Raw genomic sequence first — 535,167 nt, forward strand, 5'->3', positions numbered from 1 at the left:
GGAAATTTTTATTTTTTTCTTTGTATGCCATATTTAATTACCGGGGTGCGGGCAGGGGGACCACAAAACTGGTTGGCAACATCTGTCTATAGGATGTCTGGGACCTATACAATATATATCAGAAGTCAGATTTAGGTCCGCTATTTTTGCAAACGAACATCTCCTTGGAGCCTGCTCTATAATGAATATACATATTACATTGATAATAATGTAAAAGTTGTACACGTTAGATATTTTCTCAAACAATAGCCGTTCCCCAAAGAGGTATCCTATAAAAAGTTTGTTAACATCCCATTGGAACATTACATTTCTTTAGGATAAAAGTATCTATAGGCACATACCTATTAGCTGATACTAGTTACTACTATAGGTACAATTATATGATAGATAAGTATCTACATAGGCATATGCTTTTACCCTAAATCGTTAAATTAAAATACCCAATTCAACCCTACCTACTCTCAAAAATATCACGCAAATTTTTAATTCGCTCTACCCATTAATATTATATGGGCCGCCTTAACATTTGACCTTATAATTTTTGTGTGACCTCCATATCTATGTAGCTATATTAAGGGCCACAACTGCAGACCACTAACTACTTATTTATACGTGCCGTAATTGACGTCGGTTGCATGGCGAGTGATGGGTAATGATGGCTGAATTCCATTCCATACTGACAAGTGACGTTGTTATGATTAGTCCTAACGAGCGCTCTAATGATTGTTCGACATGTAAAAGTTGCAACAAAATACCGTTAAACCAAATTTTGTAGTAACAACATTTATGCGTATTGTACTAGATGGAATAATAACAGAATTTTCCTAGTACTTTTTAAAACGTACCAATCATTAAACATAGAAGACTCATAATTATTATTGATCCCTAACTTTGTAATGTTGACATGAAACCGTTAAACTTTATTATACACCAACTATAATTAACCACTAATACTACGACGTAGTAACTGCATACTTGGACCATTGAACCGAACAACGTGTTTAATAAAAAAATAATTAGAGCATCATTCTTTCATTATATAAACTTATTTCGACGTCCCGGCAAAGCCTGCTGCGGATTATTAAAACCAGTAAAGGTTTCATTTATTAAAACATTTTTGGGTCAAGTTATAAACGTGATTCATAAAAAATACCTTCTCATTAAAGTCTTTGATTAAGGTTGTATTTTATTTTTTCATAGTAGCATATTATAGGCGCCTGACGCAATTAAATATTTTATTATATAATTAATAAACAGCAACCGATATTTAAACCAATAATTAATTTATATTTATTAGGTAAACAAAATTGGTTTTAAATATAGATCCAGTTATATAGAAAGTAAAGTAGAGAACTACATCTTTCTAGTGTTAATTTACCATTACTCACGAATGTAGAAACTTTGTACGGTAAAAGTATTTGCTGGCCGATATTATGTTGTGGTATGTGGTACGTATTAACTACAAATTAGATACACATGTAGTACCTTTACAGTTTAAAACAGATTAAACAGTAAGTATTAACATGTGACATTTACTATCTCTATTTGAAGAATCGATGAACTCACACTTGAATATTTCTAAGCAACAAATCAAAGCATTAACGCACGCTTGGAAATCAACCACGAAACTTTTATTAGGCGCTGTTTTATCAATCCGATCGGCGATCAATTGATGTCAACGGTGTTAAGTGGGTGGTTCACACATACAAACACATACAAACACACATACAAACAAAAATTTCGAAACATTAACATATTTATATTTGGAAACACATCTATTAATTAATTTTTTTATAAAAAAACCACATTTACGGTATAAAATTATCCAGCATTAACAAATAATAATCACTCTTCGTTTGCCTGTAGCTTGACGTAATTGTATTACTGTTGGAACTGAGATCTTATTTTTCACGACAAATTGTACTTCGTCTTGATGAGACGTTGAGTTATTTTAATCCCGGCGAAGCGTTTCTTTTTTCGAATTACCACCCCATTGTAGCAATGTGACGTATTTATGACGAAGTTTTCCCGTCGCCTTTTGTTTACAGCTGTTGTTATAATTTTAAAACATTATGTTTGGAAAATCTATTTTAATGATAAGAATATGCAAATAATTCTAAAGCATGCTAATAACTTTTTCTCTTCTTCAATCTATTATTTCTTCTACCCAAAAGAATTAGTAAGAAATAATTAAATACCTGTATGAATTTTGGTAGTCAGTAAGATCACGTATAATTATATCGTAGTATATTATTATTAGTCTGTGATTATATTTTCCAGACCCCTGTTTTCACACAATTAGACTGGAAGTGACACCCATTACGATCTACGACAGATAAATAATCACTGTAACACTTTCTTATTCTTAGTACAACATACCATTGCGACTATAAATCACACACATAAATCTGTCCTTCTATAATTATTCACCACCCGAATTAACTGTCCCTCCTGCTAAATTCCCTCGATTTTTTTAATAATATCTCAACTACCCTCCCCTTTTTTGAACTCCTAATTTGTGATCGGGAGTTGCCACTTTAGAATTAGAAGAAGAAGAATTCATAATGTTGCCAATGTAGTCATTGAGATATACATATATGTGAACTCTGATAAAATACATAAATATGCCAAGCATTTTTAATACAGAAATATGCAACCTTATTCACAATATCTGTCCAGGTACTATAATATATACATCTTTTGAAGGCACAACGAAGAATGCGGTCAATTTTGTGAACACTGCTTTATTTAATAAATAATGTTATAATAGTCAAAGCGTTCTTTAGATAAGTTCAGGTCATATTTCAGCATACTTTATAGTTTAAATGCGTTCAGGAGCTCTTTTAAATTTAATTAAAAAGATAATGATATATAGGTATATGGCAGCAACATAAATGAATAGCTTTGATATAATTATGATAATATGATTTAAAAAATTCTTCCACTTAGATACTATTATGTATAAGCTCATATAAAAATAACGGATTAATATTTCAGGTTTTATACCAAGAGATCCTTTACAATTTTTTGTTTTGTACAAAGAGACGCTCGTGGCTACCGTGCTCGTACCGTACTTAAATAATAATATTTTGGCTCTTTCTTCTAATTTTCTAACATTTAGAGGTAATATTCTCATTTCTGATTAAAACATTAGCTCGATGTATATGTTTATTATGTAGATAAGATTAGGGTACGCTGATATAGGCATGAGGTGCAAAAAATAAGTTTGAGTTTTTTCCAATTATTTGCAAGCTATAGTTTTAACGTAAGTAGGTAGGTACTTGCAAAATGCATGACACATTATTAGTTACACATTAGTATTACACGTAGTATATTATTATTAGTCTGTGGTATTACATAATGGTCGATTAAAAAGTTAAAATTACTAGAATGGATAAGTACCTATCTACAATAACCTCATAGGAATCACTTCAAATGCACATTTCTTAAAAATTCCTTACACAACTCAAAATCGGGATATGCACCACCTTCTAAAAATACCGGCATACCTACTAGGATAAAATTATAGGCCCTGTCAAATGCATAGTCAAAAAGGTGAAAAGTTTCAGAGCATTTAAGAGTTCCTTTCATAAAAATCCTTATTATCTTCGAACTCCTTTGTTAGATGAATCGCGAAAATAGAAAAGTAATTTAGTGGCGGTCTCTAAATGAACAGTTTAAATTAGACAATCTTTTTGAAATATACTCCTGCTTTCCTGAACAGTGGTCGACAATAATTCACATTTATTGGAACGATAAGGTACGAACAAAGAACGGTTGAGATGTAAATCAACATTTGCTATTATAAAATTATATTCCATACATGCGTTCATAACCGTTCATAATACATCATTTCGTGGTTTATTTAATGAAACGGATAATTAATTTATTGCCATTTTTCTGTCACGCGATTAAACTTGTCTACGGGTTTTATTTATGACCAGATAGTTTTCAATTTTATCAATCAAATAGATTATTACATCGCGGCGTATTTACAAACTATACATAGCCAGAACGCAACCATAGGAAACTGCTCGTGTATACTTTGTAATGCTGTTTTTAAGTTTGTTATTACAAAATATACACGAATTTTGCGTACTGATCGTGTATACTTTGTAACGCGGATGCATGCTTCTTCGTTCCAAACTATACACGATCAATACGCAAAATATAACTACATATACCTACTACACCACTTACGCTTGAGCGAAATAATAAATAGGCGTAGGCAATCAAAGACTTGTACAGCTATATCTATCTACTTTTATTCTTCTTGATTGATTCAGTAAAATCTTATATATAAAAATGAATCGCAAAATGTGTTGGTAAGCGCATAACTCGAGAACGGCTGAACCGATTTCGATAATTCTTTTTTTATTATATTCCTTGAAGTACGAGGATGGTTCTTATGTAGAGAAAACGTAAATATGTACCACGGGCGAAGCCGGGGCGGACTGCTAGTATGGAATAAAAATATTATTAGGTTAGCTTAGAAAAATAAATAGGTAACAGATATAAGGGTTACCTATGGGTTAGGTTAGGTTCGTGTTTTTTTTAACTACACAAAAATAGCCGTCGCCTCGCAACCGTCTTCTTCTGGACTTATTAGATTCTTAAATTTTAGCACTATTGTCAATTGTAGGTAAGTCGTGCAGTATAGTCGGGAACGAAGACACAAGCATCCTCGATACAAAAAATATACGATCAGTACGCAACATTACAATTTACATACACAATACACATGCATTTTAATAATAGATTTCAAAAAAGCAATACAATAATATAAGCGCGAGCAATGGAAAAACGCCGCGCTTACTCCGAAACATACACGATTAGTCCGCATGCGTACTGGCGCTGTATATTTTGGAGCGCTATTCTTACTTACTTCACTACAAAGTATACGCGAGTACTTGCGTACTGCTGTTGTATAGATTGGAAGAACTTTGTGAAAAAGTTATTTCCAAACTATTCGTGATTAGTTTCACACCGTTGCGTACTGGCCTTGTATAGTTTGGAAAGACGCTACATCGCGATACGTAAATTACAATAAATAAATGAACGTGAACAATACCGAAGCATGTCATTAAAATGTTTTTGCCATTTATCATTTCTGTAGTACCTACGTACCTATTAAATTCCATCCCACGGGACACACCTGCTATTAACATATTTTTATAGAAAATGCTACGATTGTAATATCAGCTGATTGGTTAGCACTACATTATGGGAATTGTAACGCTCTTGCTTTTAGGTTAGGTCTTTAATTTGCGCCTTGTGAAAGTACCTACCTATTGTAATATTTATCCCAGTTAATTATTCTATTAATTTAAAATGTATCTATTGATATATTATTAGAGAGTGCGAAACAAATAGCTAAAACATTGTATAAAAATACTATAAATCCTTTAATTTGTCACCGACTGGCGCTAATGCGGATGAATGGTCTGAGAGAGCGCTAAATTAAACTCTCAGAATAATGAAGTGGAAGCATTCGTCTTCATTTGAGGATTCACGGCTTATTAGATACATATTAAGTCGTCCGCGAACTTCCAAGTTTTGGGTCATTCGTGTGACAGTTCCTAGCAGGTTGTTTGACAGTTTTCGGTTCGACATGCTATAAGTATTACCTTCGATACCTGTCTTTGTTAATACGAAAAGGAAACACGAAGTTACGTGCTATAATTAGAAGGCAATAATTGTTATTAAAAAGAATTGATATTGTAAAAACTGTGAGTACTTAATTTTCTCTAGTTAAATACACAAAAAAGAGCAAGAAACATTTGAAAACAAAGTTAAAAGGTTGTTAGGTACCTACAGCGTAAAAATCCTGCACACTATTATGCAGATATACAGGGTGTAATCGTTAAGTGTGCACAGGCGATTATTCCGTAACTATTACAGATATCAAAAAACTTTAAACTGATATCGAAAGTACTTAACCTAATGTAACGTAAAATGGCCATAATAAATTTTAAAAAATAATACGAGAAATATCTAAAAAATTAACTTTAAACCCTCCCATACATTTAGTATGAGATATGAATATCCCATGTACATGGGTTGATCCAAAAGTAATGATAATCAATATTAAACAAGGTTAACATTACAGTTAAAATAATTATGTATTTCTCTAGATAGTCTTCTAACTAGATAATATACTTCGATATTTTTTTCCTTAACTTAGAAAAAAAAAACTTTGACTTCATCTACAAAAACCCCTCAAAATCGGCCATCACTTCGCTGTCGTCTTAAAATTTCTTGTATCGACGGTGTTTCTTGTGCCAAGGTAAGAGCTATCTCTTTTAATTCTAATATTAATTCTATAATTAACTAGGAGCTAGATCTTACAAACAGGGTGGGTGTTCAAGCATTTTCAATGCCGATTTTTGATTGGCAGCCATCGCAACTGACGCTTTGTGATCTGGTGCGTTATCTTGGTGAACCAACATTCAAGACCGAAGTTTGCCATGTCTCTTTTTCTTACTAACCTACCCGCAATCTTTTAATTTGGTCTGTGTAGTAAGAGCCCTGTGTAGTAGTGGCTACCTTCTTAAAATATTCCACATTTCTTCAGCGTCCCAAAAAACTACGGCTTTAATCTATCCCACTAATTTTCACTTTGAAAATCTTCACCGTCACTTTGGAAGCTCGCATCCAGGCCATTGATTGTTTCTTGGTTTCAGCATAAACATGGTGAACCCAGGTAACGCCCATGGTCACAAATCGTGACAAAAAATTATCCTGATCTCATTAAAAATTTAGAAATTCACCCTCTAAATGTCGAATCGTTGTTTCTTCTTTTCGTCGGGAAACATTCTGGCTCGCACTGTTCACATTAAAATTAATGTTAATACTTGGAAACGTGGCCTGTAGATATAATTTTTTTGTGATAACTTATTGATTACATGAGCAAGCATAAAACATTTATATTATATTTTTATGTGCACAGGAAATACCCAATTATCATTACTTTTGGATCAACCTATACATTTAATATGAAAGATTTTAGCTTTTTTTTTGTTTTTTTGGTTTTATGCTTTAATTACTTCGCAAATTTGGAGGGAAGTTCATTTAGAAACTGTAAATAGACCTCCTCATCGTATTGCACAATAAGGACGTCACTTCGAAAATCTACTATGAATACAAAATGTATGGGAAATAAATTGTATGGGAGCGTTTAATGTAACATTTTTGGTTATTTCTCGTTTTATTTTTAAAAATTTATTATGGCCATTTTACTCATTAGGTTAAGTACTTTCGATATCAGTTTAAAGTTTTTTGATATCTGCAATAGTTACGGAATAATCGCTTGTGCACACTTAACGATTACACCCTGTATATATAGTATAGTATTATGTAGATAATATTTGTTACTTAACCATTTTTTTTGCTACATCTACAGAAGGTAAGCCTAGCAGTTCCATATCGCGTTAATGATATATCACAATCGGGATGACTATATAGATAATAAGTGGGTACCAAAACTTCATCTTAAAACATTTATTTTATACTTAAATTAGAGTATTTTAGTGGAGCAAAACGATATCTTTTTACAATAAAAATAACTTGTACAGAAATAATACACATAAAAATGTAAATACAAATACAGTATAAAAATGACTAGTATCCAGCAGCAAATCCATTGCTACGTACATCCCAACCTCCTTCAAACATGCCATCAGGGTGCTTGACTAAAGCCCCGGCCTGTCCCATCATTTCCGAAAATTCTGGTATCATTTCAATCTTATGACCTCTTGCTTTCAAATAATCTACAGTAATAGGATCAAATCTGTTTTCGAGCCGTAATATGTTGGTAGGATCCATAGTCAAAGGACCATACGCCCACCTTGGTAAGTAAATTGACTGTTGCAAGTTAATTCCTTGCACGACGTATCTGTGAAATATTGCTGCTTGAGTTTGAGGTTGACCGTCTCCTCCACGTGTCCCATACACCATGACTCTGCCGTCTTTAAGTATAGCTGCTGCGGGATTTAATGTATGGAAGGGTTTCTTTCCCGGTTCTAAACAACGTAGAGATCCTTCCTGTAAATTAAAAGAGACCCCTCTATTCTGCCACAATATACCCGTTTTAGGTAATACTACACCACTACCGTATTCATGGAATATACTCTGTATAAAGGAAACAGAAAATCCGTAGCTATCCATAATACCCATCCAAATGGTATCACCAGGTCCGTCGCCTTTAGCGTCCGCTGATGCTCGCTCAAAATTAATGCGACTTGCCATTTCGAAGATGTGTTTATGCGACAATAATGACTCAGGAGTCACTTTCATATATTTCGGGTCAGTGATATATTCATCGCGCATTTTGAAAGCCTGTTTTGTTGCTTCTACTGCAGAATGAATAAAATGACCTTCATTTTTACCATCAACATGTAACTCGTCTAGTATACCGAGTATTGACAATGAAAGTATACCCTGTGAAGGTGGAGGCAAGTTCATGAGTTCTCCATGAGAGTGTTGTAAGCGTAATGGCTGTCGTCTTTCTGCGTAATAATTGGTTAGATCTGATTTAGCTATGGGCATACCGATAGATGCCAAATCTTCTGCTATATGATCAGCTATAGTTCCACGATAAAAACTATCTAATCCTTTACTAGCAAGCTCTTTAAGAGTTTCGGCTAACGCTTGTTGCTTTAATATATCGCCAGTTTCCAAAACTCGTCCACCTGGATAAAATACATCTTTAAATCCTTGTGAAAAGTTTGTGTGTTTTTTAGCGAATTCAAGGTTAGTGTGAGCTTGGCTAGATGAAATTGGGAATCCGTGTTCAGCATATCGTATTGCATCTGCCAAAAGATTCGACAATGGTAATCGATTATAGCCTTTTTCAGTAATATATTTTAATGCCTCTTCCCAACCTCCAACAGTGCCAGCAATAGTAAGTGCCGATTTTGGACCTCGTGTAGGTATCTTCTTTAGCCCTGCATAAAGATCTAAATTTGCTAAGCTTCCAGCTCCTCCACATGCTTCTATTGCGATAGGATCACCGCACGGTGGAACTATAAGCCAAAACCCGTCTCCGCCAATAGAATTCATATGCGGATACACGACAGCTATTGTAGCTGCCGCAGCAACCATGGCTTCTACGGCAGTACCACCTTGACGAAGTATCAGTATAGCAGTTTGAGTAGCTAAGTGGTGCGGTGTCACCACCATGCCACTTGGCGCCATAACACTGACATTCATCTTGATTTACTGCAGCCAATATCTGCAACAACAAAATGTTTATTTGAATCTCTAATTTTGTTTTCTTTTAGGTAGGTACTTTTTCAGAAAAATAATCATTGTGGTAATCATAAAAGCATACATTCTTGCTTGTTTAATACGTGCCCATTTTCTTAACACTAAACCTTTATACAATGCTTGTAACTAACTATTTTGAAATGTATACAAATTATTTATTATTATTTTGAATGCTACATAATTGAAAAGATACTAGAATATAGGTATGTCAAGTACCTATAGGTTATTATAATGTAGTTTAAAAAAACTCGCATAAACTCATGAAATTATTTTATTGTAAGTAATGATCATTGATACCTATCTAGGTATACAAAGTTGAATTAAATCTGTTCGTTTAAAGTGGCTCAAAATCGAGTATAAATGAGTCAAAACATATATACGTATGTTTTTTTAAGTATATACCTACACACATAAAAAATAAAGGTGAAGCTAATAAAATCTAGCTAAAAACAGTACCTACAGTATTAGGTACCTATCTAGGTATTTATCACTACATAGTATAAAACAAAGTCGCTTTCTCTGTCCCATGTCCTTATGTATGCTTAAATCTTTAATACTATAGGTACGCAACGGATATTGATACGGTTTTTTTTTAATAGATAGAGTGATTCATTATCGTTGATAAATTATCGTGGGGACGTGATACAAACAAAAGATATAAAACAAGGGCATCTTCGTATATCTTGTATCCACATAAGTTTCGAACTGAGGCGTTCAGGGGGAGCAATTAAGTACAATGCAACTAAATGCTGGAATAACTTGCCGCCTCCGTTTCGCAATATTCAATCGTTATCAACGTTTAGATTAAAGTACAAAAACTATCTTATTCAGACGCAGTTAGATCAGCATTAGTTGCATTGTAACCTCTTCTACCAACTAATCACTTTTAAGCTAGGATGGTGCCCTTCACTCGTCGAAACATGCTTTCCTTGGGTTCACGTCCATGGTTGTCAGTTTATATACCTATTGTAGCAGAATCCTTTTTAACTTTCATTGCTTTGTTTTATTTATATATTTATTTACCAATTTAGTGGTTCTACTTAATGTATTATGCATTAAATTCTTTTATATGTAATATATTATAATACGTGTATGTGTGTATATATATTATAGTATATTATTATGTCTATATTTTACATTATACTATTAATATTGTATTTATTTTCTTTTCTTTAATTAAAATATATTATGACGAAGTATTGCTCTCGGGGCTCACTGAAAATCGGTGCTGTGACGTTTTTTTGTTTACGTCACAGATGTTCACCGAGTGATTTCCCCTTTTAATGGCATCATGCTTCACAGACTACACACTTCAATGTGTATTTTTAAGTATTGTAGTAAGTAATAAGTATTGTATAAATTGCTTTGAATTATGTACGTGTGAGGCTATGTGCCATTAAATAAACGTTTTTTCTTTTCTTTCTTTCTTTTCTGATTCAAGAGGAAGGTTTAATATAATATAATTTATTATGTTTTAGACAAAGCGGGCGAAGCCGCGGGCGGAAAGCTATAAGTATGTATTATATAATATATAATATATACAAGATGAATAAGGAATCCATATTATTATTTTACCGTGGTTAATTATTTTATTTTATTGACGAATGGTAACTAGGTATTCGAGGTTCAGTCAGTTAAAATAACAAGTAACTAACTAATTCAAATAGATCTAGTAGGAAAATACAGCCTATAGGCTACTGATTACCTTTGATTATGATATAAAAATATTTAGAAAAATATTTTATTATAAATCGATACGAAAAGTACGAGCACAATAATTAACTACTTTTCCAATTCCATGCTATGTTCAATTAAAAATATTCTTATCAGTTCAGAATTATTAATCTGTAGGGTAAACTCACCTAATTATGTGACTCACTTAATTCGGAGATACAACGTTTGGACTCTTTTACAGCGTTATAGGAGTAAAATCCAATACATTAAAATTAACCCTATGGTATGGAAATAAAGCTTCTTTTCGTGTACAAATTTTTGTTAAAATCGTGCGGGTGAGATAGTAACAATCACGGGATTTGTCACTGCGCCCGCCATGTTTGACGTTTCACCGGTAGCGTGCAATTGTGCTGTCATTATTTAATTAATTTTAAATAGAAAAGGTGAGTGTAAGTTCATGATACTTTGACAATTAATTGTTAAAAACATATTCTTGTTGATACCGATAAAGGTTTTAGTAATTTTTCATTTGTTTTTGCATAATACCTTATTTCCTGGGTTCAAAAAGTTAACGATTTTCAAGATTGCAACTCAAAACAGTGTCACCGAATTAACCAAGCAAATTTTTATTATTTTCAATTCGTATATAAATAATTGTTTTTAGTACGTATACGTTAGTCGTATATTTATTTTTACTCAGGTTTAAAAGTAGGATCGCTTTCAAGAATTTTAAAAAAGTCCGTTATTTTTTTTATCACATAATTAAGTGAGTTAAGTATTTTTTTTTATTTTAGACAGCATGGAGGAAGACAAAAATAAAAATAGAAAATATAATGTAACAACGCTGACATCCGCAATTCAAAATATTCTGCAGTCAAAAATGAGTCTGTACTACACTGTTCACACAAACAATTATAAAGTCCAATATTAATTTTTTATGGTTCCCCTCTTCTGATAATTTCTCATTGATAAATAAATACATAATTATTACTTTCAATATGTTTATATTTTTTATTAATTGTATTTTTTTTTACTTTTGTGTTAAAAAATAATAAATACTCACTTAATTCGGTTATAACAGAATTAGAGAAGTACTATCACCGAATTATAGTGATTGTCACAGAATTAGACAAGTCATCGCGGTTTGATTAAGCTCATTTTACGCTGAGTTAATTCATATGTGTTAAGATTACACTTGCTCCATTTGATAAATAGAAGATTGATTAATGTTCCTATTAAAAATAAAAATAAAATTTATAAAGTTTAACCTGTTTTTTTTTTCATATTCTGTTTTGTCACAGAATTAGATGAGTTGACCCTAATACTTTTTCCCTATTTTTAGGGAAAAATATTACAATAGTTTGTCAGTACTCAGTATAATATGTAGATTGTAAAAAATGTATTTTTTGGCATTGGTAATGGACTGGTTTCAAATTTATTGTTATCATAATCATATTAGTTACCTGCGTAATATATTATGTATTATACAAATATAATATATTAAAAACACTTCTGTTTTTTTGCGTATGCAGGGAGGCATTTTTACGGTAGTCGTAAGCACGCCATCTACATCCAATCGGATATATTAATATCATTCTACCTGATAGAGTGTCAGGCAAAGGTTATGAAAGTTACGTCCATAGTACCTACAGAGATGGCTCAGCTGATAAATTTCACACGTCTTATCTTTCCCATACCTATCAGAAAATATTATCATTTAAACATAATTTATTGTTTTTTCCATTTTTTTCCTCGTAGATCACTACATAGTATAAAACAAAGTCGCTTTCCCTGTCCCTATGTCCCTATGTCCCTATGTCCCTTTGTACGCTTAAATCTTTGAAACTACGCAACGGATTTTGATGCGGTTTTTTTTAATAGATAGAGTGATTCAAGAGGAAGGTTTATATGTATAATAATATCCATTAAATAGTGGAGAAGTACTGTTATTTTTGAGGTTTCTAATGTGATGTCGTAAAAAATGACATTTTTTCCGCTTATATTGCAAACGCAGGCTGAACCCTACGATTTTTATCAAAATAATGTACTAAGTATTATACACATTGAAAAGGTCTACAGAAAAGTCCGCGATGGTATATGTCTATCTCTTATGGATAACCCACAATAACTTTTTTTTGTCATTTACTTTTTACGACAAATAATAGCTAATTTTCGAAGCGATTTTCACCAATACAGCATTAATCCTTAACCAATTAAATACCTTGAATACATTGTTCATTTAATATAGATCTATATGGCCCTTTACACCGTATGATTTAAGTGAATATTTTCGAAGATATTACAGATTTAAAAATTGCGGGACGTAGCGTTTGCGGCGGTACCGGCCGGCCGCCCGGGTATACATATATATAATATATTTTATACCCGTGCGAAGCCAGAGCGGGCCGCTATGTTTTTATATACAACGTTCACAGTTTTTCTGTAGTGTATTTAGTATCAGCATTGCACCCGTGCGAAGCCGGGGCGGGTCGCTAGTTTTATTATAAAGCGTACCTATTTACCTACTGATACGTACAATATAATATATTAATAGGTACCTACTACCTACCACACTTATAATTTATAGTGATCTGTAATATTTCGGAGTTCTTTTTAATATATTCTGCATTCTATACCTATATATAAAAACAACCGAGTTAATAATTAAATAATTTATGCTTTACTAAATAACATCAATAATTATGGTAAGTGGTAACCCTAGACATAATTCACTGTTTTTTTCCTCGTAGATTTTATTATAAAGCGTACCTATTTACCTACTGATACGTACAATATAATATTATATTATTAGGTACCTACTTCAATCTAATTTATAGTGATCTGTAATATTTTTTAATAATATATTCTGCATTCTACCTATATAAAAACAACCGAGTTATTAATTAAATAATTTACTATGCTTTACTAAATAACATCAATAATTATGGTAACCCTAGAGAAGTACTTGTTTAATAAAAAAATTGCAAACTGTACACTTGCTCTGTGAACTGTACGACTACGAGACCGCGAATCTGTGCCGCGAATCGGTAAAATAAAGTGATTCGCAAATCGCAATTCGCATTCGCTTTTGCTAATCGCAATCCGCTTGTCGCCTCTCGGGCCTCGGCTCTCCAGACTCCACAACCGGCAACACCCGGCGGACAGCAGTTGATCATGAGAATAGTGCGTGAACAACTAAAATAGATTCATATTATTTTCTATTATTGTGACGTAATATCAAGGCGAACGAACTTTACTCCGTTTTAAAGTTCCGACTTAAATATTACAGTAATTTCATCAAAACAGAAATAGTGTGTTGTGACGAAAATTACTGTAATGTTTAAATTCTTGTCCAACTCCTTGATCACTCAAGCCAGCTGTCAAGAGGTGGGTAAGTTTATTTACAGTTGCGGCCTTGCGGGAAACATAGTTAAAATTTACCTGTTATCAGTTCCCAACTGTTATCGGCTATCAATATGCGGTACTTTTGAACACAAACGCCCTTGAATAACTTGTCCTTGAAATTTAATGAAAGACCAATCTTCTACAAACTAACACCATAGTTTTCTAAACACGATTTCATGAATATTCGGTATTTATAAAATTTTAACTTATTTATCATAACATGTTTTAGGATAATCATATTAGATAGGTAATCAGTTAACCAGCTTCCTAACCTTTTTGACCTTAGTCGAAAATCACATAGAAACAAATGAATTTTATAAAAAAAATCTGGCATTACTTAATGCAAAATATATGAAACTTACCGATTTTGACACACGATGATTTAATTTTCGCTACATTTTTCATTTTGTGGGTAAAAATATATATGAATTTAATAAATGTCAGGTTTCATGAATGATGAAAATAATCTGAACATGTAAGATATAAGAATTCTTGAGTACACAATATGATAACAACTTTCTTATCTATTACGTCAAGTTGTTTAATATCTATTAATTTTAGTCCTGCTCCAAGCTTTACATCAAAATGACTTCACGTCGGGTAACCTATCTAATATATTATTTTATTACAATCTTATTGAAACTTTGACTGTGTGTTATAATAGTGAATTGTGAAGTTAATTTTTAGTGAAACAAATAGAAAAATCTAGTGTGTATTAAATAAAAAGATTTATAAAGTTCTATATTAACCAATATAAAACTGCTCTAAAAAATAATTTTGAATTACACAAACCAATTCCTAAAAATGTAAAAATTAGTGGATTAACAATGTAAAAAATATCTACATGAGCTAGAAATCTGTACCTACTTATCATTAAAAATAATTATTCCAAATGAACCTTACTTGAGATTTTTTCTTAAATAATTTTTTGTTTTGTATGATGATAGATACATTACACTACTAGCCAGTGTTTGGAGTGGTCAAAACATTTAAACAAAATTTTAAATATGATCATGTGAATGGTTAGTGATTGATAACTTATCATGACCCTGCACTTAACTTGACAATTTTTTTACCATAGTATAGAGACACTTATGGCAATAATTAACGTCATAAGTTATTATGTAATCAATTTATAACATTATCACTTATATTATGATTTAGCATAATCTATACAGAGAAATATAGCACATTTGTGCTAGAAGTTGTATAGATATTATATGTGTTCATGAATTGTCAATTGTTTAAGTATTTTTAATAATAATAGTTTTAATTTATTGGTTATAATGAAAGTAAGTAACCACACTTACAGGTATTTAATTCAAAAAATTTGTTTATAAAATTTTAAGTTTTTAAATCTTAGTTTTTATTAAAGTTAAACAAATTTTGAGGAGACTGAAATTTATGATGTTATTGGACATAAATTTAATAAATACCCTTAAAAATAAATTAAAAACATTGAATAAAAAACTAATAACAAAAATTAATACTCACATAAAACTTGTATTCCGAGTCCAACACTATTAAAATAATATAGGCTAATAAAAAAATATTATTTTTGTTTATTTGTTCATCTGATGATGCTTATTAACTAAATGTTAAGATTTTATAACATCAGATGCTCTTATATCTGTGAAATCAATGAATTCATATCTTAATTAGTGTATAATAACATTTACAAACACAACTTTGTATCTTCACTAACCAAATATTCTAATTATCTATATCAGTAGATAGTGAAAGTCAATTCCTAATGTTTTTTCTAACTGCCAAATGTATTTTTCAGGGGGCTGGTTATTTAAAACGGGCCGAACCAGATAAACTTCGAGAGATATTCTTGAGGTATGCCACGGTAGAGAAAAATGGTGAAAAGTACATTACTAGTGAGAATTTTGTCAGGCAATTCCTTGGACTCTTTGATGAAGGTAATATTGTTATCACTGTTTCCTTTATGCATAATTGCTTTTTATAATGCATGAATACCATACTCCATTAGTTTTATCTATCTAATTCTAACTAAGGTTATTGATAGTTAAATACAACAATAATTGCAGGTTTAATTGCTTGCTGATATGTTCTGTTTCATATATCCGTCTTTTAAAGTTATGATGTCTCAAAATTATTGTATTTAAGTGCTATAAGCTAGCAAAAGCCATCAAAGACTATATCAGCAAGGTTTAAAGCTATCCCAAGCTTAAATACTTCTAAAAAAATTGCGAAACTAATACAAAACTTGTATATACAGATGACTACAACAAGGAGTCAGTCCAGCTTATTGCTGGCATTGTCGACATGGACAAGGATGGATTCATTTCATTCTCCGAGTTCCAGGCCTTCGAGGGACTCCTGTGTGTCCCCGATGCACTGTACAAAACCGCCTTCCAGCTCTTTGATACTAATGGGAATGGACTGGTCACATTCGGTATGAGAAAATACCTTCTTATTTTATGACTAGCTTCCGCCCACGACTTTGTACGTGCATCCCCGTTTTTCCCCGTTCCCGCAAGAATTTCGGGAAATCCTTTCTTAGCGGATGCCTACGTCCTAACATCTACCTGCATGCCAAATTTCAGCCCGATACGTCCAGTGGTTTGGGCTGTGCGTTGATAGATCACTATATCAGTCACCTTTGAGTTTTATATAATATATAATATATAGATTTTGAGTAAGAAAGTTATAAGAATTAATTAATTATTGATTGAATTTCAGAGGAGTTTGCGGACGTCATGAAAAAGACGGCTTTGTACAAGAAATTGCCGTTCAACATGGAGAGTACGTTTGTTCGCCTGTACTTTGGAAAGGTAACATTTGATTATTATTTTGCTTGATTGTTCTTGATATTAATATAGTTTACATTATAAGAATAGGGTTAACGTAATAAGTTTGTACTACAGTAAAGTTTGTGTATTTCGTCTAAAATGTATACATTTCGGCTCTGCATTCTTCCAAATTATGTGAATAAAATTTCATGTTCTAATTAGCTTCTGTAACTTGAATAATTAAAGAGTAAGTAATATTGTTTGGCATGAGCTAATCAATCAAATATCAAAGGCGATACTGTTATATTAGTATATATGAAGTTTTTATGACTCAATCAGGTAAAGAATAAATTAATCACTTGTTTACTTTCTACAATTATTCTATGCAAACTTTTTTCGCAGGACAAGAAACGTCTCGTAACATACCCAGAGTTCAGTCAGTTCCTACACGATTTCCATGAGGAATATGGAGTCGAGGCTTTCAAGAAACGAGACCATGATGGTAGCGGGTTCATCAGTGTTGGGGACTTTAGGGATATCATGCTGTCCGTCAAAAACCACCTACTTACTAAGGAACTGAAGACGAAAGTCATTGAAGTGAGTACAAGTTTTATTTATGTAGGTTTTAGTGTAAATTTTAGTTAAGAAAATTTTCTTGAATATTATTGTGAAAGTTTTGATAAATATGAAAAGTTAATGTTAGATTATTATGGAATTTTAATAATTTAACCCAGCTCTTTAGTCTTTGTATAAGTATCTTATATTTTTTGTAGTTATTAAGTTTTGTTTTTACTTAATTTATCTTACTGCTAATGATTTAGGTCGTTTTTAGGGTTCCGTACCGAAAAGGTAAAACATGGCCCTATTAATAAAACTTCGCTCTCTGTCGATGATTGATCCGTCTATCCGTCAGTCTGTCTCTTGAACCGTGATAATATTAATTAGGCCTCATCTTTTTCTTGCAATATGACCTTCATACAACTTCTAAAAAAAACACACAAAAAGCAGAGCATAAATTATTATTATTATAGATAATGATTATGATGATGCTATTTATTGTCTCGTGCTTAATCTGACACGAAAATGATATAATTATAAATAAATTACCAAAATGATAAAGTTTTTGCTTCGTAACAATAACTTGCATTTAATCACAAACAATCAGATCGTGGGTAAATGCTTGCTTAACTACTTTTTAATTATGTGCTAATATTATCTACATTTGGTTATCCGTTAAGATCACACCACGACCACAGAAGTCTAACCACACAATTATTATTTTAAATTATACTAATTATAATAAATTTAATTATTTTCGGTTCGATTAGGTCGAGTAGTTTTATTCGAAACGAAAAAATAAATAAATCTTATCTCATTTAAATTTAAAAAATGGTTGTCTGTAAAGTCGGTTTACTGACGTTAGTTGAACGTGACAACGTCTTAAGGCCGATTGTGCTTCTTTATCGCTCGTTCCGCGCTCTCACTTGCACTTCAAGCCTTACATGGAACGCCTCAGAGCGAGGTAACGGCGCATGAGTCATGTTTTTTCGTGCGTGCAGCCGGCTCTATCGAATTATAAGACGTTGTCACGTCAAATTAGATTGAGTAACCATCATTTTTGGGATCAAGTTAAAACTATAGTTACTTATCATGAAATGTAATGTGTCGAATATATGTTCGGTATAAAATCTATGTTCTCATATAGTGTAATTTAAATACACATTACATTGATAGCTTATTTATGATACATTGTCTCCCCTTTATCTTTATTAAAATGCTTGAACTTGACACACTTATTTGCGGGTTTTTATGGCGTTTATCGGAGAAACTAACTAGTTATGTGTTCTATTTAACTATTCTACATAAAATCTATTTACGTTCATTTTAATAGGATTCTAATAAAATATTATTATGACTTTAAAATAATCTTAATAGCAATAAGAATAAGTATTGAAAATATTTTATACTTACTGTTATCTAAAGTACAATAATCATAAATGTCTGTGCTACATTGGTCATACTAGGCATTACCTTGTATTTAAAGAAAACAAAGAAAAACCACATTGTTTATCAAATAGATCCTAAAGTATTTGTTACAAGGCAATGCATATGCATCAAAGGCTAACATAGTAAAGAATAAGTCTTTGAATATTAAATTTAGTACCTACTTCATACATAAAAGATAATCTTTATAGTTAGTTGTTACATTTTCAAAATTTTACCAAATTTCAGGTAATAAAAGACTCTAAATATAGTGTTTTACGTCTACAAAACGTAAAACATTGTATACACTATGTGCCCTATGTGTTTTACCTTTGGGCAGGATTAGGAAACAGTTTAAAACTTCTTCTAAATACCATATCAAAATCTTCCAGGCGTCCGGATTCCCGCAAGGCGAGAGAAAAATCAGTTTCCCATACTACATGGCTTTTAATTCCCTCCTAAATAACATGGAGTTAATCAAACGTGTATATTTGAACGCAACGAACGGACACCGAACACAGGAAGTTACGAAAGAGGAATTCCTACATTCTGCCCAAATGATGAGCCAAATTACACCCTTAGAAGTGGATATATTGTTCACTTTGTGCGAAATGATACATCATACTAATGGGTGAGTTGCGAATTACATTTTCTAAGTAATAGGTAATAGTTATAGAGATATAAAGTACTTATTAGCACAGATTATGTGGGACAAAATATGTTTCCGTTAGGAGAATAACTTAGTTATAAAACATAATTTTTTTTTTATAGGTTTTTTTCGATTACATTCTAGTCTTTTCCTGAAATATTAGATAGGTATTTGTAATGAGTATATTTTGTAAAAAAAGTAAACATTTATCTACTAGGGTGATGTAAGTAAGTAATAAAATAAGTGTTTTCAATAGATTTAAAGATTATCGTGAAGCAGGAAAACTTATGATTTTTTTATGAAATGAAAAAAGCCCAAATGTATTTTTCCTTAATGGTATGATGCAGCTATTTTTCGGAATGATTCCAGTATATTATTCAGATAAATCAAAGTATATCAAAACATATTGAGATTAACAACATGACCTGACTTAAAGTCGATTTCTTATTGGGATAACAATCTATTCTTCGTACCATAAATTATTTCAATTGGATGATTGCTTCATTGAAGTAGATCAAACAAATGCTAATCTTTAAACTTCTACTATTATACATTATAATTGCGATTTCTCTTTCTCGAATTTGTAGAACTAGCATTGAAATCTGTTTATCAATAATAATTACGAAGTTAAATACGATTAATACATGTATAATTTCTCATTTAAATCATTGGAATCGTTATTAGCGAAATAATCAGAGATGCAGTCGATTAATTCCTATAAAAACTGCAACACTTAGAATTTAGAGTATGGATGTCTTAGTTCGCATTTCCAAAATATTAATTACGTAATTACTACAATGTTTGTACATAGTATCTATATTATCCACAAATCTAATCATCCTACCGCTAATTGTTTATTTACAATCCTATTAGAATCAAACACAAAACGGTACTATTAATGAGTGATATTAGCGTAAACCAATAATTACATTGCTAATAACTCGGGCCTTATTGATAAAGAGAAACGGTAAACAGCTGATCTATGCAATCTATATATATAAAACACAAAGGTGACTGATATAGTGATCTATCAACGCACAGCCCAAACCACTGGACGTATCGGGCTGAAATTTGGCATGGGCAGGTAGATGTCATAACGGAGGCGTCCCCTAAGAAAGGATTTTAAGGATAGGTTTTATCCCGGAAATCCCACGGGAACGGGAAAATTGCGGGTTTTTCTTTGAAAACGCGGGCGAAGCCGCGGGCGGAAAGCTAGTAAAATATAACCTTTAAGCGTTTTGTTCATAAGAGATCGAACCTTTAGTTACACGTGTGTTATAATCTGATAAGGCGTAATCTGATTACATACACATGATTATCTGTTAAAGCATACGTACTATGTAATAAACAGTATTAATGGCATATGCACTTAATGCTGAGTAACTTCGCAATGAGTATTGATCTTGTATTGATATACCAAAATGACTTAGTATAATATTATAGTTTTATTGAAAAAAAAAATTCCACCAATTCATGAAAATTGTTTTGATGTGGAATATTCTAAACGCACTTATGAAATTAAAACAAGGTCTTTATTTATCTAAAACCATAAATAAGTCAATAATATCAACAAAGTTCTTGCAAGTGACTTTGAAATTGCAAATATCATTGCCAAACCTAACCTATCCTATCTATATCAGGAAATTATTTTAATACAAAAGAACGGTAATAAAGATTATGATTGATAAAAATACGCAAAAACGTAGAATTATAAAAAAATTCCACTAAATTACCGCTTGCGCGTTACGCGTAAGAATATCTTTCGTCTTTAATCTTTCTTATCTACAAAAGATATCCCTAGATTATCGGTAATCGGTAAAGGTAAAGGTAACGCCATGACATGTTTATCACGCTAGCTGAATTATTAAGAAAGAAAGAAAGAAAGAAAAAATATTTATTGCCACATTTACACACTTAACAACTACTTATATTACTAAAAAAACATACACTAAGTAGTTACATGGCAATCGGGTCAGACTCAGCCGTGCTGTCGGGCTTTAACGCCTGAGCAGCGCTGATTTTCAGTCTGCCCGTTTGTTTTTATTTCCGAGGCTCACTATACATGTTTTATTGTCATTATTGTCATAAAAAAGATTTGATATGGACATCATTTGCAAATTATTAACAATATGATAAAAACAACATTTAGTTCAATATTGCATCAATATTTCGATTATTATCGAGTTATCCGCTCAATTACAATTTTATGCTGTCCCTGTGTAATGCAATTTACTTGTTTTTGATGTAACATTAGTATATTTGATAGATAACCTTTTGTACCAAATAAAAATGGATTGCTCTATTAAGTTAAATTATAAAAAAGTTACATGGTAACCTATTTATATAAAAAAAAACAATTGCTATAATATTTAAAGTAAATTGCTTTGTAAACATAAAACCGGAAAGAAACTGTCCGCTCCTGTTTCCGATTCTCAGGACGAATAACAAAATGTCTTGGTCTAACAGGAGGCAGGCAAAGATCTTCTTGTCTGTAAAGAAAATTGATCAATCAAGTACCAGAACAACACAAGGGGACACCGAACTTTGCTTAGTAAAATATTACTCATAAAAGCACAACATGCAAAAATTAAAAAAAGAACGTCGTTTTAATCTTACATGGCACAGATAAAAAGACAAAAAGTATGCACATGCGATGTTATTCGACAAATTATTTAATAATATTATTTTATGTAACACATTATATTATTCTATACCCAGTCCTGATTCGGCTACATCAGCGGCTCCCGCGGACTTGGCTTACAATACGAGACAATCTGGGTTCGGTTGCTGTGTGAAAAAAGTTTGTTACAGCTTAGAATTGCACTACAAACCACTCATAAGTTTCCACGCATATTAATATTATTTTTGTGTCACATACATCAAAACACAGAGATCGCTGCGGGGTGTCTATCAAATCCATGATGAATGGAATTTTTCTGAAATAATTCATTCGTTTTTTCGCATTAACTGCAAATACTATTCTTAAACTTTTTTTCATAAGTAGTATGATTATTTCACAGACGTATCGTGTACAATGACTTGAACGCAATCACACCCGAACAATACTTCAAACAAGTGACAAGAAGAGTTGCCGAAATCAAAGCAGTGTCGGTAAGTTCACCTTTTATATTTAGCTTATGATCTTACAATGCTTCTAATCCTTACAGGGGCAGTCTGGAAGACTAATGTATGTTTGTAGTTGTTTGTATACTATGTTGTTAATATGCGTTTCGGAAACATCACTAACTCACCGCTATGTATTTTTCTCTTTCTTTCAATGCTTAAAAGGAGGAGGTAAATATGTTAAGAGGGCCTTTTCGATTAGTAAACTTGTTTCGGAGCATTTTGGTGAGTACAAAGGACATTGAAGTTATGATGTTTCTATGTTTCTTTTACTTGCTGATTGTGAGATTTTGGTTATGAAGTAAGAATTTTAAAGGCAAAGAGTAGTGGGTAAATATTGCCAAAGATGCTGAAATCTCATGACCCTCCTCAAATTTCCGACATTTAGAAATCACTGCCTAATTTTTCTTTAAGTATATATTTGTTTATTATATCTACCTTCTTTTATTTTTTGGATATTTGAACACTTCTCACTGAGATTTATTTTAGGAAACAGGTGATAGTTAAGCATAATAAATGAACTGCTATTTTACTTTCTTCCTTTCATACTGCTAATACAAGAATTGTAATTTTTGTACATTTGCATGTACAAAAATTAAAAAATTATAGTTTAATGTTAAGCTAATTTATGTTCTAAAGACACACTGAAATTCACCATATTGCGTCCATTTATAATTAAAACCTGAAACTACAAGCTGATTACATTCAAAACTTCACAAATATAAAAACGAGAGTCCATTGTCAAAAATACCATAACAGGGTATAATATTATATGCTTGACGGTATTTTTCTCCTTTGAAACTTATTTTTAACAAAATGTGATGGGCTTGTATATTCTTCCTATTTAAGAAATTATTACTCAAGTATTTCCACCTGATCCCAGACCCATTTTTACGTATATTGCTAATTCAAAAGCCTCGAATACACGTTAAAACCAATCAGGAGCTTGCAGACACCATAATATAATGCACGTTAGCTTATTTTACCTAATACTTGCGTTGGCGCGGATGGCCATATCAATATCAATTGGCAATAGAAATTAAATATAACTGTCACGATTGTGTTATTATTCATTAAACTAGTAATTGTTTAAATAATTCATGTCTTTGTGGTGAATTATAAAAGCTATACATATTGCTTCTGTCCAACGTCTTTTAAGTGGCATCTTATGTAATGCAACTCCAAAACTATAATATTGAAGTAAAACTTCTTTAGGCGCGACTAGGGAGTAACTCAGATTTTTTTTCTGACGGAAGTAACGCTTACTATAGTCTATGTAGTTTCCGCCATTTAAAAATAATAATTCTGATTGGTTGTAAGTATATGTCATATACTACACGCTTCTTGACTTATACGCCAGCTATTGTCGAGCCAATTTAATAGGCAACATTTGACGTCTATCAATTTTATCTTCGAAGAGAGGTAACCTGCTTAAAAACATCGATTAAAGTGAATAAATCGATACGGATTTGAAACATTTGTCAATCGAATTTATTAATTTATGATGATTTTTATTCACAAGTAATCAATGCATTCGATTCTAGATGTCAGATTTCGATTTTTACAGTAACGTCTCTGGTATTTAAAAAGAAAAAAGGTTTATTGACACAAAATTGTAGTGACGTCAGTTCTTCAATTCAGAAATTGTTTATTATGTTTAGAATGGTTTATCAGTAAAATGAAATCTTAAAATTACTTTAATCCGTCATTATTATTATAAATATGTAGTCGTAATTAAAAAAAGTTAAGCAAATGTGCAGTTCTAACAAAACGAAATATCTTGTTATTCTATGTCGTCGTTACTAGGTTACGTTGTTGAATTTTGTTGAACTGTCAAATGTTGCCTATTAAAATGGCTCTACTTTAGTGGCAAATATCATAATCAATTAGGATTATTTCTGTGGATTATTTATTTTCAAATTTTCAAACGGATCAATTGTGAATAGCAAAGTGAATGAAAAATTCAACAGTTTAAAAAACATTATTTTAAATTGCAAAATTTTTTGAAAATCTCTAAATATACTTGTTTATTTATTACTTTTAAAATAAGTAAATTAAAAATAAAAATAAACATGTTGCGGATTATAATCAATCTATTTTAAATATTGCTGAAGACAAAGTAGTATCCATAGCAACAGATATGTATATAGGTTGTCATTCAGTTGAACAAGAAGCATTTGTACGCCAACAATTTCATAAAATGTCAGTTATTGATACAGGAGGATCGCCTTATGAAATCATATTAGTTCTTAACAAATTTTACATTATTACAACCAATATTGATGTATCTGATGGCTTAGCCAACGGTTGTGTTGGAAAGTTAGTGTATATTGAACGTGATGACTTATGGCTTGAGTTTCCTGGTAAGATAGGAGAGAAAATTAGGAAAAAAGCTGCCCATCATATTCAAACTCTAAACATTAGTAGAACAGCAGTCCCAATTTTACGAAGATCGTCATCTGTACCAATGAATAGAAATAAGACAATATTTTCAAAGAGAAATCACTTTCCATTAGTATCTGCTTTTGCGCTTACAATACATAAGTCTCAAGGTGGTACTTTTGATCAAATCGTTTATGAATACAATAAAAGTCACAGTCAGCAGCTGTTATATGTAGCATTATCACGAGAAACTGATATAAATGGATTGTTCATTGTCTCAAACACCGATGACAACAAATTTTATCATGGAAGAAAGCGTCCAGGGGGAATAGTTGATTTACAGTGTGAATTTGAAAGACTTTCAAATTCTCGCCTAATAACACAACAGGAAGAATTATATAACCTTGTAAATGAGAGTAACATTACACTATTTTCCTTCAACTGCCAAAGTTTACGTGCTCATGTTTCTGATCTGAATGATAAAGTATTAAAAACGTCCACATTGCTGTTATTTTCCGAAACTTGGATGAAAAATGACGAACAAATTCTTATTGAAAATTTTTATTGCGTTACCCAATACAAACGACCCAACTCAACTGCTGGTGGAGTAGCTGTATATCATTCATCTACAGATACACTGAACAATGTAACACCAATTCAAAATATTTCACCAACTATATTATCACAAATTTCCGATGAGGTTTCACAAATTGGTGACATCGCCTTGGTTCGATGTGTTAATACGAATGACCAACCTGTGATTATCGTTGCTATTTATATTTCTACAAATACTAGCCTGACAAATATCATAAAATTTATTCATCAGCAATTACTTCACTTCACAATTGAAGGTTCTCGACTTTTAAATAGTAATTATCATGAATTACCGATGATTCTAACTGGAGATTTTAATGTTAATTTTCGCTCTCAGGAATCTCAGCCGTTAATTGATTTTTTAGAAGAAAAATTTGATTTATCTATGAATACTTCTCGACTTCATTCAACAACGCGTTTCGGTACAACGATAGATGCTGTATTTTCAAGAAAAGTAGTAAATTTAGAGAGTAAAATTTATGTTTCACATTATAGTTACCACAAACCTATAATTTCGTACGTAAGAAATTATGATGACATTCAATTACCTGTTTCGAATGAATAATATTAATATAACATTTAAATAATCTTTGTAAAGCACATGAATAATAAATATAATTAAATTATAATATAATATTTATTTATTTAAGTTAATATTTAATCATTTCAGTGATATATGTCGTCAACGCCAAAGAAGTTTTACTTCAATCGCGCGTAAAGGTTACACGCACACACTTTTTTTTTTTTGGTTGTCTGTTTTCATTTGCCATGTCTTTTTTTTTATAAGTTGTTTCTTATTTTGTCTCTTTTCCTCTTAAATTATATTGCGTAAGGAAGCATATGACAAATTGTGCTTAAACCTTTAAACCATTGAGTTTCCAGAAACATACTCAATTCCTGAAAATGGTACACTTGTAAGATTCCGCAACTTTGTTATAATCAATAACTAATGTAATGTTATTGATTATAACAAAGTGTAAAATAAACAAAAGTAATGCTAGAAGCAGCTGTAATTGTAACTAAATTGTTTTTTCCAAATTATAAAATACCAACAAAATATGCTTTGATATCCGTGTCAACGCACAACATATTAAGCGATTCATTGAACTAAAGAGTATAAAAGATTCAAATAAATATAATGTGTATGCTTGTTTCAGAGTCCTGAAGAGAGGAGTGTTTTAATTCAAATATTGGAGAGCACATATAGGTTTACCCTGGGTTCCATCGCTGGTGGCAAGTATTTTAACATTCAGGGGCCTTAGACAAAGTAACAATTAAAAAACGATAACGAAGTTAGAAAAGGAAAAATGTATGGGATTGACATTAAATAGACCACGTGATCTAACGCGGCGTATGTCAATCCCATACATTTTTTCCTTTTCTAACTTCGTTATCGTTTTTTAATTGTTACTTTGTCTAAGGCCCCTGATATTTTAGCTTCTAAAGTTATGGAAAGTTTATAAGAAATGGGAAAACTGACTCTTTGAGAGCAAATAACATATGTCATGAATAAAGATATGTAGGTAATCCTCGGTACACCTTGAAATTGAAATAGGATAGGATAGGAATTTATCAGCAAAGTTGTATGTTTAACATCTTTCTAAAATCTCTTAAAGTTGTAAAAATGTAAATTAAAAATTTAACGCAACATTTTCAATTCATAAGATATTAATTTTTAGGCAATTTATTAAAACAAAATGCTTTCAATCAAAGTTGCAAAAATCAAAATGAAAATTTTCAATCAAAATTTTCAATTTTTAAGACTTATTTAATACTAGCTTCCGCCCACGACTTTGTACGTGCATCCATGTTTTTCCCCGTTCCCGCTAGAATTTCGGGAAATCCTTTCTGAGCGGATGCCTACGTCCCAACATCTACCTGCATGCCAAATTTCAGCCCGATACGTCCAGTGGTTTGGGGTGTGCGTTGATAGATCACTATATCAGTCACCTTTGAGTTTTATATATATAGATTTTCTATTCTATAAAATATTTAAATTCGTCTTGCAGCGGTGGGAGCTTCAGCGGTATACCCAATAGACTTGGTGAAGACCAGAATGCAGAACCAGCGTACAGGCTCGTTCATCGGTGAAGTGGCGTACAGGAACTCGTGGGATTGCTTCAAGAAGGTCATCCGGCATGAGGGTGTCTTCGGTCTATATAGAGGTCTAGTGCCTCAGTTGATTGGAGTCGCCCCGGAGAAAGCTATTAAATTGACTGTGAGCACATTTTTATATTTTTCGAAAATACCTTTTTATTTTCTTTAAAAAATCGTTTTTAGTTTGTGGTTGGGTTTAGTTTGTAATTTATTATTTCATTGTAATATTGCCTCTTTATACAGGTGCGTGTATGTGTTAACCTACACAAGTTTATTTTAATCTAAATTTTATAGAAGTTCTGTTCCCGCTTTAGGCATGGGAACTGGAATTTCTTTAGGGAAACTCAATATCACTTGTATAAAGATTTTATTTTCAACACCAACGCCCCATTTGTACAAAGGTTTCTTTATGAGTAAAAAAAATACATTCTACCCGGCCAATAAATGATAAATTAATAAAAATGACAATCCATGTCGGTGCGTGCGCGATTGCTATTATAATTTAACAGGCGTAGACATAATCCTCCCCCCGGTGAAAAGCGTAGATTTTCAAGCTTGAAGGTCTTCAGAAGTGGGCAGAGGACACAGTCGAACCAAAGGTCTTCGAACGCAGCCTCTTGTAGTTTCGACGTCCGCAACTCGACAAACGCCGTCTGTTCCATGGAATAATCGAACGATACGCCCCATGCGCCAACAAAGTGGTGGAGAATTATCCTCTTGAAGCAGTACGAGGTCTCCGACGTTTATTTTTGATTTGTCAACCTTCCATTTGGTTCGTAGTTGCATTTCTGAGATATAATCTTTCTGCCATCTCTTCCAGAAGTGTTGGCGAATTTGTTCAAGTCTGCCATATCTATCCAGGGAGCTCTCTTTAGCGTTATCCAACGAAGGAGCTGGCAGTGCATTCAATGATCTTCCGATTAAGAAGTGCCCTGGGGACAAGGAAAGGAAGTCATTGGGGGAAGATGACATGGGACACAGAGGACGGCTATTGAGAATGGCCTCCACTTGAGCAAACAATGTCGAAAGTTCCTCAAATGTGAGATGAGTATTGCCCATGACTCGCTTTATATGAAATTTAGCGGACTTAACCCCGGCCTCCCATATTCCACCAAAGTGAGGAGCGCAAGCGGGGATAAAAGAAAATTTTATTCCCTCCTGAGCAGCAAACTCAGACAGAGGTTCTTGATTAGCCTTTAGAAAACTATTTAATTCTTTCGCGGCAGCTACAAAATTTTTACCGTTGTCGGAAAATATTTCGATTGGCTTTCCACGGCGTGCCACAAATCTGCGAAGTGTCATAATATAAGCATCTTTTGTCAAATCAGACACGACCTCTAAGTGAATGCATTTGAAACGCAGACACACAAACAAACATAAGTAGCACTTAACTACTCTAGCACCGCGTCCTTTACGATTTAGAATGAAGAAAGGGCCCGCATAGTCCACTCCAACAGACTTGAAGGGAAAGTCAACGTTGACGCGATTTGAAGGTAAGTCAGCCATTTTTGGATTATAGGTCTGACCACGAAGACGAGTGCAGGTAACGCAGTTTTTGACAACGCGCCTAGCTAGTTTTCTGCCATTTACAGGCCAAACAGACTCGCGGATAATCGACAACAGAAGTTGCGGTCCTGCATGCATAGATCGAACGTGTTCGCGTTCAAAAAGAAGCTTCGTCACATGATGAGTTGAATTTAGAAGAATGGGATGCTTCTTTTCAAATTTATATTCAGATGAACCGAGCCTGCCACCGACTCTTATGAGATTCGCCTGATGATCAAAAAATGGAGACAACGATAAAATATTTGATTTTGGGCTTAAAGGTTTACCATTTGATAACTTATCAAATTCAGAATTAAAACTTTGTTTTTGGGACAGCGTGCAAATAAAATTAAAAGAATTATTTAATTCGTCAGTTGATAGAATACCGGTAAGTTTATTATTTTTATTTTGTTTTTTAGAGTTGTGTAAAAATCGTAAAATATAACTAAAAGTTCTTTGAAGTTTTGTAAATTTAGAATATTTTTTAAAATCAAAATTAATTTCAGATTCGACGGCTGTATGGACCTTGACTTCAGGTAAGTCTTCTTCGTATTTTTTGTTAAGTTGAGGCCATCAGCGCATTGAGATGCATCGCTAAACGATTTTTGGTGAATCGCAAAGAGCTCTACGAGAAATATCGATGTTTGAAAGAAATTTTAGATTATCAACAATGTCCAACCAGTCATTTTTGATATCCCGCGACACAGGTTCATCCCACTCAACACCCTCGAGCCACAATTTTTGGAGCAACATCTTTGGTTGAATAATACACGGGCTCAAAAGACCTAAAGGATCGAAGATTCGAAATGAACTTGAGAGGATATGTCTCTTTGTGATTTTGTCACTATGAAGTGGAATTTCGATTGGAAAATTGAAGGCATCCTTCGATGGATCCCAACAAAGTCCGAGAGTGCTCGACGACTCACTGATTGTTGAATGATTGTTAATAATATTACTTTTGTGTAAATTTTGAAATAAGTTTTTTGGATTAGTTTTGTACTTTCGTAGAGGAAAACAAGCTGAATTTAGAGCGTTTGAAACTGAATTTTGAATGTATTTAAGTTGATCTTCATCATCACAGCCGGTGATTAGATATTATTTCGTCTAAATCTTTTCTCAAGATTTAGGAATCGTTTTTTAGCTTGAGAGTATGAATCGCCGAGGCAGTCAGGTGAGTCCTTTAGGGGTAACTTCACACAGAATCTGCCGCTTTCTAAGCGAGTGGTGGTATTTAGAAAGTGTTTTTCGCATGTTATGTCATTTTGACTTCGAACAGTTTTTTGGGTGAGCTCTTCAAGCTCCCAGAATTTTGTGAGCATTTTGTGAATTTTGTTAGAAGTAGGGTTTGTAATTATGGCATGATTGCAATGAATTTCGTTACTACGAGAATTATTAATTGGGCCAGCTATTAACCAGCCGAATTTAGAATTTTGCAATTTAGGATTATTAGGACCTAAAGAAAGCTGTTCGCTTTCTAGAATGTCCCAGAAGATATCTGCTCCAATTAAAACTTCAATCGGAGCTGGCTTGTAGAACTCAGGGTCCGCCAAAGTTAAAGAATTAGGTATTTTGAGACCTTGAATGTCAACTGGGGTCTTAGGTAAGCGGCCCGTCAATTCGTTGAGAACAAGACATGAAAGAGTAACGCTATAGTTGCTATTTAGAGATTTTAATTGAGTGAGACAGCTTTCGTGCACTGTATTAGAAGAATTATTGCCAATGCCAATGACATTCATTGCCTGCAATGGGCAAGTTCTTAATGACATTCTTCGTTGCAGGGATTTAGTGACAAATGAAGACTGGCTGCCACAATCCAAGAGAGCACGAACCTTTTCTACTTGCTTATTAATAGGGTTAAAAACTTCTATCAATGCTGTAGATATAAGAACATGTTTGGACATTTGTCTAGAAAAGGCTGCTACAGATTCGTTTGATTCAACTTGTTCATCTGTGCTGAAGTTGGCAGTGACATCATCATTAGAATTATGGAGAAGAGTGTTGTGTTTTTGCTGGCATTGTCGACATGAACCCATGCGACAGTCACTGACAGGATGCCCTTGTCTGAGGCAATTTCGACATAATTTATATTTATTTACATACGACAGCCTATCTTGAATGTTTTTAGACTTAAATGTAGGACAGTCATAAATTCTGTGATTTTCGTTACAAATTATGCAAAGATAAACGTTTAATTTATTTTGATTAGATGTAGAAAATGAATTAGTACTTTTATTTGTATTAAATTTATTATTTTTTTGTGAATTAAGTCGTGAGGGACGTGACGTGAATTGTGATTTAGAATTATTTTGGGATTCATTATTAGTGCCAACCTTATTGCGATTTAAAGATTCTAACACATCTGCACGGTTGATTAAAAATCTTTGAAATTGTTGCAAAGTTGGAATGTCATCAATAGTATTTCGATACTCTTCCCATTTAACAAGAGTACATTTGTCCAATTTAGAAGACAAAATAAATATTATAAGTACATCCCAATGGTCAGTAGGCTGACCCAGGCTAGACAAGGCGCGCAGATTTTTTGTAACATGATCGACTAAAAAACGTAGTGACTTGTCTGACTCACGAGTTAAAGATTGAATATTAAGTAAAGAATCTAAGTGATGATCAACAAGAAGCCTTTTGTTATTATATCTGTCGCAAAGTAGCGTCCAGGCTGCCTGGTAGTTTGCTGTTGACACTTCGAGATTAGAGACAATCCGTGCCGCATCACCCTCAAGGTAAGAAAGTAAATAATGAAATTTATGTATATCAGTAATATTTTTGTTTTTATGAACTAAATTTGAAAATGTATCGCGGAACTCTAGCCAACGGAAGTATGAACCATCAAACTTTGAGATTTCGATTCGTGGTAATTTAACATTTGAGTCTTGATGGAAAGAGTCTTCATTGCCCATCGATTTCCCACGATTTTTGTTGTCATTAAATAAATTATCATATTGTTTAATCATTATTTTAGCAGAAGCAATACCTTGGACGAAATCGTTCTCAATGTCGTCTCTTTCATCAATCTCAGAATCTATATTTTCAGAATTAAGAACCTCAATCTCAGTCTGCAACACATCAAACTTTGTTGACAATGCTTCAAATTTGCCAAGTTTCAATTTAAATTCAGCCATTAATAGTTCATTCATTGAAATGGACTCACTAATTCTGTCCAAGTAATTTTTAAATTTTGTAATTTGTCCCTTGATAGCAGACCTTTTTGAATATAAATCTCTTAATAACTTTGGATTAGGTTCCGTAGACATTTTGTAAAATAGTTTAATTGAATATTGTTATGAAATTAAAATTTAATTGTATGTAATTATTTTGAAATTATGTAATTATTTTTCGATTAATAAATTATTTAAATGCACGTCAACAAGCCTGATAAAATTATGGAAGAAATAAAATGCTTATCTCACGCTCCTCGCCTGGTGGAACCTGCCGCTGGTAGCCGGGTTGCTGCTCACACGCAGCTGCTTCGCAGAAGATCGTGCAAGCGATATTTAGTCGCCTGAGAAGACGGCTCCTGAAATTATTCGGCGAAGTCGAGTTTATAAGCGAGAAGGGTTAAGATATTCGAGATTGTTGTTAACAAAAAATGAATTTAATTTGGAACAAATGAATTACGATTTATATGCCAATCCCGCAAGGGAATCTGGCGTGAAGATATGATAATAGGTATTGATAAACCAATATTACTATAATTTAAATTGTTTTACACAAATGGAAGCGAAATAATAGGTAATTTTTGGATAATTATGAACGTAAATTTTATGTTATAAGGTTAGGTATAGGAATGTGGTATTAAGGATTTGCACTTAACTTGGTACTATGAGCTGCACTCCGGCACGACACTTTAGCTGTATCGTTGTTCAGACGAGCAGGTTATCCTTTTCGACAGGAATCAGTCCCAAATTGAAGTCGTCAATTCCAGAAACAATGTTGCGTAGATGTGTAGATATTTTGTATTAAACTCGTATTTTGCGGTGAAATCCGTTTTTGTCCTGTCACGGTCGCCGAATTGTTCCCGCTTTAGGCATGGGAACTGGAATTTCTTTAGGGAAACTCAATATCACTTGTATAAAGATTTTATTTTCAACACCAACGCCCCATTTGTACAAAGGTTTCTTTATGAGTAAAAAAAATACATTCTACCCGGCCAATAAATGATAAATTAATAAAAATGACAATCCATGTCGGTGCGTGCGCGATTGCTATTATAATTTAACAGGCGTAGACAAGTTCTAAGATTTTTTTATTTAACAACATCAAATTGTATCAATAAACTTCTATCACTATTCAAACATTTCATCATTTCCAATAATCCTGGGATATTATTTAAAAAATAATCTAGTATTCAATTATAATCCTTATAGTCTGTAGATGTGATAAAATAAATCATACTAATGAAAACCAACTTATATTATAGATGAACGACTTAGTCCGAGACAAGCTAATGGACAAGAATGGCAACCTTACTCTTGGTGCTGAAGTCATAGCTGGTGCATGTGTAAGTATTTGATTTTTAAAGAATATCATTTTGAAAATAATTAAATATTTTTATATTAATGGAAACCAAGTCAGTAACAAATGTTTTTAAGCTATTGCATAGCTTCTATCGCGGGCCTTGAGCGCGGGGACCGAATCCAGAAATTCCGTAACGAAAAAACCTCACGCTCCCCACTCCGACGGGCGCGGAGGTGTGGCTTGAAGGCATCATAGCATGCAATAGCTTTACCGCGGCAGTCCCCGAGTGCCACACGTCTTTTTTTAGTTATTGATTTCTTTTCATTATTATCAAAATTGTACAGATTTTAAACAGATGATAAATAAAATAACACTCGAATAATCTATGTTATTCAATTTATCATACTTTTTTCTTCAGGTCTATGAGTTAACATAATTATTTTTTATTGTTTTACAGGCTGGCGCGTCCCAAGTAGTATTCACGAATCCGTTAGAAATAGTGAAAATCCGCTTACAAGTAGCGGGTGAGATTGCTGGCGGTACTAAAGTGCGGGCGTGGTCTGTTGTCAAGGACTTGGGGCTCTTCGGGCTGTACAAGGGGGCGAAGGCCTGTCTGCTGCGGGATGTGCCCTTCAGCGCTATATACTTCCCTGCGTATGCGCATGTTAAGGTATTATTTTATTTAATTTAGAGCAGTTTTGGATAAGTAAAATAAAAAGAATACTAAAATAGAGAAGCATGCAAAAAATCCACACACACTTCACATTATCCACTTCCCAATTGGTTAATCGGTTTGAGAATTCATTCGGTTTCCCAATTCTGTAGGGATTATTATCGCTATGTTATTAAGCCCAGAAATACGCCATATTATTATCCTTGACCATACATGGCTAGTGTAGATTTTGGACTTAACGCGTAGAAGAACTGTCCTTGCAGTGGGTATAAATATGGCGATTATGACGACAAAATATTTACATAATACATAATTATAATATAGTTACATGTGCTTCCTAATTTCAACTCCCCCTAAAAACATTTTTACCTCATAACACTTAGCTAAATAATTTTATTTAATTTCCAGGCCAAATTCGCAGACGAGAACGGTTACAACCATCCCCTAACTCTGTTAGCAGCGGGAGCCATCGCCGGTGTGCCCGCAGCTTCACTTGTTACACCCGCTGATGTTATTAAAACAAGATTACAGGTATGTTTTAACGTGATAACGTTTTTAAAATCGTTTTACGACTAAAACGACGACGGTGACATGTTCAGAAACTTGTGTCACACCAAAACCTCACGAGCGCGATCGCAGGTATAGCGAGAGAGAGAGACGGACCGATCTCCCGTCTCATCTCGAGCGCTGCCACTGCATTATGTTATCACGTAAACATCTCGATCGTAAACCTACTTTACAAACAACCAATTTTTTTACTATTTAAACTAGCCGTTCGTTCCTAGTTGACCCGGGATAAAAACATAAAATGTAACCTAACTATGTTAATCAAGGATAAAGTAGGATCTAGTAATTTCACATCCTATTCAATTCAAACAAGCAATCAAATATTTACTCTTTATAATATTAGTATAGACTAGCTATTTCCCACGGCTTCGTCCGCGTGGTGAATTTATCGAACGATCGCCTTCGTCTGATATTTTAAGGAAATTAGAATACTGGTATTCTAATTCTTCTAGTAGGATAGACGCACTATCTCGGGACAAAAAAACACACCATCAAACGCTCCGTTGCGTCGTATGAATACGACAAACCCACAAACGTACTATTGCTTTTATTCTATTAGTAAGGAAGAAATAGCATAATTAAAAATTTCACTTTATTCTTCACTTACTCTATGAGCATTATATTTTTAATGAAACTAAAATAATATTATTTTGCCAGGTGGTAGCGAGGTCCGGTCAAACTACATACAACGGAGTCATCGACGCCACTAGGAAAATATACGCCGAAGAAGGTGCTAGAGCATTCTGGAAGGGTGCTATTGGTAAGTGTCAAACATACTATATATAATATATTAAAGGTGACTTAAATGGAGCACAATGTTGTCAAAATGTAAAAAAAAATTGGATGTCTGTAAAGTCGGTTTACTGACGATAGTTGAACGTGACAACGTCCGATTGTGCTTCTTTGTCGCTCGTTCCGCGCTCTCGCTTGCACTTCAAGCCTTACATGGAACGCCTCAGAGCGAGGTAACGCCGCATGAGTCATGTTTTTTCGTGCGTGCAGCCGGCTATCGAATTATAAGACGTTGTCACGTCAAAACTATGTGTTATCGCTTTGAACCCAAATCGTTTATTTACAAAAATTTAAATTTCCATTATGCTACCATATTCCTTCCAAAATGCATCTATTTTCAGTATTCGTAACATACCTACCTAACCTCCGAAGTCTAATCTAAATTATTTATATCCGTCATTGTAAGACAAAAATTGTTTTACCTGCTTTGGCGCGAAAACGATACATAACATACAGATAATTAGGACTATGTAATATTAATAAAAAAATGTGTGCGTGTACACACGTAAGAAGTGAAACTTCTTTATGACCTTATTTTTCAAAAAATAATTTACTATATGCAACTTTACAGAAATACGTCAATCGCGCGTGGTAGGGATAAAAACAAGATGGCGCGTAACGAAAAAATGTTACATTAAATTTTTTTCCAACCCCGATAAAGAAGTTTAACTTCAAATATAATGCATAACATAAAAGTTGTCTTTCCTTTGTATAAAGTAAGTACTTTAAAATTACTTTTTTTTTCTTAGCTCGTGTGTTCCGTTCGTCGCCGCAGTTCGCCGTGACGCTTGTCACGTACGAAATATTACAGCGTCTATTCTACGTGGACTTTGGTGGATCGTAAGTATTTAAATACAATTATTTATATACTTTTTGTATACATTATAGTATAACTCAAGGCTAATAGGTCGATGTCACGGTTAGATAATAATGTGTAAACAAAGTAAATAATAGTGAGAGATAATGATTGAATCACATGATTTTGTTGTTAAGGGGTTTCTTAATATTATAAAAGAACAGTGACTTTTTTATTACCTTTAAAAGGGCATTGAAACTTTCTGGCATATCAAACCCGCCGCCATTTTGATTTTTTTTCAAAATCGCGGCGCACGATTTAAGTGGTATGTATGGATAGAGGATACATAGACAAACAAAAAATGTCTAATAACATAGTACCCTAAAGCGTCACATTACCGAGATATTTGGAGGTAAATATTCACTTATGAGTACGACAAACACTAAAAATAGACTTATTACGTGTCTATATGCATAATATTATCTCCAAATAATCACTCCCAGGTAGATTATTATTATTAACAGTTTATTGGAAGAAAGTAGGTAGATTCATTACATAAAAACATACATACATTACATAAAAATGTAAGTAATGTAATGAATACCTACTTTCTTCCTGTAATAATAATAATCTACCTAGGAGTGATTATTTGGAGATAATATTATGCATATAGACACGTAATAAGTCTATTTTTAGTGTTTGTCGTTGTACTCATAAGTGAATATTTACCTCCAAATATCTCGGTAATGTGACGCTTTAGGGTACTATGTTATGGGACATTTTTTGTTCGTCTATGTGTCCTCTATCCATACATACCACTTTAATCGTGCGCCGCGATTTTGAAAAAAAATCAAAATGGCGGCGGGTCGATATGCCAGCGTCCATACAAAAAGTTTCAAACCCCTTTAAGTTTTTTCTTGTTCAATGAAGCTGTTACTTATCATTGAACATCTGCTTTGTTTTCTCTCAAGAAACAAACGAAGATATTGTTTAAACTTATCACAGTGAATTATTTATTTCTTCTTTCTGAAATATTAAGATAGTAACATTACTTATAAAAGTGTAAAATTTTTTTGAAGTGAAAACTTCTTTAGCGGCGTTGGGTATAAAATCTTAGACTCGCGTCAGGACACGTGGCCTGATCGAAAAAGCGTAAGACGGATACCATTCCAAAATATCAAACATGCTGAACGTTAATAATCAAGTTTTCACTTCTGCCGGCACTCCCGGAGTGTAACCCGTCTTTTTTTTGTTGTATGTTAATTAAAATGTACTACTTAGTGCAATATTCTTTTGCGATTGAAACATTACATTTTCACCGAGTGAATTAATAAATAATGTATTTCCATTCAGTCGTCCAGCGGGCTCCGAGCTCACAGTGGCCATGCCAGTAGAAGAAACAAAGAAGAAGCCGCATCACATCGGCGGCTACCAAGTAGCGATGCCGATACTAACAGGCCTAGAAACCAAGTTCGGAATCTCTTTACCGAGGTTCTCGTATCCGAAGACACAGTAAAATGGGGCGAGAGATGTGTAGGAAGTGAAAAAATTTGAAAAAATGTCAAAAAATTTGGAAAAATTTTCAAAAAATATCTTGCGAAGGGATAAAATTGGAGTATGTCAAATAATTGGAACCAACTTTTCTTAAATCGTGACAGAATATTTTAAGCAATGTCACCAAAGTAAGGTTCTATTGTGAATAGGATTTGACTAATTTTATCATTTAAAAGTGATATCGCTGTCTCGCTCATACACATGAGATATATTCCGTAAATATGACTTATATCTCATTCACACGCATCAGATGTTATAATATGAATACACAGACACGCTACATTCAAAGGTAATGGAGAATATACTGAAATTTGTACACTTTTTAAAAGATTTTCTACTAAAGAAACAAAAAAAGGAAACAGATGAATAGTGTGAAAGGTATTCATATAACATAACTATATTTCTTTTACTGTATTCTATGTTGGTTCCAATTATTTGACTTGTTTAAAACCAACTCTTAACATAACTTATTATCAAAAGAAAAACCACTTTTATAATTCTTAATTCTTGAAAGCTAGGAATTTTTAATTCACACTTAAGTCTGAGTTTCGTGAGATACATCTACTTCTAGCTATCAAAATATTAAATTTAAATTGGTTATTGTTTTGAACATAATAAAGAAAATTCGAACAAAACGGAGAAAGCCAGAAAATAATATTTTCTATACATCTCTTCCATACATTTATAGGCCCTAAGCCCTAAGGGGAAACTATAGATCTACTAAATATCGTGTGCCTACAATAAACACAAGTCAATAAACAATATTCTAACGTGAAGACATTAATAATCACTATTGAGATTTCAATTGAATAATAAGTAAATTACGCATTCGGGCACACAAACCCCCTTTCGCAAAACATTTAAAGATGGCATTTAATTTGAACGAAATCGACAATAATTAGGTACATCGACTTGAATTTGAAGGTCGTCAAGTCCAAATACGAATAACATTTTCAAGGTTACCTAAAAACCTCTTTGCTAAAATTGCTCTATGAATATTGCGATTAAATATACATACTTATTATTAAGGTAATAAGTATCAGAATAGCCAATCAAAGTTTAACGGAATCAAATTGCTGCCATCTTTAAATATTAGTTTATTTCTTTTAAATCGGAGTTATTCACTGCCTGTGCGTGCGTGCGTATCGATTTAACTTCAATTATTTAATTGTTAGGTGTTTATTCATTTATTTTTAATTTGAAACCGGTAGAAGTTTCATTTAATTGTTCCAAAATGAAGCAATTTCATAAGCAATATTAAAATGAAGAATTGGTGTTTTACAACCGAACCATATATTTAATTTTGATAACTCATATGCACCTCGCAGCATTTTATACTCCAAAACGATTGATTTATATTGTGTATCTTATATTTTTATACAATTATTTTGCCATATTATCTTTGCTTATGCAGTTTTATATTATTTTTAGCGCTAAGGATAACGTCGAATCAATTTTTTTTTCGTATTTACCGATGCCGTCACATTTTCTGCTTAGATAGACAATTATACGCAATAAAAGGCTTTTGGACACTTTTTCAGTAGTTGCTTTATAAAGCTATTCATATGTTATTTACAAGTTATTTGGTTTAAAAATATGTCGATTCATTGCGACCTATATCGTGTCTATGCAAGACAATATCATGAGCGAATTTGGTTATATTGTGATTGTACAAAATTGAACACGGTTACCTTAAACAGTATAAAAACGAGATTATTCTTGGGTAGTTAGACTTATTTAATACTAATTATCTCGCATATTGTCTGTTATATATTTAAATAGCTTGGGTGCATCCATAGATAGTCTTATTCAATCAGAGTACAAGGATCAGGGGTAAAAAAATGTTTTTAAATGAATTTCCACACTCGCACTATATTTTAATGTCTTGTAATAAATTGCCAAAATTATTCCATATTAAACAATTTGGTCATGTTATAATGTTTAAGATAAATAATTGATTTAAATATTACTAATACACATAATTAATGTTAAGTACACATAAATCGCGAATTGCTGACTATCTTTAAATAAATTGTAAATTCAGTACCAATATTATATTCAATATTTTGGCAATTTATTCCCTTCGTGTTTTAACTATTTCTATACACACTAGCTAGTCCAGCACGGTTTGAAAATAGCCATTTTGTGTGTAAATATTTGACTGGATTCTTAATAATTGTAAATAAACGTTGTGAGCTAAGCAATACACATCGGCAATATTAAATGATATTAGATTTAATTTTGTATACAAATAGAGATTTATAAAGCAATTTTTACATTGTCTTTTCAAAATTTCAGTTTTCTAGTCCTGTGCTAATGTTCTGTTGTGTGAATCAATTATGGGTTGTTATTATTGTATAAATTAATTTGAATACCTTCTAAAAGGCCTATTACGAATCGGAAAATATTAAATAAGAGATTGTTGCCCTACATCGTGTTGGTTAAAATAATGTTTAAAGCGCAATTCTTAATAAAACTTTTACAATGTCCACAATAAGAATAAAAACATACTTTTCTCTAGTTCTAAATCATAAGCTAAAAATAAGCTAAGCTTCTATCTAAATGTATTTTTAATAAAGGGACTTAATGTTCCTTTGTAAAAGCGGTAAAGCAGTAAACAAAATGATTACTATATACATTTGTAGAGTATGAAATACTCACAAACTAAAACTTAGCTCGATTCTTCACTATGGATGGCCCGCAGTGCACAATTTCAATATTACATTATTATATATAATATAAATTTATAAGCTTAATGTTGTTAAACAACATTGTATAAAAACATAGGAGTAACGACAAGTGATAGCAGCCGACGTGACTAGATACTATATTTATTGATACTGTACATTTTTGTGTTAAAAATAAATCATGTCAAAAGATATCTTGTTTTATTTTCTTAAACCCTATGAATTATAATAAACATGTATACTAGTATACCAAGTGAATGTGATATTTTTTGTGTAGGATTTCTGCTAAGCGAGGGCTTCTACAGCTTAACCGGCCTTGCAATATTATAAAATATGCAAGGTATGATTATGATGTTTGTTGCGCAGTCACTCTTAAAACTACTGAAGGGGTTTAGAAGATTTGGCAGTGTTCTGTGTAGTACAATATGTACCAGAATAACACAGTCAGAAGTACTGGCTTTATTAATATTAATAGTTAATACGCAGTAAGCAGTCTAAACATTTCCTTGCACGTGTCGCAATGATACTCCTTTATCAGCGTTGTTTTTGTGCAGCATTTTGCTGAGGCTGTGAATTTGCCTTATTTAATTTTAAGAAGTATGTATCTAACGTTTTAGGCAATCAATTTCTTTTCTTTTTTTATTTACTGATCAGATCGGATTTTGAGTAATAGGCGTTACTACACTAATAGATATTTGTCTATGCTAATAGTTACAAATGCAATGTAAAAAATGATTCTAATTTAAAAACTATTATACTGATTCTATATTTATATGTGATCAGTTAACTTCGTTATAACTGCGTTACTAACTATAATCGAATCTAAAGCGTTACTAAAAGAAATCTAGTTGAAAAGAGTGTCGAAATCTATTTAAATGAATAAACATTAGAAAGGGTTTGAAATAAAATAAAATACTAAGTAAAATGATGGTGTATATTTGCATTTCCAAGTCAACTTTCCCAGCTAGAACTAAATATTTCATGTAATAATTCAAACATATCAATGACATCATATTGGTTAAAAATGGTATGGTTTAAGATAATAATAATTAAATATTAAAAAAATAATGCATTGATAAAAATCGTAGGAACACGAATTTAATAAGTGCAAAAATGAAGTTAAAATATGCACACATGCTATGAACATTATATCTACAAGAACCAAAACTTATGTTTATTGTCATTAGTAAATAATCTGGTGTTGGTGATGAACAATGATGTTAATTATTACAAATTGCTACATTTCTAGCTCTTGCTCAATGCTACCGATCAAATCCAATAATTGTCCCAATATACTTTATATAAATATTACGTAAAAAATTATCAAATTGTAACAGTTATTTCGGTACTTACTATATCAGCACTTAGTGAATTTACAAATTTTCAATCTTACTCTTTCTATATTTAATACTAGCTCCAGAACATAGCAAAAACTTATTACAAAAACTATAAGACATTTGTTTATGTAAATCTATTTCAGTCTCAAAAAATAATCAAGGTTATATTACTAAGTAGCTAAAACAATTATTAACATGAAATATATAATTATTTATTGCAATATTTCTTATATTTTATAATCTTTAATGTAATGAAATATATTATGTTACATGACCAAAGGTATTTAAATGGTATATAACAATAGACTGGACATTGAACCACATTATCTCAAGCATAAATCTTATGTATAGTTTTGAAAATCCTAGCTTTTCTAATAAGATTGTAACATTCTTCACAAAGACATGCTGATAAGCACAGTCATGTAAAAATAAATGATATTTTCGTGTTTCTAATTAAAACTAGATGGTGTCACTAGCTCATAAGATCAAATCTGTATAAAAATTCCCTAATGGCCACTCTATATTATTCGACCAAGCCAACTAGACGCTCGGGTGGAATGCGGCCTCCCCGCCCGCTTACCGCCTCAGGTACCGCGTTCGCCTTAGTACGGTTCGCAGCATCGACGCATTCGTACGTTTCGCATCGCTAGTTATTTCTGTACTTTTTATTATTAATCGTTAAAGCTTGTTGTTGACTGTTAAGTTTTTCGTTGTTATTTGTTTAAGTTTTTACTGTGTTGTTATTCATAGACAGCCCTCGAAATGGGGAAAAATAAGACTATTCATAGCGGAGAGCGAACAGTGATATTATTAATATTTTTTTTTTGCTATCTGTACCCGAGACATGGGCGGGTGACGTCACAGTTGAAAAGGGTCTAGTTGGCTTGGTCACGTAGTAGTATATATTATTAAATCTCTTTGATAATAATTAATTCACATTTGCTTAAATATTTTATTGTAACAATCTAGTTATGAGCTTGAAGAAATTTCTGTAGCATCTTGTTGAGTGATGATAACAAACTCCGTTTTGGTTCTTTTAGCGAATGCTAGACTTCTCCAAAGCTTGTGTGCATTGTTTCTTTAGCGTGTTTCTGCGCCTCAACCTGACCCGTGAGGAGCTTGTCACAGATTTGACATTTTAAAGTGAATTTATTCAAGTCCGTGAATTGTCTAGAAGATTTTGCTTCTTTAGCAAGCTGTTCCGCTTCTTTGTAAATATCCATATCTTCAGCTGGGAATACTGTTTGGATTCCACCCTGTAAATAAAAGTTGAATGAAGTGTAAAATTTATTTTTCATTCCTTATAAACAAAAATATTTTGGTAGTTTTTTTGTAAAAAAATAGTTTTAAATGTTCTAGCAATCACTTTTATAATATATTAATGTTCTCTTAACATATAAGCCATTTTATTTTGGAATTAATATTTATACTTCTACTCACATCAGATTGCTCCAAATATAAGGGATCATAGTGCACCCCATCAAACAATAAAAATACTCTCTGTCCATAATTCTTGTCTTCTCCAAATCTATTGATAATTGCATTTAATGTGTCTACCACAGCCATTTCCAAGCCGTAAAATCTAGATAAAATTGCTACCTAGAATGAGAGAGAAAATAATGTATGAAATATAACACCATAATTTAATATACAAAATATTTAATCCTGGTATAAAAATCTCTTATATATAAAAATATCTTATATCAGTAGAAAGCAAAAGCCCATATTTGTGCTTTGCAAATTATGAACCAACAGGAGAAACAAATCTATGGTTATGCTAATATTATATAAGTGAAAGTATATCTGCCTGTCTGTCTATTACATTCTCAATGTTGTTATAATATAACCTGGAGGTTACTTAATTATTTTAATATTTATTTCAGTAAATGGACCAGAGGCCTTCAAGTTTTCATACACTAAATCTAGTAGGTCATGACTATAAAAAATGTTGTGTGGTTTTATGAAACCACAGTAAAAGTGAAACTTTCCGAACGGTTCCGAACACTGCTTTATACCTACTCGGCAGCCGACCGTCACGCGACATGCGCTACACAGACCAAAAAGTTTGAAACAATGTAATAAAACTTTCACTTTAAAACAAAAAGTATACCTCAATAGCTCCTCCCCAAGAACTTGGCTGCTGAATCCAAGCACAATACTCAGCATTGGGCTTCCCCAACATTGCCTCATTGTAAGTCTCATGGTCACTAGCCACTTCCATTGCAATGATTTGTCGCATGAGAGTGTGAACTGTTGTATCCACATTGCCATTTAACACAAACCCTGTGATAAAAATAATGATAATTGAATTCACATAGAAATAAGAAAATATTTGGAATTAATAGCAAGTTAGAGCAAATACATTTTGCACTGTATATAATAAAACTGAATGACACAAGCTTACAATATTGTATCAGAAAACTAGGCCCTCGTACAACTCATTATTGGTATTAAATAGAAGTTTATAAATTACCTATACTAGTAAAAAGGCAAGAATTATCTGAAGGAACAACTTTCTTCATTAAAATGCCAGGCCTACAAGGAGTCTGGTCTTCATGTGACACAATTCCGTTCTCAATTGGTTTATCTTTACTAGCTTGAGGCACACTCTCTCCAGACACAGATTTCTCTTCTATAATTAATGTTTCACCAGTTTTCAATCCTATTTCACACAATTTTTTTTCATTGTTACTAATGTCCAGAGGTTTCGGCGGATAGCCTAGTAAAACGCTTATATTCTCACAGCTTACATCTGTAAGACTAGATAGAAACATTTTTAGTTCACCCACGGTACTATCAGAGGTCAAGTCTTTTAATATCTGCTGGCCGTTTTTACTTTTTACTTTAATAGCTAACGATGCCATTTCTGATAGACAACTAGCACAACGACGTTTAATTAAACTAATTGTGGTGTTTGGGTTTGTTAAATAGTTATTAGCAAAGTAATATTTTAATAAATAAATAACATAACGTTACGTAGACATTTGACTTTTTTGTCAGAGGTTGACAACAACTGTCATCATAAACTTTTTTCTGTTATGGCAGGAAGGTAAAACATCATAAACTTGCCACTTGAGTTTGAAATTTAATTACGAAGTTTCATGTGGTTTCATTCAAATGAGAAGTTCTTGCATAAATCGTGGATGAATATAAAAATCAGCAAATGGTAGTTATATATATAAATAGTATTCTACAAAATTATTGGAGATATAATTTCATAAATTGTACATATTGTAGTTTTTATTGTTGAAAATTTGCCATTTTTATTAATAGTAACATTACTTGTGAAATTCGCCACGAAAGAAGTCTCGCACACGCGGTGCTCTTGGCGCCTAAACTATACCCGGCGCGGCGAATGATGATCCCTATGACACTGACAATAATTATTCTCAAGAGACAAACTTGTAATGGCGTCACCATTAAGTTAGAAACGTATTGGAAGCGTCTAAAAATGGCATTTATTAATTTTTACGTAGCTTTATGCCATAACAATGATATTCTGTTGGAATTATAACAATTCTTAACATTTACGAGAAATTATATCAATCTGACTTTACGTTTACGTCCTACAAAATTTACATCGTTGGCATTTATCGACTAGTGCGGAGTATCGATAAACAAATTTCGATAATGGAAACGAGATCACATTTTTCCATGCTTAAGCTTCAGTTCATTCACTATTGAATGAAACAGAAGTTCGCAGCATAATTCATTAATTAAGTAATTAATTACCGTTCGCGTTAATTTACTTACCTATGATAATATAAGTTTTTTAGACAAATTAAATGGGGGCTTCCATTTTCACGATAAAATAATATACACTGTGTTAAACGGGTTAAAAATTACGTGAAAATGATAAGGCGCATTTTTATGTTTTGGAAAACTTTCGTTTTACTTTAACCTACTTAATCTATACAAAAAACTTAAATTAATACAACAACAACAACATAAAAGACGTTAAAAATTCATTTTATAATATTTATAAAAACATGTTTACCGACGTGGATGAATGCAAACCACGCCTTTGCCTATAAAATAGTAAAGTATCGACACGACCCATCATACGAGCAATCACTAAGACGAACTGTCATAGGGATCATCATTCGCCGCGCCGGGTATAATATTGCCCGTATTTTAATTGAAATGATTGAAACAAATGAATTGCCCTAGATTTTGGAAAATAGGTTTTTTTATGAGAAGCGTTTTAGAAAAATGCAACTTCACTGTTTGTCTTGGTTCTATAATTATCACGCTTCATATTAATCGCAATCGCTAAAAATAAATAAATTCTCATCCATATTCATTTTAAAGTTATCCATTGTATATTTATTTTTGTTTTAAAAATATTGTATATATTGAGAACAATCCTAACTAATCATATTCCCTACTAATATTTTACTGTTATAAACATTATTTAAATGAAAAATGAAAATAACACTGTCTGCCTCTTCGCACCTAGGTATACATAATACAACTGAACCGATTTGAGTGAAATTTGGTACAAAGATAGTTTGAGACCGTAGAAAGGAGAGGATAAAGGATAGGTAGCTAGCTTATCTAAAGGTTTTCTCATTGAGCTATTATTGGTTTTCTATAAGCACAGAGCAAGTACCGTCATATCCTCCAACATTGCCTTTCCAGCCTATCTTTGCCCAAATTGAAATTTTAACTTTCCTGAGTGTTTATGTGGAGCTGGAGTAGCATGACATTTAAGACTTGTTTGGTTTTTTGGTAGAAAATTAAAGTCTTTTCTCGCAACACTGATTAGATAGCACATGTATAACGTCAATCAGTCTGCTGCTACATGTCGACAAAGAAGGAGGTGTTTTGGTGGTGCCAATTTTTTCTAAAAAAACTTGTCTCTGATCACTGGGAATCAATTAGAATACGTGAATATTTCTTATTATTTATTAAACTAGAATATAAAAAAGGAGGTTATTTGTTATTTCCAAGCAAAAATACGTAGTATTATAGGAGTTAGGTTAATAAATGTAGTGTGACCTATCCCAACATTGCCCAACCGTTTTGAGGTGCTAGGGCTGACACATTTTTAACAGACTTCTCATATAGGTAGCAAGGTAATTTTTTTTTAGGTATAAATTAAGTACACAGCATGTTTTTCCTTTTAGGCACCTAGCTAGGATTGTACAAGTATGTATGCCTACCTAAGTACTTTTTAAATGTTTAGTAGAAGTTACGTATAGGTACATAAATATTCATAATTTCAGTTTCATTTTGAAGATATACCTAGAAACAGTACGAACGCAATATTATTGCATGTGTACCTACCTATTACTTGTTACCCACCTAACTACATATTTTATTAAACTTAATTTTTTCATCCTTTACCTAGTTGATTTTTTTGTGACAACCCTAAGCCCTAAAAATTTTTGTATGAAGATTGTGAGAAAATTACACCTAACTTTGCCCATACAATTTAATGAAGATCTACTTATTTTTGATCATTTTTTGTAAGAGATTCGGCATCTCTGCCTTGTCTTGTACTTTGTCTCTTAAAAACAGCTACGTAAGTCTTAAAATGGCTGAAATATTAAAGGTGGGCAAAGTTGTATACTTTTCCACCTTATTTCGCCCACCTCTTTCTTCCTTATTTTTAGAGAAACTATTAAGAATATGATTATTTCAAGTATATATATTCATTCTAAATTCAATTCCCTACTGAAATAACAGCATCAATTCTGTCCATATTTTGTTTTTTCTTGTATATGATCAAAACACTGTGAAAAGCGGGCAATGTTGGAGGATATGACGGTAAGTTCTGTATTATGCTAGGTATCTATCACGCATGGTTGATTCGTTGTGTGTGAAATTTGAATTGTATAAGCACAGTTTTTACAACACGGTTAATGTTGGACAATGGATGTTAATAGTAATTACTGGTAGGTAACTATAAAACCTATGAAAAATGAAAGGGTAGGTAAAATGAAAAACGCTCTCCTTTTGCATTGTTTAATACAAACTATATAACATTATACATACACATATTGTATTTTTCCGTAAAATACCTACTGGCCCTTAATAAGTAGGTTACTTTTGGCACTGAACAGTAACGTTAGGCATGGCAATTTTATGATAAAAAAAAAATTCATCTTGCATACAACATTTAACACTACTTACTACGTTTTCTCGTAAAAATATAGTAACCGTCTACATGATATTGTATTATGTTCGTACATACATAATATATCTTAATATTATATTTAATCCTTAAATATATGGCCAAGATGTAAGTAGTATGTAACAACGTTGGCGTTTGATTTTTTTTTACAAATAGGTAATGTTAAAAAATTAAATTAGTTTAAAGTTAACTATCACTATGATCATTATTACGAAATTTTCTTGACCATGTTCAATTTAGATTATTATTAAACTACAATCTAAACTTCATACTTAAATACGTTTAATAATGTAATTACTAATAATAATATTATGTATTGTCTCATTATCGTTACTAGATTTTGCTTTAATATTACAACATCTAGGAACAATTATTTAAATATCAAGATTCTTATATTTAAAAAGAATTGTACGTACCTTAATTATTGTAATTTCTACCAAAGAAAGAAAACTTACATAAATAAATTATTTAAAAATGTTTTGATCCATCTGAGATTCTTGAAATGACTAAGTACAAATAAAAAAAATACCTAAATTATAATATAATATAATGTAAAATGTTCTTATGTTATTCTTTGGTTTGAACAATAACTTACAAAAAATCTATAGAAACATTAGAACTACTCAAAATATTGTCTTTCCTAATTGAACTTCTAAAATGAGTATTTTGGTAACTGATGTGTTTTACTAAACTACTTAAGTTATGTATATCTAAAACTAACTTATATACAATTAAATTCAGTCAAAAAAAATTTAATAGTACAATAGAGTGTCCTGCCTAATAAATAGTTAAGTAAAATATTGAACTTGCGTAAAATGCGAATTATGAGTGAAGTGAGTATTTTTAATGAAGTTAAAAAGCATCTTCCGCTTTTAGTTGCTACAGGCACGTTCCTTTCTAGCATATTTTAATAAAATTTTACCCCCTTTAAATTTAATAATTAAAATTGTATGATGGTAATGATACATACTTAGTGCCTTTGATTTTACAGTTCAATTAGAGTTGTAACAGACGAACGGCAAGTTGTGAACGGCAGAGGCTACTTCAGCCGTCGCCACATGTCGATGGCAGTCGTTCATAACGTGCCGTTCGTCTGTTAGAACTCTTATTCTTTTGCAGCCTTAAAATAGGATTGAAGGTACCTATCTAACATCTGCATATTGTTGTGGCAGCAACGAAGCCTTCCATAATTAAAAATAAATACCTAAGGAGGAGTGGTGGTAACAGTCAGTAGGTAAAGAGATTTGGCAGCGTTCATTTAAATAACTTAAACTGTGGTTAAATTATTATCTGCGAGTCTCAAACACACGTTCATAGAAATACAATAAACAAACATGTCAGCCTGCAGTACTCATAACTTCCATGTTCTCATAACAAAAGTTGCGAATGACAGCTTACGCATACCTACGTATATTAATTTGTTGTTAAATGCCCACTCGAAGGGTAAATCGATCAAAAAGGCGCATTAAAATGGACCGTTAAACACAGACTTGCGAGTTTTGGTGTTGCGATGCGGGCGCCTGTGCTTGGGATGCCTTATAGGCCACCGTCACGTGGGCCGTCTTACGAATCTGGAGGTGGGAGCCCGTAATCCTCTCCTCCCTACCACTAATGGGGGCATCTCTTCATCCTCTTCTTCATCCTCATCCTCCCCGCCCTCAGAACTATCCTCCTTGCTCCAGACGTCTGGTTTAACTGCTTGGTATGACGCAGAGAATCCTTTGAACACAATGGTGTCGTCGGTACGGAATTTGACTAGAAGCGCTTCGCTTGTTGACACGATCTCTGGTGGCATCTGCAAGATAACATCTATTAAGACTAATTCATAATACTTAAAAGTAACTTCAGTGCATCTGTTCTGAATAGTGTTCTATTTTCTACGTTAATATTTAATAAATACCTATATGTTAAAAACTACTTCTAATATTTATTACCTACAAAATATAAAAGTTAATATAACTATACCTTTGTACCGCAATACGTTCCATAACATCCCCCACTACCTTCCAATCCACCAAAAACTTGTACGAAGTCATATCCACAGTTCGTTTCCGGTTCGAGCTCAAAGGTAAGGAAGGTGAGTCTCACAAAATGGCCGACGGGAGCGACAATACTCCAGTCACAGTTGGCTCTCGACTCGTACGAATCGTGTCCGTAGCGGGCGTGTGAGTAGAGATGCTTTACTGATTCCGTTGCTGTCAGGTAGCCGCCGCAAGCTGTAGAAGTTAAAATTAAAGATCAGTTTAAAAAAAATGTAACCAATTGACCCCTTATCATATTAACACGTTGATTAACAACAGAATGAGCGAAACTTATCTTACCAGTAGAATAAGTAGCAAGGAAGCCCTTCCTTTGTACGGATGCATCAGACTTGAACACGACATACATTTGATTCTGCGAAGCTACTACGGGATGCGGTAACTTGCTTCCACAGAACCTGCCCAGTGTCTTCTCGTCAGCTGACGCACCATCGTATATTGTAACATGATCGTATGTACATTCCTAGAAGTAGTAAATTTTGTTAAATATGTGACTTAAAATCTATAAAAGGTTAATTTATAATTTTAAGAGCTGCAACATTTGGATCGATCTTGAATTTATATTTTTTATTTTATAGGCTAACATATTTTTTATACTCCTAAGTGTAAAGTAGGTAATTGACAGAACAACGTTTGGCAGATCAGTTATTATTTTAAAGGTTCTTAAGAATTATTTCGTTAACATACAGAATAGGTTTACACATTACCTGGTGCGGCTCAAGTTCAAAGACATTGAAAATAAGCTTAATTCTATGTCCGGGCGTGGTCGAGAACTGCCACACGCAATCTTTTCGCGATGGATACGAGTCGGGATAATTCGGACTGAAACAATATATTTCCGTTTTGCTTACAACTAATCAGTTTAACTACGTATTTATGGAAATAAATAGAGTCCCAGTGTAAATTTGAAGATGTTGAAGATGCTACTAGGGTTGTAACGGAGGCCTACTTAGCGGAGGCGGAGGCGGATGCGGAGGTGTAGAGGTTCACCTCCGCGGATGCGGAGGTTAACGGAGGCGGAGGCGGAGGTGTAATATGTTCGGAAAATTTATAATTATCGTCTACTTCTACAAAGTACTGCCAAATTTCACTAGTTTTCGGCTTCATCACGTTATTTAAAAAACATCTATACTAATATTATAAAGCTGAAGAGTTTGTTTGTTTGTTTGTTTGAACGCGCTAATCTCGGGAACTACTGGTCCGATTTGAAAAATTCTTTCGGTGTTAGATAGCCCATTTATCGAGGAAGGTTATAGGCTATATAACATCACGCTACGGCCAACAGGGGTGGAGCCACGTTGGTGAAACCGCGCGGAGCAGCTAGTAACTAATAATTACGCACAAAATTACTTAAAAGTTAAAACAATCACGGCTCAATCGCGGTACCGAACGCTTTGACAAGTTGATTCCTGTTATTCATTCACTCACACTCCCACCACCCGCTTGGCCGTGTTCCCGTGGCTTAAGCAAACTCGACCATTTCACTTGAAAACACGCAGCCGAGCGGCCGCGTCACCTAGCGTCGCTCCTTGCGCGTTGTTTGTGATCGTAAATGAACTTCCGATATGGCTCCGCATAAATTTTGCGGAGGCGGATGCGGAGGCGGAGGTTAAATCCTTTGCGGAAGTTCCGCAGTAACGGAGGCGGAGGCGGAGTTCCGTTACAACCCTAGATGCTACATACAATACTGGCTGAGGCAAATGACTTTATTTTATGCACAAATTAAGGCACCACCTAACAACAAACATATAAAAGATTATTATTTACTTTATTAAAATATGTGTTAAGAATTTCTTACCTAAATATAGTTCCATGCGGATGGGTAATATCATGCTTGCATCCACCCTCCTTACAGTCATGTTTGTTGGGATGCAACGTGAAGCCGCTGTGACACGCGCACTCATACCCACCGAGGGTGTTATGGCACTCGTGCTGACAACCACCATTGTTCACTGAACACTCATCTACGTCTATGTAGTATGCTGCTGCGAAGCCCGAGTGGTGGACTGATGTGTCTGATGTGAACTGGACGAATTTGTATATTATTTATCATTAAGTGTCTTATTTCGTATGTTACCTTATTTATAATGCTACAACTATTTCATCGGTCTAACGTATAACCTGAAGCTTTTCTTATAACGTCTCGCGTCTTAACAAATTTCTACTTTGAATTCTTATCATTTAAATGTAACTTGATATCTTTGATAAAAGTTGTTTTAATAAAAAAAGAAAGGAACCACTTCATGCAAGAGCCAGGGAATACCATGTTGACAAACTAAAGCTCGAATCATAAACCACCACAGTAATGGACAGGATAATTTACCTGTACACGTAACACAGATCCATCTGAAGTTACAGGTGGAGGTAAAGCATTTCCGCAGAAAGCTCCGTGTCGCCGTAACACATCAGCGCCGAGCCTCGAGTGAACTGTCACACTGTCGTATTCACATTCCTGTTCATTGAAGTAAATATAAGTAGCTATATACCTAAGGAGCAGATTAGTCCATGCATGATGCAATGCCATTTTGCTTTCTACAGGTGTTAGGTTCTCCCGTATTAAAAATATATAACTGTCTTACCACAAAAAACTTTAGACAGGCTAATCTTTAAGCACGGGTTCTCTTTAATCTGGTTTTGTCGTATTTCACATAGAAAACTATTAAAGTGACAGAACCCTGGTTTAAAGTTAGACTGTGTTTAAATTATTTTGTGGTAAGACCATAAGTCCCTTCTATAGTTCCTTATAAATAATGTGCTTTTAAATTTATAATAGGCTTAAGAATAGTCATACAAAAAAATATAACAATAATTGATTAATTAAATTACTGTAACAATTGATCTGATATCACCTGTTTAAAGTCCGCAACAAATGAAATTAAAATTGCTGTCTTCCTACTAATTTAGCTGACCTTGTTTCGATATTATTCGTAGTACGCGTACTTAAATCACCTCGCAAATGTTCCGACATCTATATTGCTATGATCTCAGACTAACTGCATACTTCATAGTATACTTATAATAGCTTCATTTATTCTACAGTGATGATTTATAGGATTTATCCTGATAAAAAGTCTAAGTCTAGTTAGATATGATATCTAAATGATATCTCAACTGCTCATGGTTAGGGAGCCAGGTGCAAATTTGGTTAACTATTTCCTCTCAAGAGAATATAATTCGTCAGACGCATGAGAGTATAGTATTATAAAGCCTCGTGAACGTCAGCTGGCGCTCGGTTGGGGGGGTGAGCGGTTGTAGCCTCCCACGCACATAGGAAAAAAAATACATTCATTCATTCATTTCCTCTCAGCTAAAAATTTGTCAAATTGTAGCTAACCCAATATCTCAACGAAAAAAAATAGTCAGCTGGTTACAACATGGTGTATTATACGTCAGCTGGTGTCTCGAACATGAAAGTTAAATTTAAAGAAAAATTCATTTTCCGTTATTTCCTCTCAAACAAAAATTTACCTGATGATAGCTTATATGTAACTGTGGATAAACTTATATGTAAATATATATGTCAGCTGGCTGTATCTTGGTGGAAAAACCGTCAGCTGATACGGGAGGCTACAACTGCTCTTCCCCCCAACCGAGCTCCAGCTGACGTTCACGAGGCTTCATAATACTATACTTTGATGCATTTTACTAATTACCGCTTGAGAGGAACTTGGTCATAAAATCTGCTGCTGGCTCCCGGACCATCATTGCTCTAGCTATTCATTAAAAGCAGAAGGAAGATAAAATTTTCCCTAATTATTCACCGCATTACTAAAAACAACGTTAATGTGTTTATTCAGTCTTTATTCGGCTCGTTTGGTGAATTTTATCCTAATTATGAAACTTTTAGTTAAGGATTCGATTATTATATGTATTATAATATATTCGATATTATATAAGTAGATATTTACCTGATGATACAAATTATTGCTGCCTTCTAAATCGAAGTGCGTAAAGTTAAGGGTAATACGGTGTTGTGGTGGTGCAACTATCTCCCAAAGACAGTTCTTAGAAGGTGGGTACAGGTCCGGGAAAGATGGAGAGGTGATTGTACCATTTGGCGCGTAGAGCACACCTCCGCATGCGTCTGAAATAAAATTGCATAGGAATTTAGGACATACTAATGAATAAATCGTTATATCAAAATGATAATAATTTGATATCGTAGTACATATTATAAAGCTATATTCATACTTATAAAGATAATCGTCGTAAATATCACCAATTTTTTTATGTGATACAATATTATTAAACTCTACCATCATAACCATTGTTTATTTTTAATTGCTGATATTTTTTAATAATGGTCCTTCCTTGTGTTGTTTGATAATTTCTTTAAACTTTAAAGGTCACTTGTAAATTTTTGTAGAAATGATCTAAAAATATTCAGTTTCAATTTGCAGCGCTTATCATAGTAATCGGACGTTCGACGAAAAACATAAATTTCGCTTGATCGCTAAGCAATATTGTGAGCTTAACACTTCATTCCCTGAGTAGATATCTCGAGTTCTCCGAAATTTAATTATGTCTTTTTTGTGATATCTTACATTTAAATTAATTTACCTTTTTATTTCTTAGTTTGTAATTTGTATGTTTTGTGTAGCGACTGACTCTACATAGCTATAGCCTATACACATTTGCAATTTATCGCAGTTAAATAGTTTCTAAACGGTTAAACTATGTTTTAGTTCTCTCGTAGCTGCCCAGCTGTTAACACTACATACATAATATCTTACTTTCGCATTTCTTCCCATCAGAGTGCAGTTCGTAGCCGATATCGCACGCGCACTCGTAGCCGCCTAGCGTGTTGACGCACGAGTGGCTACAACCGTGGTCAATGGACGCACACTCGTCGAACTCCTTCATGAAAGTGGCAGAGAAACCTGCTTTCTGCACTGAACTATCTGATTCGAAGATTACGAGCAGCTTGTTTGATGTTGATCTAAAATAATCGAGATACTTAATATATTATTCAATAGTTTTTTATTTATTTATTGCATCAAAATATCATCATGAAAAAAAAACATCAGTACTTAAAACGGAAGTTAATAAGTATTTTTGTTTACTACAAATAATTAATTATTAATAATTTATCTATGTAACTAGTTATGAGTCTTTACTTTCCCATTATTGCAATACAGACACAGTTAACGAACGAATTTAATATCATGCATATTATGTAAATTCAAAACGATTAAACACAAATTTAAAAATGTTTTTAATAATCCTAATCGAACATTCCTACAAAGACTATAAAATATATTGATGTTAAAATCTGTAGAATAATTAATAAAATACCTGATATCTGGTGGGATCTTGTGTCCACAGAACATGCCGATGAGCGGGCTGTCCATCGAGTCTCCATCTCGCACTTTGACTTTATCGTAGTTGCACAGGTCGTGGTTTTCCACCTCGAATGAATGGAACCGCAATGCTACTTGATAATCCTAATTATAAGAAACAAATATTATTAAAAATTGTAGTCAAAAATAGATCAAAATACATCGGTATTTATTTATCAATGTTGTAGTTGAATTGAACCTTGAATTGAACTATAGAATATTCTCTTTTATTGAATTGTTTATTTTTAATAATTTATGTCAATTTACTATCTGTAAAATTCAATGGAAGAATGTTACAATTAAATGTACATAATTCAATAGAGTGTGGATCCGACCAAATGGTATAAATGGGCTAGTCTACTCCTACTTCAATAAAAAAAATTGTTTCTAATATCCAAGAAGCTTATATCTTAACACTGGAAATTTCAGTATGAACATTAACTTGTAACAAGAAAATATGACGTTGAATGACGCCTGTAGGCATGTTTTTTTATCCCTTTTACACCTAACTTGGCAAGTTGGTGTGGTTGGCAATCTCCAGTGTATTAGATATAAGCTTCTTGCTAATATCAGGTGAATAGATAATAAAATAATGGAAGATAATTATTTACCTGTGGCACAGTTAATTTCCATACACAAAGCTTATTGGGTTGATAATCGTCGGGATAGTTGGGTGACTCCAAATGACCGCTGCTATCTACTTCTATATTTCCGCCGCACACCGCTATATAAAATAAATTGATTTAAATGAATTCTATTGTTCTTCACCTTACGAAATAAATTGTCTGTCTTAAAATATGAATCTACAAATTTTAAACACATTCTGTTAGGGTATGCGAGTAAGATTTAAATTGAGATTATTATAAATAGGGGAAGGTGAGGTATAATGATCCCCTTAAGGGAAAAAATTTAACTGTGGCTAAAGTTCAAGGCAAAATCGCAAGATTTCTATCGTCGGAAGTAGTGAATTTACTTAACTTTGTAACTGCATACTTATTTTTTATTATATCAATATAGTTTTTATGTATTAGAGGCTTTTGTTAAAGTTTAGTAAAGGATCATTTTATACACACCTATGTATAAAATGATCCCTGGGGTTGGGGTAAAATAATCCCAGGGATCATTTTATACCATAAGTTCATAAATATTAGTGAAATAAAACACTCGGCTGTTTATTTTAATCATATTATGTACCTATTGTTCATAACAATTTAAGTACTATCATAAGTTACACAAAACTTTTGCAGTCTTCTAGTTTCAACGTCAACAAAACTAAACATTAAACTTTGCACCAAACTTTTAAAAGGTTTGGAAAATTAACAACTAGTCAAGCAATAAGTAAACAAATAAACTCTTCTTCTAAATAAAAAAAAAACAAATAATACTCATCCCTATCAAAGGTTTTTTTATCAATGTAAAATGCAATAGAAAAATCAACTCTTCATTAAAAAAATAATAATTTGCTTAGGAACTTAGAAAAAGACCTATAGCCTTAATTTTTTTTTCACACTATCAAATTGATTACTAGAAAGGCAAATATCGCAAGTAAAGTCCCCTTCATCGTCACTATCTACTCCTGCACAAGCCTCATGTCCCCATTTAAGACACACATTAACGCACTTAATACACCCTTCGTCTTTATTGTCTTTGGAGTAGCTTTCAGTACAGAAGAGGCATTCGGTATCACTCTCCTCTTCAGAAGAATCTGATCTGTTTTGCTTTTTTTTGCCTTTTCCCTTTCCGGCTCCTTTTCCTTTTCCGACTCCTTTTCCTTTCCCACCACCTTTTCCTTCCCATATAAATTCTCGGCATGATCTGTAAAAACAACAAATACTAATGTGGTAAAATGATTCCAGGGATCATTTTATACACACAGAAAGGGATCATTTTTCCCCAAACACCAAATTCCAAGATATCGATCAAAACATAGCCTTCAAATACCGCGTGTGGTGATCGAAAATTGCTTAAATATTAGCTAACTGTTATTAATACCCGCAAATAAAACAAAATTTCAATAAACACGAACATGTAAAAAGTAATGAAAGTCCAAAAACAGGCTTACCTTACATCAGAGCCACACTTTTTGATTATTTTTTAATAAAATCACGCCAAGCGCTCACACCGCGATGACACTTAAATAGGCAACTGGCAGGGGTGCAGGGAATATGTTTCATGCGTATTTAAATAGATGGCACTACTTGTCTCTGATTTACACCGGGGGATCATTTGACCTCCAGGGATCGTATTACCTCAGCTTCCCCTACTTCCTTTTAAATAGACTCTCAAGCATTTATTCATGAATCAAATTCTATAATTTATTTCTAGTAAGTACTTCTTTATAAGGATAAATAAAAATTAATGTCTATTCCACGTAACAATAATAGAAAGTAGGACGTATATTTTTTATTACCTAAGTATGCTGAGAGATGTAAATAATTTATAAGCTTGAGGAAAATGCGCATAAAGTTCATCCGAAAGGTGAGATTTCTTGGAAAATAATTCGATTTGAAAGTGTGAAAAATTGTGTATGAGGTAAGAAAAATATATTTTATTATAATAAGTACATATTTTTATATTGAGTTGCGTGAACTGCTGTAATTGTAAACTAGCTTTATTTTAGTTGAAGTCGTATAAGCCCTGTAGGTGTTAAATAAAATTGTAATTTGCTAAAATATTTTAACCACGTAATTCATTAGGATTTGCATGGAATACATTTAACCCGGCGTCTGTATGGTTGGGTCAATATGACCCGCGCAATTTTCAATTGTTTGTATCTTTTAAGAATCGAACGCTACGTTGCCGTACTTCTCAGTAGCTGGAGTTAAGACATCACCTTTCTTGTTTTATGCCACAGTTTAGTTGTCGTGCGACTGCACCGGGAGTTACACGTGCGCAAACGTCAAAAAGGTAAATATGACCCAACTATACAGTCAATGTAACAATTATGCGCCATTTTAGTAGTTAGTGTAAAAAGATTATAATTTCCGTATTCTGTTATTTGTAGGTTATAATTTAAAATGGATCGTGATGAATGTGAGCGGCAGCGTATTTTAGCAATTTTAGAGCAATCTGATTCAGAGAAAAGTGGAATTTCGTCAGAAAGCGAGGAAGATCAGGATCGTGTCAGTGTTCAAAGTCAAGAGACTGACACAGAACAGGCGCCTTCTAGCAGTGACGAAGATGATACACCTCTAAGTGAACTACAGGTACAAAGATCACAATATTATGTTGGCAAAGACGGAACTAAGTGGCAAAAGCAACCTTTTCGTCAAAATAGACGTACAAGAATGGAAAATATTATTACAGTGCCTCCAGGAGTACAGCCACAAGCCAAGTCGGCTTTATCAGAAATAGATTGCTGAAGAATAAAAATAATAATCAAATTGTAAAACGGCGCCAATTCCTCAAAAAGTTAGGCCTTGCTCTCGTAAATAACCACTTGAATACCTACTCGCCAAGACGTCGTGCAGTTGCCGAGAGAAACGCGAAAGAGAATCAGAGATTTTCTTGGAGAACCATCTGAGGAGCCACCTGCAAAAGTACAAGGTGTACGGAAAAGGTGTCAAGTTTGCCCAGCCAAAAAAGATCGCAAAACGACGCATACATGCACAAACTGTCACAAGTTTATTTGTCCCGAACATATTGTTCCGTACTGCAAAGAGTGCTGTGATATGTTGCAAGAATGAGACTAACTTAGGACTGTTTTATTTTTATTTTGAAAGATCTCGTTTTCAACTACACCAAAACGATAATTGTAAGATTATAAGTGAACATTTATGTTATTTTATAGTAACGAGACTGAGGATGTCTATTTTTGTTGATCATTTTTGTATGTTTTTTCATAACTCAAACAAAGATGCTACGATTAGTTAAATTGCCTTTTATTTCTGCTGCATAACCTTAAAATTAGTGTTCTAACTAAAATATACTCATATATTAATTATATATTTAAAGTTCAACAAAATAAAGGCTTCTACATTTCAGGGTAATTTTGACCCACTTGACAGTCGGTGTAACAATTTTCTACCATACAGACGCCGGGTTAAAACAATAAATCTTAACTACAAATGCTCTATCAATTCCATACTATCCAACCCACCTTCATAATAAGCCCTAAATCCGCGATGCGGTTTGGGCCTCAAGCCGGGATGATATACAACGGTCAGCCTGGATCCCGTGGACCTCATCATGGGCCCCTTGCCGGAGCCGCAAATCCTGCCAAGTACTGGTGCATTGGGCATGTACCCGTCCAACACTTCCACCCACTCGGAACGGCATTCGTCTGACTTGTGGATGTCTATCTCTGGAAATAGATTTAGACTTATTGTAGGTAGGTCCATATGATAAATCTTCGCTTCCAATGTGTTATACTAACTCATGTCGCAATACATATTGAAAAAACACTGATCATTGATCGAGTCTTATATCTATTGAAATCTATCGTGAGATAGAGATGCCCAGTTATGAAAAATGCAATTAGATAACAAACGCTCATTTACCTCTACTTTTAGATTATCTATGTGATTTCGTGTTCTTTTACAAGACACGCAATACAAGATAATATACGAATAATTTCTCTCAAAGAAAAATGTGTACAAATAGAATTTCACAAAAATGTACAAAGAATAAAACGATCAAATGTTTTCGTAAACGACCACAATGTTCTTTAAATTGTATTTCTAAAGCTTCAGCTAAATGAATTCTAAGATAAACCTAAACCAGCACGTGCAGATGAAATCCCGTGTGTTGGAAACTCGCATTAGATAGAGTGCCTTTTATTTTCCCAGCCTCGGAACCCATCGAAATCACTTATACTGTGTGTAAAGGAAGAAAAACACGTTGAACCTATAATAAATCGATAAATAGGAACATCTATTTAAAACGATGATATATTAAAGGACTATTATAAAAAGATTGGAATCCAAATATTATATCAGTGACAGTAACTTTGCAATCATTGGATAATTTATATAATTACACGAGCAGTAAAAGGTCTGTCGAAGAAATTAGGAGCGCAGCTCTAAACATCAATTTATTGTGGTCCAGCCTTCATTATCCCTTTTAATATGGGTTATATGGAAACATAAATGTATAAATTATTTCCATTAGTATTAAATGTGGGGTATAAATTTCATTATTTCAAAGCGATTTTATTAGGGTAATTTTCAATGGAAAAAGGTTCTTCTAATAGATAGCTCTGTTATTACAGCTCCGCAATCATTTGGAGATTTTTATTGCATATTAAATGATTTGTTTTTATCGCCTGTCTTTTTAACATTTACGATTTAACCTGGCCTGGCTTTAAATAGATGTCTGATAATACGTAAATAATTATTTCCTGGTTTCAATAGAGAAAGCTTTTTTACGTGCTTAATTAAATACCCATTGATTATTTTGAGTTATTCTAATAAAAAAGCACTGCTTATTAAATTAACGTTAGGTATTTGCAATACTTATCAAACTGACACATTCTTTGCCTCAATTTGTAACTCAAATCCAAGTTCTCTTTCAAGGGGTTTCATTACATAGCTCGATGAAAGCTGTCTCATTGTGTTACGCATACAATAAATGTTGCGAAGCCCGGAATGGTTTCGTACCGTACCGTCTTCTCGATAAAGGAATTTAGAACAATATACGTTTTTTATAGAGAATTATTTACAACCATTGGTTGAAATTATTGTTGTCGGAATTTGGAGATGTGATATTGTGTTCGTATAAATATGGATTCGTATAATATCTGATATGTAAGGAAGAGAAGCCAATAAATGTATCCAAAACAAGCGGTGCCTTTACCTGAATTGAACTACGATAATATTTTTGTTATAAAGTAAACAGTTTATAAGATGCAATTAAATTTGTTAAAGGAAGTAAAAAATAAAAGTAGCTCTTATATTAAACTACTCTTGCGAAAAAAAATAACATATAATGTTATTTTTTTTCGCAAATAAGGATTATCAATCATCTCAACTAGCAGGAATATCATCAACTCAACAAATTGCGAATAGCATCGGCTCAAGAAACGTTTCAATCTATCTCCAGATAAAGTTATAAAGAGATATCTATTAATCTTTAAATACGGACTTTATATCGGTACGCATCAGCAGAATAAAAGTGGTGCTCAGTAACATTGAAGAGGTACTTTGCACAAAATTAGGGTGGCCCTTACAGCCTCCGGCGAGCCCCGTAACGCTTATGGCCTTTCACATTCCCCTGACCCTGTTAAAATGTTTAATAAAAGTTTAGTATAGATCCGATTTAAATGGATACGGACTCTTTGTCACCTGCTTGCAGGTAATCTCTGATTACGTTGGAAAGGTACTGTGATTATTTTTTATTGGATTTTTTGTTAAAGAATTCTCGTAGATTGCAGATATATTTATTTTTTTAATTGAAGATTTGAAAATGTCTTTGTTTAACTAAATCAATTGAAATTCATTTTCAAGTAAAGGACCTTTTATTATCATCGAAGTTTGTAATAGGTACAAAATTATTTTAAGACTCAAAGTTTCTAATAAAATTAGCGGATAATTATTGACCTTAGCCTTCAATATTGTAAAATGTAAGTTATACCTATGAATATATATTTTTTTTTCATACAGTCATTAGGAGTTCATATCCTGCGATGATGGTGCAAAACTTTGTAACATTAACCTAAATGACTAGGTTAATAAGTTATATTTGAGTCTGAATCATTGTTAACTTGTTAAAGTATTAGAAGTTATTAATTCGGGTAAGTCGCTTACAATACAATTAAATTCCTTAATTGCCAGAGATACGGGACACAATCATTATCTTTTAAGACAATGTCGTATTGAGTGTAGTTTAAATTAATCCTGTTTATGGATTTGCAAAATTTCGCGTTCAGAATATCGCTTATTGATTATTATTGGTAGGCTATATCTAAGGAATAATTTTCAAATCAACGGGGAAAACATTAAAATACAAGATTATTTTTACCCGAAATGGGAAATTTTCAATATTTCGATCTGATAAATCCAGATTCGATGCCTTCTATTTTACATTTTTAAGGATTAATTAAAAACATGTTATGTATGTAATGTTTCAGATCCAATAAATCAAATTTAAAATTTAAAATAATGCCAATTTGTATCTGGACAGAACTATGGTACCTAAGTATTAATACCTAACATTAGCAAGGATGTAACAATTTATTACCACCGTATTGTATAATATTATGAGCTCGCTTTTCTCCTCTAACAAAAGACGAAGGAATGTTTAGATTAAGTTAGGTAGCTCAGGAATTTCTTTACAACTTGCTAACCAAACTTTAAAGTAAGCCCATTAATGTGTTGCACTTGAGCTATTCCGGATTCTTTGAATTTTTGTTTATAAAATATCGGATAGCGTCATTTTTCATACAATAAGAAAAAGTCGGAGTCTGGAGGAAATAAATTTCGGATACCAATTTTATGCACTACATTATACATTAAAATTATACGACGTCCTTTTTCAGCATTTATAATAATATTATAGAGACATAAGAGAGGTTCCTGATTCTCGTCGATTGATAAGTAATAGACCATACCAAAAGGTTAGGGAGTGGTTCTTATATCACATAGTTTGTAAAACATCTCTCTTAACTCTTACCTGTAATATTAAGTACGACTCGCTCTCCGTGTGTAGCAACTATTCGCCACTCGCAGGTCTCAGCGGTGGCTGGTGGGGTCTCTGTTCCCCACCCGGGTGAGTTGAACCATCCTGAGTTGCCGAGGATTGTTTTGCCGCATTCTGTTAAAAAGTATGTGCATATTTGAAAGGTATGAATTTTTATTGCGTGATAAATGTTTATTTGTCACGGTGTTTTGAAAAGTTGAATGATTTAAATGTTCAAAATCATCGAAAGCGAAGAAGTATCTCTAGGTACCTATGTTCCTGTTACATTGTAAGTAAGATTCAAATGTAAGACAATTATTATATTTTGAATAAAATAGTGTTAGAATATACAAGAAATAACGATATTTTAACCATATTTCTGTATACCGTAATTTAAACATAACTACGGGGTCATTTTCAACTTACTTGCACACTTATAGAGTAGATTCGTTTGGGCAATATCACTAGCGCTCAGGCGCACTCTTTGCCCGATCTCTGGCCGTTTCTTCCCATGCACTTCCAGGGGCAGTATTGTGTCCAAGTACGTGCCCTTACTGAAGGTGTTCCTTGCGTAGTGCATGATGGAATCGTAGTCGTACGTCTGCCCGAGAGAGTTCACTTCTTCTTCTGTTAATTTGTTGAAATTGTATTCTTGACCTGGATAAATGGAATGAGTTAATCAATATTGTTTGGTATATATTTTATTAAGTATATTGACAATAATTAAATAGGATTTTAATTCTTGCCAATAAAATGTTTAAGTAAAACAGAAATCGAGTAATATTTAAACGTCGTAAAATATAAAAAATAATCCATGAAGATTTATTAGATACTATTATTCGGTATAGATTAATCATTACGGTACTGTGAAATATATTCCAGCTAGCTGTAAAGAAACAAAAATAAGATGTGATCTCAAGTTATTCTCGGTGTTTTTCTTATTAAGAAGCTATATTCTCAACGTATTCGTAGTATTTTGTCTTATAAAAAGATGTAATTAAAATTCCAGAGATAACCTGCAAAGTATGTGAATCATGAAACGATAATATCAGTATTAATAAAATTCCTTGACAATATTCTTTTTCATTTTGTCAACATGAGATACAGTGTGAATATAAGATACCTAATTATGTCATATTATTATCTTATTACGTAACAATTTTGTACTCAATTATTCGTTAGTGAGAAGTTCCTCAAAGATGGGATGTAACACGAGTATAGGTAAACACAAACATTCATGCGGTAAATACTGTACATTAGGAATGTGCACTATGACAAATAATTATATTGCAGTAGTATTAGTAACTATTTTCAACAGACTCTCATTTAGAATAAGATTAGAAGATGAAAGGATATTTTCAAAAAGTGACGTCCCAGGTGAAGGCGGGAAAATAACTATGACGTGACACACTTGTAAAAATTACGTGTCTGAAGTTATCTCTGCGCATTTCTGCTCATCAAGTTGATGACAAAACAAGTATTAACAACAATTGCTAAACCGCCTATCTCCTCTATCACCTAAACAATGTTAGCTGAATATTCAAACAGTTTAGTTAAGCAATTTCATAAATGTTTGTTATGTCTAATTGAACAAATTGAAGAGCTATTTGTAACAGAAAAATCTTTCTCTAAATTTCATTATAGTGACAAATTCTATTCAAAATATAATCAGGCTAAATTCCACAGCGTAAGAAAGATAATTTCAAAGTTCACAATAGAAAGATGTCCAAAGTTCAAAATACATCCATGTCTATTGTATGGAAGTAACATTTCGTAACAAATCAGTGAGCTATATACCTCAAACACGTTTTGAAAGTCGGTCACGATCAGAGGGGCACATTGAAGAGAATTATAATAAACAGGAAGAGATCGTGTTCCCTTCCTGAGGTAACTTTTGATTGCAACGTGAAGGTGATATCTGTGTCTATGTTAAATTGCATAAGTTTAATATTTTTACTCGACTGTAACTACTATCTTTAGTAGATCGTTGAAACATTCCTGAAACTAGTACAATTTTTCAGAATTATTGTGATTTATTAATACCACACTAACTTTTAGTTAACTAAACTGATACAATATAAGATGGATCAATGGATGTATTGTGTGATCTGACTAGATGAAATGTCAATATATTGTTTGTCTATAATATTGAGCTTGTTAACTCGCGTGATCGGGTTTAATTAATGCTTAATATAGCTTATCGCTGTTACTAGTGCAAAGATTTCTACATAAAGTGGATGTGATTCACCTCAATACGCACTAGAATTAAACGAGTCTCTATTCAGGTATTTTTAGCCTACGCATACAAAGGGTGTAAGGTTCGTAACTAAGTGGTAGCAGACTTCACAGTGTGGAAAATAAGGTAGCATTTGTAAAGATTTCAGCGAGGGTGGATCGGGGTCAAGCGCCACATTCGAAGGCTACGCAGCGTAACGCGTAACTCGACGCACTCCAACATTTACGGTTATTATATCTGCGATGGAGGGCAATCCCATGTAAGCCGTGTACGTGAAATTGTTTTCGCTTAGACCAATTGATTAATTTACATATTTCGCCAATTTATCAACGATTTATGAGGCAGATTCCTCGGTTTATGAAGTCAATTTGAAAGTAATCTCGCTGGGATAACGCGCGTAAATTTAATGTGTAAATCAGTTAAACGAAACTTTTTTTTTTAATTTCCTCCGTTTGTGTTGTGAACTTTTTATTGCCGTATATATATATAGGTATTCTGAAGCGGCCGTCGTGACCGCAATGAACTGGGGCAACTGAGCCGTGTCCGCATTTTCTAATTTGTTTTATTTAGCGTATACAGGGTGACTTTTTAAGTGGTCTTCAGGGTCAAATGAGAAGCTACAAAACATGTCTAAGTGTTGGTCGATGCTCGATGGGGTGCTTTTAAAAGTAGTGTAATATATTGATAAGCATGATATTTTTAGTACCTTATCGATTTCAGAATTATTCATATTTCAAATACCTAGACACTTAGATATTATTTTTAACGCTTCCTAAAACATACCACTACTTTTAAAATACAACTGCTACGCTTATAATACAGCTTATTAATAAGCGCAGCGGTAATCGGTATACTATAAATAGATGTTTAATTGGGTATAAATAGTCCCTTGCACTAAGCAGATTACATGATGAGTTAAGAGCTACCGGGCGATTTGTGCACGCGATGCCACTTAAACCAATTTCAATCCAAATTAGGCGAAGACGGCTTTTCGAGAATTACGGTTCTCTTTGAATACTTTGAAGTGTATTATCGACGACTGGAGACTGATTCAGGCATGATTGTTCCAGAAAAAGCGGAACTCTTACAGAATTATAATCTATACTTGTAGTATTATTTCTTGTCAATTCGTATATTTGCTGAGGTGATGCAAGTTTTCTTCAATGCAATTTTGAAGTTTATAATGTAATTCTGATTGAACTTTAGTACTTAATAGACTATTCATAACTAATCCCGAGAACTGAATTAGACAATAATATAAATCTGCTTACAGCTGATACTAATTATAAATAATTTGGTGATAAAATTTTATGGCGTTGAGTCCTCCAACCTATTATTTATTTTTTATTACAGCTTAAAAATTATATTGATTAGTTTGCCAAGATTATCCTTAAATGATAATATTTGAATTACGAAAGTCTTTACAAATCAAAGATTAGAAGAATATCACGAATATTTCTGTGGCATTCAATTCCAATGCTTTATTACTTCTGCACGTAAGTATTTACCCGCCAATTTTACGAGAGCTATATTTCTAGATAACTAGCTACCGATTGCGATTTTGTTCTTATGATATTTATATACGATAAAGCTTATTTGTTGAGGTTTTTTATTAATGGGAAATATCACTAATGTGAAAAACCTTTTTTACATGCCGATAAAACTGATAGCTTTTGCGTTTTTAGATGACCTAACAGACAGTATTTTTACAGGATTGCCAGTTCGTTATAAATTAAAATACGAGGAATAAATATCAACTTACCAGTCATAATATTATCCCGGATTATCTGAACATGTCTATCCCGGTCAGGTCGCGTGTGTTCATGCCAGAAGCCAACAACGTGACCAAGTTCATGTACAACAATGCCGAATTTATCACAGTTCTTTCCAATAGAAATCGCTTGAGCTCCATTACCACGCTTTCCGACGAAGGAACAACAACTGTTGGACAAAAAAAGCACATTATAATAAGGTCGAAGTAAAAATAAGATCTGGTTTTCGTTGAGCATGTTCAATATACAAAACAACTGGATATACCTAGATATTTATTGTATGACTATTGTCCGTGACTATGAAATAATTTACATGGCTCTTACATATTATTATGTATTCATGAATTGAAACGCTATTATGAGCTTTGAAACATGGAAACAAGTAAATTCTAGATTTGGTATTATAGATACTAGAAAATATAATGAATTTACTCATCTAGGTATATTTTGATAGAGCAACGAATGTAAGGGAATATCTTACACGTGCGTAGAAATAAGGCTTAGGCTTATTCACTTATATTAGTAAAAGGATAGATAGGTCAACGAAATAACGCAATGTCATAGATATAATCATCTATCACTTTACTAGCTCGTCACGGCTCAGGATATAAATTGATGTGGTCACTCACTAGCGGAATAAATGTTTTCCAATTACATATTACGAAGATTTTGGATTAAAGTTTTGTTACTAAATATTTCAAGAGATTTTTTACGTGTGAGTGATAAACCGATGTTGAAATTTCTATCCTTAATTAGGCCTTCTTTAAATATTTTTTTTGTCTCGATGTCTCAAAAATATTTTAGAGCTTTCCGATTTTTATGGAAATCTCTTTAAAACGTTTTAATGATTAATTTTAATTAAGGTTATTGGCAATTTGAAATATTTTGGGCATAATTTGATATTAATTTGCCAATTGAATTGATTCATTTGGCTTCATTTGATTAATCAGGAAAATTGCTTACGCATTCATTTGAAATTTATTTTAATTAAATTTGGCTTTCAATTTACATATTCTTTAGGCATAAGTTTATACAAAATTAGAGGCTACATTTCGGGTTGAGCCTTACCTATATTATAAGAGTATATTTTTGTAGCAATAGGTACTATAAGTGCATGTATGTGTGTGTAGCTATATTTATTGATAACTAAGTTTACACGGCTTAGATAATCAACAATACTACAAATTACAATAAGTATACAAATTAAAATCGGATGTATGCTCCGGAAAGACCTCACACATATACAAACTTTGTTTATAATAAAGTTTAAGATTCAGAACTTACCCGCAGGGTCGTTCCGTGAAAACAATGTAGTCTCTATGTAGATCGGGATCTCTCTCAACGAACTTAACGCAAGTGAAATTCTCCCAATGCCTCATCGCTTGTTTGAAGAGAGATTTATGTGCGCCACTAAAATTACCATCAATCTCGTAGGGAATGACTCCGTTCTCCCAGATACGCTCCTTGCGATTTGTGGCCGCCCGGGCGCTGCGATGCCGTATTTTTATCTAAAACGTAAGTGAATATTATGTACCAATAAAGCTTAAAACTGTATGAAATACTTAGTGAATATTAATTGTCATTTTTAAGTAAGTACTGTGGATAAGTAAGTAATTTAATAAACTTTTTTTATCTTTCGGGCGTCTTAATACTGAATACAGTCTTTAATTTAATATGATTTTATATGTATTTAAAATCGGTATTATACATATAGTTATGTATTAATTATTAAATAATAACATAATTTTTTTTTACCTCTGAGTTATTATACATTTGGCTCTCAGCTGCTTCTAAATCCAAGTCTGAGTCCCGAAAAAACCATTCCTTAAATTCTTGTGTGTCATTGTTTTGCAATTTCATTTTAGTTGGAGAAATTACTTCAAAGTTTTCTTCGAATTCATGCTCCGGCACTTCGAATTTTGGATATACTAATTTATTTTTAACTTTTTTCTCATGACGAAAAAACTTTTCTCGATTAGGCTCTGCTTCAATTTCGTCTTCCTCGGACGACTTTACGCTGTTATGCCCTATCCTCTCAATCGATTGTATGTTTCGTAACCTTCAATAGTAATGATCTTTGTATTAAATTTACAAAATATGAAATTTATAATAACAAAATACTAAGTGTTAATACGATGTTATTTGCTTACCTTCTTCTATTACCATGCCTTCGTCTTCTATGACGTTTATGAGTTGTTTCATCAATTAAGCTTTGTAAACTTTCTGTAGGTTTTAATAAATCGTTAGATTCGCTCTTTTCAGTTTTTAATTCATATTTGGTTTTGTTTTCTGCTTTAGCAATGCTATCTTTATCCTCATCACGATCATTGGTCGATAATTCTCCGTTTGTCGGAGCTGGCGCTACAGTCATATTTTCAGGTAACTTGAATTTTATATTATTATTATTATTTGAGTCACCGGTAATTTCGCGACTGTTGCTTTGAATTTTATTTGTTACTTCTTCTGTCTTTGGTGAAAAGTTCGATGATTTAAGATTTACATACATTTCGTCAAGATTAAGGATATTATCCGAAGAAATATTGACTAACAAAACACCATCTTGTTCCAAACTCTCAGATTCTGTAAGATTATCTACAATAACGTTTTGATTTGTGTGGTTATATGAGTTCCCTGAGTCAAGAATATCTAAATTTTCTCCTGGTGGCAGTTTTCCATTCTTCATTAAAAGAGATTTATCCAATCCTGCAGGTAATACCTAAAAATAACTTATATTGAATTCAATGAGTTCCATGAATCTTTTAAATACTAGGTGAAATTTAAATTTTAAATTGAACAATAATAATAATACGGATTTAAAACCTTTGTGACGATGGAAGCTTCGTTGTACTTCTTTGGTTTTTCTTGAGGCAGTGGCAGTGGTTGTTTCGTTCTTTTTCTTAATATATCAGGTAAGCCTTCCTCTTCAACTTGCAGTCCTTCTAGAAGAACTTCTTTTTTTAACCTTTCAACCTCCTCTTGTAACGACTTATTAATTTTTGTTGTCGAAGGAGCTGAATTACTAGGTTTGAAGTAGTCGTCAGGAATTGCAATATCTCCTTGAAAATTACCTGTAACAAATTTTCTGAGTTTATTTGAAAGAAATTGGTGAGGTTGGTTGGGTTAGAGATGCAAATCTCTATCACAAACATGTTTTATCGAAGAATAGCGTAGAAAGAATATGGTTCATAATAAAAGAAAACAAAGCAGTTGTCTGTTGATAATATAAGCGTAAGCTTGAAGCATCGTTAGTTGCATAATACTTTAAACTTATTCCAGAGACGTCTCTACGAAATTTGTAAGAATTTTAAAGTTTTAGCAGAAGTTTGTTGAAATACTAACAATTTCTGAAAATTTTGAACTAATTACACCAAGTAAGCAGTATCTACGCATTTCATTGTAAATGTTACCTTCAAAAACTTTGCATAATCTATTTTTGTAGACAAGATAATAATTATTAATTATAAAGTATAATAATGTAATGCTTTGTTGTAACACTTAATTCGCTTTGATGTTGCGTTTCTGTCAAGTAAATGAGAGTTCCACGTGATATCAGTTTGTGTCCTTAATTAAGACTCGGGATAAAGGACATAACACGAAACCAATTATCTTCGAGTGATCAAATACACAGGAACATCAATTAGCAGGCTACCTTCGGCAATGCGCGTGAAATGCTGCAAGCTATTAACGACGTTAGCATCTGCCGCGACCATAAAATGTAATGACCGCATGTTTCTGTCGCAGCTGCGACCAACGCTTGCTGCCAATTAATTAATTCTCAACATACGCATACACGACGGGAATTGGACAGCATGGTTTACGATAGTTCCAGCCAATATGAATATTCATGCCTATACGTGATGAAGTTGATTATGCGCGCCAATTATGATTTTACGAGTACTAGTCCATTGAATGAGTCCCTCCAAGGGGGGTCTAGAGTGCGTGAGTTAGTAACGTAAGATGTTTCTTCGGAAACATGTCGAGAGTCCCTAGGTTATAAACATACTAAAACCCCGGGCCACTAGGACGAGCCCCGGAGTGGGGGGAGGGGGGAAATGGGTCCATTTTTTCATTTTGCGCTTAAATCTCAAAAACGGTACATGTTAGAGAAAAACTTTCAAGGAAAAGTTGAAAGGCCATAAAATTATCTACAAGTTGTACCTGAATCATTTTTTCCTATATTCTACCGTTTCTGAATTATACGCAGTAAGACATGATTTTGGCTCAAACAATTTCCACATCAATCGATCAAAAAATATTTCTTTCTTCCAAAAAACTCAAATGTGCAACTTGTGACCGGTACTGATAGATTGCTCTTAATTAGGTCTATAATTGGTAAAATAAACACATTCCTCCATGGAAGCCTTTAGGAGGAATCGATTGTCAAAATATTATATTAGGGCAGTTTGAGTTACTGAACTTGATCTTTTTATTTTTTTCTTCCAAAAAACTCAAAAGTGCAACTTGTGACCGGGACCGGTTCATCAGTTCTACGTTTTTATTGCTTTCTATAATAAATTAGTGATTAGGTACAATATAAATGTTCTAGTATCAAAGATTGTTAGCAAATAATAAAAACAATTTTAACTGCAAATATTTGTATTCCCTACGTTCGTTAAATTATCAATTGAAATATAGAAATCGGCGTAGCGAAGTTTTGTAATAAGAAACCAATTTAAACTCGACTTTATGTTGTTCTCGATTTCCGCTTCAATGAACCTGATATTTTCTGTATTGAATCTGAAGTATACTTTAACATGTTACTAGGAGAGAATTCTTAATAACACTTTTGTCTTTGAATGAAGCAACCTTTGAATATTGGAAGAAAAGAAGCATTTTCTCGTGTATGTCGAACACAACAAACTGAACATGATTATATATTAACCGTAAATTACGTATGAAAGATATATTTTACGGAGGGAAATAATAAGATAATCCCTGAGGGCCTTGTTATTACTCCATAATTATTTTTCTTCCTATTTTATATGGGCTTTTGTGTTTACTCATAACATAATATCTAATATAAGTAGGTAGGTACATGATTCTTAGAAAATATTTGAAAACTTTCTCATCGGTACCTACGTAATAAAAAAATACCAATCGGCTGAAAATTAATCCGCCGACGTATTCGAACCTCATTTTTGTACATTGAAAACAAAATTAAAATTTTATGCTTACTTACTTTCTTAAATAAACATCAATTTATCAATGCCAACTGAGCAAATGTGCGTCTGCTTCGTCTGCCTCTATATTTGGGATATAAGTAGTTAAGTTTAAAAGTTTTGAACTACATAGGTATAGGTATAGAAAATGATTTTAACAACTTTCAATACAGCAACAACTTTTTTTATTTTTGTATAAGTAGCCGGATTATCCAGACAAGTTTTTAAATACGTTTTAATTGGTTTTTGAAAAATATTTTTTATCATAATATTATATATCTTATACAAACTCATACACGCTGTACCTTTTTATAAAATGAAATACGACTTATTCCTAGATATTTCCGACCTTGCATGCATTGTGGTTTACAAGGCCTACATTGTAACCTGGTCAGCTATTTATAAATTCTATTTTACCCTCTTTTTTAACCTATTCGTATTTTATTATCTACTTGAAGGTATAAAAGGTTTAAGTACATACAATAAAAACTTTAAATTATATGTGACTATACTGTACATACAGCTAAACAGCTTATTGGTTTATTTGTAAATCTCAGGGCAATATTTCAAAAAGATTTAGGTACTCAGCCGTTGCGTGAAAGAATTACAAACATCGTTTCTTTCATAAGTTCGTCTATCCACTGAAAATTTAGGATAAGGCCAAACAAAAATTCTATGGGTTATATTAGTAGGTAGCAACAACATGATCAAACCTACCGGCTACCTACCTTACATAATATGATAATGTAATTAAAAATTCGTTTATCAGACATTGAGTTACTATGTACTACGTACTAGAGAGGCCATCACTACTACACTTTTTCTAACACGAGTTAGAGTCAATCGTCTCAAATCGTGGTTTTAATTGATAAGTTTATTCGTATTTTTTAACGTGATGACGTTTTTAAAATCGTTTTAGTCGGGTGACATGTTCAGAAACTTGTGTGTATAGAGTGTACATAGAAATGTACACTCTATAAAAGCCCTTATTTCATAAAAAGGACAGCGATGTTAGTTTTTGAAGTGAAAGTACCTATTTCACATTGTCATATTGAAATAAGCTCTTAATCAATACCTACACGCAGTTTTCGTTGAAGATATATTTTGTTCATATACCTAGAAATTGTAGTACTGGTCTTAGTAGCGGTAGATTGTCAGATCTTCTGTACAATGTTTATGCATTAGTGAAACAGAATTTATATTCGTTGTATAATTTAATCTGAGTGAACCGCATCGCTATCGATTGACGGACTGCATACTGCATAACCGAGCTTTTGATTGTTCTGGATTATCATTGCTAAATAATAATAGCGATTTTCTCAAAGAACCAGATAGATTCATTCGCAAAACAAAACTTCTAATTTGCAAATTAGTAACAAATAACTAGGTACGTGTACCTACTAAGTCGGTAATAAGAGTTATTTTTAAAACAACTTTTTTCATTTATGTAACTAGATTGATATTCCAAAATACCTTCTTAGATCAATCCTGTAAACATATTATACAGCAAGAACCTTTAAAAAATAAGTTAAAATTTTTATAAAAATAAGTATATTTTTTTTGAAAGCTATAATACATTTTAGGTGACGCCACAAAAAGTACCTACCTACATTTATACATAGTTATTTATATACAAAGAATAAAAATGAGTCAATCCCAAAACATATTATACGACATCGATATCAAAAAAAATCATACGAAATTATTAATAAACAAAACACTCGCAAGTAAAAACCAATTAAACGGAAGCTTTCCAAATAACAGCGGCGCAAACTTTAGTCGTACTGAAACTCCATTAAAACGAATTTATTTTTATTTTATATTAATTCGCGCTCGAACAATCTGCAGTGGAGTAAACAACGACCCGATATTGGCAGCTATATTTCTTAGCGAAAAAATATAACAGTACTCGTATCATTAAATCATATAAATCTTTGCTTAAATGGCCCGTCTTGCCACATATTGAAAATAAACGGTTTTGGTTCGGTTGATAATTTTTAAGCAACAACAGAAATAGTGGATTCAATTCGGCTTCTTTCAACTAAGAACTTCGTTTATAAACTGATTTGGAGGTTTTTGTTTTGAGTAAGATTATATTATTATTTACTTTCTGATCAGTCCCATAAAAATAACATTAACGTTATGATATTGCTTTATATTTTTCACTATAAAATATATGCAGCTAAAAATCGTTGCCAAAACGGAAAAATGTTTCGACTATTGAACAATACGCTCTACTTCCTATTTCCAATTGTTTATTGGTTAAAATTGTATGTTGATAACGGAAATTGGTAGATCGTATATTATGGATGAAACTCGGCATCTAGATAGTTAGGTATCCTAACAATTTGTAAATAATTTACTGCGGAGGTCAGATATTATACAAATCATAGTTTTGTGTTGTTTTTAGATTTGATTAAAGCAATATGGATTTGTTCATTTGTAGCTTGTTTCCTTTTGGAAACCTTAATAATTGTTGTACAGTGCAAACATTTAGTTTTCTATCTACATTTACGCATGAAGGATTTGTTTGTTTAGGCTAACAAACGTTATTGCGGTCTAACTACGTTCATAGCTACGTAGTTAGACAAAACTGAAACGAACTTCACACCAAAATATTCGCAACAGTAATGAAATACTTTAGAATATGTAGAATGTAGATCTAGGTCTTGGAGGCTGAATTTTATTGAGTACCATCGTCCATCACCCTTTTTTACAAGCTTTTTATTAACTTGCAATGTATGTGTTCGGGTGAAACTTAATTTTTAAGGATTTTTTTACTTTTTATTAATCAATAACAATGCAAATAGCCGCTATAGGTAGGTGCACTGATTTATCATTATTTCATATACACTTGTAAATCAATTATTATAAAAACTATATTGTAGACATAGACAGTAGACACATTTATCACCAGAAAATATTTAATAGGTACGCTTGTTGATATTTTAAGAAATTACGTCCCTGGAAAGGGAACACTTCGATTGGTAGCATTTTATCTTTGGACACTCAACTTCAACAGTCTTCGAAAATCACCCGCGATTTTTACACACACAGTTATTTACGAATTGTTTGATTCAATTCTCGGTTCACCGTAATACAGCTGGGTACCGGAGCGCGAACTCCTGTCGTTGACAGTACGATATTATGATATAGGATGCCTTTTTGTATTGCCAAACCGAACTGCTTATCGATTTAAATCTAGAGGAAAATATTTCGACCTGTGTACCTACGAAGAAATTGAATGTTTGCATAAATAAGTACACAGTTGCACAAAAGTTGGCAATGTTCGGTAAAACAAATTAATAATTTTTTTATCTGTGATTTAAATTAGTTTTTCGTTATGATTAGTATTCCTTTCGAAGTTTTATTGTTATTCATTAAGAGATTAGTGCTATAGGTACTTTTTATGTGTAATCTTCAAAGATAGAATGTCCTAGGTAGAGATCATCTCAAATTGATATAAGATACCTATTCTGGCAATACAGTTCGTTAGTAACACAAATCTTATCACATATTGTTTGTATTATTAATGATAATACGTTAATTAATAGACGTGGCTTTATTTATAGATCTAATGAGATAATTAGCAGAGCTTCAATCGAAGTACAACAAGGCCAATACATTATATTCTCTATATATATAAAATTCTTGGTCACAATTTTAGTTACTCCTCCGAAACGGCTGGACCGAATATCATGAAATTTTGTGTCCACATCGGGTAGGTCTGAGAATCGGCTAACATCTATACTTCATACTCAACAACGTTTGCCGGGACAGCTAGTATTATATAATAATGATCACACTCTCAAATAGATTGTAAAAATGTGTGTGAGCAAACAATTAGTTAAGATAAAAACGTAAATAAGACACCTACAAATATCTTTATCTATATAAAGTTATGTTTAATTTAAAGCGTTATTAGAGAAAACCCAATAAAAGCGGTGTAAAAGCGAATACTTCATTTTAAACTCTAACATAAAATCGTTTAACCAAAACATTTATAATTCAATATAACTGCGTCGAGTAAATAATGTCTTCCATTTATTACTGCTATGTGCTGAGTGTGATAATTTTCTGCTTTACTTCTGATGCGCCTATAAAACATCTCCATTTAACTTCTTCATACGAAAAACAACTTTATTTCTACTTAATATAGTTCAATTTACAGTCAGATAGAAATTGTAGAGCAATTTTCTTGCGTCAAGATCGTTAATTGCAAAGGCAATTCTATTTGTAAGTACCTTCTTGTCGCTGATGTATGTAAATGAGTTAAATACTCTGTTACGTTATCAATTAGAGAAATTTAATGAAATTATAACATTATATACTTATATAGGTTTTAAACATGATTTAAAATTCTGAGTATTTACGCTAAATAATAATACGTATAAAAGGTTGTTTATTTATTAACATTTTATTAATATTGAAAACTTATGTCTTCTTCATTCTAATACTTACTATTATTTATCCATACTAATATTATAAATGTGAAAGTAACTCTGTCTGTCTGTCTGTTACTCAATCACGCCTAAACTACTGAACCAATTTGCATGAAATTTGGTATGGAGATATTTTGATACCCAAGAAAGGACATAGGCTACTTTTTATTGCGAAATATGTACCTACCACGGGCGAAGCCGCGGTGGACCGCTAGTATGATATAATCAAGAATCCTAATTTTAACAAAATTCCTGACAACGCTACTTCAATTCGATTATGGTAATATCCTCACTATGCTGGATCCTTGGATACAATCAAGTACCTAAATGGCAGATTTTATTGAATACAATTTATTGAATTTAAGGCATAGTGGAATAGGTGGAGTATCTAGATAGCAAAATACTAAATTAGATAAATTTTAACAATAAGGTTTTTGTGAATTATGTTGCATTCAAAGTAGACTAAAAAGGCGAGGTACATGTACGCAATCACTATAGAAAATTAAATGACCTAATATTTTGGACATGAATTGTAATAGCGTGTTCGAAGGTCAGTTTTATTGTAATTTTATATGTATCTTTAACTATTTTCATGATTGAAGCCTATTTTTTACACGATCATGTCATAACCATAATGTACGCTGAAACAAACCTTGAAGCTATGTTATTTAAAATCTTGTAATATACTTAATAGTTTTCATAAATTGTACTTTTATTTCGTTTGCAATATTTCTAGTAAGTAATATAACAAAAACAAGTTCAACCAGAAAATAAAGTTCCGCCAAACTGCCACAATATAATCCATTTCTAGCCATTTAGAGGCGGAATTGTTCATTTAAGTACAGTTCGTATTTTATGCGCTGCTCGGCCTGAGATTGCCTTTTGAAAGCCAACTTTAAAATTATCATCTCACGCCAGGCTTCCATATCAAGTTCTATTGTGTTTGGCAGTCGTGCTTTGTTTTTTGTATTTAATTTCATAGAGCACTGCATATTAGTTAATGAAAATAGTGCAGTGTCTGTAGCTATTCTAGTGGTTAACATGTTCTACTTTAGATCTAAATTCGAGTTTCACCACCAAAAAGGGACTGTTTTTATCTCCAAGAAATAGGTAAAGTTGTATAGGAAGTAGGTATAAGTGGATATATTTTGTCCAAACTCATGCATTATAATTTATAACATAATATCTATGATTGCTCACTAGTGGCCATAGTAGAAAGAACTATATATAAAAAAAAATGTGTGCGTGTACTAGTGTACACACGTTAGAAGTGAAACTTCTTTATGATCTTATTTTTCAAAAAATAATTTACTTTAAGCAACTTTACAGAAATACGTCGAATCACGCGTGGTAGGGATAAGAAAAAGATGGTGCGTAACGGAAAAATGTCACGCGTAACGAAAAAATGTTACACTACATTTTTTTCCAACCCCGATAAAGAAGTTTCACTTCAAAATGTAACTTGTTACATTTGGCCCTATCTTCAAGGGTGAACCCAAGGAAAGGCCAGTTCATAATTAGCAAAAATAACAGTATACAAAGTATGTGACGTCAAGAGCTCTTCAATATCATCAAAGGCACACCCGATAACAAAATGCTGATATCGGGGTTTTTAAATGACAATATAACATTCTTGGTCATTTTACATTTACTGTGTAAAGTACGTAATATAAATAATGAATGATAATTATGAAGTTTGATTAATCTATGACTATGTTTACTTGCATATTGTATGAAAACAAATGCTTTTGTAATCAAAATTTATGTTTGATTCAATTAATAAATAATGGACTAAAATATTATGTATCTACATCTATACCTATCTTGAAATATCAACAAACATAGAGAAGTAGAGCTATACCTACCTAGTATATGAAATTTTTTATAAAATTTCAAGTAGGAACTCTAGGGAATCTATTTTCTAGAAAAAAATACATTTTCTAATAATAAAAAATAGAGCATGCATGTGCTTTTTCGCCACATGGTCTTCATAATATCATATTAGTAGATCAGCGTGACAGCTCTATCTTTTTTATTCTCCAGGTCATGTCAAGAGAAGCAATATTGCTTCTTGGAGAAAGGTGGGTGACGGGCAATACAATTCAAATTTATTAAATATTTATTTCGTTATATTTATACTTTCGTATTTCTCGTGTACATTAATGTTATTGAAAAGTAAAGTTCTGTATTCCTCCTTAGTTCAATCTCTATCAAGGTTTAAACAGCATTATATGAGAATCATCTGATTTTATATCAACGTTATTTTAAAAAATCTCAGACGCAATAGTTACTCTACTGATTATTTATTTCTAAAGTAGTAAGAGTATTAAAAGAACTATTCTACAAAGTATCAAAGCAAGTCTTGGAACCTTGACTTCGACGTCTAAACTCCAGAGCTTTGTACGACTTCATGTACGATGCTCTTAGCTAATTCAATGGGAAACCCGATTCATTATATAAGGGATCCATTTGGGTTGTATAATGTATAGCATCGCTAGTTTATTAAAAAACTTATATAACTTAAAAAATCGCACGTACTATAATATTAGCTATATTAACCATTTATAGGTCAAAAGGCCACGGTTTCACCTGCAGACAAAACCATAGGCAAAAACTTTTATCATCTCTTTCAAACCTTAACCATCATCGTTTTGACCTAATAAGTGATTTTTGGAAAAAAGATATATAACACTTATACTATGTTTGACTGTGTCTTCAAAAATTTCTGTTCACATTGTGTTGTGATTAACCCGTAAATGCTAAAAGACAGACTTTCTTCTATTCTCTTCTTTTATCATAGAAGAGAATTCCGATAATGATAATTACCTACTCTGCAATATCAATAATGACAATGTTTAAATAATAAGCCTTAAAAATGAATATGGATATAAAAATTGGTAAATAGTAAAATAAATCCTTGGACATACTGTTAGCAAACGACTATCCTAACGAAATTAGTATCGAGCCTTATTTTGAATTCAGATTTCGATACCTACGTAAGAATTGTTTAATTACTTATCTATATTATAAGCACGATGTAAGATATATGAGTACACAAACCAATGTAAAATAAATACGGATTAGGGGGCTTAAAATCAATTTGTCAGGGTCGCACCTTCGGGAAAACTCAATTTCAATCTGGTTACCCAAGTTTTATATCATAAATGATGTTGATGTTTTGTTAATTTTAACCGAATGTTTGGAAAACAATTTTTGTATTAGGAAACTTAATTACATATTATACAACAACAGTCAAAAAGTTCAATCAAGTCGATCAAGTTTCTTAACCTCAAAGATAATATTATGTTTGAGAGATTGAAACAATATCTTCTTTATATTTAGATTAAGTAACAAAAATGTAAATAATGTTTCAAACTATCATTTTAATTATTTTATGTTTTTATTTAAATTAAAGTGACCGTGGAATGTTTTAAAAACTTCTTGTAAAACCATTGGAATAAATAATTTTATAAAAAAATTCACAAACTATCAAACACGTTATTTTTACATAGTGTTAGATGTCTCTCTTTCATGCTTAACGGTTAATTTTTATTTTATTAATTATATTTCATATTAAATAGGTTTTGCGCATTTTCAATAGGTAATTATACTAACATTCGGTCATGAACAAAGGTTCTTGACCAACATCCAGTGTCAAGGTTCTGATAACGACAATTTCTGTGGACGCTTATTAAGATTTACGTATTTAGCTTATTAATTTAGATCTTAAAATTAGTTTAACAAATTAAACTATTTTAACCTCAATTCAATTTTAATTTCAATTTCAATATAATTTGAAATATTAATATATAATATCAGAACGTCGACTGATTCGACTCTACAGAAAATTCAGAACCGAGTTCAATTTTCCCAATCATATTTGTATAATATTTGATTAAAAGCTTCAATAATTACCACTTTAATTGAATATTATGATGATCACGATATTGTTGTTTCATTTTATTTACGCTTTAAATAACATAACTAGCACATTTTAAATTATGCTATTGGTATTGTGTATAGTTCTTTTATTCACCTATTCCCATGTCCATCAAATGGACTCTATATGTCCTGGAGTATTTATTAACAGTCCCTAAAAACAATAGTAACTCGTAGATATGTGTATGTGTCAACAGTTATCAACTAATATATCGAATGCTTCACACCCCGTGGGATCGATCAATGGTTCCCATGGACCAGTCATGTTTCAATGGACCACTCCTCTCGATTGAATGTGTACTGCTGTGTACAGATTTATTTAACTTGCCCATTTATTTTTGTGTTATAATACGAACTCGATACGAGATACACCCCGGGGTTCCTAAATCGGCTTATTATGTTGTAAAAATGTTTTGCTGATCTGATTCTTGCTAGAAATTGGTAAAATACTAAGAATAGTATTGGAATTTGAGGATTGTTATTACTTATTGTACGCTTATAAATTAATATTTTGCGTTATAACTTCAAGTTGTTACTTGAACATATCTAAACATCACTGCAATAAATAAATAAATAGGTAAACATAAAGCTCTTCAAACAACGAGTGATAAAAATGATGATAAGAAATCAACGTAAGTAATTTTATTTTTAACCGTATCATCGTACTTTTTATCGTCTGTTTAAAAAAATGTGATTAATTAAGTAAATTTAATATTAATTAACTTCTGAAGTACAGAGCTCTTCATGATTCGCATTTAAACATCTAATTAGAAGGAGAACATGCCTTGTGAACTAAATTTGCGTATGAGCTAATTTATCCCCTGTATTTTGAAGTGAGCACCTCAGTAGTCATAACATTAATTAATTATATGCTAACTAAAGTATAATAATTAAAACTCATATATACTTAACTTTTAAAGACTTCTCTTATAGGGAAAGTTAGAATGATAAACGTTAAATTTTTATTTTTAGAACAAAGAAGAATAATAATAATTGAATTAGGTTTTGCACTCGACTGTACAACATTCGGTTACAGTTCACAATAGATCTGTAGGTACAGTCGCGTATATTACCGACGGACGCACTTGGACAGTTGCAGTGATCGTAAAATGTGCCGCCAGCTTCCGGCCTTGCTAGTGTTGTATCGAACACAACACTGAGTTATCGATTATGTTTGAACATTGTGTTTGAACACATAAGAACAAGTTATGAATTGCTTGGCTAGGTCTAACTAGATCTTGTTTTATAAGTTTGAAATTTAGTTCGAGCTTTTTCGCTCTATTGCAATTGCAAAGTAAACATTCGTATCATAATATCGAAATACAAAAGCATACAAAAATTCACACTATCATATTTAATTTGTTCCACATAATTATATCGATATTGTAGCGTCTCTACGTTCATACAAATATGTCGATAGTTTTTGAATCGACACCTACCAGCCTACTATAGAATATCAGTAAATGAGGTAGCGCTGTGCGTGTCCATGCCCACATATGATTTATTATGTGTTACTTTTCGACTGAATTTAGCCTTTATTACAAGGTGATAAGAGTTAATATGATAGCTTTACACTAGCAGAGCAGACTGTCAACAGAAGCTGCTAAAGAGCTCTTGAATAAACCTCTTCATATAATATAGGCTGGGGCGTAAAATATTTTAACGGCTATTTCTTTTAGCGTATTTTTGTTCTGCTTTTAAATTCCGAGTGTTTATAAGATAAACATTTATACAGGGGCAATAATGCAAGGGGCTTCTTGGGCGATAGAAGGTTGGATAAATAACTGTTTTATTCATTTATTGGCCGAAAAGGTCTAAATCGGATGTCTGGCAAATTTCTGTAATATGTCGAAGTAAATAATCTTCTTTTTTCTGTGTTTGATATGTTAAGTTTGGTCTAATAATAATTATTTAATAATTAGTTAAATTAAATAGTAACTACATTCAATTACATTCTTATTTTCGCAAATTTCTAAAGGTATTCAAAAGTAACACGTTTTTCAAAACAGCTAAACAAGTATGCAAAACCCTTTGCATCTATAGAGCAACCGTAATTCATTTTTCTTTCATTTCTAGCTTTTTCCCATGTTTTCTAACATTTATAGTGGTATTACATTTCATCAAAGGCTGCTTCAAGCAAAGCGTAAAATTACGTGGCAACAACAAGCTATGCCTTTTATACGACATAATCTGGGAAACGCGTTTGGTCATATAACTCATACAGTCATGCTCATATACATGCCCACTTTATTTCCAACCTTTTCACTATTTATTCAATGCGGTTATGTCTAAAGTGGAGCACAAACTTGTATCGAAATGGGTCATCGAAGAACTTACACTATTGCTGAAGATTTTGAAATTATTTGATTACTTCAATTTCGCAAGCTGAGCTGCTCTTACTTTAATTATTATTTTTTTGGGTACTTACTTAAATGTTTCCCATTCTACTTTTTTGCTGTCCATATTTTGTGTTACATTGTCTCGACAAATAAATATCTTTTCATTCTTTATTTATTTTTATTTCTCCTTTATAATTTTTTTATCTTTAGCAGCCAGTTTATCATCGTATATACATAGTAACATGATTATGAAACAGTTTTCTGTGTCATTAGGTTGCTTTGAAACCCATTTCCCTTGAGTAAAAATGCTATAATGAAGTCTCGTCTCGCTAATTGAAAGAATTATAAATTAAAAGCAATCGTGTTTTAATTAGCTGTAATGTTTATTTCATTTATTTTGTGTAATATAATAATTAAAGGCGTGTATTCGGAATCTATCCAATTGTGAATTAGGTACTTCATATTTAAATAATGTTTTTATGACATTTTAATGTAATTTAATAAACAAATCTGTATAATAAAATAGTTGGTATATCTATAAATAGTAAGTTATTGAGGGGCCACACCATCAACGCCTGTAAACAATTTAAAAAACATACACAAACATTCAAGAAAATTTATACATGACACTACCTATTTATATTAAAGTTCTTTCTTCTGTTATAAACTATAGCGAATGAACGCGGGCGACTCTCTTTTACCAAGAGATGTATTAATCTTCATAAATAAAGAATACACATATAATATGAATATAAGGCAACTTATATATTCTATTATGGAACTCGTTAAAGTTGCCATGTTATACATGTGGGCGTGCGAAGATATTTGATACAATATGTCTCCAGGTATCTAGGGTATTACGAAAGTTATGATAAAAATATAAACCCATTTTATAAATTAAAAGCTTATCTTTTAAGAATATTGTGCCTTTATTATAAGTATGAATAAAGCGAAAGTATATTAAAACCGAACCATACAGGACAGCCGTATGCATATTATGCGATCTAATTTTTACACGTCCCTATCCTTCCTATTTTAAATATTGTTTACGTACTTGCAGTGTATTCTGTATAATATAATTTAGTGAAATCATAATCATTATTCATCATTTCGATTAGCCATACCATTCACAATGTACAGCTTAATATAAAAGCGATATATATAGCGATATAGCGACTACCCAAAATAAAAGCAAAGAAAACCCTAGTACTATCTAAGTACTATCTCCATAATATATCATTTGTAAAGCGCTTTAAACGCTTATTAAATAAATAAACACAAGCCCATCAATTTGTAAGGGCAGACAGCGCAATCCTCATCGCTGTATTCCCTCTAACTACCTATGACAAATGCGTTGGGACCTCATTCCTACCGGCCCTTTGAGTTTTTCATCCTCAAACGAACGCGCTTTTTAGTACCGCAATATTTTTCTCTTAACACTAATTTGTTCGGACAGACGTTTAGAGTAATTAATATTTATCCCTTATACGTTATTAATATTCATGAAAATTCTCTTGGGTTCTAACTTCTAGGTTTAAAAATAAATTAACGTCCTCAAACTGAACGAATTCCATATTTGATACAAAAAATTTCCAGCTTTTTAGGCTTCGTACGGAAAATGACTAAAATCTGCCGGCGGACACCTTGTATATTTTCAAATTCTAGATTTTATGATCAATTTCTCCGTATTCAGATAACTGTGTGAACTGTGAACAACTTGAAAAACTTTCACAAGATTACAAATATAATTTGGGCTAATTACGTCTAAATAAATCATTAAAAAAAAGGAAATCCATCCCATGAAGAAATACCAAAATTCTATTTTTGTCAATAAATAACTTACAACGAGTTTTTCTGAGAATTTGAAAAGCTCTCTTTTAATAGGCGTATTCAGTTCGAATTATTTTACTTCCATTCAATTACCATGAAAGACGGAAAATTATTAATATCTCGAAAAGCAGTGTGGTGTTTACGACGTCTCGAGTGGGTTGGACTACTTACATACAAGTTTGTATGCCATTGATAAAGTTATTTTGGTATTATTCAAATGCTCTTTATATTTAAACGTTATGATAAGTGATAACCACCACGCATAAGTATGTATTTGCAATACCAGAAGTGTCAAAAATGATTTTAGGAAAAAGTATTTTAGAAAAAAGTATGAAGCAAATCTTGAAGGCTTTGATTTCTCAATAAAAAGAATAAAATAATTATGGCAAAATAAGACCAAGACTAAATTAATGAAAAATCCTATAAACTTGTGATCGAGATTGAAAATCATAATAATGGAAACAAAAACAACAGAAAACTCTTTAATGGCTAAAGTAAGAAAGAAAAATGTAAAACACAGTAAAATTATACATTAATTTCATGGTATGTCCCTAAATAATACTCTCTCATCTAACCTAATATCCCCATTAAATTTGCCACATAAGTTTTCTCGGGGATTATACACATTACCTGAACAATACATCTTAAAATTATACTGTGAGACGGGATTAAATTAATTAACCTACGTCTTAGTAGAACAATATTGTCATTCCTCTGCGTTATTATCATAATAAGTAGATAGGCAAATTAGTTTCTATATTTGTTAAGGTTTATCTATTAAAATCTCATGCTCTTAAGAAAAATATAGGTGGTATATTATTTAGCATCTATGGTATTGTTCTATTAATATAATTTGATAATGATTCAACTGTACGTTAAAACTGAATTTGGTAACAGCTGACAGCTCCTAACAGTTTGTGCACAGAAGATAATTCCCTAACTATTACGGTTATAAAAAAAATTAACTTATATAGGAAGTATTGGTACTTCTTCTTTACCTTATATGTTAATTAATGACAATATAAACTTTAGAAATAGAAATATCAGTTTAAACTTTGGTTGATATCTGTAATAGTTACGGAATAATCGCCTGTATTTCTAAGTCTGTGATTTCATTTCCTACAAATTAATTTCTGTTCCTGTCGGACATCATTGCCACATCATTGCTATAAATAGGTGACGTTGTATCATATGGTTTACACTGATTTAGTATTATTTTATATCAAACTAGCTTTCCGCAAGCGGCTTCGCCCGCTGTGTCTAAAACATAAATTACATACCTACGAGAATCACTCTATCTATAAAAAAAACCGCACCGCAACCGCAAAAAATCTGTTGCGTAGTTTTAAAGATTTAGCATATACAAAGGGACATAGGGACAGAGAAAGCGATTTGATTTTATACTATGTAGTGATGATGCGGGATTGCAGGAATATAAGAATTTAAGAAAGACTGCTCTAATTTGCGTATCAACTAACAGTTATAGGTGTCTGTGCAATGTGCAAGCTTTATTTCATAGCTCGGAGAATCTGCCCCTATTCATATGATAAAATAAAGTTCTTCGAAAGATTAAAGGAACAACAATAATAAAAACTGTGTGATAACAGTAATTATTCATGATAACCCCAAAATCAATACCTAAGATTCAATAATCACTTATTATAACATTCAATTCAATTCCAAATAATTATTTTTCCTACGTCATATCAATTTCTTAGAAGCAAAAAACCAATCAAAGTAAGAAATTAATGCTTTCTAACTTTTAGAAATGTTTTCAAAGTTTAATTTCAAATATTGAGTCTGCAAAATTTCTCGATTACCGCGTATTTTTTAAGAAGTGAATCCGCAAAGAGGTTTTCCTTACTTTCATACTTTTAAATATATTACATCAATATTATAGCTCCTTCTCAATATTAATCTATATACTTAGTTTTCTCTAAAATGAGAACTTTATAAATACGACTTAATTCATTTTTATTAATTTCAACATTTTTATACATTTTAGCTACAGTTTATTTACAATGAAATGAAAATCTTAATTACATTATTTATAATTACTGAGACAATTTACTACTTTAAATTTCTAATTTTTAGTGTCAACAACCGTTCCATAATGGTTCTATATTAATGTTTAATCCTGTGAAGCTTTCAGGTGTGAGGTGTTATGGAGTGGCCATGCTCTATCTTCTATCTATGAAAGCATTGCCCTACATACAGGGAGCTTATTAGCAATGCCATATTGTGTTCGTGTTTATACCATGTGGTTCAAATGACCCATAACTTTTTCAACATGTGCCTGTAATCTAATATAAGAAAATGAAATAATGACAAAATACATTTTTCATATCATATAAATGAGATGATGAAATTAACAAGCCTTAATTTTTTGAAGTGAAAACTTCTTTAGCGGCGTTGGGTATAAAATCTTAAACTCGCGTCAGGACACGTGACCTGATCGAAAAAGCGTAAGACGGACTTTTTTTTTTAATTCGGGATTAGGCAGGCATTTGACCATCGCTTCGCCTGAAATTGATATCAAACATGCTCAACGTTAATAATCAAGTTTTCACTTCTGCCGGCACTCTCGGAGTGCAACCCGTCTTTTTTTCTAAGCTAAATTGTATCAGGACTTAAGTCAGTATCAATGTGCGTGCGACAAAATCGATTTTATCCAGTGTTCCGGGAAGAAGTTTGTAATTAAGGTATTCTTAATAGAATAAAAAACATTCAGACGAAAGATTCAGATAACTCCAATAATAATATAACTAGCCACTGAGTTTTTTTCTCCAGTTATTTAGTTTCTTTAGACACTCAATAAATAGCGTTCTAAATACTTAATGATAAGGCGCTTTAAAAAAACATTTTACACAAAGGAATTCTCAACCGATCATTGTTAGACAGACCTTTTCTTGCAGTCTAATCCCTCATTAGTGGTCTCATAAGGCTGAGTTATCTGTCAAGTTGTTTGTTCGGAAACAATACAGCTCTTTAGTTATCTACGGGTATTAGTTGGAGGGGATCTATTTCTTTCTCTGTGTTAAGTATTGGAAATTCTTATTTTCAAATGCCTTTGTAATTGACCTAGAAGATGATAGTCCGATTATTTTAGAACTGTGCGAATTTTTATTTTATCTTAAACTAGTGGTCCGCCCCGACTTCGCCCGTGGTACATATTTCGCAATAAAAGGTAGCCTATGTCCTTTCTCGGGTATCAAAATATCTCGATACCAAATTTCATGCAAATTGGTTCAGTAGTTTAGGCGTGATTGAGTAACAGACAGACAGACAGAGTTACTTTCGCATTTATAATATTAGTATGGAATATGGATTGGTTTGCAAAGGAGTTGTATACACTATACAATATTAAGATTCCGGTATACTTTGTTATTTTTCAGCGATAGTTATGTAGCGATAATTTACTGAAGTAAAGGAAAATTATAGAACAGTATCAATTATGCTGAAGTTAAATTATGAAATGATGTACATAATAATATGTACTTTAATTGTTACAAGATTGTTGAATGTTGTATTCATTAAAACTTTTCAAGGGAAACATATCGAACTATGTTAGTAATTCGATTTATAATAATATAATTCTTAATTCATTCAAGACGCTTTAGTATACTTTACAAGTTTATATCTTACACCATTCATACAAGATTATAAGACACACACTATTATTAAATAAATAAAATAAATAAATAAAAACCTTTATTTGTTTCTCTCACAAGGGTTAAAAATTTGACAATCAATGAAAAATACACATAATATATTAGGCAACCTTATGAGAGCTGGTGCCCGAAGTGGGTTCTGTAGAACCTGTGGTACGTGTCACCAGGCCCCACTTAGTATATCCAAAATACAATGTAGCAGTCGTATGGATCGAATTTGCAGCAAGTTTGTGGATAAGACAAAAGAAACAGTAAAAAAGTATATAAAAAAAATAACTAAAAACAAGAAAAAAAAAATGGTTGTTGTGTGTGTGCATATATGCGTATGTGGGATGTGTATATGGGTGTGTGCGTGTATGATAACACAACTACGTTTATTATTTTAGATTTTGTTCTGATTTAAAGCATATAGTAAAAGATTATTATACGATATCAAAAATAACTCTCTAGTATAGAGTATAGAATGTCTATAGCATAATATCTATTTTGTATCGCTAATCAAAGTCTAAAATTACATAAAACAGATGAACATGAAAAACAATTACCGTAATCAATGAATTAGAATGCATCATAATCTACATATTTGCTAATTTACCAACCATGAAGCTATAATAAAAGCTGCTACAAAAAGAAAAACAATAATTCAACTTCAGCGCCACTTAAACAATTTGCATATAATAAACGAACAAGCACTTTTGTATGGCTCACACAGCGAATGCTCTATCCCGCAATTTGTTGCGTTATACCATTTTTATTTTGCGGATGTCGCATCATTCATACAGATTACTTTGCCTAATGAGTTTTTTCATTTTAGACGATTTAAAATGCAAATGAAATTGGTGTACGTTACAGAGCCGTGGGTAAAACATAGCCATGTAAATCGAAATATGGAACATGATGTAAAATGTTTTTAATAGTTTTTGGTTTATTATTTCTTTATGTATTTTGTATTACATACTGCTTCTCTATATATATGTTTTATTAGGTTAATATGTGTTATAAATTAAGTTGTTGTAAGATAATTAAACATGAGTCCTACATACGAAATATAAAACTGAGTTATAATAAGTTTAAATGTAGCGTAGCACTTTCGTCATCGTAGCAGTTTGTAGCGCTGTAGGCCTTTATTTACTTTGTAGAAAATCGCAATATACTTAAGTAGACTTTATGTGTTATATTTTATGTGTATTTTACTAACATAAGAAATAGAAAAGTTTTTTAATATCCTGTCAAATATAATACTTTGATTTTAATTACAGCGTTTATATTATTTGTAATGAAATATTGTGTTCGTACCTATATAAAAGGTATATTAGGATAAATGGAACGAATTCGATTTACTTTATAATATTTGAGGTTTACCATATTAAGGGTATTACTTGAGAACATTTTTCAAATACTATTCTATATAAAGCACTAGATTTCCGCCCGCGACTTCGCCCGCGTTTTTTAAGGAAAACCCGCATAGTTCCCGTTTCCGTGGGAATTCCGGGATAAAACCTATCCTATGTGTTAATCCAAGTTACCTTCCATATGTGTGCTAAATTTCATTGTAATCGGTTCAGTAGTATTTGCGTGAAAGAGTAACAAACACACACACATCCAAACAAACTTGCGCATTTATAATATTAGTAGGATTACAAACATTAGGATTTTCAAAGGCACCATTGTGTATACAATCTGTCTAACAAAACAATCGATTATTTCTTTAGAATATAGACGTCTTTTTTGAACTTTCCCTTATATTGACGAAGTCTTTCAAGTACAGCAGAATCGTTCTACAATAAATTTGTTTCACATAAAGGTTAGGCTCAAAAGGTACAATGTTTACGTCTTGCTTTATTATAGGGAGGTAAAAGTGTGATTTCTTTTTGTTACCCCTTTAACTTTGAAACCGGAGGGTTGTTTTTAAGAAATACTAAATTTATGTAACACTCGCTAGGCCTTACAAGCTTAGGTTTTACAAGCAGAATAATCTTCTTAATCTTAATGACTCTTTGTTGTTATATGGTATATTTGGCATAATATTTATCGGAAATTTTATCTATCTTCCTTCCCTAATCTTAAGTATTATATAATACTAGCGGTCCGCCCCGGCTTCGCCCGTGGTACATATGAAAAATAGATGTTGGCCGATTCTCAGACTTACCCGATATGCACAGAAAATTTCATAAGAATCGGTCCACCCGTTTCGGAGGAGTATGCAGACTAACATTGTGACACGAGAATTTTATATATAAGATAATAAAAGGAAAAAATGCGTAAAATAATTTCATATCACATACTTCAACAGATATAATTATCAGCGACATGTTAACGTTTACTTTACGCGTAGGTGACTCTCATAATTGGTTCGAAATCTGTCGTGTAAATATTGTTTGACGTTGCGACTAACGAGGTGACCACGTGAGCTGGATTACCCTCTGACTACGTTAAACGGAGTCATCTGATGGATCATGGGATAGTCCATTTTGCCCTAAAAAGGAGCATTTGGGCATTGTGAGATACTTTTTAGCGTCCTAGCTACTTAGAATGGTGAAAATGGTATCAACAAAATTAGAAGATGACGAAAATAAATCCAAAGAGGCTGTCATCATTATGATTTAATATGATATTAAATCATAATGATGACAGCCTCATCAGACCTCAGTTTTCTTGAGATTAGTCTAAGAAGTCTTTATTTCAGTAGGATAATGTAAATTTAAAAATTAAACTTGCTATTATACATTAAAAGATTATTTTTTTCATAATTAAATCATCCAAAGTTTTAATGTAAACCTATGTCAGTACAATTCATTATATTAAAAAGCAATTTGGAGCCATTTTTCTATTCCAGTCATATTTGCGCGGAAATCTATCCGAACGTCGCGTCGATGTCATTAAAAAGAGCTAAAACTGAAATCAACAGAGGACGATGAAATCCTCCCTGTCTCCTCGATCAAACCCCGTAAGTCACGTCCTAACAAGGGGAGGCGATGAAACAAATAATAAACATTCAATCGTAAAGGACCTCTCGAAACACATTAATATCCGACTCCTTGAAAACATTTCTATTTTCGTGATGCTCAAGCGCCTTTTTAATTTGCGACTCACCGATCCGGTGTACAGGATGTCTTGTTATGATCAAATTAAATTGAAGAGTTCTACTTAAGTTTTTAAAATTAATCGGGAAAATATTTTATGCTGGAAAAAAATGTTGATTGAGAACATTGACATTAATTTCTAACATATTTGAGCACTGTTTATTTAGTTGTTTATAAAGTTTGCAAAACATATTTTAGTTATATTTTTTTTTGTTTCGTACTAACCAGCTTTACAAGGATCCATTCCAAGGTCGTTAGATGCTTTATTTTCATAATTGTTAGTCAGCAAGTCTTCTATAGTAAATTTTCGAGATTCTTCTCTCCCCTCCACCGAACTTACTTGTAGACTAGCGCACAATGCAATAGTCATTAGAGCACCAACCACCCGCGTGAACGCACTACTATATAACGTCATTTTGAAGACGTTCACTGGACACAGCACTTAAACATAATTCATACTCGTTTAATCTGAAACAAATAAAAGGTAATTTTGAGTTTATTAATTATGAAAACATTCATAAATAAAGAATATAACGTACTATGCCCATTTGTTAAGGTATTAGTTTGGACTATAAATACGGCTTGGAAACCGCTTGACAAATAGTGGCATTGCTCCAACTTTAGCAAGGCTAAGCCACTACTGGGACTACAGATCATTTGAAGGAGTTCTATTATAAATTGTCTTCTTGCTAACAAAGACGTATTTATTTGATTTGAAATGAAACTTAAGAAAATGAAAAAGGTCGGATTTCCTTTAATCTGAGTCCAATTCGCTTCCATGATTGCTTCTAAAAATACGAACCAAATATTTTTTGTATAATTTGTTGTTATTTTACAACCAGTTTTTAGTGTCAAGGCAACATCATCAGTTAAAAAAAAAACAAAAGACTGATAAAACTATACATTAGACATTTATATATGACTAATCAAGTAAATTTCTTCAAAATGTCTTGTGGCCTGATTTATTAATTTTCTCTTTGATGCGATAATGATTAGCCTCTTATGTATGTAAGGAAGTTCCCGAGAGTTCTGGCGAAAGTTGAGTTCAAATTTGCAAAGATAGTTTCTTGTTGGAATTTCAGGCGTGAAAATGACGGTAATGGTTAATTTTAGATGGAATTTAATAAATTAATTTCACACTTGTTAATTATAATTGATGATATTAAATATTCAAAGTAGATATTTCTCGCTTCGCAAAAGTTTCAAGAAATAAAAGGCGACGGTAGTGGAATTTCTTTAGAAATATGAAACCTGAAATTTCTTATCAAAGACGTAGGACAAAAAAAAAACACTACAATTCTTTTCTGAACTTTTTATGATAACTTGGGTCAGGTTCGAGATAAGACGTATTCTTTTATGATTTTTTTTTTCATTTGTCGAATTTTGAAGTCAATCTTTTTAAATACGTTCTTCGTTCAAATTGACTAATGTTGGACGCAATGACGAAGTTATCTTTAAGTACAGTAAATTATTAAAAAATAGTGTTGTCTACATGTAAGTTTTATTTTTTGTTTCTAATTTTAAGGAGGATAAAAAAAGCTGATATTTAAATGATGATAGGTTAAGATGTATCGAATTGAAAAACGTAATTAAATCAAGATAGCACGTGAATTTATGAAAAAAAAAACATTATATTATTTTACATTGCATTGCAATCAATCTAGAATTTTCGACTCGTAATTTTCAACATTCATGAATAATGACTTCACGCAATAAGTAAAATAAACATACCTAAAGTAATTATAATCAGATAAGGAGGTCATTCAGATATTATATAGGTATGTGATTCAATAATTTTTGAGCTATAAGAGCTAATTGCGCGAAATATTACATCGATGTGCATGGCGACTAATACAAATCATCAGTCCCGATAAAAGCAGTTGTTATTCTAAGTACACAATCGTTGTAATAACTAATCAGTGTGTTCTTTGACCTTATATTCAATTTCCTTCACTAAGTCCCCTTTATGATACAGGCGAATATAAACTCTTGCACTATACAAACAGGGGTGTGTTTTTAATAATTTCAATTGGCAGTTAGCATTTTGTGCAACGCGAAAGGTTCGGAGCCCGGTCAACATTATCACTGAATGATAAGGGAGACACATTTCAATAATGGTTCGTTCGCTTTCTTTGTGTCTCTTATTCCAGGTCTTAATGGCTTTAATGCAAAAGTGAATGGGAATATTCTATTTCATTGATAAGGGTCGGCCATTAAAAATACCTACGCATTTAACTTTTCCTCGTTCAATTAAGGTTCAGTAATTACCGTGTATTTTAAATTTTATGAAAAATGTGTTAAAAGCTGCTACGTTGAGTGCTGCGTTTTGCATAAAAATTATACGCGCGTTTGTTGTACGATTTTTTACTGGATATCTATTAGAGATCGTTAACCTTAGTGTTCATTTGTTTTTAACATCAAATAACTTGTCTTTATATACTTTTAAATACTTATGATATAAAGAACTCTACCTACCTACTTTGTTTCATAATAATATCGAAAATGTTGTATAAGCGTAACTATATAGGTAAATATTTTTCAACAAAAATCTCTTTCAAATAGTAATTTCAAAAAACTGCCTTCAAATAGTCAGACAATTTTAAAAATAATATAAAAACAATCATCAAAATCGGTTCCCGTCTTGTCGAAAGTCCGAAAGTTTTGTATCAATCCCAAAAATACTGTCCAATTGATGAATTGAGAACCTCCTCCTATTTTGAATTAATTTGAAAAGACTCACTTCACACCCTTTACCCTATAATCCATCTATCTGCCCAATACAAAAAAACTGTTCACATTCATACACCTATAAAAATACATATTATATACCGTTAAAAGCTCTACCATGTTAGAAAGTTGGCCTTATTTCATTAGGTATGTCTGTTTGATAACAATTCGTTTGTTATTAATCTGTATATAGAGGTAAACTTTAAATTACGTGCGCATTATTTTCTTGTAAAATATAAAGTAAGTACTATTAAAGAAAGAATACGAACGGAATTTGTTGGCATACTGTGGGAATAACATCGAGTTTATTTGAACATTCCACATAAGCATATTTCATTTTATGAAATGTTATTACTTTTCAATATTAAGTTTTATTTAAAAACCACATGTAAATATAATGAATAGTGCAGCATAGGCAGTACGTAGCTGAAAAACTAGTGTTTAATTAAATTTAGTACATTGGAATTAAGAGTTTTGTCGTCTTATATGTAACTAGCGGTCCGCCCCGGCTTCGCCCGTGGTACATATTTCGCAATAAAAGGTAGCCTATGTTCTTTCTCAAGGTCTAAAGATTGTCTGTGCCAAATTTCATCAAAATCGGTTGAGAGGTTTAAGCGGGAAAGCGTAACAGACAGACAGAGTTACTTTCGCATTTATAATATTAGTAGGGAATTAGGGATTATGATTGTTATGAATGGATATTGTTTAATGTTTATTATTAATAGAACTTGAACTATATTATTGATCTCTTTAATGACTATTTTTACCCTGATCTCATATCTTTAATTGCGTGTCAAGTTGCAAACATAGTGGCATTGAAGATACACTTTATATTTATTAGGTACCTATGTGAATATATTTTTTATAATCCACATTTTATTAGTAAAATAAGATCGGACTTTTCAGCATACAATGGTATCAGCAAAAAATAGGATGCATTACGTATTTGTAAATAATCAGCAAGCTAATCTCTACCTAAGTATACCTAAGTATACTTAGGTAGTGAGAATTTGTAATAACTACTTCTGAAATACTGAAAATTGCATAAATCTTTATTAGGAACTATAAAAGAAAATTGGGAATGATTTTCTACGAATATAAATTAAGTTTAAAGAAAGAAGAAAAACACCTAGAGTTATTTAAAATATTGATGCCTATTTATTGAACATCCTTTGCAACTTGCACTGAATTTGGTACCTATTACTCCTAAACGACATTCCCAAAACCGACAGAATAATGTGTTCTCATTTCGTAACATATTTGTATTTTTATGATTAGGTCAATGTGTCATATTCAGGCTCATAAAGTAAACAAATTATGCAACCTAAATATCTCTTCATAATATTACCTAATAACATTAGCATAAATTAAGGAAAGGAGAAGGGAAAATCCATACTAATATTATAAATGCGAAAGTAACTCTGTCTGTCTGTCTGTTACTCAATCACGCCTAAACTAATGAACCAATTTTCATGAAATTTGGTATGGAGATATTTTGATACCCGAGAAAGGACATAGGCTACTTTTTATCCCGGGAAAATGACACAATCCCGGAAATCCCACGGGAACGGGAACTATGCGGGTTTTTCTTTGACTGCGCGGGCGAAGCCGCGGGCAAAACCAAGTAATGAATAAATACTAAATAGTGAAGCCTATAAATACAAAGACAAGATCTTATTTCAATTTTTGGTAGAAACTGAGAAAGCACTAACTTTCCAGCCTTGAATTTAAACTTTGATTAAAACCCTTCATTTATTTTACTAGATACCTATTCTAAGCCTATTTTGAACTAAACTAGACGTCCCATAAAATACCAGGCTATTGTTCATTTATACATATAAAAGGAGACTATTTTTTGTGGGCCCACCAAGACTCGGTAACGTATAGTCATAAAAAAAAAACGTGTAAAAATATAAAATTATATTATGAATTTTGTAACTTCATTGTTTTACAAACGAAACCGGAATCATGAAATCGAATTAAAAAGCCTTATTTTGATATCATCCCTGCTGTAGTGTGCTGTCTACAAACCAAGAACAATGGCCAACATTAAAAAAACTGGAACGAAACGTTTTTATCGATAGAATGAAAATAAAACCAAAAAGCGAAAAAAATTGCCACTTTAGAAACTGTTTTTATTCTTATTTATATGGAAGAATAAGATTGATAGCGATTTTAAATCCTATCATTTATCAAATAAAACAATTTGTTTCTACTCAGCTAAAATAATCCGTGTAACGAAACGTTATAAATTATCTATATTGGCTGCTTTGACGGAATAATATGTCAGATTCCTCCTGTCGTAGCCCCCTGCGTCAATGTTTGCAATGAATGTAAACAATGTTTTGTTTACCTATTTAAAAATGATATTGCTACAACTTAAGAGCGTTTCATATTACAATTGAACATGAATAATAAAATAGCTGTGCAAATGGATACCTATCCTAATATTATGTACCTATTTATTATAATATTAGTCATAAAATATCACGTACCTAAATGCCTACATACCTACCTACTTAACTAATAATTTCTTATTGAATCAGTTTTCCCAATCGCTAAAATCGCATCAAGGTCCAGAAACTTGAGGTACACCCACTTATATCTATTTTCTATACTATTTATAACCAAATCGGTCTCTGTTTTTGTGGTACCTTCGTTGTGTCTGATTTCCGAGCTTTAAATCGTGACAATGTATATGATGTTTTCTAATATTTATTTATTCATTTATTTAAATATATTGTACCCAATGATTCGGATGGGTCACACAAGACAAATCGCTCATTATCAGTTAGTTTTTATGTAGTAATGAGGTGAATGTTTGCACACGTATTTCTTAAGATTCCGGTTAAAACATGTAAAAGTAATGTCACCACTGTAATCTGGGGACTTCAAGGAACAAATTAACACACATTTCATTAATATACGCTAAGAAATTGAGGTATATTCTCCAAACAAAAAAATCGTATCCTTTATAAGTTATTTTTTTCGGTTATACGTCTCTACAATCTAACTTTAGATACTTTATGAAAAATATACTAGCTGCCCGCCCCGACGCGACTCCGCCCCGGTAGACTTTTATTTATGACTAAATTTATGTAATATGCACTAGTTAGGTATTCAATTAGATACTTAAGTTATAAAATAGAGCAGTCTTGTCCTTAGTATTTATTTTACAACAAATTAAAAAGCAGTTAGGAACAGTACATAGGGACGGTATACAATTTAATTCAATAATTACTGTAGTACATAATATCAGGCTCGTCAGAGCTATGTAAACCAAAAGTTAATCAATTTTAAGTAGAGTCGGTAGGTATTATTATTGTTTCATAAGTATATAAATAACTTAAAACCACACAAGCATATTATGCGTAGGTACATAAAGTTGGTATGTATTCATCCACATATTATGCATTATTGCATTATTTCAAAATATATTTTTAATCGATTTTTTTTTCGTTATAAGTAACTAATAATAATATAAACATAATGCATATTATGGGACAAGTATCTAAGTACATAATAAACAAAAACGTAACTTATTTTACAACATATCGTTTGAAATTTGATCGATAATAAGTACATACATAGTACGTACATAACAGATTAATTATTTAAAAATTATTTGTAGAATATTTTTTTTAAATTAGAATTTTGACATTTAGCTAATACATATACTGTAAAACTTTAGAGGATTTTTTGAAAATAAATCCCGTCCTAATCACTACTAAATTAAAGTAAAAAAAAATGTAAAATATAAACAATTATTCATAACTCGCACAAAGCTAGTCCAAGCCAAGCTGTTAGATACAACTACTTACATGCACTCGTAAAAATAAACACAGTAACACACTAATTTACGCGTCTGTAAAGGTTAGGTCACACTCGACAAACGACTTGACAATGCGGCGTCCCGAGGACAACTGATATCCTAGCGATTTGGTCGGGAACACTTGGTACTGTTGCATTCGCAATCGTTATTAGTATTTTTTATTTTTACAAAAATTATGTTCATTACATAACCTATTATGTAGGTACCTATTTGTTGAATTTATATTTTTGGTTTTATGGCATTCAAATGCTTTATAAATATAAATTTATAAAGAATAGAAAAAATTCGATCACGAGGCGGGACTCGAACCCGCATCCTTCGCGCCATTCCGGGGCGGATGCCTGACCAACTCAGCCACTCGTGACCCGCCAGAGCAATCGAATTTATTCTATTCTTTCAGTTTTTATGTGTCTGAAGGGACACACCGCGCGCCATCTATTGAGATGATTAACAACCATTTCAACCAATATGAAGCACTTTTCAGTGAATACAATATTGTAACGATGGAACACGACCTTTTTTTGTTGAATTTATATTTTTGGTTTTATGGCATTCAAATGCTTTATAAATATAAATTTATAAAGAATAGAAAAAATTCGATCACGAGGCGGGACTCGAACCCGCATCCTTCGCGCCATTCCGGGGCGGATGCCTGACCAACTCAGCCACTCGTGACCCGCCAGAGCAATCGAATTTATTCTATTCTTTCAGTTTTTATGTGTCTGAAGGGACACACCGCGCGCCATCTATTGAGATGATTAACAACCATTTCAACCAATATGAAGCACTTTTCAGTGAATACAATATTGTAACGATGGAACACGACCTTTTTTTGTTGAATTTATATGGCGCGAAGGATGCGGGTTCGAGTCCCGCCTCGTGATCGAATTTTTTCTATTCTTTATAAATTTATAGGTACCTATTTTTTAATCTTTAAATATTTCCAAGTCTTTTCTTTATATTATTTGGATGTAACATGAACACGTGGAGTGGTGTAGAGTTTTATGCATCAATAAAAAAATTGGTCGATTCTTATTTTATTCTATTGATCTCAAATCTACTGTGAGTAACGCTTTTTTAATATCGTAGCGGCAAATTTACTGAGTTGTTGTGGATGGTAGGCGACCACAACCGCCCATTAACATTGAAGATATAATTTTGCAGATCCCTGCAAGTTGTTACAAAAAGAGATTTTTTTTATTTTTAAATAAAATAATAGAAACAAATTTTGCTTCAAACTGTATTGAGTCAATTGCGCATAAAATGAATTATTAATATTATATTATTATAATATAATAGATTGGCTGAAGAATATAAAAAATAGTGACTTTCTTCACGTCGTAGAGACACAGATATTGTAGAGCATGAAGTTCTTTTACTTTAATTGAAAATATAAAGGACAATAACACTTCTATGCACAACTGTACTGGCCTTTATTTAAACGTTTGTCAAAACAGAGTAACAACAAGCTATTCATTATTATGTTAAAGTTTATCTTGTTAAGTAAACAAGCAGTAATTACCATATTCACGATGTGTATGTAATGTGGAATGGAAACATTTAATTAGTGGTCTATAGCAGACTGAGATGTACCTAAGTGAGAAATATAATATGTATTAATTGCATATGATTCATTCTGGCGCTAAGAGATTCAAAGGAATGCTGTGCATAAAACAAGGGAACACATTTCACACTGGGTACAGCTTTATATTCTACATACAAGTCGCTCGCCCTGACTGCGCCCGGGTTTAATCGTAAAAAATAAAACTTGAACCGAAAAAAAATTGTTACTCATATTAACTTTTGCAAGTGTTTATGAATTGTAATTTTCTTTCAAACTACTACCGATCCGAAAGGTCACTCAGGGGAAAAATTAGCAAGACACTAGGTATTTGTAGTTACAAATGTTTAAGCATTTTTATCAACAAACAGATTGAGTGTAATAATTAGAAACATCCAAATATAAAATAAAAACTAACATTGCAAGTTTATATCGGTAATAATTATCAAAAACAAGAGTAACAACAAGAGTTTTCTTTGTTCATATTAAACAATGTTTGAATTGTAGTATTTTTATTTTCTATAATGTTTCACCCTGTAAAAAATATTCTACGTATAAATAATGGGACAGACGTTTTAGCGTTATTGCGTAACTCATATCTATTGATTTAAATCTGGACCAATATATACTTTAGTTTAATAATAGTGGGCTTTGATGGTTTAGTGATAGCCTTAATTAAAATCTAAACTAACCGTAAACGAAGCGGCCAATAATTAATTAATTATTTTACGAACCTTGATATTACTATGTTAAATAATATCTAACATATACGTACTTATACCTATTATTATATTTTAGTTAAAAAATACAAAAATGTAGCTTTTTCCTTAGATTTATAAATTGATTAAGGACATACTAAGTTAACGGTGCAAGATAAAATAAAACCATAAAGTTTTAACAATAAATCTCCACTTCATATTATTGAAATGGGAAATCAATTGTTACTAAAATTAGACTCTAAAGGTTAAAGTTTCTTTCAAAGTTTAAATGAATCTGTTCAAGAACAATAAATGAATTGAAGCCCGGTGTCAAAGTGACAGAATGAGGAATAGGATCTTGTTAAATATGTTTTTACTACAAGCTTGGATACTTCAATATTGTGATAAGTTTCAAACCAAGAATGGGAAGATTAAAAATAAATAATGATATTGTTAAAAAGTATTGTAAGAAAGCTCACAATCCGCTTTCTCTATACTATAATATTATGTAGCGATAATAAGAATGTTACTTTAAAACAGCATAATACCTAATTCTAAGCGTGTCCACACTATCATGCTATTAGCCTCTTTTTAAACCGTTTTATTCGTGTACACGCATTATTATACAGCTTAGCAGAAACGCTGCAAAAAATATTTTCTTACTTTTTCTATATATTTAAAGCTTAAGCTTTCCTTGATTAAGAGCATTATGCTGCTAATATTTATATACAAACTGCATTGTTTCACTGACGCATTATGTGTATAGGATTTATGAATGCTTCATTTTATTTTTAATTCTTCGGGCTATTTTTTGTTTCATAAAAAGCTGCTTCTCCTGTTATTTACTTAGATATTATTATCTTCTAACAAAATCATTCCGTTTGTATGTTAAATCGGTTTTTATTCATTACTAGAGGTCCGCCCCTGTGGTACATATTTCGCAATAAAAGGTAGCCTATGTCCTTTCTCGGGTATCAAAATATCTCCATACCAAATTTCATGCAAATTGGTTCAGTAGTTTAGGCGTGATTGAGTAACAGACAGACAGACAGAGTTACTTTCGCATTTAATATTAGTATGGATAGTTCATAGTTCATAATATAGTTCATTATGCTATCACTATTTTAGTACAAGTCATAATGCGTTTAAACCACGTTTATACGTACGTATTCTGTTTATACTATGGTTAACTCTTTATACTTTTTCCTTCAAATAATTTAAAAACGTTATCATTGGAGATAATCCTTCATTTTTATTTATATCCGCTTTTCATAAAATTTTATTAAAATTCTGTAATATTACGCATCTACCCATTATGATAAATTATATGACAAATGCGTACAAAATTCGTAGCTGGATTTTCCAATAATGGAGCTTCGATAATAGATTATTGAGATCGATCATCACCTTTGTTCACATTTTAGTAAATTTTTCATATCCACGTCCTCTGTTATTTATTACGTACAATATTTTATATCACTGCAAATATTTACAGATCTCGAATATATTGTATTGTGGAAATGGAAACGATATTGTTAATTAAATTGAGAGCTCCTGGATATAATCATCAGACATTGATTGATATTTAAAACTAGCGGTCCCGGTCCCGGTCCCGGTTTCGCCCGTGGTACATATTTCGCAATAAAAGGTAGTAGGTTATTTCTCAGGGTCTAAAGATTGTCTGTGCCAAATTTAATCAAAATCGGTCCAGTAGTTTATGCGTGAAAACCATACATACATACATAATTATATCTATACTGATAATATAAAGAGGAAACTCTTTATATTATTAGTATAGATATAACATTAAATTTGATGATTTGTTTCCAACATGTTTGATACCTAGGTACTCTTCTTTTTTTCAAAACGAAATAATATGAATCTATCTGCAATTAAACTAAACTTAACAACTCCTTTAAAATAAGATTCTTAATAAATCTGAGAAAAAATTGTGTATTTTTCTTAAGACAAATTGTTAAATGTATCTACCACATTAATCTACCTATTATAAACGTATTTGAAAATGTGTGTGTCTATTTTAATAATTGACGGAGTTTCACAAATTGCTTTAATAGAGGTAGGAGTTAGGAACTTAGGACCTATACCGAAAGGACAGTTGGATAAAATTCGTTACAAAATTCAGCAAAAATGAAACAGCTTTGTTCATGGGATTTTGACAGGACAGAACAATGTCTAACGTTTCAGCAAGTTGAAAATATATTCAGAATTTTTTAACGATGCTGTAGAATTTAAAAACTGTTTAAAATACGTATTTTTAATGGAGATAAAATTGTAGCACGTGTAGGAAAAGCTAACTTGTAATTTGTTTAAGAAATTGTTTTAGGAGTAAAAATAAATAAAAAAGTCAACGTCTTAATGTGGAGAGATATAAGGTGGGTACCCCTGGTTTGTACCAATAATGTGTTTGTAATTTGTATATTATTATTAAGCTAGTTCAGTAGTTCCTCAGTTGATTTTTGCTGAATATAAATTATAACTAGTTCATAATTGTTTGAACACATCTCTAATCTCATTAGTTCATGACCTGGACCTTCATAAATTCCTTCACAGTTAGATATGAACACTAAGTGCAATAGGCCTCGCGCCTCACAGCCGAAAAAAGAAGTATTTTAAACTTACTTTTACTTTAATACATCTTAATGAATGCTCTTGTCACAATTAGGTATCTACTCTCTTTTCCGACTGGCAAATAACCGATTTTATTAATTTAAAATTCTTTTCTGCCTCAAGTTTCACAGGCGAAGCCGGGACTGATTACTAGTAAAAAAAATAAAAAAGTTATTATCAGCAAGAGTCGTACATCTCGCGTGACAGGCGAAGACATAACTCAGAAAGCCGACACTTTTTTAAGACCCCATAAAGTTGCGCTAATCTTAAAGCGAGTGATAACACGAAAGCCTTAATTAACACTATTAAAGCCAAGATCTTGTCTGTGAAAATGATCGTGAAACGCGACGATTGTGATTTCCACGTTTAAGATGAGAGCACAATATGAAAGAAAGAAATAAAAGAGAGTGTTTATTTTGATTTTTAGGAAATAATCACCTTAATTTTGTTGTATATTTAGATAACAATTTAACTGATAGCTGAGTGATAATTAATTTATATACCTTATAAGAATTCTTGTGCCTATCCTACTACTATTATAAAATATAAAGGCGAAAGTTTGTATGGATGTATGGATGTTTGTTACTCTTTCACGTAAAACCTACTGAATCGATTACAATTAAATTAACCACACATATAGAGGGATAAGTTAAAAATATACTCCCAACGGGTTTTCATACGGCTAACAAATTTCTATGAAGGCTTTGTTTAAATTATATGGGATAAGCTTGATTTTTGAAAATTTGATTTGACTGCAGTTATAAAGGCTAGAAAATAATATCTACGTAGATAGCTACAATTGAAAAATAGTATCTATTCTTATCATCATCATCATCAGCCTATATATTTTGTTCCCACTGCTGGGACACGTGCCTCCCTTAAGGGATTTTTATAACGTACTAGCTTTCCGCCCGCGGCTTCGCCCGCGGTTTTCAACGAAAAACCCGCATAGTTCCCGTTCCCGTGAGATTTCCGGGATAAAACCTATCCTATGTGTTAATTCAATTATCATCTTTAAATCGACAGACGTACGTCGCGTCGTACACGAACTCAACATACATTGATTTATTATTATAAAATAGAAAATGACACACAAGTGTAGTCCCAGCTTTATCTTTCAAGTGTATGCAAAGGGGAATACGCAATGAAACATTTTTATGTTTTAGAAGAATGTTGTTAAAATGTCTTGAACGTTATCTTTAAATGGGCTCTTCATAGTAAATGGACTGTCCCGAGTTCCAAACTTCTTTGTCTCCTTCTTAATAATTTTTATACCAAATGACATTATTTTAACATTTTGCATTCAAATGAACATTTTGAATTTCATTGAGTAAAATATTGAAAAAAGAAAAAATAATCAAATTGCTAAAAGCTCTTGTGAAAACGATTATTTAAAGATTCTGTATCATTAATCGTCGTGTATTAAATAATATTAATAAAGCATAAAAACACGGTTTAATTAGGCTAATCTATTTAAAAGTGACGGACATAATCTCTGTGGCTCCCGAAACATCACGTTTGCGGGTCATTATTATTCTAAATTGTTGCGAAACATCAATAAATTTATTTGTGTTTCGTTAAAATGTGAAAGGGTATTTTGATAACACCTCATTTCAAAGTGCTTATTGCTTTTACCCTAACAACGTTATTACAGCGTTGTAAATTTTAATTCATCACTGTCACCTGCATACCTTCAGTGTAAGCTTTTGACGAAATAATAAAATTGATTATTTCAAAGGGGATGCCGACGCGTCGCCACCAACCATTAATTTGTTTCGTGTTATTGGAACGCTGAAAAGTAAAATGTATTTTATGCAGCGTGAAGTATGAATATGTTTAATAATTTTTCTACGATTAAAGTTTAGAATCGCTTATACCTAATGCTCTTTTTTTCTAAAATATAACTGTTTCTAATAGCCTGTTTCTAATATGGCTGGTTGGATACCTGCTATATTTAAAATTATAACCCACACTATCCCTCTGATTATTGAAATCAAGAAATGAACTATTTAATTGATGAAATTAAAAAAAAAATAAAAAAAAAAAAAATAAAATTATATTTATTTGCCAAAAGAAGGTTATTAAAGTATATACAGATTATGACAGCGGACCCCGCACTAGGCAAAGCCTGTCTCGCGGGGCCATAAAACGATTATACAATAAAAATGGAGGTTCACATAGGGTCCAACACGTATAGTACAATGCAACTTTGAACATCAGTACGGTATGGGCACTTAAAGTAATACATAGTAATAATAATAAAAGTTATATGCTTATTTATACAATTGTACAGTTAAAGTATTCTTAGGATCTGTTCTGTCTGCTTATAGTCTTTGGACACTAGAATGCTTATCAATTTAGATTTAATATTGAGTAATGTGTATTGCCGGAAGTTAACAAGTTTACTGAATTTGTTATACAAGAATGGGAACATAAAATTTTGAAAACGTTTGGAAAAGAAACATTTGGTCAATGGGGTTGGAGCTCTTAATAGCCGTTTCGAATTATTTGTGTAAAAATTAGATTTTAAGAGTTTTTTGTGCATTGAGATGATTGCATGTAAAATATAAAGTCCTCTAACATTTAAGACATTAGCATCCCTGTAGAGAGACACTGTGGGATAGAATGGGGGCTTTCGCAGCATAACTTTTAAAATGGAACGGTGAGCTCTCTCTAGTTTGATAATAACCGAGGCTGAGGCAGCTCCCCATACAGAAATGCAGTAGGTTATTAATGATTGGCATAATACCTTATATATGGTCATAAGTTGGTGCTTATCAACTTTGGTTCTGAGAGTTTTCATTACATATATCAGGCGTCTTGTTCGAGTTGACATAGCGTTAATATGCTCATTAAAGGTGAGTTTTTCGTCCAGTATAACACCAAGGTATTTTATAGAATCTGACCTGGTAATTTGATCACAATTACAGCTGCTGCCAATGCTATCGTGGTGAGTAGATTTACCGCACATGTGAATGAAAAACTTTGGGAGAGAAATTTACACAAATTACGTATATTTTAAAGTTATTTTTAAATTATAACGTGAGACAATTAAGGTGATTAATACTCCTAATTGAACAATGCTTAATAACAAAAGTGAATAAAAATAGATTTGGATTTAAGACTCAAATATCATTTAAAAGCAAAACGGTGTTTACAGCTGTAGGTAATAACTAATAATGCCCGAAGGAAGGCTTTTAAAGGACCTAAATATTAAATTGAAAAGGTTTGTTCCCTTAAAGTGTTTCCTTTTAACTTAAAAATTAACCTATTCACTCCCTTGTTAGTGACTCCAGCATCCCCAGAACTAAAATTAAATATTTGATTCTTAGTACAGTGAATTTATTGAAAACTGAACCACACAAATAAGTTACTAATACCAGTATTATATTATCTGTAGTAAGGCATTTTAAGAGCAACCTAATTATTTTTTTACAGGCTTTAATAATCATAGTTGAATCGGATGATTTCAAATCATTTCATACCGTGCATCGAGTTTAAACAAATCTAAATTAAGACAATGTATAATTCATTATATACATGAACAATATATTATAATTGTAAAAATAAACAATGACAAAGGTTTTCTTGGGTTGAAAATTAAATAGCCCTTTTCCGTTGACCACATTTAACTACACCAAACAATGAAAGGGAAAACATGTTCCTACTTACGTAAAGCTTTTTTAAATGTACCTAAAACCAAAATTTCACAATAGATATTCTATAATTATTATATACCTTGTTCGAATAAAAGTAAACTTTAGTAAGTATATGATTACTTACCTAAGCTAGGAAATTTCAAAGAATCCAGAATCTATTTTTATGAAATTGGATTTTTAGAGTTCACTGGAGTCTGGAGATTACTAGTGTTGCTAAAATTATATATTTAAGTACAAGAGACAAGCTGATTTTAGAAATAACTGGCCTGTATTTTTTTTCCTTTTATCGAAGTATAGATAGGAAAGCTTAATTTTACTAATTGATGGAAGAACTGAAAATCGTTGCTAGGAGATTTACCCAAGTTTGCACTTAATAGGGGAAACAAGATTGAAACTACGGCATTCATTCAAACTTTATCAAGGGATCACTGGTATAGTGTTATAAGGCGTATTACAGGTAACACTTATCTCTTTGGTACAACTTAAAAGGCTTCTATAAATACCTCATTTTAAATAAACCTACTATATCTTACTCTACTTCTACATCTTGTGAACTTTATTTAAAGCTAGCGGTCCGCCCCGGCTTCGCCCGTGGTACATATTTCGCAATAAAAAGTAGCCTATGTTCTTTCTCAGGTCTAAAGGTTAACGTTAAGGGTCTAAAGATTATCTGTGCCAAATTTCATCAAAATCGATCCAGTAGTTTATGCGTGAAAGCCATACATACATACATACAAACCTTTCCTCTTTATAATATTAAGTATAGATATCCAGGAGAATAACATCGTCTTGTTAGTTTTTTCTATAGAAAATAATGAATTCCTATACCTAGTTTTATCTTTTCAATACTGAATCTGATTTATTATAAAATCTACTCTCTCTAATCTACTATAACTGATTAATTGTCGTATTTAAAAAACTACACTCTACTTAGATGAATAGAATGTTTCGTACAACCTACATAGATTAAGATAGAGATACATAAAACAGAACATTTATAGGTACTTGATAGTATAGCTTACCTACATAATTTATATTTAACAGATGATTAATAGCTGAAAAACAAATAATCCAGTTATATACAAATCCGCTGAACGGATTGCGAAATCACATTCCAATTCGTTATTACAAGATGACATCGATAGAGGTCGGAATTTGTAAGACGCGTCGATCGTGACAAACTGGGCCCAGATTATCTTGGATAGAGGAATGCCAACGATATTTCGCTAGGCAACACCCTTTGGGTGATTTAGGGCGAAAGTCAGAGCAGGCAGCGATATCCTGTACTCCTTCTAAAGTCCGGTCGCGGAGCAGAAAGAATTTCGTACAATGACCTCTTTACCTACTGACAGTGGTCACAAACATTTTTGAATGAAGTGCAGTTTACATGAAATATTTGGAGGAGAAAATGTTTTTTACTAATTTATTAAATAAATGTCCTTTATTCATTTACAATACTTATTAGTTAGTTACATTTTAACTTTTTCAATAACCACGATATATTATATAAAAAAAAGTGTGCGTGTACACACATAAGAAATGAAACTTCTTTATATGACCTTATTTTTCAAAAAATAATTTACTATGTACAATATTACAGAAATACGTTAGTCTAACACGCGATTTTGACTTAGGCGGATTTTGATTGGACATAAAGAGTTTGAGGTTTATTCTTATAAATTTTGAATTCACAAAATCATCCAGTAATTGAACACCTGACACCAATCAAGCAAACACAAACCTTACGCTCTCAGGTTAAAGGTTTACAATCCCTAAGGACGGCGGTCATTGCACCTGTGCGAGCAAGACACATTATTTTTACAAGGGAGTGACAGTGACAGGTAATAACAGGTTAATGTACGAAATTCTTCCTGCTTCGCGACCGGACTTTAGTAGGTATTTTACATAAAATTTTGATCATGAGTACATGCTTCAGTTCTGTTAACGTACTGTAATGACGTAATGTATTATTTTAGTGTAACTTTAACCTTATTAAGAAAAGCGACAAAAGAAGTAGAAGAGGAGATTTTTGAATTTGTATGTCGTTATTTTTTTTCATTTTTTGAATGTAAAAAGTTACTAGTTCCCTAATAAAAGTGTAAGCATAATAAAAACGCCGCGAGAACATTGCAAAGCCGATTTGCAACAAAAAAAAATACAAAACAAGCTCTTTCAATGTTGTGCAATATTCTAATCGTGTATTTCCATTTGACCAGTATAAAACCACGACTAACAACAGAAATACGTCCTACAATTTGTACCACCCGTTGTTGCTTTTTTTCGTCTACCCTACCTTTATCGCTTCCAACATAATCCATAAGGATCGCGATCGCCTCTACACGGCTCCGTGCAGTGAAATCTGCTTGTGACATGCCATTAATTTGCGTGCAACTGCCTCCAAATCCGGATAACTGATTAGCGAATACTCCCAATTTAGACGAATTTCCTTTAGGGGGCGCTGAATTTAACTGCCTATCTATAGATATGATTTTTAATGATGTTATATGTTTATTAATAATGTTATTTATTACAATATAAGTATAGGTACTGTTCATTATAATGTGGAGAGATTAAGACCCTCTTCATCTTATTTTGCATTTTTCATATGTATAATTGGTATAATCATAAGTATAGGTATTATATATATATATATATATATATATATATATATATATATATATATATATATATATATATATATATATATATATATATATATATATATATATATAATACCTATACTACCACATTATAATGAACAGTACCTATACTTATATTGTAATAAATAACATTATTAATAAACATATAACATCATTAAAAATCATATCTATAGATAGGCAGTTAAATTCAGCGCCCCCTAAAGGAAATTCGTCTAAATTGGGAGTACCTATTCGCTAATCAGTTATCCGGATATATATATATATGTCAAAAAGCTCTAAAGGTTCTTGTAATGACAAAATGCTATGATTTAAGAAACTCCTTCGTTCTTTGGAACGTCTTACGTCAGTTAAAAAGAGAACCCCTGCTATATTTCACAAAAGTTATTTGGGGATGACATTGATTTTGATTTTAATATGTCTCACAACTTTTAATGTCGTTACTCCATAAGTTGTTTCCGTGTTAGCGAATACTTATTATGGCTTGGTTTATTTATGGCTATTGTATTTTTAGATAATATTATATTATGACGATTCAATAACACTTTTAATAGATATCTAAATTAATAGTGCTTGAGCTGAGTTAGCATGTTTCAATATTAAAGACCATTAGATATATCAGACTTACAATACGTAATCTTGATAAACATGTTATAGCGCAATTTCATGTAATATGTTTAGCTTTGAACCTCGATAAAGCCTAGATTAATTTCACAGAATAGGTGTAGTCTGAAGATTATACAATTATATCAGTTCCATATCTTCTATCATTACGTATCTATATTCAGTACAAGCATACATCAAAGCCCATTAATATTAAAAGCAATTAGTAAATCATGTCGTCTACGCATTCAAAATTTAACTGATTGCAAATATGATTAGTAAGCTTTTCATAAAAAGTTCGTTCCATCCATCATGTATTAGTGCACCTAATAAATGTTTGTGTACGTGATTTATATAGATTATTAAAAATATCCGTATTATTTATACCTACTGATATTTTTAATAAATCTCATATTCTCACTAGCAGACCTTCTCTGTGTATAGTTAGATAGTTACAATGTTGCAAATAGATATTTTTTTAGAGAGACATTTTTGAAGATAACAATGTGGAACTATTTGAACTGAAAGATGTTTGTTATACTGTCTAAAAATAATTGAAAAAAGTTGTTTTTACTGTAATAACTAAAATATAGCCATTATTATAAATTATTGTTACTTTTTATATACTTATTTAATACAATAATTATCAACAGCAAATGTGGAACCCCAAGACATAATATATAGTAGAGCAATAAAATCTAGATAATCACTAAGAAATTGAACACAACGATCTATTTCAGAACAGCTTTCCAGGATTTGTTACAATTATGGGCAATGACTGGCTAGAAATTTTACATAAGGTTAGAAAACCAAGGTGTTTTCTGACGAATACGGACATTTGTGAGAACAACAATGCAGTCACTAGACGCGACAAGTAATCAGTGGAGAGCTCTCTGCATAGGGTTGTACGGGAAAATGTGGCTTTCCAAGGAATATTAATCATTGTGACTTTGACTTATCACCCGGGGAAGGTTTGCGTATAGATAGATTGTTAACGGTGTGTTTGTGTAAATGAATTACCTATATTATTCGTATTATAGCGTACCTATGCAGTGATTAGTGATTTAATATCAACAAACACCAAGGTCGAGCCAATTTAATAGGCAACATTTGACATAGCTATCAATTTTATCTTCCAAGAGAGGTAACCTGCTTAAAAACATCGATTAAAGTGAATTAATCGATACGGATTTGAAACATTTGTAAATCGAATTTATTAATTTATGATGATTTTTGTTCACAAGTAATCAATGCATTCGATTCTAGATGTCAGATCTCGATCAGTAAAATGAAATCTTAAAATTACTTGTATCGGTCATTATTATTATAAATATGTAATCGTTACTGAAAAAAGTTAAGCAAATGTGCAGATCTAACAGAAAGAAATATCATGTTATTCTATGTTGTCGTTACTAGGTTACGTTGTTGAATTTTGTTGAACTGTCAAATGTTGCCTATTAAAATGGCTCTACTATACCTAACTGTATCTATATATACGAATTTATTTTAAAGCAGGCGTGACGTTAAAAAATCTAATCAGTGGATAAATATTCGTTAATTTGTGTAAAAAATAGATAGTATTTAAATAAGTATACGCATTAAAGATATATTAAATAAATAAGAATTGTAAAATTCTTTGAAATAAAATATGACTCTAAATCTAAAATGTTTGTCATTAAACATTTTATTTACTTATTTCTTTAGTAATTCATTTTCATCTCAATATCGATTAATGCACGGTTCCTCTATTTCCAACAATCGTAGCCATAACAATTAATATGATACAGTCAGCTGATTGATGAAGATGGCTAGACCGATGAAAGATTGGAGTTAAAATCGATTTTATCTGTATTCGATTCCATTCGAATTCGCAGACACTGCGTCATATAAAATCTGTTACTTACATACTTATTCTCCCTAAACTCTCCCCACGCGGCGTGTCAACATTGAAAAGTTTTTTTCATTTCGAATGCGTAGTAGCGACGTTTCGTTTGTTGTGATTGTGTGTTTTTAACCGCTCCTTGTCTGGGAAATGTGTGTATGTATTTTAAATTGGAAAACTTTATATGTATGTAGGTACCTTGTATCTATAAAGAGGTATATAGTGTTTTCCGAGAATTATAGTACATAAAGCCTTAATTTTTTTTTTGTAAAAATAGAAACCGCTGTTCCTAGTTCCTACACATAGAAAGCGAAATACCATATCTACAGATAACATTTTTTATTAAAAATAACAAATAAATCAGATCGGTTTCAACTTTCAACCCCAGTCACCCATTTTCACTTATAAGTTATAACAGGTAATTTTCCAAAAAAGATTGAACGTATACAATGTCCATGCCATGGACGGGACAGAAGACCGCTTATATGATAATATTTTACCTTCATACACACTAGATAATATTTTACGATAGGAAAATTTAGGAAACTCAAAAGGAAATGCTTATTAAAGTACTTCCTCATATTTACGGTTCGATAAAGCCTCTCCTATACTTCGTGAAAATGAAAGGTTAATGGCCCATCTGAGGGTGTAAATGAAGTTCTTTCTTTTACTAACCCCTCATGCGGAAAGTCACTAAAGTGTGTGAAAATTTACACATATTTTGTAAATAAATATAGTGTTTCTGCAGCGTTTATTTTCTTCGTTATCGAAGTTTATTTTCCTCCCTTAAATGGATTTAGGTGTCTGTAATAGTTAACTGATTACAAATTCCAAAAATACAAGCGTACATTTGTGGTAAATTCTTATAAATACACAGCCATTTTAACATAGATTATAATATTTTGGATAGAATTTTTATCGCACAATATATCGTGACGAAAATGCCTATCACTTTAAAAAGCATCAATCATAATACCTTGGGCCTACGTGGTGACCGGTAAAACTAATATTTACATTTACATACTACCATAATGTAATATTCGCAATAAAATTGTACTAGTAGGTATAGGTAAAAAATGCCAGTCTGCACTCTGCGTGCATAATCGGTTCAAAACCAACCTTGAAGAAAATACCCTAATATAAATAAAAAAAATATACCGGCCGAATTAAAAACCTCCTCCTTTTTTGAAATCGGTTAAAAATAAATCAAAAGCACTGTCTTAGAAACACTCAGATAAAAGTTTTATCAACACGAGATAAATTTACATTAAAACACAAATATAATCCGTGCAAAAATAAAAACCTGTTAGGTAATAATAAAAGTTAAAAGAGTGATTATAAAAGAAGTACAATATCTTAAATTACTTACCAAAAACAAGAATATAACTTTTCCCGCGGCTTTGCCGGCAGCGATGTGCAATACCGTTCTGCACGGATGCCGCCTACGATCTGTCCAAGCAACCCCTAGGCTTTATAAACTAAGGGCGAAATGGCAGACATGTCGCATTACATTGATGCTCATGTAGCATACAACGATAAACCTTTCGATTGCAAGCGAGCAAGCTATGCTTACACGAACAAAAAATGCTAGAGTGTGAAGTACTCGTACTAGGTGTGAACCTTTTGTGAATTGACCCTTATAACTAAGAAGATCGGCTTATGTATGACTAAAAATGAATCAAGTGTGAATATTATTTCACGGAAACTGAAAGTTTATATTGTTCATTTTTCTTTTTGTATCGTAATGGGCGGCAAAATGATATCATTCGTCACAGTTAAAAAAATAACGCTCCTTATTGTATCCAAAGTCCAAACAAATACTTAAGAGAAAGCACCTCTACGCCTCTACTAACAATATTTTAAATTTCTCTCTCTTATCCAACTTTACAATTTTAGTTTACATGTATTCTTGTCCTTTTCTTTAACAATGTATTTAAAGTTCACCAATCACCATACTGCATACATCCAGTGTTCCACAGAGAACAGAAAACGCAATTAAAAAGTTAACATGGACAAAGGAAGCCCGAAAGTTTTATTTAAAAATATCGTTAGTAGCATACAATTTATTGGAGTACACAGGAAATCTTGTTGACCTCACTCAAGAGGCAGAGGTCTCAGGTGCACTGGTTAACGTACAAATTTCTTGTAAGTTGTACGACTTAAGTGGTCTTAAAGCAGCTAGTCTAGTTAAGCGCAGACCTTGTTGCATAAGCTTTAGTATCTATAGATAGCTTAGGTAATAATTTCTGGTTTATCCTTTGGTTTGGGATTATGGAACTTGCTTTGGAATGCTTATTTCTTAGTCTATTGTTTGTGAATGCGGTGTTATATCATATTATGACTTCACATCTTGATTTTAGCGTTAGGTCTTTTCTGTGAAAAATCCGCATAGTTCCCGTTCCTGTGAGATTTCCGGAATAAAACCTATCATATATGTGCTAATCCAAGTTACCCTCAATGTGTATGCCAAATTTCATTATAATCGGTTCGGTATTAGAGAACAATCATCCATTAGTACATACCTACATACTCACAAACTATTGCATTTATATTATTAGTACGATACGATATACCTAGGTAGCTAAATATGTAAATGTTCCCTTCACGAGTTTAAAACTCTACCCACACGTAACCAAATAGCAGCTATCATTAAACCGCCATAATTGGTTCTTCCCACCCTACAATTGTCTTATAATGACTAAAGTTTCAGAGTAAACACAAAGAAGTTTGAAATGCCCGTTGCATTTCCTTTGTCAAGCGCCGGAAAATTAGCGTCGCAAGTCTCAACTGTCGGTGGTCGGCCGGATACTCGCGATTGCTCAGCATTAAACACCCTTCAGTGGCTCCTTTATACTGCAGCTAAAGACAATATCCGAATGTACAATGTACCTATATAAAAAGTGAAGTCTCAAGTCCTGGGTCGTCTAGTGGGGTATTAGGCAGATGCATTATGCATACATCTGTTTAACTGGTCATGGTCTGGCAGGACACAGAAAGCTGATCACCTACTTGTCCCGAAAAGAAAATCGATCCGTGAAACAATGTACATGGATATCTAGGTAATGTGAGCGATGCGCGTTCGTTTCGATGAGATAAATACATTTATCTACCTAAATGGTAAGATACTCGAATTGTTAATAGATAATTATGATAACATAGGTGATATATAAATTAATTATCAAGTAGCTGCTCACCCCGGCTTTGCGCCGGTATATTTTGTTTAATTGAAGCGTTATTATAAAAATATTTCCAACTATATTGCATGAGTTTATAGTTACCGAGATTTTTTTATTACCTAAGTTTATCTTTTCGATCGGATCAAGCTCTATAATGCGTCGCATCATGAGTCGTGCAAAATTAAAAATACAAATTACCCAGTTAGTAGAACTTGTTGTTAATCGTGTTTATTTTTTTATTTTTGTTCCTATGTAAATCTTCAATTTTACAAGCTTTCTCGGAATTGTCTCTATTGTGTGATTCATCTATCTTATCATCTAATCTTATCAATGGACAAATCGATAACACTCAATTTATTCAAAGGGCGTAAAGTTTGTGTTACATACTTTTGTTAACTGCCGTTAGAAATACATACATCTTTTTTTATTACCCGCATCAGTAACTAAGTTTGTGACCATTTTTAAGCGTTATTATTTTTAAAATCAACTGTATAAGTCCAGAAATTTATCCGTTTTTAATAAATACAAACTTTTATCAACAATTTTATACACGGCTGCGGCTTGCTGGATATTACTGGAAGGAAATAAACACAACAAAAATAGAACCACTTTTAAAACGAAACCAAACGTCATAGTGACGCATTTGAGATTCGTTGTAAAATTTTCGTATTGATGGAATTTTGTGATTAAAATTTATTAATTGATTGTGCAATGAACACTCAAGATTTGATATCTGGATTTAATTTTTGGTATATTCACGCCAGGAACGCTTTTATCAGGTCCACGGATTTACCAGACGGTTATTTGAATCGCCTTCATAAATATTTAGTCTATGGTAAGTGTTTTTTTCAAATTTACTTCTAATTATTTGTAGAATACCCTGAAACCTTCCTGAAACACAGGAAGTAGGAATTTTCAAGGCTCCATAAGTTACGAATTACGATTGATTTGAATGTATCCCCTCACCTTTATAAACATTTAGAAATAATGTGGAAGTTATCACGTTTTCAGAAATTAGTTTTATTTTGTTTTCCTTATTTCATGACAAATACTTTTCGATGTAACTTAAAAGCAAGCTTCGGCAAAGCGCAAGTTCAAAAGTTAAAATTACAATGATGTAGAAAAGTTGTTCCTATATTTTTTTTATCAACATTTTCACAATATGTATAGTCGAGAATATGTTTTGAAACTTTAGCTTGAATTTCGCACAAAGACCATTTCACCTTAAATTTGAAACTGTCTTTATTAAGTTACTTAATTTGAAGATATCGTCAATTTTTTTGTTGTTATTACAGACCAATAAGAAAATGATTGAAGTGGAGTTACCTTTATCCGAAGTTTTAGTAATAGGTACGCTATACTGTAGAGTACAAATTTTTTTGAATAAAACTACACTTTAAGTGAACTCAATAGTATTTATTATAAACATTAAAGTAGATTGACATCCGCAGGTGGTGTGGTTACCATGACGTATTAAAGCAGTATTCATTCCAGTTTGGAAAATGTCAGCTATATCATCTAGTCGTCTAGTGCCGTGCCGTCTCTTTCCCTCACTGGAAATAATGCTGTTTTAAAACATCCTGGGAAACCCCCAATTCATACAGTATTGTATCAGCTATTATGTGCTAAAATCTATGTAAACATATTTTTCAACTACGAACTTAACGATAAATCTGTTAAAAGATGACATTTTCGAATGCTTGGTAAAAGTAAGTAATGCAACTTAACTCTCTTTTCTTGTTTCTTTCGCCATATAATTAATGCTTAATGTGCATATAACATAAATTACCTATACCTACATATTTAAATTATACTTTTGCATTTTAGTATTAAATATCAATCAATCAATATAATATGTATCTTCTTCTTATATATAAAAATGAATCGCAAAATGTGTTGGTAAGCGCATAACTCGAGAACGGCTGAACCGATTTCGATAATTCTTTTTTTATTATATTCCTTGAAGTACGAGGATGGTTCTTATGTAGAGAAAACGTAAATATTATGTACCACGGGCGAAGCCGGGGCGGACCGCTAGTATACTTATATCAAAAAATCAGGATAGACCTTATATTTGGCCAAGAGACATTTTACGCAAGTCTTTTAAAATAAACAAGTCAAAGATGAATGAAAATGTTTAGAAGTCAAACTTCTTCTTTCGGCTCTTCTTAGATTAGGGTCGCGTCAATGCAATAACGTCACGTCATGGAGTAAGGTGACGATTTTGGTATCTTCTAATCTTGCCAAAGAAGTTTCATATCTGACATGTGTGCTCGGCACACGCGCTCTTTTTTTTCTTTAAGGTGGTGCTTCAAATGGCGCTATTTTCCACATTATTATATTTTATTACCTAACTAGCAAATCGGGCGAATTCCGTTTCGCCACCAGAAACACCTTTTTTTGCTATAAACCTCACGGAGCCCGAGACCTTTCCAACGAATGCAAAACCGTGGAAATCGGTTCGTGCGTTCTGGAGTTATAGCGTCAGGAAGGAAAACCCGACTTATTTTTATATACATAATAGTATAGTAAGATCATTTGCTGTCACTGTCATCGCTTATTTTAGCATGACAACAGCATTTTCCCTCTCTATATGTTTTCACAATAGTCTGAAGGGAAGCAACTTTTTTTGAAAGCCTTTGATTTCTTGTTTGAAGTGATTTGACTTTATTTTGAGTTTTTTTGAGCAGTTCCGACTTCTTTTTTAACTCTTTACGCATAATTGATGCTTTTATCGATTCTATTGCTTCATCTACATCAGAACAACTTAAATCCTGAAAAAAAAAAATTGCCTTGAATAATAGCAGCGGTATCTTTTTTTTAAGAGAAATAATTATTTTTGGACAAAAACCTAAAAACCGCCTTCACAACTGGACAATGTTTTAATGAGACCAACGGAAGGCACTATTGAATCGAATTTTGTGACGACAGAGGGGATGGAGTGGCTCATAGGCTCTTATAACTAAACAATTTTAAATTTCGGCCCTTTAATGCCTTTGTGTTAACTATACCTATTCCCTACACTCAAATTCATAATAGGTATAAACTCACAGAATCTGATAGATTTCCATCATCAACCGGTTCCGAAATTGATATCTGAAAAGAAAACGATAAAGTTATTGTTAAAATCAATTAAATCTATATCTATACTAATATTATAAAGAGGAAAGGTTTGTAATTATGTATGTATGGTTTTCACGCATAAACTACTGGACCGATTTTGATGAAATTTGGCACAGATAATCTTTAGACCCTGAGAAAGAACATAGGCTACCTTTTATTGCGAAATATGTACCATGGGCGAAGCTAGGGCGGACCGCTAGTAGGTAATAATTTGCCGTGTTCACACTTAATAGCATGTTGTTATTTAGACACATGTATGCAAAAAAAATTATTGGATATTCAGGCTCAAACATGAAGTAATAACTAGTGAAATAAGTTAATCTTACAGATACATTTTCAGGTGCACCAGGAACACTGGTCTCTATTGTTATAGTTTCATCGTTGTCTTCCTCCATTTCGTCGTCACTGGGTGATCTTTTTATATATACACTATGGGTCTGGAATTTAAACAAAATAAATAATGTAATGATTTAGTTCACAAGAAAATCAATTGAACATGTACTATATTATAGATTATTTTGACCGCCTCCTTGGTACAGTGGTTGACGCGTGAGCGTAGGGTTCGATTCCCGGTGGAAACGAAGAAAAAAATGTTTCGATGTGCAGGTAGGACACAGAGAACTGATCACCTACTTGCCCCTGAAGAAAATCGATCAGTGAAACAGCATAATGCATCTGCCCCTTACCCAACTAGGGGACACGGGACTTCACTTTAAATAAATGCTATAATTTCTTTGTAATATTTCAACAGACTTAATAAACTGCCTATGTTTAAAATTCTCTGAATTAACTAGTATTATTAGCTTTGTATCTGCAATATACATGGAAAATTGAGTCAAAACTAGTAAAATAAGTGAATTTTTTGCTGTTTCCACGCCTTCTAACTACTTACTTAACTGTATTTATTAATAATATTTTCATGTTTGTTTGTGTTGTAAGTACTTATTCTGTAAAAGTAGGTACTAACCTCTGGTACTGGATCCTCTGTTTTAATGCGTTTATCACATTCAAAACGCTCACGCGAAAGCGATTCACTAGATGAAGATGATGATACCTCTTTGTTTAATACTTGTCCACATTCCATTCGACTACGTTCTTCATACGGCTTTTGACAGTCGAATTTATGAGGATTTATATTCGGTTTTATCTTCAATGTTCCTCCAACGAGTTTAAATTGAACAAAATTGTCGGTATCATTTTCAATCTGTAATGAAACATAAAACGACTTATCAAAAGTTACATAAATATTATATACGGAACGGGTAGATACCAATTATGTTTTAAGAAGATACTTTGCGATCCAACTTACGAATAGGATCGATTCAGCGCCTCTGTATCTCTCTGTCTGTCTCTGTCTCAGCATGTCTTAATAGTTAATAGCAATGATATTATAGGTAAAAAGGTGTAGACAGGTTACCAAATACGAACACAACATTCGATCAACAAAAACGGCACATTACATTATGATTTTCTCTTTGACGCCTCAAAGAGAAAAATTACGATAATTGAATCATGTCAATTCAATTGCTGTGCGAAAAATGACAAATAAAATTGGCTATAGTCCATACTTCCATACTATTAATCCTTATTAATATTATAAATGCGAAAGTAACTCTGTCTGTCTGTCTGTTACTCAATCACGCCTTAACTACTGAACCAATTTGCATGAAATTTGGTAAGTATAGAGATATTTTGATAGCCGAGAAAGGACATAGGATAGGTTTTATCCCGGAAATCCTACGGGAATGGGTTTTTCTTTGAAAACGCGGGCAAAGTCGCGGGCGGAAAGCTAGTATATTATATAGGCGTACAGGTGCAGCGTCCTAAGAGAAACAAGTGATAGGGGTCAAATAGCTTTTCTGCTTCTCTATCACACATGTTATTTTAAAACATTTCGGATTTTTCAAATTGTCAATCGTGAAAAGTTGCGACGCAAACATATCCTACAGGAAGTTTCCAGTCCTCAATAAACGCAGTTAAAAGACTTCTGTTACAATTACTTTGCCGATATTGGCGAAATCCACCTGTCTTTTTCCCAGTCAACTACAAGAGTGCAGATCATTATTTGACTTCAATTTTCATTAATTCTCTTCTTTATAAATCAAATTCTTACGCAGTTAGTTCATTCTGGTGAAATTGAAACTTGCCCAATACATTTTGGGTGTGCCAGAGTTTTTTGAAAGAATCGGCTCACATAATATTATTTATCCACATCTGGTGAATAAAAATCTGAAGTAATTGCGAATATGCTATGCAATAATCTAATAGTGCTTTCGTTCAGACTCAATTCATTTAATAGTCATCAAATATGTAATTCTTAGAGCGTATACGCACTATGCGGGTAGCCGCATTGCGGGTAGCCGTCCGGCTGACCGCAAGCACAATTATGTACGTAATATTTGACTCAAATGCGCTATACGTCTTTGTAACCTTTTGTTTCTTCTCTTCCTATTTATAAAAAAATATTCTGAATACTTACTCGTGCAGCTTTTTGAGGGGTATCGAAGAATGACTCAAAATCAGACGAATTTTCTTGAGTAAGACTGTTAGGTCTGCCAGATATTGATTGTGCATTAGGTAACTGGAATTTTTTTCCGTAATTAAGAAAAAATATGCAGCGACTATAAAAATTGAAAATGCAAACTTTACAAAAAACATGTTGCCTGACAGAGAACAATATCTATGTTTACGCGGAAATAGTGGGTAGTTATGTTATAAATTACATCCAAATCAGGAACCGCAGTATTTCTTAAATATATGTTTCCCTTGTCAGATGTGTACTTGTCTTCGTCTTTAAAATGAATGGAGCATATTTTGCTTGATTTATTTGGTTTCCAGAACTCTTCCTTTCTCTGTTTGCGGACAATTTCAACCCACTGGTGGCACTTTAGTTCATTTGTTGGAAATCTAGAAATAAATTAATACTTACATTGATTTTCATATTTTTAATTCATTGTACTTATAGTGGTCCGCCCCGGCTTCGCCCGTGGTACCTTCATATTTAAACTATCCTATCTCTCAAGTTGGATCGAACTGAACATGGTGTGCGAATTTTATTATAATCGGTTAAGTGGTTTAGGAGTCCATTGAGGAAAAGGCAACGGGCCCCTAAAACATCGCTGAAACGACGGTTCTGGCTCTAGCGCATATTGTTGTAACCACAGACATGTATCAAGATAGACTAAGCGAGTGTATGTACTTCCCGTGTCCAAACTAAGATTATGAAACTTACTTGACGCTGGCCTACACTCAGTCCGCGCTTGCAGTTCGCCAAGGAAAGACGTGAAGCTGAATAAAGTAAAATGCCGAATTACGCCGTTATAAACTGTAGAAACTCCACAGCTGTGAGTGGCCGAGTTAGCAGAGATGTTTCCTTCCACCGGTAAGTAATTTTCTAATCAGAATATGCACTATTTATTTTAAAATCAAATAAAGAATATCTGTGGAAAACGATCGTGACAAACACGGATACCAAATCATACGAAATGATTCGGAATACATTGCGGCTTTTACTTGGCACGGTAAAGATCGAGTCGTATGATAACAAGCAATGAATAGCGTCTTCTCATTTTTCTGTTCTCATTTTTCTGTCCAATTTTGTGGTTAGTGATGTTCATTTGATGCAACAGTTCTCGATTCTAATCGATTTTATAATCGAACAGAAAAATGATAATTTGAAGGAGCAATTTTTCAGAAAAAAAGGCATAGATTTTTTTTGTCATTTAATACGACTTGACCTAGAACTTTTAAGTATTTTAATACAAAGGTACTAAAAATAAATATTATGACATGGACGCCATTAGTTAAAGTGTCATCTTGGGAGTTTTTTAAGAAAACTCCTTATTGCTTAGACTATGTTTGTTTTTTCAGTTTTCCAAGTAACCCGAACATAAAAGAAAAATGGATTGATGCAACGGGACATAAAGATTGATTGATTGACAGTTTCATTACTTTCTTTCGATGGCCTCTCTAGTACGTAGTACACGGTAACTCAATGGGCATATGTAAGAAAAAGCTAAAACACATTAGTTTACTTGTTAGAATATTAAAAGGTTTATAAATTTATTTTATCATTCCTCTGTCTATGGTAATTATCATTTTTCTGTCTTGAATCGATTTAGTAATCGATTACGATACATTTATTTAATTACCTCTTAGACATAGATCTAGTTTGATCTGATTTCTTTCGATTTACTTCGATGGGATAGGACGATACTAGAATCGCCGCGCGAGTGGCGTCCTAATCGATTTAGCGTAAAATGAAATTACCATCACTAAAAAGCGCTCGTGACGTCATAACGCGTCAAGGTCAGTACAAAAAATATGACACGCTTGGTTTTCATACAGATCGCGGTACTTGCGTAGTCTATCTATGTCTGTGGTTGTAACTATATAAATAAGTAAATAATAAAAGGTTGGGTGAAAGGTACCCAAATAAAAAATATTGACAAGAACTTTATCGTAAACAGTCATAGAACCTTTTTATTTGTAAGTGCATATTTCAATTCGAATATTTAAAAAAAAAAGTGTGTGCGTGTAACCTTTACGCGCGATTGAAGTAAAACGCACATGTCAATATAACCTTGTTATTGAATATTATAAAATGTCGCAATTGTCAGAAAATTTATTTTTAATTTACTTATTTTAAAAGTAATAAATAAACAAGTATATTTAGAGATTTTCAAAAAATTTTGCAATTTAAAATAATGTTTTTAAAACTGTTGAATTTTTCATTCACTTTGCTATTCACAATTGATCCGTTTGAAAATTTTAAAATAAATAATCCTAATTGATTATGATATTTGCCACTAGCTGGCGTATAAGTCAAGAAGCGTGTAGTATATGACATATATGTACTTACAACCAATCAGAATTATTATTTTTAAATGGCGGAAACTACACAGCGTTACTTCCGTCAGAAAAAAAATTTGAGTTACTCCCTAGTCGCGCCTAAAGAAGTTTTACTTCAAAAATGTGAGCCGTCACGGACACGGGACGTCTACTTAAGACCGCCTGCGGCCTGTCCAAAGAAAACTTCCGCGAGAAATGTCCGACAGTCTGTCTGACAGCAGCTTGCAAGTCTACTTGGCAGATGTTAAACATCAACATTATATTTTTGTATGATACATGGACCTATAAAAAAGACGGACGCCGTTTTACGAACAAACAAAATGAAACCACCGTAGTAAGCTAGCTATCATGTAGACAATGAACACGCACACACTCTCATCATAGTAAGCTAGTCGGCCACCATTACGTCATGAGTTACCGACTGATTAACCGGGTCTCTGTTTCACTAAAAATATTTAAAATGCCGTCTTGCGTGCTTAAATGGTGTCGCATCAGTACAATTTAAAATAAAAAAACACAGAGGATTACATTCCACAGGGAAACATTTTATGTCATATCCTATTTGTTTGGTTATAAACTGACATTACCTCTCCTCCCCTCAATATTGGTTGAACAAGTTTTCATACATTTTCCTTTAGTTTCGCGTCCAGTGGTTGATTCGTCCAAGCTAAATAGTAATTACTTTTATGCATAAGTTCTAACAGTTACAGTACACATAAAATCTACAATAAATTGAAAAATAAAAATACAAAAGTGTGGGGTAATTAAATTACTGCATCTGACAATCAATCTGGCACACACACATGGATGAGTTGCCGCCATTACTAGGCTTCACTGAATGCTTAGGCGATATTCCGTCCGTCTTTTTTTATAGGTCCATGGTACGATAAATTTAATGAAAACACTACTGTATAAAGACTATGTATTGACTATGTATAATGTACCTATATATACCAACAATATACTTAATATAAAAGGCATAGATGCGTTAAATATAGTAACTAAGTAACTACAAAGTAAACAACTAAAGTAATACATTCGAAAAATTATGGCTCCGGTTACGCACACTTATAAAACATAATAATTTAATGTCAAACGTATAGCATTTGAAAGTCGAGAAAGAGATGGCACGCTAGTTTCTATACGAAAAAAAAAAGAGATATACATATCCATCTGACAGATATTTTATTGTCTCTGTCGCACTCGTATAGTGAGCAATACTTAGTGATTTGACATTGTTTAATAAATATCAAATAAACATTGAATAAACAGTAATACTTATAGGTGAGTGATCCTTTGACTTATAGAAATCTTTGTCAAATAGTTTGTACAGAATAGTGCTTGCACACACGAGACGAGAGTTGACAAGACGCGACCAAGTACAACGACGCTTCCGGAGCGACTAATTAAAGTCGGGCCATTTGGCCCGAATTTATGGTGGCACTTCGTGATCGTGAGCGCAGATAACGTATCTACGCCCTATTACCTATATTATATCGTTGATATATACCATCATAATACTATAGCACAGTATTACCATTATTTCCTACAGTAGTGCGACGAATGTACTTGTGCAGAGAAACGGAGGGGAACTGGCGGGGGTCGGGCGACGCGGGCCGCGTAAAGCAAACACGCTTAGTTTGCTTTACCTAGCGCGAAAGGATGACGCAGTCGTATTTTCTGTGTAATAATTTTATTATACATAGGTACTTACATATTCTATTATGGCGCGCACAAACTGTTCGGTTTACGGATGTAAATCTACATTGAAATCCCAGAAGGAAACAATATTTCAGAAAGATTGTATTAATTGTATCTGTTGAATTAAAATCAAATCTATGTATATATGTTGTATTCATTATTTTCTAATCAGATTGTACATCCCAATGCGAATGCATTACTTAGTTAAATGTTATAATATACAATTAAGAACATCCAAAAATAATTTGGAAAATCCAAAAGTGCACGCCTCATAATTTTTTTTAAATTATTATTTTTGTTTATTTAATAACAATTAAACCACATCGAATCAGACCCTGAAAAATGAAAGGGTTCTATTCCTGAGCATACTCAAGCGTAAGAGAAAAAAAAAGACTCGATTAGTAAAGTATTTCGGTCGCTATCGTGTTAACAAGAAAAAGGATCCGCACATACAGACACACGGACGTCCAAGACAGAACTTTTTTAAACTGTTTTTTAACTAGTTTAAATAACAAAAATGACATCAAAAATATCATGAACGTTAAAAATAGTGTTTTTTCTCAATATGTGTGTGTATGTATTATCTTACAAGTGCAATGTATGATACATAAAGACATTTTAAGTTTGAAAAATCAGATGTTTTGCGCGAAGTGACAGTAGTACCCACCTCAACGCTTCGCTTATGAGGCGTGCAATAAAGTGTCCACGTAGGTAAATAATATTTAGCAGTGCAATATCTGTAATTATATATTTATGAACAAATAATTACATCAGATTTAATAATCGCAATTATTTTGAATGTACATATGAATAAAGATTTCATCATAATATTAATAATCACAATTGTTTTATTTCCCATTTGTTGCAACCCTAGCGTATTTTCGTGTGGCAGCGTCATTACCTACGCTGGCGGCGGCATCGCGCGACATCAAAGGCGATTCCTTACTGTAGGAAATAATGGTAATACTGTGACTATAGGCTATAGCCCCGGTGCGGCGCCACCTACGGGCGCCACGGTATGCTTGGCACGCCAGAAATCGGTTTTGCTTGCGCTTATAGTTAGATGTTTGACATCCAAAAAATGACCAGTTGAAAAATAACAATGCTTTGCAATTGCCCAAAAATTTTCGATTTTTATTATTGAAGCCCCCTTGGCAATATGCATTTTACATTTTGTATTTGAAGAGATCGTTTAAATTATAGGTGAAAATGAAATCTTTTACGGAACACATACGCCAATTATTATACATACGCCATTAGTACATACTTACCTGCCAACAGGTAATTACTTATCTGTTCATTATGCGTTAATTAATCAATAATTAATTAATTAGTAATGAGACACTGGCAAATAGTTGTCTTATTCTATTCTATTGCCATCATAAACGAAAAAAAATAGTAATGACGTCTATCTCTTTCGCTCTTGAGAATGAGCATATTGTTGTTGCATTCATTCTTCTCTGACGCCACAATATTATTTTACTAGTTGTTTATATGTATTTAATTTGTCCAAATAATTAAGAAAAAATAGTAAACTTACGAATGATATGTTATTCCTTGACGTTTACAAGTTTTGCTTGTATAATTTGTGCAATATCTCATGACACACGACGGCATTTTCGATATTTTTGGTATCCGTTGACAACAGCAACGCGATATCTATGGCGAATGGCGATACAAGGGCGATACTGAAGTCAATTCAGGCTAATAAGCCACATTTCAACGTGCCACTGACAGATAGGGTTGCCACCCGTACTATATTTTATCTATACCACATCACTACTAAATAGTAACTACGTTAACTATAATAATATATTGTATTTATATAATGTAGTATTGAAAAATAGATTATTAAAAATAATTAAGTAAGAATAAATTCTACATTTCCAGCGATAATTCAGTATAACGCGAACAGATAGAAAATAGATCTGAAAATAGCGGCGGGTACTTATGGTACGGTGGGCAAAACAACTTCTCAAACATATTTTTTTTGTTTGGTTCTTTTGGAAAGGTAAAGGAATCGGTGCCCATAAAACACATGTCTTAAGTGGGAAATAATTACATAATACATAATTAATTCTTTTTTAATATTAATAATAATAACCAATAATGGAGAAAATAATGTCAAAAATATTTATAAAATAAATAATTTAAAACACTGTTAAGCAATCAAACGGAATGCAAACAAATAACAATCAAACTCAACAATATCAACGAAAACAACAAAATAACAGGGACTTAACCGAACGAATTTAACGATAACTCGGTGCGTCAAGTAGCTCGGAAAGCGAATCCTAACTGATTAAAAAAAAATATAATTTCAATTATATTTTTGTGCAGTCTTTACTGTGTGAGTATAACAGCGATAGAGAGTGAGCGAGAACGCATGCGAGCGGACACCATTTACAGATATAATATTCTCTATTTGTTCTTGTAATACTTGAGTTTTTTTAGTTACATACTAATTATAAGTTACGTTACTGTGAATATAACGCGGCCGCTTCACAGCATTTACTTTTATCATTTTGCTTTGATCCTTTATATAGGTATATCAATCAGAAATAAGAAGCTATTATTAATACATATGTAGATTTATTTTATTAATCATTTCACTTTTTTTACTCTATAATTTTATTTGTATTAACTAATCCAATAGAAAATGGAAACTTCCGAATTGTTATATGTATTGATTTTTTATGAGCGTACCTATTTAAATTATTCTGAATCAGTTTGTGAATTACGTAATATTCCCTTGAATAAGTTTAAGTACCTAGTCTAGTTAGTCCTTTTTTGTCTTCTGTAATTTTAAATGTGGATTATTTTTATGCACGTAATGTATGCGTGCATTAGTAAACTTGCTGAATGTTGTGTTCGTATTATCCCCATACAAGTGAAATCCCATGTGCCCTAGTGGGGTAAGGGGCTTCCCCAGGCATTATCTTCTAATTTCTATATTCGTAGGCATTATGCATAAATCTGTTTCACTGATCTATTTTCTTTTGGTACAAGTATTCAAATACTCTCCAAAAAGCCAAATGCAATACTGGTACAAAAAGATAGGCGAAATAAAAAAAATTTGCAGATTTTCGGCGGTATGGCGACCATTTGGAATCGTCCGAAAAGTATGGCATGGCGATTTTCGTAAATGGCTGCACGACGATGGTTACCTGTGCAAAAGTTAGCTTGCATTTTTCTTTTTGTCATTGCGTACTAAGACCCCTGTAGAACCGCCATCCTGTTACAAATGACTCGAAATTTTGTGTCAGTATCTCCCGGTCTAAATGTTTTATTGGAATTTGACAAAATATGTTCTTTGGGAAAAGTTGTTCAGTTTTATGGGCTTATTACAAGTATTATGGGGATTTTATTACATTCTGTATACGTAAATATGATAATTCATATAAATACACAAATACAATAACAAAAAAGTTTGTCAACAAACAATTTGAAATAATTAATAAAATAATTATCAATTTACGTTATTTTTATTTTCTTTTTTGATGATCCTACCATCTGTCAAAGTCAGCTTTGGCCGCCATTGAAGATTCGTTTCTTTATTGAACTGACTAATACAGTTGAATTGAGATCCGACCACCTTCCCTGAAGTTGATCGACAAAAAAAATGTACGTATACCCTTTTCAAGTTACAACTACTACTTGTTGTTATAATTTGAAACTATATTTTTAGGTACATATCGATCTTAGTTATCGATCGACAATATTATCTTTTGTAATTTGGACATTTATTACCTACTAGCGGTCCGCCCCGGCTTCGCCCGTGGTACATAATATTTACGTTTTCTCTACATAAAAACCATCCTCGTACTTCAAGGAATATAATAAAAAAAGAATGATCGAAATCGGTTCAGCCGTTCTCGAGTTATGCGCTTACCAACACATTTTGCGATTCATTTTTATATATAAGAAGATATTTTGATGTTTAGTCTATGTTTAGAACTTTTGTCAAATGTCAATGTCTCAACTCACAAGTCACAACTCAAGTTGTTTCACAGATTCATAGTTATTTTTGTAATAATATAATATTATTTATCCATCAATTAAGTTAAGAAAAATGGCTTCAATTGGAATGTGTGAAACGCCTGGCTGTACTTCGAATGCACAGCTGCAATGTCCTACTTGCGTGAAATTAGGGATACAAGGTTCCTTTTTCTGCAACCAAGACTGTTTCAAAAAATCATGGAAGACTCACAAAATCATCCATACTTTAGCGAGTGAGTGTTTATAGGTTATGTTTCGGTGACTAGCACTGAAGTTCAATTTATTGATACTTTGTTGTAGAAGGTGAAAATACAGATGCATCTAACGGAGAATATAATCCTTGGCCGTCTTATCCGTTTACGGGGAAGCTGAGGCCATACCCACCTGGAGCTAAGCGTACTGTGCCGCCAAACATCGGCCGCCCGGATTATGCCGACCATCCAACGGGATTTCCAGCATCGGAAAACGCTGCTAAAGGTTCCGGCCAAATAAAGGTGTTAGATGACGAAGAAATAGAAGGCATGAGGGTTGCCTGCCGCCTTGGAAGAGAAGTGCTTGATGAAGCAGCCAAGTTAGTAGCACTACAAATTATTCTAAGGGAAATTTACAATACTTATAAGTAACATGATCTTTAAATTGTCTTAGTGAAATTTGTGTGTATTTAAAAAAAAACCATCATGAAATACTTTTATTGATAACAGATTATTTAGACTAATATGCCAATATTTATCTTTGTAAAACATTGGTTTTTCATGTTCCTGCAATGTAAAATATATGGGAACCCTACTTTAATGAAATAATTTTTCAGAGCGTGTGGTGTAGGAGTAACTACAGATGAAATAGACAGAGTGGTTCACGAAGCATGCATTGAACGGGAATGTTATCCGAGCCCTTTGAACTATCACAATTTTCCAAACAGTTGTTGCACATCTGTTAATGAGGTTATATGTCACGGTATCCCAGACACCCGTCCTTTGCAGGTATTTTTATAACAGTATATTATTTAATGATGTTTACCTTATTGATATAAGTCATTAAAAAATAACATTTGAAATGGTTACTTGGAAAGGAATTAATTCATTGTTAACTAACATTTCATACATTGAAAATTTCCCTATATTATTTCTATAGTACACTTTATTGGCTGTCCTGGCAAATTTTGCCAGCAGTTTGTATGAATGTTTGTAACTCTTTCACAATAAAATGTCTGATCAGGTCTGTATGCAATTTGGTAATATTAATATCATATTTTATTAGATTCCAGCTAGTATTTTAATTTAATTACTTAAAATAAAATGTCCAGTAACTTTTAATAACTCCTTTTATCTTATACATGATCATTTTTTTTATTGCAGGACGGTGATCTTTGCAATGTAGATGTAACTGTCTATCACAGGGGCTTCCACGGTGATCTGAATGAGACATTCTTTGTTGGGAATGTTCCGGAATCCTCTCAAAAATTAGTTCAGGTCACATATGAATGCTTGCAAAAGGCGATAGCTATCGTTAAACCGGGAGAGAAGTACAGGGAAATTGGAAATGTGATACAGAAACATGCACAGGCGAATGGACTCAGTGTAGTGAGGTCATACTGTGGTCATGGAATACATAGGCTATTCCATACAGCGCCGAATGTTCCTCATTATGCTAGTAAGCAACTATTTATGTTATTTTAATTATTTTATCTTTACTAATAGGGTCGATCAACTTTTAATGGTCCGACGGTACACGCATCATGTCCCTGAACGATAATTAATAAACATGAAATCATAAAGAGTTAAATTGGTTTTAATTATATTCTTTTTAATATTTTCTAACATTATTGTAAACAAAATTTTAATTGTTTTATTAATTTGTGCGTAGTTTCATGGTTGTCCAGAGACTAAATGCAATTTTCCAGTACTATCACATTTGTCCCCAAGCTACAATGCATTAACAAACTTCGCATCACGAACACATACTATCACGACCATAAATACCAAATAAACTTCTTGTTTCAGTTAATGATTATTGACATAAAAACATACAAATATTTTTTTTTTATTGGATATAATACGATTTTCAGGCATTTTACTTTTGTCCCCATAAATCATCTACATGGCACAGACAACCGTAATTTAGTTATGAAAACAAAACACAGATGGCGCGGTAGATTCCTAAACAACAAGCTAAACACAATAATTAACTGTCGGGCTCAAACGCCATTTTGATTTGTATAAAATCACGGCAACAGTCGTCCGAGCAACGTTGGTGAGTGTGGGGTGGCTTTATTGTCAGTCCGTCAGACAACTGTGATTAAAACATAAGTACTTGATGCATTGTTATCAATTATACTACACGAGATGCGCTTTCGTCTATAATTTAGTGTGAGCTGAGATTAATATATAAAATAACAATAGTATTTGCTTGGCGGGTCAAAATTTTAAAAATGTCCCGCGGACAACCAGTCACTTGGCCAACCAAAGTGGTTGTACCATGGACAATTTGGTTGTCCCTAGGACAATAATTATATAAAACTTATACTTTAACAGTTAAATAGTTCATGTTTTGTTTATTACTCGGCTGTTTCGGGAACACATTTTTATTACGCAATTTTATGTCTAGTTTAATTGTAATTTTAACATTTCAAAAATCAAGACGACTAAGATGTCCCCATATGAAAATCACATTATACTTCATTCATTCAGTTATATCGAGAATCAATTCATTTTAATTAAGTAAAATCAATAATACGATACGTAACAAGCTCGCCTTAATAGTTTTTTTGTAAAAAATATCACTATTTCCGCTTTACTGAAACTTTTTTATATATGAAACATTGTTTGGTTGTTCAAAAGACATCATTCGTTTCAATTTTAATAAAAATATTTCGTATTTTGGGTGTAAATAGAACAAATATCAAAATATTATTTATTATTTAATATTAGAAGAATTTATTTTAATTCTGAAGGGAATTTAACATTTAAAAAAGTACTATTGTGTAAGTTGTCCAAAGGACATTATTTCCCGTGAATAGTTCAAATGTTCGTGAAGTTAAATCCACAAATGTATGTAATCAACATCACTGCTGCCTATATAATCTTAATCTACGAAGAATTATCTTCTAAATGAAATAGTACTTAAAATGCTGAAAATTAAGTTAAAAAAAAAATACGAGAAAATTATGATCGGGACCTTTAAAAATTGATTGACCCAATAACTAAAATATCAAACTTCAAATTTTTGTTAAATCTTTTCATGCAAATTAAATTCATAATTATTGTTATTTTATTAATGTAGGTGTAAGAGTTTTACCAAACATAGAATTTTATTGCTTGAAATAAAAAAATAATTGCACAAGTTTTATGTGTCTAAGGGACACACCATAATTTATATTTTATTTGTTATTTACATTATAATTAATAACTCAGGCCCCGGAATCACAGACACAATAGAAAATCTATTGTGTCGTGGACCGATCGGGCCGTTCGGGGCTCAATGGGTTAAGTTTTCATTATATATTATTTACAATACAAATTATGCTAAATGTATTAAATACAAATCGTATTACAGAAAACAAGGCAGTTGGTGTGATGAAGCCGGGACATTGCTTCACAATAGAGCCGATGATCAACGAGGGTGGCTGGCGGGACGAGCAGTGGCCGGACCAGTGGACTGCAGTCACTGCTGACGGCTCGAGATCAGCTCAAGTGAGTTTCTAACACAGAACATATAAAAGAGGTTAGAAAGGCCTAGACTTGCGCGGACTTGGCCACGCCCACAGGCGACTCCGGTTCTTATAGGAACGGCGAATTATTGCCATTCTAACTTCTTTTATATGTTCTGTGGTTTCTAACCATTTTATTTCCAGTGTTCATTTAAAGTGTTAAATATAACATAAAAAGTATATATCTGTGGTATTTGGTACGTACCACTTAAGTGCAAAATGGTGATTTTTGGGTATGAGCGTTTGAAAGTTTTCACGGTTGCTACCCTGTTGCTACAGATCGGAATAAACACTTGAGTAAAACAAATTTATGATATTTAAATGTCTATTATGTTCAAGTTTTGAACACTTACAAAAAAAATAAAAAAAATGTTCTAGTTCAAGAGTAATTGTTACTTAACATGTTTGTACCAAAAGAAAAAATGTGAAAATGTCTAAAACGTGTGTACTTAAGTGGATTAGAGCATATTTATTTGTACTCTTAATTAGTATTTATTCCTATTTTTACCTTAATGGAAAGGATTTTTCTTTTTTTTTTTCGACGGAGACATAAACAGACATTCAAAAACAAATATTATGGGGAAACGTCTTCCATACAAATAGATTTAACCATATATAAAAACGAATAGGAGTGTGATTTGCCACAAATAAGTACTCATAAAAAAGCCAGGAAATATTGTGATTTTCGTGCAGTATGCAATTCTCTGATACTCTCTCTACAAAGTAAAATCCTAAAAGTAGTGTGTGTGTGTGTGTGTGGTTCAGAAGTCACGGTAGTTCGCTTGCCTGCCGTGCTAGATGCTGCGGGATCGATCCCATCAACCGACATGTACCAATGTGTCTTTTTCGGATGCATAAGTATATTCTCTAATAACCAGAGATACATCTTCTATAACAAGAAAACATCATCATTTCTAATAACAGGAAAACATCGTGATGGCCGGGATTTTGGTCTGAAATCACCAACCAGCAGTGAGCAAGCGTGGTGAATACTGCTCATGTCTTCTCCTTGTGAGAAGATGTCTTTACCCTGCAAATAGTTACGAGCTGGATCCAGTCAAATAAAATTTGTTTGTAAAACGTCACTGAAAGTCATAAGATTGTTTCTAGTCGGACCATGAGACAATGATTTGAAATAATCATCATAAATTGGATCACTTATTGGCAGGAGATCTAAGATATCTTTGAATTTCAGAGCATCGATATTGATAGGCTCATTAGAGGCCAATGGCAAAGCCACTTCGGAGAATTCTATCTTTTCTCAGGGGCCTTAGACAAAGTAACAATTACAAAACGATAACGAAGTTAGAAATCGCAAAAATGTATGGGATTGACATTAGATAGACCACGTGATCTAACGCGGCGTATGTCAATCCCATACATTTTTGCGATTTCTAACTTCGTTATCGTTTTGTAATTGTTACTTTGTCTACTGGGCCAGGTCTCTTAAACCAGAAATACAGAAACTCTTCATTTTCACTCAAAGAGTATTTTAAAATCTACGTCATTAGACTTTTCATACATCAACCAGAAAAAACAGTTCTAACCAAATGTAGTTTGACAAAACAGATATGTTGCAGTATTTCTTTTGATAAAATGAGTAGTTAGTCAATAGTTTCGAAAATGGAAAGAAGGCAGATTCATTAATTAATTTTACATCATGGCGATTGCTGGTCATTTTCATTTATCTCGGGGAACGGAGATGGTGCTGTTTCTTTTTTGAATGAATCTTTCAATATCTGCTTAACAGGCAAGATATTATACCGTTTTTGACCTGGAAAACACTGAATATAAAATAAGCTACTCTACTTCTTCTGCCAAACGGTTAATAAAATGCCATAAGCATGATGCGATTTCATCCGTACCTCTTTGAGCTATTCCTTCATACATAACATAATGGAATGTTCGTTTAGTAGTAACTTTGCGGATTTTTAAATTAAAAGTCCAAAGTTTCTTTTATAAAAGGCTACAGATGCAGTTAAATTTGGAATCTGTAAACAAACAGCTTTTATCTTTTAGTTTCATAGTGAAATGTTGCCTTATGCTCCGATTTTTCTAAATCTATTTTAATCTGACATGAAAGAATGAATTTGAAGAGACAAAGAATCAAACCTTGTGCATGTAGGTATCGTTATTTGGCTTTTACCGTTTACCAATCTTTAAATCGATTTAAAGATTGGTAAACGTTTCTGAACACACTAAGTCGAGATCTTGCATCACATGCATGTTTCTTTATAGATACATAATAGGCTTGAGACCTAATGTCTGAACATTTAAATTATGTGCCAAATAACGTTATATTTAAGTAAGGGAGAACTCAGAGAAGACCTGTTAAGTTAACAAATAATTTTATTTGATTTGGTACAAATAAGTTAAGTGATGATAATAATTATTCAAGTTTGGTCTAATTATGTTAAGTGCTCTTACGTTGTAAATGGCCGTTCGTTGATTGAGTATTCGTTTTACAAGTCTATGTTAAGTTATATTAACCCTTAAATTGATTTCGTCCGTTTTAAAGGACATAGTATTTACACACATGCTGGCGCTGTTACAGTAGACCTAGGCATTTCCAATTGGTATATTGGGAAGGTACTAGCTATGTCCTTCGCGTACATGCAGGTTTCATTAGCGAAGCGAAGTACAGTCGCGAATGGTGACCATTTGAAACTTGCAAAATACGGATCTTTTGACTCTCCTGATAAAATTGGTAATAACTGTAAGTATTTTGGCTATTTTGCTTATAATGTTATATTATTAGTTAGAATACGATTGTAAGTATAGTATTTTGACATAATTTTTACATATTTTACAATATTTGGAATAAAAATCTTAGTTTATTTATGATGTCCTATAAAACGGACGTTGACAACTTGGAGTATACACTAGGGTATTCTTCACATGTCCTATGTAACGGACGTTGCCAATAAGGCCCTCCATTTTCAACGTCTTCATTTTGATATATTTTTCTCTATTTTTATTATGTTTTACAGTAGCATGACTTGGCAATCAATAAAAAATTCCCTCACTACCTCTGGCGGAAGCTGAAGAGTCTAATATTGAGTTGAGATGACGATTTCGAAGGAAATGTAGACCTACGGGAGTGATTTCACTATGACAACAATGTTAACCATTTACCCCCAGCACCATACCTCCGGAATAATACGACATATTGATTTGAGACACAATGAAGACCCAAAAATTCAGAATTTTTACCATCAACAAAATATTGTTGCTGCAGAATTACAGCCATTACATGCGGTGCCAGATGAATCTTCCCTACTTCTCAGTAGTTCTTCAGCCTACTTACCAGAAATATCACCCAATGTTTGAAAATTTAAATAATAATACCTTACAAATTAAAAAACTGGCAGCAAATGGATAATAAGTCAAAGAATCCAAAAAAAGCGAATTAAATTTTGTGTTTGTTTTCGTACTTCAGGCATGGTATATACGACTTCTTTGCATACGATCAAGCAAACACATTTCAATCTGTACAATTTAGTGAATGGGAAGAGGACTTTCTTGGTGTATTAGATAAGTTTTCAGGCTATGAAATACTATTTCTTTTCCCATTCTTAGCATATTCTTAGGCTGTGATTTTTGGTAGTGTCGTTTTTTAAAATCCATTATTTTTAACGATATCGTTAAAGTTTTAACCAATATTTTAAGACAGATGTTTGAAAAACTTATACTAGATCGTCCATTATTATAATTTGATAACAATTTTGAATTACAGAGCTGAAAATGTGTATTGTATTCATGTACCACGGTTGCAGGAATAATGTGCAATGTCCGTTATATGTGACGGTTCTAACATGTACATATAATTGGCAATGTCCGTTTTATGTGACATAGTGAAAACCATAGAAAAACATAAAATTTTTAATTTTTTTTTTCATTTTCCTCTTTTCTATCCTAATTCCAACACATCCTCCAAATTTCGACATTATACACACAAGTTATCTAGGGGTGACAATTTAAGGGTTAATATATTTGTATCAAATAAAAATATTTTTTTTTGTACTTAAGTGGTTTTGATACAACCTATTTAAGGTATTTCTACTATCAATAGGCTTATGTGACATAGACCAAACGAAAGAGGACGTTTTTATCAGTATAGATGGCCAAAAAACAAAAAATGGCCATTTTTGCACTTACGAGGTATATACCAAACACCACAGATATTTTATGATTATTTTAAAATAAAGATTAAAAATCATTACATCATATTGTGAATTATTATACTTATACATATTATAAAAAAAAAAACAAGATTGTATTAATTAAATTACTTTAAATAGCTAAGTCAACACTAAATTACTATTTTCTCTAATTTTTAAATAAACTTACTATTAATATTTATTTTAGTTCATGTAATCGATGTCACATTTAGTTGCTTTATATCCGTGTAAACATTCCTCACGAACACAGCCATACCGTCATAAGACGATATTATTGCACAAAATAATCTCCACTCACCCGCAAATTTTTTAATTTTTTTTGTCAAGGTGTACAACTTTATAAAATACTGTGAAACTTTAGAATAAGTGAATTGTAAAATTCTTTGAAAAATAAATGTCTCTAAACCTATTTCCGCCCGCGGCTTCGTTCGCGTAGTCATAGAAAATCGCCCGTATTTCCCGTCCCTTGGGATTTCCGGGATAAAACCTATTTTTCTGTTAAGTAATCTTTAACTGGACTAAGGGCCGATTTTTCAATGCTTGGATAAAACTTATTGGTCGAATAATGTATAAAACTACCATTTTAAAAACGTATTCTTATTGCCCGTATTTGACAGTTTACGTGACATTTTAATATTATCGTATAATACTTTATTGGACGGATAAGTTTTATCCAAGCATTGAAAAATCGGCCCTAAGTTTAAAGAATTTTAGACAATTTTAAAATGTTATCAATTTATTGCAAATGTAAGCAGACATTTTTTTTATTATTTCTAATTGCTCTTCTATCATTATTTTTTTTTTTAATTTCAACACTGTACCTGTTTACCTTATAAAGTAACATACATGTAATAATTTATAACTAAATCTCAGAAACTTATTAATTTAATAATATGTAGTAGATAATATATTCAATTTAGGGCTGAAATTGTTATAAAAATTTAGTTATTTAACTAACTTATTCCTATATTTTTTATTCATTTTCAGTTTGAACAAACACTTCTAGTGACTGAAACTGGTTGTGACATACTCACGCAGCGAGCGTCCGGTCGGCCTTGGTTCATGGATCAATTGGAAAAACTTAAGTAGCGCTAGCGTTTTGTTTGTGAATGCTGTACTAGGAAAACGAATAAATAAAAATAATAATAAATAAAATAAAACAATATACCTACAAACACTTGAATGGTTATGTCCCGGTGGAAGATAGTGATTGTTTCAGCTTGATAAAAGAAAAACCTACTGTTTTTCTTTTATTTATATCATATAAAAAATGCTGCAAATTCTATATTTTAATACTATGTAATTGTATACTCCACTAGAAAAAGTTGTTATTTTTTAACCAACTTCAAAAAAAGGAGGAGGTTCTCAAATGTTTTGAATCTTTTTTATTTGTTTAAATTCTTTGTGTAATAGGATAATTAATTTGAATGCTGAAACAATGAACAAGATAATCAACCATCAGGGAATAACACTTAGGAGTGCCTAATGCAACATTAAATCTACCGTGTTTTGTAGACCCTATTGCTGTTTCTGTTAAGTATTTAGAGACATAAGTACATGCATAATACATATAAATAGACAAATGGTCCATAAAATATTAATTTAAAAACCTGTTTATTACTAGTAAACTAAAATTGCAAAGACCTGCATAGACTTACAAATAGATTTTTACATAAAATATAAATTATAATTACAAAAAAAAAGTTATGTATATTCTATATTGAAAATACCAAAAATATTATCTGAATGTAAAAGATCTACAAATTCTACAGAATGTCATACAATTTAACATTACTTTTCCATATGTTCTCATATATTTGTTGTCATAAATTGAACAAATGATTTTTTTATAAATATATTATATGTATTAAAAAACCAGCAATATTTCAGAAAGAAATAACTTCCACACATATCTCGATACCTATATGACACTAAAATAAAATTACTCTTGGTATTAGAAGCCAATATCTCAAATACCAATAATTATTATTCAATTTGTGATAAGAAGCAATAACTTAAAGCCCAGTGACTTGATAATAAGAGTTTTTACATTTTTTAACTGTTGAGCGTAATCTTATAGACTTTTTTATAATAGTTATATGCCTAAAGGTGTGTTTCCACCAATAATGTGCGAGGATGTATAAGCGAGGAATGTGTTTGTAAATAACCTATCATATTGTTCATTTAGTTAGAAGTTTAAAGCCTTTAGCGTTTGAAGCTTTACTACAGAATACATATATAATATTACTACGTACAGAAGGTTCACTCCCTAACAAAAGTCAACTTTAGGCACACCCCGGACACTCCATACAAAATCATCGTTTTGACAGTCACACTGTAGAGACTGCAAATGTGTGTGTTAACGCTTTATGGTTGGCACATTTTTGACTAGCGTAAAAAAAAAATTCGCGTTTTTCTGATGAAATACATCCGTAAACAACACAATATCTAACCATTTTCTACGAAAAACGATAATCCCAAATCCAAAATAATAAAAATACTTTAAGTCAATTTGATTAATGTTGTCAATCTTCGTTGCGTATCATCCTTGCAGAAAAATGCGGACCATTTTATGTCTGATCGTGCGGGGTGAGGTAAGTGTTTAATTTTGGCGGGAGGCGGAGAGTGTCCGTTCTGTAGCGTTTAGCTACTATTATGTATTCTGTGCCTAAACTTCGGAGTGAAGCCCCCCCGCTATACTATTATTTATTTACAAATACATTCCTCGCTTCACATCCTCACACATTATTGGTGGAAAAGCACCTTTATTCAAGCCAGTAAAATAAATGTTACTATAATATATGTAGAAAAGCGGCCAGAACGGAAGATATAAATTATTATTGGAATGTTTTACAAGTTTGTGAATGTTTTTTGTTTCAAAAAACTATTTTATTTGTTCATATTTTGTGTTGTTTTCAATTGTATGGTTTAAAGCTCTGTTTACTTTGTATTCTATAAATATTTTGTGTACAAAGCGAAGATGTGAAATAAAAAGCGTGTATTTAAATTGGTTTTTTATTGCAATATTACTTAAAATATTACATAAAGTTTGCTTATTCTATAAAGAAAATAAATTAAATGCTCAAATTATTGAAGTTATATTAATATTTATTAGTCAATTCTATAGCAATTAATACCTTATTTTCCCTTATATCTGTTAGTAGGAATAATTTATATACTTAACACAAATTTAACTATGTTTATCTGTAATCTTGTTTAAAAATTAAAGAAGCATACCTTAATTTTGTGGTAGTATTGTAATTATTAAATTCAGGCAAAAATTTACTGTATTAATACAAATATAAAATACTATTTTACTTTCAGTAACAGTGTATTTATATCAAACTAGCGAATGCTCATTCTTGATTCTAACTCAATGTCAAATTATTTTAGTGTAAACAGGCGTAGAGCATTCTTTCGATGTACTTAGTGCGTTCGAAAAGATTCTATGGAATGTTCTAATACTGAACAACACTGAATACAAGTTTTAGACAGTGCGCGCACGAGCAACTTTGTCTCCGCAACTTTTTTGTCTCCGCAACTATTTTATCTCTCCCACCCATGGGCTAGTATGAAAGTGCGTGCACGTAGCGACGCAACTCGCCATACAAATTGATGGGAGAGACAAAATAGTTGCGGAGACAAAGTTGCTCGTGCGCGCTGGCTCTTACACTAAAATATCACGAAATAATGCTCCTGCTCTAGCTGTAGCTCTATGTTCGTTTGATGTAGGTAAATGCACCGTAATATCAAATATACTACGTGTAATATAAATGTGTAATCTGAAATCAGTTTAATTAAACATTATTTTATAGCAATAGGAATTTTTAAAACAGTCATAATTATTAGTCTTGCTTTTACTAAAATAATTTTTCTGTAAGTCAAGTCTTTGGAATATTTATTATTTATTAAAGTTTAATATTTACATCTTAAAACTAATTTATATCTATTTATGAGCAATTTGTTATTTTAAGGTTAGTAATTTTCCTTTTATTATTTCATAAGTAATTTAAATTAACCAATACTAAGAGAATAGTTTAAATTAAATAGTGTATACTGTATGTATTAATTATATTCGTCTAATAATATTTGTCTGGCGGCGTCATTTCTTGATTTTATCTTCTGGCCAAAATTATTGACGTCCGATGCTAAGGCATTTACTGTGGCGGCGTCGAAGCGTTCTGGGCTTTCTGGCTTCTTTGGTACCTCTCTTTGATGCCTCATGTTGGTCAGTTTTTGAGTAATTGCTTCTTTCTGGAAGAAACGGTAACTTGTAGTTAAATTGGGATTTTCCCCTTTCATTTAAATTAACATCTGAAATCGCAGCTGGCTAATATAATCAAAACGTGATGATTATTGCGTGTTTTAGTCTAAATTAGATGACTATTATCAAACTTTCACTACATATATTATAGGAGATTTTCAAGTTATTATGTATTTAAATAATATACTCACCCTTGCTGGATTATCAACGTAACTTGCGTAAACCCTCAAAATGGGTTCTCCAGTCTTATCGTCGAATATTAGTTTGCTTTTTGGTGGTATTTTTGCTTTGACCACCTGTTGTGCATTGCCATCAGCTGACCTTTTCTCCGTTAGTGTAAACCTTATGGGTTGTCTGTTCAAAAATGATCTTTCTCTTTGATTATCTTTAGTCGCATTTGCAATTGTTTCTACTGGTTTTTCTGTTGTTGTAGTGTTTGTTATCGTTACATTTTGATCTACTGTTGGTGCTGTTGTAGTTCTTCTTAGCAAAGAATAAACTATATTCACAGACTCTGCTGGCTTTTCAAAGGGAGACGCTATGAAATTTTTATAAACATGTACTATTTCATTAGCTTCCGGTTTATCTTTATTGTCCAAATAATGCGTCGTATCGGGTTCCTGTGTAGTTGCTAGAATAGTTGTGCTTTCTGACTTTACAATGCCTTTATCAAAATTTTTATTAATTATTTCTTCCTTCGGCGATATTTCTTTTATATCATTGATTGCTGAATAATAACTGTTTGCTTTAGCACTGTTTACTGTTTGTTCCATCTGTGAGTAATAAATTGCAGAATTTGATCTATCGTTTTCTGATTTAACTTCAATCCTTTCAGTAGTTGTTGTAGTAGTTTGAGGTTCAGTTACTACATTTGAAATAGTAGTTTCAGGGGGATTTGTAGTCGTCACTACTGTTGGAGTTTCAGTGATATTGCTTGGTATAAACGATTCTGGGGATAGAGATTGAACAGTTCCTTCTTGTGTTTCTCTCTGCACTATGTTTCTGTTCCCATCACTAGGCACAAAAGCCATAGGAACTTGTTTAATAAAGTGCTCATTCTGCGAGTAGTATGATGATGCTTGTGGTTCTTGATTATGCGAAGGGATTTGGGACTGTATTTCTGGATTATATGGTATAAATTCAACTGCGGGATATCTTTGCAATAGTTGGGTTTGTAATTTTTGTAAAAACAGTGGATCTGATTGTAATAACGCGGTTGGGGGTATGATTATTCCTTCTGCACCAGAATGTATTAAGTCCTGATGAGACGGCAAACCGTTATATCTCTGAAATTATATTTTTATTAAAATACGAAGATTGAAGACATAGACGAAAATGACATTAACAAGTCTAGTGGAATGCTTCAAATAGAAAAGATGAGATAATAGATTCAGAGATATGATCAATTAAATGAAAGGGTTGCTCAAAATGTAAACGTAATAATTCATAATGATGTGATTTTTTTATGTACCTGCACTGTAAACTCTTGGGGTATAATAGATGACATTTGTTGTTGTACTTGTATAAGTCCATATTCCTGATTATATTGTTGTGGTGCTTCGTTGTTCACATTTTTGAACTCGTAATTGACCCCAGACTAAACGTGTAAAATGTTTAATAAAAATACATTAAGAACGATGCAATGTCATTACTTCTTAAAGAACATCACTTACATTCGGCTTATAAAATCCCGTAGGTGCCTCTATTTTTGCCTGTACGTCATAATATGTATGATTCTCTGTGACCTTTTCTGTAACCTCATAGGTAGGTTTCCCCTGTTAAAGGATATAGTCATCGGTATGTTAACAATTTAATACATACTGAATTATAGGAAATAAAAACTGTCTTACCCCTTCAGCAGTGTTAGCTTCTCTGTTTTCAGATGTCAATACTTCAGCTACTACAATGGGTTTCTCTGACAAGCTCAGATTCGGCGCTGGTATAGTATGGATCGCACCTGTTAGCATAAGGACTTTTACCAGAGTGTCCGTCCACAGCAATGAGGATGTTTATGAGCAAATTAACGTGGAAAATTAATGCAATTCACATCCTCTTGCCGTGGACGAAGATAGTTATAACACGTGCAAAGGAAAATGAAATACAGATTAAGTTCATAAAAAATGTGGATTGTAGTACCTATCCAAGATTGGATAAATTTTTGTTAAATACAATTAGTAATTTTTTTTCAGTATCTCTCACCTCTGGAAATCTAAGTACATTAAAACAGGAACACATAATAGAAAATTACCTAATTTTGCAATATGTATTGAAATAACAGAAATAGTTTAAATTAAGTATTGTGCATGGTGATTGGTGGAATACTACCGTCATTCCGTATCACCGGTTGCGCAGACGCAGCAGTTCTAGCGTAATCATAATCTGGAGTTACGGGAACTGGTATGGGCAGACGGGCTGTGGTTTTCCATGGTATGCCAAACACATTTCGGGTTGTTACGGGCGGCATTGGCTTCATTGCGTATCTGTGCAATAAATGTATAGTTTGCTTTCGCTTGGGAGGATCCGGGTAGATAAAAATAGGATTTAGTCTACGTTACAAACTAGTAACTACTATGGTAACAAACGACAAATTAAATCTTTCTCCTTAATAATATGATCTCAAGACGTATAAAGGAAAAAAGTGTAAAAATAATTATCTCTTTAAAATATAGTATAGACTATAGTAAGTTAGGATAGGCTCTCGCAAACATTGTGCGACGTTAAGTTTTGTTTTTATTTCAATAACTTATTTTGGGAAACTAACCTGTGTGGAAGATTCCTATAAACAACAAAAGGTGTTCGATGTGAAGCTGCTGGCATCATCCGTGGAGGGAACATATTCGGCCTCTGCAGGATGACTCCCGGCCGAAACGCTGTGGGCCCTCGAAAGCGGCTTATAGATGACATTCTACTCATATAAGCTCCATGGCTTATTGACCACAATGCACAGAATATTAGTAGCTGAAACATAGGTATTAAAATTATAGGAAATGCGTAAAAAATATTTGGTTAGTTTCTCAAGACTCTTAAAGTTAACTAAGTAGGTGCTATATAATATGAAATTAAAACCAGTTTTGAATAGTAACGATCAAATGAAACGGGTTCTGCTGCCTTTTATCAACACATACAGGAAACTTATAAATGTAAGTTACTCGGGAAAGACAGTTTTTGCTGCTGTGCGAAACGCAACCGGTTCATCTATTTCTACTTGAAGAGAGTTGAGAGACATTTGCCATTATTGGCTTTCAAGGAAAGGAATTCCGATCGAGATACGAGACGGGAAGTAGTTTTTCCTTTAAAATGTATGACTAATGTTGGGGTTTAGTAACTTTTAAAAATTATGAACATAATTTTAGTCTTTGACTTTTCACTAAACGCCGTCTCTTTCCAAACTTAGCAATGCTTGTACCTACCTGAACTAACCTAACCTTAGTCACACCTAGATATACATATTAGATACTAGCGGTCCGCCCCGGCTTCGCCCGTGGTACATATTTACGTTTTCTCTACATAAAAACCATCCTCGTACTTCAAGGAATATAATAAAAAAAGAATTATCGAAATCGGTTCAGCCGTTCTCGAGTTATGCGCTTACCAACACATTTTGCGATTCATTTTTATATATAAGTAAAGAAGATTAATTAACCTGGTCAAGTTTCAGCACTGCTTGCATTTGCATAAATTTCAATCTAGAATTTATTCGAGACGAGAAAATAAACAAATACTTAGGTATCTATTTAAAACAAGTTACATAGTAGGTACCTAAGTAGGTACCAATGCTTAATATTTTTCGTAAAAAAACATGAAAACAGGGCACCTAGGTAATTTACGGTCTACCGTAAATACTGTTTTCTATAATATATCTCCCTACTCCATTTTTGTCTCTCTAAGTCCTAATCTCAAAACGGATAATTTGTCGACGTTCTAAGATTAGCATTGCATCTGTAATTACCTTTTTCTACGCAATACATCATTGTGTTTAATTGTCGTGATCATGCAAGACGTTTTCATGTGAATGTCCTGCAACGCGTCACGGGCGGCTGGTTGCGAAATCGTCTGATTCAAATTCATTTGTAACGCCTTACGATTACATAATTAATGCTAGTTTTGTCTATTATTCAGTTGTTTCTTACTACGAGCGATGTAGCTGCTATTAGACGGTGGAAAGTGTATGACTGATTATAGACTTGAGTATAAGAGCGCCATTTATTTTGGCCGTTGAATTTTAATCGTGGTTTATGTCTCTGGTATCTTATAAGAGGAATATTATGTAAAAATTATACGATTGTAGTTTGCTATTCTAATATGAGTACCTGTATGAAATAAGTAGAGTTAACTACTTTATTATTTTGTCATCATAGCAAGCGGAGAAATGAGTTTACCTATAATTGTTACCTATCCCTTATTTTATGATAAATCCTTTTGTTTATGATTGGTATATTGCTGCGTTACTTTTAAGTTTTAATATAAATAATTTAATTAAGTACTAACTAATTTTTAATTCAGCCGAATTTAAAAATTTTTAGGTAACTAACAGCTATCTAGTTATCTAACGGGGGCATAGTCGGATCTCTGTCTTCCCAGGTTTCCGTTCATAGACTAGGTACTACTTTTAATAACTAAACATATTTATGTAACAACAAATACATAAAATGTATTAATGAAATAGTTTTCGCTTTTCATTAATCTAAGAAAAAGCGAATTAATTAAAATAATGTTCCTTTTCTATTTCACTGAAGCGTTTGCAGTGTCAACGATCGCGTCGCGTGCGCATTAGAAACAGTCTTGTAATATTCATTTAGCTTCTGTATTTGGGTAGACATAATATCGATTACAATAACTACCTCCTTGAAATTGACAGCTGAAAAGTGTTTCGAAAAACAACTCAATAACTTCTCTTGGTAAGCTTGGTAAGATTAGAATATATCAGAGGCAGTCGTTATTGTTTCTTTATTGATTCGTTTCTTAGATTTTGGATCATGACTATTGCCATTTCTAATTATATAGGGATAATTGTTACTATCTATTAATTATGAAATAGAAGGAAATAAGAGAAGGCACACATAAACTACATAATCCAAACTCTTTGAAAACGTTAAGGTAGTTAGGTAACTAGGTACTAACTTAAAAACCTATAAGTTAACTAGTAAACGCCGTGATTAGGTTAAAAGGTTTCGGACTATAATCCAAGATGCGGCTGTTTCAACGCTAGATTCTAATAAATATATAAAGTTAAAGAAAAACCTAACAATATAAATTTAAATATTGATAGATTTAATATAAACATCTGCATCCGTTAAACCCATAATTCTTTGTAACGTTACGTGCAACAAATAAAGCAGAACGTTAACTGTTCTCTTCAGTCTAATTGTTTAGACCGCTAGAGAAATTACTAAATGTGCTCTACTTCAAATTATATATAATTTAAAATGAAACTAGTCACGTACTCAATTGCTTATGGGTAAAGTTACAATGTTTTGGGAAAGATAACATTTCAATGAAAGCTCCCTGAGACCGTTGAATATTTTTACGTTCTTTGTTACGTTACATAACTACGTATGATAATATCTCCTCGTAAGTATGGTAATATGCAAAAGAGATAATGCATACTAAAGTATGTTAAGTAAATGTTTCTACAAAAAAAAAAAACATAGGTATCAAAATATTGGCTTCTCTGTTTATAAAACTAATAAATTAAATGAATAATTTATCTAAATATTAATGAAATCAATTAAAATGACTCATTTTCTCAATACCTATAGGGTATAGATGTAGTGTGAAATCTAGATAAACCAGTTTTTAAGAGAGTTGTTCTGCTATCTCGTACATTTCTCATTATGATGTAGATTTTAAAACTCTCTACATTTAATTTTTTGTACAGTCACACTGTAAAAACGCTGTCACAATAAGATTAGAATTTTCTTTACGAAAATATGTATTTTTACAATACATATTTTCGTAAAGAAAATTAAAATTAGATAATACTAAAGCAAAATTTTAAACGTAACGACGTTTATTTAGGCCTTGGTAAGTATTTCACTTTATTTGGTAAATGCATAAAAAAGTCCTAATCACGACCAGCTACGACAGTTCAATATAGGTACCAGAATATTTTTAATTTAAAATTATAACTCATATTATCTAAGGTAAGTAATGACTGAAAGAATAAATAAATAATAGAGCGAATCAAATGAGAATCACAGGTACCTTCCTTTCGGTAAAAAAATGTTGCTGTATATACTTAAGTAACTATATAAAAGATGAAACAATAATTTTACAGTTTAATCAAAACTGCTGATACCGTGTACGGTACGTCCACGTATTATTTAAATGTAATCTACTACTTAATACTACTAAACTATTTAAATTTATGGTACCTACATATTTATATTACTGTGTACTGTGTAGTAAAAATAAACAATACCTACACAATCATAGTCACGTCATCAATCATTTGATGTGTTCGTATTGTTGTTTTTTATTTTGATATGGGTAGGATAACTAGGCAAAAAATATATCTGAAAATTAATTTACCTTATCCATCTTCTGGGATTAATAATATAACACAAACCACTATAGTTTAACAAAAAGTCATTTCGACAACTGTACAAATATATTGAAAAAACAATATTGTTTTCACTAATTCACTGCACACGCGATTATTTATTATTTTTCTTATATAATTCTTAAAGTTTAGTGACCATATCAAACACGACGGCGGTATGAAAAATGAAATAGGTCAGTGTTAGATTTTATATGAGCCCCACTGCGCTCGCGCACATTATGGTCAGAGAATGGACAGGAGAGAATTAATATCACACTTAGCTTCTTGCAGTTTTCTATTACATGTAATGTGACGAGCTTGGGTTAAACGTATCTTTATAATATCTTATAGATACATCATAGTCAGATTTTACTGGAGTTAATGGATACGATGATAAACGTATATTTAATGGATATTGAAACGAATATATATCTTTGTTACTAGACACTTATAGGTAATCGTATTATAAAAAAAGGCTTATCAATAAATTAAAATATCTGTGATCTAGGTATATCTCTAAAATAGAATGCAAGGGAAATATTATACTTTTTTATGTTTCACTTATAATAAAATAACATCGTAAATTAGATGCTGTGTCTAAAAATTATAGAGAAAAAGAAAATATATGGTCGTAATATGCCCAATGAATAACCAAACTTGTCTATAGTTACGTTGTATTTTTTTGTAATAATATAAAATTCGGAAGTAAACTTCTAATTATAAACTTTTCCGAGGAAATTCCCTCACTCGATCATAATGATGATAAGAATAAACATTGTCCCAATCATGAATGTGAGCTATCTTATATAAAAATCTCATCCGTTAACATACCTAATGAACATCCGCTTTAACTTTCATATTGATACAGTGCACAAAGTGTTTTACTAGTTTTTATCTGTCTTTTCGCAAAAACTAAGTATCACGAAAACTTTCAACTAGAATTCAATTCCCAGTTGAGCTGCTGTCCAGGTCTGAAGCTCAATAAAAACGTAAGCACAGATTAGAGAATAGTTACTTCGTAACAGATACATCACTCCCATACAAAAGCTAAAATACCTACGCTATATTTACCTACAAAATGCGCCGCAACTCGGCTGCAGTAAGAAATGTACTCTACGAACACGCACCGAGAAGCGAGTTTCCCGCGCACGCCGCGTGATTGCGTCATCAAACGAAAACTTTAGGGTTGTACCGAGCGCGTAAATAAACACAGAGTTGCTGAAACACTTAATTTTTTATTGTTAATTATATTTGTTACATTATACAATAAAAAAAATGAAATCTTATTGATAGTAGTTGTTTCCTTCGGTTTCACCCGCGTGGACCCGCTATATGTGTCTCCTGGATAAAAAGTAGCCTGGTAGGTTTGTTCCTGTTTAGGCAATTGAAAAAAAGACAATTCCTTGTTATTCACTCTTGAACTCCGACACCCGTCCACATCGCAATAACCGGGCATCTTGGTAGCGAGCGCGGGAAACGTGACGCGGGTGCGCAGTCTCGCGTGTGCCAACCAACTGCCGCTTGGGTCGGTACCGACCTACTGTGCGGTAGGCACTTATAGCGCGACCTTGAGCGAGTGACGGAGGCCTGACGTAAGATTTAGATACTTTATAAAAATACAAGAAAATACTATGTTTATCTTTTACCGTCAAAATTAGAAATATACAAAGATTTTGAATTTCTTTGCGTTAGGTATCTAATACAGCATGTTATGTAATGTATTGAGTAAACCAAAATATATTGTCTTGCGTAGGTATACCTACATCCAGATGCGACGAGAACATATTTGATCTTACTGTCGCATGTGTATCAATAAAGATTTTATTAGAATTCGAGGCTTCACCTAGTATTCAAGATTACTGCGTTCAAAAACGGCTCACCAACGCACATACGATTAGACATCAAAGTAAGATAGCATGATTCAGTTATCATGAGCGTTAGCGTGAGCGTTAGATACCTATCTACAGTTTTAACCTATCTTATACCTACCTGGGGCCTTAGACAAAGTAACAATTACAAAACGATAACGAAGTTAGAAATCGCAAAAATGTATGGGATTGACATTAGATAGACCACGTGATCTAACGCGGCGTATGTCAATCCCATACATTTTTGCGATTTCTAACTTCGTTATCGTTTTGTAATTGTTACTTTGTCTACTGGGCCTGTTTGCTTATACTAGATAATATCATTGATTAAAACCTCTCCTACAGGAAACTACTATAATAACCTCAAAAACACATGCATTATATTGAAATGTCACTAGTTTATAGTCATGATTACCTACAGTTCTAGTATGGAAAGCGAACGCAATGACGCCCAACATACAGGAACTACTGCAATAATCTCATATCAATCAACTCACATAAATATCAGTGATTTTGCTTGCCTTCCGCTTTCAATGGTGAAGGTAGAGTTTATTTGTATTATACATTCAAGCTTCAGTTTTGATATAACTTCCGTTGGAAGTTTGAGATGGGGATAAACTAGCGTTTAACAGCTTTATTTCAGCCCCATAACCCATCTTCTCTTATATATAAAAATGAATCGCAAAATGTGTTGGTAAGCGCATAACTCGAGAGCGGCTGAACCGATTTCGATAATTCTTTTTTTATTATATTCCTTGAAGTACGAGGATGGTTTTTATGTAGAGAGAAAACGTAAATATGTACCACGGGCGAAGCCGGGGCGGACCGCTAGTCTTCTTATCTTATATATAAAAATGAATCGCAAAATGTGTTGGTAAGCGCATAACTCGAGAACGGCTGAACCGATTTCGATAATTCTTTTTTTATTATATTCCTTGAAGTACGAGGATGGTTTTTATGTAGAGAAAACGTAAATATGTACCACGGGCGAAGCCGGGGCGGACCGCTAGTCTTATATATAAAAATGAATCGCAAAATGTGTTGGTAAGCGCATAACTCGAGAACGGCTGAACCGATTTCGATAATTCTTTTTTTATTATATTCCTTGAAGTACGAGGATGGTTTTTATGTAGAGAAAACGTAAATATTACGTACCACGGGCGAAGCCGGGGCGGACCGCTAGTCTTATATATAAAAATGAATCGCAAAATGTGTTGGTAAGCGCATAACTCGAGAACGGCTGAACCGATTTCGATAATTCTTTTTTTATTATATTCCTTGAAGTACGAGGATGGTTTTTATGTAGAGAAAACGTAAATACGTACCACGGGCGAAGCCGGGGCGGACCGCTAGTTGGTTAATAAAAAATCAAAAGGGTTCATATCAGATTGAGATTAAACAAGACTATAATAATCTGCGTCGAATCTTTATATATTCTATAATAATATACACAGTGTCACATGGTAAATTGTTGTATAGAAAACGTACGATATAAGAAAAACGCATGTACGCAAATTGCATGATGATTGATGGCTGGCTCGATATCATTTGCCTCAGTATCTACTAACGTTTTTGTTCTTTTCAAAACTTATTTTTATGATTACCTATACAAATAATAAACTTTATTTTATTTTATGTAGGTAAACTAGTTTCTACTTCTTTTATGATTATGCAAAAATTTAAGGTTTTGTAAATTTTGGAAAAAATATAACAAGTGTATTTAACGTCATGAAACTTAGAAGCGACCTCTGGTGTTAATCTAGTGAATGATGCATATTATACATGAGTTGTAGCGTGCACTTACTTTCTATTTTCGCTCATATTATAGAAATTTGAACCACGGGCGATAGATGGCTCTATTTATATTACATTGCATTAAAAAAAATTAAAAAACATTAAGGGCTTTTTTTTGTAAGCATTTCTATTTTAATTATATCTGCGTAGTAAAAAAAAATCGTGTGTGCTGAGTAGGAGTTTCACTTCAAAAATATATTCAACTCATGGTACCTTCATTCATTTTATCGTCTTCTAGCTTTCCACTCGCGTATTCAAAAGGAAAACGCGCATACGTATACCATTTCCGTGGGATTACCGATATAAAACCTTTCCTATGTCCTTTCTCAGGGTCTAAAGATTGTCTGTGCTAAATTTCATCAAAATCGGTTAAGAGGTTTATGCGTGAAAACAATACATACATACATAATTACATAATTACAAACTTTTCCTCTTTATATAGACTAGCTGCGCCCTGAAGTTTTTCCCGCATTGCTCTGCTGACTGCTCCTGTTGGTCTTAGCGTGATATTTTTGGCGGACACTTATAGCATTAGCACAAATAATAATACTAATTTTATTGCGAATTGTGGTACATACCACGGGCGAAGCCGGTTAATAAAGCTCCTAATAATTCGAGGAATATGTTATTGCCCCGATTTTAATTTTCTTTCAGTGTTGGACTAAGACCAAGAGGAGCGGAGCAATGCGGGTAAAACTGCGGGGCACAGCTAGTTGTTCATAAAGGTCCTAATAATTTTAGGAATATGTTATTGAAATCGGATCATTCCGACTATTCTAGAAAATTTAGGTTCCTATTAATATTCTTGAGATATTTAGATCTAGAGTAGGTATTTGTACAGTAAAAAATGCAATAGACAGGAATTTTAAATTCATTAGTTATTTATCAAAGGAAATATTGGTTCATTAATACATACCTACTTTGTTTGACAGAAAAAATATTGTTAACTTAATAATTAGAGATATAGGAGAGGTGCAAAGAAACAAAATAATATTTTTCACACTTGTATTTATTTACAAATTACAATTCATTAAAATAGAATGAGTCTTGAGCAAAAAATATTTACAATGTCATTATAGCGTTAATTTACAAAGATTTAATTTTGTTATACAGTAAAAATAATAATAAATACTGTTTTATAAATAGGCCAAAAGATTGAATCTGACAGTGAAAGCTTTATAGATATTAATAAATATTTAAACACACACCTAACAGTTAACTTATACGTAACTTCTCTAATTAACCTAATTCATAATTTATATAATCAATCTATTTGTAATTAATCATTAGAAATTACAATCGTTTTTGGCTAACTCTCCTAAGTTTATACACAGTTTGTGGGTAATTCCATACTTTCATAACACATCTAAATATCACTTTTCTATAGAGAGAAATGTAAGCGACGGAGTCTGTCTTATTGTGGTAAAAAATGTATAATACAAAACCATTGTTATTATCAATCATTATTATAAGTCTTGCAAAAGTGTATTCAGTCATTAATAATTTCTACGAATGAATTATCAAACAGACAAATCATTACTACAGAAATTATATGACTTTATACCACTTTACATTAAAAATCAAAGGCGACGAGATTGTTAAAATTGATAATTTTGCAAATGTTCGCCACCCAGCTGCACTGTATTATATCCAGGAATTTCTGTAAATAGATAAAAATAAAACATATAAGTAAACATACAAATATTTATAATTTATTTGCACTGCATATTATGTGTTCAATGAGTTTGGGAAGAAAGAAAAAAAAAGTGTCTTTTAACTTTTAAAATATGAAGATACGACAATACTGTGGAAAAGGTGTCGTACAATAGTGGTATTGAAGAAGAAATATCTTAGTGCGTAGTAATCATGTATTAATAGATAGATCATTACGCATTTACTGTATTATTATATCTAAGTGCTGTGAAAAATGTTAAACCTGGAAGACAGAAGATATCAGTCACTCGTCAAGTCAAAACATACCTCAGTCAGTCAACAGTCATATGTCAAACTTGAACAATCTTGTTCCCTCGCAGTATGAATTTTGTGTCCTTCTTCCTTCTGGTGTTCCCGTCAGTCGTGTTCGGTTTTGTAGTAGTCGTAGTAGTAGTAGTTGTAGTCGTAGTGGTAGTAGTCAAAGGATCGTCGTCAGGAAGTAATTCAGCGGGAAGGACACCGATTTCATTGTCGCTTATCACGGGAGTGGGAAGAAATGGAATCTGGCCTTTCCTCAACATATCAACATAATTCTTATTAAACTTAGGAAGCACTTCGGCTGATCTTTGGTTTTCGTTTAAATACGCTTGAACTTTATCGAGATTTTTATTTATTTTTTGTATTTTCTCTGGAGTCAGGCGTTCGTGTTTATGGAAGGTGGGGATTGCGGATTTCTTTGATGATGCTCTACTATAAGGATGGGGAGATCGAGGATCATAATCTGAATAGGTTTCGATCATGGCGGGTTCGCCGTAAGAGTCGACTGCTCCCCACGTCATGGGCCTGAAAGGGGGAGCGGGGTGAGGTGGAGGAGGTTCTTGGTGTGTGATGTAAGACTCGGAATGTGGAGCGGCGGAGGAGAAGACGCCCTTTATGGCGGAATATACGCTGTTTATAATGGAAGGTGGTGATTCAAGGTGCGTGTATCCCGAGTGGCCCTCGCTGGTGGCGGCGTGCTCGAGCGGGGTCAGTATTACAACACCGGCGTGCACTCCGCTCAGTTTTCCATGTCCTGTCTCAAAAATATGTTTGTAAGTTACGTCAATAGTCACCTGAGTTGCGTAAGGATGCTAAGTATTCCTCCTTTCTAAAATTGATGTTATTAATGCATATGACAAAATATGAACGAACTATAATAATTATGACTAGCCATTAAATTTGATATATGTTCAGAAAATATCTGTGCAATTTCATGTTTTGACATAGATTTGGATGCCACCAAGGATGCCACTATTACCTAACATAAATTGCATCAATGCGTCATTTTGCATCTAGAGTTCGTAAATTGTAATTGTTTTGTCGCGTCAAACAGTACTACAAGATAAATATTGATAATTATAAATTAATAAGTATATACTTTAGGACAAATGCTATTCATGGAGGTTCTCTTATTTTTGTACATAATAGTTTAAAATGCAAGGAACGAACTGACATTGTTAGCCTTTCTGTAGAACGCACCATTGAACTGTCCTGTGTTGAGCTTGAGCGTTACATTATTGTTTGCGTATACAGACCTCCTTCCAGTGACTATAATTTGTTTGAGACAGTCATGGAAGAAATATTAAAGCGTTTAGGCAGGAGCAAAAAGAAGGTAATAGTATGTGGTGATTTTAATATTGATTTACTTTCACACACACAAACGGCAACACAAATAGTTAATTTGTTTCATTCATTTAATCTGTATAAACTTTTTGATGAGCCCACACGAATAACACCTACTTCTGCAACTTGTATTGATAATATATACTGTGATTGCAAATGTTTAGAAAAATATATTCTCAACACGCTAACTTCGGATCACTGTGGCCAGAAAGTAGTTTTTGAATGGGATTGCATACCTACATTTAAAAGAATTAATGTTAGGCCTATAACTAGAAAAGGCATTCATACATTTAGAAATAATATTGATAATAAACTACCTGACCTGAATAATCAATCCTTTCTTAAAAATCCTTGTGAAATGTTTACAAATCTTTTTAAGTTCATTCATAGTGAATATGAAAAAATATTTAAAATTAAATCTTTAACTATTACCAAGGATTTACCATTCAGCCAATGGGCAACTCCTAGTATACACAGATGCAGGAACGTTCTTTACGAGTTATATGGTATGAAACAATATAACAAAGACTTGTCATTTCTTATAGCATCTACAGACGCTCCGATTTGGTTGGTGCCAACCATCCGACCACGACCAAATCGGAAAGTGTAGAGAGCGGTCGGTCCGACATAATTATTATTAATATTGGTTTGACGTGGTCGGATGTGCCGGCGATACCGACCAAACCAACTTCCTATCCGATCCAACCAAATTGGAACGTCTGGAAGCTTTGTTCCGACCAAATCGGCTCATTCCATAGAGTAATATAGGTAATTGGCTCATTCACATTCGCAACGCCGCCGGTGTAGGACGTCAACATGAACGCCGAGGGAGTTACGGTCACCGAACGTGACATATTAATAAAATTGCTGGAACTATATAAAGACTTTCCCTGTTTGTGGGACTTAAGTAACAAAGATTACGCAAATAGAGATGCCAGAAATCAAGCGTATTTTATTATGTTAGAAGTATTAAAAAACATTGACAGTGCGGCTACATTAAAAACCTTAAAAAATAAGTTGTAAGAGCCGCATATGACTGTAATTTTCTCTATTTCTATAGTAGAATTTAGCCCATTCTCTTCGTACTATGGTCAACTGACATATTACTCTATGGTCAACTGACAGCTGGAAGGCCAACCGTCGGACAATCTGTAGCAATGTTGGAATGGTTGCCTTGTCGGTTCCGATATGGTTGGCACCAACCAAATCGGAGCGTCTGTAGATACATTTAGTTATGTTAGAAATTATTCAAAAACATTTAAAAAAGTTTGTTTCACTGCCAAGAGTTTGTATATCAGAGACAAAATACGCAACTCTGACAATAAAGTTAAAACGGTTTGGACAATTATTAATGGTGAATTGGGCAAAATCCGATCAAACGATAGTACCATAAAACTTGTCAACTCTGGTAGGGTCATTGACAAAAGTGCTGATGTTGCGCTTGCTTTTGAAGATTTCTTTAGTAGTGTCCCTGCTAGTTTAACTAAGAATTTAAATTCGTCTTCAGCGCTTGCAGAGTCTTTATTGAGGGATCACGTTGCTGAGTGTAACAAATTATTTGAATTGCGACACGTGACTGCTGATGAAATTGTTAAAACCTTTAAAACATTAAATTTAAAAAAAACCTGTGATCTCTGGGGTATGTCTGTAAATTTAGTAAATAATATCATAGAAAACATTGCCAATCAACTAGCGTTTATATTTAATCAGTGTTGCGACTGTGGTATATTCCCTGATTTACTAAAGTTTAGCAAAGTTATTCCTTTATTTAAAAGTGGTGACCAAGAAGACAGTAATAACTATAGGCCAATTTCCATATTACCAACTTTGAGCAAAGTCTTCGAGAAACTAATTTTAAACCAATTAAATAGTCATTTTGCAACAAATGGTTTACTGCACGCCAAACAGTATGGTTTCACAAAGGGGCGCTCTACAACTGATGCCGGAGTAGCTCTTTTGTCACATATATACAAAGCATGGGAAAATTCAAAGAATGCTTTGGGGATATTCTGCGACCTTTCTAAGGCTTTCGACTGTGTAGAACATTCCACTCTATTACGGAAACTAAATTTTTATGGTATCAAAGGTTTAGCTCAGGATCTCATAGCTTCATATCTTCAGAACAGGGTACAAACCGTTGTCGTTAATGGAGAGAAATCTCGCGGTGCGCCGATTAACATAGGTGTTCCGCAGGGATCTATCTTAGGACCGTTTTTGTTCTTAGTGTATATTAATGACCTACCTTATTATTTGCAGGATATGTGTGAAATAGTACTGTTTGCAGATGACACCTCATTAATTTTTAATGTGGATAGACATGACACAAATGTTGACGAAGTAAACTCTGGTCTTTTACGCATATCCAATTGGTTTAATGCTAATAATTTACTATTAAATACAAAAAAAACAAATTGTGTAGAATTTATCCTCCCAAATGTAAAAAAGGTGAAAAGGAATATTATTTTAAACGGGGAGGTATTATACCCTGTGGAATCGACTGTTTTTCTTGGTTTGACATTAGATGAGAAGCTTCAATGGGGGGCCCATGTTACCACCACCGCTGCTAAGCTCAGCTCAGCTGCATATGCAGTTAGAAGAATAAGGCATCTCACCGATGAAGAAACGGCTAGATTGGTTTACTTTAGCTACTTTCATAGCATAATGTCCTATGGAATTCTGCTATGGGGCAGGGCTGCAGATATAGAAACTATATTTATATTACAGAAAAGAGCCATACGCTCTGTATATAATTTGCGTGCTCGAGACTCACTAAGAGATCTCTTTAAGAATACTGGTATCCTTACTGTACCGTCGCAGTATATATTTAATAATATTTTATATGTACATAATAACGCTTACTTACACACAAAAGTAGGAGATAGACATTGTTATGACACAAGAAACAGAAATAAAATTGAAATGCCATTATTCTAGGCTAGCTAAAGTTAAAAATTCATTTATGGGCCAAGGTATACGCTTTTACAACAGAATTCCTCATAATATTAAAGAGTTAAGTAGTTCTAAATTTAAATCTTATATAAAAAATGTACTTGTCAAGAGAGCCTATTACAGTATTAAGGAATATATGGAAGATAAAAACCCATGGAGGGTTGTCGCGTAAAAACCACAGGACAGTTCTTTGGCATATTATGATAATATAATATTATGATATTATTACATATGTAATTTGTAAAATTGTAAATCTGACATGATTAAAAAGAGCAACTATGGAGTTTCTTGCCGATTCTTCTCCGTAGATACTGCTTTCCGAATCGGTGGTAAATGTTAAAATATGTACTTAATGACGTTTCAAAAGTGCTTCTAGAAGAAGTCTAATTGAATAAATAAATGTTTGAGTTTGAGTTTAAGAATGAAAAGGAAATCGTAGCGGCTAAAAAATTTGTCAAAAACGGATCCGCAACCTGACCCAACAAAAGATGAGAATATCAGCCGAGTGTAATGACCTAGTCTCAATTTATTTTGGATCGAAACCTTTCACGAGCGTCGCTACACTGTCTGTTACGTAATCGTCAGTCCTGTAACAAAAGTAGGTGATACTTGATAGTAATAATACCTCTTTAGCGATACCTCGTTCAAGTATTAAGTCGACCGTGTCGCATTATACATAGTAGCGTTTCAATCAGTTTGGCAAATGTTTTAAGGAGGTCAATGATGATTGATGAGTATGTAATATGACGTATCGTTTGTATTTGGGACATATTGATTCGTAAGCTATGCATAATGCAGTCATCAGTTATATAACTTTCGATTTCAAATGATAGAGCATGTATCAAAATTTCCTACTATTTTTGAGGGTTTGAATTTTATTTATTATTTAATTATAGCTCCTGAATTGACTGGTTTTGTTTCTGGATGTATTATAAAATAAATTATTGTGGCGTAGAAAATAAATTAAATTAATGAAAGTCAATTAGTTAATGCAAGTAAAGAAATTTTCGGTTAATAACATAAGTGATTCCACATATTTCACTAACTATTTTACGACATCATGCAATCTATGAAGGCACTTATCAAAGGAAAATTTCAAAACCTAAAAGTAACACTAATTTTCAATGTAACAGGAAGTTTTGAAACGATTTTAGACTTTAAAATGTATGTACATATGAAACTAATTATGTGTTATATGTATGTATTCCAGACCTTACAACATCCTGTACTAATGCATTATTATAATTTATAATCGTTGTGAGGTAACTTAATATGAGTTTAGCCTACTTGCACGTGAAAATTCCAATTTCTCTGGAGATAATTATTATCTTCCACGAAGTGATTTATTGATCACGGTAGCTAAGTATAGATAATTACGTAACTATAAATAACTTTTCATTTATTACCTAATATATAAATATGAGCTAGTAATATCTCACATGACTCTACTATTTTTATACTACTTAGCTTGACAAGTATGCAGCCTTATGAAAGCAACTTTTTTCGTTTTCGTAACAAATACTACCGAACCGAAACACAAACTATTTACATGTCTGTCAAGAAGCTTAACCATTGTAACAGTCACATTATACATACACAGTAATATTTATTGTGCAATCTCATTATATATTCGTACGAAAAGAAAATTTCAAGATGTGATAAATTGTATAACACTGTACGTCACTTTTAGCATCTTTATCATTCATGTAGACCTATTACGGCATCCCAGTTATTTCCTTCGTGAAAGGGCTTGGTTAAGAATTTATAATAACAGTATAAGTTGTAGCTTACATCATTTCATGATATTAATATCTGGAAAAAATGTCTAATTGACTCTACTTTTCGCATTGGTTGCGTAATATAAGGTAAGTGGTTCAATTGACATTCCTGCATTTCTTGGTAAAAAAAAAATAATTAACGCATATGGAATTGTTTTTACAGAACTCTAAGTTACTTTTACCACGTTACTTAATAGGAATAAATTGACCTGCCATGTGTTTGTTGCGTATAAATATTTTATATTATGATATATAACAATTTCATTATTTTAATTAGAGGAAGGTATCTCTACTTTTATTTAATTTTTAAATTACCGAAAGTATTTCGGTAGTTTAAAAATTAAATGACAGCTACTTATTCTCTAAAGACCAATACTTTTTTAATTATCTACTATAGGTTTACACAAAATTCACTATATTGAAGTTAATGTAATGATGTGAATAATAATGATAAATAATTATAAAAACAATATCAAAGTGTGCTACACAAGAAAAACACCGGAAACGGAAAAGCTCTCAAACTCCACATACGGCAATCGATTGAACTCATTCCTATACAATAACGGGTTACGTTCAGAAATCAGATTTAAACTTGTGAACTTGTATGACATAATATACTTTCACTGAGGGTAACAAACGCGTTCTATTTGCGATACACACCCTGATTTATACCGCTAGCGAAAGTAGGAAGACAGTTTTCAGTTTATTAAATCACTTCTATTATGTAATGCAGGTCTAAAGCTGGAATTCAATAGATTAAAGGGCGATTAATAACAACATAACTAACGTTATTAGGTTCAGTGCTTTATATAACTTCTCTTATAAGCAACTATGTAAAGGTAAAATTGTATAAAATGATTTTGATGAGATACCCATAAATGCACAGGTGGATAGTTTAACCTCACGTTATTTAATTGGAAGAGAAAGGTAAAAACACAAAAGATTATATGATTCGTTTCTTGGAGACTTAACAATAACATGTCTTCATCACAACGAAAGAAGAAGCAATACTTTGCAAATGATTACTGAAGATGTTGAAAATATACAAATTGAATAGATATTGAATTTACAACAATACTGAAATACGCGATAGGAAACATCTTATGTAAACAAATAAATGAATACAGCACATTAAGTAACCATTTAACAGTTATTTACTAGATACGTGTTGGTGCTGATGAATTTAAATATTTATATAAGGTTCAAAAAACTTTAACTGAAACTATACGTAGTTTGATCGAACTACGTAAATTTAGTAGGTACGCTAAATTTACGTAGTTCGATCAAATGAAGGAAACAACTATTATGTTTAGTTGCTTGATAACATAGGTATTGATTAGATAGTAGATTTAGAAAATCATCTTTATATTATAATCTTTAGAACTATTGGATATAGATCGTCTTCCCACATATAATTTCGATATATATTGAGATCATGTGCATAGTTTGTTCTACTTATTTGTTTTTAAAAATCCAGGTTCTTTCCCTCCAAAATACATTACAGATTCACAAATTGTTTTAAAAGTCTATGGACAGTTCGTTGAACGTTAATGTGTATGCCAACTATTGTTTATGGTGTAAAAGTGAAAGCGGTTATGCAAATGATGTAAAGTCACAATTTGGCAGCTTGCTGGTCAAAATGCTATTTGAATATTTTAAAGATACGTGAACGAACATAAATATTATAATAATAAAATACTTATAAATAAAAAAAGTAAATAGAATATAGTGAAGTACCTACATAATTGTGACACTCTATAATCTACTGTAACAACTTTTCTCTAAACAAAATTATATCATAAATTTTTATTTTCCATTCTAATCTTATTAGTGGCGTGGTCGTCAATCTTTTGTTTTTAATAATTGGTAATAAACATGTAATAAATAATAATGTTAAGTCTAAGTTTGTATGAAAACAAATGAAGTGTTTGCGAAGTAGATACAATTTTATAGTTTCTAAATAAAGAATTAATGAAATGTGTGGTGAATTAAGTTAATAAAATATATTAAATGTGATCGATAGAAAGACTAAAAATCTTGTAGTGTATAGGAACACAGGTGAATAACAAAGCCGTGCTTTTGAGTCACACTATAATTGTACCTTACCAAAAGGAATTTAATAAATCGTAATATCGATATAATAATTCCGGTGATGGTTGTGGCATCGGTTTCTGTGTAACCACGTCAACTACTGACGACATCACTATTAGTTCTGAAAAATATAATCATTGTATGAAATTATGGATTGTGGTGTAGACTGCGTTGAGTTGTTGTGTCTTCTTTGTGTCTTGCTCTACATATGTATATAGATATAAAAACATTACCACTTTCTTTGTACTGACTGAAATCAATTACCAAAAATACTTCCTTATCAATCAGAAATAGTAATAAAAATAATGGATATGTAATAATGTATAAAAGTTTAGCTGTTTCATAAAATATATAGGTAGTCAATTCATTGTATTACTGTTAAGTAATGTATCGTTGTATACGGATATGACTGTATCGAAAAATATGTAAATACGAATTCTCATATTTGTGTCGTTTTTGCAATCGTTACATAAGTGGATGATGTGTTGGAAAGTTGTGTAATTTTTCATACTTTTAGTTCCGGTGCTCGACCTTTACCCCGAATGTGTGTTCCACTAAACTTTTAATGTTAATTAACAGATAATTTTATATTTTTTAGGTCGAATTTAATATCAATTTTAACTACCTACTAGAAAGTAAAGCTTTTCGTTACCTACATATTGACATTAAGCGATATTCAGTTAAATTTAGGAATAATTAAGCGTATTTTTGGATGTATTTTTACATCTCTAATATAAAAATGAATCCCAAAATGTGTTGGTAAGCGCATAACTTGAGAACGGCTGAACCGATTTCGATAATTCTTTTTTTATTATATTCCTTGAAGTACGAGGATGGTTCTTATGTAGAGAAAACGTAAATATGTACCACGGGCGAAGCCGGGGCGTACCGCTAGTATAACAATAAAATTTGTTTAATTCCTTATTACTTCTTAGCCCCTTAATGCCCCAGAAGAAAAGTTAGCACGTAACATAAGAATCTAATATAAATACTTGGTATTTTCCATTCTTTTTAAATATTCATTCAGAACGATATTTTAAAGGTATTACTGTAGTGCTATTCTTGGCTAAGAGTGGTTTCTTTTAAGCGCGTCACACACGGTGAAGATTTTATCTTAAGATACTGTTATATTTTATATTACAGTATCTTAACGCATCCGGTATCAGCGTTTGGACCATCATTTTTCTTTTTGTCATTGCGTACTAAGACTCCTGTAGAACCGCCATCCTGTTACAAATGACCCACAAAATTTCGCGTCATTTGTAACAGGATGGCGGTTCTACAGGGGTGGGTGGTACGCAATGACAAAAAGAAAAATGATGGTCCGAACGCTGATACCGGATGCGTTAAGATACTGTAATATAAAATATAACATTATCTTAAGATAAAATATTATAGTATCTTCACCGTGTGTGACGCGCTTTAGTGTAATGCAACTTTTTATCATAGTAAGTGTTTAAAGTAGGTCTTATTCAAATTAAGACATTTTTCTTGTTTCATTTTATAAGTTGCTGTAGAGCAAGTGGGGAATTTTATGTGAAACTTGTTTTAATATTACCTATGTTGTATGTTACGTATCATTCATTATGACTGTTTTTATACCAGCAACATATTATCTGTGTATAAATCTATGCCAAAACATGAAACGAAACAAGTAAGCTGAACAGTGTAAAATTATGTACCTACCTATACGACAGTTTGCGATATAATTTATAGATTAGCGTGCTTACTGAAGCACGTCTAAATTTCGCCCTATGTAGGCATATTATTTTCATAAGTTTTTACATCTATCAGAAGCAGTTTTTAGTATTAGTCTATAGAATCTAGTTTTATCTATTCTATTCAAAGTAAATGAACTAACAACTAACTTTTAATTAAAAAACCTTCAAATTTCCCAATTCACAAGTCACGCAAACAAATATTTTGAATAAACATTCCTAAATTTCAGCTACCATCCACACAAACAAAAAAATTGAATTTGATTTTAATTTGAATTTTAATTAGAATTATAATTCTCACCGTCCAAATGCGCGGGATACTTGTGCGCGGCGAATCCCGTGGGCGCGGCCTGTACGTAGTGCGCGGGCGCGGTCGGCGCGCCGTACGAGCTTGGTGCGTACTCTATGTGGCTGGTTGGTGGCGGACCGTACACTGCGGTCGCTGGAAACGGGATGTGGATCTTTAGAACCCGTGTTTGTTTTATGGATGCGGTATTTAGGGAAAGCCTAACAAATGACATTATAAACGGCGCGGACCGTATTCGCGGGTTCTACAAGAGGGGAATGTAATTTAAGGCAGAAAGGAGATGTGAGAATTTTAACCATTTTTAACCTAATAAAAAGAATAATAATTGCTCTGTTGCCACTGTGGAGGTGGGAGGATTAAATAAACATTCAATTTGCGTAGCGCTGTACTCTAAATAGCCGGTTGGTGGTGGACCGTATACTGTTGGCTACTGGAACTGGGAATGCATAATTTAGGGAATGATATTTAGCAGTTAAGTCCAAGTAAAAGTATTATAATAGTTAAGTTACTACTGAACATACGCGAGGGTTCAATAAACATTCAAATTTGTGTAGCACTGTACTCTAAAATAAATTTAAGCTCCATATTTATAAATTGATCGTATATAGCATAATATATTGTAATGTATTTATATTACGTATACGAATAAATTTGATCATTGATCCTTTATTGATGCAATATCCTGACCGAGTAAAAAAACAACTCCAAAGCCAAAAACATTACGTAAAACCTATAAAATTATTACTAAAAAATAAACTAAAATATCGCCATGATCTTGCATAAGGTACCCACTTTAAGCTTGTGAATTGAATTCTTTATAAAGATTACAATGAGAACGGACACTATGACAATCTACTGTGAATTACCTTTGTGCTCTTCCAGATGTCAGAGGCTAGACTGTGCAATTTTCTCACATCAAATCTTTTGAAATGCAAATCATAGGAAAATCCGAATAATAGAATAGTACTTGCAAAACATTTCTGAAGTGGTTTATGTACCTACTACAAATTATGTAATGCGTGGATAAAACGAGATCTATGGAATCTCATGAAAATTTCGTTTTATACGATGTAAGCTCTGAATTACATAACATTTATAGGTCTGCGTAATATTATATATTTCAAGTTAAAATCCTGTTCCCTAACCACACTAGATTTGTTATTGTTGCCAGTGTTATTTAAGATATTTATTTATTTTTTATTTTTTTATTTATTATTAATAGAGTATTTAGTTAAATTACAAGAGAAACCATACACATATATCATACATATAGCTATAAGTGGTGACAACAGATGTTATTATAAGAATTAAGACAATAATCTATTCACTGTTATAAAGAATTAATTACAATTATCAAGCTTAGAAAGTAGGAACAAAGTATATAGATACAAATCTTATTTCGTTGTAAAATTTCATAGAAATATAACTGTAGCGGAACATCACGTGAAATTTCTGAATTTCATAATAACGGAAACAACCCAGACTATTTCACACCAAATTTGAATAAACCCAATTCAAATAAAATGAATATTTTAAATCTCTTATTTATTACGCACAGAAATATGTAGTTAATTATATTATCGCAGTTTAAAAATATTATTGTGAAAAAGATCTGTTTTGCAACACTATTAGCAAAAACAATAATAATGGATTAAATTATAGATGGATTAAATTTTGGATATTTGATGGTGGTATAGTACATTTTTACATAGGCAAAGAGTCTGTTAGAATATATTGATCAAGCCGAAAAAGAAACTACTGCACTTTACGAAAATAAAAGCACTCCAAATACTACACAAATCTATAAATATTAGTTGATACTTACAATGCGGCCTCTTTTCGCTCAAAGCAGCAGAACTGACGATCTTCCTTCCCAGGTTGCTGACAGCGTCTCCCTTCGACGAGATCACTTTGCCCAGAGTTGCAGCAAGGGCACCACCTCCCTTTATCAATTGCCCTTTAAGAATAGTGACTCCACCAGTAATTGCCTTGACCGCTTGGAACAGGGTGTAGAGAATCGATTTCTTCAGACCTACGTAGTCGTATTTTTCTTCATGCTGTGATTCAAACAAACATAAGAATCAGTGAGATGAGTAACCTAAAAACTACATAATATTTCGTAACCCAATATTACTTTAAATCTATGGACTTCTAATCTAATACGAATCAAAGAGTGAATTTATTAATTAATTATCTTCCACATTTATCTTACCCATTATTTTCCCACTGCAGGGACAAGGGCTTCCTATGGTGGCATATTTTTTTGATTAGCTTATACTTACTACAAAAATGATTAATAATAATTATTATCCATAAGTATCAAGGTACGTTTCAATCAATATCAAGCAAACGTTATAATTATTATCCATAAATAATTATCAAACAAAAACAATATAACTACCGGTTCATAAGAATATCCAGAGTGTTCGTGGCCTGTTTTGCTGGAAGCTGAGGCGATAAGAGACGCAGCACCGGCTGACGCCTGACCGAGGAGACCGACCTTGCTCTGTATACCTGAAGATGCTTTTGATACAACCGACGTTAATGCCTGCGCTGATGACCGTTTTGTCCTAAAGAAAAAGACTAAATGAATAACTGTAATGATGCTGCTTTACAAAACTTTAAAGATTTAAAGATCATATATTAAATAAAGACACTGTAATTTAGTACAGAGATTAACAGATTATTTCGGTTCGTACCATGCGAGTAGAAAACACAGCTTAATCTTAAGAATTGCAATAATTCATATAAAGTACGTATATATGAGCGTGCCTATATCATCTAACATCAAAGATAACATGATATGCGACAAAGTAAGAACAATGCTAGGGAAAATGATATTATCATAACATCAACAGTGAATAGTGATATATGAGAAATTATAATTACAAAATTGGTATAGAAAAAATACAGCAAGGAAATTTTGGTTTAGTATAATAGGCGATCTTATTACGCTTTAAAATTGTGTGAATTTAGTTTGTGTTCATTCATAATAATGAAAATTAACTATCATAATCATCGTGAGTTTAAAAAAAGATTTTTTGTATTCTTGAATGTCTTAATATTTAAATTCCACAACTTTCACTTCTATATCATATACATTATATCATAATGTTTGCTGTAAATTCTCTTTCTACGTCTTTATAGGTATGCGTCGACGAAAGATTATGTTATTATGAGCATTTAATTGTTATTCAAATAATTATTTTAATTCATTCCTCTTGTACCTATAATTTCTACTCTCTTATAATTAGCTACTTGAAAATGCATTTCTTGTAATATTTGCGAAAATTCTTTGTCAAACGTTTGACAAATTCTGTATCTTCTTTTGCTTATATCATGTTAAATGTCCGTCTGTCATGTAATTTATTTTAATGCCTAAAACTGCTGTTTAATCAGCTCTGACATGAGGATACAACAAAGATGCGAAAGAATAATAGTACTAAGTACTAACCTCATAATTTCTTCAGCAGCGAGACCTTCAGCCAACGCCTCCAATTGCTGTGGTGACATTCGACTGATGGCTGCCATGTCGATGATGTCGAACGTGATGGGCGGGTTCGGGGCTGGAGCACCCATCGTTGTGGCCATGCATGCTATGCATATCCAGACCTGGGAATAAGAGCAGTTTTAGAATCCAAAAAATATATGGCTGTTGAAACCTGAAAAGTGGTTTTAAATCTAGTGTGTATATGAGTTGTTAATTTAGGTGACGTGTGATAAAATACGTTCTCTAAAGTATCCATTGCCTCAACAATTCTAATCACTTTATTAAGAAAGTGAGTGCATTGTCAAGACCATAGTCAAGACGGTCGGTGATTCTCTTAAATCCTGAAATGTCGTTAATTTATTTTGTGTGGAAGGCAAACCAGGCTTAGGAAAATTCGATCATTCATAGAAATGCAGAATTTAGTAAAAGAGGTATAAATATAAGTGTAACTCTATAAATTTAAATTCCTTATGCTCTCCTAAGATAAATAACGGTACTCTTATGATATAACATCAAATCTGAGCCATTTCTTGCATCATAGCAATAAAAAAAAATTGAAATATAGTTTAAGAAGTCAGTAGTGTTTTTCCGAACGCTGAGTGTTGTCCGGTCACGTTCGTTAATGAAAACGAAAGTGCTCTAGCAATCATTGATGCGCGCTGCTATGTCGACATATATTTTGTTTGCGTGTATAACCGTGTGGCGACTATTAGCAACGTATTAATTAATAATAATTCAATAATTGAAGAATTAAGATATACTGTATAACCTAGTGCGTAATATCTATATGTGTATTTGTACAAAAGAGAATATATCACGGCCAACGGTCTGTTTTTAATGTACAAAAATTTAACAAGCTAAAATTACAAAGTTTTTAATTATACATGTACTTAATTAGTTATGTACTTTTTCTTTTGAAAATTCTCCGTGAAATTATTAAATACTGAAAGAATATAGAGTCTTGAAAGTCCTCCTTAATAATTAATACTGTACTTTATCTTTAAAACCAACAGTGACGTCATACACCATCAATTTCCTCCGCGATTTCTGGAAACATCTCCGACGCGCCAAGCCTTGGCAGTGAAAAGCGAAAGTTTTTATGCTCGCGCGCACATTGCATCGATTTCTTCCGTATACCTACATTGCGTATGGCTTTAGTCGTTCATCGGTTTGTGCTAACGAATGGGTTTTACCATTGATTATACTTATTTATAGAAAGTTATCCTGGTCTTTTATTTGCTTATTCATATTTTTATTCATTTGATCGTGATGCGATAAACAAAAAACTTTAACATGTCAGCATATTATTACCGCTCTCTTTTTTATAATAATTATAAAATCGAATTATGGATTAGGTAATTTTAGTTTATATAAATTGAATCAACTAAGTACATAATACTGATAATTAAAAACTTATTCCTCGCTTCCGTGATAAGTAGCAATATCTTCAGACTCCGTTACAATTTAATACGGGAGAAAATTTTTACAACATAAAATAACTGAAATTTCGTTTTCAACTCATACCATGATGAATAAATGCTAATTGAGTGAAAGGATGATCGTTTTAAAATAATTGGGACAGTGGGTCAGTTGTTAATGATTATTATGTGAACGCTTGTGGTTCTCTATAAAAAAACGCATAAACTTATACGATGACTGTTATTATTTACGCAATACCAAAAGTTATGTATATATCTTTGGGGACCAGCTGATATGCATAATATGTAATACAGAGGGGGCGACTCATTTGTAATATCAATGTAACATTCTAAATTAAACCAGATACCTAAATACTTCAAGGAAGTATTCTTTGTGCCTTTTTTAGAAATTTTTATATGGTGCCATGCTATCAGAGATGTAATACATAATGTCTAAGTTATTATCCATTCGTAGACGTGCGTATCGATAGGACTTTGATAATATCTATTCGTCGTTATTTTCATAACGAATGTATCTTCTATCTTTCATCGCGATACATAGGTACAGGGGGAAAAAGTGAGAATCATTAAAATGAAAAGGTTCTATCTAAATTCAGTAATCCAGTTTCAACCGCGTGATCCTATCCTATTATTTATATTTATATCATCAATATATGCTTTATTATCAACACATAGTTACATTTTTATAAAACTATCCTATTAGGTGGTGGATCAGCCAGACGTTACTAAGTAATATCATCATCAACATAAATATTGGATGTCAATAAAACTAAAGGAAATTGCCAATATGTTATCATTTCAACTAAGTTCTCATTACAAAATATACGCTTGCATGGCTCCATTGATTGGCGTCTGTTTGACATTTTTACTGCTGTGTATAGTTTGTTGACATTTCTTATTGAAAGATAGGATTCGGAAAAAAACAATCGCTATATAAAGTTAAACAATATGCAGCTTGTAGTTAAACGAAACAGATTCATTGAACTTAGTTCTTTAAGGATAGACTCCATTTGATGAAAAAAAAATGTTGTGTGGTTTTATGAAACCTCGGTAAAAGTGAAACTGTTCGAACGGTTTCGAACACTGCTTTGTGTAGCGCATGTCGCGTGACGGTCGGCTGCCGAGTAGGTATAAAATATAAAAGCTTGAAAAAGACGCGCATTTCTCAACTCATTTAAAATCAAAGCCAATCTTAGCTACCAAAACTAATAGTTATAGACGTGTAAAATTGTGTAATTTGTTTACGTGCATTTTAAAAACAATATTGAAACGTTGATTCGTTTTGGATGATATTTCGCAAAGTAATTAACAGGTGGAATATTTTGCTATTTTTCAACTTTTTGGCGAAGTCTGTTGAGGTCAGGTTAGGTAAGCATCAAAGATTAAAAAAAATACTTTATGAAGATATTAAGATCATAGATCATAAGTCTAGAAGGTTAATTAATCATATTTTTAAGTCGTTAAAGTGCAACATGGTGAAACAAAAATCGGGGTTAATGAGCTAGCATCTTTGCATATTTATTTTTATAAAAATAACAAAGAGAAATAATTACTTACATGTGTAGACAATTTAACACGTCTTATAAATTATTCGCTACCCACTTTTACGCTCTTTTTAACATGCTGAAGATGTGCTCTACCTTTTAAGTAGTTTTAACAACTTTTAGCAATTGAAAGTACATATATTTTCATAATGCGAGTACGTTATAGGATGTCGAATTTCCGTATTTTTTCCATAAGATAATTAACGGATATATTTATACGCATTGGAAAGGTGAAATATCAATGGAATTAAGTCGTCGACCATACCCTGTTCTGAGAATAATTATTGCTTTTAAACGAGATCCGCTTTCTTTCCTTTTCACGTCCAACCGGTAAGGTCTATGACACTAAATCAAAGGAAACACATGTTAAAGTGAATGGCCAATAATAACCAACATATTTAAAAGAAGGAATATTTACAAATAGCTAACAAATTTTATATAAACAGGAAATCAATGAAATAATATGTTATGACTTAACCTGTATTGGTTAGCCAAAATAATAACCTAATGACACACCCGCTACGAATTTAGAACATGTGGTATTAACATAATACTATGTGGTTATGGAATGTCCGTAATAATAATCGTACAGGATTTCAGTTCTCTTAAATGTCTTAGATAAGGATATAGCCTCAATAAAAAACAAACAGCTAAGATAGAGTCTGTTTCCATTAAAATTATACAATGACCCTAATCTAACTTTTAACTGACCACTTATTAAACATTTCCATTGTTATGTTTCACGTACGTAACATACGACTTCATTAACCTGGAAGTGTTGTATAACACTTGTTTTAAACTGCGTTAGAGATAATATCGTTGCAATTATGCAATTGTAAAAGGATGAACAGCATACGGAAGTCAGCACTCGATGGACGTATTTGGGTAATCGTTAGACGGATTAAACTTAACAACATATTTTGTTCAATCAATTTGCATGACTCTTTAATGAAGATGTATCTCTATAATTTTTATTTTGCCTAAATATCATTCAGACATTCAGACAAATCTTTAATAATTGTTTAATAATGTCTATATTCCAAGTCAAGGAAATTTAAACGCAGATTTCCAATCAAGAAGTTATTTTCGAAGACGTTTTGAACAGTTTGTATTATTGAATGAATGCCAGAATTATATGGCTGTATAACTATTTCATTGATGCGTTAATGACAAAGTTTTATAGTCGTAATACAAGTTTAATTAAGTATTAAAATGTTATTGAACAAAATTACAATCAAATATGCAATAAAAACAATAAACTCCATAACATTAAATCGTTAAATAGAGTTACATTGTTGGTTTATTTATAATGTTAGGGAATATTTCAGTAGAGAAAGTAAAATTATGTCCACACTCTGTCTATATTTATTTACAGCCTGAGCATGAACATAGGTAGATCCTAAGATAGAGAAAAACTTTTTTTCAACTAAACATTTTATCGAAGAGCTTTCAAAAGATGCCTAATTAAAAAAGGAAAGTTGACAAAGTTGAGTTTATTTCTTGAGTAAAGTTTTAAATATATTACTTAGGACCAGACTATAAATAAATATAAACACAGTATCGAAAATCGGGTAAACGTAACCCAATACTAACGGAACAATATTGAATTGTAAGTGTTATTCAATCAATGCCCAGCGGGTTGTGTTACATAAGTAAAGAGAGTGCGTACACCAAATTGCAATTTGTATAATAATATGCATATGTTATTCAGATTCAAAGGGCTTCATAACTATTATCAAAATTGATTCTATGTTAAAGAAATAATTAATATATTTTGACCCTTCATATCTAAAATATCGCCAAATGTAGGTGATTAGCCAACATTGTAAATAATTCAATAAAATCCTGAAGATGCATTAGTAGGAAAATTATTCCATGCTCTAAAAAACATATTGAAATGGTTTAAATACTAAAATGTGCGGAAAGTAAAAGCGATTCACTTTCGTTTGATGTTTATAAGTCACTGACCTTTACGTCTGGGTTGACATATTATGTTGTAAGACTACTATTACCCAGTGCTAACAGAATATAATAATAGTGCAGTTGCACTATATAGGTTAAGTTTTTTTTATACTAGTACTAGCTGCGCTCCGCGGTTTCACCCGCGTGGCTCCGCTTCTGTTGGTCTTAGCGTGATGATATTTGCCTTCCTCGATAAATGGGCTATCCCACACCGAAACAATTTTTCAAATCGGACCAGTACCTAGTTCTTGAGATTAGCGTGCTCAAACAAACAAACTCTTCAGCTTTATATTATTAGCACAATTAGTATAGATACAATTTCTACCAAAGCGCAAGGTAAATAAAGCTCCTCTTCAATAAAAGTTAAATGACCTTTGCAAAGCAGGACTTCAGAACGAAAGTTTAATTCATCGTTGCATGTATGATGCAACAGCAGTGATTAAGGGCTATCTACGTAAATATCTTATTGTAAAATTTATAAGTCTGCAACGCTCATAATATAGTTTTACTGCTTTATTTTTTCTACAGATTGAAAGCTCTCAAATCTATGATTGGTTTTTAAAATGGATATAAAAAATAGGGTATCCTCTAAATCGAAGTTCTGAAAATATATTGCGCCGTCTTTGAGCATAAATTCAGAAGCCTTTATTTTCCAATGATGCAAAACGTCAAAATAACATTTCTCGGTAATCAGTATTTGCTATAAATACTATGGGAAAGGATGAAGTGAATGTTTGTGGTTAAATGTTACAGTCATAGGAAAGTCTTATGTTTTGCGGTCATAATGTTTCGCATAATATGATTAAGATTTCGCAAAATATTTTACATTCACGAGGAGGATAACTTACATAACTATAATATATGTGTTATATAGTACTACGAATTGAAATTTGTTATTTTCCGGACAAGTGGAAATACATTAAAAGCCAATTAAAATTTCTTGTTAACCAGAAAGCTTCCACAATATGACTAGCAAGTACCTACATAAGATATAATAACTGAAACATATTCATTCATACGCTTTTTTTCTAGCCTTCCATCGAACAGGATTTGTAAACAACAAGCTAAACCTTAGGAGAAGATGATTGCTAACAACACTTTTAGCCCAATAGTTACCTAAGCTCGGAAACATAGCATCAAAAATAACACAAGCATTATTATTACCATACAAAAGCGAGGACTTGCAAACCGCAGTAAGCGTGATATTTAGCAAAGATGTGCTCTTTGAACATTCACCGAAACGAGACGAATTACGCAAGGGTGATAGTAATAATAAATCGGTCACTTGTGAACGTCGCACACCCGTATGACCACTGCAACTATTCCATTTAACCTAGTTTTTACGTGTTTTACAAACATATTATCAATTATGCAATCGAGGTGGTGATCTCGGAACTACATAAAATTTAAATTACTGAAATACCGAAATTATTACCTACTCTTTCTAATGTTAGCCTTGAGTTCATTTATATTTTGCTCAGAAGGAGTAAGCTATGGAAATTTCCAAATGGTGTCTGCACGAAAACCTAAATAATATTATAGAAAATAACTCTATCTGTATTTCTCTTCTTCACACCGAAACCACGGATTTGAATGTAATTTGGTATAGATTTGGTTTTGAAACCTAAGAAAGGACATAGGATAGGTTTTATCTCTAAAATCCCACGGGAACGGCACATATTATGCAGTTTTTCCTTTGAATACGCGGGCGAAGCCGCGGGCGAAAAGCTATATATAAGTAGTATAAATCGACATGGGCTCCTGGCAAATTACGAGCAAAAACCATTGAGATAATATTACTACGTATGGAGTAGACACCACGAACAAAATCTGTGCGCCATTTTTTTGCTCTAACTAAGTTTTAAAAATTATTATCTAGTTAGGTACTTAACGATGAAAGTTATTCCATTGCACTTTTCCGTATTATTTGTATTATTTGTGCAATATCGTAACACACACGAAGGCATGTTTGATGCGTTTCACTTTAAAACCATTAAAAAATACCGCTCAACATACGTCACATGACGTATGTTGAGCGGAACATAAGTGATGTAGGCGGTGTCGTCTCCATATTAGTATTATCTCAATGGCAAAAACACGCCCAAATATTCTTCGATTTTACAAAATGCAAGGCTCACTTTACCATGAAATATGTTGGAGAATAGAGCTTTTTATGACAGACCGTCGATGTCTCATGTCCGGAATGTGTATCATCCTCTAAGCGAAATATCTACACCAATTTTTATACATTTTTTACTAAAGAAGGGCTGCATAAAAGTTTTCCTTTTTTGGCTTGTTTCCCTTTGTCCCAATAGATATTATGGTACGATCAACGATGAATGTAACAAGAGAAACTTCATGCTTGATTAATATCTCTACTATATTTTCCATGGCACTCTACCTATTTGTAAAAAATAAATACGAAACCCATTAATAGTGTTATCGAAATAGCATATCTCCTACATAATATTCTTCTATCTATTTCCTGTTTTAGCTATTACGAGCGAATAAATATATAGAAAAGCTCTTAATTTAATTGTTGTATCATAGTATGACTGTATGACTATTTTTTTACTAAAACAATAACTTTTTTTATTACAATTATAACAGTGTTGAAGATTTTTAATTGGCTGCAATGTATTTCCCTAAGCCTAACATGTAGAGAGGAATGAAGAGAATAGCTTCATTATACACTTCACAAGTTTTTATTAGTGATTGTTCTAGTTAGAGAAATAGCTTTCTTTTACTTTTTCCCGTCTGTTGCCAGTAGCTGTATCATATATGCATCATTTAATAACGCATGAGCTTTAATTATGAAGATACCTAATGTTAGTAGTTTTTCTCTTTATTTTCATTAAAACCCTTTCTTCTTCCTAATACTATGAATATGGTATTATTTTTATCATTGTTTTTAAGAGTCTATTTTTTATAATGAATTAGTCGTTTCCTAATAATCTGTGAAAATATTTTTCAGCCCCGACAAAGCTCACGTGGATCCACTAGCTCAAAAAATGCTGCGTGTTGTTCAAATAATGCTGTCGCATCGTCTCAAATTGGATAAAATACGATTTTAGAAATTACGTCGATTTTATGGATATAATATAATGTGTTGTTATCTAAACGTTATTTGTATGCTTCGCCTTAAAATGTAAATTTTGTAGATTTTTTATATCAGATGTTGAGATTCACTATGAATTATGCAAAACAAGAGTGCCAATTTGCTTAAGAAAAGTTCTAATCGCTTCTTCTGCATTATTAATTTGTTATTACAGATTTTCTTTTATTTACCTAAAAGAAATAATCCTCTTCACGGATGGATGCTAAAACAAAAACAACAATAATGCTTTCCATAGCTTTAGCTCACCTTGATATTACGTGTGTTAGTCATCCTGCACCGGCGATGTAACGGGGAAAGTCACTTAGCACAACTATCACTGAACACAGCACAATGTTCAAGTTTGAAAAAGAAAAAAAATAATTTCAAATGCTTTTTTTTTAAGATCTGTCAAAATTTTCAGCTTGTCTATGGATGGGGTTGCCGCCAAATTTGTATTTCGAATGCTAACTTTCACACGCTCAGCAATGCGTTCGTTTTGCGCGCGTTCGCTGTCACTCTCACCGGTCGGCTGTTTGGTTTTTCTTTTTATTTAAACTACAATCCCCGCTCTAAAGATTGGGTATTATCACATAACACTATGTTATCAAACCTTATTCAGGTCATCGGTCAGTATCAGATGACAAATCTTATAATTTTCCGTTGGCGCCTTGTTATGCTTTCTAAGTGCTAACTTTACAACATAATATAGACCTGTATGTAATTAATGTATGTATTAAAATATACATAAAATTAAACCACTACAATTTTAGTAATTGTTGCAAAATAAAGTCCCAATATTTTTTAAAGTTACTTTTTTTCAGAATTTATTGTTTTTTTAGGATACAATATTAGGTTTGCGTTATACCAAGTAAAACTAAATTCAGTGTGGGGTTCTAGGGTTGGAGAAAATTAGTCTTCCCTACACTTGCAAATATTATATCAACTAGTTATTAATACCAACCAATACCAACAGTTCCGTATCGTACAATAAACTAAGGAGAACACAGGTGTCAAGGGTCTTTCTCTTTGCTAAGCAAACGTTTCCTAGTAAATGTACCTGAGGATTATCTTGAGAACATAACGTTTAGTTTCAATATACAGTATTTTACGGTCAATTAATTCCAATTATTTTACAATTTTGATCCATGTCTAAATATATTAAACTCAGGGGTGACTGACTGACTGATATAGTGATCTATCAACACACAACCCAAACCACTGAACCTCAGCACTGAAGGGTTTGAAATTTGGCATGCAGGCAGATATTAGGACGTATGCATCCGCTAAGAAAGGATTTTGATTAATTCTACACCAAAGGAGTTAAAATAAAAAAAAAACTATACATAATTTATAATAACACTTCTTAACGCGAGCGAAGCCACGGGTAAAAGCTAGTTATAATATAATTTCAGAGGCTTGCAGAGCAAATCTCCAAGATTTAATTGCTCATTGGACTAATTAAATTTTACGTAATATTACTTAGTATTAGAATACATAGAGTACCAACCAAAAATGCCTAAATGAATATTTTTATGTAGGACCTATTTTTCCATGTTAAAGAATTTTTTGTTTCAAAACAGTATTTTTTTAAATTTAGTAATGTTCAACATGAGTTATTCCTAATTTAAATTTTAACTTCTTAATTCCATTGGTACGTAATCAAATTTTATTTCCTTATTTGAAACTTATGTAATTATAAAACACACATTTAAGCTTGGGTTGTATCTAATTGGCGATCTTTATATTAAATAAGTAGGTAATATCTTGAATTTTTCATCCATTATCTCGTTGAAATAAAAACAGCGAAAAAAAATGATTACTCCAACAATTCAATTAGTTCCCGAAAGAGGCATGACTTGTTTGTTTTTTGAATTAAATAAACTCCGAAAATAAAATCTCCAAATCTCCAAATTTGAGAATTCGTTCAGCACTTTCACAACTCTATTCAAAATGGTTCAAACGGAAGATAAGCGATGGACAGCGGATACAGGATAGTTGTCGTATGTAGGGTAAGTCCGGGGTAGTTGGCCATAGTTTTTTCTAAGCTCTATCAGAAATGAAATACTTTTGTTTTTGTTATTGTATTTATTTTTTCTTAAACTTTAAAGATTGTACTATGATATTCTAAACATAAAAGTAGCAATTTCTAATAAGATCACCTTATTTATTTAAGTTTTTAAAAAATCACAATTGGCAATCTCTCCCGAGGTGTCCGGGCGTGATGGCCATGGCATTAGAGGTAAGATGGCCATAACTAAATTATAGGCTTACGGTTAATTTTTAGTCCTATTTTTTTAGTTTTAAGTCTTCTTTTCTCTTCTTCGCCGCGTTCTTTTTGGTTATTGTATCCCCCTTTTCAGTTGACGTCACTGTGGGGACCGCTTTAGAAGCCAGATATAGTAAACCAGATTCATCCATCTTAAATACGCAGTAAAGAGATCACGTCATCCATCGATAAAGCAAAGCCTTTAGCTTACTTTGTTTTGATAGAAGTAATAAATTTCTTCTCGTTTTCTTCTCCAAATGAAGTAGGTCTCATTGGTCCTTTCTTGACATATTAGATTAGATAGAGAGTAAAATTTCAAGGTTGCGTCATGACAAAACCGTCACGTCATAGAATAAGGTGACGATTTTGGAACTTTGATTCTTGCCAAAGGAGATTCACTTCTGACACGTGTGCTCGGCACACATTTTTGTTTTTATTCTTCAATCTAATGTTTTTCTAGGTATTTGGTACTGGAGCCCTGGCGCGAATACGGATAAGCTATCATTACAGATTAATAGCTGCTTTTACCGATTCTTCCGACCTCTCACAGCCACTGTCGTTTATTAGGCGTCTAAAACAAATATAAAAATAAATCAATTATTTGTACAAAACATAATTTTTATATTATGTCACTATGGCCATCATCTACAGACTAGAATTGGCCATCTGTCCTTATATTTCGGGAGAGATGGCCACATCAAAAACTAAAACAAGTAATGACATGAAACCAATAATTTTGAGGTAACAACGTAGCACTGTTCGTATACTTTACAATAAATACAAATTTAACCATTATTTTAAGAAACTAACATCACCTTTGTGAAAAACAGTTGACATCTAAAAAATATTCAAGCTATTCGAATCAAAAAATAAAGGATTTACTTACTTTTTCTTTGGTTTTCGCTTATTTTTTCGACGTACCTTTGCCCTCACGCACGACGCGCTGCGAACTAATCGCTAAATAGTGACACCTAGTGAACGAATCCCTGAAATATTTCGATAGGCCATCTCTCCTTTATGGCCATCTACCCCGGAATTACCCTATGTCGTATTATGCAAAATAAATAAAAAATCATTATCAGATTCTCAGTGGGTTCCTATATGAAGAGAATTTTATGTCTCAACATCTGGTTGTCGATTGTTTGTCAGTTGTCACACTCACATTTTAGTCAATCGACCAATATAACCTACCCTGCAATATAATACATATTTCCTTACAGAATGTTACGTTCCTACTTTCTCTTCCCATCTATAACCTTATATTGTATTCAGTCAATAGATATAAGGGATTTGCTGTACTAAATTTACTACAATATTTTGTAGTACAATATTTTTGGCTAAGCATTACATATTTGTAATGCTTAGCTACTATTTTCGTATGATTAATGTAATTTAAACTTTTAAACCAACAACTTATTTCATCGTAAATAAAAGATAAGTAGTTTGGAAAATCCATCCATCTCATAATTTTTTTTTAATAATTATTTATTAATTATTTTTTTTTGTTTATTTAATAACAATTAAACCACATCGAATCAGACCCTGAAAAATGAAAGGGTTCTATTCCTGAGCATACTCAAGCGTAAGAGAAAAAAAAAGACTCGATTAGTAAAGTATTTCGGTCGCTATCGTGTTAACAAGAAAATCCTCCGCACATACAGACACACGGACGTCCAAGACAGAACTTTTTTAAACTGTTTTTTAACTAGTTTAAATAACAAAAATGACATCAAAAATATAATGAATGTTAAAAATAGTGTTTTTTCTTAATATGTGTGTGTATGTATTATCTTACAAGTGCAATGTATGATACATAAAGACATTTTAAGTTTGAAAAATCAGATGTTTTGCGCGAAGTGACAGTAGGTAGTACCCACCTCAACGCTTCGCATGAGGCGTGCAATAAGCTTTAAAATAACAGCTGTCCCTACTTATTATCACGTGTATTTAAATTCGATATTTTAAAGAAAAGCGACCTCTAGTAAACTTTGACTTACAAATACAAAAAGGTCCAAAGGTGACAGTAAACAAGGTGTTTACGTAATTTGTTCCACATTACCAAGTGATCCGTTATCCAATCATATCCTCGACCACATCCGAGCTGCGCAACACTGGATTTTTGAACCTAAAGCTATTATTATGACGCAAAACTTAAGGAAACTATAGATTACATTTTGTGGAGGTTAGTGTAAATATTGCTAAGAGAAACTTCAGGATATCCATGTATGCTCGATATTATCTAATAGTAGAGAATCTCTACTAGAGATACTGCTACAAAGTTGGTTAAAATATTATGTGTTTCTTTCGAAATTTTTGTAAGTATTTTAGCTTCAATACGACACGGATTAAGGACTACCGCTTCTGCGGTTTTAAGACCCACTTTGAGAATTGCTATTTTCCTTATTTATTCTCATTTGCTGGTATCATGGTATGGGGCATCATCTTTAAGATATACTAATCATATCAGGCTAATTATAATACACATCATACACATGGCTATGTCTATTACCTTTATCTGTTTTTCTATGCAACAAAAAATTTCTAATCTACGTGTAGGTACGTATTACATGTGACCCATATAACTGCTGCAGTTATTAAAACGTGTTTCAATTCGGGAAAATCTAGATATTAAGTATGTGATGATTTATTTATCCCTACTAATATTATAAATGCGAAAGTAACTGTTGTCTGTCTGTAACCTTTCAACCGATTTTGATGAAATTTGGCACAGACAATCTTTAGACCCTGAGAAAGAACATAGGCTACCTTTCATCAAAACACCACGCGGGCGAAGCCGCGGGCGGAAGCTAGTAGGTATTTGATAATATTAAACCTTAATTTCAAATAGTGCATTAAATTATGGAATCACTGGTTATAATCTTTCTTGTTAATCGAATACCACGCAAGGCAACTAGTTGTAGCATTTTGTAACCATTAACTATAGGTACTGTCATAGAAACTTGATAAATTATCGAATAAATCGCATTAAAATGCGTTAAAAAGACGAGAAAAAACTAACTTGATAGCAACCATACCTACTTAATAATTAATTATATAATAGTTAATAGTAACCTACTTACAAAGTGTTTCCTCAAGTAATTTAAATTTTAGATTTTAAGATGTAACTATACTCACTAATGTTCCCAAAAACGACGGAAGTTATCAATTCTTGGCATATTTATTTTAACTGTTCTCTGGTTTCTAATTGTCAAGAGAACGTTAAACATTAACAATAATCAAACTTTAAGGTAATTTCCTAGAAGGTATCATTTTATTAGAAGATATATTTATTATTAGCATTATTTTAGTTTACGAAAAAAAGGACGGCTAAGCTTGCAATAAAACGATAAACCTAAGATGCGTTGTGAAATGAAATCTACGTGCACTTTAATTTTAGCCTTAGCTGATGAGTGGTTACTTTCCTTTTACATACGTATGTATAATTTCATATTATAATACAGCATCTTTTATATTGTCTAATTTACGTAGTAAACTTTTTTGGTGTAAAACTCAATACAGTGCCTGAAACACTGATATGGAGCTTATTGCAGCTTAAACTCAATGAACCATTAATGCGTTTGCAATTATACCAAAAAAATATTCTTTTAACATACATTCGTCTAAAAATAATTAATTTTAACTTGCAAATTGTCACCTCTTTACAAATTGTTTATATCTTTTTCATCAACGCGATTAATCACAAAACAATGCGAGTTATGTCTGAAGTAGGAATATTCCTATACCGGAGGTGTTAAAACTGCCAAGTAAAATATACTATTAAATGTTGTGGTTCTTCATAATATAATCGTTTTGAGGGAGACATAAATGTGGGTATTCATTGCGTATAAGCTAACCATATTTTTATATTATGTTGGTCAATTTCTCAAGTGTACCTATACCTATTGCAGAATACTATCTTAATTACATACCTATTTAAACTGGAACCTAGATAATTTGGATCAATAACGAAATTTTTTTTTAACTAATAGAAGTTGTTTATTTATCATTTTTATTTGGTTTTCTTGCTTATGCTATGTTTGATATTTTTGCATTTAAAGAACTAAGAAAAATGAAGTTAACTTTAAAAGTCACATTCGTTTTACATTCCAAGGCCTTGATGTAGTAGGTACATCCTAGGGTAATTTATAAAACCCAGGGTCATTCATAAGTCGGGTACAATAGAATACAATAGAATGCCTGTCATAATTTGCGTAAATAACATTTTCCTGAAGGATCTCCAAATCAAACACATTCTTACACACTTATTCATAGTAATACCAATTTTAAGTGGAATCAGGGCGTATCGTATGCGGAAAATCGTCCTCTAGTAATAGAAAACATACCCTACATACATGAGTTTAAAATACAATTTCCTTGGAAGTTCTGACGTGTTTATTACAAAATTATTTTGCGACAATGCGAGTAAACTATCATCATATAATGATGATGTCTATTGTCGCATTGTACGCAGTTGACACGAATTAATTTTAAGAACAAGAATGTTTGTTAATAATTTCTTCATATCATTATTACGGGTTACCGTCAGCTATATTTAGTTTAACGTTGCAGGATCACACTGAACATCTTACCTAATTTATATTTTATTCATACTTATGAACAAATTAGGTAGTTCAGAAGAAGTCCAAATTAATATGTTTTGTCCAATATACAAATGATGATCGATGGTCTATTCACTACATAGTATAAATGATGATTTTTCTTTGAATGGTTGTTATATTTCTTTAAACATATCAGTTACTCCAGTAAATGCAATATATAGCTTTAAAACGTTAAAATACTTCATAAGTACGTAGGTATAATTAAGTTCTGCAATAAGCTATCTATAGGTTTGATTGAGTTCCACTCGTAAGTCGTAGTTAGCTTCACTAAGTACGTACTTTAACTCAAATTTTCATTTAATTAACTTCAAGTAAACAACTTTCAAATTATCCACAGCAATCAAGTTAATGAGTACCCAACTAGCAAGTAAATACTAGAGCAACTATTTAAGTATAAAAATTCAACATTTCCAGGCACCTACCATATTTAACCTCAAAATTACACGTTATATCATTTGCTATATATTTTCAAACAGGAGGCTTACATTTAAAAATTTGTAAAACAAAAGTTACAGTATTTTGGAAAGGGTTCTATTTAATAAATACAGTTTCTATAATTACTTTTTCTCATAACAGTCACACTCAATCAAAGAGGTACTTATTCAAACAGGCATCTCCATAAGTTAGCTCTTCGATCCATAATTATTATTCCGTAGAAAAAATGTACACTTTGTACACTTGTAACATCTCAAATTAACTTCAAAATAAGAGGAAAAGCGGTCTCAGACACCTTTAAAAATTAGGTATTTTGCTGTCACTCGAACAGAAGCGCCCGCGCTTGATAAAGACAAGGATGCCATCTGAAAAGCTCAAGCAAAAAGTTTTAGAGCGAGGGCTCCCGCCTACCTCCTACACCATTTGACCAATTAAAACTATATTTTATGAAAATAAATGAAAAGGTTATAAACTGTGCTCCTGAGTAACCTATATTTCTTTTTGTTAATAGTTGTCAAATTTTCTCGGACGGTGAACATTACCTACTTTGTGGTTGTGATCAATCTCTGTAGGTACCAAATTCAAGATCCAAAAAGTTGTTGTTGAGTAGTAAAAAAAATAATATTTGATTTTTTTCACTTTTATAATATTAGTAGTAGGGCTAAGAAGTTTTTGATGGGTGTAGTCATAGTAGGTACGTAGATGTAAGTCACATATCTGTAACTTTGTTTAATATTCCCGCGGGTTTTCCTTCAACTGGATCATGATGACGTAATATTATGCATTCTGACTATGAATTACGTTCTTTGAGAATCTCTTACAATATTAGAACGAAAGTACGTTTCTGCTCAATTATGTTGAGTTTCGGAGAAAATTGTTATTTCTTACTAAGAAATATTAGCAATACCGCGAGGAAAATTATAAATAAAGGTATTGGGTAGTAATAAATAATAATAAACGTCATACATTTTGAAATGCAATCTTTCTTTTCCAGTTCGGATGATTTATAACAAGGGTAAAATGTGGTAAAACTCAGGAGCTTGCGTCATCCACGACGATAAGTGGTATAAGCAGTTTCAGTCTGGCGGCTTATTTGTATGAATAAAAATTTAAATTAAAATGCCATGTACTTATAGATGAAGAATTTTCCATAGGTACAGGGGATTAGATACAAAAATCCAAATATACTACTAGCTAGGGTACACTACTACTAGCTACAGTAAAAGGTATTAACATAATGTTATTATTAAAAACTAATTTGTCAGTGACTACAGTACCTACGTACCTAATAGAAAACCGATGACATATTTTGTGAGTCGTGACTATTAATTTATGTCACAGTTTGGGACGCAGGTGGAAAATAAAATTACAATGTTCTAAATCTTAATCTTTGTGCTGTTCAACTGAGAAAAATAAATTAAGAACTGCTGTTGCAATTTTTGTAGAAATCATTAGTTCCTTTTGCATGATATAGGTTACTACTGAAATACCCATGACTCATTACACACAAACACAAAATTCGTAAATATAGGTATTAAGTATGTCGAATTTCTTAGATCGACTTTTATCTTTTAATTTCTGAAAATATAGGTAGAGCCTACATAAATCACCATTCAATTCCCACTATAAGTGTCTTTTTTCCAATATTTTAATTGTAAATACCTATAGGTAAACAGTATAAAAATTAAATTAGATTAATATAGGTACAGTTAAGAAACATTTTTCGAATTATTATGTAGAGTCATTCCTTTTTGTTGAAAATTTTCGCGTTGTTTTACTTTCATCACCATGATCTTTATTATAAGTTTATTTGTTTCAAATGCTAACAACCAATATTTGTGACCTTGTATCCAATGTTTTGCACATATGGGAACAATTGCGTCTTCAGACTTTGTTTATAATCGTGTATTTAGTGTAGCATCCATACCAATATATCCATATAAATATATATTCATACCAATATCAGCTTTATGCGATTTAGTGCAAGCTCGAATATCTAATGTCAATAATCAACCCAAAATCAAATATCTTGACAACCAATAAAAAACAATTCATTCCAAATAATATGGAGCACATGCCATTCACAATTACAAATGAGTCGGCGATCGATTTCCATGAAAAAAAATGCAGTGGTTTTCCGTCTATGAGAAACGGTTCATTGAGAGTCTGTCATCAGTATTGTTCACATAAAACAAGTGCCTGGGTCTTGTGCATTCAGTGTACATTTGGATTTCATTGTGGCTTCACGTCACTTGCTCGTAATAAATAATTTTGTGTTTGTAAGAGCGTTTATAGTGTTTCAGCAAAATGCTCTTGAAAGCGTCTTTACTTGTAAGTTTTAGACTTCTTTTTAGCATCTTAGTAGCGTAAATGTCAACCGGTTAAAATGCCTTTGTTTACTAACCGGCTTTTAATAATGGTTTAACCGGCTTTATAGTTTATGTACATAATTCTTTGACTAAGCTTAAAAATAGCTTACTAAGTTACTATTTTATGTTAATAGTAAGGTCCCTAGAAAATCCTATGGGAACAAAAACTTAAACTTCTTAAAAAAAATAAAAATCGGTAAAAGATAAACAATATGAGATATTAAGTTCCAAGTTAACTTTACAGTTAAAGTTTAGTACTCATTTAAATTAATGCCTAACTAAAATTAGGTATTAAATTATTTTTAACGCATATAATGTCGTAAATAGTCATATATTTTGCGCTATCCCACGGACCTTCATACATTTCCTTTCCTACCAGGTTCCCTGGTAGAGAATAGAATTTTCTGTTCAGCAATAAGGCCGCCTTTTGTACAAATGTTCCCTTTTGTGATATTGTTCTTTTTTTTCTGAAGTATAATAAACAAATAAAAATGTCGCATATGAAAGTATTAGGTATTGTAAATTATAATTCAGGTCACCGACTAAAATAATTCCAGATGTTTTGCATATTATCTCATAAAAGTATAATCAGTAATAGCTCTCCTATGTTACTAATTCTAATATCTAATATATATTATAAAGGCGAAAGTTTTTAAGGATGTATGGATGTATGGATGTTTGTTACTCTTTCACGTAAAAACTACTGAACCGATTACAATGAAATTTAGCACACATATAGAGGGTAACTTGGATTAACACATAGGATAGTATTTATCCCGGAAATCCCACGGGAACGGTAACTATGCGGGTTTTCCTTTGAAAACGCGGGCGAAGCCGCGGGCGGAAATCTAGTATTCAATAATTATTAATTTTATTATAATCTGCGCAGTAACAATTTCTCTCAGTTACATTTAACATAGATCCCATACATGCAATTCAAATAATAAAGAAAACCGTGTGAGCCGAGTACACGTTTCAAAAGTGAAACTTCTTTGGCAAGATTCAAAAACAATAATCATCGCCTTAGTTCATAACGTGACGGTATTGCCATGACGCGACCTTGAAATTTTACTCTCAACCCGCTTAAAAAAGTTTCACTTCATAATTTTTTCATTGAGTAATTAGGTTTAAGCCTGAGATAGAGTTCTCTACCATCTTTCTCACCTCATACGTCGATAAAAGCGTACAAACAAAAAAAAACTAAAAAAAAAACTTAATGTATTTCACAAAATGCTAAATTTTTTTTGTTATAGGATCCTGTCATTTTCTAAGCACTAAGTTACTTTCTCTTAATGATCTAGTAATAACAAGTTCATGCATCATAAGTAGGCACAATCTGCATTGGCAATGATTTCACAGCTTTCTAGCTTCCTAGCATCTAATAAGTTTTCTAGGCAGTAGGATATTTTAATTATCCATTGAAATGCACGAAGTACGTGAAACTTTTAATAAGACAATGTTTACACTTTTTATCTTGTCAGTTGTCACTTGTCAGTAAGCTATAAATAAGTTTAAAACTAAACTAATTAATAGTTTCGTTGACATTTTTAAATGATAAATAATAATCCAACTTTTTTTTTTGAGTCTTTTAATGCTTAAAAATTTATAATAATTATACTTACAGCAATGCAGGCAAAAAAAAGCACCAATAGCGGTGTGTTAAGTCCGTTCTATTTCATGCGGTCCCTGTAATTCAAGTACTAAGTGTCCTTGAATATTATTACATACTGTGCCTATAGGATGCAATAAAAATTATGTTTATTTTTATTTTCAGGTTATAGTATATAGTCTCCACTGCACATACGCTGCGGCCGCGGCAGCTAAAAGTAAGTAAAATTAAGTATACCTATTTGTAATAACTATTTTAATACAAAATATTCCATATTTCCACTAGTCAGTATATTTATTACGATTTAGAATATTAGGTCGATAAATATTTCATATGCATTATTAATATTCCGTACAAAATCATTTACCTAATCCTCTTACTACAAAATACAAACTGTTATATAAATTTATTTTATTTCAGTCGATACTCCAATAAAATATCCAGGCCCTACCAAAAACAATAACATTGCAGACGACGTGCCAGAGGCGTGTTGGAATCTCACATATTGTACCATCAAACCAAAGAACTATCCAGAGGAAAAATTCAATTTGATGTTCAAGGGCTATGTAAGTTTCTTTATTATGTATATTTTTGTTTCCTTACGAAAGTTGCTCGTAGTTTCAGTCTTTGAAGGAATATAGTAGCATATGGATGAACATTGGGCACTATTCCACTATAAGCATCTAAGAGACAGTCATCATCCTATTGTTATTTTCCTGAACGCTCATCCTATTGTTATTTTCCTGAACGCTATACTAAAATTATGTTTTACACATGCTTTCAGAAACCATTAGCTCAGCCCTCACTAGTGACCATCTCATTTGACAATCGACAAGGAGACCCAACTGAAGGCGACGACTGTGAAAGCGAAGTAACTGTAAGTAGGTATAATAATATAAAATAAGGAAAATACATCGGAAAATATAACAAAGTATAATATAATATTCACACGATATATTATACGAAAACAGAATTTCCATGAAAGAAAAAAACTGAAAATTAAATAAAATTAACTTCCCAGCTTATTTATTACTAGCTGTGCTCCGCGGTTTTACCCGCAGTGCTCCGCCCCTGTTGGTCTTAGTGAGATGATATTATATAGACTATGAATGCCTTCCTCGATGAATGGGCTAACACAGAAAGATTTTTTCAAATCGGACCAGTATTTTCCGAGATTAGCGCGTTCGAACAAACAAAATCTTCAGCTTTATAATATTACTAGTGGTCCGCCCCGGCTTCGCCCGTGGTACATATTTAGTATCCTATGTCCTTCTCCTGGCTCTCAACTACCTCCCTGCCAATTTTCAGCTTAATCGTTTCACCTGTTCTTGAGTTATAAGTGGAGTAACTAACACGACTTTTTTTTATATAAGTACATGGATTATATACATGGATAGATGAGTAGGTTCGCTTGTTGTTCGCAATTCGACCGTCTCATTATAATAAGCCATCACGTGCGTCCTACCATCTACACGTATCGTAATAAAACATTCCTACATTCCACAAATCTACATTTTATTACAAAAATAAATAATAATAATTAGTATATACTATGTATACGTGAAGATCACTCGAAACGACGTATGGAAGAAAGTAGATAAATAAAATAGATTAGACCAAGCCAAGATTATCCCAATACCTAATAAGCAAAACTTCCGAAACAAGCTTGTATAATACTTAGGTACTTAATTGTAATTGGCTATGTATGTATGTATAATGTATATATACCGTGTATGTACAATAGCCAATTATCTCGCAAATAGTACCTATCTAAATAAATTTATAAAATCTGACATTTCATTCAGCACGTACCGGTAATTTTATACCATAAACAAGTTTTATAGATTCCCATTGTCCACATCCGAACATAATTAAACTTTACGACCGTTTACCATAAAGTACTTGTTCTTAGGTAAATTACATTTACAAAACAGGTATAGTACAATGAAATCCCATACATTCGGATTTATGCAAACACTTATAGAATTTTACGCAAATTAGTTGTATTTCGTAGACAATCTTCAGTGCACAACGCGGAAATAATAACAAGGCCGCGAACAGGTTCTCATACACTGAGCCAATAATTATACATACAACTTATGATATTATAAACAACAATCAACCACACCTGTTTAGATATGAAATAAAAAAGATCATGTGTGCCGAGCACACGTGTCAGAAATGAAACTTCTTTGGTAAGATTCAAAGAAATGACGTGACGGTATTGACATGACGAGACCTTGAAATTTTACTCTTAACGCGCCTAGCGCGCGGATTTTCGGAAAATATCCATATAAATTGATTATTCTCTAACACATAAACTTACTTGAAGTTGATTTATTGGAAATAAGTACTTTCCTCACTGACAATTTACCTGCAGAATTACGAGATACCTACTGTCTTACATAAGATTATCTTGTCATTTATATGGTCATAAATAATACGAGGAAACACATAAAACACTTAGGTACTGAACTCCCTACAAAATTAATTATAGACAAAGCATAGTGTGCATTAGATTAGATTTGAAATAAATTGTATTTGTTACAAGCCCTTATATAAAATTAATATTTTCAGTTTGAGCCACTATACAAGGTGCGTGAAAAGCGAGAGGATCCGTGGCAAACAGTAGTGCAAGCACCAGGCGTAGACTATATACAGCGTGTGCGTTTAGAAAGATGCACGTAAGTAAAAAACCCAAGTTTTCGAAGCGAGGAAAGAAAGATGATACAATATTTAAGTAAAAAAGGTCATAAAATTATAACTGAAAACCTCAGCAACCCCATAAAAATAGGAATTAGATACTTAAAGATTTCAGCATACAACTAATTTGTATTAAATGAATATATTGATGCTAACTTGTAGAGCTATAGATGTAAAGTATATTTAGGTTAATCTTACACCCAAATCGATTTAGTTGATTTTACCTACGAGAAATGTATTTTTGCAAATCGGATGAACCATACTTACTAATCTGATTATTTCTTACAGGAAACCCGACGCTCCGTGCTTCAACGTGTTTTCAGAAAACAGCGCATACGAAACGTTCTGTAAACAGAAGTACAACAAATGGAAAGTGTCGGTAGAAAATGGTGAAAAGGACACTAAAACGATCGAAGTCCAACTTCCAGTATGCTGCACTTGCAATTACAGACCCGTTGATATGTCTTGATCACGTATCTCCAATCTTCTTCTGGCCTAGATTTTGACAACACATCGAGTGTTTTCGGCCCTCTTCACAATGGGCAGCGTTGGCCCGATAAAGAATTGCACGCCTCATAAGCGAAGCGTTGAGGTGGGTACTACTGTCACTTCGCGCAAAACATCTGATTTTTCAAAATTAAAATGTCTTTATGTATCATACATTGCACTTCTAAGATAATACATACACACACATATTAAGAAAAAACACTATGTTTAACGTTCATGATATTTTTGATGTCATTTTTGTTATTTAAACTAGTTAAAAAACAGTTTAAAAAAGTTCTGTCTTGGACGTCCGTGTGTCTGTATGTGCGGATCCTTTTTCTTGTTAACACGATAGCGACCGAAATACTTTACTAATCGAGTCTTTTTTTTTTCTCTTACGCTTGAGTATGCTCAGGAATAGAACCCTTTCATTTTTCAGGGTCTGATTCGATGTGGTTTAATTGTTATTAAATAAACAAAAATAATAATTAATAAATATTTATTAAAAAAAAATTATGAGGCGTGCACTTTTGGATTTTCCAAATTATCTATGTTTGCTGCCATTACGGCGATTGCCGATTATGAATAAATATCTACAATGATGGCTGATCATAGACATTTATGCCCTCTACATTATCGTGATTGCCTCTACTCGCCCAACGCTGCCCATTGTGAAGAGGGTTCCAAATTGTTTCTTGTTTTACGTTTTCTGTGCCAACATTGATAAATCCAGGAAACTGACTCAAACTTATCTTAATTAAGTGTTTTATTTATACAAATAATTGACCACTAGAGATATGAGCCGTCTTAATGGTCAGCTATGTAATACATATTCATTTATATTCATTATTTAATTAATTTTTGTAAGTGTGGCATCTTGTTTGTTTTTATAGATAAAATAGGATTAAAAAGGTCACATTCCTTGCGAAATTTACATGTACTTATTGTATTATTAATTGATTTAAATTTGTACAAGATTATGTTTGGCTTAGTTTTAAGAACTAATGTGGAAGACTTCGGTAGTATGAAATAACTGACCATGTGTATAAGCAAAGCTTATTTTCTACGCATTCATGCTTTACAGCACTACAATATAACGTGAGATCTATTTTAATTAGGTTTATTTGTGTACTGTATTGAAATTCACCACTTTGGCTAAAATTCGACAGAGAATCGACATTTAAACCTGCAGTACTAACTTTTTGCAATATTTTTTAATTTTATTTTTTTTTATATTTTATATACCTACTTAGTATAAATACATTATCTAAAAATATTAGGAATTTTTTGAATTATATAGAAACACCAATAATATTTCATATTCTTGCTTGTACATTTACAACTGTACAAGCAAACAACGTGATGTTTTTAAAGACTTATGATCTCATAACACAGATAAAATCTCAAACAATCAGAATAATCTTCATTAGCCACATAAACAATCGTGTATGTGAAACCATCGTTTTATGTAATTATTTATAATAGCTGTAACTAACTTAATTTGATTTATGGGTCACGGTTAATCCCTGAACATAAAAGTAACATCAAATCATTATGTAAGCTTTATATTTATTTAATTTTATGTTCTTTATGTAAACTAGTCACAAATAAAGATATAAAAGCAAACGCATTTTTTATTTGCCCTGACAATTTAAAAAAAAATCGTATAAAACCTCCTATAAACGTAAAGTAGAGAAGAAATAGATACCAATTTTATTTGAACCTACAACAACGCCGAACACTCCCAGATTACTAAATACTTGTGATGAACCAAGATGAAAGTATAAGTATACCCTGGATACCATAAGTTCCTATGTTATGGGTTTAGAAGGAACGGAAAACCAATATAATATATTTAATAGTGTAGATACTAAATTGTAATAACGCATAGTATATGTTTTTGTGATAAACTTAAGAGCAAACAAAAGAGCCGTTTTTCCATGCAAACGTAGTCCCCTGTTTCTGGGGGAGGCTTGAGGCATGGCGCGACAGCAATATATAATAGGAAAACCTAATTTTGAATTCTCTCACTCGTTTTGTTGGCTCTTAACACGGTCCTAATCCCAGACATTATGATTAAAAGCAATCAAGCTCTATCAGCTATATAATATTACCATCTATAATCTATATAGTATTACCTACCTATCTACTTGAAATACCTATCTAAACAACTGGAATGTTGTATTTATTCAAATACTATTCAAACGCATTATGCTAAAGTAATTATTTAATCTAATCGGCTAATGAAACCACACAGTCAATAACCTGTCAATACTCGGAAATGAATAGTATTTTTTTACTCATCACAGTATTATGTATATTATCTGTGCTTATAGATACTATTAAATTTTCTAGATTATTCCTTATTATGTGCATGTTTCAGTTAATTTATATGCAATGTCGTATGAGTAATACACAAACGTAATAATGCTACCGACTACAATTAGCGTGTCAAGTCGTTGCTGTCGTGCAGTTTAAGGAAAATTATTGCAATGAAGATCATAATTTAAAGAATAGAAAACACTTTATATGAAAAATATCCATCATTGAATTAAAATTAAACATTACATGGATTACAAATATCCGTTGTGATATCGAAAAAACCCTCATTTTTTTCTACTAGAGTCATAGAGCATCGCCAAAATAAGGTGAATCATTGAAATCTGAATACCCACTACGTACAGTTATGAGATGAATATCAATTTCACGTACAAAAAAACCGCCTACGATTGTATGCAATTAGGATTTTACGCACACGCCATGAACATACTTATATTATGTATTTTCCCGCTATTGCAATGAAATGAAATGTAGGCAGCACATGTGCTCGCGGGGAAGTACCGCATGTAAGAATCGAGTTAATGTGATCGGTAGTTTCAACCTATATTTTGTTCAGTATGACGCGAATGTGATGAAAACATAAGTGAACCTACGTTTAAAGCGAATGTAGAGTAGAAAACTCGATCTTTTAAAGTCCCATAGAATAAAGAAGGAACTTTCACCTACAATCCTATATTTCTGAAAAAGTTATAGGAAAATTATATTGGAATTCAGTGCTATATTATATAGTGTATGCGTTGTGATTCGTGAAATTTATAAAGATACTCTTAATAACTCATATATATAAAAATGAATCGCAAAATGTGTTGGTAAGCGCATAACTCGAGAACGGCTGAACCGATTTAGATAATTCTTTTTTTATTATATTTCTTGAAGTACGAGGATGGTTTTTATGTAAAGAAAACGTAAATATGTACCACGGGCGAAGCCGGGGCGGACCGCTAGTAACTCATAAAAGTTGAGAGCGTTTGAACAATGTCGTCTAGTCTATTGTGTAAAGGATATTTGTTCAATAGGAACTAAATTGAGATACTATTGTCCGGGAATTGTGATCAATCTTTGACGTACATACATGCGTTTGTGTGTTTTTGTACAATCAGACATTCACATTTGACTTGACGTCGTTGCATTTGACCATGACTCGAATGGAGAGCAATATTTGTGCTGGTGCGTTTAGCAATAATTAAAAGTCAAACATTAACGTAATTACTTCTTAGTATTAACTCGTTTAAATAAAAAATATTTTTTTAGTAAGCAGTCTCCTAACTTTTTATTCAAGTAAAGGTTAGAAAGCGAAGAGTGAACAGAATAGTCGATTTAACATCCGCCTAGTCCTAGAAAAGTTGGAAAATGGAAAAATAAATCGAATTTTAAGTAAATTAAAAAATCCATAAATGTAGGTACACTGCAATAATTACAGTTTTAAAACTTCGGACGGATTTGAATTTTGGATTTGGAATTTATTTTAATAAGGACATAGAATTACCAATCGTTAAGAATGAAAGTGTTTCCACTGGCCGTATTGAATGAAAAAAACGCACTGTAACTGTTCAGTCACAGCTTTAACTTTAATAAAATTGAAATCATACTAATCCATTATGGACATGGAAAGAAAGAAAGATAAAAAGATAAATTATTTGACTCTACAAAAATACCACAAAAAATGCAATGAGTAACTACAATTAAAACAAAGATATCAAAATAAAAATAAGGGTTGAAGGGCCTGAATGTATAAGCACTTTACCGCTATCTACTAACCCTTCAATTTTGAGAATTACTTTACAGAGATTAACATTAATCTCCATCGGCTATTGCACCCTTGGCCTTCCTCTTGTTACGCTTATTTGCTTATGGCCAAGGAAACAGACAATCATCTGAGATTGTATAACGATTACAATAGATACAACGAAATACAAGTACAGTTTAACACCCAAACCAATTTAATATGTTCCCAAACTAAAATACAAAAAGAAATAACTAAATTACCTAACTAACTACCTAATTCCATAGTCGTTATGTATCAACTACCTACTATCGATGTAAAATATGATCGTAACTGTTAATCTATTCATGTTTTCAAACGAATAAGTATACAAAATTGTAAATATACACAAAAATAATAATAATTATTCACAATCTATCCTATATTTTGTTTATAGAGTGTATCTTTAATATGTTAATCAGTCGTTAGTTTGTTTATAATATGTATATTTTTTGAAATTATTTTTAAGATTTACATGTTGATGTAAACCATATGTAAAATTGTATATTAATAAAGAAAACATGATGTAAAATTATTTATTTAAAATGAATACCCAGCATGACTAAACACATAGAGCAGATAGCTGTATATTAAGTATGACTATTTATACCGATCTATTCAAATAAAATCACAAGGCGATAAATAAAGCACGTGTCTACCATAAAATCATTATAACATCGGATTCTATTCATACATTGTATAATTCCAATATTCTAGGAAAACTGCATTAATAACTCGAAGATGATCTGAGTAGAGGTAAATAATGGATTATTTTTAAATTTACTTGTATATAAAATAATAATATAGCATTGAGTGAGAGTTGAACAGGTTTCCGTTATAAATAAACACTGATTTCGCAAACTTTCTCTGTAAAGTCTGCACTAACGGGTTTAATCAATCGGCTTAGCGCAATGATTAGGTACCTTTGATGTTCCAATTGGTCATCCAAGCTAATTTCATTTATAATCAGGTAGGTAATGAGATCAAAAAACCTTTATCATCTGTACAATAGTACAAGCGTTTTTTTCATTTAATTTTTTTTGGTCAAATGTCTTAATTTTATGAAAAGCTCTCCATCTCTTGTAGTTAATTGTTAAATTTTAAAATGCTATATTACAAATGCACATCGTCAACACAAATTATGTTTTATAAGTAAATAGTAGCTATTTTTATGTAAATAAATCTGCTTCATACATTTTTATGTAAAACTATTTGCAACATTATTAAAAATGGCTTTCCATTAATCATTTATTTTAATAAATATTGCATTATTATTATGAGGAAGAATAAATATTTGATACATGATTTATTTCATGTCTAAATCGGTTCACCTTTGGCTTTTCGCTGGACCAGCTAAACACAGCAGTATTATCTTAAGAATATAATTTTGTACTTGTAACTAACTACATTTATATTTTTTTGCATATTTATCTAACTCAAGGCAAGCCATTCCTTTTAGATATGTGTGTCCATGTAGAGTGCAGACAATATAACAAAAGTATCAATTAATAAATGAGATACACGTCACAATATTAATCAAGACAAATTAAACAAAATATAAAAAGGATACCTACGTAATTACTATAACCAAAATAACTTCCTTACCACAGATCCATATACGGTTTTAAAAGCGTTAATAGTCGCTAATAAGGAATACAAACCATTGCTAAATGATTAAAAAGAAAGATATTTTAGTGCACTTCGATGGACGTCATCGGAAACTTCATTTCCTCGTCTGTTTATCGCAGGGCTTTTTAACCTGCCATTGAAGGAATGGAAATTTCCGCCGATATTTAAAACATTCTCTTACATTTACAGATTAAATTCTGATAAACACAATATTTATAACTCACGTGGTAATCATAAATTCACTTAATTAGCTGACCCATTAAATTTCAAGACACCACTTGATTTTTTTAATACTTTCGTGACTTACCGATGTTTCCTATGCTTTCAATAGATATTCCACTATATTTATTTCTTTTTTTTAATTAAAGATCCAACAACAAATTATAAATACCATCTATTCTTCCTTTTAGTTCAAAAATTGACGACGCTCCTGAGGAGATCCTTTAGACCTATTCCACTGAACGATTACATTGTTGTGTGTTGCTAACAAAGTTTTTTTTTAACTATATCTAGGCTCAAGTTCAACCTGATAATTGGATGTAATGCTTTGAGTATGCGACGAATAGATTTGTAGTACTCTATTCGTCTCTACATTAACAGTAATTTTGGATACATGTTTCTAAATGCATACCTAGGGTAAATTATAAAGTTGGTACTTAAGAGTAAAGAGAAATAAATAAATATTGAACTAAAATTTTATTTATATTTAAACCTCTTATATCTTTGTAAGACACAACAAAGTTATATTAGAGTCCGATTTTAAAGATTATGAAAAGTGATTGTGTGCTGAATTCCTGAAATCGTACCTAGAGGCCCAGAACCTTTACATTATAAGAGATTCTAGATTTCTATGAATAATGGGCCTTTGTGAAAATAATACTGTGCCTAAATTCCATAATGATCCTGGAAACATACTTACCTACCCATTAGATAGTAATTAAGCTGACAGCTATTAATAAGTCATTTTTAAATAAATTAAACTCTACCAATTAATGTGATGAACATTTACAATGATCTAAGACATTTACAGATAGAGTTATTTGAAATATTTAAATTATAATTACCAAGTCATTAGATAATTTTAATATAGTTTGGTAAAATATCAATTAATTAATGCCTGAACTATGAATGTACAATTTAAAGCACATTACAAATAAATTTACAAAATTGATGTAGGTTCAGACATAATGTTTATTGTTTTCTCAACGCTCCATGAACCTGGCTATACGTAAGACGGCTCGATTAAACGTGATAATCATACATCAGATATCAACAACCAGTCACCCCAGAGCTCCTCGATTAGCAGGTACGGGGAAAGGGAGCAGTCGAACAATATAATGTGGAGGTCATGATAAACTGGTTATCGTTAATGGCATGCGATTTAGCTTCTACCGGTCATTTCCAACCAGTTGTCATTCGAACGCACCAACAAGTGAATGTGTGAAGTCTACCACAGACTAAATAACAATCTTGACAATTTATTTCGCTAACAGTCCGAACGATGGATAGATTATTTCGATACGTTTGAACGTTTGTGAGATCATGATTTGATCTGGTTTTAGTGATGGCTTGGATATATTACGTTTTGTGGATATATCTGGTACGTATATTCTTTAATTATTTCAAGGTAGTTTTATCGCTATATTGATTCCAAAAATAATCTGAGTGCCCTAACGATCGTGCTTTTTTATTATGGTTAACAATATTTTTTATTTGTTATTTTTTCTTATCAGTTGTCCATGTAATAATGGCTTAATGGTTTAACAAATTACAAAACAGGTTTTATATTATCACTTCACAATAAACCTCTAGCTCTAGGTATATAATCAGAGAACATAGACATTTAAAACATTGTACATGTAGGTACATGTACAGTAGATACAATCACTTAACTTCATTTTCTATTTTTGCACCTACGTATCTAGAATCTAGTTTCACCTTTGTGGTTAAACACTTAAAAGTTAAAATTGCCAATGCCTATTATAGAATAAAATACCGTGCACTGACCAGACTGAGTGATTAATTTAAACGGTTAGGTCTATGTAGTGAGGAAGATGACTAAAAACGATAAATTTTGATCATTATATATAGGTTTAAAAAACTTATTGGTATTACAGTACATAAAATATTTTAGTACATTAAAATCAGTACATATCCTTATCATATATTTAAATCCATTTAATTCACACATCTAACTAATGTTTTTCTACACCGGTCCCCAAAACAAACGTGCCGTGTTGACTAACGATCAAAAAGTAAGAGTTGCGTTCACTTTCTTTTGATATACATATTTATTCGTGTATTATGAATATATTAACATGACTTCGTGCGAACGTTAAGAATGAAACAAGTAAATGCAATGACCGTGAATTCTGTTTTGTTATGCATTCAATGGTAGGAACGACTTATATTCGATAAATAACTACCATAGTAGTACGTACGTGAACACGTAGGCCAAAAAATGTAGAGACTTTTTCTCTTATTCTTAAATTTTATGTCATTTGCAAATATAGTTTTTTTTCTATAGACCTCTGATTAAATTTAAATCAATTAGCCAAAGAAATTTTTATATAGTATAAAATTATGGCTGTATGGCAAAAGTTAGTATTTTATTTGTGGTATTATTACTATTCGCAATTTTATGATTCGGGGCATGTTCAGGTGTTTATTTGACCTAGAAAATCTGAATAAGTGACGTTTAGATTTAAAATGTAAATATGTAAATAGAGTAACATGTACTAAAATATCCACTGAAGTGTTAATAATAAATGCACATTTATATTGGGACTGCATAGCGGTTCGTCCGTCGCATTAGCGACCTGCGTTATTGTAAAACGAAAAATAATGTATTCTTTAAATATTGGTATTATATACCGTTTTAACTGCACATCTATTATACTAACATTATGTGAAGTTTGGGTATTTATTTAGTTTTACGTGCTAATGTCAGAATTATCGACGAGGGCTAAAAGAATATTTTGTCGAATACGACAATAGGAGCGAAGTAGCAATGAAAAATGTTGTAAAAATATTCGTTTGTGACTATAGGCCAGTAGAAATCGACACTAAAAAACCCTAAATTCGCAAAGCACGATGTAGATTTGAATTTTTGGTATGTTGTTTGGATCAGTTAGGATGATGTTAATCCCAATTTGCAACTTCGAAAAAGTTGTGCTCGCTGCGCAGCACGTGATAAACTGCGAAAATTTTGGACTTTTTTCACTTTTTGCTCTAAAAGTCATAAACTATGCGTTTCCGACAAGTATGATTCAGTACATAAATTAAGGTTATTAAATTTGCAACAATTTAAGCCTAACCGCAGCTCTCTAAACCTTATAACGACTAAACTGTGGCCATTCGAAGATGGTTCATTTTTCCGGAAATATTGAAATTTTTAGTTTTGCTCCCGTTTGAAGCAAAATATTGGCAAAAACCGCTCGTTCTATGAGAAGTTCGTATAATAAAGTTGTAGTGCATTTAATTTTCTTTCATAAGAGCATAGAACAAAGTCTGTGAGACAAATAGTTCACTCACAATATCTGAAAAACAAAAAGAAGGTAGAAATAGATTTTTAAAGAATTGAAACTGAGGGCATATAAAATCATAAAAAGGATAATACTTTTTCATTTGCAGGATAGGTAATTAACAAAATTACAAAGATAATTAAATTTGCAACAATTTAAGCCTAACCGCAGCTCTCTAAACCTTATGACAACTAAGCTGTGGCCTTTCAAAGATAGTCAGTTTTTCCCGAAATTTTCAAATTTTTAGTTTTGCTCCCGTTTGAACCAAAATATTGGCAAAACCGCTCGTTCTATGAGAAGGTCATAAAATAAAGTTGTAGAAAATTTAATTTTGTTAATTACCTATCCTGCAAATGAAAAAGTATTATCCTTTTTTATGATTTTATATGCCCTCAGTTTCAATTCCTTAAAAATCTATTTCTACCTTCTTTTTGTTTTTCAGATATTGTGAGTGAACTATTTGTCTCACAGACTTTGTTCTATGCTCTAATGAAAGAAAATTAAATGCACTACAACTTTATTATACGACTTTCTCATAGAACGAGCGGTTTTTGCCAATATTTTGCTTCAAACGGGAGCAAAACTAAAAATTTGAAATTTTCGGGAAAAACTGACTATCTTTGAAAGGCCACAGCTTAGTTGTTATAAGGTTTAGAGAGCTGCGGTTTGGCTTAAATTGTTGCAAATTTAATTAGCTTTGTAATTTTGTTAATTACCTATACTGCAAATGAAAAAGTATTATCCTTTTTATGATTTTATATGCCCTCAGTTTCAATTCTTTAAAAATCTATTTCTACCTTCTTTTTGTTTTTCAGATATTGTGAGTGAACTATTTGTCTCACAGACTTTGTTCTGTGCTCTTATGAAAGAAAATTAAATGCACTACAACTTTATTATACGACCTTCTCATAGAACGAGCGGTTTTTGCCAATATTTTGCTTCAAACGGGAGCAAAACTAAAAATTTCAATATTTCGGGAAAAATGAACCATCTTCGAATGGCCACAGTTTAGTCGCTATAAGACTTAGAGAGCTTTAATTAGGCTTAAATTGTTGCAAATTTAATAACCTTAATTTATGTACTGAATGATACTTGTCGGAAACGCATAGTTTATGACTTTTAGAGCAAAAAGTGAAAAAAGTCCAAAATTTTCGCAGTTTATTATTTGCGTATAATCTTTTTTCCTACTTTCCCAAATTTTGTAATTTTGTTAATTACCTATCCTGCAAATGAAAAAGTATTATTCTTTTTATGATTTTATATGCTCTCAGTTTCAATTCTTTAAAAATCTATTTATATCTTCTTTTTGTTTTTCAGATATTGTGTGTGAAATATTTGTCTCACAGACTTTGTTCTATGCTCTTATGAAAGAAAATTAAATGCACTACAACTTTATAATACGAACTTCTTATAGAACGAGCGGTTTTTGCCAATATTTTGCTTCAAACGGGAGCAAAACTAAAAATTTCAATATTTCCGGAAAAATGAACCATCTTCGAATGGCCACAGTTTAGTCGTTATAAGGTTTAGAGAGCTGCGGTTAGGCTTAAATTGTTGCAAATTTAATAACCTTAATTTATGTACTGAATCATACTTGTCGGAAACGCATAGTTTATGACTTTTAGAGCAAAAAGTGAAAAAAGTCCAAAATTTTCGCAGTTTATCACGTGGTGCGCAGCGAGCACAACTTTTTCGAAGTTGCAAATTGGGATTTACATCACCCTAACTGATCCAAACAACATACCAAAAATTCAAATCTACATCGTGCTTTGCGAATTTAATGTTAATTTCCACTGGCCTACTAGACGAAGTGGCGTGGGCCAGCAAGTTTATGTATAAAGCTACCTATGTGTACTATTTGTAAAGCATAGGTAATAGGTATGGTAGATGTTTATATTTAAATAACTGCAGCTGGAGGTGGAGCTTCTAGTTTATATTCGGACACTAGTTCCTCACAACGAAAATGCTACATGCTTACAATATATTTAGTTCCTTTTTAATACTTTTAAGTTGTAAAGGCAAATAAATTATCTTTTAATTTTTATTTTATTATATTTATAGTGTGATTATAAATAGATGAATGGCATTTAGCTTATAGTCATTACTTCATAAACATAATCCATACTATAATATTATAAATGCGAAAGTAACTCTGTCTGTCTGTCTGTTACTCAATCACGCCTTAACTACTGAACCAATTTGCATGAAATTTGGTATAGAGATATTTTGATGCCCGAGAAAGGTCATAGGATAGGTTTTATCCCGGAAATCCTACGGGAACGGGTTTTTCTTTGAAACGCGGGCGAAGCCGCGGGTGGAAAGCTAGTACAATATAAATTATAATATTATAATATCTTACGTAAACGTTGTGGACATGGAAATCTTATAGTAGGTACAAGATGTCATGAAATTGATTGCATCTTGGAAAACTCAAAATTAACACATTCACCATTCGGATAATCGAGCAAAAAATAATTATTCAGACTCTTCATAATTACATTTTTTAATAAGCTCAAATTTTAATAGGTTAAAACTCAGAGCATTTAAAAGCTGAAAGAACTAAAATTATTCACAATACAACACAGTAATTACAAATTGAAATACGGGAATTTAAAAAACTCTATAAATTCGTCTTTTGCAAACCTTTTTATTCAAGATAAGCATAATATTTTTAAATTGATTACAGCCACCAGCTAATGGCCAACATCGGACGGATTTTATGACTTTACGCGTGTTTTAATCATAAATGTTTCGCATTCATATCGTATCGGTAGCTATGCTACAAGTTTTTTAGGCTCTTATAGAATGAAATATTTTATATTTATTTCTTGTTTTTCAATTTTAATTATGTTGTAGGTTGAAAAAAATGGTCTTAATGACCTTCAAAAAATATACATTTCATAATAGTCAATAAAGAGTTTTGAAAAAGGTCATTGAACTTATAGGTCGTATACATAGATTCTATATATAATTTGATAATTTAATGAACTTATAGGACCTTAAATGATGAAATTATATAGAATCTATGTAGGTATACGACCTCTTTTAGCTCTTTCTAACTGGCTGAAAGGTGCCTTATATAGAGACATTTCAAAGTGGTCAAGTACGATAAAAAATGACCTTTTTAAATAAAAGGAAGGCAGATAACTGAACCACGAAATACGTTTCACTGATATTTAAAAGTTGTCTACTGATCATAAATTACTTATTTATTTTTTCTTTGTTTAACTTATTAATGTAAACTTAAATTACTGGGGTCAGGTCACAACTTTTTCCGTATTGTATACCGATATCTAGAGTTTAGCAATTACATATTATTACATAATTATTATTCACGACAAACTTACAGCCTTACTTTTACGGCTTTGCTAACTAAAACGAAGTGTAAATAGAGTCTACAAACATATTGGAAAGGTCAAGGGTGCAAAATCGCGCAAAGTATGAGGAAAACCTGTATTAATGAAATGTATAATTATTAATAAATAGTAACATCTATTTACTTATACCTTTAATATTAATATACTACCTACCTATATCTTTCAATGAATCTTACAGTGCCAAGTTTGGTTTCAGGATTTTTATTTTTTTCTGGTAGGTACATATATATATTATACCTATGTACTAAATCTAACGCATAATTTATGTAAGTTGGTAAAAATGTCATTTAATCATTTTTAAATAGAAAGTTTGGTATGGTTTTGGTTTTGGTTTCGTAACTTTTCGTATTTTTGGCCTCAATGCATAAATTTATTTTCAACATATTTTTGTTTTGAGAAAAAAATAACCACAATCTCGTAACTTTACGTTATCTTAACATAAATTATTTTAATTTATTTCATTTACATTCTGATTCAATAATAAAAACAACAAATCTACTAGAGTAGTACAATTTTATGGAGCGTTAAATTATACGCACAAAGGTACGAGATATTTTCCATTGTTTTTTTTTTTGTTCTTAGTTTATTTTCATTATGTATTTGTATCAAGGACTATTTTGTCGTACCAAATAATCTTGAGAACCACATTAGTTTTGCAAATAGATCCTTCCCTCACAAGTATCTCTTAAATAAACAGGATAAATAGGCTCAAAGTGTCATCTTGGTTTTCCGTAACAATCAATGTGTTGTTATTTTAGTTACAGATAACAAGCTACAAAGCCTACGAAGAAACAGATTGGCGGAGCGGAAGGGCACCACATTTCCAAACCAATGGTTCGTACAAAATCCTGAATAGATTTGTGAAGCCTTTTATCAATAGACGAGGTTTGTAATCGACGATACTATACGAGAATCCAATTACGCTTTGAACATATAGCTATAACAACTAGTTTTTAATAAATTATGTTTTGTAATTAAATGACCCCTGAAATTTTAAATAGTAAATGTAACTGAGATATTCGAACTTAAATAAAGTGATTGTGTAGCAATATCAACTTAAAAATTATAACATAACTAAATTAAAATTTTGAGAATAAATTATTTCTTTTGTATCAAATAATTACCTGGTATAAATTGGAATCTAACATTTATTGTTACAAGTAAAACAAAATTATTGATGTTAAAGGTTTCGCTCAATTTATTTGATTAACCAACAATGAAATTAATTATTTGCTCTGTCTTTTTTGCTCCTGTTGACATTTGTCGCCAAGTAGGTACCTATTATTCCTCATAATTGGTACATGATTATAAAATATATTTACTTTGATGGAGTATTTAAAATATCTATGTAATTAACACATTAGTACTACGGAAAGAATGAGCAATTGTATAACTTACTTGCTTTATTTCCTACATTTTCAGTAATGGAGAGTCCTATAGTATTTCCAGATCTAACATCGAGGTCGGGAAGCGATTTTCAATTGCAAATACCTGAAGAATGTAGACGACTAGGAATATGTGAAGATATCCCTAACTATCCGGAGGATATTGTCTTCAATGTTATACAACAGGTAAAATATTATAAACCTATCTTTATAACTTTATACTTTTTTATTTTTTTAAGGAACTTTTCAGTATAATGTACCTACTTATAATAGATAGCTTACCGCTACCATTCATCAATTTGCTACTTATAAATATTTTCAATAATTATAGTTAGACATTAACTCCGCCATGGCCGGTCCTAAGCCCGGGTGAGAAAGGAGGAAGGTTGGTTCTTGCTTATTCGACCTAGCAAACCGTAAAACCGTCAACGCCGAGTATCGGGCAGCGGTCAAATAACCCGAACACTCTGCCTACCGGCAGAGAGGGCTACCACAAGCCCAGAGGAGTAAATACCCTCTGAAAGAGTGGACTCTCCAACTTGCAGTAGCCAGCACGGCGTTTCACGGCTAAAACCCCTCATGATTAACATGAATAAAGCCAAATAGTTAGACAAGTGCATGCATTACCTACTTGCATGCGTAGGTATAGTACGCAGACTTAATTTTGATCAAAATACGTATTAAAGCTTTAAAATGTATTGATGGAATATTATAATTTATATTTACAAATTTACCATTTTCAGATTGAAAGGGATAATAAAACTAAATTCAATAGAGATGTACTGGAGCCTCCCCAGATCGCTGAGAGAATAGGCCCTGAAGAGGAAACTATTGATTTATGCGTTTCTTCCGAAAGGGTAAGTCTATTTTACGATAATTTTCTAAATACAGGAATGGTACCTACTTAATGTCGATAAAAATTTGTTATCTTTCGAATAAAATTTGCTTCAATTTAATCAAAAACTTATTAATAATATACTGGAAGTTAAAAATTACAAAGAGAAAAGAATATTATTTAATAAAATTATTTTAAACTATTTCGTTGCGGTTCATGTGCGAATTGTATTGACTTAGTTATATAATAACTACGTGTTACTCGCGGCTTCACCTCGAAGTGGAAATTAACAGTAACAGTTTCAAATACGCATCATAATGGTAGTTGGTATTTGAATACATCCCATGGAAATGAGACTTTCCCATGAAAAAGTAGCCTGTATCACTCTTAAGTTTTGTAACTATCTCCACACAAATAACACATCTATACTAATATTATTAAGAGGAAAGGTTTGTAATTATGTATGTATGTATGGTTTTCACGCATAAACTACTGGACCGATTTCAAAAATTCTTTCACCATTAGAAAGCTGCAGCTTCACTGAGCAACATAGGCTAGTTTTATCCCGGAAATCCCACCGGAACGGGAACTATGTGGGTTTTTCGTTGACTGCGCGGGCGAAGCCGCTGGCGGAAACCTAGTCTACCATAAAATCACTTCATTGTGCGGTGAAAGAAAGACAAAAAATAAACACACACGTTCGCTTCGCTAGGGTTTTATTTACACTGTACAAAAATAATCTAGCTAGATCGATTGCCCCGTAAACTCTTTCTATACCTAGGTACTAAGTATAAGTTTCACTAAAATCGTTGCAGCCCTTTTTCCATTTCAGATTAAATTCCTTGTAGGTATTAGATAGGTGTAGTGTGGAAATTAAGAATAAATAATCTCGATCGAATTATAGAATAGCAATACAACTAAAGGCATAGTTTGTGGTTTAATGTATTTTAATTACATCTTTCCTACCGCAAATTAATTAGAGGGTAATAGAGAGCAAAAAAACAAATTAAATCATATTTTAAGTAGATAAAAAATATTTAGAGCGTATGATATGCAAAATACCTTTATTATACAAAGTTCATGGTAAACTTCCTTATATCTTAAATTAAGCAGTTTAGACAACGAAGTTTTTAATAAGATTTTACAATATTGATTTTACTTGCTGGAGGGCGCGGCTTTATTCACGTGATACCACGTGGTACTCTTGTAAATAATACTAACATCCATGAATTTTTACAAATTTTTGCTTTCATAATTATTATCTTGGCTCTACTTTTAATAGGAATCTAATTTTTTTGGGGAATAATTCCTTAATTATTCCTCAATAAAATATAAATAAAAATTTACTTTTATTTCCAGATATTTGTACCAAAAGTGGCACAAGACGTTAACAAAGACTGGTTTATAATAGTTAACGACAAGCAGAAACCCAGGCAGACGTTCCGCGTCGAAATATGCAAGTAAGTTTAATCCATTTTTTTAATCACTATCAGAAGATATGATCACTATTCGAGAGAACAACTCAGCACGAATTCAGAAGGATTTAGGGTTTGATGTGCGCCTATAGAAAAATAATATGTGTAATATTGTTTTTCTAGTTCCTAGATTCAATATATTGTATTTTCATAGTTATTCCACTTTGCACTAGATGGCACTGCGCGAACAAAATAATGTTACAACTTACATCCAGAAACTATTAACACATAAATTCTCTTTTTCAGAGGCGGCGAGAGCGCATCGTGCTCTTCAATAGCGTTCTTTCAAAAGGGCTATGAGGCTAAGTGCATACAGAAATACGTCCTCCGCAACATGATAGCTCTGGATGACAACAACCAAGTCATCGAGAGGCCCTTCCAAGTTCCCAGTTGTTGTTCCTGCGTGGCTAGAGTCGTGTAATATTTGTATTTAATGTAATTTATGAAATATAGTGTTTAAGATTTGTTCGTGTTTTATTTTAGTGTATATTATTGATAATAGAGCATATCAAATTAGCACCTCTACTGCGATCATTATTCTCGAATCATCTCTTCGTTATACTCGAATGTCTATACTCGGATTTTTAATTAGATAAAGTAAACTGACAGCAGCTAATGTCACTTTGTAAAATAATGTTGCCACATTTAAAGTAATAGTGAGGAATTCAGTTCTCATTCAATTAGATGAATGAACAATGAGTGTGAATAGTTCATCATTTCAAACTATAAAATAACATTATTTCTAATTGTAATATATAAAGCTATATAAGATATAAGTTACTAGTATAATGTAATTATAATCATTTTTTTATTTTTATTTTTACGATGTTTACGTTACTGTTTTCTTAATTTTTTCGTTAATTGTAACTAATTACGTTGTGTTTGTTGTAATTGTTGTGTTTATTTGGTGTTATATTGTTACACACTAAATATTCACTAGACGATCGATTCAATTTCATTCATTCCCGATTTTGAATCATTCACTTTGTGACAACTCTATTTTTATTTCATCAAAAACTGACAACACAGAAAACGTCAGTTTACTTTATCTAATTAAAAATCCGAGTATAGTATGTTATACATACAATGTATAACATAATATACATTCGAGTACCTATACTTAATAACATTGCTAGTACATGTATGACTAAGATTTTAAAGTATGTTTTTTTTCATGAATCCTATCCTGATATGGATAGGATAGATTTATCGACCCCAAAACACTAATGTTCACTAATCATGCAATGTCACACTGCCATTAGTTTAAAAATCAGGAAATTTTCTTTAACTTTCTGAGACAAGTGACAATTTTAATAAGATATAATTATTATTAAAGTTATTTAACAAAACATATATTTTTACGTACTTAAGTAACATGCATCAAATTATAGTAATAATTATGTATGAATAAACTTGTCTCTTTATCAATTGTATTGTTTTGGCTGTTTATCTGTTTGTTCCTTATATACCCTTTAGGCCACCTTTTGACATTTCGTTATGATAGATGAATTTGTAGAGCAAAGCATAAGTGCCACTTTCATATTTTGTTCACGAAATATTTATATCATTATGTAGATAAATTAAAATGTGACAGCTGAAAAAGCCTACAGTAAAAAGCTCCACAATATAAAAGAGAGTAATAAAACCTAATATATAAGTTACTACTACCTACCTACCGATGAAAAGAAAGCATTATTAAATGTGAACTTTAATTTTATATTTTTCTGCCTATGAAAATTTTAAAATATGAACTTCAGAATGAAAAGTGTGGCCGAAATCAATTATTGTACGCCAGCTTTCTTGAATCATGGGTCATAGGTCAAATAAGACCGCATTCAGTAGATAATGCATTTCACCACTCAATGAATGAATCATTTTCATTGGTAAAAGCTATCTAATTCATTTGACTTTACTTATTATTGAACAATGATATCATCGGATGACAGCATTTCATTTAGTACGGTCAATGCTCTGCCAACTCTTTTCCCTTTCATGATCTCATTTATGTGACCTATAAGTTTCGTCCTTCGTCCTACCAAATTTAAAACCTCCACCATAATGCTTCGTAATTTTATTGAAATAGGTATAATTCTGCTTTCTTATGATACGACATGGCCATTGGATACGAAACTTTACAAAGTGTATTTATAAGCTAGTAAGTTAATTTTAATTAAAATTCAAATCATTTATTTGTTAGAATAATTTTGGTAAATAGGTACAGAAAATCACATCATTTAAAAAAATGGTCCATAGGTACAATAATCTAGTTACTGGCCTATTTGACATTGTGCCCTCTGACATAATATAAAAAGGAAACAAACTAATCCTCTAACTCTAGTGAGGTAGGAGTTAGACCTTAAGAAAAAATTTGTAATTCAACACTGAAAATACTTTCTCCGATTGGCTGATTGACTTTATTTTATACTCGCTTAGCGCATAAATAGGTATATTTTACAATTATATGTATAGGTACCTATTATTGCAATTATATGTTATTGTTAAAGCAATATTTATTACTTAGTTCTACATGCAGCGGCAGCAAATGAAAGTATTCATGTATCGATTTTTCGTCATGTCAATAAATATGTAATGTGCGACTTTCAGGCCACTGCGACATTTTCATGAATGTAGGCACTAATAACTCTCTATGGCAAAAAAATCACTTAATAAATTATAAAATAGTTACTAATATTCTACGCTTTAAAAAGTGTTTCAATTTGTAAATTAAAAAAAACTTTACCACACTGAATATTATATCAAATGAAAATATTATTACAATAATTAACTTAAGTACTTCGTCTAAAGACGAACATTGGATATTTCCTTAATATTTCTGGTAAACGGATGATATCGAGAATTTCTTCTGAAATACTCACTTACTCAGGACTCGAATATTATGAAAATTATACGCTTTGCAGTTCCAATTTCAATATTGAATATAGGTTTTCAATACATCATATCCTTACTATTTCACAGATATACCAATATATTATTAAATTTATTAGTAAGCACTCGGGATACTAGGTACCATATTGATGCACTATTTCCATGTATTAAAAGTTAAAACCTTTAATTTATTTTTGTATCCTTTCTACAGAATAATTTTATATTGTAAGTAAGTATAAGAAGAAATCCTGAAAATATAAATAACAATTTTTTAATGTGCAATTACATTTCCTTGTGTAGGTAATAATAAAATATATGCAAACTATGTTTAAACTTTAACATTTTTCCCTAAGCATAATATACGAATAGGCTAGGTATTTAGCATAAGTTACGCAAGATTTGTTTTGAAATACATAATATTATTGCCTTAAACATAAATATTAATTAGTTTTAATGCTTATTAGGTTTATCGAAGCATTTTTAATTCATGATTTCCGGACTGAGAATCTGTCATATTATTACAATAACGTACCTTTTAAAATCTATAAAATTTGATAAATGCAAGATTTACATTCACTATAATATAATTATTTGAAAGCCTAAAATAAATCAATTAAATAATTAATTATATAATTATAGCTGAGGAAATTGGAAATATATCGGAAATCGCGAAAGATTCACAGAATAACGATAATATAATTATAATTGAATAATGAGCTTTATATGGGGACAGGAAAATACGAAATCGAGTAAGGTAAATCCAATATGGATATAGTGATATATATTAAATGGGAACTAATTCAGTAGTTCAGTTCAAAGTTTTCATGATAAAGATAAACATGGCTCGTCAACGGACGTTAGTACTCGTAAGTATTTTTTTTTTATATAATTATGTAACTAACTAACTAAGTAATGATTTTATTTCATAATTTTTTTTTTACAAGAATTTGTTGCAGATTTTTTTAAGTGGTTTAGATAATTTAGGTATTTGAACGAAACTTTTTTTTAACATTTTACGAGCAAAATAGATAAATAATATTATGCAAAAATATTACATTAAATAATTTCATTGTTCAATCAAAGATGTAAGTAACATACAATAAAATTAACATTTTTACTTATTTTCAGATCTACATGCACGTTTTCATCACATTTACAGGAACTTTGGCCCAACTCGGTATTATAGAATTAATTTTGTCATAAAATATACCTACTAGACAGCCAAAAAAAATTTAATTACTTATTCTATTTATTTGTGTAATAATCCTTTTTAATAATTATAAATTTTCTACGTTAAAGTAAAAATTTATTGAATAAAAGTATCTACGTATAATCATTGCTACAGGAAATGATAATAAATATATTTTATAATCTTCTTTTTTTCATTCTAGATGTGAAGATTCTTACAGAAGAATGTTTAACAGGAATTTGTGAATATGTTCCAAATTACCCAGAAGGATTAGCGTTAGATCTTGTAAAAGAGGTTGGTACTTAACAAAAAATAAGCACACATCCCTATGGAATATATATATTTTTTTATATTTTATTTAATTATATGTTATTTCAGCTCAAAGCAAGTAAAAAAATATCAAACGAGGATTTACTTGCAAATACACATGAATTAAATGACAAAACTGATAGTTCCCGCGATACTCCTACACCTTTGTGCAAATCTGAAGAAATAGTAAGTACTTATCTAAATATTGGCAATTAACCCATACTTATGGATATTTATGAAATGCTATAATGTACTCTTTATATACACTATGTAAATAACATAGGCAAGAAATATTCGTGTTTTGATTTTCTTCTATTAATATTAGTTAATTTATTAAACCTCGTAACTAATCAACGCTTTACTTGGAGATGGTGAACGAGGCCCTTAGGCTGATAAATTTTTGATGTTAATGAATTATAATTGTTATTTTAAACCTTATAATTAACCATATAATTATTATTTTAGATTTCTACTCCAAAAGCAGCTCAGAGTGCGAATGGTACCTGGTATTACATTCTAAATCCAAAATATGAGTTGATACAAAGATTTCGTGTAGAAAAATGCAGGTAAGTTTATCTTTTTTTATATGTCATTGATTTGTACACACGAAATAAAACAAAAAATATTCGGTATTTTTTATTTTATAAAAATTATTTAACTCATAACTATTGGTCAATAGAACATAATTTAAATCACTTGGTTGGAAATATTTCCACCCTTTGCCCATCTGTTTATCAGATGAAATTGTTTTTTTTTCTTTTCACCTTCCAATAATTAATAAGTATCTAATAAATCTCCTTTTGCAGCTCTAGCAATAGTGGAAAAATGAATAGAGAGATTACTTCTTATTATGAGTGAGTATTTACTATCATTTTAATTTTAATTACTATTTTAGAATTTCAATACTCAAAACCTTTTTTTCTTCATGTTAACTTTAACAAGTTCTTATAGTCAATTATTTGATTATTAAAAATTTTATGTGTATTTAGGTACTATTTCCCAAGTACAAGGGTTCACTGCCAACAAAATTTTGGGTTTTAGCAAAAAACCGATAAACGTACCTACTTGCAGTGGGATCTCGTACTAATGTATATTCTATAATTTAAAAACAGAGAATATATCGGGTACCTATCTAACAGGTGATTTTTTTTATTCTAGGGAGAAAAAAAACTTTGGAATCTGTGCTGATAGAGTGCGCAACCGAAACTACGAAGGCATATGCGTGCAAAAGTACGTCCTCCGACAAATGATGGCAATTTCAGGAAATTCGGTTTTTTATGACTACTTCCGCATCCCTAGTTGTTGTTCCTGTGTAGCACGGTCTTTAGAGTAAAAAAATTATAGGACACAATGTGATATTATAATATTATTTAAGTATAAATTATTCTATGTCATTACTTGTGAGTTGTGACTTGTGAGTAGTAGTACCTAGTAGTAGGTAGTATGTCATTACTTGTATTCAAGTATGTGTAGGTATCTGTGTTATTGGAATTAGATATTAGTTTTATCTGGAACATAAGTATGTGGTTTTACGACGTAAGCAAAGCGTAATATCGCAGTCAGTATGTAACATATTATTCGTATCTGTTTACCGTGGTAATTGTATCGAGAACGTGTTGTGATGTCAGTAAATTTAATAAGCGCAGTATGACTCAGTTTTACGTTATTATATGCACTATGCAGCATGGTTGTATTTTGTGATTTTATACATAGGTACAATATTTATTTATTTTATTTGAATGTGCTATAGATTAACGGCATTTATTTGTGAGACACCGTACTAGTAATGTTATTACGATAAGTACCTATTTAAGTTGTACCTACCATTAAACTGTAGGTACTTATTTGTATCTATTGATAATAATTTATAATAAATTTAAAATGTGATAAAATCTATTGAAAAATTAGATAAAAAATGTTTTATAATAAGTAGTTTTAAGTTAAAATGGCGTTTATACAAAACACAAACATGTCTATATTAATTTTTAATTATTATGAATAGGTAGATATTTATTTCATTTACAATATTAAATATCATAGCTTAGTAGTTACCTAAAGTTTTTTTTTTCAATCATATTTTATATATAAGTATAATAAATACTTTACCCTTTTATTTTGTAATCTAAGATCTATACATTATGTATGTATGATCAAATTAGACCTGAGGGCTGAGAATGTCATTTGATAGAAATTTGGGTTTGGAAATAGGTATATCTATAGGTACCTATTTCCAAACCCTTTACCGGCTATATAGCCGAGGACAGAGAAAATACCTAAAGCCCTAAAATTATTTAATGTCATATTACATCTTCTTCGAAAATCCATTATATACAAAAATGTAGGCTGTACCGCTGTAGCATGGCTGTAGGTACTTAATCCATGTGAGTGAATCTGCGGGCGAAAAGCTAACTAGTCAATAATCTTCTTAAGCGCATAACTCGAGAACGGCTGAACCGATTTCGATAATTCTTTTTTTATTATATTCCTTGAAGTACGAGGATGGTTCTTATGTAGAGAAAAAGTAAACATGTACCACGGGCGAAGCCGGGGCGGACCGCTAGTACAAAAATAAAAAAAGCAGTACTCCTGGGAAAATTATTTTAATTAATCTATTTTTCACAGCAAGAGCACAGCGCTTTTCATGCTCATTCATTTACTTTTCTGAAGTTAATATTTTTTAGTTTATTCTGTGTACATACTTTTAATTTCCGTGGTTTTAAAGATTTTCGGTTTTATTAATTTTAAAGATTTTAATGTACCTAATATTTTTATGGAGAGTTATAATTATGAATTTTTCACTAAAACATTATTAAAACCAACGATTAAAAACTAAGCTTTAATTATCCAACCACTGCTCAACCTATAACGAAACGTTCGTGACATTGAACACTTGACAGTTTGACATTGACAGCTATTAAAAAAAATCAAAACATAAAACATTACAGGTTACAGCTCTTTTTTAGAGTTTATGTAGGTATTCTTTGGGTTACAGCATCTGTGCCCTGTGGGTTACAGGTATTTACGGCTACATCGGCAATTTCTCAGACGTTTTCATTAGGTATTTAATGGGCGTATGAACACAAAGTACTAATATAAATAAAACTGTAATAGCATACAATGCTAGCAGCTTTTAACAAAAAGCATTTGATAGCTTTTTATTTTACATTTTTTAGGCCGTATCTTATTTTCGCCAACAACATGTCTTCTGGTATTGTAGATGCCGGTAAGTATCTAAGTGTTAAATACTTTGTAGATAAATATTACTGAAAAGCATTCAGTTTACTTAAATACAAGGAATTCCTTTAAAATCTGCAGGAAAGGAAATCTCAATTTCTTTAAGAAGCCCTTTCAGTTACTTCATTTAGCATTAGCAGCTAATTTTATTATTTTAATTGGCATATATTCTTCAAAACATGCTATCAATACCAATATAAATACTACCGTCATAATACTTATTGTTCTCAAAAAATATGAATAAAAAAAAGTATTCTTAAAATAAATCTGAATATAATAACAATAAGTAACTATGATTAAACCAAAATTTCTTAAAACAATTCAGTATCTTTAGTATGCACCTCTTACCCTGTTTTTATTAGGTATATATATTGTCTGGAAGACCCGAGAAGTCTTAACACTAAAATAATGTTCTCTGTTGTCTTTTGTTGAAATATTATTCTAATTTGTACTTATTTCTGTAGCAGTATTATGACCTCTTATTCCCAGTCAGTTAACAACGTGAATTGAACTGACTGGCAAATTCATATGATACCATAATTAACTATGGCTGGTTATAGCGATCATAATATGAATTTGCCAGTCAGTTTAGTTCGGCGTAATCTGTCTGGAAATAAGAGAACATAATACGGCTCCTGTAGTGCACAATAAAGAAATTTTGATTTGATTTAGAATTTATATAGCAATTAATATATACCTTTTCTTCAGATAAATACTCTGTGGCCTATGTCACTGTCCCTAATACTGATGTTGGTAAAACCATTGGTCATGGTCTTGTGAAGAACAAATTAGCTGCATGCGTTAACATTATACCACAAGTGACATCTATTTATGAGTGGAAGAATGAAATTAATGAGGATAGCGAGGTTTGTACTTACCTTTACTTGGACAATATAAATATTAGTGAGATATCAAATCTTTCTTTAAGGTAGAAAATAATGCTAAATGCGCTGTCGTTTTTAAATTTGTCTACTCATATAACTTGTTTGATAGTTATAGTATGATTCAAACTTAATGGTGGCTCGGAACATTGTACGATCTGATGCGCAGAAAACGTAAGCGGGACATTAAGGGACCTGTGCGCACACTCCCACCTGCACCTAACTTCCGAGCAGCCATTAAGTTTGAATCAAACTGTAACATGAATGAAAAGTTTTTAATTTGAAGTTATGTATTTAAGGGTACAATTGTTTCAAACGGATATGAATTGACAAAAAATGTTCTAGCAGCTTCTGATGATCTATAATTCTTGCAACATATTTTGTGTGAGGCCTAGATTAAAATATGCTGTTTCAAACTATGTTCATTTTAGTGAGTGTTTTCATTGTGAGAAACAACGATGAATATAAATGTTTTTAAGAATTGTAATATTATGCCATTTTACCATTGTCATCAATGGTGAGAGAATTTTTGAAAATGATCCAGTTGTTTGTGAGTTTATCTCTTTCAAAGAAAAAAAACTCTTCTTCTTTATATTTTACAATATATTTAACAATGGTTTGGTCACATCTTCATCCAAAAAACATAGACAGCATGAGACTGAACTGCCCTTAATTTAAAAAACTTTAAGACTGATTAGATCTTATGGTTAGAATGCATTAGAGTTGATATCTTAAAATAGAGCAATGCATTTCAAAAAACAACTGTGAAGCAAATTGAAATATATTACACATCAAAGCTTAACTTAGATTAAAATAGAATGTTTTAATACACACATCATTATAGAGATAATATAATGAGATATCCTCAATTTAACTCAAATAAAGCTGATTAACAATAACTATGAAGGGTAGTTTTGATAATGTATTTTATAATTGTGATACCTTCAATTAATTGCATTTAAAAAACTACAGAAATATTAATTATTCATACATAAAATAGATTATTTTGTGAAATTCTCACAATGTTATCTGTTCATTCATTTATATACCTATTAATTTTAATCAAATTGCATTGATTTGTATTTTTCAATTTCTTTCAATACCTACACAGTTACACACATTAAAAATAAGAACCACCCCTCACTTATAAGTTATAACTATACCAGATTTGTATCTACGTTTTATTTTTTATTATTTAATTAAGTTTTTTATTTCAGGCACTGTTAATGATAAAAACACGCACGTCTCTCGTCGACCAACTTACGGAATTTGTCCGTTCAAACCATCCTTACGAGGTATGTGAAGTTATCTCTTTACCAATCAAAAATGGAAACCCACCTTATTTAAAATGGATCGGAGATTCGGTGCCTGATAAACAGTAGAAAATAATATAATATATATTTAGTATATTATAAGAATAAATTTGTTTTTTATTTAAGCTATTTCGTCATTATTTAAAACATATTTATGTATTAATATTTAATATGTAAGTAGTTTATTTGAATATTATATGTATAGTACCTATTTGAGGAGATTTTTGAAGTGAAAACTTCTTTAGCGGCGTACACGTGGCCTGATCGAAAAAGCGTAAGACGGATTTTTTTTAGCCCTTATATTCCATGTGTAAGACGGATACCAAACATGCTGAACGTTAATAATCAAGTTTTCACTTCTGCCGGCACTCCCGGAGTGCAACCCGTCTTTTTTTTATTTAAGCTGTTAAATATGTTCAACTATTTTGTCGTTATTTAAACCGTATTATTTATGTATAATGTGTAGTTGTTGAAATATTACGAATATTTATATTGTAGACAAAAATGCATTTAACTATGTAATAAATATGTATTAGTTTCAATAAATTGTGTAATAGTATTCATTGTGTATTTATTTTATATTTCCTTTTAGTATAAAAACAAATACCTATATAGGTATATTCTCGGGTGTAGTATTTTCCAACCATGATTAAAAAACTGATACAATTGATTAAAATATAATCTGAAAATACGTAGGTGCTTATTGGTTATTACATAACGTTCATTTTGTTTTATAATTTTGAATCAAAAGCCATTACCTACCTACATAAAATTGTAAATAGCATATTCTGTGAAAATATCTAAATTATAAATTCACCTTTTCGTAAATATATTTTATAAACTTTAGAATGTTAGTTAAAACACAGGCTGTATTTTAAAAATGCAACACTCATTCTTAACTTCACTAACAATTACGCATAGAAACTGAAAAACAAAGCGTGCCGCGTCCTTGTGGACTGACGTTCTCAAAATCGTAGCATTTCCTAACCGTCTACGAGTTTCGTAGCACAAAGCGCCGCCGATCCTATAGAGGGCGTAATACTCATTCAACAATGAAACATAGACATCCGTAGCGGCCACAAAGTAAAACCTTCCACTTTATCGCCTCCGTCCGCCTATGGCAACTCAGTTCTCTGACAGGCTTTGATACGCGAAGTCACTTAACCGTTCGGATTGGTGCACGAAGGCGGAGTTCCTTTTCGATCGCGTCATATCGAGATGTTAAATTAAAAACGTATTCGGGGCGGATGAAAATTTGGAATTGATGGTCGTCTATTAGATCAAGAGCGTCTTCCCGGGAAACACTGCATCGCCTCCGAGCGCGGTCGGATCCGTACAAAATAGTGCCGCAGGTGGGAAAAGTGGCATTCAGGGTGTCGCGGGTCGGCAGGGTGGGTCGGAGAAGCGCGAGGATTCCAGAAGAGAAGATAAGAGAGGGTCGCGCTCCGCGGGTCGGCATGAGCGGACGGTAGCAAGCGCGCAGGCGCGGATCGATCCCGCGGCATCGAACGGCGCGGCGCCCACTCGGCACTCGGCCTCGCTCGACGACCAGTCGCGCGCGGGCTGACGTGCGAGCGCGCGCGTCTCTGCACGTGCATGGCGCATTCGCCTGGATGCCTCGCGCCCTCGGGGAATGGCTTCGTCCGAGGAAGAGGCGACAACCGCGCCGAGCCCTGAAGATGACTGCCTCAGTGTCCGAAAATGGTGGTGCTTCCTACTGTCGTCTATCTTCACGTTCCTCGCGGGCCTGCTGGTGGTGCTGCTATGTCGCGCGTGCGCGTTCGTCTGCTGCCGCCGGGAGCCCGAGCTGTCTCCGAACGACCCCAAGCAGAAAGAGCAGAAGGCGGCGCGCCAGGGCAAACAGGAGTTCGAGGGCACCTTCATGACCGAGGCCAAGGATTGGGCCGGCGAACTCATCTCCGGTCAGACCACCACTGGACGTATACTGGTAAGTATCCATGTTTCATTATTTTTATCTAAATATTTTTAACGCACACTGAAACTTTTCTCTCATAAATTATCACTTCACCACGTTACGATACAGCGAATTTACTTTTTATTTTAACAACCTACCTGAAAACTATTTGAATAATCAAAACATTTGTATCATATTATTATACTCATATTATTTTACATTTGTTCAGTGCACTTTCTAAGATAAAATTATAAAGTAAAACAAAGCACATCCTATCGCAGAAGCGTTCAATCAAAACATTACTATTGTGCCTATCTACCCTCTTACCAGTTAATTGTAAAAGCTATTAGGATAACGAAAAGATAAGTAATATTTTTGTTTTTGGTCATCATCACTTCTGTGTTAAATGGCGCATATTCTCACTTTTTAAAGTAGCCTTACCTGTAAGGTTTTATAATACATTGTAATTCATTTAAATATCTAGATTATAATCTCACAAAAACCTGCAATATAGTCACTAAAATAAATGCAACTTTTGCTTCGTATATTTGCTCACATAATTCGACCAATAACTTATGCATGTAGAATAGTTCCAACGCACACATTTGCAACATTGCATGTTAAGAGTTTCTAGCTTGAAACTCCAGAGGGAATGTATGTACCTATCTGTTTGTCTCTATGACGTCATCGTTTAATAGGGACGCAAGCGCGATTTCTTATGTATATTATATATACGAATATAGCATAATTTTATAATAAAGAATAGTCATGTGTATTGTATTGTACAAATATGTACTTCTGCAAGTAATATCCTCATATTATTTTTCACCTCAATAGAATTATCAACTGTAAATATATAGGTAGAAATTGAAATTTTACTCACCATTGACTGTCTATAAATTGTATAATCAATGAATAGATAAGATCAATATTGATCAGACAGAAAGGATAAAAAATAACATCAAAATACAAAAAAATCTAATCATAGTTAGTTAGGTACCATCCCAAAGAAACAATTTAATTTATTATATTACCTTGGGAATATTACAGAGGACAATATGAGTAGTTTAGGTATTCTTATATATAAAAATGAATCGCAAAATGTGTTGGTAAGCGCATAACTCGAGAACGGCTGAACCGATTTCGATAATTCTTTTTTTATTATATTCCTTGAAGTACGAGGATGGTTTTTATGTAGAGAAAATGTAAATATTATGTACCACGGGCGAAGCCGGGGCGGACCGCTAGTATACTATATAGGTAATCGATGAAGTATGATGCATCTTGCGCGGAATTATTATAAATTGATAACCGGTTTGAAATTCATATTGAACTTGACTTTGAAATCGAATAATAAAACATATTACGTACCTAGGTAACATAGACAAGGATTCGTTATTTGTTAACACAATGAATAGGTATGTATTTTTTGCTACACACCGTATTATCAAAACATATCTACTTTATGAAACGCATAATATAATATTAATAATGTATACCTAAGAATTAAGCACACAATAAAGTCATAGAATCGTATATTTCATGTAAGTATTTACTTAGAGCTGCTGGTATGTAATAACCTTAAACAAAAGAATACCACGACCATAAACGTCCAATAACCTAATCGAATAAATTGCCTTTCCTCGCTTTCCATCGAACATTAACTAATAAGAATTCCTTAGCTATAAGCACGTGACGCGTAATGGACCCTGACCTGATTCTGTTATCGATGCCTCCTAGTTCAAGTGTGTTTCATTTCGCTTTCTACCTTTCATTGCGTAGGTTGTATAGGGCTTCCTGTAGCTCGTAAACTTATCTACGTCACTCGCCAATACTGAACGAGTCTGCGTATGAAAACTGTTTACTGCCAAGTTATATGTATGTACCTACGTCAGCAAGCGACATGCTTGAATGTGATACGTAATAAAGGACGACATGATGTGACTCCAGATTAGATAAAACCCATTATCTTCTAAGATCGTAAACATTAAATGTACACGTATGTCTAAATCGGTCTGACATAAAATATAGGTCAACTTTTTCATGCTACATAAATTTCATTCAGAGAAAAATAATTAAAAATAGAGGCATACATTTCAGTAATTCAGCCACAAGTCACATAAAGTGTGAAGTGTAAATACTCGCTTGTTTGTATGCTGTACAAATAGATTGCATTTTGGTTCCGTATAATTGATTGATTTTTTTATTGATCAAGGTGTTTTCAAACTAGAAGATTCAATTTGAGAGAATATAAATTATGGGTATATTTCTTTTAAAATGTTCATTTAAAGATCGTAGATTTGTTGTGTAATATATAACATGTAATAAAAAAAAGCTGTGTAGAATAAGAACTCGCTAATCTTGCACGCATACATATGTATAATGTACATATATTAATTAGATTCTAAAATTGTTTACAACTCTTAAAACTGTAAAAGAATGCCAAGCGCATACCTTTTAACCATTACTCGTTTAAAGATTGAGGTCACATAGTCAAAAGGCAATGCGAAATTGATTTGATAGGTCTAATTTTGGTTGCCCCAGACAACCCTCTAGAACGTTCGAATCTAAACCTGTCCCGGAATTGGGGATAAATGTTAACTGTATTCGGATTCGAGAGTGACCTTTGAAAAGAGGTCTGATATTTCTGCTCACCCGTCAGGTAAAATTATTTATATAGACGCCGAAATAGTCTACCCTCTGCAGACTCTCGGCCAACCTTTAGCTTTGGGAATACATTTATTTATAAAAGCATATACATTATATGTGATTAATTCTGAAGAGCAATAAATTAAATTACGGCTATAAACGCACTTTTGAGACGTTAATTGCGTAGATCTTAGTGCTGTATGTAAATTTAGAGCAGGCTCCAAGGAGATGTTTGTTTGCATAAATCGCGGACCTAAATCTGACTTCTGATATATATTGTATAGATCCCAGACATCCTATAGACAGATGTTGCCAACCAGTTTTGTGGTCCCCTTCCCCGCACCCCGGTAATTAAATATGGCATACAAAGAAAAAAATAAACATTTCCAAAACATGCCGTGTGGGCTATCAAATGAAAGAGCTTATTGAGTAGATCACGAATATATAGCATACTATAACATTTCTTACACTTTCTCTAAGATTTTTTAGAAAATTTACGAAAATGGTCCATTTTTGAGTTAACTTTAAACCACTATAAACTCATGAATATATTTTTTAAATTATTATTTTAAATAATTAACAATAGTCCATTGTTTACGATTCAATAGTTCGTACAGTGAAATAGTTGCATGGGGGAGTGGGGGGAGCAACCAAAGATGGCGAGTATATTTTCAAGTTTATGCCAAATCTAATCACACAGAGGCTGATTCAAGAATTTTCTGCCATATTTTTCATTCAGTCAAACACAAAGACAGTGCAGAGATAATTATTCTAAGCCCTGACACCGATATTTTTGTATTAGGCCTTTATTTCTGGCATAAACTTGAAAATATACTCGCCATCTTTGAATGCTCCCCCCACTCCCCCATGCAACTATTTCACTGTACGAACTATTGAATCGTAAACAATGGACTATTGTTAATTATTAAGAATAATAATTTAAAAAATATATTCATGAGTTTTCAATCTTTAGTGGTTTAAAGTTAACTCAAAAATGGAGCATTTTCGTAAATTTTCTAAAAAATCTTAGAGAAAGTGTAAGAAATGTTATAGTATGCTATATATTCGTGATCTACTCAATAAGCTCTTTCATTTGATAGCCCACACGGCATGTTTTGGAAATGTTTATTTTTTTCTTTGTATGCCATATTTAATTACCGGGATGCGGGGAGGGGGACCACAAAACTGGTTGGCAACATCTGTCTATAGGATGTCTGGGATCTATACAATATATATCAGAAGTCAGATTTAGGTCCGCTATTTATGCAAACGAACATCTCCTTGGAGCCCGCTCTAATTTATAGATACGTTTTGATAATGAACAATTTCCAAATATAAATTATTTGCTGAAATATAAATGAATACATTTATTTCACCTTACATCATTAGTTAATTTCTTGTAAAGGTTAATAAACGTAAGCTTACATTAACAAGCGACTAAAATAAACGCATTTTACCTTCCATTTCGTGAATTGGTATTAATTATTATGGATACCGGAAGTATAGTATAATTTAAACCGAATTTCAACAACAAAGTAAACAATGTTTAAAATACGTACTGTGGGGTGCGTGATAATGGATATTAATTACACTAGGTACAGTACCTTTGGGTGATGCACAAATAACCACACACTCACAGTTTTAACGTTTATTATCTCCGCACAGAAGGAGAGAGACAATTATCAGATACAAGCAACACTTTGGGCATGAAAATACAAGAACAAAAAAGACACTGACTAGATGCGCATTCGGTAACTAAGATCGAACTTAGTTACCGAATGCGCATCTAGTCAGTGTCTTTTTGTTCTTGTATTTTCATGTCCAAAGTGTTGCTTGTATCTGATAATTGTCTCTCTCCTTCTGTGCGGAGATAATAAACGTTAAAACTGTGAGTGTGTGGTTATTTGTGCATCACCCAAAGGTACTGTACCTAGTGTAATTAATATCAATTATCACGCACCCCACAAATTGGTGACCCCTCTGAACACTATATATATAAAAATTAAAAACTATGTCCAGTGCAAGTGATTCCGAAAACGCTGATCGAGTTAATACTCAAGCGCGAAGGTGCGTCAAAATGGCGGAACGACCGTCGCACGTGTCGCCCGCCCAGCAACCATCCGTTAATTTACGGATCCCACCTTTCTGGCCTGAAAAACCTGCAATATGGTTTGCACAAGTCGAAGGACAATTTGCTATTATGAACATTACTGACAATGCTACCAAATTTTATCACATATTGGCAACATTAGATCGACAGTATGCGGCCGAGGTTGAAGACATCCTTACCGGCCCTGCTGATTATAATAAATTGAAATCAGAGTTAATAAAAAGACTGTCCGTATCCAGAGAAAATAAAGTGAAACAGCTGTTGATGCACGAGCAGCTGGGACTACGCAAGCCGTCTCAATTTCTGCGGCATTTACAACATCTAGCTGGTCCCGAAATTCCAAAAGATTTTTTGAAAACGATCTGGACCAGCCGACTACCTGCTGGATTGCAGCCGATCGTTGCGTCACAACCTACGCTGTCCCTGGACGCTCTGGCTGAGTTAGCTGATCGCGTGAATGACATCGCGGCCCCTACCGCTCATGTTGCGGCGGCATCTTCATCTACATCACCTATGGACGAGCTGGCACGCCAGGTGGCAGAGCTGACGCGCCAGGTGAGCGCGCTGTCCGCCCAAATAAGCAGTTCCCGGTCCCGTCCCCGCGAGCGCAGAGGTCCCTCTCCACATCATCGCCCACGGTCTTCTTCTCGACGGTCCCTCTCTAATTACCGGCGTTACCCTATCTGCTGGTATCATAATAAACATGGCACAAAGGCCAACAGATGCGTTAAGCCATGCGACTTCAAGGCATCGGGAAATGCACACGGCAGTCAGTGATGGCGACCAACGACTGCCCCAATTCCCCAAGTCGTCTTTTCATAACAGACCCCACTCTTAATGTTGAATATCTAATAGATACCGGTAGTGATATTTGTGTTTTCCCTATAAGTGCTGTGTCTGAAAAACGAGGTAAAACTAATTACCAACTGTGTGCTGCCAATGGTTCCGTCATCGATACTTACGGTTATATTCAATTAAACCTCAACTTAGGCTTACGTCGCGTTTTTCCATGGCGTTTTGTTGTAGCTGACGTCACTAAAGCTATTATTGGTGTAGATTTTCTTTCACACTACCAAATTATTGTTGACGTAAGTAAAAAACAATTGATCGATGGCTTAACCAATGTCAGCAGCTCAGCAATAAATTGTAATATGATTAATTGTAATATTTCTAGTGTTAAGGTTGTAACTGGTGGTGATAGTAATTATCATAAAATTTTAGCGCAATACCCGGAACTAACACGCCCCGCTGGTACTCCAGGTATTGTCAAACACAACACTACACACCACATTCGCACAATTCCTGGCCCTCCTGTCTCCTGTTCTCCTAGGCGTTTGGCTCCTGATAAACTAAAAATAGCGAAGCAGGAATTCGAGGCTATGATAGCCAACGGAACAGCCCGCCCATCTGACAGCCCGTGGTCGTCTCCGCTTCACCTCGCATCGAAAAAGGACAATGGATGGCGTCCATGCGGTGACTACAGACTTCTCAACGCAAGAACGATACCAGATAAGTATCCAATCAGGCACATACAGGACTTTTCACACTGTCTGTCTGGTTGTACTATCTTCTCTGTCATCGATTTAGTTAAGGCCTACAACCAGATTCCTGTTTTTGAAGGCGATATCCCGAAGACAGCGATCACCACACCCTTCGGTTTGTACGAATTTCCTTTTATGACCTTCGGACTTCGCAACGCAGGTCAAACTTTTCAGAGATTTGTCGATGAATTGACGCGAGGCCTAGATTTCTGTTATCCTTATCTTGATGACTTCCTGATATTCAGCAGATCAGCACAAGAGCACGAAGACCACCTGCGCCAACTCTTTACCCGTATGAGAGATTATGGTGTTCTTATTAACACAGCCAAGTGTGTCTTCGGCGCTCCTAAGGTAACATTTCTAGGCTACGAAATCTCTGAAAAGGGAACCAAACCTTTGGACAGCAAGGTGCAAGCTATTGCTGATTTTCCTGTCCCAAGAACTGTTCGAGAGCTACGAAGATTCTTGGGCATGGTTAATTTCTATCGACGTTTCTTGCCCAATGCTGCCCAAATTCAAGCACCATTAAATGCTTTGCTTGTAGGTTCTGTCAAAGGTTCTCATCCCGTGGTCATAGAAGGAAATTCGCTGCAGTCATTCCAGGACTGTAAGAAAAGCCTTTGCGAAGCAGCCCTGCTCGCTCATCCTGCCTGTGAAGCTAAATTAGGACTCGTCACTGACGCTTCAGATACAGCGATAGGTGGAGTCCTACAACAGCTTAAGGATGATGATTGGCAGCCGCTCGCATTCTTCTCGCGCAAGTTGAGCCCGTCACAGGTAAAATACTCACCATACGATCGAGAGCTCCTTGCCATCTACGAGAGCATAAGGTACTTCCGACACATGCTAGAGGCCAACCACTTCACGATCTATACTGACCACAAGCCGTTATGTTACGCTTTCCACGAGAGGAAAAGTAACTGCACGCCGCGTCAGTATAGACACCTCGACTACATCTCGCAGTTCACAACCGACATACAGCACATATCAGGTGCAAATAATGTCGTCGCTGATACTTTATCGCGCGTATGTGAACTGCAGAGGCCTGTCGATTTAGAAGAGATGGCAAGGTTGCAAGCTACAGATCCTGAGCTCACTGCGCATCTCACAGGTGAATCATCTCTTCGCCTAAAACGGATGAATTTACCTGGAAGTCGCACTCAACTGTACTGCGACGTCAGTACACCGACTCCCAGACCTTTCGTCCCTACACAACTGCGTCAGCAGGTTTTCAATTGTCTGCACTCATTGAGTCACCCAGGCGCAAATTCATCAGCCAAGCTCGTTGCACAGAGGTTTGTCTGGCCTTTAATGCGGAAGGACTGCCGCGAATGGTCTAAGGCATGTTTGACCTGTCAGCGCTCGAAGGTAAACAGGCATGTCGCGTCACCTATTGGTACGCTCGCTTTACCTTCAGCGCGATTCAAACATGTTCATATAGACCTAATCGGCCCTTTACCACCTTGCGGTGATTATCGGTATTGCTTAACAGCCGTCGATCGCTTCACGCGATGGCCGGAAGCTGTACCACTTACCGACATCACCGCAGAAACTGTCGCAAAAGCTTTTGTGTCCTGCTGGGTAGCCCGTTATGGTTGTCCAACCGACGTCGTTACCGACCGCGGTGCACAATTTCAATCGGCCCTATTCCAGCAGCTCGCTAAGTCTATCGGTTTCGATCACCGTAAGACAACCGCATATCACCCGCAGTGCAACGGCTTGGTGGAGCGCTTCCACAGACAATTGAAAGCTGCAATTACCTGTCACGCTGACGCAAATTGGGTAGAAACACTACCTCTCGTGCTTCTCGGCATAAGAAGCGCTGTGAAAGAGGATCTGCACTCCTCCTCAGCTGAGCTGGTTTTCGGTGAACCACTTCGCCTACCAGGTGAATTTTTTGGTCACGACACTTCGTCTTATACTACCGATATCACCGACTTATCAGCTCGGTTGACAAATTTCGTCAGGAATATTCGCCCAGTACCGACTCAACATCATGGTAAGAAAAACATATTCATCTACAAAGATTTAGCCTCATGTGGTCACGTATTCCTTAGGGAAGACGCACTGCGCGGCTCTTTACAACCCGCATATTCAGGGCCACATGAGGTCATTTCAAGAGATCACAAATTTTTCAAAATTAAATTAAAAGGAAAGTCAACGACAGTTAGCATCGACCGCCTGAAGCCAGCCTATTTACTGTCGTCTTCTCCCGAAATCCTTCCTTCTCCCGCTCTTCCACCTCCCGATCCTCCCCTACCTCTTCCCAGTGCTCCTGTGGCATATACCACTCGCTCTGGGAGGAGAGTTCACTTCCCAGACTTTTATCGCCCTTAACCCGGTCTCTGGAGGGGAGTGATGTGGCTAACACACGATATTTTAGTGTATGTATTTTATCATACGTATATATTACACACAACATGTATTTAAATATTTTATTTCATATTTATATTCGTATTTAATTATAACACTAAACATTCATTACACAAAACACAAAAAATACAGACATGCATTACACTCATACAAAATAATTATAATATTTATTATTTTATGACGGAGTCGCGGTATTCGCGTAGTATGCGTGCCGCGACGAAATTATCACGGTTCCAGCGGGTAGATCGGAATATTTCTTCATGTTTCTTCACAATTGTAAAATTAACAGTTCGATCTTAGTTACCGAATGCGCATCTAGTCAGTGTCTTTTTGTTCTTGTATTTTCATGTCCAAAGTGTTGCTTGTATCTGATAATTGTCTCTCTCCTTCTGTGCGGAGATAATAAACGTTAAAACTGTGAGTGTGTGGTTATTTGTGCATCACCCAAAGGTACTGTACCTAGTGTAATTAATATCAATTATCACGCACCCCACACGTACAGCTTTCAACATGCACTTCAAATTATAATTTTTCTCAAAATACTGTCAAAAATACTTCTGCACAAATAATGATATAGTTACATATGATCTCTCATTTGTTATTTAAAAATTATGAGTAAATAAAGAAATAAGAATTTGTGTATGAGCGTGGTTTCGTCATAGTGTAATATTTTAATAAGCTTTGTTTATTACCGCTGCCCACGTTTCATTTATATTTACTCAAAGAAAACAATGCATTGAATTTTTATACATGACTGTAGGACGAATGCGGACAAATCGATTAAGCCCCTTCTTTAAACCGGTTTTTTCTTTATTTATACAAGCTATACTTAACCGGATAAATAGTAAAACCTGTAAAAGTAATAGATTTAAAAAAGTAAAGTAATAATTTTGATTAATTTAAAATCGATAATTTTTTGTATTGTGAGACCTCGCAAGATCAACGAAACATTTACCAATATAATCATATTAACGTCCTCATCATTAATGAAAAAGAAAGTAATGCTTTACAAAATATAGACAAAATTCTCTCAAGGATTTAAAAAAATATGATTTATCGTGGAAGAGTAGCCATTACGACCTAGTTAAACATGAGCATATTGTTCATCCTATATCGTTTGGCTAGGAAACCTTATCGCTTGCCAAATCTCTATGAAATCACTTCCTGATATACGGTAATGTTGTTTGTTCGAAAATCTATACACCTATTAGGTTCAGTAAATACATTCATTTATATAACAAACAAAAAATATATCTAAAAAAGAATTTTACACAAAAAAATCTTATTCTGATGTAAAATCTGAAAAAAAAACATCTTATTCCGTCATTTTTTGAAGAAACAACACGGCTGCATCTACAGAAGTTTCAGGATTCTCCTAAAAGAAGTTTCCAGAGCTCCACACTCCCAACCATAAAAAAAATTCTACCAGGGAATTATAACCTGTGACACGATAAAAACGAAGTTTATTTTTCTACGAACAGTAGTCTGTCTAGTTTAAGTTTTCAAAACACGGGACGGCGGCATTCATCCTTTGCATGAGTAAAGTTAGCTAAAGATCAGAAAGTAGACCACGCCGGACGCCGGTAAAAGCCTACCCAGTATAAATGGAATTGCACATGGCTTTTTGTAGAACTGTCCTTCTTAACTCCCACTTAGGTGGGTTTATCTCGGCTAAATGTTTTTGTTAGACTGGGATTTATAGTAGTTATGTTAAGCGGATTTTTTATATTATTTATGAATGAGTTGTATTAAATGAGGCTTTTATCGTAGATGTGCTTTTAAAAACAATAACTCGGTTTAAATACGCATTTGAATCAAAAATACAACCGGTATTTTATTATATTGAATAATATTGCGGAAATTAATGTGTATACCCAACTTAATAGGTATCATAACAAGAAGTAGGTTTAGATCCAAAGTAATATGATCGTAAACCAAGTGGGGTATCTCGAAGTGATAGTTCCGAACATTCGAAGGACAAATGCCGGTGCGTGCCAGCCATTTCGCAGGATTAAGTAGGTCGAATATCTAGTAAAATAAAAACACCGTATTGACACTTTGAGATTGCCAAATGTGGGCATAAAGAATAGAGTAAACCTTTTTTTGACAAAAATGCAAGACAAGCTTGAAGCGCCCCCTAATCCCTGTAAATAGGTCAATGGGCGGAGTCCTATCGATTGCCAGCACTTGTGCGGTTCACAGGAGTTGCGCTACTATATAAGAAATACAATCATACAAAGGGGTTAAGGCTCGATTAATCGTTTTCACTGCAATCGCTTTTTCAATTCTAATATCTGGAGCTGTTATATTGTCGCTCAAAGACTAAACATTGCAATGCGAGAGTTGCGACTCCTATTTTTTAATCTGAAATTCCGATGCTATAAATTTTTAATCAAGAAATGTTTTTTCTGGTCGGTTCTGTGCTAACTAATTGAACAGCAGTTTTATCTATAGGTATACAAAAAAACGCATATCCACACCAGACTATAAAATATCAATAACATGAAAAATAAATTGTGTACGAATGATTCAATCAGAAATATACAATTTAATTTTACTTTTCTCTTATAAAATAAAATTCAGCGATACGAATAAAAATACATAGAATTTGCTATTTTTATAACTAATAGATTCACTTAATTACTGAGCGAGCTTTGAATTATATCACTTCACACCATATTTTTAGGGTTCCGTAGCCAAAATGGCAAAAACGGAACCCTTATAGTTTCGTCATGTCCGTCTGTCCGTCTGTCCGTCTGTCCGTCTGTCACAGCCGATTTACTCGGAAACTATAAGTACTACAGTGATGAAATTTGATGGGAATATGTGTTGTATGAACCGCTACAAAAATATGACACTAAATAGTAAAAAAAAGAATTGGGGGTGGGGCCCCCCATACATGTAACTGAGGGATGAAATTTTTTTTTTCGATGTACATACCCGTGTGGGGTATCAATGGAAAGGTCTTTTAAAATGATATAAAGTTTTCTAAAAAACATTTTTCTTAAAGTGAACGGTTTTTGAGATATCAGCTCTCAAAGTCGTAAAAAGTATGTCCCCCCCCCCTCTATTTTTATAACTACGGGGTATAAAATTCTAAAAAAAATAGAGGTGATGCATGCTAATTAACTCTTTCAACGATTTTTGGTTTGATCAAAGTATCTCTTATAGTTTTTGAGATAGGTTGATTTAACTGTAATTTATTATATTTGCTGCTACGGAACCCTTTGTGCGCGAGCCCGACTCGCACTTGGCCGGTTTTTTCATTAGTCGGACGTGACACTCGCTTTAATGTAACTGTTTATTATTAGACAAAGCTAATGTTTTCAGTTTAGATAATAGAAAACAGACAAGCACGTGATGTATTTATTGTCTTATATCATAAAACAATTTAATATCGGAACTCGAGCACAAGTTTAACATCCTGCGGTAAATTATTTCTAGACTACGGCTAATGCCTAGATCTAATATGTTTCAAATTATGCTCGCAAGAACCGCTGCCTTGTTTTAGTTATAGCCAATTTAAATTTGAATTCAAGACTTAAAATTTATTTCTGTTTATTAGGTCGCAGAAGGCTATTTTGAGAGCGATCGATTGAAAAAAGTACAAAAAACGTGTAGCGTTGTGTCACAACGTTATTAAATATTTAACAAGCAAAGTTTGTGGCGTGTAAAACGGATCGATTCCATTTTGATGGAAAGAGATATTATCAACATTTTTGCAAGAACTGTTTGTTTTCCTCTATTTATTAATCATAACAAACCATTCTCATGAGTCGTCTCACTTTTAAACTAATGTAAACATTATAAGCAAAGCTGGGCCTTCACAAAGACATTTTTAGATCTTTTCATTAATTATTGTACGTATAAACTTAATTAAAATGTTATAAAATAATGTTGTGACATTTATTCATAGTCATGCTATGCAACGCTACCAAAAAATACAACCCTCTATTTTATTATAATTATTAACTGTACTAAAATAATTTATTTTTAGAATAACTTGTATAACGTCATTCATACAATTTAACAAGTACCACAAAATGTACTATAGTTATTCATAATTGAAAATGAAAAACCACACATAGAAATGTACTGTAATAAAACTCGGTTTAAATAAGCCATCTTGTGGGCATAATAAAGAAGCCTGCTGCGCTGAAAAGTTCACGTGACGTGTTTCATAATTCAAAGAACCTGAAAATTTAGTTCGTTTTTGGGAGCATACAAAAATTAAAGGCAGCCCACGCAAACATTCAAGCACTTCCCACGAAAATGTCGAGGTGTACTTGTATACTAATTGTACGCAAACCTAGCTGAAACTTACTGTTTTAGAAAGAATAATAGTTACCTTCATTAGTGAACTGCAACTTATTTCATATACTTACCGGCTTGAGCGTTATTGTACGTGGTGTTTACATTTCGAAATAATGTTATAGTGGGTGTGTTATGACGGCGATTTCATTATAAAGAAGCTACCTTTCAAAGATAAGTTTAAAAAAATTACTGTTTATAAATCTACTTGTAAAAATTTTAACGAATAAAACATCGGGTTAACTTCAGAATGTCATGTAGTTACAAAAATATTATACTGAGAGTGTGTTCACAGGCAGATTGGAATATCTTCTTTCGTTGATAATTAATAATTATCTAATTTAAAACTTTCTCAATATCCTATTTTAAATCTATCTACTACAAATATCTTTTGAAATCCCTTAATTAAATAAATTATACGATGGGCTTGCTTTCAACACATTTCATTAATTGACCCAACCTAGTCACGGTATGTTCAATTAAAATTAATATTCATTTTCATATTTCTAGAACGAAAAAAGCCTGTAAAAATACATAAACAAATTGTATTTATTTCGTGTTTATGTCAATTTAATACGCAGTTTAAAGTAGATAATGACGTACCTAATTAAAATTTTACATAAGGCACGATTTGGGGCTGATTTAAGTGTTAGTTACGATAAATAGATATTAGATAATATTATCTATTTCTCTCTTTTGTTGCAAAATTGATCCCTTTGCTTATTGTCAAAAACAAAGTGGTCTTTGAAAAGAACTAGCTTTCCTGAAACAAATTGCCCTTAATTGCCATTTTCATATTATTAATCCTAGATGAAAATGAACGAGAAATCGGCATCGCTTTTTTCCGCACTAGCAGCGTCATCCTGTCAGCATCAGATGACAGGGGATGTTTGACTTGCGCTTTCTGCGTACACTTTTCCTGCAATCGATTTAACAATGTGAGATAGATGTATGGCGAGACATTGAGACTTCCTACTAAGTTCCGATACCACGGTACGAGAGCTTACGACGTCACGCTTGTACGTTTGGTACGTTTGGCATACTACACTTTTACATTGGCTCGAAGCCATGTCAGCTGTCCCCGTGCGTCCACTTACAATAATTTTATGCGTATTATTTATAAAATGTTTGTTTTGAAACATAATAATCACTAGATGATGCACGTGACACTTGCTCCCACGATGGTAAAAGCTATTTTAAGTGCGTTTTAATTTTACAAACATGAGCAATAGTGGTATGTACTATGTACTATAATTAACCTTGTGAGTGGTGTACATTAAAATCTAATTTAAATACAGGTAATATTATGTAGTGTCCTTTTTAGGAAAATTGCACATCTTCAATAGTTAGGTGCGTGTATTAGTTACTTTTATAAAAGTTTTTGGTATAAATCTATTGCCCCTTATCACTCCCTTTCTTTGTGTTCATAAGAGAGTAAAGCTTTAGCCTAAAATTTATGTAAGTAAATAATTATACTATCTAACTTCTATGCTTACCAGGAGCATACAATAAATATAAACGGAAATGTCAGAACACCGAAGTAAATAGTAGATCTGTAGCACAGTTCTGTAGACTCCAGCTCTAAAATTACATTTTTATGAGGCGTTTGACATTCGACCTTTTAACTTATGGACCATAGATTACTAAACTTGGCACCGGTATAAGAATCACACTCAGCCACTATTATCAATGGATTACAAAAGCATTCATCGCAAAAATGGGTCAATATACAAATGTAAGTAGGTCACATTTGTAGAAAGCCTGCGCTAAGTCAATCCGAAGCACTTATATGTACACAACAGATAACGTTCAATCTGTTTAAATGATATTTATTCTTTGTTTTTCTTTCATTATATTTGAGTGCCTGTGTGTTCAGCTAATATGATTGAATGTAGGCCTTCCAGCATTAGCTATGTACCTACATGTTTATTGTTTCTCGAATGACCCAAAAGAGACTTGTTATACAAGTTCTTTTTGAACATCGTATTTTTATTATTTTGAGGCTATTTTGGCTACGTGTATAAGGAAAGGTTAATTTTAATTGCTAGTCAAAATCAACAAACAATATTGAATTTGAGATTATTAAATAAAGATTCGATTACCGACGAGCTCATTGTTTATGTCAATATTAATGATCATATTTTATCAGTCACGGTATGGATTTTTTATTATTTTGTGATGTAAAACTAATGTGTTATATTTAAATCATTGTAATTTCTTATGAAAATGAATAAAAAATCTACCTACCAAGACTCCTTTACAAACTTGATTCAGTTTAATAGAAGTTACTTTAAATATGTGTAGTTCTACAATTTTTGGGTTACTAAGCAAACAAGTTTTTGTAGACAGACAAATCGGTAGAGGTGCGGTTTTCCTTTAAAGTAAAAATCCAAAATAGACTATAGAAACTTGTTTTTTTACCACATACCTACCAATAAACATTAAACATGCCTTTAAATTTTTGTTAGAACAGATAAATAATTAAATATTGTAAAGGGGCTTTAGATTGTATAAAAAGTGTATTATTATGTATAATTAAATCTAGATTATCCAGTAATCAGAAAATAATAGATATAATGTTACCATAAATAGCTTCAAATATCTCTTGCACTGCAACTGCCTCGTACTATCTTACACAAATAGAATCAACAAAATTAGACAATAATTTAATTTATCATTTTCATGAAATGTTCTTGTGAATAACATCTTCATTAGATATGTATTAAATTTCATAAAACGTATAGTATTTATAACGTACAGAACCCCCGTACGTTAATACAAATCACACTTGGCCGGTTTTCTAGTCTGGGTGAGTTTGGATGACGAAGCCTAATCAATCATTCAGACGATAGGTTGGGCGTAAAAGCCATTTGCGTGTTTTTCTTTCGCAAGCACTAACCACTATGGATTTTGAATGAAAATCAAAGCAGTTTTTATAACATGGTATTCCTTTTAAATATCTCTTTGGTAAGAAAAAGTGGAAAATGGGCATTTTATTAAATAAATCAATTCAATGGAACATTATTTTAGATGTTACTTATGGAGTAAATTAGTAGGTATTCATTATATTTTATCTGGGCTCATCTTCACTTGAAATTGATTGATATTATTTATTTTATTTTGCCGTAGATATTTTACTATATAGCTATAACAATTAACTTAAATTGCGATTTGTCTTAAAAAAAGAAATAGTAGCATTAGTTTTATACAGGATTATATAATAATTCGTTCACGCTACAAAAAATATCATGTTACAATAAAATTTCAGCACTTGAATAACAGCTAAGTAAATGCAGGCTATTGACCGGACAGAAGAAAACGCTTCGCCAAAAAACTATTCTTGTAAAATGGGACAAGTCTAAGGGGAACCATTTTATTTCTCAGAAAATTCTCTGAACATTTTAAGAGGCGTGGTCTTAATAATGGAAAGCTTTGTGCAATTACACTCGGAGAGTGAGAGTGGCTATTTCGTGTATTTTCTTGGTATTTCTATTCGTAATGTTTACAGTTTTAAATGCTGTCAATGATACAATTTAAATGAATTATGTAGCTAAACGACGTTCTTTTTTAACATGTTATTTTAAAATTATAGAAACGAAGTCTTTTCAATAGATATTTACGTAATGTAGAGGTAGAATCTATAAAGGGATTTCAGTAAGTTGATTAATATGTAGTATGTATTTAGTTTACAACTTAGGTAATATTCGGATGAAACTGATAGTTTATAATGACGTGAAAGTAAATAAGTAAACTATTTCGCAAATGGGTACTATAAGTCAAAAACCAAGCTATTTTAAAACAAGTATCTTTTTTTTAAATATAAACTTAATTGAAACAATTCGCTAGCTGTTATGAAAACTGGCCAAATAAATTTAATTATTGTTTCTTGCAAATAAAATATAAGTTAATTAACTTAAATTTTATATTTTTGAGCGAGCTTTTCGCTACGGGAAATATTGAATGCGCCAAACACTTAAAAATATGAAATAGTCGTTCGCGATTAATTTAAATTCAATGCAGAGCTTGAGCTATTTCAGTAAAAATATAATTACACTGTTTAATTTGTAGAAGGATCCTCAAAATTGAAAAAAGTAGATATAGCCGCCAAAATAAATATTATTTTAACTACCTATATTTTTTTCTGTTTTTATGTTTTCATTGAAATATTGCTATAGTGAGTTAAAATGAAAAAAATCAGTTTCATTTAAAGTGTAGAATATAAATATTTCTGTCCTTTACGAAAATAATATACCACAGTCCACAAATAATACAGATGATATTTAATATACAAAATAAGCATTGTATGCAATACAATTGATACTAACGACCATAACTTACCTTGTGGAGTTTAGTGTCAATTAGCTGGCTTTAAAATTATCTATATCCCATTTTATTGACCATCAAGTGAAATGAAGCGGCAGAACTGTGCAGATAAAGCCTGCATGTGGCAACTGGGAGCATATATTTATTTTACAGGCTGTCACTGAAATGCAGCCCACAATACTGTGAAATAATTGCCTATATATATTATTACGAAACGTAACTTTATATTGAAGGCTTGTAACCTTATACGGTGTCAAAGGATTTTGACCGCACTTCGATCGAATCTGGACACTGATGGCCTGGATTCGCTGAAAGCTTTTGAATGATCCTTTTTCTGCATGCGAGTGGAGCAAAATTTTGAGCGGAAAGTGGAACTTTTTTAGTATAGGTTGCAATGCAATTTCAGTGTCAATTTCTATTTTAATTGGGAACAATCTGAAGTGGATGTGTTCCAAATTTAAAATGCATTCATTGGCTTTACTATACTACCTACAATAAATATATGAATGGATCACTTTATTTTCGTTGCAAACATGCGCTCTGAATTTTTAGTACGTATAGGTACTGATATTCTTTTAAAAACTTAGTAGCTTAATTATTTTCTTAAAAACTAATTGCTAATTGGTAAATTTGTAGTCGATTTTTTATTTAATTGCTTTTTAATATTATCATTATCAAAAGATAAGATAAGATCTTCTTAGAATCGATAAATACACTATTTTTTTCCAACGGTATGGGTTCACCTTCAAAACTACTCTAAGTTATTAGTATTGGATATTGAACAAAAAGCATTTAGAAAACGTTTATTGCCGTTCAAAATACTGATTTTGAAATATATAAGATAATAATGGTATCTCGGAAAAATGATAAAGGATAAATATTTATTCTATGATGATACTAGTAAAACAATAAAATCAAAATATGTCTTTCATTAAAAGGACTAGGTTACTGTTGTATATTTCTGATATTATGTTGAATTTCAATCTTAGGAAAATAAAATTTGGCCTAGCACCTTGACCCAATGAAGATTCCTTACGTACATTGTCACGCTATAAAATGTCTGTTGCCCGTTTTCAAGACAAACTCTGGCCATTAAAACCTGAACGAATAATTATTTATTAATACAAGTTTGAGTTGAAACTGCGCTGTGTCCACAGTACATGAGTGTGCTATAAATACATGCGCTATATTTACCACGGCCATGTCACATCTCGCGACATCGCCTATCGGTGTTGATATATTCGACTTTATGGACTACCGGGAAGCATCACTCTATGTGGTATGCGTTTTGGTATTTAAATTACTAATGAGTAATGACGATCGACTTAAAGGTGGTCTGATTAAACTGTCTGTTATATATCGTTTGAATATAATATAGTATAAAGTTATAAACTCGTACCATCCATTGATTTTATTCAAATAAACAAGGTTGCTCTGTAAACAAGCATTTCCTTTCATCAAACAACCAAATAAATTGTACAAAATTCTCGCAAAGCATCAAAAAATTTAAGCCAGATTAATTGTAACACTTCAAACGCTTAACCAGAATAAATATTTCTATACCACGCTATACTACGCGAATACGTTATTCAATAGAAGCGCCAAACCAAAACATTTTTCCGCCACTGGACGCAAATGAACTTTTATTTATTTAAATATAACACAGCAACTGCATACAAATAAAGTCCGAAAATATTATACAAATTTTATCTCCAGCTTTTGTGAATAGGCCGTCGATTGTGTCGCATTTCAACGTGGGATTTTTGTAAATTGTTTTCACACAATATTGTGTAATTCTGTTATCTTTTTGATGTAAACAAAAGGTGGTTTATTTTCATGCTTGCCATTTACCTGTGAAATTGAAACTTGTAATATTATTATTGGTCGTTGCTATCGGTATGAAGAATTTAAATAGCAATAATGGTAACATTCATTAACTCATAGCGAAAGTGTCTGCATTGATCTTTCTGGTTCAATCAGCAAAAAGAAATCGTTTGATAAATGGAAGGAATATCGTCTAGTGCCCGGAAAAGAAACTTTGTAACAGATAGTTACTACATTATAAATCATCACTAAGTAGAAAAGTTTTGCTCGCAACATTGGTAAAAGTTTCATATTGATAGCATACCTAGTTTATAGAGAATTGTCTCACCGGTATAGGTAGTGTAGCATGTTCGAATATTGAGTATCTATTTCTTCAGATGATTTGTTATTTGCAAACGACTCATTACAGATGCTTGCTTATAGATGCTTGTATATGCCAAAAATTGTACAACTTCGGTCATGTTTTCTGCTATTAAGTAGGTACTCTAGTAATTATAATAATCTTCTATCCCTCCTTCATTGAGATAAATTGCACTGGTTTTAAGGGATTATTATGAAGCAATAAAATATCTCATAAAGAATAAAGTTTATCAGCTAATTATGAAAATTTTGCGACATTAAATAGAAACGATTTGGCATTGCCTTATTTTGCATGCCATTTAATGTAGACACTTGGAAATAGAGCCTTAATCGATGTGCTGAGCGTCACTTGGATTCTTTCCAAATAATTTCACACTGAATTCTGTCGAAAAGAGCAACTTTGAATAAAGCGCTTATACAGTGACGATCTGAAATTTCATAAGAGAATTTCCACAATATGCAGGAATTGTGATATAATTAAAATGTATCTAATCGACATAAATTATAGAGGCGGAACAGAAAGATCCATTAATTTACATAAAAACCAACAGCTCCTTGCTTGATTGAGGAAAGAGGATTAGCATTAACGGAGTAGTTTTAAATGAAGAGAATAAGAATTTTTATTAAATAACTATTCTTTGATAGAAAAGTATATGAACGTTGCACTTCAATTATATTATAGGCACATAAATAACCAGCTAGTAATCGCGAAATAACCAGCCAAGGGAGTGGCTAACGATAATTTGTGCGATAAATTCACCAACCAAACTGCCAACTATTTTATTGTTAACCGCGGGGATCGACTTATTTCATTTTATGAGTAGTAAATTCATTTATTCCTCTTTACTGACTAATAATTGAATGATACAAAAATAGTTTACAGCTTATGATAATGGTTTAAGAAATAAAGCTTTCTGGTGTAGATCAAAAGAGCTATAAATTATTTGTTATTCATATAGATGTAGATACATTCATTATAAGTGCTTTAAAATTATGAACAGTGATAAAAACGTTATTCTTTAGCCTCAAATCAACTGAAAAACTTAATTAGATTATGGCAAGATGAAATAATCCTGACCTTTTGAAATAAAACGCTGCATAACTGATAACTAAGTATAATGTTAATTTAGTAGAAAAATCTAATAACATCAAATACATTCAAGTAAAGTATTCAACTGGAAGATTTAATCGAATTTTTAATCTGGCGCTGACAATTGACTTTTAGAGTACGAAAGATGCAATAACGGAGGTGTAGGCAAACGCTGAACGCTTCACAAATAGGGCATGTAAATCAAGTTTCTTATAGAAAATACTTATTCCATGTACCAGAATGGTGGCTTCCCTTACCATCACTTGAGAAGCTGATCACTAGAATAGTACCTATTGTAATATTATGCGGAATGATCGTACGCTTTTGTTTGTCTGTAACTGTTTCTATTGGGTCAAATCTACTATTTTGCACGCCTCATAAGCGAAGCGTTGAGGTGGGTACTACTGTCACTTCGCGCAAAACATCTGATTTTTCAAACTTAAAATGTCTTTATGTATCATACATTGCACTTGTAAGATAATACATACACATAATAAGAAAAAACACTATTTTTAACGTTCATGATATTTTTGATGTCATTTTTGTTATTTAAACTAGTTAAAAAACAGTTTAAAAAAGTTCTGTCTTGGACGTCCGTGTGTCTGTATGTGCGGATCCTTTTTCTTGTTAACACGATAGCGACCGAAATACTTTACTAATCGAGTCTTTTTTTTTCTCTTACGCTTGAGTATGCTCAGGAATAGAACCCTTTCATTTTTCAGGGTCTGATTCGATGTGGTTTAATTGTTATTAAATAAACAAAAATAATAATTAATAAATATTTATTTAAAAAAAAAATTATGAGGCGTGCACTTTTGGATTTTCCAAATTATTTCTGACTACAATGTGTAAACGAATTTTCCAGGAATTTCACTTTCTTCACTAGCTATACTTTCTTCAGCAAAAATTACATGTAACTAAAGAAGTACGGTATCTAATCCGTTTCTGTAACTTATGTAGCCAATTACAAAGATAAATAAATAGACACTTTGATCATGAACAACTCTTATCTTCCAAGTTGCCAATACAAATACTGTAACTGTAAGTAAATATTAACTTTCTTGATTGTTCAGTTAAATATTGTGAATTCTAAATTGTGTTCAACTTTGAATCGTCTGAACGAAGTTGGTTTAATGCTCTAAGGAACGAAGCCAAGATTATGTTAATGTATGACGAGTGCGAGTGTCATTCTTTCCTTTGTTTAAGTTTACCTACTTTTCTCACTTTAATTTTTAATTTGATCTATTTTATTCCCGCGGGATATTTACAATCCCCTGGCCTGATTTTATTAAGAAAATACAGTCTATAAAATAATATCTAAAGATTTTATTTTATGTAATTCTATTTTGTAAAACATATCGTATTTTTGAAAGCATGCAATCATACAACCATCAAATTTTATTCAGTGTGCCAACTAGTTAATAAAATTTTTTAGAACTAGGTACATATAACTATAATTGGAGTAAATCTTTATTCATAGAAAATAAATGAGATTTTTATACTTAAAACAATTTGGTGTCTACTATAATTCTCCATTATCAAATGTAGATTTTAAATTTTATTGCCATATTAATCTCACGGAACAGTGTTGAAACTTACTACTAGTGGCTCTAAACTTTCCGGCGATCATCCATCACTTCAATGAAATAATTTTCCTCTATAAGACACAACACCATATAAATTAAACATCAAAGACCACTAATGGTTAGATATTTTCATTGATTCTCCCTAAAGAGCCGTATAGAAGTAACGTTTGATCTTTCATGCGAAAAGACAATTTTACATTCAACGATATCAAAACGACACGACAGCGACACGATGTAGCATAGGAAGTCGCGTGGTATGCGGACGTTTCAGAGCATTACCACAGCATTATGGTTTTATAGATTTGTACAGCTTATGCCGCTTTAAATGCAATGCCCTATTATTCTTTTTATGGTATGTAGCTTTTCTTCTCGATGTTTATTTCGTTTAAGTTACAACTTACAACAGATTTTTATACAAATGAAGCAATCGTGGTTCAGGCATTGGACTCTTTTCTCAAGTACTTACCTACTTTTATTTGATGTAACTTTTGTATGCTGGAGAAATCACAAATAAGACTTTACTATCCTGAAGTTAGCATAATCTTTATGACCTACCTGAATGACACAAATATTTTATTTACTTCTTCGTTACATTTTTATTTGGTATAACACCAACCAAAAACAACATACATTTTTGACTTTAAAATCAATGTGAATGACATTTAACTACGCTTAATTTACCAAATTTTAAAATTGCATCAACAAAGCATAAGACAACAAAGTTTATAATATTTTACATCAATCTCCAATTTCCAAATGATTCGTATCAAATTGCTATCAAATTTCACAATATCTGCAGCATTAGGGCTGTAACATTAATTTCCCGAGTTACAAACTATTCAACTTGTGTCAATTCACTCGCACCTAATGTAGGTCAGCATATATCAGACTTTTCTATTTATTTCTATACACTATACAGGTTGCTGCAAAATATTGATTAACTATATTTCCGCCCGTAACTTCGCCCGCGTTTTCAAAAAAAAACCCGCATAGTTCCCGTTCCTGTGGGATTTCCGAATTAAAGTCTTTTTCTGGTCTTCAGCTACATACCAAATTTCATTGTAATCGGTTCAGTAGTATTTGCTTGAAAGAGTATCAAACATCCATACATCCATATATCCATCCTCGCAAACTTTCGCATTTAAAATATTAGTAGAATGACATGTGTCTTATTGGTGTCGTTGCATGAATGCTTCCGACTTCATCATTACCCTGTTTCATCACCAACCTATATCCATAGGGAGTGAGATGCGAGTTTTTAGGTCATAACATATTGTACTGTTTATCCCGTGGGGCTTTACAGTAGCATGTCCTTATTTAAAACATCTGCTCTAGGAATTTATTTGTGACTAATGTATTTTTTATAAATTGCTCGGGGGCTTATGATGTTTTTCTGTAACAGAATATTCTCCGTAGAAACTGCTTTTAAAAGTTCTTCTTGAAGAAGTCTTATTGAATAATTTAAGATATGAGTTTGCATTTGAATAGTGCTTAGACACGTACATTTACATGTTCTTTAGTCGTAGAGGATGAAAGCTTCAATAGATATATTAATAGATAAATAGCGACCATGATGTCATAAATTACGAATATGTTTGCACTCGGAAATATGAGTAATTGAATTCCAAATGCGAATTATGCAAATTTGAAACGTGAAACGCAAGCAGAGTAATCGCTTACGCTATCCGAATAATTATTGGGGATTTTTAACCTCTCGTGGAAGATGAATATCCTATCCTATTAATATTATAAACGAGAAAGTTTGTAACAATGTATGGATGTCTGTTACTCTTTCACTCAAAAATAGGTGATCGGATTTACCTATATGAAAGATACAGAGATAGATTATAGTCTCGATTAGCACATAGGCTACTTTTTATAAGTTTACCTAAGCACCACGCAAGTTATGCCGCGGGCTAAAACTAGAAAAATTACAGAGGCGTCTCTTCTTTGAAAATATATGGAATTTGTCTACAAGTACTTATGCGGTCAAGTACGGGCGATAAATCTATCATTTATAGCCAACAAACCGAAATCATTAGTATTTATACGATTCAATCGTTATCCCGGTCCGTAAAAAAGTTATAAAACTCCACGAACGCGAATGGAATTGTGTTATTTATGGGAAAAGTTGGATGTGGTAGTGCCAGTAAAACGTACTCGTTTATTGCTAAATTTTCTAAATTTCCTATTTTGTTATCTAGGGATTGTTTTAAGCGATAAAACCCTATTTAGATATTAGAATTACAATTGTATTTCAAATCTGTTCCTATTCTTAATTCTATTCTCTCGCTGTGTATATCAAAATCGCATTTGGAAATACTAAAATTGAATTATGGTCACGTAGTTTTGCTCCTATAAAGTAGACGAATACCAACTACGGCTAAAATTGTTAAGTTCAATGTCAAGGCATGAGTAAGCACAGTCATATTCGATCTGCATTTGGGTAGCTATCGCGTACTGTAGACTGCATGATACAATTTTTATTTAGTTTACAATTTTTTCGCGTTTAACACATATAAATACAAGATGTACCAACAAAGTATTTATTAATCGCAAAATTTATTAAAGAAAATTCAGATCTATACTAGTAGTATGCTTTTTAGAAAGCTTTTAAAGAAGATTTTGTTTGTTTGGTTGATCTCTATGGGTATACGGGAACAGCATGGGTTCGATTTGAAAAATTATTTCAGTGTTAGATAGTCCATTTATCGAAGAAGACTATAAGGCTATATATACATCGTCACGCTAAGTCCAATAGGAGCGGAACTATGCGGCTTAAACCGCGGCAGTGCTTGCCGTCTATAAAACTAGTTATAGAGGGTTACGTCTCGTCTCAATTATTATCCAACTATTATATAATGACTTATAATTATGTACACATTACATAATATAAATAACTTGTTATAAGAACCCCATTGTCTCTCGTGTCAAGGCTCCTGACCCGCCATGAATTTACAGTGCTTCCGCATAATTGGATATCGAATTGTTTGAACCTATTTAAATGGATTGCGACGGTTTTCAGTTTAATCCAATAAACGTTACTATTAAAATATTTTAAAGTAATAAAACAAGTTTGAATGGAATGATGTAAATGCACGAAGTCATAGATCGAGTTCGTTCCTAACATTGTACTTGAAAAAAGAAAAATGAAAATTAAAAATATATTTATTTCATACACACAATTTTCAAAAACAGAAAGTGGATGAGTCCTCCTAGTAAGTTTACAAAAACCTGTGTCAGTTTAGTACATAAATCAGATTTAAAAGCTTTGCTGACCTAATTTTAAACGCATTAATTACCTACTTATATATAAAATTAAATAAATAAAACATCATTGCATAAAAATAGGAATGTAATACAGGTGATTACGGCTGAATAATTAAATATTTTATTCAAAAAAATTATGAACTAATTATTATATCTAAAAAATGAACAATGAAACAAAGTTCAATGACATTCTGATTTCAAGTGTACACAAAGGTAGTTCAGTAGGTACACAAAGATTAACTCCTACGCCTAATTATACATTTGGCTGCCTACACTAAAGGCCTGACAATATAAAATAATCAATATATTTCAATATTTTAAAATAAAAATTTCAAAGGGACACGTTATTTTAAAGAAATCATGGCTCAGCAGCTGTGAAGTGAATTTTAAAACTTTGGGCTGACATTGATGGATTTGATCTATTTTAAAACACTCACACAGCATACTGCACTAGATTACTTTTTAAAATAAATACAATTTTTTAATGTAACATGATGTATAGGTATATCATTAGTTATTGATTGACGCTACGTTATTTATTTATAAAAAATATATAGGACAATATAAAAATAATAAATTTCAATTTACTTTATATACTACACAACACAATATTATCTTTAAAATAATAATTTTATAACACATATTGGAACTAGACTTACATAAGACTACGCAGAATTCAGGTTTCACTTTGTCTAAACACAGTGTGATCCCGCCTTAATAAAAGAGCTTACATCAGTAGGATGACTTCACAAGAACAAAGTGACGCATAATTACAATAATGCACGATGAATATCAATTAATACCTACATCCATTTGGTCATAAAGTACCTATCAAGGTATCTGTATCATATAACTTTTAATTAAAACTATAGATCTCACTTGACCCATGGCTATTCAGAACGACAGTAATTATTTCCGCAATTACTCGAGTCAGAGATTATTTATATTAAAACTGCTGTTTAACAACACATCAATTGAAGTTTAATAACTCTGTGTGATTAAATGCATCTTTATATTGCCCTGCATCACGAAAAATTATCTGTAGGTAGTTACCTACATCATGAAAATTATTGCATACAGTTTATTATACTCGATTCGATTCAATTTTTTTCATGTTTTTGTTTTTGAAATGTATACGAAATGTTACTAACATGAATAGATTTTTAAGAATAAAGCGTACCTACACAAAATGTATTATCTAAACTCTAAAGAACTGTAGATTAAAAAGTAAACACCTAATTTGAACCTTCAGTGCGCTACTCTAGCACGTACATATATTATGTATCAAAGTGGGCACACAAATGACAAAGCCTTTTAAAACACGTACCGATATTTTTAATAATGCTAGATGACAAACTGGGCCCTGTTTTATTTTTGGTATTCTGATAAAATTTTCAATTTTTTTTTAATTTTCTTAACATTTTTCCTTCTTTAAGGTACCTTCTACAAATCTTTATATACAAGATGACAACAGTATAGTTTTCTCAAATTGTAGATTACTTTTGTGTACATAAATTGTGGTACCTATAGTTCAATTTCTCACATGGATAATAACGTACACTTTCATAACACCACATCTCATCTCGCCCAAACGTGCATAGGCATACCAAAGCAAGCAGAATAGTTTCTGCTTCAGCATTAATCATATACAAGGTCGCCTCTTTTGAGAGTGCTGACTACAATTTTCCTACGCTATTTAAAACAAGACAATTATTATTAAAAAAACAAAATACCCGACTGCACACTAAAAAAATATTATTATGTCTTTATCCCGTGGGACTTTTAGGATAAAATGTATCCTATGACACTCCCGTAATCAAGACAAATCTAACGATACCTCATACATCAAAACCCATCAAGCCGTTTAGGCTACAGGTGGTCACAAAGGAAAAGACATACATACATACTTACATACACTCGAAAAACATTACCCTCCTTCTTTGGCAGTCGGGTAAAAATATTTGAAATACTACTTTTGCAACCTTACAAAATTCAATTGTTATGTCACCTATCACTACATAGTATAAAACAAAGTCGCTTTCTCTGTCCCTATGTCCCTATGTATGCTTAAATCTTTAAAACTACGCAATGGATTTTGATGCGGTTTTTTTTAATAGATAGAGTGATTCAAGAGGAAGGTTTTAGTATATATGTATAATTTATTATGTTTTAGACAAAGCGGGCGAAACCGCGGGCGGAAAGCTAGTAAACTATAATTCCAACCAATTAAAAAAAAACCATTATAATGATTTCAGTTCCATAAGTCATGCTAAAGTACTAATAATTAAATTTATCAATTTTTAAAATATCTTTGTTTATTTTTCCAGGTAGTTTTGGTGTTCATTCTGAGTATAGCATCGCTCATCATCTACTTCATTGACGCGTCCAGGTAAAAAACGTTCCCATACACTTTACTCTCAAATAATTTAATATGTAGCAGCGATATTAATTCATACATATCTTAATAATGCTGATAACATAAGGAATACGTGAGTGAAAGTCAAATAAATGTGTTCCTCGTAACATTTGCTGCATAGATGTATGTTAGCTTTATGTATATGTCAGCTGATGATGTATTTAGATGCCTTAATCGTTCGATGTGTCCGCGCTGTCGGTGGCAATATTCTATTAACGGTTATTAATTGCAGTGAGGAGGTGGAGCGATGTCAGAAATGGAGTGACAATATTACTCAGCAAATTGACCTTGCCTTTAACATATTTTTTATGGTCTACTTTTTTATACGAGTAAGTAATCTTATCATTTAGTACGATCTCATGAAAGAAATACCTTTCGTTTGATTCATAGTATTGTTGTTTGCCAAAAGTTGGATAAATATTTTTTAATCGAAATTGGCAAACCACTTACCCACCTGATGCTCCGTAGCGATACGATTCTACGAGCTTGCCTTTATTTGAGAAATGAATGGCCTGTAATTTATTTTCAAACATTCAATTCAAGAATCAGTTATCAGATTGAACGTTTGTGATTGTGTCTTCAAAATGTTGTTTTCTTTTTCAGTTTATAGCAGCTAGTGACAAACTATGGTTCATGCTCGAGATGTATTCATTTGTAGATTATTTCACGATACCCCCATCATTTGTATCAATATACCTGGATAGAACATGGATAGGTAAGGACTATTCTTTTATTAATAAAAAACAAACGAGTTAACTCACTTGATTACTTGTATTCGGTATCCCCAAAATGATTCATACACCTTTAATAAGGATGTAACACATTAAAATACGAGTATAAGAATTGTGAGTGAGATTTGAATTTATCTCAAAATGTAGTCAATGTTACAAAATGGTATTACATTTATATCGCTTCGCAAAGTTGTGGTTGCTTTGGTTAGGCAGTTACCTATAAAATAATTTATGCCTTTGAATTAATAATATTATAGTAAAATATATGACATGGATAGATTCATACTTGTCTAACTTATTTAGAATACCATCAATATTGAAGACTTTGTAATAAGTTAAGAATATAATATTAGTGTGGTATTAGTATATCAGGGCGTATTACGTAGCATATAAAATGTATAAGCTCATCGATCAGTACAACCACGCCTACATTGTTCCAACACAGGCAGTGTTTCTGAAGTTCTGAATTACCTATTATTTCTTGTTATAATTGCTATAATAAATAATGTTTGAATTTATGTTGGAAACTAATAATGTTCCTTTAGTGGCGTATTAAATATTTTCAAATTAATGAAGGTCATGCCTATCACACGTATGGTAATTCACACACGCCGCCCATAACATTCATGAAAAAATATGAAATGGAATGGATGTAGAAGGGAGGGGATATATGAATCGAACTAAATATTAGTATTGACCTGTTTTACCATTGTTTTACTATTGAAGATACGAAATAATGTTGTCGCTTGCCATTTGTTATATTTAATAATCGATTGTTTCTTTATGGAATTTTAGGCTTTTTTTTCAGCTTATTTAGTATTTATTTATTATCAATATTAATTATTCCTTATCCACTTCCAGGGCTAAGGTTTCTCCGAGCTCTACGCTTAATGACCGTGCCTGATATTTTGCAGTACCTCAATATATTAAAGACATCGAGCTCAATTCGTTTGGCGCAATTAGTTTCTATATTTATATCAGTGTGGCTTACTGCTGCCGGTATTATTCATTTGGTAAGTATTTTTTACTATATGCTTATAGAACCCGTTTACTAAGATTGGAGGTCGCTGAAAAATCCTGTAGGTACAATATTAATCTGAATTCAAAAGTAACACAGAATACCTAGTTTCTCATAAACTTTGTAATTTAATAAAGAAGTGTTCTTAATGATGCTTTTTTTGCACACCGTACCTATGCGGCGCAGTGACGTCATCGACGCCAGGTCAAAACTTTCAGTAAACGTGATATAGAAGATGCGTTGTTATTATCATAATATTTGGTGTTTAAAATTTTATAAGCGCAACAATTAAAATAAAGAAAAAAATACGTGTGGCACTCGGGGACTGCCGCCGTAAAGCTATTGCATAGCATGCCTTCAAGCCACACCTCCGAGCCCGTCGGAGTGGGGAGCGTGAGGTTTTTTCGTTACGGAATTTCTCGATTCGGTCCCCGCGCTCAAGGCCCGCGATAGAAGCTATGCAATAGCTTAAAAATCGAAGTTAATTATTTGACTAAAAAATTTCAAGCCTTCTTTATAAGTATTATTATTTAGTAATTCATCCTAATGTAATTTAGAACGTTATTTTATTTATGTATTAATTTACCTAACGTTTACAGAAACATAGTTGTTAATTATTCATTCATATTTTAATGAGGATTTATTTGTCTTATTACCATACACTGCGCTGTAGAAATCTAAATATACTCAGCGTTTGATAAATGCATAATAAATATTTATACAGAGTTTCATTTGCCTAGAGAACCGTCTATGCATTGTTATTGCTTATATGTTAATTGCGTCTTATATTTTTTTCCTCACATAGACATTAAGATAAATGAATGTTGTATATAAACAATATTCAATAATTCTTTACCACATTTCACTACACGTACATAATTATAATTATCCTTTAACAAAAGTAATTCTCAACAAAACATATTATGTAGATCATAAGAATATGATGTAAACACCAAAATTGTATCAACAAGTTTCTAAGAATTTCATCAGAAACTTACACCCCTATTTCTAAAAAATCCTGCTTGAAAGTCTTAGGTAGCTACTACTATAACCAATAAAATTAACTTTTCCATATTGGGTCCGCCCTCTGATTAACTTTTATCATTACTTAAATAACATACAGATACACCCAATACACCAGCTGAACGCATAGTTCACATTCAATGCCTAAGTTCGATTTCCATATTGTTTCAGTTGGAAAATTCTGGTGATCCACTAGAATTTGACAACGCACAATCGTTGTCTTACTGGACTTGTGTCTACTTTCTTATAGTCACAATGTCCACAGTAGGTTACGGTGATGTGTTTTGCCATACAGTACTTGGCAGAACGTTTTTGGTTTTTTTTCTCCTCGTCGGCTTGGTAAGTTTCATTCTTATTTCTCTATCTAATAACTATAAGAATCTAATAAAGTAAAATTCTTTTAATATAAAGTTTGACTTTGCAAGGATCCGCAAGTATTCAATATAAATGTTATGTACACATAGGTACAGTATACAATATACATATATACCAATTTGAATAAAATACAATACAATAAATACTTCGTTCTTCACGCTTGCTATTCCTTGCGTAAGCTATAAGATAACAAAGCAAAAGGAAATCCGATACAGTAATAGTTTTAAAGGACTTGGTAGTGATCAGTTATGTTTAACGCACAGCTCGTTGTATGTCATAAGCCTGAGTGCACTTAGAGCATGCGAAATCGATTTCGAGGGCCAATACGGGAGCCGCTCGCGAGAATAAACGTGCAATCTTCTAACTCTGCTTTCGAGATACCATCTTCCGTAAAGAGCTTCACCCGAACGTAACTTTGCATGAGTGTTATTTTTCTTTTGCTTTGTTACGTGTACCACGAATGTGCTTCCGGACATTCTATCAAGCTTATTCGGAACAAAGAGAGTCCCACGGGCACGTGTGGGCGACCGGGGAGCACGCTTTAGGCTGGGCAGCGTGTGGTCTCCCGCGTGGCCAGCCGCAGCGGCCGGCTCCCGCGCGCCGTCCCGCGCCGCGTCCCTCCCCTCCCACCTCGCGGTCTCTGCATGCGCACCTGTGCCTGGCTGTGTTCAGTTGCTCACATCACCGGTAGAAACACTCTCCTTTTTTGTTTATTTTCGCTCCGCTACCGGCTACACTTTACTCTGTATCACCATAGTTTTATCGAGACTCGAGGGCATTGTCGTGCACCACACGATGGTGTCCGCGCGCAGACTCGTTCGATCGACACCATGGTCTGTTGCAGGCAATGTTCGCTAGTAGCATTCCTGAAATTATAGAGCTGGTAGGAAGTAGGTCCAAGTACGGTGGCGAGCTGAAGCGTGAACATGGAAAAAGGTATCTGTTTAATGTTTAGAATGAGATGAGAGAGGAAGCGACTCACTCCCCGGCACGCGCCACCTCGCGTACGACGGTTTGATTCGCTCAATCTCTCCGAGACGATGTGATATCATCATCCAAAGCTTGCTCAGTGCCGTCAGATGTATTGTGTTATCTACTCGCGCGTACCCGCCGACCCCTCGGCGGTGACGCGGACGTGTCGTCGCGCTCGTGTCACCTGGACACAACCACGTGACGCGGGGGCGACGCTCGTCTATCGAACCCGTCCGAGACGGCCGGCCCGTGCACGTGTTCTACCATGCGTCTATATCGATCGTCCATTGTTTTAGTTTTAGAAACCGGCGAAACCAAATTCTTTTTAAGTTCTCTTCATCGATTAGTTAGCGTATGTATCCAGGCTTTGCATGCACCCGGTCACGAGTCCCGTCACGGCTTGCCGTCACGTAGATCCCGTTAGCGTAGCTCGGCACGGCACCCGATTCCCGCACCCGTCCACACCACGCCACAGCCACACGCAGACAGACGACACTCAAGCCACACAGCCTTGTGCGAGCGCGAGGGTTGACGGCCGCGGGCCGGGGCCGGGGGGCGGGCGCGCGGGGGGGCTGTCGCTCACCTCACGGTGTTTGCTGTGTATCGTAGGCTGTGTTCGCCAGCTGGATCCCCGAGATCACGGAGCTGGCGGCGCAGCGCAACAAATACGGCGGCCGATACAACAAGGACGTCCGCCGCAGGTACCCTGCTCTCACGCCCCCGCTCCACACGGCTTCCTCTCACGGTTTCGATCTGACTTGGTTGATTGAATGCGGAGTTTGCTAATGAAATTTATTAATCCTTCACTAGAATCGGTCTCTCGGTGCCGTGGCGCATGCTCGAAGAGTTAGTTCCCGGCGGCCGCGCCCCTCTCCCCGCGTACGGGAGGCAGGCGCGCGGCCGACCGACGCACTAAATGCCTTTTATCGTAAATGACACTCGAGATACCATTGAGCTTTTTAATCCTTCTAACGAGACTAGATGTGGAGAGAGCCGATGTAAAGTTTTGTGATGCTGTCGATAAAGTAGTGTTTGGTTTGTTCGCTTGCACACGATGCCTGTCGCCACGCTGTAGCGCTAGCTCCGGCACCTCGCCACGAGTCCCGAGATCACACACAGCCAGTGCCCGCCCGCCGCGCCCGCCCCGCGCCGCCGCGCGCCGGCCTCACGCCGGCCGCACGCCGCGTCGCGCCGGAAGCGAGCCGAGGCGCTCCGCTGCGCCTCGCCTCGCTTCCGCCTCTCACCACTCACTCGACTTGAATGTGAATGTCTTGTTTTGTCTGTCGGCGTTTAGGCGATATTTGCCAGTTGTATCCCAGAGATAATTGACTTAATCGGCACTAGACCAAAGTATGGCGGCACCCTCAAGAATGAGCGGGGACGCAGGTGAGCCGCTGTCTTCAATCCGATCCGTTGAATGTGTTCCGTGTTGTGAAATCTATATCTTCCTTTTCCTCTCTTAGCACGCTTCTGTGTTCTCACTTTATCTTTAGCGGGGCGCGAGTCCCGCAAGTTGTCTTTTATTTAAGAGTCGGTGTTGATGTAAATTGTGTACCTTTGACTTTGATTTAAGCTCAGTTGAATAGTAACAGCAGATAGTGGCTAGTGTTACGCTCGTCAATAGGTTATATGATTATGTTCTGTTAGTGTACGTACGTGTAATGAATGTTTATGGTAAACGTAAAGCTTAGTAACGGCGAGTTAAATGTTGCGTGGTACAGTAGTGTGTTGTTGGAGTTGTCGTGTGTCGTGCGTCGACAGCTCCTGCCGAAGCCGAGCTGTTGATGTGGACCGGACTTAGTGAGTGCCATCCGCTCGCCTCCTTCTGTACCTCCCTCCCTGCACGATTATTGTTATTGTATTGTACTCTTGATGTTGACCCTCTATTCCGTATTGTAAAATGTAATGTAATTTATTGTTCAATCCCCCGGTATTTTAGTGTAATTTAATTTCGTAAAAATTCATAGAGCGTGGCAAGGCTGTGTGCATTGAGGACATTAACGCAAAAATAGTTTAGTTATCAACTTATCATTCGAAACAACCGAGACCATCTTAGAGAATTTTTTCACTATCATTCATCAAAATTATTAATAATTAAATTTTTGAATTGTTTCGTGTTTTTAACTGTAAAGATATTATAATGTAGTAATGAATTAATTTTTATGATGAAAATAAAATCAGTACCTTTGCCACACCTTAGATGAATTTGCATGAAGCTAGTCACGTTTGAGTTTTATTTTTATTTTTGTCTTGTTCTTCCTACTTGTACGCGTTTGCTTGGACTTTGTACTCTCCACTGTTTGTATGTGTACTCACAAACCTCCATCATTGTGTATCACCACTGTCAACTGTCTGTCCGCATCCACATCCTCCGCCCACACTCACTTGCTGTGCCTTACCCCATTGAACTTATTAAGAAATTATATTCATTACTTTTATTTACAAAACATATTGACGAGAGAAATAACTAAATTAAAGGCAAGCTTTCAAATATCGTCGCGATCTCCGTAAATTATTGCTTAATTAATTCACAAAAAGACAGTACGAATTATATGAATGTAAACTAAAAAATACTGTCAGAGAGCAAACACTTACAAACTTTAGGACATTCACTTTGAAGTCAAATACATTTAAAATATATCGAATCATTTGTCGAAACGTTATCACATCAACATTCATACATTAATCTTGTGTGTTGACTTTTTACTGTGGTGTGATACTTGTTTTATACTTTTCGGTTTAAGAGATATTTAAAACGTGATTAAGTTTTTTATTTTGACTAGTGTGGTAGATAGCTACACAATCCTGAACGAAACTGAGATTGTTCATCTATTTGTGACATACGTGTATTTATAGTAGAAAATATATTTGTACTTTCAAGAAAAGTAGAATTTAAATGAGGCACAAACTGATGAACAAAGCTGTATTTGTAAATTATGGAGGTTGTCACAAACAATGCCTTTATTTTTCACTCCTTTGTAATGCTCCAAGCGTTTCATTAATGAAATTGATGTTATAATATTATTCGTAAATTACCTTTTGAAAATTTTGTAGAAATAAAGGCGTTGTACTTAAATGTAGTTGTGGTATCACGCTTAATCATCTACCGTTTTATTTAACCCTGTTGCGACTGTTCAAGTATTTCTCTTTCGGTACATTGTGACCCAGTCTATATCCAGTATTGTCTTTAGTCCCAGGTGTTAAGTAAAACTTCAAATTGCTAAACCCTAATCTTCTGTCTTCTTCTCTAAGTGCTATAGCTTATTTATATTATTGCTTTATAATATAAAAAGTAAGTAAATGAAAAGTAAAGTCAAGGCTTTCAAAGTTCTATTTGAAAATAAAAATTTGCTTAATTTCTTTTGTAATTTTGGAATTCTTTTACAATTAAAGCCACAAATTTAAAAGTACGCTTACACTCTGCTTTCTATGTCAATGCAATGCAGTAGTTGATGTTGTGTCGTATGTTACATGAGAACAGGTACTTTAATATAATTGTATGATTTCAGGCATATTGTAGTATGTGGACACATAACATATGAATCAGTGAGCCATTTTTTAAAGGACTTTCTACACGAGGATCGAGAAGATGTGGATGTTGAGGTTGTTTTTTTACACAGGTAAAAAATGTTTTTCTTTTAATGCGCCCAATAATTTTAAGATTTAGACTATTGTAACAGTAAAGAAGTGTTCAGACTTTAAGATTATTTTTCAAACAATTTCAATAAGGTCTTAGTATTAAGTAAATAAGAGGTGATGACAAAATGTAAGGGGGGTGTAACATGTGTGATGAACGGACGCTTTCAGAAAAGAGCCTGACCTTGAGCTGGAAGGTCTACTGAAGCGTCACTACACCACCGTCGAGTTTTTTCAGGGTACAATGATGAATGCCGTGGACCTTGAGCGAGTCAAGGTTAGAGTGAGATCAAATAGCGCAGGCATTAGACAGCACGGCCCTTATCATTGATGCGCGTTAAAGTGAACCAATTTTTGATCATTTATGTGCATAAAGAACAGATCTTTTTCTTCCCTAAAGATTCTGTTTCATAGTCACAGTAGGATTTTGTCACGTAATTAAATGATTCTTTTATGCAATCATGGCTTTCACGGTGGGACGGCGGTACCTCCCGCGCGGCGGCACTCCCGTCCCTCCCCACTGCCGCGTACTGGTACTACATATAGTTGCATGGTAATGTCGGCCCGCGACAGGCGGCGGCCCGGCCCCGTGTAGTCCGTAGTGATAACTGAGCGTTGATGGCAGGAAACCGCCCGACCTGGAGCTCGAAGGCCTGTTCAAGAGACACTTTACCACTGTGGAATTCTTTCAAGGCACCATTATGAATCCAATCGATCTGCAAAGGGTAAAAGTAAGTAGCACTGTACTCTGGACGATGTGATCTTTTGGGCGTGGTGTCGGTTTGAGGCTGTGCAGTCTTTCCTATAGACGTAGCGACGCTCGTTCACTGACCCGTCAGTTGGGGAGATGTTATAGTGTCGAGTCGTGTACAGTTCCCTTCTATTGCCGAGACTCGGGCTGTTTGTGTGGCTATCGCTATGTTGTTAATTTGTGTGTGGTTGCCCCGCACGTTTCCTGAGGAGCTTCCTATCCAAGCCCGCCGACTCGCCCTAATATGTGTCTATTTGTACCTAACTGGGTGTTGTATGCGATGCTGACCATATACTAATACACTAAACAATCGATATTGACTTGAACTGTACAGGTTTTCAAACAGTGCTGAAAGAACGTTTTCACATAAATGGTTGCCGATGAAAGGGTTTCCGATTTAAATTGGCTTTGCTTTGTAGAATAAAGTACAGATGTCGATTGTCGATATTGTCGAGTGTTTACGGTAAGTCTCGGTATGCATGGCTTGGATTGATACAAACTAGTGTGCATGGAATGCCAAATCATTCGCTTTTTATCAAAAACAAATATTCCTTGTAATTCTTGTAGTTCCTAAATAGATGTTGTGTCGTAAGCATGATCTTTCTACTCCAGTGTCGTCCCTTTCTAGATGGTGCACCTATCTAAATGCTTTTGTGTAAACATTGTGAAATATTTAAATTCAAAGATTAAAAATACTTAATATGACTATGTCATGATAATAATTTGAAGCATTAACAGTTGCTTTGAGATATATTTGCATTTGAATAAATAAATATAAAAATCGAATGAAAAATAAAACTTAATCGCTATACAAACCAGGTTCATGAAGCCGATGCTTGTCTGGTGTTAGCTAACAAATACTGCCAAGATCCCGATGCGGAAGATGCTGCTAATATAATGAGAGTCATCTCTATCAAGAATTACTCGGATGATATCAGGGTTATTATTCAATTGATGCAGTATCATAATAAGGTAGGTTTTATCGAACACAAATTATTATGTCCTTCTTCAAAAACGATATATGATTGAATTATCGGAGCTATAATTCAATCATATTGTTTCACTTGCTGGAATTCTGCTCTTTATTTTTCTACGAATTGTCATACGGAGTCGAATAGCTACTTTTACGTGAAACTCACTTTTCGTATTCATTAAATGTAATTATTCCTAGTTTTGAAACTATTCATCAAGGTAGGAAGTGTATACCATTTTTATGTTATTATTACTGTTGTGCGTCAGTTGTAGTTCTATTCTTCGATGATCAAAACATTGCTTTTATATTACCAATTCTTCAATAGGCCTACCTCTTAAACATTCCATCCTGGGACTGGAAGCAAGGAGATGACGTGATATGTTTGGCGGAACTAAAGCTGGGTTTCATCGCGCAGAGTTGTCTCGCGCCTGGTTTCTCGACGATGATGGCCAATCTCTTCGCTATGCGGAGTTTTAAAACGGTCAGAATCTTTTAGTATACCTCTCCTTATATAATATAGTAGTACTAAGAAACTGTTTTTCTACAGGTAAGGTGATATCAATGCTAATAACGTAATCTGCACTGATAAATTCACGATCAACTTAAAAAAAAAATGAAATACTTTGCAACATTTTATTGACAATACTTTTAAATTTACTTTATAGTTAGCTTTCTTGGAAACTATCCTAAAACTGCTACAACACGGGATAAATATAGTAAAGTATGATTCAGTTCAAAATTTATTTGTAACTGGTATCCCATGGGATAAATGTAGATAGTAAGTGTAAAACGAAATTGTAGTACCTAAAACATATTTCTGCCACATTTCCACAGTCGAAACAAATGGTTAAATGGAAAAATGACTACTTAAGGGGTACTGGCATGGAGATGTATACAGACACGCTGAGTTCAGCATTTGTTGGCATGTACTTCATACGAGCCGCAGAGTAAGTGGCCGATACGGGAAATGGTGTGACGTAGTGTCACAGGATACATTGTATATGGCATTCGCCTGTACGAAATAACCGTCTTGGCTTGAACATTAATTTAGTACCGTGAATATGTAGTACAGTACAGGAGTTCCGTAGCACAATACCTCAGAACTAATATAGGACTTGTTCCACAGTTACTCCATACAAAACGAGCGAAGCGGATATGTAAAATGAGAGCCTCAAACTCAATAAATACTGTACAAAGGAACAGATCCTTAATATTAACTAAGCATTCCACCATTGTATAAAACTCCCTAAAAATCCTGACCATATTAAATATCCAGCCATCTTTCCGCTTCGCTCCAAAAAATAACTTCCCCTAGACTAGTCCAAAGGCTGTGACTAACTATGCACGTGCTTCACCTCACAATTGGTTGATTACAGTCGCCAGACACGCAGGCTTGGCAGAACGATTACCTACAAGGGACCGGCTGTGAGATGTATACCGAAAGTTTGTCCACATCCTTCACAGGGATGACATTTGCTCAAGCTAGCGAGTAAGGATTGAGGATTTTAATTTTTTATGCGCAGTTTATGAATACTTCTGCTATTGAAATTAATATTTTTGGTTTTATGGCATTCAAATGCTTTATAAATATAAATTTATAAAGAATAGAAAAAAAACGAGTCACGAGTGGCTGAATTGGTCAGGCATTCGCCCCGGAATGGCGCGAAAGGATGCCCGCCTAGTGATCGAATTTTTTCTATTCTTTATAAATTTATACTTCTGCTATTGTTCACTAATAACTAATAATAACTTTTATGATAATAATTTTGTAAATAAATAATATCCTTCTTCTTTTAAAGGTTTGATCAAAACCTTTAAATTGTTTATAAAAGACAAAACAAAATTGCTTTGTCTGTACTTACTTTCTTTTTTAAAAACATCTCTAATTTTCTACTTTTCCCTAAAAAAAGAATTCTCTTCTGTTTGCTTCTCTCCTTTCGTGTCAACTCTAAATATTAGTCAGTTCAAGAACAAAATATAATACAATATTATCTTCAGGTTATGTTTCACGAAGCTAAAGTTACTACTATTGGCGATCGAGATTAAGGGTGAGGAAGGAGCGGACAGTAAGATCTCAATAAATCCAAGAAATGCGAAGATACACGCCAATACGCAAGGTTTTTTCATAGCGCAGTCTGCTGATGAGGTTAAAAGGTAATAATAATTAGAATATGCATCTTTAATGTAATGATAAGAGTCACTTAAAATTAAGAGTCTCAATTGCAATAGGTACCTATTATTTTTTTGTAAACACTTTCACTTTTACTAATATCTATACTTTTCATATTCCAGGGCCTGGTTTTACTGCAAAGCATGTCATGAGGATATAAAGGATGAGACACTGATCAAAAAGTGCAAATGCAAAAACTGTAAGATAATTTTACTTTTATCATTAGATGTGTTAAATAGTATTAAATTACCGAATAGTAATCTCCCATGATCTAGAACAAGAATCTAGAATGGTTTATTATTTAAGAATATAACTCTGTGACATACTTTCTGGAAATATATGTTGTAACTCTGAGTTGAAACTGATATACTTAGTCACAATCACTTGATGTTTTGTTATAAATGTCACACAGCAGGGCAATAACACAATAAACTATTAACATCACGCTGTATACTTTATGTGCGAGAAAATAATAATGTTCGGCTAAACTTTTAGTGACCGCGCACCAGCGGAAGCTCGGAGCCGATATAGGTAACTTGCACAACCCACCTAACCATAAAGATTGACGTTTTCTAATTATTTTTCGTGTATATATAATTTTGCGATGCTTTAGTGTTGTTGCGTCTGTTTTACCGCAGACTGGGTCGGCTTGAAGGCATTCTGAACCGTGCATTCACTTATATTTAGCGATCATTGTGTATGTCTGCTCGCCAGCGATATGAAAACATGTGAACGCATTTTGACACATTTCTGTGCCTCGCAGATTACTCTTGCTCAATTCTATATTCTATATATCGACAGCAATTAGTGCATCATACAGTATTTATATAAATATATATTAAAAATGAATATTTTTCGTTTACCTATCACCAGCACAGTATAAAGCATTGCAACATAGTATATAAATAAATATGATGCACTTCCGGTCCAGACAGTATTGCATGACATTGAAAATGTAGAATTAAAACGCAATCTGCAAGATGCACTTGTCATTAAAACTCTAAACACTAATTAGTACAATAAACCGCTGTGCAAATCCACGAAAGCATGTCTCAGACAGTCAGAGTTACTAAGGGCCAGAGAACTCCGTGAGGTGTGAGCTTGTACTCTATTCAAAGACTTTGTAAAACAGTTCAGGCTTTTCCGTGTTAATGACAGTCACTAACGTCCAAAATTCTACCAACGCCTTCCATTACATCACCCTTGAATCTGGTAGATTCAAAAGTGTTTCCATAAAACCATCATCGCCATATCTCATTGAATCTGCCATGTTCAGCACCAGGAAAAATAGCGATCCACAAATCGAACAGGACGTCAGTATTTGGATTTTTCCAGATGTCGGAATGATGATGATGCAGAGTGGGATGGTGAAACAAAGTAATACTTATCGAAGTGTTCCTGATGGTACGGAAAGCATAATAAATGGCCATTGCCGTACCTCACAATATAATACTTTGTTTGCAAACTAACCATCTCATATATATCTACATTTAAGCTAAAGTACGCTAACTCACAAATGATGCTCCACGCAATTAGTATAGCAATGCTACATCACTAGTAATTATTAATATAGTGCTTGAAGGTCACGTGGTAATGGGCAGTATGCCCATTATAGAGTCGATAAAGAGCACACTAAGACTTGTTTCGCTTATTAAAAAGTATATTGATAATTATTGGAGCATTCTGTGGATATAATACAAAAACGCATATAATCTAATGGGATATTTTACTATAATTATGTGCCGGTGAAGCTTTGCATAATATGTTCCGCAATACGCATACTAATTGGCCTATTTCTTACCCGATCCTTACCAAATTTAATATGTTGTCCGCACAATTGTCATTTTCTAAAATTGTTGTTTCTCGGTTCAGTGGCGACATTCAGGAAAGGCGTACGAGCCGTCCAGATGGTTGGCCGGGCAAGTACGTAACTCAGCATTGGTATCAGTGTACTATATGTCGATGTGGTGTACGCAATGGTGCGGCTAACTCGCCATGTCCATGTGTATCAATATCGTGTCCGTTATTATTGTCTTGTATACGTTATCTATGTGCATTTACAGCAGTTAGATGAATGTCTATTAGCCGATGTATCCATCGGAACGAGTGTTATAATTTTATTTTGATATTGTATGGTTACTAAATTATTGTCGATACGAATATTTTTTTCTAGGTATCATCTTATCGATTTCTAATTTCTGCATCGATAGACTCTGGTGTTGATGTTGTAAAGTCTTAGTTTTTATCGATTACTTGTGCTTGGATTATGATATTAATGTTTACCGATTATGTGTAGGGTATTATTAAATTAATTAGATGGTCCTTGATAGAAACATAAGGGCCCTGCAGTGGTTGATTGACGCTTCAGATTCCGTCGAAATGGTACTTGCTAAAATGTAATGTAAGAGTTCGATTTGTTATTTACATACATAGAAATTTCAGTACATTCGGTGCCTCATTTAAATCAATCACATCCCTTATTTCATTATCATTACCCTCTTAGATATGTCATCGCAATTAAATAGAAAAGATTGAACTTGTCATAAACTAAATGCTGACTAACATTAGTGTAGGTTATAGAGTAGTGTAGGTGTTAGTGCACTCGCTTGTAAAATGTTTGATTTTTATTTTAGATGTTGCATGGTGCATGTGTTAAATGTTTTCTTTAAATTAAAACATAATATTAATCGATGTAACATTGGTTTTACCTTGGTCCCCTGTAGAATTTATTTATCCACAAGTAAACTTAAATAGTGCCTTAACAATTCGACCAAGTTGAAATCTTAATTTTCTAAATGTCATAAGTACATTATAAAATTTTGTTATATCTGACTACATGTTACTTGTCACACGCTGTATATTTGCGTCGTGAAGTAGAATGTATTTATCGACTGAGTGTTGTATAGGAATGCGAACATGTGCTGATGTTTTGCAGATGACCACCATCCTCCCCCCACCTTCACGCCGCCAGAGTTGCCCAAGAAGGTCCATCTTCGAGGTACATCTCAGAGTCCGAGGACTCGAGTGTTTTTTATTTTATTTTTTTAATCATTGGCCCACACATACAGCCAGATGCGCTTGCCCATAGGTAAAAATATTGCACTTAGCTGCTTGACCATGCATTCATAGACAGCACCGAATTGGCGGAAAGCCACCGGAGATCAGAAGTTCGCTTGAGTCGAGCATGAACCTGACGACGTAGATACCGCTCGGCGCTTCTACGGGTGCATTCCGAATTCTGACACATAGAACGATCTAGAAGGAATCGAATTACATTTGTTTAAACTACCAGAGTGCAATAAGCTATGCAATACACGAAGCCAATGTATCCTTGTTTCTGCATCACACTATCACAGATTGTTTATGCAAATGTCCTTTAAATTAAAGTGTTCATTGACCTATGCTTCTTGGTTAACTCTAAAGCGGATGTTACTATCATTCTGGCTTGCCACCCTTTGCCGAGCCTTGCAAGTATCCATGACATTGCATCTTATTTAATGTATTGATATTGATTGACTAATTTATATTGGTGTCTGAATGCCATACATGCTTCTGTCGTATATTGATATTATTAATAAATTTAAGAACTTGATAAACTGCTTTTATAGCTTATAATTTTGATTTGTTTAAAAACGTGGGATTAATAATAATTCTTTTTTTTATATTAATGCAGGCAGTGAAGTAGCCCGAGATCGAGGGGAAGATATAAGCTGTAAGTATTTTTAGTAAATTGTTTAAATTTAAATCACTTTATGTATTTTTTATTCTGTAACTTCACATCTATATAATATTCTCTCTCATGACTTAGAAAACCTAGCTCTCTCCACCGTTTTAACACTTTGTATCGGTTTACTACTTCTGGATATAATTGACTAATCTGTGAGTTGAAATTACAAATAATATAAACCTTGACTTAATTAACAAGTTCTGCAACAAGCCTTAAATCTAGACAATTTCCATACCATTAAAAAACCTCAAAATGTTACCAGTGATCAATAGAAACCATCGCAACGCCGCGCCAACAACGCTCATTTCGCCCATGGCTAACCAGCTAATGAACTCAACAACAACGAGACAAGTGAATAAGGTGAAGCCAAACGTAACGAGAGCACCGCCTGAGACGTAAGTCATTTATTTCTTATGATCCTCGCAAACAGAAAGGTAAATTAGTTAAGGATTTGCTAAAGGAATTGCCCTAGATGCTAAGGTTATATCAATACTTTTTTTCTGGTAACATTAACTGGCTAAAATGCCAATATTTTTTTCTGGTAATATTGACTGGCTAAAATGCTTCCAATTTCGAATATTGTTCAATATTGTGGACGGGTTACCTTTTGGGTATACATAGGAATCGAACGGGTTATTGCTGGTGCAATATAATTGAGATGTATGTATAATGATGATCCTTCTCGTCTAAATAGAACTTTTGGTAACGGTTACATTAGTGTATTTTTATTTCAACAAGCAAGAAACATAAAACACGAAGACACTTTTATCATAGGAAACCTAAATAAGCTAATTAGTTTTAAATTAGTTTATAATTATTATCCAACTTAATTATATATAAAGGACATATTTACTGTAAATTCCACCAGGATCACAAGCATAATTTTTATCTGGTTTTTAAAATTAATACAACAACATCGAGAGCGCACATATCTATTCAAAACCGATTTCATACAAACTTTAATAATGTCTTCAGTTACAATTAAAAAAGTTTTCCTGATTTCGGCTTTGGTTGGGTAGCTATCATACAATCTTATTTTTAACTTGCCCCCTTATCTTTAATAATTTCTCGCAATTTAGGTTACCTTGATGTGAACCTGTGCTTTTTATGATTTCTTCCCGATTCAACAGTTTAATTTCGATTATGTCGGCTCTAAATGTGTGTATAATAAACTTTTCTTAACGTTTACTTTATTTTTATATGGCGCTTCATTAATTGAATTTAAATGTCTATGTTGTTTATAAGTGATTTCATGGGCACGATGCACTATGCACGGCACTGAGTCGAATACTTCATGACTGTTAGAATATACTAGGTCCTATTCTACGCACGATTACCGAGGCTCCTGAAAACATTGGAGAATATTTGACCCTGTTTACAGGAATCAGCAAGAGCAAGATACGAATTACCAAGCCTATCACCTAGCCTACGAAGTGAAAAAACTCATGTAATTCCAGAATTTATTTTCCAATTATTTTACTCCGTAGATAAGACTTTACTGTAGAAGGTAGTCGTTAGAGCTTTGGTATGGTGACCAGTTTTTTTTTTTCGATGATATATGTCATCTGTATGCACTCGATAGCAGCACGGCACTAAATAGTTGACTGAAAGCTTAGAATTTAGAACATTTTGTAGCGATCAGTTGCGTATAGAATATAGTGTAGTTAGTTATACGTACATAGTTAGATTAAGTTTTCAGCACTGTTTAGTATTGCAAAACACGGCTAAATGGATTGTATTTTGATTATTTTACGCAATAGTTTGCTCGAATTTTTACCTCAACTTATGCGATTTCCCTTTTTTCGCATATTATTTTTTACTAAGTTTCCAAAAGGATGTCGTTATTAAAATTGTGTACTCATATTACCAGGTACAATTATTACGGTCTAAAATTACAATCCTTTTGGAAAATTAATGGCTATGAAATTTCAATTTATTTTCACTTTTGTTATTTTCAATATTTCACCCTTGATAAATATTGAATCAAGAATCACTAAGGCAAGACAAATTAACGAATAGAATATAACGTTGATTACTTCATTGTACAGAAACAATTCATACACATAATTACTGCACGTTTTAGTACCGGTTTCCCGCCAAAACTCTGAGTGACATTTATTTTTTTAATATTGACAGGCCAACGAGTCGGAGTAGCGGTGGTAATCAAAATAGTAATGGTGTCAGTTTGCCAGCCGGTCTGGCGGACGACCAGTCGAAAGACTTCGATTTTGAAAAGACTGAAATGAAATATGACTCTACAGGAATGTTCCACTGGAGTCCCGCCCGAAATCTAGAAGATTGTATACTAGTACGTATCTCAATACATTTGGACATTAGTTTAGTTTATAAGATAGAAAAATAATTGTTAAGGCAAGGCAAAAATTTAGATACGATAGAATGCGTAAATATAAAATTTTTATTAGTTCCATTGTATCTTGTACGTGTACAATCAACATGGTACCTTGCACTTGTGCCATTTTCCAGGATATTGAAATTTGGACATTTTATTAACAGTACCTATCATATTTTCTTAAGATATTTTATTTTTCTCCCACTAGGATAGAAATCAAGCAGCAATGACCGTACTGAACGGTCACGTCGTAGTGTGTTTATTTGCGGATCCGGATTCGCCGCTTATCGGTTTGAGGAATCTCGTAATGCCGCTGAGAGCGTCCAATTTCCACTACCACGAGCTGAAACACGTCGTCATCGTGGGCAGCGTCGACTATATCCGCAGGGAATGGAAGATGTTGCAGAATCTACCAAAGATATCTGTATTGAATGTGAGTTATGCTTTTGTTTATTTCAATACTTGGCCAAGTGCCAAGTGATGACACAATCTGCGGAGCGGATAAATACGTAAAAATTGGATGCATGAGTTTAGAATTGAAATGACGTTTGAGCGTACTTTAGGTATATGAGAGTATATATTATTTACCCACTAAAAATCCGATTGTGCAGCTATATTTTTTGAAATATTTATTTCAGATTAAAAAAAAAACATGGAAAGTTCATGAATTTTATTTTTATCCGTTTTGTAAAAATAAAATTTTATTGATAAGACTATCAATAAAATTGTATTTTCACTATGACTTTCACTATCTACAAAACAACATCATCCAGGATCGTTACTTTACGTTTTAAAAGAGCAACTATGGAGTTTCTTGCCGGTTCTTCTCCGTAGATACTGCTTTCCGAATCGGTGGTAAATTTTAAAATATGTTATGACGTTTCAAAAGTGCTTCTACAAGAAGTCTAATTGAATAAATAAATGTTTGAGTTTGAGTTTGAGTTTACTCCGCAGGGTTCACCGCTAAGCCGAGCCGACTTGCGTGCAGTGAACGTGAACCTGTGCGACATGTGCTGCATCCTGTCAGCGAAGGTGCCATCCAACGATGACCCGACGCTGGCCGACAAGGAAGCTATCCTGGCTTCGCTGAACATCAAGGCTATGACGTTCGACGACACGATCGGCGTGTTGAGCGCCGGAGCGAACGGGGCCAGCGCCGCGCCCGCGCCGCCCGGCGCTTCGCCCGCGCCCGTGCTGCTGCAGCGGAGGGGCTCCGTGTATGGCGCTAATGTGCCGATGATCACTGGTCAGTATAGATTGATGCCCTGCTTTTAGGATTGATCACAGGGCAATATCCCACTGTCGCGCTAATACAAGTGCTATTGGCCCATAGTTGGGCACAGTTCTGTGCTGCCCGCAGCCAATCAACTAAAAAAAATATTGTTGCAATCGTATTGCTTAAATTTAATTTAAGCTAACTTAGAAAATTATCTGTTCCTTCTGTAGTTATAATTTTATTCCATAATGATTAATAAAATATCAAATCCACTATCCACTAGATTTTTACTTATATTCGATTTAATGTAAGTATACAAATTATCTAATTCTATAAGTACAAAACTACATGACTATAATGTTATGAATTTTCCTTGCTGACTTGCTACAGTGAAACCTTTATTTTTACGAATCATATCGTTACCAAGCATATTGTCCCTAACACCAAGTAAACATTATTAAAAAATTGGTTGTTTGTAAAGTAGGTTTACGATCGAGATGTTTACGTGATAACGTCTTATTGGTGGCAGCGCTCGAGATGAGACGGGAGATCGGTCCGTCTCTCTCTCGTTATACCTGCGATCGCGCTCGTGAGGTTTTGGTGTGACACAAGTTTCTGAACATGTCACCCGACTAAAACGATTTTAAAAACGTTATCACGTTAAAATAAATTGTATTTATTGTGCAGAGCTGGTGAACGACAGCAACGTGCAGTTCCTGGACCAGGACGACGACGACGACCCGGACACGGAGCTGTACCTCACGCAGCCCTTCGCCTGCGGCACCGCCTTCGCTGTCAGCGTGCTCGATTCGCTTATGTCCACTGTGAGCATTTTTGTATATTCGTATATTGTACTGTTTATATTGTAATGTATAGAAGACTTAAAGGACAAATTACTTCAAAGGAATTTTTCTGGCCGGTCTTCTTTTATTATTCAAACCTTCCGGGTATGTCGGTTTCTATTTGTCAGTTACATTTTTGAAATAAATATAAAAGAAGTGTAGGATTCTAAATGATGAAACCGATCATTGTAAAAGATCGTTATATATTTTCATACACTCAATGTATGACTGATGTATCATTTATTAGATAAACGAAAACCTATCGGTTAATTGGTGATTTATATAAAATAACTAAAAGTATATTATAATTTATAGGAATGTTTTAACAAATGAAACAAAACAAGACTTCTGCTTACATAGCTTCATATCTCCCTGTCTCATTTTAATAATACTCAATAGTAAATATCGACTTACCAACAATTTCAAATTCCAGACGTATTTCAACCAGAACGCGCTAACGCTAATCAGATCACTGATAACGGGTGGTGCGACGCCGGAATTGGAACTGATATTGGCTGAAGGAGCTGGCCTCCGTGGTGGTTATTCTACGCCTGAGAGTTTGGCTAATAGGTACGTGTTTTAAGTAGTTATTGAGTGAAATTAATGTTATTAGTGTAAGATTTCCTAAGTGCCATTTTTATTATTTTTGTACTATTTCTACTTTGGTTATAAAGGTGAAAATAAGTTTGTGTTTTACATATTCTGCCCCCCTAGTCAAGTGGTTTTCTGATGTTGTTATTTAGATAAACGTATCTACAGCTTACGTCAATCTCATACATTCGTAGTCTATTCTATTGAACGCTACGCTAACAGAAAGCCACTTGACTAGAGGGGCAGATCTGAAAGAAGTTGAGCTACGAGCTCGGGTTTACTTATAATGAATATTTTAAATATTTTTATTTTATTTACTTTAAAAACTACTGGTTCTAACTTACTTAAGTTTTGCAATTGAAGGAAAAAAAATGCTCTCAAGCGATAAAGTATTGTAATCGCTATTACTTAGACATTATTAATATAAACAGGGACAGATGCCGCGTCGGCCAAATTTCCCTATACGATGGGCCACTAGCCCAATTCGGTGAAGCGGGCAAATACGGTGACCTGTTCGTAGCCGCACTACGCACGTACGGCATGCTCTGTATCGGCCTGTACCGGTTCCGAGATACTTCCTCCACGTGTGACGCGAGCAGCAAGCGATATGTGATCACCAACCCACCGGATGACTTCTCGCTGCTGCCTACTGATCAGGTGAGGGGTTTTCTCATTAAACTACAGGGACAGATCTCGCTATATAATGGGCTACTAGTACAGATCGGCGAAGCGGGCGACTTATTCGTGCTCATGCTCTGCATCGTCCTATACCGGGTCCGCGACATTTGTGTATAATTACTTTAATATTTTATCTTTCATACGGTTTGAGAAGTTATAGGTTCGATTCCCAAGTTTATTACTAGAGCCATTTTAATAGGTAACATTTGACAGTTCAACTAAATTCAACTACGTAACCTGGTAACGACGACATAGAATAACATGATATTTTGTTTTGTTAGAACTGCACATTTGCTTAACTTTTTTCAATTACGATTACATATTTATAATAATAATGACCGATACAAGTAATTTTAGTATTTGATTTTACTGATAAACCATTCTAAACATTTCTGATTTAAAGAAATGACGTCGCTACAATTTTGTGTCAATAAAGGCCTTTTTTCTTTTTAAATACCAGAGACGTTACTCTAAAAACCGAAATCTGACATCTAGAATCGAATGCATTGATTACTTGGGAATAAAAATTATCATATATTATGACATGTGTTTCAAGTTCGATTGACAAATCTGTCAAGTCCGCATCGATTAATTCACTTTAATCGATGTTTTTAAGCAGGTTACCACCCTATGAAGATGAAATTGATAGACGTCAAATGTTGCCTGTTAAATTGGCTCGACTATAGTCATGTTAATATAAAAAGAGGTAATCTATTCTTGAAAGATATACATCCCGGCTCTGCTTGCCGGATAGCACCATCGCCACTCATTCCAGACGCTCAAACTTGCGTCTTTTACAATAAGAGCACTTTCGTTAGCGGAGCCTAATTACGGGGCGAATGTGCCAATAAGAGCATTTTTCCGAGGTTACTTTTGGATGTTAACAACGAGTTGTTGCAGGTGTTCGTGCTGATGCAGTTCGACCCGGGCGTGGAGTACCGCGCGAGCCGGCGCGCGGGCGGGGGTGCGGGTGCGGGGGGCGGCGCGGACGACGCCTCCTGACTATTGCTGTGCAGCGCCCTCACCGACGGCCCCTACTCCTACATCTAGACGCTAGGGGCCGCCACCGCTCCGACAATCCCGCACACCTCTGCTCCTTTGCTTTTTTGTTCCCTCTGTTTTTGAAGTGAAAACTTCTTTAGCGGCGTTGAGCACTTTTTCTGTAATGGGTGTAAAATCTTAAACTCGCGTCAGAACACGTGACCTGATCGAAAAAGCGTAAGACGGATACCATTCCAAAATATCAAACATGCTCAACGTTAATAATCAAGTTTTCACTTCTGCCGGCACTCCCGGAGTGCAACCCGTCTTTTTTTTATTTCGTTCCGTTTTGTAGTGTCCCCCAGTGCAAATGTTACTTTCTATGAGTTCAGGATTTAGGTGACTTTTTGTTATGTCCTTTTCTGTTCTGTTAGTGCTTCTTTTCGGTGTTCTTGGTTCTTAATAATATTATCTTGAGTTTATTTTTTTATATCTACTATCTATTGGTACCGGTTTCTTTTGCGGGAGTAATAGTTGTATGTCACAATTTCAGCTCGGAAAAGCGATAATATTAAAATATATATTGTCCTTAAACGAGCCGTTTTCCTTACGGATAATTGAATTCTGAAACGGTTTAGGTGAGACGAGACGCAGAATTTAAGTATCCGTAAGCAAAATGTGACAATACTTTATAATGTACCGCTGAATTTGGGGCGTATAATTTATTATTCAGTGATACTATGGGATAAATAAACTTTGGCTGAACACACCCAAATTGGAATTATCCCCCACGATCCGAACAGTGTACGCACTTTCCGTTTATTTTTCATTTTTAGGCACTTTCTTACCCACACTTGCTTTATCTATACTTCAGTATATGAACACTGCAATTAATGGATACAGACGGGTCGGACAAATGTACACATTATTCAAATCGCGTATAGTTAGAGAAGCTTTCGATGTCGTGAATCTTAGGTATGTTAGAATGTTACAAGTCTAGACAGTGAATATTTTATGGTACTTTGAGTCGTGTGTATGTTTGTCCGACCTCGATACTATTTACCGATGAGGGAACATTAATTAAATAAACCGGCAAAGGAAATGAACCTTTTAAACTTTTAATTGCAAGACCCAATTAAGAAGACATAATATAAGGTACTGCATATAATAAACATAATATATCTAGTACGTCCATTCCTTATTCTCTAGAATATAACGTGCTAATCATGTAAGTTTTCTTAAATATGTATAAGCATTTATACTCATCGACTGATTGATTGAAGTTAATCATGCATAGTTCATATTTAATTGTGATTTAAGACAATCGTTATTAGTTTTTATAATTAAATTCGAATTTTATTAAATTAGATTAAGGCTTGTTCACATCTCGATATTATGCACACGATTGTAGTTTGCATACGATTTATTTGCTCATGAGTATTTAGTACGATATACATTAGAACATTCTTTAGGGTTATTTGTAATCGTTTTAACTGTATTCTACTCTCGGCTTATTATCTGCACATGTATTTAATTTTGCGTTATAGTACATTATTAGCGTTCACCTTTATTTTTTAATAAATATTTTAATATTTTTGTTTTTCTTTTATTTTGGTTTTTGTTTTTATTTTTACATCCTAATCGGGCGGGGATTGTCAAAGTGGACGTGAAAAATGGCGCTGCACATAAACGAAAAATGAACTGAACCATTGTGAGTTATGTCAATGGGTGTTACGAAATGCTGAATGCAAGTGTAAAATGATGCAAACAGTGTGATATTATTTTCGAATCGTCGTTGTTATTATTAGGGCTTCAGAAGCCTGCGGTGTATTTAGTGTTAACTCCGGGTGCTTTGACGATTGTGGACTTCTTTCATAGACAATTGAATGTATTAGATATATTTAGTGATACCAATTAATTGTGCGTTGGGAGAAGTTACACGCTGCCGTAAACATAATCACTAGATATTTAATGATACCTTTACCAAAATGTATTTCGACACTTAACACTATATTTCACTTACTATACAAATTAACTTTCTTCTGTCTTACAGTCGCAAAACATCGAAACACGACATAAGAGAGAAAACAACGACTTATTCCAACGCGTCTAACAATTAATTAGTATCACTTCGCTTAGACGTTATTAGATTATTAACACATTTGCCACATCTTTAGTGATTCATCGTAAAGTTAAACATCGACATAAGTACCTTGTGCATTATGAAACAGTTTCCACGTGCAGGATATTTGACAAATTTTATGAAATATTTATTCGGAAATTGTTTAAATTGTGCTTACACACTTAATCACGTTATATAAATAAGTGCGCTTGAAAATTGTAATGGTTAGGAGACGAGGTTTGTCAATTATCCTGTAGAATGCATCGTGTAGATATAAAATACGATAAATTGTTTTCTTTATTTTTAAACGATCACATAGTTTTAAATAAAGTTCATATACCTATGACACCAATTCACCGTGTTCTTACTTACAGTTACATAAATAGAATAGATAAAAACCGGCCCTAATTAGGTAAATGCGTACGTTTTCTTTCACGTGTGTGTGTGTGTGTTGTGTGCGACGGTCCAGGAGTAATAAACGCATTAGATTTAAAGGAATTGAATGAAATACTGCCATATTTTTGTAATGCCGCGACACTCGGTCCATACCAATGTCAAAATACCCTTAAGGATATAAAGTACAAAGTCTCTGAGGCTCATTCTTTGTGGAAATGGGAGAATCAATGAAAATGCATCTAATGGTAGGTACCTCTACGTTATATCGCAACAGCGGTTATTTTTAAATGTTGCGATGTTCCAAAATTGTATCTCGGATCTCGCCTAAAGTTTTTCCTTTGTTTTTTTTTATTCGTTTTAAACGAATGATATAATAAGTACCGACACTCGCGTAACAAGCTTACAAGGAAATTCTATTTAATACGTCGTCAAATCACTAATCACGGAACACGCGAAATTATTATTATAAGTAAATAATAAGTAAGAGATGGTAATATGTATAAAATTGAGATGGTTGTGCACGATAGATATTATTAATTCAAATTATTGTCCTAATCGAAAGTTTACGTTAACGTTTTAATGAGATTTAAACAAGTCGACCAAACAATACTTTTAGGTTACAGGCGAGCGGACACTAGTCTGAAATCTATTATTATACCAGGGAATACGTTGTTTCTGTTGGTTCGAATAGGTAGAAACCATTGCATGCCACAGGAAGCCCATAGCCGCCAAACTAGGTTTAGGTGTATAAGTACGTAAAAACTTAAATCACCGATCTATATTGTAATTAATGTAGTTTGTTGTACATAGTCATACGTAATTTTGTATTTAAGAATTTTTTCCACATCTCCTTCGCATTAAAATAGTTACTTACGGCTGCTTTAAAGTTAATATTTGAGAATACTGTCGTGTGTAGTTTGTTGTGAACTAGGCTTATAGTTAACTGTATGCTAGTAAGAATAGAGTTCGGACGTCTCAATGTAAAAATGTAAAATACACGCTAAATAGATATTTTGGATTAATTACGTGTTATAAACTAAGATTATTATAAATGACGATTTTCCTTTAATATTTTTATACAGCATTACAGATATATATCGCAATTAAAAGTTTATAGAGGTGGATCGGTGTGCAATTTAAAATAGTGTCTAAATTTGTATAATCGCCTTAACGAGAGAGAATATAGCCCAATGTCCTGCGTGTTTGCTTGAGATTGTCGTACGTAATTTTTAACGATGTGTGACTCGTGAGTCGTATGAATCGTGTTGCTAGGTGTAAATTGTATCACTATTTGTCATTGTTATCAACCATGGATCCAGTTTGGTAAAACTATCCATACTATACCACCATCGACCATTCGTAAATCGTAGTAGGTACCTTTTCTCTAACTATAAATTCTGTAAAAAAAGTTCATAATTACTGTCCTAATGTATACGGTACACTACGTTTAACAAATTGGATCTAATATATTAAAGCCTCTGTTATTGTAAACCAAGTTTCACATCTTGACTTTCAATAATTCTGTGCCAATCGGAATACTTATCACAATTTCCTTCATTATACTAACTAGGTATAATATTCATTCGTCACTCAATTTTCTGTGCACACGCACAAAAATTAATTAGATAATATAATACCATTAAATATCACGGGTAGGAATGATGTTCGGTTTAGTTCTGAGATTGGTACATTAGTTCCTGTATTGATCACGATTGCTAATCAACGATATTCAGGCAAATTAACGACGTCTAATTCGATCAATCACATAATGCCTATTTGTAAGTAGGTAGTTTCATGTTCAGTGTGCATTAAAATCCTAGATTTAACATCATTGTTGACTATTGCTAATAGCTTGAGGTTGTTAACGTTTTTAGAACAGATTGAATTTTTTATGTACTATATATACGTATATGAAATCTTAAACGCTCTACGAATATTCGCTAGACCATTTTTGTAAGCTGATGCCATCTATTCTAATGTTACACGCATAGTCTTCTCTTAATTAACGTAGTATCAATATATAATGATGGCTGTGAGGTAAATAAAATTATAACATTTTATTATATTATATATAAATTAAAATAGTAACTAATATCACGATTGCTCTCTGGCAATGACGGTCAGACGCTGCCCTTTTCGTTCTGAGTTGGCACTGGTGTACCCATGTACCGGTGTCCGGTGTCCGGTACGGTGTATGGCACACGCGTCCATACGGAATCTAGACTGCCCAAACGTTAAATGGTCTAACCCTAAGCTTAAATTTAACCTCTTATGAATTCTAGGTATTAAGAGTTATAGATATTTAAAATCATTCACTAACGCTTGATCATTAAAATAATACCAGTGCCAAAGCTAAACCATCGTGTGGCCACTAAACAGCTGAATATATTTGAATTTGTTATACGCAGAATAAAAATTGTGAAGGTATATATTTAAACCAAGCTTGTTTTTGCCTCAATATAGAAGTTCTTGTAGATGTTGACAGCCCTAGTATTTAAAGCTTGCTGCGTTTCTAAGTAAGTATTATAATTTACTAGTCCAATTAGGTCATTATTTTTACAGACACACTGGACACTTGAAGTATTAAACGAGAAAAACTAATGAGTTCTCTTCAAGAGTGCTACAGAGGATATTTAAATAAATATATACGTTTTAAAGTATGATGCTGTGGTGGCCACATTGTAGCGGTGAGAGGCGCAATAGATAATTTAGTCCAAAGTGATCAACGATCGATAGAACCGCCTTTTAAACCGGTTTGATAGGCTGGAATAAAGTTGCAATTTTTATTGCATCGTAGCCCTAAACTTTGGTCCGAAAAACTATGATTAGCGTAGGTAACATTACAACAAACATTGGACAAAACATTTCTCCAGGCGCATTAATTATTACTATTAAGTTTGGTTTCGACCAAAATGCTTCATAAAAATATATCTTCTTATATACGTTGATTAAAGGTAAAGTTATGCAAATTCAGTGCAATAAAAAATATATAATATTATGTTGATAAGTATTTAAAATGAGCAATAATCAAATAGAAATGGTGGTATTATTTGACCACATTATTTTGAATTATTAATCTTTATTTCAGACACCTATTAGTTTAATTGTTGCTCATTTAAAACATCTTAACTTTAAATAGTTTAATGCCTCGACACAAATCTTAATAGCAACATTTTCATTTATTTTATTCTCGTAATGAAAATGTTGCTTTATGCACAGAAGCAATTGCAAAATGATTATTGACTGCACAACGCGGGCAAAATTACCTGACTGTTTCAAATATGTATCACACCACAAGAACAAATTATTTAATATTGTTGATGTTGATTGTTAATAAATTGCAAATAATGTAAATATCAAATAAATTCTGTATTTGTATTTGAACATTGTGTTTGATTTTTGTCCAAAAATACCTCATATACACCAAATTAAATCAGAATGTTTTTGAAAATCACTTTTTAATGTACGTAGGGGCCTAAGCTAAAAGCTCTGTTTAATATTGAGACTTGAGTTGTTTATTTTTGATGATTGATATACATTTGACTTAAATAAGTGAAAATCTAAATCTATATTCAAATAACAACATATTGACATGAAAATACATATTAAATATAAATCGCTGCCTGAACTGTTGATGCTGAACAGTGTTTGATTAATTATTGTGAAACATACTTATAGATTCGAACAGAAAGAAACGAAGAAAATGCAGCGATCTTACGACATTATTGAAGTGAAAACTTCTTTAGCGGCGTTGAGCACTTTTCCTGTAATGGGTATAAAATCTTAAACTCGCGTCAGGACACGTGACGATCGAAAAAGCGTAAGACGGATAGGTACCATTTCCAATTAATATCAAACATGCTCAACGTTAATAATCAAGTTTTCACTTCTGCCGGCACTCCCGCAGTGCAAACCCGTCTTTTTTTTTAGGTCTGAGGAACATTAGGACTTAGGAGGCATGAAACTTGAAAGTGATCAATAAAATAGCGTGCTGACTGCATTGAGATAATATGTACTACGTACTAGAGAGGGCATCGCTATATACTACACTCTTTGTAACACGAGTTAGAGGCAAACGTCACAAACTCATCGCTTAATCTATGACTCACTAGCCGCTCCGCACCGCCGCACTTGTCGCACAGATTTTGTTCGTGGTGTCCTCTCTATACGTAGTAATAATACCTCAATGGCTGACTGGGTCTAGTATTTATTATCTGTGGTGCTGATATCTACTCTTTAGAAAAATTGCGATAGATGTCGCGATATTCAAAATGTTTTACTTTACTAATAATTTGTATACGTAGTATATTATTATTAGTCTGTGCTAATAATTAAGTACATAAAGCATAATATTATCTCAGGATTCTCAGGAACTACAACAGTACTTATTTTAAAAATGATTCACTATTGCATGATATTTGGATTAAAATATTTGATATGAAGATAAACTAAGAACCGAGCAGACAATTAATTTGCCAATTATGTAAAATAAAAAAATTATTAGTTTATACTTTATAATCACTCTGTTTAAATAAAAGATACATAATATTTGAGAAAATAAGTTTATTCATAAATTTTTCTTATATACAAAGCATATGCTATTAAACATTTGAAATCTAAATATTTTATAATTATTTATGACTAGATTTAGGTCAATTATCATCAATAAAAATAGATTTATAGGAATGTATCTCTATTGTGGACAATGTTACATGAAATTGCAATTCTAAAAATAGTAAATAATGATCATATTAGATAATCATAATTTCTGTCCAGTATAAAGTTTAACAAATCTGACAACACAATAATATCAAACACATGAAATAATGCACCTAACAATTATTAAGAGTGCTTATATTTATCAAGATGATGCATTTTATTGTTCTTTCTATATTTACTTTGTTTCTTGGCAGATCCAAAACTAACTTTTTTCTTCTCTTCTTCTAATAATAAAGGAGGTAATGAAACTTTTCTTATATTATACTGTGGCTGTATTCCATTTTGATATTTTGATATTCCTTGTTGAATATCAGGAGAATTTAAAGGTTGTAAGTGAGACATATCCCTTAACCTTGCTGTAAACACCCTGTTATTGTTTTTCTTCTGTTCCACTGAGTTGAGATTACACAAATTCTTTGTATCCAATGAAATATATGACTTTGCACTGTTCCTTCCAAAGTTAATAGATGAATCTGGCCGATGAGTCCTCATCCACTTGGATGAAGCTATGTCTGATCTGAGGATAGACTGACTCTGTTTCTTCTTATGTGAAGGACTTCTGATTTGTATGGGAGTGATGTGTAAGAGAGAGCTAAATGTGTCTGAAACATCAATATCTGGTCCATATGTGCTGTAAGATATTTTCTCCCTTGAAAGTTTTGTATTGTGCACGTCTTCAAGAGAGATTCTGGGTGAATTTGTTGGTGTGACGTCTGTGCTGCTCTGTGATTGCCGTTCCTCACTTTCACTGAACTGTTCATAGTCACTGTAATGCATTGCAATGATCTCCTCATGCTCAATTTGTCTATAATGCAGTCTTCTGTCTGGTGTTGGCAGCCCTTTGCCAATGACTCTGCAAGCATTAAATGTTCATTAAATGACAATACATTAATTTAAACATGGAAATTGATTACTCAATAGTAACTTTGATTAATTTTTATGAATTATAAGATCAATGAATCGAAAGAAAGTAAAGTAAGTAACCTAAGTTGTGGATGCAACTGTTGCCATTGTTTGCACTCCTCAATAATCTGAGGGCGCGTGCACTTTTCGCCGTCCTCATCGTAGAGGGTTCTCTCTATTCGGTCCCACTCGTCTGCTAATGTTTTCGTCGCTTCCGCTGTATTTCTTTTCAGCACCGACCCTGCACTACTGTCGCTCTCTTCACTTTGAAAGTCTGGAGTTCCTTATCAAAATTTAATTGTTTAATTTATGATTCACAAACAGAAAGAATGTCGACCGATAAAAGCCTCACCAGTTTCGCTCTCAGAGAAGAAATCTGAAAAAGGGGTGCCTGACCGCTCTAAACTATCTCCAGCAAAATGATGGTTGTACGAATAAATTAAATTTCTGTTTACCAAATTGTATTCATTTGCAGAGAGCACAGGCACCTCTGAACGACGAGCAAATTTTTGATGGTTAATATACGGTAAACAATCTCCTCTAATGTTACTTTTCTCTCGTGCAGACAAATAATTTCGGGCAGACATAATTTAATTAAAAAATACTAATAAACACGATCTATTTGTCATATTCAATATAAACAAGAACCTGATATACCACAAATAAAACCAGCAATTTTAGTAAAGTGCAAATAATTCAAATGAAATTATTTTATTGATAAACACCTGACAAGCAGCAAGCTATGATCTGACAATTTGACAATATTGACATTGATCATTGATGTTGAGCACAGAGTACTCAGTACAGTCACACAGTCCTCAGACACAAATTTTATATTCGTCTTTGATACACTTACCTGAAAAATAACTATCAAACTAAAATACTTTGCCAATTTTTATTCATCACATTATTTCACTATTATAGATTCTAGAATATTTTGTATTTCATTATTACTTACATCTGCGCTTTCAGCGGTCAGCCAAAACTAATATAATATAATTAACATAATAATTGCTTATTTTGATGAAATAAAAAAAGAGGTAAACATAGGTTGAATATATTTCCTAACTTTCCAACTTATTTATTTCTATGCTAAGAAGACTGGCACCTGTGACTGGCATGTGCGTCCGCGGCCGCGGCATAGCATCTGAATGCGTGATCTAAATTCTAAAGTATAAAACGCACGCCTGTGAATGTGTTTTCAGTATGTTTGACTGGGCGAATTTTCTATACCTAAACGGAGATACAAGTACAAGCTATGTTAAAACACGCATCTCGGACTCGAACACGCGGGACAGTGTGCTAACCGCCTAAGAGCGTCTTTTATTTATGGCTCGTATGGACTTGGCCGAAAACAGATGACAGATATCAGATTTTTTAAGCGTCGTATTCACGGTCCATCTTGACGTACGTCCCGCCAAGGTCATACACGATCCACGACGCAAAACGACAGTGAATAGTGTTGACGTACGTCAATAATTATTATTATTATCTTGCTGGATGTGCACGACCAATTTTTCATCCAGTGAGCACCCCCACCACCGCGAACGTCGTGCAGATGGACAGTGAATAGCGCGGACGTACAGCAGATCAGTGTTGCCAACAGAAATTAATGTAAATATGTACTTGGAAACGTGGCCTATTGATATGATTTTTTTGTGATAACCTAGTGAGTACCTACATGAGCAAGCAAGAAACAGTTATTTTATATTTTTATGTACACAGGAAATACCCAATTATCATTACTTTTGGATCAACCTAGTACACATGGACAGCTGTTTATATTCAGAAGTTATTATTTCAAAAGAACTCCAAGGCGAATTGATGAATAACACAGATTTTATGCAAAAGTCTACTGCAGAAAAATGGCAATTTATTTAAAAAAAAATGTTGTGTGGTTTTATGAAACCACGGTAAAAGTGAAACTGTTCGAACGGTTCCGAACACTGCTTTGTGTAGCGCATGTAGCGTGACGGTCGGCACGGTCATGAATGTGAAGTGGCGGGAAGAGAGAAACCGAGCTTCATTAAAAATTAATTAAAAATGAGCTCTTGAAATATATAAATTTAGATTTGGAATGTTTGGATTCATATAATTCATTTAAAAATAATGAAAAAAAATGTTGTGTGGTTTTATGAAACCACGGTAAAAGTGAAACTGTTCGAACGGTTCTGAACACTGCTTTGTGTAGCGCATGTCGCGTGACGGTCGGCTGCCGAGTAGGTATACCTACTCGGCAGCCGCGATACACGCGACATGCGCTACACAGACCAAAAAGTTCGAGACGATGTAATAAAAGTTTCACTTTAAATTGTTAGGTACTGCAAAAAGTACAAAAAATACATTTTTAAAAATATTTATTTACTCTATATTTACCTCCTTTAAAATCAGATATACTCTATATCTTCAAATAAAAGTTGGCAACCCTAGCCATGCTTGATGCGCGCACGATCGTCAGTAGGATACATCCAGCACCGCGGCCTTGAGCTGACGTACGTCGGGGATGGACCGTGAATAAGACGCTAAAGACGCTTTACTCAAGTCACAAGTGTCAAATGTTCGCGATGACACATGACAGATTTTAGAACAGAAGAACCATCCAAATTCCAATCCCAATAATTACTGTGGATGTGAATTTGTGTAATTTGGTTCAGTCGGCAATTAAAAAATTTAATGTATTGATCATCTTTAATTATTTTGACCGTATCAGACTATCGCATCTATCATATTCACAAATACATTGGAACTGTCTAAAAGACTGTGTTTATTTGTTAGATACCTAGTCGTTAAACCGCAGTGCCGCAACCCGCAAACCGCAGTATCCGAATTAATCTTTACATCATTTGTACGTTGTATTCATTTCATCCAATTGTCCGATTGATAAAACACTTAAATACAAAAATGACGCACTTACTTACTAAATCTGGGAATAAAAGCCAAGAAGAGGTAAAATATTATGATAAATATATTTTAAAAACTAATAAATTTACTCATTAAATATTTAAATATAGATTCTTAACGAATGGTTTTTAAAAATAATGTACTTTTTTGTTAAAGAAACTGCTGTTGCCATTCACTTATATCCAGCAAGTGCCAGGAAAGCAGATGAGAGCCAAATTAACAGTTGCATTTAACTACTGGTTACGGGTAAATGATGATAAACTAAAAGCTATTGGGGAAATTGTCCAGATGTTGCACAATTCAAGTTTATTGTGAGTACCTTGCTATAATTTACACTTAACCCATTGAGCCCCAAATGGCCCAATCGGGCCACGACACAATAGATTTTCTATTGTGTCTGTGATTCCGGGGCCTGAATTATAAATTATTAATTTATAAAATTATTTACATCAAGTCATTCAGAGAGGAAAAAATTCCAATAAGAAAGAGCTAATTTACATACAAATATAATTTTTCTTTTTCATATAAATTATGAATTTTGTTCTATTTGTAATTCACTGAACCAGGGAAAGATTAAGCTTTACCAGTTCTTGATGACTTCAAGGTGTGATTGAAAAATTCCTAATACAAATACCTCACCATCTGCAGTCAAATGTACTGATCACTATGCCAATAAAATTAAGAGTCTTTTATTATTTTTATTATATGTGTATTAACTCAACCGATAAGCACTCATTATCATAAACAAACAGATTCTACAATGTACAGTGTATGTAAAATCAAAATATAGGTCTATTTGTTGGAAAATAAAATAGACCATTATGTATATTTTCAAAGTATGCTGGTATATTTTTTTTATTAAATAATCGAAACTTAGAGATTTCAGTTATTACTAATAAGAGTGGTCATTCACATTTTCAGTTATAGTTTGATATATTTAATAGAAACTTTGAACCAACAATGGAAAATATTATATTGTTTGTTCTTTATTTTAATATTTTTTTACAATTTTAGATCACATTAAATCAGTTATATATAGTTATACATGAAATATAAGATGTTTTCCATTATGATAATAAAGTATACAGTACTGTACTGACTCAGGACTTATTCTCATGCACTTATTAAGCATTGTCTGCTATGAAGATAAACCTCACAATTATACTGTCCTTGACCTTGCTTACAATATATTTGACCTACTCCTGAATAGAACTATTTTTAATATTTAGTATTTACCTCTGATTCAATCAAAAAAAATATGGTATTAAATTTTTTTTTTACTGCCTCCTAATCTATGACCTATGACTAATACCTGAACTTTGTTTCATCTATTCAATATTTTTTGTAATGTTAAAGCTATTTTTAATTATTATTTACAATTATTTACATTTTAGTTTTTACTCTATTGCAAAATGAGTAAAATCTAAAATGTATTATGATTTCTTTATGTTATACTAGCGACGCTTTGTCTAATACATAATAAATTATATCTTTAAAACCTTCCTCTTAAATCACTTTATCTCAAAAAAAGGCATAAAAAACTGTTGCGTAATTTTATAGATTTAAGCATACATAAGGACAGAGAAAGCGACTTTGCTTTATACTATGTAGTGATGATTTCTTTATGTCAAACTTTGTTGAAATTTCACTGAAATCAGTAAACCATAAAATAAATTTTCAACAATTCGTTCCTAATTTTAACTAACTAATTATAAACAATTAGTATAGCACACTAACAGTTATCAAACTCAACCAATTAAGCACTGACAGAAACCAATGTGAAGTTAATTGAAAATAATTGGAATGTGGGCTATAATTGCTCTCAGGATTAACCACAATCTATTTAAAGAGAAAAATCTATATAAAACTAAGTAAAATGTTTTATCAATTTAGAAAAAGTGTTAGAGCTCATTTGAATAACGCTTATAATGTTAAATTAAAATAGACATTCAACATTGTTGTCATTATATAATTTTAATAATAGTTCTTTCAATTAGATTTTTTCTACATTGCTAATTCTTCTGGCAATTGGAACAAAGAAAAAGTCTGACCTAAATATTCCTATTCTTCATTACTTTTATGATTGTTTCAGCTATAATCCATTTTCTTATATATCTAGTTCTGGTTGCTAACCTAACTAATCAGTGGCATCTATACAAAATTCATATTGACTTTGCACGCTTGTCCAGCCTCTACGAACAATATTTATTCTTAGACTTCATTTGACTTTTTGCTACAAACAATAGCCACTTATACTTATAACAACTTATAAAAATGTGCTACTTAACAATGCATATGATTATTTTCCAGGTTAGATGACATCGAGGATAACTCGATTCTGCGTCGCGGTATTCCAGTGGCGCACTCTATATACGGCATCGCTAGTACGATCAACGCAGCCAACTATGTGATGATGATAGCTCTCGAGAAAACCCTCAATTTGGGACACCCACTGGTAATTTTTTTGAATGTATATTGTGAGCTTTAAATAGTTGTTTAATTTGTTAGAGTTGAAACTAGTAAGTAAAATTGTCATATGCGCTAATCAGTAATTTACATAAATGAAACATTGAAAATATATTCAATCAAGATACATATAATATAAATTTCAGAAGCGGAGTACCTAACTAAAACGTAATTATCCGATAAGCCAATGACCCATGATTGCAAAATCGATTAAATCCTAGTAATAATTGTACTACAATATATAAATTAAACCGTACAAAGAGACAAATTAGAAAATAACATACATAACCCTATGTATTTATTATTATTACCTATATACATTTGTTTTATTCAATGGTTTCAATATAGGCGACATCGGTATACACAGAACAGCTTTTGGAACTCCATCGTGGTCAAGGCATGGAGATTTACTGGAGGGACAATGTTCAGTGCCCTTCTGAAGAAGAGTACAAAGAGATGACTATTAAAAGTTAGTACTATGTATTTTATTTACTAGAAATATAACCAGACAGGAGAAAAATATTTTCAATAAGATAAATATGCCAGGTGTATTTAAAAATGAGAAAGTAATAAATAAATAAAAAATCTATCAGAGGAGTTAGTTGAATGTCTCTCCCAGTACTTATTCCACTACCCAAAGCGCATTCACTTTGCCATAGGCACTTTAGGAATATTCACTTTTCGCTATCTAGGCAAAATCTGAGAAAAGCATGTGGTTTACTACGCAATGAACAAATTTTTTTAACATGGCTGTGATAAACTTTGGTCTACGAAATATTAAGATTCTTATTAATGTCAAATGTTTATGATTTCAGCAACACTTTGAGCACTTTAAATACAAATACATATTAATTTCAGAGACTGGAGGTCTGTTCATGTTGGCAATACGTTTGATGCAACTGTTCAGTGACAATAAGTCTGACTTCAGCAAGCTAGCTTCGATCCTGGGATTGTATTTCCAGATTAGAGATGATTATTGCAATCTGTGCTTGCAAGAGGTATTTTATTATCTTTATTTCCTCTTTTTTCATATTTTATTGTGGTTATTAAAGATTAAACATGAAAAATATTCAAATATTTAAAATGAATACCTAGTTTTGTATTGGTCAATTGCTATTATCATTTATTCTGAGTGTGCTAAAAAAATATACATTGTTTTTATATTCGTTTTAATTCGTTGTACATTCGTATTCTTTCAGTATTTTGAGAACAAAAGCTACTGCGACGACATTTCTGAGGGAAAGTTTAGTTTCCCAATAATACACGCGATCAGAAACCAGGAGGGTGACAATCAAATACTGCGTATCCTTTTTAAAATGTTTTTTATTTAACTTTAAATGAAGTTAAAATTACATTTTATAAAATTTAATATGACAAAATATTTAAAGTTATTTCTTCGGAGTTTGCATATACGTGACTGTTACACAGTTGACTGTACACTTAATTTTAATCGAATGTTAATGGCGTGATAAGAATATTTAAATTATATTTTATCATTTTAATGATCCTGTTTTTATTAGTATAAATGATTATTATGTGTTTTAATTAAAGAGAAAGACTATTATTATTGTTTATTTATTTTTATAATACTCATTATTAATTATAGATTTGTTAGTAATTCATTATAACTAATTAATTTGTGATAAAAATGCGCAATACATTTCCTAAGTATTTATTAGATATTCTTCGACAACGAACACACAATATTGAAGTGAAGCGATATTGTATAAAGCTTCTAGAAAAAGCTGGAAGCTTCAAATACACTCATGAGACGCTTGAAGAGTTGGACAAAGAAGCCAGAGCCGAGGTAAATAAATTTAATTACTAATTATTTAATTAACTATGTAAAGTTAAACTTAGATGTATTTTTTAAATTTCGTCTATCACAATCGGTTAATTAAACATGCAAATTTTCTAAAATAATGTGTTGGTCGTTTTTTTCAGACGATTCTAACGAAAGTTCCCTCTGATTTTTTGTTTATCGTCGTATTACAATTTATAAATTATTTGGACCGGCATTTTCGTTGTAATGAGTTATTTTTTCTGTCCGTCGCTTATCCGCGATTTCTCTGTTGATATTCATGGTGTATTTAGATTATTTGTTACTCTGTTGTATGTTCAAACAGCGGATCGAAACTCAATAAAATTTGTCAAGAGTTACATTATAGTATTTTAAATTTTATTAAATTTATATTTTTATGTTTTCAGATTGATCGTTTAGGCGGCAATCCCCATCTAATGGAGTTTCTGGACGAACTTCGAAAAGTTGGCGGAACCGACACCAAAAAGACATCAGAATAATTTTCGGTACATTATATTTGTTTTCGTTATTTACCTAAAATTTTATATAATTATTGTTATCGATTTGGCATTTAAACTTCAACAGATGTTGATTTATTTCTTAAAGTTATTGTTTTACCTTATTAATAGCTAATTAATTGGATACTTTAAGTTTTTTTACCTGCGTATGAAAAAGCCATATTTATGTCTCATTGTGTTCCTTAAATAACCATCTTATAGTGTTATATTATCAAATAATAGTTCATTATATTATTTATTAATGGTATTTATATACACGCAACTAAAATTGCTTAACGTATTTTGAAGAAGTTTAACACAGTTTACTAGTGAGGCCTTCTTTAACATAAATTAACTGTTATTTTTAAATGTTTTTTTTACATGGACTTCGAAAGAAAACGTGTAGATGTCATTATAAATATGACTACTTTTTATGCAAATATCTAATAATGATGTTATCACTTTGTAAGCGAAATGATTTCTTGATTTACTTACACATTTTTATTAATGTAAATTTTTGTGCTATATTTTTTTTTAGATTCGTTATAGCAAATATAGTTTAGACTAGCTTTGATTATTATCTAGAAGGCTGTTTGTGACTTAAATGCGTTTTTATTATTAAAATAATAATAATTTTAGGGAACATTAACTATTATTTGTTGAAAAATCTTATACCAAATTAATTGTCTTAGTTTTGTCAAACATTGTTTTTGGCTTAGCTTAGTTGTTACATAAATTTTCTTGCATTTATATTTAACTGTCTTTCAAGATTTTATTTTTATAGTTTACAACTACTTAATTATGCTAAGTACTTAGTTGTTTTAATAATTTAATAAAATATATGCCTAGACGTTTGTTTATTAAAATCTGAATATTTTAAAAGTTATTTCAATAAGTTAATGTTAAAGCTATTTCAAAAGCAAACTAAATAATACAACACTACAATGAAAAAAAATAAGATTTTTATTTTTGACTTTTATTGTCAAAATAAATAACCTTTTCCTTTTATTTCGAATAACTAAAGAGAACAATATGAAACTAGGACCCTATTTGCAAAACTATAATATTCAGGTTTTAATATTATGAAGATTTTACATAGTGTGCTAGTCAAGTATTATTACAAAAGCTTAAATTTAATAAATTACACGAAGTATAAAACATTCATTAAAAAATTACTTGTATTTGTTGTTGTTGTTTTGAATCCAACTGATAATGCTATTGAATTTATCTTCAGATTAAAAAGTTACACTTTGCCTTATGATTTTCTTCAATAAAACAACGAATTTCAATTACTTAATTGTTTATAATAAACAACCAAGAAAAGAACTGTTCAAGTATGGTAATAAAACATACAATCAAATACATAATAAGTAAATATTTAAACGTGCTTTCATTTTTGATACGGCATGCTTCGGATTTAGTTAAAAATGCAGTACTATTGAACGTTACGAAGAAATAAAATTTTGTCTCTGATTTTTAGGTTCTTCGATGAGATGTAGGGTTTACTGTTGAAAATTCTTAAAATAAGATAGTTCAGGCCATAAAGTACTTAGATTGCGTATGTATGGCATTTATTATTTAATCTCAGTAGATAATGTAAGCTTTTAATGTGCAATTATAACTATTAGGGCATAGCGATGTACTAGATATAGGGATAAGTCGTGGGTGTTGATTGTGAAATATTTTCTACATTACTTATATACTTTATCATATGGCCTTGAAATCTACAAATTGCATTACGATAAGTCGATAAAATATAGTCATCAGTCATACCTTTTACCAGCAAGTTAGGAATTACATAGCACGGTCAGGTTACTTTATTAATTATTTGCCTAAAGGCCTTTTGTCAAATACGCTAAGATTTGTTTCAAGCAGTAATGCGCTGATTACACCTAACGAGTACAGTGGCGAGTCAGTAAATACGCTCTCGGCCGAGATAGTTGCCGAACCGAGTGGGTGTTTACACGTATTTCACTAGCGGCGAGTCAGTTCAGTTTTGATCACGACGCGGACGTCTGCAATGGATCAAAAAAAAAAGAATTTAAACGGGTTTTAAATCGGCTGTTACCAGATATTATTAACGAATTGTGGGATTTATTAGAAATAATAAATAAAAATAATAATTCTTTGAAAAAATACAATGACGAAACGAACGAGTGGCGAGTGGCCGAGTGACGCGACGAGTGCGTGTTTATACCTGCCGAGCGGGATAGCGAGTGGGTACTCGGCCGAGTAAACAAATTGGGATTCTAGTGACTGACTCGCCGCTCTTCTCGGCCGAGTACTCGGCCGAGCACTCGTTGAAGTGTTTATACCAACCGAACACTCGGCCGAGGACACTGACTCGCCACTGTACTCGTTAGGTGTAATCGCCGCATAAGTTATTCAACTGTTTAGTTTCCAAACTAAGTATATTTTGAATCAAATCAATTTTCTACATCATTTGTAAGAAATAGTAGATACAGAATACGACTGACAGTAGGTAGGTACCTATATCTTTCGTATATTTGGCGTGATATTGAGCAAACAAAATTTGGAAACAGTAAATTATTACGTCTCTGTTGTTTGTTTACTCTGATCAGTTACTATCGTTTAAAGAAAAATTACCTTTAGAATTATCTATTCCGAAATGATTACGCTTGAAAGTTTATGCAGTAAGGTAGCTCACTTAATCAAAGGCTATAAGTAGGCAAGGTTATTTGAATTTCACTTTATTATCCAGCAGTTATAAGAATATATAATATAATAATAGTTGTAGAATTCCTAGATAATAATGATTTATTGGTGTAATGTCAATTTATTTGTATTATTCCTGTATTTTGCATATCAATATAATTAAAAACTGAAAATCACGTGTTCAGAACGATCAACTGCTAGCGTTAAAAGGTTCAACTTAAGAAAAATATGTGGAAAAGTTACTAAGCTGTTTTTATTAGTTATTTTATGTATGTATGTTATTTATTTTATGTATTTATTATAATAAGAAATCGAAATTATAACGAGTCACCATTTACCACAGATATACAATCGTGTTGTAAAATGTCGTGTTGTATAGGTAAACCAGAATCTCATGGCAATTTGGGAAATCAAAATTTTGAGTGTGCAACCCTAGGGAAAATGGACTGAACGATCTTGATACTGTGTATTTTTTATTTTGTCCTCAATATCTTTAGTCACATTACACAAGTGGATAATACTGTATTTAATAATGAGATATCCACGTATTATTATGTAGGTACTTATTTCATGTATAATATACATATTACTTTTCTAAAGGTAATACATAATATGTATTATGTATGTATTTACACATACCTATATTTGAATATATATAATTATGGCATGTGAAAATATGGATGTAATGATTATGCAGATCAAAACTTATTTACTACATATATTAAACGATTGTTTATAATTTTTTTATAAAATAAAACAACAATAAAATAAAATCATGTTTATTTTCGTAAGTATTAACACATTATAAAATTGACTTGTACACCTTGGACTTGACAAATAGCCGAATTGGAAACTCCTGTAATAAGTTTTTATAAAATTATATTTTAATCAACAAACAATATTATAGTTACCTATTTATAACATTTTTAATTTAAAGTATCAAAACGGGTAAGTCCAACTTATCAATAAAATCTTTCATGCGCCTTAAAATTGAAAATTGTGATGTGTTTGACCCTTCTTCATCGAATATTTTCCTATACACATTGTAAACAACACCTCTTGCTTGTGATCGCAGCGGTTTTATCAACATTTCGAAGATTTTGAAGACAAAATCCTAAAAATTTATCATCAACACAAATAATTTGACAACCAATTTGATAGTTGTCAAATAAAGTTGCCACATGAAAATCTTTTATTTTTTAAATATAAATATGCCATCAGATTCTGGTAGACCTATAAAAGAAACAAAACTGCCAGCAAAAATTTTCGATTTTATTTTAGTCTTGATAATGTGGATTTTTTTTTTATTTGGAAATATATTTTTATTATAATTATCCTTTTTTTATTTTTAATTACACCATTTACCAATACCAAATGTCTTCCGAATTAATGACAATACAAAAATTAGATGTAGTGCTGTATTTTAATCTCTTAATAATTAGAATGACTTCATGTTTATAATATTCTATAACAAATAAAGCTTTAAGTAAAATGAATATTTTGGTGTTTTATTTAAATTATGTTTATCCTTTCATTTCATGTGTGAATAACGCGTAAGGTTCCAAGGTTGAGCGAGTGTTAAATAATAAAATTTATTTTATATTTTTCGTCTTATTTATATCTGCAGATTTTGTACAGCAACATAGTGCCATTTTGTTATAAAATCGATGAACCAGTAGGTACGTCGTACAATCACAAAGTTTGAGTATGTTTGGTATTTTGGTAGTTTGGCCTTTAGGAGAGCGTATGAAAAAAATGTATGGGTATTATTAACTCATATTTATTAAAATAATAGATTTTGAAAATATTAAATAACACATTAAATATACATTAAAATAAATATAACGATGCCTTTACCACCGGCCATACTAAAACCGAATGCTTTGAACGTTGTTTCATTATACGGCCATTTCATCCAGTATAGATATTAGCTTCGGATTTCCGCCCAAACGCTTCACCTGAAAACGAAACGAAAATCCGTTTGGAAAAAGAAAAAAACAAGCTGTGTTCAATAGTAAATTGAATATAGAAAAACTAATTGGTGCTTATTTCGTATTCTTATACTAGCTCATTCGTTTTGTTCGTATGTTATCACCTCTGAAGCGCTTAATGGCTTCTGAAAAAAATATATAGATTTATAAAGAATAGCAAAAAATCGATCACGAGGCGGGACTCGAACCATCCATCCAACCAACATCCTCTCGCGCCAATCCGGGGCGGATGCCTAACCAACTCGGCCACCCGTGACCCAGAGCGATCGAATTTATTATATTCTGTTTGGTTAGGCATCCGCCCCGGATTGGCGCGAAAGGATGCGGGTTCGAGTCCCGCCTCGTGATCGATTTTTTCTATTCTTTGTAAATTTATATTTATAAGCATTTGAATGCCATAAAACCAAAAATATCAAATTCAAAGATCAGATTATCAAAATAAGCGAGTAACACGCTTCTTTGGGTCTAGTGGGTCTTTTTGGTCGTCGTAGGTATCTTAAGAAGGGACCATTCATACATCAAGTATTAAATAAAATAAAAATACTTTGAATTCACCTCATCTCTCATATGTTTATCAATGCTCCGTAATCTATTTCGTGTGTACTGCATGCTTCCTAATCTTTCTAATTCACCGACGCAGAATTTCTTCAACTCGTAATCTCGGGTGTGCTGACGTAGAATATCTTAGGTGTGAGGTAAGAAAATGTTACTGATCATTTTTGTTTTCACACACACACACACACACAGTCCACAAACTCAAGAATACATGTGGTCAAATTTATGGAGATGAGACTATTTTAAAACAAAGTAAAAGCTATTGTGTTTTTTTTAAATAATAATTTAAACTATCTATTAGTAAAGTAAACATGGTTATTTTGCCCTAATTTGGTATGTTTTAACGCTTTCTTTAACGCTTTTGATCGCCTCCTTGGTACAGTGGTTGACGACGTTTATCGTGACAAAACCAAACGTTTATCTCGAGAAAAAAAGAGCGCCAAAAGTGGTTTATCGCAGATAAAACCAAAACTAAAAGTAATTACACAAAATGCTCTGACAAATATCTTGCAAATGTTTTAATATAATTGTTTATGAAAAAAAAATCATAATAAGTATTACCATGTTAAGTAGAAAACGTAAAAGTGTGAAAATTAGAGCTAACTTGGTGATTTTTTTTTATCGAGTCAATTTTAATATTTTATGTTTTTGATTGAACAGAATCGTTGAACATATCATCTAGTTTGATATATATTTTATTTTTTAGATTTGGTTTGAATATTACACGTATCATCTAATAGAAGATTGGTAATTTTGCTTTTTACGCACCCTAAACGCTTTCTTCGCAGTAAAAAAATCGTTATTTCCTATTATGGACCAATGGTTATAACAATAAAAAGGGGTTGATCTGTGATAAAAAGGATACTAAGAATTGTATGTCCGTCCGGAGTACTAAGAGCGTGTATAATAGGCAAGGTAAACTTTCCTTCGGTTAAGTCATCACAAAAGCTATCTTGGTTTTTCTTGGGCTGAAAAATAAAATCATCACATGAAAATAATTTTGTAATAGTCTCAACATCAAAGTTTTAATTATCATATTATCACTTATAAAAGGTGGTAGTCCAAGGTAAATAACAATAATAATTAATTACCTGTTTACTGGGGTCCTCTGGCCATTCTTCCACAGCCTAAAAATTAATAAATGAAGATAAGTGTTATATAATTATAAAGAAAACGAACGAATGAAGAAGATGGCTCTAGCCATCACTAATTCTTATTTTAACAAATGGTAAAGTTACCAGTAGTTACTCTCATAATTAACATCTATCCCTAACAAAAACCGTCATAATCGGTTCAATTTTAGGCAGACGAAAAACAAGCGCTTAAATAACCATAACCGTTTAAGCGCTCCCAAGTCGCCAGGTAATTCGTATGGTTAAGTGTTTCTTGTACTGTATCCGCGTTCCTTAAATTTGGACACGCAATTGCCAATTTTATTGAAAGGCGTGGTTTATATTTTTGCCTTTTGGTTAGTGGGTAGGTATATTATGTTACCTATACTATAGAATGTGAACTTTTATCATATATTAAAGAGATATTATTGGTATGTTCAGTTTAAGTACCTCTTCTTGCGCCAAATTACAATAATCATCTCTGAACTGGAAATACTTGCCCACGGTAAGGGCTAGTTCACTTAGATCGTGTTCAAAGTCGCTAAAGAGCTGCATCAAACGAATAGCTAGTCTGAACATGTTGCCAGATTCTGAAAAATTGTTAATGTTTTTTTAATGATGCCATTGAAGTAGTTAGGTTCATTCATTTTGTTTGGAATATATTTTTTTTCCACCGTATACCTAAATATAATGGGACAGTAATTCATTATTCGTTTGTAAACAATAGCAATCCATACTAATATTATAAATGCGAAAGTAACTCTGTCTGTCTGTCTGTTACTCAATCACGCCTAGACTACTGGAACCAATTTGCATGAAATTTGGTATGGAGATATTTTGATACCCGAGAAAGGACATAGGCTACCTTTTAGTGCGAAATATGTACCACGGGCGAAGCCGGGGCGGACCTCTAGATTCTTATAAAAATTACCTATGTTTATAGGAATACTAGCGGTCCGCCCCGGCTTCGCCCGTGGTACATATGTATTTACGTTTTCTCTACATAAGAACCATCCTCGTACTTCAAGGAATATAATAAAAAAAGAATTATCGAAATCGGTTCAGTCGTTCTCAAGTTATGCGCTTACCAACACATTTTGGGATTCATTTTTATATTATAGACTAGCGGTACGCCCCGGCTTCGCCCGTGGTACCTACATGTTTACGTTTTCTCTACATAAGAACCATTCTCGTACTTCAAGGAATTCATTTTTATATTATAGATTCACAGCATTGGCATTATATTAGCAGTTAAAACATATGTATATACATACTAAAATAATTTCAAATTAAATACTGTTTTTTATCGCAATAAACTGAAGATTTTATTTATACAAAAATGCGAAATTATTTCTTACTTTGTTGAACCACATGTTCATATTGTTCTTGAGTGGGACATTGCAGATTATCTCGCCAATACACTTCTGAGCCTTGACCACGAACTATTTCTAGAAATTCCTCACTAAACATTTTACCAATCTGTAAATGTGGAATTGTGAGCATTAAACGTATTTATTATATGCATCGATTTCAGAGATTTGTGGGTCATTTTGACCTAAATATAGAATCCCTCCTATTTTCAAAGTTGTTTCACTGTATAAATTCAAGAAATTTTAAAAAATAAAATGAAAATTTCCGATTTCTCCAGAACTATATTTTTTAATAATATACATTTTAACATTGCATCCAGAAGATAAGACTAAACAGTTACCTGAGGGTGACCAAGTTTCTCAAGATTTTGCAAAACTAGGATAATCACATGAATGCCCGCGTTCATGGCAAGTGGGAGACCATACACGATGTGGGCAGCAGGGAGGCCGTGACGTACCATTGTGTTGTCTTGAATATCATCGAATCTTCGAAACAAAAATTGCATTTTATAAAATTTTAATTTAATATGCATTTGTACCTAAGCTCCGAGTTGGAATAGAACTTAATCCCGAAAAATACTTATGCGGGTAGGTACTAGGTAGGTATGATAAGGGAAAAAAATAAAAATGGTTTATCAAAGTAAGTATCATGAAATAATTCCGAGGTTTGTAGGTAAGGTACGCTTATTGTTTTCATATTATTTTTAATTAATTAATAACAATTTATGAAATAAAAATTGCTTTCGTTAATGTCCAATTAATTTTGTTCAAAATTTGTTTTGGATCGCTTTACAGCATGTACCTAAGTAAAAGCAACTGACCCGAATCTCGTAAGGTGTAATTTGTAAACCATCCTTATGAAAAAGAAAGTTTTATATATAGTTACTTACACTATTAAAATCTGTAATTTCACTTACAATAAAGTTCCATTATGCAGCATATGCACGGCATCAATAATGTACTCTGCTTTATCTGCGGGAAGTTTCAACCATTCGTTGAAGGCGGTTGGAAGTCTCTTGCGTAGTTCCTTACCACGAACTTTCATTATGTGAGTATACGGTGCTAGGAGTTCCTGAAACATTTATTACATAATTATGGTCTAAGATCCGAATATAGGTCGACCTTCATCTATATTCGGATCTTAGACCAATAGTATCAATTATTAGAATAAAGGATAAATGTCAGATATTGTTGTTGTTGTTGTTTTTAAGAATGGATATAACGGCTATAAGAGACTGTTAATCCATTTGACCCAGTTGTGTATGAAATTCGGCTAAATTTCAATTAAAATGACTTGGAACTACAATTCAGTATCAAATTCTCTATCTCATTTAATCAGAAAAAAAAAATTAAAAAACTAAATAGATTTTGTGGCACGATATTACCTACCAAATCGTGTAATAATAGGTAGGTTACTTCTTCTTACAACGGTTTTCAACATTTATTTTTATAAGATGAAATAGTTACTTCGTTGAAAGTAAAATAAAAATTATGAATAAATTCCTACCTTCTCTAAATACAATTCTCCATTTTGTTCAACTTTTCCATTGTTCAGTTTCACGGACATCTCTGAAAAACTTAGGAAGTGTTAATTTTATACAATTTAATCACATGACAAAATCAATATTTTTTTAATTAGTAGGTAGTTACATTTTAAGTTATTCGTACTCAGGTACTTAGGTCGTTCGTTTAAAAATTTGTATCGTCGTAATCATCGATCATTTAAAAAATATGTGTAACTAGGTAACAAAAATAGATTTTTAAAAATAAAATGCATATATTATATTATAACCAGGTAGCTACATTTTAAATAAACTCTTCTGTTAATAAAATCAAATTCAGGAACCGGGTAGTTATCTCTAATATTCAAATTAAATTTAAACTTATTACAGCAATAATTGGGCAAATATAATTTAATAAATATTTATCCATTTTAATAAAAATTAAATAGTTAATAAGTGTCCAAATGTTCATGCAGAATATCTAAGCTTTACAAAAAGGAGGCCATATTTTATTTATCTATATGTGAATAAAATATTTAAATACTTACCTAACTACTTGCCGGCAATAAGTTCGAAAATAACGAAATGTCCTAAAATCCACCCAGTTGCACTATAATTATAAAGAAATTAATTAAAACTTTCTTCTGTATCTAACCGTTTGTCCCAAGCCGCTGTGCACTATGAAATAAATTCGTTAAACGGACACACTTCCTATTTATATAATTAGCATCGAAATAATATAAGAATTGCGGGTAAGTTTGAGAAAAAACGTAAGGTAACCTATCGCTTAAATCTTACAAGTTAAACATCTGCATGTATTATTAGTCATTATTTTTAGAGCGTTTAAATGCTCTAAGTCATTATTTAAATAAAATCTTTACTTATAAAACTTCATTGTAGTTTATGCCGTGTTTTTTTTAAGAAATCTCGGGGACATTTAGAAGCTAGTTAATTGCTCCGAGTTTAGAAGCAAAGGACTTTTTTAATCTTTTTAAACGAGCTTTAACGAGTCCACGATAACGAGTTAATTGTTTAACTATATATTACCATGGACAAATATATTTATTGGGTCCACACTATTACCTACCTTTATATTATTCCTTTACGGTTACTGCCATTAATTAACCTCTGGAATGCCTTGCCGATAAATTAGTACAGTCCCCAATTGAAATAAAATTCATTTCCGTGGGACCTATCTCCGCCGTACGAACTAATTGGCATGTTTTTGGGGGTTTCACTGGGGTTTGGAGGGGGGAGCTATGACATAGCAAAGATGGCCGTCGGGCCATTCTATTGTGCGGTATATCTAGATAACTACTGGATCCATTAACTTAAAAAGGGTGTCAATTGAAAGATAATTAAATAAACATTATTTCATTCCTAAGATTCATTAATGTAAAACTAGTAACAACTGAAATATTTTCTAAAAACAACATTGAAAAAAAAAATATAACTAGGTATATGTACGTAGTTATGTAAATATTTTATAAGTATCTGTTATTAACTATGTACCTATTATTTATAGTTAGTATCTACCTATATTTATTAGTATTATATTACATAATTATTGCGTACTTATACTTTTTAGTTTTTACCCACCTCCTTTTTATATTTTGTTATAACATCTTCAGTTGGTTGCCTGGAAGAAATCACTTATAAGTGCAATTCACTTACACTTCGCATGCAAACGAAGTAGTGCGAGAATCTCTAATTTACATTATTTTTGTATTATATTCTTATTAAATTTGAAACAAGGAAAAACCGGATTTCTGATATCTGATAATTTTTATTTCTAGTCTTGGTCTTAAAAAAGCTGTGTTCGTAATTTATGGTTGCGGACGTGCGACGCGTTGACACGCGTTGATCGAAGGAGAGATAAGACGGTTTTCTTGCGTATTATTTTAAGTTACCTAGGTACCTTTTGTTCGCAATAACAAATCGTTACGTTTATTTCAAGCTGATATACTCTAATTTTAGTTAACTTGTTTCTATTGTAGAGCCAATTTAATACGCAACATTTGACGTCTATCAATTTTATCTTCGAAGAGAGGTAACCTACTTAAAAACATCGATTAAAGTGAAATCTATATGGATTTGAAACATTTGTCCAACATTTGTCAATCGAATTTATTAATTTATGATGATCTTTATTCACAAGTAATCAATGCATTCGATTCTAGATGTTAGATTTCGATTTTTAGAGTACCTACCTCCTTTCTACCGAGTCTCTGGTATATAAAAAGAAAAAACGTCTATTGACACAAAATTGTAGTCATGTTATTCTATGTCGTCGTAGGTTACGTTCTTGAATTTTGTTGAACTATAACTTAACACTAAACTGCAGGAGATCTACAATTAGGTACTGATTACTATATTACTTGCTCTGTGGTACTGCTGAAAAGGAATCTAAATAAGAAATTATATTATGAAGGAATTCAATGAATTGAATTCAACCAGAAGAAACCTTTATTCAAACAATAATACGTTGAAATATTCTTTATAAGAAAAACGACAAAGGAACTAGTTAAATTGAGCGTTGTGAAAAAATAATTTAGCATTTTTAATTCAATAAGACATCTTAGGTATCCTTTGATGACCATAATAAGAAGGAAATATTATGGTAATGTTAAACGGTATAATAGTTTAATTTAATAATGCTTGCCGTTTAGATGAAACGACGGCCACAACTAAGGTAAAAGGTAGGTTAAGGAACTGTGGTTAAGGTAAAGATAGGTTATTAACATATTAATAAAAGTGGTTGCAACATCCGACATCCAACTTACATTTATTAATGATTTTTTATAAATAACTAGCGGTCCGCCCCGGCTTCGCCCGTGGTACATTTTTCCCAATAAAAGGTAGCCTATGTTCTTTCTCAGGATCTAAAAATTATCTGTGCCAAATTTCATCAAAATCTGTCCAGTAGTTTATGCGTGAAAACCATACATACATACAAACCTTTCTTCTTTATAATATTATTAGTATAGATTTTATATTTAAGTACATAAATAAATACTGTTAAGTAATAATTCCCAATTAATTTCCCTATCCGTATCTTGTGGCAAAAACGTCACTGCCAAGACAAGTCATCGAGTGCAGATGTAAGTATGGGGTTCCCGCCCAGACGTGCTATCTGAAATAAAAATATGTTTCAAATTTATTTGAAATATGTTCCTCATCGACCATATTTCCTACAGTATAATGTAAGATTGGGGAAGTAAAAAATTTGATCAAAGGATTGGTCTTTTGGACACGTCAATTAAGAAAACAGTTTAGTAAAGAAAGAAAGATCCTCAGGTAATAATCCATTAAGCGCGTTTGACCCGAAATTTTGTGGGTCATTTGTAACAGGATGGCGGTTCTACAGGGGTCTTAGTACGCAATGACAAAAAGAAAAATGATGGTCAGAATGCTGATACCAGATACCTTAAGATACTGTAACGTTTTATATTAGAGAATCTTAACATAAAATATTATAGTATCTTCACCGTGTGTGACGCGCATTAGGTACGACTTATGATGAATATCGTTGCTTTTTATCTAGATGTTGTCTATAAGAAATTGTTGTGGTCATTCCATCTACATTTTTTTTATAGTGGGGAAATCTTCCAAAGATACCCGCGGACCTCGGGGAAGGAGCCGTGGGTTATGTCGGATTCTTACCGACTAAAACCCCACTGTGTTCGTGTATTATTTGGCAATATCTCTTCTATTATAGTTACCTCAGCTCGAAGTGATTTTTCAACTTGCTCCAGCCGCACTCGTGTATAATTCAGACTGCCGAGCCTCTCTAACTCGGAGACGCAGAACTTCTTTAGCGAAACATCGCGAGTGCGCTGGCGGAGAATATCTTTTGTGCGAGTTAAAGGAAATAGGTGGAAAACAAATTAGTTTACAAGATTGTTCAATATCTTCTTTAATATTTCACGATTGAAGAGTTTAAATCTTATAAAAACTGTCAAATCACCACTAATTGATCATCATTCATCATTAATGGCATTCAAATCTTAGTAAACCTAGGTACCTATCTCATAAGTCATATACAGTCACAGTATTACAATATATTTCCTACTAGCTTTCCACCCGCGGCATCGCCCGCGCAGACAAAGAAAAACCCGCATAGTTCCCGTTCCCGTGGGATTTTCGGAATTAAACCTGTCCTATGTCCCGGGGTAAAAAGTAGCCTATGTCCTTTCTCGGGTATCAAAATATCTCTATACCAAATTTCATGCAAATTGGTTCAGTAATTAAGGCGCGATTGAGTAACAGACAGAGTTACTTTCGCATTTATAATATTAGTATGGATATATTGTAATACTGTGACAGAGTTTTATATACACGACGTTAGAAAACGACTATATTATAATATTTAATAAAAAGGATACTGAGCACACCCTGTCCGTCGCCGGTACTAGCAGCATGGATTATAGGCAGAGTGAACTTTCCCTCCGTTAGATCATCGCAAAAATTATCTGGGTTAGGTATAGTTGGCGCCTTGAATAAAAACAAGTTAATTTTTAATCTCGCATGTTATGTTTAATGCGTTTAAATTACAAATAATGAATGAAAATTTTCAAGTTCATAATAATTTTATTGGATTTACCTTTTTACCATTATCAGCATTCTCAGCTGGCCATTCCTCGACTGCCTAAAAACAAATTGCTATCAGTTATGGAAGGTAAAAGGTAGGTATCTATATCCTAGGTACTACGAAACGGGACTGGTAAGTGGTTTAGGAGTCCATTGAGGACACACATTGTGACACGAGATTTATATATATTATATTAAAGATTATGTTAACAATCAAATAGTTTTTCTCTTGCTTGGTATTATGATATTTACTTCGAAGAAGGCTAACTCAATAACGTGTATTTTTTTAAGTTTACAAACAAACAATAGAACAATTGATTAGAATTGATGTAAAAAATAAACAATATCACTCAATTTACATCTTTTTCTTCCTTATATTAGAAAAATAGAGACCAATAGGTAATTACGAAATGCGTGCTTTGTTTTTTTTTAGAAAATGGAGATAATTGATATAATGCATGCTAAGGGCTGTTGTTTCTCCGGGTTTCATTATATTGTATGCCGTTAGATAGGCAATAATTATATTACCTATATTAAGCTTATAATTTCATGAAAATCGGTCAAACTATTCCGATTACGGGTTAGCATATTGACAACGAATACGAAAATTGATATCCACCTGTACCTATTTTTTAATAAGACATTTTAAATTTTTATACAAATAAATAAACTTAGTTACCTTTTCCTCTAGTAGATTACAATAATCATCTCTCAGCTGGAAAAACAGTCCCACTAGCAAAGGAAGTTCACTAAGATCGTGTTTAAAATCGCTGAAAAGTTGCATCACACGAACTGCTAGCCTAAACATATGACCGGTTTCTGAAATTGTCCAATATTCTATGTATAATTTTTACCATCAAATGTAGATGGAAATAATATAGACCGATAAATTATGTTGCTGCAGAATGCATATCCTGATTTTTTCAAAAATTCGGGTATCTATCCGAGTGAGAAACATTTGGAGTGTATTAATAATATATTTTTTTTAAATCAATAAGAAAATATACCCTCCGAAAATATAATGAGATTATTCGTTAATAAAAAACATACAAAAAATGCTTTGTAAATTGATGGTTATACTAACTTTGTTTAATCATATTTTCATATTGTTCTTCCGTCGGTATTTCAAAATTGTCTCTCCAATATACCTCAATGCCTTGACCACGAACGATTTCTAGAAAATCTTCACAGTACAACTTTGTCAGCTATAAGGAAATATGTATTAATTGTTGATTAATCATATTCAACTTATGTATAATTTCAGAATATTTGTTTGTGTATTTACATAGGTACACGTGTAGGACAACCTATTGTTTATGTATAACTCAATTATATATTTTTATGTAAGGATTTTTTATAATTCATATTTATTTTAATTATACTAACTAGGTAGTTGATATGAATAGGTATATCAAGCAATCAGCTTTAATTAATGGTGAATGGCCTGAAGTGCCCTGTCGACACGTAGCTTGGGAAGATTTTGTGTAGTGAGGAAAGCTTCCGAGCCAATACCCTGCTAAGTTACATGCGGGCAACTATACATTTCAGTCGATGAATCCGTAATAAATAAATTTAATTACAATCTATCCTTTAAATTTAACGAAGTTGTAACGTACTCGCGGGTGATTCAACGTTAATAGCTTGTCAAGCATCAGGGTCATCACATGAAGAGAAGCGTTGAGGGTCAGTGGAATGCCATACACAAGATGAGCAGCTGGTATGCTTCGTCGTAATAATGTGTTGTCCTGAATATCGTCGATCCTGAAATAGTCGCACTTCTTTTTTCAGTTCTTTAATGCTAAAATCAGAATGGATTTGGCGAAGCTTTCAATACTTTCCGTGATAATTAGCTATACCTAGTTAGCTGCCTTTTAAAAATCAACAAAATTATTTTAACTATAAATGATACTTACAACAAAGTCCCATTATGTAGCATATCTACAGTGTCGACTATAAATTGTGCCTTCTCAGCAGGCAATTTGAACCAATGGTTAAAAGACATCGGAATTTTTCTTCGCAGTTGTTTACTGCGAATTTTCATCAAATGTGTATACGGCAATAGGAGTTCCTAAAATAAGAAAGCGTAGGTATCTGCTACTTACCATAATAACGATTTTGCCACAGATAATAATATTACATTATTACAGATTACATGGAAATAAGTCGTTTAAAAACTCACCTTTTCCATATATGGTTCTTCCCTTGTTTCCTTTTTGTCACTCATTGTTTTTATATACTGGTTTCCTTTAATATATTCCTAAAAAATAAGGTAAGGTAAAACTGAAAGTAGTTGCTAAGCATATTATGTAGGTACATAATATTCCCCCGTGGTTGCCTGGCAGAGATCACTGTTAATGATAAGGCTGCCAATTATTGTGGTAACATATTGTTTATTTTTATTTAATGATTGAACTACAATCAAGTGTAATGAATAATTGTAATATATTTAGTAGGTAGGCTTGTTTATTTCTCCTTAGTTACAAGATTTTTGATATGGTTAGGGAGCCAGGTGCAAATTTGGTTAACTATTTCCTCTCAAGAGATAATTCGTCAGACGCATGAGAGTATAGTATTATAAAGCCTCGTGAACGTCAGCTGGCGCTCGGTTGGGGGGGTGAGCGGTTGTAGCCTCCCACGCACATAGGAAAAAAAATACATTCATTCATTCATTTCCTCTCAGCTAAAAATTTGTCAAATTGTAGCTAACCCAATATCTCAACGAAAAAAAATAGTCAGCTGGTTACAACATGGTGTATTATACGTCAGCTGGTGTCTCGAACATGAAAGTTAAATTTAAAGAAAAATTTATTTTCCGTTATTTCCTCTCAAACAAAAATTTACCTGATGATAGCTTATATGTAACTGTGGATAAATATATATGTCAGCTGGCTGTATCTTGGTGGAAAAACCGTCAGCTGATACGGGAGGCTACAACCGCTCTTCCCCCCAACCGAGCTCCAGCTGACGTTCACGAGGCTTCATAATACTATACTTTGATGCATTTTACTAATTACCGCTTGAGAGGAACTTGGTCATAAAATCTGCTGCTGGCTCCCGGACCAATAGAATTTATATTGAAGTGAATTAAAAATATATATATTTTTAATTCACTATATACATGATAATTATTATATACATGATGGGTATCATAGATAAATATGTAAATATAGTTAGAATGAACTTTAAAGCACCTTCATTTAACTTTTAAGTATATATATGTATTTTCAATATTAATATAGAATATATCAAGCAAAATAATGAATAGTTAAATTTATAAAATAAGAAAAACCGTTACTGAAATAATTATTAAAGACCCTTGATATTTAAACAAACGACTTCATAGTGAGCTTAAAAGTTGATACTAGATATAAAATTGTCAATAATATACTTACTGTAAATGTGTTGTGACACACAACCTCTCTGCACTACAGAATAACGTAATACTAAACCCGAGAAGCAATATACATTGTACTTAATGAGAAGCAATATACGTTGTACTTAATCATCGGTTAATTAATGGCTACTTAAATCACTTATCAGTTTTCAAATCCAAAAAACTCGCTTTCCATATTCTTTCACGTTTTATACCTACAGCTATTACTTTCCTAATTTTATAATTTACACCACGTCATGTTATTTAAAAACAAAAACAGGCTTTTGAATACGTGACTTTTTACTTATTTGCAGCCTACAGGTCGAGGTATATGCCCTCTTGACATTTTTATGCCATTTTAATACAGCCTGATATCTCAAGTCGTCATGAACATCTTCAAAATATATAGTATAAGGATTTTTGGTATGACTTTGTGCAAGACCCTTTAACCGCGATTTAATAAACCACAATCGGATAAGGCGCCGTGTGTTGTGTTTTGTTTCTCGATTTTTGCTTTTCTATTTGAACGACAACTCTTTATCCCTACTCATTTATCTTCACTTCCAGGACCAACTTATCCTCTAAAATGTAAATCACTTCACACTCGCTTAAAAAGTATGGAATTACAACCTAGTATAGCGTCATATCTATTATATTATCAGTGGAATTATTGACTATTAGTCCGGGATACATCGCCCATTTTTACAAGTGATTACTATCAAGCTAATTTTTCGTGAGTAGCTTTATTTTGATGAGATGCCCAATAATTTCATGTACAAAACTCTCGATTGTGGTAGCTACCAGAGGAAACAAGGATAAAATATTTTGATTTGATGGTTCTCAAATATTAATTACTAACTGAATGTTTTTTTTTTGTTCAATCTCAAGATAATTATCTAAATTATTCGAAAAAATATTTGTCCTACAAAATCTATGGTTTGATCAAAGAGTCCCCCTTTCCAATGTGTATCGATAACGAAGTCATCATAAATGATTACTAACCAGCTGATTTTTTTATTTTCACTTATTTAATACTTATATAATTCAACAGACATATTGTCCTACAAATTGCGTAATAAATATTTGAGAACCGTCAAATCAAAATTTTTTATCCTTGTTACCTCTGTAAGCTACCACAATCGAGAGTTTCGTACATGAAATTATTGGGCATCTCATCAAAATAAAGCTACTCACGAAAAATTAGCTTGATAGTAATCACTTGCAAAAATGGGCGATGTATCCGGGACTATATCTTCCTGTAATGAAGATTTAATGACTTACTACGCAGTTTCTTCTCCGTAGAAACTGTTTTTCGAATCCAGGGAAAAAAGTAAAAATTCGATTGAAAAGTGCTTCTAGAAGATAGAAGAAGTCTAATTGAATAAATAAATCTTAGTTCGAATGTTTGAGATTGAGTTTAATCAATTTATCGTATGCGCTCATATCGATTAACGAAAACATTAAAATATATTGAGGCAAATAAACATACAATATTAGGGCGGTTACTTATATTAAAAGCGTATTAAATAATCACTTAATTTAATGTAAAAAGAACCACTGGGATATCAAATGAAACAACACATTATTGTTTATGTACTTTATTACTTTTTGTCACAAACTACAGAACTGCGACTCTACTTATCGAGGTTTTCTTTGAACCAAAATGCTCCCGAGTCAAATAAACATAAATAAAATCTATCATTACATTAAATAATAAAATTTCATCTCAATATCGGTACAATAAAAGAATATTTAAAAAAATCTAAATTCATATACAAATAATAATCTTAAAATGAAACTGAAAAACAAAGCATTTTTAATGGAAAAAACATGATGTTTATCACAACGTTTTAACTATTAATATACAAAGAATAAAAGATTAGCAAATTTCAAAGAGCTACAGGTTATATAGAAAGCCGATAACACCTAAAGCCTTTTCATTTCTTTACATCAAAAGATTCCTCTGTACAAAAAAGATGTTTTCGATGCGGTATTAAAAATCTGCGATTATAAAACCTAGTGATTTATAGTATAATTGAAACTTATCCTCCGTTTACGCGGAACATGACTTCTCGTTGAAACATTCTACAAAATTATATTATCATTTTTCATAGAATAATATTAAAGGTTAGTCGATATTATAATTTCATCCTGATTAGGTCCTTAACACTTCATTTTTTATAACAATAAATTAATATAAACAATTTTCTATTTATATCCCAAAAATCTTATGAAGTATTTTTTTTTACAATTTTTAATATTAAAGGAGAAGCATGTTAAGCGTTAACGGAATGTACACAATTAACATATATTACAATTCATTAAAATGATAAAATTAATACGATTCATTAGCACACTAGATTAAGAATTAATAAACATTCATTCATTCGGTCATGAACAAAAATTGTGACTTTATTTCGTTCTAGTTCACCATAGACAATCTAGGGATGGGCCGGCCATCGTCTAGCTATAAAGAATTATTATTTATGGTAATAAATTCACAATTCCTGTCGAGCACAGATACCCACATACAAACATAATTCTGTCTCTTTCGTCTCTGTGATTGTGTAGTCAAAACATTCCAATAAGAATATACGATAAAAATCTAATACGAGTGTCGTAAAGCGCACATCGAGCGCACTCTGTGAACACTTTAAAAACATTATGCAAAGCGTCAAGCTAGATTCCAAAGAACGACGTTAAAAATGTCTTTGAATAAAAAATTGACATCGTCATGTGAAACAAGCTTATAGTCCGACTCAAGCGAAGTGACGAAGCTTTGAATAATATAAAATTTACTATAAATGTCAATCGAACTACACAGTTACAAAGAGTGTGGACAGGTATAGGCAGCGAGCGCGGGGCGAGAGCAGCTCAGTACGTTACTTTCTTCAGAGATATCGACACGAAATCAATCGATTTCCAACGACCAATCAGAGCTCATTATTTAAATAACTAACCAATCCAATTGCATCAGAAATGGGATCATAAAGTTTCCTGTCGACATTTCTGAGAGAAATGTGTAAATCTATGGATTCACGGGATCCAACCCACTACGTAGCTGCGGCTGCGAGTGAATCGATTCAAGCGCAGAACCCTCCCACCTGAAAGGAGATATTCGTTAATATTTCATTGACATATTTTAATTTGTACAGTATAGTGTACCATTGTTTGTTACTGTGTATCTTGCTCACTATTTCATTGAAATTGAGTATGTAATATCGCATGTTTTGGTGCTTTAAAAATTTCATTATTGAGTCGTGGCTCTTGCTTAAAAATGTCATGTACTTTTTTACCTGAATCTATCTGTATATCAAATGTCCCAAGTTTGTGTTCTATTTGTATTATTGCGTTCATATCAAAGTATCTTCTTCTATGTATTTTCAATGTAAAGTGTGACTCGTATTGTGATTTTAATATTAATTTTGTCGTAGTAATTATTTTGTAAGAACACACAAGGTCCATTACAACATATAATCATGCAACACAACATTATGTACATTGTAAATGCAATGAATGAATAACACTACCTCAATGTGCTTTCTTATAACAGCAGCTACCAAGCAGAGAAGAGGCAGAAGAAAGAAGAGAAGAAGACAGAAGAAATAGAGATTATTAAATATTAATAGAATATTATTCAGAAAGTAAAGTCAAAAAGAAGTAAGAGCGTTCTGCAAGAGTTTTGCGCCATGTTTACACGATTTCATTATTGAAACCTAATGATCCATTACTAAAATTATAATTGCGATATTAAACTATCCATAGTATATTTTACTTTTATTTCAGCGGATAATTCTCGAAAACTCACCACATGTTACGATGCGTCCCCTAAGCGCTAGTTTGGCTCCGTCGCTGCTGGCGTACTGCAATACATACACACACACATCGTAAGGGCTTTTATGTACATACATACAAACTTCTTGCGCTATCAATGTTCACACTTTAAAAATACGCCAAATTATATGACGCACTTTGAAAAGATTCGTTCACCTTGATAAATGATACGATCTCTAGGCTCGTCTTTCTCATTTAATTATTTTTTTTAATTAAAAATATAACGTGACCATCGATGGCGCAATAAAGATAACGAAAAAACATATATGATGTTTATCAAGCATCACATACTCGTAAAGAAAAAAACATTTGTCAATATCTCCATGCTGTAAATAAGATAAAGTCACACTGTCATTCAGTTAGTGGTAACACTCATGCGTAGAATTAGAGTCACATAACAACGTTTGGGTTTTATTTGCGTAACAGATAGTATGTCTATCCGAGACCCTACTCGAAGGCCTATCGTACGAAGCGTGTGATTAGCTGAAGCCTGCTGTAAAAATAGCTATTCCCGAAAAATCTCACTCGCGCCAAACGAAAATAGATTTTTACCGATTTTGGCGCCGATTCTACTTTTAATCATTCTGTTCTACGCTCCCCTCTCGGCTAAAAATCAAATTGTTTACGGTTAAAATATTAAAAACAATTTTGTTAAGTGTAACATAGAAGAAATTTAGATAAGATTCAAATTGAATTATTCAAAGTGCATTAAATAATGAAACTGTTAGAATAATTAGAGAGATATGTCACAGGAGAGTGAGGGACATATTTAGCGATGCAGTCTTACGGAAACCTGATCAGAAACGGGTCTCGGCTCGTGAAACTGCAGTAAATTATTGTGAGTGAACTCAATCGACACTGTAAAAAAGCTTTAATCGAAGCGAAGTATGTTATACGCCTGCGTGCCAACATCGTGTCCCTTCAGGGCCTGACCTTAACAGAGTTCTATTGGCTACGCGCCTCCTTTTGCAGGTTAAAGAACCTGAACTGGAGTCGGAGCGTTAGGTCTTTCCGTACTGCAATGGAATAAAACACTGTCACTATGCAACACATATAATACAGGAGTCGGTCGGGTGGACCGGGGGGTTAATGCGAAATCGCAAGTCAAACGGTGCGACCGGGCCGGCGGCAACACGAGTGCATTATGGACCGGCGTCACAGACGGCACACACGGGGCGACTCGCGACTACTCACGAGTACGGGTTGGGGTTAAAGTCGGGCAACTGCGTGCGCTCGTGGGCGTCGCCGTTCTGTGCGGGCGCGGCCGGGACCAGCACGGTGCCCTCCACGCTCTCTTCGACGCGTCTCTGTATTACCGTCTCGGTGGGCGTGGGCGTCTCCGCGCTGGGCGGCGTCAGGTTGAACAGGCTAGGGTCGATGCCGACGGCGGCCGGCCTGCCGCGCGGCAGGCGCAGCCGCAGCGACACGTTAGTGCGCTTTTGCACTCGGCAATCTGACAATATCGATATCGACGTCGATTATCGATTCACACATCGCTCGGCCGCGCGCTCCGGACGCGTTTCGATGCGTCGATGATCGGTTGCGTGTATGAATCGATGCGAGCGTGATTCGATTGTTGTGTTTTCGATGGTCTCTAATCAGCGAGGATGGTCGCCTATTGCGCTACGGTCGCTAGTGCGGGCGAAGGTTACGTTATGGGATTGAAAGTAAAAATAATGTATTGTTACGTGTGCGAGCGTCGGCGATGCTCTGGCCACTTGATTCCTCCATCTGTATAGTTTTTAAATGTATCGACGTTGAAATGATACTAATAAATGAAGTAGGTATTTAGTGCGAAATGTTATGAACCGAAATGTTTTAGTTTAATTTTTTTATGTAAATAAATGATAATCTGTCAATCGATAGAAATATATAACTAAATTAAAATAACATTAATCAACCACTAGAGCCTGTTACCATACAATAGTGTTGTCGTTCTTCAACTTGTTTGTCAGCAGTAAGATCAGTTTATAATATGTCAAATTGGCGAAAACTGTATATGAAAAAATATTTTTTGCAATAAAAGAACACATTACGAGTGGTAAAAAATTTAACAAAAATAAAAAATATACGATATTTAATCTGTACTAGATTAAAAAGTTTTCAAGTGTATGAATACTTAAAAACTTTTTTTAGAAATAATAGAATATGAATTCTAATGAATCTAAATCTAAACCTTCTGTAATTCTTAAAAAAAAATCACATAATATAGAATCATTATATGTATTACATTAAGCACATATTCGACATTCGTCCCCACCATAAAAAAAACAATTTGATAACTAATTATGCCTGAGGGCGTCATTTTTTGCTTTGTTGACCCACATTTTTAGCTCTTTTTTTTCTTAGTGGCGGAAAAAACATTATTAATTGACCAAATTTCTCACTGGCCATACACAAATCAATGAAAAAAAAAAAATACTACGAACTCAATTCTTTTCACTGGCCGCAAATAAATTAAAAAAAAAACGAATCCAGTGAAATAAAAATAAATCCACGCGCCAACATGTCACTGGCCGGTTAAAATAATAACAAAAAAAAAACTATCCATAAATCTACGCGCCCACATATCACTGGCCGGTAACAAAAAAAAAAACTATCCACTAAAACATGGCGGGAAACGAATTCGAAATTCGAAAAATTAAAAACAAAAGTGCACTGACTTCTGTCGATGTTCCTCTGCAGGTGACTGGCGACGCGGTGGCGCGCGTCGCTGTACTCGAGGTGCAGCCCGAGCCGCAGCAGCGTGGGGTTCGCCTCCACCAGCTTCGTGATCTCCATCTCGATCTTGTTGCCGAGCACTTGCGACCGCTGGAAGTGTGGGATTTATGTATCATTTCAAATAACACACATTAGGGCTTAGGGCAACCCTCGTCAAACTGGCAGTACCGAAACACCATTCATCCATTTTTAAAGGTAGTTTTAAATATAATGCGACTAAGTACTGGAATAATTTACCTCCTCCATTACGAAACTCGAGGACCTTATCAAGTTTTAAATATGGTCTCAAAAAACAGCTACTTACCGAGTTTCGTAACCAGCCTTAGTCGCATTGTTATTACAGTCGTACCGTAATTGTTGTAATTTATTGTTTACTCCCTGTCTATTCTATATGGTATTTCTTATTTTTTATTTTTTTTATCTTATGTATAATTGTGTTATTATAATATTGCATTTAAATTATTATTATTATTAATTCCTATGTATTGTATTTATTAGTAGATCTTATATTTATATATTATACAATATATACTTTTTTTTCGGGGGTAGGCGTGAAGTGAGCAAGTAACGATTTTTTCGCTCTGCTAATTTTATTTTAAGAAAAGTATTATTTTAATTACTTTTTGACTCTGAATATGCTATAAATCATTACTGTACCTCCCAGTTTTACAATTCCTATTAATATCTATTATTCTTACATTAATTTTTCTTACCTCGTTTAATATCACTTTTCACATACATCTTCACTATCGTCATGGATTCTCTTAAACAATCAATTTTGGACATGAACACTGAATTTAATAAGCGTATGATGGAATTTCAAAAGGAACTCCATAAAACATCACAAGCACCTGCAACTTCCAGTCCTGTGTCGAGACTTTCCACTGATTTTGAAGCCTTTCGCTCGTTCGTCTGTACAGCGCTCCAGTCTCTTCAAGATCAAGTGAACCTTCTTACCAATATGCATGATCAGATGGAAATGCGAAGCCGACGGAAAATGTTGCTAATCCACGGTATACCCGAACATGATAAGGAGGATATTATTACAGTTGTAACGAAAATAATTTCCGATGATATGAACATTGCTGATGTTGATAAAGATGCCGTTACCCGTTGTCACAGATTAGGCCGTTCAAGACCTAACAACCCACGGCCTGTCTTGGTGAAGTTTGGTGATATTCGAGTAAGAAATAGCGTATGGTTTTCCAAAACATGTTTGAAGAGTTCTGGATACACTCTATCGGAGTTCCTCACTAAGAGCCGTCACGATACTTTTATGAGTGCTCGTAAGCGTTTCGGAATAACAAAATGTTGGAGTCGTGATGGTTATATATTCGTCTTAGACCCTTCAAACTGTAGACACCGTATCACTTGTATGGCTGAGCTTGATGCCATAAAATCTTCTCCAAACCCCGGGAATCCTTCAGATGCTGCTGGATCTTCATGTGGTGCTGAAAAGGACAAGAAGACCGCTCCCAACGCAAGGTCGAAAAGAGCTCCCAAAGGTCGTTGATTTTAAGTTTTAATTTTAAATTTCAATATTTAATTTTAAAGCAGTAACTAGTCTTAAATTAACTTTTTGCTTTATTTTATTGTATCTTTTGGATTATAACGTCGTTGTAACGTATCTGAGCTTAGTTTAGTTATTCAGAGATAAGATTGTTTATATTTCAAATACCCACATTTTATTTCACATTTTATCAATAGATAAATCTTTTTAAATATTTGACGTCCTGGATACTAAGCAATTGGTTAAATGTTTTCTTACAGTGTTACCATGCAAAAATATAGATGTAATGTAATGTAAAAATAAAATATAATTTAATTTTGTAAAAAATGACACTGGCTGGTACAGGAAATAGCTGAAAATATTATATATCAAAATTAAATACGTAGTTTACATACACTTTAAGTACATAGGTAATATTAATATACAATTTAAGTTTTATTATTATTTTATTTTAAATATTTTTATATATTTATTTTAGTATGTCATTATACAGTAGTGCACTAATCAATGAAGACATTTTCTTTACAGATACTGATGATCAGTCTAGTAATAGTAGTTTCTATAGTACAAATCCTACTCCGTTAAATGAAACTCTGACGTCACATTTTTCAGATGTAGTAAAGAATTTTAACGTAGTTCATATAAATGCGCAAAGCATTCCGGCGCATTATTCCGATCTCCTTACCTCCTTTGATTGTAGTAGCATTCATGCTATTGCCATTTCCGAAACCTGGCTGAAACCCAGTCTTCCTTCTTCTGCTTATTCCCTTCCAGGATTTGAGCTTGTAAGAAACGACCGCGTTAGCCGAGGTGGTGGTGGTGTAGCAATTTATTTAAAATCTGGCATAAATTATTCAATTCTATCTGCTTCACCACAACCCACACCTATTGATACACTTGAATATATTTTTCTCGAAGTAACACTTTGCCATCAAAAATTACTATTGGGTGCACTATATAGCCCTAATCTCTCAACTGACTATTTTTCTTATTTTGATGAGCTGCTGGACAAATTTATACCTTCTTTTGATCACGTTATCCTTATGGGGGATCTAAATACCTGCTTATTGAAAAACGATTACAGGTCAAAGAAACTTTTATCCGTGGTTGATTCTTGCAACATGCACATCCTTCCATTGAATGCTACTCATCATTTTCCAAACTGCTCCCCTTCCCTGTTAGATTTAATTATTGTATCCTCCCCTGATTATGTTGCCAAATTTGGACAATGTGCAGCTGAAGGTTTTTCTTATCACGATCTTGTCTTTGTCTCGTACAAAATCCGCCCTCCTAAACGTAAACCAAGAGTAATTGTTCAGCGCAGCTTTAGTGGAATGGATACGGACCGTCTTGTTGATGATGCTAAGAGCCTGGACTGGTCGCTTATTATGAAGGCTGACGATATAGATGCAAAAATTAATTTATTCAACACCTACCTTCTGCAACTGTATGACAAGCATGCGCCACTTAGACCTATTAAGCTAAAACATCTACCCGCACCTTGGCTGACGCCAGAGTTAAAATCTTTAATTAATAAAAAGAATCGCGCAAAGGCCGTATTAAAGGCCAATAATACTCTGACGACACGCGAAAGGTATAAGAAGATTCGTAATCGCTGTAGCACTATGTGCAGAGACGCGCAACGTCGACACATTCACGAGTCAATTGAGGGTGGCGATCCAAGTAAAGTTTGGAAATTTCTAAAGTCTCTTGGGATTGGTAAATCTGCTCTCTCTTCAATTCCAACCAATGTCAACTCAATGTTGACTCCCTTAATAATTTTTTTTGCTCATCTTCTGTAATTGATCCGCACGTTAAGAAATGTACTATTAATACTATTTCTAAAGCTCCCATTCCAAAATTTACTCCTTTTTGTTTCAGTCAATTCACTGTGTGTAGGGTTAAGAAAGCTATATTATCCATTTCTTCTAAAGCCGTTGGCAGTGACAACATTGGCCGTAATATGATCATTCCTATCCTTGATACCATCATTCCCATTCTAACTCATATCCTTAATTTCTCCATAACATCCTCTCAATTTCCAACTCTTTGGAAAGACGCTCATATTATCCCCCTTCCCAAAAAAAATAACCCATCTACTTTTGGTGATTTCCGTCCCATATCCATTCTTCCTTTCTTATCCAAAGTCCTCGAACGCCTTGTTAATGAACAGTTAACTATGTTTTTAAATTCCAACAAGCTGTTTGATCCTTTCCAATCCGGTTTCCGTCCCGGTCATAGTACGGCTACTGCTTTAGTTAAAATCACTGACGATATACGTATGGCAATGGAGAATAGGCAACTTACTCTGCTCACTTTGATTGACTTTAGCAACGCATTTAATTCTATAGATCATGACATAATGTTAGCTTTATTATCCTCATTAAACATATCAAAATCTGCAAGTAATTGGATGTATAGTTACCTACGGGGACGCCGTCAACGTATCTACAACAACGATTCTTATTCTTCCTGGTGTGATATCGTTGCTGGTGTTCCTCAAGGTGGTGTACTGTCTCCGCTTTTATTTTCCCTATTTATTAATTCTATTTCAAACAACATTTCCTCTCTCTATCACTTATACGCGGATGATCTACAAATCTACACGCACTCGTCTTTTGAAAACCTACCTAATGCTATACGTGAAACCAATAAAGACCTATCTTCAATAATCGAATGGAGCAAAACACATGGTTTGAATATCAACCCAGTTAAAACTCAAACCATTATAATAGGAAGTCGTCACTTCATTAACAAAATTGACTGGGTTGGTATTCCTAAGATTACTGTTGATGGGATCGTTATTCCATACAGTTCCACTGTTAAAAACCTTGGCATATATCTGGACCAAACACTTTCCTGGTCTCAACAGCTACAGGAATTGCGAAAAAAAGTTTTTAGCTCTTCGGCTTCACTTAGACGTTTACGTAATGTCCTACCAATTCCCACTAAAGTTGAGCTAGTACAATCATTGCTTCACCCTATCCTTGATTATTGTGACAGCGCCTATCCCGACCTTAATGAAAAGCAACTAGATGCTCTTGAACGTGTTCAAAACCTCTGCATAAGGTTCATATTCGGTTTGCGTAAATATGATCATGTTTCCTCCTTCCGTACCAAACTGAAATGGTTACCTATACGCCTTCGTCGGAATGCACGCATTCTTCATCTTCTTTACTGCATTCTATTTGATGTCAGAACACCAATCTATCTAAAGGAGAGATTTAAATTTCTTTGTTCCAATAGCCTTGTGTTGAGATCTACATATAATATCTCTCTTTTGATTCCATCTCATCATTCAGATTTCTATCATTCTTCTTTCACAGTACGTGCTATAAATCTTTGGAATGCTTTACCTAATCCAATAAAACACGCCCAAACAATATCTTCCTTTGATAGACTGGTTAAAAATTATTATCTTTCGCTGTAAAGTCATTTGTATTTATATTTTTAACGCCTATGCACATACTTAATATATTTTTATGTATGTATGTTTATTATATATGTATATATGTTTATTAAATATGTATGTATGTTTATGATATGTATGTATGTTTATTAAATATTATTGATATGTTAAATATTTTATATTATTAATTATTTTATCATCTTCTTCGTTCTTGCATTGTTTTACACCTCCAAAATTATAATCTTCCAGCATTTCCTTGATCACAGGTTGTCTGGTAGAAATCACTTGTTAGTGATAAGACCGCCTATTGTACGATAATCCTATTTGCTGTTATTCTTTTTGTATTGTTTTATTTGGTGTACAATAAAGAGTTAATTATTATTATTATTATTATATATAAGTACACAAAAATTATAGTATTCTGTATTATATTATATTTAAGTATTATTGATTCACATCTTTTGACTGGCACTCCAACAAGGGACTACTGAAAATCAGCGCTTCACAACATAACGTGTAGCACATGCTGAGTAGTTACTCTTTTTGGCACCACACTGATCAGCTGTTAGTACCTACCTTTTTTAATGTATTTTCTTTCTTTTTTCTCCGTTTATTTTTGTTATTTTTTCTGTTTGTATTTTGTGGTGCTAAATAAACATTCTTATTCTTATTCTTATTATTCTTAATACTTAAATGTGGAAATAATTTAATGTAAACTAGCGGTCCGCCCCGCCTTCACCCGTGGTACTTATTTCGCAATAAAAGGTAGCCTATGTTCTTTCTCAGGGTCTAAAGATTATCTGTGCCAAATTTCATCAAAATCGGTCCAGTAGTTTATGCGTGAAAACCATACATACAAACATACAAACCTTTCCTCTTTATAATATTAGTATAGATAACATTGAAAATCCATCAGAGCAACCAATGCTCAATTCAACTATGAAGACAAAATTCCCAGTCCAAAAAACTAGACAAAATTCCCAGTCCAAACAATCGTCTATAACGGTTATAAAAATGTCAGATTATACCCATTACAGAAAAAGTGCTCAACGCCGCTAAAGAAGTTTTCACTTCAAAAATCTTAATTTACCTGGTTGGAAGCCCTAAACTCCTCCACCGTATTGGTTGTGAGCAGAGCCTTAACTAGCTGCACTACACCGGGCGGGCTGATGAAGTTCGTCTCCACATTGACCACTCGTAGAGTCGAGTTCATCTCAAGAGCGTCGGCCAGCAACTGGGCGGTGCGGTCGTTGAGACCGACGTTCACAAGGGACAGCACTTCCAGGTTGGTGTTCGTCTTGAGCGCTTCGAAGAGCTTCTCGAATTTCTCGTCGCTTATGTTCTGGAATGTTCGAGATATTGGTGTGAAATTATTCTTACACACGGATAGGTTTATGATGCTTTTTATTTCCATGCGACCTGGCTACTTTTAGGGCCGATTTTTAAATGCTTGGATTAAACTTATCCGTCCAATAAAGTATTACACGATAATATTAAAATGTCACGTAAACTGTCAAATACGGGCAATTAGAATACGTTTTTAAAATGGTAGTTTTATACATTATTCGACGAATAAGTTTTATTCAAGCATTGAAAAATCAGCCCTTAGTTAAATAAACAATTTCAAAATTAAACTTTTTTATTTTTTTACATGTGTAAATAATATATCTATTTGAATAAGTATAAAAAATAACAATCAATCCTTCAATCAAAAATTAAAATCAACTGAGTTTAATGGATCGATTTTTTGTTTCACAAGAATAAAGTGGCCTTGTGATAATTTAAATTCCTTTCAATATTCAATTATGAATTCTTATTAGAACCATAACAAAAAGGAAAAAGTATATTCAAGGTTAATTCAATATTAATACTAACAGCTTGACCTTGGTTGGTTAATATCAACTTAATTAGCATATTTTATCCACTTAGAATAAATAAACGAAAACGATATAATCTTATTCAAATGTAAAATATGTAAATCTATACTAGTATTATAAAGCTCAAGAGTTTGTTTGTTTGAACGCGCTAATCTCGGGAACTACTGGTCCGATTTGAAAAATTATTTTGGTGTTAGATAGCTCATTTATCGAGGAAGGTTATCCATTAACAGACAGACAGAGTTACTTTCGCATTTATAATATTAGTATACATATTATAAATGCGAAAGTAACTCTGTCTGTCTGTCTGTTACTCAATCACGCCTAAACTACTGAACCAATTTGCATGACATTTGGTATGGAGATATTTTGATACCCGAGAAAGGACATAGGATAGGTTTTATCCCGGAAATCCCACGGGAACGGGAACTGTGCGGGTTTTTCTTTGACTGCGCGGGCGATGCCGCGGGTGGAAAGCTAGTAGGCTATATATCATCACGCTACGACCAACAGGAGTGGAGCCACGGGGGTGAAACCGCGCGGAGGAGCTAGTCAATGATATTTACCTTAATATTATTCCAATTGAGATCTGTGAATTTCTGGTCATTCTCCTGCACCCTTTTGATGGTGTCGTCGGGGTCAGCGTCATTTGGCGGGTCCATTGGGTATACCTGAAATATAACAAACATGTATTTAACGAGATATTTAAAGATAAAATAAAGTTTCAATTTAAAGAGGCAACATTCTTGTTTTTGTATGAATATTTGCAATGTTTTCACACAAAAAGTCAAAACTACTGTACCAGTATAAAAAATTAACATTCAGAAAGGCTTAATTATAATTATTATTTCCTTTCGTGAGTAGCTTATTTATTAAAGAACATCATACACCAAGTTTATCAATTTCAAGTAAAAAAATGTTTTTAGTAAATTCACTGCTAACATTGAATAAGTATAATCACAAGTAAGTATTTATACCAATGTATTCTGGTTTTTTGTAATACACAATTAAACTTCAATTGTTATAATTTTCAATGCTTATCTCGCAAATTACCATGAGAAAAAATGTGTTTATCGTAAAAGCACACCCCGGACACTCCATACAAAATGATCGTTTTGACAGTCACACTGTAGAGACTGCAAATGTGCGTGTTAACGCTTTATGGTTGGCACATTTGTGACTAGCGTAAAAAAAAATTCGCGTTTTTCTGATGAAATACATCCGTAAACAGCACAATATCTAACCATTTTCTACGAAAAACGATAATCACAAATCCAAAATAATAAAATTACTTTAAGTCAATTTGATTAATGTTGTCAATCTTCGTTGCGTATCGTCCTTGCAGAAAAATATGGCCCATTTTATGTCTGATCGCGCGGGGGTGAGGTAAGTTTAATTTTGGCGGGAGGCGGAGAGTGTCCGTTCTGTAGCGTTTAGCTACTATTATGTATTCTGTGGTAAAAGTTTAATAAAAATATTCCAAACCTTAGGTTTAGTAGCTTTAGTGATACCGTCCCACCCAAGGCCAACTGGTTGTCCTTTATTCAATAATGATGCGTGATACTGGTCTTGATTCATCATAGAGTGGAAACCGAGAATAGCTGTAATCAAAGTTTGATATATTATTGAATGGGCGTTTCTTTTAGATACATTATCAATACATAAGAATATCAATAATTGACTAGTACATAAACAGAAATAAAAGTTGTTAGAAAGTAGCTTCAGAAAAGACAATTTTTCCTTGAATGGGTAGGCAGTATGAGGATATGTACAGTAACTGGAAAATACAAGGCTAGTAGGTGTTGATCAGAAATATCCTAATACCATAAATTTTTGAAGTGAAACTTCTTCATCGGGGTTGGACAAAAATTTAGTGTAACAATTTTGCGTTACGCCCATAGAGTTACGCCGTACGCGTGACATTTTTGCGTTACGCCGTACGCGTGACATTTTTGCGTTACGCCATACTCGTGACATTTTTAAGGTCATAAAGAAGTTTCACTTCTTACGTGTGTACTCTTGTACACGCATAAGTACCTTTTTTTTATTCTTTATTTCTAATGTATATACTTATTCAAAATCTCCATTAAATTCCTTCCACAATTAACCCTTTTTTTCCTTCCATTTTCCATTATAAAATTAGATTAATTTCAAACTCCAAAACATTAGCTCAATAGTTTACAACCATAATATCTTCCCACGCTATCACAAATCACAATACTTATAGGTATAATTCAAAAGTTCAACATCCCAGTTTTGTAAAATGTTTAACAATTTAGAAAATTCACATTAAAGTCATCAATAACATCCTGGAGATGTGCCAAGTGTTGCCAATACCTCCAGCTAATGTAAATAAAAAAGATATAAAATGGAGCACACAATAGCTTCCAATTTATTATATAGAAACTGCATGAATTCACAACTTTTAAGACTATTATGCAATAACATTTGAGACATTATATTTTCTCTTTACAATTTAAAAATAATTGAATTGTAATTCATTGGAATTATTATTTATTTATCTCTAAACCTAAAATATACATAATATTCATATCACTTGAATATCATCATATTCATAATGCATAAAAGTATAACATTTATTTTCTATGATTGAAATTAACTCAATTTCCTGCTTAGAAATAAAAGTGTAGTGAACAGTAATAACAAGAATGATAACGCTCCGACTGCAATTAGAGTAGTATCATAGGTATGGCATTGGGTGTTATTATCAAAATGACTCACCGGCAAGGTCGATAATTTCCTCCTGCGAGGCGCTACTGAGTGCTTGTTCATATTCGTCACCGAGATCAATTGTTATTTGTTCATCGGCATCGCGAATTTTTTCTGGAGGCGGTGGTGGGATCCACTGAAAACATAAGGGGATAATGTTAAGAAAATATACGTCACTAGCTTGTCTTGTCGAATTTAAAAATTAAATAACTAAATTTCTAATAAATTTAATAGTTACATAATTAATTCAGTTCAATCTCTAACTATATTAACAAAAGACAATAAAACACCTAATTCAAAAATAAACACTTCTTCTTACTAATTGAATAAATAACAACAAAATAATTAGGAGTACTGTTAGGAAATATCTTATCAATGTTGTTTTCCTGTGGGTATTTTTAAGCATACTCATAACATAATGAACAAAACTGATGATACATTCTTCTGGCTTATAAATATTAGATTTATTTAAATGAAAATCTAGATGCTAAATTATATAATTGCTAGATTATACAAATATTTAATCTAGCAATTATATAATGTAAACAGATAAGTGGAAATTTCTAAATTTACAAAAAAAGAAACTGATAATTTCTTGTGTTTGATTATAATTGCGTAAAATCAGACAAGAAAATACTATGATTTGGTCAATTCAAAAATATCGTGATTTTGGACACAATTTTGATAGACTTTATTCATAATTTTATCATTACATCATTTGTGAAAGAAACTGACTCACTAAATTCAGCTCTTATATATTCTTACTTAGAATAATATAAACTACATTATATAATAATCAACAGATTCATGTTAGAAAACACTAATGAGCATCAAGTCATTAAATATTGAAAATAGTTATGCAATTTAAAAAAAGTATAACATAATAATATGTTTACCATATAAATTTCTAAAGAATAGAAAACATTCGACTATGAGCCAGGATTTGAACCCCCCATTTAGGGGCAATGCCTGACCACTCAGCCTTCATCCCGGAAGACGCAGGTTTGAATCACGGCTCAATTTGTGATCAATTTTTTCTATTATTTAAAAATTATTTTTAGTAAAGCATTTGAATGTCAAAAAAACTAAATATCAAATATGTTTACCTTCTTCCCTCGAATGACACCAGCGACATAGGGCTTCACCTCTGGACGGTCAGGTGTTTCGAGGGCCTGTTTGTTTATGTGTTCAATTAACTTCTTACGGTTCAATGGGCCGGTGGGATCCTTTTCACAAGCATAGTTTGTCCTTTGTGATGGTGGTAAAAAGGTATCCTGAAATTGTAAAATATAATTATGAAACATCTTGTTGAAAGTATATTGTATTCCACGGTAGTTTTGGATTTAGAATTATTAGAAAACAAAGATTTCTTATTATTGTAAACTTTGATTGATATGATTGTTTAACAGATATAATCTTTTAAGTTATTTCCTATTTTAAAACTGTGTGGCTTATAAATTATAATGAATATCTATATAATCAATCTCAAAGATTTCATTATAATTTATTTAAAGCCATTTATTGCACTTTTTACAAATTTTGTTTACAATTATAAAAAAAAAACATTAAAATATAAATATAAAGCAGTATCAAAATTAACAAAATTACAAACTAAGTATTCATATCTATACTTATTATTTAGTTTCATTCGCTTTTAATACAAAATACATACAGTAGAACTCCAATTATCCGAATTAATGGGGACCGGGACCCATTCGGATAATCGGATTTTAAAAAAAATATTGCCATTGGAGAGAATAAAAGCTACGTTTTGATATTGCACTATTTTTTTATTGAATTACATGAAAGAAACATGAAATTTGTCACATGTTTTAAATATTTTTGCAATCATTTTTCTTATTTCCTCTAGTGACAACGCATCTTTATCATCATCATCCTCTCTATATGGATTAGGGTAAGAATAATAGCGCACTTAAACTTTTTTTTGACAATTTTTTGTGATTCGGATAATCGGCGATACAGATAGTCGGAGTTCGGATAATTGGAGTTCTACTGTATTTAAAAATCAGATCGCTCATTCAGAAATCTTCTGTTTTTAAAAGCATCTTATTAATGTCTTAGTAACTACTGGGTACTCAAATTAATTATCTTATCATGTTTTGTCACATGTTTTATTGTAATAAATGAAGTAGGGCTTGGCTAATCTTAATTACAATTGATAACATGGTTTTAAGGACAGAAATCTAAGAGCACTTGGATAATCTAAGTGCGTATCCATAAAATATGTTTCAAGTTACATTAGAAGTACTAAGTAAGTGTTGTATTTCTAAGTACAATATAGGTACTTAATACTATTTTCTGGAATTTATAACATGCACATGATAAATTTGCTATTGGTAAGACCACTATTGGTCAGCAATCTAATAAATAAGTACTACTGCACAAAATATAGTGACAGAATTTTTTATTTTCACCTCAAAGAAAAATGTCCTCATAACAGTAAACCTACATGAAAGAAAAAACTTACATCTGGATCTACTTCCTTGGCTAGCATAGTCAGCTCTTCCTGCGATAGTTTGGCCAGTAACTCATCGACATCGATTTCATCGTATGTCGACAACTCTCTTCCGTATAGTTTGGCCGGTGTCGTCATTGTCGTCGTCTTCGTACTTGACGACTTCTGTAACCACAAATTAACACGAATTCACACACTGGCTTTACGCTCAATCATTACATAATGGAGTATTTTTACGGTAAATAAACATGACAAGCTTCAGTACACCACACCCAATATAAATTAATCAATACGAGGAACTAACAAAACTAATGTGGACGTATTTGTTAAAAAACTAATATAAAAACGTGCAAAATCATAATTTGAGTTTAGTTAACACTGTTTGCTTACATTTTATTTAATCAAATTTCTAAAATCCAAATAAGGTTATTATTTTAACGCCACGAGCAACGTCTGTGAGCGCGAAATAGAGACTGGAAAATGCACATATGAAAGACCGAATAAAACATAATAAAATGCAACATGAGTGAAAGAGACAGAGTATCTAGGGAAGCGTCTGTATTGTCACAAAGAAAGGCTTGTTCCATTACCGGTTTCTTATCAAGTTTCGATTTTTAATAAAAAATCAATAAATAATAATATTATTACGTATTAGCACAGAATACTTAATAGAAGCTAACGCTAGTATTAGTTTAAGTATGATAAATATTTTTGAAGTGAAACTTCTTTATCGGGGTTGGAAAAAAATTTAGTGTAACATTTTTTCGTTACGCGCCATCTTTTTCTTATCCCTACCACGCGTGATTCGACGTATTTCTGTGAAGTTGCATATAGTAAATTACAATTTATTTATTTAAATAAGGTCATAAAGAAGTTTCACTTCTTACGTGTGTACACTAGTACACGCGCACATTTTTATATTTAAGGTAATATAATATTTAAGGTAAGGTAATTAAATTTTACACATAGGTACTTACGCATTTATTTTTCAAAACGAGTATTTTCGTGTACTTACTAGATAAGTACGGAGCTCAATTTCTGTGTAATTAAAAGACACTATATTCTACGGTCTACAACTAATTCTGCTAGGTCAATAACAAAAGTACCTTATAAAATACTCATACATATGTACAAATTATATAGAGGTAGTACTTATACGGAGATAACGCAATAAACAATTACAACCAATTATTACAATCAAAATTATTTGGACATGGAGAATTTAATCCCATATTTTTGATAATTTGAAAGCCATTTAAATAGCCCTTTTGGTTAGGTAGCGGTACCCGTCTTTCTACTCATGTGGCGGTACTTAGGTACCCACACTAATTTTTTATAATGACTTTTTTACCTTTACTTTTAATTTTACTATTCGTTCAATTCCAGCAATACATACAATACAAAGCTTAAATATTTTCATAATACTAAATTATAAATGGAATCGTCAGTGTTTTCTGCCTTAAAAATAGTGTCTTAGGACCAGTTACTATTAAATCATATTTATTTAGCACCTATAGGTAGTTAGGTACCTACTAAAGAATAAAAAAATGTATGCGTGGACTAGAGTACACACGTAAGAAGTGAAACTTCTTTATGACCTTAAAAATGTCACGAGTATGGCGTAACGCAAAAATGTCACGCGTACGGCGTAACGCAAAAATGTCACGCGTACGGCGTAACGCAAAAATGTTACACTAAATTTTTGTCCAACCCCGATAAAGAAGTTTTACTTCAATAATCTGCATCTAAGTTATTTCACTTGAATAATAAAATTATTCAAACACACATGTGGGTAGCTACCTACTCTAAGAACAAAAGCAATTATCATATCAGCGCGTGTCTGAGAGACTGTTGTTAAAAATTATACGAGGTCGTGACATTTGGGTGTCATAATATATCTCCAGTCACTATGGGAGGTTACGCAATGGTCTATTTCATGCTTTGCCTGCCTAATGACTTGTTGCTATTGAACTCCCGTCACGAAGTCACGACCTTCTTTATTATTCGTCAAGTGATATAACAGATACAGACAAAAGAACTGTAGGTAAATAGTTTAGTTTATTATGTTCACATTATATCACTACGGTCTTAGGTAATTTTTATGGTAAGATTGAAATCTTCTCTCCTGGAGTCTAATATTCATTAAAATGCCTGAATTACGCCTACAGCCTACAACTCAGCTCTTTATGATAATAAGTACCTAACTAAGTCTATGGATTTAATAGTGGTTTTTGCCTTGACCATGAATAACTAAATATACTAATATGTACTGCTAATAGAACGATATTCGAAACACAAATTTAAATAAAGTCGTCTTGTCTTATGGTAGGTAGGTACTATAGACGTAAGGTCATGTGAATTTACCAGCTTCTAAAAGGCCAGAAGAATCACGATTATACGGTGGGTAGATGCTTATATTATGTATATGAGCTATAATTGTTTTAATATTAACATTCCAACATTTGCAATGATCGAAATTTCCTAGTATGTTAATAATCAAAATATTTTTTTTATCAAGAATCCAAGAAATATAATTTAAGAAGTAGATTATATTATTATCTGAGACTTGTCTAATGGTCAGGATATTATATCACTTCTTTATATTAAACTAGCGGTCCACCCCGGCTTCGCCCGTGGTACATATTTCGCAATAAAAGGTAGCCTATGTTCTTTCTCAGGGTCTAAAGATTATCTGTGCCAAATTTCATCAAAATCGGTCCAGTAGTTTATGCGTGAAATCCATACATACATACATACATACACACAAACCTTTCCTCTTTATAATATTAGTATAGAAGTATAGACTAGATTGAATTTTCTAATGTTTGATTTTACGCGAGTATTATATACATTTAGAAATTAAAGGCTTTTTAACGGATTTTGAGTCTCCCCGTGACCACGCTCGCTGTAAAGTGTTCGAAACGTCGGGAAAATAATATAATGAATAAATCGCGTTTAAAATCCGTTAAAAAGCCTTTAATTTCTAAATAGACTAGATTTCCGCCCGCGGCTTCGCCCGCGTTTTCAAAGGAAAACCCGCATTGTTCCCGTTCCCGTGGGATTTCCGGGATAAAACCTATCCTATGTGTTAATCCAAGTTACCCTCTATATGTGTGCTAAATTTCATTGTAATTGGTTCAGAAGTATTTGCGTGAAAGAGTAACAAGCACACACACACCCTCAAACTTTTGCATTTATTATAATATTATAGTAGAATATATTATAATATTATAATAGGAATAGGACTATTTTCTCTTATACGCTCCGTATTAACTGCCAGGTACCAGTTGCAATAATTAATTAACGTCTTGGTCGTTCTAATTAAATAATTTTGAATCAATTAAATGTGAAATTTGATTTGTTGTGAAGTGATTGATTCGTTAAATGGTTGTTCCTGTTGACCACACTACTACGCCAGGCCGACCGCTGGCGGAACGCCAGTCTGCTATAATTGGTGGTCGGCAAACCAGAGACAAACGGTATTCTTAGTTGCACTCGGCCACTGGCCTGCCGAAAATCATCAATGCGTGTAGGTACCGAACAAAACAAAATAAATTTAACTACACACTCCTTGAACTGACTTGACCTAGTAGTAGTGACGGGCAAAATAAAACATTACCGATTCAGTTTTTAATAGAGCAACGAACTTTTTGTCAGAAACGACATGATGACAAAAAATGCGACAAGATTGAAGAATTTGATAGCGGCAGTACACATGGGGCCAAGGCGTTGGGCCAACGTGTTGGGAAAAAATGAAGGATATCAAGATTCCTGTTCACACATTGGCGTACTGATCATTCTGCATTGGCGCTTCAAAGATGGACGTAGTCCGTAGAAGTTCTTGCAGCCGCGGCAATTTAATTATATACAGTGCGTTTAATTATTACGTACATGTGCATCAATAACAATGAGTGTACTCTGCCGTCTGCGATGATACCATTTTCCAATCTCTATTGTCCTTTTTTTATAACTGTATAAATAAAACATTATTATGTTTAGATTTTTTCAAATGTTTAAAATGTGTACATTTTACATTTAATTTAATTTTAACTACTTACCTATAAAACGAAACTTTAAAGATTAGATTTTAGATATTATTTTATTAAATGATAATATTATTTATGTAATAAAGCACAATTTGATCAAAATAATGCTCATTGTATATTGTTATTTAATTTTTAAGAACAAGTAACTTTTTAATACTATTTTACTCATTTTATAAATATATTCATTTTTTTATCGCATTGTATGAAAGTTAGATAAGAAAAACATCTAGAATAATATAATAAATAGAAAATAGAACATCTAATTTATTGAGTCATATGGTTTTATTTTTGTGTAGTTCATGCCGTGGATTCCAAATTATTCCTTCATGTCGATACAAATCTGCGAATTGTAAAACCTCGGAGCCGCCATCGCTATCGGAACATGGTTAAACGTAAATTTCATTGACGCGCAACGATACTGTCTCCGCTGACGAGTAACAACAAACTGAACAAGACACCAACGTGTGAACGCTGTTTGTGGAGCGCGCCAAGATCCTTTGATGTGTGCACAAAAAACCGACAACATTCGGTTGGCCTGCCAATATTGGCGCCAACTAGGCTAATGAAGCCAACATACCGCCAAGTAGCTCTCTACACGTTGGCCCAACCCGTTGGCCCAACACGTTGGCCCAATGTGTACTGCCACCATGAAGATTGTCAGTCCGCAGTCGACAGTCAATAAAAATATTTCATGAGCCACATAGATAATTAGATATATTCACATTTAAATAATTATTTGTTAATAAAGAAATCTGTGTCCGTTGTTGTTTGTCTATTATAATGTCACTACCATTCGGACCACCTGTGCAAGTTTCTCCTCTGATAAGAGGAATAAGATACGCATTGTTAGCTGCAGGTATTATGTATGGAATAGCTAAACAATTTGCATATGGAGCGATGGAAGCGAGGTGGAGGGAGGAAGAAGCCGTGAGACAAATACAGCGCGATAAAGAACTTGCTAAATTGAGGGCGAAAATTGCGGCCGAGGAAAGGGAAGTTGTTCGGCAAATGGAGTCAGGGGAATTGTTTAAGCCTGGGAGACTGTAGTGATACGTATGTTTATTCAATATTATATCAGAGAATCAGGAAATTGAACTTTGTATTTATTATAAACTTTATTCACACTACTAGTTAGCAAACAGTTAGTTACTTACAGCTATAAACTTTTGGCAAGTTGTAAAATGTGATGAATGGATTAAGATTGAAGGTTTATGACCTCAAAATTTCTAATATTTACAAGTATTTTATAAAATACACACGTAATATTTTTAAGTATCAATGAATATCAACCATAAAAATTATTTCGATTCATTTAAATAACAATGCTTTCGAAACGCGAAAGTGCGCAATTAACAAGTTTTCACTGCTCGTCGCAAAGTCTCCCATACACAACCTATAGCGGAATACGTGCGTTAAGTTTAAACTGTTTGTGAATTCACATGGTTTTGTCGACTTTCTCTCGAATCTCGCGTCAAGATTGATGGTAATGGATACTGGACAAGCGAAGCCTGTTTACCAGTCATGCTGCAAATAATTTCACTCGATTAATCGACTAATCGAGTTACCTTTTATGGTGGGTTTGCACGATCGAGTTTTTCCTTCAATTTGCATTTCAGACTCGAACGTGGGCTGGAATAATCGTGATCATTATGTAAATGTTATCACGATACCTATTTCTTTGATTTTATACAACGTAGGTATGCAATGTAAAAATAAAAAAAACTAGGAATAATAGGTAAGTACTTACTTACGCACGTATGAAAAATAACATACTAAATACTAATTTAATTTATTCCTTCATATTATGTATCCAATTTTACATACTAGATACTTATTTAAATATTACAAAATATGCTTAAATTATTCAAATAAACAACACAATAAAATATTTTTATTGCGTAAGTAGGTACCTCAGTACCTACATGAAACCAACAAGAACATAGTCATAATAATTATACCTAGATATTTTATTTTTATATTTAGGTACTGTTTGGTACTTAATTATTAAGAAAAAGACGGAAATGATGATAGATATATTTTAATTAATAGACAATATACATTTATCTATGGGTAAAGATGAGAGGCATAAATGTCTAAATATAAAGTAAATAGTAATCCAAGCAGATTGGTACCTAGGTAATTCAGGTTTAGTGTCTGAAATAAGTGAGTCTCACCTTGACTTCTATTACCTACTGTTAAATCTGCAGGTTACTTTCTATAATGTTGTTGCAATTTTTTGTTGCTACTGTTTTGCACGATTTCAATTCAACCTCGAAACTACTTTCCTCCAAACTAATGCGAAATTTTATGTCATTGTCATGTAATTTTTTTTTCTGAAACACCTATCAATCAATCAATCAATCATCAGCCTTTCGATGTCCACTGGACGTAGGCCTCTCCTAATGCACGCCACTGAGCCTATATAGTGTACCTAGCGTACTTTCAGAGTTTATAGAATATAGACACCAGAATATACCTCTAGTTCAATTATTTTGTACAGCAGTTACCTATTTTGATTATGCTATCATTTATAAAGCGATAATTTTATTAACTAAACGTAACCACAATTTCACTTAAAACAAACTAAATGCTCTCACGGGACATTTTCAGGAAAAACATATTCGCCGTATCCACGTTTCAATATTGTTTCTTTATTTATATGTATTTTACATACTTAAAATGAGATAGGTAATTACATATTTTTGTAAAGAACGCAAAAATATAATGTATACCTTGAATTTTTCCACCACGGAAAATTTAGAGCTATTAATTAGCTTACACCTAGAGACCTAGAGCTAGTGAATACCGAATACGTGATTCTTGTATCTGTAAGTTGTAGGTACTTCTATTGTATCCAAAGAACAAGATAAAGGTAAACACACCATGATTCATATTCAATAGCGTAACGGTTTACATTATGATTAATTCATTAGTGAGCGTTTTACTGTTATCACTAGCATTAGACCTAAAGAATATTTATTATCTACGTGCGTACTGCGTATTATACGTTTGTACTTGTGTAGCGAAATTATCCACTATATGAAGAATATATTATCAGAACTTTTATCGTTCTCATAAATCTATCATCTTATCTTACTAATCCATACTAATATTATAAATGCGAAAGTAACTCTGTCTGTCTGTCTGTTACTCAATCACGCCTAAACTACTGAACCAATTTGCATGAAATTTGGTATGGAGATATTTTGATACCCGAGAAAGGACATAGGCTACCTTTTATTACGAAATATGTACCACGGGCGAAGCCGGGGCGGACCTCTAGTATTATATAATATGTGAAAGTTTGTATGGATGTATGTTCAACTGTCACCGGAGAACCACTGAAAGGATTTTCATAATACTTAAGTACCTATTTGGTTATGATGAGTGAAACCGTACGGCATAAATAGTGTTTTTTTGACGAAGATGGATTTTAAATAAGTTAACTTACACGTAAATAATCATTTGCTAGAGAACCTGTAAAAAACAGTGATATATAATTTTTTCATACGTAGGTACTTTATTAATTTGCCGCGATTATTTTAAAATATGTATATTTAAACAGGGTGTCCCACTATCGGTATACTAAGCGCGAAGGAACATATAGTCTTGCATACACTGTAAAAAATACTTAAACCACAGAATACATAATAGTAGCTAAACGCTACAGAACGGACACTCTCCGCCTCCCGCCAAAATTAAACTTACCTCACCCCCGCGCGATCAGACATAAAATGGGCCATATTTTTCTGCAAGGACGATACGCAACGAAGATTGACAACATTAATCAAATTGACTTAAAGTAATTTTATTATTTTGGATTTGTGATTATCGTTTTTCGTAGAAAATGGTTAGATATTGTGCTGTTTACGGATGTATTTCATCAGAAAAACGAGAATTTTTTTTTACGCTAGTCACAAATGTGCCAACCATAAAGCGTTAACACACACATTTGCAGTCTCTACAGTGTGACTGTCAAAACGATCATTTTGTATGGAGTGTCCGGGGTGTGCTTAAACAACAAAATTACGCCAAAAAATTAAGCGATAATCAAGCGATAGCTCACGCTCAACCCGCCCAACTTTGCCACCGTGCGGGTGCTTGTTAGGGGTGTACACAAAGAGTTTTAAGAATTCATCTATTTGAAAAAAGAATGAATCTGGAATTTTATAAGTATTTTTTACGTAGTCAGCGTATGCAAAACTGTAACCTCCATGAGCTTAGAATACCGATGGTGGGACACCCTGTATATAAACCAACTTAAGAGATTTTCGCTAAAATAAATTTTAATAAAAGAGAAAAAATTAAGTTTAAATATTCTTGTCTAGCAGGAGAAACTAAAAAAAACTAAACAGGTTTATTATTTATATTTTGATTTATTGCTTTACTCCCACACGATTTGAATGAATCACACAAAATCAACAGATAGTAGAGACAACTCTTTTACTACTTTTCCTTCCCATAGAAATCCTCATTGAGATTTTTTGTTTGTTTACCTATATCAAATAAGCTCCAACAGTGGAACGATTTTGAATATACATATTTCATCATAGTGGTGGCACAGTATTACAATATTAGTGGAGGTGGTTAGTTGTTGTGGAAAGCTAAATTATTGCTGAGCTATAGCAATTAGCAAGTGACCGTTGCGCGTTGGTTCGTGTGGTTTTCGCGTAAAAGAGAAACATACCTCCATTTGTATACGTTTTGTGCCTCCATACATTATTACAAACTTTTGCATTTTAATATTAGTAGGATAGTATTGCATTATATAAAAATACATGTTAGGGACCACACAAAAAATAAGACAAATGCTAAAAAAATGTATGAACCTGTATTAAGTTTTAGGAGTAGGTATGTATATAAATGAAACAAGTTTTTGGAAACAGGTAGTTGAGAAGTGGTAACGTAACGTCACGCTCTACAATTATGACCAGTCTAATTGTTACGTAGTTCAATTGAATAGTTTATTTTTAACACTAAAACTTTTTCAATACTATTATCACGCTGTCGAAAATTATTTTACGTTTATTTCAGCTATTAGCAGTTTCGATATATTTAAACACCCGCAAGATCACTATCTATAGAAATATAGAGCTCATGTGTTTTCTGATGTAATAATATGACTGTAAAGATTAATCCAAATCCGTCAGTAGTTTTTCTCGTGAAACGATGCATATTTTATATCATACGAACATATAGAGCTAGAGCAAGAGCATTATTTCGTGATCTTTTAGTGTAAATGAAATCTCGTATTCAGTGTTGTTCAGTATCTTTTCGAGCGCAATAAGAACAACGAAAGAATGCACTTCGCCTGTTTACACTAAAATAATTTGACATAGAGGGTTTAGAATGAACTCGCTCAAGATGTAAATGCACCAAAAGTGTAACAAACAGCTCCATACATCCTCACAAACTTTCGCATATTTTATAGTGTTAGTAGCGTTAGCTACTATTAAGTATTCTGTGGTATTAGTAACTAGGAAACTGCTTTAAGTTTTTGCACGCCTCATAAGCGAAGCGTTGAGGTGGGTACTACTGTCACTTCGCGCAAAACATCTGATTTTTCAAACTTAAAATGTCTTTATGTATTTTTTTACTTGCAATAAGTTTCACTTGAAATACCTAAGCCCCGTTATTGTTATTTACGCTAAGAAACACTCGCATAATTATACTACCTACACCTAAGAAAACTAATGGGATAACAGGATTAACTCTTGCGTCTTTCTCAAGTGTAGTCGCAGAAAAATATAATTAACAATAATTATGCTTATTACAGTTCTGCTAATACGCGAGTTATGCATGAATCGCATTACGTGATTATCTATATTTAAATGCAAATATGGCTAAGTAAGACCGTGACATTTTGCTGAGAAAAGATATCTCGAAATACACAAGTCATTGAATATAACAATTCTCTTTACATCTGATTTCCCGGAAGTATAAGCAATTCTATTAAATTTTAGTATCCCATATATTTAAATATAATATGCGGCTTTAGGTTTTGTAATAATTAATGCCTCAGAAATACTATGCATTGCTTTATACATAATGGCTGTAAGCAATCAAAGCATGAGTAGCCAATCTTATCAAAGTTCAAACTATATTTTACATAAGCATACAAGTGGAACAAAATCGACATTCATAATATTCTACGCCTTTAAATAGAAAAACTAGATTGGAAATAATTGCAATGTGCACATAAATTTAAAATTTCCGTGAAAAAATTTTTTAGCACGCAATACGACCATTGAAACAAGTTTTTCGATAAACTTAAAAGGCCGTTAGATATTGCAAAAATGTAGGACAAACTAACAAGTTTTAACATTTAAAGTATTTGCTAATTGGTTTCTATGTAAAAAAGAGCACTATTGCAATTAGTTTTAGTAATTTGCCAAAAATAATTGTTCCAACCTCTTCATCATTATACTTCTTGTACCTACATGTATTGATATCTAGAGGCTTGATACTGCATACCGCACAATAAAAATTTTATTTCCTTAGTATGAGCTCTATGTTTAATAATGAGCTCTTATTTCCAGATCACAATGTTTTATGTTACCTATTTTGATATCAATTTGCTCCACTGCCTTTATATGACGGGTGCCCAAATGTTGTGGAGTTGTTGGAGAGTGCCAGGTCAAGAGTGACCCAATTCATGCTGAGTCACACATAAGCTCAAAGACATGCGATTTATCATGACCGGCTAAATGGTAGATCGTAATCTAATACAATCATAGATATACCTATATAATTAACTACACATTATATATTTTCACTTCCTGCTATTCCGGTCTCAAACGGCTATAACGTTTAACCACAGTTAAAAAAATTAGAATGATTTTAATAAAATCACATACCTACTACCAATTTAATGAATTAAATATATATATTTAAATCTAGAGTAAGGATACACATTATGCAATTCTTATATTGGCATTTGCATATTATCTAAACGTGTTTTATCGCCGGCATAACATTTTATCAGACTTTTTTCTAGGGATATTATTAAATTACAAATGAAGCACAGAAGCATAGGTTCTTCATGCTAGCGTTGCCCGAGCAATTACGATTACCTACTCTAAGAAAACAAATGTATGTGTGTACTAGAGTACACACGTAAGAAGTGAAACTTCTTTATGACCTTAAAAATGTCACGAGTATGGCGTAACGCAAAAATGTCACGCGTACGGCGTAACGCAAAAATGTCACGCGTACGGCGTAACGCAAAAATGTTACACTAAATTTTTGTCCAACCCCGATAAAGAAGTTTCACTTCAAAAAACAATTCTAGGTGATAGGTATTTGTGCCAACACTGATGCTAAAGATATTATAATTATGTAAGTAATGGTATTTATATAATAGTTGTAAAATTGATATATTTTTTTATCTGAAGACAATGTTAAAGTCTTTAAAACTAGGTTAAAATATAGCACAACGCAGCAGCCAGCAACATTCTACGCAAAAATTATTCGACGTACCTAAGTAATTAGAATTGGCAAAAATACAATATTCTGAATTTTATAAATTTATTTCAGGTAATTATAAATAACGTTCGCCTATAATAAATAACGGAGAACTTAATTTTTTTGTGTTTCGTGATTCAGTAACGTTCCGTTACAATGTCTGGTTCCATTCAAGAGGACAAAAAAGATGCAAAAAAGCCTTAAAAAAGCCAATCGCAATTTAATTGTGCGACAAAACATCGTGTCAAATCTCTGTCATATATTTTTTACCATGTCCATATTCATTGTTGATGGAAAAATCGATATTTTTTGTGAAATTTATTTACAATATATTAAAATGTACTTACATAGTTGATTTGTCTTTTACTTTTTTTATCACCATGCTCTATCCAAACTTAGGCCTCCCCCACATTGGGCGTAGGCCGAGCGTACGCGTTTCCTGAGCGTGCTGCCGGCGTCGGCGCGGCGCGGACGTCGCGTCAGCGCGCCGTCTGTGGGGCGCGGGCGTCGCGCCATCGAACGCTATGCAAGCGCTGCGCAAGCGCCGCGCCGACGCGACGTCGCGTCTAAAGCACTCGGCCGCCCGCGCCGTGCCCCTCGCACTCATTGCCCTCGTCGTCGCCCGAACGCCCATGGAACGCGACGTAAGCGCGGCGTCTGCGCGGCGTTCACGCAGCGCCCGCGCGGCGCTGGACAACGCGTAGCCCGCGCCCCACAGACGGCGCGCTGACGCGACGTCCGCGCCGCGCCGACGCCGGCAGCACGCTCAGGAAACGCGTACGCTCGGCCTACGCCCAATGTGGGGGAGGCCTTAGAGAGCGTCATAAATTACGTGAGGTTGTTTTTTTCAATTAGATGAGATTTGACTCGACCCCCTTCCTCCCCTAAAACACCTCACTTAATTTATGGACGCCTCGTTACTAATGTTATAGTAGCGTACTATTATATATTCTGGGGTAGCGTTATAATAAAATTTCCTACTACAATTTTGTTCGATTATTTAAACTTCATAAATGTGTTGATTTCGACCAAATAGTTCTGAGACTAATTAATTAAATTCCTGATTCCAAAACCAAGAACAACCAACCTAACAAGAAATAACTTTAACGTTTACGAGTTTGATAAAATTCTTGTTTAAATGGGTAGGTTTGTAGCTACCTACCTACTAACCCTTAGATTTATTTATTTTTTGTTGGAAATGTGCAAGGTTTTAATAATACTGATTCTATTCCTACTACATGCGACAGAATTCTATTAGTGATGTGAAAAGCTTTATTCTATTGCTGTATTAGGAGTATTAGTCCATTGAATGAGTCCCTCCAAGGGGGGTCTAGAGTGCGTGAGTTAGTAACGTAAGATGTTTCTTCGGAAACATGTCAAGAGTCCCTAGGTAATAAACATACTAAAACCCCGGGACACTAGGAGGAGCCCCGGAGTGGGGGGAGGGGGGAAATGGGTCCATTTTTTTATTTTTCGCTTAAATCTCAAAAACGGTACATGTTAGAGAAAAACTTTCAAGGAAAAGTTGAAAGGCCATAAAATTATCTACAAGTTGTACCCCAATCATTTTTTCCTATATCCTACCGTTTCTGAGTTATACGCAGTAAAAAATGATTTTCCCTCAAACAATTTCCCCATACTACACATCAATCGATCAAAAAATATTTCTTTCTTCCAAAAAACTCAAATGTGCAACTTGTGACCGGTACTGATAGATTGCTCTTAATTAGGTCTATAATTGGTAAAATAAACACATTCCTCCATGGAAGCCTTTAGGAGGAATCGATTGTCAAAATATTATATTAGGGTAGTTTGAGTTACTGAACTTGATCTTTTTATTTTTTTCTTCCAAAAAACTCAAAAGTGCAACTTGTGACCGGTACAGATAGATTGCTCATAATTAGGTCTATCATTAATAAAAATACTAGATTCCACCACGGAGGCGTTTACGGGGAATTGAATTTTATTAGGGTAGTTACGATACTTGAACTTTTTATTTTTTTTCTTCGAAAAAACTCAAAAGTGCAACTTGTGACCGACACCGATAGATTGCTCATAATTAGGTCTATCATTGATAAAAAAACCAGATTCCACCATGGAGGCGTTTAGGAGGTATTGAATTTTATTAGGGTAGTTACGATACTTGAACTTTTTAACTAACTACACTAATAAAATTCAATTCCCCGTAAACGCCTCCATGGTGGAATCTGGTTTTTTTATCAATGATAGACCTAATTATGAGCAATCAATCGGTACCGGTCACAAGTTGCACTTTTGAGTTTTTTGGAAGAAAAAAAATAAAAAGTTCAAGTATCGTAACTACCCTAATAAAATTCAATTCCCCGTAAACGCCTCCGTGGTGGAATCTAGTATTTTTATCAATGATAGACCTAATTATGAGCAATCTATCTGTAACGGTCACAAGTTGCACTTTTGAGTTTTTTGGAAGAAAAAAATAAAAAGATCAAGTTCAGTAACTCAAACTGCCCTAATATAATATTTTGACAATCGATTCCTCCTAAAGGCTTCTATGGAGGAATGTGTTTATTTTACCAATTATAGACCTCATTAAGAGCAATCTATAAGTACCGGTCACAAGTTGCACTTTTGAGTTTTTTGGAAGAAAAAAATAAAAAGATCAAGTTCAGTAACTCAAACTACCCTAATATAATATTTTAACAATCGATTCCTCCTAAAGGCTTCCATGGAGGAATGTGTTTATTTTACCAATTATAGACCTAATTAAGAGTAATCTATCAGTACCGGTCACAAGTTGCACTTTTGAGTTTTTTGGAAGAAAAAAATAAAAAGATCAAGTTCAGTAACTACCCTAATCAAAATTCAATTCCTCGTAAGCGCCTCCGTCGTGGAATCTGGTATTTTTATCAATGATAGACCTAATTATGAGCAATCTATCTGTAACGGTCACAAGTTGCACTTTTGAGTTTTTTGGAAGAAAAAAATAAAAAGATCAAGTTCAGTAACTCAAACTACCCTAATATAATATTTTAACAATCGATTCCTCCTAAAGGCTTCCATGGAGGAATGTGTTTATTTTATCAATGATAGACCTAATTATGAGCAATCTATCTGTACCGGTCACAAGTTGCACTTTTGAGTTTTTTGGAAGAAAAAAATAAAAAGATCAAGTTCAGTAACTCAAACTACCCTAATATAATATTTTAACAATCGATTCCTCCTAAAGGCTTCCATGGAGGAATGTGTTTATTTTATCAATGATAGACCTAATTATGAGCAATCTATCTGTACCGGTCACAAGTTGCACTTTTGAGTTTTTTGGAAGAAAAAAATAAAAAGATCAAGTTCAGTAACTCAAACTACCCTAATATAATATTTTGACAATCGATTCCTCCTAAAGGCTTCCATGGAGGAAAGTGTTTATTTTACCAATTATAGACCTAATTAAGAGCAATCTATCAGTACCGGTCACAAGTTGCACATTTGAGTTTTTTGGAAGAAAGAAATATTTTTTGATCGATTGATGTGTAGTATGGGGAAATTGTTTGAGGGAAAATCATTTTTTACTGCGTATAACTCAGAAACGGTAGGATATAGGAAAAAATGATTGGGGTACAACTTGTAGATAATTTTATGGCCTTTCAACTTTTCCTTGAAAGTTTTTCTCTAACATGTACCGTTTTTTAGATTTAAGCGAAAAATGAAAAAATGGTCCCATTTCCCCCCTCCCCCCACTCCGGGGCTCCTCCTAGTGTCCCGGGGTTTTAGTATTTTTATTACCTAGGGACTCTTGACATGTTTCCGAAAAAACATCTTACGTTACTAACTCACGAACTCTAGAACTTTTTATTCAATGGACTATATAGACTCCTGAAGATTGAAGAAGAAGCATAGGCTTTTAGTCACTTTAATAGTACTTATAGAAATGTATCCTTTGAAATGTTAGCGATCGAGTGTAAAAGAGAAAATGCTAGACCAATTTTGAAAACATGGAACAAAAGTAAACAATTTTTAAAAGAAAGATCATCATGTCAATCATTTAATTGAAGAGCTAATACTACTAGTTATTATTCTGTGATTGAAGTCACTTAAAATGAGATTAGGCGTCGTTTACAAAGATTAGAAAATCGTTTACTTTAATAGCAAACATAATAAATATCAATAGAGCATCAAATAAATCGTCAATAGAGCAAGATGAAGATGAGCTATCTTTATTACTATCATTATTCTATTAAGGGCCGATTTTTCAATGCTTGGATAAAACTTATTCCTCGAATAATGTATAAAACTACCATTTTAAAAACGTATTCTAATTGCCCGTATTTGACAGTTTACGTGACATTTTAATATTTTCGTGTAATACTTTATTGGACGGATAAAGTTATCCAAGCATTGAAAAATCTTAAGTATTAAAAAAATCTTCTATATCTTATAAAAAGCATTGAAATTGAAAAAGCGTGTATTAACTACACGATAATGTTAAAATGTCACCTGTAAACTGTCAATTGCGGGCAATAAGAGTACATTTTGAAATGGTAGTTTTATAATACGTTATTCGACGAATAGGTAAGTTTTAACCAAGGATTGAAAAATTAGCCCTAAAATGAAAATGTAATAGTTCTCTGCAGCTATGTTATTTATTGAGGCAAACTATTGTAGGTATTTTATTCTCAAAAAGTAAAGTATTTATATTTAGATAATAGAGAGCATTGAATTGATTAATATTATTATTTTGTCCTTGACATTATTGCGTATAACTATATCGGTAAAACCTTTTGAGTTTTGAACAACACAAACAATAATATGAATAGTTCAATACCCAGAATATTCCTTCATGACCGATTACAGGTTGTTTTTAAGGTTGAAATTATAATGGAAGTAATTTCCCATACCTACCTACTTACTAAAAGGTTGAAATGTTTAACATATTAAAAAGCAAATATTGAAGCAACTAATACCACTGAATTAATAGTTACTGCGTTCACATTATTACTAAGTTACCTACCCATGTTTAAATTGAACAAAATATTTCCATCCCATCTATGTTATGAGAAACATGTTGTCTTGGTAAACAAAGGTATTCTTGGCATACAAAAAACCGCATAAACTTATTTTTGTGTGCGTAGTTAAATTTAGTGTTTAGGAATAGAACATAAAATACATTGTTGTTTGGAAGATTTGATTCACAATATAACAGATATTTGTGTATCATTGTAAATTATTTTTATGCTCAATGTATAAATAGGGCAAATAGGAACAGATAAAGTGGATAGTGGACATTCCGCGATGGTCGACCCAAGGCCGCCCTCCGCCTACAGTCAGAATTAATAAATATTTGAGTCATTTCCTAACACCACGTACATGTATATGCCGCGACAGAATTCAACAATAATTTATAACAATAAAAGTCTAGATCAAAGTTTTCATCTTGATGTAAATATTTCATCATTATTTCGCAATAGCAATAGTATAAAATTGTATAAAATGCAGACGTTTAGAGTGTATGTGTCTGTGACAGTTGCGATGTTCGTGCGTTTGATGCGTGAAATGAGAGATTGCACGACTTGCTGAGTTATTAATATGTAACGGTTACTCTATTCCTATTGTTATGTATTATACATTTATGCGACTTTATTATAATAATCTTCACTAAAAACTAATTGCTATTTTATACCAAAATGATTGACAACCACAGAGTAAAAAAATATTAAGTCAGAATTTCAATTTGCAATTTTCAATTTGCATGTATTGAAGGGTCAAATTCATTAAAAGTAGACTAGAAGGTGATATTAATTTTGAGATAAAAAGTTACAACATAGAATATATCTAATATAAAAAAAAAAAAAAAATATATATTTTTATAGTCACATATAGGTAGAGCTACGTATAATTCTCAGGAGTGTCGACAAATCTTTCATTTCTAGCTGAAATACGTGTGTTGTAAAATGTAGATGGGAAGTGGGAGCATAGACCTAAATTCGAGGTCAGTGGTTGTCTAGGGCAAGCGTCGACTCGTATTTCCCAAAATATCTGTGCTACACTTTGTGACTTATTGGTTTATATTTTATAGGTACTTACCTCAAATACAACAAGATATATTCGATGAGTAAACACTGATATTGTTCGATTTTTAAACTGATATGAGTCGTATTGCACGCCTCATAAGCGAAGCGTTGAGGTGGGTACTACTGTCACTTCGCGCAAAACATCTGATTTTTCAAACTTAAAATGTCTTTATGTATCATACATTGCACTTGTAAGATAATACATACACACACATATTAAGAAAAGCACTATTTTTAACATTCATGATATTTTTGATGTCATTTTTGTTATTTAAACTAGTTAAAAAAAAGTTCTGTCTTGGACGTCCGTGTGTCTGTATGTGCGGAGGATTTTCTTGTTAACACGATAGCGACCAAAATACTTTACTAATCGAGTCTTTTTTTTTCTCTTACGCTTGAGTATGCTCAGGAATAGAACCCTTTCATTTTTCAGGGTCTGATTCGATGTGGTTTAATTGTTATTACTTAAATAAACAAAAATAATAATTAATAAATAATTATTTAAAAAAAATTATGAGGCGTGCACTTTTGGATTTTCCAAATTATTTTGTTCTATATTTAGGTATATTTTAATGGGTTAAAACCATTAATTGTAGAAAAATGTTAATCGCACGAGCTCTACAATATAGGTAGAGCTCTATAATATAGGTAGAGCTCTATAATATAGGCAGTAGGCTGTATTAAAATATTTTCCCATGAAATATGTCGTTCATGCAACCTAAATACTTGTCACTAACTGTTTATACAGGATGTCCCAAGAAGTATGGATATACTGAAGCCAGGAGGTAGAGGACCTAGAGTGCTATCCGAATTACCCCCATGTACGTTATGCGATTTTTCGTAGTTTCGGAGTTATAACTTTTTTTTTAATTTTTCTCCTATCGCCGAGTACGATGAAATTTTTACTAGTAGATGATGTAGATGCTTTCTTTCTTCACCCTGTATAAATAACGAGTATTTATAACGACATGTATCTCCAACCAGCCAAATATTCTTTACCTCGGCCCTTAAAATGTAACCGTATTTAAAACATGCGTGTTTTATTTGATAAACATAACTGTTATTAATTTAATAGCAGCATTGGCGTCATGTGTGTACTCGATCGTGTTTGTGCACGGCTTTAGTACATTATAATTGTAATGTTGATGTTCTGAGGCAGATTTAGCCGCGGATTTGTGGTTGTGCTTCGACTTGCTCGTTTCATTTGACGCAGCGAAACGGAAAATCGATATAAATGTAAGGATAAAGGGCTGTATGCAAAATAACGTAATAAAATTATTATTCTTTGTTGCGACTGCGATTGTAATTTGTAAGGTTACTGCAATAGGTACCTATAATGATGATGTTGGTATGACATTTATATTTTATACAGTGGCACATTTTTTAATATGGTGGTAATTGGACTTATTAATATTGTAACGATGGAACAATCATTTTGCATGCAAGCATTTTTAATCATAAATTTTTATACTAGATACAATATATTATATGTATCAACCTACAACAATATACAGGATTGGTTATACCGACGTGATTTTTGAACTTTCTTTTTAAATTATTATTGTCTCTCTTTTAAATTAATTTAACCATTACAGGTGTACCAAAATATGAGAAAATGCATTTCCTGCATATTATATGGAAGGTACCTCCTCTATGAGCCGAAAAATGGTCCTAACGTAGGTTTTCCGTCAACTCTTTTTATTTATCTAACCTTGCAATTGGTCTATTTTTAGAGCATACTTTTTATTTGACTTCCAAAAATGTACCTATCTCGCGGGGCGAAGCCGCCCGTGCTATTTTCGAATCAACCTGAAGTCATTCTATAACGTTGTATCTAAAGAACATTGTACAGCGATTTTAAACTTTGTTGACTCTACAGAGAGTACTTTTTTGCGTGCAGAAAGCTTACACCTATATATTTTCTATTGTTTTTCTACACTTTGTTATGTTGAACCCCGTCAGTGTGATAGAATGTACAGAGAAATTTATTGACTTCTAAATTTTTTGTACATTTCGACGTCATTCTTCGGTGATTTCATAACAAAGCTTTTACTAATCAAACAAAAACCATTTCTTTTCCTAATTCTTTCTTAGGCAATAAAAAATTACCTTGACTACACAACAACACAACTTTGAAAAACTTGATGACTTATGTGAGACAATATTTCACGAGACTTACACAACAACGACTTTACAAATATACCTACGTGCTCTCCCTTATCCTTCACTGTCATAGTACCTTCTGTAGAACTGAGCCCAGACAAAGAGCTTTACATATGCATTTATTTGTAATAATATACAGAATACCGTTATATTCCGGGATACATCGCCCATTTTTGCAAGTGATTACTATCAAGCTAATTTTTCGTGAGTAGGTATAGCTTTATTTTGATGAGATGCCCAATAATTTCATGTACAAAACTCTCGATTGTGGTAGCTACCAGAGGAAACAAGGATAAAATATTTTGATTTGATGGTTCTCAAATATTAATTACTAACTGAATGTTTTTTTTTGTTCAATCTCAAGATCTAAATTATTCGAAAAAATATTTGTCCTACAAAATCTATGGTTTGATCAAAGAGTCCCCCTTTCCAATGTGTATCGATAACGAAGTCATCATAAATGATTACTAACCACCAGATTTTTTTATTTTCACTTATTTAATACTTATTTAATTCAACAGACATATTGTCCTACAAATTGCGTAATAAATATTTGAGAACCGTCAAATCAAAAATTTTTATCTTTGTTACCTCCGTAAGCTACCACAATCGAGAGTTTCGTACATGAAATTATTGGGCATCTCATCAAAATAAAGCTACTCACGAAAAATTAGCTTGATAGTAATCACTTGCATAAATGGGCGATGTATCCCGGACTATTAGGTTACACCACACTGTCTTAATCTGGGATATTTCTCAAACTCCTAAAGAATTAAAGTGCAAAATATTATTCTGAAATAATATAGGTACACTATCCTAAAATTGTATCATAAATTTCTTTCACAAGCTATAAACAACTGTCAATACTCAGCAGATAACCTAATTTAAAACTCTATTTTCATTTCGCTTAAATTGCATTGTTTACAAATAACGTCCAAATTTTTTATACCTAAAAATAATTACAAAAATTGAAGTTTTTACCATACAAATGTTTCTCTTTGGCTCGCAAACATAATAACGTATTTAGTTTGTTTGTCGCAAGCAATTAGCGCTTTCGTGGGCTGTCAACGCGCTCGTCCAGTCTGACGAAATTTTATGAGTACACTGAACCAGAAAGATGGCAAGATTTTATATGAAATGCGTCTTTGTTGTCCACATTTTAAAGTACATAATTGCATCGATAAATTAACGAGTTTATATTGAACGAATTAATCTTCAAATAAAAGTTTATCAATGCAATCATTTTCAGGGGCTAATGGAAATGGACCAAACAGAAGTTGCACAATAGAGTCTCTAGATATATGATGGACTAGTTGCGCTCTGCGGTTTCACCCGCGTGGCTCCGCTTTTGTTGATCTTAGCATGATGATATTATGTAGCCTATGCCCTATAGCCTTCCTCGATTAATGGGCTAACCAACACCGAAAGAATTTTTCAAATCGAACCAGTAGTTCTTGAGATTAGCGCGTTCAAACAAACAAATAAACAAACTCTTCAGCTTTATAATATTAGTGTAGATTAGGTATATTATGATGATTTGATAGAATAAATAGCTTTGTTTTTTGACCATCATAGTACCTAGAGCTTACAAGAGTTATTGCTGATAGTAGAAATGTTAGCATATTATGGGACCAATGTCCAATAATATTGACAATACATTATCATTGTCAAACTGTGCCAAGATTTAAAAATTAGCGCCACTTCCCCATTGGTTCCAAATAATTATACCTAATATTTAAATACCATGAAAGAGTTTCCTATGTTTCTATATTATACATAGAGCATAGACATATAATTAATTGTCTAGTTATGAATATGATGAACGTATCATGATAGTATAAAGAGAATACCTAGAGACTATTGGTATCATGCATGAGCTTCTGCAACATTCAGTGTGCTCTATTTTTTATCTCTACATTCGTTATTTCGTCACCCTAATGTTATTATTTGCAGAAACTTTTCTAAAATCACATTAAACCATACTAATACATTGGATTTAGTCAATTTCATTTAGAAGTCAGAAATGTTACTACCTACTATTATTTAGTAGGTGCTCGAAATGCGTTTTGAATTCGTAAATGTTTAATTATCTTAACGATATCAAGCAGTTGGAACGGTTAAGAATATAAATGGTAATGATAGTATTATTATGAGAAACTGAAATTGTTATAATGTATTCATTGAGTTAGAGCTCAGACACGCGTGGAAATGAGGAGCAAGACATAACAGTAAGTAAAGTTGTTATTACTGTATCGTAGGTCGGTAAGTGTGTTAACAAGAAAACAGTAGGTGTAAAAAGTGTAACCTGTGGTGTAACCTAATAAGTCGAAGAAAAAACCTAATAACTACTAAGACTAGTTTATCTTCTATAGAACTGAATTTTTTATGGGTAACGTAGATTAAACGTTATCAATGCATATTTCAAATCAATTTTTCATGGCTACAGTGTTGATAAGCGTGTATTGCTACGTTATGTGAAACATATTTGAATCATTTACATTTGAAAATATTGTATAAAACTTAAAAAAAGACTTTTTCCTTATACATAATATTTTGTAAAAAGCTTTGTATCGCAGTACTACGTTGATTATTGTTAGAGAGATTCACCTCCTCAAGGTTGTAAATAAACTAAAGTATGCACAGTCTAATTTTATGTCGCATAAATGTATTTTAACGACGCAATGAATTCTTTATATTTCTACATTACTTGGAAGAGCTTGGATAACTATAAAATGCCACACTATGAGAATAATGTGGCTTTATGCAGATTGTTAAACCAACAGTCCTTTGTTTGGATATAAACACAATTTCAAATTGGCAAAGATTCATCAATGTTCATGATAGGATTATAATGGAGACCTAATACCTGATTTTTCTATCACATATAAATACTAATCGTAATAATTCGTCTACCACAAATAATCTTGGGCAATTTTGAAGCTTTTACAAAGAGGGTTAATAAGCAAGATATCGGGAGAAGAAAAAAAATGCATAAAGTATGTATACTAGTAAGTGCAACACGACGAGATTGTATCAACACAAGTAACGCCATATGCTTGCTTATCTTACTCCATAAAAAGTTTATACAACACATGTGCCCTTATTTCAAGACCATTTTTTTAATTGCACATATTAACGGGATCAGCAATAAGAGTCATTTGTGTTGGTTGAAAAATCTCGTAGCTACAATTCCATTTCATTCTGTTTTCTGTTAAGACGCTTTTATTAGTTTCACCTGTATATTTGTATGTCACCGACTTTAAGACTCGATTTTGACCGCCAATGAAAAGACAGATTTAATTCAAATTGAAAAATACCTACTTATCGAGGATCGGTCACAATACAATACTTACATAATTTCATCTTATTAAAGCATTTCTTTTTAATTTTTACAACGTAGGTAATTTGTCTAAAACTGTTTCCATGAATTGGTACGAACCACAGAAAGGGGCAAATTGCAGTCGGGGTCGACGCTCTGACGCCCTCAAACGACTAAATGTTTATATTTGTGGTGAAACTATGCTAGAAATATACGAGACATTCCTCACTATTTGCTACGTATTACGTTGGTTGTACGCACCCAACCTACTTGTGTCTGGAGGTGTAAAAATTCGGCTCTTTGTTCTCCAGAATTTTTAGATTTGGCAGGTAAAGAGGTATAATAAAATTTAACTCCTGCATGTCTCTAGCTATCTCACCTGTTTTATCCGAAAATATGAACGTATACCGTATCTTATTGTTTTGTATTAAAAGTACAAATCCTCCCCAAGTACAAATGTAATTGGTACAAGATTTTCATAAAACATTATCTAAGTATTTTACATTTAATATCTTGCTCCTAGCTTGAAGCTTACAGCTTCGCTTTTATTTTCAGTTAAATATAAAAAAAAATCAATAGACATTCGCATGTAGCGATAGGTTCAATTATAATTAATGTAAACTTAAAAGAACCTATCGTACTTTTTGTCAAATTTATTAATGTTAGTGGAAAACTATTTTCTAGGTCAACTTTGAAGCGTGATTTAGATTTATTCATCATGACAAAAACAACATGTTTTTATCACGTAAATTTATTTTTAAGAAAAATCATTAATAACAGACACATTTTAGTTGGCTTAATTGTTTTGTTTGTACTTTTAATTTTGTACAGGACAGATGTAATCAATAATTTCATGGAGTAGGTATGTATTTACAATGTAATGTATTTGCGCCCGCGAGGCTGGTCGAGTTACTGCAGTGTTTTTAGAATGTAGAACAACTCATCAATAAATCAAAGCTTTGTTTTCCTTAGATTTTCTAAGAACCCCATTTCGGTAACTGGCTAGAATTAACACCAGTTCTAAAATAATTGAAACAATTTAGCATTCTATTAATGGATAATTCGGTGAAGTTATCACTCTCTACGTCAATCATGGAAGTACCTAATGTAGCATCCTTTTGTAAGTGTTGTATACCTATATGTATAGTTAGGTTATTTTTTAAGTGCATCGTCATGTGCTTATGTTTTTTTAAAGTATTAATTTATTATAAGGTATCATAATATTAAAAGGCATAATTATATAGTTAGATTAAGGCGTTTTCATATAAATATATATTCTCATTAATGTGCTATTGGGTTTGGATTTTCTTATTAAAATTTCATCATTTACATCTGGCATAAGTAGGTATAACCCATGCTGATTAGGTATTATTGGGTGAACATTCTTAATTCATTAAAGTATCTTGGAAATAATGTGCACTGATATATGATTACACAATGTAACGTTGTTATTTACTGAATGTGAATAGCCTTTTGTACTTTTGTGTTCGTCGAACAATGGTTCATTTAAGTTGCAGTTTCTTGAAGTGATAAACTGACTATACTTTCAACTTTTTCACATAAAACTGAGACACTAATAAGGAAGCGTTCAAGAGGTTTCCTGTTTTTAATACTCCTAGCGTTTTCCTTAACGATTTTATACTTTTTGAAATCCTTTGGGAGGTAAATAGAAGTAGAGACAAAAGACATTGCCACAAAATTTTCTTTATTATTGCGGATAATATCATTAAGTTTTATTCATGTGTATCGTCTACTTTATTTCTTAGAAGGATATACGTTTATGATGATATCTGTCATTTAAAATACATATAATGTTTCAGTTATACGATGCATTTCTCACTAGCAAAAACATAAATAAGAAAACCTTCAACAAATAGGTGGACGGTGAAGCTGAACAGCAAATAATTAATGTTAACTAATACATATATTTTATCTCTCTCCTAAAATACAACATTGAGAAACAGTTGGAATGCTCCCGTGATATAAAAATATTATTGTATACGAGCACATTCAGAATTCAACATTAGAAGATTCTGTATTTTTAGAGGTAGTTAGTCAGTGCGTCATTTGATTTTAAAAAGATTTTCGTGACATATACGTCGCCTTCACCTTGCCGTGTTCTGGCTTATATCAAAGCTTACAGTGACACCGTCCATGACATCAAACTGCTCCACTTGTCCAAAATAAACACCTCAACAATGATGCTAGAGAGAGAATATATCACCCGCTCGAAGAGGATGCAGGATTTGCCAAGATCAAAGGCAGGTGAAGTGAAAATTATCGTTAAATACCAGAGCGGTGCTAAATAATTCGTGGTGGCAAAAATACACCTGCGGCAGTCACGATCAAGGGCGCTCGGTCTGAATAGAATTGCCACCAATATTGAGACTTACTGATGGGACGTGCGACTGCCTCCTCGTGGTCCTCGTCGTGGTGACCGTTTCCACAGTCTCCACTGTTTCCTCGACATCATCGCCGTCGTCATCTTTGTTGCTCCAAGAGCCAAAGAACTCCGTCATTTTGGTCTAAATTAACTTTCCACAATCACTCAATTTCACACATTAAAGCACTCATTCACAGAAGCACTTGATCACCATCGTTTTGTATCCATTGTCAGAACTGTCCACCGATAGTCTAGAGCACTCTAGGACGGGTTACTTCATTTACGATTGTTTTATTAAATTGCACCGCGGAGACGGCCAGAGCTGATCTTGCCCGGAATCCTACTGGAAAACTGAAATAACCGCCGCGAACAAAAACCACCAGCCAAAACATTTCACATGCGGGATTATTATTAGTTGGACGATCTAGTCAAAAGAGCTAAGTGTCGTGGCGACCTTTACGCAAATATAACTAGATTGATACTTAATGATAATTTTGCTACGCACAGCGTTTTGCTATTTTTTTAGCGCGAGGGCCCATACGCATACGTGTCGGAGTTTTATGAGACAGTTATTGTTTTCGCTGTCACTGCTGTATGCGTTGTATGTTAAATACAAAAATAAAATAAAGACAAACAATTTTCAGTTCTTGACAAATCGTTTATCGTACCTAGTCTTATGTTTTGTTACCGAAAGAAAGTCTTCTAAGAATTATTATGTTATCATTTACAAGAAGGGACTTCTTCCAAGTTGTTGGCAATTATGAAAGGTTTTTCTTATTGAACATGTTACATAGTTCCACAAATACTTATCTCTTTTAAGTGGTAATCTTTCTTTTTTCCTACATAAATAATAATGATTTTAACTGATTATCTGCAACATTAAATGATGAAATTTATATCTGTAATCTGGAATCTAATCTTTTTTTTATACTTTCCTATAGAGAAATTATCACCATAAACATGTTTATTAAATCTTTATTAAATCCTTAATAATTTTCATATAAAATATACTGTATGCTACCATCCACATTCAAAGCGTAGGCGCCGACAGCTTTCCACTTAGTATAAACGCGGCTCTTCTAACGCTTCGCAATGATGCGAAAGCTTAATGAAAATCAATTTTGATACCACACTATTAAAGTCCATTTTCACTTACATGTACTTAGCTTTAATAATGAGAGTTTCTCTAATGAATTAAGGAAGAGATGTTGCATCTTTAATATCCATTTTTTGTAAATGGGTCATATTGCCTTTAAACTTTTGATTTTATGAAGCTTGCAGCATGACTAAGAATTAACGTGTTTTGTATACATTTGGTTGATATGCTTCGGAGTTCGGTATATAGCAAATCAACGATTCTAGACTTTGTAGACATAAAATGAGTATAAAAAGAATTCGTATAAAGTCGTCAAAACTCACGTGATGTGGCTAATATGATTTGATCTGCGTCCATTTTCCGCATTGACGTCTTTCATCATCCAAGGTGACTTACCTGTAAAACACAAATTGAATTAAAAGTTTATTGGATAGCAAGTACATAGGGTATACTAACGCATGTTTAGTTAATGTCGTAATATATATTGTAAGAAATTGAATCCTAATATGACTGTTATGTAACATGTGTTCAACATGTTATGGAAAAAGATAATGCAAAATGGTGTCCCTTAAACTAATTATTTGAATACCACGATAGCTTTAAAAATCACTGAATAAACAATTGATCATATTTTCATAAAACAATAAAGTAAATAAAGATTGACGCCTATGATTGAAGCCAACATCCACCACAGTTTTGGTTTTAGGATATTCAAGTTTCATCGCGATGTTTTTCAATAACAATCGAAGCAATGATGAATTGAATAATGTATGGATTAATGGAAAATTTCTATTATTTTTGGCACACTTGTCTAATCCTTGACTTTTATATTGAAGTCAGAGGCATTGACCGTAAAGAAGCCGCAAAGCCATCATTGCTCTTAGTCACAACATTATTTTACTAAAAGTTTTAGCGATAGTAGTTTCTAACAACTATGTTTATTATAGCAAGTGCTGTAATGACAAAAACGACATTGCATAGGTATAAATATTAACAAGATTTCTCTTCCATGGAAACTAACCAAGCCAGAAATTTTTGTTCCTCTTGGAATCGAGAACTATCTTTTTGCTACGTTCTCAATAATTACATTTTTGTTGGTCGAAAATGACCGGAACAAAATAAACGAATGAAAATATCGGTACTTTATGTAATTTTTATGGGATTCACAGTTAACACTTATAATAAGAGGAAATAGTTGTAGGAATGCGTATTAACCGTATGCGTAACCATTAAATTGAAATGACATTGAGTTCTAAAAATAAATGATTAAGGTTCAAAATTCAGATCGTTTTAGAGATCTGGCATGTTTACAATTATGTAATGGAATGATTTTCAAAATAAATAAATATCTAGTTCTTAAATCTTCCTATTTCCGTTTTTTTTTATTTAATTAAATATATCTCTCTATTGGAGTTGATTAATTTTTTAAACTTATGACAGATCCGATATATTTTAATCATTAAAAACAGTTACATTTAGAATTCTGGATGCACATTGCTCGTAAGGTCATCACATTCCATAAAAGATTTTCATTTCTGATTTCATAATTCATATTAAGGTTATGAATTCTCTATCATAAATTAATGTAAAGACACGCTTTCTATTTCACAAATCATAAAAAAAAATTTACACTTTTAAGACATTCATTATCATTATTAAACATAATGTTGACATTTGGTTCAGCGCCATAATTTATTTCAAAAAAGGAAAGTATTTTTATTATTTTTAATGAAAATTTTTATAATTTCTATAGTTACGACATGGTAAACTAGCTGTGATGTGAAAATGATTTTGCCAATTTCATTTAAATATATGGACATCATTATCGCATGGTCGCAATATTATTGGAGTGAAAAAGGCCTTTTCAAATATAATATCTGAATCTTAAACCTAAATCTATAAAACCACTCCACTTGTACAACCTACAAGTCATTTGTCATCAATGAGCTTTTAAAAGAAATAAACCGCATTTCCGGATTTTCCCTTTGTTACGTCAGGTACTTATATTATTACCTTTTACCTTTGTATTTATAACGACTTGAAAAGAAATACCGACACTATCATTTGCCAAAATTCCAAACACGTAGGTACTTAATAAACCTATCATATTCTAGGTAATGCGAAGAGAAATATATTACCTATGTTGCTGCTGCATAAATGTTCTATGAAACAATTAATTATTTTCATTAATTTAATGCGTTTTAAAATCTCGTTTATATCTAGTGCACGAGAGTGCAGATATTATTTATTAATGCAAGTGCCGGAGCACATATCATGCGCCGCCACGCCACGTCTATTTACGACAAATAGGAAGTAAATAATCGTCACCAAACGGGTATCCTTGTATATAATTATCTTTACAGTTGTTGGCTTGGCGCTCTAGTATGAATCATTTGGAAATGGAATGATTGTTTGTTTTCTTGTATACAAGAACCCGCCCGCTATGGCACGGGATTTCAGTTTACAGAATGTAATATTTTTTTTTTTTATTCGTTGATAATTTGTACAATTGCTTGGATAAGCTTACTTCTCCTGGTACCGTACTACACCAATTTTCCGTCTAAAAATAAAATAAAGAAATTTTACTTTTTTTTAAACGTTGATAAAGTATTGAAATAACCTTGGCTTACTGTTTCACTGTTCAGCGGCGTCTGAATGAAGAATTATTATTATTTCTATGACTCAATCCGCAAACTTCGCTTGCGTAAGCTTTTGTTGTGAACGCAGTGAAACTAGCGACATCTATCGTAAAGGCGGGTAAATAAATTCGGGTTTGAATCTAAGTTTCATTATTTTGGAGCTTTTTTGGAGTAGACAATCGTAATAATATTATTTTATTCGTTACGAAAGTTGTATGGTAGAATGGTTTAACTTTACTTTAGTTAATTTTTTTGACCTAAAATTTCATATTTTTATTCTATCAAGGATATAAAAGTGATTTATTAATATAGCTATAATTAGTTACCTTTTAGTTGCCCTTTTCGTCAATTGAAATAAAAATAACCTGATTTACTTTTAAGGAAGCCAAAATTAGCCAGACACCCCAACTATAAACCAATCAATATTGCTGATATAAAATCCTAATATTCAAACGACGCCAATATATAAAAATATACAAACAATAAACTAAAACAAGAGTTTTCAACACCATTGCACACATTGCGTAAAACGAAAGGGCAAATCGATTATCGGAAACAATATCTTGCCAAGTGCCAATAACCTTTGTCGCCATCTATCAAACGTCACGGAGTCACGATTTAATATATTTTCATTCGTACTTGCATGTGCATCAAGATTACCATTTTCTGTAAACATCGACAATGCAAGGGTTGTGACTGCAAAAGTTTGAGTCATAGCCTTAACAATGAAAAAAGGTATTTTTAAAATTCTAATCTCATGTTCTTTATTCCCACGACTCAAGTGTTACTGTGTAACCCACCTTCCAAGAATGGTGTTATTTATAATCTGTTAGAATTTAACATAGTTTAAAAAATAAAAAGCAACTAGTATTTTCGGTACAATGTAATTCCTAAAACTAATATTCCAAAGTTAATAGACCTCGTCTTAGTTCCTACATTATGCAAAACATCTAATTTTTAAAGATAAAGATAATAGGTAGATATATTATGTTCCTTATCTTAGAGGAAGATTATATCCCAGCAAAAATATGCTACAGATACTTGGAAGCGTTAGATTTGCCGATTGTACTTCAATATAAAAAGTGAATCCACCGTGGTAACAAATTAAAACTTGCACAATAGAAAATAGCAAAAGTCGTTTATAATGCAATTATCATGTCTATTGTATTTCTCTAGCCCGTGATGTGAATCCTGTATTATATGATAATGAAGCGAGAGAAAGTAACTGTTTAGAATTACAAGTAGATACGGTAAAGTTTTTCCCTTCATTGAAACCCGATCACGTCTAATTTGTCACGTTTTGCTGTTTGCATCATTGTACTCAGATATATAAGTTCATATACCTATGTTATTTTTAATGAGGAATGTTTTCATTAATTTCTCTTAAATATATTGCTTATAATGTAATGAATAACAGAGGTCCTTTATATTATGCAGGTACAAGATGCAACTACTGAAAGTAAGAGCTTTATGCATTATTGAAATCCTAATAAAAATCATGACATTTAAATAAGATATTGCTCTTTGTCTGTAGGTGTAAAAAGTGGGATGCAAACAACGAATATAACAATGAGTGTTGAACTTTAAAAGCGATGTGTAATTAACAAAACGTATGTGACACGTAGGTTACCGCGTCATAATGAGTTGTGCTTTCGTGAAATATACATAGATTCGTCACAGTGTGGGCCGAACAGAACCATGCCAAAGAATCTTCGACTAGGAAGTAATGTAATCGATGCATGGAGAAGGGAAAATCCTTGTAAATGACGGTAACCTTAACACTTACAAATTATTGGCTAACATTAGCGTCAGCAATGCCTACAATGTTTAAAATTTAAATGTAGAGCTGTTATACTACAATACATATTAAAAGTTCAATGATGAAATGTAAATGGATTCAAAGTGATTTGTGGGTATGGGAAACATGAAATTAGATGAAACATTGTAACTTCTTCGTCTTTTAACTAAACTGACACGATAATTTTTTTAACGTGTTTGCAGTATTTGAAACACCAAAAGCATTGATTGATTATATATATGAGCTCATAAAGTATAACCATAGGTATAACTTCGAATGTTATTATGACGGTTGAAAAAACTGAGTAAACCAATTCAACTTCTTTACTTTACAGGAGATGTTTGCATGAAAAAGTCAACAAGCGTCAACGTTTGCACTGCAGCAGTTAGTGGTTAGTAACTGCATTACATGCTTGATTCGTGCCGCTGGGTAGGTACTATTATTTATGATACGTCAATTTAGTTTATTGAATGAGCTTACACATTTCGCAACATCTCAAATGTGACTGTAATGTGACGGACAGTTGAGTGGGCGCAGAAACGCTCGCATAATTAATAGCTAATTGGTCCCTGTTGTCGCATTATGCAATATATCGAAATAGATTGCCGTAGATTATAAATAGGCCTTTGATAGTTCTCAAACGCAGCGGTCTATAAACCTTTCAACGCGTAATGATAGTCCAGTTAAAACAAAGGTAACACAAACATAATGTATTGTTGTACATCCTGTTTTTGTCGCTACGGTACCGCGGCCACTTGATTATCTAAATAAAACATTTACCAATCGCACTAACTTTTGGTCAATCTAATTATGTGTCAGTATTTATTGTGCAGACGAAAATTTATGGATCTTGCCATTGTATGCGTGCGTGAAGTTCTAATCCTATGAAAGGTTTGCTTATTCGTGTGAAAATATAGACACATGTGATTGCAAATTTCAGGAATAAAGTACCTTTATTCATACAAAAGTGACTAGGTATCTACTTAAAATGACGTGAAAACTAACAATTTCATATCAACATACATTTTCAGCGTAAACGAAATTCACAGACGGCTGAAATAAGTAGGTACTTTCAGCCATTATCGATTACGCTGGCCAACTGCTATTCATGTAAATATTATGAAATAAGTAAAAATTTAGTAATCCAATTTTTTAAACAGTTAAGAGTAAAACAGCAAATCTTTTACTCTGAAATGCATTTACATCTCGTTATAATGCATTTTTAATAATCTTGAGGTTTCGAATATGTAACGATTTCATGCGTTGATGTTTTCTTCAGTTGTAAAGGGTGACCATAATCGCATACAGGATAATCTCAAATCTCATTGTTACTCTAAACGTGCCTATATGAAGCCAAGTGCGTAGTTCATTACGAATCAAGCACATCTTAGAAATTGCTTTGCATACAAGTGCATCACTTTACAAAGATAACATGAAATTGAAATATGAATCACAATTGGCATTCTGAGTAGAGTTATTCGAAGCGATTTGTCATTCTGTTAATGTTTTATTAACAAAAAAGTCCATTGGCCGACCTCGCTGACTCATTAATCCCGCCTGCATTTGGGTCGCACATTAAATTGTTTCAGCAATGTGTGCTTACCATTTCATACAGTGTATTCGCTGTTTCAAAGAGAACAAAGACTTTTGAGTGACAATAATAATAAACTGCGGTAAAGTTTAAAGATTGTTTTAATATAAATAATTTTCTGCAGTTTAAGAAATTAAATACTGTTGTAGGTACCTATGTTTAAGATTTCAATTAGGTAATATTGAGTTATATTAATATTAACTCACTTTAACAAGGTTCTTCAAATCAATTTAATTAAAAAACTCAATGTTCACTATTCCGATCCTAAGAGCTTTTGCTGATTTCTCACAAAAAGACAAGATCAACAATCAATATTATGATGTGTCAATTAAGAATAGATATTTTTATTTTTAGATACTTTGATTTTAATATCCGAAACGTATGAAATTTAAAGGCATAGTTTGTATCTTATGTACATAAAAAAGTATCAAAAGCTTCGTAAATTTCAGGGGTTATTCTTTGTTCTATTAAAATAGAAATCAAAATAAAACCATCAATTATTATAATAAAGATCAATTTGCAAAATATCTAATCTAAAACATTGAACGCACATTAGCGTAAATATTTTTATACATATCATAAATAACTTTCGGGCGTTGCTCTAAATGTTGACAAGAAATTAAAAACATGTCGTTTTTATAAGAAGTGAAGATTGCTCTATTTTCGCCTGAAATTAAGTTGTATTTATAGATTATCGTCAGTTTGAAGCCATGTGGGTGCCGTGGGGTTAGTCATGACTCATGAGTCAATGACCGCAGGGGGCTGTTCATTTGTATAGTTTCATTTGAAAGTTAGTCTTTGTGAAGTATTTTGTTGACATGAAAGCGAAATGTTTTCACGACTCATTTCATCTGGTTTGAAATACAGAGTTTTAAGAAAAAATTTTACCTGGCTATATAAGTGTTTTACATTTACAAGTAGGTAGCTGTAACATATTATGCATAGTGTTCTCACGAAATAATTATATTTTAACTTTTTGGTAACCAAATAGACAATACACAAGTATCTACATTATAATTGTTTTGATACATTCTTCGGAAAAAAGATTATATTTGAAATTTGAATACAAACGTTGTGTAGAGCCGAATTAGATTAGTTACAGTAAGTAGATAATTAATGGAATTAATACAAAGCCGACTCGTAAAATAATACCTATCTACTCTAATCCAACTAATTTCATTAACTCCTCAGAAAGACTTTTATTTTTAGTCTACAGTAGCTACGCAAGAAGTGAAACTTTTATTACATCGTCTCAAACTTTTTGGTCTGTGTAGCGCATGTCGCGTGACGGTCGGCTGCCGAGTACCTAGGTATAAAGCAGTGTTCGGAACCCTTCGAACAGTTTCACTTTTACCGTGGTTTCATAAAACCACACAACATTTTTTTTGTTGTTATTGTATTGTGTTATTTATACATTATACACAACATTTTATCCATTTTTATATTAAGTACTTAGTTGTTTGAATAGTTTTAATGGACTGGACAAATATTCCCATATAAAATACTTTTTAGTTGTTGAATGTGTCTACCCATTTTGAACTTGGATTGTAATTTTGTGAATAATTTTAAGTATTGTTAGTATAAATAATAATATTAGCGCGATCTTGCTCTCCGCGCGGCTTCGTCCCCACAAAAAGTGCAATAGCCCCATACAATTTCACCTTAAACTGTAATGCATATTTTGTTTGAAAAGGAAAGACGTTGACTGCCATTGACTGCTGCTGGAGTTTGTACGGGTAAACGAGTATTTTTTAGTTCAACCAAATATTCTCTAACATGAATTTATTATAAACTCATAGAAGGCAAAATACGCTACACAGACCGTATTGTTTGAGTAAAATGACATTATAAACTCATAGAAGAAAGATCCAGTTACATGAAATTATAAACTCAAAGTTTCATGTTACTGGGATAGAGTATATAAGTAGAATAATTATAAAGATACTAGAGGTCCGCCCCGGCTTCGACCGTGGTACATATTTCGCAATAAAAGGTAGCCTATGTCCTTTCTCGGGTATCAAAATATCTCCATACCAAATTTCATGCAAATTGGTTCAGTAGTTTAGGCGTGATTGCAGAGTAACAGACAGACAGAGTTACTTTCGCATTTATAATATTAGTATGGATATTATATTATCTGAGTAAAATAAAATTATATATTCATAGAGGAAACCCAAATATCTCAGTAACATGAAATAATAATCTCATAGAAGAGAACACAGACAATGCAGTGATCACCTCGACATTGGCGCGCGGGCGTCGCGACGCGCTATTTCTGTGCGCGATATGTTTTTCATTTTCACTCAGTGCGACAAAAGTCGCTCATAAACAAAAAACAAACGTTATAGTTGCATAATTTTACTCGCGCAAGATCTTATTATAGGAGCTTTAGTTAGCAGCATTTGGTTTACAGAGGAATGATTTCCTGGATGGGTTTTTACCGCATTAGTTTGTAAAATAGAAAGCCAAATCTAATTTAATATGCTAAAGAAATCAATGTATGTAGTTATTTATATAGTTAATTAGAAAATCCTTTCAATCACAATTTCACGCATACTAAGTACCTATATGTACCTAACAAAGAAAAACTTTAGTCTTTACATACACGTTGAAACTTGCAATAATTAAATTACCTTTATCTTTTAATAACATAAAGACATGACGTGTTAAACGATTAACAAGAAATTTATTTTTAGTTCGAAATGTTTTTAACCCTAAGCTTCGTTTATTGCCTACGTCGTCTTTCAATGAATTTTCGACGTTATTTCTTTGGATGTTGTATGCTTGTTGTTTAGCTATTCACTCATTAAAAACAGACTCTATTCCTCAGTATCCATCTGTTATTTTTATTGAATTTTCTGGATAAAAGACGGAAATGACGTATAGGTAATAACTAAGGAAGACAAATATGAAGCTGTGTAAGGAAATCATTGTAGCTTTTCAATTTACAGTTGCCATATTTAAGTAAGTACCATAATATTATATTTAATGAGTACTTTTTTTTTACTTTTATTGTAATTTTAATAATAATTAGCTACTATGCAAATGAATAATCTGCAGTGTAATTATTTGAATCTGAAACTATTTAAACTTCACGGTGTCAAGAAACCTATTAACATTTTATAAGTTGTTTACATTTTTTAAAAAGTATAGGTACAATTTCACTAAAATATATACTTTAAAAGCAAGTCTTTAAAATATATTTTACAAAGTAATATATTTTATTTTGTGCTGCATTATTACATGACTTGTTGTTTTCTTTTAAAATAAGGCAATATGGTCATCTCAGTAGATTGTCTCTCCAAGATCTAATTTTTGTGGACATCGGTTAAAAACAAGAAAGTGTAGGATTTTTAATCTTGTAGACGGTTTTTAATTATTATTTTTTTAAATGTTTTGGTTTAAAATAATATGAATACTTACTTTAGTTGTTTTTTGTTTTGTTCAAAGCTCTACCAAAGACTCTACAATGCGGGATTTGAAGATGAAACGTGTGTTTTTGTCTATGTTTTAGAATATTGAGAGAAAAGGACTTTTATTAATCTTTAACTGAATATTAATAATTATTTTCTCTCGATGTATCACTCTCAAATATAAACTAATTTGTGTTAATTTGTAAGTGTCAGTAACGATGAAATCGTAAACCTAAATAGCAGCTATCTACTAGCTAGTAAAATTATAGATATTTGTCAAATTATAATATTAGCAGTTTATATCTTTGCTACAGCATGCTAAATTGCAACTGAAACAAGGAGACTCAATGATCAGAATTCCATTTTGGGGAAAAAAAATGCCAGGAAACAGAAGGCTGGTTACCTACTTGTCTGTAGAGATAATTGGTCAATGGAACAGATGTGAAATGCATGCATGTCTATCGATCGTTTGGTATTGGAAAATGATCTTCAAATAGTAGGTATTGTATCCCAATAAAATATGAGAATGAAACATTGCAAATATATTTTGCTCATGCACACAATCTTCGATTAAAAAGAAACAACAATCTAAGTACAAAGTAAATAAACGACTTGTGTATCATCTTATATATATACATTAAATCTTTAATTTAATATAATTTTGCTTGGTAATATTGTTTTGTAAACATGCAGATGTTACCTGTCCAATCTCATTAAACTACGATACAACTAATATAAGAGCCCACGACGGCCAGACTTTCCTTTCTTTCGGAAAGTTGAAAGTTTCTCTGTATATGTCTCCTATACAGATAAGAACGACCAGCGACTATCAAGTTTGGGTTGTGGTTACTTTGGCAGGAAACAGGTAGTGAAGGTGTATAAAATAGTACCTAACTTTCATTATAGTTTAAAAGCTAAATTTTATATATGTTACTTGGGGACCTATAAAAAGACATTACCTTAAGAGCCAGACAGTTTTCATGGTTCTTACATCTAGCCAGACACATTTAAAAAATAACTAACATATCATCAAATTCACATAACTGCCAAAAAGCGTAACAAATATGAAATAACCCACTAAAAACATTAGTTAACTATAATTATTAAAAAAATAAAAGTATAATATATAAGTAATAAAGTTATTACTTATCTTTTACTTAGACTTATGTTGATGGAATTTCACGTATCCCGATGACTTTTTTATTGTGTCATCGAGATACGTGAAATTTCATCAACATAAACCCCCGTAAAAGATAAGTAATAACTTTATTACTTATATATTATACTTTTATTTTTTTAATAATTATAGTTAACTAATGTTTTAGTGGGTTATTTCATATTTGTTACGCTTTTAGGTAGTTATGTGAATTTGATGATATGTTAGTTATTTTTTAAATGTGTCTGGCTAGATGTAAGAACCATGAAAACTGTCTGGCTCTTAAGGTAATGTCTTTTTATAGGTCCCCAAGTAACATATATAAAATTTAGCTTTTAAACTATAATGAAAGTTAGGTACTATTTTATACACCTTCACTACCTGTTTCCTGCCAAAGTAACCACAACCCAAACTTGATAGTCGCTGGTCGTTCTTATCTGTATAGGAGACATATACAGAGAAACTTTCAACTTTCCGAAAGAAAGGAAAGTCTGGCCGTCGTGGGCTCTTGATCTAAACGGGAAATGGCGGTAAATAATATTCAAATGACATTTTCATAGACAAGTAATGTATACTCTACGTAACAAGGAACGTAAATTCATAGTGAACGAGCGCAATGCACGTATTACATGACCTTCGGAATATTCCCTGTGCATATCTGTGATCAGTCTGAATTTTATTGATACTCAATCGAAAGCAAGAAAGATCGTTTCTTTTTGATGGCTTTTGGAACTCTATGTTTGCAAAATTCATTGCATATACATAAAATCATTGATAATGAATGCTACTTTGTGTTTCGTAGGGTAAAAGGGTAAATAAAGGGACCCAGTCACAAAAAAAAGTCTGTCAATCCGACTTTCAGCAGGCTGTATCTCATGAACCGTGATAGATGGACAGTTGAAATAGTCAGAGACGATGTATTTCTGCTTCCACAAGATATAGGTATCAACAAATAGATATTAAATTGTAATTTTACGATATAAACGAAAACTTTAACAGAAAATGGACTATTTACTGAGCTAAACCATTCCTCCTTAAAATAACGTTTAATATAATATATATTCATGTCAGATTTTATTTACGTAAGTAATAAATGGCTGATATACAACAATCCAGTTTTCCATTGCTGCCAAAACCAACACTTTAGCATCTTTGCAAACCACTAGGGTATTGACCAACAATAAAATCTGTCTAGAAAAAGCGATCGTTCAATGTTCGATAGTTGACCGAATTCGCGTGTTAATTCCCCCCGCCAGTGTGTCCGTCCAGTTTTAATTATATCCGCTGCGTTCCATTTTCGCTCTCGCAAACCAACAGTGCGTTGCGTTGCTTCCGCGACTTGACGCCATGGTGATCGGTTGTCGAACTAACACGAATTATGATTGATATTATTATAAAAAAGTGTGCTCACACAATTTATTTTCCCCGCAATGTCCCCACTAATTAGCTGTCAAAATTGACGTAAAAGTGCAGCAGAATAAAACGGCGCGTTCACAGAATAATGAAATTTACACGGTGTTATTCTTGTGTTAGCAGTGATCGCTGGAGTGCGATCAAACGGATGGGATGTTGTGCTTCTGCTAGTCAATTAGGTAAAATCGCACTTTGGCAGGCTTCCCGAGCAGTTGTTCGACTTGTGTGTTTTGCGCGTTTGATTCGAGGAACGGAACAGCGCACGTACACCCTTATTTGGACAATGCACCGTTTTATTTACGTACGGACTGATTTATGGGCATTAAACTATTATATTATAGTATTCGTACTGTAAACTACTCTATTATTGAAGATAACTGCTATTGAAGACTATCTTTTCTTATTATTTCTAACTATCTGTACAACAATTTATTAATCATCCTGTGAACAAAGACTTGAACAGGATTCACAGCAAACTACATAATATGTGAAACATTACAATTTATGTGTACATATTAATATTAGCTCTACATAGAGTTTTCTTCCAGATGACGTCACACAAAAACAAATTAAAGACGTCAATAGTACCTCAAGGTAACATTACGACATCTACGAACTAAATGTTCTCTTCTATCTCCTTGGAAACATGGTAACGATGTTCATCTTCATTATAAATCTAGATACGTCACAAAATGCTACATTTTGGTACCTACCTACCTAATTTATTGTTTACAGTTTACACTATGAATTTACGCATAAATGTAACTACGAATAGCATTTCTATTTACTCCTGCTTTGTATACAATAATGGTCTAGCCAAACTTCTGTTTTACTATTGACTTTATGTCTTAGATCCCTATCTTTAGAAATATTATCAAACCGGTGAAAGGGATTATTTATTACAACAAACACCAAATATGAGTATTTTTTTAAAGGTAATAATTATGTACTATCTACAGTAGCAGGTTGAAATACTTAAAATGTTTATATGCAACTATATTATGACGCAAAATATGCAGCTAACTCTTGGTCAAGATCCAGTGCAGACTGCAGCGGATTTTATCTATTTCATTGGATATAACAATGATATTTAACTAATCCTGTCATAACAAAGCTTCTGAATTAAATTTGTTTGAAAATACTCTGTGAGAGAACAACAAAATGTGTACGACTGTTTTGGAAAGGAAACATTTGGCAAAACCTCAATGGCCTGGTAAACTCGTTAATCCGTTTCAAGAAAATGTATCAGGTCATATTGTCCTCGAGTATCTTTGTCGTCTTTTAACTTAATTGTATCACTAAAAACCCTTTCTTTATAACCATCTTCGACACTCAAAGGAAATGAAAACTTTTAAAAGTTTTATTGGTTAGATACTTAAACGTTGTTTTGCTTTTCTTTATTCGAAAAGGCCTCAATCAATGAAACAGATACTACACGTAATAAAAACATGATTAAAATTATAACACACCTAAAATGAGTTCCTTACAATCAGTAATTAATTATTATTAATTAGGTACTATTGAAAAAATATTACTTACAAGTGTTATAACACTTTCAATTTCGTTCCGGAACCATAGACATAAGACCATGATAGCGGACTTTAGAGTAACATATTATACCTACTGTGGTAACATTCTCTTTTGTTTTACCACAACCGAGTAATTTAACATAATAAGAAATAGTATAAAATATATAGCTAACAGGATTTACGCCTTTACCAATATTTAGTTGAGATCGATGAGCATTGTTTACATTCGTGCAGTTTACGTTTTCTTGTGTTCGTAGTGGTCTATAATAAGAAAAAATAAAAACAAAACACTACGTAACAATGAAATAATATACTTAGTAGTGTCATTAATGGATGTGTATTTGTATAATATGAGTTATGACTAATGAGACAAGAAGTTGCATATTATATAGAAAAAAATCACATAATTGAAACTACGATAGAGTCATCGTAATTATTTTCGTAAGTGATAAGAGGCTGGGCTACGACTTGACACATCTTGCACTTTGGTATTATAAGATTGTTAGTTTAATTTAATTTTAACATCTATCATGTGGATGTGGGTCGTTGAAATAGTTAGAAATATCTCGATCACTAATAGCACTGAACGTTAAAATATTATACGGGATGTAGCGACCTTGTAATCGATTATTTTACTTACTATTTTCAAACCGCAATCGTAATATTCGTTCCGGAACCATAGACATAAGACCATGATCATATTTATGCACTTATTTTTTGTACTTGCATGCATTTTTTTGTGTGCAGTATATGTACCTGAAAGATCGCTTATTTTGTAAACAAATGCTCCGCATACCGTGAAGAATGATTCGTATTCCGGAAACATTAAATAACGCCATTGTTTTTGGTGCTATCATCATGTAAATTATTATTTCTGTAAGACAAGATTCTTACTTGTACGAGATAATAATAGGTATATTCTTCTAGAAGAAGTCTAATTGAATAAATAAATGTTTGAGTTTAGCTTCCATTTACCTGTTTCTACTAACAAGTAAAAGCCGTTTAATTTTTAAATTCATTTAAGGATAGTCTTATACTTTAAGATTTTATTATAGAGCAGAAATTAAAGACCAAAGACAACACAAACGTAAGTGACGTATTTCAACGGACACTTTTTCCCATTGAGAAAATCTCTATACCTAGGTACTATAACTAATAACTATCTTTAAAGACAACATTAATGTTAACAAATAACTACGTATCGTCAAAAACAATAAATTCAAGATCTAAATCAGTTTGAAGATTTATGCTAATACAAAATCCATTTATAATATCATCTCATGGGATTTGAAAAAACTATAATAAAATGCAAGAACCCATACAACCCGTTCGAGCTGCTTTGAAAACGTATATCCCTGAAGATCCATCAAGTTTTACAACTTTTTTAAAACAGATCTAACTATATAATACATATATAACAAGCATTTAACACTATTACATTAGCAAACGTCTAGAATGAAGATGCCAAGTAAATATCTGTAGATTTGGCAGTCAGCGGCACTTTTGAAGTTTCAGATAACATCAAAATATTTCTTATATTTTCTAGTCATTATAACAAATGATGCTTTTACATGATGCGTATAATTGTGCACATTTTTGTGTTTACTTTTAACTTCTAAGAAAAATGTTGTTGTTTTAGAGAGTCACGACTCGGCGGTAGGTCTAGATTGGCTCTGGTTGGAATAATGGTTTTTAAACCTCAAGTCCCAAACCCAAGTGGCTGAAACGCACACATTAATGCTCGCTTTCGTATTGTGAATAAACATCGTAATGTAGCAGATAAACTAGGATGGGAGCCAAGACGAAAATATGCCACGGCGCGTTTTTCCATTGGATTTTGCGCTTTGGAAACGGACAGTAGTTCCCGCTGACATTAATTGTTAATTTGTTCAAGGAATGCGATAACGCGACAATGTCCTATCACTACCGCCCTTATGTGTCTTTCGTCGATGTAGAAGTGTATTGGCATGGATGTTCTACCGGTCGTTTTGATGACTGACGGTCATTAAAACTTTATCATTGCATAATCAATACTGAAACAACTTTTATGATGTAGAGCTCTTATTAAATGTAGAGTATGAATGTATGAGGAATGTACCTAATAGTGTGGTGGGTTTCATTCTGAATCATGTGTTGTTTGTGTTGTCTTGCAAGGTCACACGTGGTCATGTCCGTGTCACAAGATAGGCCGATGCACACGCGTCAAGGTACGGGTGTTCATTCAAGCTTCATTTCTATTTACAACACAAATATAATGAGTGACACCGCGAGCACTTCCACTGACGTAGGACCTTCGCGAGCGATTCACTGAAAACCGTTTGGACCGGCTTCCACTTGTCTCATTCCCGGAATAGGTTGGGCGGAAACCGGCCCATCCGTCAACGATTGACAAAGGCATTAGAAACGAAGAAGAACTAAACAATTTTGAACCCATTATGCTTGATGCGTTGCACTTTCCGCGGCCTGGACACTACTAGTTCAGGATAACGCTAGTGTTTACGTCCGTGTTCACTGTCAAATGTGTTATCTGTTATGTGAGCAGGTGCGGTGGCGTCGCGTCGACGCGTGCGCGTCTATTTGTGTCGCATCGTTACATAAAGCAGTCGTGTCCTCACCTCCTCTATCTTGAGGCTCGTGCGGACCACCTTGCGGGTGACCGCGGTCTCGTATGTTTCTTCGATTGTCTCCGCCATGGTTGCGATTCGCGTGTTGCGCGGGCGTCGCGCACGGTCGTTGAGGCGGTACTGAAGAGCGCGCGGTTATTTTTAGTTTTCAGTCGCCGGTCCGTGTGGTGTGCCTGTCTCATTCGAACTTGGGAATTGGGGTGTAATAAACCCAGGACGCTCGACTAAATTATTTACTTAGAACCTTCGCAATAGCTTCTGATCTTACTGCTCTGGTAAATTCTGAACGTCTGAAAAATGCTTACCTACCTAACTGTTTTCAATTTTCATACACAACATGATTTCCAATCATTTTTATTTTACTCCTTAGTCCTTACTTAAAATTAATACATAAGTCATACGAATTAACTGAGCTAAGTATATTCGAGGACATTGAAGCAATAAATATAATGAATACTGAAGCAAATATAGTGACGAGTAATGTAGCATGCAACATTACATGTAAACAAATGTCTTGATATAAAATGGTCGTTTGTTGCCCCGATTGACGTCGACCTTGCTTTTCTTTAATGACAACAGTTTAAAATACAATAAATTCCTCTCGATACATTGTCATGGACATATTCACTGGGTAGGGGATTATTGTACGAGTTATTTCATTCCTCTTCTATAACGATTGTATCAAAGAATGTAAACTAAATAAGTAAGGTAGTTGGTAAACATATGTGGTTGGCTCTATCAATGAGTTGTGTGTCAAAAAACAAAGGAAAGGAAATAAAAGCTGACTGTATGTGTAGATTCAGCCTCTATCCTGTCGAAGATTAGATAATGAATTAAATTTTATACATATTTGTTTATTTTAATACTTTTCAAATAAAAGTATCTATTTGTAAGGTGTAAACGCTGGGAGCTATACTTCCCACGTCTCAGATTGAAGTAAATCGTGTTTTATTTTTATATGCTTAATTGCTTAAACCTAATGCAGTGTATCTACGCAATCTTAACATTTCAGAGAACTTTTTTTCATGGAAACACTTTTCAGAGAATTATTACATGTCATGGTAAACACACGTCAAAGTCAGGTGACGTGATTTTGCAGCCGAAAACGACCGTTATTTTTTAGTTTTTTGTGTAGTGCTGAAAAAAAATTAGATAAGTAGATTTGAGTTTTAGCTATGTAAACTAGACTTTATTACGGTTGCGTGAAACGTTAAAATATGCCCAGAATCTTTTGTATATACCTTGGTAGAGTCGATTGAAATTAAGTCTATAAGTGGGAAGATAATATCATCCCAGTGTTCTTCACTGCACACGACATTCGGAAATTCTATATATGTACATATAAAATCCGTGTGTCTAAAAAAACGTTTTTAGTTGGTATGAGCAACTTATTTATTATTATTCATTATTTCCTGATCAGATAATTAGACATCTTAACTCAATTCATTAGTAGGTACCTATTGCTTTTATTTTGTTTTAGAAAAATGCCTTGTTTAGGTTGAAGTCATTCATTTTTCAATTCCCGAATTCTTCCCTTAGTAAAAGAAACTTGCATTGATGAGTACTTTCACCTGCTTTATTAAAAAATATGATTTATATAATTTTTATGATAAAATTTAATTCACAAGTGAAGTCAGGGCAACTAGCTAGTGTTTTAAAATATTGGTGTCATACTGGACACTGGGAGCTATAGTTCCCACCAAAAAAAGGTTACTTCGCCCCCACTAACCCCTCTTTTATGTGTATTTTTGAAATCTACGACCCAAAATTACCCAGGAACGTATCTTACTTTTTTGTTAACTCCTCCACAGGCTCGCGTTTTAATAAGGGTTATTCAGTATCATATTATCATAATATACGTAGAGTCAATCCATACTATCCTTACTAATATTATAAATGCGAAAGTAACTCTGTCTGACTGTCTGTTACTCAATCACGCCTACACTGCTGAACCAATTTGCATGAAATTTGGTATGGAGATATTTTGATACCCGAGAAAGGACATAGGCTACCTTTTATTGCGAAATATCATGTACCACGGGCGAAGCCGGGGCGGACCTCTAATAATATTATATATAAATGCAAAAGTGTGTTTTTTCGTATTAATGTGACATGGCCATGGGTAACTTTTGACAGCTCACAGCTGTATGTTGTGTGTTGTGTGTTGTACCCATAGAAATCTAAATAACAAGACACTAGAAGTCGTAAGCGTGCGTGACCTTGTCGCCACTCAGGTGATTTTAACATCACCAGTGCATTCGTCACTGTTCAGTTGCTCTGGAGACGTACGAGTGTATACATGTTGTGTTTCAGCAATTCCCATTGCGGAAATTCTTCCACAAGTTGTAATTATACTTATAAAGGAATAATATTTCATTATGGTAATTTTCCTGGCGTATAGAAATTTTCCTGACTTATAGAAATTTTTGTGGCAAAGAGAAATTTTCCTCACGTATAGAAATTTTCCTGGCGTATAGAAATTTTCCTGACTTAAAGAAATTTTCCCGACGTATAGAAATTTTCCAGACGTATAGAAATTTTCCGGACTTATGGAAAGATTCCTGTCTTAAATTTTCCTTTCTTATGGAAAATGTCCTTTCTTATAGAAATTTTCCTTGTGGAAATTTTCCAGCTTATAGAAATTTTCCCGACTTATGGAAATTTTCCTGTCCTATAGAAATTTTCCTGGCGTATAGAAATTTTCCTGGCTTATAGAATTTTTCCTGACGTATAGAAATTTTCCTGACTTATGGTAATTTTCCTGGCGTATAGAAATTTTCCTGACTTATAGAAATATTTGTGGCAAAGAGAAATTTTCCTCACGTATAGAAATTTTCCTCACGTATAGAAATTTTCCTGGCGTATAGAAATTTTCCTGACGTATAGAAATTTTCCTGACGTATAGAAATTTTCCGGACTTATGGAAATTTTCCTGTCTTTAATTTTCCTTTCTTATGGAAATTGTCCTGTCTTATAGAAATTTTCCTTTCTTATGGAAATTTTCCAGCTTATAGAAATTTTCCCGACTTATGGAAAGGAGAATGCCCATGAAAGTATGGATCACAGTATAGTGTTGCGTCAATGCCAGAGTGGTTTTGGAGGGTTCTTCGATATTCAAAAGATTTTTACCAATTGATTTTTTTGTGATAAAAACAGGGGTTTTCAAGATATTGAGAAAAATGTGAATTAACCTCAAAACTTAAATAACCCCGATTTAGTTAGGTTTATGTGTGATTTAGGTAGTATTTTATCGTCTGAAGGTTATTTTTCGTTTAACATATTTAATCTATGCTTATGCTTTCAGACAAAGTCTATCGGCTAGTGTAGGTAGGCACCAGAAATCTTCCTGAGACGGATTTCAAGAAAACCTAAATCTATATAAAAAAATGCCAATAGAGCTCGAATATAGATTGTTTTATTCGGTTTACATGTTGTTGTTGTTTGAATCATTTTTTTAACAATGATTGCTTTAGTTTTTTTATACCTATCTATCGATGATCGATACAAAAAAATTATTTTTAGTTATTTAAATAATACATCCACCGGTACACAGTGACTAAAATCTATTTTTAAAGTGAAACTTTTATTACATCGTCTCAAACTTTTTGGTCTGTGTAGCGCATGTCGCGTGACGGTCGGCTGCCGAGTAGGTATAAAGCAGTGTTCGGATCCGTACGATAATAATTATCGTACACTTTTACCGTGGTTTCATAAAACCACACAACATTTTTGATAATATGTTATTTTTTGGTTTAAATAATTTAAAGTGTAATGAGAATATAATGACACAATAGTGAAAAGTGGTAACCTGACTTCAAGATCTAAAAAAATCACTTTGATTATATATTATTTACTATATTTTTGAGCGTACCGAAAAAATCCTAGTCACTGTTTCCTCCCTAACCTGAAAAAACTAAAGGGGACCTAACAAAAAAATTGTGAGACCTTAAAGGACCTAACGGAGACATTTTCGACCCAAAATTCCATTGATGGGGAAATTTGCATTGGTAATAAAACGCCAGTATAATTTTCGAACAAACGTTATATTTTAATCGTAGTATATGTATTATTATTAGTCTGTGATTTTAATGTAGAACAAACTATAACAACTAAGAATGTTTATAAACTAATAATGAAAAAAAAATGTATTAATAATTTTGAAGGGCGGCCAACCAAACAGTATATTTCTATTTTATTTATTGTTAATAAACATTTAACGAACAAACAATTAAGAACAAAACATGAACTAACTATATGGCATAATAAAAATTTAAAACTAAAAAAAAATTATGCGGGGTCAGGTTTGGTGAGCCTCATCTACTTAGGTATTGCGGCTTAAAATATACTTTGTATCAGAGACATCTAGGGGTGAATAGAAGAATCGAAATTAATAATGACTACATCTTCTCTCTAATAGATGGCGCTGCATTCAATTTCAATATTATACATTTATTTTATATCAGTGACATCTAGTGGAGACTAGCAGAATCGAAATTTATAATGACTACAGCCTCCTTCTAATAGATGGCGCTGTATTCAATTTCAATATTATACAATTCATGAAATATAATACCCTATAAGGGCCGATTTTTCAATCGCGAGATAAACAGTCTAATAACTACCCCTCGAATAGATTTATTCAATTATTTATCTAACTCATTACGGCTCGCCTATTTTTCAATCGTGTTTTATTGGATGAATAACTATCTGACCAAATATTTCCATATTGGCAGCACTGCTCTCGGAGTGGCGAAACAAACATATTAAATTAGTCAGGTTAGAGCGGGATAGAGTCAAATCTTGCAATTTGTCAACAACCGTCATTATGACTCACGTCAGGAGTGCACTTGTCTTCTATGATTGTTGATTGTTGTTTTGATTCGAGTAAAGAGTTTGGTTAAATTTGTGTTTCAATTTATATATTTTACGATGGAAACGACATACTTAAAGGCAGCGTTCGGCAAATTTTCAATGGCATGTCATCAGTACTATCAAAAACATCAATTTCAATATGATTTTAATTGATAATAATTATATAGAAAGAGGTTTAATTGTTAATAATTCTACTGAATTCTACGCTCTATGTTATGACATACGAAAATATCTCAAATTTGACGCGTCAGTTGTCAACTCAAACGCCTAAGGGCGTATTCAGAAAGAAAGCTTGAAACTTATAAGCGCTTGTCGGCGCTTGTCATGTTCATATATTTTCCTGTCATTTTCCTGTCAGTGCTGGTAACCCGCGCAGGAAAATATATGAACATGACAAGCGCCGATAAGCGCTTATAAGTTTCAAGCTTTCTTTCTGAATACGCCCTAAGGGAGTATTCAGAGAGAAAGCTTGAAACTTATAAGCGCTTATCGGCGCTTGTCATGTTCATATATTTTCCTGCGTGGGTTGACAGCACTGACAGGAAAATATATGAACATGACAAGCGCCGATAAGCGCTTATAAGTTTCAAGCTTTCTTTCTGAATACGCCCTAACAGTCGAATAGCGCGCTATCTGGCCGTTGGAGCGGCAAATAGATTTATTCCTCAAATAACGTAGTTATTGGATAGATAAGTCCTATTCGTCTATTGAAAAATTGAATATTTTGTTAACTGAAGAATAAAGTCTATCTAGCTGTTTATCTGGGCATTGAAAAATCGGCCCTAAATCAATAAAAAATGTATAGTTAAATTTTATTGATGGCTATTTTTACATATTGATATAGCTGCAAATTTATAATATCATAATAATTAACAAACTACTCTAGCGCCATCTACATCAATATCAGACCCTATTTAGCATCAGAATTCAGAAGATTAAACACTACAAGCTCCAATAGGAAATCCGTGACACCCTATATACATTTATATGTCTGTATAATGCATAGATATAATATTGACACTAATCTAATAATACCAGTTAATTTAATTCTGGATTGAAAAGTAGGTTTTTAATAAAAGAACAAGAGTGAAATCTATCTATCCTATCTTTAATCAATTGATTTATTGATTTCATTATGAAACGATACCAATTTAAATTTCGCGCTGTTTATGTATGATGTGCGCATGCACAGGTTTTATTTTATAATTTTAATTTTAATTAATAATAAAATAAATAAAAATTTAACAATTTCAATGATGGACCTTTACGGACCTAACGATAAAGAATACGATATTGATAAAATTCGCCAATTTTGCTATGGATTTGGTGCTAAAGTGTACTTTTTTTATACCCAAAATTAAAAAAAGTATTTATAAAAAAAAACTAAAGGGGACCTAACAAAGAAATTTTGGGACCTTAAAGGACCTATGAGACCTATCGATTAAGGTCATTTTAGACCTAAAATTCTATGGATGAGGTGCTAAAGTGTACTTTTTTTATACCCAAAATTTAAAAAAATATTAATAAAAATACTAAAGGGGACCTAACAAAAAAATTGGGAGACCTTAAAGGACCTAACGGAGACCTATCGATTAAGGTCATTTTCGACCCAAAATTCCATTGATGGGGTGCTAAATTTGCATTGCTTTTCAGCTCCCAATAGCTTTCGTAGACGGTAGAATTAATTCTCTTTCAAAACTATCGTTCAACTAACGATAGTTTTGAAACCGTTAGTAAACCGACTTTACAGACAACCAATTTTTAAAGTGAAACTTTTATTACATCGTCTCAAACTTTTTGGTCTGTGTAGCGCATGTCGCGTGTATCGCGGCTGCCGAGTAGGTATACCTACTCGGCAGCCGACCGTCACGCGACATGCGCGACACAAAGCAGTGTTCGAAACCGTTCGCACAGTTTCACTTTTACCGTAGTTTCATAAAACCACACAACATTTTTATGAATAATATAGCTTATTTTTTAAAACGTGCTTGCGTACCTGCATTGAAAGTTCAATAAAACACCAAATCAGAAATAAAACTTTTATTAAGTATCACATACAAACGCAACACTCATAGTTCTATAAACTTTGCATTTAATAAATATTTCCTACGCTAGGCATAATTTCGACATACATTACATAGCTTATATAATATCACTTTTAGTGCGTAGATCTTTTATCACTGCTGGTTGCTCTAATACTTCATAGGAATATCTTCATCACCGGCATATTTTCAACCAGCTTCCTTATTCCACTTGGCTGTAAAAGAAATATTATGGGATTAATAATTTATTATTACGAAACTTTGTAAGCGCTGAAACGGATTAAATTTTATAATTATACATGTTTGGTGTGTTGTATCAATGTTAAAGTAAATTTTGCAGTTATGAGTGTTCGTTTTTGTGTAGCATGCGTATATAGCCAAAGATTTGCGTGCGTGCGTACACGTGTATATCTATAATTGTTTGTGTGTGTGTGTGTGTATTCGTGTGCACGCGTATGTGGACTTTGGTGTCATTCACAAGATTCGCATGTGGTTGGTGTATCCATATGTGTATTTGTCCATGTACGTGCGCGTGTGTGATTGTGCATAAGTGTGCAATGTGATTTGTGAATGTGTGTATACGTGAAATTCACATGATGCGCATAGTTACCAGTTGTTACCAGAGCTCTGCCGAGCCCGCGAGCTTGTTTGTGTGATTGTGTATACGTGTGCGTGTGTAATTTTGTATACGTGTGCATGTGTGTGTGATGTAACTCACATGATGCGCATAGTATTGGTGTTGCTGAAGCTCTGCCGAGCCCGCGAGCTTGTTTGTGTGATTGTGTATACGTGTGCGTGTGTAATTTTGTATACGTGTGCATGTGTGTGTGATGTAACTCACATGATGCGCATAGTGTTGGTATATCCAGAGCCCTGTCTCCATCCGGTAACGAGCACAACGTTGTCGCCGGTGCGCAGGAAACCACGCTTGCGACCGAACTGCAGACCGTACTGCACGCGGTTGTCGACGTCCTTCAGCCAGTCGCTGGCCACGCCCTCTGTAAATTTTTGTTTGTGAGGTTCTATTTATAATGTAAGTTAAAGGTTTATTATATTCATTTTTATATCATGTTTAAAAAAATGAATACGAATAATCTATATGGGTGGAAGAGCCAATTTAAAGTAGTAAAATATTTAATGATGAGATCAGTTTAATCTCTCTAATCTCAATGGAAAAAGATGGTATTTCGGCATGTTATTCTTACCTTCGTATACCAGGGGCAGCACTCCGCGGTACAAGTGCGCCTGGCGAGCGGTTTGCGCGTGCCGTGTCACTGCGATGATGGGGCAGCGCGGCCGGTACTTGCTGAGCAAGTATGCGGACCGGCCACTGGTGGTGATCACGATGATCGCGGACGCCATGCACTTGGAGGACGCCTCTACGGACGCGATCGCTACTGAGTGGGCTGGCTCGATTGGTGGTTTGACCTGGAAAGGGAAATAGAGATTGTACCTACATTATAAATATTATTCAATATAAAGAATTTTATAATAAAACCAAAAAATGTTTTTTCTTTGATCTGACTAAAATACAGCTTACTACAGACTTAAAAGCAGCTTGATCTATATACGGTATATAATATAACAAAATAGTAATTTTTACAATGTTTGTCTGTCTGTCTGCTCCGGCTAATCTCTGTAATGGCTATACCAACTTTGACGGGACTTTCACTGATAGATATTTGATGCTATAATGAGTAACTCAAGCTACATACTGATATTCCAATAGGAACATGAAAAGAACATACCTGCGCAACCAGATCGATAAACAGTTGTTTATGCCAGATCGCAGCCTCCGCCTCCTTACAGATATTGGCCATAGTGAGTACACACTCCAGTGGGTAATCACCCTTGGCCGTTTCCCCCGAGAGCATGACACAATCAGCTCCGTCCAGAATCGCGTTGGCCACGTCCGATGTCTCCGCGCGGGTTGGACGCGGCTTCTTCACCATGGACTCGAGCATTTGAGTCGCGCAGATCACTGGTTTACCGACCTGGAAGGTAAATGGCATAATTAATAGATATTTTTGGAATAATTTGTGTATAAAAGAATTTATTTATAATAAGGTATTTTACAGGTTGTGAAACATCTTCAAATAAATTGGTAATTAGATATGTCAAAAGGTACATCGATGGAAAAAATACGAGTAAGTGTGTGAAAAACATCAGAAAATAATATATTAACTTAATATTACAAATTATTTTATAAATAGACCTAAAAGACACACAATACACTTACAAGAGCAGTGAGATTAAAATACAATATGAAACAACACATAATTTTTTATACATTTCAATATTACGTCTTTACATTGAAGAATATTTGTAACATAAAAATTACTTACCAAGTTACAACGCGCGATCATAGTCTTCTGCGCCAAGGAGACCTTTTCTGGTGGAATTTCGATACCCAAGTCACCTCGCGCTACCATGATACCGTCAGATGCCTGAAATAAAAAATATCATTATCAGACGTTATTTTAAGATGAAAAAGGGAATAAAATACAAGAATTAAAAAAAATATTACACAAGAGAAGAAAATTTATAAAAATTTGGACGGTTAATTATGTTCACACATTAACCTGATAACCTCTGTAACAAAACATTTCTAATCTACATGAAAAAAAAATACAGATAAAAATAGAGTAGAATTTAATGATCCAGTTGAGTAAAACCTGAGGTTCCAATATGTATATGCAATTTGCGACAATTGAAGAATAACCTTATTCAGATCATAAAGTCATTAGTCAGTGCATGCTATAAATTGGCAACATCCGCGTTTTAGAACCAGTAAGTACATCATTACAGAAACTAGTTCTAACGTGTCAAATGTTAAATGTATAAAGCAATTTAATGTGATCCCGAATTTAATACAATTTGAACTGGTAGAGAGCAGATGTTTTATTAAATAATAGGCTTTGTTCAAATAGATTTCACCTCCTATACTGTAAGGCGAATTGTTGCTTATATTTACCAAAAATTCTAATTCCCAAAACAAAATCTGTGTAAATGCAGTCATTTTTCGTTTTAAGAGTAGATACCTATATTCAATAGTATTTGCGCTAAAGTGTAACTAACATCCTGCTACCGCACCATTCGATATTTTTAGTTAATAATAGTAGTAGTAAGTAGGATAATATATTACATATCTATATTATGGACGACATTTTTCCATATTTTTAAATTTTAATCCTCATCTCGATATCCCAATTACACTTTTATTATTTTTAACTCACAGCAATAATCTCGTCAAGGTTGACCATTCCCTGGTGGTTCTCTATCTTGGAGATGATTTTGATGTTCTTTCCCTTTTCGCCCAAGATGCCGCGGATTTCTTGCAACGCTGCTCCGTTACGGATGAACGAGGCGAAAATCATGTCCACCTTTGAAAAAAAATTAATAGTTGAACTCTTTTGGGTTCATATTTAGATCTACTTTCATGAAAATAACTCTCAATACTATTAGTATAATTAATCTGAAGGAGACTGATAGTATATATTTGTTAGATAATACATACTATTATGAAAACTATAAAAAATATGAGCAAGTATCAAGATCGTATGTGAAACAACAAATAGAAAACATAAAATTTATTTGAAGAATCAACTTTTTAATTGACTGACCGGTTGGCTCGGTTGGTAGTGGCCCTATCTTCCAAGCCAGAGGTGGGTTCGATTCCCACCAGGGGCAAATATTTGTGTTATGAACATAGGTGTTTGCTCTGTGTCTGGGTGATATAAGTATTTATTTAAAATTATGTATGTATGTTTATCAGCCATCTGGTTTCCATAACACAAGCAAAAGCTTAGTATGGGATCAGATCGTTTCGTTTGTGAAAATTGTCCCGGAATATATTTATTTATTTAACTAAATGAATTTTTATCCCGGCGTGGCTTTGACAAATCTTCAACTACCTGTACAAGCATCAACAAAAATTATCACCAAGTAATTTACATAGTAATTTGACCTAAAAACTTTAACACCTTATTAACATCGAAAATTTACAAAACATGTATATACAAGTATAGATATGGCGTGTTTACATTATGGACCACGTGCTGTCGTCTCGTGATATCACGCTTTTATCAGTACCACTACTCATCCGAATAGAATGTCAGGCAATGATATTGATTAGCGAGGTTTATTTATTATTAAAATACTTGATAAAGTATTGATTGTGGAATTGTTACTGAAACTATATTGCAAACTAGCTTCCGCCCACGACTTTGAACGTGCATCCCTGTTTTTCCCCGTTCCCGCAAGAATTTCGGGAAATCCTTTCTTAGCGAATGCCTACGTCCTAACATCTACCTGCATGCCAAATTTCAGCCCGATACGTCCAGTGGTTTGGGCTGTGCTTTGATAGATCACTATATCAGTCACCTTTGAGTTTTATATAATATATTATATAGATTGTATGTTGTTTGCCGGAAGTAAGCTAGATAAATAGGATTGTTTATTTTTTTTCAAGTTTAAAATTTTCTGACACAAAGTAGAAGACGGTATAAATCTTTATTTTGTAGGACAAATGAGATTTAATATAGCGATGCAAAATGCCTATGGAATATATGCTTCATAGATAATTTATGGTCACTACATGTAAACCTAACAGTAAATTTTTCAATAAAAGTTTGACAATGCTTAATAGCAATTAACTAATTAATCATACTTACGCCTTGTTCAACACCGAATAACAAATCAGACTTGTCCTTTTCAGAGACGGCTGGCAAATCTACAGGCAGGCCGGGGAGGTTCACACCCTTTCTTGATCCAAGCATACCTGTATACATAGGAATATTTTTTATTATTTGTATTTGGGAAGTAACAACATACAATTATTATATAATTTGAAAAGAAAAAGAAAAAATCTGCTAAAAGTTGAAAAAGTCATCGTTTTCGGACTTAAAAATACATAAAATCTATAAATGCACCCATGAACAATCTTACTATATAGAATGCATGCTATGCAATGCTATATAGAATGCAATGAATCTTACTATATAGGACTAATATAGAATGCAATTCTGAATCAACTTGAGTTAAGTTTATTATTTAATTATTATCCCATAGGTGAATCACAGCTTCTTGTGAAGCTTGTGAGCTTTGTGATGATGTTGAATATAAGATTCCCTACATATATAAAACTACCCACCTCCATTTTCAATAGTGCAGACCAAAGTATCAGCTGTCGATGACGCACAGATAACAGAGATGAGACCATCATCGATAAATATCCTGTTGCCGGGCTTCACTACGTTAGTGATGTTCTTGTAGTCGACGAACACGGTGGACGCGTTGCCACGTTCTTGGTAGGACGGGTCGGTTGTCAGTTTGAGAGTTTCGCCCTTTTTCAACTCTACTTCCGCGGAACCACCCTGTATGTAAAAAGTAATAAGTGACCATCCTGTTTTCTTCTATTGTAAAAACTGAGCCAAGCATTATTATCAGAGAAGTAAAAGAAATAATACAAATTAATTGTCCTGTTGTATTTATTCGGATATTATATCTTCTAGAGAAATAGTTATTGCAGAATTCATAAACCTATAAGATTTAAGATATAATAAACCAATAATTTCTATTTATTTATTAGAGTAGAAGATGAAAATGCATTTTTTTAATTTTTTCATATTATGTATGCAAGTCCATGTTTTATTTATAATTGAACAACCAATCAATAATGAGCACATGAATTTACATAGCTATTCTAATAAATTAACATTAGTGATAAGTACATTTATTACCATAATTGTAAAATTGATGGTTGGGGAAGTAACGTAATTCCAATTTGACAAGCATGGACAAATCAACAATATATAATAATTCAATGCACAATTTTTTAATGTCTACTTGGACTTTTTGATAACATTTTTTTGTTCTTTTTTTCAAGTACTTTCAAAAAAATCCTTATACTCTGCTGTAAAACCTCATCAACGCCCAAAGTCAAAGCGACCAAGATATTAGCCACATTACAATAACAACAGCATACTTACACCTTCCAAAAGGCCAGTTCTGATTTCCGGTCCCTTAGTATCCAAAGCAATAGCCAGCGAGAAAGGCATACCGAGCTTCTTGCTGTAATTCTTCTCAGCCTCTCTGCAGTTGCGGATCGTCTCTGCGTGGTATTCGTGGGAACCGTGCGAGAAATTCATACGGGCAACGTTCATGCCTGTTTCCATCATTTTCTCTAGCATCTCGACGCTGCGGGATACCGGCCCTGTTCAGATTAAAAAAATATAAATATTTAGTTGAAATCGAATTTCTTGAATGTGTTATTGGAAGATAAGATAGATATTGATCAATTGATTTACAAAATATGTAAAAAATGTGCAATTTTCATCCCTTGATTTTTTCTTTTGGAGTAATTAAAATTGTACCATTCAATATTCGTTACTTTTATGATAATGTGATTTTAATTCTAACTTATATTGATTTTTATAGTGTAATACTACTTTAGTGCAGTAATTTTATCCAATCAAATACAATAATATATGCTTATAAGCCCACTACTGTAACATGATAACCCATTATAGCGTCACAACATCCATTAGACCTTGCTACAAACAAATACATCTACATACAGTGGTGGTCACATAATTAAAGACACCCCCTAATTGACCATAAAATATTTACATTAGGAAGTACAATTATCTGAAAAAGGTATTTAATCTAGTATTATTTTTATTAAACCATACAGGACAATATGTTCTTTAAAATGAGGGACAAAAAATAGGTATATTCCTTGGTAGTTTCGACACTTGCTCTCTGTGGGAATGTAACACAAACTTTGTTAACGTACGTGTAGCTGGCCACATAATTAAAGACAACAAGAAATGAGTTATAATTTTTTATAAATAAAAAGAAACAGTATTTTGCTTTACTTAGTTTTGTCGCGTAATTTCATAAATCGTTGACACTCTATAATTTTTTTGGGTATTTTTAAATTTTAAAATTAAAATTCATACGTTTAATAGTTTTAATATCAATTATTATGGGTAAAAACAAGAGTTACAACTCATCCACAAGAAAAAATATTTTTAACTTCCATGATAATTAAACTGTTTCAAGGATATGGTTATGAATGCTATTAATCCATCAGTCCTCGGAATCACAGACACAATAGAAAATCTATTGTGTCGCGCCCCGATCGGGCCTTACGGTGGTCAATGGGTTAAACATGTCAAGATGTTCCACACGACCGAAAACGTACTCAGAAAAGCAAAACCAAGTGAAACTACTCGGCCGAAAGGTTCAAAAATGTTGTTGTTGGCTAAAAAGATCCATTTAAAGGGTCGGAACTGATACAGTTCAGAGTTGTATGGTGCAGCAGGCTTGATGGGGGTGTCTGCAAGGACAATTAGACGGAGACTGTGTGAGGAAAACTTGCACTGAAGAGTATCTCGTAAAGTACTACTTTTGAAAAAACAAAATGTGAAGGCAAGATTTCACTTTGCTTCAAAATACGAACACTGGACTGAACGAGAATGGAAACATGTGCTGTTTTGGCATGAAACTAATAAGATTAATATGTTTAATTCTGTCAGAACACAATATGTAATACGCCATCTCAATAAGGAAATGCATCCAAGATACTCTAAAAAGTAGTCATACATGGAGGTGGAAATATCAATGTGTGGCGCTGTTTTTCTGGACTTGGTGTTGGACCTGTCAAAAAGACAGAAGGCAACATGGATAAATTCCAGTAAAGTATATTTTAGAGCAATCCATGCTGCCCTTATGCAGAGGAAAATTTACCTGTTGTTTGGACTTGTCAACACGATAATGATCCTAAGCACACAGCAAAAGTAGTGAAGTGCTTGTTAAGGAACCAATCTGTAACTGTTTTGGATTGGCCCCCCTACAGTCCGGATTCAAATCCGATCGAAAACTTATGAAATCAAGAAAGAAAGAAGTCGCGTCAAAGCGATCATCAAACGTCGACTAACTTTGCAAAACATTTCCGAAGAATGAAACCAATTTAGTGATGCAACTTGAACAAAATTAGTTGCTTCAATGCCCAAGAGATGTAAACCGTCATTACTGCCAAAGGACATGCAACCAAATATTGCAAAGTGTAAAAATGTTTTGTAAATACGTCAGGTATTTTGTGTTGTAAAAATAATCTCATTAAAATAATATTTTTTTATATTTCTTATAAGCGAGTCTAATGTCTTTAATTATATGGCCAGACCTTTGCTAGGTTAAAACTGCTAGTAGTAAGGATGAACCGAATAAAATCTAACAAACCGACGAGTTTTGTAGATAAAATTTAGTTTAGCATTAGACAACACATACCTGAATATTTTAAAATTATTTAACAAGTTCCAATGGTAGTGTAAAAAAAAATGTTGAGATAAGTGTCTTGGGTAGTATGAAATGTTCTTAGTGTCTTTAATTATGTGACCACCACTGTATAAGAGTACATACTACTATTAATTTCTTATCCACTCACCAATGGTACAGATGATTCCAGAAAGACGCACATATGAAGCCCTGGAGTCGATGTCCAGGCTGCACATGTGGTCCAAGTTGGAGAGAGCATTTGATGCAGCCAGCTGCATGCATGGCTTCTCTTCACACCCACTCTGAAATATTGAGTTGATAAATAATCTGGAAACTATATTAAAATGGAAATATAAATTGTTTGATGCGTTATTCTGATAAAATAAAAAATCAATAAAATATCAAAATATACTTATTTTTAATTCAAGTAAATAAGTACATAGTACATACATATATTATTTAATTGACAAATTATTTTGAAATAGATATGGAATTGGAAATTAATGTTTGCATTAAAAATAATGCTAAGAGTCATTATATTGATTTTTTCTTGAGTTTCTAAAAGATACACAGTTAAATAATATTACAGAACTACAAAAAAAACCTATGTTTTAATATGGTTTTGATAAAAATTATTTCATTGTTTATTAATAATATTTCAAACCATCAAATATCAAACTCAAACTCAAACATTTAAAATATATGATTCCAATTAGAAATCATAGAGATAATATGTAGTACGTAGTACATATTATCTCTATGTTAGAAATAAGAATAGTCTTCTATTTAGGTACATTATTTTTTTCTTTTCATTAGCAATTTCAATACAACACTGTATACCTGAATACATTTATTTCTAAGACATGCTCTACATGAACTGATAATAATGTATTTATGTTGACCTTGCTGTTTATGACTATAGTCTATAACTTCAGGTGCTAAATATATTAGTTGCTGTTATAATTCTATATAAAATTATAGTCATGAAAGATCAACTACTGAAAATTGTGGTGTTTCTAAGTACTTAGTGCTCATTAAAATATATGGATAAGGATTATAATGTACAATTTCAACTTTCAAGGTATGTAAATACTAAATTATCATTATATTCTTATTTTATGACTATACCTACCTAATAGCTACACATACTTATTACTTGTATGAAATTAACTCAAGCTGATGAGGAAGAGCCATACTTTTTAGTTATTTATACATTTTCCAGGTCTTATTGGGATATTTTATTCTTGAGATGAAAGTGAAACATGAAATGTAACAATTGTACCCAAATTGCTGAAAAAACTTTCAAGTCTTTTTTAAAATGTCAGTAGCTACATTTTGAAATACGAAAAGTTACTGTACTAATGGGCTTAATAATTATCACTGTGGTGTTCAATACCTCTGTTTTTCCATCGTAAATTGTGCACCAAACCATTTTTACACTATTGTTACTAACGACACCTCTCTGAAAATTCGCAAGTGGTGAAACCGACGGTGCATATGATCTTGAACTGCCCTTTAGCGTAGAAAACTTCTCTCGGCCGCATTGAAATACGGACTTGCGTATTGAACGTCGAATCACGACAGTTGGCGCGCGCATCAAAGTTGTGACGCGGGGTAGAAACACGAACCAATACAATTTTTATTTCTCCCCTTTTCAAATTACGACCCTTCGCCCTAGCCGTAATGGAAGCCCTATCCAACCTACTTGCTTTGTCGTGGCTAATGGCTTTGACTTAAGTTCTTAAAAACTATGAACGAACATTAAAAATATCGCTAACTGCTAAAATATAATATAGTCTAATTTTAAACTTTGATGGTGTGCCAGAAACCAAAACAAACTGTCGGTTTGCCAAACTGATGTTAGTGTTAACTAATATTTATTTAATGTAAATGTAATCATTCCTTGTGAGTTGGTACAACACGTTCCAATATCCCGTAAAAAACCCTAGAACATTTAGAAGCTTGCTTACTATAATTTTACATTATAGGTAGTGTGCTTTCAGTGTAGTAAAAGTTACAGTCTACAAAGTTTTATTTTTAAACTCGGAGCAATCAACATTCAACAGTATTTAAGTATATAGGTATTTTATTTTAGTTATTATTGCGTGTAAGTATTTAACACTAATGTTAGAAGAAAAAGTAGTTCAATTAGTTCTACTTACTAGCAAAAGAAGTTAGATAATAGATTGCTTCAAATTTCAAAGCAGGGCCTACATTTGACTTTTTGTTTGTTTCCATGACAACACTTCCGTTTTGTGCCCTTTTATTTTCTATTTACCTACCCTTAGTACCTACCTATTTGTATTTTAATGTATTGAAAACCATATTACTTGCTCAGCTCTGTGTTGAAAACCTTCGGAACATTGCGCCGGCGCGGGCGACCTAACTTGCAAGTGGGAAAACTGTATGTATTTTGCTTGAATATATTTTATTGTTTTAAGGGTCAAATTATAAAGCAAAAACAAAACCTTTTGTTTTACAATTTGAGGATTAGGTACTTTTTTGGTTCATGTTTATTCCTTTATTTATGAAAACCCACTTAATTAGGAAGTCCGATGCACGTAATCAAATACGTACTTACAGCCTACAGGTAGGATTTTAATTGAAAATAATATTTAAATACCTAGGTAGGTAATCTATGAAACTAATATAGACTTTCCCTTAACAAAAATATCTCAGTTAGCAGTTTGCACGAATCATATTTTATAAACAGGACACTGGACAGGATACTTTATGATTAAAGATGGTGGGTTGACCGGCATCACCTGATGATTCAGTATTTACCTAACAATTTAAATATATTTTAACTCATTTGTTAAATAAACCAGAGTCATAAAACTTACATTAGAGCCAAACATAAAATAATTAACTTACTATTTCCATCGATGCCATATTTTGTCTTTAAAAATTAAACTACAATTACACGTCGAAAGTCGAAACTCGAAAGTTCCGAATACCTACTTTGAAGTAGGCATGGGCGTTGAATCAACGGACTAGTTAAATTAACCGTCTATGTACACTCAACGATTCGACTAGTCCATCGTTCATCAACGGACTAGTTGAATTCAACGACTAAACAAAAGAGTCGAAACGATCGTCAACGCGTCCGCGACGGTTAACTCTTCGACGTGGCCGTATAATAGTCCACCGTAGACGGCTAAACGACTCGTCGTAGACGGCTCGACGCGTCGCGAGTTGATAGTTCAATATTTTTACCGTTAATTCCGTTTGACTTTTAATGAGATTACTATGATCAATGCTCGAAATATTGAAAAAAAAGGAGATTAATTTGTATTAATTTGATATTATTGAATTGTCTTAAAAATCTAAGATATTTTTTTATTCAGTTAATTTATTACATATCATAAGGATTACCTACTTATAATAATATATTGAATAATGTTAAAATATCGACTATAACTAACGACTTAAAACGACAAGTTAAAACATAAACAAAAACTTGGTGATAAATACCTATATATGTAATTGTTAAAAAACAACTCTGACTTTTTCTTTACTAGAGACAACCCTGACATTGAACTCTTTGAAAATCTATAATTCGTAATAACTTCGTTGTAAGAATGTGGAATTTTACATGTAGGTAGAGTGTAGACCTCAGTTCAAGGTAACGAACGTTCGATTACCAATACCGTCGCGCGTCGGTCGACCGTGTCAATTCGTTTCAGTTTACACATCGACTAGTCGAAGATTTTAACTAGTTGATCGACTAGTTGATGAACGACATTTAACGGTCTAGTCTCGTTGATGAAAAATGCGTCGACGACCCATTCCTACTTTGAAGTTTGACAGCAACTCTATGGAATTCTAAAGGTCATTGCAATGTCAGAGGTACAGGTTCATTTCTACGCTAGCTATCTAGATGACTTTTTAATAATAATAAATATTGACCTCTTATGTGTTTTTCTTTTATGCTGTCTTAATTAAAATATAACACAATATTTACAAAAATGTTTATAACCTATGAAGAAAGGAGAAAATACAAAACATCGATTATTATTCGAATATCGATTTTTTCTGACAGTTGACAATTAGCAAAAAAAATAGGTACATATTATTATAATTAAGTCCTACAGTAGGTACCTACAGATTTTTGTTTCATTATTCAAAAGGTAAATTAAATTCACATTAAATTATTGACCTAGTTAAAAAGGCGGTGTATTATTTTAATTTTTGACTGATTTATTTAGGTAAGAAAAATGTATGAAAACTTACTTTTATCCCGTCCCGCACTATAGCTTTCATTTTGATTCTTATTAAAAAAATATATTTAAAATACACAGTCCACACAACTGATTCATAACACGTCGAAACCTCTATATGACCGGTTTAGTTCAAATGCAAGATAACTTCGGTTTGCACTTATCTTATTGAAATGTCAATAAACTTAACCCCTCCCGCACGCATATATACAATTCGTGTAATATGTACCTAGGGCATATTATTTTGTGCCTATGTATCAAGAAAGATTTCAACTTGCACTAAATTTTTCTAATAACATTTGTACCTAGGTAACTACAATTAATTTGACCTAATAATAAATCAAGAAACCGTAGACTCCAAATTAATATATTAGTAGGTAGGTAGGTATCAAAATATCAATGTATGAAACATGTAATGAGACAAATTTTGTTCTAATTTTTATTAGTTACTCACCTACTGACATGATATTTTTGTGATAGAGCAGCAAATTACATGATGAAATATAATTGAGAATGAAAAGGCTGTGGAAAAGGCCTATTTTACCTGGTTGCATTACGATCAAAAACACTTGGATCGTAGCCAACTTCATTTTTGTGAGAATAAAGATTAAAGCCTCAAACTTAAGTGTAATATTGCCTGAAACCCAAAATGGCTTATGAATATTGTATTGTATGAGTTATTATTACGATAGTTAATAACAGATAGCTAACACGCGTAGACCTTGTGATACCATATCTGATAATCATCATAAAAGGAAATATAATTTTATAGGTGACTAGCTGCTCCGCGTGGTTTCACTCCCGTGGCTCCGCTCCTGTTGGTCGTAGCGTGATGATATATAGCCTATAACCTTCCTCGATAAATGAGCTTTCTAACACCAAAAGAATTTTTTTAAATCGGACCAGTAGTTCCCGAGATTAGCGCGTTCAAACAAACAAACAAACAAACTCTTCAGCTTTATAATATTAGTATAGATATGATCGTGAATAGGAATACAAATATAACTGGATAAATTGGTAACAAGAATAAACAATATGCATTCGAAATAACTTTAATCAAATTTAATTTACAATGAAATAACATTTTTGCATTAGTAAAATAAAGTCATATAACTACTGACAAGATATAACCTTTTTGAAAGGTTTTGGAATGGCATTTGCAACAAATATACAGCACACTAAACATACAAGGGCAATAATTTTAAAAATAAAAATACGTGACGTACACAATGCAATAATATGATGAGCTTAATATGTTGTTTGTAGAAAATTGTTGGACTTTAATGTTAATCTTTAACACACAAAATATAGCTGCTAAGTTTAAAGCTAATACACACTGGGGCCCTGAACTCATTTTAAACTATGTCCTACTTATATAAAAGTTATTGTACACAAATTGTCTACAGACTACGAAATTTAAATTTTCCGTTGTAGGTAATTGCAGTACTGAATATTTCAGAGATTGTTTTCTTTTAATCTAGTTAAAAATCATCGGAAAAATATACACAATAGCGCTGAATCTTGTGAACAAAATGTGTGTGTACAGTTACCATTACATATAAATCTTATAAGGTTCTAGCAAAAAATAAATTATACAAATTAATAATACATAATATGTATAGCAACTAGCAATTTTAGTTTTAACTGGTCTTTATATTATTGACTATTTTAACATATTTTAGAAATTTTAACTATTACAAAGGGTAATAAACAGATATAGAAAAGGATAATAATTACATTCCAAGTAGAAAAATAGTTGTGAAGAAGGCTTTATGTCTTACTTATAGCAAATTCGTTTTAATATTTGTTAAATATATATCACGATAGCAGTCACAAAGCAAGCAATTTTAAAAGTTTGGTCGAAAGCTGCAGGAAAAATTGTACAATTTTTTCATTTTTTTGTACCATTTAAACACAATAATTGTAAAACATACCATTTTATTGCATGAATGATTTATGTAGCAGCCAATGAATACCAAACTTTTAGCTTTTACTAGAATCTCTGTATCAAATTTTCGCTTGCGTGTATTTTTCTATTTTATAAAGTGAATTTACGATATACATAGGGTGCTTTTATAATTTGCCGTTTTACGGCACGGCACGATATTACCGTGGACGAGATAGAAGTTTTGTGGCCGTGGACGGCATGCCGTGCCGTAGGGTGATTTTATAATTCGCCGTTAAATATTGCGCGTCTTCAAAGTGCAGACATGTTCTCGAAGAGACAGCGACTACTTATATTCTATTTGTTATATTTAAGACGTAAAAAAAGACATATTACTAGAAAGTATTGGCAACATCCGCTTTTAAAAGTAAAATATTTAGAAGGGTCATACTACACGCTATTTGATAAGCTCAAGGAAGACCCAAATAAGTTTTTCAATTATTTTCGGATGTCAACAAAATCGTTTTATTACATACTTTCTCATCTGAGTAATAATTTAAAAGCGCCGCCCTGCCTCCCGCGCCTCTTGGCTACGCACGCACACATACAAATTTCTTGTACGCACACACTACACTCTCAACAATGCCGCGACGATTTGATAGGGAGCGCAGTATGCTACGGCAACGGCACGGTAGATCGTTGCCGTTCACGGCGTGCCGTTGCCGTGGACGGTAAATTAAAAGCGTTTGCATACAAATGCATACATTTTGCTTTCCTAATTTACCGTGACGATAAAAACGTGCGGTACCGTGCCGTGCCACGGTAAATTATAAAAGCACCCATACGTGGATTGTTCAAATAACGTCACGGTATTCATTGAGATATACATATGGAGACGACACCGCCTACATCACATATTATGTTTTTGTTGTGGAAAAAAATAATTTTACACATTTAAAAAATATCGTATGTACTGTGGATATTATTTGAAAAAAGTTAAATCATGAAAGATGAAAATAAATTACCTATGTATCATTTTTTTTTCTTACATGGATTGGTTTTAATTGAAAAGGTTTTAAATGATAAGTTTATTAAGTAATAATTTATTTATTAGATTAATTATTTTTTTTGTTACATTGATTGTTCTTAATTGATAAGTAATAAGCAAAATATTTACAAAGTTTCGCCTCTATAGCGCGAACGGCGAGTCGATGACATCGCTTAATCTATGACTCACAAGCCGCCCCGCGCCGCTACGCTTGCAGCACAGATTTTGTTCGTGGTGTCTCCTCTATACGTAGTAATAATAGCTCAATGACGGTATTATAGTATACTTTTATACAGTACAGGGCTGTTTGAAAAACGCTATTCTTTTCATAAAAAAGGTATACCATTTTTTAAACAACCCTACAACCACAATTTGTATAATATACGACTACTTATGTATCATCGAAAATTAAGATAAGGCGATAATATCGACGAAACGCGATGGCTTAATAAAACATTACACTAACTCGGGAAATTATTTGGGGGGAAAATATATTCTTGTATCACAAATATATGTTTTTTGCTTAATATAATATCGTTTTAATAACTATTGATGATCTTACATTAACCTCGTATATTTCTCTAGTATAAACTAAAACTGGTACATATTATAAATTATTGTATTTCTTGTTAGGTCTAGTCAACAACATGAGATATTACTGGGATTTTAACAAGTACCTACATGACAATCATTCACTCTTGACTTATATGAAGATCTTAAAGCATATTCTCTGCTTTTTCATATTTTGTATAGTAAGTACGAAGTCTATGTCTATATTTTCATGTTATATTTTATTCTGACGCATTTTTGTTTAAAATAGTAATTGGAAATAATAAATTTAACTAATGGTTAAAATATCCTTGAATTGGGAACACCTACTAGATGTGGTTGAAATACAAATGATAATATTTAACTTACAATCGTGCAGTTCCAAAATGATGCATATAAGTTTAAACATTCTTATTAAATAAAATTTTAGTCCAATTACAATATTCCCAGGAGTATTAGGTTTTTCGATAATTAATTAAGATAATTAACCAAATTTTTTTGATTAAATAAGGATTTAAGAAGAGAAAACAATACTATATTTAATTCGCGTGAAAATTAATTGAGAGACTTAACATAATAAGTATGAAGCGAACTTTGAAATGAATCTCACTCTAGCTTAATATTATTTAATAAGAAAATGAAGTCATAAGTACGCCTTGTTGACTTAAAAATGTGTTAGGGCTAATCTTTCAAAAGTAAAATTAATCAAAATATAAAGTATTGCAATGCCACCCCATATTATTCACAATCAAAATAAACAGATAAGTATTGGTTATCTATTGTACACTGACAATTGAAAAATCAGCCCTAAATGCATAAAGAACCACAAAATAGCAACTCTTCATTTAAGTTCCGGAGCCTTCTTAAATGAGATGATTTTTTTAAAGTTGTAATTTGAGTAACAACTTTAAGAAAATCGTCCGAACAGGTAAATCATACAGTTTCGATCAGTATATAATTGTTATATTTCCACAAAGCATTAATTAATATGTTTCTAGTAAAATATTGCGTGGAATGTCAAACACAACTTTAATTAATATGAAAGTGAATTCAAAATATTTTCATAAATAATGATAATAGAAATATTAAAAGCCATCCACCATTTACAAATATGTAACCATAGATTGGTGTCATTTCATTAAGTTTAGGACCCGAAAATAAAATAATTTTAATAATAAGATGAATTATTCATCTTAAATTCATGGGACTCCATAAAACTCGAGACAACAAAATGTGTCAAACTTGTGTGATCTGTTTCAATATTAACAGAATTATTACAATCTGAAAAACTATCACTTGGTACAGAATGACACCTTTATAATAATTAGTTATTTAAATATATAAATTTTCTTTATGTAAAGTGCACTTTATATATCCAGTGGTAATACTGCGCATATAATTTTTGCATATTGTTCTTATTTTGAACTGTCATTACTTTTAACAATATACAAATAATGGACTATAATAACTGTTCTATTCATTTATTTGCATATAACTTTTTACAAATACATTTTTAAATGTACGGTTACAAAGAGTATCAAATCGAATGTAACTTTAGGCCATCTCACACAACATAACACGCTATTTATAAATTTAGCTTTACAATTTCGTCATAAATATGAATCCATTCAATATACATTTTAACAGATAATACATTTATATGAAGATATATTCATAATTTTCGCGTTTGTATTGTCAGTAGAATACCAAGAATTAGCTTTAAATATATCTATTGAACTGTAACTCCATATCCGTAATATCACTTCGGCTCGACACAGTACAATACAAATACAATGTCTGTCTTTTAAAGCGTTTTAAATAATAACAAACATACTACATCTAATGAATACACTAGCACTAGCCGACTTCACTTTTCACGTAGAACAGTAGGTAGGGTGTGGCCGCGGATCTCATTTTGGGTTCAGCAGACAGGAGGTCTTCGAATTCTTCGTTAGATATGGGTTTGACAAGGTCATCGTCGCAGGCGAGCCAGCCAGTTTCCGGCCTATGTCTGGGAACACAGCAATCTCGGGCTGTACAGCCTGTTTGTTGTGGCCGCGGTCGGTTGAATAGTGTCCTCATGAAGCTGGTGCCGGTGTTCGAGGCGGAGGAGTCGTTGTTGCTCTCTCTGTCGCACTTCACGTCGGCTTGTGAGCTATCCCGTGCGTATGCGACGTAATGCCCGCCGGTTAGCGTTTGACCGAGGTGCATTATGACCGCCCAAAGGATGTACCTGAAAATTGATACAGGTATCGATAAGTTATCATTTATAAAATGTGCTACCATAACAATAGAAAATTGTTTAATAAAATGGACCCATAACCTGTATTTTTTTTAATTATTAATATTTACCAACCTTGATAGATTTTGACAGAACTATATTGTAAGCGGTGTTTTCCATTCCATTATAAAATAAAAAAAGACGGGTTGCACTCCAGGAGTGCCGGCAGAAGTGAAAACTTGATTATTAACGTTGAGCATGTTTGATATTTTGGAATGGTATCCGTCTTACGCTTTTTCGATCAGGTCACGTGTCCTGACGCGAGTTTAAGATTTTATACCCATTTCAGAAAAAGTGCTCAACGCCACTAAAGAAGTTTTCACTTCAAAAAAATAGATCTTTACTAAAACTATCATATGCACCTGTGAGCAGGTTGCTGGTCGGGGCCGCGTCTCGCGCACGGCTCGCAGAAGCATGGCATCAGCAGCGGCGTGGGCGCGTGGCGGGTGATCTTCTCCATGCCGCCGCTGAAGCGCTTCAGCTGCAGCACCAGCAGCCGCGGCAGGCGCGAGTACGCGACGCTGCGCCGCGCTTCGTTGTAGCGGAGGCAGCGCTCGCACCAGTACTGTGGATTAAAAAAGACGGGTTGCACTCCGGGAGTGCCGGCAGAAGTGAAAACGCGCGTAGTAGAGAGGGGATAGCTGTCTAGTCTCCATCCGTCTTACGCTTTTTTGATCAGGTCACGTGTCCTGACGCGAGCTTAAGATTTTATACCCATTACAGAAAAAGTGCTCAACGCCGCTAAAGAAGTTTTCACTTCAATAAATAATGATTAATTGATTATTCGACCCTTCTTTTTTATTGGACATGAAAATTAATGCTGCGTCGCGCTTTAATGAAGCACAAGCGACACTGTTATAACCCATAACCCATATTCAATGTTAAGACAAGTTTTGCATTTGTTTGACTCGCCACAGTAAACATAGAATACAACAAATAATTTCTCATATTACGAAACAGATAAAATAATCTGGACAAATAAACAACGAACGAACATGAACTTGAACGCACTACACTTTGAATGCATTTTACAACAGCACTATAATTATAGTCTCATGACTGATATAGACATTCATAGATAAAAAAGAGCATGTGTGTCGAGCACATGTATCAGAAGAGAAACTTCTTTGGCAAGACTAAAAAATACCAAAATCGTCGCGTTACTCCATGACGTGACGTTATTGCCATTGCCATAACGCGACTTAGAAATTTTACTCTCAACGCACCTAAAGAATATAGTTAAAAAAAAATTGGTTGTTTGTAAAGTAGGTTTACGATCGAGATGTTTACGTGATAACGTCTTATTGGTTTCAGCCACAAAACAGTAAAGTAGATAGAAGTGTGATGTGGGCGTGGCCCACGTGTCACTTGTAAGGTAAGATCACCTAACTTGCTCTCAGTTGTGCGCAGAAAAATATTCGAGTCGGTTGTCAGCTGTCAAACCTTTTTTCCATATTTATTCATTAATTAGGACGTGTTGTTCGGTATTAGAGTGCAAAAATGATAGCAGCAATAATATTCCAGAAAGTCTTGTTTGCTGTTCAATCTATAATAGTACTAATTTCTTACGGATTAAGGTTCATTTTAGCTATACTCATATAATAGAAAGAAAAAAAATACACAAAAAAATATTATATTAAACACTTGACCGTAATTTGAAGCTTACTTATTGAGAAGGTACCTAGCTTTTTCCGCCTATTTTCCCTCTCTTTCTCGTTGTATATATGCTATCTCTCTCGCACACGGCACACCTCCCACCAGGTGGCGCGGCCGGCGCACGATAATGTGCAGGCGCTTGATCTTCTTCATTGGCGTCTAGCTTCCGCCGCGAGAAGGTTGTCTACAAGACTACAACCTTGGTGCTATTAAGTATTGCTTAAAGCAAGTGCTAAAAGTGTTAAAAAGTGTATCCCGTCGGATCGGTACAGTGAGTTATTTTTACATCTATTCTAATGATATTTTACTTAAAAATGAGTAAAAATCTTTTAAGTCAACGGTATAATCGTTGGACTTTATTTAAAATGCTGAGGTTTTTAATGAATCCTTCAGCAATAGTTTATATTTCATTATGCTTAAATACTTAATAGCATGAATAAAGATATTTAAAATTAACGATACAACCGTTACATTTTACTTGAAATAGTAACTTTTCTTTTGAAATATTTCATTATGCAATATGTACTAATTAATATTTGAATTTTTAATACTGTGAGTAAAGCTACTTTAACGGTGTTACCGTTCGGCTTTACTCGAATCGTTAATATTACTTTTGTGATTATTTGATATTACTAGATATATCAAATACCCTCTCTTGTATATAGATATTTTTAATATTTTATTTCATTTTTAATAATGTGTTTTTATTACAAGGTTACAAGTGAATTTTTCGTGGAAAAATTACAATTAATACTTAGTATGGATATGAGCCAACGCCTATGAGGCAACTCAAAGCTTTACAGGCATACAATCCATTGCTACGACTTTATTACATTGTCGTTATCGCTAGGAACGGTTCGGAATTCCTATCATAGTTTATTACTAAAAATTATCGACGAGATGAGTCAGCTCCAAGAAGTCACGACATGTCAGAGCATGTTGTGATATTGTTTTATAAATCGTACGGGAGTTAGCCGCTCAACTGAATAATGATGGAATTCGCTCATGTATAGTTGATACGTACCATGAATGTACCGTACCATGAAAACCACACATTCAAAACTATCCGTAGTCTATACGTGTCCTTTTATGAGTATTATTCTGATCCGTATTTATGTGAAAATAGACATATTACACACGGCTAATTTGATTGAAAATTACGTTTCCTATGTTTCAAATGATGCAACTTTTTTGTTAAAACGAGTAAGTACCAAAATTTTACAATTAAATTATTTGGTTTACTGAACTTGTGCTGAAAGGGTTATCGTATAATAATTATCGAGATACCTTAATAGAAATTAGATTTAGATACATTTATTTCAAAGGATTTACAATTCTCTTCTAACGTTTTAGAATAATATTATAAACTTTTACACCTTGACAAAAAGTAAAAAATTGCGGGTGAGTGGAAATTATTTTGTGCAATTAAATATAACGTCCTACGACGGTATGGTTGCTTTCGTAAGGAATGTTAACGGATATTAAGCAACTAAATGTTACATCGATTGCATGAACAAAAATAAATATGAATCGAAGTTCATTTTAAAATTTAGTGAATTGATTTGAATTATGAATTTATTAAATAGTTAGTCCTTTTTTATATAAACATAATAATTAATTACCATTGTCAAATCAATTGTTATTTCATCCTGGACAGTTGTCGCTAACATTGGAAAATAAGTTAAAGGACCTTGTTAATTGCTATATTATTTAAATGATTATTTACTGATAATTTTATACTAGCACTAAGGAATATTCTTGCTCGAAGCAGAATAGGTACATAAATGTGGCCACTACTCCTCGCAGGGGTTAGCCAGGTCAAATCCACCCTCGCAGGGTGTCTCTTAAGCATTTTTTGGCAGGCCCTACTTATTTCTAGTTACAAACATCCCTCGCGCAGCTGTCGCTCGCAGGGAAATGGTGCAAACATATATCGGCCCTCGCGGGGCTTTGATTACAACTGTCCCTCACGGAGAAATGGTGCAAATATATATCAGCCCTCGCGGGGCTTTGATTTCAACCGTCCCTCACGGAGAAATGGTGCAAATATATATCAGCCCTCGCGGGGCTTTGATTACAACAGTCCCTCACGGAGACATGGTGGAAATATATATCAGCCCTCGCGGGGCTTTGATGACAACCGTCCCCACGGGGAAATGGTGCAAATATATATCAGCCCTCGCGGGGCTTTGATGGCGATTGGTGCAAATATACAAAGGATTGATCATTAAAATGATCATAGATATTTGCTTTCGTCACCGAGGACCCACGAAAGAAGTTTTGGATATGACAATATCGGATCTTCACTCTTCTAAGGTAGGTAGCAAAAGGTTTTGAAATCTACTTCACAGTGGGCAGTATAGTAATATGACCTAATAAATACAATATAGGTTAGAGACGTTAAATAATGGGCGCATGAAATTGATACTTCGTATCCTAAAAGGTTACCGCTTACGCTTATTTAATCAGGAAACCACCATTGGTTTACCAATTATGGAAATTGGAATTGAAAAAATCGTATTTACCATACCAATGCAAAGCCTATTCACAACAACGGAAGGCGAGTCGGATCAAATATCATCTCGCAGATGATTTGAGGCGGTGGTTTCGAGGATTGTCACCAAGCCTTGTGTCAACGGTATCGTAATTCAATGGCACTAGCCGACCAATTTTCATATATAAAAACATCGGAAGAGATTTTTTAATCGCAAAGCGATTGAATGTAACAAATGACGATTGATTACGTATACCTAGTTGACCTCTCATAGGCTTATTTTAGTTGCCCAGTCTTGTAGGCAATTTATTTGACTTTTTTTCAACCCATTTGACCTCATTATTGCACCCATGAGTTTTTGCTTCAGGGCTCAAACAATAAATCGCTGAGGGATTAGGATAATCGTTTGTTTAGACAAGTTTCTTGTCATCCCACCAGGATTATTATATTGTATAATAAAGTTATATACAACTATTAACGTAAAACGTTTAAGTACTCAACGAATGCTGCGAATACTGACTGTTGAGTGACATAGGATAGAGGATAAATAACGGAAAGTCAATCTTTCCAAACAAAAGCCTCTTATTATTAGATATTACTTGGAAGTTGGAACCCCTACCCTTAACGAGAAAGCTCTGCCAAATGACTTCTCATTTCTTTGCTTTGAGGGGGGGGGGGGCAATAAATGAAATGCAGTACAGACTATACGGCTTTTAAAATATAAGTCTGGTAAGCGAACTAAACTTTGCTGGTTTAGTTCTTGCTATATCGCTATCCGTGCCAGCTTCTCGTATTTACGGGTGAATTAAGTTTATCAATAGCATGGACGAATAATATAATAGTCATAAATGCAATGCTATACAGAGGATATACTGCATTTAAAACATGACAAAGTCTGGTAAGCGAACTAAACTTTGCTAGTTTAGTTCTTGCTATATCGCTGTCCGTTTCTGCCTCTCGAGGTTACGGATGAATAAAGTAATGTCCTGTCTTCGCATCCACAGCTAACTGTCCTATACTGTCATAATCTAAACTCAGATTCATTCGACATAGCTCCCCACGAGCTCAGTTCTTCATTTTTGCACTCGCACAACTGTGGACAACACAAGAGCAATGCCTCCATTGGTAGCAGTTACAATCAAGGGATAACTAAGGTAGGCTAGCCATATTACGGATGTTGGAACAACCGACTATATTTAGGGCAATTTTCTTTGTTCAGTGTAACGTTTAGACTGTCGTAGCATTCCTACGGAACAAAGATGGGATCAGATCTGCATCCTTAATGAAGTTAATCGAAAGGAGATACTTTCAGACGACGATAGTATTCAAAATCCACCATATTCCTGAACATAATAATGCATAGTTAAGCTTATAATCTCTCTTGCCATTATCCTGCAGCAGAATTCCTTGGCGATAATTTGTTCTCGTTAGAACGAGCGAGGGTTGTTACGATAATATGAGAAATCCTAGTCAGTTAGAGACCTGAACGACGCGATAGAGTACCGCTATTTCAGTAGTAGTAGCACCGAGAAGGGCGAAGGTATTCTGGAAAGCAGAACTGAAGGCCCGGTCAGCAGCACCATCCACCTAATAGACAGTGTTTAGTGCTGCACCACTAGAATCTGACTCTGAAGGTATGAAAATGTGGAGTACATTTTCCAAATATCAAATGTTATAGTCGGAAGAAAAATCCTATTTGCCTCCGTCTACCCAAAAGACATACGGAGTATCTAGTAGAAGTTGGTTGAATTAGAATAAGTATAGTTAAAAACCTTTGTTACTTACTGGATCAATTTGGCTCATTTCCTATCTGACGTTCATATAGCTGTTGATGGCCTAGTGTTATGCACAAACACTATTATTATAAATAAGTCACGTTATGTAGTCCCGAGACTTTCGGTATATAAGTTCTGATGTAAATCATAATTATATCTTAAAATTAATTTGATTAAAACTTATCATACTTAGCTGTAGTAATTGCAGGTTTGGGACACAGATAAGCTCTTATCATTTTAGTCTCTAACTTCTTGAGTTCATTATATTTGTTTCCAGTACAGAGTTTATAACCTATCAGTTTTAAATAAATAATTCATGCATTGTACTGAAAGTACCAGCCATGTTTAGATTATGATCGGTGGCGTTGGCTCTAAACATTAATAGACACCGCACGCTTTGGTTGGATGTTACATATATGAATATGTAATATAATTTAAACCGTTTACCTGGTTTATTTTATTACCTTATCCAAGGGATGACCTTTTGAATTTATTTCTGACCCTAAAAGTAGAGACCAAGGTCTCTTCTTGTCCGCTAGTAGCAGGTTGGGTTAAAACTGTGTGAGTTGAGTCAGCTGGTAAATCTATGTTATGATGATTCAATGGTGCTTCTACAGAAGTCTAATTGAATAAATAAAGGTTTGAGTTTGAGGTATTCTTGCCTCGTCGGTGATGAGCTGTTGCTTAATTTTGTAAGTAACATCTAAATGCGTAATTAAAAGTCGTTACTTGCTCTTTCGCAGATTTACGCTAAAGATAGTGGAAATTGTAGTAACTTTAACTTTTCAAGCCCCAAAGGTTAACTAAGGTACGCTTGAACCAATCTCATAAGTTCTAATACTTTTAATCATTATGATTAACTTTTTGGTTCTTATTTGATTAACTTTTCATCTGGGATTGTTAATATAAATAATATAAAAATTTGTGTGATTTATTGGTATACTATCTGCACACCTTACTCTTTCAAATAAAGAAATAAGTAATTACTTATGTACCTATTCAAATTCACATTGGCGTCCATATATTGTACACCAGGTGGGTCACAAACAGGTCTCAATAAGTAAGCTTCAAATTACGGTCAAGTGTTTAATAGCTGTGTTTTACCTGAAAATAAAACACATATTAAATACTTACCTATATTTGAAGCTTACACTTAACGTCCACCTGTTGAGGATTTCGACTCAATGAAGAAGATCAAGCGCCTGCACATTATCGTGCGCCGGCCGCGCCACCTGGTGGGAGGTGTGCCGTGTGCGAGAGAGATAGCATATATACAACGAGAAAGAGAGGGAAAATAGGCGGAAAAAGCTAGGTACCTTCTCAATAAGTAAGCTTCAAATATAGGTAAGTATTTAATATGTGTTTTATTTTCAGGTAAAACACAGCTAATAATTATCGATAACATTATAATTATCGATAACAAGGCTGACATCCCTCAGAGCATAGCATCAGATAAATATCAAGTTAATGTCATTAATGTTGAGTGGCACAAATTTCAACCTTATCTCTATGTGTTGAGGTTCAAAGTTATATCTATCGAAAACTAACGCCCTCTGTTGTGGAGTAGCTGGATGTTTTCGAATTTGGAATTTCTGTGCAATGAGAAACAAAACAGCTAATATACCTAGGGATTTTATACTAAAATAAACCGTAACATGGTGCGTTAGAGCGTAGACGCACTATGCGGGTAGCCGCATTGCGGGTAGCCGTCCGGTTGACCGCAAGCACAATTATGTACGTAATATTCATTTCTATGCGCACTGTGCGGTCTGCGGTAGCCGCATCGCAGTGCGCATAGAAATGAATATTACGTACATAATTGTGCTTGCGGTCAGCCGGACGGCTACCCGCAATGCGGCTACCCGCATAGTGCGTATACGCTCTTAGTGCGTATACGCTCTAAGGGTACATATTGAAATGCTGAATTTATAACCTAAGTCAGTTTTTACTCAAATTAAGCTGTCCAATCAAAGGCATAGATTACTTGTAGTGTACTGTATAACTATCGGTTTAAATGTGTGGGTTTGGCGACACTGGTTTTCATAGTAATTATGACATTATAGCACTTCTATTTGTTTTTAATGTTCTGTGGTTTCAGCGCTCGAGATGAAACGGGAGATCAGTTCGTCTCTCTCTCGTTATACCTGCGATCGCGCTCGTGAGGTTTTGGTGTGACACAAGTTTCTGAACATGTCACCCGACTAAAACGATTTTAAAAACGTTATCACATCAAAAAAAATAAAATATAGTAATTATAAATCATTTTGTCACCTTGTTCTGATCGCGCAGGTACTCGCTGGACAGGCAGGCGGCGCGGAACGGCTCGTCGGGCGCGTCGTCGTCGCCGACCGGCACGCACAGCTCGCACACCGCCTGCGCCTTCTGCGTCACCGTCTCGCACTCCAGGCACATGGTGCGCACCACCATCGTGCCTGCCACGTGTATATAAGCTTATTAATTAAAAAAAAAAGACGGGTTGCACTCCGGGAGTGCCGGCAGAAGTGAAAACTTGATTAATTATTAACATTCAGCATGTTTGATATTTTGGAATGGTATCCGTCTTACGCATGGAATATAAGGGCTTAAAAAAAAATCCGTCTTACGCTTTTTCGATTGTCCTGACGCGAGTTTAAGATTTTAGACCCAACGCCGCTAAAGAAGTTTTCACTTCAAAAAATCGCAACAAATAAATCTATTTATGAAATGATTAATTCAAATATTAAACAGTAAGTCTGTTTCATATTTGAATATATATTTACGCTTAAATTACTTACTAAATATAAATTGATGCCATAATAATTAATAACCTATCTATTAATAATTGACATCTATGATAATAAATACATCAAGGCTATTTTCGACAGTTTGTTACATTATAAAACTGATTTTGAAACTTGTTAATTTTTTCAAATTCAAACATTAACAATAATGCCAACCTCTACTTATATCCAAAAACTCCATATTACACCAAGACTCACCCTCAAAATCATCAGCAACAAAGTCCCACCCTGGTCGAGCCCGTTCATCCCTCTCTGGATCAGCTGGCGACGGAGCTCTTTCCTCAGTGGGCGAACACCGTCTATCGTTCAGTTTCACCTCCTTGCGTTTCTTCCATGACTTGCGCAAGTTGCCCAACGTTTTGCCGCCGTCCTCTATCGTTTGCGGACGGCTGAGACCATTACTGGAACGATTGATAGATTTTTGTAGAAAATAGTTAAGTCTACTGTACGAGCTAGCGCGCACGAGCAACTTTGTCTCCGCAACTATTTTGTCTCTCCCATCAATTTGTATGGGGAGTTGCGTCGCTACGTGCGCGCACTTTCATACTAGCCCATAGGTGGGAGAGACAAAATAGTTGCGGAGACAAAGTTGCTCGTGTGCGCTAGCTCTAAATTGAATTATTCTACTCATTGAGTTCATTATCAAAACCGATTTATATTCGTCCCTCTACAGGGATATAATTCCTATAGGAGTTCAATAAGGCTTATGTGGTGAGAGTAAGGTATGTTAAGTTAATGAAAATCATTATTAATATCGAAAATTATCGTCACTGAAACCTCTATCAAGTGAATGATTATTGTACTGTGTGTAATGAATCATATGAAAACAATAACAATATTATTATGCAATGTTTGTAGCATAGAAAGTATTAATAGAAAAATCGTCACGACGTACGACGCTAACGCTATTACGTATTAAATTAAAAATAAGTGTTGTATTATCGATGTTTTATTCATGTTAAGACTAAGATTAGAAGCCAATTACATAATGTTTGTTATGTCATCGAGTACTTAAAAGGTTAATCCATGAATTCTTAAAGTGATGAATGCTTTTGTTTAGATAGAAATTACAATCTAATGGGTCTTTATAGCCTTAAATTAATGACTTTTAAACATACATAATTCTTGTATTTACATTAAATTTTATGAACAACTAGCGGTCCGCCCCGGCTTCGCCCGTGGTACATATTTACGTTTTCTCTACATAAGAACCATCCTCGTACTTCAAGGAATATAATAAAAAAAGAATTATCAAAATCGGTTCAGCCGTTCTCGAGTTATGCGCTTACCAACACATTTTGCGATTCATTTTTATATATAAGATTTATAACATCCTAAATTTTGTATCATTTACGACTTTCACACAAAAACCTAGTTCAAATTCTTCTAGTTATATTGAAATATAAAAATCCATACCTATCTCCATTTTCTTGCAACTGCAGGCGCGAGGCGCGAGCGCTCAACGCTCGACATGTTTCACGTATATTGTCCAATATACACACCAATAATTCGTGTGCATCTTGTTGTCTGTTACCTATAAATATAATGTTTATTTTAAACAAAAACTAAAGTGGCTATAAATTGTCAGAACTAGACCAATTTTATGGGACCACAGGCACAAGCTGTTGAAAAATATAAAAATGAAAGTTTTATTACAGTGAAGAACAATCATAATATCTATCAGACTAGCAGTGCCACATACAAAAATATCATATTCAATTAATTGTATAAAACAATTCAATATTGCAATTTACTACTGTACATTTCATAATGCATTAACCACTGTATAGCAATCAATACTATATTTAAAACAATCTCTGCTGTATAGTGCCTGTTTCATTTGTATAATTGATTGTGTATGTTTTCTGCTACAGGCAGCCCCACTCAACTCTATCTGCTCTCAAAAGGACAGTTGACAGTTTCAATTCCTAGGAACTGGAGTTTTACCATTTTCTTTTGTAGTTATAAAATAAACTAACCTTCAAAAGTAGAGTTGACATCTCTTAAAGCTGCTAAAAAGGCATCAGCTGCGTACGGTTCAGGACTTGTGTCAGCTGTCGTGTTCATACATTTGCTCTCCACTGCACGCAGACTTAAATATGTCTCGTGAAGTTTCTCTGTTGCTATCTACAATGTTTCAAACATACTTCATATAAAAAAAACCTATATGATTGAGATTTTGTTTTTTAAGCTATTGCATAGCTTCTATCGCGGGCCTTGAGCGCGGGGACCGAATCGAGAAATTCCGTAACGTAAAAACCTCACGCTCCCCACTCCGACGGGCTCGGAGGTGTAGCTTGAAGGCATGCTATGCAATAGCTTTACCGCGGCAGTCCACAGTGCCACACGTCTTTTTTTTACTGCACATTTATTACTCATACAATAGAAGAGAACTGTTTTTCTAGCTTTACACTTATTACTCATACATACAATATAAATTTCCTATCATTATTATATAATCTAATTCATAATTTGGCACAGTAATAGCATATCTGATAAATCTGTCAACTTTAATACTTTGGATTTACACTATCATTTCAATGTTTTTTTAAGAAAATACACTGATAAAGTTTTTTTGTTATCTCTCTGATTCACTACAAAATTCTCCCTATTAAGAATGATAACTTTATGGCAACCATTTAAAAAGCTGTGAAGCTAATTATATACAACATTTACGATAATAATACCATTATTATAAATTTATAAAGAATAGAAAAAAGTCCCGCCTCGTGATTGAATTTTTTCTATTCTTTATAAATTTATATTTATAAAGCATTTGAATGCCATAAAACCAAAAATATAAATTCAATACCATTATTTTTAATCCTGATTCAACAATTTTATTTAACCAAGCAATATTACCTGTATTTTACTCTTTCCCGAACTATTATCCGACTGTCCCAAAGACAGTAAATCTTTACTGCTCCAGGACCTAGTTCCTGAAGATGCAATGCCAGCCGCACTTCTACCGAGGGAGGAACTCTTTAACCTGATGCTGCCAAGTTTCTGTTCCACTCTACTCAAATCTGACACTAAATGGTGCAGATTATGGACAAATTGAGGGGCATACCTGAAAGTAATTTATGATTATAACAATTGTTAAGGAAGGCTTTAAGTAGGTTAATAAATTGAATATCTATAGATGATTTGGTAGTGTTATCACATTCTGGTGGTAAATATATAATTATGTACTTTGATGATTCAAAAAGCACTGCTGTAGGAATAAATTTTTAGTTTGAATTTAATATTTTCATCAGTTTATTATAAATTTACTATACCTGTCAATGCTTCAAAACATAATATCTTTTTACTAATGTAAAAGAAATGCATGGATGCATTATAATTAATATGGTTAACTTTACTCACCTCAAAGTATACAATACACTGTTAAGAAAACATGTGTTTCCAAGATTAGAGAGGGTGGCGATAGGAGCCTTGGTTTGGGAGCCCCCCCCATACTGATTATCTGACGAGTGGTGGCCATTCAACATGGCAGTGCTGCCTTGCTTGGGCTTTAGTATCACTAACTTCGGTTCTGCGAATGAAGCTACCGAGAAATCATATATTAAAACTTTTCTTCATCATTATTATCAATCATGCAGTATACTATAGGTTAGATTCTTATTAAAATAGAATATTATGTTCTATCATCCATATTATTCAAATAAACTTTGAATTAAATCAATATGCATATCACCACATTTAGATTTACTTAGGTACCTAACATTTTTTTTATTAAAACAGTCATATCTAAATAAATAACAATAAACTAGAAACTTCTGTAATAATTTGTTGTAGTATTCATAAATTTGTCAATAATTACCTCCCACTTTTGATGATTCAGTCAAAGGCTTCAGCTTTTTAGCAGCATTCAATGTATTGTTGTAAGTCCCTTGTAAAGGTCTCTTGACAGGTTTATTTTCTTTATTGTCATAAGATTTTTCACAGGAATAAGTACTTTCTTTACAACCCGGTTTTTTAATTTCGTTCCTTAATTGTGTTGCATTATTTCTATTCAGAGACAGTGAAAATTTAGTTCTATCGACACCTTTTTTAGTTTCAGGCATAGGATTTAAGGGCATCTTCAGAATACCTGTAAAGATCAAAGGCAATTTATTGTAATACAAATTGTATTGGAAAATGATTGGAAACTTTGCTACTTGTAGAACGGTCAAGGATATTTGTATAAATATTTTCACTTTGTGTCTATTAGCATACTTACGGCATGGGATTATATATTTCTCATCCACTTACATTATATATTATATGAAAATGTATTCCTTACGTTGAAACTGCTAAAATAAACAGAAATTATATGAAAATAACCACGAATAACTCCATTTGTAACAGACCGCCATATTGGATTAGTTGTGTAATGAAAATTTAGTGATGTTCATTGTTCACCGATTTACCGATAAAAATATCGGTAATATAGATGTAAAATTATCATAATCACAAAACATAATAAAAAAATAAATCAAATACTCTAGCGAAATTTTTGTTGGTTTTTTTAAAGTCAAGTAGTTAAAAAATTACTATAAGTAAATGCCAAAGTTAATAAAATTTCGAAGCAATCATGCTATAGAAAGTAGAAGTTGACGATTCTTTTCAAATTCAAATTATTTATTTGTTTAAAATTTGTTTATTATTTATTTATTAATAGTATTCTATTCTAGTATAATTTATAGTCTAGAAAAGAAAAGAGTAATATTAATTGTCAAATAGACACACCTTCTTACCACGAAGAGAAAAAAAAACGAATAGAGCAATAACAAGGATGGGAGAACTTCCGTTCCAGTATGGCGCACTTTTTGAAATACGAATAAATCAAATAGATAACTAATAATATTCTAGAGCAAAAAGTGATGATCAAGAAGCTTATATCCTTAGATTACAAAATAAAAGACAGATGGAGCGTTGCCGAACTAAACCGAATAATTTATCGTCATTTCCATAAAGCTATGTGTGCTGTCATTTCGCCGTTGCACTGTACGTACACGGTGCTTTTGTGTGGGTGTTATGTTACCAGATATTGAAAATTTTCCCAAAATTTTCCCCGACTACGGAAGAAAGAGGGTTATGTTTTTCGAGTGTAGGTATGTATGTATAATATTTCTTTGACACGCCCTGCAGTATAAACTGTTGGATCGATTTTGAGTTGTGACTTAATATGAGGTGTCATTGCAATCATCTGAATTATGAAGGTAGCTGTGGTGGTAGTGACGTAGGCTACATAAATTATTAGCAGTCATGTTTTAATTTTTATTTTAATATAAATTCGGGTTTTTGATATTATTTTATAATATTGTAAAAATTATTTTATCACCTATCTACTAAAGTTAAACATGGACAAAATAATTTTATTCAATTTTTATTAAATAAATTACATTAAATTTATTAAATAAATTACATTAAATTTATTAAATAAATTACATTAAATTTATTAAATAAATTACATTAAAAAAAGTTTTTATATTTCAAAACATATGAATGCGAATAGCGGCAGTTTTTAGTCGAGAATGCGGGACATTTTATTTTCATCATATCCATCATGTGTTCACATGAATTAAATCGCAAGCGAAAACGACGCTTTTTATAAAATTAACAAAAAAATGTATAATGCTTTTTAAAATAATCTAATAATGACCATGAACTTTTATTGCACTATACAAATAATCACATTCACGATCGAAAAATCCCCGAATATCTTTTAACCATTTTACCCCTAAAAATGGCAAATTCATTTTCAAAATACTGGCAGCATACGTTGAAGTTTTGAATTCCTTCGTATTTGTAAAATTATTATTTGTATACAAAATTAAATAAGCCAAATAATCTACAGAAAATCTGTAAAACGATGTTTTATCTTTTTGTTTGTTTTCGGGAACAAGTTTTACAGCGTTTTAATATCACAAGACAGCATTTTTTTACTAAAATATCAAACCCCTTTTGACGTATTACATGACACTAGAATCGCTATAGCACTAGCGGAGGAACGTATTCGTTTTTGATTTCGTATTTTCTTTGACAAGGGCGATGAATGATTGACATGCTCCATCTGTATTTTATTTTGTAATCTAAGCTTATATCTAATACACTGGAGATTGCACTATGACCATTAACTTGTCACAAGAAAATATAACCTTGAATGACGTCAGTGTTGTTTTTTGTCTCTTTCTGTGGGTGACCACACTGGTTTGTATATTCAGGATTTTTCGAAATAAAAAAAACTAAAAATCATGTTCTATAAATAATAACGACATATATTTTTAACAGTATTTATATTATAATATTACTGGTCAACTTACATGAATAATTATCATCTTTATAGGTACATACCATTATAATTGGTAGAGAATGATAGTTTTAAATAACGCTTGATAACTTTTGATCTCATACTACGATTTTTTAAGAGTGCTACATACATTAAAACATCGTTTTGGTTACTCAAGCTTCAGTCTAAAACTTTTCAATATTCCAAAGGGAGAGTTGCATCGCTAGTATTGATGTGTGGTAACGATATTACAGTTCTCAGAAATTCGTATGTCTTTCAGGAGCTGTACTTACGGTTACTAATGGTTTCATGGTGGTTAATTATAATATAATTAAAATTACTTTATCAGTTGAGACGCAGTAACAAGAATGTGGTAAATAAAAAGGTATAGCACTTTTCAAAAGGTATTTTTTTTCTGGACCGTAATCCTCAGGCTTAAAATGCAAACTGCATATTCTGGCATGTTGATAAATTTTACCCTTGATAGGCACTATGGACAGCCATTTATTTCTTTTTATTTCATTTTTGGAAAGCTGAAATACGTACCTAAAACAAAAAAATATTAGGTTAAAAAGTATAAATTTCAATGTAAAAAAAAACAAACCACAATATGTGAGTGCAATACCGATGTCGTGTGTTGTTTCATTACTAGTATAAAATTTTTTAAAATGGTGTTCTAAATGTTCATCATAATAATTATTGTTTAGCAATATATTATCGTCGCTATCCGTAAAAACCCATCATCATGGTTACCTTACTTGTTAAATTTGTTTGTTGAAAACTTGTTGAAAAATGATGAAAGTATTAGGAAAAGAACTTATTTAACATGATTGCTTTGTAAAATGATGATAAATTTGACGATTTTTGCCATTAAAATGATTCTAAACAGGTAAATGCATGAGTATTGAGGAATATTGTAAATAACGTAAATATACACTTGCCTGTGAAATTATAGGCCAAAATTTGGTGTCCAAAAACTTCTGCAATTTTTCACAATGCAATACATTATTAATATTCGGAAAATATTTATTAAATACGCAACAATATTAACTTAAATATTCGAAGCGACGCAATTTTTTTGACACTTATGTCATATTGTCAAAGTGAGAGTTGCTACAATTTTATTATGGTAACTACCCATAATCAGGGAATATGGCTTTTTAATAATTGGTTCAGATACTTATTTTATTTAGCATAAATAATAATTGTCTCATCAAACAATGCTTCTGAATGACGTTGTTGGCAATTTATCAACAAACTCATGTACAAAACCTAACCTTTTGCACAGAATATTACAGCATACATAGTTGCCTTGGGAAAACTTCGTATTAACAGTGGCAATACCAAGTTAGGTGTGAAAGTGATAGAACACAACAATTTTCTTGTTACACGTCAAATGTTCATACCGAAATCTCCAGTGTATAGATATAACCTTCTTGGTGATGATATTATCACAATATACAGATACATAATATTATGTTGTATAATAATTATCTGATTATGTCAATGTTTGCATTAAAATTAAAGGAAAATCTTGTATATTATTCTTATATACGTTGGTTCTGTCCGCGTATTTTATTCGCATATAATAATATTAATATGTTTATAAAAATATCTTGTCACAGTGCTTGAACTCTAACGAAATTCCTCCGAAGCGGAATCCCTGATTTTTATATTTTTATGTTTTTGTGTTTGTTCCGTCGGTCTGCAAAATGTGATAGACAATTATTTTATTATGTATTATGTAGACGTACCTAAATAAGTATAACATAGTATTTTAACTCTGTGATTTTAACCACATAACATAAGCACAAATTTTGACATGACTTTAATTTTTTATATTTTGAAAGGCGTAACTAAACCGAAAAAAAAAATGATTATAAATATTTTTGATAAAATGTTTGTTTATCAAAAATGTAACCAACCAATATACGTTTTAGGAACAGGAATCGTTTCTTAATCTCAAGAGTATGATATAATTTGAAGATCCCTATTAATTGGCGCCCTGGGGACAGCCCTGTTTGCGTCCCCAAGGTAACAGGTTTTTATGCAATAAAGTCGTACTGAAAAAAACAAAAGGTACGGTAGTATTTCAGTTGATACGGTACGGTACGGGCGTATGATTACTAAATTTATAGTCTTCGTTTCCCAGTACAATCCTTTGTTGTATTTAGTTGAAAATCATTATCTACGGACTATAGGGACCGGTCATAGCTAAGCCATTTTTCACTATTTTAAACGGTAGATTTAATAGCTGAGTTCTTTTTTTTTTACACGCTGTTTCTATGTTACTCGCATATTTGTATAAAATATTAACAACCCCTGTAGAACCGCCATCTTGTTACAAATAACCCGAAATTTTGTGGGTCATTTGTAACAGGATGGCGGTTCTACAGGGGTCTTAGTACGCAATGACAAAAAGAAAAATGATGGTCAGAACGCTGATACCGGATACCTTAAGATACTGTAATATAAAATATTAATAATTAATATAAATATATAAAATATGTATAATGTAATATAAAATATTAAAGTATCATAAGATAAAATATTATAGTATCTTCACTGTGTGTGACGCGCTTAAATCCTATCCGATTTTGACCCACTTTAAAAGTGTCCGTTAAAAATGGGTCATTTGTGACCAATAATTTCATGAGCTAAAGCGTATTTTTCAGTTTTATCAATCTGTTTTGGTGATAAAATAACTTTACTCTATAACATTTAATATACGCCTCTAATATTAGATCATAACATTCATAAAATTTTAACTGAGTAACAATAAACTGTTAACCTCAATTTGGGGATTTCTCGTAAATTCTGAGGTGTTGGCGGGATAAAAGACTTTACGAGCAGCTTTAAGATGGATAGCAATTAAAGCCGTAATGTATTTACCTCTTCTATCTACATTACTATAGGTATGTATATTATGTATGCTATACAGTCAGTCAATATCGGTTTTTAAGAGAATCCATAAGAGTTCAAGTTTAAAATATGGCTACAAAATGTAGGTATAAATAAAAAAAGTACGTGTGGCACTCGAGGACTGCCGCGGTAAAGCTATTGCATAGCATCGCATCGCTGCACAGTGGTTCCAAATTCAAGTTTCATGGACACAGGATTCAATGTCGGTCTATCACGCTGATTTTTTTTTTCAAGACAGATAATTGAACACCTATCAACTTTTTCTAATGGTAAAAATCCCCTAGGCGTATAGTTTTTGAGAAAAAAAATTGCTGAGTTTTTTTTTGTATGGAGAAAAATCTTTATTTTTTTTTTCTCGCGTTGCTTTAAATTGCCGAGGCTTAGATTCATACATTAAGTAAGTCCGGATAATATAGTATCCAGAAAAAAATAAAATAGCTGCATCGACTTGCAGCCCCGCGCAGGAATGATCGATAAAAATTTCAATTTTCCTATGCTCTTTTCTCTTGTATTACCTGCGTTTTGTTGCTCAATACTTGCTTATTCGTACTCCCTACATGACATTTATTAATATTGAGAACATTTCAGCCCACTAAATACGGTAAGTAATTTTTTTATATCTTAAAATTTTTCAAAATCAGTCAATTATAAAATAAGTCCGAGTACAACGTAACCCGTGCCTAGAAAGCAATTAGGTAACGACAACAACCAATCACAGCAGAGAGTCTGGAATGCGGTGGACTTACTTAATATATTTATCTAAGCCGCGGCAATTTAAAGCAACGCGAGAAAAAAAAATAATTTGGAAAATCCAAAAGTGCACGCCTCATAATTTTTTTTTTAATAAATATTTATTAGTTATTATTTTTGTTTATTTAATAACAATTAAACCACATCGAATCAGACCCTGAAAAATGAAAGGGTTCTATTCCTGAGCATACTCAAGCGTAAGAGAAAAAAAAAGGACTCGATTAGTAAAGTATTTCGGTCGCTATCGTGTTAACAAGAAAAAGGATCCGCACATACAGACACACGGACGGATTTTCGTCCTATATCCATATTACCTTTCCTTTCAAAAGTCTTTGAGCGATTAGTGCAGCAGCAACTCTCAAGATTCCTCAATAAAAACAACCTTCTCAACCCCTTCCAGTCCGGTTTCCGTCCAGGTCATAGTACGGCCACTGCGTTAGTCAAGATCACAGACGATATTAGATTGAGTATGGACAAACGGCAGCTCACAATACTTACACTACTTGATTTTAGTAACGCATTTAACACAGTTGATCACGATGTGTTGTTGAGCTTGCTACGCGTTTCTTTCAACATGTCTCCGGCAGTGATTAATTGGTTTAGCAGCTATCTCGAGGGCCGCCGGCAGCGCATTCTACTGGACGAGTGTTACTCATCCTGGTCTGATGTTACTTCTGGCGTTCCTCAGGGTTCCTCACAACACAGTAGTGTGCTCTCTCCTCTCCTGTTCTCCTTATTTATCAACTCCATCACTTCGGGTATATCCAGTCTCTACCATATGTACGCGGACGATTTGCAAATTTATTGCCATTCATCACTTGAGGACCTAAGTAGGAAAGTTGCACTCACGAATGATGATTTACGGACTATTAGTAATTGGAGCCGCGACCATGGTCTATGTATTAATCCGAAGAAATCGCAGGTAATTATTATTGGAAGTCAGTCGCTTATTTCTAAAATTGATAGGTCCTCTTTACCTAATGTTTGCATAAATAACACTGACATTCCTTACAGTTCCACTGTTAAGAGTCTTGGTGTTTTTATCGATGAAACATTATCGTGGACAAATCAGCTTAAAGAACTTAGGAAAAAAGTGTTTGCAGCAGCTGGTTCTCTCAGACGACTTAGAAACTTTCTGCCTATTCCCACTAAAATTGTTCTTGCACAGTCCCTTCTCCTATCCCTCTTTGATTATGCAGATGTTTCCTATCCTGACCTCCTTGAATTCCAACTTGATAGTCTTGAGCGTCTCCAGAACTTCTGTGTGAGATTTGTTTTTGGTCTGCGCAAATATGATCACATTAGTGAATACCGCACAAGGCTCAAGTGGCTCCCTATCAGACTCCGCCGGAATGCTCATATCCTAAACCTATTGTACTGCATCCTTTTCTGTCCAAATACGCCTTCCTACCTTAAAAGTAATTTCCAGTTCCTGAACTCCACCACCCGTTCCCCGCGATCCTGTAATAAACTCCTACTACATGTTCCTATTCATAGATCTAATTTCTATGACTGTTCCTTTACGGTCCGTGCTATCAGGCTGTGGAACAGTTTGCCCGATAAGATCAGAAGGGCAGGGTCATTGAATGAGTTTAAAAAGCAACTAAATATTTACTTTTTATCTTTATAATATCCGTATGTATGTATATGTATACTATGTTTATTTATTTATTTAATGTTTTTTGTGTTCTGCACCATCAACCTCATCATAAAACGTAATTCTCATGATCCTCGACTAAAGGTTGCCTGGAAGAGATCGCTGCTTTAGCGATAAGGCCGCCTTTTTGTACGTGTTTGTTTGTATGTGTTTTTTCGTATTGTTTTCCTTGCTTCTGGTGCAAATAAAGTATTTTCATTCATTCATTCATTCATTCATTCATTCATTCATTCACGGACGTCCAAGACAGAACTTTTTTAAACTGTTTTTTAACTAGTTTAAATATCAAAAATGACATCAAAAATATCATGAACGTTAAAAATAGTGTTTTTTCTTAATATGTGTGTGTACGTATTATCTTACAAGTACAATGTATGATACATAAAGACATTTTAAGTTTGAAAAATCAGATATTTTGCGCGAAGTGACAGTAGTACCCACCTCAACGCTTCGCCTATGAGGCGTGCAATAATAAAGATTTTTCTCCATACAAAAAAAAACTCAACAATTTTTATTGGACTTAACTGGGACTAACACCGCATTCCAGACTCTCTGCTGTGATTGGTTGTTGTCGTTACCTAATTGCTTTTTAGGCACGGGTTACGTTGTACTCGGACTTATTTTATAATTGACTGTTTTTGAAAATTTTTAAGATATAAAAAAATTACTTACCGTATTTAGTGGGCTGAAATATTCTCAATATTAATAAATGTCATGTAGGGAGTACGAATAAGCAAGTATTGAGCAACAAAACGCAGGTAATACAAGAGAAAAGAGCATAGGAAAATTGAAATTTTTATCGATCATTCCTGCGCGGGGCTGCAAGTCGATGCAGCTATTTTATTTTTTTCTGGATACTATATCATCCGGACTTACTTAATATATGAATCTAAGCCGCGGCAATTTAAAGCAACGCGAGAGAAAAAATTATAAAGATTTTTCTCCATACAAAAAAAACTCAACAATTTTTTTTGGACTTAACTGGGACTAACACCGCATTCCAGACTCTCTGCTGTGATTGGTTGTTGTCGTTACCTAATTGCTTTCTAGGCACGGGTTACGTTGTACTCGGACTTATTTTATAATTGACTGATTTTGAAAATTTTTAAGATATAAAAAAATTACTTACCGTATCTAGTGGGCTGAAATGTTCTCAATATTAATAAATGTCATGTAGGGAGTACGAATAAGCAAGTATTGAGCAACAAAACGCAGGTAATACAAGAGAAAAGAGCTTAGGAAAATTGAAATTTTTATCGATCATTCCTGCGCGGGGCTGCAAGTCGATGCAGCTATTTTATTTTTTTCTGGATACTATATCATCCGGACTTACTTAATATATGAATCTAAGCCGCGGCAATTTAAAGCAACGCGAGAAAAAAAATAATAAAGATTTTTCTCCATACAAAAAAAACTCAACAATTTTTTTTGGACTTAACTGGGACTAACACCGCATTCCAGACTCTCTGCTGTGATTGGTTGTTGTTGTTACCTAATTGCTTTCTAGGCACGGGTTACGTTGTACTTGGACTTATTTTATAATTGACTGATTTTGAAAATTTTTAAGATATAAAAAAATTACTTACCGTATCTAGTGGGCTGAAATGTTCTCAATATTAATAAATGTCATGTAGGGAGTACGAATAAGCAAGTATTGAGCAACAAAACGCAGGTAATACAAGAGAAAAGAGCTTAGGAAAATTGAAATTTTTATCGATCATTCCTGCGCGGGGCTGCAAGTCGATGCAGCTATTTTATTTTTTTCTGGATACTATATCATCCGGACTTACTTAATATATGAATCTAAGCCTCGGCAATTTAAAGCAACGCGAGAAAAAAAATAATAAAGATTTTTCTCCATACAAAAAAAACTCAACAATTTTTTTGCTCAAAAACTATACGCCTAGGGGATTTTTACCATTAGAAAAAGTTGATAGGTGTTCAATTATCTGTCTTGAAAAAAAAAATCAGCGCGATAGACCGACATTGAATCCTGTGTCCATGAAACTTGAATTTGGAACCACTGTGCGCTGTGCCAGTTGGAGTGGGGGTGTTAGGTTTTTTCGTTACGGAATTTTTACATTCGGTCGCCGCGCTCAAAGTCGATAAAAGCTACGCAATAGCATCTATAGAAATAATTGAATGTTTTGCTTTAAATATTTTTCTACTGAGAATTTTCTTCAAAATACATACTTAGTAGTATTCTTTAAAAAGTACAAAAATAACTTTAAGAGACTTGAAATATTAGATGAGTTTGATTATTTATTATTTTTTATTCATTAACATCGCGCTATAAAATAATTATTGGATACAAATTATGCCATAAAGTATGAGAAGAATGTAAATAAACAAAATCATATAAAGAAAAATACTTGAATACTACATTGAAATTAAAGCTGCATAACCTTGTGAATTCGTGAACCTAATAATTAATAAATTTGTAGATTGTAAGTAATTACTTAGATATTTTTCTGTTTTCAAATTTAAATTGCATAACTACCATTGAAAAATTTGAACATTTATGTTATCGGGTGATGATTTTTTTGAGAACTAATAAGGAAATACCTATTCAAAATAGAACTGGTTCTAAGGATAATATCTATAGTATATTATACTAGTTACACGCGAAGTACCATGGAAGTATCTGATAATTTAATAGAACTATATTATGTGAAGTGCGTATTACATAATATGTCTTACTGATTAAAATTACAGTGTATATGTCACGGCTAAAGGTAGGTGAGAACATAAACTTAAGATTAGCCGGCTAAACTTAGGTTTATTTTCGACGAGGTGTTAATGTTAGTTTGTTCTATCTTTAGCCGGCTAAACTTAAGTGTAACCGCAGGCCCGTGGCTAAAAATGTCGGGGTGGGTAGATTTGGTTAGCGCCGGGCCGGTGGAGGGCTTGAGGGGCCCGCACAGTGCCAGAAAACACTCGCCCTGTTCCTTACATGTATTATAGTAACCAAATCTACCCACCCCGACTCAGGGCAGAAAGCTGGTGGCTAGGTTAGGTTAGGTTAGAACTCTTAAGACCCGCACGAGCCGAGCGAGCGCAGCGAGCGTGCTGCGGCAGCAGCCGGCGAAGTGCCAGAAAACACTCGCCCTGTTCCTTACATGTATTATAGTAACCAAATCTACCCACCCCGACATTTTTAGCCACGGGCCTGCGGTTACACTTAAGTTTAGCCGGCTAAAGATAGAACAAACTAACATTAACACCTCGTCGAAAATAAACCTAAGTTTTATATAAGCCATAAAGAGGCAAGTTGTCACCAAATATGTTGAATAGATGGAGTTTTCAAATAAAATTGGAGGTGATTAAGAAATTCAAAAAGAAGAGGTGTAGATTTTTTAAAGCACGACTTGTTTTGCCAGAAATAGAGAAAACTCGTTATTTGACCTTTACCTATTACCATTGGTTTCTACGTTAAATTAATTATGTTTCAAGTTAATTTACTCTGGTCTATTATAGGTTATAATATTTATATTATGTTTGTAACATAATAATTATATTAACTTGTTACTTTATAAAGTGCACATGCGATCAATTTGTCCTTACTTGTCTCTAAGGACAATAAATAGCGTGAGAATTGAACTGAAAATTAGCTATGTTTTATTTATTTTGTATCAGTTATTTGTGTCTTGTTGTGAAAAGAAGGTGTCTCGCATTAAATCAAACGAATAAGGAAGTTAAATATAGTTTTTTTTTTATTAAAATACATTTTAAATTATGCGCTCTATCGCATATTTGTAGAGATTTTATATATTTTTGATTCTGAATATAAAACAAAAACTATTTTTTAAACACGCGGAAAAATTTGAAGAATGCTACGTGTATTTATTTTTATGTGAGAAACTGTTTTTTTTTTTTAATCTAAATAGGTATTAGCATCCAGGATATAATATTGAAATCTATAATAAAATTCTTCATATTTTGCAGCTTTGTAGTTAATAATATTAATGGTCAATCCGAGGATTACTATGGATGTGATGTTAGAGCATTTCCTGTGGGCTTTCTATTTGGAACAGCAACTTCGTCTTACCAAACTGAAGGAGCATGGAATAAAAGTGGTAAGAAAGATATAGTTTTTGAAACATTGATTATTATTATAATCAGATTTTTTAATAATTAAAGTACATAAATTTTAGGAAAAACGGAAAATATTTGGGATCACTTAACGCACACACAGCCGTATGAAATTTTAGACCATTCAAATGGTGATGTCGCTGATGACTCCTACCATCTATATAAAAGAGACGTAGAGATGCTGAGAGAGCTAGGTGTACATTTCTATCGCTTTTCACTTTCCTGGACACGTATTCTTCCAACGAGCTTTCCAGATAAAATAAATCAAGACGGTGTCGACTATTATAATTATTTAATAAACGAATTGCGCAAATATGATCACATTAGTGAATACCGCACAAGGCTCAAGTGGCTCCCTATCAGACTCCGCCGGAATGCTCATATCCTAAACCTATTGTACTGCATCCTTTTCTGTCCAAATACGCCTTCCTACCTTAAAAGTAATTTCCAGTTCCTGAACTCCACCACCCGTTCCCCGCGATCCTGTAATAAACTCCTACTACATGTTCCTATTCATAGATCTAATTTCTATGACTGTTCCTTTACGGTCCGTGCTATCAGGCTGTGGAACAGTTTGCCCGATAAGATCAGAAGGGCAGGGTCATTGAATGAGTTTAAAAAGCAACTAAATATTTACTTTTTATCTTTATAATATCCGTATGTATGTATATGTATACTATGTTTATTTATTTATTTAATGTTTTTTGTGTTCTGCACCATCAACCTCATCATAAAACGTAATTCTCATGATCCTCGACTAAAGGTTGCCTGGAAGAGATCGCTGCTTTAGCGATAAGGCCGCCTTTTTGTACGTGTTTGTTTGTATGTGTTTTTTCGTATTGTTTTCCTTGCTTCTGGTGCAAATAAAGTATTTTCATTCATTCATTCATTCATTCATTCATTCATTCATTCACGGACGTCCAAGACAGAACTTTTTTAAACTGTTTTTTAACTAGTTTAAATATCAAAAATGACATCAAAAATATCATGAACGTTAAAAATAGTGTTTTTTCTTAATATGTGTGTGTACGTATTATCTTACAAGTACAATGTATGATACATAAAGACATTTTAAGTTTGAAAAATCAGATATTTTGCGCGAAGTGACAGTAGTACCCACCTCAACGCTTCGCCTATGAGGCGTGCAATAATAAAGATTTTTCTCCATACAAAAAAAAACTCAACAATTTTTATTGGACTTAACTGGGACTAACACCGCATTCCAGACTCTCTGCTGTGATTGGTTGTTGTCGTTACCTAATTGCTTTTTAGGCACGGGTTACGTTGTACTCGGACTTATTTTATAATTGACTGTTTTTGAAAATTTTTAAGATATAAAAAAATTACTTACCGTATTTAGTGGGCTGAAATATTCTCAATATTAATAAATGTCATGTAGGGAGTACGAATAAGCAAGTATTGAGCAACAAAACGCAGGTAATACAAGAGAAAAGAGCATAGGAAAATTGAAATTTTTATCGATCATTCCTGCGCGGGGCTGCAAGTCGATGCAGCTATTTTATTTTTTTCTGGATACTATATCATCCGGACTTACTTAATATATGAATCTAAGCCGCGGCAATTTAAAGCAACGCGAGAGAAAAAATTATAAAGATTTTTCTCCATACAAAAAAAACTCAACAATTTTTTTTGGACTTAACTGGGACTAACACCGCATTCCAGACTCTCTGCTGTGATTGGTTGTTGTCGTTACCTAATTGCTTTCTAGGCACGGGTTACGTTGTACTCGGACTTATTTTATAATTGACTGATTTTGAAAATTTTTAAGATATAAAAAAATTACTTACCGTATCTAGTGGGCTGAAATGTTCTCAATATTAATAAATGTCATGTAGGGAGTACGAATAAGCAAGTATTGAGCAACAAAACGCAGGTAATACAAGAGAAAAGAGCTTAGGAAAATTGAAATTTTTATCGATCATTCCTGCGCGGGGCTGCAAGTCGATGCAGCTATTTTATTTTTTTCTGGATACTATATCATCCGGACTTACTTAATATATGAATCTAAGCCGCGGCAATTTAAAGCAACGCGAGAAAAAAAATAATAAAGATTTTTCTCCATACAAAAAAAACTCAACAATTTTTTTTGGACTTAACTGGGACTAACACCGCATTCCAGACTCTCTGCTGTGATTGGTTGTTGTTGTTACCTAATTGCTTTCTAGGCACGGGTTACGTTGTACTTGGACTTATTTTATAATTGACTGATTTTGAAAATTTTTAAGATATAAAAAAATTACTTACCGTATCTAGTGGGCTGAAATGTTCTCAATATTAATAAATGTCATGTAGGGAGTACGAATAAGCAAGTATTGAGCAACAAAACGCAGGTAATACAAGAGAAAAGAGCTTAGGAAAATTGAAATTTTTATCGATCATTCCTGCGCGGGGCTGCAAGTCGATGCAGCTATTTTATTTTTTTCTGGATACTATATCATCCGGACTTACTTAATATATGAATCTAAGCCTCGGCAATTTAAAGCAACGCGAGAAAAAAAATAATAAAGATTTTTCTCCATACAAAAAAAACTCAACAATTTTTTTGCTCAAAAACTATACGCCTAGGGGATTTTTACCATTAGAAAAAGTTGATAGGTGTTCAATTATCTGTCTTGAAAAAAAAAATCAGCGCGATAGACCGACATTGAATCCTGTGTCCATGAAACTTGAATTTGGAACCACTGTGCGCTGTGCCAGTTGGAGTGGGGGTGTTAGGTTTTTTCGTTACGGAATTTTTACATTCGGTCGCCGCGCTCAAAGTCGATAAAAGCTACGCAATAGCATCTATAGAAATAATTGAATGTTTTGCTTTAAATATTTTTCTACTGAGAATTTTCTTCAAAATACATACTTAGTAGTATTCTTTAAAAAGTACAAAAATAACTTTAAGAGACTTGAAATATTAGATGAGTTTGATTATTTATTATTTTTTATTCATTAACATCGCGCTATAAAATAATTATTGGATACAAATTATGCCATAAAGTATGAGAAGAATGTAAATAAACAAAATCATATAAAGAAAAATACTTGAATACTACATTGAAATTAAAGCTGCATAACCTTGTGAATTCGTGAACCTAATAATTAATAAATTTGTAGATTGTAAGTAATTACTTAGATATTTTTCTGTTTTCAAATTTAAATTGCATAACTACCATTGAAAAATTTGAACATTTATGTTATCGGGTGATGATTTTTTTGAGAACTAATAAGGAAATACCTATTCAAAATAGAACTGGTTCTAAGGATAATATCTATAGTATATTATACTAGTTACACGCGAAGTACCATGGAAGTATCTGATAATTTAATAGAACTATATTATGTGAAGTGCGTATTACATAATATGTCTTACTGATTAAAATTACAGTGTATATGTCACGGCTAAAGGTAGGTGAGAACATAAACTTAAGATTAGCCGGCTAAACTTAGGTTTATTTTCGACGAGGTGTTAATGTTAGTTTGTTCTATCTTTAGCCGGCTAAACTTAAGTGTAACCGCAGGCCCGTGGCTAAAAATGTCGGGGTGGGTAGATTTGGTTAGCGCCGGGCCGGTGGAGGGCTTGAGGGGCCCGCACAGTGCCAGAAAACACTCGCCCTGTTCCTTACATGTATTATAGTAACCAAATCTACCCACCCCGACTCAGGGCAGAAAGCTGGTGGCTAGGTTAGGTTAGGTTAGAACTCTTAAGACCCGCACGAGCCGAGCGAGCGCAGCGAGCGTGCTGCGGCAGCAGCCGGCGAAGTGCCAGAAAACACTCGCCCTGTTCCTTACATGTATTATAGTAACCAAATCTACCCACCCCGACATTTTTAGCCACGGGCCTGCGGTTACACTTAAGTTTAGCCGGCTAAAGATAGAACAAACTAACATTAACACCTCGTCGAAAATAAACCTAAGTTTTATATAAGCCATAAAGAGGCAAGTTGTCACCAAATATGTTGAATAGATGGAGTTTTCAAATAAAATTGGAGGTGATTAAGAAATTCAAAAAGAAGAGGTGTAGATTTTTTAAAGCACGACTTGTTTTGCCAGAAATAGAGAAAACTCGTTATTTGACCTTTACCTATTACCATTGGTTTCTACGTTAAATTAATTATGTTTCAAGTTAATTTACTCTGGTCTATTATAGGTTATAATATTTATATTATGTTTGTAACATAATAATTATATTAACTTGTTACTTTATAAAGTGCACATGCGATCAATTTGTCCTTACTTGTCTCTAAGGACAATAAATAGCGTGAGAATTGAACTGAAAATTAGCTATGTTTTATTTATTTTGTATCAGTTATTTGTGTCTTGTTGTGAAAAGAAGGTGTCTCGCATTAAATCAAACGAATAAGGAAGTTAAATATAGTTTTTTTTTTATTAAAATACATTTTAAATTATGCGCTCTATCGCATATTTGTAGAGATTTTATATATTTTTGATTCTGAATATAAAACAAAAACTATTTTTTAAACACGCGGAAAAATTTGAAGAATGCTACGTGTATTTATTTTTATGTGAGAAACTGTTTTTTTTTTTTAATCTAAATAGGTATTAGCATCCAGGATATAATATTGAAATCTATAATAAAATTCTTCATATTTTGCAGCTTTGTAGTTAATAATATTAATGGTCAATCCGAGGATTACTATGGATGTGATGTTAGAGCATTTCCTGTGGGCTTTCTATTTGGAACAGCAACTTCGTCTTACCAAACTGAAGGAGCATGGAATAAAAGTGGTAAGAAAGATATAGTTTTTGAAACATTGATTATTATTATAATCAGATTTTTTAATAATTAAAGTACATAAATTTTAGGAAAAACGGAAAATATTTGGGATCACTTAACGCACACACAGCCGTATGAAATTTTAGACCATTCAAATGGTGATGTCGCTGATGACTCCTACCATCTATATAAAAGAGACGTAGAGATGCTGAGAGAGCTAGGTGTACATTTCTATCGCTTTTCACTTTCCTGGACACGTATTCTTCCAACGAGCTTTCCAGATAAAATAAATCAAGACGGTGTCGACTATTATAATTATTTAATAAACGAATTGCTTAAGTATGGTATCGAACCGATGGTGACGATATATCATTGGGAACTGCCACAAAAACTCCAACTGATGGGAGGTTGGACGAACCCCAATATCATAAATTGGTTTGCCGATTTTGCCAGAGTTGCGTATGAATTATTCGGTGACCGGGTTAAGTATTGGGTAACAATAAATGAACCATACCAAATTTGTAATGAAGGATACGGCGATACGAATATGGCGCCGATGTTAAATGTGAAAGGCGTAGCTGAATATATTTGTACAAAGAACTTGCTACTGGCGCATGCAACGGCTTATCACATGTATGACAGGGAATATAGGTCCAAATATAAAGGCGTGGTGTTTATCACTTGCAGCGCTTCTTGGTACGAGCCTGAAAGTCAAGAGCACTATAGAGCAGCGTGGGAAAGTAATCAATTTACGGTAAGGGGTTAAATAACTTTTTGATTATTTAAAATTTTAACATTTCTTTATAAATATCTAATTTCAAATTCTCTGTTGTAGTGGGCTCAGCATATACATCCAATATTCTCACATACTGGCGATTATCCACAAGTCATGAAAAAAAAGATTGCCGATAAAAGTAAACAACAAGGATTTTTCCGGAGTAGATTAATTGAATTTTCCCCAGAAGAAATCAAGTTTGTGAAAGGCAGTTCTGATGCTCTTGGTCTCAATCACTATTCCACAACATTAGTTTATAGAAATGAGTCTGTGAAAAACATGTATGAGGCGCCATCTTTTATGGATGATCTCGGCGTTGGTATGGTGTCGGTAACTGATAGGCAAGGGAGAGGTATGGTGGATGTAAGTTCATCAACATTACAAGATTCTTTGTACAGTTAAATCTAGTCTTGATTTAATTATTTTGGTTCTTGAAGTTTTCTTTTGTAAATTGTTTTGTTATAGAGCGTAGTTTTAGGAAGGGTAGGTATATTTCAATGCATTAAAATCTCTTATAACACGAGTTACGATTTTAGCGACTGATTAATAGATACTAGGTACATAATATATATTACCTATTTCAATTTTCAATATATTTTTATCGCTTATTTAGGTATGATTTCTTTCACTAATTGAAATGTTATCACTCGTGAACCAAAAACCCATAAACGACATTGAAATTTTTAAATTGTAATTAGTTTTTTTATACGTATAAGAACTTTCATGTTTCGGTTGCATTAAAAGATAAAGTTCGCGTCCTTCCTTCGAATTAAGAACATTTTTAATAACATTTAAATTTAAATTATTTTTGTTACCATTTACTTTAAATATCTATCAGTCCTTATATACCTACCACGATGGAATAATTCAGTAGACTTAAAATCTTAAGACGCTCGTACCATAAGATACGATAATTCGTAGCCGTATAGGAGGTTAAGAAAGATTTAATCAAAACAAGGCACAAGAATTAAACAAAGTTACAAAATTAAGCGGGCCAATAATAATTAATCTTATGTTGTAATAGTAATATATTAGATATCAACAGATTGGATTGTATAATGTATAATCCAAATCATAATTTTGGTGCCAAAAATGTTTTTAATGTATTAAAGTTCCTAACACTCAGTTTATTCTAGGACGTTCCATGGGGATTTTATAACTTGCTAACAACAATTCGGGAAGAATATGGAAACCCACCTATATACATAACTGAGAATGGTTTCTCAACAAAGCCTGGTCTGGTGGATGATGATCGTGTTACATATTATAGAGGTTACTTATCTGCCATGTTGGATGCTATAGATGAAGGGTCTGATATTCGAGCCTACACTGCATGGAGTTTGATGGATAATTTTGAATGGAAAATGGGTTATACGTATGTATTTCTGATTCTAAATATTATGATGCATATATTCTATGGGTATAAGTGACGAAGAACTTATAAAAAGCTTTTTATCTTCTGTGTTTTGTATTTACGAAGAACTAATTTCTAATTCTTAACTCTAACAAAACTTGACAATTTTGGGAAAAGAAAGAAGAAGGATCATGGGATTATAGTAAACCCATCGAGTTGCGACTGATTTGATTAATTATTGTCTTGGGATATTCCGTTCATTTTCCTTGTGAAGTGTTTAGTTTTTCAAGCATATTCGAGGCTGAAATGAATTGTCTTTTCTGAATAATGATTTGTACTTTTTCCAAACCAATACAGAGATTTCAAACTTTTAATGGTTTTAACATTTTTAGGGAACGTTTCGGCCTATATGAAGTTGATTACAATTCTTCGGATCGGATACGAACAGCGAGAAAATCTGCCTACGTGTACAAAGAAATTGTTCGTACGGGAACACTAGACATATGTTACGAACCCGATTTGTCTATGCCAATATCAATAGACGAAGGACACTAATACCTATTAATATGTATTTATTACAGATAAAAAGTATATCGAGCGAAGAGATTAAATTTTACCTTATAACTGAGCCTTACAAATATAGCATAAAATAGGATTGAAATATATAAAATTGTTTCATTGTCATAAGTTGTTTTATTTATGCTTTCCCTACTCATCATACAAATTGCGCCTCAGTCTCTGAAGTCAGCCCACGCTGCCATTTACAAATAATACATCTAAGAATACATCATACTTAATAATAAATAAGCATGAGTATATAATCCGGAAAAGCCATTATTTGAAACAGCAAACCCATTTTATTTTAATATAATATTTATTTTTGTGACTTTTACTGGGACGAAGATACAGAATCACATATTCTAATTCAGGCACATAAAAACTGTGTTTTTACAATAAAAAGATTATATTATTGTGACCAATGTTGTGGTGTGTTATGTGTGCTGGGTAGATATAGCAGATTATCGTAGAAGCCATCGAAGTTCTAAACTACTAGAAATTATTTTAATCATATCTACAATAAACAAAATACCTAAACATTTTTTTTTTCTAATTCTTGAAATCGATGTAACGTTTTACTAGAGATTTACACCACTTTATCATTTTTTACATTCTTATAAGTATTTCAAACTATTATACATAATATGATTGTTTATAGAATATAGGTTCCATAATTGCAGTGTGAAATCTGTGACCATTTTATTTTTATTGTGATGGTTTGTCACTGTGTGAAAAATGATATGATAAAATTAGCACATTACAGTTACCTGAGTCATTGAAACGTCCAGTAGTGCCATGCAATTGTCTGTTATTACAGCTCGTTCATAAATTGCAACAATTTTATACTTTCCACTGATTAATAATTGCTATAGTTTTAAAATATTTAAAAATTAGACAGCATTGCTCTCAGGACAATTGCTTATATCTAGGTATAATAGTGCTGAGAAAAGTTTTTGGTAAATCTACTTACTGTAAAGAAATTCAGATCCATCATGTAAATTAAAAATGTTTTATCCACCGATGATTTCCATAGATAGCAAGAAAATGATATACATAAATTGGATCAGTAGTTTTAATTCGTTTTCCTTACTCTATGTAGCGTTTTCCTTATAGACGTAGGAGACGTAAATAGAGTGTTTTGTTATTTGGATATCAAATATCTATGTAATGCGAACATTAAAAATTGTAATAATATAATATCTATTCATTTCTTACATTTCGCCTTCCTTTTTATGAACCACTTACGATACAAAAGGAAATAGAAAGAAAATGGCAAAAGTACAGGAAAAGATTAGAGAAAATCGTATACGAGCATTTAATATGTTCTTTTAAAGATAGTTTCATTCAAGGTGGGCAATATAAGAACTCAATATTTTCAAGAAGCGAGCATCGAGTGTTATAACATCACTATTAAAAGCACAGGAAGAAATTTCGAATATTGTACTAAATATTTTTTTTGTATATAATTTTATTTAAACAGCTAAGCATTAAACATTTTAAAACGCATTTAGTAATTATCATGTTATCGTAAGAATGACAAAATGAAAGAAGCAATAAATAATTGAGTACCTAGTTACGCTGAATGTTGATCATTCATACCACGAAGGTCGGTTAAAAATAAACCTAAGCTGATACTTTACTGACACTTTATGAAGGGAGAAAAGTTTTATTCCTCATGTATAAAAAGACAAACCTCGCCTTGCCATCCACTATTTTCCTTATATAGAATTTGAAAATATTATAGCAGGCAACCTTCTAGATAATATCAAAAAGTTTCATATTGATCTTCATACTATAAATATTTTTCACGGGGAAAATGCACTTCTTAGGCAAAGTACATAAACTAATTGTATACAATTTGGTACACCAAATGCTTCAATCATTAATTATCTATATATAATATATGTTAACGGAAATGTATATAATCCGTCATTGTAATAAATTTCTAGGAAATGTATGTAATTCCTAAAATCGCATGGAAATGTGTGAAATAAATTATTTTATACACATTTCCTCAAATATTTTTAAGACCGTACTTTGTACAATGTATCCTACGATATTTATTTACCGGCCAACTCGATATTGAAACAGTTTAATTGAAAATGAACTATTGAATATCTAGAATTTAATAAATTAATAACCTATTATCGTATATTTCCTCACAATGTGAAATTAATTAAGATACATTAAAGTGAACCTGAAAATAAACCTTTCGTGGTTTGAAATAAGCCCTCTAAGAGGAATTTTCTTCTACGGAGGTGTTCGATGAATATCTAAAGTTTTATGGTCTGTAGTAATAGACGGTAAGCTAGCGTGAATGCCGAAGTCTTCTGACCTGAATAGTGAATACTTCATTACATATTACATTCAAGAGTAATTAACAAACTTTTATAAATAATCTTCATTTACTTTGGTATTTGAGGATGTTATTTAAAGTGGGTATGGGATCGGGTTTCAAATCGCACTAGGTAATCGATTTTGCCAATATAGTCACCAGCAAACTATCAATATGAAAGTAATAATATCTGTTGCATTGTGATATTTGTATGTTATTATTAAAAAGTTAGCTTAATAAATAAATGATAGTATAAACCACAAAATATTCAATTCAATCATATATTCATTAATTAATTAATACATTTAAAATGCACGAATGCAATTTTCATTGGTTTAGTAAATAATTGACTGTTCCGCCCTAAAACCTATCTAGATCATGTTAAATATCCATGAAGCTAGGTAACGAGTTAAATAAAATAATATATTGGCTATGAAATGATTTATTCGATGTTTTGATAATCACGTATTCGTATGAGTTACGTAAATAACATAATAAAACATATGGAAATTAAAGAAAATTTGCACATTTATTGAAATAGTGTTATTGAATATCGTTTCTTATATTTTTATTTTGTATACATAAGTCTGAACGCTTACGTGAGTCGTTTTTAAAAACATGGCGTCATTAAAAAGATACAGTTTCGTCATTTACATAATCTATACTAATATTATAAAGCAGAAGAGTTTGTTTGTTTGTTTGAACGCGCTAATCTCAGGAACTACTGGTTCAATTTCAAAAATTCTTTCGGTGTTGGATACCCCTTTTATCGAGGAAGGCTATAGGACATATATCATCACGCTAAGACCAACAGGAGCGGAGCAATGCGGGTGAAACCGCGGGATACAGCCAGTTATTTATAATTATGTAAAGGACGAAACTAAATAATGTTTTATTTTCAAATCTTTAGACTTGAAAATAAAACATTACTTATTTAAATAATTGCGTCAGTTTTTCTTTATTCATTTAACTATGCATTTCATCAATCTTAAATGTACACAGTAACATTTATTCCTGGAAAAGCGTGTTGGAAGGTATACATAAAATTTAAATGCAATTAGACATAAAACTATAAAATATGTAATATTTAATTGAATAATCAACTGTCTTTCTTAAAAATTGATGAAAGTAGTATACGTATATCATTTGAAATTCAAAGTTGAGTGCTTGTTAACGTAAGAGCTAGTACTGAAGTGATATATGAGGAGTTTGTTTAGCCGGAGGTAACTGTTTGTGGTTGGTCGCTTACCGCAGTCTTGCTTTGCTGTCCTCTTGTTACAATTGTAGGTGAAACACTATTAATGTTGGAATAGCTTTAATTGACGTAGTAATTGTTCAATTGCAAATATCCCAGGGTGATTTCCACAGCGGAGTAGACGGTTAAAAATTTACATAATATAATATTGTTTATCGTTTTAAATAGATTACCTAAACCATATTCTCCAGATTTACTAAAAATATACTTTTCGTGTGGATCCGCTAAATTCAAGTTCACGTTATTATCCCGCGAGAGCATTTTTTCACAAATAATCTCTAAATCCAATAATCATTTTCTATATTGCTGTAGGTATTGTATCAGCCTGTCGTGTCCCAATGCTGAGCAAAGGCCTCTCCAAGTCGCCTCCATGAATCGCGGTCTTGTCCTAATGAAAACCAGTCATTTTTAAATTGGTGAAGTTCATCTCGCCATCTCTTCTACGGCCTGCCGCGACGTCTTCTATCTGTTCCTGGGCTCCACAAAGAGGTTATCTTGGCCCACAGTTCGTATGTATTTTTTAAATTATGGTTTTAATCACGTTTTAATGAATATTGACAGAAATCTTTACCTAAATTTAAAAAATAAATTCGCTGGTGTAATACTAGGGAATAGCTTAAATGCTAATAAAAATAATAATAGCTTAATTTCATCATCAGCCAGTAATTATTTATCTAAGTATTTCGAAATAGTCATTAATGATAATAATAATCAGTAGATAGGAAAGTGAACCGTGATCAAACCACGGCCTCAAACAGTCAATATAATAGCATTGAACCAACGATATTATTTAAGCTGCGGAGTTCTGTCCCTGACAGCTCTGAAAATGATCCCGGTAATTTGCGAAAATAATTGAGAAATATTCATGTTAAATTATGAAAAGATTGTAGATCGCGAATACAAAAAGGGTGTATGAGGGTGCTTTTTGATTGACGAAAAACCAAAATTTAAAAAATAAGAGTTTTTTTTAAATTTGTATGTGGTAACGCATTTTGTAATTTTTCATTGTTATTCGTGTATTCAGCTAATATTTAATTCCGTTAAATCATAAACGTATTTAGGTTATAAGAGAAATCCTGTATAATGTTAATTTACTCTCTATCTAATGGGTATAAAGAAATACTGAAAAAATAGAACTTGTGAATACTTTCCTAAGCGAAGATAAATCATGCTAGTAAAAGTTTCAATTTCTTCAGACACGCCACCTTCGTATAATTTTCAGGTGTGGGTGGAAACTAGGTTATACAAGAGAAAACGTATTTTATTTTTAGCCTTGTTAAGGAAATAAAGAAAAAATGAATATGGAATACCTATAACATATGGTTAGTAGGTTGGTACCATACGATTACCATTTTCTCATCATTCGAATCGCAAAGGACTGAAACATGCATCCTTAGTTCCCTATCTACAGTAAAAAAAGTCCTCCCATTTCTTCATTAGATCATCATCTTCATTTGTAAGTATATACTTAAATTACTTATATTGAAAAACCAGTAAGATACTGAGTGGTCTAGTACAATCATGTTACATACAATATTGCATCAGTTTTCAGTTCAATTCACGATGCAATGCGAAACACGCTCACCTATTAATTTCCACCAATAAGAGATTTACTCAAGCGTGTATTTAAAGCGTTTTATTTCTCGCCTTTATTTTTTTATTACGTGTATAAATAAGGATGTTACAAATTGAATGTTTCCTGTGTCTTTTCAATCGGTAAATTGTTTTCCTTTACCGAGATGGTAATGGGATTTAAATTGAACGTAAGAAACATTCCTTTGAACTATTTCATTATTTATTGCTATCAACTATTTGGTTTAAAAAAGTGAAAATATACTTTGGATACATTCGATAATACTTAATCTAATCTATTACCCGAAATGGTGATGATAAACAGACTGATTGAGATATAAAATATTAATCAGTGTAACACTACATGGAAGAGTCGTTTGCTAGATAAGAAACATTTAACAGTATTTAAGTATCATATCCCTATCTGAGTGAGGATACAAAGTCTATTAAAATGTCGTACGGTAAGTTTCTTCATTTTTTATTTCTTAAAATTCATACGATGAATTTAACTACATAACTATTTAACATTACAAATGTTTTGGCTTACAACTGACTTCAAAACAATCGGTGTTACAACAAAAATTACTAACTATTCTGAAAATGTGTGCGTCTGCTCATCTGCTTCGAATTGAAATATTATTATAAATGCAATATGTTCCGCGAGATTGTATCCAGTTATATTTGTCTCATGCTCTGGATATTTGAGTTTTGTTAGATGTGACTTTCATGAAACGTAGTCATATAGAAAATTCAAGAACATCATACAAGATAGTCTCTGAAGTTTGAATGTGATAGTGGTAGACGAAATTTTTCGAATTTATAATGTATACAATATTGTTTCTATGAAGAAAACTCAATTTCAATTTCATCTAATAAATCATTATGATTAATACATTAAAAATGTACAAACAAAACCCAAAATAAGATAATATCACAGTAAACTTTATGTAAAACACTTTTATGTAAATTGAACGAGATCTCTTTGGAGACGTTGTTCCAGAAAGTTCTATGCTAAGTTACTGAATGAGTCCGTAAAACATTAATGTCTCTACCTCGGTATAATCCTTGCCAAAATATGAATTTTGTAGCGCGATTAAAACCAAACAGCGATTTTAAAGTGTTGAGTTTTATTCCACAGGGCATTCAATTTAAAGCCGAAACAACAATAAAGTTTCTAAATACTGAAATCCAATAACGTGTAGGGAAAATTTTCTCATCGTCGGCTCATGTTCGTCGGCTCATTTTTCATATTCGTATGAATATTAGATGGTATCAATTCTATTTGCAACATTAAAAATTCTGGCGATAGTTGATAATCGTAAATAGTATAGATAAGTTAATGACATACTTTCACAGATAATTAATTCTGTGTGGCATTTCTATGTATCTATAATTTACACCAATAGCTGTGTTTTACCTGAAAATAAAACACATATTAAATACTTACCTATATTTGAAGCTTACTTCATTGAGAAGGCACCTAGCTTTTTCCGCCTATTTTTCCCTCTCTTTCCGTTGTATATATGCTATCTCTCTCGCACACCTCTCCACCAGGTGGCGGGGCGCACGATAATGTCGGGCGCTGGATGTTTTTCATTGAGTCGAAATCCACAACAGGTGGACGTTAAGTGTAAGCTTCAAATATAGGTAAGTATTTAATATGTGTTTTATTTTCAGGTAAAACACAGCTATTAAACACTTGACCGTAATTTGAAGCTTACTTCATTGAGACCTGTTTGTTACCCACCTGGTGTACAATATATGGACGCCAATGTGAATTTGAATACATAAGTAATTACTTATTTCTTTATTTGAAAGAGTAAGGTGTGCAGATAGTATACCTACCAATAAATCACACAAATTTTTATATTATATAAGTAATATATTAACAATCCCAGATGAAAAGTTAATCAAATAAGAACCAAAAAGTTAATCATAATGATTAAAAGTATTAGAACTTATGAGATTGGTTCAAGCGTACCTTAGTTAACCTTTTGGGCTTGAAAAGTTAAAGTTACTACAATTTTCACTATCTTTAGCGTAAATCTGCGAAAGCGCCAGTAACGACTTTCAATTACGCATTTAGATGTTACTTACAAAATGAAGCAACAGCTGATCCCGACGAGGCAAAAATACCTCAAACTCAAACCTTTATTTATTCAATTAGAACTCTGTAGAAGCACAATTGAATCATCTTAACATAGAATTACCACCTGTCTCAACTCACACAGTTTTAACCCAACCTGCTACAAGCGGACAAGAAGAGAACTTGGTCCTTACTTTTGGGGTCAGAAATAAATTTAGAAGGTCACCCCTTGAATAAGGCAATAAAATATCAAAACAGGTAAACGGTTTTAATTATAATACAGATTTTTAACATCCAACCAAACCGTGCGGTATCTATTAATGTTTAGAGCCAACGCCACCAATCATAATCTAAACATGGCTAGTACTTTCAGTACAATGCATGAATTATTTATTTAAAACTGATAGGTCATAAACTCTGTACTGGAATCAAATATACTGAACTTAAGAGACTAAAATGATAAGGAGCTTATCTGTGTCCCAAAACTGCAATTACTACAGCCAAGTACGTTACTTTTAATCAATTCGGTTTTAAGATATAATTATGATTTACATCAGAACTTATATACCGAAAGCCTCGGGACTACATAACGTGACTTATCTTCTTTATATATAAAAATGAATCGCAAAATGTGTTGGTAAGCGCATAACTCGAGAACGGCTGAACCGATTTCGATAATTCTTTGAAGTACGAGGATGGTTTTTATGTAGAGAAAACGTAAGTACCACGAGCGAAGCCGGGGCGGACCGCTAGTTTATAATAATAGTGTTTGTGCACAACACTAGGCAGTCAACAGCTATATGAACGTCAGATAGGAAAAGAGCCAAATTTATCCAGTCAGTAACAAAGGATTTTAACTATAGTTACTTTATTCTAATTCAACCAACTACTACTAGCTACTCCGTAGGTCTTTTGGATAGACGGAGGCAAATAGGATTTTTATTCCAACTATATCATTTGATATTTTGAAAATGTACTCCACATTTTCATACCGTCAGAGTCATTTTGCAGATTATAGTGGTGCAGCACTGAACACTGTCTATTAGGTGGCTGATGCTGCTGACCGGGCCTTCAGTTCCGCTTTCCAGAATACCTTCACCCTTCTAGGTGTTACTACTACTGAAATAGCGGTACTCTATCGCGTCGTTCAGGTCTCTAACTGACTAGGATTTCTCATATTATCGTAACAACCCTCGCTCGTTCTAACGAGGATAAATTATCGCCAAGGAATTCTGCTGCAGGATAATGGCAAGAGAGATTATAAGCTTAACTATGCATTATTATGTTAAGGAATATGGTGGGTTTTGAATACTATCGTCGTCTGAAAGTATCTCCTTTCGATTAACTGCATTAAGGATGCAGATCTGATCCCATCTTTGTTCCGTAGGAATGCTACGACAGTCTAAACGTTACACTGAACAAAGAAAATTGCCCTGAATATAGTCGGTTGTTCCAACATCCGTAATATGGCTAGCCTAAGGTTAGTTATCCCTTGATTGTAACTGCTACCAATGGAGGCATTGCTCTTGTGTTGTCCACAGTTGTGCGAGTGCAAAAATGAAGAACTGAGCTCGTGGGGAGCTATGTCGAATTAATCTGTGTTAAGATTATGACAGTATAGGACAGTTAGCTGTGGATGCGAAGACAGGACATTACTTTATTCATCCGTAAACACGCGAGGCAGCCACGGACAGCGATATAGCAAGAACTAAACTAGCAAAGTTTAGTTCGCTTACCAGACTTTGTCATGTTTTAAATGCAGTATATCCTCTGAATAGCATTGCATTTATGACTATTAATAAACTTTATTCACCCGTAAACACGAGAAGCAGGCACGGATAGCGATATAGCAAGAACTAAACCAGCAAAGTTTAGTTCGCTTACCAGACTTATATTTTAAAAGCCGTGTAGCCTGTACATTTCATTTATTGCCCCCCCCCCTCAAAGCAAAGAAATGAGAAGTCATTTGGCAGAGCTTTCTCGTTAAGGGTAGGGGTTCCAAGTAATATCTAATAATAAGAGGCTTTTGTTTGGAAAGATTGACTTTCCGTTATTTATCCTCTATCCTATGTAACTCAACAGTCAGTATTATCAGCATTCGTTGAGTACTTAAACGTTTTACGTTAATAGTTGTATATAACTTTATTATACAATATAATAATCCTGGTGGGATGACAAAAAACTTGTCTAACAAACGATTATCCTAATCCCTCAGCGATTTATTGTTTGAGCCCCGAAGAAAAATCTCATGGGTGCAATAATGAGGTCAACTGGGTTGAAAAACGAGTCAAATAAATTGCCTACAAGACCGGGCAACTAAAATAGGCCTATGAGAGGTCAACTATACGTAATCAATCGTCATTTGTTACATTCAATCGCTTTGCGATTAAAAAATCTCTTCCGATGTTTGTATATGAAAATTGGTCGGCTAGTGCCATTTAATTACGATACCAAACATACCGTTGACACAAGGCTTGGTGACAATCCTCGAAACCACCGCCACAAATCATCTGCGAGATGATATTTGATCCGACTCGCCTTCCTTTGTTGTGATTAGGCTTTGCATTGGTAAATACAATTTGTTCAATTCCAATTTCCATAATTGGTAAACCAATGGTGGTTTCCTGATTCCTGAAGCGTAAACTTTTAGGATACGAAGTATCAATTTCATGCGCCCATTATTTGACGTATCTAACCTTTATTGTATTTATTAGGTCATTTACTATACTGCCCACTGTGAAGTAGATTTCAAAACCTTTTTCTACCTATCTTAGAAGAGTGAAGATCCGATACGGTCATATCCAAAACTTCTTTCGTGGGTCCTCGTTGACAAAAGCAAATATCTATGATCATTTTAATGATCAATCCTTTGTACATTTGCACCAATCGCCATTAAAGCCCCGCGAGGGCTGATATATATTTGCACCATTTCCCCGTGGGGACGGTTGTTATCAAAGCCCCGCGAAGGCTGATATATATTTGCACCATGTCTCCGTGAGGTACTGTTGTAATCAAAGCCCCGCGAGGGCTGATATATATTTGCACCATTTCTCCATGAGGGACGGTTGTAATCAAAGCCCCGCGAGGGCTGATATATATTCGCACCATCTTTTCCGTGAGGGACGATTGTAATCAAAGCCCCGCGAGGGCCGATATATATTTGCACCATTTCCCTGCGAGCGACAGCTGCGCGAGGGATGTTTGTAACTAGAAATAAGTAGGGCCTGCCAAAAAATGCTTAAGAGACACCCTGCGAGGGTGAATTTGACCTGGCTAACCCCTGCGAGGAGTAGTGGCCACATTTATGTATTCTGCTTCGAGCAAGAATACACCTTAGTGCTAATATAAAAATAGCAGTAAATAATCATTTAAATAATATAGCAATTAACAAGGTCCTTTAACTTATTTTCCAATGTTAGCGACATTTAATAAATTCATAATTCAAATCAATTCACTAAATTTTAAAATGAACTTCGATTCATATTTATTTTTGTTCATGCAATCGATGTAACATTTAGTTGCTTTATATCCGTTAACATTCCTTACGAACGCAACCATACCGTCGTAGGACGTTATATTTAATTGCACAAAATAATCTCCACTCACCCGCAATTTTTTACTTTTTGTCAAGGTGTACAAGTTTATAATATTATTCTAAAACGTTAGAAGTGAATTGTAAATCCTTTGAAATAAGTGTATCTAAATCTAATTTATATTAAGATATCTCGATAATTATTATACGATAACCCTTTCAGCACAAGTTCAGTAAACCAAAGAATTTAATTGTAAAATTTTGGTACTTACTCGTTTTAACAAAAAAAATTGCATCATTTGAACATAGGAAACGTAATTTTCAATCAAATTAGCCGTGTGTAATATGTCTATTTTCACATAAAAACGGATCAGAATAATACTCATAAAAGGACACGTATAGACTACGGATAGTTTTGAATGTGTGGAACATTCATGGTACGTATCTACTATACATGAGCGAATTCCATCATTATTCAGTTGAGCGGTAACTCCCGTACGATTTATAAAATAATATCACAACATGTTCTGACATGTCGTGACTTCTTGGAGCTGACTCATCTCGTTCGATAATTTTTAGTTATAAACTATGATAGGAATTCCGAACCGTTCCTAGCGATAACGACAATTTAATAAAGTCGTAGCAATGGATTGTATGCCTGTAAAGCTTTGAGTTGGCTCATATCCATACTAAGTATTAATTGTAATTTTTCCACGAAAAATTCACTTGTACCCTTGTAATAAAAACACATTATTAAAAATGAAATAAAATATTAAAAATATCTATATACAAGAGAGGGTATTTGATATATCTAGTAATATCAAATAATCACAAAAGTAATATTAACGATTCGAGTAAAGCCGAACGGTAACACCGTTAAAATAGCTTTACTCACAGTATTAAAAATTCAAATATTAATTAGTACATATTGCATAATGAAATATTTCAAAAGAAAAGTTACTATTTCAAGTAAAATGTAACGGTTGTATCGTTAATTTTAAATATCTTTATTCATGCTATTAAGTATTTAAGCATATTGAAAAATAAACTATTGCTGAAGGATTCATTAAAAACCTCAGCATTTTAAATAAAGTCCAACGATTATACCGTTGACTTTAAAGATTTTTACTCATTTTTAAGTAAAATATTATTAGAATAGATGTAAAAATAACTCACTGTACCGATCCGACGGGATACACTTTTTAACACTTTTAGCACTTGCTTTAAGCAATACTTAATACTTAATAGCACCAAGGTTGTAGTCTTGTAGACAACCTTCTCGCGGCGGAAGCTAGACGCCAATGAAAAACATCCAGCGCCCGACATTATCGTGCGCCCCGCCACCTGGTGGAGAGGTGTGCGAGAGAGATAGCATATATACAACGGAAAGAGAGGGAAAAATAGGCGGAAAAAGCTAGGTGCCTTCTCAATGAAGTAAGCTTCAAATTACGGTCAAGTGTTTAATTTTAATTAACTTCAAAAAGGGGGATTTTCAATGTGACAGTACTTTCTTACAGATTACAACAGACCATACATCGGCTACCCACCACCGCCGATGCCAGATATTGATTTCGAGCCAGTTCCCATAATGCCGCCAATGCATCCTGAAGGAATCATGCCAGACCCTGTTGAAATTGTTGACGGTAGGTGCCTATAATATACTACAAAATTCTAATCTTATTGCCAAAGGAATCACAGATTTACAACAGATTAGGTAACCCTATACTTGTAAACAAGGTTAATACTTCGTTCTTTTCAGAGTATATACATGATGTTTCGAGTGTGAAATTGGCTATTACGACATAGTATAAAACGGTCACTGTCACTGTTTTTCCTGCCTTAAATTTTATTTAATTTAATTTTAAAACTACCCAACGGATTCTGATGCTGTTTATTACAAAGATAGAGCGATTCTCGAGAAAGGTTTTAGTTTTCATCATTTATTAGGTTTTATACAAAGCGAGCGAAGCCGCGGGCGGAAAGCTAGTTAGGTATAATTAAATACTAGTTGAAAAAGTATCTCTAGTACGATACACATGACACTATGGGCGTGTGAAATGGTTCGAAGTATCATTTATTTAGTCATGTTCCCGGAAAAATAGTGATAAGTATGACGTGATATCAATTATTATTCGTTATGTAATAACTTTATCTAAAAGAACTAATCGAGACCAAAAATGAGACATCATATGTTTCCCATTTTATTGCTACAATATTCTCGTTAACTGGCTTAATTAACATGATGTCATACAGTGATAACGTTGCAATATGTTATGTGACATATTCATGTTATCGAATTTTATTTTTTATCCGGGAACAGAAAAGCTTTCTACATTTACAATACCACAAAAACTAATTTCGCAACGAGTAGTTGTTCATCAATTTGAAAGAAATGTTAATCAATATTCAAAACGTAAAGGTTGAAAAAATTAAACTTAAATTATTTTACCAACATTAGTATTAAAATAAAATTACCATCTCAATATTAACAAATATTGTTTATTGAATAAAATCAATCAACTCATGTATAATATCTAACTACGTAAACTTTCAGCTCCTCCAATAGATTGGGTGCCAGCAACTCGGTCAACAGCATATTCCTTGATGGGTCGTGCCTTCGTGGCCGGTAAGGAAGGTTGGGATAACAGTCCTCTATGGGCCATCCGTGTTCATCACGATGCTGGTCTCATACCAGGAAAACTGGCTGTGACACACGGCGCTGCGTTTATACCACTCGCTGGAAAGGAAGTGGCTGTTCAAGAGTTTGAGGTAATTTTGTCAGGGTTATCTACTATTTGTCGCGGAAGAATTCTAACCAATACCCGCGGCCCCATCATTAAAGCGGCTCGACGGGACACAGTGGGGTTTTAGTCGGTAAGAATTCGACATAACCCACGGCTCCTTCCCCGGGGGCCGTGGGTATCTTTGGAAGATTTCCCCACTATAAAAAAAATGGGTTATCTACTATTTGGATTAACATCGATAAAAATATCAACTTAATAAATTGAACGTATACTTATAGACGAAATCAAAGATAGAGAAGGCCTAAGCTGTATTGTCTTAAAAATTTTATCTCATAGATGCAATTTTTTGCAAATTAATGAAGTTTCTATGAACTTTTGAAACGATGTTTGTTTTCTATAGTATCTACCTATGATGCAAATTACACCTTGCAGATTATTTTTAATGAACTTTAGTTTTTAATGAAAACTTTGTTTAATTTACAGATTCTTTGCACAGATCCAAGTTTAGTACAATGGGTGCCTACTAGCAGAGATGAGATCCCAGGAAACGCCATTCCCGCAGGCAATACTCACGTAGGAGAGCCCCTTTATTTAGGCAGGGTTAAACATAGAGGATCCATGACACCTGGCAAGGTTTGTGTTATTTATCTTACTTTAAAAACCTTTGTCCTTTATTTTGCTTTTTAGATTTAGATGTAAGACATATAAGACATGATGAATTTCCATCAGAAACTAATTACTCAAAATATTATATTCCAAGGAAAACTGCATCCAAAACTTTTATATAAATTGGTTTCGGAACTCACAGACATATACGAACACGAACGTGTACAAAAATTTTAAACACTATAAATAATTACCATTACTCATTGTGTTATGATAAGATATTTTGTATCTAACATGATAAATCGCGGGCTAAATCGACGAATTCTTTAGTTGCTTTCAGTGTATACAAGATTGACGTCATTACTTGTTATAACAAGACATATTATATTGAATGTAATCAAAATTTGCTATATCAATTGATATAATTTACTCGTGTTCGTAATAAAGGTATATGTTTTATTAGACACAAACTTTCTATTGGTTTTGGTTACACGGGTTGTTAATTATGTTCACAACAGCACAAGTATGACTTTGAAGGATACATAAACAAATATTTTTTCTGTATAATTTATTCATTTCAAAGATACTTTTCTCAGTAAGACTGCTGCCTTCTTGTGAGCCTCAGCATGAGGTCTTTTTGTAAACAACCGTTTTAAGTAGAATTACTTAATATACATAAAGATAGGTAGTATTAAATATATTGATAGTAAAATATAGTATAAATAAAGAACATTTTATTAACTAATTTTTTAATATATATTATATTATTTAATATTTAAAATTTATTAATTTGTTAATAAAATTTTCTTTTTAGAGATTTCAACATTTTTGTGAGTTTCCTTAAACCGCCTACTTTGTGATTTAATTTTCGTATGTAAAAATATAAGTAAATGCTGTTAAGATTTGCCATTTTTCCAACGAAAAATAGAGCCATTTATTTAATGGTTTGAGAAGAATTCTATAGAAAATTGCTCCTCGATAATAATGTTCCTTGCTGCTAAGGGAATGTAGTATCTACTGAAAATTTTATTAATTCTGAATCAATCTATTTCATTTCAGGTACACCCTAGCCACAAATGTTGTTACATCTCATTCGGAGGGTCAGAGGTCGCGTACAAGCGTTACGAAATTCTTTGTGAAGTTTAAAAAACTTTGTTTACATTTATTTTTAATACATTATCATTTACTTTGAATAACTTTCTTTGTTTTTAAAAATATAACATTTTTAATATCATATATAACTTTAAATTAAACGAGGAGATATTTCCTTAGCTGGATATAGAAAGCGTAATCAGTAGCAAATTCATAATTCATATAACTAATGTGTTCTCTAAACCCTATATTATATTTCATCAAGTATTTTGAGAACATATCGTAGAATAGAAGCTATATCTAGGTATTCAAAGAGAGCTAATTATTACACAGTTTCCGTATGAAGTCCCCAATATGCTTGGTTCTGATTGCATATTAAATATCTATCACCCTCGAGACAGAAACCGAAGTATTAGTTTCCATTGGAATTTGAGATCGCGATGCCGATGTTCCTGCGAATTCCTTTGGCAGTTCCATTTTACGGTCAAGACGGTTTGAGAATCTTAATCGTTTACAAATCCTTTAAAATATGAATCATACAGCTTTTAAAATTTAATGTATAGCTTAGCTTTTAATTAATAGTGTAGCTTCTCATCCTGGCTCTGTCTGGGGAGACAAAGAGAAAAATCGTTCAGCTGTTTTTGAGTTACAAGTGGAGTAACACGACTTTCTTTTAAAATGAGTAGGTATATATATGTAGAATTTATTATATTACAAATCTTTATACACGTGTCTTTGTAATTTTAACTGCAACTTGAAAAAGGCTTCTTTTTTAAAGTACTGAACCTTTCTTTCTAGTCTTGACAGGCAGAAGTTTTTCAATCTCTCTTACCTTGCCTTTCCGTATTTTACTTAGAAACTTGAACTTCACATTAACAGAGCGTTTTCTCTTATGAATTACAAAAATAATACATAATTGAGAACAGTAAAATTTTTGAATACACAAAATAATTCTTTATCTAGATACCTTAAATAAACAAAATGGTAGAGAAATTACATATTATGGCTTTAATATTATATTAATTAGGTTAATTACATAGTAATGTAGACTGTACTAGAGAATGGCAATAGTCGGAACCTTCGAGGGACATTGGACTAAAGAATTGTGAGCACGACATTTTGTTAATCACATATAATAGAAAAAAATATGAAATAATCTTTTGTTACAATCGTAGGTATTAAAGGACATTATTAATAATTATTGATAGAAGGGTTTTGGCAAGGTTTTGGGTATAAACACGCTCGTACTTTTATTTTTTAGAACAAACAAATAAAACATTATATTATGCATAAAATCATTGAAAATCATTTCTACAGATGTTTAAAAGACTTTTCTACACAAATTGCAAGAATTCATTGCAGAATCAACATTCCAAACAGATGATAGATTGTTAAGAACAGATCGACTATTCATAAAGTTGTTAAAGTCTGCATAAAGCATAATATTAGAATAAAGCGAGCGTTACTTTTAAAATTGGTTTTTCAAAGGCTTCAATTAACTTTAACATTAATTAGAAAGTGTAGGGTGCATTTAAGAATATATTAAGTACCTTCTGTTTCGTAGTCTTGAGCTAATTAGACTGTCAAGCGAGTGTCTCGTAGGTGGAATAATATCTTTGCTACGAGTATTCTCATTAATTATGAAAACATTATTATTCATACAAAGCAGTTGTAGCTTAGTGACTAACCTCGGGTTTGTATAAAAAAGTCGGAAGTTCTGAGACTAGTAGAGCCTGTAAAAGTTTTGTGTAATTTCTTTCTTTTCATCAGCACAATATTATCTACACCAATCGACCGAGGAATCAAATAAGCATATTATGTCTTATTACACAGATAAGAATCAAAAAGGTCAATGATGTTTTTTTTTTAATTATCTGCCAACTCAACTAGGTTGCAGACTCATGGCTGGAAAAAAATTAATCGCTTATTTATTTATTTATATTCCACAAAAAGACAAACAGGTTCATTAAAATTCCAACTGAATTTGTGCAAAGATGGCGGTTTTAACAGCTAAAGGCAATCTCTATCGAGTATCCTGTACATAAAGGTGATTAATTTTCGGAAAAATTATGAACTATTGTACACGATAAGATAACAAACAATGGAATGTGTGAATTGTATACTGTTTTATTCTAAGAATATTTGTGATACCGTGTTTCAATATCATACACCAACTTATAATTATTGATAGAAGTTATTGAGTATTCTGTACGCGTCGTTATGACTTGTGATAATAAATCAAAATATCAACAATTGTAAGTATCCTCCAAACTAAACCTCTTCAGTGTTTATCCTTCAATATAACTCTCAAGCGTTAAGAAATAAACATAGTGCGCGTTTCATTTGTAGTTCTATAAATATATGAAACTAATAAAAACACCATTTCATCTCGTATGATATGGAATCTATCAAACAATCCAACAATTACATGAAGCTATGAATGATTTTTCACAGAAATGTGTATTTTCGATACAGTTTAATGGGAGAAGGTCGAAAAATTCAGTTAAATTTATACCGTACAAGCTGTTACCCGGCTCACTCGGCTGTTTTCTAAAATATCCTTTGGGGCTATTTGATTTATTGGTTCAAGGAACATACCTTTAGCAAATAGATACTATCTACAGTATTTTATTATCTGTGCTACTATAAAAGTTCAATAATTGCAAGGACATTTTGTTCATATAATTTGATGGAATATTTGTTACTGTTTTGAATAGATAATTAATCTTTATTATTATTTAGTTCGATGAGTCAATAATAATGCGATAACAGAATCATGGTCCGTTAAAATATTTATGGTTTTTAAGAAAAATAACTTACTTATTTGATAAAACAGTTTGATAAAAAATAGTAATCCGATTATGGAATAGCCGATGATCAAACTTGTATTGCACCTGATTTTAATTTTAATTTTTAAATTATTATGTTACTTTCGAGTAGGTAGAATCCTTAGGTAGAACCCCGGTTACCCAACCTTGGTTGGTAGAGACCTATGGTAGAGACTTTTGAGACTTGACAGTAAAAAGTCGATTTTAGTTTCGTTCAAAGTTCGTTCATAATATGATATTTATTTTAATTGGCTAATTACTATTCAGTATTAAAACCTTATTATACTTCAAAGCCTAATAAATAAATATAAGTAAATATCTCGGTATTTTTATTACTATTTTGAAGTGTACCTATCTTAGAAATTTTGTATAAACTATTCACTGTGAATAAAACTTCTTACCAGATTGCACTGAATTTTGAATAAAATATACGTGAATATAAAATGTATCTCTAGTTCGTATCCAAGAGTAATTTGAAATATATTTGATTTATTTTTCATATCATATCATTTCTATATAAATCCAATGTCGAGATAAAATATATATTCTACACTATTAAGGTAATAGAGTGCTAGAGGAAGTGCAAAACCTACGTGAAAATGTTATCGATTCAGTGAACAAAGAGCTTTGGAAATTCTTTGTTGAAGGTCTTTAGAAACAATTTAAATACTCATTGTTTCCAAGTGCGGTTTCGAATCTTTTGTCACAGGTTTAAATAATGATGGCTTTAATCGTTAGATATTTGCTTTTTGGTTACGCTAATTGCTTTTTTATTGCACCAAAGATTCGAATTTTGACCCTGAAATTGTATGAATATTATAACATTTCGCTCTTTAGGTAACCGTGTACCATTTTCTTTTACAACATACGAAACTATTGCAAAGTTTTTAAAGAGAATCTTCTATGATAAAATGTAAATAAACTGCAAACATTCTGCTACAAAGAACCGTGTTTTGAATATTTTGGAGCACGTTTTAAACTTTCAGTCTTACTCATTTCACGAGTATACTTCATGAAAGCTTGTTCAATTTACTTCGATGAAAGTTACATTAAAGACGCAAAAGTTTTGATTCCTTTAGATGTTTCCTGAGATTTGGATTATATTTTCAATTTTAGATAGGTGAGTGAGATACCGTATTGGAATGTCAGGGAGAGCCGTCAGAGTGATTGATAAAGATCCGTAAATGTTGTCATGTGACGAACCAATTTCTGATTTCTGAGACCCTGCGATGGATTGACTGATCTGCCACATTTACAACTGATTAAACTCAATGTATGGGATCAAAGCATGTTAATAATGTGAATACACGATAATGCTATTATAGTTGGGATAGGTTATGCATTAAGGTAATGTCCTATTAACATGGGTGAATTAAGTGGTCTTAATTTAATGCGAGGAAATTTGTGATCACAGGTTCATGAGGTCATGGATGATTGATGAGTGAAATGATATAAGAGTTTATATCGGCGTTACCTTAATGAGAATCGAATTTGTGTAGGAGGAAACACCTACTAATATTTTATGCTTCAATTACTATATTTACTAATACACCAAGTATGAGGGAATTTAGCAAGTAGTTGTAGTATTCTTGTGCGTAGGATAGATAAATTCAATTATAACAAAATGTGGGACCACACTTCAGAAAGTTTTCGATAGGATGATTGATGAGTAAAATACCTTGGTACATTAGCGAGACTAGATACTTAAGTGGTCTAAATTCTATTATAAGGAAATGTGAGACAATAGCCTTTTAGTATGTTTGTTGACGACGGCCATAATGAGTGTGGGGTACGACCCAGTCTACGGTGATGGAGTTTTTGTAAGGTATGTGCCTAATATCTAAAGGGCAGGAAATGTTTATTGCTTATACTTAAGGTCCCGGCCATTCACTGGCCCGTAATAGACTACGAGATTGCCTATTTCGAGCATACTAAACTTATTTTGAAGCGAAATATTCTTTGAGGTAATGTTTAATGGTCATTTATTTGCACTATTTTGGCCTGAGTTCAAATTTAATTAGAAACAAAAATTTTAATAATAATTAGGGATAGGTATATATGTTCTGCATTGAAACAATGTTATAGCGTTTATTATCCATTTATTTTAATTATCACATACATAGATTTTAAGCATGAATAATATTCACACCTAATAAATTACTTAGTTCGTTTGCTCAGACAAAGATGTTTAATATTTACAATACTTAGTTTAGACTTAGGTTAAATATGTACACACCATAATACGTTTACTTACTTAAATATGCAGACAATATTCTTATTTAGGTATATTTTAAAACGTTTTATACATAATATCTATAAACTTTATATGCAACAGTATTTTCGCAAAATACTATAACAATTCTTACACAAATGAAGAAATAATAAATATTTTCGTGGTTTAACACTTGAAAAGCTCGTAAGCACAATTTAAATTAAATAATCTTTCATTCGAGGAATGTGTTTGTATTTACGATATAAATTTACAATGGCTAGTAATATAATTATATTATTATGTAATAATGTCTATAAAAGAATTTTATTCTCATTCTATCCCCATGGAAACCATTTCACTGGTCCTAAATGTTCAAGGATGATTTAGGTACGGTCTATATTAAAATAATTTTTAAATTATCAGTTGGCAGCGAAGTCCACATTCTACAGAGTGGAAATGGAATGACGTTTATTAAATTCAAAGGAAATACTAATAATTCTTGAAATATATTTTTATGCTACCATTAAAAATATTGCACTGAATAATTAATAATACCTATATAACTCTACATACTGTATTATGACGTACCATAAACGTCTTCTATACATAATAATTACACATTCATAAAATTCACATAATTTATGACGTAACTATTGTACTTATAATAATTTTACAAAATATGAGTATTTCAATTGAACTATTTACACACAAAACATAGATTAAATGACTAGAAAGTTACATTTATAAATTAATAATTATGTAGGTACTTTACATTTTTCCAAAAGCTTGATAGAAATGCATTACCCATAGAGTTCTTGCGGGGTGGGCGCAGGGCGCGGGGGGTTTGCTCGTCAAATCCACGTTCTTTCCTCGTTCGCACGTGTGAGCTCAGTCGCGCCGCGGTCGCCGCGCCGGGCGGACGTGCCGCGCCGCTGTCAGATGCTGCTCATCATCGTGTTGTTGTACGTGCTGTGCAACGATATGCGCATCGTACCTGCACAAAATATTTATTCAATTTTTATCAATATTGCTGTCCGATGATTTGTTTATGGTTGGATTGTGAATTTAGTTTTTTTTTTTTATTTTTGCAGTTTAATGGATGCTCTTAACATTCACTTGCTCGCATTAAGGCACAAAATAATGTCCAGAAAGCGCTAAACAAGAAAAAAGCAAATGATAAGCAAAGGAATGCGGCCAATGACCAACGCCAGCGGTACAGCTGCAGCGGTCCTAACTACGGTATCAAGCCGATCCACAGTGCAATGGTCGTTCTGTTTATAATACATCTATAAAGTTAATTACCAACTAGGATTGGCCACCGTTCAACTCCTTGTCTATTTTATTTGCATGCAGCAAATGAGGAGTGCCGGGTGGTTTTTTTGTACTCTTTGTAGTTTTGAATGTCGTCTTGAACAAACCTACGAAGAAGAATTGTACTTATTCGTTCAGAGGTACAAAGGAAGCGTAAATGTAGTTGCGGAAAGAAATAAAACAGTTAATAAGCGACTTTTACAAATGCAATAAACTATGAAGTTTTAAATTCAAAAACTTAAAAAGATTACGTTAGGCAAGAATAAAATATATATATATATATATAGTTAGTTTTAACATACTTGTTCCATTCTTTCGACTTGGGGAGACTGATCGCATTGACATATCAAGTCGGTCGGGACCAAATGCTCTGTGTCTATTAAAACCACCGTTACCAATCGCTCCACAACACCAGAAGAACTGCTTAAAGCCACGCCGGAATCTGTAAAGGAGAACATTATTACCCTATTTGAAACCTGATTGCTAGTTATGAAATATTCTAAAGCCAACTGTAAAGTTTTTAAGTCGCGAAAAGCTCGGTGTCTGTTGGAAATTGCAGTAAAAAAAAACTCATCTATTATTATTTTTATTTTACATATGTACATAGTAATATAATAGCGTATTGTTATCAATTACTATATTGTTTGTGTGTAACATATTATATTTCCATTACTTAGATTGCTTTTTACCCGCAAAATAGCAAGAAGTCTCCAGAGTACTTACTCCAAGCATACATTAGTGTCTAAACGTAGCGACTAAAAGCAAGTGTGATTATTATAGACTGTCCTCAAGACATGAGAACTTCATATAACTACACTTTCAAAGTATTTAAGCGGTTGTTGTGTGAGCACAAATGTTTCTAAATGATGGAATGTTCAAATTATTCTTAGAAAACGTACGGTATGAAGCCTATATGTGTTACTTTTTTCTAACAATATAGATAGAACTTTCATCATTATTTCTTTTCAAAATTTAGGTATGCTCCACTAAAATGCTCAACATCTGTATAACATTTTTAAACATTAAAAAAAATTAGCCCAACAAGTACATGTACAAGAATGCAACCAAACTTACTTGGAATTCATCCAACAGTAGATGATGGGGTTATACATAGAGTTGCTCATCGCAAGCCAGTAAATGCCGAGGTATATCTCTTGTATGTACTTGTAGTTGACTACATCTGGGTAGTATGACGTCACTATAAAGTATACGTGGAATGGCAACCAACAAACAGCAAATATAACCACAACGACTATCATCATTTTCACTACCTGAAAGATATTCAGAAAACTTTTAAACGACTTCATTTTCTCTAAGAGTCTTTGTTGAGATTAAAAATGTTTTATTCTTGTTTCAATAAATGAATGACTTAAATATACAGCATTGTAATAATAGCTAATAAGAAATTAATAAAGAAGATTCTGTGAGCTTAGCGCATATTATATTCGTATTGAGTAATATTTGCTAAGAGATTCCGCAGGGACTCGTCAAGATCCTTTGTGTAATTATGCGGGGCCAAAAATTATTGAGGTCGGTGAATTTGCTTTCAAGTCGAATTAAGATGGTAAAGAATTAAAACCGTCCAATTTTGTCGTCCGTTTTGTATTGTGGGCAATGACTGATCCCACAAAGGGATTTGCTCAAGTTTAAGTCGAAGATAGTAAAATTATCACAATTCTGTTTAAACTGAAGTAATGAAAGTATAGGACGGAAATATTTCAGTAAGAAGCACATTATCAAGAAGAAAATTTCGTACATATCTTAATCATCCATACTAATATAAATGCGAAAATAACTCTGTTTGTCTGTCTGTTACTCAATCACGCCTTAACTACTGAACCAATTTGCATGAAATTCGGTAAAGAGATATTTTGCTACCCGAGAAAGGACACAGGATAGGTTTTATCCCGGAAATCCTACGGGAACGGGTTTTTCTTTGAAAACGCGGGCGAAGCCGCGGGCGGAAAGCTAGTATTTTATAAATTTAATATGTATTAGGAAAAAGTAAATACAATAAAAGCGGAAAAGACCTCGACATCATGCTTTCAGAGTTTCAGGGGCGATCGAAAAATAAGGAGCATTATCCAAATATATCCTGTCCTTCATAAATTCTCTATGACAGGAAAAAAGTACATTAGGAAGAGGAAGTATTCCTTTGTGAATTACCCTTCGTTTGCTTTTAACGTTATCCAACTGTCGCTGCGTGCATTCTCCGATGGACTTTGATCCCCATAGTTCGATTCCAACCTTCGCGTATGTGTAACTCATCGACATTATCGGTAGGAAATACGTCAATAGCATAAATATCACATTGTACCTGAAAAACGTAAAAGCTCACATTAAAATCAGTTCCAGGAAAAACTGACGAGCTTGACAATATTTTCAAGGTTTGATAGTAATAAACGTAAACATAATTATAATATAGTAATAACCTATCTAATAATAGTTTCTCGGAAAGACGTTTAATAAAATTCTGTTATGAGTAAGCATTGATATATGAAATAGATTTATCTCGAAGGGAATAAAAATGTATAAAAAGAGCCTTTATATGATATTTTTGTAACAAAGATTCCACGGTTTTATTGGGTTTTTAGAATAGAGTTTCATAGATTATCGATAAAATATTGTGAGATAGCCAATGATATTATATGTAGAAACAAGAGGAGATAGCATTTTATTTGAATTTATACAATTGATGATTTAATAGGAAATATTCATCTTTCTTCTAGAATACAATACGTCTATTGATAATAATTGTAAAATCAATATTAGTGAGCGTTCATTGTTATACAGGGTGTCCCACTATTGGTATACTAAGCGCGAGGCGACTTGTAGTTTTGCGTAAAAAATCACGTAAAAATACTTAAAAAAAATTTCAACAACAAATTTACGCCAAAAATTTTTTGCTCAATTTTTCCTGTAAATCCATGTTTTCTTCTCTAGTTTCGCGCAGCCGGCATATACCGCTTCTCTAATATGAGCATTTTGTCTATGAAAATATAATCTTAAACAATAGCTCACGTGCTGGTGTCAAAGTTGGGCGGGTTTCTTGTTATGGGTGCACACAAAGAGTTTTAAGAATTCATCTATTTGAAAAAAAAATGCATCTAGAATTTTATAAGTATTTTTTACGTACTCAGCGTATGCTAAACTATAACCTCCTTTGAGCTTAGTATACCCACAGTGGGACACCCTGTATACGTTTTTTTCTGAAAAAGCTTGTAAGTAATTTTATTTTTTTAGTAGGTTTATACTTACATATATTCTAATTGAGATCTCGTTGTAATTCCATCCGGCCAGTCGGGAAAACATATTCGTCTATAAATATAACAAATTTATTTCAAAGAATCATATTCGTGTTCTTGTTAGATACTAGGTATATGAACGCGGCTTCAACCTTTCAAGCATCGTTTTGAAGAAATTCACTTTATGAAAATGTGAAAATAAGCTATCATTTAATTTTATTTCACAGGACGCACTCTATTTTTAACTATAAAAGCATTCCCTTTCTGATTTGTAACTCTCTAGTCATATAAATTGTTGCAAAAATATATTTTTATTTAAATAACAGCTTTTAAAATAAATTCATATTATAGATTCAGAATATAATGAGAAATATGCGATATAAAAAGAGTTTGAAAACAGAAAAATCGATTTTTAAAATCATATTTAATGTGTTTATATACATGTTTACATTTTGTGCTAAGTTTCTTACTTCAAGTAAACTCTTTATTTTAACTCATTTTTATAGAAACTAGATAATTAAGTCTTATTAATGCATATTATTGGTATACAAGAGAAATGTAGAGCAAAGATAAATCACTTACAAAGTTTCTATCAAATTTATTATATTAAAAATGAAAACAAATTTTCACTAATATTTCTAACGCCTTGTTGTTTCAAGCGCGTAAAATATCAATGCTGCACATGCTATCAACGAATCATTGATTGCATCCACCTAAAACAACTTTACAAATTTAAAAATAACACCAACGTTTTCATATTACTTACACAAAAACACAAAATTAAACGGGGTTTTATTATGAATGAAAATGTTTCCTTTAAAATATAAATAGGGATATATAATTACCTTAAGCTTCCGTCGGGTAATAGATCAGTTTCGGTTGTAAAATACAGAAAGTTCGGGCTACTAATTATACAGCTGCCAGCCCAAATGGCAGCTGCTATGCCGAGCGTTGCGCGTTTTCCCAACCGCGGTTGTAGAGGACTCATTATTGCTACATATCTGAAACAAATTATATGTCTTGCAAATACCGTCTATACCTATTCTATAGAATGCAGAGACTTTGGCGTGGGCAGACATCACATCTGTTTCATTGATCAAACCTCTATATGGCCTTTTGTGCTCTGTTGTAACTAAAATGTCATGAGTTTATCCATGCAATAATGCAGACGTGTGGGTGTAACAAATATGTATTTTTCTTAGTGTTAAGAGCAACATTGAAAAATAAACAGCAGACAATAAATATTTTCAAACAAATGCTGTAATTTAATAAAACATTCATTGTAAACAAACCCAAATAATAAATAAACCAAAACAAATGTTGGAACGAAGTTATTAGTGGAATAGTTTAATCAAGCACGTGCAAAGCAATATAACGCTTTTAATATTCTCGTAGGAGGTGTCTGGGAAGGGCGATGTAACGACAAATATATACGACCAATATAGTACGTACATTCAAAATAATATAAAGGAATAGGAATATTAAAACATTAAGCTTTAGTATTCATAGAACACTAATGTTACAAACGATGCAATCCGGAGGGACGAAAATCGAGTCATAAATCGCTCGCGGTCTATGGCCCCGCAAATTATTGCATGAATCGCATTTTGTATTAATACGCTCACATTCTATATCTCTGGTTGAATTAAGATACTTAATTGAAATATTATAAACAAATTCAATTTTAATTCCCAGTGAAGCTGGAAACGAATTTAGTATGTTATGGGCAATTGTACTTGTACTTAGATATCTAATAGACAAAACAAATTTAAATATATTTTTTGGTACAATACCTATTGTTTTATTACTATTCACAAGAAAATCACATAGGTAAACAAATATATTTTGTATGTTTTATTTGGTTTCTGAGTATTAAGATTGTTTATACCGAACATCGAGCATACAGAAATAATAATTGTCTTTGTTCACAGATACCCCTGTTTCTCAGAAAATTTCTAAATTATGATTCTAGAAATAACACCTTTGTGTAACTATGGTGTAAATATATGAAATTCAAAAGGGTTGAATGAACTGATAATATGAGCATTTCTATATTTGCAAAGAACCGTCATATATTTGAAAAAGATTTAATAATGTGAGGAAAATCTAGAAATGTATTTTTTTTTTATTCTAGAGATAGCAACATGGCGCACGTGTTATAATTTGATGGGAAGTGAACAGCGTCGTGCACATGCATCAAGAGCATATTATTATATTTTTTTGCTTTCGTACTTTTATTTTTAGGAAGGTATAAGCTCATTTCTAGTAAATTCTTAAATCTTAACGTTTTTGTGTGAAGGAATATTGCTCCTCCTGGCGGTGTTACCAAACATTATATCGGACAACCACATGTCAAAGGTGGTAAATGGTGGTAAAGATGGTATTTCAATTTATGAAGCTATCGTTGTTGAATTCAGTGACTGATAATACTTCAAACTATTCTTCAGGGCTCTTTCTACTATAATACATATTTTGATTATTATGCCCATTAAAAGTAGGTATTATTTATACATATGCATAGGTACAATCCATCCAAAGAAGAACATAATAGAGCGTATTATTCGTTTTCGGGACGATATATTTCAGCACCAGCTATTTAATATCATTTTTCTGTGACATGTTTTAATTAAACAGACAAATTTTGCTCTTCGAAATATAATAGGCGAATGTTGACAAAATTGGAGTGTTAAAAGGGCAATCCAATAAAATATCACATTTCAAATGCCATTTATACTCAATTCGAAAACTTTGTTACATCGAAGTGGCTTTTCGCTTTCATTCGCCTAATTAATTCCTAAATTGTTTTAAGAACATCAATTTGTTCCAGCCGCTTTTATACACTTTGGCATTTTTCCCTAATCTTCTTTTAATGTAGATCTCGGGCCAACATTGTAGACTTTTCGGTATGAAATTAAATACCTTTGTCGTAGCGGTCGGTATGATTTAAGATCCTATTAGAAGAAATCACATTACAGGGGCTGACAGATGTTCATTTTAATAGAAGACATCTTTTATAGAATATGCGATTAACATGTTTGTTCAACCGATCGATTTTGATATAAGGAGCTCTTATCTAGGTTTCTTTGTTATCCAGGTATTGTGCTCACAATGTCTAGAATTACATACTTCGAAGACGCAGTCAATAAACACAATGGATGCTTAATGGGTTTACTTTTTTAGATGTCTTCAGAAAATTCGCACTTATAAGGAGTATTTTAACTTAAAACTTTCTCATCTTACACTATAATGCGATATCTGAGTCACTTCCATTTTTTTCAGCTCACATTTTTTGAATCATAAATCATCGAAACTTTCTAAAGCCAGGTTCAAGTGATATTAAAACAAATAAATTATAAAACTATACAACACAAACCAGCCTAAAAGCGCGAAATAATAAGAGAAATATGAATTTTTTACTCACCGATCGATACTTATCGCCATGAGAGTGAATACAGAAGCCGATATGCTCAGTACTGCTACGAATTGGCAAAATTTGCAATAGAAGTGTCCGAATGGCCAATCGGAGTACAGCATATACGTGAAGTTAAAGGTTACATTCAGCGTGGACATCATTGTATCGGCTATGGAGAGGTTCACTGAAATAAAAACCTTTTTAAGTTGAGATAAGAGACATTTTTCTAAAAGAAATATATTTTACATTGTTAGGATGAAATTGAATTCACGCCAATTTCGAATCTGTCGATCATTGATAATGAACACTGATTGTCTGTAAAGTTTTACGAACAATGTGTTAAAGTTTAGCTTTTTGTTTCTTGCTAATCCTTTGTTTATACGGGTTCCAAATATTAGTAATTTAAATATTCTGACATGAAAATAACAGTGTTAATACAGGTGTAAACATAAAGAGGGTAGCAACGTAATGCTATCATTAAAATTTTAAATTATAATAATGAAGTCATTATTTTGTTGCTTGGTTACGTGGCTTAACAGTATCCTTTATATCCCTATTTAGTATTTTATAAGCTTATTTGTTTGTGCCGAAAGGTATTTTAAATATCATTAATATATGTTTCCGAAAGGGCAAGGAACACATACGCGACTAACCCAACATTGTAACAGCTTTGGCCTGCGGTTTTGTACCGCAGCATACCATTGACTTGTTTTGTGAAGTTACCATAAGGATTACATATTTGATATGTAATCCTTTTTGATATTATATGAATAAATGAATAGTACATAACAATATTTTTTAAGCCTCTACATACTGAGTACTGAGATAGTCAGTTAAGAATTTATAATATGTAAGTATTAAAATAATTTAACTATTGATTTTTTTAGTATTCCACGAACACTTAGGGTAATTATATATTTCTTTACAACTCTACTGACAAAGAGACTTACCTAAAAAATAATTGGTCACGCTTCTCATCCGCTTATTGGCTAGAACTATCCATATGACGACGAGGTTCCCAACAGTGGACACCACTACCATGCCCGCAAATAACACGGTCCATAGTATTTGCCGCCACCATGGTAGTATGAACGATTGGTAGACCTAGAACAAATAATATTTCATTAAATTATTTATCGATAATATACTAGAAGACAATACATTTATTGTGGACTGGATAGAGTGTAGATAATACAGCAATTTTACGGTCTGGGGTTTTGGGCATTTAACACTTGCTTCATTGATAATTTTTTTCTTTTGTTGGTAATTCTTATGACTGTCTTTGTTCAACCTTCTTCCGAGATAACTTCAGCCGGGATGAAAACCATTTTCGTGTGGATAAAATGTTGATAAAGGAATATTTATCAGAAAGCATATATTTATCAGATATATGTGTAAACCATTTCCCCAGGGAAACATCTTTGAAGGTAGACAACCTAACTGCATGAAAAAAAGTGTGCCCAAATACATAAAATAGCCATATTGCAATATGCATTAGAAACAATAATTTATCACAGAATAAACAAGTATGAAAGTAAATTTAACTAATAATACTTGTTTAAAGTTTAAACTCCTCATAGGAGTAACATCGCCTAATAAACAATTTATTAATTAAACACACCACAAGCGAATTCAAACAACTCTACGTAAAATTTTAAATTGTAGTCGGAAATACTTGTCTTGTTTGTATTTTAAAAAGAACAATGTATCAAGTGTTTGTAAGTAGTCACTTTTATATTGTTGGAAACAAGGGAACATAAATTGACAGTTTGACGAATTCTACAACACTTTGGAAAATTCATTTTAAACTGGTTTGTTATATAGTAAGTACCAAGTGTTGTTGTCACGAAATGTAAGTATTTTGCACTGAAATAAAATGCATTAAGAAGAAAGTCGTGGTTAGGACAGAATTGTGATGTGATATTTTGCGGGGCGGGCGTTCCGCCGTCTGTCTATCCGTGCTTTATTTGCTGTTGAGTATCAAAATTTCTTTAACGTTATAAAATAAATTGCCCACGGACCCACATCAAGCATCAATGAATTTACCAAAACACCAATAACATAAGTAGAGCGTTAATACTGCTAATAAAATTATTTACCTATTTAATTGGGAAGTCGTTTCTGAATTAGGTGGTAACTGGTAGTGCAAATTAATAATGGAAAACCTTGGATTAAAATTTTAAACTAATTTATTTATAACTAAATATTTAAATCGAAGCACTAAGTAGTTGAAACATAAAATTCTAATTTGAGAAATTCGTTCGTATTTGAAAGCTCTGGAAAGTCGTTAATGAAAAAGCGTGCTGCGCTTTGTTATTAAGCGCACCTTATTCTTTTAATGCCTCGATTTATTTTATTTGTTTGCTGTGTAGTTATTGCATAATCAATATATATTAAAGTATTTTATTATAAATTACTAGCTGTGCCACGTGGTTTTACCTGCTGACCAACACGTGGGCAAAATCAAGTATTGCTATGTTATTCTGATGAATAGCCTACTACTGTAAAGTTTCATCCAAATCCGTCGATTACTTTTTGAGCTAATTCGCTGCAAACATAGACTTTCCTCTTTATAATATTAGTATAGACAGTATTCTTACAGCGTACAGTTTATACAGCCATATTAGCTGTGCTCCGCGGTTTTACTCGCATTGCTCCGCTCCTGTTGGTCTTAGCGTGATGATATGTAGTCTATAGCCTTCCTCGATAAATGGGCTATCTAACAAGTAACAACGAAATAATTTTTCAGATTAGACCTGTATTTCTTGAGAATAACGCGTTCAAACAGACAAGCAAACAAACTGTCCAGCTTTATAATATTAGGAAGGTAATAGATAAGCATAGCGTAATGTTAAGCGTTCAGTGTAATACTAATTAATTAACTATACTAGCGGCAATGTGTAAATCCGTCATGATCCATTGAAATGTTACATTTTTTAGGCCTGACCTTGAGTTTTTTAGAGGACGCAATTTTATTTTTTTGATGTGTAGGGGGGGTCAGTGTGAAGCTAAAACCAAGTTTGTGGGGTCGCCACCCTTGTCCCATGGCCGCCATCTTGAAAATAGCGGTTGAAATGGTTCTAACGATATATCTCTTAAACTATTTATCTGATAATAAAACAATTGTAACATTATTTGTTGCAAATTAAATTCTCTACAACTTTGATTCAGTAACTTTTTGTCGTAGAACTATAAATAAAAAAGTTATAAGCGAAAATGTTCAGAAATTAGAGCTATTTATATTTTTCAATAAAACTTTTTTTTATCATTTTACGAAGAAATGATATAAGACTATTTTTGTAGATTGTTTTTCGAGGAACAACTTTTATGAACAACATTTTTTCATTACGTCAATTGCCAAGGTTTTACAGCGCTCAGAAGTGAGTACTATTTTTCAGTAGTAACTATACATAATAAATTGGCTATTGGCTCTTTTCCCAGACTCCACAACAATGGAAGCACACTGCAGAACATTTCAGCCCTGCTTTTCGACGTAAAAAAACGCACTTCCAGACTCTACCTCCTGGGTTGTGGGGAAAAGATTCAATAATTAATTATTAATAATATTGTAAAATTAATTATTAAAAATATTATTATAACAAAAATAAAATAATTACTGGTGACAAATTATTATTAGTACACACATAATATATCGTATTCTGTATAGTAAAGAGTACTTAAAATAGTACTCACTTCGGATGGCTGTAAAACCTTAGCTATTTACTTAATGAAAAAATGTTGTAAATAAAAGTTGTTCTACGAAAAACAATCTACAAAAATGGTCTGATATAATTTCTTCGTAAACTTATAAAAAAAAGTTTTATTGAAAAATATAAACATCTCTAATTTCTGAACATTTTCGCTTATAACTTTTTCGTTTATAGTTCTACGACAAAAAGTTACTGAACCTAAGTTGTAGAAAATTTAATTTGCAACGAATAATGTTAACATTGTTTTATTATCAGATAAATAGTTTAAATGATATATCGTAAAAACCATTTCAACCGCTATTTTTAAGATGGTGGCCGTGGGACAAGGGTGGCGACCCCACAAACTTGGTGATAGCTTCACACTGACCCCCCCTACACATCAAAAAAATAAAATTGCGTCCTCTAAAAAATGCGACCCCAAATGTAACTTTTCAATGGACCATCACTGTTCTGAATAATGTTTTGCAATAAAATTAAAATGTGTTGTCAGAAGCCGCGCTTGGCTGAAAGCGTCGATTCAAGTGCTTTCGTTACTTTTAATTAGTTTAATACTTTTATGCTTCCATAATTTGGTCTTGTCTCTTTGATGCTATTATACTCATTAGCATTTTCATTAAAAACAAATGAAGTAAATTATCCAGTTTTAAATTTATTTTTGATTTCATTAAAAATTCGTTTCGCTATTGGAAGTGTCGTGTACCTAAATTTTGTATCTAGACCATGTTTATAAAATTTTATACTTCGATTGTGATTTTATGTATCATATAATATAATTATTATACGCCTTGAATAATATAACAAGCGCATCGAAAGCATATCCAAATAGATATCTACTGATTAAAATGCGGTAATTACAGCCAGTTTTCATAATAATAAAACCTATTTTAATTCATAATTATTATTAATTGAAATTCCACGACTACCTACAGTTCCTACATACTAGTATGCAAAATATCAATAGAATCACTACAAAGATATGCCGTATAAATTGAAATATTTACATCATAGTGAAATCTTCACGTGATTTAATTTATTACATGAAAGGTTGAAAAGGAAAATTGATTACATTAAGTATAGAGTTAATAGGTGTGGTGTGTTTGAAGTTTATAAATTACCCGTAGAATACAGCTGGCGAACACTTCACTAAAAACATTAACATTTTTTCACGCTTTATAGACGAATGAAGAAAAATCTGGCTGGTGACAAAACAAACAGGTGCACCATGAGTTTGATGCCATAAAATATAAATTTCTAGAAAAAAATAAATTTCAAGCAGTTCAGAAACATGTTTTTATTTAATATGATTTATAATAATGAGTGTTCTAATCTTATGTTTTGGCCATGTTTATAAAGCATTAGGTTGTAGCCACGTAGGTGTTTGTAAACACACAAATATTATTCTAGAATACCCAGCCATACCTATATCCTACACAGTAAGAAACACTAAAGCTTAAACTAACAAAGATAGGTATTAGCTACAATGTTGATCTTTATTATAATCCTGTAAAATCAACTATCATACCTGCGTAATATTATTTGTATGGTTGATGTACTGCTTGTTGATTTCATCGTAGAATGTTATGTAGAAGTCTTGTGTTCCCAATGTTGAGCTCCAGTTTGAAACCGCAGTTGGACTGAGATCGTCTAGCATCCTCGTACCACACCTGTCGACAAAAACGTTAATGGTTATATAATATACTTCTAATCTTTGCAAGATCATGCAAGTTTATTGCTTCTGAAGTTCTACCACAGACTAATAATAATATACTAGGTTCTACTAATAATTGTAAAAAAGAGATTGCATGTCCGATGTGCAATTGTTATATTTTTTCCGATAAATATAGTTCACTAATCATAATTATTACGTTATTAACAAAACCCTACTATTCCTACTGGACAGCTTTGTATGTATAGTTGGTAATAAGTAATAACAGACCTATAAAATGTCAGCTAATCCAGAATTTGATGCCGAAATTTTAGACCGAATTAGAATCAATACAGGTATGCGTAGTCAGCGTATTCATTTCCTAATTCCGGGAATGTATTGCAGTGAATAAAATATAAAGCGTTGGTTTAATTTAACGTACTCTTTGTTTAACGTTTAACGTATAACGTGAAAGAAGGATTTAATAAAACAAAAAACTATATGGTATGAATATGCACAAAGAGTTATAAGAATTAACCGTAACTTAGGTAATAGAATAATGATTACAGAAAATGAGAGTTTAGGTGGTATATTATATTGCACGAAGATTCGTTAATTATATTTATTTAAAGTGCCATTTTAATAAATTACATTAGCTATGTAATAATATGTATCTTTTAAAAATGTTATTTGAAGAAACAACTAAACACTAAAAGAAACCATTAGTCAGTATCTGATATGTGGTATTCTAATATTAGCAATGCCCTTGTAAATGTCTGTTAATGTAAATCATTTACAATATCCTCATACCGTTAACATTAACATAATAGGTATGCAACGCACAATCAGTTTCTCAAAGCAAAGCAATTGGAGTGAAAATTAGTTGTAAATAATATTCTAGCTGGTAGAAAATGAATTCCCATGTTTGTCTATTCTGCTCTTAAATTATAATAAATAATTAAAATTTCAAGCGAATGGTAACAGGGGTAAACTCATTTGAATCTCTGATTGCGATCTCCAGATTTAGTCGTTTTTGTTATAATCCTATGACTGTTTTATACAATAGTTATTAAAGTAAGGATGTAGCACTCCTTTATTGCATGCCTGACACAATATTGCTAAAAGCTTACTCTATCATTATGGTTTCATATTATCCATGTGCGAGCAATATAATATATTATTACGATTAATACATATTTATACTGCTCTTTTTAGAAGGGCCATTTGAAAAATTTTAATATCATTTTTTATATTCACATGCAAGTTTAAAACAGTATAATCAATAGTTACTTTATTTAACTAAGAGGTACATATTATGATAAAAATTTAAAATTGTAATAGGTAATAGTGGAATCGTTTTCCTAGAAGCATACATGTGAATATGAAATTTGGTGTAGCATAGTATGATATTGTTCCAAATAATGGATCCATTATAATGTCAAATTAATTGTGTGATGGCCAGTCAAGGGCGGAATAACTAAACGCAAATGGTCTCCCCTGTTAATTCTGATCTAATCAGACATTTAACACAATAATTAATAGACAATGTAAATGTAAAAGAACAAATATTTATATTTACATTTATTTTGGATAAACGCATGAATAATTTGGATATTGTTCATAATTATTTAATTACATACTTAACTATTTACTTAACGGTAGGTATTATAATCAGTAGACGCTTTTTAACATACGCTACGACTGAAAAGCAGACGTCTAAATGTGCTGTATGCACTCCTTAGAAAGAACACTTTTTCTCTTAACTTAGGACAATGTGAAATAAGTAGATAAAAATAGCCAGAAATAATTGAATTTTTGGACAAGGTGAAGTCGGACCATTACTTATCTATGAAGGAATCTGACGTCCACCTACTCAAGTATTGACCGCCATAGGATAGGGACCCCATTAATTGAATCGAAGGCATTCGAACCGCCCACATCCACATCATATTGTCATGTGGAATCCACATTATATTCTCTTTCTAACATTTATTATGTACTTAGTTCGCTTTTTATTTAGTTAGTTCGTTTATGTTGTAAATAAATGGGAGTTTTGAAATGAAATATGTATACCTAAAGTTTTCTACATTTGCAGTTTTGCACCAGACTGGATAATTCTTAAAAAAGCAAATAAAAAAATCGAACGTCAGTCAGGGCGTGCTGCTACTGATTATTATTAAAATTATAGAATTTATGTCTGTAGAAAGATTCTTACAGAAACGTCCTTTAACTTTTCACGCAAAACAAACAATTTACAGGAAAACTATCTATTTATTAAATGTACAGTTTACGATCATTAATCAAAGTAGTCCAAAAATTTGTTATAAATTCAACGTTATTTTTGTGTTTTACCTTGGTTTTACCCATGTTAAAGTTATCAAAATGAAATGTCAACCCGTAGAGACTTACTCGTAATTCTTCATTATAAATTCAAATTACATCTTTGAAAACAGAGCGTTTTAAAATTTTAAAATAGAGTTACGGTTATCGAATTCCGAACATATCCCTGAAGATATAGAAGCTTCTTTGATGAAAATGCAGATGATTATGTTTGAATTCAACATTGGAAAATATGAATATATATAATAGGTAAAGTAAAAGTCTAATCCTATCAACATTTTATAGAGCTGCATTTTGTAAATGTAAAATGCATAAAATCCCCGTAGCGGTGTACTACGAATGTCAATATTAAGAAAAACTTTACAAGCGAGGGACGTTAACGGAATGTTGAGATTAGTTTCAGTGTCCTGCACAAGAAGATTAGACTAGGTTTGCCTCTATCTATTTAGACTCTGCTCTTTTTAAAAATACTTGATTTTCTTGAAATCTTTAAACACGAAAGATTGAAGATAAGTCCAATGAATGTTATTTGTAACGCCCGTAAAATTTTATTAATCAAGGAATTTTCATAGGTTCACTGAATACAACCAATAAATGCAATGTAAAGTATAAATTTTAATAAAAGTCACAATATTAATACATATCACATATCAGAAACATGAAACATATGAACAACATACGACATGTCATGCGTAATTTAAAAAGAGCTCAATAAAGTTTCATTTTCGTATCAGCTCTGAGAACATAATTCTGTAAATAATTGTTCTATTAAGTAGAAAATAAATTATAGGTACGTGTTTATGGATATGTAATAAAGTTCGCACATTCTTCACGTAACACTTTATGAGATGAGGTATGAGTGCCTTTTAATGTTCAACTTTTATGTTAAGCTAATATTATAAAAACGGAAATCTCAAATCAGTTTTAAATGATAGTCCTACTTCTCATCTAGGTACTTTGGAAAAACAAAAACAGAGGCATTATAATATTTCAGTTTACATTTTTGACAATAACTTAGAACGTTATTTTAAATTGTGAAAAATGTATTTTTAAATGAATCGTAGCGTACCCATTTTAACAAAGTTGATAGAGCCACATGAAGTTATATGACTGGGCTTATACTCAAATTCAACAATTCTGTACTAACTTTATACGTGTTCTCTAAAGCACATGGATATTCAGATAAACTTTGTGACCCCAATACCGCCACATAACATGCGTCTTTATTTCTTCCTTATTGCTACAAAAAAATATTCATGTCACTAAGTTAATAATCTATAATGTATTTGTCTATTTGATTCTTATGTCGGTCCTTGAAATTATCGTAATTATTTTTTAATTATCTCACTCCCCTCAACTTGTGTAAAGAGGCTATTTAGCCTCTTCTCCCACACACGTCGTCGATCTGTATCAGACAGTCATTGAGACGATGCTTCTCTCGACTTTAAAATAATAAGAGCCCGTTAATTGGTATTCATAAATAGCTTTTTATAATTCTGTATAATAAATAAAATATATGTTAAATTAATGAATACATACCTGTTTTGCCAATTACAAGAAATTAGAGTAAAGATTTGTAAACTATGTATACCTATAGATTAGATAGTACCTTAGATAGTACGCGTAATATTTGTCTTCAAATAGTAAGCACAAAAAAAATATCGTCCTATAAAAAACCCTCTTACGAGGCCGGTGTTCGTGCAGTCGATACATACATAGGCTGATGACTGTATTATCATATTATAAATAGTACGGGTTAAAAAGCTTAGTAAGTAATCACAAGTTACTTAGTCAATTTAAAGTATACTTCACATTTCGTCATGTCGTTACTAGTGGGTGTTCTGTTTAGTTGTTGTTCAAGCATTGTTTCATGAAAGTTCTAAACCTCTTATACAAATCGAAATAAGATGCAATGCGTGTAGTATACCTACTTGAGATGCTCAATCCAGTTCGATAGATTCAACTTTAAAGTGCTCTCTCCTATGTAGACGTTCTTAGTGAAGCTTATTTGAAATGTATTATTAATGGGATTTTCTAAGAGCTTTTTTTATCACGGAGCTAATTAGATTTTTTTAATTGTTACGTTGGTTTTAAATATTAGCCATGTATTTTAAACATTTTAAGCTATTAAAAAATCTCTATTTCGTATACAGTTATGTTAATTTTATAAATATAAAACTCTCTATGAACTAAAGTTATTGCAAACCTTCCAGGAATTTCAAGAAAAAAATGACTTATTTTTTTTTCAGTTCATCAATCTTCAAACAATAGCCGTGAATATCTAACAATGTCTGTGAATTAAAATATTTTTGTTCCAGCTCTGTATTAAAATAATCAAATTTGTGTTATATTTGCGAAGGCGGACTCGTTTAAGTGAAACGAATGGTAGATACCTGTAATGCGAGTAGATAATGAAATAGCTGGGCGTGTCCCGTCGCTAAATATATGCAAATAATATACAGATTTAATACACGCGATTCATTAATGACCGTCGTGTTTGTTCATAAACATTTACCCATCCATTACAGGCAATTGATTAAGTTGTCATAATAACGTTTTGTCCAATGAACCTGGATATAAAAGGAAAAAACGTTCTATGTGCATTATTTTAGTGTAAAAAATAAAAATAAGTAACAGTAATAAAATCGAATGAGCAAAAAAGAAGTTTCAGGACCAAGGTACTCAGGATATTATGTACACATCATCCCTCATGATTTTAAATTTATTTATGTCATCACTTTTTTGCTTATTGATATCATAAATTTATGTCCGATCCAATTCAGCGGTTCCAGATCATTAATAAGGCATCACGCGTCTTTGAATTTCGTCAACAACCCACTCCGAAGGAAGTACCTATTCGACAAGACGCTCAAGTGCTAAAAAGTCAATATTTAATTCGAGTGATCCCCTTTAATCTCTAGTAAGTTGGTTGCTTTGATTTATGAAGCTTCAATTTGTTCGTGTTTTGTGGCAGAATGTTAATATACAATAATTGACCGTTGAGCTGATAAACTATGTGCTTTAATGAAATAAACAGTTTATTAATCAATTACTCGCAATGGATAATACTACAAGTTGAAAACGTTTTTTATGAAGAATGTAGAGTCACAGGTAAAAATATTTTATTTGCCTGGAAAATAGTTTCATGTAAGTATTCTTGTGAAAAAAGTCAACTGGTCCTGAAGTAAACTGTAGCCAGTACCTACTGTGACACTGTACACATACCTATGTGAAATAAAATTTTAACATGCAAATGACTTCAGTGCTCCGCGATGTTACGAGAGGTGAAAAAATTATTGACATCCCCAGAGAACATTGCAATTTCCCAGCGTAAAAGGTTTATGTAGTATTCAAAATAAACCAAAGTTACATGTACATGTAAATTAATATTTAAGAAAAAAGAAAAGAGCTTATTTGTCCATAAAAGGCCGGCAAAGCACCTGCAACACTTCTAGTGTTGCAAGTGTTTATGGGCGGTGGTGACCACTTACCATCAGGTGGCCCACCTGCCCCTTTGCTTGCTCTCACATAAAAAAAAAAAAAAAAATTAATATTATTGTCACACACAAATCTAAATTTTAGCTATAACATTAGCGTGTTATGTTTGATAAACCGGTCAGTATTATGACTTTATGCAGTGCAAAATTAGAATTGTTCATCTTAAAATGTTATAAGTACCTAATTAACTATTTCAAAATGTATTTAATAGTAAGAGTGTTTATAAGTGAAGACGCGGTTACATCAACAAAAAATTTAGATAAGGACAAGCGTACAGCGTTTGCATATTTAGAGAATTACATTTGTAAGTCATTCACATTCCATTTCAGATTATTTTTGTCTTGCTGGAGCCTGTTATTCGCAAAACATAATGTAAATATGAAGTATTAATTCAGTTTTACTTTTTCAAATTTGTGTAACAAAATATTCTTGATGGAAATAAGGGAAATATAATAAGGGAAGTTGTCATTGTATTATGGGATGACGTTGTGTATTTCAATGAAAAGGTCGTCCTATCATTAAGATGAGGACCCTTGCCTGTTCTTATTATATCTCTTGTCAGTTTAGATTTTCAAGAAAAAATATTTATGCAATAAATTCTACCTTTAATTCTTTGTTATCAAACCATACATATTATTTATGTTTATTTCGCTAAGGTTTAATTTAGATTTAAAAAATATTGAAGCGGTACTTATTGTGTATTTCTTTCATGAAACGCTTTCGCTGAATACTTTTATGATAATTCCAATATCCTCTTTTTGCACAAAAATAAACACATAAAAACGTAGTTAACGACGCGTAAAATAATGTCCAACTCGCTCCCTCGTCCTATCATTTTAATTTCCTCGATGCAGTTCAGTTGCTTAGAAAGTCCGAAAATATTAGGTGAAGACAAGATAGAGTTTATCGCTTGTTGATTGTATTTACTGCTCCAATTGATTTATAGATAACCGTTGAAGGAATATTGAACATTGCTCTATACATATGTAAATGCAAATAATAATTAATTCACCACCAGAACCACTGTATTTCAAATCACAAATACAATGGTACTTTTTTTTCAAAAACAAACCATTATTACGCAAAATTTAATAACAATTGATCATTACAATAAATGAAACTTTTTTTAAACTATAGAATGTAATAATTCTTATTAAAAAGATAGAAGAATAATAACGGCAAGTCATGTATATGGTACATATAAATACTTACTGACGTAAGTATGGGCGTTATTACAATAATATTTTAGAAGCACAACTGATGCATGTCTGTGAATAAAAATGTAATGTTTATGTTACGATAACGGGTGTGCCAATTGATTTATAACTTTTCAACTTTACAAGATGAGCGGTTCAATTTGGGCATATAACCTACGCAATGGTTATTAATAAAAAATAATTAATCGCCGAGAAACTAAATATTTACGAGTTTTAATGTTATATTTATAAGTGTAGAACAGACGTTAACAGGTGTTTGATGTTATAAATTTGGTCTAATTTATTAAGTTACGCGCAGAGTTAGTTAACCGCAACCAAACTATACATTTTATCGCCATTAGGTAATGGCGCTTAAAATATTTATAACATTGCGTGTGCTTAGCGAGTGTAGTTTAGCCAAGATGATACCTATTAGAGGAAAACTGGAAACAATACAAGTTTTACACAAGTAAATACTAAAAGGAAGAATCAATAAAACCCTACTACCTACTGTGTATAAAATATTACCACTCCGTAATCAGGCTACCAGGAAAATGATACGAATTTTAAAATACGAAATTTACATTTAAAATACGAAAAACACCGTTAATTTATTTGGAAATATGAATACGTACATACATTACGTGACATGAAATTCATCATGAGACCCCGGAGCCACAAACAGCGGTTGGAGCGAACCCCGGCTCAAACTTTAGTACTCAGATTGGATCCCAATTTGCATTTCTATCTAGTTTCGTAAACACTTAACGCGCATTAGTCAGCCCTCCAGCCGAAATGATGTAAGGTGCTAGTAAGAGCTAGATAAATAATCCAGAATCTGAAGTATTGGTTTTTAATAAGACATTTAAATTGAAGTGAAAAGTAAATCATGTTTTGAGGTATAAAAGGAATAGGCAATTTAGATTACTAAAAGAGCAATCATTGGAAATTATTATGAATGGAAATGCTTAATTGTATAGATATGTTTTTAGAATGTTTCCAAATAAATCATACTGCTTTTTGTGTTTAAGCTAAAATTCCTGAAAGTACTTATCTATTAATATAATCGTGACGAAAATTATTCTTAACATTAGGTATATGATTAATATATAAAATTCTCGTGTCACAATGTTAGTCTGCATACTCCTCCGAAACGGGTGGACCGATTCTCATGAAATTTTCTGTGCATATCGGGTAAGTCTGAGAATCGGCCAACATCTATTTTTCATATGTACCACGGGCGAAGCCGGGGCGGACCGCTAGTGATTAATAAAATTACCGTTTAGAAAGATTTAATTTTGAATTCTTTTTTTATTCTTATAATAAATTTCAATCTATATTCAAAGGTAGTTTCATGACATCTTTAAATCTAAAAATAACTGCTGCGAATAACTTATTTAAAAGTTAAAACGCAGCGCAGCCTTTCAATACGCTTTGATTGGAATGAAAAAATCCCCCCAGTGTAATTCCAGAGATGAATGACGATTGGCCAATTGGATTTATTGAATCCGAAACTGGTGTGGTCCCAATGTGACAATATGTGTCTCCAAACGGCACTCGAACAACATAAAGCCTTTGAAATGTAAACTCGATACAGTCGGAACGCATACACTTAGCTTTATTAAATTTACTCAAGGTTCGCCAGACAGATAATGGGCTAGTTTCAAGCTAAGGTTCGAGAACAGAATCGAATTTGGACCTAATAATGAAGTAATTTATGTTGTTAATTGGAAACTTAGTGAGGTCAAGCGTGCTGTTGTACAAATTGATCATTGTCCCTTTTGGGTCTACATTCTGATAGAAGATTGGCATTAGTGATGAGAAGATGAAATTGATATCAAGGAAAAATAATTCTCTTTTGTTAGTGCAACTTAATTATGCTATTCAAAACAGGGTAGGTATCCCGGATTTGCTAAAAATAGTTTTTTTTTAATAATATTACCTCGTTCCGACATCACCAGTTTGACTAGGAATAAAGTTAGTAAAATATATTAAAAACTGGTTATATAATAATTATATAGATTATAACCAATATTCGTCACAAAAAATAAAAATAAAACAAAATCAAAAATTTCCTCTGAAATATCTATTAGTTACCTACACCCGTAAACTGTACTAAATTAATTAATTATAATACATTAGAAATATAACATAATTATGAAATTAAATCCCATTCATCCAAATTAGTTTGGCAATCATTAATATAGATAGAAGGGATCATGTGGCTGACAGTGGATAAGTCTGCAATATGTTGGAAGATTTAACAAGTGGAAAATTGGACATAATTCAATTCTCTTAACAATGGCTAGCAATAATTTAATAAATTACGAATGAAGAATGATTTTGAGTCCCTAAAGTTTGAATCTCGTTGGTCTCAGGTGTTGTGGATTTTTCTTAACCCCTATTCTATAGATCCTTCACTATGATTAAGTATATCTACGCTAGCTTTTTACAATGTTGGAACAAATTATAATTATTCTTGTTTTATAATTACTACCAGACATGATAGAATAACTTTAGATATTAATTTCGAATAATAAGAGTAGCATTTAAATCCGTATCAAAATTCATACGACAATAATGTTTTGGATGAAAACATTCCAAACAATGCAATATTACTTTGCTTCTGGTGCTCTAGGTAGAGACATCTTTTGAATTTTATGATTTTTTTGTCTTAGCTATAAATTATAATACGTAATTATATTATTATTATAGGACATTATTACACAAATCGACCTAGTCCCACAGTAAGCTCAATTAAGGCTTGTGTTGTGGGTACTAGGCGACGATAAATATAATATTTAATAAATACTTATATAGATAATAACACCCAGACCCAAGAACAAATAATTGAGTTCATCACACAAATATTTGCCCTGACCGGGGATCGAACCCGGGACCGTCGGCTCAGTAGGCAGTTAGTTTACCACTGCGCCAACCGCGTCGTCATATACATACATAATACGTAAAGTGAATAAATAGACTGATAATAGATAAAGTCAAATATATTTATTTACATGAAGAAAGTCACCGGCGTCAACTAATATAGAAATGTAAATAGACGAGAGCAAATAAGGAGCCCCAAAAATTCCATGATGAATAGTTGCGGATATATTGCTAATTTAAAATAGGGTTGAGGGTTGGGCCATAGTATACAAATATACCACGTAGTAAATTCTCGGTCTGAGCATGATTCGATTCGATTTTTAATAGGTACATCATTCATTAAGTCTACTCTCCTGAATGGTTGGTCATGACTTTCATTTGTTGGTCTTTGTCATGAAAGTCAAGGATTTATTTGCCATCAACTACACTATCCACTTAGATGACCTGAAAAACCTTTCTATACAAAGTTAGTGAATAAAAAGAACATAATAAGCTTAGTGGCGAGTAATTTAGTAAGGGACACTACGTTATCCACGGGACGCGGGCTTAACTCGTGACTTTGATAAACGAAACTGGTTTTACGTAGCTAACTCAGCAAAAAATCGTGTTAACTTTTATCTATTTCTAAAGGAGTCTCTATATAAGTGTAGGTGCTGTAATTGGGTGACCAGCAATTTATTGCATCGGATATCTACCCATTTTCTACGAAATTGATTGCATTTGGGAAATCGATATTAGATACATGTACGAGCGTGGTTTCAGCGATGTAATGCTAAAATTTGTTCTTGTGGACTTTAGAGAAATATATAACATAAAAGGTTGCAAAGTTTTCAAATACATAACTGTTGTTTGTATAGTAGCTGGTTTATCGTTAGCTTTCATATTATAATTAAACTAGCGGTCCACCCCGGCTTCGCCCGTGGTACATATTTCGCAATAAAAGGTATGTTCTTAGGCCTATGTTCTTTCTCAGGGTCTAAAGACTATCTGTGACAAATTTCATAAAAATCGGTCCAGTAGTTTATGAGCAAACATTTTAAATTATACAGTTCATTACAATCAAACAAACAAAGTTTTCCTCTTTATAATATTAGTGTAATAAATTATTGCGTACAGCAAGGACCCAGACTTAATTACTACTGTGAAATTTATGATAATCACTATTCAATAACAATAAAATAAACAGTTTCACTGTCTCCTTTGTCTGTCTGTACATAAATACCGCAATTCAGGTTATATACACCAGTAAAAGAGCTCTATACAATTTAACGCACCATTTCGCAAGACTTTAAAATCGGATCCAATAGAATCGAGTACATTTACGAGTTCAGACCGCAATGAAATCAAGCTGAATGCTTGGACAAACAATTTATGAGTGAACACAAAGCTTAGTGCGAGTTTAGTTTTACTAGAACGTTGGCTTAGTCGGTGTTTGTTTCTTCAATCATTTTAGTTAACTGTACTTGGTCTTTATGAGTGATATGTATCTATCCTTCTTAATTAAGTTCTTTTATAGAGATTAATATTCAGTTATTAATTGCCAAAAAATCATTCAATTTACTGTTTACTTTTTACTTATTTAATTAACATATTTATCCGAAGAATTTTCAGTACCTAATTTAATGCATATAACAATTTATAGCCAATAGGTGTTTGGTTCTGACTGTATTTAGCATAGTCAAACAAAACTTTCTTTGTACTCTTAAATTTTAATAAAGTTACTATTTTGGAAATAAAAAATTTTACCGAACCCTATTCGGTTTAAACACAATTCGATGTTGTCTGACGGTGTATCTAATTCTCGAATTATTTCCCAAAAGGCAGTTCGAAATCTAGTAAATCACGGAATAGTCTGAATAGCTGCTTGAAAATACAGTAAGTATTGGGTGTTGAAATTTACGCTATTTAAATTATTGTTTTATAAGAAATAGTGATGTTAAATGGCTAGTAAAAAATTAGATTTATGGTCATTTCTATTAAAGAGTTATACTTACCTACCTACTACTTTTTTTTTGGATATACGAATAAGTATATAAAAAATGTTCATGCTTTATAAAAATAAATAAATGTGCCCGATTTAAAGTTCTCGTAGCTACGGCAAAGAATCAATATAAACTTTATCAACCAACGCATTTATTAAATATCCGCATGCCATGAGCAATGTGCAATGTGCTTATACACTCAACTATGTCAATATGGTGAAGTTGGTAAAGTTTAGTGCGATAACGTCCGATACATCGGAGACGATAATAGTACTGTCGTTTCTATACCATCTGCTTTAATTAACGGGCAAAGTTACTGATATATTTTGTTAGATACCAGATCCCTGGTAGCTTTTATCGAGAGAACTTGTTTCAATAAACCACATTTAACAGGATAAGGCTACCTTAGCCAGTTTTCTTGTTGTTGTACATTCACAATAGGATTAATATATCAAAGAGCCACAATTCTTTTAAGTTTTGTTTTAGCGTTACATCGGACGGACCTTTTTTGATCGTGATGTAGGTATACGTAAGCTTTTAGATTGATTTTCACTTTTCATTCTTAGTAGTTAGGGAAATGTTCCTCTAGAGTCTAGGTAATACATGATCAACAAATTGATAGAAATTATTGGAAATCCTATAAAGTAAAAAGCTTCTGTTTAAAATCCCTTTTTCTGAGAAACCATTTTTTAACGATCATACTTCTTATATTGTGATTGCAAAATGTAGGCACTTACCTACTTGTACTAAGCTATTTCAGTAATGGTTACATTAGTGATCAATAATTGGAGAAAGATCCCCAAGGGAAATATGCCTCTTATAACAACTGTTGTGAAAATGTTTCAAAGAATAATAACGAAAACATATACACTTACATATTTACATATCGGTGTATTATGCGATTTTTTAAAAAAATACTTAATTGCATTTTTCACAATTAAAAAAATAATTATTTATTTCTTTATTATATACATCATACATTATTCAATAAATTAACACTTTATTGATCTAAGATTTACACTGTGTGACATAAACATGAACAAAGAGTGATACTTATCACTGAAATAAAATATGGTTTAGTTCTAAGGTTTAGTTTCTAAATATACTTCTAATTTTTTGGTTCCTCATATTGGTACAGTAAACAAACATAATAAAACCGACATCGAAATACAACGTCAATCATGTGTCATGTACTTACTGATGATTATATTATTTGCGTCGGTAGATCCTGGACGATAGCCAACATTAAAATCAATATTATTTTTCTATTTTGCAGTAAATTTTTTACATAAAATAACGGAAAATCATAAACATCGAGGACATGTGCTCATGTCAAGGTAAAATAACATCATTAATTAATTATGTTAGGAGCGAAACTATATTTTAAACATATTAAAGTGGCATGTCCGATATAATATAGTAGTAAGCAAAGAGAGAATGCAGTTCATTAAAATGCTAGAGAATTTAAATACTAAGCTTACTTATATTTAGACTTAGAAAATCATGAAATGTTTAAGTCTACCGTAATTAAAAACACATTGGCGTAGGCGTATAAACTTGACGATTTTACTTATGACCCAAATACTCGTTATGGCATGATATCCTCTCCCTTAACCCTAATAAAACCATATCTTAGAAGATAGTGATTTTGTGTCTATTATTATATCATTATAGTAAGTTATTTGTAGCAGCTATATTTCATACGACATATTTTTATAATGGTTACAAATAAATAACTCTGATTGAATACTTTATTGTACGAATATATTATGCAGTTTTTTGATGTGCGTCAGTAACTTCGTGTTAGTTTTTTAGTGTTTGTGGAAATAAAATACATATGGTTGGCAAAGAATTGAAACTTTAATGGTGAAATTTACATACTATAAACATATTATATTAATGTTTTATTTGAAAAAAAAACTACTAACTCTTTCTCGTGCTTTCAACCGCTTCTACTAACTGCATGATGTTAGGATCCATAGGTGCGATACGAATGATAGTCTATCCTACTTCAATCCTTCTCATATTTTAAATCTATGTTCTTTCCAAAACAAACAACTCATTTAGAACTAGTAGTAGTAACTGAGATTACCTCTTTCAAACAAACACTTCCACCTTATTTATTAGTACAGATAAGGATCCTTATTGAAAACTGTTAAATTGACATGCTACTGTTGCATTTTTGGCGACTCAGATTTATGACACCCTCGGACCTCGGTATACCTATTCCTCGATATTTTTCCCGTCATTGATAATATATGGGTTACAACGCCACCGTTGTTATCGTGTCGAGTAACTCAAGTGTACTTTCCATGATTTATATTATAATTATAACTAAGCGCTGTTGTTTCAAACCTATTTGTGATTTTGAAAGCATGTAATAGCATACCTACCTCTACTTTCCAAAACTTATAAGTTTTAATTGATCTGTACCAGTAAATAATTATAAATTCATAATACATTATTATGTTTCGAAATTGCTCAAACTTACAGGATTTAATAATTAAAGTTAAATACTACTTAGATACTGGAATTCTAAACTTATGTAAGGGACTTGAAACCACCTTGAAACGTAGTTGTCGAACGTTATCATAAAATAATTGAAATGTTACCTACGTCGTTGATCCAAAAATCAAAAAGTGAAAAGTAATTCCTATGCAATATACCTACTCTTGTAACATTAACACAGGAAAATACTGTTTTTATTTGATACCCAAGGGAATTTTAAATAAATTAAAATTTTCCATTATCAAACAGTAGGTACAAAGATAATAGATCTTGATTTTGTTCGATCAAGTCAAAATTAATTTTAATTTCGAGTTGAGTGAGGCTTTTATACGATTTAATTAAACGCGGTAAAACAATGTAATGATATTCATTTGAAGTTCCGTACCATTGTCTTTGTCTCCTGAAATCTAGAATGTATAGGAGGCGTGCAAACACGCAAATCCCTCAACTAAAACGTTCGCTCAACAATCCCTAATCGATTGTTTGACCTCTGAAAATACCGGGGTTGGGTCTAAACAGGAATTTTATCATTTTCTAAGACGCAATTATCTTCGGATCTTGAGTTCTGACAGATCTTTAGTAAGCCTATTCATTACGATTCGAAAATTTTGGATGTATATTATTGGTGTCGCTGGTTTCAGCCATCAAAATAATTGACCTACTCTTTACAGTTTAATTATTTATCTGTTTTTATAAGATCTATGTACCAAAATGATAGATAACGTAGTAATTATTTGAAAACTGGACCTAATTGGCAAAATTTTTAAAATATTCATATTCAAAATTTGGCAAATTCGTTAAAATACCTAAAAATCTTTTGAGGAATAAATATTTTAATTTTTAAGCCCTAGAAAAAAGAGTCAAATTCATATTTTAACAACATAGCGGTAAAATATTGATAAGCAACGGATGTTTTTAACGCTCTTCTATCACAATAAATTTGTTATACGTAACATACCTAGTAAATTCAAATTCAAATTCAAAATTCAAATTAATTTATTTGCCAAAAAACATGGTATACATAGATGTTAACAATTGAGTTTCAGCATGTTCAGCCGTTATTAACAGCATGCAAATTATGTCACTTAATTATAAATCAAAATTTCATTTATTATTTTCATTATCATTACATTTCACATTCTACAATCATTATTAACAAAGTCAATCAATCACAGTCAAAATTTATATTTGAAGTATTCTGCCAATGTGTAAAAGGAACGCTCTGCGAGGAATTTCACTAGTTGCCATTTTAATTTATTAAGTGGCAGTGATCTAAACTCTTTAGGAAGATGGTTAAAAATTTTGATAGCCATTGCATAGCTATTCCTGTTAAGGAGCGCAGTTCTACACAAAGGCATGCGCAAACGCGTCGGGTCTCTTGTAATGAAAAGCGAGCTGTCCTCAAAGGTTGTGAATAAGTTATGATGCTTTTTGACGAAAATTATGGTTTCTAAAATGTACATACCAGGAAGTGTAAGAATTTTCAGCCGCTGAAAAATTGGCTTACAGCTTACAAGAGGACCGACACCCGCGACACCCGACGACAGTACAATATTATGTCCTACTTTTACTGAAAACGCACGATATTCAAGTCATTTATCTGATATTTATTTAATTTCTTTATGAACTGCAAATGTCTTGTATGTTTTTTTTAGCAAAAAGTAAAGTGATATCTTTAGAATGTAGACAGGTATAATATAAGTAACGAAATCTCTGTCCCTATGTCTCTATTTCCCTATGTCCCTATGTCCCTTTGTACGCTTAAATCTTTGAAACTACGCAACGGATTTTGATGCGGTTTTGTTGTATGATAAAAATGTTGTAAAATAAAATGTTGTATAATAAAATCCATCAAATAGTGGAGAAGTACTGTTATTTTTGAGGTTTCTAATGTGATGTCGTAAAAAATTACATTTTTTCCGCTTACATTGCAAACGCAGGCTGAACCCTACGAGTTTTATCAAAATAATGTACTAAGTATTATACACATTGAAAAGGTCTACAGAAAAGTCCGCGGTGGTATAGGTATGTCTATCTCTTATCATGGATAACCCACAATAACTTTTTTTTGTCATTTACTTTTTACGACAAATAATGGCTAATTTTCGAAGCGATTTTAACCAATACAGCATCAATCCTTAACCAATTAAATACCTTGAATACATTGTTCATTTAATATAGATCTATATGGCCCTTTACCCCATATGATTTAAGTGAAAAATTGCGGGACGTAGCGTTTGCGGCAGTACCGGCTGGCCGCCCGGCTATACAGGGTGGAAGGTTAAGATGGGGCATGAAGGGCAGGTACCTTAACCGTTGTAGCTACATGAAAACGTTCTTAGGAGATTTTGAAAAAATTTTTTTTGAAAACTGCCGATTTCCTTGCTGACCGTACATTTTTTCAAAAATCTGTGAATGCAGATTAAAATTTCTCAAGAATTTAAGGATAGTCTCCTAAGAACGTTTTCATGTAGCTACAACGGTTAAGGTACCTGCCCTTCATGCCCCATCTTAACCTTCCATACTTTATACCCGTGCGAAGCCGGAAGAGGCCGCTAAGTTTTTATATACAACGTTCACTGTTTTTCTGTAGTGTATTTAGTATCAGCATTGCACCCGTGCGAAGCCGGGGCGGGTCGCTAGTTAAAAATAATTTTGAATCCTACTGCGCTACTGACAATATATTATGTGACGATTTTATGTATTTTTTCCTTTGTGCAATCTTCATTGTGTTAAAAAATTATATCCAACACGTGTATCCGTGTAGAAGTTTCTAAAATATATAAACTAGGTATATAAAAACCCACCACGCGTTTATAAATCAGAGCCACAATTACGTCTTAATAATAACTTCACCAGCACTCTCATTCAAAGATGTTTTTAAACCACACATCGATATTTTTGCGTAAAATATGTTTATAAATATTTGTATTAAACTTTGGTTGTTACATTGTTGGTAAGTACCATCAACCAGCTGTCAATAAAGGACGCCTGTAACATTTTCGGCTAATGGAGTTAGTGTCACTCGCAGTCAATCGCTCTACATATTTTAATATTTCTACCACGAGGCTCTTATTCCTTTTAACGATATTTATGTAACAAGCAATCAATTAAATCTTTTGTGCTTTGTTTTTACTATTGTTCGTGTATCCAAGCTCTTTGGTTTCAAACGGAACTAATGAGAGTGGTCGATTTATAAATAGAAATATAATGGGATATCGTTTTCCTTTGTATTTTTTTTATACATCTATGTCTAGGAAATAGTACCAAAAGTGTATCAAATACATAGGTATATAAAAAAGGTAAATTCACGTGTCCCCTTATGCAGGAAATTTGTATTTTCACTGATCGATTTTCTTTGCGGACAAGTAAAATTATAATTAAAACAAAGTATTCTTCTTATGGTGATGCTTTCTGTATTAGGTATACCAGATTGAGACAATTATTTTTAAACCCTTTTCTTCTAACGCATTAGTTACTCTAACTACTATAACAATATAAGGAGGTGGATATAAAATTTTTAAAATTTGTATAGTTCCTTTGTAATGCGATTTAGGCTCGTTTTTGGCTCGTTAAACAGAAAAGATGCATTAAGTACAAAATTTACTTTCATACTTATCAAAATCTTGTAACTCCTATCTTGACATAATAAGCTGAAAAGTTTGAACTGTTTGAACTTTAATACTTAATCAACATGAATAATCATTTATTATTTCAAACACTTTTTGCAGTAAGAATTTTTTAGCAAAGTGATTTTTTACTTTATAACATCTGCGAAAAAATTAGTACCCATTTAGTTTTTTAAACAAGAGTTTTGAAGAGAACATGTTTTAGTTTTGATGACATTAATATTATATGCATGTTTGCGTCTCTTATAAAGTTGACAATGATGATGAGAAAATGTGATGTAATATTTTCCAAGAAAACTTTTAAGAAAAGATTTTCTTCATCCAATAATAACCCACGCTAAAAGGCGAGAGGGTAAGTATAGTAAGCCAATATATTGCTAGGTCCGCTTTGTGTATTCTTAAGCCATAAAGAAAACTTTAAGTGCGGTATGGGCCGCATAAATGATTCCCCAGGTCCCTGTTTTATGTAGCTAGTGTGAATCGCGTTCAATATGTTCATACAATGATAATAACACATGTTTATGGTTTAATGTAACAGAATTTTTATTCATGGATATTTTTGTTCAGTTTTTACGATTATTGATCGACACTACAACCGATTTATCTCTGATTGTAATTGAATTTATATTTCAGTCGTGAACAGACTGTACGGTATATTTTTATACGAATTGAATATTGGGATAAACATAATAATAAACATCGTTCCCAATGTGTATATTCCGTCCAATATTGTCAATCATGTTACATGTTTCGTTTAAATAAATTATGACTGCAATAATTTTAATTTTTTTTTGAATTTAATTCAAGTTAGAAATGTAGAACTAAATTTTAGTTATGCAATGTCTTCTTAGAAGTTATGTAGAAATATTTAATTAAAGAAGATATTACAAGTAGGAAGTAATGTATGAATGATTAAAAGTTAACGAAATGCTCCGTTTTAGGTGTGTTTCAAACATTTGACTCTGGATGTTTATCAAAGGGACTGTAATTCACAGTACGAATTCAAACAATTTTGCATTCCGTCACAACATTATACAGATGCAGAAATAATTCATTAAAATTACACTCACCTTAGTTCCTGCTCCACTACCGAAATTAGAAAATTAATTGAAATGTTAGTACATATTTGTGTTTATTTGGTTTGCTTTTCATAGTAAATTACGCCCAAAAACCATTCATTTATCACCTAATTAATTGCTTTCGACGCACAAACATTTGACATCACGTTATTTGAGTTGGAAAGTCGCAAACAATAATCCGACGATTAAGCCATTGGTAATAGCTGTTTTGATATTCTATTACCTGTGGGTACCTACACTGTTCATATCAGCAACAATTTTGCATTAGTTAGACATTGTGTATAATTTATTATTGCAGAGAACTAATAGGTTTACGAGCTGAAAACGATTTTCCTGAGAGTAAACATCTATATGTACAATCAATTTATCAATCTCAAAATACTCCGTGTGTTAAACCACATGGAAATGCCAACGCCGCATCTGAGGTATATAAACAAACGAATAAATATTGATTATTTTTTATTTACTGAACTGTTAGTGCTTTAAGTAACTCTATTACTAAATTTATAGATCTTTTGACAGGGTTTTAAGTTACATTCTAGTAAGTCATTTTCAATCATCAATTATCTACATCCTTACAAAGTTTCCTGCAATTTCCAAGCTCAATAATTAAAAAAAAAAGAGATTACTACCTGGCCAGGTACCATGAGAACGTTTCCGACTCAAAGTTTATGACAGATTTTGCATATTTATCCGTATAAAGCATTACAAAGTTAAGATACGTTTATCGCTGAGAAAGTGAAAAGTTAGTATTTAATTAAGAAGAGTTATCAGAAGCGAATCACTAGGTTGGGAAGTTGATAATTAAATTAACCACAAGCTACTTTACCCGTTAAAAGATTGTGACTTTGTTGGAAGTTAGGGTTAAAAGATATGTCTGTCTTCATTTAGTCTTTAATTTTAGCTTTTAATATATAGCATTCTCGTTCTTTTATTCGCAGTTTGATTATTGTATAAAGTTTTATCTTAAAAAATATTTCACATCGTTCTCACTTATCGATTTTCCAAAAGCTTGACGGCCACATATCAGTCGGTGAGAAGCCTTTTGTGTTTCATCAGTCTTCTCTAGCAGAAAACAGACGCCAGAATCTAAGCAAAAAGTTCGCAAACTTTCATCACTTTAAATTTATATTTGACCCAAATCAATAATTGAATGTAGACAGAATAAAGAACAAATTACGGAAATTTAAAAAGAATAGGTACCAAGTAATATTTAAATAGAGTACCAAGATTTTAAACCTTAGTTTACACTTTTAAAGAATAATATAGGGTATAAAATGAACAACATTAATAATGCAACATTTCCAATTTACCTACATCGCAAAAGCTCAGGCTTATCAAAAGAATAAAATTACTGGCAACCTTTGTCATATAATTTATGGTAATATTGATATTGTTTGTAACATAAAATTTAAATCGAAACCTACATCAAGAATTAAGTATAGAGTTAATGTAAGGAAACATCTACTTACATTATATTTAGAATAAGGAAAATAAAGATGCTACAGGAATTCCCAATTTTAAATAAATTGTGTAAATTATTAAAGAAATATGTATAGCGATAACAAAAACGTGTTCACTTAATAATGGATCGCATTTTAAAATAAGTTCTCAATGCAGAGAACGTTGCTACGTTTAGATACAAATTTAAAAGTTTTCGGACTCCTCACTTTTTCATCTGACATCACTTTATATGATGGAGGTTCGCAATTTAGTTTTTTTTATGTACCGCAACATTAAGAACAAAATCCTTATATCCCAATAAAATAGGCGACAATTATTTAAATTAATTGATCAATAATTCGTCAAATTGATAACTGTAGAATCGCACCAAGCCGAAATAGCGGGTGCCCTCTTACTACACTAGGGAAAATTTCGTTAACACAAAAATATCGATATTCAGTAATAGTGAGCAGCAAAACAATGCACCACGTACCCTAGAGATGCTGCAGCACTTGATGATTTTCGCGTCAATTATCCGATTTGCAATACACGTGTTTTCGAGGGTCGGCGCTCGCGCACATCAGATGAGCGACCCGGTCGAAGGCGGAGGTACAAGTGTCGTGGTGCAGGACAGTTGCAAATGCATAACAGTTTGCATACTCTATGCCAAACATCAATAAATTACGCCACGATCAATTACACGAACGAAACAATAACAAAAACTCTGTATTTGATTTTAAAATATCACCTGCCTTGTAATGACTTACTCTTATAAAGTCACGCATTCAAAACAAACTCTTATAACTTTCAGTGTAATCGCTTTGAATCGTTTGTGCGTTTATAAAGTTTCAACAGAAATTCATTTTAGCTGCTATATAGCGATCAAATACTTCGTCATTGGGCATATATATTACTGGCCTGGATAATATAGGACAATATTCATTATTTTTCATATTTTTGAGTAAAAACTGGGCATAGGAACTTTGCTTGGGTACAATCTATGACAAAAAACTAAATTTATTTTGGAATGCTAGATGATGTGGAAAGTTTTTTTTTTAATTGTTGTTTACTCATACATATGTATTATTATATGGATTATTTTCCGATTTCTAGAGACGACTCCGTAATAATTATAATATTAAATATTAATTACCGTTATATGCAATGTGTGTTATAATTAAGTATCATTTAATATCACCCCTTGAATGTAGTATATTTAGCTCAGCAGTAAAATAAATAAATGTATTTGTATGTAATCCAGGAAAGCTGTTTAAACTTTTGTATATAGATCAAAGATCTTCACGGCTTAGAGTTATCTAACCGCGTCTAAGCAAACGGTCTTACATCCGCATAATCATAATATTTGTACAATGATTGCGCTATAAACATGCTACGGTATGTTTTAATATATTATATATTATAGATAGTTTAACAGTATACGCATCTTTCTCTGTATACTATGGTTAATACTGTGTAATACTGTTCGCAAAGTTCTGTATTTCTTGAATTTGGATTTAATACACTTGTCACTTAGGTACCTAGTAACGCATACGGCTTTGGTTTTACAGAACTAAAATTAAAATACGGTGCGCAAGTGTAATCCAGTAAACGTAAGTACCTCTCTGTGTAGATCAGAATACGTATGAGCTCTATTTCTAAAGGATTTTATCTATGTGCAACCACAAATATAAGCTTGTAACTTTCGAAAACCACTGGAAAATTCTAAAAACATAATTTAGATTTTTTTTACATCTAAATAGAAATACAAATTTAAAGTATAATATGTTTCATTACTTATCAACCTCAGTCATTTTTCGCAGTATCTTTCTTTTTCCTATAGTAAACGTATTTACTGTATGCTATATAAGTAAATACTGGTCCTGTACCTGGTCTGTAGCTCAGTCGTATAATAATGCCCTTGTCTACAGAGCATGATGAGTTGAGCACCTAGACAATGGGTAAAGGAATTTGATTCATCTCTTGTCCGGAAGTGTTTGAGCATATGTTGCAATATGTGACGTTAAATTGGAGCTACGGATATTGCAGGTAATAATATGGATATTGAAGGTTTTGCTATGATTATTAATTATTATCATAATAAAAATTATGATGTTACATGTTTTGTTACAGGTTGATGCGGGTACATAATATTATAATAATACAAGTAATGAACGAATAAAATTGCCTTTTACTTTCCTAGTTGTATGTTTTACATTATATAAACTTGACGCTAAAGTTTATTTAGATTATTTATTACATTTCTTGAAAACATTGCAAGTAACGCAATATGCTATACTACAGCCACTAAAGAATAGTAAAATCTTCTTTCACGATCCACATGCCTACCTGTAGTATATTTCATTTCGGTAGCAGTGAGCTCGAAAATAGACCAGTTTTATTAGGTAGCCGGCAGCGGTACGACAAATTAAAAAGAACTCTACAAAATGTCCGTTTCGCGGCACGGTGGTTTTTGAGCTAAGGTCTATGCCTATGATGCTTAAAACAAAAAGCCTATAACAATAAAGTTTTATGTTATTGAGATTATACGTGAATATAGTTGATTTCGAGTATTTAATTTTACTTGCTATTCTATTTCTATCAACTCTGTATGATATATAGTATAATATGGTCAGTGTCCACTCGCGTAGGTAGGTACGGTCGCGGATAATTAAAGTATTTTATTAAACAAGGGTAATCAAAACTGAAATGCAGTTCCCTTTCTAGTGTTTATACAAATTTTTATTAAAATAAAGATAATAATTTATCGGAACTTTTAAAAATTAATAAAGTAAATTTATCTTTAGTAAATGCAAATGTTTATAATTCCTGCATAGAAAACAATACAATGAGACTACATTTCGTGTTCAAGTGGAAGTCGATCTGAATAACAAAAGTTGTTATTTCGATATAAATTCACCATTAAGTCAATAGCTTAGCCCAATTATCTGCATTTATCTGTGATCAAGCCATAGTCACTTTATCAATGTTTCATTCCAATAGCAATTACCATAATATTATCATCTACACTTACATTAGAGACAAAAAAACTGATGTTTCTGGTGATTAATAAATTAAAAAACTATATTATGAATTTGTATTCCATAGGCTATAATTTAATTCACTTTGGAGCTCCGACAATCCAGTATAACACCATTATCTACGCTATGCAATCAATTTTAAAATTATTAATTACATGGACGTAAATTATGAATTAATTGGATTACATACATATTATAAAATTCAGTTTATTTATTATATTTACCTTATTTTATGTTTATGTTATTATCACATCACACATGTACATCTTGTTCTGTTTTAGTTAATATTATTTTAGCTAAATAATATTGAAATAAATGAAATGATTTAATTCCTTTTTTACGTTCATACACCACTAACTTTTGAAATAGGGGGTGCTTGAAAGACATCATTTTTTTTAATAATAAGGACACCAAAATATTTTAAATATTATGATTAAGAATCAGATATGAATTTCGTTATTACAAATTCATGAATAGCCCACTCGTAGCTTCTCCCTCGAGTAATGAGAGACCCTCTAATTTATCATTACACCAATGGGATAAATAGCTCTAGCGAACGTGAATTGCATAAATTCGTAAAAGTAACAATTTTTACACTTTTATGAAAGATTCATATGTATTAAAATGGATGTTTTGAGTGATATAAATTCTACGTCGAATCAATAAACTGAATAGTAAAAAATAATTTCGAAAAAACAAAGCCAACAATCGTCAAACAGCATTTTTTATGTTTTACTATGAGTGACAAAATATAAACTTAGAGATTATAAGAACTACTCATTATCTACGGAACTTTAAAAGCAAATTCTCACCATATTTGGTTAGTAATGGGTTTTTATTATTAATTAAACACCAATTTTCCGATACAGGTAAGCAAAATTATTCAGGTCATATCAATATGATAATACCTTTGTGTTATTTAATACGTTACGTCTAAGTGGAGTGACATTTCCAGAGTGACTAACTGCGAATATGAGGAAACTGTGTAAGTTATGCAAAGACTTTAGCACTAGTGCTGATCGAAGTGAAGTTTAACATTTAATGTTGTTTGGTATAGTTGTCCTCGGAGTCGAAGCGATTGAGTAACTTGTTTAAAATATCACAGAGAAAACCTCAGCTATTTAAATAAAAGCTATTTGCTTTGACTATAATAGATACGAAAGGAATTCTGAATATTTGTCGTACGTTTTTGCATATATAAACAGATATCAAGTACAGTTGGTAGATAGATATCAACGATTCTTAATAAAGAGGATGATACATCCGCAACTGATTGCGATATCATGAAATAGCAGTTTATTTGCATCGTACATCCTACGACGTAATAAAAACAATGCAACACATATCAAAAACAAATACACTGGCTTATTTTCTTCCACTTTCAAATGTCGATTTTCTTAGGTACTACTGCAATTCTTCATCCTAATAAGATTCCTAAATAATGTAAAACATATTCTATTTGGAAGGAAAATATCAGCTGGATATGAGCTAGCAGACGTGTTATCCAATAATACTTTTATCAAATCGCTACTCGATGTTGAGAAGTTATGAATATTGGCCGGTTGAAATTACTGCATGTAAAAATTTTACATTTTTTAAAGTTGTGTTTTTGAGAACGCATTATAAACTAATATTATCTATTATTACAATGTCATCTAAATTAAAGTGAATTTTATCACGTCTTACATGAAACATTACAACGAACTGGTCTTATCCATTCCATATCATACTCACTATATCAATTGAATAAATCCTTATTTATTATCAACCAATCTTCAGTTTTATCACAGTACAGTGTACCCTATTAAAGATGGGGTTTTCAAGGCTCATTGCACTCGATCTCACATGATAAGTTGTTGAATAAAAGATACACTACAAAAGGATTTCAAGAGCTTCTCTCCATAAAATCTTGATAGTATCGGTCTTATTTTGGGTAAGTAATCTCTTTAAATTAAAAAGCTTTACTTCTTATTTGCTTCTTATGGTTAGATTATTGGTTTAGTCGCTGTTCGAGATATCTAGTAATTGAACTCTCTACGAGTCTTAGACAGCTCTCCTATTAAGTAAATGCTTTCCAAGTTCAGTCATAGTTCGAGAAAGATAAGTTTCATCAAATAGTATTATTCAGAAATGTAAATGCTAAAATCAGGTTAAAAATAAGTAATAATATTGCATATAATAAAAATCTAGAGAAGTCAAAAAGCTAGAAAAATAAAATAATATGGTCGTCTACATTGGCGTGACTTTAAATTTATGACAGTAGGTACTTCTACTTTATCGTCATGCTTCGCCAATGAAATCACGTAAAAGTAACCAACATTCTCTACAAGCTTATTATTCAGCAGACACTAGAATTAAGGAGAAAGGTGTAAAAGTAACACATTCAGTCGTTCAACCTATTTTCTGAAAATTACAACGGATAATCCTTTTTTCTTCCTTTGAAATAAGTTATTGAAAAAAGATTGAAAAAATAACACATTTTACATTAAATAATATAAGTAATATTCAAGTATTTTACGTAGAAATGGAATTCAAATACCGCTTAAATTATACGTTTTAACGAACTATATGAAAGGGTTATTAACGTTGTGTAAACAGGTTTTTTAATCCTCTGTTTGAACGAGTTTTCCAGTATCCTGTACAAGTTCAAATAATATCAGTTCATAATAAATGGAAAGATAGTAAAATATGTTATTTTACGTACGTACGAATTCAGCGGAAATTTCATTAATGATATGTGTTTAACGTGTTAAAAGAAACTAAATTTTTAATGAGCTTATAGTAAACAATCCTACCTACTCTACATTAATGCAAACCCAAATTTTTTAGTTTATCCAAGTTTTTTATTTAAATTGTGTTAAAAATAAATTATGTTCAATTCTGTTTCTTAAAAAGTTCATTTCGCTTAATATTTTATTAAGTTATAAGAAATCCAAAGTTATTCAATATTATCTGAGTTTATAATTGTATCGAGAACACAATGAATTTGAATAGGCACAAACCGAGCATTAGCTAAATGTCCAAGTTAATGGATTACATTTTGAGGCGTCTTTATTGAGCATGAGTTCGTATTTATATCGCTACAAGAAATTTAATCAAGAGTGAAGAAAAGTTATAATACAAAAATCTTAGCTAATTTTATAGGTATTTAAATATAAGAAAAAGTTTATGGCAATATGTTACTGTAGAATCCTTAATTTCTTACTAATATTATGAATGCGGAAGGGTGATTTTTGGTTTATTTATATGTCTCTCTATGTCAATGCAACAAAGCGATTCATGACGAGATTTTTGTGTCTGGAGATATGTAGGAGCACAGAGATCGAAATACGCTACTTTCTACTGCGGTGAAACATCACATTCCCATAGCAATTTCCTTTGATTTAGAATTACGCGGGCGTATCACGGGCGGCAAGCAAGCTAGCAAGTACCTAACTAAATTTCTAAGGTAAGCTACTTTATAAATGATCTACATTTTATGCTCCGGCATACAAACTAAGTAGGAAATGTAATCCGTTCTTGAATCTCCTGATCACTGAATTGAAGTGAGGCGTATTGTGATGTCGAAAGGAAATGTGCTTAGCGAATTTCCTATCACCTAGAGATACCGATCTACGTTATATCTTGCTGTGAATGCATTCTGAATCAACTTTGAAATTCAATAATATGTTTTCAATTCATACAAATATTACGATTATATTGATAACTAGATAGTTATCGCGATATCCAATAACATTTCTTATTAAAGTAGCCTAGCTATATCGCGTAGAGAGTAACGATCTCATATTTTAAAATACAATACCCATTGTACTCTATATACTCTACTACACTTTGTACATTACTACATCTTTATAGAATAACGACTAAAATTCATTAAATCCATTTGACTTGAAAAGACTTTAAAAGACTAGGCTCTTGCCGTATTATTGCAAAGAAAAAACAAGAGCTTCACTTATTGTGCTTTTCTAAAGATGTTACAGTTTCCTTAGCAAAAATTTTCTTTCTTTTATCAGATTTCTTATGAATAAAGTTTTAAAGCAATAAATCTGGGTTTGTTTTTACATAATTTATATACAGTTCTCTCAACTTAGTAGCTTTGGAATTCATATTACCTATGTAATATGAGTTATCCAATATGTAAAAATTGAGCAATATATTGGTAAAGATTACTTACTCTCAGAATGTGATAACGTATGAATAACAAACTGTAACACATATTGCTACGAGTATAATGTTATGAATTAATTTTGAGGGCCTCATTATAACCCCTTTTGAAATGTGACCCGATGCGTGTCACGCATTCTTGATAACCACGTAGGTATACAAATAGCATGCATCATCTTAATACCAAAATTGAAAATAGCAATTAATATTGTGCCCATAGATTAGAACAACCTTTTACCTGTCGTGTTATCATAACGACTCATTGCAACACATAATTGGAAGTATGACTTACTATTTATTTTGCGGATGTAAAGACATCAATATATTTAAGACTTTTACGGACGCAAGTTAACTAAAAATATCTAGTAGGTACAAGCTTTGAGCTCATAATATTAATGTTTGAAAATCACGCAATGATGAAAATGCACAATTTTAAAACACGAAGCTTGAAGGAACTTTATAAAATATGAAGAATTTCAAGTTATACAAAAGTAAGATTCAGACAATAGTTATTTGTGTGGAGTATATTATAGTTAGTAATCTCCAGTAGGTAATGCTTTTTTATTTCTATACATACACAGATGTAGAGGTATAATATGGTATGTAATACTAAAGAGGTTTTTCATTATGTCCTAAGATAGATTAAATTCCTCAAGGTCTGGCCGGCTAGATATTCTTATCCCCATTTCATTAATAAACATGAACCAAATAATATTCAGAAACCTATCCATATATATGTAGCAGAAATACTGAAAACCAGATGATAAAAATTAAGGGATCTTTAAATATAGACAACTTAACAACAACATAAATTACTTTTAGTTTTGGTTTTATCTGCGATAAACCACTTTTATCGTGACAAACTCAAACGTTTATCTCGAGAAACGCGGGCAGACTGAAAATCAGCGCTGTTCGGGTGTTAGCCCACAGCATGGCTGAGTCTGTTCCGATTGCCTAATATGTGTTTACTTTTTAAGTTAAGATAGTCTTAGTTTTTGTTGGCAATAAAGCTTTTTTTCTTTCTTTCTTTCTTTCTTTCAGAAAAAAAGAGCGCCAAAAGTGGTTTATCGCAGATAAAACCAAAACTAAAAGTAATTACACAAAATGCTCTGACAAATATCTTGCAAATGTTTTAATATAATTGTTTATGAAAAAAAAAATCATAATAAGTATTACCATGTCAAGTAGAAAACGTAAAAGTGTGAAAATTAGAGCTAACTTGCTGATTTTTTTTTATCGAGTAAATTTTAATATTTTATGTTTTTGATTAAACAGAATCGTTGAACATATCATCTAGTTTGATATATATTTTATTTTTTAGATTTGGTCTTGCATATTACACGTATCATCTAATAGAAGATTGGTTATTTTGCTTTATGCGCCCCCTTAACAAGTTAATGTGAAGTTTCGACTTCTTTCCTTCGCAAAAGATTTCATTTGCGTTCGCAAATAATATCATCTTATTTCATTCATCATGCGAACAATTGTAAATATTAAATGATACACGTGGACATTACTTACTGTTAATACATACCGCCACATTTTGCAGGAACAATAGGATATAAACCTTATAAGTCATGTCGTAAAAAAATAAGTGTAATTTTTTTGATAGACACCAAAATAGGAACACAAAAGGAGGTTACCATATATAGCTCTAAAACGTTTATTTATTTGAGCAAATCGTCGACAAAATTTAATTTGAATACTTTTTGTAACCTTAATGGGATCAGGAGAGACATAAATACTCTTATATATTTAAGCGGCAAGGGAATGTTATCTCGAACGAGAGCTTTATATGTTTTGGAAATTCAAACACATTATTTAAAAGACAGGTTAGGATTACACCCGTTATTTAAATACAGATTCCACGCATTGACTCATTATTAAATAGGAATCTAATCCGCAAATAAACTAAGAAAATCATTATCACTATTTCTTATTTAGTAAGGTTCTAACGTATTAGAAGCGATGAAGGATGTTCGGTGCTAATACCGGAGTAAATTGGTAACGGCCGGCGAGAAAATAGACATGTCATGTTATTGTTTTCAATTATTGGCTCATCAGAAGACCGTTAACGTCGCAATCTTCATGAAATAATGGGCTTGTTATCGATCATTTGTTTAACTTTTGGTCGTTTGGCCAACGATTCCGGCATTATTTCTAATCAGTAATCAAATCAAATTATTCTTACAGGTTATATTCATTAAATAATCATTCTGGTAATTAAATGTCCCCCGTTGCCCGCTGTATGTTAAAACAGTTTAAACTTTAAACTATCTGCATTACAAATTTCATCGGAATACGTTGGAGTTGCCGCCTGAACTATTAAGAAGCATCCATCCACGTTGGAATAGAGGTTTTGATTAATGAAAGTTGTTAGGATGCATTTCTTTCTACTAAATAGATGCAATAGGATACAAATATCCGGTAATTCAATTTTGAATTTATAAAAGAGTATTATTTTCATCGATTTAATGCTTGTTTTGTAAGTTACAAGAAATGATAAACCTTTTACTAATTATTAACGAGTCACAAGTAGCTACTTTATCACTTATAGGATCTACATATATCCGAATAACGGATTTTATGTTTCAATCGAGCTGTATAAAAATGGAAAACATTATTGACAAAACGTACTTTTAAGAAATTATTATTAGAAATACAAGCGCGATTCAATAATATAATTGTGCCCAAATCCTTCCAATAAGCTGTTGCAAAATATTATTATACGGAATCATGTAGACGCCGTATTAATGTCAAAAGAATGTGAAGCCTTCTCATACTTGACAGACTTATTCTATGGTCCGGGAGCCAGCAGCAGATTTTAAATGCATCAAAGTATAGTATTATGAAGCCTCGTGAACCTCAGCTGGAGCTCGGTTGGGGGGAAGAGCGGTTGTAGCCTCCCGTATCAGCTGACGGTTTTTCCACCAAGATACAGCCAGCTGACATATATATTTATCCACAGTTACATATAAGCTATCATCAGGTAATTTTTTGTTTGAGAGGAAATAACGGAAAATAAATTTTTCTTTAAATTTAACTTTCATGTTCGAGACACCAGCTGACGTATAATACACCATGTTGTAACCAGCTGAATATTTTTTTTCGTTGAGATATTGGGTTAGCTACAATTTGACAAATTTTTAGCTGAGAGGAAATGAATGAATGAATGTATTTTTTTTCCTATGTGCGTGGGAGGCTACAACCGCTCACCCCCCCAACCGAGCGCCAGCTGACATTCACGAGGCTTTATAATACTATACTCTCATGCGTCTGACGAATTATCTCTTGAGAGGAAATAGTTAACCAAATTTGCACCTGGCTCCCTAACCACTATATTTATAAAGAAATGTTGTTATGTTTGTTAGAATACCTACATTATTCATTCAATTTCAAAGAAAAAATTCGTATGTGTAACATTTTTTACTATATTTGTTATATTTAAAGCTGAGGCAATATAATGAATAATCACGACAAACAATAGCAAGTTTGTTTTTAAAGAAAATGTAATATATTGTAATTTGCTATTTGCTTTCTTAACATACATACTAACATCATTTTCGGTAACACATACTTTCTATAGCAAAGGTTTAATTTATATCAATACGTATTACGTATTACATATATCCATTCAGACCAAGCTAAGATCTGAGACTCATTGAAATTGTCACCTACCTGCGCCTTATATCCGCCATTAAGTCCGTCTCAACGTTGGTCTCAACTAATACTTCCTATACCATTTAGTTAGACCTTTTAGTAATAACGATGAGTGTGTATAAATAATAAAATATTCAATCTATAATTACTACGTAAAAGTGGTTCTCTACCCAGCAAATACTATAAAATATTGTAAATCTATTCTAACTTTTAGATTTCGCATAATTTTATCCTATTGTTTTTTTCCTTCGTTATGTAGTATGTAGTAAGTAGGCACTATTTTCAATTAATTTTCGAAAAATCATTAAGCTTTTTGAATCGAGGCAAGTGCACGTTATTCAAACTGTGTTTTAAATGAAATTTCCCTTGACACTAAATTGGTGAAAATGTGTTTCTAATATCGTTCACATTCGACAGACAATTCGATATTACGAAATAACAATTTCATTCTGCGGCACGCAAAGCTTTGATCACGTGTTAGCAACATGAAGAATTTGTTGGATAGACGCGTATTTGTTATGGACGAAATTGAGGTATTTTTAACACTTTCCAAACTAAAATATTTGGTTTCAAAGAGTGAGAAAAATTCCTGCTTTTATTTATTTTATAAAAGGCAAAACATAACTCATAGTAGATAATACATCTACTTATATGTTATAGGCTTCAAATCTTAACGTTAAAAAAAGACAACTGATATATAAAGGATAATCCAACAATTGAAAGAAATGGAAAGACATAAAATACGCTTCGGAAGTCGGAACTGACAAAAGCCGAACTTATAAAAGTATCAAAACATTTAATAACTTATTGGGGCGATAATGTGAAGAATGGATTCTGAAAGTAATTCAAAGCCTCTCAATAAGCTTAGCCAGCTTAGGAATCGATAAAGGATTTCGGAAGAAAACATCCATTTTGCGGATGACTGAAGATAAATTGTAAGTAATGTAACTTTCATGAACAAGCCTTAAGTTCTCATCAAAGCAATAAGATCACCTAGTTAGATAAAATATTATTTACGATGGAAGACCTCCCTAACGGTGGTATGAACACTGAACACGTCACATCATGAAAAGTATTTTGGGCTGCCTTTTGAGGGCCACTTACTGATAAATGACTCGAATATTTCAACGGCATTGTTTCGATGACGTCACTGGTCGAATGGTTTTTATATCCTTCAGTATCTACGTATGCTGTTTTTTTATTTCTTACTATTTATTAATTCGTTTATTTAATTGTTTTTGTTAATCACATGCGACCACTGCGCGCTTAAAAATAAATACTTTTAAAGCTAGCTTCTAATTTAGTTTATCGGTGACCCTGCTCGCTTACAAATCTTTGGCTCAAATAAATTCAATAAAAAGATTCTTAATTCTATATTAAATATTTTCCTAGCTTAAATATGATAGTGCGATGACGAGTCTTAATAGAAAGGAATATTGATGATTATGGATATTGTATAAAGTGATCAATAAGAAACATCTTTAATAACATTTTTAGGAAAATTGATTTATCCTTTTGTATTTGTCAATCCGTTATCCGTTGCTAAAAGTATATCTACTTATCTTCTTTCGTTCTATCCCTCATTTATCTTTTAACAATCATTAGCAGATATTATAAATAAGTAAAAGAAAAAAATAACAATTATTTTATAATCGGTTGTCGGTTCATGTCTTCAATAATTTAATAATTATTACTTAATAATTCACAATTAATTAGATAATGCATAAGAAGGAGAGTTCTTAATCCGAATTAGTGTAATTATATTGGAGCCTTCGTTCCAATTTTTTATTAAATACGATATTGAGATACGTTTTTCAAAATGAAACTTTTTTATTTTCTATACGATTTAAAACAATAAGAAAACTTGTATATGTACCTGTCTGTAGTCTTTACGATTTTATACTTACTAATAAATAAGAAGGTGTGTTTGTTTGTCATTCACATCACAATGAAGCTTTTTAATGATTAGATTTTTGTTGAAGATAATTATTTGATTGATTGATCGATAGAAGCTTTAGCGGGGCGAAACATCTGTTTTTCATGGGAATAGAAGACACGACACAGTCAATAGCAAGTTTTATAATAAACACTGTTACCTATGTAACAAAAGTTAAAGTTTGCTTAACACTACTACATGTTTAAGTTTGTCTACGAAATCTTACAGCGGTCTATCTAAAACTCTGAATTTCTATTGTTGTTATGTAACGTATGAGAGTGATACAATTGACAACAAACTCAATTTTCTGATGCCATATCCTTTCATCTCGCAATATTGATATGGAACAACTTGAGGTTGAATTTGCTGTTACTCAGAACCAACAGATAACGATGTTTGCGAACATTCACAAGAAGTAGGTAACTTTAAAATAATTCTGGAAGTTTTCACAATCGCTATTGAAATAGGCACGCTATGTGTGTAAAGTTTGCTTATATTATAATATATTCTATCTATTTTGTTTGCACACTATTAATTATTTGTTTTGAAATGATTAACCAAATAACAATTAAAAGAAGTAGCAGCCAAATAATGTACGATCAAATTCTAAATAAATTAAAAATTCTTAATGCATTACATATATTTTGAACAAAATGGTGCAACAACTATATTAATTTAAACACTGTACTTTCAACGGTGGAAATAAAACAAGCTTTGTTATCCGAATGAGGTCACGCTCGCACCACCTTCAATAACTTTACCGTCAGATCGTATTATTGGCACTATATTTCCAGTACGTTTCATGTTTTGTGTGAGATAAGACAACCAAAACCCTTCTTCAATCATTCGAATCCCTCCAAACTAAAAAATAAATCAGTTCATATCAGATCTCGTCGTATAACAATTTTTGGGACTGTTTGTGCGCGGCGTGTCTCAATTACATTAATCCAACTCAGTAAATATTGACCAAAATAGGTTCCTAACTTATATGAAGTCAAATGCCAAACAGTTCGTAACTTATTTTGATGCAAACTGAATTGATTGAGTTTACAAAACTTCCTACTGTCAATCCGAAATATCAATTCAATTTATAATTATTGCTCCAAAAACAAAGATGTTGGCAATAACCATGAAATAATTCCTAGTTATCTCAAAATACGATTTGTTCAATAATTTGTTTTGTTGAATAAGCCGCTTATATTTTTTCATCGATAAAATAAAATGAAGATGATAGAAACATGAAACGTTCATGATATTAATTTCTAGTTTTTAGATTAAGTACTTCTTATTAAACTGTAATTCCTTTAAAACAAAACATTATCTCATTACAAGAAAAATTACTGTTTATTCATTTATTTATCTACTATATTCTGAGTCGCTTACCCAATACCTTAACGAAAACTGCCTATTCAACATGACTTAAGAATTTCTTTTCATATGTGCTACAACCTATCTATGTGGAAGAAATACATCCATCACTAACTACATAGTTAATTCCAGGAAAGACGCAATCAAATACTTTTTGTGTAAAAAAATATTTTTGTATTAATAACAGTAGGAATAAATAAATAAAGTTATGTATATATTAACTAAGTAACGAAAGCAGGATTATCGATTGAACTTCTAGATACCGATTATGTTTAATTAAATGCCAAGAGAACTGTGATAGAGGTGCCTAATCAGTTGTTTTATGTAAAATTAATTCATAATTATTATGAGAATATTGTTTACATCTGACACTTATCTCATCATGATCCAATCTATGATAAAACTTATATTTACCTATTCAATTTATTGGTTTTATTGTTATCTAACAAAATAATTATTCATGTGAAAGCGACTCTTTAAATTCTAATAAAAATTCTTAGTACTTCACGTCCATCAGGAATCTCGTGATGAACCAATTTCTTTTGATAACGGTTTTTCCTTGTACGGAGTTCAAATCAATTATCAAACTCTTCCATTCGATACCCCAGTCGCCACTCTAGAATATTTTCTAAATTAGATTTTCAAGCACCTGATCCATTTATCGATTTCGTCCCCTTTACTTATTCCAACTCAAATATTTTGTTTCTCTTATAACTTTTCAAACTTTAAAACTTCATGGATTTATAACATCTAAGCCCTCATCATTAAACTAACATTTAAATAGCGACCTAGTGGATCCGTTGGTCCACAAAATTAATAGTATCGATGAATATCCTAAGAGTTTAATTAAAAGTTAATCATCCCTGATCGTTTGTTTATCGAGTATATATTATATTATCGAGTGTATATCAAACGAAAATTATTTAGCCGCAACAGTCTTCATTAGCTTCATATAAATATAAAGTTCGGAACTATTGTACCCACATTGGTATTTATAGATGTATATAAATAGTACTCAATTGAAGTAAATTAATTGACTTCCATCTACCCCATTTAATCCGTTATTTTATTCTGATGAAAAGAGACACGCACGTGTTTCACTACAAGCTACTTAAAATCGTACACGTGATATTGGTTCACCATGTGCGTTTAATATTTACGTAACTTTATCCAAACAATGCCTGTCTTATGTAAGTATGTACATTTTGGGAAGGTTTTTACTTAAATAAACTACTTAAGATTTCTTCGTATCTTAATTGATATGTTAGCAATGTGAATAACTTTAGCTAATGTGTAAACAAAATTTTGGAGCTCCAAGCTCTCACTCAGCCAAATGGCAATAAATAATATTATGTTTGTTATCAAAACATATATTTATTTGTTTGTCTGTTTTGCTCCTAATTCTGAAGTTTGGAAGAACAATAATATTTTATTATATTATATACATATGCTATTCATTATTATTAAACTGTAAGTGAAATGTATCGCCAAGAATTTCTGAAAAAAAGCTTATACAGAATAGGTATTATAGGTAAGACTAAGTTGTTACCTGCGTGTTAGGTAAATTAATGGTAGAGTAATTTATTTGAAGAACTAATAAAAGTATGCCTAATGCCTATGTATTATTTGTTTCTGTTCTGGCTTGAGCTTACGCAGCTTAAACGCATTAAAATAGAATTTTATAGTTTGTTTTTTTTTGTATTCGCATCAAAATTTATAAACTTTTCAGTTCAAATCTTAATCGTTTGATCCATTTTATTGTGATGAGATCCTTGGCCACATTTCAATGACCGCATATAAATTTGGCAAATCCACTTGTACATCTTTCTTTGAGATTCCAAAATTACAGTACTAAGCCACTACTGTTTTTTATTCGTAGATAAATTCGCATTCAGAAAATGTAAAACAGAAAAATTTTAAATGTACATCTAAAAATCGCTATATTAGGATATGGAGCGCTACCCTGTCCTGATAAGCCCATATATCCTTTTAATTACCTCTTATATCCAATATATGAACTTCAAAAACATTATTTAAGAAAAGCAAGATTGAATTTTATCATCAGCACATTATTTAATATTTTACTTTTTTCACATCGACGTATTTTATTTATTACTGTATACTTAGTTTAAAAAAAATCAATTTCCAAATTTAAGATCACATAAAAAGAGAACGTTCTCGGTCATTTCATTTATTTATTTATTTAATACTAGCTTTCCGCCCGCGGCTTCACCCGCGTTTTCAAAGAAAAACCTGTTCCCGTAGGATTTCCGGGATAAAACCTATCCTATGTCCTTTCTCGGGTATCAAAATATCTCTATACCAAATTTCATGCAAATTGGTTCAGTAGTTAAGGCGTGATTGAGTAACAGACAGACAGACAGAGTTACTTTCGCATTTATAATATTAGTATGGATTCTATATTTTATTCTTTGAAATGCTTTATGGATGTTAAACTAACAAATTTTAACAGCTCAACTTTTGATAAAACGACTCAGTTCCGATCCGGATAAAAACGTAATCATTTTAATATCTTTTGTGTGCTAAATTTATACATGAGCATAGCATGAAAGCAATAAAACTTATCGAGTGTGGTCGGTTAAAACTATTTAATTTAAATTCCTTTGTTGAAGTAATTGGAATTAGGTGATCGTTAATAAAATAAACGGTCAATAAATATGAATAAACAAAACACAGACGTCGTTAATTCGTCAGGTCTGAAAAAACATTGCCGTAGTGTATAAAAAAAATGTAAGAACCAATATAGGAGTACGTGATCTACATAATATAATAAGAATTACTGTTGTTACTAATGTTTCCTGATTTTTTCTGCTTTGGTTGGTGTAGTATCTGCATGAAAACAATAGATTATTTCAAGCTGAAACATCAAGCTGTTGTTGTACAAAACGGTCGTTCCTATCAAATCATCAACAACAATAATTCTTATTCCGGATTCCTTGTATTCTCGTCCTGTTTCCGTAATTGCTTTTCATTTTAAAAATATGGCTTGAAGATATAATTTTGAATTTTGTACTAATACTGTATGTATAAGTATACTGTATTTTACGGCACAGTAAAGCCTATTAAAGTGCTTTGGCAGAAAAATTACGCAAGATTGATCACGATATCTTATTAATAGTTATTTTTATCTTTTATAATTAATCGCATTATCTATTTTATTAATTCTACGTAAAATAGGTTCATTTTATCAATAAATCAATCATTTTGGATTCATAAATTGGCTATCGGACGACAATTTGTAGGTACGATTAGATTATTTTAATTAATGCCTTTGATTAGAAGCAAATGTGATTTTGTAATAGACTACCGCAAATATTTTGCCATTATAGTAACGTACGTCAAAAGATAGCTTAAAAAAGTTTAGATTCATTGTTCTAAGTGTTTTAGTTATGTTAAAAAAATATACCCGTCTACCGACATAAAGTCCAATTTATTTCTTAAGACGCTCGTTTTTATCTTACTAAAAAGAACTTTGACCTTATTAATTAAGACTTTTCTGATAAAAATAGTAGTATTTTATAAACTCCCTGACACAGAAAAATAAAGCTTTGTGCGCTAAATGAAGCTGAAAATTGATGATTATGTATTTTTCTATGAACGGTAAATGGAAAAGCTTCAAATATAAGGATGGCTGTAAAATTTCCAAAAACTAATATTTGGAAGCGGCATGTTTTTTTTCTGTTCGTTTGTCAAAATTTATCCGATCGGTTGTTAAATTCGAACGTGAAGCGAAGGTACAATAATTAATATTAAAAAGTAATCTTAATGGTCCGGGAGCCAGCAGCAGATTTTATGACCAAGTTCCTCTCAAGCGGTAATTAGTAAAATGCATCAAAGTATAGTATTATGAAGCCTCGTGAACGTCAGCTGGAGCTCGGTTGGGGGGAAGAGCGGTTGTAGCCTCCCGTATCAGCTGACGGTTTTTCCACCAAGATACAGCCAGCTGACATATATATTTATCCACAGTTACATATAAGCTATCATCAGGTAAATTTTTGTTTGAGAGGAAATAACGGAAAATAAATTTTTCTTTAAATTTAACTTTCATGTTCGAGACACCAGCTGACGTATAATACACCATGTTGTAACCAGCTGACTATTTTTTTTCGTTGAGATATTGGGTTAGCTACAATTTGACAAATTTTTAGCTGAGAGGAAATGAATGAATGAATGTATTTTTTTTCCTACGTGCGTGGGAGGCTACAACCGCTCACCCCCCCAACCGAGCGCCAGCTGACGTTCACGAGGCTTTATAATACTATACTCTCATGCGTCTGACGAATTATCTCTTGAGAGGAAATAGTTAACCAAATTTGCACCTGGCTCCCTAACCATAATACGATGTGGTGACAGCTACCAATTAGTTTTATTTTAAACTGTTAAAATCTGTTAAACTAATATTACTTCTGAAAATTAGCGCTGCAGTTGTGTTTGGCACTGCAGTAAATTATGCCACATTTGACTTCACACTAAGGCGCAAACATACTTACGTATTTGATTAATTTATATATAAGTATGTAGGTCCAATTTATTTGATGACAAATAAAAGTTCTAGAATGAATTAATATTTATCAAATATTTTGAACCATGTGAAATTATCTATCAACAATTTTTAAATTTAGTAGTTTACAATATTTTAGAGCTTAGTATATTGCAAAGTTTTCCTAAGGATACCTATATGTTATTTAAAAGTTATTGTTAAGTTGTTATTCAGAACCTTTACCATGAAAACGATTTCTAGAGGTAATTAAAAATTATTAATACGCAATATAAAATAAATGCTTTTAGATTTTATACTTTATAATTTATATATTATTAAACACAAAACAAATGAAATACAATCCGCTACCGAAATAGGTGAATTTTCCTTTATAAAACTAACCAAGGCCTTGATAAATATTTCAACCGCAACTTGTGACGTATATCGGGAGCGAACAAAGTTTCACACATGTTTTGTGGCCTAATGAATACTTGTATGTTTGTTTGGAAAATAGACGATATATCACATAAATGTACCCAAATTGTAAACGAGCTTGATACTGGAATATACATAAATTCCAGTTTCAACCTACACTTCTTTAACTATAATTTCCATATTTTTAACATATCCATCTTATTAATTCATGGAGAAATAATATGGACTTTTATATTTAATGCTTATTTTTTTTTATTATTGCGGAGAAATTCGCCCGCCGGTTTCGGAGAACTTAATTTTCCTTCACTTTTCACAGTCGCGGAATTTTAAACGAAGGTAGGTACTCAACGATCTTATTTTATTAATGCATATATTTCGACATATAATTAAAATGAATTTTCAGCATTCTTCATATAAAGGCATTCGTATTATTTTTTAAGACTCGCGCGCGACCGGCTCTACCTTTATAATATGTACTTTAAAAAAATGAATCCTAACGAAGAAGAAAACTTTTAAAAGTTCATTTTTTTGTTTCTGAATATAATATGTATTTAAATAAATGAAAGCAACTTACCCTTGGGTGTGAACACTATAATATATCTTCTTATACAAACATAAGCAACTAATTCATTTTAAAATTCAACATTTAATTTTAATTAATAAAACAATAACATTTTACACGCATGAAATACTATTATCAATACTTAAACTTCAAAACTATGCAAATTTGAACAACACTAAACTTTATTAAGTACTAATTTCAAAAAGTTTACTACTCGATAATATAAGAAAATATGAAAATTAATTGTTTTCCCGCCATTAATTATGCGCCACAGATATTATTGTAAGTTTATTTTTTTTTAATTTGCTACGACAGCGCGCAACATTTGCAAGCAGCCAGTGCTTGCAGCCGTGATCGCGTAAAGTCGGAGAGAAACTGCTGTCGCGGGTACATGCCGCACCCGCCAATGGCTAGACGGCACATTTGAGATTCTTCTCTGTTTGTATGTTTTGCGCAAACGTAAATGCACTTGAACTTGAAAGGATACTTCCCAATAAATAGCTGGGCTGTGCATTCTATTTTGAACATCTCGTATTTATTTATTTTTTGACTGAAATATTTAAACAAAATTTACATCTTATCCAAGATCTTATCTAATATCACTTTAATCTCATGTCACTTGTCTTTCATATAGTTTATTTATTTTATTTTATCAAAGAAGAGCTATTTTTATTCGGTGAGTGTCTATTATCCGATTGTTATTGAACTTTGTGATTGTGATAAATGACGCGTACCTCCGTACCGTGAGATTTTCTCCGTGAAGACACATTGTTAAAGAAAACCACTTGTTGCTTATTAAAAAAATTGGTTATTTTTTGATGTATTTTTATTTAGTGTGATTTCAATTTCGACACGTAAATTGTTGAAAATACAAACGAAATAATTTCGGATTATAAAAAAATCACAAGAAAGGAGAAAATTGTAAAGCAGTTTCTACACTCTTTTGTTTTTCGATTAAATAAAATATGATTTTTTACAGCTAAGATTTTAATTAAAATGGAAATAAAGATGAGATAATTAAAAAATAAAAGACTATAACTACCGACATTATATTTTTTGCGCTCGCCTAAGTTTGACTAATTTTCTTTGGTATAGGTACGTAAACTTCTAGTTTTAACTTTAAATTTTATTTGTTTAGATATTTTTCTGATATAATATGAGTGAAGAACATACCTAATTATTATTTACTCCATTATTATAATGACATGTCGTACGTATCACACGGTTCGTAATGTGACGGAAAATACTGTAATTTCGTGAGTATAATACGATTTTGGGAAAAAGACGCTCGTTACCTTCACTCGAAACGACGTTCCTTATTTCAATATTGTAATAGGACCTTAAAACAAGATTCTCATTCTTCATCGTGTTATGATTGTGATTTATTTAAAAATAAATCGTAAAGAGCGGATAAGGGAAACGCGGGAAAAAAAATAAGATTTAATTTATGCGTAAGTTAAGGAATTCAAATAAAAACGTAGCAGGTAAAAATTAAATGAAGTATATATCTATTTTTATACACATTTATTAATTTATTTTCATATTAAATATCCATTGATACCTACATATTATTTTTTATAAAATAAATATTTGAAGCTCTACCACGGCTTTGTCGTAGCTAAACTAAAAATTACTGTTCCTTGTAAACTCCATTTAATTAGTATGTTGATGAATACTAAAAATAAATAATCAAGTTTGGTGTATAAGTATAAACAGATAATTCACCAACGAAACAACGTACTGTAGAGTACAGTGATTTACTCGATAAAAGTTTGACACAACGCACGACCCTTTTCCCCGAGGGCACTGTACATATCCTATGCACGATTTTCCCTACTCAAAAAGGGCTGAAATACGTCATCTGTGTAAACTGAAAAATAATGTATATTTATATCGTTATATCTTTTTAATCTGTGCCGTTAGTTTAACATCATTTTTGTAACTATATTATCTTAGACATTAATTAATGGGCACTACAAACAAAGAATATTCGGACTAATATTATTGGGCTGTTATTCTAAATATTTGTCCTATATGACAAATATATTATATGTATATGACAAAATCAGCAAACCTTTATGTTAATGAATCATAAATACAGTCTGAAGTAATACAAATATTACTTGTACGAATAAAAATATATCCTCTTATTCCTTGTTCTCAATGTAATGATTTAAATGTATGTGGAAAAATATATATAGTATATAATATACTAATTATATATATAGTTCCCGAACAACAACGACATTGGGGCCTTCAAGAAAAGAGCTTATTTGTCCATAAAACGCCTGCAAAGCACCTGCAACACTTCTAGTGTTACAAGTGTTTATGGGCGGTGGTGACCACTTAACACCTGCCCCTTTGCTTGCTCTGACATAAAAAAAAATATAGCCCTTCCATGACGGAATTCATGTTCATCAGTTTTAATTTTAAACCTGACACAATCAGACTTCAGAAATACTGAAAATATCCAAATGTTCATTAAAAATTAAAATATGTGAATTCAAGTGATTATAGGTTATTTTCCATTTCTGGGATATTTGTATATAATATTTGATAAATAGCGAGTCAATGCAAGCAAATGACATCGAATTAATTATTATCTCTAGAGGGCTTTTTATGATACCGCAGATGTGCCTTCATTAATATACAATGGAAATAATAAATCTTGGTAGTGTATTTCATTTATATCGCGCATTATGAATAGATTCTCTGAGTTAAGTAGAAATTTAGAACTGTTTTAATTACATTTTGAAATTAAAGATTATTGATTGGATTTAAATGCGTGATAATTATCAGAATATTTTTTTCTACAAAACTACATTAATAACAATAATTATTAAATAAATAAATATTTCAGGATATTTCACACGGGTTATTGTAAATTTGCCACAAAGTTAATTCGTCACCTAAAAAAGTATGTGTAAATTTGCCACACTTTTATTTTTTTAAAGTTAATTCGTCACGATTTAATATCAAGTATTGTAAATTCGTCACATCGATAATTTAAGTACAGATAGCAAAAAAATTAAACAATAAATTAATTTAAAATGTTTATTTCTTAATCATAATCAGTTTTAGATTTTCAACCTTACATGTAAAAAAATCACAGTCAAATTGGATGGCGATGGACTTTGTAAAAACATAAGGAAAAGCATAACAAAGATAAATTTTGCTAAAAACCAAGGATCATCTATTTTGTATATGTTCTAAAAATTCACAGCAGTTATAAAGAGTATTACTTAACATCTACATTATTCTACATAGGTAATGGTAAAAATCACAGTTCTCTCTATAAATATTTTTAAAATGTAATGAAATGAGAGCTGCTCTATAATATTTATCACAATCGTATAAAAATAAGGATAAAATATTTTTCACCTATTTTGTATACAGGGTGTAAGGGCATGTGCACAAGAGCGAGCGAGCGCATGTGCAGGAGCGCTGCTGTCTATCTAGGTCCCTTACCTATGTAAAAAAACTTGGGTTTGTCAACTCATAAGAATCAACTGTGCACTCCGCTGGAATGCGACCCCTTTCCCGCTGCCCCGCGTGGCGCCCCCCATTCGCCCCAAGCCCTCAACAGCGATAGCCTCCTTCCAAATGACGCCCCAACCGCAGCGGGTTGCTTTGCTATGCTACCAGCCAGTCTCTCGCGCCGCACTTGTGAATTTACATGTCGTCGACGTCTGGCAGTTTATGAAATGTTTATGGTGAAAGATCCAGCCATGAACATAAATCCATTGATGGCACCAGTATTTACGAGATTTAAGAAAAAAAACTTTAAAATAAAATTCTAATAACACAATAAAAATTCTAATACATAAAAAATCATTTCAAACTTTTAAAAAGCGCAAATCAATTTGACTCAATAGTGAATTTACCTTATGTTATTGATGAATTTACCTTATGTGAATGATGACTGTAATATTAAAATGTAAATCATTATATTGCTGGTTTCATCGCAGGCTGAAAGATATAATTCACTTGCCTTGCTTGCTGGCGGTACTTTACTACTTGTGGCAAATTTACACTAACCCGAATATACCTGTGACGAACTTACACATACTTTTTAAGGCATGTGACGAATTTACTTTCAATGTATGGAGTTTTAAAAACGTGACGAATTAACTTTGTGGCAAATTTACAATAACCCTTTCACACACGGCACACTCTGATCTCATCAGCTACGCTTTTCACTTGTGTTACGGCAGTTACGGTACATTTAGATCAAATGAGCATAGAGCTAGAGCTAGAGCAAGAGCATTGTTTCGTGATATTTAAGTGTAAATGAATACTCGTATTCAGTATTGTTTATTTAGAACATTGCATAGAATCTTTTCGAAAGCACTAAGAACAGCAAAAGAATGCTCTACGCCTGTTTACACTTAAAAAATGTTACCCCTAGTGGGGTTAGAATGAGCATTCGCTCCTTTGATGTAAATGCACCGTTATGGAAAACAAATGTCGGATAAAGATACGTACATAATATACAGGGTGTAATCGTTAAGTGTGCACAGGCGATTATTAAATGTAAAATGTTTTGTGCTTTTTTTTAGTTTATTGATTTATATTATGAATAAAGTATAAACCTTTTATATATTTTAATGTATATATATTGGTTTTACACGAGTATTATACTCGTGGAAACACTAGAAAAAACACTAAGATAGTAAGAAATAATGTTTGACCCTACGAATATTTACGGCTTCAAGACGATCTGCCTGTCTAGCCTCCATTTGAACCAAATATTTATTACATGACCTACACGTAAGCTCTCGAAGTGCTAAATGATATTAAAATTCGTTCAGTCGTGTTTGTGTCATAGAAATGGACACGGATTGTATTTATTACTTTTATTTCCAAATGGGCATCATTTAAAATAATTTCGGATCTAAAAATGATACGTATGAATGTTATATAAATAATAATAAAAAAAGACGGGTTGCACTCCGGGAGTGCCGGCAGAAGTGAAAACTTGATTATTAACGTTGAGCATGTTTGATATCCATCTGTCTTACGCTTTTTCGATCAGGTCACGTGTCCTGACGCAAGTTTAAGATTTTATACCCATTACAGAAAAAGTGATCAACGCCGCTAAAGAAGTTTTCACTTCTCTATTTTCACGTAGAACAAACTAGATTGATTTAAACAAATTGATATCACGCTCTAATAAATAAATGTTTTTGAAATATTACATAACCTTTAAGCTTCTCGAGATGACTAGACACGCTTTGTATTGTTTAAGGATTTTTAAGAGATTACACTTTCAAGAATTTTACATTTATAGTATCAATTAGTATTAGCATAGTTAAAGGTTGCTAGGAAGATTAAGAACACCAATATCCCATTGACCACCGAGCGCCCCGATCGGGCCACGACACAATAGATTTTCTATTGTGTCTGTGATTCCGGGGCCTGATGGAATATCTAAAGATAGAATGATATGAATATTTAATTAAGTAGGTACTTTACAAGTAATGTTTTTCCACATTACTTTACCGTGGAAGGTATACGGAAATTTGATACCTTATGTTTGTATAATAAACCATACAACGAGACAGTTTTAAAGTCGTTTAAATTATGAGATGTTTCACCGCATCATAAAGGAGCCTCGTAACTATCTCCAGCAATAAAACTCATAAAATTTACATAAAATTGTCCCGTTGCATTTATAATATAAGTAAGGATAAGGATTAAATACTCGTTAACAAATACAGGGATAGGTATTTTATTTAAGTTGGTTAGGTACAAAAAGTTTTAATCGTGAGCTGTCTAGCAAACTTTGTGCTATGCTAAATTTAAATTTACACCACTTTAAAGAGCAGAATACTTTATAGATATTCCATATTTCGTATCCTAAACTTTGTAGGTATTCGCACCATTCTCAAACTTACACGGCAGCCAGAGTTCATTGTGATAAAGTATATATTATAATAGGTCATACTTGATAAAACAAGTGTGAATAATATTGGCAGAACTCCAGTTTGTTAAGAGAGGACATACTGTCGTCATTTTAATATGGTTTTTTTAATAAACTGTCAAAAATTACATTTCAAGTATGTCTGCTTTTTCTCCTCTTCTCTCTTCTGCATTAATAAATGCTTTATTTGATTCAAAATAACATCGAATGTCAATAAGTTAAAAATACTAAACTAGGTACTTCTTTGGATTCCACGTATTCCCTTCAAGAGTTCAATAAGGGTTACATCACGTTAAATCAAGCTTGAATTACTTTGAAATGTGTCAAAATTGAAAAAAGTTTCAGAACAAAATTTAACTTTATTGGAAAAACTTTCTGCATTTTTCTAGGTGTGTACCTAATATAGAATTTTCTTGTAAATGGTGCTTTGGTTATTGTTATTTACATTAAGGGCCAATTTTTCAATGCTTGGATAAAACTTATCCGTCCAATAAAGTATTAGGTATAGTTACACGAAAATATTAAAATGTCACGTAAACTGTCAAATCCGGGAATTAGAATACGTTTTATACATTACTCGACGAATAAGTTTTATCCAAGCATTGAAAAATCGGCCCTTAATTATTTAGAAGAAAGGTAATATAAATTCTTCTTTTCCGAGACTAGACTAGTACAAATACTTGTACGTGGCCAGTGATGACACCATCCGGTAACGCACCATCTGATTTAGCCATCAATGGAAAAAATATCTATATATATATTATACATAATAACAAAATTACAAAAATATTAAAATATTTCTCAATGTAAGGACCCAATTCGCACTGAAGCATACTCGTCGCATCCACACCCTCTTTAACTTAAGCCTTTAATTTAAATCTTTTATCGATCAACCTTAAACGATTTGATTCTTAACAGCAATAATTAACGTTTCTCCGATTGAATTCTTTCATTCGTTTATCTAATTAACATCACCATTGATGTTAATTACATAAATAAATGGTAATTTCGATACGAATAATCATATAAAATAAATAACAATAGCTTTAAATGAATTCGATATCTGCTAATTAGGTACACTTCAATGTACGTAGTCAAGGCGTTGAAGAAACTTTAAACAGTACTGTGGAGATAATACCAATGAACTAAACAACATTGCTGGAAGCTGGCCAAGTCGTTTGTTCGACTTTGTCGCGATTGTCGCTTTTAGTTTACCGTTTAAATATCACATAGCTTTAATATATTTTATTATTGGGTTTTGAGGTTACTTTTATGCATTTATTATTAGTACAAAGAATACGCCGACAGATTGTTAGTTTTACAAAGCATACGAAATATTTGCCAAAATTTTGAATGAGCGACAAATACACAAACAAACACATCCCACGTCAAATCTCGCAAAGTTTTGATCGCATTTATTTATATTAAAATTTTTATATTTAAAAATCACAGTTTGGTGTCCATTATTATATTTACTTATCAGTCAAAAAATTGTATACAAAGTCTTCTCAATCGGTCTGTTTATTTAAGTTTGTATCTGCAACACGTAATTTTATTATGTTCGAAGGAAATAGAGTCTTCTTAAAAGAAAATAAGGCATACATACAATGGCCTGAAAAAAAGGTGACGTATAATGTACTTAAATATTATCCTCACTAGGTACACTTTTATTCTGATACTTTGAGGGATGGTCACTTTCCTTTCATTACGTTGTATCTTTGACCCAGTTCACAGTTCATGTCACTTCGTTAAGAAGAAATAACTCCCATATGGTAAATGAACAGATTTATTTGTTAATTAGATTATAATACTCCTCTTTCACCATAGAATGTAACCTGAAAAGAAAAGAATTTATAGAACAATATGAAGCAAATGGAATTGAGATTAAGTTTTCAACGAAGTAAATAGATTCTTCTTCACAATATGAGTAAGTAAATTGAATAATGATATTTACGCCACGGAAACTTCCATGTCAACACTTTAATAACTTTGGTTATAGTTCTACATAATGTTACTTTGAAAGTGGGCTCTCAAAGTTTTGTACCTTATGGTAGGGCTATATTTTCGGTTAATGGGATTGATTGAATTATCGAAGTTGAAATTTGGTTAAAGCACGGTTAAAGTCTATAAACTGAACTCTGGACGTTTCATATATTGTCAGATTTTATTGCTTTTAAAGTATTTTGCTTTTAGTCGTAAAATTAATCTATACTAATATTATAAAGAGGAAAGGTTTGTAATTATGTATGTATGTATGTATGTATGGTTTTCACGCATAAACTACTGGGCCGATTTTGATGAAATTTGGTACAGACAATCTTTAGACCCTGAGAAAGAACATAGGCTACCTTTTATTGCGAAATATGTACCACGGGCGAAGCCGGGGCGGACCGCTAGTTCTAAATAAAATACTAATTCTAAACAAAATACTAAAATTAATCCCAATGAAGTGCCCAACTAATGCGACTTATGTCGCAAAAATACGTAAACCATTAAACTCACCAATTCATATTATTTTAATATTTTATTTATTTATATAATTTAAAAGCTTTTTTATAATCTGAATAAAATGGAAACATTACCTTCCATTCAGCTAATCCGCAAATCCGTTTTTGTAATAAGAAAAAACTAAACCTCACAAATCAGTAATAAATTAAATTCTCAAAAAAGAATATTAATAAGTATCAAAGAATTAAATTGTTTTATTATTTTTGCCAAAAGAGAGAGCAAAGTTAACATTAGGTAATATTATGGCACAAGCTGTCCCTAATTTGATATTATGATCTACTTTTTCACCGAAGCTTATATTTCAGATGAATTTTCGTAATAAAGACGTGTTGAAATGGAAAATATAATCAAATGAGATGTCAGTTATAGTAGTATAATATTAAAAGTCTTTTGATGATAAAAATATAGTAGTAATTTAACGATACATTAACTTCCACAAAATCGACAAACATATTTTTTGGCGCATAATTAACTTTGGTTCTTCGTGATTTTCTAGAGAAATTAAAATTAGTATGTAAAACGAAACATGTTTAAACAGTTTCCTTTGAAAAAGTGACAAGGTGTTTACTTCATAACTCGTACTACAGTTGGCAAGAAAATTAAATAAGAATTAAAATGAAATCTTATCAAACAAATAAACGCAAGGTTATCCAAAATACAAATAGAGAGAAATGAGATATTTTATGAATTGATATTATTTAATAATTCGAAAAAAGTTTATCTGTTTTTTCATTATTGATTATTTATTACAACGTAGGGTTCTATGACAAGATTATTATACAATATTAATCTTATAATATTATGAATCTTAAAATGATTTACCCATTCACCACCTTTCATTCAACCCATTCACTGGTCGAAGATCAATTCGGCACAAGCGTTATCCTTATTACTATTTAATTAAGCTTGATGTATATGAACTGTTATTATTAAGATTTTTTCGTTGATTGACGATTGAATGTTTCCTCTCTACCTCACAATATTTTTGGTGGTGTTTCTAATTTTATGAATACCACAATAAATAGATGATAATAAACTCATAAAGAACGTCCTAGATAAATAGATAGTTGTAATAATCTTTTATTTTTCTATATTAAAAGTAAGTAAATAAGTACTTAAACATTTTCCCCATTATTAATATAATTTTAATCTAGTGGTATTAGTGATTAATGTAATAATTTAATTTTCACCTGGCCTTTTTGATTCGGCATATCGGTGGGAGTGCAAAGTAAAAAAAAATATCAAAGCTATATTTAATTAATAACTGGCTTTACTTTTGGCTTTGACATTGCGTAAAAGGTTATCCCGAGAACCGAATTGGAAATTTGTCGCCAATCAGTAGATATCGTCCATTGGAACGTATCAAATTTTGACGAATTAGATAGAAATGAAACCTTATATATTTACATTTTCCTATTATTTCACTTAATCCTTGAAATCTTACAGTTTACGACGCTAAATAAACTTTACAATACATTTAAAAATAGTGTTTTTATTGCCAAATAACATTTTCAATGTTACAGATTTAATCTCATCATACCAATGTCTCGATGATCCTTATTCATAGCCAATTTCGAAACCTAGTATGCATTTAAAGCAAGCTCAGATTACTACTTTAAATTAATTAACAACATATCTCTATTGTTTGCTATATCATTGATTACGAGTACATTTAGTAGTACCAAATCCATTAGTATTCAATCTTCCATGTAATGGTAAACGTTCTCTCGTCTCAATAGCTATCTCCATGTTTGAGTTCCCTGTACAAGATGCATTTGATTAAATTACTAACTATACTGAGTGAGTGAGTTGTGAGGACTAGTCTCGTATGACTAGAAAAATGTATGGACTGTTAAAACGAAATTAACCCGACCTCGATTTTGCTAACCCAAATAAATATAATTGAATTGACCGATTTTAAACGCTTGCTATAAAAAATAAAACATTAAACAGCACTCAGCTTCTTTTTATTTATTTTTTGATCTCGAATTTCAATAGGTGAGTTTTGTTTCTAATGTAAAAATACTGATAGTGTTACGTATAATCATTGTCAATTGTTTTCTTAACAAGAAATATCTAACATTAGACGAATATAAAAGCTATCGAAATAGTTTGCTTATTAAAGTATATAAGCATATTCTTCTTTACAATTTATACATTTAACTCTTTAAGAAATTTGTTTTCTATTTATATGTAGTGAAGAGTCAAAATTGAACGTAGATATATCGCGAGCATTGCAAAATATATAGGATTACGTGATCAGTAGTGAATTTTCAAATAAGTCAGCTCCGGGTTAGCTACATAAGCGGTGTGCTGGCTGATTTTCGCAGGCGACAAATTTTCTAAGGCGGAAATTACGACCTCGTTCGACCCCAATTTTAGTGATGGAACTTTTTGTGCGTGATGTCACTCGCGATTAGCAGCCTTCTGATTGACTATTTTTACTGATTGATTTAATAACATAGTGATTGGGTAAATTTATAGGCTGCCGTCGTGTTCGATAGACTGTTCATTGAATACTTGGTTCTTATCTGGTGATCGGCGGGAAAATCTTCTATACTCAAACTGTATGAGTAAAAACTATGTAGAATACAGTAATATCTTGTAGGTACAGTAGCCGTGTCTCCATTTAGATTGCTCGTGTTGATAAATATTATTCGGGACAGCAATTGCTACAAATGTTTTAGATATAGATAGTATATGACAAACGTTTATTTAACTGAATTTAATGATAAAAGTTAACGAAACGATAAAATTGTTTCATATTCACATATGATTTTCATTTATTTTAACGGATTAATTGTAACAGTAACAGTAATTTGTTTATTGAAGAGCTTTATGTGTTGTCCTAATTATTTTCCAATTAATCCCGTGGCATCAAATTCTTCAATGTTAAACATTCAACAATATACATAATACAACGGAAACATAAAAGTAATTACAATTCGTATACAATTCCAGAACTCATCTCCACGAAGCAATTAAACAATGAAGTTTTATGCTGAGCGAGCTCACAAAATCTTGACACAAATTACAATGAACATGCCGATAATAATTATTAGGGATTTTGCGCAACGGAAAAGGGTTCTAATAGCATTACATTTAACAGACTTTATAAGCCGGTTGGGGGTTGCTGCTTATAAAACATCTAGACTTGTACATAACAGGATCACAGGGATCATACAATTTTTGCAAATAAAAAAGTTTTAAAAGATATAGAAGGTGAAATTAATTTACCCAATTGAGAATTATTTTCTTAATATATATAATTATTAATCTATGATATTTTGACCTTGCTACGACTGTTAAAATAATAATCACGGTATATGATCATGTTTTTAAAACCTGTACCATAAGTACCCAAGTTGAAAAATAAACGAAACACATCTTGTTCCAATTTATATTCACTGTTCAACATACATCCGATTCCATTATGTCCCGGGTTTTGTGACCGAAAGATCTTAATTACATTCAGGGGTCCCATTAAACCGTTTCCTCTTTTAAATTCAGCAATAATTTAAAAGTCAGCCAAATTAAACCCACACTGTTTTGTAGTTATTAACTTTGTAGACATTAATTAAAGCACGAGGTGTTTAACTATTCACTACGATGCTACTTTACCTTCCTTGAGAGTTAAAAAAGCTAAGAAACTGCATAACAAGAATTTTCCAGAACTCCTTTTTTAAACAATTTTCTTGCACTTTTGCTCTTCTTTCTTATTAGATATATTATCTGTGCTTTATTTAATTTAACAATTTTAAAGCAACATGACCAGATAATACAAATATTATTGTAATACACGTACATTTTAAAATTTAAACAATATTGTTACGACAATGGGGATAGTAGGTGTTTCTATTAACCAAATTACCAAGGAATAGTTACCTATATCGTATTATTTTTTGTAAAATTTGACTTTTCAAAAATACTTTGAAACAAGTTCAATTAATTAAATTAAATTTCTCGAAGTCTAATAGCGCCTACTAAAATAGTATGTTCTGCAAAACGGTTTTCGCAACAATCGCCCGCAGACCCTCCTGTCAAAAATGAAGGCCACTCGAACCGGTAAAGTTTTGAATTTCGGCTGAAAGTTTTAGTTTCCGTGGTTTTGAACTTCACCGTACCTATCGGTCCGTGTTTTGCGTCAACTGTTGAAATTTTAAACTCATAAATTATTAACATTGACTAATTGTTAAATTATTAACTCTACATTTCCCGAAGTTTCGCTGATGTTGTAAAGTCCTCAATTGAGAGCAAACACGTTTGTCGTTTCCCTAAATTAGTAACACTTGTTAATTTGTATAAATGGCTTCTTTGTAGTATTTTAGTCAATCCGTTAATTCTTGAAGCGACCTTCTAAATCTCTACCTATAGAAAATATATTATGTTCATATTACAAAGAATCTATAAAAATAAAATTGCCTTATCACTACATAGTATAAAACAAAGTCGCTTTCTCTGTCCCTATTTCCCTATGTCCCTTTGTATGCTTAAATCTTTAAAACTACGCAACGGATTTTGATACGGTTTTTTTAATAGATAGAGTGATTATATAATTTATTAGGTTTTAGACAAAGCGGGCGAAGCCGCGGGTGGTAAGCTATTTAAATGAATATTTAAGTTATATGGACGATAAACATTCGCAAAAAGAAAGTATCTAATAGAATTACGTAAATAATACATAACAAATAATAATAATCAGCGCTATCTTCTCTCTTTTGTAAAAACGTTGAAAGTTTTTATATAAAAATGAACGTGTCGAATTCTTATCGGTAAATACGTAGGTATGTATTCTTAGCTTTGAATAGACTACCTTTTACCATAAATACCGTTTTATGGGAGCCACTTTTGCGTGGAACGTTAGCAACACTCTTCAACCTTCACCTTGATAAATCCCAACGACGTGGAACCAAATAGCAATGCAAACTGTCTCAAAAGCCTAACTGCCCACGACAGATAGTTATAGATACTTAACAAAAATAAATATCCAGTTTCTCAGTTCACGACTGAAATATCGATTAAGTTGATACTACGCACCTTATTCCTTTTATAACAATTAGAATTTATTCAATAAATATTTCGATATTGGATAAAATTTATTACACAGCTGAGAGGAAAAGCTGGAAAATTCCTCCGTATTCAGGGTATAAACAGCTTCTAACTTAGATTACAATAATACAATATAGAAAAGCTCGTACAAATAAACATGAATATTGTGACATCGAATTTAGATTATAACTTGGTATTGTGTGAAAATAACAATATGTTAGATATACTTTAGTTCGCCTCTTGGAGCGACGCCAACAAAAAGTAACATGACCGAAGCTGTCAATTTTCGGTGTAAATTGCCAAAAAAGGGAAAAATAATTTTTATGGATCTCTCCGGTTCATTAATCAATCAAGCAACGAGTCAGTATCAGATAGAAGCTTCAGCTCCTGACACAAGATTGTCTTGAAATAGGTTTGTAGGGTCATCCCTTCGATGTGGGTTTATATTTTAACATAATATCGAGTTCTTGTCTATTTTGATGTATGGTGTAGACGTAGATAGGTACCTTGTGTTGATGCATGTGTAAGCATGAATTACTATGGAATTTAAAAAAAACTACAACAATGAAGACTAGATAGACTAGAAAACATTTCATGAATAGAATTTAATGTCAAATCAGTACACTTCTTTCCTAAAGGTCTACCTAATTAATGACTGTCTTTTGAATGATAAGAATACTACGAAACACAATAAATTGCAGACAAAAGAGCAAAACTTTAAAATGTTTCATTGACAATAGCATCCCGACATACTATATGCCCTACACTACCTGTGCCCTCTTACATGACATTGTTAGCTTATACGAACATAATAACGACACAGCGGGAGCTCATTGCATGTGAAGTATTATGCAGGCGCTGCAAAATATTTACCTCATATATTGTTTGCAGTTTTGAAGTTGAATTTATAAAAATTAAAATCATTTTGCAGGCCATATATTTCAATTCATTTTTTTTACTATCCTGAATTTATTCGGACTAGGTATATGAGATATTTTAACTGAAAACTCGTATACTTACAATTATTTTAAATTGTTAAAAACAGTGAATAAAACATTGCCTACAATATACCATTTATGTCGCATATAGGTACAATACGTAATATACTTTGAAACCATAAATATAAAACAACATCTTAGAAATTCTCTCACAAATACCGTTAAACCCACTGTAATTCAATGAAAATGAAGTTATCTCTAGTTGCCCAAGTTATGAGATTATTTCATTGAAACTCTGTAGAGCTTTCACAATAAATTTTTAAAGCTGGCTGCAAATATTGCAAAAACTATCGTTCAAACAATGCGTCCAGCACACGCTGTCAGGAATGGAAATGTATTTCAAACTAGATACGTGATACGTAACAGTCATACCTATTGCCTACGCGATATCTAATATTATCACTTTCAATAGAATCTATTTGTTTTCTCTTTTGAAAGTTCTCAAGAGAAAGCCAATAGTTAAGCGTATGGTATGAAGTTACTTTTTGTTTTGTTTTGATGTTAAATTTGTCATAGTATAAATAGATTCGGAACAAGGAAGTAGAGATCAATTTTTCGGATGTAATCACTTTATGTGAAATATCGTCTACATCGGTCTCGTTCCTACGCTCAAAATAATTCATTTTCCCACAAACCGTTGAATTTTGACGTGACTGCTATTTGTCAAACGTCCGGATCGGGCCAAGAATAAAATTTCATAAAACATTGTTTGAAGTTGAGAACTATTCTACTTATTTATAAGTCACTAATCCTATATAAGCTTTATGTTCTTTATATCTTAAGAACCAAATGATATAAAACGTTGCCATGACACATCACACACCCGAAAATAAAAGAAAATGTAAGAAATCCCTAATGCATTAAAGTAGCCGAGGTGGATTTTATAGCCTGATAAAACCGTATTGGTCCGTCTATAAACCTATCTTGACAGTTGACACCTGTCAACGAACTTCTTAACATAGCTGTAGGTAAACACAATTTAGAAGCTTAGACAGAAAATTTTGAATTAATCTGGGGATTCTTGACAAAAGAGCATTTGGTTATTTTGTTTGTGACGATTTAAGACTAAGAGTACTCGTATACTTAGAAAATTATGTCACCGTGACGAACCTCCATTCTTTTTCTAGCGATAGTCTTTGGGCAGCGCACCTTGCTTACCCCCAGGGAGTGCAGAGAAGACAAAATGCCCTTGTGTGCCTTTTTTTCTTTGACAAAGCCTTGAAAAGCCACTGTTACATATTGATGCATTTTTAAATGCCCACGCTTGAACTTTTTTATTTTATTTAAAACTAGCGGTCCACCCCGGCTTCGCCCGTGGTACATGTTTACGTTTTCTCTACATAAGAACCATCCTCGTACTTCAAGGAATATAATAAAAAAAGAATTATCGAAATCGGTTCAGCCGTTCTCGAGTTATGCGCTTACCAACACATTTTGCGATTCATTTTTATATATAAGAGAAGAAGACTAGCGGTCCGCCCCGGCTTCGCCCGTGGTACATATTTACGTTTTCTCTACATAAGAACCATCCTCGTACTTCAAGGAATATAATAAAAAAAGGATTATCGAAATCGGTTCAGCCGTTCTCAAGTTATGCGCTTACCAACACATTTTGGGATTCATTTTTAAATTATAGATTAAAACGTAGGGCAGGTAAAATAGTTTGTTGTTATTAGTAACGGCTACCACAAGATAATGTGAGGAGCGAGGGAAGCCTCAGGCGGTATGCGAGTATAAATAATTGCTTTAAACTTCCGGGCTTAGCCAGAGCGGATCGAATCTAATATACCACAAGAGGTGTCGAGGAAAAAGCGATTGTAATATTTTTATATTAAACATCAATGCATGGTCACAATAAAAGAAACCGTTACTTCGCCTATTATGGCTTCAATACGTTTCCTATAATGGAAAAGCGGGAAGGATTCTTTTGAAATTTAATGTCAATTGCAACAGGTCTTTATAGTTTTTACAACGACTCTGTATTTATATTATACGTTTTATAAAATATACAATAAGTTGTTTTGTGACATAAAATGTTAAACACTTAGAAAGGGATAGAACTGGTAAGTATTCTAGCAAGAAGGAGCGAATGTAAAGCTACAAAGATTTTCTTGTATTTGAGGTACATTTAGAAATTAAAGAAAATGTTTTACTACAACTTTTTCCCGGGTACAATGGTTAGTCTGCCCGTTCACTGAAATTACTGTTCGGAAAGTCGTCGTCGGGTTAATATTATAACGAGTCAATCATTTGAGGCGAAATACTTGTAATCATCTAGCGTATATTTAAATTTTATTTGTATACCTCCCGCTGCATTATTTTATTTGCTACAAACCTGAAACTTTCGTAACATTTATAATTTCTGCGTGAAAGTTAAGTGGCTATTCGGATATGGATTAAATTGGGTACAAATATATATCAAAGAGATTACCAAATAAGCTACTTTTATCCGGATATCACCCGAATGGATCAGAAGACTGTAGCTGGATTATAGTTGGACGACATGCGATACAGTTTAAGAATTACAAATGCAAGTGTGTTTATTTTTCCTATCCGTCTTTCATATCGCAGTGAAGTAGGTAACCGAATGCAAACTATTTGAACTCACTCGCGTTGTGCTCGCGTCTAAAATAAACAGTTGAATGTATGCTACATTGCGTAGCATCTTTCAAATAAAGCTTATATAAAAGTTATCCATATTTCCGCAGAAAATCACACTCTGCGTGTTTAATAAAAAATCTTTTCAGATATAAAGTATTGCTTTCCATTAGGCTGGACACGTCATGTCCTACAAAAGTATATACTGTTTTTTACGGGCCAAAACCTAAAGCATCGTCTTAAGATATGAAATATGGTCCATAAAAGGTAATGGGGTAACATATCACGAGTGACGTAAAAGAGACTATAATATTTGACAGTACAAACCGCTGGAACATCCTTTATAACCTCTATTTCAATAATAATATTTCGGTCTTATATTATTTATCACGGAAAGATGTTACGTGATATAAGAAAATGCGACGAAGCGCATGGAAGTGGATTTACTTATAATCCCTAATTTTACTTGACATTTTCCAATATTATAATCTATACCTACTAATATTATCTATTATAAAGAGGAAAGATTTGTATGTATGTATGTATGTATGGTTTTCACGCATAAATTACTGGACCGATTTTGATGAAATTTGGCACAGATAATCTTTAGACCCTGAGAAAGAACATAGGCTATCTTTTATTGCGAAATATGTACCACGGGCGAAGCCGGGGCGGACCGCTAGTATTTTATATATTAATAGTTGTTATAATAGCAGTCCTGTGAACCTCCCGAACCAGTTTGTAAGTTAGGTATTCGCATTCGCAATATCTCTGAAGGTCGATACCTTCAGAGATATTGCGAATAGTAATAATTAAACATGTTATAATGATAGGTTAGTAAAATGGGCATTCATCAAATAATGTTAAAAATAAATTATACATTAGAACTTAGGTCACATAAAAAAGAGAGAGAGAGAAAATAAATTTATTACCAAAAACCACAGGATACAGCCTCAGCAAAATGCTGCACAAAAGCAGCGCTGATTTTCAGGCTGTACCGGCGATTGCGGTTCGTCTGAATATTAAAAAAAGGTAAAGTGGACTGAATTTTAATTGAATTAACTGAAGTAATTAGATAGAACTGTTATTGAATCAAATCTACTAACCTATATTTTATTTTCGTTACATTTTTTTCTTCATTTTGTTTATTCTGTTGATAGTCGTAATTCACTAATTCCAAATAAACATGAATGTGTAGGTTTCTAGTCATATAGTTTAAAGCTTCTAGATTTATCTCGGCTTCTCGACCCTCTTAATTAATTCAATGACTCAAGGAATTAACCCTAACGTAACATATTTACATATAACTTTATCACTTACAGTACCTACTAAGAGATAAGACTATTGATAAAATTGACGCAATATATAGGAGTATTTTATTTCTTTTAAGAGGTTTTGCAGTAGAACCTCTATAAGACGAACATCAACTATCAAGGGAGATGCCAAAAAATAGTAAGCAGAGTTTTCAACTTATTTTTGAGATTTATTTTGGCAGATTTGATCCAAGATTATAAGAGGTTAAATCCTTAGATTCAGAGGTCAGATTTTGAGTTAGAGGTGGAATAAACAATAATGTTCGTGATACAGACGTCAAATTTAATTTTTCAATAATATAGAGTACCAAAATGGCTATCTGATTATATTTCTGTGTAATAAGATAAATGTAAATATTATTGTTGTTTATCAAAAAACTTTCCATCTGATTAAAAATATGCATATTACTTACAGTAATGAATCCTTAATAGTAGTACTTAAAGGACAAACTTGTGTAGAAACTATTTATTTAAAAAAAAAATACATTTAATACGCACATCAGAAAGTTAGTTTTGAAAAATTCACAGTATTTACTCTGTGATTCTAATTAAATAAAATATGAATTTAAATAATAATCAGACAGCGGCAGATATAAACGTTGAATCTCTGAAGCTAAATATTTGTGTCGGTTGTACATTTGGGTATTAAAAGTTACTCATCATATTTTACTTATTTCATGAAATATGGGTTTTTTATGAAATTTATAGTAACATTTTAACGTGAATTATGGGAAACTACTTTATTAGGTACCTACCTATTTATAGTTTTTTGACATAACAAGAATAATGTATATGTATTTAGGGAAGATATTGTGTTCATCTTATTATTTTTAACAATTGGTATGGGTATTTACAAAGTAAGCTCTATGATTAAAATATGATCTGATTTCATGATGTAGGTAATTTTTCTAAGGGGCGACAATAGTGAAATCCTAGTCCTAAGTCTAACTCATATAAGTATTATAAAACTAGACAAAAGTTAACTTAAATTTCATAAACTTTATTAAAAACATAATATAATCGCAACTCGGTTAAATTTGAAGTTGTTACACTTTGCTGAGAATGGTGAACATGAAAAATGCATTACGGAGATCAACATTTCTCACAGCGATGAATTTATGTGGAGGAAACGTGAGATTAATATATAATTTTTCATAATAAAATATCAGGTACTCTAGGTTTTAAATAAACGAATATCTCGTAAGTCGAGTTAAATATTAAGAGGTAAAATCGCACTTAATAAAATCTTAATAACTATTACGTCCTTGAAGACCTCATTTGTTTTCTAACCTTTGAATATTTAATACAAGAATTAATAAGTCAATAAAAGTCCCATTTATGTATGTAATCAACACTCACAAGCAATTACAAATACCTCATAACAAATTTATCCCAGCCAGGCAAACACAAGAAGCTATTTGCAAAATTTTGCCTTATTAGTTGCCTGTACCACAACAAATTAAGCGGGTCGTCCTTATGAACAAAATATGTTTATGTCAATCTATCATAGAATCATTAAAAGATGTGTACTAAGGGTGTGCTTACCATAAAGAGACGCATTGGCGATGAAGCCTTTGTTTGACATAAAAAACGCTTTGTGGGCGTTTGATTGATGGTTGTATATCATATTAGTTGATCCCACATGCCCGCTCCCTCCTTATCTAGGTTAAACAATATTATGTCGATTGGTATTTAAACCATGCTCTATTGTTAAGCTCTTCATATAATATGATGTGGACACCACAACGTAATACCTAACTTCAATATTTGTTTTTTACGAAACTTTACAACAGATACAAAAATTATAACATTCGCATATGCGAATAAACATGATGCACTTAGCATAATTTGCTCTATTGCGTTGTTTCATCTATCAAACTAATTAGTATTCGTAGCCATAAATTAACATGACGTAATTATATCAAACATTGGGTTAAACACGGCCGCTGTAATTATTAAAACATTGGGCAGTTATTTTAAAAGAATAATTGCACGTTAACAACAGCTAACCTTGACAATTAATTAACCGTGTATATGGTATGAATAAAGTAGTTATTTACCTACATAATAATGCCCGCGCAAAATGGATTATGACAAATTGCTGCCTAAAAGTACCTACTTTTACTAGGCAGGAATAGTTAAGACTCTTTTTTATATAACAGAGCAAAAACACCATAAACACTTTTAACACTGGTAGTGTTACAGCTGAATCTCAATCTCAACGGTAAGTACATATATACATTTAGCGATGTAGCCGGTAATTTATAATGTTGTAAATGGAAGAAGGGAAAAAATATAGGTTAGCTTTATAACTGAAATATTCATAAAGAAACTATTTAACGAATACTTTTACATTTTATAAAAAAAAAATAGGTAGCAGTGACCCTTTCCACGTGTAAGCATATTTTCATTTCTTATTCATCCTAAGAGTTCTTACTTCATTGTACAAAAGCTATTAAATTCTGGTAAAAACGATAGTAACGGGAATATAATGCAAAACTTTTTATTTCTGATGTTTTGCTCGCATCAACATAAAAATCAATGAAACTTAAGTATTTTCAGATCTGGCTGTGTCTGTCTCTTTAATCTGAGAATTTTCTTATTACATTTTGCCCTATTTATCTTAAGGTGTTAAGTGCCTAAACGTAACCTAAACGCAAACAGGCTCTAAAACATAAATTATGTAAGTATCTACCTATGTTTTGTAATGTTCATAATATGTCCACGTGTTGTTGTTACCTGAGTTGAATGAGATAATTAAGTCGGCATAATATACATATATCTAAAAGAGAACTAACTTGTCAGTACAAAAGCAATAAACCAGAAAGCAGACCACCTGTGGCTATTCCAAACAATTATTTCCAAGGTTTTATTTTATTTATGGAGTTACTTATTAAGCATGACGACAGTATCCATAAATGATCGAATAAGTGTTTTTATGGGAAAATGTATACTAAGGGCTGATTTTTCAATCCTTGGTTAAAACTTATTCGTCGAATAATGTATATAGAACTACCATTTTAAAAACGTATTCTAATTGCCCGCATTTGACAGTTTACGTGACATTTTAATATTATCGTGTAATACTTTATTGGACGGATAAGTTTTATCCAAGCATAGAAAAATCGGCCCTAAATAAATTAAAAATAGTGACTTAGAAATATAAAAAATCATTAGGATTATTGAGATTATCAATAAAATAAAACATTGAAATTCTGCAGTCGGTCATTTTGACTAAAACACGCGTGACGTCACACCTATGTAAACAACTTCATGTCAGGTGTGTTTTGTTGTTATGAATATGTTGAGAATACGCATTTTTATTTATTTTCTATTGTTTCGCGTATAATTTATCGACTCAGAACAGAAATATAATTGCGAATTCTTATTATTTTCTCGCTTGAAACAATTACTAATACAATAATTAAAAAATTGTTTAATTTTCTTCACTATGCGTACAGATAATTACGTATTTACTAAAGAGTGACGTCACAACTACGCCATGACACCTGCGAGCTGTTTTGGCACAGTTAATAAATATTTTTTGAAAAATGGCTTTTATCTTCGTTAAATTTAAGTACCGTATATTACCGAAATATAGGGTTTTTCTTGTATAGTAAACGTATACACACATTATGGAAGAGGGCTTCAAAATCCTTCGTCATGCCTAATGTTTTAAATAAAATTGTAGAGTACTTACCAGGGAAGAATAAATGTTTGGAGTTGTATTATAATTACCTTTATTTATTCTAGTCGCAATCCGATGTTCATAAGAAAAAATTATCTGCCGTTCAATGTACCTATAAAATTTCTGAAATATAACGTTTGCGAATTATATTTTGAAAGCGCTAACGTATAATTAAAACCGTAGAACTAGCGCAACAGCTTCCTTTTCAGCTTTTAGTAATAAAGCTGGAAAAGGGAACTCGAAAACCTTTGCAGGAACGTCTTGGTTTTGTCACTGCTTTAATTATTTTATGATAAAGCAAGGCGCTTTATTAACAATCGCCAAAGAGAGTTTTACACTATGCTTTCGATGAGGAAATTTCGAAAGGCAATACGTAAGACATATTACTTCCCTAACATTTTTTAAAAGCGTATCCAAATGTTATAATATACCTCCCAAACCTCCGAATGGTAGACGGTATGCGCTAATCTCTACATTAAAAGAGAAACTTAGTAAGAACTATTAAGTCAAATAATATTATCGTTCATATCTTCATCATTCTTCCATGTGTATTTTTATGATAGGAATTGTTTTTTGATAAATGTATTTGGCTTTTACACCGTCAATCAATTTTCAAGTAACCTTCTTATTATATAACCATACGTGTATTACATTTCAAGCAAGGGCTAGTATAGAATAAATCAAACGAAGCACGTAAGCTGCGTATTACGGTATCTTCAGATAAAGTGGCAAGATCCGACTAGATTTTTAAACATGTCTAAGAACAATGAAAGCCTACTTATTTTTAGGAGAATTTCTACTTTTACAATTGTCAGAGAAGTAGGGCTTTTTAAAACAATTTCATTAATGCCCTATAAAAAGACGTATTTCGATCCAAAACTCCATAATCTGATCTCAAATATTTATTCTGCACTTGTTTGAGATTTCAGATTGACAGCCAGTACCAACATACAATTTAATCTACATACCTACTTGTAAACACATGGTGTCTATCAATGAATTAATAAAACGTGTTATCAAATTAATTCTCAGAGCGTAATTGAAGAATTTAATCATTCATACTCTCCGGTTTCAGCAGTTGTGCTGGAACTTAGTAATTCAATAAAATATGTCTTAGATAATTGGTTTGGAGTGCCCTTGCCTCTTCGACAGTAAAGGTATATTGTTTAACTAAATATTGACGTCTTCCATTCAGAGGGTTTTGATTAGACTGTGATAGATACTGAATATAAAGTATAACTATTTTTATTAGAGCGTAAGGAACTCTAAAAACTCTACAAAGTAAATATGGTAAGAGCTATTTTTCACGTTTTTCCGTTCAATCTCTTCTAGCGTCAGGAGCTTGAAGCACATCTGCTTCCAACTGATTGCTTTAGCGTCATCAACCTCACTACGACCGATCGTCAACTGATAAAATTCCTATATTCTTTTTACAGAAAACTATAACCTCCCTTTTTCACTTTTAAACTTTTTAAAACATGTCACGCAATCTGCGTATATCCATTTAGAGTTCTCTATCGATAAATAGGTTCAAACAAAAATTGAAGGTTTTAACCAAACTAGTGCAAAAGCAATGTGCAAAGGTCGTTATTATCTATCTTTTGTGGCATTTCGCCAGTGGTTACAACTGGAGAAGGAAGATCTTGTCACATTTCACGTATCACATAGAATATATTATAATTTAAAATGTTGATTTAAAATTGCAAATGTGTTTCCGCTTTGTTATATTGATAAAGCACTTTGCGTAAAACAGGGGTCAAATGGGCTTAAATTTGCGAGATAAAATGGCGGCAATGAAGAGATTAATGTGTGTTTGTCAAATAAAACGCTTGACTGCCATTCACCAAATAAATATCGCAAATATATCGTACCATGCTGTGGGAAAAATTGCTTCTTCCACATCGATAAACAGACTCGAATGGTTTGCCTATTTTTTATATTAAGTGTGTGTGATTTCTTTGACTGATTAGAATGAATGTAATATTTAGATAAAGATTTCTTATTCATACAAATTCGCCACTAATTCACGAAATTTCGCAACAGCAAAGTGGATTTAAAGAGCAATAAAAAATGTATATAATTTTGCCTCTTGCTTGTTTTTTTTTATCATAAATTAAACCTTATATTTACCATATAATTACGTAGAAGCGCTCTACATGCTCAATTTAGGTTAAAATCAGATAATTAATCACATCTTGTAACATACTCCTATTCTTATTGAGTTACATATTTGTTTTTCATACTCTAGAACTTCGGTGAAAATATATTATTATTATCGTTACAGAGGTTTCACGCGTTTTATAAAAAAAAGCTTCTTTTGAGTATAATTTGTTTATTTCAAATCTAAAGTAAACCTTTACGCGCCATTTTAAATAAATAAATCGTAATTAATAACGGCCTTATTCCTATTATACAAATGACACACCGGCAAGTCAAAGTTTAGACAAATGAATGGATCACTTGGTAATGTTTCGCCGAGATAAATGATTCAGAGTTACAATTTACGTAACACCCGTTGCTTGTCAATCTTAAAACCTTTTACACACTGATAATAAACAGGAAAAGTTTGAAAATGTGACGAAAACACTTCCTAGAACTACTGACATGATTAAAACTTTAGTAAAAGAGGAAGTTGGCTGATAATTAAATTGTATCTATATTTTAAGATTAATGAATAAGTGTTAAAGTAGGTATAAGTATATCGTTTATATACCATATCGTATAAGGAAATTGTTAAAAATGTTATGACGATTCAAAAGTACTTATATAAAAAGTATAATTGAATAAATAAATGTTTGATTTGAGTTTTGTACGTTACGAAGAAGTCCTGACTCCTGAGATTCTTATTAATTTACAAAAAAATTAAGTTGATATTTACGTGACAACATTCCTCTCCCTAAAAAGCACAACAAATATTGTAATTAAAATTGCCTTTATAACTTCATCAATAACCTTGCGGAAAAAAGACAAGGTACGGACACTTATCTCCCGATTTATCTTCCTTGTACAGAGTACAGACACCTCGGGACCTAATTGGCAGAAACGAATCGTGTCGGATTATAGAAATTAAGCTTTCCCGGATTATTTATGAGCACGATATAGATCTTACATTTGTTAAGCATTCTAATTTGAATATGAATGGATATTTGATACGAACTTTTCTCTAGGTATATTGCAGTCTTTTATACCCAACCTGAAATACCTCCTGAATCTTTATAACAATGATAAAAGCTCATTGCTTTTATCTTATATTGACTAAGTTAATTATTAAGTTCCATATATTTTTTTACTGATTTGCTTACCCATTCTTGTAGACATATGACGTTTTTTTTAATGGTTTCTAATCCCTTTCGTTTTTACACAATGCATAGCACAGTTCGCAGTTTCACTTTTTCGATTAAAGCGTGTACCAAATCAATTGTGCAGTTACGTTTCGTCCTGTATTCACATTGTAATTCGATGTGTCCATTTTTTTCTTTATTTGTATTTCAAAAGTAAAACGGATAAGCCGCTTAAAACTTTTAGTATTTATCTGTTAAAGCGTTTTTGGCCACTGTTTAGGTTTTACTGAATTGAATCAAGGTTACGCCTTATTATCCAACTGCACAAGAAAGAGAGTAATGTTTTACAAGTCTGTGTATACGCAAATACCTTTATTTCTTTAGATGATCTGAAATGAATACTGTTATTGAATATTATCTTTACTATTAGAAATATTCCATCCATTTATTATTAATTGTTATCGTGTTTACCTACTATTTTATTTAAAAAATCTGGATTAAATCAAATCGGGTCTCGTTAAGAACAGAATACTATACAAAGCTTTAATTATTATTCATGTGATTAATACACAGATTAAATAGTAATGTTCTCAGTATGGAAGATTAATTAGACTATTTTGAAAGTTGACTGGACTATAGGGGCTAAGTTTAATTAATTCAGTTTCATTAGTGTGTACTTTGTTGACATAATCTGACTAGCAAATAGCAAAAACTAATGATATTGTGACTTAGTATTTAAAAATATCTAAATATAATATCATACATCCTTAGCATTGTACGTTTTATTAGATTATTAATATCAAGTTCCGAGCGACAACATTATTTTTGTTTTTGTAAAACTAAAAATATTTTTAAAACATAAACCGTGCTTCTTGTCGGAGGGAATAAAATTCCCTCTACAATTCTATCAATCCGAGAATTCAAAGTCAAGATGCTAAAATCGTATATTATTATTATCAGAATGTAAATATCCCATTGGCAGTAAAAGTGTTAATTCGCCGCAGCTAACATAACAATTTCCTTTTTGTAGAAGTGACGGTAATGTCAAATGTAAATAACTTCACTTGTTTAAATTATGTGGACTGAAATAAATCAGACTTTAACAAGCTAGCTTGTGACTGTATTTCTTCGTTAATTTTTGGAAGAAATAGCTTCATTAACGTACGGCAGTCTACTTTCCCGACTGCCTGTAATTTTTCATTAATTACTACTCCGCTTGCTTGAACTTTTAAATTATATCGACCTTGAAACATTAATGTTACTTTGTAGTTAATATTCCTTAATTCAATGATTTTTATTTTTTTAATGTTGTAATTAATTCTCTAGCAACATAATATACCTACCTAAGTCATTTTGTTAACAAACCGCTCAGTGCTGCTTCGTTCAGGTTTCCCGGGAAAAAGCTTTCTATTTGTGTAAGAATAATCAAAATCGGTCAAAGAACTTCGTTTCTTATTAAGCACAACATAAAATCTCTGCTATTCGAGAAGTATTCGTGAAGTTACTGATTTTATTGAAAGGTTTGTCGTTGCGTGTCATTAGGATTATGCCAAAAATGTCGGCCATTTTGAACATGAGTAAATAAAGATTAAGAACCCAATATCATCGAAAGCCTTATTTTTACAGATACTGGTGTTTAAGCTTATGTTCCTATAATGATTTCTCTTTTAATTTCAATCTTAATATTTGAGGAATACAAAGTTTCTAAACCTTTAAAAACAAATAAGCAATAATTAAACAAATTGATTATTAGCTATCTCTCTCATAAAATCAACAAGTTAATTAAAGTTATATTGGCAGTCCTCCAAATTTTCTGCCTGCTAATTCCTTGTTGTTTACAAGACCGTAAATTGTAACTATTCAATTAGTACTTGCTAAGGTTTAACTAACTTATAATTATTGTTTGTGAAATAACCTTCTTAGTCTCGGAAAAATCAAAGTTTTAATTTTTGTCCAATCATAAACGTACCCTCAAAACAGCCAATCAAGCAATTCATGAGTGAAATTTTTTCATAAAGATATCAGGTAAAATGAAACAAGAAGTGTCAATACAAATTAATAAATCACGATATTTAATTTTATTTGCTCAGTTAACAAGAAACACCTTTCACGGACAAAAAGGATCCAAAAAAGTCTCGCCCAATTAGAGCGGAAATCGGTTGGAGAATATTATTGATAATGAAAAATTAATATTCATTATTACGTTATAAATTTTATGTCTTTTTGAAGTCAATTTCTGACGCCAGTCGCTAGCAAAGTTGCTTTGTTGTAGTGTTTGTTACTAAGTCAGTATTTTGAGAAGACAAAGTAATTAATATTTCTTTTTAATATTAATTTGATTTAAATATGTAAATTAAAATGTTTAATTTGATTATATCGATTCGAAAAACAATTATAATCGAATACGTTTACGTATAATAAATACAAAAATAAGGAATCATATTATTTCTAAGATCGATGGTAAGTATGTAAATAAATTCTTTGAAGTGTTGAATAATATTGTTTTATGACCTTCAATATGTTTTTATCGAACTCAACCCTTATTTTTGTAGCAGTTAGCACAAAAAATTTACTTTACCTGATAAGATCAAAAGCAGTTAGTACATATTTTGAGAGTTTAGTCGGTCAAAGATAGCTTTTGCATTGCTAATAATGTTTGACGTAAGTTGAAAAAAATTTCGTCACAATGAAGAAATTTTGAAGGTATTAGTTATACGCCCGTGCAATATACAATGAAAGTTTTTAATTTATTTCGTTCATTCTCATAATAACAACTTTAATATAGTATAAAAAAAGATATATAATAATATAAAAATAGATAGAGAGATATACAATTTTATAGTAACTAAACATTATGTACGAAGACTTTTTAATATGCTCGTATATAAAGATAATTAAATCTATCATATTATATGTATTTGAATGTATTGTGAAATTTTATATTTGGTACTTTTAATTTAGCATTATCACGTTTCCAGAAATATACTACAAAAAAGATATTCTGTGGTTCTTTTTAAAGTATTTTCATATCGCTTTATACAGCTTGTAAGTAGCCGCTCTACGTCGTAGCAAAACGTAGCACTGAATAAGAAAATACGACGTAATAATATTTAAAATATGATGGCTATAAACCTATTAAATGTTCTACATAGGATACCGAAATATACTCGTAATATCTTGAATAAAAATAAAACTTAAAAACGTGTAGTAAATGAAAATAATTTAATCAGTTTAAAAATAAAAACAGGATAAATTGCAATATTACTTGCTAATAAAAGCCTTTCTGTCTACGTCTCTAGAGTATTTCTTTAAGAACAAAGTAAGGGAAAATAAAAGTTCACTATGAATTTCCAATACACAATAGAAGATGCTGGGTGTAAGTCGATACCGGCTTCATTCATAAACCTTTGTCTCAACACCTCTAATGAGCTAAAGCTAAGAAAAACGCGACATTCATAGTGAATGGCTTTGTAAGTCCACAATGATTTTTCCACAGCTTTTGAAATAAAAGATAAAATTGATATTCAAACTATGTTATTAAACGAATTCCTAAAAGAAGCTCCAATTTAGAAAGGTACTCGACATAAAATTGCAAATATAAGATTCGCAGTATTTCTGCTGTGTTTAAGGAACGCCACGCTTTACTAACTATAGGTATTAAATGTGTACATCTATAGTTTGTGTCTCATTTTTACATTATTTTACCTATTCTAATATTATAAGAACTAAGTGTTTTGTTTGCCTGTTTTAATTTAACTTTAAGAAGACACTCGATCCATTAAAAGAAACATTGGAAAGCTACATCTATTAATCTAGCAGTAGCATTTTCTATAACAGGAGATATTATTTTGAAAAGAAAACAGTTAAGTTTTCGATTGGTAAAAAAAATCTTTGAACTGTAGGTACTCATGTTTGTTAAACAATTTTTTTTCAAAAGAAATCGAAAAATCTACACCGTTGACTTACGTCACAGAATAAACTACAAATAAATAAAGAATCCCATATATTAACTGATATATTTTACTTCATTCAATAGACCTAAACCAAGAAAGCAACGGCACTTATGTTTCCAATTTCACTGTGAAAATATATACCCGGGATTAAGAATATCCTAATGGAAACGCTAACGTTCACTTTTGCAGTGGTTTAAAAGGAATAATTAATTATTATATTTGTTTTGTATCTACCTACTACCTCCATAAATGAGGTTTTTCATCAGTTTCTTCTGGAATAAAAGAAATATAATACAGATCAAAACAATCCACCATGAAGCTTTACAAAAACGATTACTTAAAAAGTCGTAGGTAGTTTATATTTAAAATATAGAAGCATAATCGAAAAACATATTTAAGTTTACAAAATTATATTTGGTTTTATTTGAGAACTCTTGAAATTTGAGTATATCATAACCAAATTTTACTAGATTACCAGTAATATATTTCGTAAATTGAATGATTAAATATCAATCTGTTAATGAATCGCTATAATAATTAACTGAAATCAGAATATCATATCAGTTTTGCAAGCTCAACGAAATTAATAGATAGTTAGTTATTAATAAATAAATTAATAGGAATAATTCTTAAATACCGTGTTAATAATAACTGCATAACGCATACACGAATTAACTTGTAGAGTTTATTGATAGGTTTTTATTTTTATAGAACTTAAAATACTAGTTGGATTAATTGTTAGTATTAAGTGGACCGCCTCCTTGGTACAGTGGTTGACGCGTGAGCGTAGCACCGAGGGGTCCTGGATTCGATTCCCGGTGGAGACGAAGAAAAAAAATGTCTTGGTCTGGTAGGACACAGAAGGCTGATCACCTACTTGTCCCTAAAGTAAATCGATCAGTGAAACAGATGTACAATGCATCTGCCCCTTACCCCACTTGGGGACATGGGACTTCACTTTAGTATTATGTTAATAAGTAATGTTATTTTCTTTTCCTTTTTACCAAAATATATGTATAGTAAAGTTTTAAATAAATAAAATATATACGTGATCAATAAAACATGACGACAGGTTAGTAATTAAATGTTTTACGTCTTTATTCATTAATTAGTAGTCCTATTTACATAAAGTCTACGATCTTTATTACATTGATGGAAGCGTTCCGAGGGCGATAGACCTCGTAAATGAAAATTATTTATCAGTAAATAATAGACGACAATAGAGTGGCGTCGTAATATGTTCTGGGTGTCGTAAACATTTATCGCTTTTAGATTACTTACTTATATTTTATAAGGTATTTGACATTGCATGGAAATTAGGATTGTATTACGTTTTTGCATGTATGCAAATCCATACTAATATTATAAATGCGAAAGTAACTCTGTCTGTCTGTCTGTCTATTACTCAATCACGCTTAAACTACTGAACCAATTTTCATGAAATTTGGTATGGAGATATTTTGATACCCGAGAAAGGACATAGGCTACTTTTTATCTCGGAAAAATGACGCAATCCCGGAAATCCCACGGGAACGGAAACTATGTGGGTTTTCCTTAGACTGCGCGGGCGAAGCCGCGGGCGGAAACCTAGTATACAATAAAAGTACAATCACAAGTAATATCCTGTCTAGAACAATAATTAAAATCATTACATAAATAATGAAGCCGGAAATTACTTTAAAATATTATATTGATTAAATTTAAAGAGGGACAAGGACTTTAAATGCGTAGCTGACAGTTGTGATTATATTTCCAAGAATATCATCAAAGACCGGCATCCCGACGGAAGCTTCGGTTTTCATAAATCTGCTCTGTTTTGGACATAAAATTTTCAATAATTCTTTAAATTTTGCCTATTATGAAAATATCCTTGCACAGTTAAATCCTTAGAGCTCATAGCTCGTTCATTTCGTGGCAGGAACATAAATATTCTTCTTGATCCGACTAGTACAGGCCATTTCTCTTCACCTGCTTGTTTACATAGTGTTCTGCAAGACGTCGCCTCACGCCTGACAGCCAACAAATCGTCGCTACAGATCCCACTTGATTGGATTTTCTTCAATTTGCTCCCGTTTAGTACGTGAGATGTCAGTGGATGGGATTCAATTATACCGACAAACAATGTGTTATTCTGCGCTTAATTATAACACAGCTGAGCTTGAAATCTTTGTTTTTAAATACATATAAATTTATATCTACGTGAAATATATAGAGAATGGTAATTAAAAATTCAGTTTTTAATTACCAAACCCATTATAATAAGATAAGAATTGGTCATGATATTGACAAAATTCCACAAAAAAACAAACAAATATTATAAGAATCAAATTATACAGTTTCTTCAAATAGCTAAGACATTTACCGATAAAATCGAATATGTTCGAGTCAAGCAGAGAATCTACTTTGCTTTAAATTCACTCGTGCAGTCACTTGAATAAATTCCTATCTACGATGTCCAAAAGACATGATTTAACGACATTGGGAGCGTTAACAGTAAGGAAATTGCAGGCGGTAATGTGTTTATATTGAACCTTTCTGGGAGTCGAAGTAGATTTCGAAATTCAGTTCTATTAGCCAGGCTTGAAGTCCCCACCGGGAACTTCACACAATACAACATAATGTGAATATATTCTAAGTTAGTCGTATGCTATGTTAGTTCGTCGTATTATATGTATAATTTACCATTATTTCCTTGGACGTAAAGTTCACATTAATGCTAAATTAGGTATTCATGTTTCCACCTGTTTGTCGACTGTATGGAAGGCGGCGTTAAATATTGTTCATCTTTGAGGCCTAAGCAGTATGCTAAAGTCATGTATTTGAATATTTTACCCGTTATTCCAGCGCTAACGGCTCATGAAAGAAGAAATGTGATGACGTACATTCTGACCTTTGTTAGGAAGCTACAAAAGATTGCCCGTAGCCTTGAAGGTGGGTATTGGGAATATATTGAAAACAAGTAAAACGTAAACAAAACTCTTATTGGGTTTTAAAAATATAGATTGATATAATTATTTTATGAAATGTTATTACACTATTTTGTTTGATTAATTATATGCATGCATATAAAGCCTCTGCAATAATATATTGACATAGAGGGGCAAATAATCCGAACAATTTGTAGTTTTTAAACAGCAATAATATATTTAAGTGTCGGATTTTTTTAATAAAATCAACACTTAAACCTACGTAAATAGACATGTTAGTTAACAATAAATTCACTATTACTCGTAGTAAATTGCATAATATTACTTGGTATTCGGGGCATTTCTCCACGGAGAATCTAGAACAGTAATTATTAAGGTTTACCAGGAATTTGTGGGAAAAGGCACCAAGAGTCGTTTATTATCATTATAGAAATTATGCTAAACATTTCAAGTATTTATTCTAGTTTTGCAGTTTTGTTCTAGTATTCAATTTTTAAAAGTTGTAATGAATATTATTTCCGTGAAACGATTTGCGATTTTCATATTGTTTCGTAGAATAAAAGTCCAGTAATAATATTTTTGAGAGGTAATAGACTATTTTTGTTACTTACTCTACATAAATAATGAAATATAGAGATATTTACCTTTTGTTCGGAGTACCTTAACTAATGAAGAATTCATAAATACTTGAAAACGCTAGTAAAATTTATTGAGAATATGGTTAAGCGAATACCTCATATAAAAGCAGTTGCTCTCTTTTAAATTCATACTCAATAATAAAGGCAAACATTGAGTTCCAATCCTAATAAATTGCTTTTCGGAGCTATCAATTATCATACACCCATTATACAATCCATACTAATATTATAAATGCGAAAGTAACTCTGTCTGTCTGTCTGTTACTCAACCACGCCTAAACTACTGAACCAATTGTTATGAAATTTTGTATGGAGATATTTTGATACCCGAGAAAGGACATAGGCTACTTTTTATCCCGGGAAAATAATGCAATCGCGGAAATCCCACGGGAACGGGAACTATGCGGATTTATCATTGATTGCGCGGGCGAAGCCGCGGGCGGAAAGCTAGTATATTACAATGTCGAATATGTGAAAATTATGCCGTATATATGGTTTCCGACATGTGACGTCGAGTTTAGCAAACTGCATTAATTTCCAGCAGAACATAATGAGGGCTTCGCTAAATGTTTCTGACGCGAAAATCCCTAAAGTTGTTGGGGATAACAGATTTCATGTAATTCAATATCTGCGCTGACATCAGAAGATAAATAATATCTATAATTATTTATACAAAGAACATGCTTTAATGTATATAGATACTTACCTCCTACATATTTGTTAAAATTAAAAGGACGCAAATAATTAATAAACGTCACATAGGTTTATTAATTTTCGTTATTTTCTATTTGCAAAATACATAAAAAAATTACAGACTACTTCGTATCTCTTCGTATCACCAATATAGAGATGAAGTAAACATCTGATTTTCAGACAGTTGTGATAAAAGCTATAGAGTCTGTACACAATGTAGAGTATAGGTAATTAAAACTAAATAAACTAGCAGCGCGGCAAATTTTGAACACTATATTCTCAGTATTCCTATTTCTCATTGATGCAGCATAATTCCACAATCCTGATGCACATGCAAAATGGACAAAGCGTGATCAGATTATAGTCACATGGCGCATCTGCTCGCTTATCTTCGCCATTAATCTAAATTCTAACGCATAACAGATGGTTAAAACCTAATATAATGTAATGTACGGCATTCATTGTGTATTAATTTATTTATTTATTTATATTTTAAGTTTCATATAAATATAGTTGTCAATTTAGTTGTCATTATTTCATGTCTGAACATGCTTAGCTGTCGAATACTATAAAAAGCCGCTTTCCTCTGACTCGTGAGTCGTGGCGCATTCGTAAATCGCACGAATCGTGCCATGGTGTTCAGACGTTGTTTATACGACGCGGACGTTTGACCCAACTACCCTCACTTTGTTAATAGTCGTTGACTTGCTGCGGTTTGTTATCAACTACCTACATCAATTAGGTAGCTGTGTAGAATCGCAGTACATTCTTATTACTTTCAAACTAATATTTAACCCGGCCTCTCGTGTAATTTCTTATAATATGTATTCATGTTCCTATATTCAGTAGTTACAATGTATATTGGATTACAGATACATTATTATAATAAATAATAATGCCTCATCATTGTCGAATAAATAAATGCCCTTAGGCTCTACGAATTTATCCGACATACCTATATAATCGACATTTATTAGACCTATTTGATTAAACATGAGTAAAACTGGAATTGATACATTAAAAATATAATAATATGTAGTACACTCGTACATATTGGATTTTTGCTCCATTCTATCAAACATCCGTTATCCATGACAAAAGCCCAGTCCACGGAAGCCTAAACAATACATAACTAAATTCATTAAACTAACTCCCAAAGCGACAAACTAGAAATACTCATTAATCGTGGATACACAAAATCGTTTGCGTTTAGAATTGAAATTGAACCAAATTAAGGTACCTATTAATTGAAAATAGTTCGACAGCTCGCGTCAAAACTATTTGTCATAGGTTAATTTGAAACTGTTGATTAAATGTCGCTTTTAATGACATTTGCAATTAAAATTATACGTTCCTCACATTAACACTTGATATTTTGTAATCGGTTAACTATTTATTTTAATTGCTATGAACATAATAATTGAATGAAAAAATTCTCAGTTATACCTATATTATATTAATAAATAAATAAAAAAAATTTCATTACAGTCTTAAGGATAGCTATAGATTGGCTATAGAATATAGTTTGATCTTAAAACAATATAAACTTGTAGAAACCTATTAACAAGTTTTGATTTAAAGTATAAAACCTGAAAAACAAATGTTGAATTCATTAATTCACTAACATTTAGTATAGTTTTTACTTCAAGTCCCACACAGCAGAAAGAGCGGAAAGCGGAACCTCCTCCATTTCGGCGCAATATTTCAGCCATAACTTTTAATATGGCCTGGATAGTTCGAAAAGTTCGTTGTTAACTTCATACGTGAGGTTATTACAACGTTATTATATAACAGATTTGTTCCAAAGAAACAATATTAGGCGTGCGAACGACAGGTGGACTTGTTATTTATCGGTGTCGAAGATCTGAAACAATATTTCATTGTAAGCAATTTATTTTTCCAAGAACGTAATTTATTTAGTATCTTTTGTCTGAGCCCGAATTAGTTCAATAAATACAAAGCTGATGTTTGATAAGCAGATTTCGAAATACGATTTTGATGATTTTCTCTTTCGAAGAAAACAATTCAAATTTACTCAAATAAAATAATATATTTAGGGACAGGATCAAATGAGAACATCTCTGAGAATATCATATAATAAAACAGGATCACTATACTAATATAATAAAGGTGAAGAGTTTGTTTGTTTGTTTGTTTGAGCGCGCTAATCTCAGGAACTACTGGTCCGATTTGAAAAATTATTTCGGTGTTATAAAGCTCATTTATCGATGAAGGCTTTAAAACATCACGCTAAGACCAACAGGAGTGGAGCCACGCGGGTGAAACCGCGCGGCGCAGCTAGTATAAAATATAATGTTGCCGTAAACTGTTGTGATAGATGAGAAAGTATCTGAATATAACCCTTTCTAGCTGAGCATTCAATGAATTTATTATGAAGGTAGATGAAATCTTTCAAAATTAAATAAGGTACTTTTTTGTTGAAAATGGTTATGAAGTTTATGAAAGGTTTTTTAAAGAGCGACTATATCACCGTGTGGTGCATTCGAGCGAATCCACTATGAAAACTATAACGTAACGTATCCGCCATTGAAAATGTACCTACGGTTTTCTTTGTTACGTGTTCAGTGGTTTTAAATTCACTCAGTCTTAAAATGGACATGAAAAAGAAGAATAAAAACATTCGTTTATGTGCCCAAAAAATATAATATTGAACATGAACCAAAAAAATAATATTTATAGGAATAGGATAAGTATCAGGTTGGTAACAGAAAATAGTCTATATATGTATGTATAATATAATATCATTTTATTAGAAAGGGAATCTAATTGAGAAGAAATAACAAACCAAACTATAACGAAGTTTCTTTTACCTCTGGAACTGAATGAAGAACATTTACCTTCTCGATTACCATTAGGCCTATTTGATAAACTATGTACAATCAACGTCTTACAAACAACGTATTGTCCCGTCTAATCGTACAATACATTTGAAGCTTTTTTCTTTCATTATGTATGTATTCATGAAGAAAATATTAGTTGTGAGTGCATAATAAGTCGTACATATTATATAGATTATATATTTTAGAAATTAGGATCAAATATATTACTGATACTTACGAATTTATTATTTACTATTAGAAAAGATAGAGCCAGCTTACAATGCGTACAATATACATATTATGATTTTCTAGATAATCAACCGTAACAGTCAAAATCAAATACATATATGTATAGTTATTCAAAATTATTTTTTTTATATTTAAGTAATTGTTTTATTATTTACTACATATATAATTTTTTGTCAAACAAACAACTTGACCGATATCTGCTAACTCTACGTGCTACCAATTCACAATAACCAGCTGCTCTAGAATACTAAACCCATCAAGAATGGTTCTCTAATGAAAATAGGTACCAAAAATGCCTGAAGTCCATGAGCTATTGAAAGAATTTGCATTTAAATTAATAAGCGAGGAACTGACTTCAAAGAGATGGTGACAATTCGACGATTATTTGTTTTTATTAAAGGGTGCCTCGATCTGATTACATCTGACTCGTTCTATTGTATCCCTACAATATTAATACACGAATAATAACGACTTTTTGTGAATTTGAAATTTTCGGATTCAATTTATAAATAAAAAATAAAGAAACCGTTAAGCAAGCAATATGTTGTACCACAAAAATCTCCTTTACTTACAAATACTAAGTTCAATCACTAGGTACTAATTGTTACTCCCCTTATTGTTATTAGTTAACCACCAATTACTTGGCATTTAGTTAATATTTGAGTGTAAATGGGAAAACAAAGCCCATGTTAACTATTACGATACCTGTCTATATGTCTAATCATTGTCTAATATTTAACATGTATCTAACACTGATCTAATACATATATTATGCCGTTAATACCCAAATAGTGATGAAATTTATGTTTTGCTCTGTTAGGGACTATATGACTTATACTGTAAAAAATAGAATATCACATGAGTATCCCATGAATATTGTAAACGTGTATGCACCCCATTTAGCAAGTGATTCGATATTCATGTTCAGAAGAACTAGAGATCACTTCGTTTTGAAAATGTCCATTTATCAGCCCATAATATAATATTCTATGTTACCTACTACCTAATACACACATTATTTATCCACGTCTAATAATAGATTGAATTGTTTTACAGTGTTGAAATGAAATGAAATGAAATAAATTTATTTGTCCATTATATGTTACTTCAATGATTCGATTAGATATTATCAAACAAAATTATATATCAACATATTTTGCGACATCGTTTGAGGCTCTACATTGGTCCTTATAAGTTATAACAATAGGAGTCAGTACATCTCTACATACGTTAACACAGTCAATCGAAACATATAAAGCCGATTGAACACTGACTATAATATCTATTTACGGGTTAACAAAGGTGCGTTAATGAGCAATTGAATATCATCCCTTGAGCTCTACGTGTTCATTAACTGCAGTTAATTGGCCGAAAATTAGCCCTTAGTTCTTTATATAAATTACTGGCTGAGTTCTGATGTTTCATCCGCTTTCAAAACTTTCATCCTATATTTCAAGCCAAGGTTAAAAAGAAAGTTTTCATCCTTTTAGAGGTTGATTTTTTAAAAATTGTAGCGTTTGTTTGATCTTGGGTCCTCCACTATTTTCACTCCTAATTATATACTTATCCAAATCGCTTAGCCGTAAAAACGTAAACAGAAACAGGCACACTTTCACATTAATTATAATATAAGTATGAAAAGGTTTTTCTATGAATAATCTTTTAAGTATTAGTATCCTAGTAATTACAAGCTTTTTATTCATTTCTTTATTTGCATATGGATTCCAAAGCTCGAGAGCAATAACTTATTGATATTTACCAATAGAAATACTGTATATTTCATAGAAAATTACCGCAAGTAAAAGAAAGATAAACAGCGTTTGGAAATAATTACATAGTTTCTAAAGAAATTAATAAACGTTAGTTAGTTTAATAGTTTAGTGGAGGGAATGCGGTAACTGAATGAGTTTAGTAATTTATCGAATCTACCACGAAGTAATGAAGTTATTTAACATTGTCTTGAACTTCCGCTAATAACTTTGCACATGTTTGTTATTTATAATTACTGTATCCTGGCCTATGTATACTTACTCATTGTATCTATACTTACTTATGAAACTATTCATTTGTGGTTCAACATATTATAGATAATAAACATAATATTGTATCAACAGATGCTAGTATACCTAAAGATAATTAGTTCTTTATTGTATTTGTTTAACATTTTTCAGTAATCCTCCGTGTTCTTTAGCATTAACATTAAAACTTAAGTAGGTACTAATATTTTCAAAGTAAATAGGCACTTTATAATTCAATAATGATATCCAATGAATCCTTCGTTGTTCTTTGACCGCCAGACAGTAAGGACTCTTCAGAAATTCCCAAGTCTAATCTCGAAATATTAATAGAAATAAATCATGAATTCATTATATGTACATATTTACTTTTTCTATTTATTAATATTAAAGAATTAGACACAAGATGTATGTAAATTTGTAGACAGAGGTCGAAATATCTGTGAAAAATAATTCGATTTTAACCTTATATAATCCAAATAAGTTCTAATAGTCAATCTCCGTTGCTATTTTCATTGTAACATTTATTTCGTCCAGCAGGCAATTGAATGAAAGCATCTAATAATAAAAAGTATTAACTCTCTGAAAACTCTGTTTTACACAAGGAATTCTCGAGTTTTATTTATCTTCTATGCCATTTAGCTGGTTGATGAGGCGGCGGCGCGCGATGTCTCAGCATTAGGGGAAAATTTTTCAAGCAAGTCACGTCATCGTGGAAACGAGCCTATGAAAATACAGACTAAAATAAATTAGTCCCAAGTGCTGGCAACAAAGCAATTGAATTAGTTACATTACTTAGATATCACAAAATTTATGAAACACTTTGAAGAAGAGGTTTATGAATCTATTCATTAAACGTGGTTAAATATTTATGGATGACTCATTAAAAACAATTATTTGCGCAAATGCCCAGGTACTTTTATGTTCATAAAGCCCTTCTATTTTGAGAGCCCTTATATTCTAAAGACTCTGTTTCAAGTATTTCAATTAGTATAATGTTTGCCATAAAATATCCCATTTCGTTAAACTAAACAAATCGTATTCACAGAGGCTTAAATCATCCACGCACATTTCTATTCAAAAAGAGAAAACTGTATCATGTTACACAGAAAATCACATTGGCTTAAATTTTATCAAAAACAATTCCGCGAAATAGGATACAATATTTGAAAAACAATAAAGAAGTGCTTAGTAACGCGCCACGAATGTTTTATTTTTATTTTTGTATCTGTTATTTCGTAAATTTGATAATTTCCAGATAAAAATTGTTTCAGTCAACAAATATCACCTATTTTTCGTTGATTTGGTTTCGCATTTTTTCTACCTAATCTAGCGTACCAACATACACGATCCTATAATTATTGATTTTAACAAAATCATCGTTAAATTTTTAGTTACGTTTTAGTCACCAAATCTTAGACTACAAACAAAATTTCTGTATGTTAAGCACTCATTATTCACGTTGGTGACGTGCGTATCGTTGATTAAAAATGTTTGCGATATCAAGCGAAGTACGAATAAAATATTAAAAGAAAATAATAATGTTATAAATACAGTCTACACAAATTCAGCGGTTGTGTATGGAATACTTAATAGATTGTTCTTTGTTGTGCGTCTTACAATAATATATTCTTTATGATTATAACGTAATAATTCATTAAATATGTAGTACATAAATAGCCTGAAACTTTAACTGACTGGACTTCTATAAGACGTTCATATAGTGATAAATGGATGCAATATCACGCTTTTATCTTGGGAATATTACGTTAACTGGTCGGTCAACTCTATCGTGGTCTTTTACAGCAGTTGTTCGTAATGCACTTAGCGTGTGAAAGCTTTGCATATAAATCATCTTCCACGATTTGCTGCTGCAAGAATGGCTAATTTTTCTTCTGTTATAAAACTTTGAGCTGCCAACTTCTTTATATTTTCTGCTGAAATATAAACTATAGAGTATTATAGTATGTAATTTAATATCTATGTAGCATGGTATTAAACAAAGTTTTCAAATGAAAAAATTAAATCATAGGAAATATATGGATCGTGTGGCGGGATATATATCGTAACGTATATCAACGACATTGAATGAATGAATGATTCATTCATTCATTCAAGACATTCCTCTTGATATAACACTATACTTAGAAACGATTACCTAAGCGTAGTTTAAAATGTAAAATATTAAACAGTCATGTCGTGGTTAATAATAATATCTCCACGTCTTAGAAGAAAAATGAAATTCTTTTGAAAATATTTTCTTTAGATAAATAAAATTGATCTGCCGAATCGGCACCTGAGGCACGGCGCGGACGTATTTGCGTTTCTCTCATTACTTTTTACACATATCGTCCGCAAAGGACGAAATGTGGATTACTTAGTTTCTGTTCCAACATAATACGAAAGATTTTTTTTCTTATTTCATATTACAAATATACGAGTATAAAGATATCAGTCTTTAACTAACGTGAAACTGTAGGTAACACACGATGTAGAGAAGGTCTCGTTGTATAACTTATACGTGGCAGGATACCACAAAGGCTGCTTTATAAATAAAGCAGGTAAGTAGTAACAAACAGTTATATAGTCAATATGAGCATCTAGGTACAATTTCCAAGAAGAAATTATACTCACAACGGCAGTCTAATTGCTATTACACCGCTTGTACCATCAAAGAATCAAAGAATAAACTAATTTCCATTTCTTTTTGAAGAAATACCTACATTTCTTGCCTTATTGAATCCTACTTTTATATTCTACGATAACAATGAACTCTGATTGCAGCCAATTGATTTATTGCTGATCGCTTTTATAAATCAAGAGCTTTCAAGTTTTCTTTCTTATAAATTATTTTGCATAAATCTGGAGTTAAAATCTGGTACCTATCTAGTAAAATACTTTACCTAGGTATTATATTATTATTATGTATATTTAACATTCAACTTATTGTTATTTAGCTATGCTTGTGGTTAACAATTTTATTATCAAGTAAAAGAAAATATTGACGATAATAATTCTTAGCCACACAAATGAGGCCCAGTGGAGGTATAATTATAGGCCCCAGTGGACCAAAATACTTCTGCACTCTTACTTCTACATCGCCTTACTTTTTATAGTATAAGGAGTAATTAAGGGCACTATTGTGTAAGAAAATGTATTAAAGTTCAGCTTAAAATATACTTTCAAAGTTGAAATCGATGGCGTGGGCAAGGTACTTAGTACTTACGTAGGAAGAAATGATAAGGTCAGAACATTATTCTTCACATTTTAAGCATGTACTAGATACCTATCTACATTTCCATAAGATAAACTTTTGTTAATAATCCTCATTTAACTACCATCAACATAACATCAAGCACTTAATACTAACAAAATAGCGGAAACATGGCGGAAACCAAAGTTAGCCGCGACTAGACAACAGCAACTCATTTCCTTCTAAACAGCTCGAAACAGTCACCATTAAAATGCAGACCATTTGTTGTTTCATTATGAGAACGACATCGGCCTGACTGTTTAATCTACGACATCGCAATTAAAACAAAACTGATTACTTAGCACTGATTTGTACGAGGCTTTTCAGTGTTACGTCTAAATTACATTTAGGTACCTACGTACCGTTGTTTTCGATAATTTAAGGTAATTCCTTTATCTTTACTTTATTGTTCTCTCTTAATTATAATTTTCGAGACCTATCTGGAGGGCCGTCTTACTTTTTTATTAAAAATTCTTGAATCATTGTTGTTGACGTACCTATACCTAGTTCTAAGTTACGATTAATTTTGATGCTTTGCGATTTGCATTGACGTTCTAGTACAGTACTTTTCTTTTAGCATTTTTCTATTATTTACCATCCTTATACAATTTATTGTATGCTTACATGGTGGTAGTTGAGTTTGAGTCTCAACATTTTTTCAAGTAAAATTAGTTTCACAATAATTT

The 535,167-nt window shown here is 32.6% G+C and overlaps 27 protein-coding genes across 50 annotated transcripts; 14 read left to right on the forward strand and 13 right to left on the reverse strand.

Annotated features, from left to right (window-relative positions):
• The first annotated feature begins 14,070 nt into the window (after window positions 1–14,070).
• aralar1 (calcium-binding mitochondrial carrier protein aralar1) lies at window positions 14,071–41,212 on the forward strand. Of its 3 annotated transcripts, none has more exons than XM_090106041.1 (15): window positions 14,071–14,332; window positions 16,133–16,271; window positions 16,592–16,768; window positions 17,056–17,147; window positions 17,508–17,702; window positions 19,481–19,719; window positions 22,758–22,848; window positions 26,994–27,069; window positions 27,846–28,054; window positions 33,914–33,994; window positions 34,409–34,621; window positions 35,033–35,155; window positions 35,849–35,951; window positions 36,733–36,823; window positions 38,133–41,212. In XM_090106041.1, exons 3-15 carry the CDS (start codon window positions 16,639–16,641, stop codon window positions 38,293–38,295), a joined length of 1,806 nt encoding a protein of 601 aa, XP_089962167.1. In that variant the 5' UTR covers window positions 14,071–14,332; window positions 16,133–16,271; window positions 16,592–16,638; the 3' UTR covers window positions 38,296–41,212. The 3 variants fall into 3 exon arrangements, with proteins under 3 accessions (XP_089962167.1, XP_089962165.1, XP_089962166.1); XM_090106039.1 differs by having other exon boundaries at window positions 14,071–14,328; XM_090106040.1 differs by lacking the exon at window positions 14,071–14,332 and adding an exon at window positions 14,900–14,946.
• LOC149905310 (uncharacterized) lies at window positions 28,250–30,042 on the reverse strand. Its single transcript, XM_090106574.1, has one exon. The coding sequence runs from the start codon at window positions 29,575–29,577 to the stop codon at window positions 28,483–28,485; it is 1,095 nt and encodes a 364-aa protein (XP_089962700.1). The 5' UTR covers window positions 29,578–30,042; the 3' UTR covers window positions 28,250–28,482.
• A 728-nt stretch (window positions 41,213–41,940) lies between the features above and the next one.
• Window positions 41,941–45,362, reverse strand: Yod1 (Yod1 deubiquitinase). Its single transcript, XM_090106418.1, has 4 exons — window positions 44,831–45,362; window positions 44,468–44,640; window positions 43,798–43,956; window positions 41,941–43,613 (listed from the first exon to the last, which is right to left on the reverse strand). Exons 1-4 carry the CDS (start codon window positions 45,219–45,221, stop codon window positions 43,404–43,406), a joined length of 933 nt encoding a protein of 310 aa, XP_089962544.1. The 5' UTR covers window positions 45,222–45,362; the 3' UTR covers window positions 41,941–43,403.
• A 4,334-nt stretch (window positions 45,363–49,696) lies between these two features.
• Window positions 49,697–113,648, reverse strand: tok (tolloid-like protein 1 tolkin). 2 transcript variants are annotated; one of them, XM_090106306.1, is made up of 20 exons: window positions 113,576–113,648; window positions 92,185–92,427; window positions 70,317–70,564; window positions 69,647–70,212; window positions 69,252–69,555; window positions 68,781–69,004; window positions 67,487–67,665; window positions 63,915–64,145; window positions 63,483–63,623; window positions 59,974–60,177; window positions 56,486–56,598; window positions 55,831–55,979; window positions 55,269–55,474; window positions 54,444–54,619; window positions 52,859–52,987; window positions 52,334–52,560; window positions 51,243–51,357; window positions 50,818–50,998; window positions 50,462–50,712; window positions 49,697–50,291 (listed from the first exon to the last, which is right to left on the reverse strand). In XM_090106306.1, exons 2-20 carry the CDS (start codon window positions 92,372–92,374, stop codon window positions 50,046–50,048), a joined length of 4,080 nt encoding a protein of 1,359 aa, XP_089962432.1. In that variant the 5' UTR covers window positions 92,375–92,427; window positions 113,576–113,648; the 3' UTR covers window positions 49,697–50,045. The 2 variants fall into 2 exon arrangements, with proteins under 2 accessions (XP_089962432.1, XP_089962431.1); XM_090106305.1 differs by lacking the exon at window positions 113,576–113,648 and adding an exon at window positions 98,508–98,604.
• On the forward strand, window positions 58,612–59,579 carry LOC149905313 (uncharacterized). The gene is made up of 2 exons (XM_090106686.1): window positions 58,612–58,781; window positions 58,879–59,579. The coding sequence occupies exon 2, from the start codon at window positions 58,892–58,894 to the stop codon at window positions 59,234–59,236; it is 345 nt and encodes a 114-aa protein (XP_089962812.1). The 5' UTR covers window positions 58,612–58,781; window positions 58,879–58,891; the 3' UTR covers window positions 59,237–59,579.
• A 2,256-nt stretch (window positions 113,649–115,904) lies between the features above and the next one.
• On the forward strand, window positions 115,905–139,950 carry LOC149905314 (methionine aminopeptidase 1). 2 transcript variants are annotated; one of them, XM_090106660.1, is made up of 6 exons: window positions 115,905–116,217; window positions 129,357–129,627; window positions 129,865–130,036; window positions 130,412–130,706; window positions 132,609–132,745; window positions 137,931–139,950. In XM_090106660.1, exons 1-6 carry the CDS (start codon window positions 116,094–116,096, stop codon window positions 138,030–138,032), a joined length of 1,101 nt encoding a protein of 366 aa, XP_089962786.1. In that variant the 5' UTR covers window positions 115,905–116,093; the 3' UTR covers window positions 138,033–139,950. The 2 variants fall into 2 exon arrangements, with proteins under 2 accessions (XP_089962786.1, XP_089962785.1); XM_090106659.1 differs by lacking the exon at window positions 115,905–116,217 and adding an exon at window positions 129,040–129,289.
• Window positions 116,778–126,724, reverse strand: LOC149905315 (uncharacterized). 3 transcript variants are annotated; one of them, XM_090106661.1, is made up of 7 exons: window positions 126,598–126,724; window positions 121,229–121,412; window positions 120,985–121,086; window positions 119,473–119,709; window positions 118,832–118,942; window positions 118,434–118,478; window positions 116,778–118,156 (listed from the first exon to the last, which is right to left on the reverse strand). In XM_090106661.1, exons 1-7 carry the CDS (start codon window positions 126,672–126,674, stop codon window positions 117,917–117,919), a joined length of 996 nt encoding a protein of 331 aa, XP_089962787.1. In that variant the 5' UTR covers window positions 126,675–126,724; the 3' UTR covers window positions 116,778–117,916. The 3 variants fall into 3 exon arrangements, with proteins under 3 accessions (XP_089962787.1, XP_089962788.1, XP_089962789.1); XM_090106662.1 differs by lacking the exon at window positions 120,985–121,086; XM_090106663.1 differs by lacking the exons at window positions 121,229–121,412; window positions 126,598–126,724 and adding an exon at window positions 121,435–121,600.
• Window positions 139,951–140,902: 952 nt separating the features above from the next.
• On the reverse strand, window positions 140,903–147,985 carry LOC149905316 (uncharacterized). 3 transcript variants are annotated; one of them, XM_090106658.1, is made up of 8 exons: window positions 147,739–147,985; window positions 143,969–144,165; window positions 143,533–143,687; window positions 143,058–143,143; window positions 142,881–142,982; window positions 142,679–142,804; window positions 141,399–142,493; window positions 140,903–141,197 (listed from the first exon to the last, which is right to left on the reverse strand). In XM_090106658.1, exons 1-8 carry the CDS (start codon window positions 147,745–147,747, stop codon window positions 141,009–141,011), a joined length of 1,959 nt encoding a protein of 652 aa, XP_089962784.1. In that variant the 5' UTR covers window positions 147,748–147,985; the 3' UTR covers window positions 140,903–141,008. The 3 variants fall into 3 exon arrangements, with proteins under 3 accessions (XP_089962784.1, XP_089962781.1, XP_089962783.1); XM_090106655.1 differs by having other exon boundaries at window positions 143,058–143,164; window positions 147,739–147,984; XM_090106657.1 differs by lacking the exon at window positions 147,739–147,985 and having other exon boundaries at window positions 143,058–143,164; window positions 143,969–144,174.
• A 4,445-nt stretch (window positions 147,986–152,430) lies between these two features.
• On the reverse strand, window positions 152,431–175,644 carry LOC149905317 (uncharacterized). Its single transcript, XM_090106055.1, has 7 exons — window positions 175,368–175,644; window positions 167,023–167,180; window positions 165,970–166,138; window positions 165,394–165,625; window positions 163,563–163,703; window positions 153,391–154,135; window positions 152,431–153,070 (listed from the first exon to the last, which is right to left on the reverse strand). Exons 1-6 carry the CDS (start codon window positions 175,389–175,391, stop codon window positions 153,414–153,416), a joined length of 1,446 nt encoding a protein of 481 aa, XP_089962181.1. The 5' UTR covers window positions 175,392–175,644; the 3' UTR covers window positions 152,431–153,070; window positions 153,391–153,413.
• An 8,975-nt stretch (window positions 175,645–184,619) lies between these two features.
• Window positions 184,620–189,660, forward strand: LOC149905318 (uncharacterized). Its single transcript, XM_090106493.1, has 6 exons — window positions 184,620–184,751; window positions 186,564–186,615; window positions 186,819–186,964; window positions 187,183–187,275; window positions 188,976–189,082; window positions 189,390–189,660. Exons 1-6 carry the CDS (start codon window positions 184,728–184,730, stop codon window positions 189,568–189,570), a joined length of 603 nt encoding a protein of 200 aa, XP_089962619.1. The 5' UTR covers window positions 184,620–184,727; the 3' UTR covers window positions 189,571–189,660.
• A 7,054-nt stretch (window positions 189,661–196,714) lies between these two features.
• spz (Spaetzle domain-containing protein) lies at window positions 196,715–206,379 on the forward strand. 4 transcript variants are annotated; one of them, XM_090106408.1, is made up of 6 exons: window positions 196,715–196,918; window positions 202,978–203,104; window positions 203,642–203,790; window positions 204,348–204,461; window positions 205,799–205,899; window positions 206,161–206,379. In XM_090106408.1, exons 1-6 carry the CDS (start codon window positions 196,883–196,885, stop codon window positions 206,333–206,335), a joined length of 702 nt encoding a protein of 233 aa, XP_089962534.1. In that variant the 5' UTR covers window positions 196,715–196,882; the 3' UTR covers window positions 206,336–206,379. The 4 variants fall into 4 exon arrangements, with proteins under 4 accessions (XP_089962534.1, XP_089962535.1, XP_089962536.1 ...); XM_090106409.1 differs by having other exon boundaries at window positions 203,660–203,790; XM_090106410.1 differs by having other exon boundaries at window positions 202,978–203,053.
• Window positions 206,380–209,634: 3,255 nt separating this feature from the next.
• On the forward strand, window positions 209,635–212,138 carry LOC149905320 (uncharacterized). Its single transcript, XM_090106412.1, has 7 exons — window positions 209,635–209,666; window positions 209,929–209,977; window positions 210,192–210,283; window positions 210,368–210,484; window positions 210,764–210,864; window positions 211,105–211,152; window positions 211,457–212,138. The coding sequence occupies exons 1-7, from the start codon at window positions 209,640–209,642 to the stop codon at window positions 211,629–211,631; spliced, it is 609 nt and encodes a 202-aa protein (XP_089962538.1). The 5' UTR covers window positions 209,635–209,639; the 3' UTR covers window positions 211,632–212,138.
• Window positions 212,139–213,231: 1,093 nt separating this feature from the next.
• On the forward strand, window positions 213,232–216,287 carry LOC149905321 (protein CutA homolog). 2 transcript variants are annotated; one of them, XM_090106402.1, is made up of 4 exons: window positions 213,232–213,356; window positions 213,472–213,521; window positions 214,241–214,398; window positions 215,631–216,287. In XM_090106402.1, the coding sequence occupies exons 2-4, from the start codon at window positions 213,497–213,499 to the stop codon at window positions 215,793–215,795; spliced, it is 348 nt and encodes a 115-aa protein (XP_089962528.1). In that variant the 5' UTR covers window positions 213,232–213,356; window positions 213,472–213,496; the 3' UTR covers window positions 215,796–216,287. The 2 variants fall into 2 exon arrangements, with proteins under 2 accessions (XP_089962528.1, XP_089962526.1); XM_090106400.1 differs by having other exon boundaries at window positions 213,234–213,521.
• Window positions 216,288–216,879: 592 nt separating this feature from the next.
• Window positions 216,880–273,430, forward strand: slo (calcium-activated potassium channel slo). 2 transcript variants are annotated; one of them, XM_090106471.1, is made up of 26 exons: window positions 216,880–217,674; window positions 245,406–245,467; window positions 245,727–245,823; window positions 246,098–246,209; window positions 247,087–247,238; window positions 248,438–248,605; window positions 249,486–249,577; window positions 253,123–253,233; window positions 253,875–253,980; window positions 254,820–254,972; window positions 255,299–255,454; window positions 256,350–256,462; window positions 256,972–257,127; window positions 257,266–257,342; window positions 258,479–258,547; window positions 260,079–260,141; window positions 260,817–260,855; window positions 261,133–261,265; window positions 262,252–262,317; window positions 263,007–263,178; window positions 263,429–263,653; window positions 264,175–264,466; window positions 265,124–265,260; window positions 265,712–265,848; window positions 266,301–266,526; window positions 267,448–273,430. In XM_090106471.1, exons 1-26 carry the CDS (start codon window positions 217,360–217,362, stop codon window positions 267,547–267,549), a joined length of 3,531 nt encoding a protein of 1,176 aa, XP_089962597.1. In that variant the 5' UTR covers window positions 216,880–217,359; the 3' UTR covers window positions 267,550–273,430. The 2 variants fall into 2 exon arrangements, with proteins under 2 accessions (XP_089962597.1, XP_089962595.1); XM_090106469.1 differs by lacking the exon at window positions 262,252–262,317 and having other exon boundaries at window positions 216,883–217,674.
• Window positions 222,121–223,689, forward strand: LOC149905323 (uncharacterized). The gene has a single exon (XM_090106687.1). The coding sequence runs from the start codon at window positions 222,302–222,304 to the stop codon at window positions 223,175–223,177; it is 876 nt and encodes a 291-aa protein (XP_089962813.1). The 5' UTR covers window positions 222,121–222,301; the 3' UTR covers window positions 223,178–223,689.
• Window positions 273,431–274,713: 1,283 nt separating the features above from the next.
• On the reverse strand, window positions 274,714–276,414 carry LOC149905324 (uncharacterized). Of its 2 annotated transcripts, none has more exons than XM_090106330.1 (3): window positions 276,021–276,414; window positions 275,750–275,942; window positions 274,714–275,618 (listed from the first exon to the last, which is right to left on the reverse strand). In XM_090106330.1, the coding sequence occupies exons 1-3, from the start codon at window positions 276,253–276,255 to the stop codon at window positions 274,889–274,891; spliced, it is 1,158 nt and encodes a 385-aa protein (XP_089962456.1). In that variant the 5' UTR covers window positions 276,256–276,414; the 3' UTR covers window positions 274,714–274,888. The 2 variants fall into 2 exon arrangements, with proteins under 2 accessions (XP_089962456.1, XP_089962455.1); XM_090106329.1 differs by having other exon boundaries at window positions 275,750–275,951.
• Window positions 276,415–278,263: 1,849 nt separating this feature from the next.
• qm (geranylgeranyl pyrophosphate synthase quemao) lies at window positions 278,264–287,343 on the forward strand. Of its 2 annotated transcripts, XR_016457136.1 has the most exons (9): window positions 278,264–278,614; window positions 278,726–278,880; window positions 280,880–281,024; window positions 281,384–281,504; window positions 281,894–282,033; window positions 282,235–282,337; window positions 282,715–282,842; window positions 283,244–286,374; window positions 287,252–287,343. XR_016457136.1 is itself a non-coding variant. In XM_090106186.1 (8 exons), the coding sequence occupies exons 1-8, from the start codon at window positions 278,570–278,572 to the stop codon at window positions 283,334–283,336; spliced, it is 930 nt and encodes a 309-aa protein (XP_089962312.1). In that variant the 5' UTR covers window positions 278,264–278,569; the 3' UTR covers window positions 283,337–287,343. The 2 variants fall into 2 exon arrangements, 1 of the variants encoding a protein (XP_089962312.1); XM_090106186.1 differs by having other exon boundaries at window positions 283,244–287,343.
• A 282-nt stretch (window positions 287,344–287,625) lies between these two features.
• LOC149905326 (terpene synthase-like) lies at window positions 287,626–293,959 on the reverse strand. Of its 2 annotated transcripts, XM_090106185.1 has the most exons (10): window positions 293,088–293,959; window positions 292,545–292,614; window positions 291,955–292,109; window positions 291,379–291,523; window positions 291,026–291,146; window positions 290,118–290,257; window positions 289,647–289,682; window positions 289,421–289,523; window positions 288,556–288,683; window positions 287,626–287,967 (listed from the first exon to the last, which is right to left on the reverse strand). In XM_090106185.1, exons 2-10 carry the CDS (start codon window positions 292,602–292,604, stop codon window positions 287,908–287,910), a joined length of 948 nt encoding a protein of 315 aa, XP_089962311.1. In that variant the 5' UTR covers window positions 292,605–292,614; window positions 293,088–293,959; the 3' UTR covers window positions 287,626–287,907. The 2 variants fall into 2 exon arrangements, with proteins under 2 accessions (XP_089962311.1, XP_089962310.1); XM_090106184.1 differs by lacking the exon at window positions 293,088–293,959 and having other exon boundaries at window positions 292,545–292,814.
• A 1,353-nt stretch (window positions 293,960–295,312) lies between these two features.
• LOC149905327 (terpene synthase-like) lies at window positions 295,313–300,667 on the reverse strand. Its single transcript, XM_090106264.1, has 10 exons — window positions 300,522–300,667; window positions 299,309–299,386; window positions 299,043–299,197; window positions 298,746–298,890; window positions 298,214–298,334; window positions 297,809–297,948; window positions 297,143–297,187; window positions 296,925–297,033; window positions 296,262–296,389; window positions 295,313–295,672 (listed from the first exon to the last, which is right to left on the reverse strand). Exons 2-10 carry the CDS (start codon window positions 299,351–299,353, stop codon window positions 295,610–295,612), a joined length of 951 nt encoding a protein of 316 aa, XP_089962390.1. The 5' UTR covers window positions 299,354–299,386; window positions 300,522–300,667; the 3' UTR covers window positions 295,313–295,609.
• Window positions 300,668–302,084: 1,417 nt separating this feature from the next.
• tmod (tropomodulin) lies at window positions 302,085–361,887 on the reverse strand. Of its 3 annotated transcripts, none has more exons than XR_016457147.1 (11): window positions 361,729–361,887; window positions 319,072–319,224; window positions 317,690–317,857; window positions 316,596–316,719; window positions 315,339–315,454; window positions 314,420–314,524; window positions 313,067–313,318; window positions 307,000–307,147; window positions 305,270–305,352; window positions 304,311–304,365; window positions 302,085–303,606 (listed from the first exon to the last, which is right to left on the reverse strand). XR_016457147.1 is itself a non-coding variant. In XM_090106263.1 (9 exons), the coding sequence occupies exons 1-9, from the start codon at window positions 344,612–344,614 to the stop codon at window positions 305,527–305,529; spliced, it is 1,455 nt and encodes a 484-aa protein (XP_089962389.1). In that variant the 5' UTR covers window positions 344,615–344,735; the 3' UTR covers window positions 305,386–305,526. The 3 variants fall into 3 exon arrangements, 1 of the variants encoding a protein (XP_089962389.1); XR_016457146.1 differs by lacking the exon at window positions 361,729–361,887 and adding an exon at window positions 344,489–344,704; XM_090106263.1 differs by lacking the exons at window positions 302,085–303,606; window positions 304,311–304,365; window positions 305,270–305,352; window positions 361,729–361,887 and adding exons at window positions 305,386–305,789; window positions 344,489–344,735.
• Window positions 307,154–309,372, forward strand: LOC149905329 (uncharacterized). Its single transcript, XM_090106265.1, has one exon. The coding sequence runs from the start codon at window positions 307,812–307,814 to the stop codon at window positions 308,568–308,570; it is 759 nt and encodes a 252-aa protein (XP_089962391.1). The 5' UTR covers window positions 307,154–307,811; the 3' UTR covers window positions 308,571–309,372.
• Window positions 361,888–368,634: 6,747 nt separating the features above from the next.
• On the reverse strand, window positions 368,635–381,322 carry LOC149905330 (pyruvate kinase-like). 3 transcript variants are annotated; one of them, XM_090106303.1, is made up of 11 exons: window positions 381,165–381,322; window positions 377,101–377,233; window positions 374,642–374,865; window positions 373,804–374,026; window positions 373,325–373,431; window positions 371,888–372,034; window positions 370,997–371,098; window positions 370,400–370,645; window positions 369,857–370,079; window positions 369,493–369,649; window positions 368,635–368,866 (listed from the first exon to the last, which is right to left on the reverse strand). In XM_090106303.1, the coding sequence occupies exons 1-11, from the start codon at window positions 381,192–381,194 to the stop codon at window positions 368,854–368,856; spliced, it is 1,605 nt and encodes a 534-aa protein (XP_089962429.1). In that variant the 5' UTR covers window positions 381,195–381,322; the 3' UTR covers window positions 368,635–368,853. The 3 variants fall into 3 exon arrangements, with proteins under 3 accessions (XP_089962429.1, XP_089962430.1, XP_089962427.1); XM_090106304.1 differs by lacking the exon at window positions 381,165–381,322 and adding an exon at window positions 379,806–379,899; XM_090106301.1 differs by lacking the exon at window positions 381,165–381,322 and adding an exon at window positions 378,328–378,543.
• Window positions 381,323–382,187: 865 nt separating this feature from the next.
• Window positions 382,188–399,985, reverse strand: Usp1 (ubiquitin specific protease 1). 2 transcript variants are annotated; one of them, XM_090106363.1, is made up of 10 exons: window positions 399,874–399,985; window positions 399,443–399,712; window positions 398,986–399,166; window positions 398,482–398,689; window positions 397,599–397,746; window positions 397,036–397,153; window positions 395,818–396,020; window positions 395,111–395,271; window positions 387,277–387,479; window positions 382,188–386,866 (listed from the first exon to the last, which is right to left on the reverse strand). In XM_090106363.1, exons 2-10 carry the CDS (start codon window positions 399,699–399,701, stop codon window positions 386,491–386,493), a joined length of 1,857 nt encoding a protein of 618 aa, XP_089962489.1. In that variant the 5' UTR covers window positions 399,702–399,712; window positions 399,874–399,985; the 3' UTR covers window positions 382,188–386,490. The 2 variants fall into 2 exon arrangements, with proteins under 2 accessions (XP_089962489.1, XP_089962487.1); XM_090106361.1 differs by having other exon boundaries at window positions 399,842–399,977.
• A 10,804-nt stretch (window positions 399,986–410,789) lies between these two features.
• Window positions 410,790–411,922, forward strand: LOC149905332 (myrosinase 1-like). Its single transcript, XM_090106567.1, has 4 exons — window positions 410,790–411,075; window positions 411,168–411,298; window positions 411,377–411,640; window positions 411,834–411,922. The coding sequence occupies exons 1-4, from the start codon at window positions 411,053–411,055 to the stop codon at window positions 411,920–411,922; spliced, it is 507 nt and encodes a 168-aa protein (XP_089962693.1). The 5' UTR covers window positions 410,790–411,052.
• Window positions 411,923–415,597: 3,675 nt separating this feature from the next.
• LOC149905333 (myrosinase 1-like) lies at window positions 415,598–418,874 on the forward strand. The gene is made up of 6 exons (XM_090106364.1): window positions 415,598–415,846; window positions 415,939–416,069; window positions 416,148–416,812; window positions 416,894–417,196; window positions 417,970–418,208; window positions 418,580–418,874. The coding sequence occupies exons 1-6, from the start codon at window positions 415,824–415,826 to the stop codon at window positions 418,740–418,742; spliced, it is 1,524 nt and encodes a 507-aa protein (XP_089962490.1). The 5' UTR covers window positions 415,598–415,823; the 3' UTR covers window positions 418,743–418,874.
• Window positions 418,875–423,908: 5,034 nt separating this feature from the next.
• Window positions 423,909–434,087, forward strand: LOC149905334 (pfs47 receptor-like). Its single transcript, XM_090106266.1, has 5 exons — window positions 423,909–424,368; window positions 431,043–431,168; window positions 432,080–432,294; window positions 432,753–432,902; window positions 433,935–434,087. Exons 1-5 carry the CDS (start codon window positions 424,359–424,361, stop codon window positions 434,019–434,021), a joined length of 588 nt encoding a protein of 195 aa, XP_089962392.1. The 5' UTR covers window positions 423,909–424,358; the 3' UTR covers window positions 434,022–434,087.
• A 5,465-nt stretch (window positions 434,088–439,552) lies between these two features.
• LOC149905335 (tachykinin-like peptides receptor 99D) lies at window positions 439,553–492,904 on the reverse strand. Of its 3 annotated transcripts, none has more exons than XM_090106552.1 (11): window positions 492,568–492,904; window positions 452,208–452,349; window positions 447,926–448,079; window positions 446,985–447,159; window positions 444,409–444,564; window positions 443,577–443,636; window positions 442,485–442,635; window positions 441,393–441,589; window positions 440,621–440,760; window positions 440,310–440,425; window positions 439,553–440,001 (listed from the first exon to the last, which is right to left on the reverse strand). In XM_090106552.1, the coding sequence occupies exons 2-10, from the start codon at window positions 452,334–452,336 to the stop codon at window positions 440,313–440,315; spliced, it is 1,275 nt and encodes a 424-aa protein (XP_089962678.1). In that variant the 5' UTR covers window positions 452,337–452,349; window positions 492,568–492,904; the 3' UTR covers window positions 439,553–440,001; window positions 440,310–440,312. The 3 variants fall into 3 exon arrangements, with proteins under 3 accessions (XP_089962678.1, XP_089962679.1, XP_089962680.1); XM_090106553.1 differs by lacking the exon at window positions 492,568–492,904 and adding an exon at window positions 473,385–473,494; XM_090106554.1 differs by lacking the exon at window positions 440,310–440,425.
• Between the last annotated feature and the right edge of the window lie 42,263 nt (window positions 492,905–535,167).

Source organism: Colias eurytheme, chromosome 10, assembly GCF_061535395.1.
Source record: "Colias eurytheme isolate Ceu_HAF_F1 chromosome 10, ilColEury1 Martin Lab GWU primary, whole genome shotgun sequence".
Lineage (NCBI taxonomy): Eukaryota > Metazoa > Arthropoda > Insecta > Lepidoptera > Pieridae > Colias > Colias eurytheme.

Bases quoted from the DNA above. Each gene is read 5' to 3' on its own strand.
- aralar1 (XM_090106039.1), top strand. From the start codon at position 14,278: ATGTTTAAATTCTTGTCCAACTCCTTGATCACTCAAGCCAGCTGTCAA. The intron at 16,769-17,055 runs GTATGAGAAAAT...ATTGAATTTCAG, and splicing joins GAATGGACTGGTCACATTCG to AGGAGTTTGCGGACGTCATG. The intron at 36,824-38,132 runs GTAAGTATTTAA...ATTTCCATTCAG, and splicing joins TACGTGGACTTTGGTGGATC to TCGTCCAGCGGGCTCCGAGC.
- LOC149905310 (XM_090106574.1), bottom strand. From the start codon at position 29,577: ATGCATGCAGGACCGCAACTTCTGTTGTCGATTATCCGCGAGTCTGTT.
- Yod1 (XM_090106418.1), bottom strand. From the start codon at position 45,221: ATGGCATCGTTAGCTATTAAAGTAAAAAGTAAAAACGGCCAGCAGATA. The intron at 44,641-44,830 runs GTAATTTATAAA...TTTTTATCACAG, and splicing joins TTGCCTTTTTACTAGTATAG to GGTTTGTGTTAAATGGCAAT. The intron at 43,957-44,467 runs GTATACTTTTTG...CTCTCATTCTAG, and splicing joins CTTGGGGAGGAGCTATTGAG to GTAGCAATTTTATCTAGATT.
- LOC149905313 (XM_090106686.1), top strand. From the start codon at position 58,892: ATGGATCGTGATGAATGTGAGCGGCAGCGTATTTTAGCAATTTTAGAG.
- tok (XM_090106306.1), bottom strand. From the start codon at position 92,374: ATGACGTTATATAGTAGTGCGTTCACGCGGGTGGTTGGTGCTCTAATG. The intron at 69,556-69,646 runs GTAAGCAAATAA...TTACTATTGAAG, and splicing joins AGGCATGGTAATAGAAGAAG to GTTACGAAACATACAATCGA. The intron at 52,988-54,443 runs GTAAATATCTAC...TTCAATGAACAG, and splicing joins GCAATAATTTGTATCATCAG to GAATGTGAATACGACAGTGT.
- LOC149905315 (XM_090106661.1), bottom strand. From the start codon at position 126,674: ATGCCGTCGTGTGTCATGAGATATTGCACAAATTATACAAGCAAAACT. The intron at 121,413-126,597 runs GTAAGTTTACTA...ATTTATTTCTAG, and splicing joins CAAGGAATAACATATCATTC to ATTTCCAACAAATGAACTAA. The intron at 121,087-121,228 runs GTAATTTATAAC...AAAAAATTCCAG, and splicing joins CTGCGGTTCCTGATTTGGAT to TTACCTAATGCACAATCAAT.
- LOC149905314 (XM_090106659.1), top strand. From the start codon at position 129,130: ATGGCTTCAATTGGAATGTGTGAAACGCCTGGCTGTACTTCGAATGCA. The intron at 130,707-132,608 runs GTAAGCAACTAT...ATCGTATTACAG, and splicing joins GAATGTTCCTCATTATGCTA to AAAACAAGGCAGTTGGTGTG. The intron at 132,746-137,930 runs GTGAGTTTCTAA...ATTCATTTTCAG, and splicing joins ACGGCTCGAGATCAGCTCAA to TTTGAACAAACACTTCTAGT.
- LOC149905316 (XM_090106655.1), bottom strand. The intron at 143,688-143,968 runs GTTAGTTTCCCA...TTTATTGCACAG, and splicing joins TATAGGAATCTTCCACACAG to ATACGCAATGAAGCCAATGC. The intron at 142,494-142,678 runs GTACATAAAAAA...ATATAATTTCAG, and splicing joins CCCAAGAGTTTACAGTGCAG to AGATATAACGGTTTGCCGTC.
- LOC149905317 (XM_090106055.1), bottom strand. From the start codon at position 175,391: ATGACTAACACACGTAATATCAAG. The intron at 167,181-175,367 runs GTGAGCTAAAGC...TCTTATTCCCAG, and splicing joins CTAACACACGTAATATCAAG to GTCTGGATATGCATAGCATG. The intron at 166,139-167,022 runs GTTAGTACTTAG...CTTTTTCTTTAG, and splicing joins GCTGCTGAAGAAATTATGAG to GACAAAACGGTCATCAGCGC.
- LOC149905318 (XM_090106493.1), top strand. From the start codon at position 184,728: ATGCTCTTGAAAGCGTCTTTACTT. The intron at 184,752-186,563 runs GTAAGTTTTAGA...TTTTATTTTCAG, and splicing joins TCTTGAAAGCGTCTTTACTT to GTTATAGTATATAGTCTCCA. The intron at 186,616-186,818 runs GTAAGTAAAATT...ATTTTATTTCAG, and splicing joins TGCGGCCGCGGCAGCTAAAA to TCGATACTCCAATAAAATAT.
- spz (XM_090106408.1), top strand. From the start codon at position 196,883: ATGGCTTGGATATATTACGTTTTGTGGATATATCTG. The intron at 196,919-202,977 runs GTACGTATATTC...TTGTTATTTTAG, and splicing joins ACGTTTTGTGGATATATCTG to TTACAGATAACAAGCTACAA. The intron at 205,900-206,160 runs GTAAGTTTAATC...TCTCTTTTTCAG, and splicing joins TTCCGCGTCGAAATATGCAA to AGGCGGCGAGAGCGCATCGT.
- LOC149905320 (XM_090106412.1), top strand. From the start codon at position 209,640: ATGGCTCGTCAACGGACGTTAGTACTC. The intron at 209,978-210,191 runs GTATTATAGAAT...TTTTCATTCTAG, and splicing joins AGGAACTTTGGCCCAACTCG to ATGTGAAGATTCTTACAGAA. The intron at 210,485-210,763 runs GTAAGTACTTAT...TTATTATTTTAG, and splicing joins TGTGCAAATCTGAAGAAATA to ATTTCTACTCCAAAAGCAGC.
- LOC149905321 (XM_090106400.1), top strand. From the start codon at position 213,416: ATGCTAGCAGCTTTTAACAAAAAGCATTTGATAGCTTTTTATTTTACA. The intron at 213,522-214,240 runs GTAAGTATCTAA...CCTTTTCTTCAG, and splicing joins TTCTGGTATTGTAGATGCCG to ATAAATACTCTGTGGCCTAT. The intron at 214,399-215,630 runs GTTTGTACTTAC...TTTTTATTTCAG, and splicing joins AAATTAATGAGGATAGCGAG to GCACTGTTAATGATAAAAAC.
- slo (XM_090106471.1), top strand. From the start codon at position 217,360: ATGGCTTCGTCCGAGGAAGAGGCGACAACCGCGCCGAGCCCTGAAGAT. The intron at 258,548-260,078 runs GTACGGAAAGCA...GATGTTTTGCAG, and splicing joins TTATCGAAGTGTTCCTGATG to ATGACCACCATCCTCCCCCC. The intron at 263,179-263,428 runs GTACGTATCTCA...TTCTCCCACTAG, and splicing joins ATCTAGAAGATTGTATACTA to GATAGAAATCAAGCAGCAAT.
- LOC149905323 (XM_090106687.1), top strand. From the start codon at position 222,302: ATGTCCAGTGCAAGTGATTCCGAAAACGCTGATCGAGTTAATACTCAA.
- LOC149905324 (XM_090106329.1), bottom strand. From the start codon at position 276,255: ATGTCTGCCCGAAATTATTTGTCTGCACGAGAGAAAAGTAACATTAGA. The intron at 275,952-276,020 runs GTGAGGCTTTTA...AATTTTGATAAG, and splicing joins CTTCTCTGAGAGCGAAACTG to GAACTCCAGACTTTCAAAGT. The intron at 275,619-275,749 runs GTTACTTACTTT...TAATGCTTGCAG, and splicing joins CAGTTGCATCCACAACTTAG to AGTCATTGGCAAAGGGCTGC.
- qm (XM_090106186.1), top strand. From the start codon at position 278,570: ATGACGCACTTACTTACTAAATCTGGGAATAAAAGCCAAGAAGAG. The intron at 278,615-278,725 runs GTAAAATATTAT...TTTTTGTTAAAG, and splicing joins GGAATAAAAGCCAAGAAGAG to AAACTGCTGTTGCCATTCAC. The intron at 281,505-281,893 runs GTTAGTACTATG...TATTAATTTCAG, and splicing joins CAAAGAGATGACTATTAAAA to AGACTGGAGGTCTGTTCATG.
- LOC149905326 (XM_090106185.1), bottom strand. From the start codon at position 292,604: ATGTCCGTGAAACTGAACAATGGAAAAGTTGAACAAAATGGAGAATTG. The intron at 292,110-292,544 runs GTAGGAATTTAT...TAAATGTTTCAG, and splicing joins GAGAATTGTATTTAGAGAAG to GAACTCCTAGCACCGTATAC. The intron at 291,524-291,954 runs GTAAGTGAAATT...TTTGTTTCGAAG, and splicing joins CTGCATAATGGAACTTTATT to ATTCGATGATATTCAAGACA.
- LOC149905327 (XM_090106264.1), bottom strand. From the start codon at position 299,353: ATGAGTGACAAAAAGGAAACAAGGGAAGAACCATATATGGAAAAG. The intron at 298,891-299,042 runs GTAAGTATCATT...CGACTATTTCAG, and splicing joins CTACATAATGGGACTTTGTT to GATCGACGATATTCAGGACA. The intron at 298,335-298,745 runs GTACGTTACAAC...ATTTCCTTATAG, and splicing joins TAACGTTGAATCACCCGCGA to CTGACAAAGTTGTACTGTGA.
- LOC149905329 (XM_090106265.1), top strand. From the start codon at position 307,812: ATGGATTCTCTTAAACAATCAATTTTGGACATGAACACTGAATTTAAT.
- tmod (XM_090106263.1), bottom strand. From the start codon at position 344,614: ATGACGGAGTTCTTTGGCTCTTGGAGCAACAAAGATGACGACGGCGAT. The intron at 316,720-317,689 runs GTAAACATATTT...TTATGTTTTCAG, and splicing joins GTGTCATTCGAGGGAAGAAG to TGGATCCCACCACCGCCTCC. The intron at 314,525-315,338 runs GTTTGGAATATT...GTTATATTTCAG, and splicing joins CTAAAGCTACTAAACCTAAG to GTATACCCAATGGACCCGCC.
- LOC149905330 (XM_090106301.1), bottom strand. From the start codon at position 378,528: ATGCGCGCGCCAACTGTCGTGATTCGACGTTCAATACGCAAGTCCGTA. The intron at 374,027-374,641 runs GTAAGTATGCTG...TTTTACATACAG, and splicing joins GAACTGGCCTTTTGGAAGGT to GGTGGTTCCGCGGAAGTAGA. The intron at 370,646-370,996 runs GTAAGTAATTTT...TTTACCTTCCAG, and splicing joins TGATCGCGCGTTGTAACTTG to GTCGGTAAACCAGTGATCTG.
- Usp1 (XM_090106363.1), bottom strand. From the start codon at position 399,701: ATGCCCTTAAATCCTATGCCTGAAACTAAAAAAGGTGTCGATAGAACT. The intron at 397,154-397,598 runs GTTAGTTTATTT...TTATATTTATAG, and splicing joins TGTCAACTCTACTTTTGAAG to GTAACAGACAACAAGATGCA. The intron at 395,272-395,817 runs GTGAGTCTTGGT...TACACGTGGCAG, and splicing joins TGTTGCTGATGATTTTGAGG to GCACGATGGTGGTGCGCACC.
- LOC149905332 (XM_090106567.1), top strand. From the start codon at position 411,053: ATGCTACGTGTATTTATTTTTAT. The intron at 411,076-411,167 runs GTGAGAAACTGT...CATATTTTGCAG, and splicing joins CTACGTGTATTTATTTTTAT to CTTTGTAGTTAATAATATTA. The intron at 411,641-411,833 runs GTGAATACCGCA...TCCTATTCATAG, and splicing joins GCGCAAATATGATCACATTA to ATCTAATTTCTATGACTGTT.
- LOC149905333 (XM_090106364.1), top strand. From the start codon at position 415,824: ATGCTACGTGTATTTATTTTTAT. The intron at 415,847-415,938 runs GTGAGAAACTGT...CATATTTTGCAG, and splicing joins CTACGTGTATTTATTTTTAT to CTTTGTAGTTAATAATATTA. The intron at 417,197-417,969 runs GTAAGTTCATCA...AGTTTATTCTAG, and splicing joins AAGGGAGAGGTATGGTGGAT to GACGTTCCATGGGGATTTTA.
- LOC149905334 (XM_090106266.1), top strand. The intron at 432,295-432,752 runs GTAATTTTGTCA...TTTAATTTACAG, and splicing joins TGGCTGTTCAAGAGTTTGAG to ATTCTTTGCACAGATCCAAG. The intron at 432,903-433,934 runs GTTTGTGTTATT...ATTTCATTTCAG, and splicing joins GATCCATGACACCTGGCAAG to GTACACCCTAGCCACAAATG.
- LOC149905335 (XM_090106552.1), bottom strand. From the start codon at position 452,336: ATGCTAGACGATCTCAGTCCAACTGCGGTTTCAAACTGGAGCTCAACA. The intron at 441,590-442,484 runs GTAATTCACAAA...AATATCTTTCAG, and splicing joins ACGTTAAAAGCAAACGAAGG to GTAGTGAAAATGATGATAGT. The intron at 440,426-440,620 runs GTATGTTAAAAC...TCTTCTTCGTAG, and splicing joins AAGTCGAAAGAATGGAACAA to GTTTGTTCAAGACGACATTC.